Source organism: Caretta caretta, chromosome 1 (genome assembly GCF_965140235.1).
Source record: "Caretta caretta isolate rCarCar2 chromosome 1, rCarCar1.hap1, whole genome shotgun sequence".
Classification (NCBI taxonomy): domain Eukaryota; kingdom Metazoa; phylum Chordata; order Testudines; family Cheloniidae; genus Caretta; species Caretta caretta.
The window spans coordinates 255,539,096-256,108,938 of NC_134206.1; the positions used below are offsets into that span (position 1 = coordinate 255,539,096).

At 44.0% G+C, this 569,843-nt stretch overlaps 7 protein-coding genes and 1 long non-coding RNA gene across 13 annotated transcripts; 3 read left to right on the plus strand and 5 right to left on the minus strand.

Annotated features, from left to right (window-relative positions):
• Nucleotides 1-44,932: 44,932 nt before the first annotated feature.
• LOC125627820 (uncharacterized) lies at nucleotides 44,933-58,043 on the minus strand. The gene is made up of 3 exons (XR_012666128.1): nucleotides 57,987-58,043; nucleotides 46,162-46,568; nucleotides 44,933-45,574 (listed from the first exon to the last, which is right to left on the minus strand). It is a non-coding gene; the product is annotated as an uncharacterized LOC125627820 (long non-coding RNA).
• A 244-nt stretch (nucleotides 58,044-58,287) lies between these two features.
• ABTB3 (ankyrin repeat and BTB domain containing 3) lies at nucleotides 58,288-351,450 on the plus strand. Of its 2 annotated transcripts, XM_075123440.1 has the most exons (18): nucleotides 58,288-60,185; nucleotides 231,861-232,010; nucleotides 256,958-257,162; nucleotides 276,765-276,917; nucleotides 295,284-295,449; nucleotides 299,833-299,922; nucleotides 303,778-303,879; nucleotides 304,953-305,046; nucleotides 305,151-305,286; nucleotides 307,716-307,936; nucleotides 310,554-310,732; nucleotides 320,374-320,445; nucleotides 327,036-327,141; nucleotides 327,946-328,048; nucleotides 332,095-332,176; nucleotides 333,460-333,528; nucleotides 336,520-336,633; nucleotides 339,970-351,450. In XM_075123440.1, exons 1-18 carry the CDS (start codon nucleotides 59,213-59,215, stop codon nucleotides 340,177-340,179), a joined length of 3,225 nt encoding a protein of 1,074 aa, XP_074979541.1. In that variant the 5' UTR covers nucleotides 58,288-59,212; the 3' UTR covers nucleotides 340,180-351,450. The 2 variants fall into 2 exon arrangements, with proteins under 2 accessions (XP_074979541.1, XP_048688318.2); XM_048832361.2 differs by lacking the exon at nucleotides 320,374-320,445 and having other exon boundaries at nucleotides 58,292-60,185.
• On the minus strand, nucleotides 140,877-152,743 carry LOC142071015 (uncharacterized). The gene is made up of 3 exons (XM_075125171.1): nucleotides 151,985-152,743; nucleotides 151,291-151,396; nucleotides 140,877-140,985 (listed from the first exon to the last, which is right to left on the minus strand). Exons 1-3 carry the CDS (start codon nucleotides 152,565-152,567, stop codon nucleotides 140,877-140,879), a joined length of 798 nt encoding a protein of 265 aa, XP_074981272.1. The 5' UTR covers nucleotides 152,568-152,743.
• A 6,535-nt stretch (nucleotides 351,451-357,985) lies between the features above and the next one.
• PWP1 (PWP1 homolog, endonuclein) lies at nucleotides 357,986-397,384 on the plus strand. 4 transcript variants are annotated; one of them, XM_048832424.2, is made up of 15 exons: nucleotides 357,986-358,281; nucleotides 358,496-358,554; nucleotides 361,906-362,093; nucleotides 365,016-365,101; nucleotides 371,468-371,564; nucleotides 372,211-372,321; nucleotides 374,674-374,807; nucleotides 375,754-375,827; nucleotides 382,983-383,079; nucleotides 386,568-386,629; nucleotides 391,001-391,112; nucleotides 393,090-393,180; nucleotides 394,023-394,144; nucleotides 394,483-394,588; nucleotides 395,725-397,384. In XM_048832424.2, exons 1-15 carry the CDS (start codon nucleotides 358,006-358,008, stop codon nucleotides 395,838-395,840), a joined length of 1,731 nt encoding a protein of 576 aa, XP_048688381.2. In that variant the 5' UTR covers nucleotides 357,986-358,005; the 3' UTR covers nucleotides 395,841-397,384. The 4 variants fall into 4 exon arrangements, with proteins under 4 accessions (XP_048688381.2, XP_048688371.2, XP_048688399.2 ...); XM_048832414.2 differs by lacking the exon at nucleotides 395,725-397,384 and having other exon boundaries at nucleotides 394,483-394,831; XM_048832442.2 differs by lacking the exon at nucleotides 358,496-358,554 and having other exon boundaries at nucleotides 358,160-358,281.
• Nucleotides 397,385-399,035: 1,651 nt separating this feature from the next.
• Nucleotides 399,036-426,095, minus strand: PRDM4 (PR/SET domain 4). 2 transcript variants are annotated; one of them, XM_048832390.2, is made up of 11 exons: nucleotides 425,758-426,095; nucleotides 423,343-423,476; nucleotides 421,269-421,454; nucleotides 419,053-419,847; nucleotides 415,677-415,826; nucleotides 412,781-412,920; nucleotides 406,581-406,666; nucleotides 404,708-404,835; nucleotides 403,141-403,455; nucleotides 401,428-401,596; nucleotides 399,036-400,197 (listed from the first exon to the last, which is right to left on the minus strand). In XM_048832390.2, the coding sequence occupies exons 2-11, from the start codon at nucleotides 423,473-423,475 to the stop codon at nucleotides 399,894-399,896; spliced, it is 2,406 nt and encodes an 801-aa protein (XP_048688347.1). In that variant the 5' UTR covers nucleotide 423,476; nucleotides 425,758-426,095; the 3' UTR covers nucleotides 399,036-399,893. The 2 variants fall into 2 exon arrangements, with proteins under 2 accessions (XP_048688347.1, XP_048688357.1); XM_048832400.2 differs by having other exon boundaries at nucleotides 412,781-412,899; nucleotides 425,758-426,093.
• Nucleotides 426,096-443,834: 17,739 nt separating this feature from the next.
• Nucleotides 443,835-444,964, plus strand: ASCL4 (achaete-scute family bHLH transcription factor 4). Its single transcript, XM_048836551.2, has one exon. The coding sequence runs from the start codon at nucleotides 444,140-444,142 to the stop codon at nucleotides 444,743-444,745; it is 606 nt and encodes a 201-aa protein (XP_048692508.2). The 5' UTR covers nucleotides 443,835-444,139; the 3' UTR covers nucleotides 444,746-444,964.
• Nucleotides 444,965-487,479: 42,515 nt separating this feature from the next.
• RTCB (RNA 2',3'-cyclic phosphate and 5'-OH ligase) lies at nucleotides 487,480-503,915 on the minus strand. The gene is made up of 12 exons (XM_048832482.2): nucleotides 503,621-503,915; nucleotides 501,205-501,283; nucleotides 499,874-499,941; nucleotides 498,158-498,257; nucleotides 496,242-496,398; nucleotides 495,602-495,758; nucleotides 493,861-494,020; nucleotides 492,946-493,121; nucleotides 491,970-492,158; nucleotides 490,670-490,780; nucleotides 489,567-489,686; nucleotides 487,480-488,593 (listed from the first exon to the last, which is right to left on the minus strand). The coding sequence occupies exons 1-12, from the start codon at nucleotides 503,711-503,713 to the stop codon at nucleotides 488,486-488,488; spliced, it is 1,518 nt and encodes a 505-aa protein (XP_048688439.1). The 5' UTR covers nucleotides 503,714-503,915; the 3' UTR covers nucleotides 487,480-488,485.
• A 1,565-nt stretch (nucleotides 503,916-505,480) lies between these two features.
• On the minus strand, nucleotides 505,481-532,399 carry BPIFC (BPI fold containing family C). The gene is made up of 15 exons (XM_048832502.2): nucleotides 532,293-532,399; nucleotides 531,879-531,990; nucleotides 530,228-530,356; nucleotides 528,037-528,192; nucleotides 526,225-526,288; nucleotides 525,635-525,695; nucleotides 520,052-520,143; nucleotides 514,579-514,752; nucleotides 513,758-513,811; nucleotides 512,456-512,626; nucleotides 511,779-511,846; nucleotides 510,120-510,162; nucleotides 509,197-509,260; nucleotides 507,286-507,362; nucleotides 505,481-505,937 (listed from the first exon to the last, which is right to left on the minus strand). The coding sequence occupies exons 1-15, from the start codon at nucleotides 532,396-532,398 to the stop codon at nucleotides 505,896-505,898; spliced, it is 1,413 nt and encodes a 470-aa protein (XP_048688459.1). The 5' UTR covers nucleotide 532,399; the 3' UTR covers nucleotides 505,481-505,895.
• Nucleotides 532,400-569,843: the final 37,444 nt, after the last annotated feature.

Consider the following 569,843-nt stretch of genomic DNA (forward strand, 5'->3'; position numbering starts at 1 on the left):
ATGGATGAATACCCCTACCAAGGGTATGTCATCGTGCACCTGGAATTCCCAGAGGAGGTTGCTGGGGTAAGAGAAGAGGTAGACACAGCTGCCTTAATATGCCCTGACCCTAAAGGGACTTCTGATGTGTCTGTGCTGATAGGGACCAACTCCAGTCTCTTCAAGGTACTGGCGGATTACTGCAGAAGGCAGGCTGGGGACCAATACCTGAATACCCTGATGATCCATACGCTTTGTGCTGAAGCCTATAGGAAAATTGAGAGCGCTAAAAGGGACACATCTGAGCTACCGCTTGGGGCACTGAAGTACGCGGGCACAACCCCCTTAGTAGTGCCTGCAAGGACGGAGCAAGAAGTGCTTGTCATGAGTACCTGTCTGAAAGGCAGTAAAGGGACGTTAGCAATGATAGAGCAGCCAATGGGAGGAGAGCTCCCTGAAGGAGTGCTGGTCCCCAGTGGAGTCATAACCCTACCTGCTGAAGCCCAGGAAAGGGTGACTATACTGATTGCTAATGAAACGAGTTGTGATATTTTTGTGAAGCAAGGACAAAAGATAGCAGACCTCTTTGAGCCTGAGTCGATTGTAAAACCCCAGTGTGAAACTCAAGTTCCGACAATAGACCCAGCAAAGTTTGACTTTGGAGATTCACCAGTGTCCGAGGACTGGAAAGATCGCCTGAGGAAGAAACTTTGTGAAAGATCCAAGGTGTTCTCACTGCATGAGTGGGATGTGGGATGTGCAAAAGGAGTAGAGCACAATATCAGACTACATGACTCTCGACCTTTCAGGGAGAGATCTAGGAAGATTGCTCTCTCTGAGATGGAAGATGTGCGACATCATCTTCAGGAGCTGGCTGCGAATGGCATCATTACAGAGTCCCGCAGCCCATACGCCTCACCCATTGTGGTAGTCCGCAAAAAGAATGGGAAAATCCGGATGTGTATTGACTACCGCACCCTAAACAGCCGTACTGTGGTCGACCAGTACACTATGCCTCGAGTGCAAGACGCCTTAGACTGTTTGCTGGGAAGCCAGTGGTTCTCTGTGTTGGATCTTCGAAGGGGATACTACCAGATCCCTCTGGGAGAAGAAGATAAGGAGAAGACAGCCTTCATCTGCCCATTAGGGTTTTATCAGTTCGAACGCATGCCCCAAGGGATTTCTGGAGCACCTGCCACCTTTCAACGTCTCATGGAGAAAGTTGTGGGAGACATGAATTTACTGCAAGTGTTAGTTTATTTGGATGACCTGATTGTGTTTGGAAGAACCTTAGAGGAGCATGAAGAAAGACTTCTTAAAGTGCTTGATAGGTTGGAGGATTATGGTCTGAAGCTTTCAATTGACAAATGCCAGTTCTGCAGAACCTCAGTGAAGTATGTGGGTCACATTGTGTCCCAAGAAGGTGTGAGTACTGATCCTGATAAAATAGAAGCACTCACTACGTGGCCACGTCCAAGTAACTACAGAGAACTCAAGACCTTCCTTGGATTTAGTGGCTACTACCGCAGATTTGTGAAAAACTATGCTACGATTGTAAAGCCTCTGAATGATCTTACCAGGGGACATCAGTCCAGCAAGAACAAATCTAAGTCCAAGAATAAGGAGAGGTCCCCAAAGCCTCCTGTGCAGAGACACAATGGCCCCTTTGCACCATTTGGGCCACGGTGGGATGAGAGATGTGAAAGGGCTTTTTGAGAAATCATTACTTGCCTAACTCATGCTCCAGTCCTAGTTTTTGCTGACCCAAGCAAACCATTTATCCTGCATACTGATGCCAGTTTGGAGGGTCTGGGAGCAGTCCTGTACCAGGAAGTGGAAGGCAAATGTAAACCTGTAGCCTTTGCCAGCCGAGGATTCTCTGATAGTGAAACTCGCTATCCCACCCACAAGCTGGAATTTTTGGCCTTGAAATGGGCCATCACTGAGAAATTTCGAGACTACTTGTATGGTGCTCAGTTCCAGGTGTGGACAGACAACAATCCACTGACTTATGTGTTAACAAGTGCTAAGCTGGATGCTACAGGGCAGAGATGGGTGGCCGCCTTGGCTAGCTATGAGTTCAGCATTCAGTACCGATCAGGGAGAAGCAATGTAGATGCAGATGCATTGTCCAGGCGTCCGCAGGCTCCAGAAGTTGCTGTGATACCCACAGATGGAGTGAGAGCTATTTGCAGTGTGAGTCGCCGAGAGCCAGAGGCCCGTGAGGGCTTTCAGGGATGTGTTGCAGAAGCTTTGGGCCTGCCCCCTGAATGCATGCCTTCTGCTTCGGTGAACTATATTGCATTAGACCAATCTCCTTTGCCCATGCTCAATGCGGCTGACTGGCAAGAAGCCCAGCGGCAAGATATTGACATTCGTGATACACTACTTGCCAAAAGGGAGGGGCGAAGCCCAGCTGCGGTTGTCCCACCTAACCCGGAGGGTAAACTACTATTGAGAGAATGGACCAAACTAAAACTGGTTCAGGGAGTGCTACACCGAATGACCACTGACCCTTTACAAAAACAACAAGCACAACTAGTACTGCCAAAAAAGTACAGAGCCCTGGCCATGAGGGCCCTGCATGATGACTTTGGGCATTTAGGGATGGAGAGGACCCTGGAACTTATTCGTAGTAGGTTCTATTGGCCCCGAATGGCTGAAGATGTTCGCAGGAAATGTGAGACTTGCGCTCGATGTGTTCAAAGGAAAACTCTGCCCACGAGGGCTGCATATCTCAAGAACATCACCAGCAACAAACCTTTGGAGTTGGTATGCATTGATTTCTTGTCTGTAGAGGTAGACAAGAGGAATGTTGGAAACATTCTAGTAGTGACTGACCATTTTACACGGTATGCACAAGCATATCCCACACGTGATCAGAGGGCCACCACCGTTGCTCGAGTATTGTGGGACAAATATTTCTCAGTCTATGGATTCCCGGCTCGGATACACTCTGATCAGGGGCGGGATTTTGAGAGTCACCTTCTGAAGGAGGTGCTGAAGATAGCAGGAATTAAAAAGTCTAGGACAACGCCTTATCACCCCCAAGGTGATCCTCAGCCAGAGAGGTTCAATCGAACCCTATTAGATATGTTGGGAACTTTGCGACCAGAGCAGAAGGCAACCTGGAGCCAGCATGTCACATTTCTGGTGCATGCCTACAATGCCACAAAGAACGATGCTACGGGAGTCACCCCATATCTCTTGATGTTTGGGCGAGAACCAAGATTACCCATAGACTTGTGCTTTGGTGTATCAGAGGATGGAGATAGCTATGAAACTCATCAGCAATATGTATCCCGACTAAGAGAAAAGCTGCGGGATGCTTATCGCTTAGCTACCGCTGCGGCTCGGAAGAACGCAGACCGCAACAAACATCGATATGATGCTAGAGTGCGTTCACAGGAGCTCCAGCCGGGGGACAGAGTCCTGCTGCGAAATTTGGGTATTGCTGGCAAACACAAGATAGCTGACAGATGGAAGGCAATACCTTACCTGGTGATGGAAAAGCTGGGAGATCTGCCGGTCTACAAGATCAAACCTGAAGACGGTCCAGGGCAAATAAAGACGGTGCATAGAAACCTTTTGCTCCCTGTGGGGGAATTGGTAAGCACCCCTTGTGAGATGGGCCACGGCAGGGCCGCCGGGCAGAACAGAGGTGCTAGACCAAAGCCGCCATCCAACACAGACAGTGGGCCCCCTGCAGCTAACTTACCCCTATTCTGCACATCTGAGAGTGAGTCTGAGGAGGAAGACACAACCCTGGTGTATCCTGGGATGGAGACAAGATTTCAGTCTCGATCAGCTGAACCAAACGAGAGTTTTCCCTCTTCCGCCCTAAACCCAATGGCGGAACTATTTAGGCCCCTTTCTGATACCCCGGTGCTGCTGATGAGACCCCCCTGTGATGACACACACAGGTTATTGGACAATGGGGACAGACAGGTAGAGGATGTCCTGGGCACCTTGGACCCTCCAGCGTTAGAACTAGGAGTGCAGGGGCCTACGCCAGTAGCCGAGGGACCCTCCAGGGAAGCCTCTCCATCCGTCACTCAAGAGGATGTTCCCCCTACCTCGACAACAGAGATTCTCAATAGACGAGACAGGGTGATAAGACCAGTGAAACGGTTAACTTATGATGCACCTGGGGTGACTAGTGAGGAGCCAATACATTTAGCACACAGGCTTGTGGAAGCTAAAGTGGGCTTCCTGAGGCCCTTTGGAGGAAACCAATGAGTTGGTATAAAGGGAGCGTGATTTGTCGGGACGACAAAGTCTCGGCTGGGGGGAGGATGTAAGCAGTGTCAGGATGAGCTCCACCCTGACATCTGGTGGTGAGGTGTGGCAAGTTGTGGAAAAGAACTTCAGGGGCCGATCTCATTTGCATAGGCACACCCACCCCACCTAGAATGAGACCATAGCTGCCCAAATGGTCACTTTGGCTGCTGTGGGGTCCCCAGTGTCTCTGTTATTGGGGCAGGAAGAATAAATTGTTATTACCCTGATTATGGGAACTGTGCTTGGAACTGTACGTGGCCTTTTGTTATGATGGAGGGATTCACCATCAACTAAGTAGCACTCGCTAGGCAAGGGTCATGGGTTCCAAAACTGCGTGAATGGAGAGAGGCTGGGGACAAGTATTAATACTTGGTGGCATGGGCCCCTTGGTGAGGGCCTTACATGCTAATTGCACTTCCTCCTCTCTCCACTGTGGAATATCAGAGCTAATTTTGATTTCATTAGAAGTCTAGTTATAGGCTGCTGAGCTCACTTTGGGCTGACAGTGCACCAGCACTGGGGCTTCCCTACTACAAGCTGAATTCACCTAAGAGCTGAAATCACTGAGTGTTGTGTTAAGTAGTGGGGGAGCCTGAAGATATATTGTGGAGCAGTTTGCGGGACGGCTGGTGAAGCAGTTCGACGCGGAGCAGTGTGTGGATGGCAGAAGCGGCTTGTGGGCCGTGGAGGTGAGCGAAGGAGTTCGTGGGGCGGCTGGCGGAGCAGAGCGCAGCTGAGTGAAGGAGTTCGTGGGGCGGCTGGCGGAGCGGAGTGCAGCTGAGCGAAGGAGTTTGTGGGGCGGCTGGCGGAGCGGAGTGCCGCTATGGAGCTATGGGGCAGTCAGCTTCAGATCACGTAAGGTGCCTCTTACCCCCGTCCCATTTCCACCCAGGTTGGGAGGTAAAGCTCCGCAGATAAACTTTCGAACTCTGGGGCTGCCCTGACCAGGGACAGAGACTTTGGGGGCATTGGACTTTTGGGACTTTGGGTGATTTGGGGTTGCTGGACTCAAGAACCAAAGGGTATGCCCCAATTTGCCTGGGGTGGGTTCTTTTTTTTTTGCTCATGGGTTGTGTTATGAATCCTGTTGGTGGTGTTTCCCCAACATAATGCCACATTGTTTCTCTCTGTTATTAAAAGGCTTTTGCTACACTCAGACTATGTGCTTGCGAGAGGGGAAGTATTGCCTCTTGGAGGCGCCCAGCGGGGGTGGTATATATTTGTCCCAGGTCACTGGGTGGGGGCTCGAGCCGGTTTGCATTGTGTTATTGGAATGGAACCCCTAGATATTGAACCCGGCCCTTGTTGCTGCCAACTCTGACGGGCAGAAGGGTTACATAGGAAAATACAAAATGGGTGTGGTGGTTCTAAGAGAACATGAGTGATGGGGTGGGGGCAAGGGAGGTATCACTGGGAGTCATGTTTCAGCTTCAATATCATTCACTTAGAGCCATGTCCTTAAACAGAATGCACAGCCTAGCTAAATGGGCTTTGTGTTCAGAGGAATGTACATGGGGTTGAGAAACAGACTTCTCAGCCCTGGCCTGCAGTAACCGGCACAGAGGTGCTCCTCATCTGGCACAGCAGGCCGTGGGGAGAGGGAGTTGAGGCAGACCGCTGCTTTTCCTGTCGCTACTCTGGCATGGGGTTTTGTGGCCAGGACCTCTGTATTTCACATGTACTTCCTGCCCCCACACTCCCCTTACACAGTGACCCTTCATTCAGAAGCGTGTGTGTGTATCAGTTCTGTGGTGTGGAGGAGTATGTGGTGCCCTCCTATGGAGTCTCTTTGCATCCTGTAACAACACCCCTCCGCCCCCGTGCCAAAAAGAAACACGCCATTGCAATCCAGACCTTTGTGAGTGGGCATGGAGAAGATGGGGGGGAGGAGGGGGCCACAGTGTTTGGCCCTAAATTCAGAGCTAGCTGATTTTTTTTTTTTTTTTTTTTTGGTAAGTGGTGTCCATCAGAGAGAGAGATGGAAAAGAAGCCATGAAAGATTTTTGCTACCAGGTCTCCCGTTAGCTAGCTGAAAAATAATTGGGGAGTGTGAGAAGCTGTGGGAATCTAGCCATGTGACAGACTGCATGTGGGCAGGAGTTCATCCTGAGAGAGTCACCCAGAGACTGAGGGAGAAGAAGCTGAACACTCTGCTGGAAATGGCCCAACTTGATGATCACTTTAGATAAGCTATTACCAGCAGGACAGTGGGGTGGGAGGAGGTATTGTTTCATGATCTCTGTGTGTATATAATGTCTGCTGCAGTTTCCACGGTATGCATCCAATGAAGTGAGCTGTAGCTCACGAAAGCTTATGCTCAAATAAATTGGTTAGTCTCTAAGGTGCCACAAGTACTCCTTTTCTTTTTGCGAATACAGACTAACACGGCTGTTACTCTGAAACTCTGCCTTCTGCAGTATATAAACTGTGTCCCCATAGCTAGAATCCTCAGTGGACTTACTGAGGGGGAACGGTTATAGCTTGATTTCTGAGTTATCTCTGTGGGACTAATCCTATGACTATTGGTAGTCCTTACATCTCCCACTCGCCTTCAGTGGGAGCAGTAGATTCTTAGCGCCACATGTTATCAGGCCCCTTGCAAAGGCTGTTAAAAAAGTAGAGCCATGTTCTGCCATCTCTTACATGACCTATTTTCAGTGTAAATTGCACAACTTTGGCACCTTGTGTGCACTCCTGAGTGTTTTCTGTTTTCAAAATCAGTCAGAATCCTGTAATGGGGAAAGGTCACTAATACTTTTTATGCTTAAAAACGAAAGGCACGTGTAAAACATGCTCTTTCCCCACAATTTAGTGCATGAGATACATAGTGGCTTTAAAAATGTAAGAGATGATTTAGCTATAATTTTCTCCTATGGTCACAGGCCTGTCTCCGCATTGTTTTCTCTGTTTGTTACTGTGATGGTTCATTATTTGTACTACAGATGTGCCTAGAGGCTCCAACTGGGACCCCATTGTGATAAGTGCTGTACATACACCTAGTGAGAGACGGTCACTGTTCTAAAGAGCTTACGGTATAAGTAGACAAGACAAAGAAACAGCTGAAGTGACTGACCCATGGTCACCCAGCAGGGCAGTAGCCGAGCCAGGAATAGAAATCAAGTCTCCTGTGTCCCAGTCCAGTGCTGTAGACCCTAGACCATACTCCCTCCCCTGGTGAGGCCCCCCTGATCTTGCTTTCATTTCAGTCAATAATAACTCCTAAGCACTTCGATCGGAGATAGATTAAGCCCTGACTTTTATAATCTTACCCTTTTTAATGGTAGAAAAGGTGCTTTTTTTTTTTTTTTTTTTCTTCAGTTCTCTCTACATCCTTCAGGTTCCGGGAAGGAAAAAAAAAATCTGTAGGACCTGATTCTCCTCTCACAATGGTGTAAATCAGGACAGTAACATCATTGATAAAACTGGTTTAAGTGAGATAAGAATCAGGGCCCATAGTGTCTTACTATAGGTGACAGGGCTGGAGAAGCCTTCCTAAGTCACATGGTCCAATCACCCTTGTATTAAGTAGGATTTTCATATATCTCACTGAGCTTCTTCCTTACTAATTTTGGATGGGACAGTCATTACAGTAAACACCCTCTGCTGATCATTCTGCTGAAATATCCTGTGTGTCAAAATGTTTTAATGTACACTCTAACTTCCCCTTTGAGTTTCAAGCAGGTGCTCCGTATGCCGTCATGACCTCTGTAGCTAATAATCCCTCCTCTCTTTTTATTATCTCTGAAATATTTGTGGACAGTTACCATTTTCCTTTGCAGGGCCATGAATATTGAGTTCTTGCAACTCCTCCGTATGTCCCCTTCCTAATCCTTTTTTATTGCATTTGTCTAGTCTCTCACTCGTTTGTCTCTTTTTTGTGATGCTAGACCCCAACCTATCAACACTATGGTTTTATCTAAGCAGTTGGAAAAGGCATCATTACCTTCCTTGTCCCACATATATATATGGAGGTCTCAGCCAAGGTTCCATAGTAACAATTGTAAATAAAAGTAAAGTAAAATTTTTGCACATAAACTGGGATTTTTTTTGTATGAAAAAGTCTGTGTATCCTCCCCAGACCTACAGCACTTTGAGTAGAAATGTTTTTTTTTCTGAGAATTTACAAATACTTCTGTTGATTAGTTTGAGTTAAAATTAGTTAAAAATGGGGTACTTTAGGAAAGTATGCATCAGTATCAAATCTCTTTTGTCTTTAATGTTCCTAATTACAGAATAACACACACTCTCTGTAGTTAAAATTAATTGAAATTTTGTGCCCAGGCTATTTTTGAAGAAATGAGGTTATAATTATGCAACATTATTAATATTTGTTGTATTTAATTGTTATGATGATCATAGGCTACAACAGGGTCTGGTTATAGCTCAGGTAACTCTAGGGACCATTGTGACATCAGAGGTAACTCAACCAATCACCAGCAGGCCTCTACAGCAAATTTGCATGCAACAATTCTACTGGCTATAATGAGTTAGTGGTATGACAGGGACTAGACACATGTGTCAAGAGTTCTCATTGGTAGATTACTTGGCCCAGCTGTCGCTGTTCTTTAAAGATTTTGTGGCTGCCTGCTGGCTTGGGCTTCCGTGCTTGCAAGGCTCCCCATGGCACTGATGCCTCAGCGTGTCTGCACACTGAAATGGCACTGCCAGGGGAAGTGAGGCAGGAGTGCAGGGGGAGCCCTTAACACACACAGACATTGGCATTCAAGGACTAGACTCTCCCTACCCCCGTTCACATATCACCAGTTTCACAACCACAGTCCTCTAAACCAATAAGTTAATTGCAAATTAAGGACCAGATTCACCAGTATGCTTTGACTGATCTGGTGATGTAAATGAGCTGTAAACCCAGCTTAACTGGCTGATTGCACTTTGTACTGCTGTGGTGAATCTGCCATTGGAATTTAAAATGTAAAAATTAATTCAAGGTTGATAGTACATATCTTCAAATTAGAAATATTGCATGCTGGCATTCTCTTGGGGCTTTTTTTGTTTAGTGTTCTTGTATGACATGACATTTTAAATCATTTTTTTTAAAAACCAAGGAAATTCCTAAACTGTTTGAATTGGATTTTCTTTCAGGTTGAGAGCATGTACCAATTTAAAGATTAAAAAATATTACTGGGATGTTCCCCAAAAACAAACATTATGAATCCAGGATAGCAAAAGTAAGGTTACACTGAAAAGCAATTCAAATATGCTAAAGTAAGAAATACACAATAAAGGCACATAAATAGCCTTAACTCTGTCCTGTAGTGACACCGTCAGGGAATGTCTTTAAAAATCCATTTAATCTAATCTGAGACCACACACAATAAAATGCCTGAATTATAACTGTATGGTTATTGCATGGTGTCACCACAGGGCAGAATAACCATTGTTCATGCCCACATGGGGATGGTTTAGGAATTAAAGGTCCACATTTGACAAAGGCAACAATTACCACTCTTTCATGCCCTTTACAAATATTTCAACTCTGCAGGCCTAATCTCCTCAACCTCTGCCAGAGATGTTATCTTGCTCGTTAAACTATGTACAAAGGGGTAAGTCAAATGTCCTTCTAATTATACACATCTGATTTTGTAGCAGTGCAGCTTCTATAAAATGCTAGATTTCAATATATACATCATGAGCCTGACTCTTCATTCCACATGAGTTTTACACCCTGGTAATCTTAATTTAATTTGTACCAGGCCTTGCTGGGGCTCAGCCCTGTCTCCCATTGTCATGCTGGGGCACACTTGCATGCAAGGCATGACCTTGTGGTCATGGGTGCTCTGGGGCTGGAAAAAAATTAGTGGGTGCTTAGCACGCACTGACCGCCAACTCTTCTCCCCACCTCATCTACCGGCAGCCCCTCCGATCAACTCCTCCCTGCCCTTCCAATGCCTCCTGCCCGCCCCAGTCGGCTGTTCCATGGCATGCAGGAGGCACTGGGAGGAAGGGGGAGGAGGGGAAGAGACAGGCTGTGGGTGGAATGAGGCGGAGAAGAGTTGTAGCGGGGGTGGGAAGAGCAGGGGCTTGGGGGAAGGGAGGACAGGGATGGAGTGGGGGTTGAGCACCCCTGGCCAAAGGAAAAAGCCGGTGCCCATGAGGAATGTTATCAGTATTGCTTGAGCCCCAGCACCTCTTTCATTACAAACTGAGCACTGAGTGTACGTCTATAGTTACTTATAACATGCAGCCATGTAAATGAAAGGAGAATGAGCTCCAGCCTGTCTACCCACAGCAAGATCCTGATAACCCAGTCGGGGGGGAGGGATAGCTCAGTGGGGGGGGAGGGATAGCTCAGTGGTTTGAGCATTGGCCTGCTAAACCCAGGGTTGTGAGTTCAATCCTTGAGGGGGCCATTTAGGGATTTGGGGCAAAAATTGGGGATTGGTCCTGCTTTGAGCAGGGGGTTGGACTAGATGACCTCCTGAGGTCCCTTCCAATCCTGATATTCTATGAATTACCTCTTTGATCACAGGAGTGAACTAATACAATGTACTTGGGAAACAACGCAGTGGGTTCAGTTTAGAAGTTGAGGTATTTCAACCTTTAGACCAGTAAGATATTACCAGTACAAGCTGTATTTCTTTTTCATATATAAGGAATACCCACTCAAACCGGGCAGGGAAAGGACCCTAATTCAATCACATACTGTATTCACTATTGCCCACATCCTGAGAGAAAAGAAAGAGGCCCAAGAGCTGTAAGAGTTCTGGGAATGTCTGTCAACCCATGAATTCCTTGTTGCTTGGTGGAATATCATTGCTGATGGCGACAGTCAGTGTGATTAGAACTTCTCTAGTGTGGCAGGAAACGGACGGTTTGAGAACTTGAAATGCAGTCATCAACCTTGAATAGCCCTGTCCTGGCAGGAGCAATGGGGGCTACTAGTAGAGCCATTGACATCTAACAACCCTCTATCAGCATCCCACTTGATGGCTGGCTCATGGAAAATCTCCGCCTAAGAGGAAGAGCAGGAAAAGGTGTCACAGGTGGATTTTAAAGAGATGGTCTCTATGCCAGAGGGGCAGACCATTGCCAGAACCAGAAGACTAAGCTGGAGGAATATGGGCTGGAGGCACCTCCCTGAAAGACACTGACCAGAACCCAATAGACTCTCTGAAGTGACAAGGATGCTGAGGGAAGAAATTGAGTTCAGGTGTGTGTGTTTTTCATAAATCTGTAAATCTCCTGGGCTGTCTGAGTAAAGTGTGTATTTGCAAAGAAACTTTGTAAATACACACTTTACAAAGCTTCTGCGTCCTTATTACTTTTCACATGGTCCATGAAGGGTTAAACTATAATCAAGATTGCCTACAAGGTGGACCCTGGGAGAGTGTGCATCAGTTCCTAGGGCAGTTTGGGGGTTCAGCACTGGTCTCAGGGCTGAGGGCAGTTAGTCTCACATCCCAAAAAGGGGTGTCAGGCAGTCTGCTTCCCAGGACTTATGTCTGAGAGGCCAGAACTAGAGACCGTGTCTGAACACTGCTCTGATCCACTGGGCTTGGGAGCACATCAGAGCTGGAGGTTGGGTCCAATACAGCAGACTGGTGACCATCCACAAAGGGAGGACTCAGCCAGGGCTGCAACAAAAGCAACTCAGCTGTGCACTATGGTGTCATTCTATCAGTACAGCCCCCAGAACTGTGAAGTCAGTACTGTGCCTGAGTGGGAGATGAAGCCTAGTACCTCTCCAGAAAGGAATGTTGAGTACTCACATTAGGAGCAGAGCAATGGAATGCAGTCTCCTGGCCACACGGTTACCTGGGGGAAAGTGAGGGGGGAGAGAGAAAAGAGATATAAAAATAAAACTTCAAGAGCCAACTTGGGAAGAAGAGGAACCCAGCTGTGTCCCTGAGAACAGGTATAGTAAGGGTACTTTCCTGTGCCATGCAGCTAACACTGGATTCTCAGTGAAGGACATAAGTGTGTGTATTTAGTTCCTCTGTTGGTGCAGACTAGGGAAATCCCTGGATCAGTGAGGCTGCGAAGGCTTGTTCAGCTGCTGAGTGCCAGGGACACAGTGATGGGACAGATGCTGAGACATCAGGGTGGCTGCTAGACTAGGATGGATTCTGAACACCACTGACCTGCAGAATCAGAGAGCAAACAACTTCATACAGAACAATATTCAAAATGCTAAATAAAGTTCTAAAAGGAGCATACATTAATATCTGGGAAAAGATCAGCCATCCAACCAAGTTGCATCACTGCAGAGCCCTAATCAGAACCTCCCCATTATCAGAGCCCTCCCCAGTGTGAGGTACGGAAAACAAAACCGAGCCATACAAAACATAGAATCAGTGATCACAAAGTGGAAGAAGAAAAGGGAGGGCACAGAACACAGTGCAAACCCAGAGATGAATGATAGTGCTCTCCCTGGTGCACAAAGACAGCATCTGTATTGGGATGTCATTCTCTCCACAAAAAAGCCCACCACTGTGAAATCCCTATTGAGGTGCAGAGCTGACCTCACCTGAATGGGACATGGAGCCTGGCTTGCCTCTCCAGAAAGGACTCAGCAGCCCAGTTGAGTGGGAGGAAAATGGCTGAGGGTATGTCTACACTGCAACGCAAGCCTGGACTCAGGCTTGGTCTACACTACAGTTAGGTTGACATAAGGCAGCACCCCTAGTTCCAGCACTTATGCTAGCATTCACAGCTGGCTTGTCCCTGGCAGCTTGGAATAGAATGTCTCTTTGCCATTCAGGAACCATTCAGGATTGTTATGTCCTCCACAATGTGGAATGCCTGAAAGGACTGAGAAACTGTAGCTAGCAAACCATGGCAACTGTCTTCCTTTCTCCCTTCCCCAAAGGCTAGAAGGCTCAATTTTTAAACATCTAATATTTGTGAATTTCACCGTACCATGATATTTGCAGGCGTTACACTCTGCTGAACTCTCAGTTGTGTTCCTGGAGGGTCTGGGAACTTAACCATTACTCTGAGAACTTACTGCATTGAATTTTACAATGCATCAGGGTATGTCTACACTACGAAATTAGGTCAAATTTATAGAAGTCGTTTTTTTAGAAATCGGTTTTATATATTCGAGTGTGTGCCCCCCCCCCACAGAAAATGCATTAAGTGCATTAACTCGGCGGAGTGCTTCCACAGTACCGAGGCAAGCGTCGACTTCCGGAGTGTTGCACTGTGGGTAGCTATCCCACAGCTCCCGCAGTCTCTGCTGCCCATTGGAATTCTGGGTTGAGATCCCAGTGCCTGATGGGCTAAAACATTGTCGCAGGTGGTTCTGGGTACATGTCATCAGGCCCCCGTTCCCTCCCTCCCTCCGTGAAAGCAAGGGCAGACAATCGTTTTGCGCCTTTTTTCTTGAGTTACCTGTGCAGATGCCATACCATGGCAAGCATGGAGCCCACTCAGGTAACCATCACCGTATGTCTCCTGGGTGCTGGCAGACGTGGTACTGCATTGCTACACAGCAGCAGCAACCCCTTGCCTTGTGGCAGCAGACGATACAATAGGACTGGTAGCTGTCATCGTCATGTCCGAGGTGCTCCTGGCCATGTTGGCCAGGAACGCCTAGGCAGACATGGGTGCAGGGACTACATTAGAAGTGACTTGACCAGGTCATTCTCTTTAGTCCTGCAGTCAGTCCTATTGAACCATCTTATGGTGAGCAGGCAGGCGATACGGATTGCTAGCAGTCCTATTGCACCATCTTCTGCCGGGCAGGCAAGAGATGAGGATGGCTAGCAGTCCTAATGTACCATCTTCTGCCGAGCAGCCATGAGATGTGGATGGCTTGCAGTCCTTCTGCACTGTCTGCTGCCAGCCAAAGATGTAAAAGATAGATGGAGTGGATCAAAACAAGAAATAGACCAGATTTGTTTTGTACTCATTTGCTTCCCTCCCTCCCCAGTCTAGGGGACTCATTCCTCTAGGTCACGCTGCAGTCGCTCACAGAGAAGGTGCAGCAAGGTAAATCTAGCCATGTATCAATCAGAGGCCAGACCAACCTGCTTGTTCCAATAAGAACAATTACTTAGGTGCACCATTTCTTATTGGAACCCTCCGTGAAGTCCTGCCTGAAATACTCATTGATGTAAAGCCACCCCCTTTGTTGATTTTAATTCCCTGTAAGCCATGTCGTCAGTCGCCCCTCCCTCCGTCAGAGCAATGGCAGACAATTGTTCCGTGCCTTTTTTCTGTGCAGACGCCATACCAAGGCAAGCATGGAGGCCGCTCAGATCACTTTGGCCAATTAGGAGCACATTAAACACCACACGCATTATCCAGCAGTATATGCAGCACCAGAACCTGGCAGAGCGATGGCGGGCGAGGAGGCGATGTCAGCGCGGTCATGTGAGTGATCAGGACATGGACACAGATTTCTCTGAAAGTATGGGCCCTGCCAATGCATGCATCATGGTGCTAATGGGACAGGTTCATGCTGTGGAACGCAGATTCTGGGCTCGGGAAACAAGCACAGACTGGTGGGACCGCATAGTGTTGCAGGTTTGGGACGATTCCCAGTGGCTGCGAAACTTTTGCATGCATAAGGGCACTTTCATGGAACTTTGTGACTTGCTTTCCCCTGCCTTGAAGCGCATGAATACCAAGATGAGAGCAGCCCTCACAGTTGAGAAGCGAGTGGCGATAGCCCTGTGGAAGCTTGCAACACCAGACAGCTACCCGTCAGTCGGGAATCAATTTGGAGTGGGCAAACCTACTGTGGGGGCTGCTGTGATGCAAGTAACCCACGCAATCAAAGAGCTGCTGATATCAAGGGTAGTGACGTTGGGAAATGTGCAGGTCATAGTGGATGGCTTTGCTGCAATGGGATTCCCTAACTGTGGTGGGGCCATAGACGGAACCCATATCCCTATCTTGGCACCGGAGCACCAAGCCAGCGAGTAATAAATCGCAAGGGATACTTTTCGATAGTGCTGCAAGCTCTGGTGGATCACAAGGGACGTTTCACCAACATCAACGTGGGATGGCCGGGAAAGGTGCATGATGCTCGCATCTTCAGGAACTCTGGTCTGTTTCAAAAGCTGCAGGAAGGGACTTTATTCCCAGACCAGAAAATAACTGTTGGGGATGTTGAAATGCCTATAGTTATCCTTGGGGACCCAGCCTACCCCTTAATGCCATGGCTCGTGAAGCTGTGGACAGTAGTCAGGAGCTGTTCAACTACAGGCTGAGCAAGTGCAGAATGGTGGTAGAATGTGCATTTGGACGTTTAAAGGCACGCTGGCGCAGTTTACTGACTCGCTTAGACCTCAGCGAAACCAATATTCCCACTGTTATTACTGCTTGCTGTGTGCTCCACAATATCTGTGAGAGTAAGGGGGAGACGTTTATGGCGGGGTGGGAGGGTGAGGCAAATCGCCTGGCTGCTGGTTACGCGCAGCCAGACACCAGGACGGTTAGAAAAGCACAGGAGGGTGCGGTACGCATCAGAAAACAGGTTTCTCCGCTTGCTTGCTGTGAGCTATCTACAACCTCATCATCATAATCATCTTCTTTGTCCCCAAAACCTGCTTCCGTGTTGCCTCCATCTCCATTGAAGGAGTCAAACAACATGGCTGGGGTAGTGGTGGCTGAACCCCCTAAAATGGCATGCAGCTCATCATAGAAGCGGCATGTTTGGGGCTCTGACCCGGAGCAGCCGTTCGCCTCTCTGGTTTTCTGGTAGGCTTGCCTCAGCTCCTTCAGTTTCACGCGGCACTGCTTCGGGTCCCTGTTATGGCCTCTGTCCTTCATGCCCTGGGAGATTTTGACAAAGGTTTTGGCATTTCGAAAACTGGAACAGAGTTCTGATAGCACAGATTCCTCTCCCCAAACAGCGATCAGATCCCGTACCTCCTGTTCAGTCCATGCTCGAGCTCTTTTGCAATTCTGGGACTCCATCATGGTCACCTCTGCTGATGAGCTCTGCATGGTCACCTGCAGCTTGCCACGCTGGCCAAACGGGAAATGAGATTCTAAAGTTTGCGGTTCTTTTCCTGTCTACCTGGCCAGTGCATCTGAATTGAGAGTGCTGTCCAGAGCGGTCACAATGGAGCACTCTGGGATAGCTCCCGGAGGCCAATACTGTCAAATTGTGTCCACAGTACCCCAAATTCGAGCCAGCAAGGCCAATTTAAGTGCTAATCCACTTGTCGGGGTGGAGTAAGGAAATCGATTTTTAAGAGCCCTTTAAGTCAAAAAAAAGGGCTTCATCGTGTGGACGGGTGCAGGTTTACATCGATTTAACGCTGCTAAATTCGACCTAAAGTCCTAGTGTAGACCAGGGCTCAGTTGTGTTCCTGGAGGGTCTGGGAACTTAACGATTACTCTGAGAACTTACTGCATTGAATTTTACAATGCATCATTTTTCAGCCTTGAGATTCCAAAGGCACTCTTTCTGAGGAGGCACCGAACCTCTTTGAAGCACTGAGACAATAATGCACCGTCTAAGGTTTCTTTTGAAGCCCTCCCACCTCAGCAGCCCAACCACAGGCCAGCAGGAACATGTGGTTTCACACCGACACAGAGCAGCTGTTAAGAGGAAGTATGTATGCAACGACTTTATGGTGGACGCTGTGAACGGGGCCAAAGAGCAGCTATAGTACCAAAGGGAGAAGGAGTCCCAGCAAATGGAAAGACACAGAGACGCTGCAGAGTGCAAGAACTGACTTTCAGTGCAGTTTCTGTCGCAGGAACGTCGCTTGAGGGAGGACCTCTCTAAGAGGCTGCTTGTGCTAATGGCTGTGAGTCCAGGCTCCTGCTCCACGTGAGCCCTCTCTGCAGTACCGTGTCCTGCAGGCCAGGAATGGATTGGACAATGTCGTGGTTGGGTAACCCGTGCAACAGGGACTGAATGCTAGCTGGACAGGGCAAATATACCCCTCCCAGTCCTCTAGCCCCTTGCCGTCCCCACACACATGCAAACTCTCCCCTTATGATGGCTAAGTGGTGATGTCTCTGAGACTGGTTCTCTACCCTGTCTCCCATGGTGATAGCTGTTGTTGGCGGGAATGCTATTCCTGACTGTCTTCAAAGTTGGACTCCTGGTAGCAGGCAGCTGGTCGCTCTCAGCAGAAGACCCTTGACTCTGGGGTTGCAGTCTACAAAATGCCCACTTTAGTGACCTATATGTATGACATGGTTCAAGACCAGGGATCCTAGAAATCTGTTTGTTTGCTGTGGGGGAAAAAGCAGAATTTGCATTGTTATAGAGAATCTCTTTTGTCTTTTACATTTTTGTGGGGAAAACATGAAAACCTAGACTAACTAAATTTTTACTGAAAGTACCACTGTCACTTATTCCAGTGGTGCCCAACCTTATTACACAGGAGGGCTGCATAAACCTAAGCACAGCCTTGTGTGGGCCAAACAAATCTAGATATTTTAATAAGATATCAGCTGATAGCCTGGGTCCTGCCGCCCAGCACTGAGAGCACAAGCTTGATCTTTTGTACATTTAAAAAAATTTTTCCCTGAAAAATATAGAGTACAGAGAGAAGTATTTGGTGTATGTCAGAAATACAAATTGCAATTCTATAAATTTGATGGTACTGCTAGGCTTCGAACTTGCTTAAGAATTGTAAATATATCAATAAAACGTGTTCAACTGATAACTATATATAGTGTGGCTAAGGAAACTAAAGTTCAGCATTTAATTTTACTCATGGAAAAACAGATTTTTATGGTTTGGGGGTTTTTTGGTTTTTTTTTTTTTTTTTTTTTAGCAGAGGATTTTGGGTTTTTTATCATAGAAAAGTAGGGTCCCTGCTCAAGACACATCTGTTCAGTCTGACTGCTTAGCTGGCAAGGGGATGTATTGTAAGCGTGTGAACAGTGGGCAGATTTGTAACCAAAAGAGGATTTGGTGGTGGTGGTTGGATGATTGAGTTGAGGGTGGGGAGCAGTTTGGTTATGTGGCCATTATACGTGCTGTATGACTGACACATAAGCAATCACAACACAAATGAGTTCCTGTTCTGGGATATATTCTTTGCCTGAAACTGGTATTTTTGAAAAGCATTCAGGGCCTGATCCTGCAATGTGCTGAACACCATCGCCTCTTACTGCAGACTGTCGGAACGGAGGGGGCTCAGCATCTGGAAATAACTTCCTATTCTTTTCTCTCTCTCTCTCTCACAGCAGGCAGCTATTGCCCCAAGAGGAAGGAATTAAAAGGAAGCTCTGACCTGTCTCTGTCCAACAAAACAAAAGATTCTGTACAGTGAAATTACTTCAGCTTCTTCAACTTTTTCAGGGCTACATTGCCATTTACAAAAAAACATGTTTTCACAGCTAAATTGTATTAGCTACAATACAACCCTTAACGGCGCTTAGATCTTCGTGCAATGTTTGAAGTACCTTCAGGGGATCATAAAGGCCTGGGTGGAGAACTAAGCAGCAACAGAAAAACAAAGGGCCATTCCTTGAAATTAAAAAATAATGAAGTTTATATTCAATGCAGAGGGAGCTCCCCGCCCCCTTCCTCCCCCCCCCCCCCCCCACCAAAGGTAATCAGGATTTGGAATTCCCTGCCCTAGGAAGTCCTGGCAGAATGATGGGGGTGGGGGAATATGGGCATTTACTTGGATACCAATGGTATTTCCAGATATAGGTGAGATAGACTAACCATAATGATTCTTACTGCCATGCATGCAGTGGAACTGTTGGCCATGTTTGGGGTTGGAAGGCATTGCCTCCTATAGCATCCTGGCAGGAACCTTCGAGAGTTTGTCTTACGCGAGAGCCTTGAGTGGGGATAATTTTTTTGACTCAGACGGGCTTATCCCACGTGATTTGATTTTTCTGCTCTAGCAGGGAACTGGTTGTTGATGGACGTTGGTCTTTCCCATCTCTTTTGCCTACAGGCTTTCTAATCTTTCGTATGCAGGGAATGGGCTAGTTAACTCACTGCTTTGCCAAGACAAGCCAATGTGCCTTCAAACCCTTAACACCTGGAGTTATAAAAGCCAGGGGGGGGAGGAAGGAATGTGCTACTGACCTGATTAAAGCTTCATGTTCTGTGCTCACTAGAAAGTAAACAGACAATGGAGAATTTGAAGGCTCTCAAATGAGCAAGAGAAGGACATTCAGAGTGCACATGGCAAAAGGGTAACATGCAGAAAGGGCAGAAGGTAGAGCAGAACCTCACTGATTTGCCTTCTTGATCAAGAGTGGGATTGATGAAGGGATCTAGATGTTGCAATGCTGAACATCACTGTGCCTAACATCTAGGAGCCTAGAAAATCATGAGCACAACTACAATCCTCAAAGCCTACGTTAGGCACCCAGGCTCCCTAAACAATGAATGGGGGGGAGAGAGAGAGAGGTGCCTCACAATGTGATCCACAGAAGCCAGAGTGCTAGGCAGGGAGCCACCCAAGCTAGCCAAGGGGAGAAGCTGACGACAGAATGTGCTAAGTCAGGTGCCTCCCTGCAATCTAATCTCTGACAGTGATCCATGAATGGGAACCTGGAGTCAGGCACCTTAGGTGCCTAAGGTATTTCTTGCAGGAATGAGTTTGGTGTTTCATCTCTCCACACAAAATTATAAGAGCCACTTCCCCCATCTAACTTTTATCCCTGTGGGTGAAGCACTCACCTGAGGGGTGGGAAACCAGGTTTAATTCCCCCCTTTCTACCTGACCAGGGGAGAGAGGATTTGAACAGGGAGTCTCCCACCTCTGACTGTTGTAACCACTGAACTATGGGGGTAGTTTGGCCGGGGCAGGGGGGACGTCTCTTCTGTTGAAGCTGAACAACTGGGGTCAGCCAAGATGTGGGACCAGAAATTGACCAAGATCTCAAACTTTACCACTCCTGCCTAGGAGCCACCAGGTGCAGGAAGCGCTGACGCAAGACTAATTGAAGACCCCTGGGAGAGTTGCCAGGAGTACAGTTTGGAGTTAGTAATACTTCTTTTGGATTCTGTTACCCTGGAATGGGTGGAACTTACTCATCCAGAGGGCTAAGTCACCACAGCATGGGACCATGCTGGAGGTGGCTGCTGACCTCTGAAGACCCAGTGGGAAACTGAGGCAGAGTGAGTCATGGGCCTCAAGGGGGACACTGCAGCAACCCTGCCTTATTGCTATAAAGACAGAGATTTGGAACCTAATAAGGGGTGTTTCTATGAATCTGCTGACAAGCTGGAACCATAGCTTTAAGAGAACTGTGAATGTCCCTCTTTTCTAAAATGGGATGTTAATTCTGATATCTAATAATAACTATGGTGTATACTTAACTATTTCACAGCTGATCATTGGTCAGAGTTCTCCTAGAGTATCACTACTTTTTATCCTTGTCCTAATGCTTTCTCAAGGCCCTTGGCTGATTTTTAAATCTCTTTTCATAATTCATGGACCAATTCTTTTGAGCCTCACTCATATAAGGGATTGCACTGAAATCATTGGTATGACTAATAGTAGTATGGCAAGCAGGATAGGACTGCGGGTATGCAGATTAGTGAAATGCTCATTAGTGAGAATCAGCTATATTCCTTCCCCTTGGGAGTCCCTTATAAAGTTAAAATGATTCTTTGAAAGGACCAAGTCAGAATTTAATTCTTTTCCATTTAGTCCATGTCTAAACTAAGTTTTGTGGGCATATCTGGGTTGGTTAGGAATGGCTTTGTTTGTTTAAATCCCTAACCAACATATTTACACTGCCCCCCCCCCACCCCCAATATTAAAGAAATCCCTGTATAGATGCAGTTATACTAGCAAAAGAGTCAGTATAACCTGCATCTCTCCTAGGGACATTTGCTGGCATAGCTATACCAGCAAAACCTTTCCAGTGTAGACTAATCCTTAGCTAGGCTTTTGCCCTCATCCTGCTCCTAATGAAGTCAATAGCAAAAGTCCCATGGGGCAGGAATCTGGGCCCTTACTTATATAACACATGAACCTTTCCAAGGAGAACAAATGAATGCAATCCCAGACTGCAACAGCAAGTTATTCAAGGAGGAGGGGGTGCAAGACTTACTACTCTCAAAACTCCTGCTTTTTACCTTTTAGACTAGAGAGAAACACAATACTATTATTTAAAACTTAAACAAAAAAGGGGGATACTCAAAAGTGCCAAAGGGACTTAGGTGCACAAGTTCCATTAAAATCAATGGGACTTATGCTCCTAAACCCCCTAGATGTCTTTGAAAACTTCCTTCATAAATGTAGAAATAACATCACTTTTTTGCAGCTTTTCCTCCATCCTGCCAAGTTCCTATTGGCTGAATTCAGGTCCAATATGTTACCCTGTGTCCTCTCCAAATTTTTCTGTTATTGCTTTCTAAACTTTTTATTAGGGGAAGGGATTAAGAATAAAGGACCTGAAAGAATCAAGTGTAACCAATATTAGGTATTAACTATGTTATCTGGGGGTTTATCTTCACTTTTGTGTTAGCTCAAAGTATAACTCAAGTGTTGTCCATGGACAGAAGTCAGATTAGGGGGGCAAGTCTCTAGTTTTTTAGATGCTTTAAACTCCAACTAGCTGGCTCGTCAGAGGGTATGAGCTGAAGCTTGAGTGCTGATGATGCTCAAACTCCTAATGCACCTAGGGAGGCAGCCACTCTGTGATTACAATCATGTTGCAGTGTGGCTGTGTTAACATGAGTGTAGATACCACAAGCTAACTTTCCAGTGAAGACATAGCCACATATGCTGAATCTTGGCTCTGGCTAGAAGTAGCAGGTTTTTTTACGATAAAATGTTTGTCTCCAATATCTTTTATGCCCTTCTTGTAGAATCTAGAAAATGGAATTTCTCTTCTGCCTGGCAAACATGGACTTGTCCCACTACCGTATGTCTAAATGTAGACAGTAGGATGACTTGCAGACCTACTGGCTTGCAGGATCACCCTCTCAGTTGCTCATTTTCACTGCCACTGGGTGTGTATATAAATCCCACTTCCAGCCGAGTCAGTTGAGAATTGGGATAGAAATAACATGCAAAGATGATGATGCCTTATTTATAGGGTTAAAAAAATGAGAATTCCCATTATGTATGTTCAACTCCAGTTTTTATGTTCCTAGCAGAACTCCCAAGTGCACCTACATATTTCTGTACACTCCACATCAGACAATAGTTGTTTGAAGGCGGATTACACCCCTGCAGGAGTTATCTAGTTAATCCTTTCAGTGAGAGGTGGGGCCTAGCGGGTTGAGCATAAGAGTGGGAGCCAGACACTCATTGTTTAACATCTATTTTGCAGTAGAGCCTATAGGCCTCAACCAATCAGGGCCTCATTGTGTTAGGCACTGTACACGCCTTTAGTAACTCCTGAGGGCTAATTCTGGGTGTGACACTGAATCTCACTGTGGCCTTGGCCAAGTCAGTTAACTTCTCTGTTTTTTCAATAGAGATGTTTCCTTGCCTTTCCAATGGAGATAGTACGTACTTCCCACTAAATTAGTGTCTGTAAATGCCTGCTCTGAAGACGAAAATGAGGATTATCAGTGATCTTTGGGCACATGGGTTGTTCCTGGAAGGCTCCATTGCTTTTCCCTGAAGTCTTAAGACTTGTCTACCCTGGGGACTTGCTCCAGTCATAGCCATCAATGGCTGTCACTAGTGTAGTTGGAGTGGTGCAAAATGCTAGTACAGATAGGCCCAAAGTCTCTCTGTAGCTTCCCAACCCACATTGACAGACTCTGGCTTGTGCTTCCATGCTAAAAATAGCTGTGTAGACATTGCGGCTTGGGCTCTGAAGCCCCCTCTCCCAAGGCTTCAGAACCCAAGCACTAGCCTGGGTCACAACTTCAAAGCACTGTTTACACAGCTGTTTTTTAGAGCAAACCCAAGTCTGCCCCAGGCTGGGAGGCTGTGTGTTGCAGGCTGTGTAGACATACCCTGTAAGCCATGATTTGCAACAGTCCTGTTTATCCCAATTTTGAGCGGGGAAAAGCTGCACAAGTGCAAATAGCAGCTTTCCCTGTATACTACATGTTTGTCCTGGGGCAGCTACACCTGTGGTGGCTGCCGCTTTCCCATTGGCCGGGAATGGTGAACCGTGGCCACTGGGCGCTGTGGGCGGCCGTGCAAATGTAAACAAATGGTCTGGTGGCCCACCAGTAGCTTGCCCTGATGGGCCGCAGGTTGCCCACCACTGAGCTACACCGATGGCTGAAATCCACACTGCAGACAAGATCTTAGGCTTTGTCTATACAGGGCATTCAGAAATCAGTGTCCGACAACTGAAGTGGTGCTTGTGCAAACCCCAAGTGAAACCACAGTAAGCCCAACTGGTGCAAATTGTGATTTTTCTTTGTTCACCGTTGGGGTTTGCCCTGACACAACTGTACCAATTGCCAACCACCAGTTGCCAAACTGGGGCTAATCCTACGTATAGACACATCCCTTTTGTGTAGAGGGGAAAATGTGTGGTGCCTGAGTGTACTCCTTACTGAGCCAGAGATCAGTGCCTATGACTGCAGCTCCTCTAAGAAGAGCAAAGAGGGATGACTAGTGTATAAAGCTGACCTGCAGAAAACAGGCCAAATTCACCCCTGTTGTAACTCCATTGATTTTTTTTAATGAAGTTAAACCAGGAATAATTCATTTAAAAGTCCTGCAATTGTAGTATGATGTCTTCATTTCTTGCTGAATACCCTCCCTTACCCTTGTCTTTGGGCAAATCAACTTGCAACGAGGGAAAGTGGCACCCCAGCATACACTCTCCTGGGAAAGGTCACTTCCCACCATAGAACCCCCATGCCAGACCTGAGCTGGGAGTTACAAGGGTTAAGGACAGTTCTGTGAGGATTTTTTTAAACAACTTTCAGCCAGGCCTTAGTATATGGTGCACATCTCACAACTGGGGTTATCTCATTGGAGGTATAAAATCAGTCAAAATAGAAAAATCCCTCCCTCCCCCCAAGACCAAATAGACCAAACTTTCCTTACATTCTGCATATCAGCGCCATTCTGCAGGATGTTTCCATGACAGGTGCGTGTCACATGAGTGAATCTGGCTATCAGGAGCTGTAAAAGGGTGGGGAGGAGGCAGACAGTCACAATATGTGCTGTGTGTCCCTCCTGCCCCTGTTTGTCTGGGGGCCCTGAGCATGTTGTTATGCAGTTATGTCTGGGTCACATTGGAGGGCTCTATTCTCATGCAAATGAATCAGTTGTAGATTTTTGCCCTCAGGCTTCTGTCTCCCTACCTCCCCCACACACAAAATTTAGCATCTGTAGAAACTAATCAAAATTTGAAGTTGTTTAGTCCTGCGTTTCCCCTGGAATTCAGACTCTGGGTTTAGGCAACGCTCCCTGGCTAACAAGAACCAGCAAGTTGTGCCTTAATTATTCCCATCAATGAAACATGCCCCATTGCCCAATGACGTCAAGAGTGAACTCTGAGCATTCTGAAAGAATATAAACATTGACAAATGGGAACAGACTCCCACTGTGATTAACTGAGAAGATACTTGCAGCTGGAGAATCATAAAGAAGTGTTTACCTTAGCTTTGATGTGGGGATCTACTGACTGGGAGTGCCCCTGCTAATCTAATGTAGTAACTTCTGATAGACTGCAAAGAGAACATGGTTCTTTTTCAGGAAAAGCGCCTATTGCCTGGTGCTTATGATCTGTACCTGTCTTACTGAAGTGACAGTCACCAGACAGCATCCTGTAGTCCTTACTCATTCTATACACAGGCAAACTCCCTTTGACTTCAAAGGCAGTTGGAGAGAATAAATACTGAGAACAAACTGAGTTAAGACCTCGGTATTCAGTGCGCCGTTCCTGTGAATTTATATCCGTGTAACTCCTTTGATTGCACAGAATAGAGAGCCTAATCCAAGTCTCGCTGGAGTCGGTGGGGCTCTTTCCCTTGACTTGTGTGGGAGCTGGATCCAGCCCACAACTAACTGAATTCTGCCTTTCTTTTTCTCTGAAGCAAAACTCTCAGTGAAATCAAAGGGGAATTTAGCTTGCATCAGACCCGCAGAACTTGTCCCAGTGAAGTTACTCTGGCATTGCAGCAGTGCACCTGAGAGCAATATGTGACCCACCATCTTGTTTTGTCTAATGAGTTGTACCCAAAGCCAAGGCTTGATGCATTTTGTCTAGATGAAATAGTTTTGGTTTTATGCTTTTATTTATACAAGGTGTAACACATACACATTCATCATCAAACTGTGCTTATAAAGTGCACTGTGCAGAAGAATCCCACAGCACGGTACAATGAAACTCCATACCAATATCAGTAATGAAGAGCAATTAAAAGTAGCAGCTAACCTATATTTCTTTAGCCTACTTTCAAGTGTTGACGTAAACCCAGGATTGCAAATGGCAGTTGGAAGCACATTGCATTGTCCAGGGGCATAATTACAGAAAGCTCTAGCTCCCTTCATCACATGGTTCTAATTAGCAGGACAGATTAAATAACAAGTTGATACAGCTCTTAATGAATCATTCATAAGCATACATCTAAGATAATTATATGCAATTGGTCACACACACTCATCCCCATAAGCCCAGGCATGTGCAGAACAAGTGAACTACTCTGAAACCTGAACATATCTTGCCCATGTAAAACTAAGGGGGAAGAGTTGGGGAAGGAGCCAAAGTAGGTGACCTAGCCCAACAAAATGGTTCATTCCTGCATGACAGACAGGCGGGTGGGACAAATGATGAGTCCACCTGGCTTCAGTAGAGGTCCAACCTGAGAAGGCTGGTGTCTCCGCCTCTTGTCACAGTGGCTGTCTTGTTCAATTTTGTAAATGACGACAGAGGTCCTGCTCCTGTGCTGCCTCAGCATTGCTCAGGAGCAAGGTAAAGGCAGTTATGGATTCTGGGGCTAGCTAGGACCTTCAGGCTGCTGTATCTTAACACTTGGCCGTCAACAGCCCCAGAGAGCAGTTCTGGAAGCTAGGAATAGCCAGAGCACAGCAACAGTCTAGTCATGCCCCCTTTCCGCAGCCAGACTTCCTACCTCATGGCTGAGAGGAGTTGGTATAGAGAGCAATGACGCCAGCTTTATACCAGCCGGGCATCCTCCATTTCCTCCAGTGCCGGCTTGGGACTAGTTTCCCTTGACTTCTTTCCTCTTCACTCCTTCAGAACTTTACTTGAAAGATGGGACTGAAGGGGTTAATCCCACTCCCCAGGTGTGGTCTGTACCTAGTCCAGCCCATTATGGGATTGTTGTAACACTGCTGGTGGACTGTCTCCTTGCCCCAAAGGAGCCTAGTCAGACTGGACCACTACCTCCCTACGTTACATGGTACATTAGGCATGGAAGACTTTTGGAAATGTGTCAGGGTGCTGCAGGATGGTAGCCAGATTAAGGTCTATAATCTATCTGGCTAAGGTACTCCTGTGGTCCCTCATTACCACAGTATGTATCTGAGCACCTTACAAGCTTTAATGTAGTTGTCCTCATAACTCCCCTGTGAGGTAGGGAAGTGTTATTACCTCCATTTTAGAGAGAGAGGTGTTGTAACACTTAATCCCTGGGTGGCTTGCTGCCCATTGGAGTCCTCGGCCCTGAGGTAGGTGCCCAGGTTCCCAACGCAATGCACGGGGAGTTAGGGATCCTCCGACTCCAGCAAGCTGAGCAGGGAGCCATCTAAGCTAGTCAGGAGTGAAATGCTGAGGAGAGGGGCTTAGCAAGGTACTCCAACTCAGCTGCTTCGGCACCTGACAGGCCAGAGATAAGTGTCTTCCTGGGAGTTAGGTACCTAAACCAGGTCAGCTGCTCAGGCAATCCATGCCCGAGCAGCCAAAATCGTGTCTCTCTCTGGATATGTCTACACTGTATGGGGGGGCTGGAGGGGAACTAACCCCAAGCCCTGCAGCAGTGAGTCTCAGACCCCAAGTCTACAGACACAGGCTTTTAGGCCTCATGCTGTGGTACTAAAAATAGCCAAGTAGATGCTCTCACTTGGCTCCCACCGGAAGCGCAGGCCCTGAAGCTTGGGGAAGGGGGGTTGGTTTCAGAGCCCAAGCTCTAGCCGAGACGGGAACCTCTACGCAGCTATTGTTAGCATTGTAGCATGAGCCCAAGTCTGTAGATGCAGTTTCTGAGACTTATTGCTCTGTGTGTGTGTGTGTGCGTGTGTGTGTTACAATGTAGACATATCCTCTGTCTCCTCCTCACGCTCGATGCCTCTCTCACACAGGCCCTGTGCCTCTGGCTGTCTCTTGTGCAGGTGCTGTGCTGCCCCCATTTAGTCTGCAGGAGGGCCTCCTGTCTAACATCTAGTGGGTGACATCTATTGGGTCCTAGGCATTCTCTGAGGACACCCACAGGATCAGGCCCCAGTCCCCACTGGTGAGTCAGGCATTTCTCTGCCTCATTGGAGAATCCTGCTTTCGGGGCTTGGCTTGAACTAGGCCTTCGAGCCACTCACTAGCTGTGGGGAAGCATCAGGGCTTAGGTGGCTTTGCAAATGGCCACTGGGAGAAACTTAGGAACCATGTGGACTGAGTCAGTCGCTGAGTGGCAGTTGTACAAATGCCAGTGGAGCCTCAGTGGTGGACTTAGGCACCTAGGCCCACATTGTCAAAGGTACTTAAGTGACATGTCCAAGGCCAACAGGAAGTCTGTGATGAATTAGGGAATTGAAATGGGATCTCCCAAGTGCCCTAACCACTGGACCATCCTTCCTCTCCATAATAGTGCTAGTCGGTACTTACGTTCTGGGAAGAATCTGGGAAAGTGACTAATTCTATTAGGAAGGAGCCAGGGATAGGGTACTATACCTCCTGATGTTGAAAATGGGCTCCTTGAATTCTAAGCCATCTCACATCTTGGACATAGCGTATACTCTTGTGATGACAAAATTGTTGTAGCACTATGTTCTCAGTGGAACAGATTTTTTTTCCCGATGACTCTCTTGTTCTACTCTCAACATTGTGTGGGCACAGACCCATGTTTACTCAATTATGCAGCCAAAAATATGGTGAGCTCTGGTTCACGTGAGCATGTGGTTATGCTAAATGCGTCATCACAAGTCACCAGCTACACAAAATACTGAGCCATGGCAGGGAAATCAGAGTGTATGGCACAGAAACGAATAGAATAACAGTATTTGAAGCCAGAAACTTTTTTAGAACAATATATTCTTTTTTAAATTCATGTGATCAGAATAGCATTTTCTAAAGTGAAACATTCCTTTCAAACAGAGCTGTGTTTTGATTTCTGATCTGTACCAGGAATGCATTTTATGGGATAAAATGGAAAGAATTATGGCAGAGATTTGCAGAGCAGGGCAGGAGCTCTACCACACATCTTCTATTAATTATCTCTTAGCTGTGTTGGCTCTGCTGTGATAACAAAAGTAGCATGTCACAAACTTTTATTGTTGGCACATCTTCTCCCTGTCTGTACCGGCCAGGGTAAGAAGGCACTGTTTTGACAGTCACTTTTTTGAGTGGAACTGCACTTTAATGTTGGGTTGGGTGAGGTAAACCCAGCACATCCCTCCCCAGCTATTGTGAACTAGGGAGAGTCAAGGGCCTTCTGCATATTGACCCTGTTCCTACTCTTATCTTCTGGGATGAAGCAGGCTCCTTTGATAAGAAGAGCTGAGAGTAGATGTTGTTGCGCTTTAGCACCTCAGTTGTACATATTTGGAGTGTGGGTAATTAATGCTGATGACATTTTAATGGAAATTATTACTTGTTTTAATGAAGTATACATTTAACTGGGTTTTATGTCCTCCCAAAACATCTTAAATTCAATATTTTGGGTTCAGCGATGCAACTCATCTAGCAAAATTCAGTCTCACCGGTGTATACTGAGCCCTGCTGATAAAGCAGGGGGAGGTAGTGTTGTGTAGTATAGTGGATAGGGCATTACACTGGCACCAAAAAGGTCTGTATGCTCTTCTTGGCTCTGACAGTGCACTGCTCTGCAACCTTGGGTAAGTCTCTTCACCTCGCCGTGCTTCCCCTTCCTACCCTTTGTCTTGTCTATTTAGACCATAAACTCTTTGGGGGCAGGGACTGTCTCTGTGGGCTTGTTTGTTGCCTAGCACAATAAGGAAAGGGCCTCTAGGCATTTCAGTAATTCACATAATAAATAATAATGATGATGCCATACAAACCTACATGAGCAGGGGAGGGGCTGTCATCAGGGAAAAGGAAGGATAAAAGAGGATTGGGTAGCTCTGGTCCCTAAATGTGCATTAACCCCTCTTCTTAATTTAAAAAAAACAAATAATCAAGAGTGGCCCATAGACTCACCTTACCCACTCCACTTACAGAAAGTGGTGCCAGTGAGCAGAACTGCACTTTAAAGCAGCTCATCTGGCTGCACAGCACATGTGAATATAGCAACGGGGTTGGAAGAAGGAAAGGGGTGCCCAGCCAGGGCAGAGGCTTCCAATGTAAAAATACAATTTAAAAAAATACCCTGAACTCTAGTGTTCAAAAGGTACATCAAATAAACTAAAAGGTAACAGGTTAAGGAAATCGTAACCAATCACGTGTGCTGCAGACACAGACAGGATGGTGTGGAGCCGACACTGATAGCCTATAGCTCTCCACCAGCTGCACTGAAATCACTTCTGATGAGTAGGTTGCACAGCTGTGAAGAGAAGCAGCTGTGACTAACCCTATTTAGGGTATCATACCCAGTTCAGTTATCTGGATGTGGTAAATAGTCTGTTCCCTTCTTTGGAGCAGCTGGTTTAAGAGCTGAGAACAAACTTGGAACCTGAGTTCCTGCACTGTGCACCTGACTTTACTATGTGCCTCTCTGTGTAGGCACAGGGTCTGGCTATGCTGAGCTTATGATATGCTTGGGGTTTGGGGTGTTCCCTTCCTTCCCCTTGGCCCATTTACAAAACTACATAGACAGTTTCTGAATAGGGTATTATATCTGTCTTTATTGGAAATTTAAATGAAGCTTTTACCACAAAAGTCCACCTGGCTTGTCAGAACACTGCTTTGCTCTGGACAGCTGGAGTGGAATCTTGTTCCCATTGATTCTAATGGGAGTGTTGTCAATGACTGCAGCAAGGCCAGGATTTCACTCCAAAGCCATGCTACACAATGAAGAAAAATGGGGAATCCTAAACTCTGATACTAACATTCAGCAGAGAAACTCACTTGTTATAATATCCTACATTAGCCCTTTAATGTTCCAGAAAGCCCCGTGTTCCTACTTTGCTTGTAACAGACCCTCTTTATCTAAAAACTTCAGTATGCTAGCACAACGTTCCTGTTCTAAGACCTGTGACTTTCTAACCACAGATCCTAATTTTAAAATGCTTAAAAGCAGCACTCAGTCAACTAATGACTTCATTCATCTAAGCTATGACTACACTTAATACAGAAACATCTTTCAATGTAACAACTTTTTACATTTCCTAAGAATTGTGATCTTAACTCTTTTGGGCCCACACTTTATTATATATTAAGGATACATCTATAAAGGATTAATACAAGTTACAGGCACAAATAGTATGTTCTAGATGGTTACCAGCATCTATAGGGACTCTATAGCAATCTCTAATAACTGATTAACCATTCATTAAAACATCTATTAACCACTTATTAAACCTTTTATGAATAATGTATTATGTGCTCTTAATATAATGTGTGAACTGTTCCCTTCTCATAGTGTATTAAATTTTATAGTGTCGCTAAACTGTGGATGTCTTATGTAAACCTCTTTATTTAGGGTATGTCTACACTATGAAATTAGGTCGATTTTTTTAGAAACCAATTTTATCCAGTCGATTGCATATGTCCACACTAAGCACATTAAGTTGGCGGAGTGCACCCTCACTACCATGGCTAGCATTGACTTACAGAGAGGTGTGCTGTGGGTAGCTATCCCACAGTTCCCAGAGTTTCCGCTGCCCATTGGAATTGGTTAAGCTCCCAATGCCTGATAGGGCAAAAACATTGTCACGGATGGTTTTGGGTACATGTCGTCAGGCCTTCCTCCGTGAAAGCAACGGCAGACAATCGTTTTGTCCCTTTTTTCCTGGGTTACCCGAGCAGACGCCATACCCGCTCAGTTCACTGTCACCATACGTCTCCTGGGTGCTGCTGGCAGACGCAGTACTGCATTGCTACACCGCAGCAGCTCCTTGCCTTCGTGGCAGACGGTGCAGTAGGACTGATAGCCGTTGTACGTCTCTTGAGTGCTCCTGGCAGATCTAGGTGAAGTCTATCAGGCGCCTGGACAGACATGGCTATTCTCTTAGAGCACCGAATGGGAGCCAGAGACTCCAGGTCATTCTCTTCTTTAAGTTTCATCTCATGAAGATTCAGTATATGGAATAGCATGCGAGCTGGAGGCTTCTACCTCAGACTGCTCTCCCAGCTGGCAGCACCGTGTGGTCGCCCTACCCCTTGCTCCCATGGCTCATGAAACCTAGACACTAGTAAGGAGCAGTTCAACTATAGGCTGAGCAAGTGCGGAATGGTGGTAGAATATGCCTTTGGACGTTTGAAAGCTCGCTGGTGCTGTTTGCTGACTAGGTCAGACCTCAGCGCAACCAACATTCCCATTGTTATTGCTGCTTGTTGTGTGCTCCATAATATCTGTGAGCGTAAGGGGGAGATGTTTATGGTGGGGTGTGAGGTTGAGGCAAATCGCCTGGCGTCCAATTTTGAGCAGCCAGACACCAGGGTGATTAGAAGAGCACAGCAAGGTGTGCTGCGCATCAGAGAGGCTTTGAAAACCAGTTTCATGACTGGCCAGGCTTTGGTGTGACAGTTGTGTGTTTTTCTCCTTGATACAAACCCATCCCCTTTGTTGATTTTAATTCCCTGTAAGCTAACCAACCTCCCCTCTTTGAAATAAAGTAACTATTGTTTTGAAACCATGCATTCTTTCTTTATTAATTTTTTTAAAAAATGAGATAATGGACAAGGTAGCCTGGGTGGGGTGGGGAAGGAGGGAAAGACAAAGCCACACTAAAAATCAAACTGTTTGAATGACAGCCTTCTGTTGCTTGGGCCATTCTCTGGAGTGGAGTGGCTAGGTGCTCAGAGCCTCCCCCCTCCCCTGCGTTCTTGGGCATCTGGGTGAGGAGGCTATGGAACATAGGGAGGAGGAGAGGTGGTTATACAGTGGATGCAGCGTGGGGTCTGTGCTCTTGTTGGCTTTCCTGCAGCTCCAACAGACACTTCATCATGTCTGTTTGCTCCCCCATTTGCCTCAGCATTACGTCCTGCCTCCACTCTTTGTGCTCACTTAATTCTTTCCTGGCCTCTGCCACTGAATGCCTCCATGCATTAAGCTGTGCCCTATCAGTGCGGACGGACTGCATGAGCTCAGAAAGCATGTCATCGCGAGTGTGGGTTTTTCCGCCTTCTAATCTGTGATAACCTCAGGGACAGAGATGATAGGAGGAGCGTAGAAACATTCTACGCTCTATGATTCTGGGGGGACTGCATGGTCACCTGTGCTGCTGAGTTTGCCACGCTGACCAAATAGGAAATGAAATTCAAAAGTTCCAGGGGCTTTTCCTGTGTACCTGGCTAGTGCATCGGAGTTCAAAGTGCTGTCCAGAGCGGTCACAATGGAGCACTCTGGGATAGCTCCTGGAAGCCAATACCGTTGATTTGTGTCCGCAATACCCCAAATTTGACCCAGCATGGTCGATTTTAGCTCTACTCCCCTCGTCAGGGAGGAGTACAGAAGTCAATTTTAAGAGCCCTTTAGGTCGACGGAACGGGGTTGGTTGTGTGGACACAGTCATTTTTAAATCAACCTAACGGGCTAAATTCGACCTAACCCCATAGTGTAGACCAGGCCTTTGTCTCTAGAAAGTGGATTTTGTGTTGGTGTTAGGTTTATGAATAACATTTTGTAGTTTTATGGGGGTTTGTATTGGTTGGGGTTTTTTATTAATTGAGGGCAGATTATGGGAAGAGGCACACATGAGAAAAGCAGGAATAGGCAATTTTGGAAGCGCAGAATAGATTAATAGATTCCAAGTTCTGGAAGGGACAATTATGATCATCTAGCCTGATCTCCCGTATAACAAAGACCATAGAACTTCCCCCAAACTTCTACTTCAGATCCTTTTTTTTTTCTGCTAGAAAAATATCCAATCTTTACTTAAAAACTGCCAGTGATGGAGAATGCACCATGACCTGTGATAAGTTGTTCCAACAGCTAATTATGTGCTCTGTTAAAAATGTACACCTTATTTCCAATCTGAGTTTGTCTAGCTTCAATTTCCAGGAATTGGATCATATTACACCTTTCTCCGCTTGACTGAAGAGCCCATTGTTAAACAGTTGTTCCCCATGTTGGTACTTATAGATGAATCAAGTCACCCCTTACCCTTCTCTTTAAGACAAATAGATTGAGCTCTTTGAGGCTATTACTAAATGCAACAGGTGCTCTGGGCAACCTACCGGTGGCCTTAATGCAAGGTAGGGTTAAGCTGGTTCCCCTTCAAAATGACTTAAGTCTGGAAAGCACATTGAAGATGAAGAGCACTACATAAGCATGAATAGGGTGACCAGATGTCCCAATTTTATAGGGACAGTCCCGGTATTTGGGGCTTTTTTTTATATGGGCTCCTATTACCCCCACCCCCGTCCTGATTTTTCCCACTTGCTATCTGGTCACCCTAAGCATGAAGTATAAATAGAGCTGTCAGGGTTCCCTCCCCATTCTGAACTCTAGGGTACAGATGTAGGGACCCGCATGAAAGACCCCCTAAGCTTATTTCTACCAGCTTAGGTTAAAACTTCACCAAGGCACAAATTCTCAGCCCTTGGATGGTAAGCTGCCACCACCAAGTGTTTTAACAAAGAATCAGGGAAAGGACCACTTGGAGTTCCTATTCCCCCAAAGTATCTCCCCAAGCCATGACACCCCCTTTCCTGGGGAGGCTTGAGAATAATATCCTAACCAATTGGTTACAAAGTGATCACAGACCCAAACCCCCGGCTCTTAGGACAATAGAGAAATCAGTCAGGTTCTTAAAAGAAGGATTTTATTTTTTAAAAAAAGGTAAAAATCACCTCTGTAAAATGAGGATGGAAAATAACTTTACAGGGTAACAAAAGATTAAAAAACACAGCAGAACTTTCTCAAGGCATAGTTTCAAAGTTACAAAAAACAGGAATAAACCTCCCTCCAGCAAAGGAAAAATTCACAAGCAGAACAAAAGATAATCTAACACGCCTTGCCTGGCTTTTACTTACAATTTTTATAATGGTTTATAGGAGAAGGAGTTTTCTGACCTGATGCTTCTCTGCTTCCCAAGAGAACACACAATATAAAGTCTCTTCCCCCTCCCCCACCCCCGATTTGAAAGTATCTTCTTTCCCCATTGGTCCTTTTTGTCAGGTGCCAACCAGGTTATTTGAGCTTCTTATTCCTCCTTACCTGTAAGGGGTTTCTAGGCTACCCTTAGCTGTATGGTTATGACAAGAGATATGCATAAAAATTGGTTGTGGATCCTTTTGAAGGACATATGCTAACTAGAGAGATTAGAAGATGTGTTTAAAGGGACATTGTCAAGACAAATTGGAGTCTGATCATCCTGCAAGTTGCACTGAAGTCAATGTGGGAGAGATACATAAATCTGTTAGTGCAATCAGGGAAGGAGCTTCACAGCCAGAATTTCAAAAGTGGGTTTTTTAAGTTAGGCTACTTGTTCAGGTGCCTGGCTTTCTGCTATTAACATAGGTGGGAGTTGCGGATGCTAAACACCTTTTGAAGATCAAACCACTTAATTCAGTGTCTAAAGCCCCGATCCTACCATCCGATTGGGGCAGGTGACCTCGACACCTACATGGAGTTCCATATGGGCACAGAGGTTCACCAGCAAGGATCAGCCTGCAGGATCAAAGCCTAACAACTGGAATTAGGTGCCTGGCTTCAGGCAATGAAGTTTGGAATCATGGCCTATTTTTAGGGCCAAAATATTTGTCATGACTAGTAGTTTCAATAATTTAGAATCTAATGCTCTATCTAATGGTTTGGTTTTTTAACTTTTTGTATTTCACTCAATTGTGCAATAAGAACAGCTACACTGGGTCAGACCAATAGTCCATCTAGCCCAGTATCTTGTCTTCTGACAGTGGAGGGAATGAACGGAACAAGGGAATTACCAAATGATCCATCATCTGTTGTCCAGTCCAGTTTCTGGCAGTCAAAAGTATAGGGACACCCAGAGCATGGGGTTGTGTCCCTAATCATCTTGGCTAATAGCCATTTATGGACCTATCCTCCATGAATTTATCTTATTCATTTTTGAACCCAGTTACAGTTTTGGCCTTCACAACATCCCTTGCAATGAGTTTCACAGGGTGACTGTGTGTTGTATGAAGTATTTCCTTATGTTTCTTTTTAAACCTGCTGCCTATTTATGTGATTCAGTGACCCTGGTTCTTGTGTTCTGTGAAGGGGTAAATAATACTTCCCTATTCACTTTCTCTACATCATTTGTATCTTTATAGACCTCTATGATATCCCCCCCTTAGTTGTCTTTTTACAAGTTGAACAGTCAGTCTCTTTAATCTCGCCTCATATGGAAGCCATTCCACCCCCCTAATAATTTTTGTTGCCCTTCTCTGTATCTCTTTCTATTCTAATCTCTTTTGAGATGGGGTTGTGACACTCTGTACCCCAAAGCAACATCCAGGCACCCCCATATTCACCACTGTCATACAATTAGGATATGTTTTGTACAAAGTATGCCTTGTGAGGTATCAGTCTAAAAGTCTTGTTCTGTTAAACAGTAATACCCTGTTGGATTGTATGTGCTATCATTGTATGTGAAGTTATGAAGTTTAGCTATGTATGTGCTACTGAAATATGTTGTGAGATAAAGAACACCCAGAAGCAGCCTTTCAGGTACCACAATAAAAAGGCCAAACAATGTGGATGGCTTATTGAGGAAATACACACAAGCACTAGGATTACCCCAGGAACTGGGTACAATAGAAACCTCTTGGAGATAGCACTACACAATGGGAACTGTTTAACCCAAGTCACAGCAAAAGAGCTCTCCAGCGCCTTGGAAGAAGATATAAAAGGGGAAAGTGACATCATGACTGGACCTCACTCTCCCTACAACAACACACCTGAAAGTACCAGAGGAAAAAGACTGAACTGGGTTGGAAGTGCTGGCCCCAGGCAGGAAAGAAGGAAGCCTGCTTGTATATGTAAAAGCTAACCTGCTTGTACTAACTGCGTGAGACACTGCTTGATTCAAATCCTAACTAGTACATTAGGCTTAGATTGTGGTCTTGTTTTATTTCTTATGGTATCAACTTTGATCTGTTTACTCTCACTTATAATCACTTAATCTGTCTTTCTGTGGTTAATAAATCTATTTTATATTTTACCTAAAACAGTGTGTGGTGTCTGAAGTGCAAAGGAAAAAATCTCAGCTCAGGAACAAGAGTTGGTGGACGTTCACTTTTCTTTGTAGAAGTGGCAGACTGGGTAATAAATCCATACTGGTTGAGCTTTTGTGGCATTTGACCAGGGCAGGACAGTACAGCGCTGGGGTCCTAGGCTGGGGTATTTTGGCTGGAACCTCTCTATTCTTGGTTCATGCAGTGGCTGGCAGAGCATTCATGAACACTGCTGGGTGTGGCCCCTGCCTGTGGATGTTGGTGTAAGCGCAAGCTTGGAGGGCTTGGCAGCTTGTCACTACATCACAGTGCGAAAGGGAACCCAGAATGGTAAGAAAGAGGGCTCAGCCATACCTCAGTCCCAGGGAGCACCCTGGGTGGGGGACCCATCACAGGGGTGACCAGAACTGCAGACAATATTCAAGGTGAGAGTGTACCATGGATTTATATAGAAGCATTATGATATTTTCCATTTTATTCTCTATCCTTTTCCTAATGGTTCTGAACAGTCTGTTAGCTTTTTTGACATCTGCTCAATGTGCAGCAGCAGTTTTTAAAGAACTATCCAAAGTGACTCCAAGCTCTTTCTTGAGTGGTAACAGCTAATTTAGACCCCCATCATTTTATATGTATAGTTGGGATTATGTTTTCCAGTGTGCATTGTTTTGCATTTATCAACATTGACAAAATGGCAAATGAAATTCACAGTCACAGTTCTGTGAGATCCATTTGTAACTCTTTCAGTGTTGGACTTAATTAAGATAATTAACTTTGTCGCTTGAAAATTTTGCCACCTCACTGTTCACCCTCTTCCAGTTCATTTACAAATATGTTGAACAGCATTGGTCCCCATACAGATCCCTGGAAGACACTACTAATTACCTCCCTCCCTTCTGAAAACTGACCACTTATTCCTACCCTTTGTATTCTATCTTTTAACCAGTTACTGATCCATGAGAGGACCTTCCCTCTTATTCCATGACTGCTTACTTTGCTCAAGAGCCTTTGATGTGGGACCTTGTCAAAAGCTTTCTGAAAGTCCAAGTACACAATATCAACTGGATCACCCTTGTCAACATGCTTGTTGACTCCCTCAAAGAATTTGAATACATTGGTGAGACATGATTTCCCTTTTAACAAAAGCTGTGTTGACTCTTCTGAAACATAGTGTTCATCTGTTTCTTTACTGTAGTATTCAACCAATGTGCCTGGTACTAAAATTAGGCTTACCAACCTGTAATTCCCAGGATCGCTGGACTGTCAGCTATATCTCTTGCCTTTCGCTCTCTTTAAATAATGCTGGGGTTTTTAATTTTCCATCATAGTGGGGAATAGTTACATCAGTAACACTTGTACATATTGTTTTTTCAAAATATTATGAAATCTGCTCGTTAAACTTTATATTTTAATGTAGTTGTACAAAGTGTTCAAGATTTCAATGTCTGAACTTCCCCATTTGCACTAAGCCTTGTAAAGTTACTCTCCTCACATTGCAACTATCAGTCAGTGTCCCATTTTAATTTTGCATTGTCTACTGTAAGTGGGGCACTACTCTATTCTTAGGAATTTCACTTATTTTAAAGAACAGAACTCTTCTTTAAATACAGAAGCTCAGTGAGTTTTTTAAAGCTGTACGCTAAAACTAGGGTTAATTGCCAGAGGTAGAAGATTGTTAGCAGGAAAGCAAGCTCAAAGATGGGAGTTGCATTAGGAATCGGTGTTTGCAGTGGAATGACATTAAGGATGAATTTGGCACAAGCTTTTCATCCACTTGAGTTACTAAAATAGCTTTTAAAGAGAGTTTGATCATTTTGAATGGAAGGATGGGCCAGTGGTTAGGGCACTTGTTTGGTACTCAGAAGACTGAGGTTCAATTCCCTGCTTTACCACAGACTTTGTGACATTAGCCAACTGTCTGTGACTTGCCCAAAGACAGATAGAGTTAAGAAGAACACACAAAGTATCAGTGATGAGAAGGGTATGGCAGCTGGTAGATCTGGAAGGGGATACGCAATAAGAAAAGTTTGGTAACCTCTGGGCTAGGCAACAGAAAGCTCAAGGTGCCTCCAACAAAGAGTTTTTAAAAGCCACACTAAACATGCTTCCAGGGAAGGGTGGCTTGTAGGCTCTTCCCCCTCCCCCCTTTTGAGAACCACAGTGATGCACTGCAGAAACCACAAACATGTCCTTCTGCAGACCTATCGCTGTTGCTTTCCTGAGACTCGGTGCTAAGCTTCTAGGCATCAGCAAACATAAGAAATATTTAAGTTACAAAAATTGAAAGCAGCAGCTTGATAGATCGTATTTCTTAAAGAACATGAAATTCCCTCAGGTCACCAGCTGAATAAAGTGGATAAACCATAATCCCTTCCTGGACTGTAAATAGTTTGTCTATTACTGGTGGGAAGGGAGAGGGGAAGAGAGGAATTTGGGATATCAACTAAGAGGAGAGGTCCCTTATAAATACCTCAGGACTTGCCTACACATTGTCTGTGTGAGCAGTAAGGGGATTGTGTAACTAGCTAACTAGTTTCTGAAAATACCTCTGTCTAATAAAAGCACAAACCCACAGCAGGTTTGCACCAAAGTCTTCCTCCTGGGTGGTGATTTGCCCCTTGCAATGTGCTGCCTGGACTCCTTAGGATTTTACAAAGCTGAACTTGAGCTCCCGGAGTCGACTAGACTCCTAAACGGAGAGCCCACTCGTCCTTCCTTAGCTCTAAGCACAGGCTACAATGTTAGTTTATTAACCAACGCTGTACCGGTTCTGAAGCAATCTATCCAGATCTCAGCAGGGATGCTGAAACAAGTTTCACAGCTGAGGAGGAGAATTTCAGTTCCACCAGGGCTTACCTTGTTGCCCTAAGAGATGAATGGCCTGTGAATCTTGGACAAGCTGAATTTTGACTCTGGAGACAAAGACAAATCAAGAGTCTTGATCCTTTGCTACTGCCCTGCTGGACCCAAAGCTCCAATACAGTTTACTGATGATGATATTTACTCTTATGTAACCCTTCTGCCCGTCAGAGTTGGCAGCAACAAGGGCCGGGTTCAATATCTAGGGGATCCATTCCAATAACACAATGCAAACCGGCTCGAGCCCCCACCCAGTGACCTGGGACAAATATATACCACCCCCGCTGGGCGCCTCCAAGAGGCAATACTTCCCCTCTCGCAAGCACATAGTCTGAGTGTAGCAAAAGCCTTTTAATAACAGAGAGAAACAATGTGGCATTATGTTTGGGAAACACCACCAACAGGATTCATAACAAAACCCATGAGCAAAAAACCCACCCCAAGCAAATTGGGGCATGCCCTTTTCCCTTTGGTTCTTGAGTCCAGCAACCCCAAATCACCCAAAAAGTCCAATGCCCCAAAAGTCTCTGTCCCTGGTCAGGGCAGCCCCAGAGTTCGAAAGTTTATCTGCGGAGCTTTACCTCCCAACCTGGGTGGAAATGGGACGGGGGTAAGAGGCACCTTACATGATCTGAAGCTGACCGCCCCATAGCTCCATAGCAGCGCTCCGCTCCGCCAGCCGCCCCACAAACTCCTTCGCTCAGCTGCGCTCCGCTCCGCCGCGCTCCGCTCCACCAGCCGCCCCACGAACTCCTTCGCTCAGCTGCGCTCCGCTCCGCCAGCCGCCCCACGAACTCCTTCGCTCAGCTGCACTCCACTCCACCAGCCGCCCCACGAACTCCTTCGCTCAGCTGCGCTCCGCTCTGCCAGCCGCCCCACGAACTCCTTCGCTCAGCTCCACGGCCCACAAGCAGCTCCTGCCATCCACAAACTGCTCCACCAGCCGGCCCACCAGGCACTCCAGCCGGCCCACCAACTGCTCCACAATATATCTTCAGGCTCCCCCACTACTTAACACAACACTCAGTGATTTCAGCTCTTAGGTGAATTCAGCTTGTAGTAGGGGAGCCCCAGTGCTGGTGCACTGTCAGCCCAAAATGAGCTCAGCAGCCTATAACTAGACTTCTAATGAAATCAAAATTAGCTCTGATATTCCACAGTGGAGAGAGGAGGAAGTGCAATTAGCATGTAAGGCCCTCACCAAGGGGCCCATGCCACCAAGTATTAGTACTTGTCCCCAGCCTCTCTCCATTCACACAGTTTTGGAACCCATGACCCTTGCCTAGCGAGTGCTACTTAGTTGATGGTGAATCCCTCCATCATAACAAAAGGCCACGTACAGTTCCAAGCACAGTTCCCATAATCAGGGTAATAACAATTTATTCTTCCTGCCCCAATAACAGAGACACTGGGGATCCCACAGCAGCCAAAGTGACCATTTGGGCAGCTATGGTCTCATTCTAGGCGTGGTGGGTGTGCCTATGCAAATGAGATCAGCCCCTGAAGTTCTTTTCCACAACTTGCCACACCTCACCACCAGATGTCAGGGTAGAGCTCATCCTGACACTGCTTACACTTATATAGCACTTTCCATCACCCAGCCCATCCCCTCTGCTAGATCGTTGAGATCTGGCTACACTAGAGCTGGAAGGTGTAATTTCTGGCTCAAGGATACATACTCACACTAAAAATGGCAGTGTGGCTGCCACGGTGTGAGCCCCAGAGGGACTGGCCGCTCAGAATACATACCTGTCTGAACCTCTAAGTACGTACTTGGGGCAGCTCACCCCTCCTGCTGCTCATGCCACTGAGGCTACACTTCCATTTTTAGCGTGCTAGCTTCATCAGAGCTAGCACAGGAATGTCTCCTTGAGCTGGAAATTACCCTGAGAGATCTAAATCTGGAAGGTGCATCTCCGGCTGAGATGTGTGGAAAAGATCATGGCTTTTAAAAAATGGATTTGCCACTGATACTTTGCTACATTTGCTAATCTCAATCTTTTTGTTTTTTAACATAAGTTTCTGGGTGAGTTCTCCCCAGTCTCCTGCTGTATACAGCTGCTCACTGTTTGCAGTTAGCATTTCAAATGGCCCTGAGTGTATAGTTAAGTTTCTAGGGGATACTTCTAAATATTTTTCAGTCTGTTTTACATTTATTTGTAATGGTTTCAGCCTGACACTTTGGGCAAGAGAATAGAATGAACAAACTGTGATAATGCTCAGACTTGAGCTTTAATCAGTAGTTAAATTAGAAGCATCATACTTGGTGTGGCTGGGAGAGGGAGAAGGAGGGGGAAAAATGCATAAACTTGCTTCATTCTGTAAATCTTCCCTTTGAAACACATTGGGTGCATTTTTTTAAACCCCTGATGAATTGTTAGAGCAAATAAAACAATGGAAAGACCTTTCATATTGAAACAAATTATTTGGAGTGCTTTTCTAATATGTCAAGTCCTTTATCTGAACTCTGTTTGTTTATAAATGTGCAGTACCCTATATACAGTAATAAAAACAAAATTAGCATGGAAAAAATCTTTACTGTTTAAATAAAAAGTTTATGAAGTTAAGGACATTTGTCCAGAGCACATTCCCCCCCCCGCACCTTGTCCTGTGAGAATACAGCTACCCAAATAGCAGGGTCTTACAGCTGTGCCAGAGGTCAGTGACCCTACAGGCCAAGACTCTATTTTGACTGCTGACCCAAACACAATTGGTGAAGTGCCAAGTACTATGTGCTTGTGCAAGGAGATGCACAGGAGATAAAGGGAGTAGAATTACAGATAGCTGGGGTCAGAACCAAATGACACGGGCACACTGGGAGTGTTTCAGAGATGGTGGCCTGGGGGCAGGAAGGGGAAGGATAATGGAAAACAAATCTTCTATTTAGATGACAATTTCACTTTTTTCCCCCCTACACACAAGTATCTTTAAAAAGTATTAATGAGGGAGATTTTCAAAAAATCTTTTGGAAATTCAGCTTAACATGCATAGCCTTTCTTAAGCGCTAATTATTCAACCCCTGTAGTGGGAAGGAAATGGATTTTGAGCGCATCTTCCCTTTGAAATTCCTTTTTCGCAAAAATGCTCTGCCCATAGCTCAGGGAGGTCCAGCTTATTCTCATCTCTAAGGGTATGTCTACACTACAAAATTAGGTCGAATTTATAGAAGTCGGTTTTGTAGAAAGCGGTTTTATACAGTTGATTGTGTGTGTCCCCACACAAATGCTCGAAGTGCATGTAGTCAGTGGAGTGTGTCCACAGTACCGAAGCAACCGTCGACTTCCAGAGTGTTGCACTGTGGGTAGCTATCCCACAGTTCCCGCAGTCACCGCCGCCCATTTGAATTCTGGGTAGAAATCCCAATGCCTGATGGGGCTAAAACATTATCGCGGGTGGTTCTGGGTACATATCATCAGGCCCCCGTTCCCTCCCTCCTTCCGTGAAAGCAAAGGCAGACAATTATTTTGCGCCTTTTTTCTTGAGTACCTGTGCAGACGCCATACCACCACAAGCATGGAGCCTGCTCAGCTAACCGTCACCGTATGTCTCCTGGGTACTGGCAGACGTGGTACTGCATTGCTACACAGCAGCAGTTTCTTGCCTTTTGGCAGCAGACAGTGCAGTATGACCGGTAGCCGTCGTCGACGTAGTCCTGGGTGCTCTTTTAACCGACCTCAAAGGGGTCAGGGGCACCTAGGCAAACATGGGAATGACTCAGCCAGGTCATTTCCCTTTTAAGTTTTGTCTCATGGCAATTGAGTCCTACCTGTCTTTTAATCAGCAGCCAGCAGTCATACTGCACCGTCTTCTGCTGAGCACCCACGACATGACAATGGCTAGCAGTCATACTGCACAGTCTGCTGCCAGCAAGATGTATAAAGATATATGAAGTGGATCAAAACAAGAAATAGACCAGATTTGTTTTGTATTCATTGTTTTGAGTTCTATCCCTGAGGGGGCCATTCAGTTTCTTGCAAAGCCACCCCCTTTGTTGATTTTAATTCCCTGTAAGCCAATCCTGTAAGCCATATTGTCAGTTGCCTCTCCCTCCGTTAGAGCAATGGCAGACAATTGTTCCACGCCTTTTTTCTGTGCAGACACCATACCACGGCAAGCATGGAGCCCGCTCAGATCACTTTGGCAATTAGGAGCACATTAAACACCACACGCATTATCCAGCAGTATATACAGCACCAGAACCTGGCAAAGCAAAACCGGGCGAGTAGGCGACATCAGCACGGTGATGAGAGTGATGAGGACATGGACACAGACTTCTCTCAAAGCACGGGCCTGGCAATGTGGGCATCATGGTCCTAATGGGGCAAGTTCATGCGGTGGAATGCCGATTCTGGGCTCGGGAAACAAGCAAAGACTGGTGGGACTGCACAGTGTTGCAGGGCTGGGATGATTCCCAATGGCTGCGAAACTTTCACATGCGTAAGGGCACTTTCATGGAACTTTGTGACTTGCTTTCCCCTGCCCTGAGGCGCAAGAATACCAAGATGAGAGCAGCCCTCACAGTTGAGAAGCGAGTGGCGACAGCCCTGTGGAAGCTTGCAACGCCAGACAGCTACCGGCCAGTCGGGAATCAATTTGGAGTGGGCAAACCTACTGTGGAGGTTGCTGTGATGCAAGTAGCCAACGCAATCAAAGATCTGCTGATATCAAGGGTAGTGACCCTGGGAAATGTGCAGGTCATAGTGGATGGCTTTGCTGCAATGGGATTCCCTAACTGTAGTGGGGCCATAGACAGAACCCATATCCCTATCTTGGCACCGGAGCACCAAGCCAGCGAGTACATAAACCGCAAGGGATACTTTTCAATAGTGCTGCAAGCACTGGTGGATCACAAGGGACATTTCACCAACATCAACGTGGGATGGCCAGGAAAGGTACATGACGCTTGCATCTTCAGGAACTGTTTCAAAAGCTGCAGGAAGGGACTTTATTCCCAGACCAGAAAATAACTGTTGGGGATGTTGAAATGCCTATATGTATCCTTGGGGACCCAGCCTAACCCTTGACGCCGTGGCTCATGAAGCCATACACAGGCAGCCTGGACAGTAGTCAGGAGCTGTTCAACTACAGGCTGAGCAAGTGCAGAATGGTGGTAGAATGTGCATTTGTTTAAAAGCGCGCTGGTGCAGTTTACTGACTTGGTTAGACCTCAACGAAACCAATATTCCCACTATTATTACTGCTTGCTGTGCGCTCCACAATATCTGTGAGAGTAAGACAGAGACGTTTATGGTGGGGTGGGAGGTTGAGGCAAATCGCCTGGCTGCTGCTTACGCACAGCCAGACACCAGGGCACTTAGAAGAGCACAGGAGGGTGCGGTGCTCATCAGAGAAGCTTTGAAAACCAGTTTCATGACTGGCCAGGCTACGGTGTGAAAGTTCTGTTTGTTTCTCCTTGATGGAAACCCCCCGCCCCTTGGTTCACTCTACTTCCCTGTAAGCTAACCACCCTCTCATCCTCCCTTCGATCACCGCTTGCAGAGGCAATAAAGTCACTGTTGCTTCACATTCATGCATTCTTTATTAATTCATCATACAAATAAGGGGATAACTACCAAGGTAGCCCAGGAGGGGTGTTGGAGGAGAGAAGCACAAGGAGGGATGGTGGAGGAGGGAAGGACAAGGCCACACAGCACTTAAAAAGTTTAAAACTTATTGAATGCCAGCCTTCTGTTGCTTGGGCAATCCTCTGGGGTGGAGTGGCTGGGTGGCCGGAGGCCCCCCCACCGCGTTCTTGGGCATCTGGGTGAGGAGGCTATGGAACTTGGGGAGGAGGGCGACTGGTTACACAGGGGCTGTAGTGGCGGTCTGTGCTCCTGCTGCCTTTCCTGCAGCTCAACCATACGCTGGAGCATATTAGTTTGATCCTCCAGCAGCCTCAGCATTGAATCCTGCCTCCTCTCATCACACTGCCGCCACCTTTCAGCTTCAGCCCTCTCTGCAGCCCGCCACTTACTCTCTCCAGCCCGCCACCGCTCCTCCCGGTCATTTTGTGCTTTCCTGCACTCTGACATTGTCTGCCTCCACGCATTCGTCTGTGCTCTGTCAGTGTGGGAGGACAGCATGAACTCAGAGAACATTTCATTCTGAGTACGTTTTTTTTGCCTTCTAATCTTCGCTAGCCTCTGGGAAGGAGAAGATCCTGTGATCCTTGAAACACATGCAGCTGGTGGAGGATAAAAAAAGGGACAGTGGTATTTAAAAAGACACATTTTATAGAACAATGGGTACACTCTTTTACGGTAAACCTTGCTGTTAACATTACATACATAGCACATGTGCTTTCATTCCAAGGTCGCATTTTGCCTCCCCCCACCGCATGGCTAGCCCCTCATCCCTCCCCTCTCCCCACGGCTAACAGCGGGGAACATTTCTGTTCAGCTACAGGCAAACAGCCCAGCAGGAACGGGCACCTCTGAATGTCCCCTTAAGAAAAGCACCCTATTTCAACCAGGTGACCATGAATGATATCACTCTCTTGAGGATAACACAGAGAGATAAAGAACGGATGTTGTTTGAATGCCAGCAAACATACACTGCAATGCTTTGTTCTACAATGATTCCCAAGTACGTGCTACTGGCCTGGAGTGGTAAAGTATCCTACCATGGTGAATGGAATAAGGCTGCCCTCCCCAGAAACCTTTTGCAAAGGCTTTGGGAGTACATCCAGGAGAGCCGCGAATGCCAGGGCAAATTAATCATTAAACATGCTTGCTTTTAAACCATGTATAGTATTTTAAAAGGTACACTCACCAGAGGTCCCTTCTCCACCTGGCGGGTCCAGGAGGCAGCCTTGGGTGGGATCGGGGGAGCACTGGCTCCAGGTCCAGGGTGAGAAACAGTTCCTGGCTGTCGGGAAAACCGGTTTCTCCGCTTGCTTGCTGTGAGCTATCTACAACTTCATCATCATCATCTTCCTTGTCCCCAAAACCTGCTTCTGTGTTGCCTCCATCTCCATTGAAAGAGTCAAACAACACGGCTGGGGTAGTGGTGGCTGAACCCCCTAAAATGGCATGCAGCTCATCATAGAAGCGGCATGTTTGGGGCTCTGACCCGGAGCGGCCGTTCGCCTCTCTGGTTTTCTGGTAGGCTTGCCTCAGCTCCTTCAGTTTCATGCGGCACTGCTTTGGGTCCCTGTTATGGCCTCTGTCCTTCATGCCCTGGGAGATTTTGACAAATGTTTTGGCATTTCGAAAACTGGAACGGAGTTCTGATAGCACGGATTCCTCTCCCCATACAGTGATCAGATCCTGTACCTCCCGTTTGGTCCATGCTGGAGCTCTTTTGCGATTCTGGGACTCCATAATGGTCACCTCTGCTGATGAGCTCTGCATGGTCACCTGCAGCTTGCCACGCTGGCCAAACAGGAAATTGAAATTCAAAAGTTCGTGGGCCTTTTCCTGTCTACCTGGCCAGTGCATCCGAGTTGAGAGTGCTGTCCAGAGCGGTCACAATGGAGCACTCTGGGATAGCTCACGGAGGCCAATACCATCTAATTGTGTCCACAGTACCCCGAATTCGACCCAGCAATTCGATTTCAGTGCTAATCCCCTTGTCGGGGGTGGAGTAAGGAAATCGATTTTAAGAACCCTTTAAGTCGAAAAAAAGGGCTTCGTCGTGTGGACGGGTGCAGGGTTAAATCGATTTAATGCTGTTAAATTCGACCTCAACTCCTAGTGTAGACCAAGGCTAATAGGGACAGCCAGCCTGTCCTGCTTGCAGCATGCTCCCTTTGTGTATCTGGCAGCCTGGGTGTCAGCTTCTGTCTGCTGCTGACAACCCACTCCCCACACTGCTCCTTCCTGAGGCCAGCATTCTTTACATGGAGAATTCCCTTTGATCCTAGGCTTGGCCTTGGGAAGACTAACCTGTTCTAGCCTGAATAGAGCCTTATGAGCTATTCTCCAGTTAACAGATTTTCCATTGTTTCCTCCAGGACTCTTACCTGGCTCATTGTTTTATCTTGCCTGTTGGTTTTCTGTAACAACTCCCTTTGATTCAACTTCTGGCTCTCAGGAAGGTTGCTATCAAAAAGGTAACCTGAGGGGAATGTGTGGTGGTGATGGATGTTTGTTTGTTTTTGTTTTTATTTAAAAAACCACCCATAATTCCTTCATTCTTCACAGAGGAGGACACCCATTACCAGACAAGCTACATTTCCAGTCATTCTTTATAGTTCCTAAAATCTGATGTAACTCACACCTTGTACAAGCTTATAATTGTATCATAAAAGTGTGAGTCTCTAAAAAACAGAAAACACTTTTACCCAGAATTATATTTATTTTAGATAAGGAACAAAAGTAAAATCTCTCTCATGGAGAGAGCATACAGTGGTTGTTGTTTTGACCGTCTCCACTGAACTCTGAGAACAAAACAGCTGCTGAACTCAATGCATGGAGAGTACTTAGAGCTCTAAAGTTTCAGTATACAGAAAACAAGGCTACATACAGCACATGCAAAACCAGCCAGAAAGATAACAACTCACAGTAGGAGTGAGGATGCTGCACGACGCATTGTAGGATACCTTCATTGAATTACTTTGTGACTTTGTCCTTACCCATAACTATTTTACATTTGGGGACAATGTATACCTTCAGATCAGCGGCACTGCTATGGGTACCCGTATGGCCCCACAGTATGCCAACATTTTTATGGCTGACTTAGAACAACGCTTCCTCAGCTCTCATCCCCTAACGCCCCTACTCTACTTGCGCTATATTGATGACATCTTCATCATCTGGACCCATGGAAAAGAAGCCCTTGAGGAATTCCACCATGATTTCAACAATTTCCATCCCACCATCAACCTCAGCCTGGTCCAGTCCACACAAGAGATCCACTTCCTGGACGCTACAGTGCTAATAAACGATGGTCACATAAACACCACCCTACACCGGAAACCTACTGACCGCTATTCCTACCTACATGCCTCCAGCTTTCAGCCAGACCACACCACATGATCCATCGTCTACAGCCACGCTCTGTGATACAACCGCATTTGCTCCAACCCCTCAGACAGAGACAAACACCTACAAGATCTCTATCAAGCATTCTTACAACTACAATACCCACCTGCGGAAGTGAAGAAACAGATTGATAGAGCCAGAAGAGTTCCCAGAAGTCACCTACTACAGGACAGGCCTAACAAAGAAAATAACAGAACGCCACTAGCCGTCACCTTCAGCCCCCAACTAAAACCCCTCCAATGCATTATTAAGGATCTACAACCTATCCTGAAGGATGACCCAACACTCTCACAAATCTCGGGAGACAGGCCAGTCCTTGCCTACAGACAGCCCCCCAACCTGAAGCAAATACTCACCAGCAACCACATACCACACAAAAGAACCACTAACCCAGGGACCTAACCTTGCAACAAAGCCCATTGCCAACTGTGCCCACATATCTATTCAGGGGACACCATCACAGGGCCTAATAACATCAGCCACACTATCATAGGCTCGTTCACTTGCACATCCATCAATGTGATATATGCCATCATGTGCTAGCAATGCCCCTCTGCCATGTACATTGGTCAAACTGGACAGTCTCTACGTAAAAGAATAAATGAACACAAATCAGATGTCAAGAATTATAACATTCATAAACCAGTCGGAGAACACTTCAATTTCTCTGGTCACGTGATTACAGACATGAAAGTTGCGATATTACAACAAAAAAACTTCAAATCCAGACTCCAGCGAGAAACTGTTGAATTGGAATTCATTTGCAAATTGGATACTATTAACTTAGGCTTGAATAGAGACTGGGAGTGGCTAAGTCATTATGCAAGGTAACCTATTTCTCCTTGTTTTTTCCTACCACTCCGCCCCCCTCAGATGTTCTTGTTAAACCCTGGATTTGTGCTGGAAATGGCCCACCTTGATTATCATACACATTGTAAGGAGAGTGGTCACTTTAGATAAGCTATTACCAGCAGGAGTGTGGGGTGGGGGGAGGTATTTTTTCATGCTTTGTGTGTATAAAAAGATCTTCTACACTTTCCACAGTATGCATCCGATGAAGTGAGCTGTAGCTCACGAAAGCTTATGCTCAAATAAATTGGTTAGTCTCTAAGGTGCCACAAGTACTCCTTTTCTTTTTGCGAATACAGACTAACAAGGCTGTTACTCTGAAACCTGTCATTATGCAAGGCATTGCATTTAGCCGTATGGAGTGGAAATCTATCAACTGCATGAAAAAACTTGTACAGATACAGACAGACATCATCTTCCTTTCCAAATGCAAACAGATGGACATTGTACCAAAAGGACTGAAGGTAAAAAATCCATTACAATCTACATACCACACAGACTATGCTGACAGCTTGTGCCACACGCTCTCAAAGAAACTGCGGAATCACCTGATCAACATCCTCTACAGCAAACAGGGAAAGATTAAGAATGAGCTCTCAAAAATGGATACTCTCATAAAAAAACAACCTTCCACACAAACTTCCTCGTGGCTGGACTTTACTAAAACTAGACAAGCCATTTACAACACACGCTTTGCTTCTCTAGAAAAGAAAAAGGACACTAAACTTTCTAAACTACTACATGCCACAAGGGGCCACAGCAATGGTTCCCTCAACCCACCCAGCAATATTGTTAACCTATCCAACTATACTCTCAGCCCAGCAGAAGCAGCTGTCCTATCTCGGGGCCTCTCCTTCTGCCCCTCCACTCCCACGAACATGATACAGTTCTGTGGTGACCTAGAATCCTATTTTTGACGTCTCCGACTCAAGGCATATTTCCAACATACCTCTGAACAACATACTAATCCACAGAGACCTCCCTACCAACACTACAAAAAGAAGGATTCTAGGTGGACTCCTCCTAAAGGTCGAAACAGCAGACTGGACTTCTACACAGAGTGCTTCCGCCGACGTGCACGGGCTGAAATTGTGGAAAAGCAGCATCACTTGCCCCATAACCTCAGCCGTGCGGAACACGATGCCATCCACAGCCTCAGAAACAACTCTGACATCATAATCAAAAAGGCTGACAAAGGAGGTGCTGTTGTCATCATGAATAGGTCGGAATATGAACAAGAGGCTGCTCGGCAGCTCTCCAGCACCACTTTCTACAAGCCATTACCCTCTGATCCCACTGAGAGTTACCAAAAGAAACTACAGCATTTGCTCAAGAAACTCCCTGAAAAAGCACAAGATCAAATCCACACAGACACACCCCTGGAACCCCGACCTGGGATATTCTATCTACTACCCAAGATCCATAAACCTGGAAATCCTGGCGCCCCATCATTTCAGTCATTGGCACCCTGACAGCAGGATTGTCTGGCTATGTAGACTCCCTCCTCAGGCCCTATGCTACCAGCACTCCCAGCTACCTTCGAGACACCACTGACTTCCTGAGGAAACTACAATCCATCGGTGATCTTCCTGATAACACCATCCTGGCCACTATGGATGTAGAAGCCTTCTACACCAACATTCCACACAAAGATGGACTACAAGCCGTCAAGAACACTATCCCCGATAATGTCACGGCTAACCTGGTGGCTGAACTTTGTGACTTTGTCCTTACCCATAACTATTTTACATTTGGGGACAATGTATACCTTCAGATCAGCGGCACTGCTATGGGTACCCGTATGGCCCCACAGTATGCCAACATTTTTATGGCTGACTTAGAACACTGCTTCCTCAGCTCTCGTCCCCTAACGCCCCTACTCTACTTGCGCTATATTGATGACATCTTCATCATCTGGACCCATGGAAAAGAAGCCCTTGAGGAATTCCACCATAATTTCAACAATTTCCATCCCACCATCAACCTCAGCCTGGTCCAGTCCACACAAGAGATCCACTTCCTGGACACTACAGTGGTAATAAACGATGGTCATATAAACACCACCCTACACCGGAAACCTACTGACCGCTATTCCTACCTACATGCCTCCAGCTTTCACCCTGACCACACCACACGATCCATTGTCTACAGCCAAGCTCTGTGATACAACCGCATTTGCTCCAACCCCTCAGACAGAGACAAACACCTACAAGATCTCTATCAAGCATTCTTACAACTACAATACCCACCTGCGGAAGTGAAGAAACAGATTGATAGAGCCAGAAGAGTTCCGAGAAGTCACCTACTACAGGACAGGCCTAACAAAGAAAATAACAGAACGCCACTAGCCATCACCTTCAGCCCCCAACTAAAACCCCTCCAATGCATTATTAAGGATCTACAACCTATCCTGAAGGATGACCCAACACTCTCACAAATCTCGGGAGACAGGCCAGTCCTTGCCTACAGACAGCCCCCCAACCTGAAGCAAATACTCACCAGCAACCACATACCACACAAAAGAACCACTAACCCAGGGACCTAACCTTGCAACAAAGCCCATTGCCAACTGTGCCCACATATCTATTCAGGGGACACCATCACGGGGCCTAATAACATCAGCCACACTATCATAGGCTCGCTCACGTGCACATCCACCAATGTGATATATGCCATCATGTGCCAGCAATGCCCCTCTGCCATGTACATTGGTCAAACCGGACAGTCTCTACGTAAAAGAATAAATGGACACAAATCCGATGTTAGGATCCTGATCCAAACACCCATGAAAGTTGATAGACTGCTTTGAGTTTTGGATCGGGACTTACTTGAGACTCAAGTGCAGTATTCTGCCTTAGTTTGGGGGTCCTTCCCCCTAGCCTAACAAGCAATTTCATAACCGTATTTCATCTCCTACTCCTGCTGGTGTAGATATGCTAGGGAGCAATCAGTCAGCTACCTGGTTCTGCTACCTTGAACAGTGAGTGACAGTCAATAGCCCTTCAGGGTAAAGTGTTACCTGTGATGTGAGCATTGTTTTCCTTCCTTGCTTGGAGTCACTACAGCAGAGGTTTCAAATTTTGCCTCAAATCAAGGCTGCTCTGCCAGGAACACTAGGGCTGCAGATGTTTTGCACATAACTTTACAGGTGGAAAATGACAGTATTTGCTTGTACATTTATCTTTCATGAGTGGTGAATTAGATATGTTACCTGTTCGATTTCACCAGCAATAAGAATGGACACTAATCAGCTATGTCCTCCTCTGCAACTACCAGAACAAGATGGCATTTTAGGACTTTTTAGGGCCACATTTGACCCTCAGGCTGGAGGATGGGCACCCTTGCATTAAGAGTGCACAATGGTCTAAATTATTTCCCCAGAAAGTACTAGTGCAACTCTCAAGCCCTTTGCTAGCCAAATGCTACTTTTCTACTGTGGATTATTTAATTCCTAGTGAGAACAGATTCTGGTTCAGGTGCAAGATGGTCTGTGTGAAGACAGTACAGTGGTGGGAGAGAAGTCAGGGGACATATTACCTACGCTGTTTTGAATCAGAATATCATCCTTTGCCCACTGATGTAAACTGGCATTGATCAACTCTTGTATGTGTCAGTTTCACTGACCCTCTTTCAGATATCAGTCTTCACTAAGTCAGCGTCTCCTTGAGGGACTATCCTCTGAGGATACTGCTCAAGAAATCTCTGTCTGAATTCTAAGCTCTGTAAGACTGATTCTGACATGTGTCTCCAAGACAGTGAAGGGTTTTCATTGTCTGGCATCCACCCAACTCTGTTTTCTTTGATTTTTTTGCTAAGTCAGTTAATGGTACCATCGAAGACTGCAGCTTGCAAAGTAGGGTATACATTTTGTGGTCACCCAAGGAATGTTGCAATATGCTTTTTCGCTTGGGACTGAGGATTGTTTCTGAAGCTCCCAGTTGTGGCATCTAGGCACTATGTATTGGGACAGGTTTTATTTTTCTAAACTGATCTGGTCTCCCCTCCCCTTCCAAGGAAATCTGTACTTTTGTCTAGTCACATTTCCTAAGATAAACTTCATACGGCTAAATTCAGTGCCTTGCATAATGACAGGTTTCAGAGTAGCAGCCGTGTTAGTCTGTATTCGCAAAAAGAAAAGGAGTACTTGTGGCACCTTAGAGACTAACCAATTTATTTGAGCATAAGCTTTTGTGAGCTACAGCTCACTTCATTGGATGCACTGAATGCATCCGATGAAGTGAGCTGTAGCTCACGAAAGCTTATGCTCAAATAAATGTTAGTCTCTAAGGTGCCGTAAGTACTCCTTTTCTTTTTAAGATAAACTTGTAGCCCTTTTAGTAGTTTCTGCTGTTCCCTCCAGGCCATGTGCTAGCTCATTCAAGTATGCAGCTGCAAAGACATCCTACCCTCGGAGAGCATCCCACAGGCAATGAAAGGTCATCGAAGGCCACATTGCATTGCTTTGAATTAATCAATTTGGGACATTTTTTGCCTTCTATAATTTGATATGGAAATCTTACTGAGGCTACAGATTCCATAAGGCCCCAGAATTTGTGCAGAATCAGGCCCCGGAATCTGGCTTTCATGGCAAATGTAAAGCCAGAATTATAATTTTGAAAAGAAAACTCTTCAAATATGAACTGACTAAATCAACAGCATGACATCTGTCTGAGTCTGCAGGGAGCCTGAAACAATAGATCTGAGATGTGAACTGCCGCATGCATGGTTAACTCTATAGCCTAAAGATGGTTGTTTTAATGTCAACATTAACTATTTTAATTCTGATCACTGCAGCATAAATGTCCAACTAATGTGCATAGTCCACGCGCCCAAGCTATCTCCCTTGCCTTCCCAGGCACCAACAGCTGTTCACTACCCAGCTTTCATAACATACAGTTTCCCCCTGATAATGCCTGAGTGCAGTCATGTGTTATCAATGCAAAAAGTTGCAGCTCTCTGAAAATTTAGGGGCAGAGTAAAACAAATTGAACCTGTTTAGAAAAATCTCCCAAGATATTCTGTACATCTATGTTCATTCTCATTAAATTCTAACATGGAGATTTTTACTCAGTTAAGTTGAAGCTGAATAGAAAATTTCTAATCTGCTGCACTGGAGTACTGTAGACACCAGGGGGGACCCTACTACAGAATCTATGTTCACTGTACAATTAACCTGGACTCTTAACTGGATTTTACCCCAAACTCCCTACTATCCACACAGAAAAACCGCTGACCCAAGTTTGGAGGTGCTTTAAGACTGGCTAGCTGACCCAGCTGAGGATATAGCTTAGATTGCAGGCTCTGCTTTAACTCTGGCTGGAACCACCCACTTTGCAGTAAGGATGCTGGCAAAACCACTCAAGTGCTGATCATCCTCCAGTACCTATCCCACAAGCCCCCCCAAAAATCAGACAAGTTCTCCCAAAATTAACACAGTTGACAGGGAATGAATCCTAGAGCCTCTCAGCACAAAGAACCATGCATTATGCCCCCAGACACACATGGGCAAGTGCAGAAACAGTGACGTAGGTAGGGCTTTGCTGTGGGGACACTCATGCCTAGGCTAGGGTAACCCAGGGCTCAGACCTGGGAGCCAATCACTTGGGTTAACTGTGCAGTGAAGACTTACAATTCAGCTTACCACACAGTATGCAGGACCTTAATGTTAATGCCCCTTTCTTCTTGCATACCACAATCTGAGGACTGACCTAACTAATACGGAAGGGCTCTAACCTTATCATAGAACCATAGCGTTAGAAAGGACCATAAGCGTCATCTAGTCTAAACCCCTGCCAAGATACAGGATTTCTTGTGTCTAAACCATCCAAGACAGATGGCTATCCAGCCTCTTTTTGGAAACCTCCAGTGAGGGAGCTTCCATGACTTCCCTAGGCAGCTTGTTCCATTGTCCTACTGTTCTTACAGTTAGGAAGTGTTTCCAGAGATTTAATCTAAATCTGCTATGCTGTAGTGTGAACCCATTGCTTCTTCTCCTGCCCTCTGCGGCAAGAGAGAGAAACTTTTCTCCATCTTTTTTATGGCAGCCTTTCAAGTATTTGAAGACTGCTATCATATCCCCCCTTAATCTCCTCTTTTCCAAACTAAACATACCCAGTTCCATCAGCCTTTGCTCATACGGCTTGCATTCCATCCTTTTGATCATCTTTGTTGCTCGCCTCTGGATCCTTTCCAGCTTCTCTACATCCTTTGTATACATTGGTGACAAAAATTATACACAGTACTCCAGATGAGGCCTAACCAGCTCTGAGTAAAGTGATACCATCACCTCCCATGACTTGCATGCTATGCCTCTGTTAATGCAACTCAAAATTTCATTTGCTTTTTTGCAACAGCATTGCATTGCTGACTCATGTTGAGGTTGTGATCTACCACAACTACCAAATCCTTCTCAGCAGTGCTGCTGCCCAGACAGTTTCCCCCCATTCTGTATTTGTGTATTTGGTTTTTCTTCCGTAAGTGTAGCACCTTTCATTTTGTTAGCTATAGCCTAGTTCTCCAATTTATCAAGATCCCTCTGAATTTTAGCACCATTCTCCAAAGTGTTTGTAAACACCCACCCCCAGCTTTGTGTTATCAGCAAATTTGATCAGTAGGCTCTCTATTCCTACATCTAGATTATTAATAAAGATGTTACATAACACCAGACCCAAAACAGATCCCTGTGGAACCCCACTTGAGACCTCCTTCCAATCTGACATCATTCAATTTTAGTTACTCTTTGTTTGTGGTTGTTTAACCAATTATATATCCACTTAATAGTAGTTCCACCGAGCCTGCAGTTCTCCAGCTTATTTATGAGACTTATTTATGTCATGTGGGACTGTGTCAAAAGCCTTGCTAAAGTGCAGGTATATTATATCCACCACATTCCCCCTATCCACCAAACCAGTTACCTTGTCAAAGAAGAAAATCCAGCTGGTTTGGTATGATTTGTTCTTAGTAAATCTATGCTGGTTGCTAGCGATCACTCTTCATCCTCCAGGTATTGGCATATTGAATGTTTTATCTGTTGCTCTAATAGCTTCCCAGGTATCGAGGTCAGGCTGACTGGTCTATAGTTCCCTGGCTCCTCCTTTTTCGGCTTTTTAAAGATGGGCACTATGTTAGCCCTTCCTCTCTTCATTATGGTATTCACTCTAATCCAGAGCTCCCCCATCCTCTGCTTATTCATTATGGCTACTGTGTGATTTCTGTGGCTTTTAGGGTATCTTTTGAAAATCTATTCTGCCTGACATTTCCTGTTTCAAAGTTGAAAATGCTGTCAAGATATCTCTTGTTTTTCTCACTGTACCTCCCTGAAGTAACAGGGTAAAATCTTTCTAGGTGTTTTCAGGGATGTCATACTTACCCCAACTAGTCTATGTTCTCCTTATAGTTGTATTAATGCCTTTCCTTTAGGAAGTTTATGTTGAAGGCCTGCCAGTTTTTGCTCCCTTGAGAGGGTAAATCTCTTAACTGATGGGCCTTGTCTGCTGAAGAATTATGACTGACTACACTGGCAGGATGAAGAAATGTTTGCTAGCCTTTTATACTTAAAGGGATAGATGTTTGCTGGTGTTTTACGATTAAAGCAATATAACACTTCTGCAGAACAGAAGTATACACTTAGGAGTATATTCTCAGTGTGTTGCATGGGCTCTTTGCCATCCAACTCCCATTAGCAATAACACCCAGCACATGAAGATTAATATATATGCCAGTAGGTATAAATTGTTCATGCACTGTGCAGGAATTTTTAGCTATGCATATGAAACTCTAACCAACATTAATAGGAGTCTCACTTTTCAAATCCTGCCTCATTCTTTGGGGGTTAATTTTAAGAGTTTCTAGGGGGTTCAGAGTACTACTTTTAATTATTTGGAGATTGTTTTCCAGATTGAAACTATGCCTTCTACTACTACATGGCAGTTTCTTTAGTTCTAAATCAAGTTTTTTTTGCCAAGTGCCTTTGTTTTGTTTTTGGAAAATTCAGCAAACCACTGGAATAAAAAGAATGTGAGGGAAATGAAGGAGAGAGAATCCATTTAATCTGTTTGGGAGATAATGCTAACAGGTTCAATAGAAACCTGTTTTATACTTCCCCATTGCTACTTTTTTTTCCTTCAAAAGACACACGTACTGAGGGCCTGATCCAAAGAGTTTAAATTCATGCTTAACGTAAAACATGGGACTATTGCTGCCGGAGTAACCCTGTTTTTTGAAGCAGAACTACTTCTGTCCAATCTTAGGTCTTTTGGGCTTTGGGGAACCCTCTCAGAACTGCCTCCAAAATCTTAGGTCTCGACTGTTGGTATTGCCTCCACCACGGGTGATGTAACTGCCATGCCGGCAATGCACAACAAGCGTCAGTGAGTGACACTGACTAAAACAAAGGAAGAGTGCAGAGGTGTATCCTGCCTGGGCAGGGGCCAAACAGAATAGTTCCTGAGCTCAGCCGTTGTCCATATTCACTTAAATGATCTATTCCTTAACCAAAAAGGAAAAAAATGATGTTTGGGGGGTGGGGGAGGCAGAGAGACTTACACGGGGGTTCTGTGATCAGCTGAGAGGAAAATATCAGGCTTTACAATTTGCCACTGTGTCTCTCACACCACCCACAATCAGCTGAGCATGCTCTAACCTGTAATGGTGCTTGTTGCTCCACGTAATTAAATGGAAGGGAGGCAGATCACTGGCATAGGTGCAGTCACAAAACCCTTAAGTATCTGTGTTGGTATGCGCCCCGCTCAAGGCCGTCCTTACCCGTACGCAGCTGCGTGCTGCTCCAGCCCCTGCTCCGCTTCTTCTCCATGGTCCCCGCCCCCCACTCCACCCCTTCCCCAAAGCCCCAGCTCCGCCCCCCCCTTCCCGCCCCCACTCCCCCGAGGACTCACCGGCGGCGGTAAGTGGAGCGAGCCGGCCGCAGCCCGCTCCGCTCCCCCGGCTCCCAGCCGCGCCGCCGGTGAATGCTGGGGGGTGGTTTCCCCCTGCCCCCCAAGGCCGGGAGCCAGGGGAGCAGAGCGGAGCAGGCTGGGGCGGTGTCGCTCCACTTATCGCCGCCCCCTGAGTGCGGGGTCGACCTGGCTGCAGGAAGTGCAGCGACCCGGCCCCAACCCGCTCCGCTCCGCGGGCTAGTGTTGGGGGGTGGTTTCCCCCAAGCCAGCCCCCTGTCCGCCCCGGAGCCCCACACAGCCCCCCGCTAAGGACGGTCCTGGCCCCAGTGGCGGGGAACCAGTGGAGCAGACTAGACCCTTACAAGAACTCGCAGCTGCTGGATCTGTTTTAGGCTGGTTTCTAATTTCTACTACCTGCCAAGGACACAAGCCTGGGATTTCGGCTATCCTTAACCCCACAAATCACTACCCCTTCCTGGAGCTTTCCCTCCTCTGTTTTGGAGAAGCTACATGGCTCGTGAGTTCTTTTTCAACAGCAAAGTTCAACCCAAACAAATGACCAGAGAGAGACTTAAAACAAACAAAAAACACCCCACCCCCAGGTCCTGGTAAGAGGCCCAGAGCTGTGCGGGCTGCCTGGGGTCCGCGCTCCGGGTCTTGAGTCTCCATGAATTCCAAAGAGTGAAGCTCAACTCCCCCACCTCCTGCCGCTGGGGAGGAAGTGGTGAAATAATTAGCATATTCCAATGCTATTGGCTCGTTCTCGAGCTGTTTTACATAGGCCCGCCTCTTCCCCCCTCCCCACTCCCTTTTTCGGCTGGCTGCCTGGGTTTTGCAGTATAGGGCTGCCTGCTAGTGCAGTGCAGGGACCGGGGAGCAGCAGCGGCAGCGAGAAGGGAACATTTACACACTTTTATTTTTCCGGCGTTCTTCCGCCGCCCGGCTGGGAGCGGGGCTGCCGAGCCCCTCCGCGGAGCTGAGCCGGTGCGTGGGCCGGGAGGAGGCTTTGGAAGGCACAGCAAAGTGGCGAGTGGGCTCTGTCTCGTCTTTCCATTCCCCCTCTGGTTTCCTGCGGGTGCAGCATGAAGTGCAGCTATGGCAAGGCGAGGTAAGACAGTGGTGAGGACGCTGGAAGATTTGACCCTGGATTCTGGTTATGGTGGTGCTGCGGACTCAGTCCGGTCCTCCAACTTGTCCCTGTGCTGTTCGGATTCCCACCCGGCTTACCCCTATGGAGGAAACGGCTGGCAGCATCTAGCTGACTCCATGCACAGTAGACACAACAGCTTTGACACTGTCAACACGGTCCTAGTGGAAGACTCCGAGGTGCTGGACTGCTCGGGGCAGCAGTGCTCCAGGCTGCTGCCTGACCTTGAGGAGGTCCCCTGGACTCTGGAGGAGGTGGAGGCGCTGCTCCTGCTGCGGCACCGGGAGCCCCGCGGGCCGGCGGCCAGCCCCGCCAGAGATGCCCTGGCCAAGCTCTCCACCCTGGTCAGCCGGGCGCTGATCCGAATTGCCAAGGAGGCTCAGCGGCTGAGCCTGCGGTTTGCCAAGTGCACCAAGTACGAGATCCAGAGCGCCATGGAGATCGTCCTGGACTGGACGCTGGCCTCCAGCTGCACGGCGGCCGCCCTGGGCGCCCTCTCCCTCTACAACATGAGCGGCAGCGGCGGGGACCGCTTCAGCCGGGGCAAATCCACCCGCTGCGGGCTCACCTTCTCGGTGGGCAAGTTCTACCGCTGGATGGTGGACAGCCGGGTGGCCGTGCGCATCCACGAGCACGCCGCCATCTACCTGACCGCCTGCCTGGAGAGCCTCTTCCGAGACATCTACGGGCGGGTGATGGCGGGGGGCAGCGCCTCGGCCCACCCGCACCCCAGCCGGGGCTCGGGCTCCGGCTCGGCCCCCGCCGCTGGCGCGGAGAAGGACAAGGAGAGCGGCGGCGGCGGCGGCGGCGAAGCGCCCAAGTTTACGGTGGAGTCTCTGGAGCAGACCGTCAACAACGACGCGGAGCTGTGGGGCTTGCTGCAGCCCTACCAGCACCTCGTCTGCGGGAAGAACGCCAGCGGTGAGTGCGCGGGCTGTGCCCACCTGTGGGGCCCGGGGCGGGGTGTTAGGGGCTGCTCCCCGCGTGCCCTCCTGTGAGTGTGTGTGTGTGGGGGGGCTTTAGGGGCTGCCCCCCTCCCCACGTGCCTTCCTGTGTGTTTGTGGGGGGGGGGCGTGTGAGGGGCTGCCCCCCTCCCCTCCTGTTTGTGTAAGGGTGTGTGTGGGGAGGTGTTGGGGCTGCCCCCCTCCCCACGTGCTCTCCTGTGGGGCCGAGTTAGGGGCTGCAGCCCTCCCCGTGTTGCCCACCTGTGGGGCCAGGAGCGAGAGGGTCATGGTGTGCAGCCTTCCCCGTGTGCCCACCTGTGGGGCCAGGGTCGGGTGGCGGGCCTGGTGTGCTGCCCACTCGGTCTCAGTGCAGCGGGAGGGGGACGGAGGGGTCTAGTCTGTGACCACCTGGACTGCCAGCGGGGAGGGGGCCCCTGGCCACCTAGGCCGTTCTTGTGCCCCTCGAAGTTTGCGCTGGGAGCAGACTGTGTGGCGAGTATTGTCGGGAAACCCAGCCTCAAATGCGCGCGAATGCTGCGCATTTTGACCCCCCCCCCCTTTTTTTTTTATTTGGATGAAGTATCAGCTGTAGCCGACCAACCAAAAATCCCTTCTGCGACCCGCAGCCGCTGGCGGGCGTGGGGCCCCCTCACTGCGCCCAGACCCGCATACTTTGCGCGCAGGCCCCGGGAGCCGCAGTTTTGCGCATCCGGAGTGGGAAGGCTGGTCCGGGAAGCCAGGACTCCCTCTCGGGAAGGGCTGAGCACCTGTAGTGAGTGGGAGCTGCGGATGCTCAGCATCTCCCAGGATCTGGCCCTTGTGGAGCATCGAGAGCCTACACACCCCCGGCACATCTAGGGAGCGCAGATGGCTGCACATAGCTACCCTGCAAAGCCCCATCCTGCAGCCCTTCGGGTCTCAACTCCAGCCGGAGAAGTGCGCCCCCCGGAGGGTTGCAAGCTCAGGCTGAGGCTGTTTGGTAATTACCCTGCTGGCTGCTGCCCTCCCGCTTGCTGCGCCTTCTGCAGGTCGAGCGGGAGGTGTTTTCCACCCTATTGTGTCGGATCGGCTTTTACTCCATGTACATTTGGTGTCAAGCCCTTTCTACCTTGAATACAGAATTTTAGCAGGACACGAGGAGACTGTAAATCGGGGCTAGAAAGAGCCTTCATCGTGCACTCTTCCCCCCCCCCTCCCCCCCGCCATCTGTATGGAGTACCATGCCGCAAGTGTCTGCGGCGGGCTAAGGTTTCAGTCCGACAGAGCTGGGGGGAGAGAGGTGTGTGGGTGGAAGAGGAACAGGTCCTTCTGCATCACAAAAAACGAGCGTCCGATCTCATTAAGGGTGGCGGGGAGCTGTCAGACAGCCCCGTGTTGCTCTCTTGGGGGTTCAGCGCTACGGTACCATATGGATGTGTGCGTCTCCGCTGCAGCCTGTCGCCAGCACAATGGAGACTGGAGAGGGGGTGGGAAGAGGGTCTTGGTGGCATTTTTGGGCATTATTTACAATGACATCCCTAATTAACTTTCTGGCATCACGACTGATGGGTTGATTGAGCGGCTTGTGTATGTGTGTGTGTGTGTGGGGGGGGGGGTTGTTTTGTTTTTCTTTTTTCTTTCTTTTTTTTTAGGGGCTTCTCAAAATGGTTGGGTTTGAGCGACGCTTGAGTTGTAGACACACACTTCAAAGCTTCAGTTTTCCACAGGAAATGGTACAAGCGTAACTGAACACTGGAAAATGAAATAAAACTTTATTTCATATGCGGTGGTTTGGCCAGAGACTGCGTGGTTGGAGCGCAGATGCAGTCTTTCTGGGCAGATTTCATTCATGTTGCTGCTTGTTTACTGAAAGCTTGACACAGATGCAACACAATGATGCATCAACTTCCTGGGGATTTTTTTTATTTTTATTTTTTATTTTTTTTTAGGAGGTGTCCAGCGTTTTAAAGGTTTAGCTCTCATTTAATAAAACCCCGGTCCCTGGAATTGAAATTTCTTCTATTGTCAGCTAACCTATATTCATAGCTTTAGGGAAAATGCAACAAACCTATGATATGTTTAGTGGGCTCAAACTGAAAATGTTTTTCTCTTTTACTCACACTCTTTATTAACCTAAAGGAAAATATGTATACAGTTGAGATGTAAAATACTGTTTTGAAAACAAGAAACTGAGTTCAGCTTTTGTCATATCTATAATTTAACTCTAAGTTACTATAGCCCAACCATTGCTTTATGCATGATTACCTGTTCTGAGACATCCTTTCTGCCAGAAAGGATCTAGAGGGGTACAATACAGAGGGAAAACAAGGGGTAGATCCCCAGCTGGTGTAAATTGTCAGAGCTGCATCTGTGTCAGCTTTCCATTATGGACCACCTCCACAAACTGATCTGCCCTAAGAGCTTTATTTAGCCTTAAATCAGAATTTCTTTGCTGTTAATGGGTTGTGTCTCATGATCCTTATGCTTTATTTTAACACAGTTTGTGTGTTCTCATGGGTTCTCTCTAATGGTGTTACTGCCATGTTTTTTCCTTTAGTCACATTATTGTGCCTGTATGTTTCAGATGGCACCATTTTTCATTTCTGATGTTGCAGTGTTGTCCTTACAGACCTGTATTGAGTCTTTCATTTTGTAACTCCCATTGTAGCACCTCTGTGGATTTAAATTAACTTCATTCATGACCCTCATTCATCTCCTTTTCTGACTTTATTTGAGGTTTTTCATCTCTATTTTGTTTGTTGCTTTACCTAGCATTACCTCATTTGTGGCTCAGTCCTGAGTCAAGCAAAACTCTCTGCCATCAGTTGGAATCTTGCCTGAGTAAAGGTGCTAGGATCAGACCTTAACTAGTTCATCTTGCTTTTGCCTTGCCTCTTCCTCTAGCTCCATCCCCCGCATCTCAGTCCTCTACATGTAAATGACTTATTTCTTTATAGTCTTATAATTTACACTTTGGTATACTATCTTATATTTAGTGGAGATTTTGAATGTGCAAGGAATGCAGAATCAGGCCCCATGGTGATACAGGATATCTTTTATTTTCGTCGAATCATAGAAATGTAGGGCTGGAAGAGACCTTGGGAGACCAAGCTCCCTGTGCTGAGGCTGAGGCAGGACCAAGTAAACCTAGACCATCCCTGGCAGGTGTTTGTCCAACCTGTTCTTAAAAAAACTCCAATAATGGGGATTCCACAACCTCTCTTGGAAGCCTGTTCCAGAACTTAACTACCTTTATGGTTACCAAGTTTTTTCCTAATATCTAACCTACATCTCCCTTGTTGCAGATTAGGCACATTACTTGTTTTATCTTTAGGGGACATGGAGAAAAACTGATCTCTGTCCTCTATAACAGCTCTTAACGTATTTGAAGATTGTTATTAGGTCCCCGCTTAGTCGTCTTTTCTCAAAAAACTGGGCATGTTTAGTCTTAACCTTTCCTCATAGGTCAGGTTTTCTAAACCTTTTGTTATTTTTGTTGCTCTCCTCTGGACTCTCTCCAATTTATCCACATTTTCCCTAAAGTGTATTGCTCAGAATTGGACACAGTACTGCAGCTAAGGCCTCACCAGTGCCGAACAGTGGGACAATTACCTCCTGTGTGTTACATATAACACTACATGCATCACATTGTTCACTCACATTCAATTCGTGATCCGCTATAACTCCCAGATCCTTTTCAGTTGTACTACCCCTGAGGCAGTTATTCTCTGTTTTGTAGCTATGCGTTTAATTTTTCTTACCTAAGTTAAGTACTTTGCACTTACCTTTATTAAATTTCATTGTGTTGATTTCAGACTAATTATCTAATTTGCAATGTCATTTTGAATTTTATTCCTGTCCTCCAAGTGCTTGCAAACCCTCTGAGTTTGAGATTATGGGCAAATTTTGTAAGCATGCTCTCCACTCCCTTATCCAAGTCATTAATTAAAACATTGAATAATACAGGAGTCAGGACTGGCCTCTTTGGGACCCCACTAAATATACCCTCCCAGTTTAACTGTGAACCATTGATAAATACTCATTGAGTACAGTCTTTCAACCAGTTTTTCACCCATTTTATAGTAATTTCATCCAGATCACGTTTCCCTAGTTTGCTTATGAGATTGTCCTGTGGAACTGTGTCAAATGCCTTACTAAAATAAAAAATGTCATGTCATAGGTATTAAATCAGTTATTAGCTCTCATTCCCTGCTAAATAGAGGAACTACACTTTCCTTCATCTTTCTTTTGCTCCTAATTTATTTGAAAAACCTCTTCTTATTGCCTTGTATGTCCCTTACTAGGTGTAACTCATTTTGTGCCTTTAGCCTTTCTGATTTGTCCCTATATGCTTATGCTATTCTTCTGTACTCCTTCTGATTTATTTCAAGTGCTCACTATGTGCTCGGAGCATTTTCACAACAATTAGTTATAAATGCTAAAATGATTACATTCTCCTCCCCCACCTCTCAAAGATTTGTTTAGTTTATTTACTGATATAGCCCCATCACCATAATATCTAAGTGTCTCACAATCATTCAGGAATTTATCCTCACAATAATTCTATAAGGGAGGGAAATATGATCTCTATTTCACAGATGTGGAACAGAGAGATTCACGTGATTTGTCCAAAGTTGTACAGCAAGCTTATGGTAGGAAGCATACTTCTGAAGCCACATTACTTGGTCCCCCTGTTCAGTGGCATAACCAGAAGACCATCCTTCCTCTGTACTCGCTGTGACGTTATTGACTTGAACTGGGACCTTATAGAACATTGTTGCAACCGCATCTTGTATAAAGGGGGTCAAATAAGGTGTCTAAAGACAAGGTTATGGTTTGCTGGTTATGATTATGCTATCTGTATGCATGGATCATTTTTGTATTTAAAGTTAGGGTATGTCTACACTTACCATTTAAAGCACAAAAAGTCCCTTTTTTGCGCTAAAACTGTGGGAGCATCTACACTTGTTAATGACTTTTTGTGGTGAAACTCAGAAGTTTCACTGCAAAAAGAAAAACACCTTCACGAGAGGCATACAGCGCTTACTGCTGTTCTTTTTGCGCTGCTGTGAAAGTGAAGACGTGTTCTAGCAGTGTGAACCACCCTTTGGCCTTCGGAGGATATCCCACAGTTCTAAAAGTGACCACTCTGGCCAACATCTCCGCTGCTCTGATGCATGGACGTCTGCTCCTCCCCCTGTAAGCCCCGGGAAGTTTGAAGCTCCCTTTCCCTTTGTTTGTAGATGTGGTGGGGAAAGCAGCCAGACAGCAGGAGGTTTTAAAAAAAATGCCACGAAGAAACCAGGAAGTGATGGGGCTCCTGAGACATGAAGCAGGGCAGCACAGGGCACTGAGCAGGGACCCAGAATGCCTTCCACTCACCCCCCAGCCCTTCTCACAAGACCTATCGAGAGAGCTGAACTGTGGGATAGCTGCCCTCAGGGCCGGCTCCAGCTTTTTTACCTCACCAAGCGGCGGAGGAAAAAAACAAAATAAAAACCAAGCCCAGTTGAGCTGCCACCGAAGTCCTGCTGAAGAGGAACCGCAGGGCCCACCGCCGAAGACCCAGACATGCCGCCCTGATGACGGATGGAGTGCCGCCCCAGGCACCTGCTTCCTTCGCTGGTGCTTGGAGCCGGCCCTGGCTGCCCTGCAGCACTGCTCTTATCGGCGATGGAAGTGCTGGTAGTGTAAACGCTCTCTGACGCCTGAGGAATTGAGTGAGTACACAAACCAGCACTTTACTTTCACTGGTTCCCTATCACTGGTGAAATTTACAGCGCAAAAACTCTGTGAGTGTAGACATACCCTTATAATTATTGGTTCTATACTGTCTGTATTTCAAACTTATGCTATGCTTCTGGGTGACACCCCAGACAAATTGGTGTCAGCTGTGCCTCGCCTGCTTGATGGTCCATTAAGGAACATCGGCTATACAACTGACCCATTGAAAGAGGGCAGATATACCTTGTGACTCAGCAAGGTATGCAGGGACATGCCTATGGACAGAACTCTGAGGTTTTTTTCTTGCCATGTGCCCAAATGCTTGTCTTTGGAACAAAGAAAGAGAGGCCACATGACAAGAGACTATAAAAGACTGCTGCAGCTCCTCCATCTTGTCTTCAATCCTGCTTCATACCTCTGGAGGGACTTTGCTACAAACTGAAGCTTTGAACAAAGGACTGAATGACCCATCCCAGCTGTAGATGTACTCCAGAGACTGGATTTGAGCCTGCAGTTTATTCTATCATTGCTACAAGCCTGAAGCAAGAACTTTGCCATTACTGTATGTAGTTGATTCCATTTAACCAATTCTAGCTCTCATCTATATCTTTTTCCTTTTATGAATAAACAGCGTGATTTGAGGGTAAGATCTGATTTGTATATTGACCTGGGTCTGGGGCTTGGTCCTTTGGGATCAGGAGAACCTTTTTTCGTTTACTGGGGTATTGGTTTTCATATCTATTCACTCCATAACGAGTGGCACTGGTGGTGATACTGGGAAACTGGAGTGTCTAAGGGAATTGCTTGTGTGACTTGTGGTTAGCCAGTGGGGTAAAACCAAAGTCTTCTCTGTTTGGCTGTTTTGGTGTGCCTTAGAGGTGAAAAAACCCCAGCCTTGCACTGTAACTGCCCTGCTTGAAGCAATTCATCCGGAATTGGCACTCTCAGTGAGGTCCCACCAAGGGCAGCATCGTTACACTCACCACTTGACTTACAACCATAACAACAGTTGGGTACCAAACAATGCTCTCCCCACTCTTCCAGTCTACCCTCTCCAAATGCCCAGGAGATAATGTTGGGCAGGGGTGGCCAACCTGAGCCTGAGAAGGAGCCAGAATTTACCAATGTACATTGCCAAAGAACCACACTAATATATAAGCAGCCCCCTATTGGCTCCCCCACTCCCGCTCCCAGCACCTCCCACCCAACCGCAGCCTGCTGATCACCTCCCTGCACCTCCTGATCAGCTGTTTTGTGGCGTTCAGGAGGCTCTGGGAGCAAGGGGGAGGAGTGAGGGCATGGCAGGCACAAGGGAGGGTGCAGAAAGGGGTGGACTGGAGGCAGGGCCTGTGGCACAGCCAGGGGTTGAGCAGTGAGCACAATGGAAAGTTGGCACCTGTAGCTCCAGCTCTGGAGTCGGTGCCTATACAAGGAGCCGCATATTAACTTCTGAAGAGCCGCCTGTGGCTCCAGAGTCACAGGTTGGCCACCCCTGATGTAGGGTATATCGTGTGTGAATGTTTCATAAATTGAGGCCCCAATTATACTGTCAGTGGCATGTGAACAACAGTTACACATGCATGGATCTGTGTGGGAGTAACAAATGCATGGAATAGTCCACCAGACCCTGATGGAAGCTAATTCCAGAGTCAGGGACCCCTTGTGGGGAACACCTTACCAGCAGACCCAAGCCATGTGAATTGAGGGACTCCAGACTTAGTGCCTTTGCTGATTGCAACTGTGGCAGTACCACTCAAGGAGGGAGGAAGCCTCTGTGGCAGGCAGATCTCAAATCATTTAGGGTTTTATAGGTGCAAGTCCACACCTTAAATTTCACCTGGAAACAAAACAGGCAACCAGTGAAGATCACAGAACACCAATGTTTCTTCTTGCAAGAGGCTTGCTTGGATATCAAATTCTGCATCTGAATATGGAATGGTTGCAAGCTGTGAGGCTGTTTTAAACTCTAAGGGGGGATGGAAGTGGTGGAAAATTGGCCTCAGGATTGGAGAGTCACAAATGACTCTTCCATGGCATTCCCCAATCAGTTGTGCCCAGTGTTTACTTGCCACATCTGAGGATCCAGCCCAGTATTTTTAGCCATAGTTAGATCCTCAGCAGCTCCTGGATGTCCTAACACTATTTGTGTTACAAAATAACCTTTTACCAATTGTGGTCACACCCCTTGAGTCATGGTGGCTGATATAGTCCTTGCCAGTTCTTCTACTTACTTCTGCCAATTGTTTCCTCCAATCCACTAGCCTTGTCGGGATTGAGTTCAGACAGCTACCTTCACCCAAGCAAACCCTGATCTTATACACTGGCTCATTCATTGCAGTGCACTGCTGGGTGAGAAATAATGGAGAGATGGACTACATTGTAGCCTCCTCACTAACCTCAAATACATATATTTTACAGAAGAGGTGACAAAATGGAACCCTGCGGTTCCCACAACAGAACCATTGGGGTAAATATGTACTGCCCCAAACTGCCCTCTGCAATTGCAGCTGAGTTAATTTCTAGTTCTGTATTGCAACCCAATTACCTCAGAACTACTCTGTATTTTTTGGGGACAACTAAAGGTTTTAATTTAATGGCTGAGTGAAAATTAACAACTTTACATCTGGCCTCTGGGATTTTGTTGGTACACAAATTTAAAAGCTCCATCAAACATTACACTTGTTGTACTTCATAGTATGCGCATATATGTTAAATTATTTTCCTTGGAATAGTGGGAAGAAAATATTGAAGATTCAGTAAAAGGCAGTAAAAAGTCTTTCTTCCCTCCCTCCCTCCCTCCCTCTGAAGTCAGTGGAAAGGATCTCACTGACTTGATGGGCCTTGGATCAGGCATTTACTGTGCAATGTAGGAACCAAGGCCTTTATTTTCCATTTTCATAGGAAAACTCAAGGGAGGGGTAAAAATAGCCCAGTATTATCTAGGCTCCATCTGAACTAAACTGAGGATTGGTATTAGCTTTAGCCTATAGTATAATATATAGGGAATGGGTAGTAGTTTAGAAGCCCTCTAGTGTGTCTCCCTGTCTTCTATTGCAGAAGTCAATAGATCAGGGGTGGGCAAACTTTTTGGCCCGAGGGCCACTTTGGGGTTGCGAAACTGTATGAAGGGCTGGGTAGGGAAGACTGTGCCTCCCCAAACAGCCTGGCCCCCGCCCCCCCGCTTCCTGCACCCTGACTGCCCCCCTCAGAACCCCCGACCCATCCAACCCGCCCTGCTGATTGTCCCCTGACCGCCCCATCCTGGGACCCCCACCCCTAACTGCCCCACTGGGACCCCACCCCCTCTCCAACCGCCCCCCCCCGCTCCTGTCCCCTGAGTGCCCCCCGACCCCTATCCAACGCCCCTTGTTTCCGTCCCCAGACTGCCCCCTGACAGCCCCCCCCTCCTCCCCGGACTCCCATGCCTATCCAATATATGTATTTATGTAGCTAAGCCTTGTTTCCTTGTAGTTATTAAATGCAGCTATTTATGTGGCTTCTTTATATTCTTAATGTTGCATAGAGATCAAAGACAGCAAATTGAAGAAAAACTGGAGTTAGGATGGGATTGGCTAATATGTGTGTTAACGAGCCCTGATCTAACGTTTGACCTTTTTTCCTAATATAGACAAACTCTCTGGAGACTGAAAAGCAGATCACAGACAATAGTAAACTTGTGTAGTTTAACTAGACATGTTAAGGTTTAAAGTGATTATATAAATAAGGTATTATCTGGCTTAATTGTAAATGCTTTGTTATTGTCTCTGTTGTATTGCTTCCGGTATTGCCATTAAGATATTAAGGGTGTAGGTGCATTGTAAAAATAAATCTGAAACTTCGTTTGACCTACCATCTAATGTGACATCAGAATATTTAGGGACAGATAAAAGACCAGTCTTGACTAACAGGCCTTTTCTTTTTCCTTGCTTTTAATTCCAATTCCACCATCATAGTTTTTTTTCCCCATGCTGCAGTATCCTCCTCATTTGCTAGGAAAAAACCTAAGCAACCTAAAACCTAAGCATTTGGACTTATTTATACTCCTTGTTTCAGATAGTCTCCTGTTACCTTTTTCCCCGCATATGTTTCCTTCTACTTGAGTTCCGTATTCAGAGGCTGAAATTTGTAGTGGGATAATGTATGACTCCCACTTTTCTTATGTCCTCTTTATCAACAGCTGTGTATGAAAAATCCCACTGCTGTGCTCCCATTGATCTCCATAGGGAAGTAGCTCTGAATTCTAATGATGGCAATGTAAAGGTCAACATTAACTCTGTCACTGCTGATTTTTTTAATAGAAACATCCAGCTGCTTTGGATTGTGGACTTAGTTTAAATAAAGTATTAGTGCTGTTTCCCTCCAATCTTGCTCTCCACGTCTTGCATCAGCACCTACTCGCACTCCTCCTCTCTTCCCACCTTCAGCACCTTTCCAATTCCTTCCACTTCACCATCACCAGTACCAGGTCATATTCTCACACCCAGTCCCAGCACCACACTGAACTCACAACTTCACCACCAGTGCATTTCTCCATACATCACTTTACGGCACGCCTCTGCATGTGGAAGGTTTCAACTGAGGAAAGAATATTAGAAAAACAATCACATGCAGAATATTTTTTCCCCTTTGGTTTTTTCCGCGTTCTGTTTCTGGCCAAAAGAGATTAATTCAGCCTATCGTGTAATGATCTATAAATATAATTACCATGCAGCCAATACATATTTCAAGATTTTTAAAATGTACAGATGCAGTCAAAAGTAAACTAAATATAGTCTGCATAATTGGTTACATGTACTGTTACTTCACCGGAGGTGTTCAATTGAACCATCTGAAAAGGCGTACTTTCCACAGAAGTATATCAGCTGAAGCATCAAATCTGAAAACTGCTTCTATGCTTGTCTTCCATGGATTCCTGAGAAGACATATTCTTTATCAGTGGGACAAGCTTGCTTTTTTGATTTTTTGTTTGATAGTTACATTTCTTTAAATTTGCCATGATTTCCACACCCCCCCCCAAGAATGGAGAAATCTTGGTGTTGTGGGCTCAGAAAAACATAATTTGGTGTATAATCGCTCATTATTCATTCTGTAAAGTCAAACTAGTTTTCTGTGAAATTAGAGGTAGGAGGTTATTGAACAAATGCAATGAATCAATGAGAGGCTTGGTTTATTTTCACATGGGTAAAATGAGGTGAGGTATATGTTATTACAGCAGCTTGGAAACAAGGAGCCATTATGTATGTTTGTCAGTTTAGTAGAATGTATGTATAACGAACACCTACTGTAGTAGCTTGCTGAGGTGCTGGAGACTTGCTTTAGTTTTATTTTAATAAACATTTCACTTTGAATTGACTTGGTGTTTAATTGTGTTTTGAAGTGTGTACACACTTGGATTGGAATCCGTGAATTCTTAAATATTGGGTCTAGATTTCCTTTCCACAATGGCTTCTGGGTTATGAACAAGGCATGCAACATCGTCCACATTTGGTTTTGTTGTTAGTGTGTTTAAAGAGGCTTCCTAATTCTAGCAACATTGATTTAAAGACCATCCGGGCAAATACCCTCAGACATGCACATGTGGCTCCCATTGGTTTCTGAGGCAGCTACATATGCATGTCCAAGGCCAGAATTTAGCTTTAACAAATCAAGAGAGGTGGGACTTCTTGTCACTGTCATTAGAGTGGTGTCAATCATGCTGCTGTTGCCATTCTTTTGCGTTTATTTTGATTCATGCACTCACTCCATACTAAGCAGCACCTGTGCTTTGCTCTAATTGCTCCTGGACACATTTTGAAAAGTTATAATAATAGACTACTCCAGTAACACCCTGTTCAACTGATAACAAGCATATATTATAACCTAGCAGTTGCAAACATGTTTAAGATCTTTACAAACTCCCACCAGAGTTCTCCTAGCACCTGGCAGTTTGGGAAAAGAAATGAGCCTTTGTAATATCATTTAAAGGTTGATTTTTGTAAAACAGGGACAATTTCAGATGGGAATAAGGATCAGAGCAAATTTCAAGGCTGAGGGACCCACAGAGAGAGGAGAGCTCCTCTCTCTGTGGCAGAGCCGCAAAGGGAGGCTTTCAGACAAGTAGGTTCTGGGCTATTTAGGGCCAGTTAAGTATACTGTGTTAATGTCATTCAGTCAAGATTACCTGTTTGTTAAACATCCTGGGCCATTTTGGTAACACTGAGTAAATCTGTAATAAATCCATTGGGCCAAATTCCGTCATCCTTAATTGACTTCAGTGGGAGTATTGTTCGATTTAAGGACTATGTAATTTGACCCTGACTTCATTGGCATTAGTCCAGACTTTCATGATCATAACTGAATTCAGAATTTGGATCTTTATATACTTACAGTTGAGTCAATAATAGATATTTTCAGTAATTCTGACTTTTTTTAAAAAAAATCCTAAAATACGGAACAGAAGAAACAAACACTGAATTCTTCTAGTGGTTGGTGGATGAAAGCAAAGTTCTAATGTAGGGTCTGTGCTGCAAGTTTTGTTTGAAGTTGGAGTGTCAGCTAGGAGTTAGTGAGTGTAACTGAGCCAGGAAGGAGGGGGAATACTCTGAGGCTGGCAAATTCAGGGTCTGATCCTATAGACTTTGCTTATGTAAGCATTCCCATTGATTTTACTGGAATTATTTCCATAATAGTAGCAGAACTGGGCTCTAAATGATCAGAGAAAAGGGAATTCCAGAGGAAATTAAAGAAGGGGGCCACAGGACCCTTTCAAAGGAACAGAGAATCTGAATGAATTGTTCATGAACAGAGGGGAGAGGTAAATAACCCTGGGAGAGTGTCCATGTATTTAAAGGTACTATGCTTTTAAATCCCATTACTGTAAAATCTTGCTTACCCAGATGTAACCAGGAGGGTAGGGTGGAGAGGCGTCTCAGCAATGGCTACAGTGAATAAACTTGAATGGTCCTGAAGAATCCTCCAATTATCAATTTAATTGATCCTTTACTGTATAGTAGGGAGTTCTGGATATAGTGCCTTTTATGTATTGTATTTGGCTATGTTGCAGTGTATTTAGGCTGTGGAACCAAGCACCATGATCTTAACTACGCAAAGGCTTGCAAATAGGAACCAAGCACAAGAATGAAGGGGAGAGATAATGGAGCCTTCTGTAGGGAAGGAAGCAGGGACTAAATGCTCCTGCTTCTCTGGGACCTGGAAACGGAAGAGCTGGTAAGAAGTGAGGGTGGAATAAGCCCCTGACTTAGGAGGCATTTTCAAGTGAGAGACTGTGAGACTTACAAATTCTTCAGCTGGAGGGTACTGAATTTTTCGCCAAAAGGAGGAACATTAGAAGTGAGATTCATCTCAGATGGGTGACCGCAATAAGCAGTGCAGAGAAAGCTGGGAAGCTTTTACAACATTGCATACAATAGTTTCCAACATATCACAGAAATGAATAACTTTACTGAAGCATATGAGTTATTCTTTTGAGGCTTGTTGCAAAATGAATGAAAATAGTAAGAGCTAGATTTTGTTCTCAGAAAAGCTATTATTTCAGTTGATGTCTATAAATTAACTGTTATAAACATCAATATTTGTTAACATTTTCCTAGGGCTATTTGTTTTTTCACTTCTCTAAAGCAGATTTTCTGTAAAGCTACACATACAATATATTCCAAATGTACTGTATATGAACCCTATCCTCACTTGGGCTAAATTTCCATTGACTTCAGTGGGAATGTTGTCTGTGTAGGGACAGCAGGATTTAGCTCCAGTATTGGATAATAAATTAAAGGGACAGTTAGTCAAATTTTAGCCCCAAATTTAGATTTTGTAAAAATAAACTTTTATAAAACCTCAAGATTAGTAATAAAGTTGACATGAAAATTGTTTTTAATTCCAACAAAAAGGGCTCTTTGCAGTGTTGTTGTGAACTCAACATTGTGCTAAAAACTGTGAAGTGAAACTGACTAGAAATGGAATGCAAAGCACACTGAAACTGCCTCACCTATTTTCACTGGCCAATTTAGGAAACATTACAGATAATCAGGCAGCACATATTTTAGGCAGTAAATTAGATTTTAAAAATAAAAGTTCAGTTTTAGTGATCTGGCATGTTCTTAGTAAGAACAATGGATTTTTTAAAAATCCGATTTTTTTTTTAACCTACAAGAAATGACAAAAAAAAAAAAAACCCAAACAAAAAAGAAACTCTAGTTAGGGACCTGCCATAATTTTATGTTGCTATCAATTTATAATCCAGAATTCCTATATATTACTATCCTCACAAAATGTTGCCTTTGGTTAGGTTTGGCTAGTGACAACAATCCTAGGAGCTGATAAATATAGAAACTGACTCTAGGAATGTTCAAAATATTTTTATTGCTTGCAGTACCTAACCTAGATAATATTCATAGACTCATAAAAATGTAGGACTGGAAGGGACTCAATAGGTCATCTATTCCAGTGCCCTGCCATGAGGCAGGACTAAGTACTATTTAGACCATCCCTGACAGGTGTTTGTCTATCCTAGTCTTTAAAACCTCCAGTGCTTAACTACCCTGACAGTTAGGAAGTTTTTCCTAATGTCTAACCTAAATCTCCCATGCTGCAGTTTAAGGCCATTACTTCTTGTCCTGTCCTCAGTGGATAAACCAAACAATTTATCTCTCCTATTTATAACAAACTTTTTTATACTTGAAGACTGTTATGTTCCCCCTCAGTCTTCTCCAAACTAAACAAACCTAATTTTGTCAATCTTTCCTCAGCGGTAATATTTTCTAGACTTTTAATCATTTTTATTTTTCTCCTCTGGACTTTCTTCAGTTTGTTTGCATCTATTCCAAAGTGTAATGCCCAGAACTGGACACAGTACTCTAGTTGAGGCCTTATCAGTGCTGAGCAGAGTATAAGAATGAAGTTTTGTGTCTTGCTTACAACACTCCTGCTAGTACATCCCAGAATGATGTTTGCTCTTTTTGCAACAGTATTACATTGCTGATTCATATTTAGTTTGGGATCCACTATGACCCCCAGATCCTTTTCTGCAGTACTACTGCCTAGGCAGTCATTTCCCATTTTGTATTTGTGCAAAGTGTAGTACTTTGCATTTGTCTTTACTGAATTTCATCCTGTTTACTTCAGGTCATTTGTCCAGGTTGTCAAGATCATTTTGAATTCTAATCCTGCTCTCCAAAGCGCTTTCAACTGCTCTCTGCTTGGTATTGTCTGCAGACTTTATAAGTGTACTCTCTGTGCCATTATCCGTATCATAAGCTATTGAACAAATCCCTGTTGACTGTTAACTTCCACCATAGAGAGTGATTTGTGAACTACAGATAAGGTAACCAGAAAACCTTAAAATATTTAGTCTTTGAGCTTGGGAAGAAATAACAAACTTCTCATAAGATAAAGAATTCTGAACTTCCTTAGCAGGATTCTTCCAGCCAAAAGCTGGAAATCACTGTAGGTAGTTCAGTGAAGCCATCTGCCTAATGCATGCTAGCAATTAAAGCAGGATGCTTGAATGTTTTTATTAAAAGATTCCATATAAAATGGAAAATATAATAGTAACATTATGGGCCAAATCCTGTTCCCCTTAATCATACAAATAGCATAATTGATTTCTAGCAAGGATAGGCTCTCACCCTTGTTGAATGCACATATGAAGCCATTGGTGGGGTTTCTAAGGAGACATGGGCTGTGATTTAGTCAACTTCCTGAGGACTTTCAGCTCTATGCCTCAGTCACTTCCAGCCAGTGGAATGCGTACCTACTGGAGACTAAAGGACTAGCTGGCCGAAGTTGTGTCCAGAAGAGATTTAGTTGATGATAGTGGATTGGAGAAAGAGACCAGATTACTTGGGTTAGCAGGATTTTATTGTCACCTTGATTACAGGTATCACCTATTTGCTACATTCATCATTGTGTCACATGCTGGGTTGCTCCTGGATGCATGGGTAGTGGCTGAGTCCCAGAGCACTTTTCTTTCATCTGTGGTAGGCACAAAGAGTGCAGCCTTGCTACAACTATCCATGCCTTTTGTCATCTCAGGATTAGGTTACTGTAATGCACTCTACCTCAGGCTATGTATCGAGACCATTTGGGAATTGAATCAGAATGTGGCTGCCTGCTTATTAGCTGTGTGTCATGCAGACAGCAGTTTACGCCAGTGCTCCACAATCTGCACTGGCTACAAACTGGTGTCTGGTGGAGTTCAAGGTGTTGTTTTAATTTACACAATCCAAAAGAGCTGCGATAGCTGTGATTGAGGGAGCCCCAGCTCAAACCCCTCCCTTAGTTTGAATGAGAGGGGGCTTTGCCATTGCTCCCTCCCTTGGTCCACTAGAGTCTGGATTTGTGAAGCCTCTGCGAATACTGTAAAGCTATCCATATGTGGGAAGAAGGGGCTTGATTGGTTGAGGATGTGATGGGTTTGTTACTGCTGCTGGGTGGGTAATCTGACAAGGGCAGTCTTATGGAATGATCTGATGTTGTTGACCTGAAAGGTATATGACTATTCATAGAATCATCATAGAATCATAGGACTGGAAGGGACCTTGAGCGGTCATCTAATCCAGTCCCCTGCACTCAAGGCAGGACTAAGTATTATCTAGACCATCTCTGAAAGGTGTTTGCCCAACCTGTTCTTAAAAATCTCCAATGATGGAGATTCCACAACCTCCCTAGGCAATTTATTCCAGTGTTTAACCACCCTGACAGTTAAGAAGTTTTTCCTAATGTTCAACCTAAATCTCCCTTGCCGCAATTTAAGCCCATTGTGTTTCTTGTCCTATCCTCAGAGGTTAAGAAAAAAAAATGTTCTCCCTCCTCCTTGTAACAACCTTTTATGTACTTGAAAACAGTCTTCTCTTTTCTAGACAGACAAACCCATTTTTTTCAATCTTCCCCCATAGGTCATGTTTTCTAGACCTTTAATAATTTTTGTTGCTCTTCTCTGGACTTTCTCCCAGTTTGTCCATATCTTTTCTGAAATGTGGCACCCAGAACCGGACACAGTACTCCATATGAGGCCTAATCAGTGCGGAGTATAGCAGAAGAATTACTTCTCGTGTCTTGCTTAGATCACTCCTGCTAATACATTCCAGAATGATGTTTGCTTTTTTTGCAACAGTGTTATGCTGTTGACTCATACTTAGCTTGTGACCCACTATGACCCCCAGATCCCTTTCCGCAGTACTCCTTCCTAGGCAGTCATTTCCCATTTTGTATGTGGGCAACTGATTGGTCCTTCCTAAATGGAGTACTTCGCATTTGTCCTTGTTGAATTTCATCCTGTTTACTTTAGACCATTTCTTCAGTTTGTCCAGATCATTTTGAATTTTAATCTTATTCTCCAAAGCACTTACAAACCCTCCCAGCTTGGTATCGTCCGTAAACTTTATAGGTCTACTCTCTATGTCATTATGTAAATCATTGATGAAGCTATTAAACAGAAACGGACCCAGAATTGATCCCTGCGGGACCCCCCTTGTTATGCCCTTCCAGCATGACTGTGAACCACTGCTAACTACACTCTGGGATTGGTTTTCCAACCAGTTTTGCACCCACCTTATTGTATCTCCGTCTAGGTTGCATTTCCCTAGTTTGTTTATGAGAAGGTCATGTGAGACAGTATCAAAAGCTTTACTAAAGTCAAGATATACCACATCTACCGCTTCCCCCCATCCACAAGGCTTGTTACCCTGTCAAAGAAAGTTATCAGATTGGTTTGACATGATTTGTTCTTGACAAATCCATGCTGTTACTTATCACCTTATTATCTTCTAGGTGTTCGCAAATTGATTGCTTAATTATTTGCTCTGTTATTTTTCCAGGTACAGAAGTTAAGCTGACTGGTCTGTAATTCCCTGGGTAGTCCTTATTTCCTTTTTTATAGATTGGCACTATATTTGCCCTTTTCCAGTCTTCTGGAATCACTCCCATCTTCCATGATTTTTTAAAGATAATCGCTAATGGCTCAGATATCTCCTCAGTCATCTCCTTGAGTATTGTTGGTTTTAAATTTAGTTATGGTTCCAGAGTCTTGAGATTGTTATAAGACATCAAACCAAATAGAGAAATACTGTTCTGGCATGAGAAAGGTAAGTGTAAGCGGGGGAATAGTCCCACTATTGTGGGGAACTTTCCTGGCTTCTGCATTACCCCGGTGAAGCGGGCTAGCAAAAGGATCTGAGTCCTCGCTCCCACATCCTTTACCCAGTGGCCTCCCTGCCCTTGAGGACTCCCCTTCCACTCTCCTGTCTGGCAGAGTCCTCGTAACCCCAACAAGGCTAGGCCCAGGATTCCTGGGGGGCTCGACCCACAACCCTGTTGTGGTCACCTAGGACAGGGGCTAGGGTGTCCCCACTCCGGGGTACTCTCTCTGCACTGAGCACTTCTCTGACCCACTGATTATTACATACAATTTGAAGCAAATGCAAGTTATTTAATCAACAATTAATTTTAAAAAGAATAAGGAAAAATGGGAAAGGTTAAAGGAAACACATCAACCCACACTGTGGCAGGGAACATCACAAACAGCGTCTCTGGACTGTCCGGGCTGTTCACAGTCTGTTCCTCGTAAGTCCCAGGCCTTCTTCTTAGGCCCTGGCTGTGCTGCAGGGATGCTGTGGGTTGGACGCTCGCTCTGGTGGTGGCCACAGGCTCTAGGTGGCAGGGCCCTTCTTCCCAGGGTCGGCCCCGCCCTGTCGGGGTTACCAATCCCCCTTCGAATCTGGCCTGCAGAGTCTCCTGGCTGAGGCATCCCCCTGTGTTGGGTGCACTGCCTAGGGTCCCCCCTCGCTCTCCCCAGCTGCTCATGACACCTAGCTCCAGACTGCTCCAACCCCAGCTCCAGCTCCACTCTACCTCAGCACGGCTGCTGCTCTGCCTCCAGCTCCCTGGGCTGCTTCTCTGGCCCCTCTGGCTCTGGTTGCTGCAGCTCTTCTCCCAGGGCAAGTCTGCTCTCTCTGGGCTATGCCTCTGGCTTTGGGGCTGCAGCTCTGCTCCCAGGACAGGGTCTGCTCTCTCTGGGCTGCTTTTCTTGTCCCTCTGGATCTGGCACAGCTCTGCTCCCCAGCTAAGCTCTGGCCCCTGCTTTCTTCTTAGCTCGGCCCCACTCTGTCTGACCCAGGCAATTCTAGCTCACACAGAGGACGGGACCTCCCTGGCAGCCTGACTCCCTGATTAGCCTGCCCGCCCTGTCATTCAGGCTGACCTGGAGTATTGGCCTCTCCCCATTGTTCCTGGGGACTGTCAGTCTCAGGGTCCTGATTCCCCATCGACCCCCCTTTTAGTACTGGGAGATAGCAACTAAAACACCCCCACTGAATGTTAGTAAGGGGGCAACAGTCCCCTTACATAAGCATGATTTAGACCCTACATAAAAGGTACCACTGCAACTTGAGGTATGTGTTAAGTTTTGGTTGCCTCGCCTTCAGAAAGATATTCCCTGGCAGACACTGAATAGGGCAATGAAAATGTTTAGAGGCGTGATGGGGATTAGTTATATGTGATGACAAACAACAAAGACTGAGTTGTATGATCTGGAAAGAAGTGTAAGAAGGGATTTGGTTGAAGCGTACAAAAGTAATGAAGGCAAAGTGGAAACTGATCAGACACTCCCCTCTTCCCCCCTCCCCCGCCGTACTGTGAGATCATTAAATTTAAACCGAAAGGCAGTACATCTACAACAAATAACAGGAACCACTTCTTTATGTCGCATATTGGCAACTTGTGGAGTATAGTGCTACAAGAAGTCACTGGCAAATAGCTGGGCAGGATAAGTATGACTACAGTATTAATATTTGCTGTTATGCAAAGCAGTTCATCTCCTGTTTCAGGGCACAAGCTTCTTCCTCCCCAGACCTCCTAAGCACTGCATGGTGGCTTTTGACCTTCCCCTAAGGCGCTGCTCAGTGAGCAGTATAGTAATGCGATCCATTTCTGGAACCCTTACTGATGTGCAATAATCCAATTAACTTCAATAGACCTGCTTGTGTGAATGAGTAAAGATAGCAGGATTGAATGGTCTAATGATCTGAACTGCTCCGTTATGACCATTGCAATAGGGCTGATTCTGCAATCCTGATACTACTGAAGCCAATGGAAGCTTTGCCTGTGTTAGGAAATCTAGTTGGGGACCCTGTGTTTTTAGCAAGTCGTCAAGATGTAGGTGTTTTTGCTATAAATCAGAGGTTCAGTATTTGCTAAAGGAAGTCTCTAGTTTATTGCATTCTTTCTTAGTCTTTCTAAAATGTTTTTTAAATCATCATCTGGACTGACTTTTCTTTAAACAAAAATATTGACTGTAGCCAGAAGTAACATATCAAGAAGTAATGTTAAAATTACAAGATATTTGAAAAAGAAACTCCAACCATTTGCATTTGATTAGGGACAGGTGTTTAACTTTCACACAGCTGGTTTTTGTATCATTGCTGGAATTTTTAACCTACTAGAATAAAAACCTCACTAAATCTGGTATCCTTGCTGTAGCATTGTAAACTTGATGTTCACAAGGGAGAAGAATGTGAGATACCACTTCATTACTGTGGATTGTTACATCAATAATGTAGTAATGTAATGGGAGGAATAATGAGTTCTAATGGTGTAACAAGTGTGTTTACTGGTACTGTATTACAATTAATTGTGGCTTTCTTGGAATTAAGTGCTATTGGACAACTTCTATTAAAACTTAAACTTAACCTCCACAATGCAAGAGCTTCAGTAGCCTTAGCTGATCATCTTTCAAAGACATCAAGTGTGTGCCCCGTTAAGTGAGAAGGATGGGTAGCTGATTGCTCTTTAGGTCATGTAATCAATAGGGAGGAACTCTCATTTAGAATATGTTGTCTAGTCCCATGATGATGCGGGGGGCGAGGATTGGAGTTGGAAATGCCCTGGAAATGTACAAGTTAAAACTCATTGGGATAAATTCTCTACTGATGTAAATGTGAAAAATGCCACTGAAGTCTATGAATATGCAGCAATTTACAGCAGCAGAGACTTTGGCCCATTGCCTGGAATGCTCCATCCTGCAAGGAGGTTTTGATCTTGCTGGGAAATGGTAAATGGTTGCTGCTGACTCACGGAGGCAGGTGGATTGTTACACCCCACCCCAAGGTAGAGTAAACAGGAATAGCTGGAGAGAGTTTGTGTGCCTACCAGTCCTGAGGCAGGAACCCTAGGGGCAGCAAGCCTGGGGAGAAGGCATTCGCTGAACTTTAACAAATGCAAACAATAAAGCAAAAAAGGTAACTCCCAGGGAGGGGTGAGTTTGGACTCTATACAGCCTGTGGACTTTTGTTTTAGAGTAGACTGGAAAGGGCACTTGTCCACGCTGCCTGGAGTGGCTCATGACCAGGAGTGCATACCTCAGTGCAGACTGTCAAAAGCAGGGCAGGTACCCCAAACTGGTGATGTGTTCTATAATTAGATTTCATCAACCCAGAACCAAATGTGAGCTCCCAAAATACTACAATAGCCTTACAACAGAGTTACAGACAGTTCCTGTAGACACCATAGTCTATCTTGCCACCCGGCAAGCTTGACTATGTGATAAATGGTCACACACCACAAATATTCCAGGTTACTCCCAGTCCCAAGAAACCAGTCACTCACCGAGGTTGTATTGCATCCTTGGTCTCACACCAAAGACAACTATGGTAGCCAATTCTATAGCAAACTAACTAAAGGTTTCTTAGCTAACAAATGAGTTATTGAGAGGTTAAACCAGGTAAAATATATGAACAGGTGAGTCAGTCTATAATTCCAAATGGTAGCAGAGGTATAGTAATCTGCCAGTTTCCCAGTAGTCTCTCCGGGCTATTCAGAATTACTCTGGGGAATCTCTGTCATCTTGTTCAGTTATTCAGCCTTGTTAGGGAAGGAACCTTAATCTCTGGACTGTTTGGATTCTGAGTCCATACTTATAGCTTCTTCTCACAGAAAATAAGTGGACAGGGTCACCACCCACATGGGCTTTTTCTCTGATTGGCAGAGAGAAAGAGGAGCACATCTAGTATCTCTGATCATCACACACAATGACCAATTGCCTTCAAATGTACAAGAATTAGTACTTTCCTGTTCTTCATTTGCATTACACAGGGCTTCTTTCTTGTTGGATGGGTTGTTTCAGGGGTTCTCAAACTGGGGGTCAGGACCCCTCAGGGGGTTGCAAGGTTATTATGGGGCAGGGGTCACGAGCTGTCAGCCTCTACCTCATACCTCGCTTTGCATCCAGCATTTATGTTGTTAAATATATTAAAAAAGTGTTTTTAATTTAAAAGGGGGGGTGGTCGCACTCAGAGGCTTGCTATGTGAAAGGGGTCACCAGTACAAAAGTTTGAGAACCACTGGGTTATTTAGTTACAGGGGTATATACAGTGTGAATGTTTGATATTACATTATACCAGGGAACAGATAAGTGAAAACAATGCATGTAACATCCCATTAGTTTTCATGAAGTTTAAACACCAAAGACATTCTTATACATTTAACAAGCATTTTGATCTATATAAGTACAACTGTGAATTGACCTGGCTTCCAGCTATACATCTGTAAGTGTTCAGTGAGGCCTGGCGCTTTGGCATGAGCTGGCATCTGGTCTGCCAGCATCACAGCATGTTCTTCCTCGTGTTTGTCTGGGATAGGGAAGGGGATTGTGCCCACACCAGAGGGGCCAGGCAGCATGACCTTCAAGTAGCATGGAACCAGAGGATCTGTGATGAAACAATCTGTCTCCACTGATTCTGGAGCTGCTGTATGGACAGGCAACCCCTCCTTGCTGTTGCTTACGGCCCTCTCCCTCGTAGCATGGCTCAGGGAGGAGCTGCATTGACTGCTTTCCCCCTATGGCAGGGGTTCCCAAACTTGGTTCACGGCTTGTTCAGAGTAAGCACCTAGCGGGCCGCGAGACGCTTTGTTTACCTGAGCGTCTGCAGGTACGGCCGCTTGCAGCTCCCAGTGGCCATGGTTCACTGTTACTGGCCAGTCTCCAGTCTCTGTCTCCACCATCCTCACAGTCAAACCCACGTAACTCCTGGCCCACGGCGTCCGCTTCTGGACACTGTGCTCCAGCTGTGCCCGCTCCGCTGGCTCTCCCCCAATTCCAGGGAACCGGCAGCTTCTGGTTCTATCACTTGCTTCAGTGTTTAACTGTAGTCCTCGGTCTAGCCCCTTCCTCCAAAGGCAAACTGCAGTCTGGCTTAGCCACTCTCATCACTGGCAAGTGGGGGGTTTGGGGGAGGGGGGCCAGGCCCACCCGCTGCTCTGGGCCCTGACCTAGGGACCCTCTAGTGGCAGCCACTTACTGCTCTCCTCCAACTCTCCTCTACTGCCTGTTTCCCTGGGCCACTTCCCCTTAGCCCCAGCACCTTCTCTGCCCCTTTGTCAGGGCCCCAGTCTGGCAGTCATCAGCCTAGAGCTCTCCCAGCCTCTTCTGACCCTGCCCAGCACTGCTCTGTCTTAAGTGTATCTCTAAGAACCAGTTCTTCTCCCTTTGCTCTCCAGGAGAAGATTGTGCTGCTCTCTGCCCTGCGGCCTTCTTATATGGCCCAGCTGGACCCTGATTGGCTGCTTCAAGCCTCCACTTGATTGGCTCCCAATAAGCCCTTCCAGGATTGGCTGGGGCTATGTGCAGCCTCTCTGGCTTCCTTTAACCCCTTCCACGCTAGAGTGGGGTAGCTGCCCCACTACAGTGCCCCTCCACAGCATGCCGTGGGGGAAAAGTAGGTCCCTTACCTCTGAGAGAACTCAACATGGATGGGAGAAAGGAATGGTTAGGTACTTCTGTTGAGTTGCAAAGGAATTTATGAATTAGCACAACTTATAACAAATATGACCATTTTCCCTGGGATTTTGGAATACATGCTATTTAATTAAATATTTCTTGTGAGCTACTTCAGTTGTTTTGCCTCTGTCCATATTTTGAGTGCAGTAGATAGACTCAATAGGAGTCTCACAGCTAAGTCCCTAAGCATCGTGGTTAAAATTTACCCCCAAGGATCCAATCCTGTACTCCTTTGGCAGGCAAAGCTCCCTCTGATTTTATATCAATGGGCTCTAAGATGTCTCTCTTATCCTTTGTTATGATCAAGAGTGGGGATACAGATAGAATAGGAGGGAATATATATTTTTAAAAGATACTTTATAATAGACCTTTGTCCCCTCTTTGAAACTGATCAGTCAGTTTCTGAACAGGATTTAAGTGGTAGACATCTGCTAAAGGGGTAACTTTTTCTTTTCAAAAATGAAAGGACAGCTTGGTTTTATCTTTTACTTTGTTTTAAAAGAATTGGGTGACACATTTAGCCATTTCATAACAAGACAGACATTTTCCAGTATTTTATTTATCTGTTTTTTGCAATGATGGGTATGCAGTTTATAAAAACATACATTTTCGAAGGGATGATTGCTTTTTTTTTCTACTTATACATTGTTTAAAAAGGGGCTGAGTCAGATAACGGGTATATGTCATTTTACAAAATGTACGGTATGCATTTAAAAATGGGTCATCTGCTTTTTTTTCCATGTGGCAGACAGAGCATACACAGGTGCCTGTGTGGAATGAACTTACGACCAGATCCCACTCCCAAGTAAGTCACTGGGAGATTTGCCATTGATTTAATGGGAACAGGATCTGTCCCTTACTTAGTAATGGTATTCTTTGGAATTTTGCTATTACAATTTCTTGTAGCCTAATATTTTCCTCATCACCTGAAGATGCTCTGTATTAACACATTCTATATACCATAGATCACCATCAGTCGGAAGTCCCAGAAGTACACAGATAACTAATGCTGTTAGCTGCCTTTCCTCTCCTGGGGGACCAGGATAGCCTCTTGTCATTTTATGGGAACATGGAGCCTTACTTACTCTTTCTTAAATTTGCTAAGTGAATTAGCTGCCGACTTTCTTCTAAAGAATTTATAATCACAATGTAGTTTATTTGTAGAGCAAGGTGTTGCTTAGTGGTCTCAGTTTTCAGGGGTATATGAAAATATTTGCTGGTTTCTCTACCTAAACTCTCTTTAGCAGTTATTTTTTTTCTGGGCTTGGATGCAAAAAACTCCAAATTAAATCCAAAGTTTATAATGAAACCCAAACCTGGTTTCATGCCTTCAAGTTTTGTTATGAACATTTCACACAGTTCTGCGTACTAGTCTCGCATTAGGTCTTGAATTCAATTATCTTCATTGTAGCAGGCCCATTCACTTACATTTAGGTCATATACTTATGAGCCAGATCCTCAGCTGGTATGAACTCCCATTTGAAGTCAGTGGTGGTATGCCAGTATGTTCTGGCTGAGTGTCTAATGCTGTATCTTCTCATATTATTACGGGTTGACCTAAAAATCTTATACACGTCCGTCTGTTAATCACAGCAATTTACTGCTAGGTTGTGTTACTTCTGTATGATATTCTGAAAAACATGTCCTGTGTCTGAACTCTCATTTTGTGCGACACTTTCAAACCTATCTTTAGGGACAGTCTTTATATTTCGAGTGCCACTGTGGATGGAAGCAATCCTTGGAATATGTGCACTTGAACTACCACAAAGTGAATGACTGACATCAGATATAAGTGCTTGTTATGTCAAAGCTTTGGTATGTCACTCATTTGTAATGACAATCAAATGGATGCTGTCCAAACCTAGCAAATATGCCATTCCCATTGTGAGAAATAATAGCCTGTTGCCATCAGATTGCCTGATGCCTGCTGTCAATTGATTGCTGGCAAGATACCTCTCCAAGTAGTCACTGTAGACTATCCTGGTCAGAGTTCTCTGGGTCTAAAATCTCTTTTCTTTTTTTTCTTGCTCCAGCAAAGGGTGAGATTCTTCTCCCTTACAAAGAGCCCATTACGGAGCTGCTGGAGAAAGTATATCCGTGTGTGTGTGAGAGTTTTCTGCATCACATTTACATGCATATTGGCTGAGATTTGAGTGCCCACATTTCAGTCTCTTATTGCTTGATTTTTATATGGAGACAAAAGAATTGGAAAAGGGAGTGTGTGAAAGAAAAACAGAAAATGAGTGTCAAGCTTGGGGTAATTTGGAGAGTAGGAGGATGGGTTGATCTTTTAATTAAATTTTGTTTTTGATTGCTCAGTGAAACAAAAAATGAAAAAATGTATTACAGGAAACAAATGTTGTAGAGTAAATTTTCAATGTGCGTAGCTGAAGTTCAGCTCTGAAATTTGTGCATTAAGTGCACAAGTTTGGCAGGTGCAATTGAGCCACCCATATTTGAAAATCTGGCCCCATGTTGGCTTCTGCGATTTGGGAGTTGTCAATGACCTTTAAGGCCCAATCTTGCATGTTGAAATCAGGTAGAGTTTTGCTTTTGACTTCATTGGGTGCAGGATCAGGCCTATGCTGAGTATAATTGAAGCTGACTTAGTTGTAAATGGGCAATGCACATAATCCAATAAAACTGTGTAGTTACAGTATCACATGGGGGTATGCAGTTAATTGTTCTATTAGTAATCATAAATCTGAAATGGTTGTCAGATGTGTGGTCCATAAGAATCTTTTTCCCCATCAATTTTTAAAGCGCATCCTTTCAGAAAAATGGGCGTGGGTGGGAACAAAGCATATTACCTTCACAATACACAGCCTGAATGTGTCCATTTTACAACACTGATTTAAAATTAAATCCAAGTGTTCATAAAGATTTCTGTTCCATATTTGGAAAGAAAGAGGGTGATGTACTTGTATCACATGAGGATGATGAAGTACTTTCCAGTCCATTAATAACTAAGGAGGGTGTTAAATAGCTACGAGGGGATAAACATTTTCAAATCAGTAGGTCCGAATAACTTGCACCCAAGAGTCCTAAAAGAGTTGGCTGAGAATCTCTCTGGCCCTCTGATATTCATCTTTAATAAATCTTGGAATGCTGGAGAAATTCCAGAAGACTGGAAGAGTGCTAATATTGTGCCAGTATTCAAAAAAGCAAGCAGGATGGTTTGGATAAATATATGTTGGTTATCCTGACATCAGAACAGGGCAAAATAATGGAAAAGCTGATCTGGGATTCAGTTGATAAAGAATTAAAGGATAGGAATATAATTAATGCTAGTCAACATGGTTTTATAGAAAATAGGTCTCTTTGAACAAACAATTCTTTGAGATTACAAATTTGGTTGATAGTGGCATAGATGTAGTACACTTAGGCTTCTGTAATTCATGATTTAGTACTGCATGACATTCTGATTAAAAAGCTAGCAATATATAATATCAATAGAGTACACATTAAATGGATTAAGAATTGGCTAATTGACATCTCAAAAATAGTCATCAATGGAGAATTATCATTGAACTGGGGTGTTTCTAGTGGGGTTCTGCAGGGATTGCTACTAGGTCAGAGGCTCAGCATTTTCACCAGTGATCTGGAAGTAAACAGAAAATGACTGTGTCATCTGTAAATTCTATCAGCAAAATTTGGAGTGGTAAATAATAATGAAGACAGGGCAGTCGTACAGAGTGATTTGGATTGCTCGGTTAAACTGGGCCCATTCAGATAAAATTTGTTTTCATACAATCAAATGCAAAGTTACACATTTTTTTGACATTCGCCCCTATTAACCCCAGGTGGGGCCAAAAAGCGTTGGAGGACCTGAAATTTTTACCTGAACCCAAGTTCTCCGACACTTCACACTGACTTATTTTTTTTGAGGGGAAGGCCAGAAAAGGCAGGGGATGTTCTCCAGATTAAAAAGGTGGTCCTGCATGTGCACATATCAGGCTGAAGAAAGATCAGAGCAAGTACAAGATTTGGTTTCTCCAGTCTAGCATGCTCCAATGTATTTGTGCACAGTCACAATCTTCCTGCGCTTTTAGAAGATACCGTAGCAAGATCAAGAACAAATTGTAAAAGTGATCTGGCCAGCTGTCTGGGACACATACCCTTTGTCAGACAACCAAAATACCCTATGGCACAGATTGAGTCTCTGACTGTTAATCAGGAGTGATATAAACTAGCAGACATGCTCGTCTGGAGAGCTGCTTTGACCACCAGTGTAGATATGCCCCCGACCCTGCACTGAGAATGATCTGCAGCTGATATCAAAGCTTCTGTTAAAGAAAACAAAACAAAAGTAATTCAATGTTTTTAGTTTAACAGAGTGAAGAGTAACCAAAAAAAAAAAAAAATCAGTTCCGAGGGAGGACATCTCTTCTGGAGATTATCACAAAGAAGTCATTATGGGACCCAGAACTTACCTGGAAGGAGCTTTTTGGAAACCAATATTCCATTGGGATGAGGGAAAGCCCTGGTGACTCAGCCAAAAAGCGCGCACCCCTGTTTTAAGTTATTTATGTAGTAGCCTTCACTTTCCAGGATCTTGGAAGAAGTCGCCAGAAGTTTGCCAGTTAAGTGACTTTATTTTAAAAAGCAGCAAACTCAGGGCCCCAAAACAAGCAGAGATGTTGTTTAGTAACAAGAAACGGACGATGGCACCTTTCCCCCACAGCCAGGGTGAAGTGGGGTGGGGGGAACAGGGAGAGTGTTTTCTTGAGAGGTATCCAATTGAGTTGTTTTGGGGGAGCATTTTTGGGGGTGGGGCTGTTTTAAATGTCTAGGCAAGATGCACAAAGAAGCTATCAGCACATAGCAAGCCTGTTTAAAAAACACTGCTACAGAAAGCAGCTGTCTTTCGTATAAACTCAGTCCCTTCTCCCAACAGACCCAAGTTCTAACTGCACAGGTCCAGACATGACCCTAGAGGGCTGAGACTGAAGTCCACTTAATCACCGCTTAGAGGAAGTGTTGGACAATTTTGGGGGTGGGGGTGGGGTGAAGGTTATGTGAATGAAGGCTGCCAAGTCTAACATTAGTTTGCCAACATTTAAATGACCTTGAGATGCACAGTGCAGCCACCCTTTCAGAATATAAAAACAGGTGCAAATAACTAAAACTTCAGTAATCACGGAATATCCCTCTGTGCTTCTTCATGGATCACTTGCAATAGTTTTACTTAAGATTTGCCACAATGGATCGGACCACTGAGGCACTAACTCTGGTATATGGCCCTCGGTAGTGGTCTTTGCCAAGTCTGGAAAGTGTAAGAATGCCGAAGGACCAAAGCTGCTTTAGAATATTTCTAAACTTACACTGGGCAAACTTATAAGGGAGAAAGGTTAATGTTTAAACACAAAGGTTTCATACTACAAATATACTTATTAAAAGGGGGTGTTTTAATTTATGCATCCAGAAAGATCATTTTCACATCAGTGAAATAAACTATGTAATTCTGATCCAACACCACACTTGGACAGTATATGTTGAAGGCAATAGAACCTGCCGACAACTAACACAGAGCTGGGAAGGCTATTTGTTAAAATTCAGAGGTATTGTGTAAAGAACCTCTCGCGTGGCATAAAGATGCAACAAGGGAAGAGTGAATTTGAATGGAGAGAACTGCTTTAAGACTTGCCAGACTCGGAGTCACAAATTATGCTGAAGACTGTGGATTTAACTTATGTATAACCTTTCCAGAATCCAAACAGAATGGGAATTTTTTACTGACTTTAGTCCCCTCTCCTTCAGAGAAACAAGATCCGGAACAAATAAAAATGCCATCTTTGTTGTGGACACAGCAAGCTGGGGTGGAAGAAGGAGAGATCTACCACAGGGAGGCTTTTACTCTGTTGGGAGAAGTCTATTAAGTGATCTCATTGCAGTTAGTCTTTATCTTCCAATCAAGCACATGAAAATTAAAAATGAAAAGCTTTTACTTCACTAAGAGTTTTAAAGACTATAAAATATACTGAATGACTTCCCCTATCCTCGAATTTAAGGCATCCCAGTTACACCATGGTAGTCAAATCCTGCCAACTTATTATTTTTAAAAAATATATCAAGCCATAACTAACACATTTTACCTGCCTTCTTAGTTATCATGAGAATGCGTTGCACTAACATTTCACCATGCAACTAAGCCCAGTTGAATTTTAGTCATAGAATTTAAGATTGTCCAAGTCAAAACTTCAAATGTTAGACTGAACTGGGTAACTGTGCTCAAAAAGACAAAAAACCTGTATCATATGCAAAAATGCCATTAAATCCTAGGAGATATCAAAATATTCTGTTCTCTGTTGGGATATCAGATTTTGTAAATTTATGGGGCAGAAACTAAGTAAATGTTAGTGTAACATTTTAGTTAAAACACCTACAGTAGAAGAAATATTTGCTATGATAAGCAGTGTTAAAACAGAATGGTATTACAATAAAAAATGTCCTTACAGTTCATGAAAAAAATCGGCATTTTAAGAAGAATATTCAGAAAATATCCAAGATAAAACACAGATTTTTGTAATTTTTTTAAAAAGAGAGAAACATTCTCTGTTTGTTACCAGACCGATGCACACGCCCTCCTTCTGTGGGAAAACGCTGCAGCCGATCCCGTCTCTTTGCCTTTTATTTTTGGCGGCCTCCTTTCAAAAACTCTGCCCTCTGACCCGGGACCACTGGAGTACGGGGAGCATGCATCAAGGGTCCATGGCAGCGAGAAGTCCCCACATACGCTTGCTCTGTGAACTGGCTTAGATGCTTCTCTGTAGCCCCATTTGGTTGTGAACTTGTGTATCCAGTCTCAGTGTTAGTGTGCAAAAATGGGGTGGAAAAGCTCTTGGCTGACTTTCAAATCCAGAATAGGTGTTTATATATGCAAATACATGTCCTGCCTGCACAAATAAGTATGCACGCATTTTTGTGATTACAAGATTAGAAGCCATTTAAACATTGGGCCCAGTAGATTTGTCTTATAGCAGTCATGACTTTTTGCTTTAATATTTCTATAATTGTTATAAATTTCACATAGTTCATTTTGTCTTTTACCCTTACATACCTTCACGAAACAGGACTTGATGAGTCCATGTAATATGAGAACTGGATATTTCCTCCATGGTAGCGTGTCAGTAGTGTCTGTGCTATTAGCTACAATTCCGGGTGCTTTCTGCCAGGAAAGCGTTTCCCTGTACCCACTTGGTAATTCAACTCGCTTTGCTGCTCATGGATGTGCGGAATGGGACTGGCTAAGGATCACATAGCCTGCTGCTTGTCAGACTCTAGTTAAACTCTGGCTGTGAAGATGTGATTGTGCCTGTCATATTTTCCCCTCCTTTACCCTACACTTTTCCCATTAAAATAGTCTTTGTTATTGCACCAAGGACCCTAGTTGGAGACTTGTGCAGCCCCCTGTGAAATCTGCCTTCTCACTCCCTTTTTGGTGTGATTCAGGACTTTGGAGTCAGCAAAGACTAAGGAGACCCCTTTGCTGTAATAAGAAACAGACATAAAGTCCCCTCTTGCCACTACACACCCCTTGTTTTTATTTTCTCCCTGTCCCCTCTTTGAAATTGATGAAGTCTGGGCTATAGATGCAGTCTGTCCCTTTGGAGGCCATACCTACAGAATGGGGAACTATATCCTGGACAGCAGTGACTGTGAAAAGGTTTGAGTCATAGGCCTGGTCTACACTGGGTGGGAATCGATCTAAATTATGCAACTTCAGCTACGTGAATAATGTAGCTGAAGTCAACGTACTTAGATCTACTTACTGTGGTGTCTTCACTGCGGAAAGTCGACGGCTGACGCTTTCCCGTCGACTCCGCCTGCGCCTCTTGCCCTGGTGGAGTACCGGAGTCGACAGAAGAGTGCTCAGCGTTCGATTTATCACGTCTAGACCAGATGCGATAAATCGACCCCCTGCTGGATCGATCGCTGCTCATCAATCCAGTGGGTAATGTAGACAAGCCCATAGAAGACAAGCAACTGAACGTGATCTCTCAGTGCAGTGCTGTGGCTAAAAGGACTACGGTTATGCTTGGATGTATAAACAGAGGAGTAGTGAGTAGGAGTGATTTTTACCTGTGTATGTGGCATTGATGAGACCATTGCTGTAATGGAATACTGTGTACAATTCTAGCATCAAGATTTTAATAAGGATGTTGAAGAAATTGGAGAGGGTACAGAAGAGTCACAAAAATGTTTTGAGAGCTGGTGAAAATGTCTCACAGTGAGAGGCTTAAAGAGCTCAATCTGTTTAGTTTATCTGTTTGATTACGGGGTATAAGCACCTTCACGGGCAGTAAATACTGGGTTCTAAAGAGCTTTTTAATCTAGCAGAGACCGGCATAACAAGAACCAATGGCTAGAAGCTGAGGCTAGACAAATTAAAATGGAAAATTAGACACAAATTTTTAACAGTGAGGGTGATTAACCACAAGAACAAATTACCAAAGGGAGGAAGTAGTTTCTCCAGATCCAGACTGGATGTCTTTCGGGAAGAGATGATTTACCCAAGCACAAGTTATGATTTAGTCACACATAAGGTATTGGGTTCAAATACAGGAGTAACGGAGTGAAATTTATTGGCCTGTGATATATAGATCAGACTAGATGATCTAATGGCCTTGAATGCTGTGAAGAAAAAATGTATTCTAATATAGTAGAGTGTTAATAGTTTATCTCTGTATCAAACATATACCTGTGTGATTGAGGTTTTTTGTTCTTGATTTCTACTGGGTGCTTGTTTCTGCCTCTAGTTGCTTTTAAGAGTTTAAAATATAGAATACAAAAGATAAAACTCACACCATATATATTTAATGAACTGCGTGAATAATAGTATACTTGTCCACAGCAATAGAAACCACTCCATTTTACAATGCTCAACCAACTCCTTTCATAAATGCGTGGAGGAAGAAGGTCACTTTTATAAGGTGCCCAGAAAGGTTAACAATTCCGTCCAGTTTTGTCTGTTTTCCCATGCATCTACCATACAAAAATAAACAATTGTTAGAAATAGCTGCATTTGAAACACTGTTTTCAAAGAAGGAATTAACCCTCCTAGCCAATATTCTTCACTTTCCATGACATCAAAATAATGGAGGTGAAACTGACATGTGAAAAGTGACATCTGAAAGAGGGTAGGTGAAATTGACACACAATGTGCTCAGGCTCAATATATTGTAATGGATAAAAGTCATAACGTTTCTGAATCAAATCAGATATGTGGTGTCTCTCCTGAGGAACCCTGGCTTTGTCAAAGACCTCCTTTTCCCTGAGATCATTTCTTTGAGAAACCATTTCTTTGAGAAACCATTTGTATTCTTCTCCAGAATATAGCCTATTACGTGCATTTAAACTGAATTTCCTTACACCATGGAACAGTGTTTTAAGCTCCATGGTTTTAAGCTCCAGACTGCCAGTGAGCTATTTCTCCTAAGTCTTTTTTCCATGCGAGGTTTTTATCTTAAATTTGGATCATGAGGTTTGACTTAGAATATAGCGTCTGGGTTTAGTTATTTGGCGTAATACACCATCCAGATCAGCCTGTCTTTAGTTGTTTGACCATTTCCCTGATACATCTTTTTAATAAACTGTTTAAATGAAAACCTCATATTGCTTCAGAAAGTCTTTCCCTACTCCCAGTTTTACTGAGCTGGAGTTTGCCAAGCTTAGTGTCACATACCACACATTATGCAGCATGTTACTAATTATTGCACATAGACACAAGCAACCCCATTCCATACATTCTAGTTTTCCATTTGTTATGAATTAGGAGTCATGCTGCTGGTAGACTCTGGTGTTCTCTGCATCTCACACACAGGACAGGCGCCTGACAGAAAAAGGCATTTGCTTTGAATTAGATCTAGGTAGCATATTTCCCCTCTCTCCCACCTCAAAAAATCAAAAACAACCAAAACTAAAAATGCTTCAGACTTCTGCCACTTTGAACAATTTGAAAAATTCACAAACATAGATATGGGAAAATACCGATAGCTGCTCTCAGTGTGTTTCATAACCTGATACCAAGGAAACTTGGGAACCCCAGGGTGCAAGGTACAGTCCTATCATAGATTAAAGGATGGCTCAGAAATAAAAAGCAAGCATGGAAATAAATGGCAAATTCTTAAAGGTGGCCTGAAAAGTCATTTGAAAATTGAGTTACCCTAATGCAATGGGGTGAGTAGCCCAGATAGAACAGATAGAGGGTTATTTAGCACATACATTTTTTTCCTTTTGAAGTTTCCCAAAGTTGCATCAGCAGGTTCCTGCTGTACTGTGATGCCCTAGAATGCTTCATTGTGTGATGTCTCTGATGCCAGGAAATTCAACTGGGCGATTGATCTGCCATAGCATATCAGTAGAATGGGGATTTTTATATTATTTGGCAAAGTTTAAGGAGACTGATCACATTTTATATCCTTTGATAGATGTATTAATGAAAGACTGTAAAATTACTATTCTTTTGGATGCAATGTCATCTTCTCTCTTCCTGCAATCCCACTCCCTTCCTTCCATGAACAGACAAACTTAGTGAGGGGGATAATCGTCCTGCCCATGTTGGTAGGATACCTGAAAGATGCACCAGTGTTCTGGCATTGCAATTCCTGTGTCCCTATCAGCAATGCTGGAAATAGTTTTGCTTTTTAAATGCCACTGGCTCTGCAGCCTGGCCTCTGAAGTCATTAGCTCTATCTATAGTGCACTGAAACTTTTAGGTTTTGTGATTCAGGTTTTGATCACTCAATTCGTTGCCTCAGTTTCCTTCCTCTGCCTTCCTTCCTTAAATTTCAACTGTGTTGAATCTTGGGTTTTGCAGGGATGATGAAAAGAGCTGAAATCATTCTTACTAGTGGCCTGAATCTTAAGATAAGTGGATAGGCTGCGCTGGCTTTAACTATTTAAGGTATACAATGCTCTATCTGCTTGGGGAGTTAAAAGCCCCGAACAACAACAATAAAACTTCACGAATGGTAGAGCTACAAACTGTCTAGAGTAGACTTTCTTGCCTTGAATTGAATTTTGTGCTTCATATCCAGGCACCTGAAGTGTACCATATATGGATTACTGTGTATTTGTTTTGACATTGTGTGGTAATTGTGCTTATATATACACACACTGTGTGGTAATTGTGTGTGTGTGTGCACACAATTACCACATTGTGTGTGTGTGAGTGTGTATAAATGCTATTACCACACAATGTCAAAACAAATAGTAATCCATGTGGATGCCTACTGGTACTATTAAAGACAGAACCGCATAACCATGGGGTTAAAATTACTAACATATTACTAGAGATTATTACAATGGACAAAGGAAAGGTACCAGTAACCGTCATAGGAGAAAAGAACAGTAAGCTAATAAAGGCTGCACAGGAAGGGTGGGATCCACAGAGGTACTCTTAGCATCTAAGTCCCAGTTATGGTTCCACTCAATCTATAAAACTCCAGTCGAATCCAATAGGTGCCTAAACTAACTTGCCACTTAAGTTTTTCAGAGTAAAAAGTTCCCTAGGTGCCTATGTTTCTGCCTCTGGGCATGCAGACTGGTGCCTCACTCTAAGCGTCTGAATGTCTATCTCCCACCTACGCCCCAGAGAGATTCACAAACTGGGGAAGGCAGACATTTGGCTGCCTACGTCATGTGTGGAACCCAGTCTGGTAGGCATGCTAAGAAGATGCCTTCTGGGTTGGATCCCATTCAAAATCTGTGTGGGAGGGGGTGCTGGTGCCACCCCTGCTGCCCAACTTCAAACTTCACTGTTTCACGGTGGAGAAATAAACAGTCATTGGGCCAGAGAGAGAGAGAGAGTGTGTGACTCTGTAGTCTGGTGGTTAAGATACCCACCTAGGATGTGGGTGACCCAAGGGCTAGTCGCTCTGCTCCAATCACATTTTTATTATCGTTCTACAGTGGAACAGCTTCAACAGGAGAGACTGGGGAGAGCCCTCCCATCAGAATATCCCATAGCTCAGTGGTTAGAGACTCTCCTGAGAGTGGGAGACCCCTGTTCAAATTCTCTCTCTCCCTCTGGCAGAGAGGGGAGAATTGAACCTTGGTCTCCCACATCCTAGTTGCATGCTCTAACCACTGGTCCAAAAGTGTGAGGGTAGACAATGGCATCACCGCAAAATGCCTAAGTTGCCTGACTGCAGGCAGCAGGTACCTATTGGTGGATTGCAAAGCTAACATGGGTGCCTCCCTTCAGCCTGGACTTAGGTGTCTTTCTAAGAGAGGGGCGGGGCTTAGCACCCGCCACTGTTTTTGGCATCTCCCATTGGCTAACTTAGGCAGCTCACCACCTAGCATGCTGGCTTTTGTGGATCCCATTCTAAGGTGTCTATTTCTCCCCATTCATTGCATAGGAAGCCAGGCATCTGACTCGACTTTGTGGATTGCAGTGTGTTTCCTGTAACTTTTTTTTCCCTAGGCACCTAAAAGTTAGGTGACACGACGCTCAACACTGCAATGCCTATGTTCCTTTGTGGATTCCACCTGTGTAGAACATCGTCATTTGGAATAATTCATTTGCACAAGCATCTGCCAGGCTGGAGTTTTGCTGCTGTCCCTTTCCCTCTCTCAAAAGAGACTTTTAGTAAGACCCTCACATTCATTGCTGAAGTTGCTGCGAGATGAATGATGTATTTGATAACTCCTGGAAAACAAACCCCACAGTGTGGACTAAAGTAGCAGGCGTTTCTTATGTTTCTAAATATGTAGGGGGAACATATTTGAAGCCAGACTCATCCATTAAGTTGCTCATGTACTAATTAAGTAAAATTTCAGTGAAGCCTTGGCCTCTCTAAACTTGTCACCTGGAATATTGGGCACTGGGTGTTTCAAGGACATGGGGCGTACCCAAAAACAGAGTGGCTATTTCTGGAAATGTTGGCCAGTCAATTGGAAATTGCTGTCGGGGCACATACATATTGCGACAACAAAATACAATCTTGGCAGATCAGTGCTATTGCTGTGGACCCTGCATCTGAGCAGTGCAGGGTTGTGGCTGTAGTGTCTCTGTAACTGCTGTTTCCTTTCAGGGGTGAATCCATTGCTCAGAATGGAACAAATGTTATGTTTTGTTCAGCCACGCTCACACGTACTACAGATGCGCGCATTTATCACTATGACAAACTTCCATGACAGTAATATTCCCTATCATAAACAATATATGTAAATGTGGTTTGCTAACTCTCTCTGGTGAACATAGATATAAGAGAGAGATTTTTTGCTACCTGTTCTCAGTACTTTTGTTTTTAAAAATGTATTTTTAAGTGTGCTAGGAGTTATTTTTAAAAGTAAAGTCCTACAAATATTTATAGTTCATAGCATTAAATGTAAAGACATAATTCTTGTAAAATCAGTTATCGCAAATTGATCTGTAGTGGAATGCAAATCTCACCATGTTTCTATCATTTCCTTATTTTGAGGATGATAGGATGGATTAATATACAATACAGAAACATGGTCAGTAATTAATTTGCATCAGTGTTTTTAGCAGTAGGTTTGAATACAGTACTTGCAAAAATATACTGGAGTTTTTCATTTTTTAAAAATGCTACATAGAGGAAACGAAGTGCAGAAAAGGATTTAAAATTTGGTTTGTCATCATGATGTCACAATTGTTTCCCAATCTGTATATTAGAATAATAAATAATTGTTTATTATTTGTATAGCAGTGGCGCCTAGGAGCCTTAGTTATGGTTCAGGATCCCACTGTTGTAGGTGCTGTATAAACACCCACATAAGACGAGACAACAGATGGACACAGGGAGCATAAGGAAACAATGAGACAATAAATTAAAACATTATAGTACACCATAGGAGGAAGAGCTATATCTATCTGATCTAGCTATGGGTTTCCCAACAGAGCCTATCATCACAGAATCTTAAGTGCCAGAATATATTTAAAAACCTATAATCAGATTAAATGTTCTGTCAAAAATTAAAGTATCTAAGGAAAATGGAGAGGAGTGTGCTGTAGTAGGTAGAATCAGGTGATTGGCTTCTTTTAGGTCTGGATCTTCAACCTCATGTGCAAATCAAGTGGCAATTGAAGGAAAGTTTGTATACACAAGGATAGTTCAGTTTGGACAAACTGAGACCAATGAAATTTCTGAGGAATATTAGAATGGCCATGAATTAATAAAATCCAGTAGATTAATAAAATCCAGATCATTGGATTAGTTGCTGAAATGTTTCTGGACAATAGGGCTAACAAAAGAAGAGGATCTGATTCTTCACAAGGTTTGGGAAGCAGTATCTCATTGGGAAAATTTGCCCATTGGCTAGTCCATTTCTGACCTTGAAGAGGAACAGATCTGAAATGTACTCCCAGAAGATCATTTTGTACCTGAGCGAGCAGATCTGAGGGGTCAAACTCACAGAAACCCTGCTTTACTGTCACTGGGCATTTAAAAAGGACAAAACCAACACACAGCTGACTTCTTTATAGTCAGCTCCATTCTCCCAGGGGCATCTCTGATGCAAGCTACTCCTGGCCCAGTGAAGAGCCTCCCTGATTATTTTTTTCTCCACAGCTGCAAAGGGTGGTTCAGCTCTTCCCCTGCAATAGAATTACAGACTCTTTTTGAGGTTCTAAGCCTGTTGGGGCAGGGACTGTCTTTTTTTGATCTGGGTTTGTATAGCACCCTATCACAATGGGGTCCTGGTCCATGACTAGGGCTCCTAGGTGCTATGATCATACCAATTCATAGTAACTGGTACTCCTCTAAATTTCTGTACTTGAATTTCTGGAGACTCACTCATTTTATGTAGCACTTAAATTAGCAATTGGCAAATAGTTTTGTTTTTCTGAGGGAGGCACTGCAGCAGAGCCCCCTTTCCCTTCAGCAGACTCTGCCAGTGAGGCAAAGGTGGTGGCAGATAAGCCTAAGCCCCTTAAAATCAAGGAGCAGATGGTGAGTATCTTGCAACACTGCTCTGCAGGTCAGCCTTGAAGAACCCTGTGCCTAGGATACCCTGCTGTGTTTTTACATCTGCACAAAGACATCAGATAGGAGGGAGCTGGGGAAGGTTCTAGACAGAAACTTTGCAGTGAAACAGAGACCGAGTAGTTTTAAGGATAAGACTCTTCTCCCTTATTGTAATAAATTTCCTTGTTCAGTGTTAGAAGGATGAGACCTTCTGTGAATCTTTCACTGTCCCATGACAGGGAGCTCTGCTTATCCCGCTTCCAAGGACAGCGGGTCAGGAGCAGCCAAAAAGCATGCTTCTCTCTCTGTGGCTCCAAGCACATGGATCTGGCTGTTAATATTGTGCAGGCAAGTTATCCCCCAGTTCAGAGGGCAATCCCTGAGGAGCCCAACTGACCACTGTAGCAATGGCTTAACAAAGGGTTCTCTTTCACTCTCCTCCTGGGGGTTTCACCAGTTGCCTTGGCTGTGTGCTGATCAAGACTTCTTTTCAGCACTCCTCTCACCTGCTGCATGGCAGGAACAGGTACTCTGAGGCTCTATGCAGAAGGGAGGGCAACTTTTAGGCCACTCAGAACTTTTCATGCAACTCAAAGGTTAGATCAGGGGTAGGCAATCTATGGCACGCTCGCCAAAGGCGGCATGCGAGCTGATTTTCAGTGCCATTCACACTGCCCAGGTCCTGGCCACCGGTCCGGGGGGGGGGGGCTCTGCATTTTAATTTAATTTTAAATGAAGCTTCTTAAACATTTTAAAAACCTTATTTACTTTACCTACAACAATAGCTTAGTTATATATTATAGACTTATAGAAAGAGACCTTCTAAAAACGTTAAAATGTATTACTGGCACACGAAACCTTAAATTAGAGTGAAGAAATGAAGACTCGGCACTTCTGAAAGGTTGCCGACCCCTGGGTTAGATTAATCCTCCTCTTCCCTCCCTCTCCCCCACTTCCAAGAATGCCTGTTGTGAGAAGCAAAACATGAAAAAAGCATCTCATCCTGTATGGGCTACCGAGAGGGTTGCTCTGGAAAAAGTTGCTCCAGGCTGTACTGAATATTTTAGGACCCAAAAGGACTGTCCTGCTGCTTGTGGATCAAGACAACTAGAAAGACATATAAAAAAAGAATCAAGTTCGGGATAGAAATCCTTGAAATGAACCCTCATAGGCAGTCCCCTGGGAGATGGCTATCTCTGACCAGCAAGATGCAAATGCTTATTATGATCAGAGCCAATAACTCCAAAGAGGATTGTCAAATCTAAAGAGAAGGGAGGACCCATGTTCCCATCCCTGCCTTGACAAGGGGTGTGTGTGTGTGTGTGTTTTTTTAAAAGCACAATAGAAATGAAGATACTATTCCAAGGAACACAAATTACCATATTGGTTGGTCTTTTGATTTACAGCTATTGTAACAAGCCCTGCCTGGCTTTTATATGATGTGAACATATCCTGTAAGTTCTAGGAGCTTTTGAATGAGCCCTGCAGAAATAATTCAAATGTCATGCTTTGGATGTGCAATCAATATTTCTGTTATCAATCATCCATGATAAACAGCATGCTGATGTCCTGATATGGTAGTGGTATCCAGAACATAATATATGGTGTAAGCTGTTAGAAGGCAAAGAAACTTGAGGGCTGAATGTGCTTGAAGTGTAATCTACTGCCTCGCTCCTAGTTGTGGTCCCTCTATGGCAGAGTAGAGAAGATTGCACTGCAGCTTCCTGTTCTGTGGGCAAGTCAAGGATTCCATTTTCTGTGGCTGTCAAGCCAGCCCCGTTCCCAAGCAATGCAATCCACTAAGAAAGAAGAAGAAGAAGAAGAATCAGACAGTGGCCTGAATTCTGCTTTCACTTATGCTGGTGTAAATCTACTGCAGCCAGTGAATTTATTCCAGATTTATACTGGTGTCACTGAGAACAGAATTTGTCCCAACTTCTTTCCAGTGTCTCTGTCCTTTTGTGGGATGTCATCAAAAGCAATATTTTTCTGTGGATGTCTGTGATGCTATATAAATAAGGAATATTAAAGTCTAGATAAATTAAGTGCCCTTTTTTCTACCAAACATGCAATTTTCTCAGGCTGCAGGTTTGTTTTACTCTGAGGTGTTCTTTCTGGACTTCTGCTACTCATCGTGTTGTTCTCAAGTGTTTTCATGTTGCATCCTCTGCTTTTTCTAATATAACAGCTGATCAACAATTTCCTGGCTCTTTTTGCTTTGACCCTTTTCAAATGTAATTCCTTTATTCTACATGTTGCTTTTACCCAAACCCCTAGTACTTCATCAGCTCTCCATGAATGTCAAGAACACTTTTTGTTGGTTCTGTGGTTTCTTTAGATCCTTTGTATGCATGTAATTTGGTCTTGTTGTGATTTTATAAAACTGGGGCTAAATTTATCCTTTGTGTAACTCCACTGACGTCAATACAGTTTCACCAAGGAAGAATTTGGCTCATTGATTTTAAACAGCTATTTCTTCTCTTTCCCTTATTGATCAGTTTGTCCTGGTTCGTCCAAATCATGAACTGCAGCTTCTTCTTATCCTTTGTTAACATATAGAGAAATAGCTGTGGAATACTTCAGCTATCCAGAAGTCTTATTATTTGGTCCCCTGCCTTGTATGACAATGGACCCATTCTCTCCACAGCATTTCTTTTCCTGTAAGTATTTATAAAATCTTTTTCTTGTTTCCTTTTACCCTTTGAGCTAAAAAAAACTTAACTACTTTTTGCCTCCTTGAATTTATGTCTTATAATGTTTCCCCTCCACTTTATGCTCAGATTTTGTTATTTTATGCCTTCTCCATTTCCTGTATAATTTCTCTTCTCACTTCAACCCTAAAATGGGTTCCTGCCAAGAGCCAGCTCAGCCTTTCCCTTGACCCTCCTGTTTCTCTTTAGCAATGGCATTGCTTTTTCATGTGTCACCTTTATGTTACACCTTTGGGACAATCCATTCTTTCTTTTGAAATACAGCCCACTAGTTCCTCAAATTTTGTCTCAGTGAAGAGTTTGTTTTTCTGATTACTGATTGTGAATGTCTTTGTTAGTGTTTAGTTCAAGTAAAACTGGCTCCAAGATTCCTCTTTTCTTCCAAGACCATAATAAACACTCCTCTGTTGGTTGGTACCAACTTCCATATTGCCTCACCTCTTGTTGCCTTCCTAGTTCTTTGAAACAAATTATTATCTGCACAGATCAAAAAGTTCTTTGATTACCTATATTTTTCTGAATGGAATGTGTTTCCCAACAGCAAACTTGGTAATTACAATTTCCCACTGGTGCCAGATGGTGATGATAGGACATATATAGAGCTGACATTTTTCAGAGCAGTGTAAACTTAACCTCACAACACCTTTGCAAAGAAAGTATTATTCCTATTTTACAGCTAGAAAAGCGAAGGCAGAGACTAAATAACTAGCTCAGGGCCACACAAGCTGGGGGTCAGTGGAGGGGGGGGGGAAGTATTAGGTCTCAGGATCTAGATGCTTGTTATCCACTGTGTCCTGCTCCACTTGTTCCAGGAGGCTGCCATGTGACACAAGATCTCTTTTGAAATCTTGCTAAATTATGTTTTAGTGCAGGTTGCACAACCTATATAGGGAAGTGGGGTGGGTTTTTTTTAATAAGCATGAGCTGGGTCACTGTTTTTAGTGCTCTCTTCTTTTTGTCTTATTTTTGTGTCTCTGCTGTTAAACCAGATGTGCTCAGACTTGGCAGCTATGTATGCTATGGCTAGCTATACATAGCAAATACGCAGCTCACTCCAAAAAATAAGAGCAAACAAATCTGCTTTGTAGGGACACTGAGGTAATTCACATGGTATTTATGTAATTATTTGTTATTTTTAGTCTGAATGGCTCTCTTCTTTTGTCACCTTTTTTAAAAAACAGTTTATGAATGGAAATTATGCTTGAAGCTGCACTTGGATACCTTGTAGCAATACAATCACTCTGTCTGTGGGCTAGTTCTCAGCCTAGTAACAAAGGAATGTTATGAAGATCTGTTGGAAGTCTAGACCAGTGGCTCTTAACCTTTCCAGACTACTGTACCCTTTTCTAGAGTCTGATTTTTGTCTTGAGTACCCACAAGTTTCAACTCACTTAAAAACTACTTGCTTACAAAATCAGACAAAAAGACAAGTGTCACAGCATACTATTACTGAAAAATTGCTCACTTTCTCATTTCTACCATATAATTATAAAATAAATCAATTGGAATATAAATATTGTACTTACATTTCAGTGTGTATAGAAAATAGAGCAGTATAAAACATTGTATGAAACTTTAGTTGTACTGACTTCGCTGGGGCTTTTTATGTAGCCTGTTGTAAAACTAGGCAAATATCTGGATGAGTTGATGTACCCCCTGGAAGACCTTTGCATACCCCCAGGAGTACATGTACCCTGACTGAGAACCACTGGTCTAGATTGTGCTGAACTCACTTGACACCTACACACCATTTACCAGCTGTATCAATATATTTATCTATCTGTTACAGACTAATAACCCTTTGAGTGTTGTGGCTTTTAAGGCAGTCCTATTGTATTCAGTGGCTTTTGAGGAGATGTCAGGGTATATGAGTGTGTGTAATGCTTTGAATCGGCCATGAAGTAGAGTGTTTGGATTGTTCCTCAAGTATGAGAATGTTTTGAATCTAGGCTTTTGTTCTGGTCTTTATAATAATAGAAATAGCATGGAAAAGCCCAAATAGATGCAATGGAAACAATCTAATCTATGATTTCGTTGGGGATTGGTCCTGCTTGGAGCAGGGGGTTGGACTAGATGACCTGAGGTCCCTTCCAACCCTGATATTCTATCAAGGTTCTTATAGTGTGCTTGCCACTTCAATGTCTAAGCACTTTACAGAAGTGTTGCATCATGTCCTCAAGCAGTATGATGCTTAGTTCCTTTCCTGTAATAGGAACAGCAATTTACAGTAAAACTTCTGCTTAAAGGGAACTGTTCGGAGGGGTTGAATAAACGGATTTCACTTGGAAGATGGTTCAATGGGTCAGAGCAATTTACTGTGACTCATGGAATATTGTATGTGGATTTTCAGAAATGAACCATGTTCCTCATTCTGTAACACCATTGTCATTTATAACTACGCAAGGTAAGGTCTGTGAGAGTCCTTCTTTAAGGCTAGTTACTCCTCATCCCAGAAACAAGATGTTTACTAAAGTGATAGCTAAAACCTGTGCTGATGCAGCGTTCTCACTGCATTCCCTAGCTCCATGTACAACTTCTCCCTGGCTGAAGTACTTTCTCCCAAAGAAAAGTGTGACAGCCCTCCCAAATCAAAGAATGGCTCTGTCTACATCTGTAGGTGATAGTAGAGGCTGCAGTGACTGGTGACTCTGGGGTCACTACTTGTCACTACTACAGGATCTGAGAACTTTCCAAATGTTTATGAAGGTCTCCTCAAAGTGCCCCTGTGAGCTAGGGAAGTGTTTTTATCCCCATTTTAAAGATGGGGGAATCGAAGCACAGAGATTTGCTGTGTGACTGTGCGTCACGTTAGTCGGAGAGCTGGGAATTGAAGTTGGATCTGTTGAGTCTCAGTCCAGTGCTTTGCCACAAAACTGTCCTGTCCTGCTATTTGGGAAAATAAGACAACACAAGGACACTGGAGAATATCTCTGCCCCCTAAGGGGTTTTGCTAGATCCTGCACCTAATTCTTGCCTGTGTCCCAGACCCTAGACGCATCTGGGTGACTGTGTGGAGTCAGTTTCCTGGGGGCTGGAGTTACAGGGAGAGGAGGGTGGGTCAGTTGGGGAGCAGTATTACTACCGGTTTTCAGTGAGCCTGACATGAGCTCAGAGCTACAACAATTCCTGTAGTGAACCAGGCATCCCCATCTCCGCTGGAATTTCAAAACACGCTGTGATTTCCTCCAACTTGCCTGTTGGAACATGCTTCACTCCTGCCCTGCCCTCCCCTGTGCTGCTGTAAATTCTGTTGTGTCTTAAACAACACTTCTGCTCTTGTGGACAGGTTTTACCAGAACTTCCTCTTTCCCCAGGGGGAACCACATCCACTTACACAATCCTTGCTGAAACACGCTGGTTTCTGACAGTGTCAAAAGAGAATGCATATAGCATCCCAGAAAATGTGTGTATCTAATGTAGATAGTGGGCCCTGTGTGCTGTCTGAGAGCGCACCTGGGAGTGATCATGTGGTATGAGAACCTTGGAGAACTAATTTACCCTGTAGAGTTTGAACTCTAATTTTAACTTCTTTTTAAATTCTTCCTCTGAATTAAATCTCATGATTCTACTCTCTGTTAAAATGTAAATGAAAAACAGTAATATAACCTTGTGCAACAGTGGAAATCTGTAGCTGATGGTTAGATCTGGAGATTAAAAACCTACATTCATACTGTAGAGTGATGTTTATGAAAGATTGTGATTTGGAGACACTTCCTCGTCAGGGACAGTGTTGTGAGTGTTGGAATTAGGAGATGTGCCCTGGAGACAGCAGGGGTTGGGAACACCACATGGCTGTGTGGAGCAGCTCAGTATAGAAACTCTCCAGTTTGTTTCATTAAAGTTTCATTCCTTCCTCATTCACTGGTTTGTTATTTATGAGCCCCAAGATTGTTACAAGTACTTTCTTCATCTGTCATGATCTGGGTTTTGGGGTTTTTTTTTTTTTTTTTTTTTGCACATGTTTGAGCATGTAAGAACCTAACTGAAAAGTGCTAGATCAACTGATTATGAGCCTCAGACCCGCTCTTTGCCCGGTCCAAGCAGCAGCTAAGTAAGCATCCCCTCACCAGACTAGCCCATCAGAGTGCCTCAAACTCAATCTGGAGGGAACGCCTCTGGGATGTAGGAGGTGAGAATAGTTCAATCTCTCTGCCCATCTAGTCCTTGGCCACTCTGGTGGTTCATTTTCCATGCACAGTCTGTCTGTGACCTTGTGATGGGTTTGCTCTTCTCACTACTGGATGCTGCCACCTGCAGGTAATTAGCTTGATCAGGCCACCACCCCTTCCAGCGTTTACACCTCATCAGTTTCTCCTCTGCAGCCCTTCTCTTTCTCTCAGGAACTGCAGCTGTCTCCTGGTGACTCAGCCCTTTGGCCAGGTCACTGTTCTGGTTTCCCCTTCCCGGGGGCGGGGGGTGTGTGGTGTGGTGTATCAAGTTTCCTGCTCTCCAGCAGTCTCAGGTCTTCAGCTTCACTGCCTCATGGTGTCATGCACACAATGGCTGGAAGGGGAACCCAAGCCTACCCTCTACTCAGCAGCCAAGATACATTCTTTGTACCATGCTGCCTTTCCCTGAGCCACTTTCACTATCTCCTGACCCTCCCCGCTCCTCTGGCTTTGCCAATCTCTTCACTCTCTCCTCCCAGGGAGTAGGCAGCTTATCTCTGCGGCCTCCAAACACTCCTCCCTCTTCCCCAGGGAGTGACTACAGCCTTTTCCAGCAGTCCACTCCCCATTTCTATTTTCCTATCTTTTTATATAGGCTCCACCTGTTCCTGCACAGGTGAACCTCTCTCTGCTTAGCTGCCTCCAGCCTAAAGCTCCCCTGTCTGCCGCCTAATTAGTTGATTAGGCCCAGCTGGCCTAACTCAGTGCCAGGGCCAGTGTGGGGAGCACACCCCATCACAGACCTTTCTGCAGGGACTGTCAGTAGGGTTGGTGACTGCGTTGGCTTTTGTGACACAGACCTCTGGAACTACATATCCACTTTGAAAAAGCAACTGAACAGCCATCTTGGGGGAGTGACTTTTGGTTGGGTCTGCTCTGGGCGGGATTTGAATCTGGGATCTAGAGGTAAGATTACATATCCCATAACCTGCCAACTAATGCTCAGATTTAAAATGTTTAATAGGTCATTCAGTCAGTAACTCTCCAATAATACAATAAGTCACATTTAATATGGATTTCCTTTAGGACAGGCCTAACAGAAAATAACAGAACACCACTAGCCGTCACCTTCAGCCCCCAACTAAAACCCCTCCAACTCATTATTAAGGATCTACAACCTATCCTAAAGGATGACCCAACACTCTCACAAATCTTGGGAGACAGGCCAGTCCTTGCCTACAGACAGCCCCGCAACCTGAAGCAAATACTCACCAACAACCACATACCACACAACAGAACCACTAACCCAGGAACTTATCCTTGCAACAAAGCCCGTTGCCAACTGTGCCCACATATCTATTCAGGGGACACCATCACAGGGCCTAATAACATCAGCCACACTATCAGAGGCTCGTTCACCTGCACATCCACCAATGTGATATATGCCATCATGTGCCAGCAATGCCCCTCTGCCATTTACATTGGTCAAACTGGACAGTCTCTACGTAAAAGAATAAATGGACACAAATCAGATGTCAAGAATTATAACATTCATAAACCAGTCGGAGAACAGTTCAGTCTCTCTGGTCACTCAATCACAGACATGAAGGTCGCTATCTTAAAACAAAAAAACTTCAAATCCAGACTCCAGCGAGAAACTGCTGAATTGGAATTCATTTGCAAATTGGATACTATTAATTTAGGCTTAAAGAGAGACTGGGAGTGGCTAAGTCATTATGCAAGGTAGCCTATTTCCCCTTGTTTTTTCCTACCCCCCCCAGATGTTCTGGTTTAACTTGGATTTAAACTTGGAGAGTGGTCAGTTTGGATGAGCTATTACCAGCAGGAGAGTGAGTTTGTGTGTGTATGGGGGTGGGTGGGTGAGAAAACCTGGATTTGTGCTGGAAATGGCCCAACTTGATTATCATGCACATTGTGTAGAGAGTTGTCACTTTGGATGGGCTATCACCAGCAGGAGAGTGAATTTGTGGGGGGGGGTGGAGGGTGAGAAAACCTGGATTTGTGCTGGAAATGGCCCAACTTGATGATCACTTTAGATAAGCTATTACCAGCAGGACAGTGGGGTGGGAGGAGGTATTGTTTCATATTCTCTGTGTGTATATAAAGTCTGCTGCAGTTTCCACGGTATGCATCCGATGAAGTGAGATGTAGCTCACGAAAGCTCATGCTCAAATAAATTGGTTAGTCTCTAAGGTGCCACAAGTACTCCTTTTCTTTTTAAAGAAGCTATGTTATAAGTGCAACTACACAGCCTCTTGAGTGGATTGTTAAAGGAAAGTGACTTCGGTGGATGAGGACTTAGCAGACTTCTCTCTGTCTTCTGCAACTCTGTAAAACTGAGGATTTGTGAAGCAGTAGAGCATTGCTATATCCAGATACTAGAACTAAATTAATGAATGTTTGCCAGCTGGTGGTCAGATACTAGAATGGTGTTACCCAATTAGCTGAGCCTCCATCCAGTAAACTGGCTTTGCTGGATGTGTGCGCATGCCCTGCTCTTTATCTCAGCTGATGCTCCAATTCTTGTTTTAGGAGCAGAGTATCATGTGCTGTGTCCTTAAATCCCTGTTTTCCCTATTACTTCAGAACTTGCACACTCCAAATCTTTCCAGTGTGACTGACCCTGCTTGAGCCCAAAACCCAAGTGATGGTAATTTACAGCACATTACAACAAATGTATGAGAAAAATCTGTGAAACAGTAACATTAGTTGTGTCAGAAAAACTGCATGACATTCGAAATGTCCTTTCAGGTTTCTGTTTCTGGCCAGTTATGAAATAAGAATCCTAAGAGCTGAACTCGAGGATAAGAAGAAAAAAGGCGTTATTCAGAGGTATGACTCACCTAAGAAAGTGTTGGTAAAAGTGCCTAGTCATTTGAGCTCAGATTTTTAAAGGTATTTAGACGTTGCTGCTCTTAGTGTGACAATGCCTAACTGATTTAGGAGCCTAAATATTCAAAAGGGATTTAGGTACTCAAGAGCCTAAATCCCATTGGCAGCCAATGAGTTTTAGGCTCTGAGGTGCCTAAATCCCTTTTGAAAATCAGATTTAGATGACTACTAAATCAGTTAGGCATTGCCATACTGAACACAGCAACACCTAAACACAGTGATGGGCAAGCTGTGGCCCATGGACTGCATGTGGCCCATCAGGGTAATCTGCTGACCATCCTCATTGACCGTCTGCTTCCTGCAGCTCCTATTGGCCAGGAACGGGGAACCACGGCCACTGGGAGCTGCGGGCGGCCATGCCTGCGGACAGTCAATGTAAACAAACTGTCTCGTGGCCTGCCAGCGGATTACCCTGATGGGCCGCAGGTTGCCCACCACTGCCTAAACACCTTAAAAAATCTGGGCGTTGGCCTTTAAGGAACTATGATGGAATGATTATCTGAAATGTTCAGGAAAGCAATATTATGGACTAAAATCTGCCCTTAGATTTGCTGTTAGGCCACCATCAAAGTCAGTGGCTGCCTTGCAGTCACATCTGAGGGCTGAACTTGGCCCTATAAGACTACAGAGTGACAGGTTTGTGGTGTTTATTGGTACACAGACTGAGTCGGCAGGTAGTAAATACTGTACTATATACAAATAAATTGTATGGTATAAAAATGCTTCAAGGAGTGGCACAGACTGATAGAGGCTTAAATTATAACAAACAACCCCCCCCCCCATTATGATTTTCTTTCATGCCAAGAATTACAGTATTTTTCATTTCACAAAACATAAAATTTAAAAAATTCTTATATAGCACTAAATGAATTGGTTACATAGTTTGAGCAGATCTGTGGTCAAGCTCTGATAAATCTTGAGACATGGTCATATAGCATGAAATAATGTTGAAGATGCCTCTGTGAAGCTGTCTATTCATTAATAAATGATTTGGAAGAAGTAGTAGTAGTAAGTTGTATATTAATTCAGTTGTCTGCTGATATAAAACCAGGAGAGATTTCTGCAGAGTGGCAGCAGGACTGAAATTGCAGGACGACTGTGAAAGGTTAGAAAAATGTAGAAAGTCAAGGTTGGAATTAACAGAGATGCATGTAAATATTAATGTGTTTGGGGTGAAGATAATATCAATCAGAAATATACAATGAGAACAAGCAGGAATGCAGAGAAAGCTCAAGGATGTCAGCACATAACAAATCAAACACGAGTGTGCAGTCTGATGTATTGCAAAACAAGCAAATGCTATTTTCCTTCCAAGACCCTGTAAAAAAATATGTCTAAGAGCATTAGGGTCATTAACTGTGTTCTAAAATGGGCATGTTGAGCATCCCTGTGAATTGGAGGTAAAATAAGCTGGTTTATACAGAGTTGCACAAAAGAGAGTGCCTAGATTCACTGTAATTTTGTATGGTGTTCCAAAGGATACGCTCTCAGGCTGGAAATCATACATGAAATTATTGTACATTCTGCTGTCACCTAAGAAGCTTAACACTGAACTCTGGAAATTGCATAAAATGGAGAAAAAAAATACAATTTTACCATTATGACTGAAACTCTGAAAAAGGAAACCATATTTTGACCTCCTGCTTCCTGTTCATGGGGATGTATTCATGCCAATGCATTGCATGTAGGCACTCGGAGGACTTGCTCTTCCTTCCAAGCCTTAAAAGACAGTGTTTGATACACTGGAAGTATGACTGTGGGCTAAATGTCACCCTCTGTTGCGTGAGTGCACTGACAAAGGAAGACTGCCTTGGCAGCTTTTCTTCCCCTTTCCTCAGTATGCCCACAAAGCAGCAGGGAAGGATTTATATCCACCAATCAAGACTGCTAGAAGAGCCCATCCGCCTAAATAGGAAAAAGAGACTGGCCAGCTAAAGGATGTGGCTGTGCCTGCAGCAAAATATATCTGCTGTTCTTTTTCAAACCAGCAATAAGGTGCATCAGGCAGCAGGTCCCCCCCGAGTCCATGGGTACTGATATGGTGCATCTAGTGCCAAATGTATAGTCAGCACCACTCCTTCATTCATTCCTGTGTGGCCTCATCTCTTAAGGGCCAAATCCTGCCCTTTGTGTCCTTAATGGAGGGGAGGTGAGGGGTAATTAACTAGTGAGTCATTCTAGTCTTAGTAAAATAATTAGCCCTGGTTACTCAGTTATACAGGGTGCTGGTCCCTGTCTTGTACAGAAAATGTTTTTTATCAGAACCTGGCCCTGCTTCTGAGAAGTGAACGTTAACGCAGTATGACTTCTTGTTTTTCCTGTGATGTTGTTAAATGTTTTATGCAAATACCAATAATAGTATTAGTAAAGTTTCTGCGCCAGTCTTGTTGTTGCTACAACTGTTTGGCAGTTTTCCTTATGCTTTTGTGAGAGAGGGCCCAGAAAGGGAGATAAAATTCTTGACTCAACAATTTGTTTAACACAAAGCAAAAACTTCATCCCTGGAGACAAAAATAAATAAAGTAGCAAGCTAGAAATGACCAGTGCCTTTGCCCCCTCCTCGCATTCTTCTTTGGTGTCAGCACATCCATTCGAAATCCCCTTCTGTGACTACCTTTCGGTCTGCATATGTCAGCAGCCCTCATCAGACTGAGCCAGTGCTGAGGGGAGAGCAGACTTTACATCTGCATCGGATATCCCATGATAGCTAGCTTCCTTACAGGCAGAACTGAATTCCTGCTCTAAGCCAGTTGCTCCTCCATATAGGAAGATGTTTCTTTCATGGAATGAAGAGACAAGAAAGAAAGAAAAGGTGGCCACCTGAGAGAGAGAGAACCCCCGCCCCCCAAGATTTAGCACTCCTGTTACCAATTATAGACACACATGCCATAGTCACCTGGGTTCAAAAAACAGTTATTTGCCATTGGCTCTACATACTCCTTCAAGAGAAGAAATGAAGGATAAGAAAAAGCAGCTTTTAACCTTTTAACTCCCTGAATTCCAGGAACCTTTTAAAAGACAGTCCTCTCTACTTGCCATGGGTGTGCTGATACAAACAGTGGGTTAATGATTTGATCAGTGATTCCCAAGCTGTGGTCCATGGAACACTTGCTGGCTGTCTTTGGAATGCTGGCTGGCATATGGTGCTGGTTTTCCTTGTTTCCAGCTGCTACACCACTTTAAAAATAGTTTAAAATATGTTCACCTGGTATTTTTAAAGCTGCCTACGAGATTTTGACGCCTCATTAGAATTAATGGGAATGGGGCATCCACATCCAAGATGTCTTTGAATAGATCATCCTAAATACTTTCCTATTACAGAATTGTGTTGCTGTACTGGCCAAAGGGGGGGGGAGGAAAAAGGGCAGATGTTTGATCACCACAGGGAGAGGAGGTATCTATGCAATCATGAACGGAAGGGGAAGTGCTCTGTGTGATTGTGAATGGAATGGGAGGACAATCTTTTTTCTAAGATGTCCACATTAGGGAAAAGTCTGAGAAGCTCTGGCATAAATGTCCTGAAAGTTAATGCTCCTCCCCCCTTTTCTGCTACCTAGCGAGGTATGTGGAATGTACCAGTGTTTTCTTTTTTAAAAAAAGTCTTGTCTTGTCTTTTATGCTATGATTTTTTTTTTAATACAAACTGTGTCACAGACCTTCCTGCCAAGCAATGCCTTAGTCCTAGCCCTCAAACACCAGGAAGCTAGCCTGATACCTGTGTCTTTACTTCTCAAAGCCAAATTTTCCATCCCTGCTCCTGCACTCCCCCATCCCACAGTATGTAAACGCTCAGTCATTCCCTCCTGTTGCCCTGCATATTTCCACTAGTCCCCATGGTTACTGGTTCCCAGTGCAACCTCACACACCCCCCAGGCTTACTCCCTGTTGGAGGCTACAGTTGGCCCATAGGCATATCAGTCTTCTGGGGGCTAGCAGGCTGGGTCACCTCCCTCTGGTACAGGATTCTCTTTTGGGGGCCGCTGTCAGTGATTCTGGGACAGTGGGTAGCATGTATTCTGACTGCATGCCATGGGACATGGGGAGGTAACTTTTCTAAGCAAGCATATCCCTAAAAGTGCAACCACATTGTTTGGGTTTACTTAGAACAAAATGACATTATTATCCCTGCATGGGGAGCTGTTCCCCCCACCCCGTCCCGCATTGATTTAAGCTGTTTACTCAGATGCTACAGTGACAGGAGCCATCAAAATATTATAGTGAATGAATAAATAATTACAGGAGTCCTTATGGGACCTAGAATAGCATTTACCTTCTTTGGAGAGCATGAGGACAGACCCAAGGAAGTTGACTGTGTCCCTTTTAAAAGGACATACATTGTTTGCAGTCTGTTCAGAGTGTCGTGCCTCAGAACATGTTGGCTGTATTTTGATGTGCAGAGTTAGGATAGCTCCATGCACATCGTGGAGCGTGGAGCTATGATACACAGATCAGACTGTATCCCAGAAGGAAATCTCTTTTCAAGGAATGACGTTAGAGAGCTCTACCGCATCACTTTATACTTTCATCTGAAAGAATCATATTCTCTGCAGTTAGTGTATTCCTCGAAGAGGAGTCAGGGTTATAATGTACATAGTCCCAGCAGTGTGGCAGATGCATCTCAGGCACACAGCTTATTTTTGCAACATTACACAGCACCATTTGATGATGCTATCGGATGGAGTTTGATGTAATGTATGACTAATGCCAACTCTTGCAAGACAATAGAGGAAAAACTTCATTAATCTGCATACCTTTATAATTCCCATACAGAGAAAAACCTAGTCTCTCTCACTCTCCACTTCTCAGAAAAGATTTACTAGAAGAGCCCTGTAGTGAGAGTAAGAATTCTTTATTTTTACTAAATATGCTACATTACGTTTACCAGCACATTATCATAAATAATTGAAACTAAACTGCTGATGCCACAATAAATAAGGCATATTTTTACAATGCAGTATCCTTGCTTTGTTGTTATGTGTGTAACTCCTCTGCCAGATGGAGTCTGCAGCAACAAGGGCCAGGTTCAGTATTTAGGGGTTTGTTATCTGGGAAAGTCCCAGTGAATGAATGTCGCTTTAGCACATCACTCCCGTCTCATTCAGCCATACCCCACTCACAGTTGGCTGTCCTCCTTTAGCGAAGACCCAGAGTTCAGAGATGAGTTCACAGGGTTTTCATCTCACGCTTGGCACCAGGGGCGTTGAGCAATGCTTCTGCTGCTGCCTCTGCAACTAGCTCACAGCTGCCGCTGTGTCTCTGCCACCATCGCTGGCCGTTGTCCTCTGCTAATTCTGCTTCTCTGCCACTGCTGGCCACTGCTGCGACCACTTCTCTGCTGCCGCTGCTGCCATGATACCATATTCTGAGGTTCTGCCACTTAACGCTGTGGTTTCAGCTCTCAGTGATTTCAGCAGGTAGTGGGAAACCTGACTGCCAGTGCAGTCTCTGTGTTGTCTTTCTTTGTCCCCACACAAGATCTAAGGACTAGATCTGCTCAGCAATGATGTCAGTGCTAGGAATCACCGACTGGAAACAAGAACTCTCAATTGAGTTCTAATCACCTCTGTCATTAAACACAGGAGAGGGGCAGATCACATGGTGTCAAGGACTCTTTGGGCAGAATCCACACCACCAGGTAGAAACGTAATTCCCCAGCCACGCTCCTCTTCACTGGCATTTGGCATCCCTGCACCCGCTTAGCAAGGGAGGTTCAGTTTAGGCATGGGTGGCGGGTAGCATAGGCCAGGGAAGACTGTGCCTCCCCAGCTAGCCTGGTGTGGCCCCGCCCGTGCTCCGCCCCCAGCCTCCCTTCTGCCAGCTTTCAATTCTGTTCCTGCTCTTCTGTGGCAGAGAGGCTGGGGCAGGCAGGCTGTGGAGGGTGCTTACAAGGCCTAGGGCTGGGGGCTCTGGGGCTTCGGCTACACTGCCTGCCCCGTGCTGGGGTTGGATCACTCTGGCCATGCCACCCACCCCTTGTTCTGGGGCTGGGGCTAGGGGTGCTCCTGCTGTGCCGCCTACCCACTGCTACGGGGCTGGGGGCACACAAGCGGGAGCTGGTGGCCACAGAGTGTGTGTGCGCTCTGGGTTCTGGTGGGGGAGGGGGTGGAAGGGACAGGGCCTTGGGCATAGGGGGAGGGGCCAGGGGCTAGCCTCCCCCATCAGCTTGTTCACCCGTCACCCATGAGTTTAAGGTGAACTTCTCAATCAGGGCATGCTAAGCACAATTCTGCTCCCCTTTACTTGTACAATTAGGATAACAACATTTCATTGCATATGAATACCAGAGTGATTTGTAACCCAAAACCAGCCAAAATCTATCATTTTGGCAAAGCAGCTCCATCATGCTGCACACCGAGGCAGAGTAGGCTTGTCTATGCAGACATGGTCTGCTCCTCGAGTCTTTTCCCCAAGTGCATCATCCGATGTCAGGGGAGAGCTCATTCAGATCTTCTTTACATGTGTGTTCAGCTGGGGTCTGATACTGAGAGGCACTGCGTTCCCACAACTCCCATTCAACAAGTGTCCATTCTGATCTTCAAGCAACTCTCAGGATCGGACCATGATCACTAAAGGGTTGCTCCAATTCCTGTGGAAGTCAACTGGAAAGACTACTGTTGACATCAGTGGGGCTGGATTGGGTCCAGTACTGCAAGATGCTGGAGTGTCGTTTTACACATGGAGGAGAATGGGGCCTGAAGTGGTTTATCTATGTTAATCAATTCAACCTGACATCTAGAGCCATGCTGCCCATACAGGCCTCTTGGTGGCAGGGAGGACTCTGTCTCCACAGCAGATGACTAGGAGCAGAGAAACATTCCGTCTGCTGAAGCAACTGGTACATGAAAGCAAGGGACGGCTAGTGCACCTGTCGTGAGTCTCATTCCCTGGCTCCCATCCTAAGGCTTGTGGTGTGCTTTACCTCTACTTGAGTGTATCAGCAGCTCTAGCAGGAGTGGGGTCATTGACCCTCACACCACAGCAGCAGTGGAAAGTAAAAGTGCTTCCTGTGTACTGCAGGACCTTATTGCAGTGGGAGACAGTGCCTTAAATGGTACCCTCCCGAGTTATGAGACAACTAATTGATGTCCCTTCAAGATCCCAGAGCGGGGACTGCCCAAACCCAGAATGGTGCAAGAGCAAAGAGCCCACACCCCTTCTCACCTCTCCCCCGTGCTAACCCTGGTTGCTCTGCAAGAGATGACAGCCCAGCGACCAGGTGGATGTCAGTGGGAAGGTGGGTGGAGCCAGGATCAAGGTCTAAACATTTTAAAGCTGTGAACGTTGCATCAGCCAATCTGTGCAAACATTTGTAGACCTGAGCTGGTAGTTGATGAGTCCAGCAAGAACCCAAATGCACCATGATTCTGGATGGGTTCTCATTTCTCCTCCAACAACCCTATTCCCCACACCTCTGTGGATTACTAAGAGTGGTAAATGGGTAATCTGAGCCACATAGAGTAAGTGACTTGCCGATTAACTGCACAGTGAGCCAGCAGTATAGAACCCAGGAATTCTGTCTCCCAGGTGGTGCGCTAACCACTGGAAAATACTTCCTTCCTACATCACTAAGCCCAGCTGGTAAATTAGAAGTTGCTGGAGCAGCTAGAATACTCTTTTTCCAAAAGGCCTTTCTGCAGGTATTTATATTCATATACTATGCTTGAAATATAATTGTGTGGAATTCTTGGTCCTGAAAGGTGAGTATGTAATTATTTGATTTCCCCCCACCTTCACCCCCTTCTTACCCATAGTAACATGGGTTTTCATGTTACTATCAGGAGGGGGCAGAACTGTGTGAATTTTAAAAGATATGTATATTTAAGCTATCCTGAATAAGTGAGGCAACAATTGTGACTTAAAACAAAAAGCCTCCTTAAAGAATAACTGCACATTTTCCCACTTCCAATTGTTTGAAAACACAGGGTTAGTTTATCAGACTATGCTGCACGCTCTTGAAACCCAAGTCCAATAATTACACACATTGCTCAAGCTAGAAACGATTTAATCTTTTTTCAAAGCAATTTAGTCATTGCTATCGGTCCAGGTCCACAGAGATTAGACCATGCAAACACAAATCAGCAAAAGTTGGGTTCCAGTAAGATTTAAAGTTTTATAGAGCCCTGGAAGGCACTGGCAGTCATCTTAATGTGGAAAGCTTATGCACAGACCATAAATATGCTGAATGCAGAGCTTTTTGTGGCCCTGAGCAGAGCACATCAATTTTTAAAAAATGTAGCTATTTATGTATATTTGTGCAGCATTTTATGTTGTCATGACCAATCCGCAGCTTTCTTTTGTCCACATTCTCAGGCAGAGTAAGGAAATCTCCTCTCCCACCCCACATCACAGTCCGTTGTGCCTGAATGCTACTGTAACACATTAACAAAAAATAAGTACCATGATTCAGTGTTTGGGGTCTCTTTAGAAACAATATTATCATTCTGAAGCTTGCAAGATTTATTCAGATGATCTTTCTTCCAAAAATGTTGTTTCCCCACCGTCAGCTAGTTCACTATTGCTCAATGTCGATGGGAAATAGTTACACCTCCCTGAAGTAACCATAAATAATTCTTTGTTCTCCCCCACTCTCCTCCAGCCAGGCACCTCCAAAGCGAATTGTCCTATGTAGCTTTTGTGTTTCAAGCCTTCCACTATTTTGATTTATTGGGGATGGAATTGCCCCTGTTTTCTTAAAGTAAACTACTTTGATCCATACAGTTGTTGGTATGCCCTCTAAACCTCGAGATCTTCTAATAAACTATCTTTACGCCAAGTCTTGGGTTCACACTCTGGTTTTATTTTTTCCAATCAGACTCCCATTGATTTCAATGGGAGTTTGCTTGAATCAAGACTCAATGAAAACCGCAGGATTTGACTCCCACTGTGCCTAGTTTTAACCCTTCACATTTGGGTGGCAGTCTTAGCTTTCTATACTTAGATGTGCCCTGAGACCTTAGTGCTTCTGATTTTTCCATCTTGAAAGCTTTTAGTAATGTCAGCCTGCTCCACCACCATACTTGATCATGAATGTCTTTCTTGGGGCATGTAATGTCATGTCTGTCCAATGACTTTAATTTAAAACTTAAATTATATTTATTTGGCATAGCCTTTGGCTAACAAAAGCAGCAGATTTTGCTTTTGTAAATAAAATTGAGGGAGTCTGTACATGAAGTTTAATGCTGTGAGCTATATCCTGCCCTCTGTTACACTCAGGTTATCTTAGTGAAGTCTGGAAAAGCACAGATGTGACTGAGTGCAGAGTTTGACACTGTGTTAGGTTTTCTTTGTAGCGTTCATTTTCTACAGCACAGTCTATTAGGAAAACCATTCTCCCTTCCCATTTAGCTCTGTGATAGCTGTCAAAGCATCAGCAGCATGGTTCTGTCTTTTAAAATGTTGGCATTTATAAACAACAAAAAATTGTGGTATGTTTAAAATAATAAGCAACTATGCAATACAAAGCTGTAATTCTGCCAGGGATTCTGGTGACCTCATAAACTACATGAGCAGAGTCAGAGTGGTTTGTCACTAAATTCTTTGATTATGGATATGTCTACACTGCAATGTAAGCCTGGGCTCAGACACAAGCCTAACCCCCCCTTCCGTCCACACACAAATTGCCCTAATCCAGGGCTCGGACCCATGGTCCTAAGACCTTGTAGGGCTGCAAGGTCTGAGTACAGGTCAAGCCTTAGTAGGGTTTGGGCCCTATTGCTTTGCAGCGTAAACGCAGCCCCACTTGACTCGGGTCCTGGGAGTCCTCCAAAAATATTCCACAATCCCATGGGCCAATTTCTTTTGTCATCTCTATCCCAAAAATCTTCAATATACTCCTGAAAATTGAAGCAATCGCCCTTAGTGTACTGCAGCAGCTCAACGAGTCATTGTTAACCTTCCCATTGTTTTCTGACCACTGAGCTGCAAACACACCATCAGAGGGCCTTCTGTGTTTGCAATGGAGACTGAACAGAAGAAGCCTTTTGCAAAGCACAGACCGTTCTAAGAGGAAGTGTTTCTGTGATGAACTTATGGTTGAATTTTTGGACAGGGCCAGCAAACACTTAAGAACATAAGAACGGCCAAACTGGGTCAGACAAAAGGTCCATCTAGCCTAGTATCCTGTCTTCCGACTGTGACCAATGCCAGGTGCCCCAGAGGGAATGAACAGAACAGGTAATCATCAAGGGATCCATCCCCTGTCACCCATTCCCAGCTTCTGGCAAACAGAGGCTCGGGACACAAGTTCATGGAGGATAGGTCCATCAATGATCTAGTTCTTTTTTTAACCCTGTTATAGTCTTGGCCTTCACCACATCCTCTGGCAAGGAGTTCCAGAGGTTAATTGTGTGTTATGTGGAAAAAATACTTCCTTTTGTTTGTTTTAAATCTGCCGCTTATTAATTTCATTTGGTGACTCCTAGTTCTTGTGTTATGAGAAGGAATAAATAACACTTCCTTATTTACTTTCTCCACACCAGTCATGATTTTACAGACCTCTGTCATAGCCGCCCTTACTCGTCTCTTTTCCAAGCTGATAAGTCCCAGTCTTATTAATCTCTCCTCATATGGAAGCCATTTCATACCCCTAATCATTTTTGTTGCCCTTTTCTGAACCTTTTCCAATTCCAGTATATCTTTTTTGAGACGGGGTGACCACATCTGCACGCAGTATGGAAGATGTGGGCATACCATGGATTTATATAGAGGCAATATGATATTTTCTGTCTTATTGTCTATCCCTTTCTTAATGATTCTCAAAATTCTGTTCGCTTTTTTGACTCGCTGCACATTGAGTGGATATTTTCAGAGAACTATCCACAACGACTCCAAGATCTTTCTTGAGTGGTAAAAGCTAATTTAGACCCCATCAGTTTATATGTATACTTGGGATTATGATCCTGTACCAAAGACACAGGGATTTATGGCTAGAGGGAAGGCATGCAGAGAGGCAAGAGGAAAGGTCCAGGGTGGCTGCACAGCTTGAGGGCAGGGTTTCAGTGCAGAAGCAGGCACTTGCTTTGCAGTTCCTGGAACTGGAACGTTGGCTAAGGGAGGAGGACCGAGCTCAGCAGAAAGAGGAGTTTGGGTGGCTCATGTCACTAGTGACCACAAGAGTAGTGACTCCTGCTGCATCACCCACCCCATGGCCTGAGTCCCCTGTGTGCTACCCTGTGCTGCAGTTGAGAAGCAGCTTGGAAGACTCCATGGCTGGGTGGCACATGCAACTGGGTCCCATGAGTGGCTGGGCAGGGCAACCTTGCCCCATGCAGCCCTCCATATTGAGTCTTTCCCCTGTGGATGCTTCCATCTCCCTCCTACAGTGCCATGTGTATGACAAATGGGGGAAAAAGGGAAAGGGAATCAGGTGCCATGGTAGAAGGTTTCCATCTCTGGCATGGTTTCCCTGGTTGCACTTGTTCATGCACTAGGTGTTTGTTGTTGCTGGTTTTTTTTTTTCATAAGGTTCTGTGTTACTGATGTTTTGGTGTGGTAATGGCAGCTGGCCTGCCTGGCAGTGGGTGAATGTTGTACTTTTCTAATACTTTCTTACAAATAAAGGTTTTTATTTCATCAAGAAAGTTTATTTCTATCACTGCTTCACACCATATATCATGTATATTCAAAATAATAGCAGTAAACACATGATCAGGGACAATTAGGATTTAGTATGCAAAGGCTATCCCTCGGTATGGTTATCTGTAGCAATTCATACTTCAGTCACTTCCTTACATCAATCCATACTGTGAATAACCAACCTCCCCCCATTTCATAAGTGATCATGTCATTCATAAGTACCTTGTATGGCGCTAAAATTCCACACTCCTCCCCACAATCAATGAGCCCCCTTCCATACCACCACCCCTCCACAAGCACATTCATATAGGTACTATTCCCTCTTTTCCATTGGTCCATGCAAGTCCATGGTCCAGGTGCACTCTCTGGCTTAGGGTACCGATTCAGCAGCCCATTGCTGTGATAGGTCCATTCAGTACGTATTAAAAATGTTTTAATTAAACCAACATGTACAAGGTAATGGGTAATAACTAGCCACGTTAGGGGACAGTAACTAACTATGTCAGAGGGCAGTACTAACTTGTTTGTATTGGGGTATAAAAATGTATCTCAAAGAAAGAATCTTTGTCCAGCCTAGGGAGGAATGGAAATTCCCACCATTCACTGAGCTGGTCCATTGTTACGGGCATACATGTATTTGTGGTCCTGGAAAGTCTGTGAGATACTAGTACCGTGCTCCATCAACAATAAACGTGGCTGAGTGCCTTCATCCCTTAACTAATCTTATGGTCATTGGGTGGCTTACTCAAGGTCTGTCATGCCAGCTGTCTGCACAGGGCTGGGGCGGCACACAGGGGGAACACACACACGCAGCCAAACATCTATTAACATCTAACCACAATGTGCACAGCACTTTATACTCACTTTGGTTTTTAAAAAAAAGCCTCAAGGACCATACAACCTAAAGGCCAGATTTGGATATCAGTTACCCTGGTGTAAACCCAGATCAATTTGGTTGACTTAAAAGGATTTACTCTGGGTTTACACTGAGATCAGAATCTCTCCCCAAATTAAGCTCTGCATTCACTTGCTATCACCAAAAATCTGCACTTCCGTGTGATAAAACACAGGCCCAGTAAACGTTCTAAGCAGACGTGGTCAGCATTATCTGACACAGGCTCTCACCCTGTGTTCCTACCAATCCCACATCCTCAAGGGATTTCTTTGGCCCAAGCCTAGACAGGGAACCCATGGGATCACATTTCTGAGCTGGAGCCACATCTTTGGAGGCTTAGGCCTTGTCCATACACACAAGTTCACTGCATTACCCGTACCAGTATAATTAAAGTGGTACAATGCCCCATAGTGTGCAGGCAGTTATATTGGTATAAAAGCAGAGGTGAAAGTAAGCGAGTCCGGTCCGGTATGGCGTACCGGTAAGAGCCGGTACACAGCTGGCCATACCGGCAGGGCCGCTGATGAGGGGGGCTACAAGGGGCAGTTTCCCCGGGGCCCGGCAGTTTAAAAGCAGCAACCAGAGCCCCTGGCCCTTTAAATCATTGCCAGAGCCCCAGGGCTCCTGGCTGCCACTACCATGGGGCTCTGGTGGCGATTTAAAAGGTGTGGGGCTCCTGGCCACCATTACCGCAGCCGGAGCACTGGGCCCTTTATTGCTGCCGGAGCTCTGGGGTAGCAGCAGCGGCCGGAAGCCCTGGGCCCTTTAAATTGCTGCTGGAGCCCTGGGGTAGCGGTGGCGGCTGGGAGCCCCAGGCCCTTTAAATCGCCGCCGGGCTGCCCTGAAGGGTTGGCTGGGGGAGCCTGGCCCCTGCCCCTTCTGGTTGAGCCCCCGCCCCTCTCCACTCTCTCAGGACCCCATCTGCCCTGCGTACCAGCAAGTCCCTTAAATTACTTTCACCCCTTTATAAAAGTGCTTATAATCCTATAGCTATCCCCAGGCTTGATCTACACTTAAAACTTATGCCGGTGTAGCTATGTGGATGAGAGGTGTGAAAAAACCCACACCTCTGATTTTCATAGCTATACCAGCAAAGCCTCCCATGTAGACACAGCTAGCTGGACAGAAGAGTGTTTCTGCCAGCATAGCTAACATTGTTCCTGGAGGGGGTATTTTTACAGTGGCAGAAAAGCCAGTGTATGCTGCAGCTACACTAGGGGGCTGTGCTGGCATTGGTTTTGTACAATAGACATAGCCCTATGTAAGAGGAGGAATGAACTATATACCTTTCTAATGTAGCTGATAAAGCTGCATCTGCAGTAGGGTTTGTAGTGGTATAACTATACTGGTCAAAAAAATCCCACCTTATAACTGAAATGTACAGGTACAAAATCTGTGTGTTGACCAGGCCTTAGGGAGTAGTGTGGAAGCAGCCTCTGTGTAAATATACAGTTGCATAATTTCCCTCAGATCTTAGGACATCTGTGAATTTGTGAGCCATGAACCTCAGTTTAGAACAAAAGGAGTACTTGTGGCACCTTAGAGACTAACAAATTTATTTGAGCATAAGCTTTTGTGAGCTACAGCTTACTTCATCGGATGCATTCAGTGGAATGAAGAAGAATTTTCTGCCTATCTTTTGCCTTTGTATGGGGCTATACGTTGGTGGGCCTGATTTGGCCTTTGATTATCCTCTATTCTCAAACATTTCTTTCTAAGGGTATGTCTTCACTACCCGCCAGATCGGTGGGCAGCAATTGATCCAGCAGGGATTGATTTATCGCATCTAGTCTAGACGCGATAAATCAACCCCCAAGTGCTCTCCTGTCGACTCCTGTACTCCAGCGCCGCGAGAGGCGCAGGCAGAATCGACGGGGGAGCGGCAGCAGTTGACTCACCGTGGTGGAGACACCACGGTAAGTCGATCTAAGTACGTCGACTTCAGCTATGTTATTCACGGAGCTGAAGTTGCGTAACTTAGATTGATCCCTGCCCCCCAGTGTAGACCAGGGTTAATTATAAATACCTAATTCCACAGGCACTTCTTTCAAACAACCTGTGAGATTCTGAATGTACTTTAGTAGTCTCAGGTATACAGATAACTAGTTGTGTTTATTCAATTGTAGTGGAATCTCCAAGACTGTCAGCAGAGGATAAGACAAATCGTTTACCAATTTTGATAAAACTGATGAATGGCTTGCTCCTGCCATTGACAAGTGGAAAGAAATTAGTCCAGGCCTCTGTTACATGATGGTCATATGGTTCTAATTAAATTATTTCTCTCTGCAGATTGAGATCCCTAGGATGAGGTCTGTGGTTCATTGAAAACTGTGTAGAAATTACAAGCTGTCACTTTAAATTTCAGGGGGCTTGTAGGGAAGCATGCGCGCTGGGCCTAACAGCAAATGCAGTCAGTCAACAGCTAGCCAGCTTAGAGTAATGTGGCGTGAGTTATGCCTCTGTTCTAAGGAGCTGCCTGCTTTGTGTTTCTCTGTTTTGGGGTTCTTGTGTGGTTTTGTTCTGAATGCTAAGAGCTAAAGTAGTGTTATGCTGCAACCTTCCAACAAGAGTGTTTATGTTTTTATCTGACTTCTCTGTGTGTATGCTGTGAGAATAACAAGGCTCTACAGTCTTCCATTGAGGTGAATAGGTGTGTAATTTCCCTTGAGGTCAGAAGTTGGTACATGCGTATGTAGAACTTCCATTGAGGTCAATAGGTCTTTGTGTATATATGTATGTGGGCGTGTGACTTTCACTGAGTGCAACGGATGGTGTGTGTGGGAAGTCCATTGAGGTCAGTAGGTGGTGTGTGTGCGTGGCCTGGTCTACGCACAAAATTGCACTGGTTTAACTAAAAGTGTGATTGCAAACCAGGTTAGTTAAATTGGTGCAACTTTGTGTGTGAACATTCTTAAACCCATGGAAGAGTCACCACCACATTGAGGACTTCCACTAATTTAATTACATCAGTATAGTTATATTGGTGCACACTCTGTGTGAAGGCAAACCCTATGATTGGAAGGCAGGTTAGAGGCCTGAGGTTCTAAAATTCCACTAAGGTTTTCATTGACAGCATTGGATCAGACCCTTAGTGTGGTATTTACAGTGCCTAAACACTGTACTAGTTGCCCTTCCCTGGACTGGTCTACAGGGCAATTGTACGCTGGTGAGCTTGCTTGGCAGGCTAGGACGAATTCAGTGCCACCCCCATGTCTCATTCAGGCCCTTCCCTCAGGGCACAGTTTATTAATTCAAATACACACACTCACAAACACAAAGTAAAACTATTCCCCAAAGTAAAACAGCCTAAAGGGACCCAAATGTCTTTCCCTTTGCCCATCCATCTCTCTCTCTCTCTGCCCCTGGAAAAGGGACACACCCCTTCCTTTAAAGCTCAGCTGAATCATGTGACAGGCAGGCAGCGCTTAACCATTTCCTGGCTGTCCCATCCTGTCACAGCAATGTTATTAGGTGTGCAGTAACTGTTTGCGGATGATACGAATAGCCCTGTGCTCTAGATGCTGCATTTAACAACATACTTTCTGCATCTTCCATTTGATGCTTCACACAAAATTTGGATTATTTCCAAGTCTGTTGATTTTTTACTATGCTTTTGGGTATCGTTGTGGTTTGAAGGCATCTTTAGAAGAAGAAGAATGAATAACTTGATCATACTAAAGTGATTATTGCATTGGACTTTGGAATGCTATTTAACTATACAGAAATATATGCCAGATGCATACTGGGACGCATGCCAGATCCTCGTCATCATAGTGCCTGATGGTCAGGGAAGATCACTGCTAAGCAGAAGCCTGCCATTCTTGGCTACACCAGCTGTTGTACAAGTTGACAGTTGGAGATACTTGTTTTCCATCTTCCACAGGGAGAATTTCACATTTAATAAACAATTGATTATGCTAATAATTAATGTGAGGGTGAAATAGTTTAATCTGAGGATCTCAAGGTGCTTTTATAAGCAAGTCAGTGCATATAATTATTGCCTTGTCACAGATGGGTAAAATGAAACTTGGTGAGGTTATGACAAGCCCAAGGTCCCTGAAGTGAGCCAGCGGCAAAGTTGGAAATAGAGCTTCAAAGTCCTGATGCCCAGTACTAGTCTGCCGCTGTCGCTGCTGGCTACCACTCCTGCTATGCACACATGCCTACTTATTATTTATTCAGTTTTATTTATTTGTATCACAGGAGCATTTAGAAGTGCCAACCAAGATCAGAGTTCCATTATGTTAGGCACTATACAGACCCATTGTAGAAAATGGTCCCATCTCCGAATTATTTATAATCTGAGGCCTTAGTCCCACAGACATGTGCTTAACTATGTGAACATAAGAAGTCCCATTGAGTTTAATGGCAGTATTTCCTGGTGTAAAATTAAGCTCTTGCCTTAAGTGTTTACTGGATTATGGTCTAAACAGACAAGACAGACCAAGGTGGGGAACTGAGGTATGGAGAGTAAGTGATTTGCTCCAGATCACTCAGGAAGTCGGTGACAGAGCTGGGAATTGAGCCCATATCTCCAGACCATTGCCTTATGTACAAGGCCAAGCTTCCTTTGTAGACTCGGTGTAATATTCGTTTAAAGTCAGGTGCTTTACACTTACACTAGTAGCTGTGACAAGTTGTCAGTTGTTAACTCGTGGGTAGAGCACCTGGAGCAAAGTGGGTGTCTCAGTGTTTTATTCCAGGAACTGAGCACTAATGAATTGTTGGATTCATTGACTGGGTGGAAGAGCTGAGATTCAAAACATTTTCTGATTTTTTTCCCCCTCCTTTTCACAAAATGGATGCAGCTAACTGTTTTAGACATTAATTGAAATACCATGTAAGAGGACAGTACCTATCTATTAACCAGTTTCAGAGTGGTAGCCATGTTAGTGTATGTCTACACTACGGAATAAGGTCGAATTTATAGAAGTCGGTTTTTTAGAAATCGGTTTTATAAATTCGAGTGTGTGTGTCCCCACAGTAAATGCTCTAAGTGCATTAAGTGCATTAACTCGGCGGAGCGCTTCCACAGTACCGAGGCAAGCGTCGACTTCCGGAGCGTTGCACTGTGGGTAGCTATCCCACAGTTCCCGCAGTCTCCGCTGCCCATTGGAATTCTGGGTTGAGATCCCAATGCCTGATGGGGCTAAAACATTGTCGCGGGTGGTTCTGGGTACATATCGTCAGCCTCCCGTTCCCTCCCTCCCCCCGTGAAAGCAAGGGCAGACAATCATTTCGCGCCTTTTTTCCTGAGTTACCTGTGCAGACGCCATACCATGGCAAGCATGGAGCCCGCTCAGGTAACCGTCACCCTATGTCTCCTGGGTGCTGGCAGACGCGGTACGGCATTGCTACACAGTAGCAGCAACCCCTTGCCTTGTGGCAGCAGACGGTACAGTACGACTGGTAGCCGTCATCGTCATGTCTGAGGTGCTCCTGGTCGCCTCTGTGAGGTCGATCAGGAGCGCCTGGGCAGACATGGGCACAGGGACTAAATTTGGAGTGACTTGACCAGGTCATTCTCTTTAGTCCTGCAGTCAGTCCTATTGAACCGTCTTATGGTGAGCGGGCAGGCGATACGGACTGCTAGCAGTCGTGCTGTACCATCTTCTGCCGAGCAGTCATGAGATGTGGATGGCATGCAGTCCGTCTGCTGCCAGCCAAAGATGTAAAAGATAGATGGAGTGGGTCAAAACAAGAAATAGACCAGATTTGTTTTGTACTCATTTGCTTCCCCCCCCTCCCCTGTCTAGGGGACTCATTCTTCTAGATCACACTGCAGTCAAGGTGCAGCGAGGTAAATCTAGCCATGTATCAATCAGAGGCCAGGCTAACCTTCTTGCTCCAATAAGGACAATAACTTAGGTGCACCATTTCTTATTGGAACCCTCTGTGAAGTCCTGCCTGAAATACTCCTTGATGTAAAGCCACCCCCTTTGTTGATTTTAGCTCCCTGAAGCCAACCCTGTAAGCGCCCCTCCCAGCGTCAGAGCAATGGCAAACAATCGGGCATCTGAGAGTGCTGTCCAGAGCAGTCACAATGGAGCGCTCTGATGGGGCTAAAACATTGTCGCGGGTGGTTCTGGGTACGTGTCGTCAGGCCCCCGTTCCCTCCCTCCCTCCGTGAAAGCAAGGGCAGACAATCATTTCGCGCCTTTTTTCCTGAGTTACCTGTGCAGACGCCATACCACAGCAAGCATGGAGCCCGCTCAGGTAACCGTCACCCTATGTCTCCTGGGTGCTGGCAGACGCGGTACGGCTTTGCTGCACAGTAGCAGCAACCCCTTGCCTTCTGGCAGCAGACGGTGCAATACGATTGGTAGTCGTCCTCATCGTGTCCGAGGTGCTCCTGGCCGCGTCGGCTGGGAGCGCCTGGGCAGACATGGGCGCAGGGACTAAATTTGGAGTGACTTGACCAGGTCATTCTCTTTAGTCCTGCAGTCAGTCCTATTGAACCGTCTTATGGTGAGCAGGCAGGCGATACGGACTGCTAGCAGTCGTACTGTACCATCTTCTGCCAGGCAGGCAAGAGATGAGGATTGCTAGCAGTCGTATTGCACCATCTTCTGCCAGGCAGGCAAGAGATGGGGATGGCTAGCAGGCGTACTGTACCATCTTCTGCCAAGCAGCCATGAGATGTGGATGGCATGCAGTCCTTCTGCACCGTCTGCTGCCAGCCAAAGATGTAAAAGATAGATGGAGTGGGTCAAAACAAGAAATAGACCAGATTTGTTTTGTACTCATTTGCCTCCTCCCCTGTCTAGGGGACTCATTCCTCTAGGTCACACTGCAGTCACTCACAGAGAAGGTGCAGCGAGGTAAATCTAGCCATGTATCAATCAGAGGCCAGGCTAACCTCCTTGTTCCAATAACAACGATAACTTAGGTGCACCATTTCTTATTGGAACCCTCCGTGCAGTCCTGCCTGAAATACTCCTTGATGTACAGGCACCCCCTTTGTTGATTTTAGCTCCCTGAAGCCAACCCTGTAAGCCGTGTCGTCAGTCGCCCCTCCCTCCGTCAGAGCAACGGCAGACAATCGTTCCGCGCCTTTTTTCTGTGCGGACGCCATACCACGGCAAGCATGGAGCCCGCTCAGCTCACTTTGGCAATTAGGAGCACATTAACCACCACACGCATTATTCAGCAGTATATGCAGCACCAGAACATGGCAACGCGATACCGGGCGAGGAGGCGACGTCAGCGCGGTCCCGTGAGTGATCAGGACATGGACACAGATTTCTCTGAAAGCATGGGCCCTGACAATGCATGCATCATGGTGCTAATGGGGCAGGTTCATGCTGTGGAACGCCGATTCTGGGCTCGGGAAACAAGCACAGACTGGTGGGACCGCATAGTGTTGCAGGTCTGGGACGATTCCCAGTGGCTACGAAACTTTCGCATGCGTAAGGGCACTTTCATGGAACTTTGTGACTTGCTTTCCCCTGTCCTGAAGCGCATGAATACCAAGATGAGAGCAGCCCTCACAGTTGAGAAGCGAGTGGCGATAGCCCTGTGGAAGCTTGCAACGCCAGACAGCTACCGGTCAGTTGGGAATCAATTTGGAGTGGGCAAATCTACTGTGGGGGCTGCTGTGATGCAAGTAGCCCACGCAATCAAAGATCTGCTGATATCAAGGGTAGTGACCCTGGGAAATGTGCAGGTCATAGTGGATGGCTTTGCTGCAATGGGATTCCCTAACTGTGGTGGGGCTATAGATGGAACCCATATCCCTATCTTGGCACCGGAGCACCAAGCCGCCGAGTACATAAACCGCAAGGGGTACTTTTCGATAGTGCTGCAAGCTCTGGTGGATCACAAGGGACGTTTCACCAACATCAACGTGGGATGGCCGGGAAAGGTGCATGATGCTCGCATCTTCAGGAACTCTGGTCTGTTTCAAAAGCTGCAGGAAGGGACTTTATTCCCAGACCAGAAAATAACTGTTGGGGATGTTGAAATGCCTATATGTATCCTTGGGGACCCAGCCTACCCCTTAATGCCATGGCTCATGAAGCCGTACACAGGCAGCCTGGACAGTGGTCAGGAGCTGTTCAACTACAGGCTGAGCAAGTGCAGAATGGTGGTAGAATGTGCATTTGGACGTTTAAAGGCGCGCTGGCGCAGTTTATTGACTCGCTTAGACCTCAGCGAAACCAATATTCCCACTGTTATTACTGCTTGCTGTGTGCTCCACAATATCTGTGAGAGTAAGGGGGAGACGTTTATGGCGGGGTGGGAGGTTGAGGCAAATCGCCTGGCTGCTGGTTACGCGCAGCCAGACACCAGGGCGGTTAGAAGAGCACAGGAGGGCGCGGTACGCATCAGAGAAGCTTTGAAAAACAGTTTCATGACTGGCCAGGCTACGGTGTAAAAGTTCTGTTTGTTTCTCCTTGATGAACCCCCCCGCCCCTTGGTTCACTCTACTTCCCTGTAAGCTAACCACCCTCCCCTCCTCCCTTTAATCATTGCTTGCAGAGCCAATAAAGTCATTGCTGCTTCACAGTCATGCATTCGTTATTCATTCATCACACAAATAGGGGGATGACTACCAAGGTATCCCAGGAGGGGTGGTGGAGGAGGGAAGGAAAATGCCACACAGCACTTTAAGCACAGCACTTTAAAAGTTTACAACTTTAAAATTTATTGAATGACAGCCTTCTTTTTTTTGGGCAATCCTCTGTGGGGGAGTGGCTGGTTGGCCGGAGGCCTCCCCACCGTGTTCTTGGGCGTCTGGGTGTGGAGGCTATGGAACTTGGGGAGGAGGGCGGTTGGTTACAGAGGGGCTGCAGTGGCAGTCTGTGCTCCAGCTGCCTTTGCTGCAGCTCAACCATACACTGGAGCATACTGGTTTGGTCCTGCAGCAGCCTCAGCATTGAATCCTGCCTCCTCTCATCACGCTGCCGCCACCTTTGAGCTTCAGCCCTGTCTTCAGCCCGCCACTTACTCTCTTCAGCCCGCCACTTACTCTCTTCAGCCCTCCACCTCTCCTCCCGGTCATTTTGTGCTTTCCTGCACTCTGACATTATTTGCCTCCACGCATTCGTCTGTGCTCTGTCAGTGTGGGAGGACAGCATGAGCTCGGAGAACATTTCATCGCGAGTGCGTTTTTTTTTCTTTCTAAGCTTCACTAGCCTCTGGGAAGGAGAAGATCCTGTGATCATTGAAACACATGCAGCTGGTGGAGAAAAAAAAAGGGACAGCGGTATTTAAAAAGACACATTTTATAAAACAGTGGCTACACTCTTTCAGGGTAAACCTTGAAAGTTAACATTACATACATAGCACATGTGCTTTCGTTACAAGGTCGCATTTTGCCTCCTCCCACCGCGTGAACGGATTTTGGTTGAATGCCAGCAAACATACACTGCAATGCTTTGTTCTACAGTGATTCCCCAGTACGTGTTGCTGGCCTGGAGTGGTAAAGTGTCCTACCATGAAGGACGAAATAAGGCTGCCCTCCCCAGAAACCTTTTGCAAAGGCAGAACCGCAAATGCCAGGGCAAAGTAATCCTTTCACATGCTTGCTTTTAAACCATGTATAGCATTTTAAAAGGTACACTCACCAGAGGTCCCTTCTCCGCCTGCTGAGTCCAGGAGGCAGCCTTGGGTGGGTTCGGGGGGTACTGGCTCCAGGTCTAGGGTGAGAAACAGTTCCTGGCTGTCGGGAAAACCGGTTTCTCCGCTTGCTTGCTGTGAGCTATCTACAACCTCCTCCTCATCATCTTCTTCGTCCCCAAAACCTACTTCTGTATTGCCTCCATCTCCATTGAAGGAGTCAAACAACACGGCTGGGGTAGTGGTGGCTGAACCCCCTAAAATGGCATGCAGCTCATCATAGAAGCGGCATGTTTGGGGCTCTGACCCAGAGCGGCCGTTCGCCTCTCTGGTTTTCTGGTAGGCTTGCCTCAGCTCCTTCAGTTTCACGCGGCACTGCTTCGGGTCCCTGTTATGGCCTCTGTCCTTCATGCCCTGGGAGATTTTCAGAAAGGTTTTGGCATTTCGAAAACTGGAACGGAGTTCTGATAGCACGGATTCCTCTCCCCAAACAGCGATCAGATCCCGTACCTCCCGTTCAGTCCATGCTGGAGCTCTTTTGCGATTCTGGGACTCCATCATGGTCACCTCTGCTGATGAGCTCTGCATGGTCACCTGCAGCTTGCCACGCTGGCCAAACAGGAAATGAGATTCAAAAGTTCGCGGTTCTTTTCCTGTCTACCTGGCCAGTGCATCTGAGTTGAGAGCGCTGTCCAGAGCGGTCAGAATGGAGCACTCTGGGATAGCTCCCGGAGGCCAATACCATCGAATTGTGTCCACAGTACCCCAAATTCGAGCCGGCAAGGTCGATTTAAGCGCTAATCCACTTGTCAGGGGTGGAGTAAGGAAATCGATTTTAAGAGCCCTTTAAGTCGAAATAAAGGGCTTCATTGTGTGGACGGGTGCAGGTTTAAATCGATTTAACGCTGCTAAATTCGATCTAAAGTCCTAGTGTAGACCAGGGCTAAGTCTGTATCAGCAAAAACAACGAGGAGTCAAAAGTAATCAACTGTTGAGAATAGGCTACTTCCACCTTAACTGAATTTGCCTCGTTAGCACTGCCCCCCACCCCACTTGGTAAGGCAGCTCCCATCTTTTCATATATATACTGCTTACTGTATTTTTCACTCCATGCATCTGGTGAAGTGGGTTTTAGCCCACGAAAGCATATGCCCAAATAAATTTGTTAGTCTCTAAGGTGCCACAAGGACTCCTCGTTGTTTTTATCTATTAACCGTTGCTTAATTAAGGATATTCAGTACCTGCCAGATAGTTGCTCTGTCCTTGACCAAAAGGTATAATTAGCTATGAAATTAGATGTGACCCAAGAGAGAATATTTTGTTGGGGGAGCCAGTCCGCAGTGGCATATAATACGGTTTGTCTGAGGCACTTGCTGAATGACGCAAAGCAACCAAATCCTCCCCTGAGGCCTTATCTCAAACCGAGCAGTGATCCTCTCCAGTGCTACAGCGCCATAGGAGACCCGGGCAGCATACTAATGACAGAGAGATACACAAACTGAGCTGTTCTTCAATAAAACTGTGCACTGCCACCCTGAAATTATTCCACAGAAGTTTAGATGGCAAAGTTAATAATTCACAGTTGTAGCTGATATCATCACCCGTATAATAGCAATGTGTTCAAAAGCCCCAGTCATTATTAAATATGCATGGGCTCACTGGATGCCATTTCAGGATAATTAGTGTGTGAAGGAAGCAACAGTGCTATTGCTTATAGAATTATGCCAAAAGTAATTCCTACATGTTCACATTTTACAGGCTAGTAATTGTTCCACATCATCTAAATTTAACTATGTTGTTTTAAGGGGTGGCTTCCTTTACTATTTGCTGCATGAGCAGGCAGATATTGTAAATGATTTAGAATGTCAGTGGGTAAAGAGTCTGTGAAAACATTAACCTTGTTGCATTTCATTTCCCAATATCACATGAGTTGAATGCCTATGTGATTGCAGCACCGACGGGTGTTATAGGATGGAGAGGTTAGACTGGACAAGAACATTTATCTGTTTAATCTCGTCTCTGTCTGGGACTAGACATTTATATCATGCTCCGCATGGTGGTTTCTGAATGTTGGGGAGAGAAGGTTAAGTGTTTCTAGATGCACTGTAAACAGAAATAAAATAAAATAAAATAAAATAAAATAAATACTTGGCTATTCTGCAGCCTGAGTTGTCAGAAGCATTGCCTATATGCAGGCATAATACCAGTCAGAGGAACTACTTTCATTTATAGAACCACAAATATCTATGCTTTACCTCATATATAGCCAGATCCTCAGCCGGTGGGGAGCGATGCCTGTTGACCCCAGCTGAGGCTCTGGTCCATAGTGTTTATTGACCAGTCAAATTTCTCCCAGCTCTCCCTTGCTTCCTTATCTTCCCCTGCTCCCTCTTCTGGTTCCTTCCTCCCTCCTGCTGCACTCCTCCCCCTCCCCAGTCTGGTGCTTCCCTCATGGCTTGTGGTTACATTGGTTTGCTTTGCCTTAAAAGTGACCTGCAGCAGTTGTGTTTTCTTTTGGTTTTTTTAATAAATGCGTCAACCCAACAGTGATGAAATGAATGCCACAAAGAGCTGCAAGCTCTGTAGATGGGACCCTCATGGTTCAAGGCAACTGTGCCTGTACTCCCCCTCCATGGCCCACTAAGGTCACCCACTGTAGGTTCCCGGCTCCTCAGCCATCACCTCTGTTGGGCGGAGTCCTGTGTCTCTCTCCCTCCCGACCAGGGTTTATCCAGGCTGCACAGTTCCCTGCCTATGCTGTGATATCCCCAGCAAGCCAGACCTCTTCAACTGGCTGGTGTCTGCACTTTGCTTTCTCTCTGAAGGCTATGAACAGCATGGTCGCCAGCAGTTATGAGTTACCACACAGCTCTTTATAAGCAAGCCCATTTATTCTTAAGTTGAAAGCATTACAGAGAAAACATATAAAAACAATAAAAGTTCCTGTATGCACGCTAGAAGCTTGCCAGAGGCCACCCATCAGTCTTATGGGGCCTCAATAGGACAAAATCCTTCGAGTCTTTCCCAGGAAGAATTGGGGGCCCCCTTGGACAGAAGGTCCTGTCCATTTGCTGGATCAGAAAGAAGGCCCTAAGTCAGTGTAAACTCAGGCTATTTATCCAAAAGTCCTTTCTTTGTCTGTTGGTCTCTGGAGAATCCAGTTTGAACTAGTATATGTGAGTCTCTCCAGGCGGTGAGACCTCTCTGGAGGTGTTGAAACCTGAGGGAATTTGCCTAATCACACCCCCAAACACACACACACACACACACACAGTTCTTGGATCCTGGAGGGAGGTGTGGTCATCCTCCCCCATGGAATTTGCATACAGTCCCTGGTCCATAATGATACATAGTCTTAATACAGTAAGATTCCCAGAGGTACGGCAGGAAAATGCCATAGGTGCCAAAGGGACATCTAGTACATAACTAAAGGTCCATTTTAAATGAGTTTTCTCATTAAGGCCCCAAAGTCTCACCAGCTAGTTCCATCTTTCTGTGCCATCACTAAGCCCTGTTGTACAATGGAGCACAGCACCTTTGAGTATCCAAGAAGTTGGAGACTTAAAAGACTTGCTGGTTCATCGACTCCCTCACCCCCCTGCCCATGTACAAATGTTCTATACAAGTCATTTAAGGCCTGATCCAAAGCCCCCTGAAAACAGTAGAAAGCCTCCAGTTGACTTCAGTGGGCTTTGAATAAGGCCCTTGAAGCTGGCTGATTGTGGGGAGTGGAATACATTCCAACCATCAAAGAAGCCTATGGCCTGAATGCAGTGTCTTACTCAGCCATGCCGATATTCCCAAAATGCAGTTCTGAAAGTTTGTTGTATTATTTCATACCAGCAAGAGTATATAATATGCACACTTTCGCAGCACTCTGTGATAAACCCCCCAATTTACCCAGGCTTCTATGGGCCATTTCTCTTCTACTGCAGGACGTAGTGGTGGGTATGACTTTGTAGGATGATGCAGAGCAGTGGAACTGGTACTGGTCAGTGCATGGGATATGTAATAAATTATAATTTTTTGTGCTGAATGTCCTTTTGCTTCTTGCTGTTTGGGACATTCAGCACGTAACAAGGATTATCTCACAGGTGAGAGGGAGGGAATCTCAACCATTCCAGATCAACTTAAAAAAGCCGTGTCAGAAGTTATCCTGTATTTCTGATTCAGCTTTTTAAAAAAAAAAAAAAAATATTGAGCTGTATAGCAGGCCCCAACTGTGTTTTGAAGAGCAGTCTGGAGTGCTTGTCAGAAGGAAAGGGTCTGTTTAAGACAGAGTGTTCAGCACTCACAATGCTGATACTGTTTTCCTATTTGGGGCCTGATTCTATAGCTCAGTGCGTTTTTGCGTATACACATCCTCCCCACCCACATGCATTTAGAACCACGTTTGTAAGTGCTCAGCACCCACAGTTGGGCCCAAATTTTCAGGAGCTTAGCTTTCATTTAGTCCCAGATTTTCAGAAGTAGTCAGCACCCAGCAGCTTTCATTGTGACACTTAAGGCCTGATTTTCAAAGAAGTTCAGCATCCAACTTGCTGAGCACCTTTGAAAATCTGATCACTTACTTATGAGCCTAAGTGGGAGCTGAGCTCTTCTGAAAATTTTGCCCCAAGTGTGGATGTTGCACTCTTTTAAAAATCAGATTCACAGAAAGAGGGTGTGTGTATGTCTGCCCATGCATGCACACGCATGTAATTTATACACCTTGTAAATGGATTTTCAAAATATAGTGATTACTTAGGAGAATTAATCAGACATATTGGATAAGTTCAAATGTAGTTCACTTGATGGAGAATTAATTAAACTACTGGCCCCACTACCACCTAGCTCTAAAGGGAATAGCAGATATGGTGGGGCTGCAAAGGAAGACTGGCTAAAGGAATGTGGATGAGGAAATGGATTAGTAGGTGGTTTATGGTATATAGCATTTCACATTTGGTCTTGAGCCTCACAGTAGGCCCATGACATAGCAATACCCTAGCATAACATGTACTGTGTGTCAGCCTGTCTGTTTCATTCCGTGCACCAATCACCATGGTAGCTAGGTGTAATAATCTGCTTATTGTTAAATATCTACCAAAAAGTAAGTTTTCAGAATATTTCTATTTTGTATTCAAGACCCATTTCTAGAACTTTGAAAACAGAGTACAGTAAAGTTGGTCTCAACAGCTTCAGCATTTCCTCTGTCAGCAAAACTAACTGGAACTCTCGTAAGATGTTCCTGGGCTTGATTCTGAGCTCTGCATTAAACAGTAGATACCTGCATTTTTTCTAGTTATCTCTGCTCAGTATAAAGGCACCATGATTTACAATGTACAGCATTTTGGCCAGTCTGGGTGCACTGATCTGGCTGTGGCTAGAGTTTCTGTATTCTTGCTTTTTGCTAAAATATGGGCAGGTTGTAACCTACATCTACTGGCATGAGTACATCCAGATTTCTGCTTATATAGTTTTATATATCATGTGCTTTATTGTGTCTGTCCAGTCCAGACCGGACTTACTAGCTGGTTTTGACCCTCCGTAATAATTGAGAGATGAATGGTGAAATAGTCTGAGTACAGGACTGGGAGCCAGGAACATTATGACATTGATTCCTTTTTGCATCCTGAAGTAATGCATTAAGGCTGAGATTTTCAAAGAAGTCTAAGGGAGTTAAATACTCAGATTGTATTGAAAGCTAAGTGGGACTCAGCATTTAACTCCCTGCTACCTCTTTAAAATCCAAGCTTTAACCTCACCTTCCCCATTGGTAAAACAAGGATAACAGGTGCCTACCTCTCAGAAGTGTTGTGAAGATTAATCAGTGAATGGTTGTGAAGTACTTTGAAGATGAAAAGTTCCAAGTATTGTCGTTGCTATTAGCACAGCAACTGTAATTAGCATTATGGGAAAAAATAAACCGTCTTTGCCAGCAACTGCTTTATAATATCGTGAGAGCAGATAAAAAGAAAAGGGAAAATGGTCAGAGTGGAAAGGGAAGGCATGGGGAAGGGAAGAAGGAAACCACGTGGAATTTAAGAAGCAAGACACAAATACAGTACTGCTAGCTTATGGAAAGAAAGTTCAATATAAACCCAAGTGGGGGAACATTAAATTCCAGGCTTACTGGTTTCAGTCACTGGAAGTTATATCTGAGGTGGGCAGGCAGAGGTGAAACCATGGCTTGACTAGAAGAAAGATGAGGAGGATTTGTAAGGACACTACAGGAAGGGGGCTTTTTAAAAAAACTTTCTTTCTCATTAACATATATGAGCTTTCTATACAAATTTAAAAAAACCTTATTCATAACCTGTATTTGTTATCTTTAAAAGATCCATTTGTGTTTGGTCAATCTCTTACCATTATCTGGGTATTGACTTCGTTCAAATTAAAAAAAGAGTAACCATTTTAAAACCTTCTGGGTCCTTTTCCAAAAATGAGCTATCACACATTTGCCTACTAGTCTAATTATGTGTATGTTTACATAGTAATTAGACACCCAAGGCTGGCTTATATCAGCTGATTCGGGCTGCGGGGCTGTAAAATTGCTGTATAGGTGTTTAGGCGCCAGCTGGAGCCCAAGCTCTGCAACCCTCCTCCCTCACTGTACAGCCCCGCAGCCTGAGGCCAGCTGTGGGTGTTTAAATGCTGTGTAGACACACTCTGTGTTACTGAGCTGGAGAACAACCCATCGATAACCTCTTTTTGACTGTAAACTAATAGAATCGCTGTGGGTTTTGGGAATAGCCTGACTTTATCCTGAGCGTTCTGATCTGTGAGAGTGATGGGTCGTCCGTCAGGATAGGTTGTAGATCCTTGATGATGCGTTGGAGAGGTTTTAGTTGTGGGCTGAATGTGATGGCTAGTGGCGTTCTGTTATTTTCTTTGTTGGGCCTGTCCTGTAATAGGTGACTTCTGGGTACTCTTCCGGCTCTGTCAATCTGTTTCTTCACTTCAGCAGGTGGGTATTGTAGTTATAAGAACGCTTGATAGAGATCTTGTAGGTGTTTGTCTCTGTCTGAGGGGTTGGAGCAAATGCGGTTGTATCGTAGAAGGGACTCCCATGCAGCCACCCATTTTAGAGTTGTTGCTAGAAAATCATCTGGGTTCCATAATAAAAATCAACAAATATTATTATCCCTTCCTCCACCCAGATCAGGGTGATTTTATCACTTAACTAAAGCAGTAAGTCTGTATTATTGTGTATAGAGTCTAAGTGTTTTAGATTTACAAAATCATGACTGCTTAGTGCCATTTCCCTCCAAAGCCGAAGTGTGTTTTTGATTAGCTGATTATCCCTTGCCCTTGAGGGAGACTTTGAGAATTCAAAGTGAGAAGAAGAGATGATGAGGTGGGTGGATGAATACAAACCTGTTCAGGTTTGAGTTAACTAAAGCAATGTTTGGGATAGAACCAGTCTGCCATATAATGTAAATGTAAATTAAAAGTCCAGCTAAGACACTGCAGACAGGAGAATTGAATCTTGCCATCCTTTCTTGATGGAGACAAATATAATGTTGAGAGGTTGCTATTATTAGCATCTAACATGCAGATATTATTCTCCTTTTTGATGTGCACCTGGGAGCGGTGAAGATCAAAATTGAGCCGTGGTTATAGATTTGAATGATAAGCAAGTGATTTACTGGATGTGAATAGGGTTTTACAGCTGTTCTCTCCAGACGTTCCTTGAGAACACATTTTAAATGAAATGTAGTAACTCTAGAAATGGACCTTAAACAAAGCCTCAGAACCAAATTGCCAAGAAATCTGGAGAAGTTTGGGTCAGGTCTAAATTTGTAACTAGCCCCTTTCTCTATGAAGGATCAAACCCAACCTATGATTTGAACACCCTGAAACCGTGCAGTAGTTCAGATCCAGATCTAAACTTCATGACTAAGTTAGCCATCTATAGTTAGCACCAATTTCCCTGTCTACCACATAAATCTGTCCATTTCTGTGATGTCCCAAATGTGGTCCAGCCAGTTGCTAAGAGAATACTGCTGGTTCATTGTGCTCCTAACCCAGTGTAGGAATTGTATGCTGTGTAGGCATTGTATGCCGAATATAGAGTAGCACAGTGTATTGGATTTGTGTAGTTTGAATATATTATTTTGAGTCATCCCTTCTGCTTGATGTCAGCCCCTTTCCTTCTAAAAACTTTTGAAAATTCCCCTGCTCTGTGCAGCATTCCAGCTATGATGGCCACATGCTGCTTTGCTGGTCATGTACTGTAACAAACACACACACACACCTTCAGGTCATAAGCTCTATGATGAAGGGACCTTGTATGTTTTGCATGGTTTGCATCTTGTACAACACAGTCATCTGCTTATGATACTGTATAAATAATAGTTAATGGAGACAGATCCCAGCTGAAAAGTTCAGATCCAAACTTCCAAAATTTAAGGGGGAGTTGGATGTGGGGTTTTGATTAAGGTGTACACCTAGTTTATTAAGGCCCAGATTTGGATACCCTTACTTATTCTGAATAGCAATCAGCATTGCCAGCTTTCTGAATTTCATTCCAAGTTTTGCAATATTTGGTGTATTTTTTTTTAAAGTCCCAGCTTCTGGAATAAGATTTCAAGAGAATTTGAGCTTACTTTTTAAAAAAGAAAGTTTCTAGCCCTCGTGGTTGCAAAGAGAAGCTCAGAGACCAGAAGTAAGTATATCCTAAAGACTCAGAAACTGGAAGACACATAAAAAGAATTCAAAGTTCATTTCTGGGGGGCCTGACGTGATTTTTGAACATTTGAAGTTGGCAACATTGAGCATCATCTCTACAAGTATGTCCCTTTGCAGTCAATGCCCCGTCTAGATAAGGAAAATACACCATGTTTGAAAACGTTATCTAACATGTTTGTTTTTAAACACAACGTTGCAGCTAGTGTAGAGACAGTTTAACCTTTTAAAACATGTTAACTAGTCATAGTCAGCCTTAAGGTTGCACATCACCACACTATCACTGCAGTTGTCATTCACTGGCAACCTAGGTCAAGGACTGAATGAGAATGGATACAGAAAACCCTTCTTATTCATCCAAGCGGTCCTTCAAGGTTGAGGTATACTGAAGGAAATACCAGTGTTTCACTATTTTGCTGTGCTTGTTCATTAGATTTTAGGCCTGCTCCCATCCTATTGAAGTAAATGAGATCTTTGCCATTGACTTAAATGGGTGCATGATTAGTTCCGTACAAGAGGGCTTCTATTTCCAGATAGATACCATATTTTCCATAAGCACTAAATGCACTAGGGGTGAAATTCATCTTTGTTCAGAGGACTAGCACAAATCTTATCCTCAAAAATAGGGCTTAAGTGGGACTTTAGCATTGTGCATGGGGTGAATTTCACCACAGGAGATTTTTATTCCTAAATACTTAGAAATATGAAAGCAGTAATAACTAGAAGCCAAAGACTAAGAAATATCTGTATTCTATAAAGACAATGGCCTGCCGTATAAACAAATTTCCTGGCAATGTATATATAGGAATCATATATGTAGCTAGAAATACTGTACAATACTTTATTTTAATGTCAGGACTGTCCTTTCTTAGAACAAATGAAACTGTCATTAGTAAAAATGATGGGGAGAAGCTTTCCAAAATGTCTCCTATGTCGTGCTTTCACCAATAAAACCTTTAGTGAATGCTAAAAATATGTGAGCAACTTTATAGAAGACAAGTATCTATGTAATAAAGATTTTCCAGAAAACTGTAGTTTAACTGCAGTGCACGTTAGATGGAGAAGATTCAGAGAGCAGTAATTTGGAAAATGTACACCAATAAAAATACTTGGAACCTTTTGGACTACAATTCCTTTGAACTGTCTTGCTTATTCAGGGCAAATGTTGACATTTTCAGTTTGCAAGTTTAAGGATCATTAAGAAATGGCTTTAATATTCTAGGCACAACTGGAGCTTCCTGATTGTGTTAGTGATGTCACCTCCATGTCTACCATGCCCAGATCAGACCGTTCTCCTTATTTTTATGTCTAAATGTAATTTCGTAATGGCATTTTGACACTACTGGCACAATGCCTTAGAACTCCACCTGAAGCATGCTAGGGTTGTCCAGTAAAAGCACCGCTTGTTGGGTGTTATTACTTAATTGAATGTTTCAGAACTTGGTCCATATTCATCCCACGTAGATATAAGGACATTGGTTTGGGGAAGGAAAAACACTTTTTTAGGTTTTTTTAACATGACTTTTTGGGTAAGACTAATGCTTGGACTTATGTTGGTATAACTATGTTGCTCAGGGGAAAATTTTCCACCCCACTCAGCAACATAGTTATATTGACCTAACCCCCCATGTAAACAGTGCTATGTTGACCGGAGGGCTTCTCCTGTCAACATAGCTACCGCCTCTCGGGAAGGTGGAGTACCTAAGCCAAAGGGAGAAGCTCTCCCGTCCCTGTAGATAGTGTCTTCACTAAATTCTACAGCTGTGTCACTGCAGCACTGTAAATATAGACAAGCCTTGCGTGTAGTATCAGGGAACAAGGGGGTCTGTGTCTCACTTTGGTATGAGGATGGCCTCTAATACTGGTGTTTCCATCTCATAACTGCTATGATCCCATGTTGTACGGTAGTAATACACTCCTGACTGATGCAACAGTAGTGTTCTGTATAATACACAACTTTTATAAAATCACATTTGACAGAATAATCTTCAGTATGCTTACATGTGTTTTTTGCTTTCCCAGCAAAGTAAAATAAACATTCTCCAGAAGCTGATCTGCCATTTTGGAAATCTATTTGGGAGTCTTACCTTTTCTTTTGAGGCTATTTGACTGAAAGAACTGCAAGGTCAACTAAGGTCATCGCTTTGTCTCATCATTAGACGTTTTATTTATTAGTGTTACTATGTTAGGCCTTGTATATACAAAGGAAATTTGCACTAGTGCAGCTACTATCAATGTAATTACCCTGGTGTAAACCCTTAACATAGATGCCCTGAACTGGCACAAAGTTGGTCTCACACCAGCATAACAGTTCAAACCAGTAACATACCAAAATAAGCGGCATTACATTGACGTCAGGGGTGCTGGAACAATTTTTATAGTGGGGTGCTGAGAACCATTGAACCAAACTGTAAACCCTGGATATAACGGAAACTACTACAAGCCAGGGGGTGTGGCAGCAACCCTAGCACCCCTAGTTCCAGCACCTATGGATGTAATTACACTGGTATACATTTCCTGAATCTAAATGGGGTTTTAATAGCTTTTGGATTATACTCGGGGGCTTTATTAGGAAGCGGGAAAGTATCAGTATTGAATCTATTTTACCTGTTGACTTTGGACCTGGTCTGATGGGTTTTACTTGCTGTATCCCAGATGAATCCGTGGGATGCTGGAAAAATTCTTCAGTAATAAGTATCAAAGCTTGTCTCAATGTGGATAATTCAGTCTAGAAAACATAGTGGAAAATCAGGACACCCCCCGTCCCCATTAGAATAAGAATATGTTAAACAAGTGTGGCATCGCTTTACAAGTTATATGACTAAAATCAGAGTCTGAACACACAGGTAGAGGGCTAGGGTTGAAAGTTATTTTCAAGGCCCTGCTTCAGAACCCCATCCCTATCCGGCAGAGCACTTAAAGACATGCTAAACTTTAGGCACATATGTCCCATTGTGACAAGCTGTAAAGGTGTTTCATCGTGTAAGGAGTTACCAAGCTCATATCTATCACCTGGGCGATCTGGGTAGGGTAGATCTGGGTAGCTTTCCCTTATAAAAGGGAAGGGAAAGCTAGTGCAACAGAAGGTACCATAGGGGAAGGGTGTATCTTATCTCCTCCCAGCTGGCTGATGCTGGAAGAGCCTCTGGTTGTTTTGATGCAGTAGTTGGGGTTGATTTTGTTCTGGATTTGACTTTTGGTTTTGGAAATAAAGCAAGCTCCGAGGAAAGAGATGTGACGTGACCGATAGATGGGACTTCTGTTTTTCCTTTCCAAGCACACCGTCTTGCAGCCATTGACTTCAATAGGGCCTATGCACGTGCTTGGACTTAGCATGTGTGTAAGTGCATCACTGAAATAGGGATGGACTTAAGCACATATTTAAATGCTTTACTGCATTGTGGCATAATTTTTTTTTCTGGAGATAATTTTCTTCAGTGAAAGGTTATGCCATTTAATTCAAGGATGCTGGATTTTATTTTCTATTTTTAACAAAGTCAGTGGATTTGTCAGTGTGAAAATAAACATATGATAACCTGGAATGTGAGTCTGACCCAACACTAGAATAATAGAATCCCATTCTGGACTTTCTTTGGGACAGATCAAAGTGCTGTGTACAGTGCCTTTACAGTGAGTGACAGGCTGTGCACATACACTGAAATATCAGTACCTTACAATTGCACAGGCAGACACTGGGGGGTGTTACACTTCCAACACGGGTTTATAAATTTAAAAAATATTGATTTTTTTTTAAATTGACTGTGATCTTGATAGACTGGAGAAATGTCTCAAAACTGAGACAGTGAAAATTAGTAAAGACAAATGTGTGATTCATGCAGGAAAGAATAATCATGTGCAAAAATATAGAATAAGGAAAAATTAGGTAGAAAGTGAGTAGCACAGGGAAGGATCTGAGGCTTAGAATGAATAAAATGAATGATTCAATGATGGGATCCTCAAAAAAGGCAAATGCTATATTGGGATCTGATCCTTCAAACTCTAACTCCTGTGAGTAGTCCATTTGCAGTTACAGGTTACGATTTTTTAAAAAGCAGCTATTGATTTTGGGTGCCTCACCTGAAAGGGAGCTAATTTTCAGAGGGCTGGTGCTTAGAAATTTTTGAAAACCAGGTCCTTGGAAGATGTTTCTGGTTTGTCACCCGAAATCACTAGTCACTTCGACTATCTTGGCTCTAGTAATAGGAATATCACATGTAAAACATGTAACTTTTTATGCATTCCGAGTGTTACTCTTTGAAGGACTGTGTTCACTGCTGGGTACCAGTGTTTATAGAGATGGGCATATCAGAGAGTGGGTAGAAATGTTCAACACGAGTGATAAAAGGTTTGGAAAAATAAGACTTATGGGAAAAGGTTAAGAAGTAGCCATATTTAGAGAAAGGGGAGACTTAAAGGGACATAAAGACATAATTGATCTCTGCCCTCTATCGTTTCTCTTTATTTGCAGTCAGTTAGGACATTAATAGTGATGGTATTAAACTGCAGCAGGGCTAATCTAGGTGCTATTAAGGAAAGAAAAAAGTCTAAGATCATTTCAGGAAATGAACAAGCTGCCAAAGGAGGTCTTGGCATGACCTTTATTGAATTGATTGTAAGTTCTTTGGGGGAAAAAACTGTCTTTGTCTTTCTGTACAGTGCCTAGCACAACAAGGCACTGATCATGACTGATCTGTGCACTCCCATAATACAAGAATAAATAATAATAATATGCAAGACTACACAAGATGCCTTTCTCTTCAGAATGGTTTAGAATAGTAATGACATTGATTCTATGGTGATCCTGGGGAAGGGCCTGCATGACCCACCCAAAATCATTTCCAGCCCAAGGCCCTGATTCAGGAAAACATTCTAAGCACATGCTTAGCTTTAAATCTGTGCTTCAGTCCCATTGACTTCAAAGGGGATTAAGCATGTGTTTTCCTGAATCAGTGTCCACGTGACTATTTTTTTAAAGAGCATAATTGTGCAGGTTTTCAAGGTTTTTTTTTTTAAATGATAATAATTTAAAATAATAAAGTGAATCCAAAGCATTGGAGGATCCCCTAGGACTCTAAGGCTCTAGTGTCATCAAAAGCCAGAACTTTAGGTTTCAGTTTCAGTCCCAGAATCTGTGCCTGTGAAGAACCCATAGTGGGATCTGGATCAATACTCAGCTGAGGAAAACTGGCTGTTTTTATAAATAGCTCCTAAATCCACCTGTAGACTCTAGGTGTTCCTTTGTCTGGCAGTGAGGAAAATACCAGCGCTGGAAAGATAGTCTCTGTATTAATATTTTTGAATAGCCTCCATATTTTCTTTTCTGAGCGCAGTTCATGTATATTCTGCAGCAGCTGGGAGAGCCAAAAGGTCCTCAGCACCTCCTGACTTTGAAGCATATGTGGGAAATGTGGTGAGTGCAAGAAACAGTTTTAAAAACCAGACTTGTAGTCTGCTTATAGAACTAGTATTTCTCCCTCAGAAACAGTCCTCCCCATAGGGCTCTATTCTCCTCAGTGGAGAAACACAGGCACTTATGCTGCCAGGCTTGGGCTGTCCCTGCGTCTGGGACTCTGGGGGGACATTGACTTCCGGGGAGCTGCAAACACTCAGCACTCTCAAGGACAGGCTATCTGTAAGGACAGGACAGCCAATGCTTTTTATTTAACTTTTTATTTTGTCATTATTAACATGCATGAACTGGGAAAAAAAGTAATCATTCAAGTTGTACAGATACTCATCCTAATTAACATTGACCGAATGCATTCACATTTCCACACAAGTATTATAAATCTTACTCACAGCGATTTCCACATATCTCAACTTCTAATTCCACTTTATTTACCCTATAAAGCAGTCGTTCTCAAACTTTTGTACTGGTGACCCCTTTCACATAGCAAGCCTCTGAGTGTGACCCCTCCTTATAAATTAAAAACACTTTTTATTTATTAACACCATTATAAATGCTGGAGGCAAAGCGGGGTTTAGGGTGGAGGCTGACAGCTTGCGACCCCTCCATGTAATAACCTCGCAACCCCCTGAGGGGTCCCGACCCCCAGTTTGAGAACCCCTGCTGTAAAGAATCCAGAGGCACAGCACAAATTCTAGTTTAGAAGGTTGACTCTATAGTCCCTGGCACACATTGTCCAAATGTAGTTACTTCAACCTCCTCCTTTGAGATCTTCCAAGCTTCTATTGCTTTTCCTCTATAAATCATGTAAGTCATACCTAACTGCTACGACTCTTCGTATAGAAATCATTTGCACTTGTCCACTTCTGCTTATTGCACTGCTGATTTTTACTTCCCATGTCTGTTGCTGCTTCTGCAGATTTAAGGCTTGGGCATGCATGAGGTCATCGCTGTGCCAAACACATCAAATGATGCCAGAATCCATGCAGGAATATTTGATACCCTCATAAAGAGTTGAGGCGGTTAGCAGTAAGGCTCTGATTCAGCAAATATGTAAATAATCCCCTCCTAATTCAGAAAAGCACTTAAGTACATACTTAAGTCCCATTTATTTCAGTGCAGCTTGAAAATAAGCAAACGCTAGAGTGGCTTGATTTATCATAAGAATTGCCATGCTAGATCAGACCAATGATCCATTTAGCTCAGTGCCCTGTCTTCCGACAGTGGCCAGTGCCAGATGCTTCAGAGGAAATGAACAGAACAGGGCAATTAGCAAGTGCTCCATAGCTTATTGTCCAGTCCCAGCTTCTGGCAGTCAAAGGTTTAGGGACACCAGAGCGTGCGGTTGTGTCCCTGATATGGTTTTATGTGGTGGGGCTGGTGGTGATGAAAAGTATCTAAGTGGATTCTGACTCGTGAATACCGTACTTCCACTGTTAGAGGTGTAATGTTCCAGCCTGCTCTAGATCCTGATACGGTCTCAGCTTTGCTAAATCATTTGTTACATTCAGGAGAGGTTTTTGATCGGTGTCTGCTGCTATTCCACGGTCCTTGTCTCTGGCTGTAGTTCAGCAGTGCATGTTTTTTGAATCTGTAGTCTTTCAACAGCTGAGCAATAGTTTACATTTCTTCCACAGTAAATTTAGTTTGCAATGTACTGGCCTAGTTACATAAGTGATCTGAATCCCTCTGCATCTCTTTTGTGGTTGCTTTGTATTTACTACTCCCTTCAGTTTTGTGTCATCAGCAATTTAACAATTTTACAGCTGGTTTCTCCATGTAATTTACAGACATTACAGTGAGAAATAGACACTAAAAATTTGGCGCACAGATTCCGCTACCCCAAAATGAGCTGCTTTTATGGAGAAAAATGTAGATGGCAGGGAAACAGTGGCAAATATTCTTATCCCATTCAGGCAGTCTGAGGACTGATGAAAATTAGACAATCTGGGTACATAGTTTTTAGGCTATGCAATTGGGAAATCTGAAATCTGTGTTTCTAGCTGGATTCCCAGCTGATATATAAGCTGGTGTAGCCATATTAACAGCAGACAGTGCTGTCAGAATCACCTAGAAGGATATCTGCAGTGAGACATCAGCTTAATTTCTTCCCCTGGGAGACTTGGGTATTTCTTCAGTTGGCCTTGTTAAAGTAGAGGCCTGTTTGGGGCAAGGAAGCTAAGCCTGTCTGCCCTCCAGAGAAATAAAATCTGAGGAAAGATCCTGAGCAGAGACTGTTTTCAGAGTAACAGCCGTGTTAATCTGTATTCGCAAAAAGAAAAGGAGTACTTGTGGCACCTTAGAGACTAACCAATTTATTTGAGCATAAGCTTTCGTGAGCTCTCTAAGGTGCCACAAGGACTCCTTTTCTTTTAGCAGACTGTGTTAGCCCAGAGATCTGAAGTGCGAAAAAAAGAAATGGATGGAAGTCTGTACAGAACACCTGAACTCACCATGTATTTCAGGGCTTGTCTACACTTGAAATGCTACAGCAACGTGGCTGCAGCACATCAGTGTAGACACTATTTATGCTGACTGGAGGGGTTCTCCCGTGGCATAGGAAATCCATCTCCCCAAGAGGCAGTAGCTAGGTCGATGGAAGAATTCACACCCCTGAGATTTTCCACACCCCTGAGCAGTGTAGTTAAGCCAATTTAATTTTCTAGTGTAGACCAAGCCTCAGACATTCCTCCAGCAGTGACACTGACAGGGAGCCACAGATCAGTAAAGAACAATGTCTGCTCTTTTATATGGTGGCCTACTTGCTAACTCATAGCAACTATATGGTTCAGAACTAGCTCACTGAACAATGGGCATTTAGGTCTACCTGTAGCCTCTAACAAGAGCTTTGTCCAGGGTTTAGAGAAGAGAACTGAGAGTCAGGAGGCCTAGGATCTATAACCATTTTGCCACTGAAACACTGTGTGACTTTGGGCAAGTTACCTAACTTCTCTGAGCCTCAGTTTTCTGTAAAATGGGGATGGTAATGCTCAATAATACAGGGATGTTGTAAGTTCTTTTGAGATGTGAGATCCTCATCTGAAAGGTGCTATAGATATGTAAAGTATTAATTATAACACTCTTATTCCCCACAGAGAAAGAATCCACTCCTCGCCTGTTCATAACACACAAATGATCAAAGATGACTGCAAAGGAAATCGGGGAGGAGGGAGTTTTGTGCTATTTTCTGCTCCATTGTGATATTCAAAAAGAGTCTCATTTATTTATTGAGTTGCTGCTTATTTTTTACCTCAGAAATATCAGGCTTCCCTGTTTTTTGCTGGAGGAGTCTTTGGAGGCCTGAAGAACCAAAGTGGGATAGGACATGACAGAAGTTAGGACCGAATGCCTAGGCAGCAGTTCTGCAGAAAAGGACTAAGGGGTTACAGTGGACGACAAGCTGGATATGAGTCAACAGTGTGCCCTTGTTGCCAAGAAGGCTAACGGCATTTTGGGCTGTATAAGTAAGGGTATGTCTACTCTACGGAATAAGGTCGAATTTATAGAAGTCGGTTTTTTAGAAATCTGTTTTATATATTCGAGTGTGTGTGTCCCCACAGAAAATGCTCTAAGTGCATTAAGTGCATTAACTCGGCGGAGTGCTTCCACAGTACCGAGGCTAGAGTCGACTTCCGGAGCGTTGCACTGTGGATAGCTATCCCACAGTTCCCACAGTCTCTGCTGCCCATTGGAATTCTAGGTTGAGATCCCAATGCCTGATGGGGCTAAAACATTGTCGTGGGTGGTTCTGGGTACATATCGTCAGCCCCCCGTTCCCTCCCTCCCTCCGTGAAAGCAAGAGCAGACAATCGTTTCGCGCCTTTTTTCCTGAGTTACCTGTGCAGACGCCATACCACGGCAAGCATGGAGCCCGCTCAGGTAACCGTCACCCTATGTCTCCTGGGTGCTGGCAGACGTGGTACGGCATTGCTACACAGTAGCAGCAACCCCTTGCCTTGTGGCAGCAGACGGTACAGTACGACTGGTAGCCGTCATCGTCATGTCCGAGGTGCTCCTGGCAACGTCGGCTGGGAGCGCCTGGACAGACATGGGCGCAAGGACTAAATTTGGAGTGACTTGACCAGGTCATTCTCTTTAGTCCTGCAGTCAGTCCTATTGAACCGTCTTATGGTGAGCAGGCAGGCGATACGGACTGCTAGCAGTCGTACTGTACCATCTTCTGCCGGGCAGGCAAGAGATGAGGATTGCTAGCAGTCCTATTGTACCATCTTCTGCCAGGCAGGCAAGAGATGAGGATGGCTAGCAGTCGTACTGTACCATCTTCTGCCGAGCAGCCATGAGATGTGGATGGCATGAAGTCCTTCTGCACCGTCTGCTGCCAGCCAAAGATGTAAAAGATAGATGGAGTGGATCAAAACAAGAAATAGACCAGATTTGTTTTGTACTCATTTGCCTCCTCCCCTGTCTAGGGGACTCATTCCTCTAGGTCACATTGCAGTCACTCACAGAGAAGGTGCAGCGAGGTAAATCTAGCCATGTATCAATCAGAGGCCAGGCTAACCTCCTTGTTCCAATAAGAACAATAACTTAGGTGCACCATTTCTTATTGGAACCCTCCGTGAAGTCCTGCCTGAAATACTCCTTGATGTAAAGACACCCCCTTTGTTGATTTTAGCTCCCTGAAGCCAACCCTGTAAGCTGTGTCCTCAGTCGCCCCTCCCTCCGTCAGAGCAACGGCAGACAATCATTCTGCGCCTTTTTTCTGTGCGGACGCCATACGAAGGCAAGCATGGAGGCCGCTCAGCTCACTTTGGCAATTAGGAGCACATTAAACACCACACGCATTATCCAGCAGTATATGCAGCACCAGAACCTGGCAAAGCGATACCGGGCGAGGAGGCGACGTCAGCGCGGTCGCGTGAGTGATCAGGACATGGACACAGATTTCTCTGAAAGCATGGGCCCTGCCAATGCATGCATCATGGTGCTAATGGGGCAGGTTCATGCTGTGGAACGCCGATTCTGGGCTCGGGAAACAAGCACAGACTGGTGGGACCACATAGTGTTGCAGGTCTGGGACGATTCCCAGTGGCTGCGAAACTTTCGCATGCGTAAGGGCACTTTCATGGAACTTTGTGACTTGCTTTCCCCTGCCCTGAGGCGCGTGAATACCAAGATGAGAGCAGCCCTCACAGTTGAGAAGCGAGTGGCGATAGCCCTGTGGAAGCTTGCAACGCCAGACAGCTACCAGTCAGTTGGGAATCAATTTGGAGTGGGCAAATCTACTGTGGGGGCTGCTGTGATCCAAGTAGCCCACGCAATCAAAGATCTGCTGATATCAAGGGTAGTGACCCTGGGAAATGTGCAGGTCATAGTGGATGGCTTTGCTGCAATGGGATTCCCTAACTGTGGTGGGGCCATAGACGGAACCCATATCCCTATCTTGGCACCGGAGCACCAAGCCGCCGAGTACATAAACCGCAAGGGGTACTTTTCGATAGTGCTGCAAGCTCTGGTGGATCACAAGGGACGTTTCACCAACATCAACGTGGGATGGCCGGGAAAGGTACATGACGCTCGCATCTTCAGGAACTCTGGTCTGTTTCAAAAGCTGCAGGAAGGGACTTTATTCCCAGGCCAGAAAATAACTGTTGGGGACGTTGAAATGCCTATATGTATCCTTGGGGACCCAGCCTACCCCTTAATGCCATGGCTCATGAAGCCATACACAGGCAGCCTGGACAGTAGTCAGGAGCTGTTCAACTACAGGCTGAGCAAGTGCAGAATGGTGGTAGAATGTGCATTTGGACGTTTAAAGGCGCGCTGGCGCAGTTTACTGACTCGCTTAGACCTCAGCCAAACCAATATTCCCACTGTTATTACTGCTTGCTGTGTGCTCCACAATATCTGTGAGAGTAAGGGGGAGACGTTTATGGCGGGGTGGGAGGTTGAGGCAAATCGCCTGGCTGCTGGTTACGCGCAGCCAGACACCAGGGCGGTTAGAAGAGCACAGGAGGGCACGGTGTGCATCAGAGAAGCTTTGAAAATCAGTTTCATGACTGGCCAGGCTATGGTGTGAAAGTTCTCTTTGTTTCTCCTTGATGAAACCCCCCGCCCCTTGGTTCACTCTACTTCCCTGTAAGCTAACCACCCTCTCCTCCTCCCTTCAATCACTGCTTGCAGAGGCAATAAAGTCATTGTTGCTTCACATTCATGCATTCTTTATTCATTCATCACACAAATAGGGGGATGACTACCAAGGTAGCCCAGGTGGGGTGGTGGAGGAGAGAAGGAAAATGCCGCACAGCACTTTAAAAGTTTACAACTTTAAAATTTATTGAATGCCAGCCTTCTTTTTTTTGGGCAATCCTCTGTGGTGGAGTGACTGGTTAGCCGGAGGCCCCCCCCACCGCGTTCTTGGGCGTCTGGGTGTGGAGGCTATGGAACTTGGGGAGGAGGGCGGTTGGTTACATAGGGGCTGTAGTGGCAGTCTGTGCTCCAGCTGCCTTTGCTGCAGCTCAACCATACACTGGAGCATACTGGTTTGGTCCTCCAGCAGCCTCAGCATTGAATCCTGCCTCCTCTCATCACGCTGCCGCCACATTTGAGCTTCAGCCCTCTCTTCAGCCCGCTACTTACTCTCTTCAGCCCGCCACTTACTCTCTTCAGCCCGCCACCTCTCCTCCCGGTCATTTTGTGCTTTCATAGAATCATAGAATCATAGAATATAAGGGTTGGAAGGGACCCCAGAAGGTCATCTAGTCCAACACCCTGCTCGAAGCAGGACCAATTCCCAGTTAAATCATCAGAGTGCTTTCCTGCACTCTGACATTATTTGCCTCCACGCATTCGTCTGTGCTCTGTCAGTGTGGGAGGACAGCGTGAGCTCGGAGAACATGTCATCGCGAGTGCGTTTTTTTTTCTTTCTAAGCTTCAGTAGCCTCTGGGAAGGAGAAGATCCTGTGATCATTGAAACACATGCAGCTGGTGGAGAAAAAAAAAGGGACAGCGGTATTTAAAAAGACACATTTTATAAAACAGTGGCTACACTCTTTCAGGGTAAACCTTGCTGTTAACATTACATACATAGCACATGTGCTTTCGTTACAAGGTCGCATTTTGCCTCCCCCCACCGCGTGGCTACCCCCTCAACCTTCCCCCGTCCCTGTGGCTAACAGCGGGGAACATTTCTGTTTAGCCACAGGCAAACAGCCCAGCAGGAATGGGCTCCTCTGAGTGTCCCCTGAAGAAAAGCACTCTATTTCAACCAGGTGACCATGAATTATATCTCACTCTCCTGAGGATAACACAGAGAGATAAAGAACGGATGTTGTTTGAATGCCAGCAAACATACACTGCAATGCTTTGTTCTACAATGATTCCCGAGTACGTGCTACTGGCCTGGAGTGGTAAAGTATCCTACCATGGTGAATGGAATAAGGCTGCCCTCCCCAGAAACCTTTTGCAAAGGCTTTGGGAGTACATCTAGGAGAACCGCGAATGCCAGGGCAAAGTAATCCTTTCACATGCTTGCTTTTAAACCATGTATAGTATTTTAAAAGGTACACTCACCAGAGGTCCCTTCTCCGCCTGCTGGGTCCAGGAGGCAGCCTTGGGTGGGTTCGGGGGGTACTGGCTCCAGGTCCAGGGTGAGAAACAGTTCCTGGCTGTCGGGAAAACCGGTTTCTCCGCTTGCTTGCTGTGAGCTATCTACAACCTCCTCATCATCATCATATTCTTCGTCCCCAAAACCTGCTTCCTTATTGCCTCCATCTCCATTGAAGGAGTCAAACAACACGGCTGGGGTAGTGGTGGCTGAACCCCCTAAAATGGCATGCAGCTCATCATAGAAGCGGCATGTTTGGGGCTCTGACCCGGAGCGGCCGTTCGCCTCTCTAGTTTTTTGGTAGGCTTGCCTCAGCTCCTTCAGTTTCACGCGGCACTGCTTTGGGTCCCTGTTATGGCCTCTGTCCTTCATGCCCTGGGAGATTTTGACAAAGGTTTTGGCATTTCGAAAACTGGAACGGAGTTCTGATAGCACGGATTCCTCTCCCCAAACAGCGATCAGATCCCGTACCTCCCGTTCAGTCCATGCTGGAGCTCTTTTGCGATTCTGGGACTCCATCATGGTCACCTGTGCTGATGAGCTCTGCATGGTCACCTGCAGCTTGCCACGCTGGCCAAACAGGAAATGAGATTCAAAAGTTCGCGGTTCTTTTCCTGTCTGCCTGGCCAGTGCATCTGAGTTGAGAGTGCTGTCCAGAGCGGTCACAATGGAGCACTCTGGGATAGCTCCCGGAGGCCAATACCATCGAATTGTGTCCACAGTACCCCAAATTCGAGCCGGCAAGGCCGATTTAAGCGCTAATCCCCTTGTCGGGGGTGGAGTTAGGAAATTGATTTTAAGAGCCCTTTAAGTCGAAATAAAGGGCTTCATCGTGTGGACGGGTGCAGGTTTACATCGAGTTAATGCTGCTAAATTCGACCTAAAGTCCTAGTGTAGACCAGGGCTAAGAGCATTGCCAGCAGATTGAGGGACGTGATCATTCCCCTCTGTTCAGTATTGGTGAGGCCTCATCTGGAGTACTGTGTCCAGTTTTGGGCCCCACATTACAAGAAGGATGTGAAAAAATTGGAAAGAATCCAGCAGAGGGCAACAAAAATGATTAGGGGGCTGGAGCACATGATTTATGAGGAGAGGCTGAGGGAACTAGGATTATTTAGTCTGAAGAAGAGAAGAATGAAAGGGGATTTGGTAGCTGCTTTTAACTACCTGAAAGGGGTTCCAAAGAGGATGGGATCTAGACTGTTCTCAGTGGTACCAGATGAAAGAACAAGGAGTAATGGTCTCAAGTTGCAGTGGGGGAGGTTTAGGTTGGATGTTAGGAAAAACTTTTTCACTAGGATGGTGGTGAAGCACCGGAATGGGTTACCTAGGGAGGTAGTGGAATCTCCTTCCTTATTGGTTTTTAAGGTCAGGCTTGACAAAGCCCTAGCTGGGAAGATTTAGTTGGGGGATTGGTCCTGCTTTGAGTAGGGGGTTGGACTAGATGACCTCCTGAGGTCCCTTCCAACCTTGATATTCTTTGATTCTATGAAGGCGGAGAGCTGAAGTGAGGTTCACCCAGTCCTCAATGGAGTGGTGAAGGGAATGTTCACTCTTGCACAGTGGAAGGCTGATATTTTGTGGATATTTCTAAGGTTTTTTTTTTTAAAAAAAGTAAAACATCTTTTGAAAAAGAATTGACTTTTTTTTATAAAGGTAAAAAGAAGAGTAAAGAAAGGAAAGAAAGAAAATTAAATATGATTTCTACGTTGTTATAAGACAGTGGTCCCAAACTTTTTACCTCGCTCCCCTCTTCCTCCCCGCAAGCCGAGCTGGGGCCGGGAGCAGGGATATGGCTCCGGGAGGGGGTGACATGGACAGGAATAAGGGGGCTGAGGCTGGAGCCACAGCCGGGGCTGGGAGCAGAGCGGGGTGGTGCTCCCTCCCCGCCCCCATGGGGGTTGGCCTGGGCCCCAGCCATGCCCCCGAATGGTCCTCCATGCCCCCCAGATTAGGGACCTCTGCTTGTGTAAGACACAAATATTGACGTTACCGTTTTGACAGTTATAAAAGTACTGTCACCTTGACAAGCTTATAAATTAATGTTAAAAAACCCATATTAACAATGTACAGTTTCTTAAAACAAATCAATGCCATTTCATACATCACAGGAGAGCCATTAAAGGGGCAATAAAAGGCACAAACACTCCTTTTTTTTCTTTGCTTTATAGCTTGCTTAACAGATTTACCCTGTTGACTGTAAACACTATTCCAGAATACAACCGTACACAAACTGTGCATGTGAGTATCGCACATACATCTTGCATCAGGGCTAGAATGCTTCGTTATCACAGTGATATGGTAGGTGTCTGTGACAAGGTTGTCTGTCTCTTTAGAGACATTTTGGTTCTGCTCTGGTCCTATGACTCCCAGAGATCCAGTTCTTTTTCCTGTTGTAGGTTTCTTGTCTTATGCAGTATGAGTGTGTGAGTGAATAGGATAGCAATAAAGTGTGAAAGGTAGGACACTCTTCTTTTGTTTTCTTTCTTTGTGTTAATTGCTGCCAGGATTTGACTTGCTTTATATCCTTACCAGGAAAATAGGGAAAGGACACAATAGGCAAATGTTGATGGTGGCCAGATTGTTAGTCTTCCTTGTTATTCGTAACATGTCTCAGGTAGCACATGACCAGGATTCATCACCGAATTTGGTTCACTGGTTGGATCATTAGCTTCCCCAGCCTGGGCCAGGTACCGATGGGGCGTGTGAAGTGAACTCTGATCCATGCACTAGTACAACAGAAAATGTAAACCTGCAGCCATCTCTACATGGGACAGTTGCACCGATTTAACTAAATGTCTTTTTAAACAGATTTACTAAAAAGGTATAAACCCCAATGTGGGCACTTGTATTTCAGGCTTATTTCAGTTCAGTTTATTGATTAATATTGGTTTAAACGGAGCCAAAGTAAGCCACTCTTAAACTGATATAAGTATGTCCACACAAAGTTTGTTCCAGGTTATTTAAAATGATTTATAAACTGACGCAAATTTCTCATGTAGACAAAGTCTCAGGCACAGGAAGAAGGATTTAAAGAACAATCGAATCTCAGGCTCAGGAAGAAGGATTTAAAGAACAATCAAGAAAAGGAGCTAGCCAGAGAAGCTCCGGTTCAGAGTACAGTAATAATCATCACTTTATTGTGGGCTATGATCCTTGTGCTGGGAATTGCTGCTCCAAATACTTGTTTAAAGAGGGACAAAGGAAAACCAAGCTCAGGAAAATATTTAATGGTGACTTTTAACAATAATTGAATAACTATTGGTGCCTTTAGTGAGTGATACTTCTGGGTCTTTCTGGTGAAGCAGGTTATCCAGTGAACAACTCTGTACTTATTTCTGATTTCTTGTTGGCAGCGAGATGCTCCTTAGATACATTTTGAGAGTTAGGAGAGAAGACCCTCCAGGACCAATCACTTGGTTGAAATTGGCCCGGGATACATTCCTAATGGGAAAGCTTACAGGCACTGTATAAATGGATTTTGGTGATTTTAGCACAGTTTGGTTCCCTCTCTTTTTGTTAAAGAACTTGAACAAAATAATCCTTTAAAAATAATTAAGATGTCATATAATTTTAACTCCTTTTCCTTAGTGTGATATGGGTATAATCTTCCTCTGACACACGTATCTGGTATCTCCTAGGTTATTGTCTTTGCATAAATATGTCATGTTTTTGTTAATGTCTCTTCCATGTTTTCTTTGTTCTACCTGTTTTACTTTATTTCTGAATGGGGTGAATAAAATTCTGTCTAGGTACTAATATAGCCCTCATTGCTATTGTAACAGAGCGCAAGTTAAGGTTAAATTCTGAAACCCTTGCTCACACTGAGTAGTACCTTACCCCATGAGTAGTCCCATTGATCTCACATTGATAGATGCTCTGGTGGCATAAGGTGTAGCAGAATCTGGCCCTGAAAAAGAACCCCCATAGTTTACTAACTAAATCCAGTGAATGTCATTTAAAAGTGCTGGAATGTCCTGTTTAAGGCTAATAGCAAGGTGAACAAATGCCTTTCAGCCATGCACTCTCCATTCCTGCACATCTGCTCCAGCCTGAGTCAACAGAAATTTCCCACAGCAATTCTGTGTGCAGCACTCAGCCCATTAGCTGTCAAGCTTTAATGTGGGACTTATTAGCATATAAAGTCCCCACCTCTTGTAGGTTTTTTAGTATTACATGACTTCAGGGAGGCTGAAAGCAAACAGGGCAGACCTGCTATGGGTCAAAGGAACAAGCCAATCAAGAAGCCAAAGTTTTCCCAGGAGGACATTGACTTGCTTGGTGGCTGGGATATGAAACTGCTAGGGAAAATGTCAGCTTAAATGGATATGTGCAACAAGGCAGCTATTGCAGAGCTACTGGTAGCCAAATCGTTCTATCAAAACAAGTTTCAGAGTAACAGCCGTGTTAGTCTGTATTCGCAAAAAGAAAAGGAGTACTTGTGGCACCTTAGAGACTAACCAATTTATTTGAGCATGAGCTTTCGTGAGCTACAACTCACTTCATCGGATGCATATCGTGGAAACTGCAGCAGACTTTATATACACACTATCAAAACAACTTATTGCTATGCTTCTTGCCACCAGTTTGTTAGCTAAAAAGGTTAATAGTTCTAAAGGAGGCTACTTGGCAAAACACACCATTTGGATAAAGAAATTTACAGGGCAACAACCATACAGGGATCTTGGGCTAATGAAGAGATGGCAGGATTTGCCCAGAAGAAGAAAGGAGCTGAGCAGCACAGAAGAGACCTATGAGAAAACAGATAAAGGATAATCGTAGAGGCCCCCCCTCCCCGCATTGGAATCCATGTATTTCTTTTCTATAGGGCCGATGCACAGCTGAAGCCCGTACTTAAAAAGCTCTCTGTGGTGTGACTAAGTTAAACAACGTCATTTCTCTGCTGTCCACTCAGTGACACTCTTGATTCCTGAGTTTGGGTGCACATGTTAATTATTTAGGGCTTTAAGCTTAGCCTATCATGTGGGATGGCGCATGGCTGCATTGACCCAGGAGAGACTGTAAGAAGGACATTTGCCTCAAACAGGCACAATTTTTCCTCTGATTCCCCACCTCTGCTCCTGAGGAGGGGGAAGTAATTCCCACTCCTTTTGGGGGAGCAGCTTACTTCCCCAGTGGGTTTTGCCAAATACTCTGGCTGGCAAGTGGTTGGGATATGGGCAGAGCCAGGGTGCCCCTACTTTTTGCTCCCTCCGCGTCCACTTGCTTGCAAGGGGAGTATCAGGTGAGGAGCCTTTGTTCCCCCTGCCGCTGCCAAAGCTGCAGTCTGAGTAGCACTTACTCAGCCAAGTGTGGGAGTAAACTGGGACTTTATTACACTTTACCCCCCTGCAAGGCTAAGTAAGAGCTAGGGACAATACTAGATCTCCCTGGAAACTGTGCTAACTGTAGCCACTAGGACTGAGGGTGATTAAATTAATGAGATAGTGTTTGTTCTTTCTAAAGAGCCCATTGAGACATCTTTTCTGGAGCCATGTGGGAAGGGATGAGGTACCAAAGGATGGCTGGAGGCTTGTGCAATTCAAAGCTAAAGAATCCATCAGTCCAAAAGTCATTGTATCAGTGGGAGGGGTTCTAGAAAAATTTCTCCTTATGATAGGAGGCTGACAGGCCCAGGCTCTATAGAACAGAAGTCTGGAGTGAGTGAAACTCAAGTCTAACTAAAAACATATACTCACATTTATTGGTCTTCATTAGAAATCTAAATAGCAATTACTAATAATATTTTGGGCAACAGATTGATTGACTTCAAGAAAATTTACTGAGGTGTCTCTAAAGTGGCAATCAATTGATATATTATTTAGAAAAATACCAGAATATTTATATGTGCGCCCCATAGTTTATAGAAGTGTTCTCAGGTGTTTTGTTTTCAGTATAGTAAAATAGGTTCACACTTCATGTTACCACATTTGTAATGAGGGCTTTATGGAGATACAGTCAGTAGATTTAGGAGAAGCTTTTTTTCCTCATATAGATGATGTGTTCTGTACTCTTAAGTGAGTGTCAGAGAGTTGGGGTCTCATAGGTTGATTACCCTAATGCATCATAAAAGGTCAAACTGGGTCAGTTGTCAACTTGGCATATTTGAAATGGGGATCTGATGTCCAAAATCAGCCTTTGTAATGGCAACTCTATAGACGACATATGAGTGAGGTGTTTAGGAGCATCATAAATGAAATCTGGATTAATTGTGCTCAAAACTAAGAGGAAATAATAAAGTTTAGACAGGTTTCAGAGTAGCAGCCGTGTTAGTCTGTATCCGTAAAAAGAAGAGGAGTACTTGTGGCATCTTAGAGACTAACAAATTTATTAGAGCATAAGCTTTCGTGAGCTACAGCTCACGTCATCGGATGCATACAGTGGAAAATATAGTGGGGAGATTTTATATACACAGAGAACATGAAACAATGGGTGTTACCATACAGACTGTAACAAGAGTGATCAGGAAAGGTGAGCTATTACCAGCAGGAGAGCGCGGGTGGGAGGGGGTGGCGGGGAAACCTTTTGTAGTGATAATCAAGGTTCGTCATTTCCAGCAGTTGACAAGAACAGTAGGAGAAAATAAACAAGGGAAAATAGTTTTACTTTGTATAATGACACATCCACTCCCAGTCTTTATTCAAGCCTAAGTTAATTGTATCCAGTTTGCAAATTAATTCCAATTCAGCAGTCTCTCGTTGGAGTCTGTTTCTGAAGTTTTTCATTGAAGAATTGCCACTTTTAGGTCTGTAATCGAGTGACCAAAGAGACTGAAGTGTTCTCCGACTGGTTGTTGAATGTTATAATTCTTGACGTCTGATTTGTGTCCATTTATTCTTTTACGTAGAGACTGTCCAGTTTGACCAATGTACATGGCAGAGGGGCATTGCTGGCACATGATGGCATATATCACATTGGTAGATGTGCAGGTGCAGAACGCTTGATAGAGATCTTGTAGGTGTTTGTCTCTGTCTGAGGGGTTGGAGCAAATGCGGTTGTATCGTAGAGCTTGGCTGTAGACAATGGATCGTGTGGTGTGGTCTGAATGAAACCTTGGAGGCATGTAGGTAAGTATAGCAGTCAGTAGGTTTCCGGTATAGGGTGGTGTTTATGTGACCATCGCTTATTAGCACTGTAGTGTCCAGGAAGTGGATCTCTTGTGTGGACCTGTCCAGGCTGAGGTTGATGGTGGGATGGAAATTGTTGAAATCATGGTGGAATTCCTCAAGGTCTCCTTTTCCATGGGTCCAGATGATGAAGATGTCATCAATGTAGCGCAAGTAGAGTAGGGCCATTAGAGGACGAGAGCTGAGGAAGCGTTGTTCTAAGTCAGCCATAAAAATGTTGGCATACTGTGGGGCCATGCGGGTACCCATAGCAGTGCCGCTGATTTGAAGGTATACATTGTCCCCAAATGTGAAATAGTTATGGGTGAGGACAAAGGCACAAAGTTCAGCCACCAGGTTTGCTGTGACATTATCGGGGATACTGTTCTTGACGGCTTGTAGTCCATCTTTGTGTAGAATGTTGGTGTAGAGGGCTTCTACATCCATTGTGGCCAGGATGGTGTTATCAGGAAGATCACCGATGGATTGTAGTTTCCTCAGGAAGTCAGTGGTGTCTTGAAGATAGCTGGGAGTGCTGGTAGCATAGGGCCTGAGGAGGGAGTCTACATAGCCAGACAGTCCTGTTGTCAGGGTGCCAATGCCTGAGATGATCGGCTTCCAGGATTTCCAGGTTTATGGATCTTGGGTAGCAGATAGAATACCCCTGGTTGGGGTTCTAGGGTTGTGTCTGTGCGGATTTGTTCTTGTGCTTTTTCAGGGAGTTTCTTGAGCAGATGGTGTAACCCTCAGTGGGATCAGAGGGTAATGGCTTGTAGAAAGTGGTGTTGGAGAGCTGCCTAGCAGCCTCTTGTTCATATTCCGACCTATTCATGATGACGACAGCACCTCCTTTGTCAGCCTTTTTGATTATGATGTCAGAGTTGTTTCTGAGGCTGTGGATGGCATTGTGTTCTGCACGGCTGAGGTTATGGGGCAAGTGATGTTGCTTTTCCACAATTTCAGCCCATGCACGTCGGCGGAAGCACTCTATGTAGAAGTCCAGTCTGTTGTTTCGACCTTCAGGAGGAGTCCACCCAGAATCCTTCTTTTTGTAGTGTTGGTAGGAAGGTCTCTGTGGGTTAGTATGTTGTTCAGAGGTGTGTTGGAAATATTCCTTGAGTTGGAGACGTCAAAAATAGGATTTTAGGTCACAACAGAACTGTATCATGTTCGTGAGGGTGGAGGGGCAGAAGGAGAGGCCCGAGATAGGACAGATTCTTCTGCTGGGCTAAGAGTATAGTTGGATAGATGAACAATATTGCTGGGTGGGTTAAGGGAACCACTGTTGTGGCCCCTTGTGGCATGCAGTAGTTTAGATAGTTTAGTGTCCTTTTTCTTTTGTAGAGAAGCAAAGTGTGTGTTGTAAATGGCTTGTCTACTTTTTGTAAAGTCCAGCCAGTTTAGGCAGCACAACATATTGCATTTCCTTGTAAGTGTTGTAAATAGAGGTTTCAAAGGAGCATTCAAGTACTTTCTGCTGTTAATTATCCTTAAGAGGAATTTTAAGATCTCAAGTCCAGGGTATACAGTTTTGGGCTCTTGCAAGGGTCTCTCAGCAATGAAGTTGTACAGTAGAGATAGAAGTAGAGCTTGTTGGAACATTTTTGATTAAATGTTTTTTTTTCATCAACATAGATATGCTGTTTCATCAGAACCAAAACATTTTGTGAAGATGTATTGATTTAGATGAAATTTTTGAAGAGTTTGAGGTCCAGATTGGGTTCTTTGGTCACTTCCAGAGAGAGAGAGAGAAACTGGAATTAAAGAGCTGACCTTTCTGATTCATAGGTTCTTTGACCATTGTTGAGTTTCTTTGTTAATAATTGTGTCTAGGAAACTTCAAACTTTAGGTGTGTACAAAAATCCTGAGAAGGTAGATTTAATTTAATTCTCAGATGTTCAAAGATATGGCCTGGAAAGAATCTCCAATGGTCAGCAATTGTTATCCCTTCTTTTAAAAATAGTGTCTTGTCCTGGGGAAAAATGTAGCCTGCATATCCAGGAAGTCTATGAGAATTTTCACTTTGCGCCAAGGTACCTAAATGCCTTTTCCTGTATTTGCAGATTGGTTCCTAGGATAGGAAAACCTGACATGCTAATATCCTCCTGTCCATCTAAGAGAAATCTACTACATAGAATGCAGCTTACAACAAAAATATCTTACGGACTTTGAGGCAGCTTTAGATTGATGTATTGTCAGATCTATATAAACATCTACAACACATTGTTAAAGTGACAAACTTCAGCTCCGGGTTGATATAGTGATCTTAAAGTACTGCAAGTCTTTTAAATTTGCAGGTGTCTGAAGATTTAGAATGCATGTTTATAAGGCAAGACTTCAGAGGCTATGCACTGAGAATAAAAACAGGGCTGCTATATGGCCTCATGTGAGATCCTACATCTGCAGCTGAAAAATGATACAAGTGAATGTGGTTCTTGCACCTGACCACCTGCCAAAGTGTTTGCCTGCCTCACAGAACTGGTGGCAGATTGATTGCCTGAGCGTGTATGCATCATGACATGTCTCTGGGAACTTGGATACCACATCCAAGGTCTGGCATTTGATATTGTGCACCTGCATATTGAAAAGCTATAGCAAAATGACATCGTGTGCTTAGAGTGAGATGTGTGTGTAACTGGTATCTCCCAGGACAGCTGGGAACTGAGCATTGTTATAGAAATCATGCGTTGTTTGCAGCTGATTCGGTGTTCATATGAGAACTCTAACATATTGGTTATTTATACTGTCCTGACAAAATCTAAAGTTTATGATGACCAGGTTAGTGGCTGAGTGGCTAATGGCTGCAGGGGTCTGAAAAGCCCCAATGCACAGGAAGCCGAAGGCTGCTGTTATCACATCTGCTACATGCAAGGCGTGGCTCCCCCCACATCTGATTATGAAAGAGTATTTTGTTAAATGTTGTTAATGTGCCACAAGTCTTTGTAATGGGATATAGTTTATAAACTAAGAAATGAAATTAAATTAATAAATTTCCCTTGTAACAGCTGACAGATATCAATAGCCTGTTTATTAAATCTGTAGCAGTTCTTCATTGAGCTTGCGAAATTATGGTCTTGGGGTATTCTCTCCTTCTCCAAGCCCTCTGTTGCTTCCATCAGAGCCAGAATAGCATTGTGCTTCTCTCAGGGATCAGCAAACATATGGGTCACTGCCTGTGAGTGGATTTCTACAGTCAAGATAGGTGCTTAGTCATTCCTTTCAGCTGAAAGTGCACTCGTAATTTTAGGATTAGCTACAGAGATTGAGGTGGGGGGTATTTGACTTGTGTGGCTAGTTTATAAATATGCCTACTCCCTGACCTCTTTTTATGCATGTTAGTCTCTGATACAAAATGGAGTGCAAAGAAATGTAGTTTAAATATTCTTCACTTGCCTTACATGCATGTTCCTTAGCACAAACATCTAGGTTTCTAAACCCCCCATTTTCTGGTGCTTAAATCCTGGACAGCATTTCAAATAGCTAGGTTTAAGGATCTGAGATGTTATCCCAGTGTAAGATTCTGCTGAACTCCAGGCAGCTGGCTTGGTTCTTTTTCTCAAATGCTCTCATTTTTCTTTTTAAAACCAGTCAGTTCTCTGTCATTCTTCAGCTGGTGTCAGTCAGTGCAGCTCCTCAAAGTCAATGGATTTATTTTTATTTATTAGATGCTCTAATGCCTTGTGACACATGAGGCAACCCAGTCCATCTAATGACATGTTTCTTGCTCCGTTATAGTCTGTTTCCATGACAGTGGCATCCCAAATGGTTTTCTTATATGTCATCTGTTGTCCTCTTTTCCATCTTCCACCAGCTGGTATCCAGTCAAGGGCTTGTATAGGAATACAGGGTTTTTTTTGACACCTGAACAACATGTCCAAATCACTTCAGCCTTCTTTCTCGAATCATTGTCTTCACAGTCTGCTGGCCAGTCCTTTGTAACATATCTACATTGGTTACTTTATTCCACCATTAGACACCAAGTATTGTTTGCAAACATCTCTGATGGAATGCATTATGCTTCCTGTTCTGGGTTTCTAGTATTTGCCATGTTTTAGAAGCATACAATAAAATGGGTATCACATTGGCATAGCATAACTTTATCTTCCCTGTCCAATGGTGTGTTAACAATTGGCCAGATTCTCACGTGGGATAAATTAATTTAATAAATAAACAAATAAAGGATTTACACCCTATGAGAATCAGGCCAGTTGTGAAAATACCAGAGGGCAGGCGTGGTTCGGTGGTTAAAACACAGGACTGGATATTAGGACAACTGGAAACCCAAGTCTAATTTGCCTGTGCTATCTAAACCCTGACTGCCACAGACTTACTGAGTGCACAGATCACTTCACCTCCCTGTGCCTCACTTATTCCTTATGGAAAATGGGGATTTTAATACCAACCTTCATAGCGATATTGTGAGATTTCATTAATGTTTGTAAAGTGCTTTGAGATCCTAAGCTGGAAGGTGCTATGTGTTGTTCTAAAAAACATATGCCTAGACCTTTGCCCATAATATGTTTACTAAATAATGGACAAGTCATACAGAACATTGTAGCTAAGCTAATATAGTGAATGCATCCGATGAAGTGAGCTGTAGCTCATGAAAGCATATGCTCAAATAAATTTGTTAGTCTCTAAGGTGCCACAAGTACTCCTGTTCTCATAGTGAAGGGTATGTCTTAGCTGGAAATAGACATCAAATAACAGTATAGTTGTGGTGGCAAAAGAGGGAGCTCAGTTCGTTCCACCAAAGTATGATCCTGTCTGAAACCTTAGGTACATACTCAGGCACCTATCCCATCCTGCTGCTTGTGCCACCATGGCTCCTCTGCTATTTTTAGCACACTAGCTTGATCAGAGCAAGCACGGGTATAACTACCCCAGGTGAAAATTACACCTCCAGCTCTCATGTAGACATACCCATGAGAGTGTTTAGTACTTTATTATTATTTATTATTTGTTAAAGTGCCATATTGAAGCTGGTCAATATTAACAAAATGAAGAATATTTAAAATGAATGCTGTCATCTCTTTACTAGTTTGTTCAGTCAAGCCCATTGCCATTGCTCCACATGGTCTTACCCACAAAGATTGGGAAATCTGTACTCTCTGGGTAATTATTGGTGGTGTTTAGTTTATACTATTCTGGGAAGCTGCCATATTAGAGGAATCCTTTTTCTCTCCATTCAGCAGATGCTGGTGAAATTCAGAATGTGTGGGGGAGCAAGAGTTCATCAAATTGCTGACAGCTATGGCCTACATTTTCAAAGATGAATAGTGGTTTTGGATGCCTCACCCTCTGAAAAGAACCTCAAGTTGGGCACCCAAAATCATTTGTCACTTTTGAAAATTTAGACCCTATGTCTTTTTCTGTATTAAAGTGACTTGTATTTCACAACACACACACACATTTACTTAATGTAATTAATTTTGTACAAATAAAACTAGTCAGTACCATCCTTTAGCTTTATTTTCTCTATTCCAAAAGATAAGGAGTTGAAATTCCAGCTAAGAAGGTTTGTTTTTCAAGTAATAATATTCAGCATTGGTGGTAAGGGACACATAAAAAAACTAAACCACTTAGAAACCTCTTTTTAGATAACACTAGTTCACTGAAAACCCAGGAGCCCTATTAAACAAGCAGTGTAACTGAATGGCCTCACTTGTTCATGAGTCTTGGAAAACTTTCCTTTGTAGACATAGTAAAATTAGCTCCATGCAAAATAGTAATTTTATTGACTCCTTATTTTCTCATGTCACCACTAAACACAGGCCATTCAAAAATAAAGTGTTTATACTGAAAGACCACACCCTTTAGGAATACTGATGACAGAGAGGGGTTTGTCTGTTTTTTATTTTCCTATGAGAAATACTGTTTTCTTTTTAATTATTAAGACAACAGATGGTTAGCAAGAACAGACATACACAAAAATCATAGTTACAAAAAAAATCTGTCTCAAACAATAATATAGTTCAATGAGCTCTGATTTGCACCTTAAACTCCCCATTTTTAATTTGTTCAATGACAGTCGGACCTTTTTTTTTCTTGCTAGCCCTGGGCACAGTACTTATATCTAGAATCCAAAGAGACCATCCTTTTGTATGTCTAACATAACTATCTCTATCCAACCAATTTCCCATATTCTGTAACTCTGTCTTTATCTCCCTACCTTCAGAAGCATCCCTTTCCTCCTTCAGAGTGGCAACAGTAAAGAATAAAGTCTTGAATGTCTTGATCCTACTCCGTCAAGAGGAGAAAAAATAGTAATTAGGTCTTCTGAGATTCAGAAAGCCCAAACTATTAGTAAATTCCAATGCATTATTTATTTATAGATATCACAATAAAGAAAACAGAGGTCTGTAGACAAAGAATTCACAAAAGCTTTGGTAGCAAATGTTTTAGTTGTGATAGTAATACATCTTTTGCTGTATACTTCCCCAGCCATATTAAGAAAACTTTTTTAATAAACAGAATATTTTTCCAATAAAACTCTGTGAATATCAGACATACTTTGTGTGCTTGTACATACACACATATAACAGTTGCTAGACTATCCACATAATAAATGAATGACTGTCACTTTGAAAATCTCTTTCTTATCCACACATTAAAACAATTCACAGGGCACCAAATAGTTATGAATGCTCACAGGTAATTTGAAAATAGAAGAAGTCTTTTCTGCTTATAAAGCTTTGGTCACCGAATCAGGTAACCAAACAATACCGTGTGATTTAGGAGAGAAATCATACAACAAGACTATGGAGTAATGAATAGCAAATAACAGAAATACTCCCAAGTTTTTATGAGTACTTCACTGGGTTTTGGATCAAGCTCATAATATCTAGTTTGCAAACAAGCTATAAATTAACAATTATTTGCATAAGCTGTCACACAGTTGAGAACACAACACATTAGAAACTTTGAAGACAACTTGCAAACATAAATGGCTAAATTTGTCAGATAAATTATTTGCAACTAATAATTCAACCAGTTGTAATTATTATGGTTCTAACAATTTTTTTTGCTTAAAATCCTTATTGTGTACAATTGAAAAAGTTCACCTCACTTTTTAAAACTTAAGTGTAACCGACTGATGTTGATGTGGTTTTCTGTATCTCTATGAAGGGTTGTAAATCTCCTATAATAGAGGCCTGTTGTGACTCTAATACTGTCATAAAAATAAAGGGAAGGGTAACCACCTTTCTGTATACAGTGCCATAAAATCCCTCCTGGCCAGAGGCAAAGTCCTTTTACCTGTAAAGGGTTAAGAAGCTCAGGTAACCTGGCTGGCACCTGGCCCAAAATGACCGATGAAGGGACAAGATACTTTCAAATCTGGAGGGGGTGGGGGGGAAGGCTTTTGTCTGTCTGTGTGATACCTTTGCTGGGAACAGATCAAGGGTGCAAGCCCTCCAACTTCTGTAAAGTTAGTAAGTAATTTAGCTAGAAAATGCTTTAGGTTTTCTTTGTTTTGGCTTGTGAAATTCGCTGTGCTGGAGGAAATGTGTATTCCTGTTTTTGTGTCTTTTTGTAACTTAAGGTTTTGCCTAGAGGGATTCTCTATGTTTTGAATCTGACTGCCTGTAAGATTATCTTCCATTCTGATCTTAGAGTTGTTCTCTTATCTTTTTTTGTTCTTCTAATAAAGTTCTGTTTTTTAAGAATCTGGTTGGGTTTTTTGGGTCTTAAAAATCCAAGGTTGGTCTGTGCTCATCTTGTTTATTCTCAAGCCTCCCCAGGAAAGGGGGTGTAACAGCTTGGGGGGATATTTTGGGGAAATAGGAACTCCAAGTGGTCCTTTCCCTGATTGTTTGTTAAATCACTTGGTGGTGGCAGTGTTTTACCTAATCCAAGGGCAAAGACTTTGTGCCTTGGGGAAGTTTTAACCTAAGCTGGTAGAAATAAGCTTATGGGGGTCTTTCATGCAGGTCCTCACATCTGTACCCTAGAGTTCAGAGTGGGGAAGGAACCCTGACAAATACAATAACCCCTGGGATATCCTATGAGTTTTATAGAGTACCTTTGTACTGACTGAGTGTATTGGCTAACAACAGGTGGCAAAAAATCAAAAAGGAAAATCTATTTGGACAGAAGGAGAGGTACCTTTTTTTCTTACCTCTCTGTCAAGACAGAAACTTTCACCTCTTTTTATTGTCCAATACAACTTAGGGATGTCCAACAACAAGTAGTTAAATTTCACTTTCAAGAGTCACGCACAACTAGAGATTCTTTGGATGACATCTCCAACGCGTTTTAGTTATATTACTGGAAGTTAGTCTGCTGGATATGATAGAGTTAAGAACTGTTCTCTTGTACATAAAATGTGTTTTCTGCATCACCAGTGTTTTTTCTTGCATAGGCCACAAATATCAAATACCATTTTAAAAAAATGATTGTAGTACCCTAGTGCCTCAGAATCCTAGTCATAGACTAGGACTTCATTGTGCTAGACGCTGTACAAGCACAGAACGAAAAGACAGTCCCTACCCCAAAGAGCTTACGATCTAAGTATTTCACCCTTCTAATAGTTCTCTCAGTTCTTGGGTTTCAGTTCAACAAGACACTTATGCACATGCTCAACTCCTGGGTCTTAAGCACAGACTTAAGTTCCTCTCTGAATTAGTACCTTTATGTAGTTCTGTCAATCTTAGCATATTTGGTATAGATAGATATATCCCATAGGTCACTTGACTGTGAGCCATTATGGAAACTTTTAAATAGAGTGATAGTCATTAAGTAGTCAACGTTTGTTAACAGATCTTACAGAATTACCAGTGCTATTTCTTTTCCTAAGTGTAGGAGGGAACCTGTGGTATTTAAGGTACAACTGTGGGCAAATGCTGGCTTTTAATGGCAACTAACAATAGTTGCCTATATAAATGTTATGGAATTGTCTTTTAATAAGCCTATCCAGATTTATTAACTTTTTAATATAATAGGAGTAAACAGAGGAGCATGCAGAAAGATGCCTTTAGAGAGATTTCAGTGTATTTTTGTGGAGGGTGGTTTGTCTGTAAGATGTTCATCTGTAAGTTGAAGCTGAAATATATCAGTGACATTTTTGTTGCTCTTTTTCATCTGTAAACTTTCTTCGCTTGTGACAATGTCTTCTATATAATTTCTTTTTGTTTCGGGAATTAAAGATACTGTAACAATAAGTCATTTCTAAATAGACAGTTTCAAAGGCTACTATAAATTCTCTGCCTGTTGGCATTGCAGACTAGAAGAAAGATTGAATGAGAAGTTTTATTAACTGTAACCATAGCAGTTTCAAAGACACTGGTTACACTAGAAGCCTTTTGGACACTTCTTATTCATAATGGCCTGAGTGTGTCCAAAGCAGTGTGATCTATAGCTTTTAATCAGCTAATGGATTGAATCTCTCTGCAAAACTTAACGGCATTCAATCTTGTTAGAGCAGAAAGGATTTTGCTAACTCAGAACAGCATAAGTTCTGGACCAAAGCAACAAAGTCAGTCTGGGTTGATGAGTGATAAAGCAACATAATGTAGAATAAAAGGTTGCATTTGGACCAACTTCTCGGAATACTTACCCTCTGCCCGATGGTGCTTGATGTCCATGTGGGTTTCATTTTGGGGTTGGTTTGGTCTGGCTACAGCTAAGGTGCACAACTGCAGGGTGGAGAGATTTTTCCCATGACTTTAAGGGCAGAGTTCCGTTAGGCAGCTACAAAATTAGGCTTTCACCTCTGGAAAACCAAGTTCAAATGTGCAAGATAAAGCAGGAGTGACATACATATACTTGGCTTCTAGCTACTTTTTAGTGGTCAGCTGCACAAAGTCACTATTTAATGAGTTGAATGTACTATGCCTCATGATCTCTCTGTCAGAGAGAGAATAGACTGAAGCCTTGGGACGGCAGGAGAAGCAGGACAGGACTGAGATGCAAGGGAGAACATGCTACTTTTGAGTTAAAATGTGCTGGATAGGGCAGAAATGTAAGTATGCAATGTGCATATCTCACTATGCATTCCAGAGTAGAACATATATAGAAAGTGTGAAGCTTCAAATGAGTTTTGTGAGGGTTCCCTTGTCAGGATTATTTCCTCATGTCTAATAACTCTGTATACTGATGAACAGTCCTCATTTCCATTATTAGTTCTGCCATCAGCTGTTTCCTTTCATCATTTCCTCCACACTTCCAAAACGGCACGTTCAAATCAGACTAGAGTGTTGACTTGAGTCTTAGGAAATAACTATTACTAAGGAATAAAGGGATCATTCCATGCCAAACACCTTTGCAGTAATTACATTGGGGTGGCCTGCAAGTACTAAAGCACTAACCTCAAGTATTTATGTGCTGTTATGCCCCACGTGCTATTGCTAAGTGAGGCATTCACCACATACAGTAATATGTTAAGACAAGCCTCTTTTTTAGGGTCTTGGGCTTCAGACTAGTTGGCTCCCACTTCCTGTGACACCCCGCCTAGCATATGCTATATGACTGAAACTGGCCAGTAGGGTAAGATAGTGCCTCTTGTTTAAACCACCCTGAGTTTCTGAAATGTTAAATGCCCTTTTATAAATATATGAACAAACCTTTTGTTAACATCTGCTGTATTGATTTGAAAAAGAGGCATTTTTTGTCCCCTCAGAGTGGGGTTCTGTGGTGGATATATTATTGAAATATAGGTGCTGTTTCTACCCACAGATTCCATTGACTTTATCAGGAGTGGTATATGCTCCACATCTCTGAGGCCAACATTGCATATGGAGGCATCCAAGTCCAAGGCAGTCAGCATCCCTTCTGCCCTCAGAGGGTGGATAACTTCCGTACACTAGCCTCAAAGGCAGCGTGTCCCATTTATCACCTGCATTCATACTGGGAGCAGGGGATGGGCTGTCTGAGCTGGGAGATACGGAAGATGTGAAAGAGCAGGTTGAGGTGTCGGCGGCCTCCCCGTAGCATGGGGTAGCAGCAGCAGTGGTAGAGCGGCCAGTTGAAATTGACTGAGGCTGCAGGGTGGGGGAGCAAGTGGCCAAAGATCGCTGAGGCAGCTTAAGCACAGAGAAGGCTACTGCCAGCTCTTTGTAGAAGGTGGAAGAACCTGATGTGTATCCCAACAGCTCTTGCATGTGATAAGACACCGTTGTTCTCTCCTATTAGATTTTCTCTTCTCTGTCATTTCTTGTGTCATCTTTGTTCTCTCATACTCCTTCCCCCATTCACTTTCTGTCCCCTTCCTGTTCCTCTGCAACTCCCTCTCTAGCCTCTGAGTGAGCGACTGATTGCTTTGAGCTGCCATGTCAGATACAGTGTTGTCTGACAGCTATCTTCAGTGATCAGCCCTGGGCCAGGAACGCAGAAATTGTGCCCTCAACTCTTGAGACCTGAAGGGGCAAGAGAGGCCAGCCAGCCAGCATGACAGGGTACCCTTATGTCAGATACTTCCCCTTATGTAATAACTCAGCAAAATGTCTGTAACGGAAAACGTGCTGCAGCAGCAAACAGTTAAAAAAAAAAGAAAGAAAGGAAACCAAACGCTGAACCGGGCTGCATTTGAGTGGCATCTTACTCTAGCTTCTCAGTGCTGTCTGGACTATAGTTTTTTTAAACAGAACAGCATGTACATATCAATTCTGACATTTCATATTCAGGTACCTGTTAAACCCCCTGCCTCTTTAAGGCATTGTTAGTTTCTTTTCCAATTTATGTTACAGAATTGAGGCTATGGCCCTGAGAACGCTGCTGCAGTTATGCTGGCCTGCATGGGCCCCGGCCCCATTACCTGACCCGTCCCAACAAAATGTATTGCCGGGGAGGGAAGAAGGAATGTGGCAGAGGCTACATCTCCTATGCTGCTATCCACTTTATGGGTACGCCACGCAAGCTGGGCCACGTGCTAGCTCTTAAAGAGGATGCCTTTATATTAGAGTTACATAAACACATATGGTGAAATTCACCTAGGTGTGGAGGGCCTGCATTTCTGTTCTGCAGTGAGGCTGCTCAGGAGGAAGGATTTCACACTGTTGTAGAGAAGCTTCTGCTTTGCTTAACTATTGCAAAGTATCATCTGTGATCGATGTTATTTTGTGGTTGTGGTTGTTATTTTTGACGTCACGGGTGCTAAATGTTGTCTTGCGTGTGGTGGTAATTAATGGTTCTGTAGAGATGGGAAATAGAAAAGATGAAAGACAGTCTTGTCTTGTTCCACACTGTGCTCAAAACAATTCAGAGGGCCTCCTTATTACTGTTTATCATTTGAATTACAGTGGAGTCTAGAGGCCCCAGCTGAGACCAGGGCTCTATTGTGTTAGGTGCTGTACATGCACATATCAAGTGGCATTACTGTCCCTAAGATTTTACAGTCTAAATGGACAAGACAGTCAAAAAGTGGGTGGGGGAGAGACAGAAAATTTTATTATTACTCTCAGTATACCACATCTGTAAAACAGTAAGTGACTTCCCCAAGGTCACAGAGGAAGTCTGCCACAGATATGAGATTCGAACCCAGTTTCCCAGAGTCCCTCTCCAGTGCCTTCACCACAAGACCCATCCTATTAAGAGGAGAGATCTGCTTGATTAGTTTCTTTTTTTTAAGAGATAAAGAGAGAGTTTTTTGTTGGGGGGGGGGGGGAGAACTACTGTCCAATACCAAATTCTTCTATAGATCACTATATATATGTAAGCGGGGGAATAGTCCTGCTATTGTGGGGAACTTTCCTGGCTTCTGTACTACCCCGGTGAAGTGGGCTAGCAAAAGGATCTGAGTCCTTGCTCCCACTTCCTTTACCCAGTGGCCTCCCTGCCCTTGAGGACTCCCCTTCCACTCTCCTGTCTGGCAGAGTCCTCGTAACCCCAACAAGGTTGGGCCCAGGATTCCTGGGGGCTCAACCCTCAACCCTGCTGTGGTCACCTAGGACAGTGGCTAGGGTGTCCCCACTGCGGGGTACTCTCTCTCTGCAATGGGCACTTCTCCGACCCACTGACCATTACATACAAGTTAAAGCAAATGCAAGTTATTTAATCAACAATTAATTTTAAAAAGAATAAGGAAAAATGGGAAAGGTTAAAGGAAACATCACCCCGCTCTGTGGCAGGGAACATCACAAACAGTGTCTCTGGAATGTCTGGGCAGTTCACAGTCTGTTCCTTGTAAGTCCCAGGCCTTCTTCTCAGGCCCTGGCTGTGCTGCAGGGATGCTGCGGGTTGGACACTTGCTCTGGTGGTGGCCACACGCTCTCAGGCTCTAAGTGGTAGGACCCTTCTTCCCAGTGTCACACCCGCCCTGTCAGGGTTACGATCCAAGCCTGGTCTGCAGAGCTGAGGCGTCTTCCTGTGCTGGGCCCGCTGCCCAGGGTCCCCCCTCGCTCTCCCCAGCTGCTCACCGCACCGAGCTCCAGACTGCTCCAGCTCCAGCTCCACCACTCTGTCTCTGCACTGCTGCTGCTGCTCTGCCTCCAGCTCCCTGGGCTGCTTCTTTGGCCCTTCTGCCTCTGGTTGCTGCACCTCTGCTCCCAGGACAGGTCTGCTCTGCAGGCTGCTTCTGTGACTCTGCTCCCAGCACTGACCTGCTTCCTGGGCTGCTTTTCTGGCCCCTCTGGCTCTGGTTGCTGCAGCTCTGCTCCCAGGGCAAGTCTGCTCTCTCTGGGCTGTGCTTCTAGCTTTGGGGCTGCAGCTTTGCTCCCAGGACAGGGTCTGCTCTCTCTGGGCTGCTTTTCTGGTCCCTCTGGATCTGGCACAGCTCTGCTCCCCAGCTTAGCTTGGGCCCCTGCTTTCTCCTTAGCTTGGCCCCACTCTGTCTGACCCAGGCAATTCCAGCTCACACGGAGGATGGGACTGCCCTGGCCTCCTGACTCTCTCATTAGCCTGCCTGCCCTGTCATTCAGGCTGACCTGGAGTATTGGCCTCTCCCCATTGTTCCTGGGGACTGTCAATCTCAGGGTCCTGATTCCCCATCAACCCCCCTTTTAGTACTGGGAGCTAGCCAACCAAAATACCACCACTGAATGTTAGTAAGGGGGCAACATTTTGAAGGTCTTCCTCATATCAAGGACAAGATGTTGGTCTTTGGAGAAGGACTTTACTTTTGGACTGGTTAGCTTTATGTATACCAAAATGTATACTGTATGTGCAATGGCTCTGAGATCCTAGAATCATAAAATAGAAATGTAGGCCTAGAAGGGAACTCGAGAAGCAATCAAGTTCAGTCCCCTGTGGTGTGGCAGGGCCACGTAAACCTTGACCACTCCTGATATGTGTTTGTCCAGCCTGTGTTTAGAAACCTGTAATGATGGAGATTCCACAGCTTCCTTTGGAAGCCTATTCCAGAGCTTTACTACCCTTAAAGTTAAAAAGTTTTTCCTAATATCTAACCTAGGGAGATTAATAAGCCATTACTTTTGGTCCTATCTTTAGTGGACATGGAGAACAATTGATTACCATCTTCTTTATAACAGCCCTAAACATATATGAAGACCTTTATTAAGTCTTCCATCAGTCTTCTTTTCTCAAGACTAAACATGCCTAGTGTTTTTAACCTTTCCTCATAGATCAGGTTTTCTAAACCTTTTACCATTTGTGTTGCTCTCCTCTGGACTCTCTCCAGTTTGTCCATCTTCTAAAGTTTGGTGCCCAGAACTGGACACAGTACTCCAGCTGAGGCCTCACCAGTGCCAAGTAGAGCGGGACAGTTATCTTCCATGTCTTACATACAACTCTCCTGTTAGTACACCCCAAAATGATATTATCCTTGTTCACAGCTGTATCACATTATTGACTCATATTCAATTTGTGATCCACTATAACCCTTAGATCCTTTTCAACAGTATTACCACCTAGCCAGTTATTCCTCATTTTGTAGTTGGGCAATTTCAATTCTTATTAAATTCAAACCAATTTTCCAATTTGTCAAGGTCATTTTGAATTCTAATCCTGTCTTTCAAAGTGTTTGCAGCCCCTTCCTGCTTGGTGTCATCTGAGGATTTTGTAACATACTCTATTCTCCATTATCCAAATCGTTAATGAAAATATTGAATAGTACGGGACCCACAACAAACACCTGCAGGACCCCACTAGGTATGCCCTCCGAGTTTGACAGTGAACCATTAATAACTACTCTTTGAATACTGTCTTTCACCCAGTTGTGCACCCACTTTATTGTAATTTAATCTAGTCTGCATTCTGTAGTTTGCCTTATGAGAATGTCATGTGGAACTGTGTCAAAATCCTTACTAAAATCAAGATATATCACATCTACTGCTTTCCCTCTATCCACTAGACCAGTAACCCTGTCAAAGAAGGAAATTAGGTTGGTTTGGCATGCTTTGTTCTTGAGAAATCCATGCTGGGGGCTTACAAATTGATTGCTTAATAATTTGTTCTAGTATCTTTCCAGGTATCAAAGTTAGGCTTTCTGCTCTATAATTCCCTGGGTCCTCTTTGTTCCCCTTTTTAAAGATTGGTACTATGTTTGACCTTCTCCATTCTTCTGGGATCTCACCCATCCTCAGGAGTTCTCAAAGATAATTGCTAAATAGTTCCGAGATTGCTTCAGTTAGTTCCTTAAGTACTCTAGGATGAATTTCCTCAGGGCCTGCCAATTTGCATACATCTAACTTCTCTAAATGGGGAAAGAATAGGTTAAAGACTACTATGGCTTGCATTTTCTTCCCTCTTGTTGTTAATATTAATTATGTTGAGTATCCGGTCACCATTAACTGTTTTAATAAAGACTGAAGCAAAATAGGCATGAAACACTTCAGCTTTCTTGATGTCATCAGTTATTAGCTCCCCTTCCCCACTTCGTAGAGGACCTACATGTTCTTTTGTCTTTTTCTTGCTCCTAATATATTTAAAGAGCCTTTTCTTATTGCCATTTATGTCCTTTACTAGGTGTAACTCATTTTGTGCCTTAGCCTTTCTGATTTTGTTCCTACCCGCTTGTGCTGTTCTTTTGTGCTCCTCCTTAGCAATGTGTCCATGTTTCCACTTGAGGGTTCCCTTTTGATTTTCAGGTCATTAAAGATCTCCTGATGGCGCCAAATTGCCCTCTGACTATTTTTCTTAGCTTTCCTTCAGATTGGGATAGTTTGGAGTTGTGCCTTTAATATGGTCTCCCTGAGAAACCACCAGCTCTCCTGAACTCCTTTTCCCCTTAGATTTTCTGCCCGGGGTCATGGGACCTTACCTACCAGTTTTGAGTTTAATATCTGCTTTTTGGAAGGCCACTGGCTTCACTCTGCTCCTCTCACTCCTTCCTTTCCTTAGAATCATGAAATCTATCATTTCATGATCCCTTTCACCCAAACTGCCTTCCACCTTCAGATTCACAACCAACGCCTTCCTGATGTTCAGAATCAAATATAAAACGGCTGTCCCCCTGGTTACTACTTCCACTTTCTGGAACAAAAAGTTCTGCCCAACATATTCCAAGAACTTACTGGAAATTTTGTGTTTTGCTATGTTACTTTTTCAACAGGTGTCTGGGTAGTTAAAGTCTCCCGTTACTACCAGATCCTGTGTTTTGGATATTTCATGTCACTGTGAGAACTGTACCATGTGTATTTCTTGACTATTTTTGTGGGTTTTGATACATTTTGCAGTTTTTGTCACAAAATGTACACCATGAGTAAGGCTCTATGTTTGTCATGGAAGTCATGGATTCCGTGACGTTCTGTGGCCTCCATGACTTCTTCAGCAGCTGGTGTGCCTGGCCCAGGGGCCTCCTGAGTAGCTCAGGCAGCCCCTGGGCCAGGCACACTGGCTGCTGCTGGAGCAGTCTCTGGACCCCCCACCCCCCAGCAGCAGAAATTTGGGTATGGGGGTGCTCAGGGCTGTGGGTTGGGGTGCAGGGCGATGCTTCCCTTGGGGGCTCCCCGGAAGGACAACAGCAACTCCCCTCCTTCAGCTCCTAGCTCCATGTGCTGCCCCTGCCCGCATGCACTGCCCCCGCAGCTCCCATTGGCCGCAGTTCCTAGCCAATGGGAGCTGCAGAACCGGGGCTTGGGGCGGAGCGGAGGCAGCTCATGGAGCTAGGAGCTGGAGGTCGCCGCTTCCCAGGAGCGGGGTAGGGAACCTGTTTCAGCCCTGCCAACTCCTCTCCCGAGCACCCCCAGGCTGCAACTCCCCCTTCCGAGCACCCACGGTGCCCCTGGCCCATGACTCCCCCGCCAAGCATCCATGGTGCTCCTTGGACTGCGACTCTTCCCCCCCGCCCCGCAACAAGCACCTGTGGCACCCCCCAGGCCGCGACTCCCCCCTGAGCACTGGCCATGCCCCCCTCCCCAGCATCTGCGGCACCCCCAGGGCCACCCTCCCGAGCTGCTCCCCCTCCCCTCCCCAACCCAAGTTTTAGTCAGGGGTATAGAGTAAAAGTCATGGACAGTTCACGGCCGTGAATTTTTGTTTACTGCCCACGACCTGTGCATGACTTTTACTAAAAATACCCGAATACCCGTGACTAAAATGTAGCCTGAGCCATGAGCTGTGAAGAATGTGAGCATGGCTAAGCTAGTACTTCTGTGGGAACGTTAACTTTTCCATTTTTTTAATAGGTTTGCACACTTAAAATACCAGTGTCCAGATTTGCTGGGCTCTATGTGAGTGTGACAGGGTTCTGGGCAGCAGCAGCAGCCAGGCCAGCACTCTGAACACTGCAACTCCAGTGAACTGCCCTGAGTACCCCTGACTTGGGGAGCTGTGTCCAAATGATAGATTGGGATGGAGAGAATTAAAAGGCTAATTAGCTCATTAGCCCAGAGGGTACAAAAGGCACAGGAAGGAAGTGCTGGGGCAGGGGAGTGAAGTGGGTGGATGTCAGGAGGATGTCCTCTCCCTGTCTCAGGAGCTGAAGACTGTGTTACTGTTGGTATGAGGCAGCATAATCTATAAAGGTGGTTGGAAAGATCACTATATAAATTGCGTGAAGTGTTTTACCTGAAGGTCTCCAGGCCGTTTGGGAGGCTAGAAAGTAGGTAGGAGCAAGTCCGCCCTGCCACAGTGGGTCTGCAAAGGGAGAGGGGCATTAAGAACCTTTTCCCCTCTCCTTCCCTCTTGTACCCCTATACAGGGGCTGGGCACAATCTCAATCTTTGCATGGGCTTGAGTAAAAGGACAGGAAGCCTCTAGCATTGCCGCTGCCACTAGAAACCTCCTGGATGCCAGCCAGCAGAGTTTGGTGGCGTGCAAAGAGGGAGATACCACATGTTCTCCCTGGGAGGAAGAATGGTCTAGAGGATAGGGCCCGGCACTTATATGCTTGAGAGCTGGCTTGGTCACCGACTTCCTTTGTGAGTTTGGGCAAATCACTTAATCTACCCTGTGCCCGGCTTAGGATAACACATCCCTACCTCAGATGGATGGTGTTGAGGATAAATTTAATGGTTGTGAGGTAAGGGAGGGCTGAATAAGTACCTAGATAGATGGAAAGATCCCACAGGGTGTAGTGGTGTCTCAGCTCCCCTTGGTGCTCCTGGAGCCTGGTGCATTGCACTTGCCCTAATGATGCTCCCCTGGGGCAGTGCACCTTGACAGCAGTGGCTTAAATCTGAAAGCAACCTATTAGCCGGAAGATTAAAATCCACAGCTTTGTGCATTTGATAAAGATAAACACGTTAAAAAAACACACTTACAGTGCACCAGCCTTTCCAGCTGCTGTGTTTACACTGTAATGCATTATTATGAACATTTGGCCAATGAAAGCATCTGTTTAACATTAATTAATTGGGTTCCTCCCTCTTATTTTTAATTAAGAGGATTCCTGAATCCCTTTCCCTCCACCTTTCTTGTGAATCCTCCCCACATCTCTTGTATTTCCCAACCAGGAAGTCAGTCTCCAGATAAACAGGGAGCAATGTCATACTGTAGTCAAATGGCACTGACTCCTGCCAACAAGAATCACAGGGCACAGTCTGAGTGCAACAGATGTGCTCTCAGCCTTTTGACAGTATGAGAGAAAAATGCTTCTCCACCACAGTAAACAGCCAAGCAGATATCATCTTGCAGTTGCTGAGGAGCATGTATGTGGGGGTAGGAATGGGGGAATCCAAAGCTGTGCTTCAGGCCCTTTTAAATTGAAAGCGCTGGCTCCTCAAGTAATCCTACTATGGTGTTTATCTAAAACACCATAAACATGCCAAATGAGTAAATCCCAGAACCAGCTGATGCCAAAGCGATGGACAATAAAACTCCTCATAAACATGAGATAAAGAAATAAGACTGGAATCAGCACAGCAAATATCTGAAAAGCAGGCATTCTATGGCAGAGCTGCAGACAGGTATAATACAGTCGTTTTTATGCAGTGTGTTTATCTTTCATCTTCATGCTACAATCAGATTGACAATATACTGTAAGTCATGAAGTGTAGCAGTTCGTTCTTATACACACCATCCAGAAGAGATAATACTGATAATCAGAGAAGTCGTGAATATTTATAGTTTGAGGAGGATTTTTATGTGTTCTTCAAATGGCTTTTTCTGTTCAATATAAAATTTACACTAGTGGAAATTCCAGTAGACTCTAATAGTGTGTTTCAGCTGGTCTTTACTGGTTTCTGCTTGCCTCTTTTACTTTTACGTCTAGGAGCACTAGCCCCAGGATATGGTAAATCAAAGGAGCCATTGGTCTTTCTGAAACTTAGCTGGTCAAGTAGAATTATCAGGACAGGGACTTCCACAAGGGTACGGAAGCCCTGTTGTTTTGTAGTGTGTGATTCAGTAGAATGTAGCCATAGCCTTCGGAGCCACACAAGCTTGGAAAGGCTGTGGGTTATGGCTGTGCTTCTGGCTGATCTATCCAGCGTGCTGTGGAAGCCTCACAAATAATTGAATAAAAAGCACCATCATGGTGAGCTGTCCTAAGAGAAAAGACTATATGTAAATTGTATCCTTGCCTTCCATGTACCACAGCCTCTAACTTGCAGCCAGTTCATCTGGTCTTTCACTGGGGCGATACAGCCATCCTTGAGATACTCTAGTCCAAAAAGGTGTGGGTATGGCCTCCAACCAGGCCTGTGGGGCCAAGATTTTCCTCTTTCCTTCTCTCTGCCAGAATCTCGCTTGAGAGTTTCCTCTGTCCATCATCAAGATGCATGAGGTGGGGCTTTCCTTCCTGTGCCCATTTACTGAGGGTAGGGACCTGATTATTGTTGACTGACCTTGTGCGTAGACGCCACTGCCTCCACTACATCAATTGTTGTGGCTTATTCTAGTGAGCGCTCGGCCTAATCTTACGCCGAGCAGATCTTTCAATCATTGTCTTCTTATATGACCTCAGATATGGAGCTGCCAGCCAGTGAGCTCTCGAGAGCAGTATCCAGGGCCCCTTAACATTCTTCTCTGACTAGGAAGGGAAGTCTAGTTGGATAAGGGCTGGACTAGGACTCAAGAGACTTGGGTTAATTTCTGGCTCAGCCTCAGGCTTCCTGTGTGACCTTGGGCACACAGTTACTACAGTGAGGAGAGCTATATAAATAAATAGAACACAGACCTGCCTTTATATTAGGCTCTCGGACAGCAGGGTGTGGAGGGGAAGACTCAATGAGCACAGAAGTGAGTCTCCCTCTCATCCGTGACATTGCTCCTGTGAGCTAGATTGCCCTTAATGGGGAGGGGACAGTTGCAGGTACTAATGGAATGCTGAAGGGAGCTACTTTAAATGGTGTTTTTTCCCCTTGGAGCTGGGAGTATTTTCTGTGTAGCCTGGGATGCGCTCTTTCGGCTGAATGGGGTCTGTAGATGTGTTTTCTTTTAGTATGCTCTCGCAAGTCGTACAGACAGAACACTTCAGTGTCTGGTACAGGGAGGAGGAGCAATTATTTAAAGTACATTTAATCTTTCTTTAATTAGAAGACATGCTAAATTAAAAGGCCCAAGTGCAATCCCACAGATGTTGGCTTACTGTGTTACATTAATTGGTATGAGAATATAATGTTTTGCTAAGCTGCATATCTGCATTTGATAGCATTGTTATGCTTTTACATACTGTATTAAAATTGAGACTAACTTGACCTATATATATAGATCACAGGCAATGTGGAACTTCTTCAGAGCTGGTATTGGTGGATAAGTCTTCTTTAAAAAAAAAAATCTATCGTAATCTTACAAAAAGTACTAGGTTGCTTTAGAACTCTTTGAAGAACAAGACTTTTTACTGCAGCAACTGTGTGGTCAAATGATAACTTTCCATGTCAAAACCACAGGGTAAATTTTCACAAAGATGCAGCTGAGCTATGCAAAATAGGGAGCTGCTTATACAAAACACACAGCCACTTGCTTTGAAAATGGAGCCATTGTGTGCGTCAAGAAGAGGAAATACCGGGACTGGTCTCAGTGCTATCAGTGAGAATGTGATGTGTCAGTTTCAAAGCCCCAGTATGAGCTGAGTTTGATTTTTTCTTGTTTTTGTTCCAAGTTGTTTTAGAAAAACCACAACTAATGTGGTGTAGTGGGCAGTTTTCTAGACTGAGGCTCAAGATAATAGTAGCGTGTAGACGGAAGCAGCCTTTTGTTTCGTTGGAAGGTTACCTTTCCCAGGCAGAAGAGGGGTGGGAAAGGGAGAGAGAAACTATATATGTCTTTACCGTACTATACATATGGATACAAATTACTCCCATATGTTCTCTGTAGGATTTTTTCCCTGTGAGCAGAACCGTTAGGTATCTGAATGCAAATGTAAAACCGCTGGGCAATATATTGATCTCATTGTGTACACACTCATAACTCCCATCAGTATCAGTCCGAGTTGTGCTGCAGACTAGGGGCAGGATGTAACCTGAAGGGCCCAGTCTTTTTATTGTTGAGGTCAGTGCTTTGTAACCAGATGCTCAGCACCATTGAAAATCTGGCCTCTTTTGTTTAGGTGCCTAAACAAAAGCTGACTTTAGGTACCCATGTCTGAAAAAATTGGCCCCAGTTTAGTCTGTGTCAAAACCTTCCCCTTCTGGTTGATGGGTGGGAGGAAGCTACATGCTCTCTTGCCACTCGCCATGGTCTCCCTGCTGAAGGTTGGGTTGAAGTCCACATTCCTAGTTGCTCTCTGTCCCTCACAGGTTGAAAGGAGGAGGATATTTCACCAGCTTCTTCTCTTATGTTCCTGCAGAAGTGACTCACTTCCACACTGTCTAGTCCACTTGCTTAACATTCACCGCTCTGCTTTAAACCCAGACACCAAGAGCTGATCTCCATCCACAGGAGCACTTCTTGCTCATCTAAGCACAACAGGGGATGCCCCATTTGTGTGCTGGCAGAGTAGGCAGAGATCCAGTCTGGAAGGGTGTACAACCATGCATTCAGTCAGTGGTCATATGCATATGGATTCATCATCCATATGCAAGAATGTGTGCATGTACCTTACTTCGAGAATTCCAGTGGACTTATACTCAGTCTTGTACCTGTTAGAAATACAAGGTGGTGCTTTATTGCAAGGCTTTATTATGTATTAGGCTGTGCTTTAATCAGAAAGGAGTTCACCCTCTTGTGCAAAAAGACTCCTCCTTGTCATCTGGTATCTACCCCTAGAGGCAAATAAGAGAAACCTTTCCACTCACCTTGGACCAGAAGCAGAAATAAAAGGGGGGAGGGGAGAGGAGGAAGGAGGTGAGGATTTATTTTTAAACACAGTTATCAAAGTTCTGAGGATGTTATAATCAGCAATTATATTGGTCAGGATGTTTTAAATCAAAAGTATTGATAGCACATTGGAACTGGTGCAAGAAAGATATTATATCTTGTATATTTTAATGTAGCAGAAGGTTGCTTTGTAATTGGACCTTAATTGATTAGTGAGAGCAAATCACCTTATGATCCGTGGCAAACCAGGAGTACTAGAATGATTAAATGTACTGATGAAAATTCTATTGAAGTAGGCATAATTATTAGGAAATAAATGAATAAATATAGAATACTGCATTTTAAGACAATAAGACAGTCAGCCTGGTTTTTCCCTGACTTATACCGTTTTATACTGGTAACTCGATTGACTTGAAGTGGAAGAATTATTCCCAATTTAAACTGGTGTAAGTGAGAGGAGAATCACGCCTGATGTATTTAACTCAAAATTCACTCATTATCTGCAAGGCAAAGCATGATGCCCATTGCCAACTAAACGGAAATATTCCTTGAATTGCCAGGGGTTTGTGGCTTTCTCACTGTTCCTTGCTCTGCTCTGTGTTGTGGTTTTGGACTAATGTGGTTTAACCGTTGAAACAGTCAACAAAATTCCGCCACCCTCTAAGGTAAGATTTTCAAAGATCTTTTATTCTGTAGCTGTTCCTCTGGCAATCAGTGCTGTCATACAGGATGGGTTGACTAAATTTTTGCAAGCATTCGTGTCTGTACAAAGCACATAGGTCAACATTCTGAAGGTAATGAAAACCCTTTGACATACTGTCATATAAAATCAATGTCTTTGATTTGTAGCACATAAACTATGGTTAAAAATGTAAACTAATGCAAGAATGCACAAATTGCATTATTATAAGGTCTTGAAGAGGGGAGGTGGGGTTAAAGGGCCAGAGGCTAATGAATAGGATTTCATTCACAAGCAGTGGTGTGACTGGTGAGCAGTCACTATGCCCTTTTCCAGGTTGGCTCCGAAGTGTTGGGTAGGGTGCCAGGAGATGGAGATTTTTGTGGCAGGTCCAAGCTTCCCTGGAATACTTTGACCTGGTCAACCCCCAATCGAGATACCTTTGAAATATTGTCTGCACCATCTTGCAAATCCAACCAGCATGCAAATACACTAATCCCCCAGCAATGACCCAAAATTTCCTTAAGTACCTTACAAGGACTTATTGCCATTGCTTTCTTTCTAAAGCTGCTCCCAGAGACTTTCGAGGCAAATGTTTCTTTTGAATCCCAGCAGCACGCTTAAGGTAAAAAAACACATGACAAATTGATATTTTAGTTAAATTGAGCCTCACTTACTATAAAAGTGAAACTAGAGTGTAACCACTCTACATAAAAAGAAAAGGAGTACTTGTGGCACCTTAGAGACTAACCAATTTATTTGAGCATGAGCTTTCGTGAGCTACAGCTCATACATCTGATGAAGTGAGCTGTAGCTCACGAAAGCTCATGCTCAAATAAATTGGTTAGTCTCTAAGGTGCCACAAGTACTCCTTTTCTTTTTGCGAATACAGACTAACACGGCTGTCACTCTACATAGTTATCTTTCTCTAACATCTGTTCTTATGCATATCACATCTTTATATGACTGAAGAGTTTTTTCTCTTTTGATACCTATGGCTGGTTCAGATATCCAGTCAGACAGATGTAAAGAGATCAAGACACTGCTTCATCAGAGCACTTAAGCACTTACTTAACTTTAAGCAGGTGAATAATCCCATTGACTTTAACGGGACAATTCACCTTCTTAAAGTTAATACGTACCTAAGTGTCTTGCTGAATCAGTGTCTGAATGAGCAAATATAGATTAGAGGGAGGAAGGAATACTGGCTCTAGGGTTGCCAATTTTGATTGGATGTATTCCTGGAGTTTTCATCACGATATAATCTTTGATTAATCTTTAATTCCTGAAGACTCCAGGGCAGTCCTGGAGGGTTGGCAACCGTAAGTCTGTTTTGGGAGTAAATAGCACAGAGAAAGTTTTATACGGTGGTTGTGTTGCAGTTCTTTTAGTGCTGTTGAAATATTTGGGCCTGATTCTCTTCTCATTGCATTAACGTCAGTGGAGTTACTTCTGGTTTACACCAGTGCAACTTAGAGGAGAACCGAGCCCTACCTGATAGCAACTTGTTGCGTGGTCAGGTGATATGGGACTGAACGTCAGGAGTGGTTTCAAAAGACTCCATTAGGCAGTGGAGATCAAGCACATCACTGAGGTGATACACTGAGCCCCACAAGGGACATTCTGTGCTTCAGAAAATGGCATGATTTTTCAAGGATGAAAAAAAGGTTACAATGGAACACCTTGTCTTTCAGAATGACTGTTGGTTTCGTTCTTTAACCATTTTCCCCTGCAGCTACATACAGTTTTTTCTCAGAACCAGAGCAAACCTCTCCAGAAACATGAATGGCTACGTTTTCTTGAAAAGCTTTACATGAAACTGTTAGCAGCAATAACTATACAGTCATTTAGAACAAGAACTGCATTCACCTTGTGTCTATGGTATAATCCCGTCTAACATCTGGAAGGTATGGGGTTCTTTTCTTTAAGCTTAAGGAAGTGTTTTTAGATATGGTAATTAAGAAAGAAAACCGCACAGGTTTCCTCTTTTGATACAGCGTACCTAAAACGTGATTTCAGGAAATACTTAGTCTTGCTATATAAACTAGAATACAAATAATCCTAAATGTGTATGTATAGTATGTATATATGGGTCTGTATAATCAGACATACAGTCCAACACAAAAGCACTACATTGGGTTATAGTTAAAGTTGCTTAAGTACAACAATCACTAATCCAAACATTAAAAAATTAGGAAATCCAGTTACATCAAATGTCAGCAACCAGTCAGCATCAACTTGTAGAAAGCATGCTGATAAGCAAACACCCCACTAAAACAACCTTAACTCTGCCCCTTTACAGATGCCAGCCTGCAATTTTAATTTTTTTGTTCCATTTTTACCTAAACACTTGTTTTTTTTTAAAAAATGCCTAATTAAGAACTTTGGCTCTGATTTTTAATGGTATTCAGGCATGGCTTCACTCAGCATCGCAATGCCTAACTGATTTAGGAGGCTAAATCTTATTTTCAAAAGTGATTTAAACTCTTAAAAGCCTAAATCCCTTTGCTAGCTGATGAGATTTAGGCTCTTAAGAGCTTAAATCAATTTTGAAAATGAGATTTTGCCTCCTAAGTCAGTTAAGTGTTACAATGCTGAGTGCAGCCATGCCTGAATACCTGTAGAAATCTGGGGCTTCATGATCATGTCTCTGTTTTTTAAATATTTATTATATTTGGATCTGGTAATTTTTCTGGGGGGGTATAAAAAGCTTTCAGACCATATCTGAAGTCACCATAATATTTTTAAGTCGATGTACCGGTATAGTGAACATACCACTGGCATACTCCCATCTTCCCTTTGTCATCTTTATTCATAAGGCCTTTATGTATTCTGTAGTCTGTGGAAGCGCTAATGTTAAAATATAAGATGACACTTTTTCATCAGACTTTGCTTTTTTAATGTAATACACAAAGCTTATAAAAACAGAAAGTGCTAACGGTGTGAATTGGTGATGCATGGAATGGTTAACTGGTGGCACAAGGTTTGATCATGAAAACTAGTGAATGGTGACTTTCAGCACATACTACTTGGCCATTCATATATTTGTCTAGTATGCCTTTCTGTGGACTTGGAGGTGGCCAGAATTTGCACTACAGTATAACCAAGAGTAAAGTATTCTAATGTGTGCGGTCACTGGTGATTTCAAACTCTTTGTTATAGATGGATACGGTCTCATGTTTCTTTTTCAAATTATATGTTTGCATTGTCAGGGGGTGGAGGTTAAAGTTGTTTGAGTGGAATGTTTGCTCATGATTGTTAATATATTTAACTCTGAATTTGTCCATGGATAAAAACGTTGATCCAACGGCAGAACTGCACAAGTCAGGGTCTTGTAGACCTTGCAGACATCGGTCAGAGTAGGCTACCTTCTGTTGGGAGCTTTGCACTTTGGTCAGACTTGCTACCTGTTTCACTCACTGGCTATTGTAGGAGGAAGTTCAGAAATAAAATAAACAAAATTTTGAGAAACACAGAGCCACATTCTGCTCTCACTTATATGGCAGGATGCGTGTCCACTGTGGCTTGGGCTTGTGGCAAAGTGTCCTGGCCTGTGACCCAGCTAGGAACCCCTAAACGGGTATAACTATGGAGCAATGTCATTGGGCCATATTTTATTCTACTCTATTCTGTTCAAGTTGATATGCCTTGCCAATCACCATGGAACCTGAATACCTTCAAAAGATGCATTAAGTAGTGTGGCTACCATCTATCACATATAGTTCCTCCTCCAGTTCTCTCCTTGGCGGAATATTTGCATGGGTGGGGTTTTTCTTTTGTTTTATGCTTTTGTGTGTGCTTTTATTTATGAAGGCCCCTGTGAAGACATGTGCTTTGCATTTGGGTTTCAGTCCTGCAAGGTGCTTCACTCTGGCCCTGATCTAGCAAAGTATTTAAGCACATTAGTAGTCCCATTGAAGTCTATGTAACTACTCATATGTTTAAGCACTTTTCTTAGAGCAGCCAGGTGTCCGGTTTTCGACCAGAAAGTCCTGTCGAAAAGGGGACATGACAGTGTCTGGTCAGGTCTACTGACAGGACACCCTAAGTTCGGTTACTGTGGGTGGGGAGGCAGAGAGGTGCCAGGTCATCACCCGTACCAGCTCCTATTCAGCCGGGGCTGCCTCCTGCCTGTGTTGGGCAGCTGCAGTTCCCAGCACTGGCTCCGCAGATGAGAATCCCTCCCAATCCAGGCTGGGGGGCAGCCCCGTCCCTACCAATTATGGTGCCCTACGCAGCCCGAGCACCTGCTTCGTCCCCTCCCCTGCGGAGGGTCTGGGCTGTGCTCAAGGCCTGCAGGGCTGTGGAGGCAGGAGCTGTGGGGGGGCCGCTTTGGGGGGCCCCATAGGCCCAGAGCGGGCCCGGGGATTAGCAGGGGGCCTGGCGCCAGCAGCAGCCCGCTTCGCTCCCCCTGCCCCAGCCGTGTTGCTCGGGGGAGGAGGCTTGGGGGATGGGGTCCGCCCCCCCACACTCACCGGCAGTGGGAAGTGGAGTGATGGAGCGGGCTGGGGCTGGGTTGCTCTGCTTCCCGCCACCGCCAGTGAGTGCGGGGGTAGGCTTGACCCCTGCTGCCAGCACCAGGCCCCCCTGCTAATCCCCTGGGCCGCGTCCGTCACTGGGGGAAAGGGGTTGAGACAAGGGGTGGAAAATGGGGGGCGGGGTGGGGGTGGGAAGAAGCGGGGCAGGGGTGGAGGGAGTTGTCCTGGGCCCTGCACCCCCCTAGGAACATCCCTGCCCCTTGCAGTGGGCGCATCCCACAGGGGGCCAGCTGGGGAATGGCGCTGGCCACCGGCGCTGCCGCATATGAAGCACATGGTTGCGTAGGGCACCACGAATTTGGGGGCAATTTTTTGGGGAGCAGAGGGGAAAAGCAGAGCATTATAGTGGGAGGGGGAAGAGGAGCAAACAGAGGCGGGGGTTTGGGGGAAGAGGTGGGGCAGGGGTGGGATCTCAGGGGAAGTGGTGGGGCGGAAGAGGTTTCAGCACTCCTGCTGAGGTGTCTGTTTTTTAAATATTACAAAGTTGGCAACCCTAGCTTTGCTGAAGCAGGGCCAGAGTGCTCATTCATGTACAGAATTGAGTCCTTGGAACTGAAGGGGGTGGAGTTTATGGCCACTGAAACTAACTGAGTTACTCTGGATTTGCACCAACACAATTGAGAGCAGAATCTGACCCATAGTCTTCTCTTCTAGCCATCCAAAAACAGAATTAAGGGTTGAAGATGTATGGGCAAATTGCTGATTCAGATGTCCATAACTAAGGGCCTGTCTTGCAAACATTTGCTACCATGTGGAGACCCATTAGAGTCAATGGGGCTGCTCACTGTAAGGAAGCACAAATACTCAGTAGTAAACATCTGCAGTATCAAGCTTATTACCCTTTCTGCATGTTGAGAGCACAAGTAACATTCATTGTTGGTTAGAAATGTTGCCATTTGCACTTGGCGTTTGTAAGGAGTTCTATCAAATATCATTGACACAAACTGTGTATGTTACAGGGCTGCTGTTTGTCCTTGGGATTCTGGTGACATAACCGTTCAGGTGAAAAGTACCTTAGCTCTGGTGGCGCTAGCAAGCTCTACTGTAATTTAGTGATGACATGCGTTAACCTCCAAGCTCTCAAGAGAGAATGGAGATGAATTCTTAGTGACACTGTGAAAGCTAAGCTAACACTTCTTAGTTACCACTCCTTCACATGGTTAATGGAGGTCTTTGTGATGCACTGTAGCACGCCAACACTTATGCTGTGCTGCATAATGTAACACAGTTAATATGTGCAAATATCTCCGTACGCTATCCTTGAGCTTCTTTTAGCAATTTTATCTTTTAACTCCCTGCCGATTAATGGCATAGAAGTTGTTGGGTGTTAAGAACAAGAGGCATTTTTGATCATCTTTTTGTTAATTCCTGCTAGACTAGGGTGGGCAAACTTTTTGGCCCAACGTCCACATCTGGGTATGGAAATTGTATGGCGGGCCATGAATGCTCACAAAATTGGGGGTTGGGTTGTGGGAGGGGATGAGGGCTTCATCTGGGGTGTGGGCTCTGGAGTGGGGCCAGAAATGAGGAGTTCCGGGTGCGGGAGGAGGCTCTGAGCTGGGGCAGAAGGTTGGGGTACGGGGCTGGGAGTGTGAGAGCTCTGGCTGGGGATGCGGGCTCTGGGATGGGGCTGGGGATGAAGGGCTGGGGGTGCAGGAGAGTCCTCTGGGCTGGGACCAAGGGGTTTGGAGGGCCGGAGGGGGATCAGGCTGGAGCAGGGGGTTGGGGCGTGGGAGAGGGTCAGAGGTGCAAGCTCTGGCCAGGCAGCTCTGCACGCTGCCCTGTCTGCAGGCACTGCCCCTGCAGCTCCCTTGGCTGTGGTTCCCGGCCAATAGCGGCTGCAGGGGTGGTGTTTGGGGCGGAGGCAGTGTTTGGAGCCCCTGGCTGCCCCTATGCAAAGGAGCCAGAGGTGGGGATATGCCACTGCTTCTGGGAGCCCTGGCACACGTGGAGCGGGGCAAGCCCCCGACTTCACTCCCCAGAGGGAGCTTGAGGGCCGGATTAAAACATCTGAAGGGCCAGATGCGACCCCTGGGCTGCAGTTTGTCCACCTCTGTGCTAGACTATTACAAAATTAAAATATTTCTTAAGTGGCAGAGATGGGTTAAACCAGGAGTGGTTTTGGTTTGGCAAATCAAATGACAACCACAGATGGTTTGAATCCAGGCCTCATTTTATCTGAATCCCCAAAGCTTGGGGAAATTTGGATAAACTCTTCTGGTTTTCACTCATATCTGTCTAGTAACATTGAAAATGGCTCACTTATCTTACAGAATCAGCATGCTATTACTACTAGAATTGGTATTTTAATAGTACCTAGAGGCCCCAGTCAAGATCGGGGGTCCATTGTGCTAGGCACTTTCCACTCAGCTAGTAAGAAACAGACCCTTCCCCAGAAAGCTTGCAGTCTGAAAAGCAGACAGAGGGTAAGAGAATAGAAGGAAGTAGTGTTATTCCTATTTTATAGCCAGAAAACTGTGGCTCAAAGAGACTAGGTGACTTGCTCAAGATCAGACAGGAAGTCTGTGGTAGATCTGGGAATTGAATCCAGATCTCCTGAGTCCCCATCTAGTGCCTTAACAAGAAGACTGACCGTCCTTGATTTTAATACATAATCAATACTATTATCTTCTCATTAGAACTGAGGAACTATGACTCAATAAAAATATTATATCCATAACATCGGCAGATGTTCTCAGTATGTAGTACCTGTCAGTATAAAGTATACTTGCTCTAGCATAAAGAACCTCAGAATGTTCCTTAATAAGATTAATATTGTATAATCACTGTAACGGGCAAAAAATGTACAGATTGTAGTTTGTAAATTATTCTAGAATGGAGGCTACCTATCAAATCCCATTTGAGTTTGGAACCATAACTGCAGTAATTCGTAATATGTTTCTGGATCTCTGCATCCTTCCTGGTGAGAGAGAAATAGTGAAATGATATTCTATCAAGATGACACAAGCCCTTACATCAGAGGGCTTGGTTGGCAGGAATCACATCTCAGTGCACCATGTCAGTCTTTGCAGTATCAGTGATGCTAACAGTGCTGGAGATAAGAGTCGTTCCTAGCAGAGAAGTGACTGAAGGTGGGGGGAAATGGGGAGAAGGGGTGTGGTGAGGCATGTTTTCCCACCACCCTTGGGGCTTCACTTGTAAACACACACTCTCTGGCTGAGGAGGGCTGGACTTAGATCCTTCATGAGGTCAACAGCCTTGTCTAAGCAGCAGACAGCAAAACCGGCTTCCATCTTTCCAGGGCTTGAGCATGCTATTTCTGTAGCACTCACCAACTTGCCAGCCTGGGAAGAGAAATATTGAGCTCAGATCTGAAACTGTGATTCCCCCACCTAGAAGTTTAATTTACTGCATCAAGCTTACCCATTTCCTGCCTTTTTTTCCCCCTGGTGGTAGGTCCCCAGCCTTCTAAGCGCAGGTAAAATTTTCTGTTTCTTCCATGTCCAGTAAGGTGAAAATGCCTGGTCCTTTTAAGACTGACATTACTGCTGCTCCACTAATAGGCTGGTGGTTATGGTAAAATCTTCTTCCTGGTCTCCACTGTCCCACAGGGTTGACGTTCTAGAGGTCATTCTCAACCTGACTCTCCCACCATGAGATACAGTGTGTTGCTGCTGGGTCATTTTCTAGGTCACGGGTATGTTCGCATCCTTTCATGTTATACAAACCTAACATATAGATATTACAGTGACTAACCCAACCACGGCTAATATGCTGCCACAGAATTTGTGTCAACAAATTAAATGATTCTAGTGTTATGTTTTAGCAAGTTTTAGAGAGATTTAAAACCAAGTCAGTGGCAGTTCTTTGAGAAAGAGGGCTTAGAAAACAGCATATAGTTTATTTGGCACAGAGTAGGTGTGAATCATATGGAGTCCAGATGTTCCTTGTGCCTTCCGAAAGGTAACAAATCGAGAGTCACTGAAGGAGGAATTTCAGACTAAACAAATGAGAAAAATATGTTGCTGAACACAATAGAACTTTTCAGAACGATAATCTTTATTTCCTCGCCTTCTCCTTGTCTAGATCTCCCCTCTCAGAGCCTTCTATGGGAATTTTTTAATTAAAACAAAACAAACTTGATAAACTTGATAAAAAACTTGAAAAAAAACTTGATAGGCAGAATAGTGTCTTAGTTGTTTCATTCAGGTCTGGCTCAGCATCTGTCTGATTTTGAAGTTGGCAACCAAGAGACAAGATGCCCTGTTTTGAAGGGGCAATAAGGGATAATAAAGACCTGTTTAAAGATACATTTTTAAGATTGGCTCAAAATTTGACCAGTATGCTCTTCAATATCCATCTCTTTCTCTGTATTTTCCCATTCTCTTCCCTATATAAATGCCCCAAGAATTCTTCTCTTAAAATGTTGATGCTAATTGTTTCTTTAATAATAAAAAATATTTTGCATTTACAGCATTCTTCATAGAAAGTCAAAGCATATTACAGAGGTGAATAAGCATCATTATCTGCATTTTACTGATGGAACAACTCAGGCACAGAGAAACTAACATCCTGACCCTGCAAACTTTACGCATATAACTTTACATTGCTTACAATGGTGAAGTAACTCGCATAAGCGTGTGCAGGATTGGGGCCTTTGTGAATTGCTCTTGGGCACTTAACAAGGGTTTGTCTACATGATGCCAGCGAAGCACAGTAGAGGGGTGTGGTTTGGGATGTGCTGTAATGTGTTGGCTCTAACTGCCCCATGGAGACCCTGCTGGCATGCTCTAAAAGGTACCTCAGTTTGCATTAACATAGTCCTGTTTGAAACTGAACTACACTGACATGAATGCATGTAGAGCGTGCCAGCTGTATCTACAAAGGGCAGCTAGAGTGCAACATGTTAGAGCACTTTACAGATCCCCCCCTCCCCCCCCGGTGATGTGCTTTGCCACTCCATCTAGACAAGCCCCAAGTCAAGAGCCAGTCAAGTTGGGAGTAGAATCCAGGTCTCCTGACTACCAGGTTGTTGGCAAAGCCACTCTTTGAGACTAATTACCCTACCTTGGGTGCTCCTAAAAACAAGTTTCACTGTAAATCAGAATTGCTTCTATGTTCAGATATATTGCTGAAGAGACAAGGTGTCTTATTTTGAATATATATACACTTGCCTGTTCTGTTAGATGCTTACGATCCCAGGCTTGCTCATGTATTTTTTTAGGCAGTCAGTAGTTTTTATGCTCTTAAGCACCATTTCTTGAGAATCTTAAATAGTGTTTGTGACGCATGTCTAGAAAGGGTTAAACATCCTGCAAAATAAATAACCCTCAAAAGACATGTAGGGAGACAATGTTTGTGGTTTTGTGTATTTACATATGTATGAGTAGGATTAACAATGTAATCAACAGTCCCTGTCTATGCTGTATTCTGATATAATTTAAATGAATTTTAAATACAGGATATCTCTGTATTCATCTCTCTTTGAAATGTACCGTGAATGGTGGAGGGAAAAAGTAAATGGCCTTATGTTAATTTGTATAGCTAAGTACCGGTGATGGACCTCCTTCAAAAAAGGTAAAAAATTACCTTTTGTTCCCCAAGGAAATCCCAACCTGTCAAAGAGGACGTGAAATTGTATAAAAGATCCTTGGGTACTGATTCTGTCGTCTTAGATCTGCTTAGGCTTCATCAGGGGAAGTTTGAGTCGCAAGACTGAGGTCCCAGTTATGCTAGTATGCCCTGAATAAGCTATTTGAACATTGGACTATGATCTATGAACTGAATTCTAAAGGAACTCTTTGCAACTACAAAGCTCACCGTCTCTGCTATGAATCTGAACCTCAATGGATTGAACGCATATCTGTATGTATATTGATCTTTTAACCACACTCTTTGTTTTTTAATAAATTTTAGTTTAGTTAATAAGAATTGGCTGTAGCGTGTATTTGGGTAAGATCTGAAACATTCATTAACCTGGGAGGTAATGTGTCTGATCCTTTGGGATTGGTAGAACCTTTTCTTTTATATGATGAAAGAAGATTTTCAGAAATCATCATATTTGACATGGGTACCTGGATGGAGGCCTGAGGCTGGATCACTTTAAGGGAACTGTGTTGCTTGGACTTCTGAGTAACCACTGAGGTAATAAAGAAGCTGTTTTATGCTGTCTTGGTAAATCTAAGTATTGGAATATCCACCAGCTTTTGGGGGTTTGGCTGCCCCATTCTTTGCAGTTCACCCTAATTGAGTGACCACAACTGACTCCCCACTAGGACCCCGGTCACAGTGACGTAGTCATGCTTGAATACACATTATCACAGGTTAATTGAGTTTTTGGATCAGAACCACATGCTTGTCAATATTTAATTTTTATGTTGGAGAGTTTAAGGGTTAAAAATCAGTTACAGTGAATGACCCATGATCAAGATCCTGACAGAAAAAGCCTGGAAGAATTGTGCTTACAGAGAGGGTTGTATTTTAAGTGAAAGGCTCCAGAGCAGGAACTGAAAAATCTGTTAATTGCCAGTGATAAGGAAGCAGACCCAGCAAAAATGCTTGCAGTGAGAAACCAGCAGCTAGAACTTCAACAAAAGCAAAAACCAGCTGATATGGAAGGAGAAGCTGCTGAAACGCCTCTCTTTTGAACATGAACAAAAAATGGCATATATTAGATTGCAGGAACTAGAAGCTAAGGCACAAGTGGACAGACTTAAGCTCCAACTCAAGAAAATAAAGGAATGACAGGAACTGTATCATCCTGAAAAAACAGTTCCTCTCAACAGCAAGGATGGGGATAGAATCTATCCAGTTTGTAACAATGTTGGTATGTTGTTTGACTCTAAGCAGTTGTCTGTGTGTAACCAAATTTACCCCAACACTGCCACCTTTTATGTAAATGCTTTTACTGTGAGCTCAGGTGAAGGTAACCCCATAACCTGTGCAGAGAATGTAAAAGTCAATGGTAAAAGCTATTTAGGGCAAATTACAGCTTCTAAACGTCACTCTTGTTAAAACAGATTTTGTCAAAGGGGAAGATTATTTACCAAATCAGATTGTGAATATGGTAGTCCTCTGTGAGTTTACTGTAAGTGTGCCTTTAGCCAGAATCCATCTTGAATGGAATGGTGTTAAATGAAGTTATAGCTGGTGTAGGGAAGTTATTGCCTAAGGATCTTTTGATTGGGGATGATATTAAAACTTTGTTCAGTCAAGTTTATGATATAAACCAGTCAAGAAAGAAATAATCCGGAACCTGTGTCTACTAGGGGCAAGGATTTGCCTATGGAGGGTTTCTCCAAATGTTTGTATGAGGAAGATAGCTGTTTATCTGTTCAAAGAAGCAGTGCATATGTGGAAAAAATTCCTAATTGTCTGTCTGGTATCTCAGAAGTGAATCTGGCATTAGATAAGGCTCAGGAAGATGTTTCTCTAGAGCAAATTAAAGTTGGTGATCAGGTTAAAGCCCTATTTATTGAGGAAGAAAAATTGAGGAAGAAAAGGGTAAATTTTTTATGGGTGATGGAATGTTGGCTAGTAAAGCTTGGGACAGTAAGCCTGGCCCAGATAAAAGTGATGTGCTTAAAGTAGCTCAGTGTAGTAAGACACTATTTGTGGGGAACCCTGATCTTCTATGATTCTATGATCTGCTAAGGGAGGGAAAGGCAAAGAAAGTTTAGATGAGCATAGGCAGCCTTCTGAGTTGATGGCTTTATCTGATCAGCAGTTTGGGAAGGCACGGTTAGTGGAACATAAGTATGCCTATACCTTACCTGTTACCAGTGTGGAGAATTGTGACAGTGAAGGAAATGTTCCTGTGTCTGTTAGGGGTAATGACTTGCCTATGAAGGGAGCTACCCCAATCTCCAAGCAATTGTCCATGAACAGTCATGTGTGCTGGGACAAAGGAAAGGCTATCCCAAGCTGTTTGTCTGTTAAAGGGGAATGTTTCTCCAGCTCTTTTTTCTGTCTGTAAAACAGAAGAAGCCTGTCAGCCTGTGATGTTTGAAGATTTATCAAATTTATTAGAGCATAAGCTTTCGTGGGCTACAGCCCACTTCATCGGATGCATAGAATGGAACATATAGTAAGAAGATATAAATATATACATACAGATAAGTTGGAAGTTGCCATACAAACAGTCTTTCTTCTGGGGAAAGTGTGTTGGTGCCTAGTGACCAAAATCTTTCATATGAAAATGAATCCGCTGAATTTGCTTTGAAAAAATCCATTGTGGATAGCTTTGAGGAGATTTCAGATGGAATAAAAATTGTTAGGGAGTTTAAACAGCCATATAAGCTTTACCAGCTTGTCGGGAAGACAATGGTGTTGGGACAGTTCTATTGCATCACCTCCAATAGGGGTCCTAGCACCTATTGGGTGAACTGACAATCAAATGCTGTGCCTCTAAGAGTTAATTTCATAAGGAAATACATCTGTCTATAGCACTTCTTTCCTCTCCATCTCTTTCCCTGGATAGAATAATAATGGGAATACTTGGTTCTTACTGCAATTTTCAAAGCATTTCACAAAGGTAAGTATTATCCCAGTTTAGCATGCTCTTCATACTCCTTCCTTCCCTTTCTGTGAGCTCCTTGATAGACTTTTAGGGCCCAGTCCTGAAGCCCTTATTCCTTAGTTAAAGATTCCAGGATCGGACCTTTGGTTACTCACTGCTGTATTGGGCCTCTTTAAGAAAGCCAGATTCAAATTCCAGAGGATCCAGCCTTAATCTGCCCCCAAATTTGGACAAGAAAGTAAGTATCTCTTCAATGCATCCAATGTTGTGGGGATCACCTTGCTCAAATTAAGTGAGGAAATTGGTTTCACTGGTACAGACTCTCTACATTTGCCCTCATTAAGACAAACTGCTAATGAAAGTATTAAGATGTATTTTTGTCTCTTTGGAGATTAGAAGGCTAATGAGTAAAGAGTAGAACTAATGAACGTATCCTTAATCTTCTGCTAATGGAGAAAAACATCACTTAACTATTCTAATGACTTGGGCTCTACAAGCAACATTCCATGCTTTTGGATAGTTCTTGTTGTGGATGTTAATGATGCATACACTCAGGAGGCCAAATTGGTCCCTGGTGTAATGCCACTGAAGCTAATACAGGTATACACCAGGAATGAATTTGGGAGGCTTTTATTTCCATTTTCTTGTGGGCAAATGAATCACACTGCTTCTTTTAGTGGTGATATTTTCCTTGCTAGAATACTTTATGCCCTCGCCCAGGCACTAGGGAAAGATTGTCAAAGTGCTGGCACTTAGGTGCCTAACTCCCTTTGAAAATCAGTGTAAGTTGGGTGCTTCATGGCCATTTATGCCTTTGAAAATCTCTCCCTAGACTCTTTCTTTTAGAGGAAGGGCATGGGGGTGTTGATGTGGTGGCACAGTGTAAAGGGCCAGGTTTTAAGGCTATAGCTAACTGATTGGTAGTGTGCAGGAATGACACATGGGAAAAGCATATACTCTTAAATTATAGGCCACAGATTCTGGTTCCCATCTGTGAATGTCTTTGACAGGAGTAAGTATTAAGGAGGTGCACTTCCTTGTTTTCAAAGACCTTCATGGACTGGCTCCTGGTTGTTGTTTCCCTGTGCGTCTCCCTTCTCTCCCTCTGCTCATCGCTTGCTAGCCTCCTCCCTCTTCCATTAGGTTTTTGCCTGGGTTTGGGAGGATGCAGCTGATCCGCTAGTGGATCTCTTCTCTGACAGTCCACTATTGATTAAGTGTATTCCTGCACTGGGGCTTCCAGGTTAGTGACCTTGCAGAGACTATAGCATACCTTGAAAAGCAAAATGCAGAGCTTTCAAGGAAAGGTTTGTTCATGGGGACACCTCGGGGGGGAGTGGGAGAGAGTGCCATTGCTAGCAGCAACAGCAGGGCACCCAGCCTCAAGGAAAGATGGAATTAAAAATGGAAGAACTCTGAACTGGATGTGAACCTCAGAAAGGTTGGGGTTGGGGGATAGTGAAGATTTAAACTAGTTTCTATTTACTTGGCCTGTGACCAGAATGCTGTTTTACCTCAGTATTGCAGATCAGATCGCTTGTTCATTGAAGATAATGAGCGTTTCCTAGGCAGCTAAACTTTATGTGGTATTTTTGAAATTTAAAAAGTAAACAACATCAGCATCCTACCTGGGTGGCAGTGAGGTTTCTGCTGGACTTGTTAGCATAGGCGCCGACTTCCGCTCCTGCCGGCGGGTGCTCAACCCCCCTCTGCCCCTGGCCTCGCCCCGACTCCACCCCTTCCATGAGGCCTGCCCCTGTCCCTCCCCCATTCCAACCCCTTCCACAAAGTCCCCACCCCAACTCTGCCCCCTCCCTGCCCCTATTCATACTCCTTCCCCAAATCCCCTCCCCGGCCCCACCTCCTCCCCTGAGCGCGCCATGTTCCCACTCGTCCCCCTCCCTCCCAGAGTGGCATTGGCCGGGCTGGAAGCCCTGGGAAGTATTTGGAGGAGCGAGGTTGCGGCACCCTCGGGGGGGAAAGGGGGTGGAGGAGGAGGTGGGGTGGGGGGGGAAGGTGAGCTTGGCTGCCAGTGGGTGCAGAGAGCACCCACTAATTTTTCCCCATGGGTGCTCCAGCCCCGGAACGCCCACAGAGTCGGCGCCTGTGCTCATTAGGTCAGATTATTTCTCCAGTCACCTCCTGCCCAGTCCTAGTGGAGGGAAAGAGCTAGGATTAGGGCTGTCGATTAATTGCAGTTAACTCACACGATTAACTCAAAAAAATTAATCGTGATTAATCACACTGTTAAACAATAGACTACCAATTGAAATTTATTAAATATTTTGGATGTTTTTCTACATTTTCAAATATATCTATTTCAATTACACAGACTACAAAGTGTACAGTGCTTACTTTATATTATTTTTATTACAAATATTTGCACTGTAAAAAGATAAAAGAAATAGTATTTTTCAGTTCACCTCATACAAGTACTGTAGTGCAATCTTTTCATCATGAAAGTGCAATTTACAAATGTATTTTTTCTGTTACACAACTGCACTCAACAATAAAACAATGTAAAACTTTAGAGCCTACAAGTCCACTCAGTCCTACTGCTTGTTCAGCCAATCACTAGGAGAAACAAGGTTGTTTATGGAAGATAATGCTGCCCACCTCTTAATTACAATGTCACCTGAAAGTGAGAACAGGCATTTGTATGGCACTGTATAGCTGGTGTTGCAAGATATTTACGTGCCAGATGCGCAAAAGACTCATATGCTTCTTCACGCTTCGGCCATCATTCCAGAGGACATGCTTCCATGCTGATGATGCTTGTTAAAAAAAATAATGCGTTAGTTAAATTTGTGATTGAACTCCTTGGGGGAGAATTCTATGTCTCCTTCTGTTTTACCCACATCCTGCCATATATTTCATGTTATCGCAGTCTTGGATGATGACCCAGCATATGTTCGTTTTAAGAACACTTTCACTGCAAATTTGACAAAATGCAAAGAAGGTACCAATGAGAGATTTCTAAAGATAGCTACAGCACTCGACTCACAATTTAAGAATCTGAAGTGCTTTCCAAAATCTGAGAGGGATGAGGTGAGCAGTATGGTTTCAGAAGTTTTAAAAGAGCAACATTCTGATGGGGAAACTACAGAACCCGAACCACCAAAAAAGAAAATCAACCTTCTGCTGGTGGTATCTGACTCAGTAGATGATGAAAATGAACATGTGATGGTCCGCACTGGCAGCATTATCTTCCGCAAATGAAAACAAACTTGTGTGTCTGAGTGATTGGCTGAACAAGAAGTAAGACTGATTGGACTTGTAGGCTCTAAAGTTTTACATTGTTTTATTTTTGAATGCAGGTTTTTTTGCACATAAATCTATGTTAGTAAGTTCAACTTTCATGATACAAGTACCGTAGAGAAATCTCTTTATTAGGTGAATTGAAAATACTATTTATTTTGTTTTTACAGTGCAAATATTTGTAATCAAAAATAAATATAAAGTGAGCACTGTACACTTTGTATTCTGTGTTGTAATTGAAATCAATATATTTGAAAATGTAGAAAACATCCAAAAATATTTAAATAAATGGTATTCTATTATTGTTTAACAGCACAATTAATCACAATTAATTTTTTTAATTGCTTGACAGCCCTAGCTAAGATTGGTGTAATGAGGGTGAAATTTGACCTGTGATGCCTGCTTATCCAAACCGATTAGGATTTGGTTTTACATGTGGTAGAATAGAGATCTAACAGATATTTTAATTATTCCAAAGTGCTATACAGTATAAAATGCATTAGATGATCTTAGCACATTGAGTACATAGGCAGATATGATAGCTGCTATGCTCTCCGCAAAAATTAACACAAAGCCTTGGACATCTGAACCTGTTTGACTGAGGTAAGACATGTTGTCCAGGACACTGGGATTATTTACATGATGATTTATTATATAAAAGCTTGAAGTCTAATAATACAGTCCGTGAAAAGGAATGAAGGGCATCAAGTCTGGAAAACGGTGTGCACTTTTTGCATCCAATGCCTTAAATTAACAGTATTTCTGACACTTTCCATGTGCTACAGTAGGACCCAGAGTGGGTCCGTTGTGCTAAAAGTAATGCAAACATATATGGTACCTGTCATAAAGAGCTTGTAGTCTTAACATTACTCAAATTATTTGTCTAAATTTTCAACCAATGTATCTTAAGCATTCAATAACGTTTGTAGTTAAGCTTGTAATTACATGTACAAAGAAACAGATTTTCATAAATGCAATGTTAGAGTCTGTTGGAGCTTGGGTGCTCAGATGTTATCTACACTAACTGGAGGCTCATGTGCATGACATTCAAGAGCAGACGTGATTGGGTGGTTTTTGTTTCTCATTTTGCATATACTTCAACTTCGTTGGTTTGTTAATCCCTTGAGATGAAGCTTGTTATACTGATTCCATTAAAAGGCCTAGAGGGGAATAAAGACAGTACCAAAGAGCTGCTATTTACTATTTGCCAGTCAAATGCAGGATTAGGTTCTGTGGTGGCTTACCTATTTCTGCCTTTCTAGTGTGGCAGGAGTTCTGAGGATGTAGAGAATAGGGGCCAGATTCTCAGCTGGTGTAACTCAGTGTAGCTCCATTAAAGTCAATGGAGCGCCACCAGTTTACATCGGCAGAGAATCTAGTCCCTGAAACATATGCTCTGTGTGACATACGAAACCTCTGATAGATAAGTGGACCTAATAGAAGAAATTTTACCTGACTTGAAAGGAGATTGAAATAATGTCCTGGAGACTTTCAGCCGTAGAGTTGGGGAATTGATCTGGAGACAAGAAATTCTTGTCGCCAGGAAGCATTAATGATTGTGATAATCAAAGACTAGGTCATCCCATTTGAGTATTAATGATATGGAGAACAAACTGAAGGCTTATAACCTTCAAACTGCCAGGGTCCTTAAGCAAATCTCTGCTCAATGCCACAAAAAACCTTTTGGACATCAACATTCCCTGAGTTCTCTGAGATTTTGTGCTGCCTGTTAAAGCAGGGAACCTCTAAATTGACCCAGAACTGTGTTACTTAATGAAATAATCTTTCATTAGAGGAATATAATTTTAAAAGCCAGGAGAGTGAAGGGTGAAATCCAGTTTCAGAATATTCCTGTTTCGTTTTTACTAGATTATTCAGCTGCCCTACTTAAGGGAAGGAAAACTTTTTTGCCTATGAGAAACAGCATTTCACAAAAAAGCAGGTTTGTGTTCTGATTTCATATCTCCTGCAATGCTACTCCTCGAGGAATATATTTGTCAAAGGAAGTTCACTGCTTCCTAGAGGTCCAGACAGATAAATCTGATAAAGAGATGGTTAGCCACAAAATAAAAACCGAAGGTGTAACTTGAGATGCATCTACTTGGGATCTGTGTTTCCGTTTCCCCTCCCACCTTTCATCTAACTTGTCTATTTAGAATGAAGCAGGGATCCTATGGAAAATAGTAGGTAATCATGTAATTAAAGATTATCATAATGCATCTATCCAGGAGTGCAAAATTGAGGTTACACTGGTAAACTTAATCTGGTATTTCCTAAATTGATTACTTGTCTTTGCAACCGTAATGTTCTTTTAATGTAGCTTTGTGGATGTCATTAATATGTAAAAAGAATGAGGAGTACTTGTGGCACCTTAGAGACTAACAAATTTATTTGAGCATAAGCTTTTGTGGGCTAAAACCCACTTCATCGGATGCCTGCAGTGGAAAATACAGTAGGAAGATATATATACACACAGAGAACATGAAAAAATGGGTGTTGCCATAGGCACTATAATGAGAGTGATCAATTAAGGTGAGCTATTATCAGCAGGAGAAAAAAATCTTTTATAGTGATAATCAGGATGGCCCATTTCCAACAGTTGACAAGAAGGTGAGAGTAACAGTAGGGGGGGAAATAAGCATGGGGAAATAGTTTTACTTTGTGTAATAACCCATCCACTCCAGTCTTTATTCAAGCCTAATTTAATGGTGTCCAGTATGCAAATTAATTCCAATTCAGCAGTCTCTCGTTGGAGTCTGTTTTTGAAGTTTTTTTGTTGTAATATTGTGACTTTTAGGTCTGTAATCGAGTGACCAAAGAGATTGAAGTGTTCTCCAACTGGTTTTTGAATGTTACAATTCTTGACGTCTGATTTGTGTCCATCTATTCTTTCACGTAGAGACTGTCCAGTTTGGCCAAGTTACATGGCAGAGGGGCATTGCTGGCACATGATGGCATACCTCACATTGGTAGATGTGCAGGTGAACGAGCCTCTGATAGTGTGGCTGATGTGAGTAGGTCCTGTGATGGTGTCCCCTAAATAGATATTTGGACAGAGTTGGCAACGGGCTTTGTTGCAAGGATAGGTTCCTGGGTTAGTGTTTTTGTTGTGTGGTGTGTGGTTGCTGGTGAGTGTTTGTTTGCTTCAGGTTGGGGGCTGTCTGTAAGCAAGAACTGGCCTGTCTCCCAAGATCTGTGAGAGTGATAGGTCCTTCAGGATAGGTTGTAGATCCTTGATGATGCGCTGGAGAGCTTTTAGTTGGGGGCTGAAGGTGACTGCTAGTGGCGTACTGTTACTTTCTTTATTGGGCTTGTCCTGTAGTAGGTAACTTCTGGGTACTCTTCTGGCTCTGTCAATCTGTTTCTTCACTTCAGCAGGTGGGTATTGTAGTTGTAAGAACGCTTGATAGAGATCTTGTAGGTGTTTGTCTCTGTATGAGGGGTTGGAGCAAATGCGGTTGTATTGTAGAGGCAGAAAGCTGGAGGCATGTAGGTAAGTATAGCGGTCAGTAGGTTTCCGGAATAGGGTGGTGGTGATGTGACCATCACTTATTAGCACTGTAATGTCCAGGAAGTGGATCTCTTGTGTGGACTGGTCCAGGCTGAGGTTGATGGTGGGATGGAAATTGTTGAAATCATGGTGGAATTCCTCAAGGTCTTCTTTTCCATGGGTCCAGATGATGAAGATGTCATCAGTGTAGCGCAAGTAGAGTAGGGGCGTTAGGGGACGAGAGCTGAGGAAGCGTTGTAAGGTGTTAAAGAGAAATTCTGGCATCTTGTCTTATTTGCATCATGTGTGAATATGTTGTAGCTCAAGAGAATTGTTACACCCAAGTTATCCAAACTAGCCATGTATCTGTATCTCCTCTTATAGATGGGTAAAATCACCTTCTTGTGTTTGTATGTGTTTTTTCCTTCAGTACATGTGATGAAAATATATGATAGGCAAATTTGGCAGCCATTTAATATTGGATTGTGCTGTTTAATTTTAATCCAGGGCGCACTCTCACCAGGAATTAAAATGTTAGTGGATCAGTCATGGATAAGGCTTAGAATAAGGTATATTATCAGATTAGATAGGATTTACATTATGGTGATGCTGGTTATTGTTTTGTAATTTTCATATTTAATTTGTTCCTTTTTACTTTTCTTATTTTGTAGTTGGCTTTTACTTTTTTGTGGTAGGATTTTATTTTTTTTTAAACTTCATACAAGCTTTTTACAAAGGAAGATAAAATACTCCCCCCCCCCCCACTCCATGCTTTCAAAATCTCTTTCAAGTTCTCTGAAGTTTTTATTTGTATTAACATTTGTATTAATAATTTGTATTATTTGAATTAGAGAACAAAGCAAAGAATGTTTTAAATAAATGAAACCCTTATTAAGTGACACTTCCAATGGGCAACTCTTTTCTTAGGCAGTTACCTTAAAATATCCCCAAGGTTTCCAGTACAGTTTTATACATTTGGCTCAGTGAAGATCAGACTGTACAAGGCAACTGATTTTTGCCGCTCCCTTGCGTGCTCACCTAAGACAGGTTTCACTGTAAATCGTAATTACTTACGTGTGCAAAAACATAGCCTAGACTTGTGTCTGTGGAAGTCAATAGCAACACTCTCATCAAATTCAGGGGGTGCGGACTGAGTCCATATTATCTAAGATATGAAATGTCTAATTAAATTGAATATATGTGTCAGTTTAAATAGATGGTCCTGCTTACAGGACCTCCCACTTATTTCTGTGATCGTATTTAGACATTCATTACTTTTATAATCTTAATCACCACCTGTTAAAAGAGTAAATGTGTGCTATTAGACTGTGTCTGTGTATGGCACAACAGGAAGCAGAACTGGTTTAAAAAAAAACAACAACCCAAACCTACTTTTGCAAACAAACAAAAAAATAGAAATATTGAAGTTATTTGAGTTCTGATGTATTCAAATTAGCTACCCATTTAAAATATTTCACGGAGGGTTTTAATCCCAAAAAGCAGTAATGAAAATATTATTGAAATTAGGGCTGTCAGTTAATCACAGTTAACTCATGTGATTTAATTCAAAAAAATTAATTGCGATTAATTGCACTGTTAAACAATAAAATACCAATAGAAATTTATTCAATATTTTTGGATGTTTTTCTACATTTTCAAATATATTTATTTCAATTACACAGAATACAAAGTGTACAGTGCTCACTTTATATTATTTTTATTACAAATATTTGCACTGTAAAAATGATAAACAAAAGAAATAGTATTTTTCAGTTCACCTAATACAAGTCCTGTAGTGCAATCTCTTTATCATGAAAGTGCAATTTACAAATGTATTTTTTCTGTTGCACAACTGCACTCGACAATAAAACAATGTAAAACTTTAGAGCCTACAAGTCCACTCAGTCCTACTTCTTGTTCAGCCAATCGCTAAGACAAACAAGTTTGTTTACATTTACGGAAGATAATGCTGCCCACTTCTTAATTACAGTGTCACCTGAAAGTGAGAACAGGCATTCACATGGCACTTTTATAGTTGGCATCACAAGATATTTATGTGCCAGATGCACTAAAGACTCATATGCCTCTTCATGCTTCGGTTATCGTTCCAGAGGATATGCTTCCATGCTGATGACACTCGTTAAAAAAATGTGTTAATTAAATTTGTGACTGAACTCCTTGGGGGAGAATTGTCTGTCCCCCTGCTCTGATTTACCCACATTCTGCCATATATTTCATGTTATCGCAGTCTTGGATGATGACCCAGCACATGTTGTTCGTTTTAAGGACACTTTCGCTGCAAATTTGACAAAATGCGAAGAAGGCACCAATGTGAGATTTCTAAAGATAGCTACAGCATTTGACCCACTTTTTAAATATCTGAAGTGCCTTCCAAAATCTGACAGGGATGAGGTGCGAGCATGCTTTCAGAAGTCTTAAAAGAGCAACACTCTGATGCGGAAACCACAGAACCTGAACCACCAAAAAAGAAAACCAACCTTCTGCTGGTGGCATCTGACTCAGCTGATGAAAATGAACATATGTTGGTCCGCACTGCTTTGGATAGTTATCGAGCAGAATCTATCATCAGCATGGACGCATGTCCTCTGGAATAGTGGTTGAAACATCAAGAGACATATGAATTGTTAGCACATATGGCATGTAAATATCTTGCAACCCCAGCTACAATAGTGCCACGTGAATGCCTGTTCTCACTTTCAGGTGACATTGTAAACAAGAAGCAGGCAGCATTATCTTCCACAAATGAAAACAAACTTGTGTGTCTGAGCGATTGGCTGAACAAGAAGTAAGACTGATTGGACTTGTAGGCTCTAAAGTTTTACATTGTTTTATTTTTGAATGCAGGTTTTTTTGTACATAAATCTATTTTAATAAGTTCAACTTTTATGATAAAGACTGTGCACTAGAATACTTGTATTAGGTGAATTGAAAAATACTATTTATTTTGTTTTTACAGTGCAAATATTTGTAATCAAAAATAAAGTGAACACTGTACACTTTGTATTCTGTGTTGTAATTGAAATCAATATATTTGAAAATGTAGAAAACACCCCAAAATATTTAAATATTCTATTATTGTTTAACAGTATGAATAATCATGATTAATTTTTTTAATTGTGATTACTTTTTTTAATCACTTGAAAGCCCTAATTGAAATTATTAAACTGGGATTTTGGTAAATGAAAAATTTCAATGATGTTTTTGATTTTAAAAATGCCCATAAAAATATTTAAAAATGCATGAAATTTGTCATGAAAAATATTGTCAATACCCATTTTGAATTCTTATGCATTCTGGTATGTGAAGCTGGGAGAAAACCAGATGGGATTCCAAATATTGCTTCATACAAGGACCTATAAAACCTTGGGCTAGCCAGGGGTTAATTATTGCTAAATGTTTGTCATGCACCTGTGTTTTCAGCTGGGATGGTTAGAGAAAAGTGTTGCAGAGATAAGCATGTTCTTTTTGGAGAACAAGAGATTATATTTTCTTTGAGTTTTATGCCTTTCAACTGAATCTGGGTCTTGGACTCTCTCCCTTTGGTTTGCGAGGTAATCTTTTAATAAACAGCTGTGTTTTACTGTAAATATGCCAAAAAAAGATTCTGTGGGCCTCATTCTCCTTTCTCACTAGTTTTACATGACTCTAGTCTCTGTGAATGATTCTGGATTTACACCAGTGTGACTGATAGATGAGTCTGGGCCCTATATCTCTAGGGTGGTATTAAAAAATCAGCTTTGGTCTAACTCTCCTCACAGTGAAGTCAATGTGAGTTTTATGCCTTTATGTCTCTGAACTCATCCCCACCCTTGGGCTTCAGCTAGGGTTGCCAACTGTCTAAACACAGGTTTCAGAGTAACAGCCGTGTTAGTCTGTATTCGCAAAAAGAAAAGGAGTACTTGTGGCACCTTAGAGACTAACCCGATGAAGTGAGCTGTAGCTCACGAAAGCTCATGCTCAAATAAATTGGTTAGTCTCTAAGGTGCCACAAGTACTCCTTTTCTTTTTGTCTAAACGCACAAACCCAAACATCCTTGCCCCATCCTCTTGCCCGCCCCTTCCCCAAGGCTTTGCCCCTGCCCCACCCCTTCCCTGTGGCCCCGCCCCTGCTCACTCCAGCCCCCCTCTCTCCATTGCTTACTGTCCCCCATCCTCACTCTCTTTCACCAGGCTGGAAGGGAGGTTCAGGTGTGGGAGGAGGTGCGAGCTCTGGGCTGGGGGTGAGGTCGAGGGGTTCAGAGTGTAAGATATGGCTCCAGGCTGAGCCTGATGTAGGGTATTGGGGTGGAGGAGGGGGCTCAGGCTCTGGGAGGGAGTTTGGGTGTGGGAGGGGGCTCCTGGCTGAGCATGGGGCAGGGGTTGGGGTGCAGGAGGGGGTGCGGTCTCTGGGAGGGAGTTTGGGTGGGGGCAGGGGTGTGGGGTTGGGCTCTGGGAGGGAGTTTGGGTGCGGGCTCTGGGCTGGGGTAGGAGATTGGGGTGTGGGAGGCGGTAAGGGGGGGGCAGCGCTTTCCTCAGGCGGTTCTCAAAAGCGATCGGCACATCCCTCTGGCAGCAGCTCCTAGGGGGGAGGGGGGCAGGGGGTGTCCACGCTCTGCCCTGCCCGCAGATGCCACCCCCTCCAATGGGAGCTGCAGACTTGGTGCTCATGGCGGGGGCAGCGCACGGAGAACTCCTGCCCCCCGGGGCCATAGAGACGTGCCGGCTGCTTCCAGAAGCGGCGCGGGGCCAGGGCAGGCAAGGAGCCTGCCTTAGCCCTGCTGCACCGCCTGACTTTTAGCAGCCTAAAATCTCCTGGTTTGGCTGCAGCAGCCTCCAGGAGATAGAGCCCAATTCTGGGAGACTCCCGGTAAAACCGGGAGGGTTGGCAACCCTAACTTCAACCTGAGCGGAAACATCTACCTCACTGTTTTTCCTTGCCATACCATGAGGCCAAGTCTGTAGACTCAGGGTCTGAGATTCATTGTCACAGATTTTTTTTTACAATGTAGACGCACTCTTGCTGCCTAGGTCTGTTCAGGTGGATGAAGTAATATCTTTTATTGAACGAGCCTCTGCTGGCAAAAAAGACAAGCTTTTGATCTGCGCAGATCTGAAGAAGAGCTCTGAGTAGCTTGAAAGTTTCTCTCTTTCACCAACAGAAGATGATCCAGTAAAAGATACTACCTCTCCCACTTTGTCTCTCTAGGTCTGTTAAGAGCATTCTATTAAACTAATTGCTGATTTAAAATCATTCGGTATTATACTTTATTGTGAAGAGGAAGTTTAATGGAAATACTAATGAGTTGTATTTTTTACTGTCAAAAGCTGTCAAGTTAAGAGCTGGTCAAGCTTGGAGTTTCTCATCAAAGGGAAATTCAATCATTTTGAAAAAAAAATTCCCAAAAAGAACAAAAAATTGAAATGTTGACATTTCCTGCAAAATGAAATTTCCAAAAATGGTTCTTTTTAGTGAATCAAAATGTTTTGTTTTGATTTTGACTTTTTTAATATTGGGTTTAATTTTATTTTTAAAATAAATATTAAACAGTAATTTAACATTCTAAATTTATAACAATATAAAATAATTGGTTATGAGTACTGGCAAATTGTATTGTAATTGGTAATTTGGTAATTGATACTGTAATAGTTATTGTAATTGGTACTTGGTATTCTACGTGGTAATTGAACTTGTTCTAACTGGTCATTGGTAACTGGTATTCTATTTGGTCATTTGTATTTATATTCTAACTAATTGGTAAATGGTATTCTAATTGGTTTGATAATTGGTGCTTGATTTGCTCATTGGTAATTGAAATTCTAACTAGTCACTTGTAACTGGTATTCTAATTGGTAAGTAGTGTAATTAGTAGCTGGTATTGTAATTGGTATAAAATAAAAAAACATAAAAATAACATAAAATAAAACAAATATTTCACCTTCAATAGTTCTTCTGAGAGTTAGTTTATTACTACTACTACTTTGGGTGCTGTTCATACTGTATAGCACTTTTCATCAGAGGTTCTCAAGGTATTTTCCATATGTTAATGAAGTAAGCCACATGACATCCCTGTCTTACATATGAATAAACTGAGGTACTCAGAGGTCAAATGACTTGCTTGAGGAATTTATTGACAGAACTGGGAACAGAAGTTGGCAGTCCTGTCTCCAGTCCCCTGCTCTAACTACTAGGATGCATTTCCTCCTGCTTTAGAAAAAGAAAGACTATAGTTACTGTTTCAGAGTAGCAGCCGTGTTAGTCTGTGTCCGCAAAAAGAAAAGGAGGACTTGTGGCACACGAAAGCTTATGCTCAAATAAATTAGTCTCTGAGGTGCCACGAGTACTCCTGTTCTTTTATAATTACTGTATAAAAGAAAATGCCCACACCTGGACAAGGAGCATATTTCTAAAATGGATACGAAAAAAAATCAGTTATTGCTACACTCCTTATTCCACTCAATTCCCTGTTGTTGTGGGGGGCCTGATTCTAATTTCACGCAGTGAAAATCATGAGTAACTCCACGGATGTCAATTCAGTTACACTGTTGTAAAACCACTATATGTGGGATCAGAATCAAGCCTCAACTTTTTCACTAGTCCTCACTTAATCTATGTTTTAAAATGTGTATTGGCTGCATCTTTTTGCCATTAACGTTTGGGCTTTCAACATTTTGTGTTTTTTAATTTCCTCTGGTGCCTCTCTGTTTATTTTCCAAGGAGTGCAGGATCCCAGTTTGTGTTGCCAACTATTTTCCTCACATTATAGAGGAGGAGGTTGGGTCGAGTGGTTAACAGCCAGGACTAGGAATAAGGAAATCCTGAGTTCTGATCCCAGTGGTGACAGTGATTCCCTCTCTTGTTCAAAGCCACAGGTGCTTAGCTCTCTGTTTTAGATCTCCAGGATCCTAATGTGTGGCTCATACTACTTACCTACATCACACGGGTATTGTGGAGATTAATTACTTAATATTTGTTAATTGCTTTGAAAATGTATAGTGCTATGTAAGTGCTAAGTATTGTTGTAATGTTGTTTCCTTTATTATAATAATACATCTCATTATATGGCAGTTATCTGCAGTAACATTTTAGTCCCTTTGCAATAAAACAGAACCACCACAAATAATGCACCCGTTTAAATTAACAGGCTAACAAAACCAAAGTACTATCACCAAAATATACAGCTGCTCTCACCAGCACAACGTACAAACGAACCTAAGTGAACAGACTCAGTTGTTACAACGGACCTTGGCTACCACAAACTACAAACCCCAGCACATAACACTGCCAAAGAACCGCACACGTTCCCCAGATCTGAAGATCTGACTCAGGTGTGGCTACGTATCTCTGTAACCTTTATTTCCACCTAGTGTTCTGATCTGCATTTGCAGAACCTCTTGTCAATTCTTCCATCCTATAGAAAAAAAGGAATTATCCTCTATAGGTTCTTATACTGCTGTCATCACCATGGTACCTGGGCACCTTCCGGCAGCGCATTAAGCAACATGACTAACATTTGTCATGTGTTTCTGCTCTCATCCTTTCCAATGAGAGAAAAGTGTGCAGGGGAGTGTCTTGTTTTGGGAGGCTTTTTTTTTTAAAAAAAAAAAAGATATATATAAACCTGTTGCCATATATTTATGTTAGAGAAGGAAAGGTCAAAGAAATGTGCCTTGCACATGGAGTGGAAAGTGGTGACGGTTGTGGTGGTCCATAGTTTCGGGGGCAATTCATTCCACAGTCTCAGACTGGCCCCTGAGAAAGTTTCGTCTCTCACACAGACAAGCTTTGCCATTATTGTAGACAGTTCCATTGGGCCAAAGGAGGGTAGTTATCAACCACACTCTTCATCCCAAAACGAGGGATGGCTCTACCAATTTTGCCGCCCCAAGCAGTCGCTGCCGAATTGCCGCCGCCGCAAGACCGGCAGAGCTGCCGCCCAAAAGCTGCTGCTGTGGTGGGAAGAGCAGCGGGGCTGCGGCCGAATTGCCACCACGGGACACTGACTGCTGTCCCATTTTGAATGCCGTCCCAAGCACCTGCTCAGAAAGCTGGTGCCTGGAGCTTGCCCTGCCCAAAATGATAGGCAATCTTTTAGATCTCCTGGGCCCAGTCCATGGAGTGCTTTAAATATAAAGGCAGAGAATTTGGACTTGATTTGATATTCTATGGGAAATCAGTGTGGAGAGTGGAGGACAGATGTATTGAGTTTATTGTAGCCTCTGTTGCTGAGTGTTCTGTACCATCTGGAATTTCCTAGGGGCTGAAGGCTTCATGCCCCAGGTATATTGCAATGTTGTAGCCCCACTGAGGGGTGACAAAAGTGTCCATAACTCCACTTAGTCTAAACGTTTCTCTGACAATATGTTTCTTGTTTTATGGATTTTTGTACAATATTTTCATAATTAGAAAGTTCCCTCTTTATAAATTATTTATATTGTGACATTCTTAATAGCTGTCCCATAAGTACCTCATCTTTCACCGCTCCAGCATTGGGTGCTCTAAAACTCCCCCACCCTCTCGGGTTCCATATTTATTTGTTTATCTTTAGTAGTGCCTAGCTTAATTCAAGGCTCTGTACATAATTAAAACCAGAATTATTTCCATATCAAACTGTAACATTCATCTTACAGAAGTGCACATATGCAACACTGCTACACAAACCCACCAAACATTAATGATGACAAGAAGACCACATTAGCTCCATTACATCCTCACCCACCATCCCATTTCTTCCCTAAATGTGCAGAGGATGGGTGTGTCAGAGGAATATTTCTTCTCCTTCATCTTACCCCATATGTTTTCACTATTTCCACTGTCCACATCTGCTTATACTAATTGTGTACATTCTTTTGATAGAAAGCAGTACACCATCTCCTTATCTTTCCTTTCTAAATCATATTGCTCTGTTAGCACTTCAGTTATGTGCCTCTATAATACCATTTCAGTCATAATTGCACTCATGCATGAAAACCTCTAGTTCATACTGTATATTTACCGTGTTCTAAAAACATCCAAAATGTTTTATCCACATTTCTCCTTTGTTCTTCAAGCATTACCTCTATTATTCATATTTTCCCTTTACTTTTGCCCATGATTTACACAGTCCAGAATTTTGTTCCTCTGCAACTGACTTGGAAGATCAAATATTTTAATGTATGTGAAGTACATGCTTATGTTACAACTGCTGTGGACCTTGAACAATGAGTTCTTTCTCCAAGGTGCTGCAGGAAGGTGGCTTTGCAGGTTCGGTAGGTAGCGCCCTCTTTTCTGAGTCAGTGCGGACTAAATCCCTCACTGTGCTGCTTGAGCTGCCATCTCTCATATAAAGCATAAAACAGATCATCCCACAACACATTTTTTTACTCCATTCTCCCTACCCCTTAAACTCTGTGAGATGCAGTATTATCCTGCCGTAGGCAAAGCAGAAAAGCTCAGTATTCAACTCACCTCCTTAGCCTCAAATTGAAGGATAAGACAAGGTTCTTTCATATTTTCTAGTTGTCCTTACGATAGCACCATGGGAGCAGAGTTTAGTTGATCTGTGAGGGCCTTAAATGTAGATTTGTATAACTATTAATCTTCTTTGGGGGTTATAAATAAAGTTAAAACCTTAATTTCCATTTTTGTGTTTGTGAGAAAACTACAATGTTCTCAAGGGGTTGTGTTTTTTTTGTTTGTTTTTTGTTTTTGGCAGAAGTAAGTCTAACTCCAGATTAAAGAGTCCCCCTAGACCACAGGATTTTATACAATAACCCTTTAAATTATTTGAGATGAAAGTGATATACATTACTTGATCGCTCCATCAGCTGATGCTAACCTCAGTCTCAGTTCGAGGGTCACATTTTTATGTCAGTACTGAAGCCCTAGGGCAGTAATTGTAGGAGACAGTCTCCGTAAACTAAATATAGATTATTAAGAAGGAGGCTTAAATCCAGGACCTACATTAGCTTTCTCTGAAATGCTACAGTAGGTGAAGAAAATACAAAGCAAGTAAGTAAAAATAGCCTGAAATATGTCAGTCCCCAGATGTGCTCAGGGTGCATCTAAAAATAACAATGAATAGCACCATCTTTGCCAGTAATTTTTGGACAAGGATGAAAATAACCTGGTGAAGCTACTAGCCAGGTACAGTAAGACATTTGAGAGATTCAGCCCTTAACTATGTTTCAGTGATACCCGAAATATCAATTCCCAGGTCCAAGCTAAGGCCTTGTCTATGCTGCCACTTTACAGCGCTGCAACTTTCTCGCTCAGGGGTGTGAAAAAACACCCCACTGAGTGCTGCAAGTTTCAGTGCTGTAACATGGCAGTGTAGATAGTGCACCAGCGCTGGGAGCTACTCCCCTCATGGGGGTGGTTTTTTTACAGCGCTGGGAGAGCGCTTTCACATTGCTAGTGAAGACAGCCTAAGATTAGTTCACTCCCTTAAGCACAGACTCCTAGCTGTCACATTGGGCGTGGGAGAGGTGCATGTCTTTCTGGATTATAGTGTCCATCGTAGTGTGATGTAATGCCATTACAGAACTGTGGGAAGTAGGGGAAAGTATTTCTAGTGCTTTAAAAGTTAGGAGCACCTTTCCAAGGCACCATTTAAGCAAATAATTTAAGCACATGTTTAAATCTATACCCTATTCAGCTAAGTACATAGTTAACTTTATGAATTTGGCTCAGAAGAAACATATTTTGCTACCTTATGCAAACCTTATGGCACAGAGGCTGGTCCAGATACAAAGTGGAATTTTATTATCTCTATATTACTTTGATAATGATATAGGAGAAGATCATATCAGTTCTTGTCCTAATGAACAGTTTATCTCTTCTCACTAATAATACCTCAGTCAGAGTTACAGTATATTTCTGTCCCTGAATATGATAAAACGAAGTCTTAAAAAGAACAAAACCAAAGGGATTGTATTGATGTACTTGATAGTCTGTTAATCACCAGTGTATCTGGTACTGTACAACTGGTCCATGGTGGAGCTTTCAGAGGCCTGTCTATCGAGGATGTCAATCAAGGATGTTGCCGGAGCACTGTGGCACAGTTTAGTTCACTGTAAATGAATGGCTGAATGAAAGGCACATAAACAGATCTCTGTTAGTAAGAGATGGATTTACGTCTGCTACGGGGGGAGTCTTGAGGTGAAAAATAAATAAATAAATAGAAAGGGTGGGGGAGGGGGTTCACATCATAATACAGGCGCAGTCTGTTCTTTTGGTGATTCTGAGGGACAGCCACCATTATGTTTTATTATTTGTGTACTGTGTGTCACCATCATACCATAGCATTCTGCAGGATGCTATGTTATGTGCACTGTGATGCTGCAGCCATCAGTCAGTGACGCCATCAGCCCCAAATCTTGTGAACCCAATAGGATTGCAGGTTACGTAACACAATCCAGATTCAGTATTTCTGGGCAAATTTTAAAAATTAAAGGAAAGTTACAGCTCCCCAACATAGGCACACTCTGGGGAATGCTGAACAGAAGAAAAACTAGTTTGTTTTCAAACTAAATTCTAAATAAAAGAAAGTGTATTGTTGGAACAATTTTAATGGGTTAATTTCTTAATTAAGCTCAAAGATAGTTGTTAGCCTGCTTTTTTCCAAGGTCAAAAGAAGCGTACTAGCAGGACTGGAGCCCATGAATTTGTGAATTTGATTTAGATTCGGGAACTCTGGATTTTCGTTGAAAGAAATTCATAATAATTACTTAGGACTTAGTTTTATTTTAGAAGTCAAAATGAACCCCATAATTGATTCATTTTCCCCATGACATTCGGCTGACACAATTAAAACTTGCTCAGAATTCCAGTCACTCCTGTAGTGTTATGCATTGCAATTAAGATTTCTGCAGGGTTTCAACTGTATGTTTTTACACTGACAGAAAATTAATCCTTTTTGAACCCTTGTCCTCTTCAAATAGTCTAACCTTCATATTCTCATAGTCTTTATAGTTCCCTATACTTTAGAGTTATTGCCACTAAGAAGTGTAGGATAGATACCAATTTCTTATGCCCATCGCAGAGCATATAATTGGAATAAGTACAACTTTAATTAATTATAGAAACCACTTTAATAGCCTACATCAGGGAGAGAGTTCCAGGCCAAGTCTTAGGCTTGGTTGGCTCCAGGCATAAGATTTTGTTTAGATCCAAAAGTCTGGACGTATATCCATCATGGCAATAGAAGAAGTGCCATTGAACCATGAGTTAGAGCGTCTCAAGTTCCTGAGACCAAGTACCCCTTATGAATGAGACAGAGAACAAAGTGATAATGCAATGTCCCTTTTCTTGGTGAAATCAGCAAAGGAATCGCAGATTGAATACCACCATTGACAAGGCTCTAAGAGCCTGATGACCGTAACCTGAAGATCTATTCCGACCCTCAGGAAGGAGGAAGCAGATATGTATCTCCTGTGAATTTACCTTGTGGAATGACCCATATTGTTTAAACCTTTCCAAAATTAAGAGATCTTTGTATCTGGGGTTTTGATTTCAGTCCGTCTCTATTCAATATCTCTATTCAATATGACATAACTAATCTTTATCAATCTATATTCATTTCAATAATTAACTTACCCATGTCTTATTACTTATAGAAGTAGCTTTTTAGAATTACAGTATAAACTTACAGTTGAATTGGATTCAGAGAGTGCAGTTCACCAGCCCTTTCCCATTCTTAACAAAACAATGTGAAATCCAATGGGACCTTTTCTATATGTATTACAGGCAGAGCTGATAGCACTGCCTAATAGTCAGGTTGCCTGATACTTCCCATTATAAAACCCTGTTTGCAGTTTTTATAACTTGTCCCAAATGGTTAAAGTTTGGCTGATGTTTTCCACCCTGGGTGTCTGCCTCAATGATTCAGCCATTTCCAAGAGCAAGGCTAGGGAATAAATGTTGTTTTGCAATATTTAAAAAATTCTGGCACCCTTTTCTTTGAGAGATCCTAGCACATTTCCCTCCCCCTATGCTTTGGAGGTTGGACAGGGGGGTGGCCTTTGTGTCACGGATGTGCCTTTTGCTGTTCCTGTGAAAATCTCCCCAAGTTTGTCCTCAATATAAGTCTTCGACGAATCTCAGTTTGCACATACTCGGTAGAGACTTCTTAGAGCTTAGTAACTAAAATACCTGAAGGTTTTGTGCATACTGAACATGCGCCATCCCCTCACAACTCCTGCATGTGATTTGAATGTGCATAGGGATCCCTAAAGAGCAACTGAGCATGTTCCAGCCCAGGGCTATTTAAACAAAGCTGGACTTTCCCTGCAATGGCTGCTCTAGGCCCTGCTGTGGGTCAGGCCCTGGAGCTGAGAACAGGGAGCTTGTCTCTCCTGTGCTTTCACTGATCCTCCTTCCTGGATCCAGTCAGCCTAGAGGAGGAAGCCATCTAATTTGAATGCAGAGGAGACAAGAGCCAGACAGAGGGAGAAAAAAGAGTAAACTGGGACTGAAATAGGACAATGAGAGACCGTGACTGAGATTTGAGACAGGAGAAACCGGAACAAGTGGAGGGGAACAAAAGCTGTGAGGAAGGGAAGATAGAGCTGATGAGGAGCTAGGATATGGGGGAGGATCTAGGATTGGCTCAACAAAGAGAGAGTAGGACAAGGAGCCAGGGAGGTGTGGGAGACAGTGGAGACTGAGGCTGGATAAGGATCCTAGTGAGGGAGACTGGGACTGGGAGCCCGTGTGGGAGGGAAACAGGCAGTGGGGATGACTGGATGCTGGGAGGAAGGGAAGAGACAGGTCAGATTAAGAGCCCAGATGGGGAGAGTAGGACTGACTGGGCAAGGAGACTGGGAAGAGAAGCCTTAGGAGTGGAAACTGGGACAGATAGGTGAGGAGAATTGGACTGGGATGAGGACCTGGGGAAGAGAGGTTGGCAGGGAGGGAGCAGAAGGATCTGTGTCCCCTAGAGCAGTGCTACTCAAAGTAGTGGTCCGCGGACCAGGAGCCATCGGCTGCCAGTCTGCGCCCACATTGGGAAAAAAATTGCCAGTCCCCCAACATCAAATAGCTTGAGAAGCACTGACCTAAAGCACATTCCTCCCCAGAGCCTGAAACGGAACCCAAGATTCCTTGAATCTTCATCATTCCACTTCCGTCAGCAAATATTTGTGAAACCCTCTAACAAAGTGTGTCTCTCAACCCCCGTTATTGCTGGTTCACATGGAGGACAACAACCTCCGAGGGCTATCAGTTACTCTGTTAGCTCAAGTGGCAGAGGTCTGTGCAGTGGGTTTAAAGGTTCCAACCCTGCTGATGAACCATGTGGGTGTCAGTGTGATGCTATATGATAGAATTTCTGTTTTTTCAGTTTGCCTTTTTAAAAACCTAGGGAATTACATAAACACAAAACCCCTGACTTTGCACACTTAATGTTCTTTTAATGTAGAGTAGTGAAAAGTTAGGAAATGCCAGAATTAAGGTGTCTGTGCAATCTTAATTTGGCCCCTTTGTGAGTGTGCATTATGATACAGTCCTTAACAGCATGATCACGTACTAATTTTCCCCCACAGGACCCTTACCTCATTCAGTGCACAGGATGGACCTACTCTGGGGGTGAATCGTGGTTGCGTAGTGAAGGAGACTGTTATCTGTGGGACTCCTGCTTCATTTACTGCAGAAGTTAGAAGGTGTATAGTGAACAGGGTGGCCACTGACACATCCCCAGAATGCAGGACACATCCAATTGGTTGTCCCTGTCCCTGCCCATATGACCCTGCCCCTGTCAGTTTACCATGTGCCATTTTGTAGAGCGTGCCATCCTGCCCTTGCCAGCGTGATCTTGTGCACACACTGTGTGTGAGTTCATGCTAGTGGGGGCAAAGCAGCATGCCTGTGATACTGGACAAAACTATGTCTGATTTTATATCAGTACCGGACAGGGGTCAAACCAAACAAAACAAGGACTGTCTGTCTTAAAACCGGACAAAAGACCTGCCTAGTTGTAAATGAGGCAGGTGATTCAATAAGGTAGTTGAATGGTGCTCTGGGAATTGGATTCTATCACTGCGTCTGCCACAGAGCTCCTATGTGATGCTAGTCAAGTCACTTAAACCAGACTTTTCACGGGTGATCACAAATTGTGTGTGTTCTCATTTCCTGGGTATCCAACGTGAGACCCTGAGGTCTGATGTGCAGAGGTGCTGAGCACTTGCAAATGTAGCTGAAGATAGTGGGGGCTGTACTATGAACACACACAGCTATGCAGTGCTTAGTACTCTTACAAATCAGTCTTAGAGGTCTGAAATTGTGCACTCAAAATTAGTGGAAATTTTTTACCTTAATTTTTTTGTGTCTCCGTTCCCCTCTGTAAAATGGGGATAATACCACCCCTCATCTCACAGAGATGATGTGAAAAAAATTAACTAATGTTTATGAAGCACTCAGATACTGTAGTGTTGAGTGCCATAGAAAAACCCATGAGGAAATTATTAATTCTGACTTCAGAGCAAGGTTTGAACAGTGTACCGTAAATAAGGCCCAGGGCCACACGTTGAAGAGTGAGGAGAAAACATAATATTGAATAGCTGTTCATTATTTGAGCACCATCTGTGCGCTGAATGAGACAGGGGTCCTATGTAAAAAATAGTATGTTATCATGTAATTAAAGACTGTATCATGATACATATGTAGAAGGGGGTTGAAATAATGGTGCACAGGCAGCCTTAATTCTGGCATTTCCTAACTTTTGAAATATTTGACTTTGCAACCTTAATGTACTTTGGACCTATTTTTTTGAGTGTAATATATATAGAAAGAGATGAATGTAAAAAGGTCAATCTAGCTTTATCGATATAGGTAGAAGGTCAAATCTGGTTATATATTTGACTTTGTATATAACCAGATTTAACCTTTTACCTTTGCAAGTAAGTACAACTTTTACTGGCTGGAAAAAATTGCTGGTATAATTTTCAGAAAATAAATTGGCTTATTTGAAGACTAAAATTGCATCTCTGTATGTTGGAAAATCCTGAGCTTGGAAATGAGAACTTTGCAAAGAAACCCTGAAAGGATCAAAGAGAACAAGTTAAATGTCTTCTTTAAAAAAAAAATCTTTGATCAATTACATTGGTAGCCATTAAGTTAGCAAATATATTGTACAGTAACATTTTGTTGTACTGTTATATGTACTTGGGATTTTTTAATCAGCTCCGTTGCATTTAAACTATTTTGTAAAAATGAGGTTTTAGTTAACCATTTTTTGACCACCAAGTCTGAAATACTCCTAGAGATATGAAATTTCTTTTTATATTTTTATTCAGTGGTTACATAAGGTGCTTGGCTGTCTGGTTCTTGCTCACATGCTGAGGGTGTGTAACTGATCACTTTATGTGGAACTGGGCCTGGGAAGGAATTTTCCCCCAGGTCAGATGTGGGGGGAGGGCCATTCGCCAGGAGAATATGGATATTTCTTATTTAATCAATTCACTGCCATTGCAGAGACCTCGGGCATTGATGTGCTTTGGTTCCTGCTATTCTCTACCTGTGGCACAATAGTTTAGTCTCCTGTGGACTATAGTACTTTGTTCTAATTTTGGTTGCTGGCTTTAGTGTATGGGTGCTGGATGGTGTTGGTGGCCTATGATATACAAGAAGTCAGATTAGGTGATCTGATGGTCCCTTCTGGCCTTAAACTCTATGACTCTAAGAATTCTACCAGATATGTGCTGACACTTACTGGTAGGGACAGAACTGATTAATTTTTAGCTAACCCTATCAGAGGCCTGGACCAACAAATCCGTGATATTAACAAGTGATTTCTGCTCAAACCAATCAGAATTTTTTAACAGTATTTAGCTTCTTCTTAGGCCTGGTCCACACTGGGAGGTGGATGGGGGGATCGACCTAAGATACAAAACTTCAGCTACGAGAATAGCGCAGCTGAAGTCGATGTATCTTAGGTCGACTTACCTCGTGTCCTCACGGCTCGGGGTCGACTGCTGCCGTTCCCCTGATGACTCTGCTTCTGCCTTTTGCTGCGGTTGAGTACAGGAGTCTACGGCAGAGCGATCAGGGATCGATTTATCACGTCTACACTAGACGCGATAAATCGATCCATCACTACCTGCCGATCCGACGGCTAGTGTGGATGTACCCTTAGTAAAGATCCTAGCCTACTTAAACACATACTTAAAGATGAGTATATACTTAAGTAGTTGGCTGAATTGGGGCCCAAGGACAGCATATTGGTAGTCAGTGCAACCATCCTGATCTGAGCTAAATCATTTGCAAGTGAAAACATTGGATTTAAGCACACTCCTCTTCAAATGAGAAACTTCACTGAACTTGAAGCAGGGTCTTGGAATGCACAACCTACCAGCAGTTATTGGTAGACATACTGCTAATGGGTTGATCTGGGATTTGAGAATTCCAGAATTTTTCAGAAATCCTTCCACAGATAGATAATAACAGTTGAATCAACCAGATCTGAATCAATCAGATCTGTCCTATCTAGGTATTTATAGTGATCTCATCATGATGGTAAGTAAACGCATACTAGACAACTGAGGTGATGGAATACCACTCTAAGGCAAATAAATATCCCTGTATGTTTCTACAAATGTTATATTTCTTTAATTTCACTAAGGTCTGGGCCTTAACATCAGGCCTTGGTAATTTTACAGACTCATTTGGAAAGGGTGGAGTTGTAAACCAAAGCAACAGCTGATATTCACCTTTTCAGACAGTTGGGTGAAACTTCTGGTTCGTTTTGTTGGTTAATACCCTACTCTTTATCCAGGGGTCTCAGCACACTCAGAATCACCTGGAATTCTTGGCACTGGGGGGTAAAATTCTGGCCCTATTGAAGTCAAGGAGATTTTTGTCATTGACTTCAGCAGGGCTAACATTTCACCTCTGAAGCATTATGTTATTTAACAGCTGTACCATTTTTTGTTCATATCTACGTCTCCATGTCTTTTAGGTCCTGGATGCTATTTATTGCCCAATTCAGGAAAGCACAAAATCACATGCTTTACAGTAAGCATGTATTTAATTCCCATTGATTTCAATGCTTAAAGCTAAGCACGTGCTTAAGGGCCCTCCCTGAATCCCTGTGTTTCCCTACATTGGGATCTATAAATTGCTTTTCTGTCAGTGCACTGTGCGTTGTTCAGGTACAAGGCTCTTGCACATCTGATTTCAAGCTGGTGTGGAAGTCCCTTCCACAAAAGTTCAGTACCAACGACTCAATATTTTAAAAGTATGAATGAAGCATTTTGGTTTTTTTAATTCTTTTACATGTATTGTTGCATTGTGTGGTTCCTTACAGTATTTTGTACAGCACCTTGGTGTAGGTAAAAGGTGCTTTATAAATCTTACAATAAGAATCTACCTTCCCACAACTGTCTTGTCACCTCCCAGTCTATCATTTACACCTGTCTTTGTACCTGTAGATGTGTCCATATATGTATGTGTATATATATAATATACTGATGCTCAGGTGTATTTTGTCATGACTGTTCTGTGGACCACAGAATTATCATCACACTCTTCACAATCCTATTTCATCTGCTCATATGATGGACACCTCTGGAATGTACAGACTGCATTTGGTTGCAGTTTGGAAGAGGCCAACATTTCAACTGAGCCTCATGTATTTCTTCTGTTATGTATTTCTCACAGACATACAACAGTTGAGGATGTCCAAAAGGGAAGGAAAAAATTTGGCCAAAGGCTCCACTTCTCCTGTTGTGAAAAGTGCCATAGAGTCTTTAATGATAATGCAGAGCAGACAGAAAATTAATTTTTTTAAGGGTGAAATGCTTTCACCCAGCAAATTGCATGGTATTCCTTGTAGCTACTTTGGAATAAAAAAAGACTCAGTAGACCCCAGCAGTACTGAAACTATGGTCATGTGGAGTCGAGTGATCCCACGAACACTGCCTATGCCAAAAAAGCCAAATACACCTAGATGAATAAAGGAACATATAGAAAGTAAGGGAAAAATAATCTTCTTATGATGAGCATTTCACAGATATAAAAATATATTTGCAGTACCTTGTTAAAAGGATCATTTCAAACACCAGGTACTTGGCAGATATTTTAAAAGTCCCATAAAAATGCTTTGTGTATGCATGTGCAGAAGGGGGATCGTTGCAACATACAGGGTTTATTTCACTGTCATACATTTGTAAATAAAATACTCAGTCTCTGGTTGTTTCAAAAAGTCCAAAATAATGTTGGCAGCAGAGGTTAAGTAGTTCACAAGTGCCTTCCAAGTCATGCTTAGTCTGTTGCTACTTAAACAGCAGACCATACTTGACTTTATATTTACTTGTTTAGGAAATATGCCTTATCAGCATAGTTGTTTTTCTGCTTCACATACATCACAGTCACTAAACAGGAAATCATCTGTCATGGTCGGTCAGTCTAAGGGATTGATGGTGAATGAATGAATGAAATTACACATTTTAAAAAAACCTATTAAATCATCTAGTCCTCCTAGCAGGAGCTCAGAGGGCTGTTCCGTACAATAACAAATTATTATCATGTTCTTTGTAATTTTGAATGACTCAAGCAACAGAAATTCCACTAACTCACTGTGTCTTGGGCCTTATTGTTAGGAAATATTTCTTGATGTTTAACTTAAATTGTTCTTGTGCAGTTTCATATTATTATTCATAGTTATTTTGATGAGGACCATTCTAAATATTCCTTTCCTTCTTGGTGTTTATGCTCTTCCAATACTTGTAGATACGTTACCAGGATATCTTTAGTCATCACATAGCCAGACTATATATTGGAAGGCCTTAGTTCTTGTAATCTTTCTGCATAAGCCAATGCCTATAGCCTATTAACCACTTTGTTCCCCTTCTCAAAATTCCCTTAAGTTCATCAGTGTTTTCTGGTACTGTGATACCAAGAACTGCATGCAGTTTCTGTTCACAGTCTTCCTAGTCTAGTACCATTTCACAGAGAGTGAAAATTATACCAATCTTTGCTTCACTGCGCCAGATACCTCCTGACAAATAATGTCACATTTTTGTGACTTTTTTAAAACAGCTCCTAGGGAAGATGATTTAAACTTGAAAGCTGGTGTATTCATAGTGTGTAGGTCATTGATTTGCCTTTCGATTATCTGGTGAAAATCAGATTTGATGTAAAATTATACGTGTTTACAAAATGAACTCTGTGCATATGTACTGGATTATGTTAAATGATAAAACTAACAGTCTCCAAGAAGAGCTCACAGCTCAGGAGATATACAGTGTTTTCACTCTCAGCAATGACTGCATAAAAATTCCCCCAAGGGTGTTTGTGGTGCAGCATTGAAGGACTGTTTCTGCTTGGACCCATGGAGAGCATACAGCAGTGTGTGGCAGTTGCCCTTCTCCTTTCCACCTGTACTGCGCTCTCTCTACTGCCTGTTTGGTGGGTCCCCAGGTGCAGTGAGCTACCATCCACTCCATATGTTCCCCACTGTGGTCAATTTCAGTTTCTAAACTGGCAGTGTAAATCTGGCTGTTGCATATCTTGGCTAATCTCAAACCAAAGTAGAACCTTCTGGCACTATATGTCTTTCAGTTTGCTAAATCTTTCAACAATGGTACATTTTGCTTTTCTATGGCACCTTCCATCCAAGCATCTCAAAATGTTTTCCAGGCATTAATGAATCAGACCGATTAATGAATAAGGATTTGACAAGAAAATTGTGGCAGAGTGATTAAATGAGTTGACTAAGGTCACAAAGCAAACCAGCCATGGAGTTGAGAATAAAATCCCTGTTTCTTGATTTTTCCTTTAATTGCTCAACAACGCTCCCTTGTATGTATAATATAATTTTAAAAACCATTTCAATCTTCTTTGTATAGCTAATTTAAACCAACATTTCTTTCCTCCACCTAAATTTAATTGATGTGTCTTTTCACTGAGGAAAAAGAATCAGTGTATGACATTATTTTCACTTTAAGGTTGTTTGCAGGGCTACAGTGTTATGCATTAAATAATGTAACAAGATTTTTTGAAGATGCCACAAGAATTGTTTACACTCTAGTTAGTGTTTTCAAAAGCTAATAGACTATATTATCTTGTAATAACAGATCAATTATACATCTCTTTTAGGCAGGATGTTTTTCTCCAAAATTAGTTTTATAATTATACACACCTCCATTAAGACTGCAGAGTATATTTTCAATAAATGGAAAGGATTCACTAGAGAGAATACTTATTAAAATGTGCAGGCAGTTCTGCATTTTATAAAGCAAAGCTGTACTTCTCAAAGCCTTCTGCATCTACAGAATATAAATATTGAGTAGTACATCGGGTATTTAAATAAGCCAATCACAAAAGGATTTTTAAAGCTGATTTTATCTTATGTTGTTTCTTTTCTTTGTCTCGTTTCTTTATTTCTCTTTAATTTTCTTTGTTTCCCCCACTATCGCTCCAGATGTCTCACTCTTTCACTTTGCTCTTCAAACAAGTTACACTCTTCTGTAGTGACATTCTGCTCCTGAGTGTAGTCTCATTATGGCATGTACAACACCCGGATGAGAGCCATACTTGCTATCACCATGTTTAAACAGACTACCATAGCATATATTCTTTGAGTGTCAGTTGTGGGTTGATGTTGTCTGAGCACGGTTTCTTTGGAGCTGAGTTTGAATGTATCTAAACTCTGTTTTAAAGCCAGTGTAGACAGGACCTTCAATCCCAATATTGTATCCCCAATCTTTTGCCTTCCCTTTTTGGTTTCTCCTGCTCTCTCATTCAATCGCTTTACTTTTGCTATCAGTTCTGACTGTACTTCATGGATCCCAATTTGGTATTATGTCATGTCTCTTTCCTGTGTCTTTCCCTCCATAATATGCTGTATTTGTCTTTCTGGGCACTATGTGTGAAATTCTGCCCTCATTCAAATCAGTGGGAGTTTTGGCATTGACTTTAGTGGAGCCAGGATTTCATCCTACCTCCTTACTGTGACCTTGCTCCACTCTGGGCTCGTTTAAAACCTTTTTGCATAGGTTCCTCTTGCCGAGAATCCAATACACTGGTTCCCCAGCTGATCAAGTAGATTCTATGCTCTCAACTTTCCTTCCACAGAAGAAGACCCATGTGATATGAAACTGAACCCCTTCAATCAGGTCTATCCCCTCCCTGATTTGGGATTTTAGGGCCACTCTACGATAGGCTTTTTTAACCAACTTCCCCTATTCTAAGCTGGGGTTGAAGGGGGTGAGAAAAATACAAGACAATTTGGAACTAACAAGATACTTGCAAAACTTCACTGTTCAATTGCACTGCATTTCTTGCTTCCTATCCCCCTTCTTGTGGTCTCCTTGGATGGTAAGCTCTGGGTGCAGGGATCGTCCATGTCCTCATTTTTCTCTGTAAAGCATCTAGTGCACTGTTGACACTATTTAAATCATCATCATCATCACAATCCACTATCATAAACAATACAGATCTCAATGGGAAGGTGGGGAAAAGACACAGAGGGTACAGTGAATATTAAATAAGTCCTAAGCATACTATGAAATGTTGTTGCAAAAATAACCCGTGACATTCTCTGGCTATATGTCTTGTACAGAGGATTCTCATGTAAAACTAGGAAGGTAATAACTGCTATACGCAGCATTGGTGCAATCACATTTTGGCAGAGACTGCACCATTCTGGAGTCGCCAGTAGAACAATTAATACTACAATAGACCAATGGAGGGAACTAAGGGGTTATCACTGGAGCGGGCATTCAAAAAGAGGTTAGATAAAACTCGTATGGGAATGAAATAGGGAAAAGTTTTGCATGATGTGTAATGTCTGAACACTTGACTCAGAGAATCTTTTTCATCCTTTCATTTCATGATTCTGTGGCATGCCAATTTAGCGGAAACTGCCCCCCTACTCATTTTTTTATTGTGTGGCATCATTTTATTTTCAGACTAGACTTAAAAACAGAGGTTCTGGTCTGCATGGCCATTAACAACCCAGGGCACTTTTCATAAAAGTATGGAATTTGTTCCGAAATGACCCCTCTCCAAACAGCTCAGCAACACGCTGTGTGTTGATTTGTGGCCACTCTCCGCCATGCAGGTGGTTGCATTTCAATGGAGCTAAATATTGTTTCTGAAGTACTTTCAGGCCCCTTGGGAGGAAAGGTGCTGTTTAAACATTAGAAATTTTTATTATTACCAACTTGTCAAAAAGTGAAGCGGTGACATTTTCAATTAACTTTTACTAAGCTTGAAGTGCCTGGGTATCTTGTGCGTGTGAGCTTAATTAGGTGCTTATTAATATCACAGTATTGTGCAGAGGTGCGGCTAGAATGATGATCCGTATTAGACATCTCCACAGCAGGTCCTCCTAGCTCTGCTCAGGGAAAAAAGGAGAGTCTGGAGCCGGTAGAAAGGTTTTATTTTTATTTGTTTGTTTTAAGGATATTTTTCATGGAGTCTTTCAGTTCTAGGTCACTGGCTTGATTGACTACCACTCAGATCAGCAATGGCCAAAAATTATTACCCTTGGATGGCTGTTTGGTGGCCTTTGTGAAATTGGTTTGTTGTTTAAGAGTCCCAGGGTATGTCTACACTATGGAATAAGGTCGAATTTATAGAAGTCAGTTTTTTAGAAATCGGTTTTATATATTCGAGTGTGTGTGTCCCCACAGAAAATGCTCTAAGTGCATTAAGTGCATTAACTCGGCGGAGTGCTTCCACAGTACCGAGGCGAGAGTCGACTTCCGGAGCGTTGCACTGTGGATAGCTATCCCACAGTTCCCGTAGTCTCCGCTGCCCATTGGAATTCTGGGTTGAGATCCCAATGCCTGATGGGGCTAAAACATTGTTGCGCGTGGTTCTGGGTACATATCGTCAGGCCCCCGTTCCCTCCCTCCCTCCGTGAAAGCAAGGGCAGACAATCGTTTCGCGCCTTTTTTCCTGAGTTACCTGTGCAGACGCCATACCACGGCAAGCATGGAGCCCGCTCAGGTAACCGTCACCCTATGTCTCCTGGGTGCTGGCAGACGCGGTACGGCTTTGCTACACAGTAGCAGCAACCCCTTGCCTTGTGGCAGCAGACGGTACAGTACGACTGGTAGCCGTCATCGTCATGTCCGAGGTGCTCCTGGCCACATTGGCTGGGAGCGCCTGGACAGACATGGGCGCAGGGACTTAATTTAGAGTGACTTGACCAGGTCATTCTCTTTAGTCCTGCAGTCAATCCTATTGAACTGTCTTATGGTGAACAGGCAGGCGATACGGATTGCTAGCAGTCGTACTGTACCATCTTCTGCCGGGCAGGCAAGAGATGAGGATGGCTAGCAGTCGTACTGTACCATCTTCTGCCGAGCAGCCATGAGATGTGGATGGCATGAAGTCCTTCTGCACCGTCTGCTGCCAGCCAAAGATGTAAAAGATAGATGGAGTGGATCAAAACAAGAAATAGACCAGATTTGTTTTGTACTCATTTGCTTCCCCCCCTCCCCTGTCTAGGGGACTCATTCCTCTAGGTCACATTGCAGTCACTCACAGAGAAGGTGCAGCGAGGTAAATCTAGCCATGTATCAATCAGAGGCCAGGCTAACCTCCTTGTTCCAATAAGAACAATAACTTAGGTGCACCATTTCTTATTGGAACCCTCCGTGAAGTCCTGCCTGAAATACTCCTTGATGTAAAGCCACCCCCTTTGTTGATTTTAGCTCCCTGAAGCTAACCCTGTAAGCCGTGTCGTCAGTCGCCCCTCCCTCCGTCAGAGCAACGGCAGACAATCGTTCCGCGCCTTTTTTCTGTGCGGACGCCATACGAAGGCAAGCATGGAGGCCGCTCAGCTCACTTTGGCAATTAGGAGCACATTAAACACCACACGCATTATCCAGCAGTATATGCAGCACCAGAACCTGGCAAAGCGATACCGGGCGAGGAGGCGACGTCAGCGCGGTCACGTGAGTGATCAGGACATGGACACAGATTTCTCTGAAAGCATGGGCCCTGCCAATGCATGCATCATGGTGCTAATGGGGCAGGTTCATGCTGTGGAACGCCGATTCTGGGCTCGGGAAACAAGCACAGACTGGTGGGACCGCATAGTGTTGCAGGTCTGGGACGATTCCCAGTGGCTGCGAAACTTTCGCATGCGTAAGGGCACTTTCATGGAACTTTGTGACTTGCTTTCCCCTGCCCTGAGGCGCATGAATACCAAGATGAGAGCAGCCCTCACAGTTGAGAAGCGAGTGGCGATAGCCCTGTGGAAGCTTGCAACGCCAGACAGCTACCGGTCAGTTGGGAATCAATTTGGAGTGGGCAAATCTACTGTGGGGGCTGCTGTGATACAAGTAGCCCACGCAATCAAAGATCTGCTCATATCAAGGGCTGTGACCCTGGGAAATGTGCAGGTCATAGTGGATGGCTTTGCTGCAATGGGATTCCCTAACTGTGGTGGGGCCATAGACAGAACCCATATCCCTATCTTGGCACCGGAGCACCAAGCCGCCGAGTACATAAACCGCAAGGGGTACTTTTCGATAGTGCTGCAAGCTCTGGTGGATCACAAGGGATGTTTCACCAACATCAACGTGGAATGGCCGGGAAAGGTACATGTCGCTCGCATCTTCAGGAACTCTGGTCTGTTTCAAAAGCTGCAGGAAGGGACTTTATTCCCAGACCAGAAAATAACTGTTGGGGATGTTGAAATGCCTATAGTTATCCTTGGAGACCCAGCCTACCCCTTAATGCCATGGCTCATGAAGCCATACACAGGCAGCCTGGACAGTAGTCAGGAGCTGTTCAACTACAGGCTGAGCAAGTGCAGAATGGTGGTAGAATGTGCATTTGGACGTTTAAAGGCGCGCTGGCGCAGTTTACTGACTCGCTTAGACCTCAGCAAAACCAGTATTCCCACTGTTATTACTGCTTGCTGTGTGCTCCACAATATCTGTGAGAGTAAGGGGGAGACGTTTATGGCGGGGTGGGAGGTTGAAGCAAATCGCCTGGCTGCTGGTTACGCGCAGCCAGACACCAGGGCGGTTAGAAGAGCACAGGAGGGCGCGGTACGCATCAGAGAAGCTTTGAAAACCAGTTTCATGACTGGCCAGGCTACGGTGTGAAAGTTCTGTTTGTTTCTCCTTGATGAAACCCCCCACCCCTTGGTTCACTCTACTTCCCTGTAAGCTAACCACCCGCCCCTCCTCCCTTCAATCACCGCTTGCAGAGGCAATAAAGTCATTGTTGCTTCACATTCATGCATTCTTTATTCATTCATCACAAAATAGGGGAATGACTACCAAGGTAGCCCAGGAGGGGTGGTGGAGGAGGGAAGGAAAATGCCACACAGCACTTTAAGCACAGCACTTTAAAAGTTTACAACTTTAAAATTTATTGAATGCCAGCCTTCTTTTTTTTGGGCAATCCTCTGTGGTGGAGTGACTGGTTGGCCGGAGGCCCCCCCCACCGCGTTCTTGGGCGTCTGGGTGTGGAGGCTATGGAACTTGGGGAGGAGGGCGGTTGGTTACAGAGGGGCTGCAGTGGCAGTCTGTGCTCCAGCTGCCTTTGCTGCAGCTCAACCATACACTGGAGCATACTGGTTTGGTCCTCCAGCAGCCTCAGCATTGAATCCTGCCTCCTCTCATCACGCTGCCGCCACATTTGAGCTTCAGCCCTCTCTTCAGCCCGCCACTTACTCTCTTCAGCCCGCCACCTCTCCTCCCGGTCATTTTGTGCTTTCCTGCACTCTGACATTATTTGCCTCCACGCATTCGTCTGTGCTCTGCCAGTGTGGGAGGACAGCGTGAGCTCGGAGAACATGTCATCGCGAGTGCGTTTTTTTTTCTTTCTAAGCTTCACTAGCCTCTGGGAAGGAGAAGATCCTGTGATCATTGAAACACATGCAGCTGGTGGAGAAAAAAAAAGGGACAGCGGTATTTAAAAAGACACATTTTATAAAACAGTGGCTACACTCTTTCAGGGTAAACCTTGCTGTTAACATTACATACATAGCACATGTGCTTTCGTTACAAGGTCGCATTTTGCCTCCCCCCACCGCGTGGCTACCCCCTCAACCTTCCCCCCTCCCTGTGGCTAACAGCGGGGAACATTTCTGTTTAGCCACAGGCAAACAGCCCAGCAGGAATGGGCTCCTCTGAGTGTCCCCTGAAGAAAAGCACTCTATTTCAACCAGGTGACCATGAATTATATCTCACTCTCCTGAGGATAACACAGAGAGATAAAGAACGGATGTTGTTTGAATGCCAGCAAACATACACTGCAATGCTTTGTTCTACAATGATTCCCGAGTACGTGTTACTGGCCTGGAGTGGTAAAGTGTCCTACCATGAAGGACACAATAAGGCTGCCCTCCCCAGAAATCTTTTGCAAAGGCTTTAGGAGTACATCTAGGAGAACCGCGAATGCCAGGGCAAAGTAATCCTTTCACATGCTTGCTTTTAAACCATGTATAGTATTTTAAAAGGTACACTCACCAGAGGTTCCTTCTCCACCTGCTGGGTCCAGGAGGCAGCCTTGGGTGGGTTCGGGGGGTACTGGCTCTAGGTCCAGGGTGAGAAACAGTTCCTGGCTGTCGGGAAAACCGGTTTCTCCGCTTGCTTGCTGTGAGCTATCTACAACCTCATCATCATCTTCTTCGTCCCCAAAACCTGCTTCCGTATTGCCTCCATCTCCATTGAAGGAGTCAAACAACACGGCTGGGGTAGTGGTGGCTGAACCCCCTAAAATGGCATGCAGCTCATCATAGAAGCAGCATGTTTGGGGCTCTGACCCGGAGCGGCCGTTCGCCTCTCTAGTTTTCTGGTAGGCTTGCCTCAGCTCCTTCAGTTTCACGCGGCACTGCTTCGGGTCCCTGTTATGGCCTCTGTCCTTCATGCCCTGGGAGATTTTGACAAAGGTTTTGGCATTTCGAAAACTGGAACGGAGTTCTGATAGCACGGATTCCTCTCCCCAAACAGCGATCAGATCCCGTACCTCCCGTTCAGTCCATACTGGAGCTCTTTTGCGATTCTGGGACTCCATCATGATCACCTGTGCTGATGAGCTCTGCATGGTCACCTGCAGCTTGCCACGCTGGCCAAACAGGAAATGAGATTCAAAAGTTCGCGGTTCTTTTCCTGTCTACCTGGCCAGTGCATCTGAGTTGAGAGTGCTGTCCAGAGCGGTCACAATGGAGCACTCTGGGATAGCTCCCGGAGGCCAATACCATCGAATTGTGTCCACAGTACCCCAAATTCGAGCCGGCAAGGTCGATTTAAGCGCTAATCCACTTGTCAGGGGTGGAGTAAGGAAATTGATTTTAAGAGCCCTTTAAGTCGAAATAAAGGGCTTCATTGTGTGGACGGGTGCAGGTTTACATTGATTTAACGCTGCTAAATTCGACCTAAAGTCCTAGTGTAGACCAGGGCCCAGAGGTAGCCACTTTACAAATAGCTCCTCAGTTCATGTTCATTGGCTAGATTAGTAGCATTTACATCAGAGAGAGGCCAAGTATCTAATGGGACAGGGAAACTGAATTATTCCCTCTTCCTCAAGAAAAGCATTGGGGTACATTATCGGGCTGGTGGGGGGCTGTGCCTGTTGGTGTACTTGTTTTGTAATGTCTGGTTGGTCTGTATGGTTGTCAGTCCATCACCTTTCACAAGCACTAAAAAAAAAATCCCACATAATTTTTTGTCCATATTTTTCAACATCTACCTTTTTACCACAGAGGCATCAAAGCTTTGCAAATTGCAGAGGCAGATATAGGGCCACATTTATCCTTGGCATAAGCAAGTGCAATACTCCATTGACTTCAGTGACTTTAGTTGAGGTGACTTCAATGGACCTGCATCTGCTTATGCCAAGGGTGAATTTGCCTCATGGAATGTGATACTGTTGACATCATGGCACATAGTGCACTGTTCACATACCTCAAAAAAGGGAGAATTGTTTCTGCCTCAACCACACTTTGATGTCACTAATATCTATGGTTTGAGTTTGGGTGTTAGGGCTTTTAATAAGTTCTGTTCTGCAGTATGAAAATGATTTTCAAATTATAAACATTTGTTTCTTATATGTGTTTGACTGATTAGATATGCTCTCCGAATGTTACTGTTGTGTCTGAATGAATGTATATCTGAGTTAGTCCATTTGGTAGGACAGTACAGTGGCTTTATTCACCCCAGAGAAAGTGCATTACAGTTAAACTACTCTTGTGATTCTTCTGCATTATAGGCAGAGGTTCAAAACTTAAAACAGTTCAACAGCCAGGAGTTACATTTGCAGAACAAAAGCAATAAGTTTCTAGATGTCATTGCAGGCAGCTTGATACTGTCCATTGTTTTGACAGTTAGAAATGGAATTTTCCTTATAGAAAGGTCCTATAAGATTTTATAGAGAATAACCTTTCTATATAGAGGTTTTGAAACTAACCTACAGAATTCTATAGATAGAATTTTCTATTGAATTTGGTTGTTTTTAGAGTAATTTTCATAGAGCCCTGTTTAATTTCTCTGGAATGCTGTTGACTTCATCTCGATAAAATTCTACAGGACTTTCCTCTAAAAGTTATCCCCAGAATGGACAATGGCAACATGAGAGACTTAAGGGTATTCTGAAAAGTTAATGAGGGGCATTTTTGAGTATCTGACTCAGCTGCAATATTGTGTTATGTTTATATTATATGGCGTTTGTTTTATTAAAAAAACATAGGTATATTTTGAACTCCAAACACATCCTCTTGAAACATATACAGCAAGGTCTGACTGTAACAGCAACTGTCCATAGTGACTAAAATGACAATGGTCTTTTCTTTTCTCTCTCTTTTATTAACTCTAGGTGTTCTCTGCCTGCCAGACAGTCTGAACCTTCACAAAGACCAGCAAAGGTCAAATAAGCCAGGCGAAGTACAGATGTTTAGCCAATCAGAGTTAAGGACCATAGAGCAATCCTTGCTCGCTACCCGGGTGGGAAGCATTACCGAACTCAGTAAGTGCAACATCATTTATGTTCTTTTTTCCTCTTAAAGTAAAACAAAAAACCCAATGTATTATATGTTTCTATAAAAGACAGGCTGAAGCGCTATCAAGGGAGACTTCTTTAATAGTGGGAAGAAGGAGGGCCTTATTTGCTCCACAGAGATCCCACTGGTCAGTTTGGAAGCTGAAGGGTGGAACAAGGCCTTAGAAGAGAGGAGTGTGAGTGTGTAGATGATACTCACAAACATACAAATGACTCCATTAGAATTAGATCCTTCATCCCCACTTTCCCTCCCTCCACTTCCAGTGGGAGAAAAAACAAAACTTATAGAACACAAATTAGCTGCCTGGAAAATAAATTATTTGTTATTAATCAAAACACTTTTGGGGCAATATGATAAGCTGCTATACCTGTCACAGTTCTAAAGCTTTGATTTCAGTACAAATAAATTATTTACAGTTCTCTGAACACCATAGACATGTTTTGTTTGTAGGACGCAAATGCTCTGTGAATCCAAATGCAATGTAAAAACTCAGGGGTTGTAGGTGCATTTCTTTTTAGGGTTTCCCTGAAGGCAGAAACCTGATATCACGTTTATACTGTGTCCTCAAATTCAAATATTTAGCTGATTTCGTAGTTCTATGCAGTGTTTTCTCCAGGAATTGAAATGGGGGGGGGGGGTCAGGATGAGGAGTGAGATCATGAGGGTGTAGGTGGGCTCTATGGCATCATAGTAAAAACTGAAAAATGTTTCATGACCATTTTATTAGATTTTTAAATCATCACGCAAATTAAAGTTGGCTACTCAAGCCTTCTATGAAGCACTACATCTACATCCTTCTTGGTTTCTTCTTATAATTTTGCACAACTCTGTTAATGAACTTCTTGAATGCAATGCATTCATCTTTGGTGGCTTCTCGTGTGTCCGGTACTTCCATTCCTTCAATTGATATGCTCATTAGTTCATTCACATGATCAGGCAGAAGACGACTTCTTTCAAAACACAAAATTCTATTCAATGATGAAAAAGAACGCTCAGCTGTAGCTGTTGTGAGTGGAAGTAGCAAGAGATGAATTCCTACTTCTTTCAGCCCAGAAAACATAGCATAAAGATTGGGCTGAGCCACTAGAGATGATAAAAAATAAGTTGAAGTCAAATCTTCATTCACTCGTCATACGATATTCCACTCTGGGTTCAAATTCCCTATTCTGTCCTGATCACATGGCAGCCCCATTGCTGGTTGTGCCTCACTCCATTCAGCTGTCGGTGTTTTATAAGACAGGGATCTGTTAAAGCTACGTAGAGGTTGAGTAGAATCTAGAAGTCGCTGTTGTAGATTTTTAAGAATCAAGTCTGTGTACTTTTTCAGTTGTCTTAACAAACACTTATTGTCCTCTTCACTTAAGGATTCAATATAAATGCCTTCATTAGTCAACTTCTGGACTGAAGTCTTTGCTTCTTCCAGTACTTTTTCAGTGGATAGCTCTCTGATTGATACAAATGTAGCTTCTATTGCTGGACAAAGATCTACTACTGTTGTAGCAGATGCCTGGATGGCATTGTTTAATGACCCAAGTGGTTTCAACAGTAGACTTACAAGAGAGAGAATGGCAATAGTCTTCTCTGAACGTAGTAGCAAAAGTAATCCACCAGCCTCACTACTTAGATCCATCCATTCTTGGTAGACACTTTCCAAAGCCAGTAATAATGGCTGGAGTAATTTTAAGACAACAGGCAAGGACCACTCATGAGAAAGCCAGAGGGTTTTCCCAGGTTGGACTAATTTGAACTTCAGTCCCAGTGTATCTTCTATATTTTCCAAGATATTCAGTCTTTTTGGACTCTTGCTGAAAAAAGACTATAATGAAGACATTAAATGTATAGCTTTTTTTAAATGTCTTTTGAAGAGTCTGCAGCTTGTACTAGCGCTAGTTGGAGTAGATGGCCTCTGCAGTGTGTATAGGAGAGATTAGGGTTACACTTTTCTCTGAGAAAAGCTTGTGCTCCACCATGTCTTTCAGAGAAGTTTGCAGCTCCATCAAATGCACAAACAGCCATCTGTTTGGGGTCCCATTGACAAGCATTTAACTCTTCTAAGATGTGGGTTGTCACAGATGCAGCCAATCTGTCTTCTATAACTTGAACATCTAGAAATGCATCTACTGGCCTACCACTGACCTCAAGATAATGTACACAATGACTTAATACTTGATGACCATTTGCATTGGTGCATTCATCAGCTGTGTACGCAAATTTTTTGAATGTGGTGAGAGAGTTCTTCACTTTTTCAACTGTAGAGTCTTTCACTGTTGCACCACATGCATCTAGCCAGTCAGCTGAGTTTCTTGCAGACAGATAGTGAGCATTTGCTGATCTTGTTCGGAACTGGTGTTCAACTTCAGGATGAACAAGTGACAATTCACTTAACGTTGGCCTCCAGTTTGTAGTGAGTGGTATTTCTTGCTTAAATAGAAAGTATGATGCCACAGCCATGTTTGTTTGCATGAACTATGTTGTGTCTCCAACATGCTTAACAGCCTCATTAACACTCACCGGTGTTGTCCTTGGTCAGTGGAGACTCAGAGTTCAGAGGTGCTTTCCCATGAGTTCATCTCCCAGGTGGGGGGCAAGAAGGCACCTTGCTCGTTCCTCCAGCTGCTCACTGTTCGCTCTGGCCACTGTTGTTGGTTGTGCCACCGTTCACGCCATCGCTCTGTTGCCAATGGCCCTGCGCTGTCACCTTCTGCTGCCACCTGCCACTGTGACCTCTGCGAGTTGGTCTCTTGAGGTTCCACCCAGCTCTCAGTGATTTTAGCTGATCTCTCAGTGGGGGAACCTCACTGCTAGTGCAGATTGGGCCGTCTCTTCAACAGAAACACTGTCCCACATCAGGTCTAAGCACTTAGACCTGATTATAAGTGATTTCAGCTGTAGTGATCACTTAACAAAACAAAGACTATCTATGGAGCCTAATCAGCTCTGTCTTTAAACAGTGGAGAGGGGCAGGTACTTGTGACTCAGGCAGACCATCAAGCAAAACACCTGTCCCCGCTGTCTCTCTCGATGCCCCTCAATCAGCACAGGCTAAGTACAGTTCTAACTGCCCTTTACTCCTACAATAAGAATAACAACATTTCATTACACCTCCCCCCCCACATTCAAGTGATTTGTAACCCAACCCCAGCCAAAATCTATCACTTGGGCAACACAGCTCTGTTTGCTGGATACCTAAGTAGATTAGGTGTGAATGTAAATACAATCTGGTCCTGAAGCCTTTCCCCCCAGCTCATCACTAGCTGTCAGGGAGAGCTCATTTAGACTTTGCTTGCAAATCATAATTCGAAATTATTAGGTTGGCCAACATCACCGAAATGAATGCAATGACATGGTCATAAAAAACAACAGCTGTATAAGGAAGCTAGTCTATGTTCATACTTTTCAAATCTATTATACTTTTCCAGATACACGTATTTTATCATACACTGTATATGCTTTTAAAGTGTGTATTAATGTTTCAATTTCAATTCAAATTTCCAAGCAATCACTAAATTGGCAACCCTGCATGTAACTAGTTCACAAAACTTGGGAGGGAGGGGTGTTGGGGAAATTCGGGGGGGTAAACACCCCCATAGAGGGGGTGTAGGGAAATCCCTGGTTCTATGTGCAGTTGTACTAAGGGCTGCTGTGGAATGAGGAGCTGTAGCAGCACATTCCAAGATGGTGCGGTGGATCTATTAGCTGTTGGCCCAGAACACAGGCAAATTATTCTTTGGGGATATAGCTGGAAAAAGGTACCCCCAAGCAGGGTGGGTTGATTTAAATCCAGGAGATTTAAATCAGCGATTTAAATCATTATTTAAACCACCAAGTGGAAAGCCTCAATTTAAATCATCCATTTTAATCAAACTTTTCTGTTTTGTATTCCGGTTATTTTCTAAAGAAAGGTTGCATTCTCACTGATTAATATAACCATTAAACATGCTGATTTACAACTAAGTAGAGCTTTTATATAGATTTGATACTTTTTATTATGTAGGAGAATACAGTATAACTATATACATTTATATATAGGTGAGTACACTATAACTGTATCCATTTATTTTAGCAATTAACATTTTCAGATTCTTATTAATTGTACATTTTTAGTGTGTTAGAAAATGGTGACTGATATACTGGTTATTTACTAGATAATTAACTTTTTGCTCATGATTTGTGTCAAGCGATATTAGGATAGTAACTGGAATTTAATTTTGTGGGTACTGGACTCACAAAACAGCATATCAAACTTCTAAAATTAAAATTAAACAAAACAATCTTAAACATTTTGGATATTTAAACTTCTCTTATCGAAACACGTCTCACATTTACAACTAAAAGATTTATTAAACAGAGGGATTAACTGTAGTCAGAAAATTAAACTGATTATTTCAGGTCAGCCTGGAAAAATTTTTAGATATTTGTAAGTAAAAGGGACTGGAGCTCAAGTTCCTACTTTCCTAATCTCTTGAAAATGAGACAGTCTCCTAAGGTACTTAGGCTGACCCATTGTGCCATATTTATAAAGCTTGACCTCAAAAGTTAGATGTTTTCCGCTGATTCTTTCTTTATATTGAAAAGCAGCCTCTAACTCAAAGTTTTTGATAGAGACTTGTGGATTTAGTTTTATTTAAATGTTTTAAGAGACTATAATAAATTTAGGCCTCAATATATTTTGTATTAAACTCAGATTTCATTTTAAACAGGTTTATTTTTAAAAAGAAAAATATATTATTTAAATAACAAACTCAAGAAAATAAGATTTAAATAAAAAAATCTTCCCCCTCTCCCCTTCCCAAAATCATTGATTTTTGTCTACCCTGCCCCCCAAGTCAATGGGAGCTGTGTGCAGATATCTGAACACAGAATTCGGTGCCTTAAGCGTATTGATAGCAATCAAAGAGAGTCTCTAAGCAGGGAGCCACGTCTCCTGCCACCATGTGCACACATGCCATAGAAGAAGAGTTAGTAGTAGTAGTAGTAGGGAGGGGTGTGTGTGTGTGAGAGAGAGAGAGAGAGAGAGAGAGAGATACACACACGTAGTACCACACCAGGTCACAATACCCTAGGAGCCAGACCCTAAATTTTGTGTACATCCTAAATAAACACCGAACAAGAGGAAAGAGTGAGCCTGCAACTTCAATGTTTTTCAGAGCAAGTAAAGTAATTTTTTAAAAACAAGTCTCTGGCAACCAAATTCTGAATGAGCATGATTATCCAGAGTTTATTTACATTAATCATTCATTTAAGTACCCAGAAAAGCTAGCATGCAAAAATAGGCAGATGCCAAGGAAAGATGCCTCTTTGCTTTCACCTTTTCTGTCTGGAATCAGGCTGCCTTGCTGGGTGACCAGCTGTTGGGCTGCTAGTATCTTTGGGGATAAGAAGAGCTATCTATCTCCCTGCAGGATGACAGCTGGCAAACTGAGCCCAATTACTGCCCTTTTTCTGTTTCCCTCTTCAAGTCACTAACTTTTGTATTTTTTTAATCTTTGCCTCTGTCCCAAATAAAACATAGAATAAAATATCTCCTAGCCTAAATGGATCAAGTGTGTTTTCTTGTCTAGTCTTCCATTTTCCCATTCCTTTACTCCCTCTTCTTGTTTCTTCCACCTCCCTCTTTATAGTCTCTCTCTTTTCTGGTTATTTTTGTTTGCTATCTCTCTCTTATTTATTTTTTTATTCTTTCTTGTCCTGTTTCTCCTGTTCTTTCTAACAAACCAGGTAACATTCCCTCCTCTTTTCATATCTTAACTACGAAACATTTTTGTGTCTTGTCCACTCTCCCTTGTTCGATTGTCCTTTCTCTTTACTTTCCTCCTGCTCTGCTCTCCGTCCCCCACTCCCTCTCCTCCCTCACCCCCCTCCTTCATGCTGTTCTGGTCTTGCCATTGTTGTTCTACCTAACATCAGTCCCCCACTGCTCCTTTGTGTTTGGTTGTCTCTCTCCCAAGATCTCTCATCGGTTGTGGAAGGGCTGGTGGGGAAGCTTGCTCTCTCATTGCCCAGGCTGTATCCATTGTGTGGATAAACATAAGACTTCAGTCTCCAGTGCTGTCAGTCCAGAGGCCCCCCCCCATTTGAGGGCGGAAGGCCTTTTGTTCCTGAGGGGCTGAAGCCCACCACTTCCTGGAATTCACATAGGCCAGAGGCCTCTCCTTCATCCGAGAGAGCAGTGCCATTTGTTCTTCTGGTGGGCTCCACCCACAGTCCAGTGATTTAAAGAGACCAGAGCATTTAACCTGTAAAGGCTTCAATGGTTTGGGACCTGACTACAGAAAAGACCACCCCGCTTCCCATAACATACGGCCCATTGTATAATCAGCAGAGGTGCTCAAGATGGGTTCCCTTGATTTAACAGAGGATGCTGGTTGCAGCGCATTTTTCACCAGGGGACCTCAGCTGTGAAACAAGCTTCTGCCCTTGGTTTGAGGCAGTCTGGGATTTACGGTATGCGGTAAGGCTTGTTCTTTTGCCCAGCCAGGCGTCTGAAGACAGTGGGGCCTCATGGGAGTGATTTGTTTATGGGGGAATGGGCAGTTTGGTGGGGAAAGCCCTGCCTCTATTGGGTTGTGCTGGGGAGGGCTTGCTGGCATTTTTCTGTCAGCTTGATGCTAGCTTTGGTTTGGTTGTTTTTTTATTTTAAATAATGCTAAAAGTGCCCAGAATTGCAGATGACTGCCTGGTCGGCAGCATTCTAAATGGAAATACATCAGACTCTAGCACAGTGTCTGGCCAGCTACCTCCTCATTCTACTACCCCTTCTAATTTTGTATGAAATATTTTTGTGGACTTCTTATCACGATTGAGACACCTGTTCACTTCTATGCCAACTCCACATTTCTGGAAATAGCTAAATCAGGCATTGTAATCTGTCAGGATCCGCTGTCTCCAGAAATGTTGATTTGAGTACAGGTTAACTGTGGTGCTTTTCAGTCCTAAAGATTAGGAATGTATCCACATGCTCTCCATTCTTGGAGAACACTCGCCTCTGTAGGCAAGTTCATCAAAAGAATGGGACTGCCAGGGGAATTGTTCAACCACTGTTTCCCCCTGTAATGCCCTTAAACTTTAACTTCTCAGTCCTGTAACAACAAACACTGGCTAATGCTTATTAGATCTGTCTAAAAACTATAGCTCCCACACCAAATTATTATTATTGTTTGTTTATTTTTTTAGCATTATATGTGTGCAGGGCTCTGTAGACAAACTTAAAAAGATGAGACCCTGCCTGATGGTGTCTTCGATTTAAGGTAGCCATAGCACAACAAGAGATAAGAGAGTAAGATTTGTGGGGGGTGGGGAAGGTAAGGCGCTATGGGAAAGATGGGAGTTCCAATGGTAAAAGGCCATGTACAGGTGGCCATGCTTAATAGTTATGAGGCCACATAGAGGGCAGCATATTTTACCTTTTCATGTACTTGCCACATAAATTCCTTTGTGCTGCATAAATCCACCAAGACTTGGATTTGGTAAGGAGCCTATAAGCTCTCATTGCATTTCTGTGTGTGTTGGGCAACTAGCTCCTGTAGTTTTCTTTGAAAATCCCACCCTCCTGCTCGGTAATCTGTGTCCGCCTGCCATTTTGCCTTCCTGCTTTTCTTCCTCTGATGGTTGCAGGAGTCAGAAGCGCACTCTCTACTCTGTGTGATATGTGAGTAACCGATAAGGAGCTCTCATGTCAATGAGGCGCTCTCCTGTGACCAGCGTTCCAATTGCCCCGCCTTGCCCATGTGCTTTAGGATAGAGCAAGAAGCAGTATTGAGCAGAGGTGGCGCAGCACCAGTCGTGGTGATGGAGAGAGAGCTTGGAGGAGACACTGAACCAGGTGGCACAAGGGGAGGGAGGGATGAACTGAGTAGCCGAACACTGGATGGGAGAGAGCAAGAGGGATGGGGGAGAGAGATGCTGGGAGCAAGAAAGGAATGGGGAAAATGGATTGGAGAACATGAGAGACAGAGAAGAGAAAAAACTGATATTTAAGAAGGTAGAGACAATGGGCCAACTTAATTCCAAATGTAACTTCTTTGACTTTAATGGGTTACAGCAGGGATAGATTAAGTTCATTGACTTGGTTCCCCAAATGTTATCTTTACCTTGACATTTGTACCGGGCTCATCGCTGTAGTGTCTGAGTACCTATGCATAGATGGTTTTCCACCTACCATCTGTTCCCACCGTGCTTCCTATTTGTTAATTTGCATGATGCCCAGGTTTTCCTGTGACAAAGGACTACCACTCAGTATCTTCTGCAAGCAGATTCAGCACCTGGATCAAACAGGAGAGCTTTTGAGGTGGAAATGGCTGGAGAGGGGAATTGATGAAGATCACATGATCTTAGTTTTCTTTTGCAGCTGGATCTGTGTGTAAAGTGCTCCTGAGCTTGATATCAGAACCACTCCTCAGCTGATGCTGATTCAACAGTGTAAGGTGTTGTCTTAAACCATAAATGGATTAAGCTCATGGTCATATTTACCTCAGAGGGTACATCTTCACAGCAGAGCTAACTCATTAAGAACATAAGAATGGCCATACTGGGTCAGACCAAAGGTCCATCCAGCCCAGTATCCTGTCTACCGACAGTGGCCAATGCCAGGTGCCCCAGAGGGAGTGAACCTAACAGGTAATGATCTAGTGATCTGTCTCCTGCCATCCATCTCCACTCTCTGACAAACAGAGGCTAGAGACAGCATTTCTTACCCATCCTGGCTAATAGCCATTAATGGACTTAACCTCCATGAATTTATCCAGTTCTCTTTTAAACCCTATTATAGTCCTAGCAAGGAGTTCCACAGGGTTGACTGTGCGCTGAGTGAAGAAGAACTTCCTTTTATTTGTTTTAAACCTGCTGCCCATTAATTTCATTTGGTGGCCCCTAGTTCTTATATTATGGGAACAAGTAAATAACTTTTCCTTATTCACTTTCTCCAGACCACTCATGGTTTTATATACCTCTATTATATCCCCCCTTAGTCTCCTCTTTTCCAAGCTGAAAAGTCCTAGCCTCTTTAATCTCTCCTCATATGAGACCCGTTCCAAACCCCTAAACATTTTAGTTGCCCTTTTCTGAACCTTTTCTAATGTCAGTATATCTTTTTTGAGATGAGGGGACCACATCTGTACGCAGTATTCAAGATGTGGGCATACCATGGATTCATATAAGGGCAATAAGATATTCTCCCTCTTATTCTCTATCCCTTTTTTAATGATTCCTAACATCCGTTTTGCTTTCTGGACTGCCACTGTACACTGTGTGGATGTCTTCAGAGAACTATCCACGATGACTCCAAGATCTTTCTCCTGATTAGTTGTAGCTAAATTAGCCCCCATCATATTTTATGTGTAGTTGTGGTTATTTTTTCCAATGTGCATTACTTTATTTATCCACATTAAATTTCATTTGCCATTTTGTTGCCCAATCACTTAGTTTTGTGAGATCTTTTTGAAGTTCTTCACAATCTGCTTTGGTCTTAACTATCTTAAGCAGTTTAGTAGGATCTGCAAACTTTGCCACCTCACTGTTTACCCATTTCTCCAGATCATTTATGAATAAGTTGAATAGGATCGGTCCTAGAACTGACCCTTGGGGAACACCACTAGTTACCCCTCTCCATTCTGAAAATTTATCATTTATTCCTACCTTTTGTTCCCTGTCTTTTAACCAGTTCTAAGTCCATGAAAGGATCTTCCCCTCTGATCCCATGACAACTTAATTTACATAAGAGCCTTTGGTGAGGGACCTCGTCAAAGGTTTTCTGGAAATCTAAGTACACTGTGTCCACTCAGACCTTTACTTCAGTGTTGTCCCTAACCTGACTACTGTCCACATATAAAAACCTTTTCCCCGATTGTGGTGGTTCTTTCCATCCGGACTAGCTGAGGTGTAGGCTAGAGCTCAGGTCGCTGGAATGATCCAGTACCCTTGGGCTGTACCTTGCCAGAAAACCGCTCGGAAAAAAAGCCTAAATAGTAGGAAAAACCCACAAAAAACAGAAAAATGTAAGCAGAGGACAGGATCTTAATTTCTTATAATGAGGCCGGGAGTGGATTTGATCATGATGCTGGGTGGGGATATGCGTCATGACGCCATGATGCTAGGTGGGATTTGCGTCAAAAAATACATGCCGGGTATCGTTCAAAAAAAAAGTGTCCCACAAGACAAGTGGAAAAACCCGCAGGCGTGACTGCCTAAAAATGCCAGCCCAATTGGCCAAAAACAAGCAAATAGTCACTTGTTTTAAGCAAATTTGGCAATGCTTATAGAGTGCAGGCTAAATCACTCAAGTGCCCTTAGTCCTTCAGTGCCTTCCCATAATTCCCAGCACGTGCTCAGAAGGACAAAAAAGTTATCCTGCAATTCACTGGGAAAGAATCAAAGAGTTGGCTCATCTTAGTGCAGCACAAACCATAGGATGTGCTCCACAGTCTCGGGGCAGCAACCATGGTAGCAACACACGGGGGAGTGCAGTGGTGAGGACACAGTAGATCAGGTAGGGCTTTGCACTATGACTGCTCATACCCGGGCTAGGCTAACTGGGCTAGGTGCTCCCTGGTGCCAGTCATTCAAGGTAAATCTGCAATGAAAATACACCCAGAGATTGCCTCACTTCCTGTGCAATAGTAATCAACAGAAGAGCTGGAACTATCAGCCCCTGGTTTAATCATTCGGGGCTGGAGACAGCGCATTCTCACTGAGGGGTTTTTCAGATGTGCAGTTTGTTTCCCCCTCAATTGTCAGAGCATTTCTCTGTTGACCTTCAGGTGCTGTTGTAAAACCTGTTTGTTCTCCCAGGATTTTTGGGTGGGAAGGAATGAGTAGGTGGGTGGCTCAATAAGATGAGCTTTCTCTAAGGACACATTGGGGCTTGGGAGAGTTTATTACTGTTTAGGACATTTGTCCCTGGATGGCTGTGTTTTTAATATTTGTATATGGTCCCAGAGGGATGGGAATAGATGTATTTAATTGCAATAAATGAACAGACATATTTTTGCTGCATAATAGAATAACATAACTGAAAAACTCCACTCCCAAATTTCTGGTGGGTATTTAATGGCTAGAAGTACAAAAGCTTACTAGGGACTTGCACCCTAGGTCCCATTGGTTGCTAGACCAAGCAGAGAAAATGCCCCACAAGGGTTCTCTCAAAACATGGAAAGATCTGTCTGTCCCTGACTGGGGCTCTGTGATCTCAGATCCATCAGACTGCACTTGCTGCCGAACCCCAGGGGGCTGGCAAACGTGTACACTACCTTTGCGCTCCCCCTATCCCTGGGACAGCTGAGCCTCAAGGCTGCTCTAAATAACACTGGCTTTTAACTGCCCCTTAGGGGCTCTTACACCACTGGGATTACTGGAGCACAGAGTGCTCCTGCTATGTCTTGTTGCACTATGGGATGCCCCCCTCATGTTCCCTAATTCTTGATGGGAGGCTTGGGAAGTGGTGGGCTAGAGCCAGACTAGGAAAATCTATCCCATGTTGGGGAAATTCTTGACTGCTATACTAAGGCAGGTTTCTGGCCCTTTGATAATACCAAAGCAGCACAAAGAGTCTAAGTATGGGACAGGATCTAGCCCTAGATGTTTACATCTCTTCAAATTTAGAGCAGAAAGCTACTTCTGGCTTATTTTGAGTCAAGAGACAGCCAGTTTACATTCATTTTCTAGGAGGGGAAATTGTTCCATGCAGGGCCATTTGGCATATCAAGCTGCGTATGTGGAGTTTTTTATTATTATTATTCAGGGTGTTAACCACAAGTAGTTGAAACTTTTATTTCAGTCTGGGATATTCTGAATGACTGGGAATAAATAGGAGCACAAGAGAGCTAAGATGGAGCTTTTTTATCCTTGAATAATATTTGATTTTCTGTGTCAGACATATTTAAATATGTATGTACAGGACAGCATTTCCCGCCCTCTTCAGTCTTGAGGAAAGCTTTTCTTTTTATCCTATGAAGATTCCCCACCCCACCCCTTTTGTTTGTTTGTTTTACTTTTTCAATCCTGAACCTACATATTTCTGAAATAACAAATCCCCAGGAGAATCTGCCACACTTTTGAGGATGAAAGGAAAGGTTACCACTCAAGTGTAAATAAGAACGTTACTGTATACGCCAGTGCTGTTTCATTTCTGCTCATGGTGACAGCCAAGCAAATGATGAAAGTCAGCATCCTCGCCCAGGCCTTTTAATCTCGTCTCAACCCTTTGCAGCCAAGAGGAGTGAGCAGTGTAGAAGCAGTGCAACAAATTGACTCAAGTCTGTAAACAAGAGGTTAAACCCAAACATGGAAACAAAAGCTAGGTGAAAGGTGTTTGCCTTGGGGTGACTGACTCTACAGTGTTCTCCTTGACAGTGAGTAGTTGTAAATGTTGTTTAGTGTCAGCATGAAGGCAACATTTGTCAGGTATTTTAATCAAACTTTAAAAGCATTTCTTCCGTGTTTCCATTTCTTTCCCAATTTCCTTTCCCCGGAGAACTGTCCTTTAGTTTGTGGGGTTCTTTTCATGGTGTTCACATTTTATTCTCTCTGTTTAAAAAAGAAATCAAAGCAGCTGGTTACATTAATGGGGTGTCTATTCTTTTCCAGATATTGATGGAAAAAATTAAGAAGAGTAGAGCCATGATTACAGAGGTAAATGCACTGCTGTGCCCTGAGGGGGACACTCAAAGACCAGAAAGGTGTTAGGTCTCATGCTCTTACCTGTCATACCCCACTGACCAAGCCCAAGTTGGACTGATTATCAGCCATCTCACCTGGGAGGCCCTGGCTTAGGTGTCTCCGTTCCTGGAAAATGTCAAGCCCACTTCTGGGACAATTTGAGGACTTTGTTGAAGCTATGGCAGTGATCTTCCATGACTCAGGTTGTGAGGGTACAGTCAAGTCTGCGCTTCAGGTGTTGTAGCAGGGATGCCGGCCCATTGCTAAATCTACAGTGGAGTTCAGATGTTGGGTAGTAGACACTCAATGGAATGAGGACGCGCAGCATTATCATTTCTGGCTCGGCCTAAATGAAGATATTAAAGATGAACTGGCACAGGTGGAATCCCCATCCAGCCTGAGCGTTTTCATTGACCCTATGCATCAAGATTGATGACTTCTTGATCAAACGCTGCCAAGTAAAAAGATGGTCCTCCTGACTCCAGCCAGTCCTGTTGGCCAGCCCCCTCGTCCTTCAGCAGCCCAGACCAATGTTCATCTGTCGATATCTTGGTGATGGGCAATCCGTGTCTAACTTATCTCCAACTCCCTCTCCAGTAGTGTCCCCGACACAAACCTACAGGTGCTGATGAACTCAAGTGCCTCAGGAAATTTCATGGATCTGAGGTTTGCCTGAGCAAACAAAATCCCCACCTGGCGCAAGGACTCCCCCGTATTAATGCAGCCCATAGACAGGTCACACCTTTCATTGAGACCAGTCACCCACCAGATTGCTCCCTTAGAGGTAAATACCCTTCTAGGGCACCAAGAAATCCTTCAGTTTGGGCTAATTTGTGCACTGCATTCATCAGCTGTCTTTGGCATCCCCTGACTCATCACCCATGTCCCATGCTTCCACTGGCGGTCAGGCATGTTATGCTTTGACTCCCTATTTTGCCAACAGTCCTGTTTCCTGAGAGCTGACCTGAGACCAGCAACCCTTCAGAGATGTGAAGAGATGATCCAAAGATGACCCCGCGACCCCCATGACCTCCTGAACAGCTCCAGGGATTCCTGTTAAATATCAACACTATGTCAACATGTTTGACAAAAAACAATCTGACAACCTACTGCCCCATCACAGCTACGACTGTCCCATCGACCTCCAGTCAGGAACAGAGGTTCCCTTTAGGTGCATTTACTCCTTCTCTGTACTTGAACTTCAGGCCCTCTGGAGAGATCCCAAGGAAAACCTGCAGAAGGGTTTCATTTGCCCCTCCATGTCCTCAGTGGGGCCCCCAATCATCTTTGTGGCGAAGAAAAACCGGTTCCTCTGGCCATGTCTGGATTAGAGAGCCCTGAACAAGATAACAAGCTGAAACTGATATCCTTTACCAATTATTAATGAGCTGTTTGAAAGGCCACACTCTCTCAAGGTCTTCACAGAGTTGGACCTCCATGGAGCTTATAACCTGGTGAGGTTTCAGGAAGGAGAGAAAAGGAAGGACTGCCTTCCGGACCATGTATGGCCGCTTGGTCATGCTGTTTGGGTTGTGCAACACCCCAGCAACCTTCCAGTATTTCATAAATGACATCTTTAGGAACATGGTGGACCAATTTGTCATAATTTACCTGGACAACATCCTTGTAGTCTCTGAAAGTCAGGCCTTCCACAATCATTATGTGCGTATTGCCTTGGAGAGACTCCACCAAAACAAACTCTTCACAAAGCTCGAGGTTTCATTAAAGACACAGTGGAATTCTTGGAATATATCATCTCACCTGAGGGACTTACCATGGAGCCATGCAAGGTGGCGGCAATATCCAACTGGGCTGCACCCAAGGACATACATGGGGTGCAGGGATTCTTGGGATTTGCCAGTTTCTACAGGTGATTTATTAAAGGATTCTTTAGCTTGATTGCACCCATAATGGCACTCTTTCAAAAGAGAGCCCAGTTCACCTGGGCCACGGAGGTTTAGTCAGCCGTTGAGTGACAGAAGAGGGCATTCATCTCAGCACCCATCATGATTTACCCAGATCCCACTAAACCATTTATGATTGAGACCAAATTTTGCCATAGGTGCAGTATTATCTCAACATCTGGGCCCCCATAACCAAATCCACCCCTGTGCCTTGCAGTCTCGGAGGCTACCCCCCGTGGAAAAAAATTACATGTAGGACAAGGAGCTACTATCTATCAAGGCAGATTTTGTGGAGTAGCACCATCTCCTAGAAGTAGCCAGATTCCTGGTCCAAGCCCTGATGATGGACCACAAGAATCTAGAGTACCTATGGACTGCAAGACACTTTAACCAATGTCACATCCACTGGTTCCTGTTCTTTGCTTGATTCGACTTTGTGAACTATCACCCAGGTACAAGAAACAGGAAGATGGGTGCCCTGTCCCAAAGATGAATATCTCAAACCTGATAAAGAGCTCTTTATTACCATACTCAAGGTGTCCAGCTTTGTCAAAAGAACAATCAACAACAGTCTGATGTCCTCCATCTACTCCTTGATCCCTGATGATGCGTTCAAAACCCGAATCACCAGACCTTGAACAATTGCGGTATGTGACCCAACTCAATGTTCTGATTTCAGATTGGCCTCCTCTATCGCAGGGGTTGCATTTATTTTCTAGAGGGACAATATAGGCTTCCGATATTGAAACTATGCCACAATTTGCCTGATGCAGGCTGTTTTGGCCAGTTCAAGACCTGGAATCTGGTATCGACATGTTTCTGGTGGCTAGATCTATGAGCTTACATCAAGGATTATATAACTTCTTGTAATCTCTGCACAAGTACCAAAAACCCATGATCAAAACCCCTAGGTCTCCTCCAGCGTCTGCTCATGCCTCCACAGCCTTGGTCTATCAATGAACTTCACTGTAGAATGGCCACACTCTCAGGGACGCTCAGTAATCCTGGTTGCCATAGACCTCCTTACAAAGATGGCACACTTCACCCTGTGCTGTACTGTTCCTACTGCACGGGAGATGGCTCAGCTCTTCCTGGAAAATGTCTTCTGCTACCAGGGTCCAGACAGAGCTGATACTGGCCCCATCAGATTTTGCAGAATTTAAACTTCATTTTTAAAAAAATGTTAGTTAATCCTTTTATGGGTTGTGAAGAAGACCTTCCTAAAGTGACCCCATGCAAGGATGAGTCTGAAGAGTAACTCTTAACTGTTTCATGGTCCCTTGCAAAATGTGTTAACTCCTTATGCTAAACAATCTGTTCCACCTTGTATTTAGCTATGACTCTGAGCAGGGCCACCCGGAGGATTCAGAGGGCCTGGGGTCTTCGGTCATCTCACACTGCAACAGAAACATTGTGTGAATTCGGGTTGAATTTACTGAATTGTTTCAGTTGAAGAAATAAGAAAAGATCAAAGCATTTCATTTTGACATTTTTTAAATGAAATGTTTCAATTTTTCAATTAAAAATCCTCTTTGTTTTGAATGTGACTGCAATTTTTTTTTTAAAAAAAGGATTTTAAAAAAAACGAAAACAAAAAACAAAAAAATATTAACTTTTTCAGTTTGAAAACTGTTAGGGTTTTTTAGGTTTCATTTTGACCACCAACCAAAAAAATCCATTATTTGAGCAGCTGTAGTTGAACCCACAACAATGGAAAAGCATCTTGTAACTGGGTCTCTTCTCTCATCAAAAACAGTCTTGAAAATGGATGACTCGGGTTCTGCAATAATTGGGTCACGAGGTACAGAGCTGGAATCTGGCCACTCACTGGTTCATATGTTCTTATGAGATCTAGAAATCTTCATGGTAAGACTGCAGCCTGCCCATTTGTTCTTGTGCTCTGGTCTCCAGTGTGTCCCAGGGCCAGTGATCCCTGATAGTCAGGTGGGGGAGTGAGTTAGAGAAGCACTTGCTAGCACGCCCTAGCTAGAGTTCTGGTGGTTTAATTAAACTACTTGAGTTTCTCTTTCACAGCTTTATTAAGATGTCACCCAGACCCCTGGGGTTATTTGTACCTTTGTAATTCATACTTGCTCTTGGTTTATTTTATATGCAAATATATATAATACATTTCAGTGTGTTTCTATGTTTCATCCCCCATGTGGACTATTAGAAAAAGCTTTCCAGAAAGTGTGCATCATCAACTTAAAAAAAGAAAGGCTTAAGCAGGATTTAAAGAATTAACTTGTGCTGAGAATGGGAAAGTACCTAACAGATGGAGCAGCACAAGGAACTCTCCTGCCTTCCCTACCTCTCAAGAGTATAGAGTGATACGGGACTGAGATTTGGACTGCATTGTAGGGTTGCAGGGCAAGCCACAAGCAAAGCAACTTGGGAGCCTTATTTTTTTGGGAGCTCTGCAGTTTCCAGGCCAGCCTTATCAGTGGGATCAGGCGATAACTCACTGAGATACCTTCACCCTCCTGGCAGCAATAACCCAAGAAGAGGAAAGAGGTATCTCATGGCCTGATTTGCATCCACATTTTTATCTCGTAATGTAGGGATTATGTTGCCTTTGGTCCCCATAATTTGTATGGTTAGTTACTCTGAAGATAGGTCTAGTGGAAAGAGTAGCTGGTGATGTCAGTGATACAAAGAGCAAGATGGAAGCAGGAGCTAATAGCTGAAGTTCGAATGGGTCCACTGAGAAACTGATGGTTCTTACAAAAGTAATGAGTTTAGTGTTGATAGGATGAGGGTACCAAGAGGCAGGTTAAGCAAGACAAATACACCTGGGGACTCAAAGCAGCAGTGGAATTTATTATATGACTAGAATGTGCAAAATCTAACTACTTTCTCTAACAGCTTCTGTTATGTCTTTGGGTATTTACATGTAAGAACATTCTCGGTTATAAACAGGAATCTACTTCCTCCTCCAAAGTACTTGCCTGGTTTCTGCCTGCTATAGGTTTATTATTGTTGTTGTTTCATTTTAAAGCATTTGTATAGTTTTAAATTCAATTTTACTTTTCATTGTTTGTTTGAAATATCAGCTAAACACTTTGTATAAACGTTTCCCCCTACCAATCTGGTGGGTTTTTTGTGCGTGAGAAATGACACCCATATCCATATCCCCATGTTTTGCTCTTCCTCAAAATGGATAGTCTCTCCCAATACTTCTAGTAGACCTGAATTCAAGCTGGCTGCAGTGGGGCAGGAGACTGGGTGGGGGAGGTTGGGAGAGGGAGAGAGGAGGGGCTGGAAGAATGGGGAGGGAGGCATGATAATGATAGGGGAGGGGGATGGAGAGGGATAGTGCCTACACCTCACGGGTTAGGAAAGGGAGTAAATGGAGTCCGCTCTCCAAGCGTTAAGGGGCAGGCTGGAATTTCTGTGTGTACACGTATGATGAAATTCTGACCCTGAAATGATCACACACAAGTCCAGGCTGGGCGGCTTCCAAAAGCTTGAAAATAAGACAGCAGACCAAAAAAAAAAAAGTGGTTTATAATTAATTGTTTAAAAGGTTATTGTTTTTAAGCCAATCTCATGATATTTTTGGCATCTGGCTCATGATTTTGGAATGCCTGGTCTGGCAATATTGAGGACTGTTCACAGTAGTGAGCATGTGATTGGGTATACAAACCCCACAGAGGGCCCAAAGAGGTTAAAAGGCAATACTGGGCCCAAGTAGCCCTGTCCGTCCAGGCCTGCCAAGCATGCTCTGACTGGAGGAGCGAGTTAAAAGGAGCTCAGAAGCCCAGGCAAATGGTGGTAACAGGCTACAGGACAGAGGAATCCTTCTCTGGGAAGCCAGACAGAAGGTTGAGCCTGAGAGGGGACCATAGAGCAGATAAGGCCTCCAGGCAGAGCCTTCTCCAACCACCACCACCACCCCTTTGAGAACCTGCAGGGCCCAGCTCCTTTGCACTTTTTTTTTTCCATTGGGCAACTGACTGGTTGGACTATAAAGGCCATACCCCAAACTGAAGGGACCTATTGGTAGGAAGTAGTCCAGGGAAGCAAACTTGGACTTCCTACAGGGAGGACCCTGCTTGTGTTGCTTCCCACAGGGCCCTGGGCTGGGACTCAGGGGGGAGGGAAGCCCATGTCCCTTTACCACACCCCTTTAAGGGCCAAGGCCCAGATGTGGGTGAAAAGCTGAAGATTCCTGGCTTAAGGTCAGGAACAGGCACTTCCGCTGCCCTGACAGAGAGGTAAGGGGGTGAGAGTGGGGTGTGCTAACCACTGGGCCGTGTGGCCCTCCCAGCCCCCTATCACAGAGCACTACACTCTGTCTTGGCAGGATCAGGCCTATCGTATGCACCGGGGGGCCTGTTCATGCAAACACTTACACAATTGAACAACTTCATTCATGTAAGTGGTCCCACTGATGCTTTTCAGGATCAGGGCTAGTCATAACCACCATAGAATCCTGCATGGAGCTTGTGGGAGTTAGGGAGATCAGGCAAGTGCCTTCTTTTATTTCCTCTCTTTGATTTTTTTGGTTTGGTTTGATTTAAAATATTTTTATTTGAGATATAAAATAACCTTTGCTAAACCAATAACGGGGGAAAAAAGAAAGGAATGCTTTACCAGCATGCTTTAAAGATAGCTCACATGCTCTAGCTGGGTTCACTAGTTTGCAACACCACCAGCATATATATGGGAGCTGTTTCACTTTCACTGTCACATCAGATCTCTGGACTAAAGACAGTGATGATGTCCCTTAAATATTCAGCATTGCCTTAAACCAGGACTGTCCCCCATCCTGTGACGTTACATAATCTATTTTAATTTTTAAATTGTGTGTGTTTGACTCTATAGCTCATGAAAGGGGCCAGATGGACAGCTCCAGAGACTGAAGCCCTCTGTTTAGCCACAGAGGGTTTGTCTACACTGCAACTGGGAGTGAGTCTCCCAGCCCCGGTAGACAGACTCAGGGTAGGTCTACACTACCCGCCGGATTGGCATGTAGCGATCGATGTATTGGGGGGTCGATTTATCGTGTCTAATCTAGATGCGATAAATCAATCCCCGAGTGCTCTCCCATCGACTCCAGAACTCCGGCGCCGCGAGAGGCGCAAGCGGAATCGACGGGGGAGCGGCGGCAGTCAACTCACCGGCGTGAAGACGCCGTGGTAAGTCGATCTAGGTACGTCGACTTCAACTACGCTATTCTCGTAGCTGAAGTTGCGTATCTTACATCGACTCCCCGCCCCCTAGTGTAGACCAGGGCTCGGGCTAGATGGGCTCAAGCTAACACACTAAAAATAGCAGTGTGAACAAAGTGGCTTGGGTGGCAGCTTGGGCGTTCAAGCCTTCCCGACCCCTGGTCTGAGCTCAGGTGGCTACCCTGAGTCTACACTGGAGCCGTGACATCTACACTGCTATTTTTAGTGCACTAGCTCAAGGCCATCTAGCATGAATCCATCTACCCGGGCTGGGAGGCATGTTGCCAGCTGCAGGGTAGACGTACCCAGAAAGGGCAGAGCACTGATACAGACTCCATCACACTGCAGTATACTTTTCCCTGGCACAGCTGGCACTGCCAGTGCCAAAAGTTCAAAAATCATGAGATTGGCTTAAAAATTGAGATTTCTTGGAAGCACTTGAGTCACGTTTTCCAGCTTTTCTCTGAAAGTATGAGGAGTGGAAACTTACTTTTTTGTTAAATGAAATCTGAGATACTTACATAATCGTTGTCTGCAAGAGCTGGAGCTCTCTGTGAAACACCAGTTATCACGAGAAGGATAAAATTGCAAGAGCTGGTGCCATTGTGATAGAGCGACACTCCATTCCAAATCGTTACCGTTGCTGAATGCGGTTGTGAAGAAGGGAGATCGCTGACACAGTGGTGCATATGATTCATGCTGGTCTACACCTGACTGCAAAGTCAGGGTAGCCATCATGTTAGTTAACCCAGTTCTGCATACCCGCGTTCAACCACAATACAATTTGTACTGTAGACCAGCCCCTAAAAGGAGCACTTTGGGGTGTGGAGAATGTTTCTCGCTCTGTGGCTCATTGAATCCTGGACAGCTCTGCTGAGACTCAGGCCAAGTAAGCCTGTTGTGATAGTGACATGCAAGCTTGTCCATTGGGAACAGGATGACAGGTTCCATCCTGCAACTGGCTTTGTATGGGCAGACATATGTGCCTGCATGGACTGCCAGGGACTTCGGGGGAAGGCTAGTGGGCCTGTTCATGCAGAGCAAGTGGCCAGGATCAGGGCCTGAAATCACTAAACTCTATTTTTATGTATTGCTGGAAGAAAACATAAAAGTAGAAAACTTAGCACCCAAAGTGGTACTCTAAGGGGTATATACAATTCTGACAAATTATTACTTTCGATATATTGCTTTTATAATAAAGCATTATTAATTTATTAGTAGTAGTATTCATTTTTTGTATTATGATAGCATATAGATGCTCAGCGCCTCCCACCCGCCAGTGGCCCCACCAATCTGCACCCTGCCCTTCCTGCCAGCGCCTCCTGCCTGCTGCGATCAGCTGTTCAGCGGCATCCAGGCGGTGCTGGGGAGGAGGGAGCAGAGCGAGGGCGGGGTGCTCGGGGGAAGGGATGAGAATAGGCAGGGCGGAGGTGGGGTGGGGGCAGGGCCCAGGGCGGAGCAGGGTCAAGCACCCCCAGAGAAAGTAGAAAGTCATCGCCTCTGGGCTCTAGACATACACATAGTAAGCAACAGTTTCTGTCCTGGAGAATTTACAACCTAAGTAGATATGGTTGGGCAGGGAAGCAGGGGCACAGGGAAGTGAAGTGACTTGCCCCAGGTCATACAACAGGGCAGTGGCAGAGCCAGGAACAGAACCCAGGGCTCCAGACTCTTGGGCCAGTACTCTATCCTTTGGGCAACACTGCATCTCATTAAAATATTTTGCATTTACATATTGCCTTCCACCTGAAGATCTCAGTTCTTTACAAGCAATGATCAATTAAGTTTCACAATAGATGAATCAATATTTTAATTATTATTAAGATGCCCAAATATTTACCAGGTAGGAAAGGGAAGAACAAATTCTAGTCCAATATGTACTTGGTATAATATAACTGAATCATAATGAAACACACCAAACTACATTAATTCAGCATTAAGGTTGTGATTTTATATATTTCATAAAGTGGAAGTTAGGAAATGCCAAAGCCAAAGGCTGAAATCCTGGCCCTATTGAAATCAGTAGGAGTTTTGCCATTGACTTCAATGGAGACAGGTTTTCACCTAAAGTTACTTCAGCAGCGTTAACTGGCTGTGTTGTAATGTTGTATCTTCTAATTTGTTCTTTTCCTCATTCGGTATCTGGTGCTGAATATGTCATAAAATATATAGCCTTTAAAGTGCAGGATGTGCAACACAGATGAATTAATATTGCTGTATGCTACCTTCTGTTAAATTCTGTCCTGCTTTATTTATCATTCAACCCAATTGAAGTCAGTGGAGTTGCATGATATATAAGGCCCTGATCCACTTTAACAGGACTAATCAAGTCCTTAAATTAAGCACATACTTAAGTGATTTGCTGGTTTGGGACCTAAATGAAGACAGAATTTGGCTTAAGCGCAGTTCTTTTTCTGATCTTGTTCTGATTTTAATTCTTAAACCTGAACATTGCCTTCAACAGGATTTTTTTTTTTTTTTTGCATTTAATGTCTTTTTTTTTTAAAAGAGGAGGAAAAATAAATTGACGCCTGATAATATTGGTGCCATTTAAATTGGCCTCAGACTTTGAAACTTACATCTCCTGTAGGTGAAGGGGATGAGAGCAGGGTGAGTTCCAGAATATACTGCTGTTGCTATTTGCTTGTAGATAAATTTTATGTAAGACTGGATAATCTATTCAGAAGCACATCTCTTTCCATTGTGGACCTGATCCTGCACCCCTTTCGCACACACACTATCTCCTGACTTCCAGGGGAATTATGAGCATGTAAGAGCTCCAGGTTAGTCCCTATCATGACAATGTTGTAGCAGTGGGAAAAGACAGAAACTATTTTTTAAATGAAAGCTTTAATCAGAAGAATATTGCAGAGTGCAGCAAAAATTGTCAAAACCCTAAAATCATGGACTCTGCAATTTTTTTGTGCCAGTAGTTTTCTTCTGTTCCTTGTTTTAAGGCTGTGTTTTTTGGAGGATTGTGCGGTGCATTTTTCAGTGAAACATTTATATCCTCGCTTGTGCAAATTATCTCAGCCGCAGCAGCAGTCTCTGTACCAGTCTAGGCTGTTCAGAGGTGGTGCATTCTAATGTCATAAAAAGGGTGGAACTTCAGTGGGCAAAAAATCTTAATCGATCCCCACTGAACATGTTCAAAAGGGATCTTTCTAATTTGCTTGTAAATTTTTTATCCAACCTTCCCACCCCCAAAACTTGATCATATACTCACACCTCAGTGAGTATTTCTTTCCAAGTTTCAATGTTCAGCAGTTATTTGAGTCCCCTGCATAGGGGACAAAGTGTGGCAATAATTTTTAAACCATTTTTTTCTCTCTGCTGTCAAACTCAAAAACAACTGAAGGAATTTTGCTCAGACTTTTATTTTAAAAAAAAAAAAAAGCCCTTTTGAACAGAGACCAATTTTGAAAATATTTCATTCGAAAAGAAGACTTTCCAGAATGATCTGAGCATGTGAAAACAGAGTTACGGCCAAAGTTGGTTTTTTGCCTTCAAGTCAGTGGTCACTACCCAAAAAAATGCAATAAAATTTACCTACCTCATAGAGGAGTTGTGAGACTTAATTAATATCCGTACAATGTTTGGAGAGATACTTCATTTCTAGGTTGCCTGTGAGCCTGCTTGTCTGTCTGCTTATCAATGAAGCAAGCAAATCAGATCACTTTCTGCATATCACAATTAAAGTTTCTTCTGACAAGTTATGGAAAATAGAGACCCACACAGTCATAGAGAAACAATGAAAGCCTTCTAATGGGCTATATTCTGTTCTCTAGATACCTAAATTGCTTGAGTGATTCTACAGCACAGTATTCTCTTTTGCTAAAATCTTTTAAGGCCTAGTCCAGGTGGATATGTTATATTTGTGTTAAACATTTCTGATAGGATTTTAACCATTTCCTGTCAGAGCCATGGGGCCCTACTCTGCCCTGTTACACAGACACAATTCCCACTAACGTTAATGGGAGTTACGCCTCTGGAACTGAGGGTGGAATTTGACAGTATGTGTTCAGTAAAAAGAAAAACAAATACTGTGCACTGGAATGTATTGTTTGCCAAAAGCAACACGTTGGAATGCATCTGGTTCCTTTGCACAATACCAAACTAAGCCATCTGATTCTGAATCTGTGTTTTCCTATTAGGGTGTGACATAAGCTCTGTGTGTAATATGATCATTTTTAGTAACAGTTTAAAGCTAGAAATGACAGCATTCAAATTGATGAGGGACACCTGTCCCTGAACTTTTAATATACACAGAATGGGGTTCCATATTTCCAGTAAGAGAGTGAATATTTAAAAACTTTTTTGATGCTCTACGTATCATACAGCAATGAAGTCCACACTTATGGTCAGGGAGAGTTATTTACACAGAATGAAATGGCCAAATGTCGGTTTTAAAATGTGTGATTCTAGAATTGTGGGGAGATCTGGAAGGGTGTTTTTCTGGTTTTGTTTGCTTTTCCAGCGGTGGTGTAAAGCCCTTTACCTCTTTTAAAGATGATATGGCATGTTGTATAAAAGCAGGGCTTTGCCACAATGTCTGTGTCCAAAATTTCCCTCAACACGCACTCATGCTGTTCTCTGTCCCTTTTGGTTGCCATCTTATGCTCAGCAATGGCTGGATTTTCAGTGTTACTTTGTGTGTGTGTAGCTCATGAAGGCACAGCCCTTGGAGAGGGGACAAAGGTAGATTTGTGCTGTTGGGATTTTGCACTGCTCTGGGGACCTAAATAGCCTCCACCATAATTTACACAGCCCTGGGATTATGGCAGGTTTTCAGGACTGCCTTTGACTGCTATGACCATGCCCTCTGCACCAGGACTTGTGAAGGGGTCAGTATAGGGTTGCTTATGGTAACTGAAGTGCCTTCCCCAGAAGAATTCTCCACTAAGCCCTTGTGGGGTTGTCTGCAACCCATATACATCACCACAGCATATAAACTTCTACAGCAGATGAACTGCTGTAACAGCCAAACTAACTTGATGTTGAAAATGAATAATGAACATAAACCTGTTCTGTCACTTTCTGTTCATGCATGATATTTTAACTGGAAAGCAAAAAGAGTTTGCCATATCCTTTTGTTTGAAAACTACCTGGGGAGAAGTTAAAATGGGTTAGATGAGGAGAAATAAAAATTACAGTTTTAGTAGTCATCAAATTTTTCCTTCTCAGGTGATCTGGTATCTCGAGCAATGCATCACCTCCAGCCACTCAACTCAAAGCAACATGGCAACGGCACTCCAATGCACCACAAGCAGGGATCACTATACTGGGAACCTGAGGCTTTGTACACTCTCTGTTATTTTATGCATTGTCCACAGATGGAATGGGAAAACCCTAATGTTGAGCCTTCAAAAGTCACACTGCAGATTGAAAGGTAAGATCTTATTTGCAATATTTAATATATGTATAAAGATGTTTTATTAAAAAGTCAGCATCGCTGGCTAATTGATCATTACAGGCTATGCAAAATATATTTCACTGCAGTCTGTTTTGGTTAGCATCCCCTTGAAATAAATTTCTCCTGCAATGAAGTGCTCCACTGCTGACCCAGTATATATCAAAAGTGACACCCAGTGGCTACATCCAGCAGATTGGTTCCAGATGTGTATTTTGTAGAGATTTCCTTTTTCATTCTTTGTCTCTTGGCTGTTCTGCATTTTGGAAAGGAAAATTAGAGGTTCCTAACAGGTTTGGGTTTAAATGTGTTTTTCTACAAATTAATAGGATTCAACAACGGTAATTTGGGAAGTGGAGAATGAATAGAATGTTGTATATAAAGGACAGGCTGTTAAACATACTGTGCAACAGCTATACTGATTGCACAGGCATGACTCATACTTACACTCAGGAGTAACCTTGGGGCTTCCATTCTCCAGGCTGGCAGGTGACACATGTTTTTGGGGAGGCTGGAGATGCTGGCCGTATTGCTTTTAATACAGCTTTTGATGAAAACTGGGGAAAATAAAGGTAGAAAGAGAATGACAGGCTAGGTGTCAACTCAGTGTCCCAAGAAGATGGGGAGAAGGAAACACTGCTCTAAACTCTAGATCATGTCAGTGCAAAATTGAAATAAAATAATTTTGCAATTAAGAAAGGAATATTCTCTATTGTTGAGGAACCAGGAACTTCTGAGTTGTAAGTCCCAGCTCTGACTCCTTTTGTGGCCTTAGGAAAATCATGAAACTTCCTTGTTTTAGTTTCCTCATCTATGCCTACCTCATAACGGTCACTTGAGGATTAATTAATGTTTGTAAAGTGCCTGAAGTTGTAAATTATTAACATTTTCTTAACTTCTGTAGGGCTTGTCACCATGCCAGCTAAGCCAAAGTTTCAGGCTGGCCTCCACAATTGCATTTCAAAGTATGTATGTGGAAAACTCTCATTTGCACACACAAATGAGCAATTGTGCATCTAATTACTTGATTTGGACATTAAAACATGGAGTTTGCATACTGGAGAACAAATTTGAAAACGTGGCCCAAAAAGGCAAAGGATGTGTGATATGCTGTTCTGACTGAAACTATTTTGTATCCATTTATAAAAAACAGCATAAGGTGGAATTTCTGGCCCTACTAAGGTCAATGGGACTTTGGACACTGACTTTAGGGGAACCAGCATTTCACCCATAGTGCCTTTATTAAACTGTGGGGCGGAGTGAGGAATCCTAGGTCATTCTTCTTGACTATGCAAGAAATTTAAACAGGGACCACTTTCAGTGTTGCCAACTCTCAACCTATTATTACGAGCCCTGTAATATTTGGTGTTTTGCTTACATCCCCAGCTCCTGAAGTCATGAGAATTTCAACTTTCATTTACAGTATAAAGAAAAAGTAAAATTGTAACACTCATGGTTGTAGAGAAGAGCTAGAAGTCTTGACCCCAGATGCTCAAAAATCAGAAGTGAAATAAAAAGAGCCCCACACTTATTTTTTAAAATTTCGGGATTTTTCGGCCAGTCTTATGATTTTTCAGGGGGTTGGGAGTGGGGGCTAACATGCATTTTGAATGCTTGGGGTTAGCAATACTGCATGGAAGGTATTATAGGGAACAAAGTTAAAGAATCTCCCTACCACTAAAAAAGGACCTGATTCTACAGCCCTTATCGAGATGAGTAATACCATTGATTTCAGTGAGAGTAGCCATGTGAATAAGAACTGCAGGATCAGGCCCCAGTTTTGGAAGATTTCTAAAGACGTCACAGTGTTAAATGCAAAAGGACAGAACATTTGAAAAATTTTCTCTTTTTAAAATTTGTTTTCATGGTTTTTTTCCCTTTTCTAAGATGGTCTGTTATATATATTATATTTTTTAGCAGTTCTTCAAGTAAATATTACATAAACCCAAGGCAATTTTGTTTTTTTAATACTCTGGCAAACTATCTTTCTTTGCAAGGCCCGTTTAGCAACTGTGGTTAGAGCCAGAGTAAGTACTCTGTGTTGTTGCCAGAAGCTCGTGGTTAATTTTGGAAAGAGCAGAGATTCCTTCTATTGCCTAATCAAACATGCTTTAGTAGTTAGTACCAGGAAACACAAGTGGAAGTGAGACAGAGTAAAACATATGCCTAAATATTTTGCACTGAAGTATGTTCTATAATATACTATACCAACTGTATATAACCATCTTGGGTTGCCCCACAGAAGAGATTGATTAATCTGAATTCTATTTAGTGCTTTGAAAAGCTTCCCTTTTAATTTGCCACTGAAGGATACCAGTGGTATTCCTTATTGTGCAGTCACTCTTTATGGCTGGTTACTTATCTCTAGCATGTTCAGTTTTCATTATGTGTTTTTATGACTTCTGAGGAAATAGGATTGTTAAAACATGAGATTTTTATATCTAACAGTTCTAATCCTTGTGCTTTAATTTATTTAGGTTCCAGATTCTCTCTTCTTCTAATGCTGTTCAATTGCTTTTATGTTGGCAAACAACAAAAAGAAGAAAATTTAGGGCTAGATTTTCTACCCCCTTCTCTGGCCTTTTTGTTGTCACTCTGGTCGGGCAGAGGAGCCAGAAACTCAGTGGATCTGGACATAGGAAAATTTACCTGGCATGGTGGAGTCCTCAGGTGTCATGAAGCCAATGCCACTCTCTTCTAACATCCCAACATAAGGGTCATCCTCAGTGCAGAGAGGAATAGGAACAAGATGTGGTCAGAGTGCATTGTGTTCTCGCCATTCACCTCTTCTGGGTGGCCTCTTGGGAGCTGTTACTGGCTGCTCCTAGGCTTCTCTAAAATACACAGGTATTGCCATTGAACAATACAGGAACTCAGGGAGCTGCAGCTCTGCTCCCCTTCCTGCTTCTTCTGCTGCAGAAGCTGCACGTACTAGAGAATCTGGGTTGTAGTCTTTATTGTTATTTGTATTGTGGTAACATCTAGGACACCATTGTGCTAAGTGCTTCACAAACACATACCAAAAAGATGGTGCCTACCCCAAAGTGCTTACAATCTAGATATGTAGAACCAGATTTTACCTTTGAATAAGTCTGGCCCATTCTATTTGTATAGTATTTCTTTGAACTCAACTAGGTTTTTGTTTTTTAATGAAGTAAATGAAGACGAGTGCAGTATATTTAACTTAATAGAATATATCAATTAAAGGGGGGAAGAGTGTTGCCAACTCTCACAATTTTATTAGCAGTCTCCTGATATGTGGTGGGTTTTTTTCATAAAGTCCCAGCTTTTGGAGTCATGGGATTATATGAGAATCTCAGCATTTAAATAAAAAAGCAAGTATCCAGCATTCATTTTGAAGAGAAACGCTGGAAAATGTGATCTGAGTGTATCCTAAGGGCTCAAAAACTAGAAGACTAATAAATAGGCCCCTACGTTTGTTATTTTTCAATCTTATGATTTATAAGCCAACCTCATGATTTTTTTGAATGTTTGAAAGGAATTGGCAATACTGAGTCAATCAGTTGGTTGATTGGCAGTACCACAGGAGTTGTCATCTTGGTCTTGAGTGGCCTATGCAATAAAATAAGCTATAAAAAGTGGTGCATGTGCCCAATTATGCAATTTTTGCTGAAACATTTTATATTTTATTGGAATTGTCTTTATTATATGTTAAAGGTGTGAATACAATTCAAATACTTCATGCATCATCTCACGGAAGTCTCTACTCTACATAATTCTCCCCCTCCCTCCTTCCACTTCTGCTCTCATTTCATCCTACTCTCTCTATTGATGCCTATACTCCTAAGTGCTCCTTATGTCTTCCCATTCTCAATTTCACACCTTCTTTCATGCTAAGCCTATGTCTGTCATGGTGCACCCTTCACAGAACACCCATCCTCTCCTGATGCACCGATGGCGAATTTGAAGACAGAGGGAGCGATTTCATTTGGAATGAAATTAACCCTGTCCAGAGAGCCCCCACAGAGCCGGTACACCACTCACATTCTATTTTGAGTATGGACTTATGTGGGACTTGACTAGTGCATAGGCCTTGTACTGGCCTTTTGCACATAGGTAAATTTCACTCCCAGTTAACTTGCTCTCTCTACATTCAGATCCTCCTAGAAGTATGTTTCTTTTTCAAGGCCATCAAATGACAACAAGCTATGTATTTAATATATATATAATTAAATTAATCACCCGATACATTGCATATAATAATAAAAAGCAATGGATGGCTATTCTAGTCCTCTCTTTATGTATTAGTCATGTTTGTTTATTTAGGAGTAGATCATGCCTGGTCCTACGTGGCCACCTGGGGAGTCAGGCCCTTTGCACCCTCTACGTGGATGGAGTGGACTTGCCTGAGTCATGGCTTCAGGCACTTGTGGGGGAGAGCAGGAGTTTCATATCAAGCAAGTGGGCAGATGATGGGCAGTCCTATGACTCTGCGCCTTCCACCTCTGATTCTGTAACCCTTATATCAGATCTAAAGTGGGATTTAAGTGGTGCAAAGGACTTGGGCCAGATTCTCTGGCCCATTAAAGCCACTTTGTGCTGCGTAAGAGCCCGGAGAAGGTCAGTCAAGTCTCTAACACTTCCTAAATTATTGCTAGTAGTGCTTTAAGAACCTGAGAGGCACAGTGTTTGGCACACTCTATTTGCAGATTGTGCAATGTTTCTTTTTCCTAAGTAGTCCCTTACCCACTTTTTATCCGCAGCTGTATTGACAGGGTCCTCATTACTCCCTAACTCTCTCTATAGAATTTCTTTCCTCATTAACAACTCATTGAAAAAAGCAGATCAGAAGCTCAGCCATTTTAGAACCATTCATTAATTTTATTCAACAATTTACAGTGCTTCCTCTCTAGTATTTCTTCTCTCCTTCTTCCGTGGGCAAGCATTTACTCATTGTATTACTTGGCTGCCTTTGTCTTTTCCTTGCAAGCCTTAATTGACTTGCTAGGTCCTTGTTTGGTTCCTGTCCCCTTTTCAGTACAGATTTTTTTTTTTTTAAATCCTTAAACATTGAGAAATCCCTTACAAAGCCCCATGGGTCACTTTTGTTTATTGCATTTCCACCTTCCTTCCATGCATGCTGGAATTGTAGTCTGTGGTGCTTTAATTTCGGTGAATGCTCCCCAAACCATTCTCAGTCTGAATAATATCCCAAGCCTTGTCTACACACAAAAGTTGTATTGCTTTAAGCTATACTGGTATAGTTAAAGCAGTACAACCCCTTGGCTAGTGTGGAGTAGGAATGAAATGAACAGGTATTAGACACCTTTATACTGGTATAATTGCATCCACAGTAGGAGTTGTACAGATATAACTATTTTGGTAAAAAGGTCATGCACCTTACTGAAGTTGTGATACCAGTCCAAAATCTTTTGGTAGACCAAACCTGAAAAAAGGCCAAGAACAGTTGAGCAATTGCAAATGATCAGCCATGTAGATGAATAACAACTAAATTTCCTCATCGTTTAGCTGAAAAAGTCAGATGGTGAAATCCTGGCCCTGTTGAAGTCAGTGGTAAAACCCCAGTTGACTTCAGTGGGGCTAGGATTTCACCCAGGGACTGGAAAAAGAAAGTCCTAAGTTCAGCTTTTGTGTCTCTTTTTATCCTTTCATCCTAAAAACCAAGCTTCCAATTTTTTTAATCTCTTCAAAAATAATGGTATTGGCAGCTGCCAGCAGTATGCTAGATTGCACATGTTATGGAAAAAATCTTAGGCAGTATTTGTAGCTCAGCTGTCAGACAGTATATCCTGGCTGAGCTTGTGCTGTACACTAAATCTAATTTATCAAGCTAGACTTAAGCTGTCCTTGTGATTGCTCTATTTTTTAAAATGCAGAAAACTCTGTTAATGCAACATTAACAGACATAACACATAATGCAGAACATTCAAAGTTGTACTCCCCAAAGCAATTGTAACTCTGGTTTCTTTCAGTGTATTTATATCACTGTATATTGTTAATTGTTATGCCAAAATATCTGTGCAATGTATTGGAGTTACAATTCCTATAAGAACCATTACTCTGGCTCTGCTTTTAAAATATCAATCATTAATTGCATTAATGTAGGCTTTTAAAATGTTCTCAGTGTTTTAAAAACAAGAAAGTAAAAGAGGGATTGCACATTCAAATATTGACATTTTCCCCATACACCTGTGTAGACTGGAGCATTGAAATCTTGGTATGTTAAAAATGTAAGCTAAATTCTCCCCTCAGACAGTTCCAACTTTAGTCAAATCAGTTATACTGGCCTGCATAAGTGAGAGGAGGATTTATCCTTTAATTTAAATAAAAAATACCAGGTTGTGCGTAGACAGCATGCGATTTTCAAACATTTAAACTTAGATCATTCTTAACTAGGGCTCTGATAACTGGAATCCACCACTAGCATGGACCTATGTGCCAGTGTGGACCCATGTGCCATTAACCTCATTGGTACAAGGATCCATACTATTGGATCCCAGTCCAGAATCAGGATCCACATGTCAAAAGTACTGTGCTCACTGAAGACTAGGGCCATTGTAACTGAAGATATAAATATGAAACATTTTGAGCACAAAAAGGCATCTGAAAATGTATTAATAATTGGAAGAACATCTTTCCATGCTCTGGTAACTCTAACAGTGGCCCATTAGCATATTATCAAATTTTCTAAATTAAAACAAACCTTTTGAGTTGAGAACAAATGTGAAAGATTTCAATTAAAAGGACCTTTTGAAAAGAAAGAAAGAAACGTTATCCCCCTAAGAATCAAGGCTTAAAATGAAAGTAGCTTCTCATTCATAACTTTAGAGTTATTGGTTCAAGATTGTAATCAAAAATAACTTTTATTTTAATGGCATAGGTAGAAAATTTCTTTCTTAATTATGATCTTCCTCTTTTCAATTCTCTTGGTAACTATTTTGATCAATTTGTTTTTTTAACTAAATAACAGTACTTAGATTCTGCCATCTGTACTCCCATTGAGCAGTAGCATACGCCACGAGTGTTCCCCTTTGCAAAAACCCGTCACATCTCTGCTGAATGTAGACCGTCATCTAATTAAACCTCACAATAGCCCTGGAAAGTAAGTAAATACATATTACTATCCCCATTTTACAGCTTGTGAAACTAAGGCAGGTATGTAATTAGCCCAAGGTCACAATGGGAATCATATCTGAGCTGAGATTAGAACTTGTAATTTCTCATTCCCAGCCTTGTACTCAAACCTCTAGTCCAGCCCTTTCTCTAATAATTTGTCTCATAATAATCAGTACATATATGCAGCAATGCCGTAGCTGGGTGTTTGAAGGACAGTAGCTTTTAAGTACAATCCTGTAAATAGAAAGAATGAAAGATACTTGTATCTTCAATTTTTCTTTAAAAACTGAGTTTGACCCACATAAAAAATGAAGTATCATATTAGACTTTAGAATGCACATTTTTCATTCTCCTCTAGCTATCCATTTCACCTGTTTTTATGTTGTTTATACTGCCACTGCTAACAGTAAACAAAGAGGAAAGCCTGAGACAACATATAAGTAAGAAGGGAGTTTTAAATCTCTGAGTATGTCAGGAAACAACGAGGCAAGAACGCAGTGCATCTTGATAGCCTGTTAGTTATTTAGGAGCATCTTCAAGGCAAATTGCTTTTTGCAAGGAAAAGGGATTTGCTACAACACCTTATATAGCTAAAGTAACATTATTATGAATAATTAAAAGATCCTGTGTAATATCCAGGGCCCATTTTAACATTTGTCTTAGGGATTTACTGTTTTACAATTCTATCCATTCTATATTACCACTCTGGAACGTCTCAGAAATAACCCCAGAAATAAGAAAGAGATTTGATATGTGGGAGCACTGCAGAGAAGTAGTGTCCCTGCTCTGTCTCTGCTTTGAAGAAAGTATGTATCAGGGGAGAGAAACAGGGGTGGTGATGGTGCAGAGTAGCTAAATCTCAGGGAGATTTGGGGAGCGGTGTGACACAGCATAGGAGAGCAGGCCAGCCAGTTGCCACATGAAGAGGAGGAAATTGCCAGCTAACTAGTCCCTGCAGGTGACCAGAAAGGAGAGAGTTAGCAGGTCACTGAGCTCTCCCAGAGGATACATATATTAAATGGGGAGCACTGGATAGAGCTGTATAAATAACCAGTTTTTTGGTTTGGTGGCCCAACTGAAAAAATGCAATAAAAAAGATAATTTGGGGCAATGCAAAACAATTTTTCAAAAAAAATTTCTGCGAACAGACAAAGCAACATCCATTTTGGATTAAACAAAATGTTGTGTTCAACCCAAAACAAAATGTCTTGTTTAGTCTTGGGGGTTTTTGTATCCGTAACAGCATGGTGAATTTGACATGAATTCATTAAATGTTTCCGTCAACCTGAATCTGCAAAAAAAATTTTGGTGAACATTTTTTTTTGCCCAGGTCTAGCACCGGGCCTCTTCAGGAGGACAAGGGGCATTACATATGTGGAAAGGAACGTCCTAGATTGCCCTGATGCTGGCGCCAATTCAAGGATGCATCTTGGCTCTGGAAGGTTTGCGGAGCACTAGTGAACGTATAAGATGATGTCCTGTAGTATGACCTGACTTGGGCGACTCACTTAATTTCAGTGGGATAGCACAGGGTGTAAATCAGTGTTGGGAGGGCAGCGGATCACTACCTCCCGAACTGAAATCCACTGATAGATCCTCTTACAAAGTTTCTCCCCAGTTGTTCTGTTGGGGAGATGAGTTGCCAGACATCTGCAGAACAGCCCAGGCTGTATTAGGCAATCTTAGCTAAACTAGAGGGGAATGATATCTGTCCCATTGGCCCTGCCCTCACCCAATGCAAGGCTGAGCACTCTGCACACTCGTAAAGGGATGGGGGCTGTGAACCAGAAACTCCTGTGCACCTCCCTCCACACACAAACACATGCACACAGGAGAGCCTCCTCCACATGCAGATCTGAAGGCACAATCTACTTTTCATCACTTAGGCCCCAGAATATGTATGCTTTTGCTATAATAATAACTTAATTAAAATATACACTTAAAAAAGAATAACCAGGTGACGAGTGTGATACAGGCCGGCTATTGAATACAAAGGCAAAATAATGCAGCAGTCAAACTCTCTTCGTTATAATCTTCCCTTGCATAGTGAAGATAAACCAGTTAGGTCCACTTTAATAATACAATTATGCTCAGGTATTGCATCTTTCTCATGATGTGATTAGGAAATATTGTCATGTTATCGTGTAGACTACAGCTTCCCTACTACTTTGTGTTCCTCATTATCCCTCAGTACATGAACAGTTTTGAAAGAAAACTTCACGTGCTGCATAAACCCTAGTAGTGCATTTTTAGCCTATTTCAATGGACCGTATATGATTTTCTCCTCAAAAACACAAATCCTAGTGACTCTGGATACCGTGTTATGTGTTCCCTTCATGAAAAATAATGGGTAAATTCCTTGCCTCTGTGTATGCAGTGGAACCGCCCTTTAAACAAAATCTTCTGCCAACTTCTATAAAATACTGATACTGCCCTCTGTAGGCTTTTACTATATGAAATAGCCACTGCACCTTTTAATTTTATTTCTTTCCTAAAATTTGCAAAATGTAAGTACAAGAAAGAAAGAAAGAGAATGTAAAATATTATAGTATTATGGTTAAAACTCCCGTAAACAGTGCTGCCTGTTTGTAAATATAGTGGGCTAGGTTTTCTGCTGGCTGCCATGGTTTTGAGTTGCAGCAGTGTGGGGCAGTAAGGAAGCCAGTTACATCTCCCTGATTGCAGGAACAACCTGACTGGGGTTTTGAGTAAGTTTATGATCCATTTTGGAGAGTGCTGCCCTGCCCTCTTTGTGTCTTGTGATTTGTATTGAAACGCTAGGTAAATGCAAATACCCATTTCTGCGACCCAGCCTGCTTTTCCCTATCTGGCTTGTCGCCTAAAATTTACAGGTTCCTGTTAATTATTTTATTTTGCAGAATGTTTTTTTGGATGTAATTTTGTTGGTGTCTGCAGCCCATGCTGAGCATTATTACTCATCTGCTGCAATTTACAAGCTTCTGATACTGTGCACCGACTTCTGTAGCTCTGCTTTCTGATACAGTAGACCTCCTTTATTCCTTTTCTTTGACGGCACAATATTTTTGTTCATAACGGTGCTGAACCTGCTTGCTTTCCCCAGGATTACTGCCAGCAGCTTACAGTGAGTTTTCTACTTTCAGCTGGGTGTTCAAATTCCCCTGGTTGTTACTACTGATTGGAGAAGACCTCAGCAACTTCCAGCTTTGTTTAAACAATCTGCCCCAAGCATACTCCTTTTCAAAGGCAGCAGTCTAGTTCCCATTGAGAAGATGATGACCATCCCTTCACTCTAGGTTCTCGTTTCCTTCAGTAGTTCCCAAGTGCTTGATTAGCTTCAGTCCTGCTCATGTCTCATCTTCTCCAGTACACATGGAGAGTTCCAGTCTCCCCTTGCCTTGCTGTTATTGCATGAGAGGCTAGTAGTGTTTCAGAAAAGGCAGCTTTTGTGGCACTCGACATGAGTTTTCTAAGTAGTCTTTGATATGTAGCCTCTGTGACTTCTTTCTTACAGTTCTCTGCCATTGATACCAGTACGCCCCATAAGTATAAATTCCTCCCCAATAAGCTGATTTTACATTGCAGGTAGACAAAGTCCCTTATAAGTAGTAGTCCACAGACTATTTAATTCTCTTGATCTTTGCACATTCTGCTGTCTGTTTGGTTAGTGATGGAATCATAGAATCATAGAATATAAGGGTTGGAAGGGACCCCAGAAGGTCATCTAGTCCAACCCCCTGCTCGAAGCAGGACCAATTCCCAGTTAAATCATCCCAGCCAGGGCTTTGTCAAGCCTGACCTTAAAAACCTCTAAGGAAGGAGATTCTACCACCTCCCTAGGTAATGCATTCCAGTGTTTCACCACCCTCTTAGTGAAAAAGTTTTTCCTAATATCCAATCTAAACCTCCCCCACTGCAGCTTGAATCCCCTGCCATCAGTCTGTTGTTCTCAACTGTTTAACATTACTAGGTCCTCTTCTCCTGAAGATAATTCCTTAGGCCCTAAGGTTTAAGGAACAAGGAGTAGTCCTACTTCCCTGCCTATTCTGGAAAGTTGGTCATCAAGGGTTTCACTTCAGAAAAAATTCAGGGGGTTGGGGTGAGCACCTCCTGGCCTATGGTGGGGAGGCTGCCATCTCAGGCATGGGGTGTCAGGGGGGACGCAGGCCCACCCAACTCCCTGCATCCCAGCCCAGGGCCCTAACAGTGGCAGGGTGATCTGCCACTGGGTCAGTGGGGATTCCAGTCGCAACATGCTGACTCACACTCCAGCAGCACAACCGGACTAGAGTCTGGTCCCCCAGGGCTACTTCCTACCACAGTCTAGGTGTAGGGTCCTGTGGTCCAAAGATCCCCTGTCTCCTAGGGGTACTCGGCCACGGGTAGCTCCAGCAACTCCTCAGGGTCCTCATCTTCCTCCCCGACAGCAAGGCATCAGTCCACTTTGGGGCTGGGCTGGGCTCTTGCAGAGGCATTTGCTCGGCTGCCAACCCACCCAGTTTGGCTGGGAGTCTCTTGGAATCAGGCTCGATCTCCCAGAGGCTATTGAAAGCAATCAGGGAGATTTTAGGCCACTAAAAGTCCAGCAGTGCAGTGGGTCTAAGGTAGGCTCCCTACCTGCCCTGGCTCCGCGCCGCTCCCAGAAGCGGCCGGCATCTCCAGCAGTGGCTCCTAGGTGGAGGCACAGCCAGGGGTCTCCGCGTGCGGCCCCCGCCTCGAGCGCCAACTCTGTAGGTCCCATTGGCTGGGAACGGGGATCCACGGTCAATGGGAGCTGCAGGGGCAATGCCTGTAGGCAGGGGCAGCACGCAGAGCCACCTGGCCGCCCTGAGCCTAGGAGCCACCGGCAGATATGCCACTGCTTCCGGGAGCCACCCAAGGTAAGCATCGCCCAACCGGAGCCTGCACACCTAATCCCCTTCCGAACCCCAACCCCCTGCCTCAGCCCTGAGCCCCCTTCCGCACCAAAACTCCCTCCCAGAGCCCGCACCCCAAACCCCCTCCCATACCCTAACCACCTGCCTCAGCCCTGAGCCCCCTCCGGCACCCAAACTCCTTCCCAGAGCGTGCATCCCGCACCCCTGCCCCAGCCCTGTGAAAGTGAGTGAGGGTCGGGGAGAGCGAGCGATGGAGGGATGGGGGCTGGAGTGAGTGGAGGCGGGGCCTCAGACAAGGGGCAGGGTGGGCAAGGGTGTTTTGGGTTTGTGCAATTATACAGTTGACAACCCTAGCATCTGCTCCCCAGAAGAGATGTCCGGTCTCTCCTGTGGCTCAGTAGCAACTGAGCTCCAGGGCTCTGTCTCCTTTTCTGCTTCCTGTCCTGCCCTGGTATTTCCGTGCAAGCTGGTCTCCATATTGGAAGAGAAGATTGAAGGTCTGGAGCAACAGATAACGACCCTGCGTTGCATACGAGAATCTGAGGATTTTCTGGACAAAAGTCAGGATATGCTTCTACAGGCACAAAGCTCTAAAGATTTAGAGCAGGTTGCACAGCGGAGCCAAGAGGCGAGTGAAGAAGCTTGGCAACATGTGACCTCCAGAAGAAGAAGGGGGAATGTCCGGGTTCCAGCAATGCAGACACAGGTAACTAACCGCTTTCATGTTCTCTCCACAGGTACCATTGCGGAGAGTGGACCAGATGATATGTCTGGGGGGAGAAAGCAGGAGACTCCGCTGGTTGGAAGGCATGAGATGCACTGTCCTGAGATTGCGGGTTCCACGACCACCACTCCCAAGAGAAGGAGGCGGGTGGTGGTGGTCGGGGACTCTCTCCTCCGGGGGACTGAGTCATCTATCTGCCGCCCTGACCGGGAAAACCAAGAAGTCTGCTGCTTGCCAGGGGCTAAGTTTCGCGATGTGACGGAGAGACTGCCGAGACTCATCAAGCCCTCGGATCGCTACCCCTTCCTGCTTCTCCACGTGGGCACCAATGATACTGCCAAGAATGACCTTGAGCGGATCACTGCGGACTACGTGGCTCTGGGAAGAAGGATAAAGGAGTTTGAGGCACAAGTGGTGTTCTCGTCCATCCTCCCCGTGGAAGGAAAAGGCCTGGGTAGGGACCGTCGAATCGTGGAAGTCAACGAATGGCTATGCAGGTGGTGTCGGAGAGAAGGCTTTGGATTCTTTGACCATGGGATGGTGTTCCATGAAGGAGGAGTGCTGGGCAGAGACGGGCTCCACGTTACGAAGAGAGGGAAGAGCATCTTTGCGAGCAGGCTGGCTAACCTAGTGAGGAGGGCTTTAAACTAGGTTCACCGGGGGAAGGAGACCAAAGCCCTGAGGTAAGTGGGAAAGCGGGATACCGGGAAGAAGCACAGGCAAGAACGTCTGTGAGGGGAGGGCTGTTGCCTCATACTGAGAATGAGGGGCGATCAGCAGGTTATCTCAAGTGCTTATATACGAATGCACAAAGCCTTGGAAACAAGCAGGGAGAACTGGAGGTCCTGGTGATGTCAAGGAATTATGACGTGATTGGAATAACAGAGACTTGGTGGGATAACTCACATGACTGGAGTACTGTCATGGATGGTTATAAACTGTTCAGGAAGGACAGGCAGGGCAGAAAAGGTGGGGGAGTAGCACTGTATGTAAGGGAGCAGTATGACTGCTCAGAGCTCTGGTACGAAACTGCAGAAAAACCTGAGTGTCTCTGGATTAAGTTTAGAAGTGTGAGCAACAAGAGTGATGTAGTGGTGGGAGTCTGCTATAGACCCCCAGACCAGGGGGATGAGGTGGATGAGGCTTTCTTCCGGCAACTCGCAGAAGCTACTAGATCGCACGCCCTGGTTCTCATGGGTGACTTTAATTTTCCTGATATCTGCTGGGAGAGCAATACAGCGGTGCATAGACAATCCAGGAAGTTTTTGGATAATGTAGGGGACAATTTCCTGGTGCAAGTGCTAGAGGAGCCAACTGGGGGGGAGCTTTTCTTGACCTGCTGCTCACAAACTGGGAAGAATTAGTGGGGGAAGCAAAAGTGGATGGGAATCTGAGAGGCAGTGGCCATGAGTTGGTTGAGTTCAGGATCCTGACACAGGGAAGAAAGGTAAGCAGCAGGATACGGACCCTGGACTTCAGGAAAGCAGACTGCGACTCCCTCAGGGAACGGATGGGTAGGATCCCCTGGGGGACTAACATGAAGGGGAAAGGAGTCCAGGAGAGCTGGCTGTATTTCAAGGAATCCCTGTTGAGGTTACAGGGACAAACCATCCCGATGAGTCGAAAGAATAGTAAATATGGCAGGCGACCAGCTTGGCTTAACGGTGAAATCCTAGCGGATCTTAAACATAAAAAAGAAGCTTACAAGAAGTGGAAGGTTGGACATGACCAGGGAAGAGTATAAAAATATTGCTCGGGCATGTAGGAATGAAATCAGGAGGGCCAAATCGCACCTGGAGCTGCAGCTAGCAAGAGATGTCAAGAGTAACAAGAAGGGTTTCTTCAGGTATGTTGGCAACAAGAAGAAAGCCAAGGAAAGTCTGGGCCCCTTAATGAATGAGGGAGGCAACCTAGTGACAGAGGATGTGGAAAAAGCTAATGTACTCAATGCTTTTTTTGCCTCTGTCTTCACGAACAAGGTCAGCTCCCAGACTGCTGCGCTGGGCATCACAGCATGGGGAGTAGATGGCCAGCCCTCTGTGGAGAAAGAGGTGGTTAGGGACTATTTAGAAAAGCTGGACGTGCACAAGTCCATGGGGCCGGACAAGTTGCATCCGAGAGTGCTAAAGGAATTGGCGGCTGTGATTGCAGAGCCATTGGCCATTATCTTTGAAAACTCGTGGCGAACGGGGGAAGTCCCAGATGACTGGAAAAAGGCTAATGTAGTGCCAATCTTTAAAAAAGGGAAGAAGGAGGATCCTGGGAACTACAGGCCAGTCAGCCTCACCTCAGTCCCTGGAAAAATCATGGAGCAGGTCCTCAAAGAATCAATCCTGAAGCACTTACATGAGAGGAAAGTGATCAGGAACAGTCAGCATGGATTCACCAAGGGAAGGTCATGCCTGACTAATCTAATCACCTTCTATGATGAGATTACTGGTTCTGTGGATGAAGGGAAAGCAGTGGATGTATTGTTTCTTGACTTTAGCAAAGCTTTTGACATGGTTTCCCACAGTATTCTTGTCAGCAAGTTAAAGAAGTATGGGCTGGATGAATGCACTATAAGGTGGGTAGAAAGTTGGCTAGATTGTCGGGCTCAACGGGTAGTGATCAATGGCTCCATGTCTAGTGGGCTGTCGGTGTCAAGTGGAGTGCCCAGGGGTCGGTCCTGGGGCCGGTTTTGTTCAATATCTTCATAAATGATCTGGAGGATGGTGTGAATTGCACTCTCAGCAAATTTGCGGATGATACTAAACTAGGAGGAGTGGTAAATACGCTGGAGGGCAGGGATAGGATACAGAGGGACCTAGACAAATTGGAGGATTGGGCCAAAAGAAATCTGATGAGGCTCAATAAGGATAAGTGCAGGGTCCTGCACTTAGGACGGAAGAACCCAATGCACAGCTACAGACTAGGGACCGAATGGCTAGGCAGCAGTTCTGCGGAAAAGGACCTAGGGGTGACAGTGGACGAGAAGCTGGATATGAGTCAGCAGTGTGCCCTTGTTGCCAAGAAGGCCAATGGCATTTTGGGATGTATAAGTAGGGGCTTAGCGAGCAGATCGAGGGACGTGATCGTTCCCGTCTATTCGACATTGGTGAGGCCTCATCTGGAGTACTGTGTCCAGTTTTGGGCCCCACACTACAAGAAGGATGTGGATAAATTGGAGAGAGTCCAGCGAAGGGCAACAAAAATGATTAGGGGTCTGGAAGACATGATTTATGAGGAGAGGCTGAGGGAACTGGGATTGTTTAGTCTGCAGAAGAGAAGAAAGAGGGGGGATTTGATAGCTGCTTTCAACTACCTGAGAGGTGGTTCCAGAGAGGATGGTTCTAGACTATTCTCAGTGGTAGAAGAGGACAGGACAAGGAGTAATGGTCTCAAGTTGCAGTGGGGGAGGTTTAGGTTGGATATTAGGAAAAACTTTTTCACTAGGAGGGTGGTGAAACACTGGAATGGGTTACCTAGGGAGGTGGTAGAATCTCCTTCCTTAGAAGTTTTTAAGGTCAGGCTTGACAAAGCCCTGGCTGGGATGATTTAATTGGGGATTGGTCCTGCTTTGAGCAGGGGGTTGGACTAGATGACCTCCTGAGGTCCCTTCCAACCCTGATATTCTATGATTCTATGATTCTGGTGAGGGGGGCGGGGCAGGGTGTGTTTGGCTCCACCGGGAGAGCATAGTGGTCCCTCACGCTCCAGTTCCAAGGGAGGCCACTCAGCCTCACTACAGGAGCACATAGACCTATGAAAAGTCTGTGTGTGTGTGCAGGGGGCCAAGTGACACCCCTGTGAGTCATATCTGGAGGGGTCCTTTGCCTCCTTTAGCCAAGATACACTGCCTGCCTCATTCAAATAGGGGAGCCAGATACTCTGATAGGGGATCCAGATCCGCTGATGAGAGGCCTTACTGCCTGCCTTATATGTCCTGTTCAGCCCCAGGTATATCTTTGTCTCATGTAGATAATCTTGTTCAACAATCCAAGCCTCGAGGGGCTAATGCTTGAACCCCAGAGTGCCTAATTTATGATGCAATAAACTGGGAGTTCTTTATACTGACTAAATTGCTACAGGCTTGCTGGCTCCACAGGCCATACTGTACTCACCTACCCTGATCCTAAGTCATTGTTTGGTAACTTTATCTACCACCTTGTTACCTGGTCTGTTTAGACTAGATTTAAACAAAATGTCAAGATCTCTGGTGTTTTTCAACTTTATGCACATCAGGTGAACTGTCACTGAGCTCCCCTAGGCCAACCCCTTGCTCCCTCAGCTATCTATCATTCGTTAACTTCCTGGACTGGGAGGTTTAAAGGCCAAACCACAGCCCCTCTCTGTGCTCAGCCACAAGCACACATGCTAATCAGCACACTTGTAATACAGCCAAATGTTTTTACAATATTCCCAGTAGCTTTTCTTTAAAGCAGCAAACAGTTGTAGTCACACAGGCACTCTCCCAGCTCTGACCACCACCACTACTGTCACTACAAATTAGGTGGTTCATGTAAGCCTGGGAGGATGCATTCTTTTCTCATCAGCTACTCTAGGATTCAATGGCAAGATCTTAAGGATGCAAAGGCCGCAAAAACAAATAGTCTCTCATCTGGAGGGTGACAGAGATTTATTTAAAAAAAAAAATGAAAATGTCAAGTCAGCAAATGACTGAATAATTTAGGAGGAGATTTTCAAAAGGGTCTGAAGGATTTGGGAGCATCATGCCCCATTGAAAGTTACTGGCACTTTGGCTCCTAAATCCATTAGGCACTTTTGCAAATCTCTCCCTTAAAGAATATTAATGTCACAGTCGTACAGAGAAAAGTCTTCAGAAGAAGAATAAATGGTATAATACTACTTAAAGCTGTGAATGGGAAAAAAATGTTCCAAGGGCTCAATGTCCTATTAAATCAGGTGTCCCAAGGTGGGTATGGAGTAAGGTTGTGTATGTAAAATTTAAAGTATTTGCCCAGTAGGCACCTAACTCAGTCAAATGGGCTTTTTTAACCCTGCTGTGAAAAGGGAATACAGGGAGAGGGGTATGCAAGGACAAAGAACACCAAATGAAAGGGGGAGAGTGAAAGAAGAAAGGAAGTCATGCAATTCTTGATTAGTTCCTCGACCTACTTGTCCGTCCCTGGCCACCAGAAGTCTTGTCACAGTTGTGTTTTGGTTAGACCCATCCCTAAATGTCCTTCATGTGCCAGGTGAATCAATCGTTCTCTCAGAAGTGTAGGCACAAGATGGTGAGTTCTCAAAATCCATTCCTTTACAAGGGACAATTCACATGATGTACATTTATATGGTTGCAAGTGTGCTGGTGTCTTTGTCTTGTAGGGCCATCCATTGACTATGTTAAGTCTTTAGGTCCTGAAGTACCTTGTCTTCTGTCATGGCTGTTGCCCACTCTGAGGCTGTGATGACTCTGATAGTGATGATTGACAATATATAGCAGTAGGAATTCCACCATCGCCTAATCTCGTTCTTGACTCTCCAGGTATTAGGAGAAGTGTGAGACAAGGGAGACTGCTTAAAAGATTGGAAGACTCTATTACCAGACTCAAGTAACAGTTGGAAGTGACTGTTTAAAGTCTTACAATGGTGATTCTAAAGGGGAAGGGTGTGTTGTATGTAGCTAGGTGCAGATAGCTAACCCAATTTGTAAGTTTGTTGCTAGGTAGTTTCTGTAGCTTTGAGTCCAGGAACTACAATTCCCAGGAGGCACCAGGGGAGGTAGAAGGAAAGGAGGAGAAGGAATGGAAGAATGTCAGCTCTGTGAAAGACTGAGGGGAATAAACCTGACCTTTGCTGTTACTAAACTTCCTGAGTCTTCCTCAGAGAGGTTTAGGTATAAAAGCACGGTCAACTCCTGGTAGAATGGCAGGCTGAATACACTTTCTGGAAACGGGAGTTGTACATGTTTTGTCCCTGTCTACACTAGTGCTCAAACCATGTTCAAACATGGCTGGGGTGGGGGGACCAGAGGGGTTACTGTGTTTGACACCAGCTGTTAATTATTCCTAGCATACAACACAGCCTTGTTATATAATAGTTTTATAATAGTAAAAAGAAAATCCATGTCCTCACTGATGCTAGGCTCAATTTAGACTGTAATGTGCACGCAGCTTTAGTAGAGGTGATGAGAAATTGAAAAGCTGAATGAAAACAACACGTTACGGAAGGGGTTTTGGCCAAACGGCAACTGGGTTTTGAGCATATGATTTTTTAAAAAACACATGACACAGTAGCAGGTAATTTCCCCCAATTTTCATGCCCTGTATTTATAATAGTTTTAATTTGAACAGCAGTAGACTTTTAAAAATATGATCTATGAAGCAACCCTCAGATACCTCAAAAATACAGTAGGGTCAGCGGTACTCAGCCTTCAACAATTTACAAGCCATGTCATCATTGAGCTGCAGAGAGCCACAAAATAATAATGTGGTGAGATTATGACATTGCATCAATCTGAGATAATGCGGCATTTGGAAACTTCGTCACACATCAGCTACCTTCTCTCCTCTTCCTTTGACTACTAGGTTGGGTGGAAGGGTTCTCTCTCTCCCTCCCTCTGCTGGTGGCAGGGTGGGAAGGAAGCTCTGACTGACACGCATGTGTGTTCCTGTGAGTGGGGTTCTGCTTGCTTTTCCTGAGACTCAGTATGAAGCATGTGGATTCCCAGGCAAATGTAAGTGGTTGCTTTGAGGTCCACACAGGGCCATAAAGATAAGAAGTTCATGAGCTGTGATTTGCATTTCATGGGCAAAAAACGCACCCCACCCTTTCCTGGAAATGGTGCAAGTCAGATGCATGGATTAGACCTGCCTGGAGTTTGCTGAGCTAGTTTGATCACTCTCTAATTTTGATGTTAAAAGATTAATGGCACTAGCTGTCCTGTTTTGCTCTTTCTAGGCCATTCATAGTGCTGCCACCCCTGATGGAATGGATAAGGGTTGCTTTGGCTCATGCAGGGCACCGTCGCAGTTTCTCTGTGGACAGTGATGATGTACGGCAAGCAGCAAGGCTCTTACTACCTGGAGTTGACTGTGAACCTCGACAGTTAAAGTAAGTTCATGCAAAGAAATAATAATTTGAAAAACCTGTAGCTCTTTCACAGTGACAGTGATTTAACAGGCAGAATAAGGGCTTTGTTATGTCCTCAGATGTGCAGAATTCTCCTTCTCGTCACTGTATCTTGTAAAATCAGCTACTGTATTTGTTCACATGCCTGTACGAGCCAGTTTCACAGGCTGCGTGGTAATGTGCCTGCATACCTAACAACTGGATCAAGCTCTGAATCTGCTCATAAAATCTTGGTTTGTCTTTTACCATTACATTCTGCTTTATAATAAGAGACTGAAGTCTTCAGTCAATTATGTCTGTTTCACTGTGTTCCTGTTACAAAATACTGAGATGTAACGTATAGGATTGTATATATTCTATTGTTTTCTGCAATAGTGGTTTATACAGCACATTTACAGATAAAACCAGTTTTTGTAATAAAATTACATTTTTGATCCTGAAATCAATTTAATTCAAAGATGTTGCAGGTCTGAATAATTGGATGCTTATTTTTAAATATGTGAGATGTGACCTTCTAATGTGGCCCTAAAGTATATGTTTTCAGTATATGTTTTTAATGCGCTGCCTTTTCTTACTCATATATGTATGTATAAAAACAGCTTCGTAATGCATACTTGATTCTGGGTTATTTTTGCTTTAGATGTCTGTATGAAAAGCTCTTATGACTGTGTCACAAGCGGAATTATTCATCTCAGGTGCTTTATAGCTGCAGCACACGGTCGCCAGGCACTACCTTAGAGTCTGGTGAATTCAAACCTAGGCTCATATTTTCCAGAAGCCCTGTCACTCATACTCGGGTGATATTCAGGTGGGCTTTTCTGCCACACAGAAGCATGGAACCTGCATACGTGATTAGGTCTGACAACGTGCATCACAACAGATGTATTTTGTTGACTCTGGTTTTCCAGTACTCTTTCACTAGATATTATAATATTTTATTTTGAGACTGGAATAATGCTTTCTTGGTTGAATATTTTATTAAATGAATATGTTGAATTTAAAAGCTACATCTTGAGGTTCATATTTCAAATACTGACTGTAACTGTTTCATATGAAGGTAAATATCCTGGGCCTGATTGTCAGTAGGACTTAGTATTTCACGATTTCAGCTGAAGTCTATGAGGTCTGTCAGTACTCATGAAGCTCTTAATTTTAAAAAGGCACAACTAAAAAAACCTTTCCAATTGAACTAGTTGATACAATTGTAGAAAAGTCAATCAATATTATTTATTCTAGCCCCTTGAAAGAACAAAAATCATGTTTTGATATGATAAGAATATACAGTTTTTCTGTAGTTAGCATGTGTATAGAAAAACATTGACTGTTTTTACCCATTTTGCCATTTTAACAGAAGTTAAAGTTTCAAAATCAGGTTATGTTAGAGTGAATTGTAGTTATGTCCCAGATAATCGACTGATTATTGAGAAGAAATCAGTGATCAATTAAAGCAGCCATCCAGAATTCAGTTTATAAAGAAAAATAAACTATAGCCACTTTTCAGCTGTCTTACAGTCTGGAATGAGAATGGAAAGTACGATCAAGAATTAATGAGGGTAGAAGTGAAAGGTTAGTTCTGAGAAAAGAGCTGGGACTTGCCCTGGATTTGCTGTTGTGTACTTCACTTGACTATATGGGCTTGATTTCCATTCCCGTTTCCCAAAACTAAGGTCACTGTATACTGTTCTGCCAGTGTAAGGGGGCCTTCAAGTGAGTGTTACTGTGACATTTAAAGGCCCTTCAGACTGCCACACTGGTGTAGAGTGTGCTTGGTGTAACTGAGAATCAGGCACTGTGTGTCTATAATATTGAGATCAAAGGAAAGGCTGCTGCTTGTTGGAAAAATATCCAGGCAAAGCATCATGACATTAATTTGAAATCTTGCTACTTGTAATGTTTTGTTTGTGCTCAGTACAGGCCCTCAGCACTCCTCATTTCCACCCAGTCCATGTACCAGCCTCTCATTTCTCCCCAGTGAGCAGCAACAGCTTTGCATCTCCCCAGTCCTCATCAAGCATCAATTCTATAGTTGCCATGGCTTTGAAATATTTTCAAGGGGCAATTCTTCAAATAAACTGAGGGACTGAGGACAGCTGGAGGATTTTGCATGTAGTCTGATATATTTTAGATTATTTTGTATAAAAAATAGCCTAACTACTGGGAGCCTTAAGCCTGAAAATGTTATCCGTTTTTTCTTAAGGATCTTTTCTCTTACTGGTCTAGAAGGGAAAAAACAAAAAGACCCCCCTTCCTCCCCAAATAAAACAAAAAGAACCAAAACTAAATAATACACCGTATGCTACATTCTCTGTCCTGTGTCTACCATTGTGACATTGCATTATTCCTCTATGTTGATTCATGGCCTATTGTTAAAAAAGGTAAGACAAAATCTGCTTCCACACTGCAATACGTATTATAGAAAAGAAGTTTGGAAGAATCTCAAAAGACTTGGAGTTTAGGATCTGTTCAGATAAAAAATCGACTGTTCAGTGTCCTATCTGAACCTCCAGCAAAGAGATCTCCTACCATATTTTTGTGACACTTCCCAGCTCAATAAGACACACCTATGGTCAGGCACCTAGTACGTGGTTTTGTAAATCATCTCAGCCTTCTTTCTCTCCTTCCTCCCAAAATTTCCCTTCCTTCCTCCTCCCTCTGTCTCCCTTCTAGTGCCCCTTCTCTGTCTGCTGTGCTCTTCTGCACAGAGCAGGGGAGCCAAAAAGGAGGAATGAAATCTGTCAAGAGTGAGTAAGATGACTGCCTGCCTGTAGCTAGGAGATGCATCTGCAGCTGAAACTATAACCTTGATGGTCAAGGGAAATCCTTCTGCTCTGTGGGACATAGGGGGAAAGTTATGGTCTGTTTCAGCAAATAAGAATTGCTGGTAAATATTATCCCATCCCCCAGTGTAATGGTCTCCTTCACTAACCCAAATTCCAGTATCTCCAGCACCATCTGATTCCTTCCTTCAGCATTTTCAGAGGTCCCCACTTGCAAATCTGTTTTCCGTCCTCACCTCGTGGCCTGTCCAGTTGCCACTCAACAAATCACACTCCCAATCTTTAATACTGGGTTCAAAACCATTTTTTCTCCTGCCCCAACAAGAGGAGTAGAAAAAAGTGGATGGAAAAGCAGTCAGGACATATTGAGGAGAGCAATTCTGCTGACCTACTCTCCCATCTGGGAAAAGATATGGGCAGATGATCTGAGTCAGAGCGTGGTAAGCAGCCTGAGGACCTACTCTGCTGAGAGTTAAAGGATAATGTGGTATACGGGTTTATTTATCTCATACACAGTGATGGCAAGTGTCATATCTGCATCAAGTATCATCTGCAGCTTCCCATATGGAGACCTGAAGGGGTCAGTTTTGTCATTTTCCAACGCGTATGTGAAGCCAGTCAGAGCGTTAATATGATAACATGTTCTGAAGAATCAATATTCTGGTGATATCAAGATCCATATCCCTACCTTTTCCTGCTAAGGCAATTCTATCTTGATATTTTCTCCCTATTTTGGGGCCAGATTCACTCCTTTGGTTCTGCTAGCTCAGTGGCTCTCAACCTTTCCAGACTACTGTACCCCTTTCAGGAGTCTGATTTGTCTTGCGTACCCCCAAGTTTCACCTCACTTAAAAACTACTTGCTTACAAAATCAGACATAAAAATACAAATGTGTCACAGCCACTACTACTGAAAAATGGCTCACTTTCTTATTTTTACCATATAACTGTAAAATAAATCGATGGGAATATAAATATTGTACTTACACTTCAGTGTACTGTATCGTATATAGAGCAGTATAAACCAGTCATTGTCTGGATGAAATTTCAGTTTGTACTGACTTGGCTAGTGCTTTTTATGTAGCCTGTTGTAAAACTTGGCAAATATCTAGATGAGTTGATGTATCCCCTGGAAGACCTCTGAATACCCCCAGGGAGCTGAGAACCACTGTGATCTCAGGTTTCAGGCTCCTGGTAGCAATATGTTCACATGGAGCTGGAGCATGGTAGCACAAGCCTTCTGCAACCCAGTTCCAATGGGGATCCCAGAGCGGGCTGCCTTAGCCCACATTATGATCTTCTTTGGGGCTAGCAGATACACTAATTCAGAAGTCTGGTGACCCTCTACTTGCAGGGTTGCCCTAGAGTTGCAGTCATAAAATAAAGCTGCTTCCCCCTACAAGGGAAAGATGAGCTGTGGTATCTTTGCTTGCCTTCCTCTGCGGGTTAATGTCTCACCCAGCACAGAGAGATCTTGGCTTCATTTGTTCCTTATCTTGGTGCAGTCGAACTAGTCCCTTCCATGTTTCTGAGGTGGGGCCCCCATGCAGGATTCGTGTTCAGCCACATCAAATGCTGCGCAGTGGCCAAATGATACAAGTACAGATATATGGCCTTGTCCATCAGTGCCACCAGTGCTCCCTCTGTTCCGTGTCCTGGTATGAATCCTGACTGAGAGGGCTCCAGAACACTAGTTGGAATTGGAAACAAATCTTTGTGAACTTCCCTATTAGCTTGCTCAGCAAAGAGAGATTAGACAGGAGGCAGTAATTAGCAAAATCAGTTGCCTCAAGAGATGGTTCCTTAAATACATCCATTCTGTGCATCCGATGAAGTGGGCTGTAGCCCACGAAAGCTTATGCTCTAATAAATTTGTTAGTCTCTAAGGTGCCACAAGTACTCCTGTTCTTTTTTTGGAATTAAGTAGTGTTTAGTGGTGGGACAGGCTCCAGCCAGGTCAACAAAGTTCTGAAAATAGGAGTCATTTCTGAGCAGGAGCTGAACATGGTTTGACAATGGTCAGGAGTGGCTTCTCTCACCTCTGAAATATTCAATATAGGTGACTTTTTCTCCTGGAGGCAGACCTCGCCACAGTGATCCATGCCTAATGGATGATGCTTAATTAAGATTATTGTAATGTGCTTTATTTACAGCTGCCTTTGGAAACAGGTCACACACTGCAACTAGGGCAGACTGCTCCTGTGTAACTGCTCAGTGATTGTTTTTGCGCCCAAGGGCAGATGAGAACCTACCTTCACTGTCTGCCTCCTATCCAACAAGCATAGCTGCCAAGATTGTGCAGCTCCTCATGTGAGATGAGAGCCAATGAGCCCCATCATGGACATTACTGGCTGTCTCATGGTATAATCTCAAGAAGATGAGAGAGGGGGCCCCCCATCTCAAGGGCTCATAGCTCTGCAGTCTTGCTAACTCCTTTGATTTTATCACAAGTCTTGCAATATTTAGTGGGTCTTCTTTGGTGTGTGTTTTTGTAAGCCCCAGTTCCAGGAGTCATGAGATTATTTCATTTTTGAGAAATGTTCAGTTTCTAACCATCATGGTTGTGGAGTAAAGCTGGAAAAAGTGACTCCCAAAGGCTCAAAAAACAGAAAGGAAATACAAAGAATCCAATTTATTTATTTTAAATCTCATCATTTTCAAGCCAATTTCATGATTTTGGGGCACTGACTCATGATTGTTGAATGCCTGGGGTTGGTGACACTGACTCTAGAATGCTCTCTTCCTCTCAAGAGCACATCTTTGTCATGCTAGGCGAAGCTCAGGATATTTTGTTTTCTTTTTACTTTTACGTTCCTTGGGAGGTTTGGTTTATTTTAATAACACATGATGCCATTTCCAGTTTTAAGTGAGGGGAAGACCTCTAGTGGTAATTAATATGATAGCACTTACATTGCAAGCACATCACATCTTTATTTATATGGCAGTGGCTAAAGTGATGCACCTCCTAAAATGACAGCCCAGACACAGAAATGGGACCAGATTACACTCTTCAACTTTGTGTACACACAGGGTGGGGTGGAGTGGGGTTGGTTAATTTGCACTGAGTTTTTTGGCACACTCACTTGGATGTATTAAATAGCATGCAGTAATTGCATACAGGCCGCCTGCTGTTTTCAGGTTCAGTACCGATCAATACTGCTGTCTACGCATCAGGGACTTTGTGCAGAGTAAGCATGCAGCATTCTGGACAGCTATCCCATAGTGCTCTGGTGGAACCCCATTGAAGTCCATGGGACTGTACGGGTGTGAACATAGCTGCCCAAGTCGTGAGGCTCCATGTGAGACATTTCTCTGCCTGTGCAGTTGAGGTGTTCTGTGTGCGGGGGTAGATCCAATCTCTCCTATCCTACAGAGGGGCGGAAGGGGGAGAGGAGCCAAGGGTAGCTGGGGAGGGGATAAAGGGAGCCAGGGAGATGGTGGACACCAGAGTGTTGGAAGGAGTCAGGGGCAGCCTGAAGGAGGGAGGTTGTTGTGGGGCGGGGTGACATAGAGCAGGTTGGATGAGGGAATGTGGGGTAGCCTACCTTATTCTGCCCCAGGCTCCTCCAGCCTCTTCCTCTCCTCACCCTGCAGCAAGGACTTGGTCTAGCCATCAGCGCCTTCGTCTCCCAGCGGCCCACAGCGCTGTCTTGAAACCAGCAGCAGGGTGTTGAGTGTGGAGGTAAAGCAACAGTTTCTCTACCCTCAGTGACAGCACCATAGCAGTGCCAGGTGGTGGAGGGGGTGAATTTCAGGGGAGCCCTGCTGTTCCTCTGCAGGCTTGCTGTGATTGTGGCTTTGCTGGGTGTATGACATCCTCCAGGCAGGGCTAGGGGAAATGCACTGTGGGACTGCTGAATGTGTGTCATGTCCAGTGCATCATACACATCAGCCGTGTGTAAATTAATGCAAAATGTGGCCCCATAGTATCTAAATCCTTCAGCAATAGTTCCCATAAGTCGAAGCATTTATATGTGGCTGCAGTGATGTATGGGGCTGCTCCAAAGTTCTTTACTTGTCTGTACCCTTTGCCCCATTCCTACCTGCTAACATCTGAAAGCTGTAAAGCTCCAGCGATTTGGAACAGATACAGTGATAATAGTGCTGATGGCTGAGCTCTTATTAGCCCTAGCCAAAAGACCAGGGTCTATTCTCATACTCCTGGATCCTGGCATTCAATATAGTCAGTCACAGGACACAGCCAGAGCCATTCCACTTGAGACACGTGGCAGGGGTCAATAGAAATACTCGGAAGTAGTTGAAATCTTTTCTTGAGTGTAGTGATGGGAAATGACACTTCTGCCTTCAGACCTCTCACGTGTGGAGTTCTCAGAGCTCAGGTCTCTCCTTGGTCCTATTCAATATTTATGTGCAGCCACTGGGAGAAAAGATGAAACTTCTTGAGCTCAAGTGTCAACAATAAACTGATAACACATCTCTGCTGTTTGCAGTTTGTGGTAACTGAGGGTAAAAGCAGTGGGGAGTGCTCAGTAGCTCAACTATCTCTCCTCTCCCTGGCTTGAGGGAGCAGTACTTCCCAATAACTGCTTCTTTTCCTGGATGGGTGTGGTGAGAGTTCTCCCTCCTGTTTTAATCTACTTTAGCCATGGATGATAACTCCAGGATGATTCAGTCATCCCAACATGGGGCTGAGATCAGCATACACACGTGGAAGAGTTGGCAAAAGCTGAGTCCTAGCAAGACAGAAATTATACCTCTGAGCAAAGGGAAATGATTTAGAGAATTGGTCACCATGGTACAGCCTCCGCCAATTGAGGATGCAAACTCACAGATAATCGAGACAGTCAGTCATTCGGAGTTTGTCTGGATTTCTTGCTGGCACTATGCTTGCTTTTAGCAACAGCCACACAAAACATCTACAATCTATGACCAGCTGGGAAATCAGGTCCCAACTTTGCTGGTGATGAACTGACCATGAAAATGGTGTATCACCTCCTATCTGGCAACCCTGAGAAGACTGCAACTGGTGCAGAAGGCAACCACATACCTCATCGGCACCACAGATTACCAAGAGCACCTCACCTCTGTGCTCTGCTGACTCACTACACTGTCCCACCCATAATAAAGAATTAAGTTTAAATATCTCAGTCCTTATTTTCAAAGTGGCCTAGGCCCAGAATACCTAAGAGACTGTCTTGCCCTCTGGGACCGTCACTGTCATTGATGGCTCTATTCCTCAGGAACAATAGGATTGTCTACCTCAGGGTTCAAGCTCATCTGGACACAAGACATGAGGGCCTTCTTTGGGGCTAGTCCCACACTATGAACTCTCTCTTGTGGGAAATAAGCACCAGCATAAACCTATATACCAGTCCAAATGCAAGGAGTGCTGCTTTGATCTGGCTTAAAAACAACATATAGCATAGCTTGGCTCTCTCACCAACAGAAGTTAATCCGGTAAAAGATATTACCTCCCCTGCCTTGCCTCTCTAACATAGTGTAGCATGTTCATTTACTCCACACCCCACATACACACATGCACACACACACAATTTCCCCCTGGAGGTGAATGAAAAGCAACTGCATTTGATAGACATTAGTCTCCTTATTTAATTTTCTAATTCTGGAAGCCACTCAGATCCCATGGTGATGGTGCAGCATAAGAATCTGAATAGACTGGAATAAATAGAGACTGGGGGGGAGAAAAATATTGCCACTGGTTTTACTGTTGTACTATACATTGGGCAGGGGGAGCTCTTTGGAGGGACAAAATAAGATATTTTTCTATCTGATTAGGAACAGTTCCCCTTAAATAGGGGTAGTTTGTTTATATGTCTCTCTCCTTGAGTGTCCTTGTTCTTCCTACAAATTTTGACTAATCCTTTAACACCAGCGGTGGCTCCTGCAATAATTAGGCACAAAAATGCCAACCCAGTATGTGGCTGCAAACAAACTCTGTGACAAAATCCAGCAGTCCCTTGGTGCAGATTATGCCAGAAGATGAAGGGAATGTGAATACTTAAAAGGCAGCATGCAGGTTTCCTGATGTGAATCTCAACCTATTTTGCCTACTTGATATCTGAGGCCAATAATACTAAGGAATTATTTAAGTCTAGGCCTTTTTCAGTGTGGGGCCAGAACACACTTTGATTTTACTTGATGTAATATTTCATATACTTGAGTTCTGCAATGAAATAGTTGTTACAATACAGACAACAAATTGTACAGTATTATAGTGGTTATGAGGGGTTTGAATTAATTATTCTTATTAGAGATGAGCCAGAAACAAACTCCTGCCCATAAACTTGGGGATTATTCAAAATCAGAAGCCTTATCCAAATTTTACAAATGGCTGCTGCCTTTATAAAGAGGCTAGAATATTAAAAGTACCGTAATTTGACATTTGAATCTGGATCCAAATTTTGTAGTTTCAGCACATCTTTAATAGGTTTGTCAGTATCTGTAACCCATTTATCCTCATTGTCTCCTTGACAAGAATGACATGTATATTGACATATATCCGGAATGTTTTTATTTCATTGTTTAATATGGATCCTGATTAAAATAATTTAAAAGATTTTTATTTTCAAATTTAAAAAAGAGACCCCTCCTCCACCTTTGGCAATAATTAAACTTAGTCTTCACAAAGTGGTTGTAATTGGACTAATTTTGCCATTCCTGTTAGTGAAAACACTATAGTTTCTGGATAGCATTTAGATTGTGCTCTCCTTACCGTTATCAATATAATATTTCCACTCAGAAAACACCTGAGAAAAGGAATGGTCACAAAGTTAAATCATGTTAATTATTAGTATTATTTCTTTTGTGATAGCATCTATGAACCCCAGTCATGGACCGGGCCCCCAGTGAGCTAGGTGCTGTACAAACAGAGAACAAGAAAGATGGTTTTTGCCCCAAAGAGGATAAACTTTCCAAATGAACCATTATAATGAATTAAAATATTAAGATGCAAATAATTGTGGAATCTACCACAACTTTACTAAGTTATAGTCAAGCAAACAACATCTACAGACTCATTACCTTCTTTTTGCATTTTAGACAAAGGGCATGGTGAGCAGTCTCAAAGAGCCAAAACACCCAGATAACTTAATTGATGGAGAAGGGTTTGAGGCTTACGTCTCAGTTTGGGCAGTAAGGTTTTAGGTGCTCAGATATCATGATGATGATCATGGGGGGGAGAAAAAGCCTAGATAGAAGTTTCTGGCCTTAGTTACATCGATGCAACATTATTGACTTCAATTGACAGCAACATAATGTTCTGCTCTCCATTTCTTACAAATCAGTTGTTGCTTGAAAAAAAATTACATATATAAAGTGAGAACATATTTAGAATACGTTTTCAATGGGTTTTTTACATTTCCAAAGCATTACAAAGTTTAAAAAGTTGACCACAACAGCCCACAACTAACTGTGATGATGAACCCAAAACCAAGTAATTAAAAAACCTCTACAATATAAAGTAACATAAGCTGTACCTAACACTGTTAAAATAGAAGCACCTTGCCCATGCGTTATCCATTAACCCAAACTTATTCAGACAACAAATAACTTATTTTTAGAGAGACAGCCAAGCTCTCTCTAAATCACACACTCCAAGTAAATATGAAAACAATTTTCGAGTCTTAGCTGCCAATATTAAATCTGACAGTTATGCTTTCATAATATGTGTAACCTTTCTGCCAGGTGGAGCCAGCAGCAACCAGGGCCGGGTTTAATATCTAGGAGTTCCTTTTCAACAATACAACACAGAACTGAGTCAAGCCCCCACCCAGTAACCTGGGAAAATTACACACCACCCTGGGCGCTTCTGAGAGGCAATACTTACCCACTCTCAAGCACAGAGTCTGTGTAGAAAAGGAACTTTTAATGAAAGGGGAGAAGTCACCCAACATTACTTAGGGAAAATGCCACAAGCAGGATTCATAAACAAAACTGTGAGCAGGACACCCACCCCAGAGTGCGTGGGGCAGTGCCTTCCACCTCATGTTCTTGAGTTCTACAACCAAAAGTTCCTTTACAGTGCCCCCCTCTGCTCCCTCACCATACCCCACTCGCTGTGGTTGTCCTTGGTCAGAGAGGACCCAGGGTTCAGAGGCGCATCTGTGTGAGTTCACCTCCCACCCGGGGAAGAAGACACCTGGCTTGCTCCATCATCTGAGCACTTGCTCTGGCCTGACCGCCCCGCCAGCCGCTGTTCCTCGCTGCCTGGCCGCCCCGCCAGCCGCTCCCGCCAGCCGACTGCTCACCACTTTTGCCAGCCATTCCCCACCGGCTGCCCATCAGTCACCTTCTGCTGCCACCTGTCTCTCTGCTGTGACCTCTGTAAGTCAGTCTCTTGGTGATTTTTTTAGCTCTCAGCAGGCAGGGCAGAAACAGTGCCACACCACAAGTGATTTCAGCTCTTATTGAGTACTTAAAGTAAAAAAAGGCTCCTAATGAAGCCTATTTAGCTCTACCTTTGAATAGCTGGGAGGAACAAGTTAAACCAGACTGGGGACCATTAGGGAGAATCAACACATCCTGTCTGGGACACCTGTCCCCACCCCTTTTAATTTCACAGCAGTCTGGCATTTGAGCCCCAGCCTTAGCGAGTTCCTTTCAACTGAGCGTGACCCTTTAATCAGGACAGGCTCAGCACAGTTCTTCTCCCCTTTACTCATGCAATAAAGATAACAACATTTCACTACCCCTGCATTCGGATTTAAAATTTTTATTAAAGCTAATGTTAAAATTATATAATACACAGGTTAATGAAAGAGTATCTGTACATCTGGGTGTAGTGCTTAGATTACATTAGTGCAAAAGTACAAAATCTGGTTTAAACATCAAAAAGTACATATAGTACATAATCTGCAATAACTCACATTTAGGTGAATAAATTTAACGATACAGTTAAGATATTAGAATCAGATTAGTCGGGTACATTACTCATGAAAAGTTATACAGAGAGTTGGTTGTAGAAAGTAAATATAGGAATGGGTGAGCATTTGGGATAGGTTGTCCCTTAGTAGATATAAACCATCAGAGAAGTATTTCAGTTACTTTCCGATTTCGCTTCTCATCGGCACTCGAGCTCATTTTAGTGTTTTGTAACCCAACACCAGCCAAAGTTGATCACTTTTGAGCAACACAGCTCCTGTCTGCTGGATACCTTCCCAGAGTACGTGTGTTCATATAAATAAAGTTTGCTCCTGAAGTCTTGGCCCCCTCCCAGCTAGCTGTCAGAGGAGAACTCTTCAGACCCTGCTTATATCTGAATTTGGAAAAAACAGACAAGAGAAAGAATTTACCCTGCAAATAAGGGCACATTATACAGACAGACTGTTAGCTTTTGAACCCTTTCAGAAGTTTGAATAGTCCAGAGGATGACAAACTACCATGATGACAAAAAAAAAAAAAACCCTTGGCAGTGGCCACTTGCAAGTAATTAATGTTACCATGGTACTTGCAATACAAAGCCACAACAATGTTAATTACTTGGAATGACAACATTGTAATGATTTTGATGGTGACCACTGTAGAAGAAATATCTGTGAAGAATTAAAAAGGGATTTGGAGAGAAATATGTCATAGTGCATTTAAGTTGAATAATATAGTCTCTGGAGCTTTTAAAATACAAGGTTTCACCTGCTCCTAATTTTCTCCTTCTTTACAGTGGCCATTGTTTGTTTGACCCAAGAGAGGGAAAGGAAGTGTTGGAACATGTTGATTCAGTGCAATTTAGAGCACAAATAAGAGGAAGTTCATATCCTAGAATATCAGGGTTGGAAGGGACCTCAGGAGGTCATCTAGTCCAACCCCCTGCTCAAAGCAGGACCAATCTCCAATTTTTGCCCCAGATCCCTAAATTGCCCCCTCAAGAATTGAACTCAGAACCCTGGGTTTAGCAGGCCAATGCTCAAACCACTGAGCTATTCCTGTTGAGCAAGAGGGCATTGATCAATATGTGTAAATTTGTGGAAAATCTGGTGCTAGGTGTGAACGTAGATTGGGGGCTCCAAGCAGCCTGGACATCCTTTGAGGCTGCTGACCCATAGAAAATTGGTGATTACCACCGCTTACACTATAGGTATGGAGGTGGCATTTTATTCAGAGGGAGTAGTCTTTGTCATTAGGCAGCCTCCTGAGCCTGCTTCCTTCCAAGGACTAGACTCTTAGAATTTGTCTGACGTAGTTGTTGTACAAGAAGTGATGTCCTAACACACGTGACCAGTCCTTCCCTGACTAGCCAGTATTCAGCCAGCCAAGGAAGAAATTCTAAAGGTGTCATGTGGGCTGCAGAATTGCAACCATTACAGAGCTATCAGCAAGGGAAACGAGAAGTAATCTGCTGGTCAGCCAAAGATTCCCAGCTCCTCCCAAATCCACAGTGCCACTGTAAAACAGCAGTCAGGCTTTTACATCGTGGCTGGTGACTTAAGGCAAGAGACCCCCACACCCTCGTTTTCATTCATGAGTGGTGGCATGGGAGATCCACCAACCCTCAGACAAATGAAAGGATTTTCGTTTAATTAAAAGAAAAATCATAGGAACTTGTCACTTCTCCATGCTAGAACAACACAGGGAGGTTACTCCATCCCTGAGCCTGCTCCCATGGTCTCGACAGCCCCAGAAGCAGATGGGCAGGAACAAAAGGCAGCTGTGGATTTGTTTGGAGGTGGCTGGTTCGTTGCAACAGACTGACCTTGCCTTACAGTAGGATGTCCTGCCAAACAGCTAACATCTGTGTCCTGTGCAGTTTGCAAGGCTATAAATACTTCTGGGGGGAAGAGCCATAAATTGACCATGCAGTTGGGCTGTTTGGTCCTGTTTGCATTGGCATTTCAGTCACACTTAGGGAAAGACTTCTATTTCTATGAACACACAATTTCACATGTCATTACCCTTAAAAGCACTCTTGAAAATATAACCCTATATGTTTAGCTCTCTTAACCATTCCTTGTAAGTCGTATTTTTCAAGATTTTTAGTATTTTAGCCATTCTTTCCTGACCTCTCCGAATCATCACTATATTTCCTGTAGCAGTGTGCAAACCTTGTGTAGTATGCCATGTACAGGCTCACTTACCTCCTTAATTTTACGTTCTCTTCTATTTGGTTCCTATGCTGTGTCCATTACTGTAGTGTCTTTCTCTGTTAAACTTCTGTTTATATAACATAATATTGACCTCAATCCTGCTGCGTTTATTCATATGAATAGTCCCACTGATTTCAATGGGACTATACAGCTACTTGTATGAGTGAGAACTGCAAGATTGGGCTCAATACTGTGTTTGCTTGGGGTTTGTTTTGTTTGCTTTTGTTCGTGTAGTGTTTTAGGGGATTTCTGGTAAAATATTACACTTCCCTTTCCATTTTCCATCTACTAGACCATCCATATGTCATTTTTTTTTGGCAGTATTACCAATGTTCTCCTATTCTGTACTTGTGTTTCCTGATTTTTGCTCTGTCTCTAAGACTACTTTGTATTTATAATAATTGAATTTCATTTTTTTTCAACCTACTCATCACTCTCACTTTTCAAGATCTTGTTACATTTTCTCCTCGGAAGCATTTACCCTTCCCCACATCCTGCTTTTTAAAAAATCACTCCCCAATTTGACCATTTATCTACTCTTTCCTCCAGGCCATGAGTCAAAATATTAAATACTGTCTGTGGGATTCTAGCAGATATTTCTCTCTGCTACAGCAGCTGGAACCAGAATCCCCACTAGCCATGGATGCAGCAATGCACTAGTGATGGATCCTCTGTAGGATACCACAAGGCATTGAACCATCAATAATCACACTGAGCTTGTTTTTTTCTAATCAGTTTTGTGCTCACCTTATGGTAGTTCTGCCAGTTCCCATTTCTCCAGTTTTCCTTCAGGAATATTTTGTCACTATGTCTCAGGAAAAAATAAGTGTTTAGATTTGGGCAACAGCCCCAAGCAAAGAATGGTGTTTAATGTGCACCACCCAGGAGTAGCCCCCCCAGAGTCAATATGACTCAGACACACACCTCAGAGTCACTATTGTTGTTGTTGTTTGTTTATTTTATTATTTATTCTATTCTTTTATTTATATTACTGTAGTACCAAAGAGCCCTAGTCACGGACAGAGACCCCATTCTTTCCTGGCTGCCTCCTTGTTATAGAGCAGTGAGAATTTGCCAATGGCCTATATCAAGAGTAAATTATGACCTCCACCCTTCTGCTGGGTCCGTCTATATCAAGAGTAAATTATGACCTCCACCCTTGTGCTGGGTCCGGTGCACTGGCCAGCTGTTAGAGAGATGGACCACAGGTTTCAATCTCCTATTCTGGGGAGGAATAACTAACTCCTACACCCCCAAACTCCAGGACTTGTAACCCACATAGGGATGTAAGAGAAGTTTGTGCTCCTCCTTATTGCCTTGTGTGAGTGTATAGTGCAATTCATACCTAATCCTTTTATGAAGAAGCCCATTTAGTAATACTTTGCATGCACCAAACTAAGTTGACTTCAGTGGAGCTGTGCCTGCGTATACCAGCATTGAATTTAGCCTGTTGTATATTTAGTTTGCCTATTATATGCATATATGTGTAAATGGTGAAGAAATAGTTTAATGTAAGCAGTAATTCCTGGTGGCAGATGCTTTTGCAGGTTTAAGATATTTTCTAAATCTTTCTGTGGCTGTTTGTCAGCCATTTGGACCATATTCTGTTAGGCCTGAAAAATCTGGAAATGTTCAGCTAAAATTTAGAAGTTCACAATCTCCTACAAATATGTTGAACACCCAGTCTCCCATAGTATCTTTATAATAAATATTATATTATGTTTATGTTTATATTGCACATGCAATCACTCGCATTTTATGCTATGATGTTATGAGTCGGGCCCTACCAAATTCACGGCCATGGAAAAACACATCACAGACCATGAAATCTGGTCTCCCCCCATGAAATCTGGTCTTCTGTGTGCTTTTACCCTATACGATACAGATTTCACGGGGGAGACCAGCGTTTCTCAAATTGGAGGTCCTGACCCAAAAGGGAGTTGCAAGGGGGTCACAAGGTTATTTTAGGGGGGTCGCGGTATTGCCATCCCTACTTTTGCGTTGCCTTCAGAGCTGGACAGTCAGAGAGCGGCGGCTGTTGGCCAGGTGTCTAGCTTTGAAGGCAGCACCCCACCACCAGCAGCGCAGAACTAAGGGTGGCAATCCCATACCATGCCACCCTTCCTTCTGCGCTGCTGCCTTCAGAGCTGGGTGGCCGAGATGGTGACTGCAGATTGAGGGCCCAGTTCTGCAGGCAGCAGCACAGAAGTAAGGGCGGCAATACCACACCGTGCCATCCTTACTTCTGCGCTGCTGCTGGCGGCGGCGCTGCCTTCAGAGCTGGGCTCCCGGCCAGCAGCCGCCGCTCTCCAGCTGCCGGGCTCTGAAGGCAGCGCCGCCGCCAGCAGCAGCGCAGAAATAAGAGTAGCAGCACCGCAACCCCCCCTACAATGACCTTGTGATCACCCCACAACTCCTTTTTGGGTCAGGACCTCTCCAATTACAACACCGTGAAATTTCAGATTTAAATAGCTGAAATCATGAAATTTACGATTTTTAAAATCCTATGACCGTGAAATTGGACTGTTAATTTGGTAGGGCCCTTGTTATGAGTAACAAATGCAGCTGTAGTTTGTGCCAAACATGTGGCATACCGTGTGAACTAGTAAAGCAGCGATTGCTCCCAGAGATCTCAGTGTCGTTGACCTGAATCCTGCATGTTTGTGCTTTTTAAAATTGGCTCAAACTATTGTGCAAAGACAGTTTTATTATGGATTTGCTTTTTAACCTGTGTTGTAAGCATATTATTCCAGGAGAATCTGTTATTGCCATTACTTGCTATTTTCTGTGATTGTGTGCTCTGCAGTAATCTTAAGTAATCTTACAAATTCATTGTTGTGATAAAGTTTCATCCTTGTGCCATTGAGTAATGATGGAACTGTCGAGTGCTTATTGTGTCTGCATCAATTTTTTAGTTCTATGTAGATGTCCTAAAATCGGGGGGGTTATGGGGCTTTCTCTTTGTACATACTGTAATGAGTAAATCTCTTTGTAATGTTCTCTAGTGTGTTTTACTGTTGTACAGTTTCAAACAGCACTACTTTAAAATACATTAGGGAACCTTTGGTGTGCCCCAGCAGGGTCTACACAGACCAATTAATGAGCAACCCGTGAGTGTGCTTTAGAAATCACATCCCCACAATCTGCATTACTGCTGTGTAGATGAGCCCTTAGATACAAGTAACAATTTCTGTTGTTTTTGGTGTTTTTTTTTGTAAAAACACTGATTTAATTTTTTGTGGGGGAAGGTGGCTGGGTGTTGGTGTTTATCCGTTAAAACCTAAAATCAAAAACCTTAATCATATATTATGTAGAAGTATACATTCTCTATTTTATTATTCTATATTCTGTACAATGAAAATTGTTATATAGGTACCAAAGATTTATCACTTTATTTTGATATTTATTAAGTAATTTATTAGAATAAAAATACTCCTAGATCTACATTTGGCATTTTCCCTTTTGATCCTTATTTAGACTCTTCATTCCCAATTACTCCATTCCTTCCTGACTTGCTGTTAGTGGAAGGCTTTAGAACTCAAGTGGTGCTGTCCCTTACAACTATAGAGCAGAGTATAGGCCAAAGAGTGCTGAGAAATTGGACTCCACACCCCACCGCTTCCCAAACATGTATCAACGTCAAAGAAAAATACATCTTTTCCTTAAAAAGATAAGGCTGAGTTGTGTAAGAATCAGATATGAAATGCCTGTCTTCTCTGGATTTGCAGCTTCAAATCCTGACTGGATACACCCAGCCCTTCATCCTTCTGAGGTAGATACATTGAGCTCCCCACAGTTTGCTGCTTGAGGATCTTTTGAATAAGACCATAAAAACTGATGTCTTAACTACTCAGTGTGAACGCTGAAGATTCCATGGCACTGCTTGTAAGGGTGGGAAGTTTGTCCTGGTTGCCTGGCCAAAATTGCTGTCGTCCTCTTCTGGTGTGCAGTGTGCTGAACACTGATTGTCCTCAAGCTGCCACCTTCTGCCCCGGAAGGAGTTATCTTTTAGCAGAGCTGAATTCATATCATTTGTGAAGCCTTTGGAATGATACTTTATTATTTTTGTTTAAGCATCTATGATTAAAGTCCATCTCCACCCAGGGCCAGACCCAAAGCCCCTTGAAGTCGATGGGAATTTTGCAGGGGTCACAAGGTTTGGACTGTTCCCCGGGTGAGGAGAACTAATGTGCAGTTAGAACAATATACATGGTTTCTCATAACGCACGTAAGTAGGAGAAAATAGAAAAGATGGACTAAAAGCTACCTTTCAACTGACTTAAAGTAAACAACATGAACAATAAAAGCCATTAACTTGCATTAGCATTTCACATTCAGCACTTCAGTGCTGCAGCTGGTTCAAAGGAATATCAAGAGGGCAAAAGAGGGTGACAGTGTGAGAGTGGTGGGCGGGGGACCTGCGTCATTCAAAGGTAAAGTGAAACAGTGATGCCATAAATGATGGTGTCTGTCCTCTGATTGTTCTCTGATGTAGCTATTTCTCACAATTCACAGAATCGACGACTGCTTCTGTGCTTCTCGAAAACTGGATGCAGTAGCCACAGAAGCTAAATTCAAGCAGGATCTGGGATTCCGAATGCTGAACTGCGGCCGAACGGATCTAGTTAAACAGGCCATATCTTTGCTGGGGCCAGATGGAATTAACAGCATGAGTGAACAGGTACAAAATTTAACTTTAAAAGCCAGGAGTTGTGACTATTTATTAAAGAAAACAACCTTCCAACACTCTAACTTTATAAACAGATGGCTCTTAACTTAATCCTTTTTCTCTGTTACTTACTGTTACTAAGACTCCATCAGGTGTACATTCAGGCTAAACTTGGGCCCGTAGGAATTATGGATTCTTTTCTTTAGTGTTGAGGCAGATATAGCACATGAGTTAGCTTAAACTTTTAAAGTTACATTGATTCAGGAGAAATCATCAAAAGGTCATAGGAGTGCCTGGAGTCGATCTGAATACATAGTTGACCCTGGCTTGTGAACAATAGTGCCAATTAGGATGCTGGTTTTTGTGATGTGGACATCTTTCCAATACAAACTGGTCTGAGGTTCACAATGCATTTCACATAGACCACCAAACCCCCGTCAAGTGAATGTTAATAATGTTCACTTGCATATTGAAATAGGCCCCAATTTGAACTGGTGATCTGGAGACAGAAATCTCCATATTTCATTACTGTTTAGTCATCTTATCTTTTAGGTGGTGACTTACAGATAACGTGGGAAATACTAAGGATTACTACAACAAAAGGGAAGTCTCTGTAAAGTGTACAGATTTATCCAAAAGTAAATTTACCTCCATGACTGCCCATCAGTGGAAACTTTGGACTGTGAAGCTCATGAGATTGTTCCCAATTCTCAAGCAGGAAATATTGACACTTTAGCAGCCATGGACAGTGCTTCATCCTTTTGAAGTAGAGTTCCATGTAGTTTACTGTGAATGGATCTTTATTGTAAGACCTTAATAATTGAGGTTCCCATCTGCTCTACAAAAATATTAAAGATCCTGGTGTCCTTAGCCAAAAGTTCCCATTTTGCTTCCAGTTATGCAGTACACTGTTTGGCAGGGGGCAGCCAGCTTCCACCCCAGAGATGGTTGCATTTGACCAGTGCTGTATGTATATAATATAAAAGAAGGCAGAGAGGAGATATGATTGCTCTCTATAAATATATCAGAGGGATAAATACCATGGAGAAGAATTATTTAAGCTCAGTACCAATGTGGACACAAGAACAAATGGATATAAACTGGCCATCAGGAAGTTTAGACTTTAAATTAGATGAAGGTTTCTAACCATCAGAGGAGTGAAGTTCTGGAACAGCCTTCCAAGGGAAGCAGTGGGGGCAAAGGACATATCTGGCTTCAAGACAAAGCTTGATAAATTTATGGAGGAGATAGCCTAATTTTGGCAATTAATTGATCTTCGACTGCTAGCAGTAGATATGCCCAATGGCCTGTGATAGGATGTTAGATGGGGTGGGATCTGAGTTACTACAGAGAATTCTTTCCTGGGTGTCTGGCTGGTGAGTCTTGCCCACATGCTCAGGGTTTAGCTGATTGCCATACTTTGGGTTGGGCAGGAGTTTTCCCCCAGGGCAGATTGGAAGAGGCCCTGCGGTTTTTTTGCCTTCCTCTGTAGCGTGGGGCATGGGTCACTTGCTGGAGGATTCTCTGCATCTTGAAGTCTTTACACCACTATTTGAGGACTTCAGTAGCTCAGACATAAGTTAGAGGTTTGTTACAGGAGTTGGTGGGTAAGATTCCATGGCCTGCGTTGTGCAGGAGGTCAGACTAGACGATCATAATGGCCCCTTCTGACCTTAAAGTCTATGATTGTTAAATGCTTTGGGATGAAAGGCTCTACAGAAACGAAAATATTACAATCAAAGACCTGTAAGGCTAGAAGGGACCTCAAGAGATTATCTAGTCCATCACCCCACACTTAGTCAGGATTAGGTATCGCTAGAAGATCCCGGATGGGTGACGGTTCTAATAGCTTTAGTTTGATAGAACACTGACCTATAACATTAATTAGTTAACGTTGATAAAGTGCTTTGTAAGTGTGAAGTACTCGGTAAGTACTAACTATTACTGTTGTTTTTATAGCATGGAGTTCATTCCATGGTTAATATGTTATAGTACTTTTAAATGATTATTCTTTTAAATAATTCTACACCTTGAAACTTTTCATAGAAAAATTGCTGTGCTCCAAGGATTCAGTCCTGCAAAGTGCTGCTCCATATGGCCTGATCCATCAAAGCACTTGATCATCTGCTTAATTTTAAAGTGATGCTTATGTGACATTTGACTTAAATGTGTGAGTCAGTGCTTTGCCAGACCAAGCCAAGTGAGTCTGCGTCTTGCAGGACTGAGCCGCCAGTGACTTGAATATTGAAAGAACAACTTTTTCATGTTGCCAAAAAAGACAAATTCCCTGTGTGCCAATTGCATGTGTTATTTATTATTTGTTGAGCACTAATTATGTGCTCATTAAAAATATATCTCCCACATATGAAGTGAGAGGTCTCATGCAGTGACACAGAGCAAGCCTGAGCTACAGAGCAAACCTCCAGGAAGGGCATATGTAAAAACAGCAGTGAGAAGAACTGCAGAACGGGGCTGATCAGAATCTCAAATTAACTTTTAGGCCCCCATCCTGCAATGTGTAGGGTGAAATCTTGCCCCCATTTTAATCAGTGGCAAAACTCCAGTTGGCTTCAATGGGTCCAGATTTCACTTGTAGTGTGCAGACTGCTGTGCTGAGACAGAGCCCGATTCAAGTCAGTAGTGTGGTGGAGCAGTCTGCACATGTGCTGTGTCTTGCAGGATCAAGTCCACATTTGTTTTGTTAATCCTTTTCTGTCAAATTTTAACTTTAATTTGATTTGCTCCTTGTGTTAAGTATTTATTCTTTTAAATTATGTTTTTTAACTTATGTTCTAAAAATTATCCCCAGTTATCAAAATTCAACGCTCGCATACAGTTTTTGTGAGACATAGGGACTGATCCTATGCAGCTTCTTATTGGCCTGACCATAGGCCCCTGATGTCCAAGGGGACTTTTACTGTTGGCTGCAATAGGAGCAAGATCAAGTCCTATTTGAGTGTGATCTGTACTCACCCAAGTATTCTCGTTGACTTTAGTGCAGCTGTCAGACAGAATCAGGATTATTCACATGAGTAATGGGATCATGACCCCCATTTCTACAGTTATTAATAATATATATATTTAAAAGCACATCTTTCTCAACAGCAAATCAAGGACTTGATCCTGCTAAGTGCGCACTGATTACAGTGGTCATTGCAGATGCTCATCACCTCACAGCATCGGGCCCAACATTTTATTTTTATTTTTACTAAAAGACACCTGCCCCAAAACACAACAAACCTCAGCCTGGAAAAAGAGGCTTTTTCCTCTCAAGGAAAACGTGAAATACGTTTAATTCAGCAAAAATGCTGGAGCTCAGTTCTTGCTAGAGAGAACAGTGCAGTGGCTCAGCTTCTGCCCATTCTGAGTACCTCATTTGTCTCTGTAAATAATTTTGCTCTATGGCAAGGGACAGATTAAGCAGAAAGTGTGTGATCATGTGACAGGAAATTGATATGGGACCATAAGACAGACAATAGACATGTAGTAGAGGTACCATGGTCCAGTGGTAAACTTAGCCATGGAACAAGCACACTCTTGATTGATCCTCCCCCGCTTTTATTTAATAATTAGCTTTTTGTACTGTAATTTTGGTAGATTTAATTATACCATCATGATTTCATCTAGACTTATTTCCATTGCCAAAATAACACTAACCTTAAGGGAAATGTTGATCAGCTGCAGTGGGTATTCCAGACTAATACAAATTGCAGATTAGAGTTTCTGTAGTGAAGGGTCAGCTAATCTAGTTTTCATAGGGCAGCATATCCTTAGAGCTAGCAACTTCCAACAATGCTGTCTGGCATTTCATTTAAAATTAAGTAATTGTTTAGGACTGTGTACAAAGCTTCTAGATATCCAAGTGCTAACAATGCTGACAGTGAATAGACAGCGCTCGAGTCTAACGTATCTAAAGGGAGTTCATTATGTTGTTAAAGGGATACTGTCAAGAGGTATAGACTCAACTTCTAGGTTTTATAAAACAAGAGTTACAAAAACCTTAATATGAATGGAAGTATTTTCATTTGTTATTTTTTAACTGCATTGGAAATCTTATTGCTTTGGATTGAAACGTTCCCCTACTATTGGGAGCCCAAAGACAACATTGTTCTTTATTTAGAATACAAGAACTAGGAAATGAAACTGACAAATCTGATTTCATTGTGTTGAGTAAAACGCAGAAAGGAAACAACATAAATGATAACAGTAACTTAGATTTTTAAAATGTTCAGCTTTTAATAATATTAAAGGGTTGTTTGTAACAGAGGTAAGATTTTGTTAAACATTTAGTGTTTATCTTGACAATATACATTTAAAGCACTAACTCTTTTTTTTTTTAAGATTCTATTGTAAATTTGTCAATTCCTTTGTTTGTTTTTTAATTCCAATGAATAGGGCATGACTCCACTGATGTATGCTTGTGTCAGGGGTGATGAGGCTATGGTGCAGATGCTACTAGATGCTGGAGCAGATTTGAATGTTGAGGTGAGGACATTTTATTATGATTACAACTTTGATTTCTTTCTTTGTTTATATCTCAGACAGCCCATTAAAATTATAGCAGAGGAGGAAAACCCCAAGGCATTTAAAAATAAAATTCTGTTACCAAAAGCGTTAACATTTGAAATGAATATTGAAATGATCACAGCATTTACCGGGGCACCTCAGTATTGGGATCCATTGCGCTTAAAGGGTCAGTTTGTCAGTGGTTTACACCCAATGTAATAGTACTGATTTTGCTGGAATTGCACAGTGTAAATTAGCATAGAATGTAGCCCCGGAACTTTAAATGTAAGCTGCTCATTCAGGAGTCATAATTCTAATGCAAAGGATGGGACTTTCTGAATCGCAGGTGAGTTAAAATAGAGAGGTCAAGGCAGCACACTTTTCAAATGCCCCGTCCCCAAGTTTGAGAACTTTTATACATTGAGCTGTCCATCTACCGCCCAACAGCACACAAGTAATATAAGGTACATTGTTGTGTTTTATAAAAAGGCTTTGATGAAAGCTGGTGGACGAAGGAGGGTTCCAACATGTAAATATCTCTTGGTGAATATATGTAACAAACATACAGTCTGTCCACCAAACAGATTGTTACCTACCCGTGTTGCATGGAGTGGCATAAGTTTTTAAAGAGCCATTTAAAATACATGAAGAGTTATTTGTCATGTTTGTAAATACTTATCATTTCAGTTTGTTGAGGTCATGAATAAATTAAACTGTCTGATTCACTTATCTGTGTTCCATCCGTTCTGTTTGGATTTAGGAAAGCTGTCATTAAAGTGTAATTGCTACTTTCAGTGAGACATTTTACTTTATCTGTTTGTTTGTTTTAATTTAATTGAAAAAAGGATAATGGATGGTTTGGGCATTAGGGGCAGGACACAATTTTTCACCTGTAAGTCACCACTTTGAATCCACTCCGGTCGATAGTGACTGACAGTCATTACTATCTGATTGCTGTTCGGTGGTTTATGTGAAATCAGTTGTTGATTTCAGCTCAGTTCAGTTCCTAGTGGAACAAACCCCCCTCCCCCAAATCAACCATCAGTTGGCAAAAATTATCCCCCTTCATAGCAGTCGCAATAAAGAGGCCAGAGATTTGACAGGCATGGAGACTGACCTGTCCTGCAACCCAGGGTGTCAAACACCTGGCCTTCTGAGTTCATCTCTTATTTTCTGCCCCCCACCCCCCCTTAACAAATTCAGATTCTGCAGAATGCAAGCTTTCATTTCAAATAAAAAGGGAGTTCAGTCCTTGTGGCTGTGTAAATAACCTTCTAAACTTGGACTACATATAAATTTAAGCAGTATTGTGTTCCTGAGTCTGAAGACAACCTGAACCAATAGCTTTCAGAGGGGTTTGAACCTCCCTGGTTGATCTCAAAGGAAAGTTCTCACTAAAATCAAATAATGACACTTCAAGAGCAGGATCTTCAAATAATTAAGGTGTGCAGTTATACAGCTAATTTGTATATACAGTTACCACAATAATGTGTGCAAATTGGGTGATTACATGAATATAGGCCAAATAAACAAAGGGTGAAATAAGTGTTCTTGAAATTGCCCTGTATATTTTTTCCCCACTTTGCTTTGCTAAATAAAAGTTTTGGTCCAAATTTCCAAAAGTGACCCCTAATTCGGGATGTCTCTGCTCTCAAATATCCCCCAGTTTAGACTCCAGGGACTGATTCCTGATATGCTGAGTACCTAAAACTCACATTGAAGTCAGTGAGAGGCGTGGCTGTGTGTACCAAATGTCAATGTCAGGCCTTAGAGGGGCACTCAGTGTTGACCTAACTCTACTCCCATTAAAGTCAGTGGTAAAACTCCCATTGACTTCAGTGGGAGCAGAGTTACCCCAATGGTAAGTGCTTTTGAAAAGCCCAACCTAGGTATCTTAAAAAAAATAAAGGCACCCAAATGTAGAGGTTGTTCTAGAAAATCTCGGCCTTAGTGTCTACATAAGGGCATATTTTACTCTTATTTTTCAGTGAGAACTCTGCTATGGATTGAGGGTAGCACTTGAGTCTAAATTCGTAGACAGGGCTCACAGATCATAACTGAAGATTTAATTTGGCTCTGTCCACAGAATGAATTTGACTCCCCTGCTCTAATCCCTAGAGGGGTGCTTGCCTGTGCTGTAATTGCTTTGTAGAAAATTAGAGGACTTTAGTCTCCAGGGTTGTCAATCCCACTCTATTCACAAGCACTAAATTCACTAAAAAGAATTAAAATTTAAAAAATGAAATAAAATAAAATGTTAATACTTGCATTTCCTCAGTGTACGCCACAGGGAGTTCCCTGAGCTTTCCTGAGCCAATACCAATCCACGTGAGATGGGATGTAATTAGCTGGTACATGGTTATATTTAGGGACTAGTTTATCCTGAACCAAGCCTATTCATTCACCTTGTCTACGGCTACTTCTCCCTCTACTGCTGGGCTGGAGCTGCTTGACCCCATTCATTACACAGTGCTCCCAGGTTCTGAGACGTCACAGGCCTAAGTTTAGACTTCAGCACATTTCTTCTGGTGTTAGAGCTCTGTGTGTGCAGAGCAGAGCGAAGTGATTTCAGGAACTCAAGGTTTCTCTTTGGCTGGGGTGGATGACACAGCCAACTGTCTCATGCAGCTCTCCTCAGCTGACAAACCACGACTGCCACACCAGCTACTACCTCTCTGCCCTCACCCCTGATGTTAGCCCTGGGGATGGCTAGCAGGACATTATGTCAGAAGCTTGGCCATGATGGCTGCTGATGCAGCCAAGCATCTGACGCCGAGCACATAAGATGGCGAATGTAAAACTCCCTGCCTTTCGCAGGGTGGCTGGCCAATGCTTCGTTCAGTCCAACTTCAGTTCTTCTACCGGTGCTATCTTACCATGGACTAATAATAATTAATTAATCAATCATTACTTTGCACTTCAGTGTCATGCTCCATCCAAGGATCTCAAAGTGCTTTATAACCTTTCATAAAATGTTACTATCCCTGTGAGTTGCATCATATTAAAGATGGGGAAACTGAGGCACAGAGCAATTACATTAGTTGCCCAAGGTCAAGATTAGAGGCTTTAAATATTGATGCTTAGTGGGAGGAAGGACTGATGTGCAAATGAAAGGGTTTTTTGTTTAAAGAAAACAGTTTTTAGTTATTTTGGGCCCAGCACACCTTTAGATTTAACTAGAAGGGGAGAAAGTAGCAAACAGATTTTTTTAAATATCCTCTAAATGGTGCTAGACTCCATCCATTTTAAACGGTCTTCTGCTTCCAGTCAAGGAACAGCAACATGGGTTACATGTCTTTAAACTTGAGACCGGGGGTGAAATCCTGGTCCCATTGAAGTTAGTGGCAAAACTCCCATTGATTTCACTAGAGTCAGGTTTTCACTCCAGGATTTTTGAGAAACTCAGAATGCTGTGAAGCAATCCCAGGAGCAGGGAAGAATGAGTGGCATAATATGAAGCCCCTGAAGTCAATAGGAAGTGTCCCTACATGTAACCATCCAGACAGAGCCACCTCCTCAGTGAGCGTTGGCATAAGCCCTCGTGCAAATTTTGACTCTGTAAAAGTTGCTGGGAGGCAGTGATTTAGAGGGAGCAACAGCTGTTGGAAAAGAGACTTTATTTGCTATGAGCTTTGATCAATCTCTCAGTAAACAGCATGAAAAATTCTTCCTAAGTAAAAACTCTGCTGGAAAAAATATATAGAACCAATCATTTTCTGAGGTTTTTTTTCTATCACTTATACCCATGTGCCTAGCTTTCAGGCAGGTTGAGTTTTATTATTTAAAGCTCTTTGAAGCCCATTTTAAAAGAAAATAACTTTAATTTGTTTATAGGTTGTCAGTACTGCTCATAAATATCCATCCGTCCACCCCGAGACCCGCCATTGGACAGCTCTGACATTTGCTGTGTTGCATGGACATATTCCTGTAGTTCAGGTATTACTGTATTTCCCTACCTGCATCTCACTTTTTATTTATCCAGTTGGGTTGTAATCTGCATCCATCTCAAGCCTGGTACCCCTCTCATATTCATATTGGTTACTTCTTCTATCATTTACTGATCTGACATGGTGATCTCTGCCTCCAAATCTTAACCAATATGAGGTTTAAATAGGACAATTTTAAAGTACAGTTGCATCAAAGAAAGTCCGTCAACTCCTCATGCTCCTTTCTGACCATTCGTTGTATGTGTTTGTTTATTCATTCATTACACTCTTAACAATATTTGCATTTATTAAAATATTATAATACATGTGACATTTCAGAAAAAAATCCTCTGAGTTGTTCCATAGTCAGAGGAGTGCTCAATCACTTTATCCAGACATGAAAAGACGTGAATATGTTGGCTTTGTGGTATGGCATATCAAGAGTTGAGAGAGATTGTTTTTCAAAGTAATTGTGTCAACATGGCACAATTAATGAATCACTAGACAAAGGAGATCTAGGGTATGGATGGCCAAAGACAGGTTGAATGTGTCCCCTCCGATTCTGTAGTGCTGTCCATGGCCAGCCTCATCTTTAATAATAATAATGAAATAGAAATGTACCCCAGGAGACTGCCGGTTCCAGCATGCATTGCTACAACTTGTTCCTGAAACCCTCTTCTCTTCTGGAAACATCTCTCTATTAAAGACGGAGACAACTGAAATCTCGTCCATTTTATGAAAAGTATGTGGGGCTCCAGGCAAGCTGTCAGTGAGGCTGTTGGTTAGGCCAAGTTTGAGTGCCTCAATCTAGTACATTCACACTACTGATCTTCTGCCCAGGTCAGGAACGTTGGGTAGTACTTGTTTGGCTTTGGAATATTCACTAATACTCTAGGAGTCTGACAGTGTATCGTGAGTGAAAAAGAACTAATTGAATAATAGAAAAAAAATGTGCATGTCACTTGTCTTCACTGCATCCGATGTGTGGATAATGATAAATATTAAACTTCAATTTCTCACGATTCATAAACTCTGAATTTTGTGATGTCACCAACAACTCTAAATGGTGCATTTTCTTTATAGCTGTTGCTGGATGCTGGAGCAAAGGTAGAAGGTTCTTTAGAGCATGGAGAGGAAAATTACTCGGAAACTCCCTTGCAACTGGCAGCAGCTGCTGGTAAGGACTCTCCTTCTGCTGGAATAAACTCTTCAATTGGGAAATGTGACTTAGTTGCAAAAATATTGGACTTTAAAAAAATTAAAATCTCTCTTGGCGTACAGGAAATTTTGAACTGGTGACTTTGCTGTTGGAGCGAGGCGCTGACCCCATGATAGGAACAATGTACAGAAATGGAATTTCCATGACTCCACAAGGTGACATGAACTCTTTCAGTCAGGCTGCTGCACATGGACACAGGTAGAGTGGGAATGGGTCTCTGTTGCATGGGTCAAGTGATTATGGTTTGCCTGGGAGGCTGACATGGAGGGACTGATGTATGGTCTTCAGTGTTAAAGTAGAATTCTGCTGCACATGTGTGGATAGTGTGACAGTCAGATGTGCCCCTTTTTGGTATAAGAGACTTGAGATTGGATTGAGGGATTTCTGTTAGTGTATGAGTTTGATCAGTTTGAGGTGCCCGTTGCTTTTTCGATATGTGGAAATGGATGTGAATGCCTTCTGAAGTGTTGCAGTTTGTTGTTTACAAAGTTGTAGTCAATGCTGAAGTTCCAGGGAGTGCTGGAGGACTTCCCTGAATGTATTTACATATTTCTAAAGGGTTTGTATGTGGTGTGAGTTTCCTGCAGCAGCCATAACTGTCATTAAACAAAGTGGGGTTTTTTTGTAAGTGCTGATATTTTTGTTTGTGTTAACATTATGTGTGTGTCCAGAGACAGCGTGTTGGGAGCATGTTATAAATTAAAAAATAAATTAAATGAACAACTGATATGTATGAACAGTTATTTGTGCAAAATCCAGGTACTAATTACAATATTATGGATTAGTATTAGGACCTTCACATTCATACTTTTCTACTTGTAGCCTTCCAGAGGAACGTAGATGCAGGTTAGAGACAGTATCTACATTATGTTTGCTTAGAGAAAAGAGCTAACAGCCTCATGATATGCTATGTAGCTGTCAGGGCTGGTTCAGACAATGCTGCCCATCTGCAGCCAAAGAGCGGCCTCTTGCAGGGGCGGGGTGAGAGGGGACGAGTTTGTTAAAATGCCCATGCGGTGCCTAATGGTGTGGAGTGGGAGATGCTTCGTGCTGTCAGAGAGCGCTGCAGAGCAGCGTCCCTTGTGGAAATCAAGGCTTTCCCCCCCTATATTGTGCACCGGCTGAGGCACATCACAGATTCACACTCTCCCCACTCCCCCAACTAGTTTTACAGGAAAGCTCCCTCCACTATTCCTCTACCCATACACACCTCTAGACATCATGGGTGGCAAGTGAACTCCCCCTTCAGAGAGGCTAGCCCCCCTACCCGACAGAGCCCCGAGCGCACACCCACCCTATGGCCAGAGGAGCCCCAGCCGGCCTGCCCCAGCCAGGCCGACCTGAGCCACCCCAGCCATGCCAGCTAGCCTGAGCTGCCCCAGCTTGACCAGCTGGCCAGACCCCCAGGCTGGCCCAAGCCACCCCAGGCCGCCAGCTGGCCCGAGCCCCAAGCTCCAGGCCACCAGCTGGAGCGGAGTCCCCACTGGCTTCAGGGGAGAGGGGGGTGAGGGCGGGGCCGCAGGCAGATCGGGGTGGGGCCATGGCCTGGGTTAGGGGAGGCTTAGCCTCCCCTGGTCTTCAATACCCGCCACCCATGCTAGCCGTCCCTCAGTTATCCAGGACACACTGCTTATTCTCTCCCACACACACCCATTGCTCCCTACCCCTACTCAATGCTTAATCTGTGGCAGGACTTGCAGTTCACAGCTCTGGCACCTCTGGACTTGCCACATCAGTTATGAAAGAAATAAAATGACTTGAGCCCCGACACCTCTTTCATTACAAATTAAGCACTGCCCCTACCCGTGGAACTGAATGTGTGCTGCTACCAGAACATAAGTGCATGAGGTAGGTGGGAGGTTGGGGAGAAATTGCACGCTGGGTCTGATTCTCCTCTCACAACACCATAAACCAGGAGTAGCTCCGCTGAAGTCAATGGAGTTACACTGCTCTAAACCTGGTGGGAGTGGACTATCATGCCTACTGCTGAGTTTGGGGCCTTGCAGCTCAGTGCCCAAATAAATGGCTTTGCAGCTGGGGTCCCAGGTTTGCTTGAACCTGCCCTGCCAGATGTAGTTGAATGATTTGTAGCTCCAGCTTTACCGAGACTGCTTTGACTGTTAATTGAGAATGATGGTGTTTTCAGTGGTTTTAGACAGCTCCCTTTTTAAGTTTCATCTCTATCAATTATTTGCTACTAAATGCATCCTTTGTGAAAGGCACTAACGAGTTTCTAAAGACAACTCCATTTTCCCGTAGTGTGGGATAGCTTCTGCCAAGGTTTTCCACACAGGCTTTTAATCATTTAACAGTCACCGCTCGATCATAAGTTTCTGATTTAAGTTTCTGCTGTACACGTGACATTTGTACGGTGCGGCTGCCATTCGTTAGAGCAACGGAACCAGTCCTGCAGCTATGATACGGGCACAACTCCTGAACTGGTAGGAGTATTGCCTGCATGAGGGCTGCAGGAACTGAGCACTAGGTGAATTAACATTTCGTAAAATAATTCCTGATTGGCCTTCTGAATAGGTTTCCAAGCCTGCCATGTTGCAGCCAATATCCCGGGCAGAAGGAAAACACAGTAGCTAACTCTGATTTTCTCTCTCTTGCATTGTGGCTGACAGGAATGTATTTCGTAAGCTGCTTGCTCAGCCAGAGAAAGAGAAGAGTGATATTCTGTCCCTGGAGGAAATACTGGCTGAGGGAACTGACTTGGCAGATGCTGCACCAGCTCCTTTGTGTGCCAGCCGCAACAGCAAGGCCAAACTGAAAGCACTGAAAGAAGCCATGTACCACAGCGCCGAGCATGGATATGTGGATGTCACTATTGACATAAGGAGCATAGGTCAGTCTTGATGTCCTCTGCACTTTACCTCCCATGAGAGACAACTGTCATGTATGTTTTGGTGGGAGCAATGCCTGTCACTCACACTGACCACATTTGAATGTTCCTGAGTTTTTATTAAAGCAATAATTGGGGGAATTTCACGTGTGTGGGATTGAAGAACCGCGGAGGAGAGTCAGTCAGTGCAAACTGGGTGTAAAGCTGTGACTCTTGGAGGATCCATTGAGTCAGTTTTGTTTTAATGCCAAGGAGCCATGGCTGACTAAGATAATCTTCTCTGCATGGCATGTGAGTTGCTTTTCTTTTCACAATCATGTATGCCACACATCACAAAATGTGGCAAATCTCATATACATTTAGACAGGTTTCTTTCTGTTATGTTGCGTCATGAATGGAATCACCTACTCCAATTAGGCGAACTCAAACATTGTTTTTCAGATGCCCTTCAGGCAGTTGGGTGTAAGCCACAGAGCATGACCTACTTACAGCTGTAGTCACCCCCTCACATGGAGGTGCTGGAGAACGGATACACCAGGTCTTTTCAGCCTCAGTTCTTGGTAGAATGCCAGGCACACCTAGGACTCATTCGTTAAAAATGCTTCAGTTGCTCCGCTTTGTAGGCTCTGGCACGTGGTGGTTCCCAATAAGCACTCTGATGCCTGGCTCAGAAGAAAGGATGATTTGCTAGGGCTGGCTCCCATCAGCAGGCTTCTTCACCTCTGCTTAGCTAGGTGTCCAACTAAAACGTCAGTTCTGGGGCAGCTGTGCCAGCTCTTCATGCACCAGCTCTCACAACCACCCATCTGCTTCCAAACACCACGCTCCTCCCAGCACCAACCTCCCAAATGTCACAGAACCTTCCCCCTTTTGCTGCTTGCAACCCTCCTGGGGGAGAAAGGCAGTGAATTTGCTCAGCGCACTAATCACATAGCTCTGCGACCCTTTCAAACACCCTCTCCAGGGCCAGTCAGTCACTGCTCAAGGAAACCGTTTTGTTCTGATTGTTGACTGTTTTACAACATGTGTTAATCAGTGCTCAGTGAGAGACCAAAAGACTTCTTCTGCCAAACATGCTTCTGAGCACTATATCCAAGAACACTTGAGTCTTGGAATCCTGTCACATGGATCATGATTTCTACTCTGAGTTACAACCTTTTACAGGTTTGCATAAACACACAGGGATGGAATGGTTGTGCAACTGGTCTAACAAAGCACCTCCTACTAAGTGAATGTGAAAGGATCTCATGGCAGTGGGAGAGGGGACGGTTGGACTCGAGATCTTGCCCACTTGTAGGGATGGAGGGGAGAAGTGGGCATGCAGCACCTATAAGGACCCAAGATCCAGGGTGTGGACAGGAGAGAGGAGGGTTATATTTCCTCTTGCACTCTTCTGAAAATGTAACCCATTGGTGAGAGTGTGTTACAGGTCCCACACTGTGCCGATCCCCAGAGGATATGAGTTGTTACAACTCGTGGTCAAAGAGACTTGACTGTTTAGTTCAAGCTGTAGCAGTTTATGCTTTTAATTCTGCAGGTCCTCAGTTTAATCTCTGGTGTCAGCCAAGATGGCCATCACACAGGCATGTAGGTTGGTCTACAATCCATTCCTTAATGAATATGATTTGGACTAATTTATCTGTCTTCTACTACTGCAATTTTTATTTAGTGTGTGATAGCAATTCCTTTTACATTCTTAAAGTGCAGTTGTGCTCTGACAAGTAACTGTAAAAATGGGACCTTCTGACCCACCTGATGCTGTATCAACATAAATGGGGATGCATGGTTTGGAGGAGTGATGAGGCAGATATAAACATTTTCCTCTCCAGGTCACTGGTTCAAATCCAGCCAAAGTTGGCAGTGACTAGATGTTTTTACTGTCTGATGTCTCCTTGGTAGCCCACTGCAAATGAGTGCGGTGGCATAAATCTAGTTCCTAGATGAGGTCCACATCACAAATCACCACTGCAGTGAACACTAATTGGCTCAGCAGAGAGGCTAAATAATATTACTTAGCTCTTATATAGCACTTTTCATTAGTAGAATAGGTGCCAACTCTGTGAGTGCTCTGGGGTTCAAGCACCCACTGAAAAAAAAAACTATAGGGGGTGCTCAGCACCCTTGAGCTACCGGTCGGTGGCAGGAGTACTTACATGATGCATAGTGAAACAAGAAGGCACAAAGCACCCACTGGCAAAAACAAGTCAGCACCTGTGATTAGTAGGTCTCAAAGTACTTCACACTCTGTAATAAATTTATCCCTACAACAACTGCTGTGAGATGGGGAAGTGCTATTATCCCCATTTTATAGATGAGGAACTGAGGCACACTGAGACTAAGTGACTTGCCTGAGGTCACACAGGAAATCTGTGGCAGAGCAGGGAATTGAACCTGGGACTGGACTACCTTCTTATACTTGGAGGCGTGTCCCTGCAGATTAGGATTGAGGCATATTGATGGGCATTACTTGTGGGGTAAATAGGAGGTCAGTTTCTAGGGCTTTCAATTTGGCACCATTCACAAGCCCTAAAGTCATACAATTAAAAAACAAATTAGCTATGCCTCATTCTGTGATGGTCTGGAATATACACATACCTTTAAAATTCATCTTTTTGTACAGGAGTTCCATGGACACTACATACATGGTTGGAGTCTTTGCGAACTTCCTTTCAGCAGCACAGACGGCCTCTCATCCAATGCTTGTTAAAGGAATTTAAATCCATTCAGGAGGAAGAGTACACTGAGGAGCTCATCACACATGGGTTGCCTTTGATGTTTGAAATACTGAAAGCAAGTAAGGTATGAGAAATTGTGGATTTTGAAGAAATTAACACAACCTCCACACCGTCCAAAAATCTCTGCAATATTACACAGATCTCCTGAAACGCATTACACTCTGTGAGATTTTCTGTATTTGTTTCCTGATTTGCAAGTGCAGATGTGTGGGTTTAAAAACAAAACAAAACAAAACACCACGACAGCTATATACATCTACTGATAGGACAGCTTAATACTGACACTAACAGTGAGCTGGAGAGACAACAGAAGCTAAAGCCGAGTGGTAAAATTAAAGTCACAAGGATCAGCGTAGTACAGCAAGAGATGCTGATAGCTGAGTCAACCAAGGTTAGTCTCTCTCTCTCTCTAGTTTGCTTTCTAGGGCCGTACAGCAACGCTAATATTCATATTTGCTTTGGATTTCTTGAGCCAGTTTTCAGTTCCAAATATTATCTTCTCACAAGCCTTTCTGCCCCCCATGTGGAAGCTTTTGTGAGGACTTATACAACCCGACAACCTATTTAGGTCATAGAATATCTACTTCTTTCCCTTTAAATATCAGTGGAAAAAATCTTCCACTATCTTGGTGGCCTAATGTCCAGGCAAAAACAATTTAAAAAAAAAAAAATCTCCCATAAACCAGCATTCATTTCCCCCACCCCCATATCATTCCTTCAATCAGACCTTTTCTGACCCAGACAACTGAGCTTTTAGTGAGATACATACAAGTATGCAGCTAAAATAGAGCTGGGGCAGGTGTCCAGGGAAAGTGGAAATATCTTCCCCCAATGAAGGCTGGATATTTTCTTTTCCAACTTGATTCAGCCAAAATTAGCTCCCCTGCTGCTCCCATTGACTTCAAAACACAACCAAGTCCTCTCCTAGAAAGCCCCAATCAAGCATAATCTATTACTGACAAGAAGCAAGTATTTTAGTGGCCAAATTGAGAAGCAGCAGGAGTCTGATATCAAAACTATTTGCATATTATTTTAATGATGTATTATGATACACATTAGTAAGGGCCCCCCTTGCTTGTTTAGCATGAGAGTGAATAACATTTCCTACCTACCTCCTGAACACCAATGTAGGCAGCATATAATCTGCAGCAGCAATTTAGTTAATGTTAAAAGGCAGAGGTTTTGACCTACTCACTGAATACGAAAAGATTGTGGAACTAGCAGTTAGTCGGAGACCGAGACACAGATGTTTCTTACATTCCACTCCAAAAGTGGTCAGGGCTCGGGCTCAAATATATATTCCTGTAGGAATGGATTCCAGGGGCGAAGGCCTGTTATTGAGATCATCCTGCCCCTAGCTCCTATGAATTTCAACTTCAGAATTAGTTGATGCTGGATCGGTATCTGTGGAGGATTCTAGAGATAGCTTTGAGGAAATTATTCTAAATCCTGGAATGTGTGGGCCCCTCAACAGGCCTAATGCCTATTTATCCAACACCGGACAGCAAATTGCTATTCTATTTGAAAGATGAAATAAAACTAATTGGACTGAAACCTTTACAGGGATTATTTAGGAACTTTAATCTGGGATAAAGGATACAATAAATTGTTGTTTTCTTGGGTGACTACAGCCAAAGCCAGTGGTTTTCACATGGTCAGCTTTAAAATAATTTATTTAGACAGAATTATACCCCTCTGATATGTCAAAATAGGTCTTCGGGAGTCTCTGTCTTGTAGGAGGCATTGTAGTAAAGTAGAGCCAGCTTGTTCTGCTTTGGGTTCACTTTAAAGCCAAACTGCTGGAGGAGCGGGGGAACAACTGAAATAGCAGAAAAAGCCAGTAAGATAGAAATTCCATGCTATCCAACTTGCCTCCACACTATATACACACACATCATTTCATATGCTTAACTGTACAGTGAATCATTGTGTGACACTATAAAGACTTAGAAGATGTCTGCCAATAGCAAGAATTATTGTCATGGCCTTGACCAAATGGGCTCTTGCGAACAGCTCCTTTGCAGAAAGAAGGCTAGAACATATACACGGTGTCTAAGGCCCTTTGTTTTCAGTGTTTGTTTTGTTTAAAATTTCTTGGGAATTTATTAGTGTTTATTACAAAAGTTAAAAAAAATCAGTGAAAATCAGTGCAAAAACAAAAGGAGTACTTGTGGCACCTTAGAGACTAACCAATTTATTTGAGCATGAGCTTTCATGAGCTACAGCTCACTTCATCGGATGCATACCGTGGAAACTGCAGCAGATATTATATACACACAGAGATCATGAAACAATACCCCACAGTGGGGTGGGAGGAGGTATTGTTTCATGATCGCTGTGCGTATATAATGTCTGCTGCAGTTTCCACGGTATGCATCCGATGAAGTGAGCTGTAGCTCACGAAAGCTCATGCTCAAATAAATTGGTTAGTCTCTAAGGTGCCACAAGTACTCCTTTTCTTTTTGCGAATACAGACTAACACGGCTGTTACTCTGAAACCTGTCATAGTGCAAAAGCAAAATCCTTAGAGTTTTCCAGAATAAATATCAGGGTAAATGTCACTCTCTTCTGTTTTTGTGTCTTTAAACTTTTAGGAAAGCCCCTTTTGTTCTGAAATGTAGTCAGATACAGCTTTTCATTTTCAATCCATTTTAGCAAGAAAAGTAGTTCTCTAACTTTTATTTGCTTTGAATGCTGACAACTATCTCTGCTGTCTGTAAAGCTAGTAACGTGTACGTGGTGGGCATGGATCAGACAACAGAATGTACACCAGCAACTAATTCCAGCAGTTCTGCCCTGGCTCCCCGCTCCAGAAGGAGAGATGTGCGGTCCAGGTTGCCTTCTGGAGCAGGGAGCTGGTTCTGGAGAGTTCTGGCATTTCCAAAATTTGGGTGAAAAAAAAAATCAGTAAAAACTGAATAATGGCTTTTGTAAAACCCAGGAAAGTTTCGGTAAATCCTAAAATAAAGGGACTTAAGAATATTGGAAGGAAACAAGGAACTTTTAGAAGCTTTCCAGGAGAAAGATTCTACAAAAAGACTTAAGTTGTCCCTGGTCATGGTGTGGGAGAGCTGTGGGGAAAGGTATTGGTTCAAGGGGCCTCCCACTCCACTTGCATACTCCATACAAGGGCCAGGGCAGAGACTGTTCCCTCCATGCACACCCAGGAATGGAAATCCACACATAGAGGGGTGGGAAAGGAGCGGGTCTTTGGTTCAGACCCTGTCCCACAATTTGTAGAGTCAGGGGGAGCATGATTTATCCAAAGGGACATGCCCTCCCCTGTGTGCTGGGAGCTCAGGGAGGGATTATGCCTCCTTTGTTAAATACCACAGGCTGGCCCGAAACATTTCCTTAACAAGTGTGTTGGGGGGAAATAAAGGTAAAATAAGTAACTTTTTACAGAAGAGACAGAAGTCACTAAAAATTTATTGGTCAATATAAAAATAGCATGTCCCATATGATGCATATCATGATGCTCAGTGTATTGTTCTTGAGTGACAATTTATATTTAAGAATAGCAACACTTTGCACTTCTATAAATAGTTCCATTCATCCAGTAACTTCAGTATTAATGAATTGCGCCTCATTATCCCCCTGTGAGATAGGTAAATCTTATCCTGGTTTTACAAATGGAGAAACTGAGGCACAGAGAGGCATGCAGCCACATTTTCACCATGGGAGCTGCAGGGTGCTCTACACATCTGAAAGTCAGGCCCAGGTTGTATAAAGTTGGGCACCCAGAAGTTGAAGCACCCAAGATCAGTGGCCACTTATTAAAAATGTGGTCTAAGTGACTGTCCCATAATCATGGGGACAGATCCATGAATAGAACCCGGTTTGGTTACTCCCATTCTTGTACTTTAGCCACAAGACCTTCCTTGCCCTTGCTCAAATTGAGCTGCTACATGAGGAAACATTCCTAGAAGTTCCCAAGCCACCTAGAGTTTGTCTACACTGCACACTAAACCTGGGACGGTGGGAACCAGGCTTGTGAACTGGGTGTTTCCAAGCCTGTGCTTGAGTGTCCACACTGTATTGTGAATCTGGATTTGTAGTTGCTGGACCCGGGTCTCACAGCTGTGCTAACACATCCATACTGCACTTGACAGATTCGGGTCTATGGCTTGACTTGCATCCACACTGCAGAATGTCAGAACTTGGACCTGCGTCCCCCTGGGGCTCTGGCCCACCTCCCTAGCAGTATCTAGATTTTAGGATCCAGATGCAAACATTCCTGTGGGAAGTTTGCAGCAAGGCAGAACTGCTGTCAGAGTTTTGCTGGCTGGCTGGCTGCAGTTGGCATTCTCTGCTCCCCTTTATATGCTGAAATGCTGCTGCTGAACACAGAAAGAAAAACATATTTTTGGAAACTCCAGCTTTGGAACAAAGAATGGAAACAAAATCTAGTAAATCAGGCAAGATGGGTGTGTGTGGATGAGCTGAAGTCCTAGATAACATTACCTCTTAGAAAGTGAAATCATGGGAAGAACAGTCAGTACATTTTTAGCAAATGTACTGAGACAATTGGGGGAAGATTTCCAAGGCACAAATGGAAGTTAGGCACCCAGCTCCCATTGAATTTCAATGGGAGTTGATCTCCTAATTTCCCTTTATGGTTCTAAATATCTCCCCCTTTTAGCAAATGCATAATCCAGTGATATTTCCATGCTTCTGAGACAGAAATATCAGAATGCACAGATCATTTGTGTCCAACCCTGAGGGGGAATGCTGGTAGTCAGCATGAACCCTTCACCACGCCAGGAACAAGATGTACTAGAGAAGGCAGTATCACTAAAAAGGATGAGGAGAACTCAGAGAGAACAACCCTGGTTTAAAGGACAATTTAGAGAGCCACTATAACAATATAGAGAGCCACTATAACAAAACTTGTGACACTAAACCTATCAGTAAAGTAGTGGTCTGCCAGAGGACTTGGTCCTTTGGATGAGGAAAAATATTGCCATTTCTGGGACAAATGAGGCTCTTAACCACGCAAATTCATGTCCAGCACACAAGAGTGGTTTACAGACAGAAGTAGGAGACAGTAAGGAGCTATCAGCCCTGAGATAAGCTTTAGAACAGGGATCGGTAACCTTTGGCACACGGCCTGCCAGGGTAAGCCCCCTGGCGGGCTGGGTTGGTTTGGTTTGTTTATCTGCGTGTCCACAGGTTCAGCTGATCGCGGCTCCCACTGGCCACGGTTCACCGCTCCAGGCCAATGGGGGCTGTGGGAAGCAGCACGGGCCGAGGGATGTGCTGGCCGCTGCTTTCCGCAGCCCCATTGGCCTGGAGCGGCGAACTGTGGCCAGTGGGAGCTGCGGTCAGCCGAACCTGTGGACGCAGCAGGTAAACAAACTGGCCCAGCCCTCCAAGGGGCTTACCCTAGCAGGCCGCGGGCCAAAGGTTGTCGATCCCTGCTTTAGAAGCTATATAGAGCAGAAAACAGAGTTTTGACCCCTCTCAAGATATTGGATATCTTGTTATTGCAGAATTAGAAGAAAAGAGAAAGAGATGCCACTGAATTACTGTATGTCAACATCTGTAATGTGTTGTTCAAGACCCAAAGAAAATTCACAAAACTTCTCATTGAAATCTCTAGTGTCCAATAAAAATTGGTGTTTACGTAACACAAAGCTGGCTTTTGATTATTATTCTGCCCTGTTATAGAATATGTGCATTCCTCCAGTCTGTGCTAAAAATGCCTCCATGAAGAGACTTTTCTTTGTTTCTTGTTTACAAAAGAGAACTCTCTGAGATGTTCCAGCAGAGTTTGACTGTAATATGGTGTGACGGGGTTGGGACTCCCCACTGCAGCGCCTCCTGCTGTTCAGTCCGGGAATTAGCTCAGTTCATGCGGAGCGCCCTCTGCCGGTGGTGTCCCGTCCGTCTCTTGCCCTCGATTGGCATCTCAACCCACGTTGCTCCCAGCTTGCGGCATCCTCTTCAGGACACTGCCCTCCAACAGTGCCCCCAAGTCCACACTCGCCCCCTTCTGGGGAGGGGGTGGGGGTTAACAGCCGTCTTTCCAGTTCACTCCTGCCGCAGCGGCCAACCACAACCGCTTGAGTATAGCCCCTCTGTTCAAGGGCCGGTTGCAGTCTGTCACGGCCACCCTTCCATGGCCAGGTGCTGTACAAGGAAGAAGGGGGGGACCCAGGCCCACCCACTACTCTGGGTCCCGACCCAGGGACCCTCTAGTGGCAGCCTCCCTGCCCTGCTTCTCTCCCCTTGTCTAACTGTCCCTGGGCCACTTCCCCTCTGGCCCTTCGCACCCTCTAGGCCCTTTCTCTCAGGGCCTGCAGTCTGGCAGGTATTGGGCCAGAGCCCTTCTATGCTCCCCCAAGCCTGCCCAGCACTGCTCTGTCCGAGGTGCCTGTCTCCTGCCCAGGAGACAGACCTTCCCCCATGAAGGTCTAGAACAGACTGCCTGCTCCCTTCCTGGGCAGCCTTTATATAGGGCCTAGCCTAGCCCTGATTGGCTGGCTGTAATACTGACCCTGATTGACTCCCAGTAGGCCTTTTCCTGATTGGCTGCCTTCTGCACAGCCACTCTGGCCTACTCTAGCCCTATCTCTCATAGGGGTGGGGCAGGCGCCCCATCACATATGGCTACCGCTAATGAGCGGAGAAGAAAGCTACAGTCTAGAGCCTAAACTAAAGATGAGCCTGAATTAAAACCTCAGATCTAAACATCCCCAAACTTTTTAGGATGTTTGGGCTCAGATCTCAAATATGCTGCTTGCTCTGAACTAAGATTCAAATTAAAATCACCAGAGTTCCATGCAGTACAGCAAGAGATGTTGTCAGCAGTACCAAAGAAAGAACTGACATCATCTAGTGCGTACTTTGTCCATGGATGTTAATATCCTATTGTCTTTAGATGTCTTGGGATAGTTTTCAGATATGAAACTTAAAAAATTCCAAATATTGGCCCTTGCAACCTTCTCACTGCCCCCTACACCGAGCCTCTTCCATAGTGTGGGCATGGGGCTGGTATATGCCACTCTATTGGATCCTATCTATAGCCCAGATTCAGAACAGCACCTTAGCACATGTTTACACCTCATTGCCTGTGCTTAATAACTGTCATGAATAGAGATGCTTTACTGAATCAGGGCCCAACACTAGAGGAATTCTCCATATGTCCAGTTTCCTGGTGGTGCATTGACCAGACAAAACTATTTGAAACCTTCTGGGTGGGCCTTCACCTCCAGTAGCATTCTGTAACTTCCCTGTTGTTTCTACTGGTGATATTCTAGGTCTATCCAGGACATAGTCTATTAAGTGGGTTATTAACCAGGCTTTGTAGTAAAGCTGGCTAAGAAATGCAGATTTGTTTTACAAAACTGTTTCCTCAAAATTTCAGATTTCCAAAAAATGTCGACAACTTTCTAAACTGGTCAAAAAACAGCAAAAAAAAAAAAAGGTTTGTACAAATTTGCAATGAATTTTTTTGAAAAATTGAAAAACATTTGACCAGCTCTTCTCTGTACACAGTAGATAATAATCAATTTTTGAACAATAATCAGCTTTATTTTAAGCACATAAATGGATTTCTAAGAATCATAGTTACAAGGTAAGGCGAGGAGGGAGATGTCAAGGACAGTGAATAAAATAGAAGATTGACAAAGAGAGGTGTGGGTGTGGAAACGAAAAAAAAATAGAAATTGAGATCAAAGATGACGGAGTGGAGGAGAAAAGAGAAAACAGGCAACAAACAGAAATGGGAGATGAAGGACAACATTTTCAAAAATGTCTAAGTGATTTAGGTGCCTAAGTCCCATTTTCAGTAGTGACTCAGGAGCATACATCTCATTGACAGTCAATTGGATTTAGGCTCTTTAGTCACTTATGTGCTTTTAAAACTTTTGCCCAAAGATTTTCTAGATTTGGTTAGTCCTGCCTCAGCACAAGGAGCTGGACTTGAATTTTGGAGGTCCCTTCCAGCTTTACATTTCTATAATTTCTATAATCTCTTCAGAAATAACAGCACTTATGAGCCTCTGGCAAGAAGCATTAACTATTGTGAAAACAATTTTCATGCGTCTGGAAGCAACAGGAGCAATAGGAAAGGCCTGAAATATCTGACATCAAGTAGGAGAATAATTATAAATTGAAACTTAACAAAAAGAGGAAGAGGAGGAGATGTGTGTCCTATTACTGTGCTGCCAGGTTTCATCTATTTTAAAACAAATTTCTAGGAGAGGTCTCTCAGAGTATTCCAACATTCAGCAGGTGCTGTTGATCTCTTTTCTTCCACTCCTCTCTCCCCTTCCCATGTCAGTTAAAGTGAAGGGCCAGACACAGCTTCTGGAAATCTTCAGGTTCCCCGGTAGGCCCTGGATAATCCAAGATGTTGGGTTGGAGAATGAGGAAGCTGGATGTATGTTGCATTGAACAGAGTATAATCAAGTGGGTCTCCTTTTGAAAATTTCCCTAGCAGTGTGAGGGTTTGAAATTGACTAACCAAAGAACACAGCTTGTGAAGATGAGTTAGCTCCAGTGCCATAGGGGAAGATTCAGGAGGCAGTGTATCTCCCTGAGCTCCTAGGGGCCATGCCTTAGACGGCTGTAGTACTCTGCTGGGTAGGAAGGAAGGAAAGGCCCATCTAGGGCTGGTTGAAATGTTCCCATTGACAACAGTTTTTCAATGGAAAGTTGGGTTTTTCACAAAAAGTTTCTGCCTTCCACAGAATATTTTGAATTTCTATCAAAAAATCAAGCTCTTGAAAATGGATGCATTTTGAATGATAACCATAATATTTTGATTTGGAAATACTGCCACTGTGCCTTGTAGGAGTTGTAGTTTGATTGCTTCATGTGCCCATTCTCCTCTATGGGTTGGGCTCCCTAGCTGGAGGTACATTCCTTATGGTCACAGACTCCCATGATACACTACCTCCCGTGTCCAAGAGAGGAGATCGTGGTGCATCATGGGAGTTGTAGTCCAACCAGGGGAGCCCACCCTGTAGAGGAGAATGGGAACATGAGGCTCCGCAGCAGGAATTCCAAGTCAAAATATTTTGGTTTTCAAATTTCCACTGAAAAATGGAAGTTTTCTATGGGAGGGGGAAAAAAAGCCAACATTTTCTAACCAGCTCTAAGCCCATGGTCCCCATCTTCTCACTGCCCCTCCTTTCTCTTCTTTGTAGAGGTTAGCTCCAATGGGGGCACTAGCCCGAAGCTGTCTTTGTGCTAGAGATAGTGCAAGGACTCCAGCTTGAGGTTGGTCCTAAATAATGCCATGGGGAAGGAATACCCTTTTCATCCCCAGTGTCCCTGTGCACCCCCTCAAGGGCCCTTCATCTCTTAGCAGTGCCCGGATGCATGCTGTTGTATTCTAGGATCAATCACATACAGAATGATAAGCTCTTTCTGGCAGGAGGTAGGGACTGGAGGAGATCACAATTTTCATTTTATTTTTTATATTGTAAAAGTAAGTATTGTTCAGCAAGAAGAAAAAAAACAGTGTAACCTACTCTAAGGACCACCTCTAAGTGATCCATGGCCATCAACAGTGACCATTTTAAAGAATCCTCAAGATGACTAGTGCAGTTTTGTCTGAACTTCAGATAAGTAGGTGATGGATCTTTTTTCTGGGCCATTGGATGGTCTCTTAAAACAGGTTTCACCATACTCTGGTACTTGCAGTTGTCTGTAGTGTTGCCTATCATCATTTTCAGTACTTCTGTGTCTAAACAGTTCAGAATAACCAGGACCCAAGTCCTCCACACATGTACATCTTGCATTCTCCATGTGAGACGTGGACATCAGGTACAGAGTGGCATGTTAATAACAGATTATTAACTCAGTGTCATCATGTTTTTGTAGCATAGATTCATATTCATACTAACCCGGATTTGATTTTACTGCCTTCTATTCACATGCTTACCTGTACTGCACCCAAAGGATATTTGAGCAGAAGTTTCACAGTTTTACGAAGAATGCTGTGTATGTGATACCTGTTTTGTCAGAAACTGGATGCACTGTTTCTATGATATGTCTGCCCTCTTCTAGTTTATCACCCAGGAATTAGACTGAGCTCTTGGAGCTGAGGTGTCTGTACACAATGCATGGCTGTGATATAAAGAACCTTTTGAAACAGAATCTTGGCAGTTTTCCGAGCATCACCTGCGATTAATTCCATTTTGCCATGCAAGGGCCTGCATTTGATGCTAACAAAACCTATTTTGTTACGCAGTTCGTTGCCTCTAACTGTACATCCAATCTCTACGGCTTCCCTACCTTACAGTTGTTGACTAATAGTAATTATGTGTATGCTATTTAATCATCTAGGAGCAGCCCTCTGAAGTGACATTTAACCAGGTTTGATGCAGCTAATAAAAGTGAATTCTACTGCAGAACCTGACCAGAAATACCTAAGGAAGAATGAAAAGGTTCAGAGAGATATGACACGGAAAATCTCTTACTAAAGTGGGGATGGTCATTCAGACATGGGGGGGCCACACAACAGCCTCTGCACCACTTAACTCCATATGTCCCTTTATGGTGGTGAGAGGTGTTGGGTAGAGTAATCATTCAGGGGCACCTCTGCCTGCCATGGACTGGTTTCTCAATAGATTGGTTCACCCTGGTGAGCTCCCACTGCTGCAATTATCCAATGGAGCTATGGGCAAACAGCATAGTGTAGAGCAGCCTTCAGGCTGCTGTATGTTTTGCCAGGTGTAGCCAGGCTCCCAGCAGCCCTAGGATCCAGGAAAGCAAAAGTGGCTTAAAGGTACCTTTGCATACATCCATATTCCCCTGAGCTGTGCCATGGCTCTGCTAAAAGGCAGAGACTGAGAGACCTTGAATAATTGTTACCTTAGAACATTACTTTTCTGTTTAGAAGGTATGTGTCTACTGTAAGTTAGTGTTTGGGGGCCTGGTGTCAAAGTGAGTCTTTGGGAGGGATTTGAGGGCCTAGCAGGAAACAATAGCAGAAGGAACCAACGTGATAGGGAGGCTGGCATAGATGGGGCTTGAGGGAAGGGGATGTGATTAGGAACCAAATCCAAAACATAGTCTGGGGCAGAGATGTGCAGGGCTTCAAAGGAAAGGCCAAGAAGCATAATTTGTTACAAAGCCAGTGGAGGGAGTTATAGGAGTGATATGGTCTAATCGACCATCTTAGCAGCTGTGTTTTGGACAGACTGGAGAAAAGCAACATGGGACTGGAAGAAGCTGTAGGAGAAGATAAGGGCATGGTCAAGTATCTTAGAAGTCAGAAAGAAAGAGAAGAACTGAATTTTAACCTAACTGGACACAATAAACCAATTTTCCCCCTATTATGATTCTTTCTTGGGTTTGTGATCCTAAGAAGGGCTGAGTGCCCTCAATAGCTCTCAAAAGTAAATGTGAGTGACGGGTGTTCAGTATCTCCAAGGGTGTTCAGCACCTTGCACGATCGGGCCATAAAATGATATGGGTCGAGGCAGGGAACTCTAAGGAGCAAATAGTTTGGAGTAGCCTTTGCTGAGCACTGCCACAGACCTTCAGCAAAGGGGGTTTTGAAAGACCATCCACACATACAGCCCACTGGCTGGTTCTATCTTCCCTCTTCTGCTCCAGAACAGTGAGCAAAGGGTCTCTGCTCAGGGCGCTTGAAAGGCTTCAGCTTTGCGTAGACAGAGAAACTCATTCGTCCCGCCAACCAATGTCAGTGCAATATATTCACAAAATATTGCAAATTGCTTTCAGTCTCTTCTGAAGAACGCTGTTAAGGCAGACAACTGCCTCTGTCCTAACAAAGCAAAATTTCTTACTGTCTCCCTATCAGAAATACCACCTCCGTGAAGTGACTGAGCTGTTGTTCCCTCTTGCCTTTGTGTAAATTACCTCTCGGTTGGGTAATATCCTCATTATATCCAATGTGAAACTGTATTCCCTCTCATACCATATAGAAACACATCCAACTCTCCTCGCCAGCAACTGAATACCCATGTATGAAAGGAGGTTGGCCTCAGTCCAGTTCTCAGCATCACATATGCTGGCAGCAAAATCTTTCCAACATCAGACTGCAGGAAAAAAAGACAAATTGTTTGATCCTTCAATTTCAATGTCATCCTAGACAAAAGAAGCTCCTGCAGCCTTTACTTTCTTATCAAGTGGTGGGGTGACAGGGATAAGCTGATCCGATGGGGTAAAGAAGAATTTCCTCCCAGACTGTGCAGGTGTTTCACAGGGTGGGCTTAGTAACCGTGGCAGATGCTGAACTATCTAGTTAAGGCGACGGTCTGAAGGAATGTTGGATTTACTGGATTGTTTCTATCTTCCAGTATGGCAATTTTAATGGGCCAAGCTCCATTCTTCATTGCTTGTGCTTGGCTCCCAATGGGAGCCCCCCCAGCACACATCCAAGAGCAGAATTTGGCCTTAAGTTCCTCTGTGAAAGCTATTTATTACTCAGCAGCCCAGGATCATAGACTTCCATCTCTGACAAAGGCTCCCTTTTATCTACCCTCTCTGCTGCTTCTTCCTGCCTGGTTTATTGTTAAAATCTGCAGGCTTCAGAGATCATATCCAGTATCCACATCCCTCAAAGGCCAGCATGTGTGTGGGAGTCTGAGCTACCCTGTTCTAATGACTTTCTCCTTTCCGCTCCACGTCCTTGGTGAAAACTTATTGTTTGGGAACCATGAATCTGAACTAGCAGTGAGTTACCCTCCTGTCGTCTTTTCAGCTTAGCAATTTTTTGGCCTTTCAGCTGTGTCTGTTGATTTTGTGAACTACTGACTTTGTCAACACCAACCATATGTCTGGACTGCCCCCAAAATGAAAACTACTGACAGTACTACAAATACAAAGTTCCACACTGTGTAAAATAGAATGATTTGTTTGTTTTTTTCTTTCTCTTATATTCTACTCTCTATATAGAATTTTATGGTGCGTTCATCAGTGTAGTATCTGAATGCCTTCCAGCAATGCATTAAGCCATGTGACTATGCATCTGTTATGTGTTGTTTGTTCTCTCAACCTCTCCCGGAGGGAGAAACGGGTGCAATGGAGTGTCTTGTTTTGGTAGTGTATGGGTTTATACATATACACACCTGTTACTCTGTGTTTATGTAAGAGAAGGCAAGGTCAAAAAAATGCACCTGGCACTTGGTGTAGAAAGTGGTGAGGTTTGCGGAGGTCCTTATTTCCCTGGGGAGTTCATTCCACAGTCTCAGAACACCCCCGGAGAAATCTGTGTCTCCTGCACAGACAAGCTTTACTCTTATTGTTGCAAGCTCCATGGTGCCAAAGGAATGAAGTTGCCAATCATGGTCTTTATCCCAGAGCTTTAGACAATCTTTTAGAGACCTTGGGCCCAGGAAGACATGGAGAGCTTTGACATTAAGGACCAAGACCTTGAACTTAATTCAGTATTCTATGGGAGGCTATTATAGAGAGCAGAAGCCAGGTTTGATGTACTCACGGTAGCCTGCGTTGCTAAGGAGGCGTTCTGCAGCATTCTGAACTGGTTGGAGTCTCCTAAGTGCTGACTGCTTCATGTCCAGGTGTATCACATTGCTGCAGTACAGCCGAGAGGTGGCGAAGGCGGGAATAACTGAGGCCAGGTCTTCGTCCGCCAGGATGAGATGGAGTTTCCAACTGTAAGATCTCTTTCCTATAAATCTGCGTTCCCAGGAAAGATCAGAAACTCCAAAATCAGGCACATAAGCACCTGTGTGATTTGTTTTCATATATACATCCCATGTCACTTATTTGAGGAGCTGTGTGACTTACCTGTGTGACCTATATCACCCACAAGCTGTTCTTAGTCACACCAGCCTGGCCTACACAACTCCACACGTCAGCACTCTTTTGCTCCTAACTCTGTCCCCTATCCCTTTTCATCCCCCGCCCTGCTCCACTTTTCTTAATTGATATACAATGTGTAAATCTATTGCACAGCCAGGTAGTGTAACTAAGGCCCTGTCTACACTACAGCTTTTACCCGAGTTTGTAGTCAGAGACACAACAGTATCATGATGTAGTTTGTGTCTGCAGTACCATATGGTTAATACTCTGTTAATAACTTGTGGCAGCTGACAATGCTTTGCCCAGGTCAGTGTCCTAAGGTGGTTACAGTCTTCCTGTAACCAATTTATCACACCATGTTTTGCAGTATAAATGGGACCTCCTAAATGCCTGTGTAATCAGGTTGGCTAGCCCTCCTCCTTTTCAGTTCTCTGTGTGGAAGGACCTCCCAGAGTGCAATGCTCCACATGCTGCTGGTGTCCTGCTTTGCATGTCCTCCAAACACTCTGTCCCCTGGTGAGGGACATGGGGATAGCTGCCCAGATTTCCCCATGTGGCACTGATACAAACAACCTTCGACAGCAAGGTAGATGTGGCTACTTAATCTTGGTTGACACATGGGAGTGCTGCAAAAAACAAACAAACAAAACATGCTCTGTGGATGCAGCTCAGCCTTGTGTGTTGTAATTGGGTCAGACGCATGTCATGAACCAGTTACAAAATCATGGTTGTACCAGTAGCATAGGCAGGACACCCAGACGCTTTCCTCTTTAAATCTGGTCTTAAACCTTCCTTTTCTCTTAGGCGTCTGATTCACACTCTTTGTAAAGTGCTTTGCTAAGCTCTGTATAAAAAATACTAAATACAAATATGCTGCTAGTGTATAATGACGTCCTTGTCACCAATTTCTTTAAGCAAAACAGCAGGTGTTTTTCCCGTCTCTTGAGCTGTATTCCCAGACTCCCTGCTCAGGTTTTCAGTGAAAAACACATTTCACCCTTTTTGACAATCTGAGTTGCTTGGTACCACTGCAATCTACTTCTGAGTGTTTCTCTTAGCATTAAGTCTGAAGAAACAGGAGACACGGTCTGTCCTTGGATGCTTTTGCAGTTTCCTTCGAAGTCATGTGGAGGTGCATTCGCACATCTGAGGGCACAATTTGTATTTTTCTTATACTAATCGATACTGTAGAACAGTTGTTCCAATATCTTTGCCACCTCACCTAACATTTTATGTAAGTTAAGGAATAAGTGACTATTTCCAGAGCTCAGTGAAATCTGCTTAGGAATTAAAGCTTCACTTTCTGTTCTATGCGCTGTGCAGATATTTTAAATATAGAATTTAAACAACTCACATTTTTAATGTTATGTGTATTTTATATCTACCTGGCTATTTCTGTGGCCTCCATCACTGTAGTATCTGAGCTCCTCACAATCTTTAATACATTTATTCTTGCAACACCCCTGTGAAGCAAAGAAGTACAGTTATCCCCATTTTACAGATAGGAACTGAGGCCCAGAGGGATTAAGGGCCATAGTCTCTGCTTATGTTAATTGACATAGTAGTCCATTAACTTCAGTGAAGCTGGTCCCTTTTTCACCAGCAGAAATCTGACATTTTCAGAAGCATATAGTCCCATTTTCAAAACTGATTTAGCGACTTAGGAGCCAAAGTCCCATTGACTTTCTGTGACATTTAGGCTCCTAAAGGCCGAAGGACCAGATCTTTAAAGTATTTAGGTGCCTATAGTTGCCTAGTGAGATTTTCCAAAACACTTAACTCCCATTGAAAGCAGTGGGTGTTAGTCACCTAGGCACTTTTGAAAATCCCACTAGGCGCCTATTTGCATCTTTAAGCACCTAAAAACCTTTGAAAATGGGACTTAAACTCTTAAGGCACTTAGACATTTTTGAAAATTTACCTGTAAATTACTTGCCCAAGATCACACAGGAAACTTGTGGCAGAGCCAAGAACTGAACCCAGCTGCGAGACTCAGATTAGTGGCTGCATCATTAGACAATCCTTCCTTGTTTACAGAAGCTAGAATAACACCAATAGGGTAAATACCAGTGAAAAGGATACAAAATTACATCAGAGACATAACTAGAATTAAATTAAGAAATTATATTACAAGATATAAAACAGCTATCAACATACAAAGTAGGGTCTGTTTTCAGGAGCATTCGCACATTGCAGATATGTTTATTTAGTAACATTTGTTCTCCTAAAAAAGAAAATAAACCATTTTAAAAAGCCAGCTTAGTCATTTTACAGTAAAAATGAATTTTAATAATGAAATTAAATCCATATTTCTGTAGAACTCTGCTTATCTGAAGGGAGCAGTTGATATGGAATTTATCTGGATAAAAAAAGGCTTCTGGTAAAGGAGTTTTTCATTTAAGTGATGCACATTGGGAGGGAGCAACAACAAAAATGTGGATGATGGGGGATTGGATAAGAAGAATTGATAATTGTAAATCAAAATTTTTGACAGAGCTTTTGGTGACCACAATTTGGTCACCTTAGAATTGCGCACTATTCAGGGAACTCTCGGGAATGATTTGAGCTTGTACCTGTTAACCCACAAGCTTATACTTGTATTTATTTCTTTTGTATAGAATGAAGTGATAAGTCAGCAACTGTCTGTCATTTTCACGCATTGCTATGGACCTTATCCTATTCCAAAGCTTGTTGAAATCAAACGAAAGCAGACCTCTCGTTTAGGTAAGTCACAGGTGAGGTGCAGATCACAATGTTCACAGAGTGCTGTCCTAGGATTTGGAGAGATCAAAAGAAAGGAAAGAGGTAAACGCTAATGAAAATGATTGAAATAAAGTAAGTCTTTGGGTTTCTAAGCATTGCTGCAAGAACTCTGGCAGCAGAAATGTGATTTCAGTTTGAGTGCTCTGGAGCCACTGCATTCTTCTATATACTAGGCAGTCGTCGTGGCCAGAAGACAGAGCACACCAAACTATAAAACGCAGAATTGGAAAAACTGGGTCTGGGGCCCGATCCTGCATTTCTTACTCGCCTAAAATTTCCATTGAAATCTATAGGTGTCTTTGGATGCCCAGGATTGGACCTGCAGTTTTGCAAGTTACTTTTGGGTCTGATTCCTTTACACTCAGGCCACACAACCAGAGTGGTGTAAAAGGGCCTTAATGTACATGAGACTCAGGGCCTCTTGTGTCTGCTTAAGTACAGATGTCACTAGGTGCAGAGGGAGAACAGGACTAGGGAGCAGTTCAAAGTTCAGCCAAAGTCTAGAAAGAACTGCATGTGATGGATGACTGTTATCTTATATGAGATAAAAATGACTTTCAGAGTTTTTTAATTGACTTTGTACAGATTCTGTTAGAATATCAATATATCTTCCACCTCGGACTATTCAAACCAGCTTCACAGGCTTTTCTCATTTAAAAACATGTCCCCTTAAGCCATTGCCTTTTCTCACAAAAACAGGAAAATGCTTTCTATACATTTCACCTGTTCCCAACTAAAGTTTTTCTTTTCCTTTTGTGATTCCAGATCCCCATTTTCTTAATAATAAAGAGATGTCAGATGTTACATTTCTGGTGGAAGGAAGACCATTTTATGCACATCGAGTGTTACTATTTACTGCATCCCCAAGGTAAATGTACAGGTGTATTTTTTTTAATAAATGCAAATAATTTGATCTTTTCTGCTGTTGAGATTTGTTGGCACTAATGATTCAGGTAATGGGCTTCAGTCTTTGGGTTTGTTTAGAGAGTATTTTCTTGACAGCATGGTTCTGATTGGTTTGTAGGACATTTAACAAATGACGGGCTCTAGGCCCCAATCTTCTAATGCGCTCCATGCTTGCAAACCCTTGCACCTGTGCAGAAGTCAATGGGGCTCCCTTTGAACACAGGAATTCACTTGCATGAAGCTCGTTGCAGGATCAGGGCCCTAGTAATGAAAGATTCACACTCCTTTTATGCTCCGTTTTCATATACATTGAATGGCCAAACCCTCCTTTGCACGTTTCCTGTATGCATTTTATTTATAGAAGTGTCCATTACACAACCCATTGGGAGAGTTTACATTTTTTAAAATGGAATTAAATGTACAGAAACATACCAGGCAACTTCCAGTGGCAGCATTCATTGTCAATCCCCTACTCCAAAGACTGGAACCTGGAACAACAGCTCTAAACCAGCTTCAAGCAGGGTTTCCTTCGTCTCCGAGTCACAGGCCTAGTCTATACACAAACTTGCATCAGTTTAACTAAAGGTATATATTAGCTAACCCAGTGCAAATTTTGTGTGTAGGCACTCTTATTTTGGTTTGAATGGCTTATTTCCATTTAACAGGCGTTTGTAAATATACAGGTGCAATCTAATCAATATAGCCAGTTTTAAACAGATATAAATGTATCCATACAGCAGTTTGCACCCATTTAACTAAACTGGGTTTTAAACCTATTTTAGTTAAATTGATGCAACTAGGCTACACTCCAGCAGATATTTGTCTTAACGGATAAGCTGGGCTTGCAACATATTCAGAAGGTCAACTTTTGGAAAATGTTGGGGATGAAATTCTGGTCCTGTTGAAGACAATAGTAAAACTCCCATCGGCTTCAGTGAGGCAGGATTTCATCGCTACTATCTATGATGAATCCAGCCCATTGTCTTAACCATGCATTGGGTGGAAGGTTTGGGTTACAACTTCAGGGAGTGGGAAAATCTCTTTCTTGTCATCATACTTTCTACTTTTGAGAGAAAAATAGTGGCACTTGAAGTCCAAACTTGCAAGTATCCCTTGGAGAGCAGGAAGGAGCTGGGGCAAGGCATTCCTCACCCTTCCCCCTCCCCCCAAAAATATTGAATTATTAACCTAGGAAATTATTTCCTGCTATCTAGGAAACACACCTTTAAATGTAGATACCTATAAACAAGTGTAAGGAACCTGGGGGAGGTTTAGATTGGATATTAGGAAAAACTTTTTCACTAAGAGGGTGGTGAAACACTGGAATGCGTTACCTAGGGAGGTGGTAGAATCTCCTTCCTTAGAGGTTTTTAAGGTCAGGCTTGACAAAGCCCTGGCTGGGATGATTTAACTGGGAATTGGTCCTGCTTCGAGCAGGGGGTTGGACTAGATGACCTTCTGGGGTCCCTTCCAACCCTTATATTCTATGATTCTATGATTCTATGGTACCCTTACCTGCAGCTGGATTTACAAAGAAAATATCGAGAGGGTACCTGTGTATATCACCCTTCTCAGACAAAATTTTGTAGACTGCCGTTTCATGATTCTCAGCTTTCTTTTGTTTTATGTGGTAGGAGATAATTATTTGGCTGTCAACGCCTAATTAAAATACTACATTTACACACACACATACAAGCTGTACCAGCCCTAATATGGCAATCAAAAAAGAAATTGCATTGTCTGCCATGGATTAGCACTGAGAAGGAAGATAGGCACATAAGAGAATGCTCTGAGTCATGAAATAAAATGTCAAGAGTTAAAAGGTTAGCCTGAATATTGTGAGATGCCTCAAAGGCAAAAAACATAGCAAACAAGAGGTACTGGTTTGAATACAGCCAGTGCTGGTTGTGAATGAAAGCATTTACTATCTGTTGGCTGCTTGTGAACTGAGTGGTGGTCTCAGACTAGTTTCAAGTGGAGATATGTCCCTGATAACAAAAAGCACCAGCAAAAGCTGCCAGACTTAGCAGAGGTGCGTTGAAAAGGCAGTCCTTCGAAAACAAAGGTATGACACATTTGGAAGACTGTACATTTGCTGTCCTTGCTTAGCTGTCCTGTGCACGATGATGTGCATTCAAGCCCTGATTCAGGAAAGCATTTAGACCTTTGCTTAAGTCTGTCCCCCGTCTAGGCCAATGCTTATGTGCTGTCCTGAGTAGAAATGTTTTCTCGAATCAGGGCCGAAAAGAGGTCTTCAGTGTCTAAAGTTGTCAATTACAGTCTAGTAATTTAAACATTTGTAAAAGCTAAAATCCTAGATTTATAGGTAAATATCTACATATCTGTATAAATATCACATACAATTACAATTAACTTAAATGAATTCTACTCTGCTTTTATGTCCAAATCTGTGGTTGAAGTGAGAATTTTAACATTCTGAGAACAGCGATCCATCCAGTTCTTTCTCTCCCCTTCCCCAAACTATTGTTTTAAATCTGCATTAAAGTATTAAACTTCTTTATGTAGAATCTTCAACATTTTGTACTGGCCATCTTGCAAGCCAGGACAATGGAGATGCGAGAGGGAAAAAAAGCTGCAAATATTTAAAATGCAAGCTGATATCAATCCAAGAAGAAATTCTGAATTTTTAAAAGTTGCAGGTTTTACTCAAAAATGGCGCTATCTACATTCAAAGAAACAGTCAGTCCCTGATCCTGTAATAAGTTCCAAGTGGGCACAGCATTTATATTTCCTAGGTAGGTTTTTTCACAAAATTAGTTCTTCTTCGAGTGATTGCTCATGTGTATTCCACAATAGGCGTGCGTGCTTGCCACAGGCACCGGTGCCAGACGTTTTTCCCTCTAGCAGTACCCATAGGGGGAAGCACCCCCTGCGACTCCTGGAATGGCGCCTGCCTGGCGCAGTATAAGGGGAGCTGTGCGCTCCCCCCACCCTCAGTTCCTTCTTGCCGCCAGTGAAGGTGCGTCGGAACTGCTCTGCTCCAGCTTTGCTGTAGCTCATCCCCCAAACTGTTCGTTCATTCAGTGTCAGTACCTGTAGTTAGTTAGCTGTAGAGCTGCACAACTTAAACTCCGGGGCGCGGGGCATGCCCCGGCCCGGGTTCACTGACTAACTAAACTAACTAAACAGCTAACTAACTACAGGTACTAATACTGAATGAACGAACAGTTCTGGGGACGAACAACAGCAAAGCTGGAGCAGATCAGTTCCGACGCACCTTCACTGGCGGCAAGAAGGAACTGAGGGTGGGGGGGAGCGCACAGCTCCCCTTATACCACGCCAGGCAGGCGCCACTCCAGGGGTTGTGGGGGGAGGGGGGCTCCCCCCCTACGGGTACTGCTAGGGGAAAAACTTCCGGCACCAGTGCACGTGGCGAGCACACACACCTATTGTGGAATAGACAAAGCAACACATCTCAAAGAACACCAGTTCCTGAAAAGGTAACTGTCTTATACATTTTCCAGAAACTCAGAATGAAATGTCCTAATCAATGAGGTTTCCTAATTTCACTTTGAATTTAGTGACGTGCCTCTAAGGGGGCGTCTACACTGCAATCAAAGAAGTGATTGCAGCTCAAGCAGGCATACCTGGGCTCGCTTTCATCTAGCTAGCTTGGCTAAAAATAGCAATGACGGTGGAGCAGCATGGGCTGTACAAGCCTGCCCACAAGTTGGTATGAACTCGCTTTGCTAGCCTGCACAGGGGTCCACGCTGCCACGTCTTCATTGCTATTTTGAGAGTTGTGCTAACTAGATTAAAGCTAGCACGGGTATGCCATGCTGCATTCATGCTCCCAATTATGGTGTAGACAAACTCCCTGCAGTATATAAACCATCATATATTTCAGGATATAAATCCCGGTAAGCTTCTCCACGTTCTAATGTCCTATTTTCACAGTAATTGATGGTCGCCTCCCTTCCACTTTGCTCTATTTCAGCAGAAAGGTAATTGTAGTGTGGTATTTCAATCTTGCTCATTTTTATTTAGGTTTAAAGCACTGCTATCTAGCAAACCCTCAGCTGAGAACACTTGTATTGAGATCAGCTATGTGAAGTACCCCATATTTCAGGTAAAGTCTGTGCCCACATACCATCCGAATGGAATGTGTGTCATCAACAATTGTATGTACCCTGCACAAATTAATGAAATTACATTTAGTAAATGAGACATATCATACCTTAGAGTAGTGGTTTCATAAGCAAAGGCCTCAACTCCCTTTATATAGTAACCTGCATTATCATGCTGATTGCAGTCAAATAACATGTAAGTGACTAGATTTAACTGTGTATATTTCACTTCTGTAGTCTTTGAAGACAGAGCAGTGCATTTCAGTGGAACATTTGCATAGACTTTTGAGTTCTTTTTTCTCATGTTTGGTATTCCTGCATTTGCACACACAAGCTGGGAGGATGTAGAGGCCTTTCTTTTCCTAGCAATATTTGTTTACTCAAATTTTGTAATTCCTTCTGTGAAAATGTGGAGCCAAACTTACTGTCTCACATATTAGGCTAGATGCAGTGTATTCAAGACCTTGCATGCCTAAGAAAAGTTTATTTTAACCAGAGCAATGACAGTTCCATTTACTGACTGTTAGAGCAGCAGGTATTTTTCAGTGTCACTTACAGCTGCCTGCAATAACATTTAAACTTAATCTAAGTTTCCTGAGGAGAAATATTATTTGGCCCATGTTACAATGCAAAACCCCAGCACAAACCTTCTCACCAACCATGCTTGCTTGCCTATAGAAGTGTGGGAAGGAGGGGGTGTGGTTTCCCAGAAAGGGAAGAAATCAGGGAACAGCCACTATATGTGGCATGTTCTCCTGAATAAGTGGTGTAAAAACGGTATCAGAAAATGAATGAGCCGGGATCAACTTGCCCTGTGAGCTACCTGAACCTCTTTGGAGAGTCACAGCACTGTGTGGCTAATAGGGATTGGGAGAGAAGCCTTGCTACCTGTGAAGAGACACCTAGAACTGTGCAGAGACAGAGAAGATATCCATGTATGGCCTGACCCCTGCAGGTTTTTGACCAGTTTGACTGACAAATCCGTAGCCCTGCACATTGTTTGGTAGCCTCACACGCCTTCCCCCACCACACCATTCCCATGATGCAAAGTTAAAAATGGTGCTCATGAGGGGCTTTTCCAAAGCGGCTTATTTTTCAGAGTAACCTCTTCACTTGCGTGTGTTTTACTCAAGCAGGAATGATATGGTTCTGTGAGCCTCCCCATGTTACACTAATGACAGTGACCGCTGAAGCAAAGGGAGGCAGGACAATGAAAGGAAGACTTATGTAGTGAACATGTGTTGTCTGCTTTTCATAAGCAAACAGTCTCTTTGTTTTGTTTCAGCTGGTTATGCAGTATCTTTACTATGGCGGTGCAGAATCACTCCTGATTAAGAATAATGAAATAATGGAGGTAAGAAGTATTTTACTCCATTCCAATGGGAGTTACAATAAGTGATCTCTCCAGTGTTCACATAGCTGCACATGGAAATGGTCTCCATCAAGCGTTGGCAAACAGCACATAACTCTTCACCAGATTGTTTCGTTTTCCCCATGGCTACAGTGGCATCTGTCTGCACTTTTTGAGGAAAGGAATCAAAACCTGCTTTCATTTCTTCCTCCAGTCTCAGACTGTCTCTCCACCACTTCTTCCTGCTTCCCTGAGTTCAGAGTTGATCCTCACTGAGGTGCCACCATTATGAATACCCAGCTTGCAGCCTCCACCCCCAATTCCAGTTAACATAAATAAAAGTAGGTTTTATTAGACATAGGACAGAAAAGAGAGAGGAAAAACCTCAAAGCAAAAGATAATTTGAACTAAAATGTCTGGCCAGACACTCTGAAAAGCTCTTCTAGTCGAGCAAAAAGCTTGTGTTACAAAATTTGGAAATCTTTCCCTCAGCATGGTACAACAGCCTCATTCTCTTAGTCTTAATAGGATGTCTCTTGCCGCTAAATCAGTCTATTCCCCTTTCCAAGCTGTGTCTCTGGGGTTGTTAGCTAGGAGTCAAATGTCCAGAAAAGTAGAATAATCTCATGTGTAGTTCCTCATTCAGGAAGATATGCAAGCATATGCCTAACTTTAAGCATGTGAGTAGTTCCATTGAAGTCAAAGTTCAGCTTCAAGTAGCCAGATGCTTAACTGTGTTGCTGAATTGGGACCTTTAAACTGCCTCCTGAGATGGAAGGAAGGGGGAATATTTTTTTATCCCAAAAGCATATCCTCCTGTCCAAGGAGTCCAGTTACACTTTTCATCTTCCCCCTCCACCTGCCCTCCCCCACAAAACATACTGAATCTGACTCATCCTCTCCCCAGCCAAATGTGCATAACTTGTATGGATTTTAAGTGATCTCCTTCCAAAATTCTGTGCATTGTTATTATCAGCCATTGTTCAACCAAGTGGCTCCCAATAAAACACAAACTAAGGCATATTTGGGCAACTTCCTCGCCAATCTGAGCTGGAAGCTTTCATATCCACAGCTTTCAGGTTATATCAGGTAAAACTAATATAGGACACTAAATATTAAAATCACTGATATTTATACAGTTGGTAAAAATCATAGTGCACAAACTATATAGTATCAGAGGGGTAGAGGGGTTATATAGAATCTGCCACTATATTATTGTGCAGTGTGAGACACCCAAGCAAGGTGTTTTGACAGAGATAGTGCTACCGGAAACTGACAGCAATTGGGTATGTTTGGCCAATGAGAGTCTATTTTGGTGGGTATCGTAATGCTTATAATAATCCTGCTGAGGAAGTTTTGGAGGGGGGAGTATTTGTATAAGTAGACAAAACTGGAATTAGTCCTCTCCAGTTCAGTGGCACAGTTTTAACTAAGCTCAGTTGAATTAACTTCCTTTCTCTTACTAAAACCAGCTGTTATTTTTCAAATTCATTCCCACAACTTTGCAAAGAGGCCGATAAACCCTAACTCTTCCGACAAAAAGTGTTCTCAAACTAGATAGGACAACAGCTTTACAGATACAGATCTATACACATAATCAGCTAGGTAACACCCCCTCCCTCTTTCTGAATCGAGACTATATAAATATAGACCTCCCCAACAGTTGACTGGATGGGGAAAGAGAAAGGCCTATTTGGCCTTATATGGGTGTCCAAGCCCGGCACATGGCCCCCTCTGAGGGCATTCCCATGGGCTTTACTGTCAAATATGGCAGCTGTGTTGGACAAAACGGGGGGGTTGAGCAGCCTTGAAAAGACTATGCAGCTGCCTAAGAGAAGGCTCCTAATCCCTCAGGATTCCCTTTGTTTCCTGTGGTTTAAGAGCCCTTGTGGATCACAGGTCTGACTCCTTGAGCCACAGTGGCAGCTGGAGCCTGGATACGGCCCTAGTTTTCTAAAGTTATATTTAGCAACTTGCTTTATTATTATATTATATTATGTGGTAACAAGAAGCACAGGAAATACTGAAATCTTTGCTGCAATTCATAATTGGGGCCATATGGCTGCTGTCACATCAGCACTGCAGATTTTCCAGATTTTGGATTTATTTAGGGGATTATTTAGGGGAGCTGGAGGTGAGTGGATGGACAGGGCCAGAACAACTTTCTAACAGTTTTTTCCTAACAGCCCTGGCCTGCAGTGTGAGGGCACTGTTGGGTTCCACTGAGCAGCACTTTGTCGGGTATTCCCAGTGATAAGTGTTATATAAATGGCTAAAAATAGATAGAGCTCCCAGCTCAACCTCATATATGTGTATTGATCAGAGCAAACTGCGTAGTGCTGAAGAACCCCTGCCTACCTTCCAGAAAAGGAATTGGGTGGAGCTCTGCCTGCACTGCCCTTTTCCACCAGCTGAGATAAGAGGTTTGAACCCACCTGGTTTCATAGATTTTAAGGCCGGAAGGGACTATTGCAGTTGTCTAATCTAACCACCTGCAAAACACATGCCATAGGTTTTCACCCAATTCCTACATCAATCCCATAACTTCTGTTTGTGCTAATGCAAAAAGCAGGGTTGAACCCTGGCTGTTTGTTTCTAACGTGTAGCTGGGCAGATTCTTCAGAGTCACATTTGTGGAAGGGCTGTAGGCTCTGATGGTTATGCTGCTTCCTCGATAGTGCCCAGAGATCAGGGGAACTTATACACTTCTGTCCCACACCCCCAAAATGGCAGCATCTGGATCTGAATGTTCTGTTTTCCACTCATCACTTACCAACAGCCGCTCATCATAGTTTAAGCTGTTATGTTACTTCCCTTTGTAACACCAAAAAGGGTAAAATCAGCAAAAGAACCTTCTTATTATGGCAGTTAAATGACTGATAATTAAATTAAATTAAACGTAATTAATTATAAGTCTGTGTATAAATGTAATAAAATAGCAAGGAAATGATACTGTTTAATACGGTCCTAACACTTTTTTTATCTGCTGTTTAGCTTCTCTCTGCTGCTAAATTTTTCCAGCTTGAAGCTTTGCAACGACACTGTGAGATCATCTGTGCAAAAAGTATAAACACAGAAAACTGTGTGGATATTTACAACCATGCCAAGGTAAAACAATTGTACGTGTGTGTGTGCATGCATGTCTGTCTACCCCGACTGTGTGAAGTTCATCGCCAGGTGATAGGCAGTGATAAATGTATCACATGCTTGTGCAATTTGTCACATATCTATGACCTCATCATCTGTCCCTATAGGCCACTCTCTGGGACTTATTGTAACATTCCACATCCCTAAGCCATTTCAAACAGTTGCCTTTAAAAAAAAGTAATCTTGCCTTCCTTCCTCTTGCAAATGGGGATATTCCCACTAACATCACCCTCACTGGAGGTTCATGATGAGTAGTACTTGGCCTTAGTAGCTGACAGCTTTTCTGTATCTAAAAATGACACATTGTCAAAGTCTAATGTCTTACAACCCTGCAGGGATAGTAATGAGACTTTTATACCATTGGAGAGGAAAAATGCCCAGCTTCCCAGTTGAATCCAGGATTCCATAATCCTCCCAGTGGTCCTGAATTATAGGATATTAAAGCATGATGTTTTTAGACTTAGAAAAACTACTTTAGGTGTTTTACATTTTTTAGTTTTATTTTTTCCTCTCCTTTGGAGCATTGTATAGTGGAACTCACATTAACTAAGGCTTGGCAGGTGGAGGGATACAAAATAAAGTCCCAATAAAAATATGTTACAAGCATTCCTAAAATTATTTTTCTGTAACATGTGGCATGTACAAAAGAGCTAATGGTGTGGTGTGACCTAGGGATTTGATCAGCACTCGTTTGAGGTGATCCACAGGCCATTCCCAACTCCTGCTGATCAAATCTTTATTTCTCACAGTCATGTATTCCCAATATATAATGCTATGCATTTGATGTGCATAGGTATGCCATCAACTTTTGAAATAGGAAAACATTTCATTCCTGAAAATGAGTTATATATGAAGTGTATCTCAAGGCCTATCTTTTGTGATAGAAACAAATGAAGGAACAGAATAATCCTCCACCTTGAAAGGCACCTGATTTATTTCCCAGTTTGTGAGACAACTTCTGGATTTAGCAGGGGTTTTTAATTCTAGTTAAAAAGAATCATTTCAATTTGGATTTCAACTCTTGGGCCTTTTCTTCAAAAAGTGAGATAAACTACGCTGGATTTTTTATCTCTGTAGGCCCCAATTCAGCAGTTCACTTAAGCATGTGAGTAACCCCACTGAAGGCAAGGTTGGGCACATGCTGGATCTGGGCCCTAGTTCACTTCTGTGGGCCAGATCCAGCAAGTGCTCAATGCATGGAGCTGTCACTGAATTCTGCCAGTGGAAGGTGTGTCTATATGGCAGACTTATGAGACCAAGACCCTTCACTTCAGACTCGATGGTCTGTAAATTGTTAAATTGTTCACATTTCAATATTCAGTTCTTCTCACCCTGCTCAGAATGCAGGTTTTACAAGCAGCCTCTATTTCTTGTCTTCTGCTGGCATAGAGTGTCCCCAGATCACAGGTGCATTAGTTAACTCTGTGGCATGGGATAGTGTTATATTCTGAATATTCAGGTTTCAGAGGAACAGCCGTGTTAGTCTGTATTCGCAAAAAGAAAAGGAGTACTTGTGGCACCTTAGAGACTAACCAATTTATTTGAGCATGAGCTTTCGTGAGCTACAGCTCACTTCATCAGATGTTTACCGTGGAAACTGCGGTAAACATCTGATGAAGTGAGCTGTAGCTCACGAAAGCTCATGCTCAAATAAATTGGTTAGTCTCTAAGGTGCCACAAGTACTCCTTTTCTTTTTCTGAATATTCAGTTCATTTAGATGGTTGCTGAGGACTTTCTATTCCTGTGATTATAAAGGACCTTAGGAAGAAATGGTCATTTGATTAGCATAGCTTTCAAGTTTTCATTTTTACTCCAGGTTCTCTTTACTGTGTGCTCTCTCCAGAGAAAAGCCATGTGATTTGGCAAATTGCATTGGTGACACTGGTTGATTAGTTTCTACAAGGTACCAGTCATGCTTTCCATGCATACCCCAAACTTTCAGTGAGGTCAATAGGAGTTTTGAGAGTACACATAATAATACTCAGCACTTCCCCAACATGCCAGCTGGGAATCAGATTAATAATAAGAAAGAAAAGAGAAATATATTATTTCCTCACTGCAATGTACTGTACATTGAAATAGAGTAAGGATAACGGAAGGAGGAGTAAAGAAGAATGGAGTGAAATCTTAAGAGAACAGTAAATCCACCAAAGAAAATTAATCCAGTCTCTGATCCAGATCCTCAGATGGTGTAAATTAACACAACTCCCTGATTTCAATGAAGCTACTTCAGTTTACACCAGCTAAGCATCTGACCTTCCAGATCCAAAATAATGTTCTCCTTTAGAAAGCTCCTAACTTGCCCTGAACTGTCCCTTATTTTGGAGTCAACATTTGTGTCATCCACAGATTATGTTAATTTAGTGGTGGGCCTGTACTATGGACCCTACTTTCTAGACTCTGCAGAGTAAAGATCCCAAGGCTGAAGATAGGAAAAGCCATCTACAGTTCTGGGTTGCATAGGCCTCCCGGCAGCTCCATCCACTAGCATGTCCAAAGCTTTCCATTTGTTCTCAGAGCTCAAACACACCAGGAGTTTGCCCAGGCTGGTGGATCCATGGAGCACTTTTCTGTGTGCTTTGCAGAACACGCTCAGGGCCTAGTCCTTGACTGGAATGCTCAGGGCTACTACTTGCATAAACTCAGGATCAGGCCATTTGCTCACTACTTCTTATGAGGCAACTGCTACTTCCTGTGCTCTAGTGAATCACGTAGTGCTTGCTTACTCGCAAGCAAGATGGGATACACTGAGTGTAAAGGAATGTAGTGGTCCCAAAAACAACATACTTCACATGCAGCTATTTTCCAGCTGGAGGTATTTCACCCCAGGCCTAGAGTACATGTCTTTAAGCAGTTACTTCTGATGGTGGTGCCGGTCAGGTGTGTCATGCTTGGCAGGAATGCTGGGAGACAGTGTTGCTAGACCTGGCCTCTAGTAGATCTCCCCAAATCTACTGGTTTTGGTGGTGGAAACTTTGGGGCCAAATCCTGGCCCCAATGACATGCATGACACAAATCCCATTGATTTGTATGGGGCCTGAATTTCATCCTTGGAATTTTGCCTCCAAGGTGACCTTAGTTTATTGACGTAGTCTTAAGTCTGGAATTTGTCATTTGAAGCAAACAATGTGAAATATCACTTGACACACACATATATGTGGGTGTCAATGTTCCCGTCTGAAAAACGTAGCTAGTATAGTTTGTGTGCAGTTTGTTATCTTTACTTCTCATGAACAGTATTTATTAACCCATACCTATCAGAGTGATTACCTTTCTTTAATCCCCACTTTTTGTAGTTTCTCGGAGTCACAGAACTGTCCTCCTATTGTGAAGGCTACTTTCTAAAAAATATGATGGTCCTCATTGAAAATGAAGCTTTCAAACAGCTATTGTATGACAAGAATGGAGACACGTCTGGTCAGAATGTACTACAAGACTTACAGAGGACGTTGGCGACAAGGATTCAGTCAATTCATTTGTCTTCTTCAAAGGGCTCCGTTGTATAAAGTTCAGGAAGGAGATCGCGCTCAGAAAAGACACTGCGAGTTAAGGCTCCTGTTGCAGTTGCTTAAATTAACATACAAAATTCTACTTCACATTGGAATATTTTTTGTTGTTGTTGGCCAAAGGTGCTGCTTTTAAGCTGCAGCCTCACTTAGATGAGGGAATACTGAACGTATGGCTCCTACCCATTTTTGAGAAACAAGGATCTAGCACTATTCTGTGAATTACTGTTATGTTCAGTTCTGAACACAAAAGTGTGTGGTCTTGGAGCTAGTGCCAACAAAAGCCAGAACTCACCAATGAACAGCAGAAGCCTCTGCCTGAACAAAGATGCCATGGACCACTTAAACTGACAAATGGATTATTTAAGGTTATTTTGCTCCACCAAGTTATACATTTAAGAAGTGTACTGTACCTATCCCAGATTCCGTTCTATTGTGCATTTAAGAAACGTAAGATTTGTTAGTTGCTGTTTCATAAGGGTCAACTGTGTTAGAAAGTTGGTAAGACTGTTATAAATGAGGAAATATATTGGCAAATTTTTAGGGGTGGGAACTTTTTAAAATTGTTCATAACAAATGGGGTGGCCTTGTAGTTTAAAATCTATTTCTTAAGCTTAAAAATTAATTTTTGACAGAGTTGTGTTTGCGAATCTATGTAACACGTTTTGTTTTTTAAAGGCACACTGTGTAAATACTGTATACATATGAGCAGGTTTTGTTTGTATTCTTTCCCAAGGTGGTATAATCTTGCCTAAATGGTTATGGTTACACCAAAGAGGTACATTACCAAGACAATATCTATTACAGTAGTTGGGGAATAAAAATCTGCATGCTAATTGTGATTTGGGGTTAAAAACAATAACAAACTCAACATGCATTTGCATGGTAACTGTACCTGTGAAATGTTATGTTTGTGCTTTGTTTTGCCAAGACTGCTTGTCAAACTCCATTTGTGAAATTAGCATATTTACTTTTTTTTCTTGGTGCAAATGGTTCTCACAGAAACTTGTTGGAAGATGCTGATTTCTGTTTGTTACATGAAAGAGTTAATATCAGCCTTTATTCTAGTAACATGTCAATATTTCGCTACTGGCCAGAGATTGTGACTAAGGTAGACTTTTTAAAATTATTATTAAATATGTACTATAGAATAATTTCTTACTGTATCTTCAGAATGTATAGGTTATCTACAATGGAGGTGTGCAATGTCAGGGCTCAATTTATTTTGCAGCATACTGTTAGCAAGAGAGATCTGTTAAGTGGCACAATTTTCCTGACCTCTTGTATTTGATGATACCTTTCATGAATCGGTTGATTTAAAACATAGGGAAGACCTCAGTAAAGAGTAGGAGAAAGGCGCTACCTTTTCAGTGGCAAAATTACATGTATTTCTTTTCTAGCATGCTTTTTGAAACTGTGCCCGGTTCACAGATTTTTAGAAGCTTTAATTTGACAGTGCATGATAACTTCTTGGTCTTTTGTTAGAATATTTATGTCCGGTGCTATTTCATGTTTATAGCTTTTGGAATGCTCAGAAAACACAGTCTTTGCATTAGTTATCACCATGATAGGAAACTGTTTTATTGTTCTGATCTGTAAATCCTCCTGTATGCTTGATCATTTTAAAGCCTATACAATATCTGCAACAAATTACAAAATTGTCTCAACTACCATTAATGTCTCAGAGACACAGCATGTCAGCCTAACAATGAATTACCAGACAATTTGTTTCTGCATATGGTATGCCATATAAGATGTTGTCTAGAACATTTAGCTACTGGCGACTTACTTTTCTGTGAATGTTGCAATGCTAAAGAAGCAAGAACCTGATAAATGCAATTGCAACTCTTGGGGGTGCTTATATTATAGTTTGGTGTGCTTCCTCACTCCTTGAAACCCATTATTCCATATTGGTGACAATCTACATATAAAAACAAATCTCACCCAGCAGCTTAATGTTAACTTCTCTGAATATAAAATTATAATGCTCCAGATTTTCACCCTGTAATCATGTAGGCCAAATTTTACCCTCAGGTACCCACAGAGCTCCCACTAAAGTCATCAGGCATTGCAGACTTGTATCCACAAGCAGAATTTTTCTCAGTGGGAAATAAAAACACAGGTATAAATTCAGCGAGGCAATCTGGTGTCTAACAGAATGATAACCACTGCTTATGTAGCAATGACTTCAGGGCATACATTAATAGCAGTCCAGGGCATTGGTAATGGGATATAGAGCCCTCTACCCCTGGGTTACTCATTGGAATATTGATGTTGACTGATGTCACCAGCACAGAAATCCACCACAATAGATGTAACTTCCTTTGGCAGTGTCAGCAAAAAAAAAATGAAAGACTGGATGGGGAAGGGAGACTTCTCTCCTGTCTCACCCTGAGAACTGGCTCCTCTAGGTTAGGACTGAGATGCATAGGATGGGCTGTGTTGGTAAGCTTGAAGTGTCACCGACTTTGTGGTATCTGTTCTGCGGCTAAACAGAGGACTTCACTTGCTTGATCTGTAGTACATCTTTCATGAGCATACATTCACTCGCAGTATCCTGTTAGGAACAAAGGGACAAATTCTCCCTTCACTCTGTACCCAGGGCTTACCATAGACTAAAAGGGAATTGTGTGAGCATGCAAGGCAAAATTAGACCCAAAACTAGTTGCAGCAAAGCATACCTGCCTCTGAACAAACGCATTCCCTTTGCTTCTTCAGGGGCTCATTAATCTGGAACACTGAGCACGATCTAATGCTTGGTGTTCTAGTGCATAAGCCTTCAGATTTAATTTACGCTACCGTGGGATTTGCTTTGCTGGTCTCAACTAAACATGAGCAGGAGAACAAGATTATAGAAGTCTATGGGATCAAAAATGCTCCTGAAAGAGGATTCTGGCTATTGATTGATGCAGCAGTGTCTATTGCTATTAAAGCTATTGTTAATGGATACATTAGAGTACATTGGATGATTAATGGTTTGCATACACTGGTGGAAAAGCTCATGGGAGGGCTTATTAGGGCAGCAAAAACTGCATGGTTTCCATCACGGAGTTTCCTCCATGTCCTTCAATTGGAGGCAGAGTTCCCAGACTCAAATAAGCAGGGGGTACAGACCTGGGGTCCCATTGAGCTCCACAATGCACAGATTCTGGAGTCCCTCTAAGTGCTTGAGCCGCACCTAACCGGACCAGAACTGCTATCGTTCCATTTCAGTAGAAGCCTCTATGATGAATTTCATCCAAAAAATACTTAGAATGTGACCATGATGCCTATAAGACAGCATATCCATGCAGCAATGAGGCCTATAAGACAGCATATCCATGCAGCAATGAGGCCTATAAGACGGCATATCCATACAGCAATCGTTATTGTAGTGGTACATAGCAGCATCCTTTAGAAAGTGCTGTTATTTCAGGAAACAAAAGCCTCTGTTCAGTAATCTCTGTACCGATTGCAATACTTCATCCATTTTGGGGGAAGAATTCCCTCAATCCTCCCAACCCAAGGAATTTCAGATGGTTGGGTGTACTGGAAATTCTTTTTAAAACCCTTAGAAAAAGTGTATATACATTTTTCAATCATAACTCGCACTCCCCCTTCCCTCTGCACAACGATCTAGGGCTTTTTTTTTTCCCATCTAGGTTTTTATAAAGTCTCCCGTCACTGTTGGTATCTGGGCATCTACAGGCACTTTGACCTTTCTCTGTTGCAAGTCCTACCTTCTCCTTCTCTAGAAGAGACACAATCTCCTCTTAGCTCCCTTAATTGCCCCACAGTCCCCAGAACACACCCATCTTGCCTAATCTGTTGCCAGCTCCTGCACTCTCCCTGTTCTAGAACCAGACTGGTTCCCTCCCTGACCCTGGCAGATATTATCTCAACTAACCCAGCTCTCCCCTATGGTTCATTGCCCCATAGTCAGCTTGAGAACTGGCAGAGGAGGTGGGCTGGTGGAAACATATGATAGGAAAGTTTTGGGGCATCAGGGAACAAGGTTAGTACTCTTTTTCAGGGAAAACTCCAGAACCACCTCCCCATTACTCAAATCCTCCCTGTTCCACAGATTGGAGACCATTCCTCACCCCTCCCATCTTTTAGAAACAGATGGCTTCCAAATGTTTTCTACTCTAGAAAATGGCCAGTTTCCTAAGGGAACCTTTCTCAAGGTTAAAACTTTGCATGCAAGTTCTTGGCTCACAAGTGAATTGATTGGGCAAAGTATATAAATGTATATATTCCAAGTGGTGCATGTGGAATTAGTGGAAAACCTCCCACCGGCACTATCAGTAGCTGCTCTGCTAAGTTTCCACCTGCCACTTTGTAAACTGACACGGTTCATGTGGAAGATCCACTGACCGTTGGCTTCATACCAAAAATTGTACTAGTCCCTTTTGGATGCATTACAGTGTGTGGTGTGATAGGGAGTTTTTCTGGAACCTCCAGTTCTGTGCCAAAATGTACTGTGGTTTGATGTTTGAAGATTTTTTTTTTCCAGTGATTTCAGCTCCTACTGAAATGAGCTACATTTCAATGGTGCAGTAGTGAGAGAGAGAGAGAGAGAGAGAGCTGGCCTTTTCTTCAAAAACAAAAATCAAATTAAGGGCCCACAGTCCTGCACACAACACCAAGGGAAGTCAATTGGGACCTTTTTGTCAGTGTGTTACTGACATACGTACAGCTGTCATTAAAGTGAACGCACTTAAATTTATATACAATACTGAGATTCAAGGTTGGGCTCAAGCCATTTCCCTATATTATTCACCACAGGCCAAATGCTGAGGTGTGCATAGTACCTGCAGCTTCCATTGAAATCAATGCAAGTTGTAGATACTCCGAGTCCCTCAGGAGTTAGCTCTATATTAATAATAATATTTACATAGGACCAGATCCTGAAGTCTGTATGCATCAAAGCTGGTACTGAAATCAGTTGGTGTTCTGCATGAATAAGGGTGGATTAAAAACTGAATAAGAACTTTGGGATTTGGCCCATGGTGTCTTTCATCTGAGAATTTCAAAATGCTTTACAAACATTACCGGCCTGATCTTGCTGCTCTTACTCCTGCTTAATACCTTATCCCAGAAATAGTCCCATTGACATTAATAGGACGAAGGATGGAGTGTGGTATTAAGCAAGGAGAGGGAGGGTGTCTGCATCTAGCCTTTAATAAACATCACAATGTCTCTGTGAGGGAGATAGTTATTATATCCATCTAACATGCTGGTAACTCGAGACATAAGCAGGTTAAGCGATTTGCCCAACTCAGTGTGAAATCTAGAGTTTTGCCCTGCTGATATCGGCTATTGTAACCATTCGTGGGGAGCTGTATTCTCATTTCTAATATGCATGCACTCCTCCCATTGACTGGATAGTTGAGCTCTAGCAAATGTTAACTTTTCTATGTCAGTATAAATGTCTGCATTGCATCTGAGAGAGTGAATTTGTCTGAACACCTTTGGCTGGTGGCTGACCTTGGCCATTCAACTTCCCATTGTTGCTGCTGCTGTGTTTTCATTAAAACTTCGATTACCTTTCCCACTCACTGCGGTTATAGATGAGTTTTTCTTATCACATTTCTGAAGCAAACAAAGAAAACAACCTGACATATCAAAGCAGAAACAATTCATGTTTAAAAATAAGGCAAGTTAGAAAACAGGGACGCTCAGCCATACAAGGATGTGACCTTTATAAAACAGTCACATTAGAAAACAGCGCATTCTTTAAATGGTCAACTTCAACAAGATATCATGTGGGCCACAGCCATAACACCAGTCAGGGATGGCTTAGTGATCTAAGATTCAAATTAACTAGAATCCTTCATGCCACATAATCAAATCCCAGCAGCATTGACTGACCCTTTCATCACCCTATGGTGGATAAATTCAGTACCATCTAGTTTACTATTTGGGGGGGAAGCGGTATCGTTCAGGTGAGACCTTATAAAATCTGGTCCTCTCCACTCTACATGACCTTTAAACAGCACATACATAGCACTTCAAGTGGAGGGATTTGCCCCATTATCCTTAATTGAAAGTTCCCCTTCCCCTGTACTTGTGCAGTGAGCTGTGTGCCAGTTGGATGCTGCCCCGTGCCCCTGTGGTGGCTGGGTTTCAATGTTGCTGTAGGGCTCTAAATCATGAAGCGCTTTGAGAGTCTTCAGAATGAACAGTGCTACATAAAAGTAAAATAATTCATCCTGTCAGAGAGCCCAAGCTAAGTACGGTCAAGGCTGGCTAGACCTCCAGTAAAACATGTGCTTCAGAAGGCAGTGCTGGTGTGTCAGAAAGTGGCTTTTCCCCTCTTGAGTCCCTGAACCAATGCCCTAGCGTGGTATTTGGGAGCACTGTGCTCTGGGTGGTGACATCTTTCAGATGAGTCAGAAAGCTGAGGTCCTGACCCCTTGTGGTCATTAAAGAACTGCTGGCACATTACACAAGAGTAGGTTAGAGTTGTCGACCTCAGGGTCTTGGCCAAACTCCAATTTAGTAATTATATTGTGCCTACCAAAATTCCTCTTGTGTATTTCAAGTAGGTATATTATTCACTTCCTGTCCTAAATTTCTGTGTACTGTTGAAGCGTGCTGTTGTAAGCACCTGCCTTTCACCCTAGCATTTGCTTGTATGTCAGTAGTAGATGAAGAAATTTGTGTGTGAGAGAGAATTATGCATATCATAAATAAGTCAAACTCCCACCCTATGTTGTATGGGTGCAACTACACAGCAAAGTACGATACTCTCCTAGTGCTCTTTTCAGCACTGCGTGGAGGGCCTGGCTAATGTGTCTCCTGGTACTTTACGGACCAAGGTGATGTAGTCGGGACCCATGCTCCCCTCTATACTGTGTCCTGCATCACACAATAGAGAGGTCTGGATCCTGCTAGTTTTAGAGCAGCATTATGGTGTTCTGAAAAGAGTTCCTTCAGCCTCTTTGCACTAATGAGACTGGCTATCCTTCAGTCCAGCTCATCTGCAAGCCTTCCCTTGTAATATCACCTGCACAGAATGAGTCTACTCAGAGCAAGATCTTGACTCTGTAAAGCATTTTAGGACCCTCTGGGACAAAAGATGCTTTATAAAATGAGATATTCTGTATCTGAACAGTTCATGTTCTGCATCTTCTGTTTTTTACATGTGAAATGTTTTTGTTTTTTTATTTGTGTGTGTGTGTGAGAGAGAGAGAGAGAGAGATGGACAGTATATAAATTTACTGTATATCTTGTGAGATGTGAAATCATGTCTGTAAAGAGGTCTCTTGTTAATGTCAGTCAGCCTTCCCCGATGCTAAGGGTTCGGCAGTATGCATTAGTGAATTGAATAGCTAAACCTCCACTTGCCCAAAAGGGCTTACCTTTGTACATAGATTAGCATTTTTAACATTTGATATAAGATCATTGAAAGTAATTTGTAATTTAGATGAGGGGGATATGGGCATTCTAGAAAAAAATACCAATTCAAATTATAGTGTGGGGCCATTCATAAAACAAACCAAAAGGCTTGGTGCAACACCCATTGAAGTCCAGTAGATTGGGCCCCATTTTTTAGCTCTTATTCAGACATTAAACAATTTGCCATGAATCTGCTATATGTGAATCTGAAGTGTAGATCATGTTGCACCTAAGCAGAAAAGCAAAATGCATGTTTGTAATTGGGTACCAGTGTCTATGTGCTTAAGTAGGGAAAGATACCTCCCCATCCATCTCCATCTCTGAGGACCTGTCATTGTGTTCTTCTGTTTACCTCAGAAAATAACAGATGAAAGAATCCCAGCACCAATGCTTTGGTGACACAGAAGAGCTAGCACTAAACATGAGACATGCTTGCTAGCTTCCTTCATCCTTGTCCAAGTCTATCAGTTATCTCTTTCAGATTTCAGTAAAAGTTATATTTATAAAGTTATTAGGGAAAAATGAAAACCAGAGAGAAAGCCATGATGGAAAAAATTGCTACCAAGAATAAAACAGAACTGTAGCGTGAAGACTTCAGATTACAAAATCTGCAGCAAACCCTTCCTGCTGAAAAAAGACAGCTTTTCGCTGTCATCTTGTAAAACTAATGATGGTTTGATTACTTGTTGGAGCTTTTTTATTAGTATTATTATTTCTGTATCTAGCACAGGAAGCTCTTATATGCCATCTCTCAATGAGGTTTCTATGGAAAAGGTTTCTTTATTGGGAAACAAAAATCACACAACCAGATAATACTATCCAGAGCACAAGGAAGTGATGTCCTACTTTATGCAACCATCATTTAAGTACTGGCTTTTGGGTTTATATAAGTGTTCTAGTTATTTTAAAATGAACAATATAGCTGGAACATTTGTTTGCCCTTCTCATTGTCCATTTAAGCTTGTACAAACTGCACAATAGTAAAAGCCACTGCACAGAAAATAGGGGAATTGTGGATGATTTGAAGGATTAAGCAATAGTTTAGCTCAATGGGTAAAATTTTTGAAAGGGCCTGGTGATTTAGGAGCTGAAGGCCATTTTTCAAAAGAGACTTAGGAGTCTACCTCTTATTGGAAGTCATTGGGACTTAGGCACTTTTGAAAAATCTTCCCCAATATCAAAACTATTCAGATGTTAATATTATGAAGCAAGCTGTCTACACCCAGGAAATTAAAGGTTAAGGAGAATAATCTACTTTTAACTCACGCCGTATTTAATATGAGATACCAGCCTTAATTTTAAATGTAGCCACTTTTGTCTAACTGTGTCACAACCTGAATTCTGCTTTAAAATATTTTTATTTAATTTCCTTGTTTTCTTTTTTAAAAAAAAGTTTAAAAAGAAGGTTTGTCTTTCAGCATAATGTGTTCAGTCTGCTAGATCTTTATGTGCTCAATCATATAATGAGATCCTTAGCACGTTATCAGTGCTAAAATGTCTTAGGAAAATTTCTGAAAACATGTTCACTGAGTGCACCTTAGAATATTTTAACCCCCGATCTCTGATGATAAGTCTTTTAAAATCTCCAGTGAGATGAGGATTCATGTCTTGCCAAATGTCATTTTGTAAATCCAGTGTTAACATTGTACAAACACAAACCAGCATTTGAAACCAGCAAGGATTTTTTTTTCTTTAATCTGGTTAGCCAGCTCTTCTTTTCAAGTGTAAAATAATTTGCTTTTAGTTTGCGACTATGTATGCAAAGCTTCTGCGTGACTTGTTATAACCAAGTTAAAAAATGGGAAGCTGGGTTTAGAGAGAAATTTAACTGCAGTAGTGCAAAAGGTACGCTTATTTTAGGGCCTGAGCTAACTCCCACTCACAGCAATAGGAATCCTTCCATTGACTTCAGTGGGAGTTGGATCAGGCCTAAAGCAGTTTGTCGTAGCCTTTTTGATACCAGGGACTGGCTTGCTGCCTTCCTAAACTGTGTCATGGAGATCTCAGGGACCGGAGCCAGCCCATGGACTGGTCATTGAGAAACACTGTGCTAAAGGATATAATCTCCTCTCTCCCCATATTCAGATCTGTGGTTGGTATCAGTGAGAGGCTCCCATAAGGACTGAAGGGAAAATATGCCCTGAAGGCCCAATCCTATTGTCCTTGTGCATATTGTCCCAAATTCAGCAAAGGCACTTAATTAAGCATGTGCTTAACGTGTGTGACTTTAAGCATCCCTTCCCAGCAAAATACTTAAGCATTTGTTGGTTTCAATGGTACTTAAGCATGTGTTTAAAATTAAAGTGAAGCACATACTTAAGAGTTTTGCTAAACAGAGATGGGATTACTCATGTACTTAAGTGCCCTGGTGATTCAGGGCATTCAAACTTCCAGTGATTTCGCTGGAAGCATCACGTGACGCGTTTACAGGCTGCAGAATCAGGCTCAAGTGTGGGGGTGAAGCATTTTTATGAATTGGACCTGCCTGAGAAAACAATGGCAATTTTAATTTCAGGAGCTGACATTCCATTAACATCCGTTTAGCTGGTAGGGTTAATATGTAATATTTACTATAATTACATTTCATCTTTTTTTAAAAAAATCCCTCTCTTTGAGGCAGCACCTGAGTCCAGCAAGTATGAAATAATGCCAAAGAACTTTAAATACTTGCCCATATGGCCAAACCCTGCTAACTTGCCCAAACAGAAGTAGTCCCATCAAAATTAAGGAGAGCATGATTTGGCCCATGGACTGTACAAATTTACTGATGTGTGAACACAAGTCCCAATTCAGTTCAGTAAAACTGATTACTTCCTGGAAAAAAACACATCCTCCCAATTCACCCTGGTTGTAAATGAATTGAAGTCAAAGGAGTTATAGCAGAGAAGAATTTAGCTCGCTGGATGCCATCCAGTATGTAGGCAAAACTCCCAGTGAAGTCAGTAGGTGTTTTCCTTTGTAAGGACTGCATAATTGGGGCCACATAATGAACTATATTTATCAGACAGACAGACCATTCTTGTGTAAACGCTGTTGGTAGCTTTGTGCGAAGGCCAAAAGAAACAAAACAAAATCAAACTTCATGGGAACACACCAGAGAATAATAAACTTGCACCTTGATAGAATAGCTTTATTTGTGTATATTGTATGTAAATTTCAAACCAGAGAATACATGCCATTCACTGTACATATCTGGTTACTTGGCTGGCAGTGCTGTGCACTGCTGTTTAGGAGCTCCAGGTTCTTTAGTCTTGGGTTTCCAACTTTAAAGGTTGCTGGAGACCAAGACCTTGGGGCCAGTCAAAAATAGGAGGAATGGAGTGATAGCCACCCACTACAAATGTGGTGAAGACTATGGATCAGGACTGAGGTTAGCTTTGGAGAAGGTTGCTTGCCCACACTCCTGGCCAGCGGATAAGTCCCTCCTTCATAGTCATGTACAGTAGAAGGGAAGTTATTGAGTTTCTGGTGGTCCACATGGGTGGAGTATACTCAAAATCCTATTTGAACCAGTCTTTAATAGGGACCTGGTGTGGTAAGAAGGAACCCATGATTTAATGTAACACAAAAAGGACCACAACAAAACAGTGTGTATATACCTATCTATCTCCTAATGTCTCTGTATTGAATGGATTTGATAATTTGTAAAAAAAAAAAAAAAAAAAAAACAACTGATTGCTCATGTTGTGTTACTGCTTTGAATTTCTTTGCATGAACTCTGGCATATAATTCTTTAAGGAAAAAAATATATATATATATTATAGCCTGCAAAATATTCTTGTTGGACAGCCATGTTTTGTGCAAATTGTATATTATTGTTGTGAGCAATATTGGAATATGAACTTTTATTAGTTGTTGGCATTAAAATATGTTTTCATTGATAGTAAATTTGTCATATTATTTTTGGGTGTTATGTAACATGGACTTCCATATTTAGGTGTGAGCACAACTACCGAAAGGGCCATTTTCAGTGCAGTGAAAATATCACCAACTTTCACTAAACAGGCCGGTATGCAAATCACATTCATTTTAATGCACGTTACAAGCTTATTTATTCATGCCAATTGATAGGCCTATACTTTTGTAGGCTCGCTATAGCAATGCTTGACTTCATCTTTGAAAAGATCATGCTGTTAGCCCCTTTTCATAAAGATGGAACTAAAGCCCCAATCCAGAAAAGCATATGTTTAATTTTAAGCACCTGAGTAGGCCCCTTAACCTCAGTGAGACCACTTGCATGCTTAAAGTTAAGTATCTGCTTAAATGCTTTGCTGGATCAGGCGCTAAAAAAAATCCAGTTTTCTCTTGCCCTTGGATAGTCAATGCTTTATTTTTAGCTTTTCGGGCAGCACATTTTCCAGTGTCGGGGCCTGTGGAAAGTGAAATATTAATACGGCTTTATGAGAGCTACAGCAACTATCTAGTCATTTGGCACTTGACGTTTATAGCTTTTAGGTGGCTTGTAAACACCATAAATAGCAATTTGCTCTAGGTTTACTTCTGCGAAATGTGTTCCATTTTGATTTAAAATGTTTAAAGTTAATACATTGACTGCCTTTTTTGTACATTTGTTACTTCAAAGGTTTGATTTAAATTATAACCATTGTAGTCTGTTTTCAGCCTTTAAATAACAGCTGACCGTTCTGTATTTGAGAGGCAAAGTTATGAATAAATATAGCAGATTAATATTCTAATCCCGTTTCATACAGCTCCCTCCACAGCTTTGTCAGATTGCACTGACTACACCTGAGCAGCAGGTGGAGCCCTTTCGAGTGTGTTTATGAGCCATATCCCTGCTCAATAAAGATTTCACTTTTTCTAGCTTAGGAAATGGTGCTGTGAGTGTTTTTTGTTTTTCCTTCTCCACTTCAGATATTTCTCTGTATAATTCAAACACCAATAATGCTGAGATTCTCCCAGTAACAGGGTCCCAGGACTCTTATGGATTTTACAGCTGGGAATTCTGACGGTTTTTAGTTCAGCACTTACAATGTGATTGTCATTGTACAGAACATGGAAAAGACATGGTCCCCGCTCCAAGAAGCGTTCAGTCGACAGCCCTGATCCTGCACATTCAATTTGACTTCAGTGAGACGACTTGTGCTTAAAACTCAGCATGTGCATAATAAGTCTTTGTAGGATCTGGGCATAACTAGAGAATTTGGATACATAAAGACCTGGGTGATCAGAAGTTGGAGTTATCATATAATGGTGCAGCAAGCGTATAAACTAGGTGGCAGTTAAATACTAATAGGTGTCACAAAAGCAGTATGCTTTGGAAGAGATATTAAAAAGGATTTCAAAGCAGGTGTTTAAAAACCTTTGATTTCAGGTTTTTTGAATCAGCATGTTGACTTTAACTGTTTCAGATCTTGTATGATTTGGGAGATTTAGAGGCAATTACTGCCCTTATATTCTTGCTTACAACTCCCTTGATTTCAACAGAAGCCATATGGATATGTGAAGGCAGGACTGTTCCCTTCATCTGCATTTTGTTTATTGTAAAGCCAAGTGGTAGTACTTTTTCAAGCTCTGCCCACAAAATAAGATCTGCATGTGTGAATCATCCCAATGAGATGCTGCTCACAGTAGATTGTACAGATATTTAAAATATGATCATGTGTGCTGTTAGGCTCCAGGGGGCTCCTTGAGCTGATTTCCCCCTTAGAGGTGCTTGAATGTGCCTATGGGCTCTGCTAAGCACCTTGGAATTGGCTCCTTTGTGACTAGAAAAGGAGTACTTGTGGCACCTTAGAGACTAACCAATTTATTTGAGCATGAGCTTTCACGAAAGTACTCCTTTTCTTTTTGCGAAGACAGACTAACACGGCTGTTACTCTGAATCCTTTGTGACTGTGAGAGATACCACGTTTCCTCCCCCACCCCACCCACTCCTGGTGCCACAGTGAGACATCAAATTGTTCAGCTCTTTGACCCTTCCGTCAGCGTAGAGCATCTTCATTAAAGCTGTACAGTGGCACACCAATGCACCATTTTAAGTGTAGACTTGCCCCTAGTGTAGTCACTTTTATTCCATTATGAGTGGCCTTTTTCAGTTTAGTTTATGGAGAAAGAGTTTAGGCTAAGCTGCAAAAAGCCACCCATATATCAGAATAAGGGCAAGTCTACACTACAAAATTAAATCGACCCAAGTTACATCAACTTACAGCCACTGTAGTAATTAAACTGCTTTTGCACATCCATGCTAATAGCGTCCACTTAGGGACTTATACTGGTATAATTATACTGGTATTACAGTACTGGTAAAACTTTCCCATGTAGACAAGGCTTACTTTATTTCTCGGAGAACAAGATAGTAACTTCAGAGAAGTGCCGGTGTGGTGTATGAGTATGTACTGTATTGGCTGGGTCCGAGCCCTACTGTAAAGTGCTGGGGGTATTGCATAAATGATGATGTTCTATGCATCAAAGAGCTGGAGTCTACTCCTGAAATACTGAACATTTAAAAAGAAAAGGAGGACTTGTGGCACCTTAGAGACTAACAAATTTATTTGAGCATAAGCTACAGCTCACTTCATCAGATGCATTCAGTGGAATACAGACTAACACGGCTGAACATTTAAAGGAACTAGTATTTAACAATACACAAAAGAGATGGGGATAACCACTATTGAGCCAAAACCTGACCCTATCAGCTTCCGTGGTGAAGAGCAGCCAGAGTTGTGAGGCCCTACAATTGCTTTGATGAGTAGAAGACACCCCCTCAGGTAGTTGTGCAGCCCTCAGACAACCACTCAACACCATTCTTCTTCCTGACTCAGTCCCACATCCCACTACCCTCTCCACATCATGTGGGGATTAAATGATGTCCTGGAGGCTCTGTGTTTACATAGAGCTTTCCTGTGTCCCAGCAGGGGAGTATCATGTGACCAAGTGGTATAGGGGAAAATACTTGTTGCAGTAGGGAGGGAGGAGATTCAGTAAAGTGACTAGTAATATAAAGTACAGCAGAACACCAGGGTGGAAATTACTTACATTGCAATTACCCCAGAGGCCACAGTTAGGCTTGGGGCCTCATTGTGCTAGCACTTTACAAATACAAGACAAGACACAACAAATGGATGCAGCAAACAAGGTGTGAGAGATGACAGAAGCTCATTACAAATACTGTATTTTGATAGATATTACTGTACGTCCTTCTCACTCCAGCACCACAGAAGGCTCACAATCAAAAATGGAAAATGCCCCCACAGCTCTGTCTGCTTGACATATGGCTAAAGTACTGTAGTCATCCTGTCTGCCAAGTTTAAAATTTGCTGTCAAACACTTGTGTTTTATAATGTGAACTATTCCTTACCTTAACCTCATTTAAATGCTTTCCAATACTTGTATTTCTCAGTTAACCTCTGAAATAAAAGTTTAGTGATGCAAATAGCAATGATTTCTGCCCGTTCAAAAAAAACCCATAATCCTACTTGTTACAATAGACATTTTCCCATCCTATGACGATTTAGTTGGATATAGTGTGTAGGATACTAGCATTCAGAAGGGGAAAAGAAAAAAAATTCCTATGAGCTAGTTATACAATTATGGCGTTTTATTTCCTGCACCATCCTCTGAAGCATCTGATACGGGCCATTGGACAGATCCAGTGTGTTAATTTCTGTTCCTGTGGAAGGATTTTTAGAGAGGACATACCTTGAGGACACCTTTATTATTTACTGAGCACAGTTTAATGTACTCGGTGATGTTCAAAGAGAGAGAATAACATGGTGCCTTCCCAAGCAGTTTATAACCTAGATCAGACACAGGCAGTATGGTCCAGACACATACAATGATACATAAGCTGATCTTATTTTGAAGCAGTGCTAGGTGGTTGATTTTGTTTTTCATGTTTATTTGTTTATCCACCAATTTTGGTGGATTGGTGTTGAAAAGCTCCAGAACAAAAGTGTGAGAAGTCCAGAGACATGAGGAGGTCAGAGTTATGAATTTCCCTGCAGGGTATGGATGGGGAGCTGTAGTTCAGTGCAGAAGGTAAGGGATTTGAAGAGGTGAGTGATCTGGTCAGAGTGACTAGTGAGGGAGATGATTTTAGAAACCACCTTTTTGCTAGTAGCCTGGAGCCGGCTGAGCTGAGATGCCAGGAGGAGCTGGATGCAGCAGTCTGTTATGTTGGAAGATACTAATACCATCAAGTGGGGTTTTGATCTCTAGACAATAGCAGACCTGGTTAGAGCTAAACGGTGTTTTAAGCACCCTTCTTACAGGGTAAATGGAAAGCGCAATTAAGCGAGCGAGATAGCCAGAGATGATAGAAGCTACTACCAAAAGCAATAGGGCCATATGGCAAAGCCTGATCAGAAGCTAAGCCATGTGTGGGTTCCCTGATCACAAACCCTGAAGCTAGGCGGTAGTTTGACAAGTTGTGTTTGTTATGAGATGCAGACTGGGAGAAACACAGCTGTGTGTAAAAACAACAAGGAGGCCGGTGGCACCTTAAAAACTAACAGATTTATTTGAGCATTCATGGGTAAAAACCCCACTTCTTCAGATGCATGGAGTGAAAATTACAGATGCAGACATAAATATACTGACACATGAAGAGAAGGGAGTTACCTCACAAGTGGAGAACCAGTGCTGACAGGGCCAATTTGATCAGGGTGGATGTAGTCCACTCCCAATAATAGATGAGGAGGTGTCAATTCCAGGAGAGGCAAAACTGCTTTTGTAACGAGCCAGCCACTCCCAGTCCCTATTCAAGCCCAAATTAATGGTGTTAAATTTGCAAATGAATTTTAATTGTGCTGTTTCTCTTTCAAGTCTGTTTCTGAAGTTTTTTTGTTCAAGTATAGCTACTTTCAAATCTGCTACAGAATGTCCAGGAAGATTGAAGTGTTCTCCTACTGGCTTTTGGTTGTTACCATTCCTGATGTCCGATTTGTGTCCATTTATTCTTTTATGTAGGGACTGTCCGGTTTGGCCAGTGTACATGGCAGAGGGGCATTGCTGGCACATGATGGCGTATATAACATTAGTATATGTGCAGGTGAATGAGCCTCTGATGTGGTCGGGTCCTCTGATGGTGTCGCTAGAATAGATATGGGGACAGAGTAGGCAACGAGGTTTGCTACAGGGATTGGTTCCTGGGTTAGTGTTTCTGTGGTGTGGTGTGTATTTGCTGGTGAGTATTTGCTTCAGGCTGGGGGTATGTCTGTAAGTGAGGACTGGCCTTCCTCCCAAGGTCTGGGAGAGCAAGGGATTGTTTTCCAGGATAGGTTGTAGATAGTTGATAATGTGCTGGAGAGGTTTTAGCTGGGGGCTGTACGTGATGGCCAGTGGCGTTCTGTTATTTTCCTTGTTGGGCCTGTCCTGAAGTAGGTGATTTCTGGGTACCCGTCTTGCTCTGTCAATCTGTTTCCTCACTTCCCCAGGTGAGTATTGTAGTTTTAAGAATGCTTGATAAAGATCTTGTAGGTGTTTGTCTCTGTCTGAGGGACTGGAGCTAATTTGGTTGTAATCTTAGGGCTTGGCTATAGACAATGGATTGTGTGATGTGTCCTGGATGGAAGCTGGAGGCATGTAGGTAAGTATAGCGGTCAGTAGGTTTCCGGTATAGGGTATTTATGTGACCATCACTTATTTGCACTGTAGTGTCCAGGAAGTGGATCTCTTGTGTGGACTGGTCCAGGCTGAGGTTGATGGTGGGGTGGAAATTGTTGAAATCCAGGTGGAATTCTTCAAGGGCCTCCTTCCCGGGGTCCATATGATGAAGATGTCATCAATGTAATGCACTTAGAGGAGGGGCATTAGGGGACGAGAGCTGAGGAAGCGTTGTTCTAAGTCAGCCATAAAAATGTTGGCATACTGTGGGGCCATGCGGGTAGCCTTAGCATTGCCACTGACTTGAAGGTATAAGTTGTCCCCGAATCTGAAATGGTTGTGAGTGAGGACAAAGTCACCAAACTCAGCCACTAGGTGGGCCGTGGCCTCATCAGGGCTACTGTTTTTGACAGCTTGTAGTCTATCCTCATGGGGAATATTGATATAAAGAGCTTCTACATCTATGGTGGCCAGGATGGTGTTTTCAAGAAGATCACCGATGCATTGTAGTTTCCTCAGAAAGTCGGTGGTGTCTCGAAGATAGCTGGGCGTGCCGGTAGCGTAGGGCCTGAGGGAACGACCTGGCATGACCCTGAATATCAGCCTGGTGCTCTCCAGTGGCACCATGACCCTCACCCCAGCAGTAAAGGGAACAAATACAGCCCCCTCTGCTCCCCCAGTCCTGCTCCACCCCTGGCACTTCCCCCTGGCTCCTGCCCCAGCCCCCCCCGGCACTTCTCATCCCCCTGAGCCCGCCCCCACCCCATGTCCTCGGCACACCCCTTGGCCCCTCCTACTTACTCCCGGCCCCTTCCCTTCCCGTCCCTCTGGCCCCGCCCCAATCTCTCCGTGCCAGCGGCTGAGTTCGCTCCCCCTCCGATGGGGGCGGAGTCTCTGCCTCCTGCGCGTCACTGGCTTCCAGGCCCCACCCCCGGGCGCTTGCTGATGACCTCTCGCACTCTCCCTGCCGAGTCCGAGGAGGTGTCAGTAGGCGGTTACGTCATCAGGAACGCGACAGTTTCTGGGGCGGCGGCGGCAATAGGAGCGCGGCGCGTGCGAGAGTTGCCCGCACGTGCCGCGGCCGGAGCCATGAGCTGCCCCGTGACTTGCGCCGCCTGGGTGCGCAGGGGGGTTGCCAGGGAAACGCCCGACAAGGTGAGAACCCGCGAGCCGGGGAACGCGCCTCTTCCCTGACCCCCCCCCCCCACCCGCGCGCGGGCCGGCGGCCGCCTCGGAGCTGCCCGCGGGCCGCCCCTGGGGCAGGGCCACGGTCCGTCCCCGCGGCGCGCCGGGCTGAGCGGACCCGTCCGGGGCTGAGCGGGGCCCTGCGCTCCCCGGCCGCTCGGTCTCAGCGCCTTTCCCCTTCTAGGTGCGGCTCAGCGCGGAGGAGCTGAAGCGGCTCGTCGGGGAGGCCGCGGAGACGCTGCGGTGAGTGTCCGCCTTCCCGGGGGGGATCCCTCCGTGTGCCCCGGGGCAGAGCCTGCCCTACCAGGCAGGGGCGGATCAGGGCGCCCGGGATACGTCTCGGTGTACAGCAGCATGGGCCCAGCCCCGCCGCCGTCCCCACTGAAACCCCCTGGCCTGGAGGTGCTTTAACCCCGGGCTGGCTGGGGAAGAGGGATTGGAGCCCAGGGTCTGCCCTAACTGCGTGTGGCTGGGCCCTGCCACCCTTCTAGCACTTGCCTGTAAGTCTCCTTGAGCAACAGACACGTTGTCCCATAGTTCATTGGGAAAGAATCCCAGAGCATCTCAGCACAACAACAGCGGGATGTGTGCCCCCTCCCTCCCCCCGACACACAGGGGTGAAATCTGGGTGTCTGTCCCCCAGTTTAACTGTGCAGTGTCCGCATGGCCTTGAGCAAGCTGTGTGTGAGTTTTGAGGCTGGGGAATGGGGAGATTAGTCATCTGTACTTGCCCATTGATAGGGAGTGTTGTCAGCTCTTGCAATTACACAAGTGTCTCAACTTTCATGTTAAAAAAGAGTGAGTGTCTGGCCCTGCTGATTGTGGAGCAACGCTTGAAAATGTGACCTCCGCTCCCACTCTCCCCTGACTCAAAAAACAGAAGACAAATACAAGGAATCTCATACTTATTTGTAATAACATGATTTTTAAACCCATCTCTTGATTTTTGGCTGTCTGATTCAAGATTTTTGAATGTTTGGAAGAGCCAATACTGCAGACCTGAAAAAACAGTTGATGTTAAATAAAGAATACCTATATACCAGAGGTGGGCAAACGACGGCCTGCAGGCCACATCTGGCTCGTGGGACTGTCCTGCCCAGCCCTTGAACTCCTGGCCCCTCCCCCACTGTTTCCCCTTCCCCCACAGTTACGCCACCGCACAAGACTACAATCTCCTGCCGCTCTGAGTGGCATGGTAAGGGGGCAGCAGTGGGGGTTGAGTAGGGAATCCTGGGGGGCAGTCAGGGGAAAGGGAGCAGGGGGCGGGGAACGGGGGGGTTGGATAGGGGGTGGGAGTCCTGGGGGGCCTGTCAGGGGGTGGGGGTGTGGATAGGGGTCGGAGCAGTCAGGGAACGGGGGGGGTTGGATGGGGATGGGGTGCTGGGGGGACGGTTAGGTGCAGGGGGTCCCGGGAGGGGGCAGTTAGGGGACAATGAGTGGGGGGACGGGGGTTGGATGGATCCAAGGTTCTGAGGGGGGCAGTCAGGGGGCGGGAAGTGGGTGGGGGTGGATAGAGGGCAGGGGCCAGGCTGTTTGGGGGGCACAGCCTTCCCTACCCGGCCCTCCATACCGTTTCGCAACCCCAGTGTGGGCCTCGGGCCAAAAAGTTTGCCCACCCCTGCTATATACATTCACTGAGAAATAGCACACCACTCATTTTACCTAGGTGGAGGGTAACAGTGTTTATTTGTTAGAAATGATCTTCTGGTCCCCAATGCCACTGGGGCTCTGCATTGGTGCAGTGGTCTGCCAGGACAGATCTGATTGCGGGGCCCGAGTACCATGAATTCCATGTGCATTCTGGTGAATATTGTCAGCTCCCCTCCACCTGATCTCAGCTTTCATTTTTTAAAAGTCTACCCTTTTCTTTACAAAGAGAGCTTTCAAAATATTAAGCAATTACCATACTTGTAAGTTCTAATGGCTGTCCCTAAAAATCACAAATGTTATTTCTTTATTTCTGGTCTTTTAGAAGTGTAACCTTTAAGAGTTGCTTCCTCCCCCCTTGACTTTATAATTCTACTGCTGTTACCAGTAGCTTTGCACATATAAATGTAAACTGCATGCAACTTTCTCTTATGGATTCTCTCCCCCATCCCCATTTGAAAAGTATGCAATGCAAGATTTGAGGAGCCTTTTGTTGATAATTATGCATTTTGTTAAAATTCATTGTGGAAGCTTAGAGAATCACATCTAACAACTAAAAACGTACTTTGTAGAGTTCATTAGAACTCCAGTCATTTTATTTCTGTACAAAGATCACAAGTCAGATTTAAATTTAGAATATGTAATGATCCTGCTACCAATTTTTACTCTTGTTATGGGATAAATGTCATATGAAGGGCAAGTGTTGTTTTATAAAACAAGTGACAAAAATAGCTCTTCAGCAAGCTCTTTCAAAACTGAAAGATCTTTGCATTAGATATAGATTAGATATTAGATCCGATGAAGTGAGCTGTAGCTCACGAAGGCTTATGCTCAAATACATTTGTTAGTCTCTAAGGTGCCACAAGTACTCCTGTTCTTTTTTGTGAATACAGACTAACACAGTTGCTACTCTGAAAGAGTTCTATTATAGACACCCTTGATCTTTGTGCATTGGTGTCAGTGGGAGTTTTGAATGCAGGCATAGTAAATATGCCCACTTGGGAGCAGTCTCTCTTGGAGTTCTGTCCAGTGTTAGTAGTTGGGTGTCCTCCTGCACAGTGTTGTATTAAAAATAAAAATTCAAGAATTGTTACATTGCTCAACCTGCTCCTGTTCAGACCTCTGCATTGTATATGTTGGCAGAATCTGAATCATTGCCTTGGGGAAGGAAGCTTTGTGAAAGTTTAGGGTATTTGGGATAGGTTTTTTTTCCTGTAGCAAATGTGGTGTGAAGCAGGTAAGTCTGCTACAGATACTTAACTAATGAAGCATATGCTTCTTTTGGACAGAAGCAAAAAGAATTGTTGGAGCCACTGGAGTCTTTCAAAGAGTGGGTGGGGCTGGTCATATCAGGCAGGAAGACATTTTTAGCAGCTCCATTTTGGGTGAATGAATCAGGGGATGTGATTTTGTTGTTGGGGATACCGCAGAGGTTACTCTAAAGAAAACAGGCTATAATGAAGGCATAAATGAGAATTTCAGCTTATGGGATATAGAGGGAAGATCAGATCTTCAAATGTGGTGGAAGAAAGAGCAAGATTTGTATATAGGCTGGGGTTGTGTGGAGAACAAAAAAGAGGAATCAAAGATCAAACACACCTATGTGTAAGAGGGAGGATGATAGTGTTGTCACAGTAATGGAAAGGGTAAATGAAGAGGGGTTAGGACACTCAGTTTTAGCTGTTTAAAATTAAGTCGTATTCTATCAGGAAGACATACTAGAGAAAATGTCATTGGTAGGCTGAAATGCAGGTCTAGCTAGGAAGAGACAGGAAAGGAGTGGGAAAATAGATTTGAGAGTCATTGGTATAGAAACAATAGTTGTATTCATGTGAGCAGGTAAGTTAATATTCCAGTGCCAGTCCCCAGAGCAATTTAGTGAAAATGTTCCAAACTCTGAACCGACTCTCACACTGATAATTCAGTGAGTATTTTTTCCTTATACAGAGAAGAAGCAGATGGTAGTGATGAAGAAGAACATGGACAGGCTGCAGAAGACAGCATGGACGTTGCTAGTGGTGAGACAGCTGAGCCTCCTCAAGAAGATGGGGACCAGGAAGAAGACACTGAAAAGCTGAATGATGATGAGCTGGCAGAGTATGGTTTGGATAAATATGATGAAGAGGAGAATACAGGTAATGTCAATCTATTTCTCCTGTCAAAAGTGCAGTGTCAATGAAGAACCAGGTGTTTCTCTTTTAGGTTCGGTTAATGTACTTATTGTGAAACTGTCATATAGCTTTACAGGTTTCCTCAACAAGTGCCTTGAAATTCAAGGTTTGAAAGGCCCACTTGCCCAGACTCAAGTATAAGTTTGGAGAAAGCTGAGTGGAGCTAAGGAATGGAGTAGCTGGAGCTATTGGCCCTGTCCGTGCGGGAAGGGAACAAGGCAGAGAGCTGTGTTGGTAAGGCGGTAGCTCTCTTAGGATATATCTACACAGCCCATGGCAGCAAGCCTCCCAGTCTGGGTCAACAGACTCAGTCTGGCAAGGTTCATGCTATTGCTGTAAAAATAGCTGTGTAGACAGTGCTTTGAAATTGTGGCTCTGGCTCTGATGCCTAGGGAGCGGGGTGGGTATCAGAGCCCAAGCCGCAACTTCAGAGCGCTCTCTATACAACTATTTTTAGAGTTCAGAGGAACAGCCGTGTTAGTCTGTATTCGTAAAAAGAAAAGGAGTACTTGTGGCACCTTAGAGACTAACCAATTTATTTGAGCATGAGCTTTCGTGAGCTACAGCTCACTTCATCAGATGTTTACCGTGGAAACTGCAGCAGACATCTGATGAAGTGAGCTGTAGCTCACGAAAGCTCATGCTCAAATAAATTGGTTAGTCTCTAAGGTGCCACAAGTACTCCTTTTATTTTTAGAGTGTTAGTGTGAGCCCCAAATCTGTTGACCCAGGCTGAGAAGCTGGCTGCTGCAGGCTATGTAGACATACCCTGATTTGGAACAGCAGCTCCCCTTACTGCAGTTCCAGTGCAGAGCAGCTGCACCGTCTTTGAGCATGTTTCTACCAACAATACAGATTTATCAGGGAGTTCCTGTTGCTTAGGTTTGGAACCTGTACTTCTCTCTCAATTCATTCTTAAGTTTTTGAAACAATGTCCTGCTCTTATATTGAAAGCAATGCTTCATTATAGCTACAAGTGCAGGAGTTCCTAGTCTGATAGCTCTATCACAAGCATGGAAAAAAGGGTTGTGTTGTCTCATATATTCAGTGATCACAACTCCATTTATTCCAGGGGTGGCCAACCTATGCCTGAGAAGGAGCCAGAATTTACCAATGTACATTGCTAAAGAGCCACAGTAATATGTCCTCAGACACAAGCAAACACCCCGCCACCCTCCCCCACTTCCAGCGCCTCCCACCCACTGGCAGGCCTGCCGATCAGCTGTTTCACGGCATGCAGGAGGCTCTGGGGGGGAGGAGCGAGGGCATGGCAGGCTATGGGGAGGGGGCGGGAAGGGCTGGACTGGGGGGCGGGGCCTGTGGCAGAGCCAGGGGCTGAGTAGTGAGCACCCCGCCCCCCCCCCCCCCCCGGCACATTGGAAAGTTGGCACCTGAAGCTCCAGCCCTGGAGTCAGTGCCTATACAAGGAGCTGCATATTAACTTCTGAAGAGCCGCATGTGGCTCTGGAGCCACAGGTTGGTCACCCCTGATTTATTCATTTAAAAAAAAAAATCTTCCCTTCCTCTGAAAAAAGCCACTGTTGTGCTTTAACTAATAAATGGTATGTTTGGTCCAAATATTTTTGTTGCTTTATTGTCTTGAGAAGGAAAGTGGCTGCCACTAACTGGGCTGTCCTTTTATTTGTCTATATATAAAATACACCCAGAAGAGGAAATATTTAAGTGCATGTGTTATATAAATTCTCCTCTCCATAGTCACTTGCCAAAAGTTCACTACTGTGCAGTTTTTTAATTTGATTTTTTTTTTTATAATTAGTGCCCCATTGTAACGATGCTAGTTCTCCTGGGACCCAACTGAGAGTGCCAATTCAGGATGAATTGCTTAAAGCAGGGCAGTTACAGCCCAAGGCTGGGGTTTTTCCACCTCTAAGGCAAACCAAACCAGCCAGCCAGAGAGGACTTTGGTTTTAGCCCATTGGCTAACCACAAGTTACACAAGTTTTCCAGTATCACCACCAGTGCCACTCATTATGGGGACAAATGCTTATGAAAACCAATACCCCAGTAAAAGAAAAAAGGCTCTCTCGATCCCAAAGGACCAAGCCCCAGACGCAGGTCAATATACAAATCAGATCTTACCCTCAAATCACGCTGTTGCCAATCCTTTAGAATCTAAAATCTAAAGGTTCATTCATAAAAGGAAAAAGATAAATGAGAGCTAGAATTGGTTAAATGGAATCTATTACACACAGTCATGGCAAAGTTACTAGTTCAGGCTTGTAGCAGTGATGGAATAAACTACGGGTTCAAATCAAGCCTCTGGAGTACATCCACAGCTGGGATGGGTCATCAGTCCTTTGTTCAAAGCTTCAGTGTAGCAAAGTTCCTCCAGAGGTAAGAAGCAGGATTGAAGACCAGATGGAGATGAGGCATCAGCCTTTTATACTCTTTTCCAGGTGTAAGAACACCTCTTTGTTCTTACTGTGGAAAATTACAGCAAAATGGAGTTTGGAGTCACATGGGCAAGTCCCTGCATACTTTGCTGAGTCACAAGGCATATCTGCCTTCTCTCAATGGGTCAGTTATTAAGGACCATCAGCTACACGAGCCATCAAGCGGGCTAGGCAGAGCTGACACCAACTTCTCTGGGGTGTCACCCAGAAGCATAGCATAAGTTTGAAATACAGACAGTATGGAGCCAGATTCATAACTTTAACTACAAAAATGATACACACATATAGACATCATAATCATAACCAGCAAACCATAATCTTGTCTTAGACACCTTACTTGACTCCCTTTATACAAGATTTGGTGCCCCTACTGGACCTTGGTTGCACAATGATCTATACGGTCCCAGATTACGTCAATAACGTCACATCCATAATTGTTGTTAATTGTGATATACTGAAATTTTCATTATAGATGCTGTGAGCCTTGGAGACACCTTAGCCAGTCTTACGGTATATGGGAGTAACGAACGTGATCCTTACGTCACTATTAAAGATACTGTAAGTTTTTTTTAAATCTTTTGCGGTCTTTCAAGGTTTAGGCATCTTAAATAGCATAAACTAAATATTACATACAATTTTCAAAAGTGGATACGGGACTTAGGCTTCTAGATGCCTAAGGCCTTGCCTACATTACAGACTTTGGTTGACACAAATTAAATTGTCATGAAGCCCCCCAAGTTATATTGCTTGTGTGCGTGTATACTTGGCTGCTTGCATCAGCTCAGAGCATACTCAACAGGAGTGCTTGTGTTGATGTAAAGCGTGGTGCACCATGCTTTGCAATCCTAATGTGCTGCTGTCTGACACAGTGCCTTCTGGGAAGTTTTTGCAGTATGTAGTGAGATAAAATGACTTGCCCAGGGGTCTTTGGGAACTAGGGGTCATGCATACGAGCAATATAATAACTTGAATGGCTTTATGCCAATATGCAGCTTCCCTCATCCATATGTCATAATTTTTGCACCTTTTTAAAAATACCACAAACCTGCATAGCACTTTTTGCTATCTGTCGTCTCTTGACAGAAGCAGTAAGCCTGCACAGCTCTGCATTGGTCTCATGAACATTGCAAATACAGGATGCATGATCCTCCAGTATTTGCAGACCCATAGGAAGAACCATAGTGATGGAGGATGTGACTTTTTCTTTTGAGGACATATTGTTAAGGACTTAGCAAAAAACAACTCAGAGTTGTTCATGGTGTTCACGGAGCAGCTACAGACTCCGGAGCCCCACTTCTGGGCCTGGGAAACAAGCACTGACTGATGGGATGACATCATAATGCAGGTTTGGGATGACGAGCGGTGTCTGCTGAATTTTGGATATGAAAGGTGGCGTTCCTGGATTGGCATCCCGTGCTCAGCCCAGCCCTCCAGCACATGGACACCAAAATGAGAGCTGCACTGATAGTTGAGAAGCAAGTGGTGATCACACTCTTGAAGCTTGCAATGCCAGATTGCTACCAGTCAGTGTGAAATCATTTTGGAATTGGAAAATCCATGGTAGGGGCCATTGTCATGCAAGATAATTCTATGAAGTGTGTAGGATTATTAATTGTCAGGACTGTGATTCTTGTCAATGTGCACTACATTGTGGATAGATCTGCAGTAATGGAGTTCTCTAATTGCAGTGGGGCAATAGGATGCTTCATCAGTATCAATGTGGGCTGGTCAGGGAATGTGCATGAGGCTCGTATCTTTAAGAACACAGGACTGTTCAGAAAGCTGCAAGCAGGAATATTCTTTTCCAACAGGTGGATTATCACTGGTGATATTGGAATACTGTAGGGATCCTGAGGGACCAGGCCTACCCCTTTCTTTCTGGCTTATGAGGCCATACACTGGCTAACTCCACAGCACCGAGGAAAGATTCAACTACCACCTCAGCAGGTGCAGAATGACAATTGACTGTGCTTGCGGTAGATTGAAGGGACGCTGGCAGTGTTTACTCACAAGACTGGATCTCAGTGAGAAAATCATCTCAATGGTTATAGCTGCCTGCTGTACACTAGATATCTTCCCTAGTACTCTTCTTTCTCCTCTTCAGAGTCAGGCATTCCAGGGATGTAGAGGGGGCACCCTTCAAGGCTGCAACAGCAGCAGCTGTCAATAAAACAGACAGCTGTATCATTGGATTTATAGCCACAGTGGAAAGTGACGGATAAGTTTCAAAACTTCCTTCCCTTATTTTCATAAATCTTTTTAATAAGACATGCTTATTGACACTTCAGCTTTGGAGTGCCTCTGCACAGCACTGCTCTTCAGCCCGAGCCATAGTGTGTATGGCCTGCCAGGAGCGAGGATGGGAAAGCAGAAGGGAATTAGGATTTTTTGGTTGTATGAAACAATATTTTGGTCCTTATTTCCATGAGTATAGGGCAATGGCACTGAAGATTGGTACTATTTTCTCCAGGCAGTGTTGATTTTAGCTGATGTCTCACTCCTGAAGGTAACAAAGGCACAGAATACAGCTGCTGCTGGCATTCTGAAGCTGCCTGCCACTAGCTTGTTGGCTGCAATGGTGCCAGGTGAGCTCGTCACAGAATGGCATGGGAAAGTGTCCGACTGCAGAGGAAGAAATAAGGCTGCTGCTCTAGAAACCTTCAGAAGTGGATTGCAGAGGACCTCCATAAAAATTTCATTGAGATTTCTCGGGAGGATACAAGGGACATCCCTGTAGGGGACCTGCTCTGCATGCCCTCCCCATACCAAATCCTTCAAGGGAATGAAAAGCTGATAGCAACTCTACCTCTGTTTTACTGCTACCTATACTTGTATGAGTAAAACAATGAAAAGTCTAAACCTATTTCTTGTTAACTTGGGGATGGGACGGGTGTCATGTTTACATTTAAACACTAAAAAAAAATGCATGAACGCACTTAAGCAAGGTTCCTTCCCCTTCATCGGTGTTACCAGCTTTGCCCGTTACTTTGGGGTATGCTCATTTATTAGGGTTACTCTTCTGGGAGTGGGGGTGCGTCTGTAATTCTATTAATGTACCGCTTGTGTCACTTGTGTTTTCATATGAAGCTCTACTCCTCCCTTCTGCAAGTCCCGTCCCAATGGAACTATCTTGCAGGACTTAGGCTCCCCGGGGCTGGGTTCCTCCAGCCCCAGAATCAGATGAACACACACATTAACAGAGCACGTCTGAGCAGGCTGGGTCAAACAGCACTTCCAAGCTGCCACCCTCATATGTCACAGGTTCAGCACGTCCCTATCCCCACTTTCACGTTACAATTGTACTGGTAGTAACCCACTTGATGAGCAAACCCCACAGTATTTTTGGGCGCTACAGGGATCTTTACCTTAGGTAAGAGAAGCGTTGCTGCAGGGTAAATGGGGAAGCTAAAAGCAGAAGAGTAAAGTTCAGAGAGAGAGAGGGAAGCAACCAGCTTAACCATAAACGTTATTTATTGAATAATAGTGATAACTACACAAGGAGAGCCTAAACCAACATAACAGTTACATTATTAAAGGTTATAAAAGTCATATATAGAAAATTACACCTGATCAAACAAGTCAGGGTTAGAAAGTTATACCTGAGGTAGAAAAGAAAACAGAGAGAGAGGGATCTCCCCAATCCATGAAGCTTGAACTGGTCGGGGTTCTCAGGTGATGGTGGTAGCTCAGGGTCCTGAGTGCTGGAGACAGGCAGAGCCCCCAGCACGATCAGTCAGGAGAAGATATAATTCCAGTGGAACTGATGTAGAGTTTGGCTCCATGCATCAGAACATACTTGAGCGTGGGTAGGGGTTTCTTGTAGGGAAACAAGAATGGTTCAAGGGAAAACACTAGATTTGTTTATGGGTAAACTGATGACTCAAGGGTTTTCTTTAGGCTAGACAATAAGGGCTGACCACTCCTAGCTATGGGTGGTGTTCCTTCAGGGAGCTCACAATGCAATTAGGCTGCTTCAGTATTTTGGATATCGATCAAAGATTTATTACTAGAATTGGTCTGATAACTGCTGAGTTGGGTGTGTGCGGGTGTAGGTTCATTAACATCTGGAGCTGAGATTCCCCCAGGATGCAGTGTTTCCCTGCTTCTGTGGTTGCAGAGTTCAGTGCAGTTCTTGCCTTGGAATCTCCTTTCTCCATTCTGTATGCTAATGGAGATGCCTCCCTGTACCATCTTTGATGCAGATGAGGCTAGGGGAGTTGCCATAAGCCTATCACCCTTGTCAGGAGGGGTCTAGGTGTGTCTCCCGCCGCCTTTTAATGTGCTCTGCAAGTCTTTTCTCTGTTCAGTTTTGGTTCAAGCAAAGGCTTGGGTGGGGGTAGGGGGGGTCCTTCAAGAGTCAAACAGGCTGGATACTGTGCCCTGGTTCCCCAAGAACACAGAGCTGACTGGTATCATCGGGCTCATCCATCCTTGGTTGGCATGACCAGCTGGACTCCCCTCCTGCCCCTCCATGTCCTTCTCCTCTCTGTTCACAGCAGGGTTCTCTGCCTTGGTCTGTATGGTGCCAGTGGGGTCTCTACAAAGTATGGCATGCAGCTTGTAAAAGCTGCAGGTCTGTAGCTCAGCACCATATTGATTGTTAGCCTCCCTCTCCTTGTGGTATGTCTGCTGCAGTTCCTTCGTTTTCACAAGGCACTGCCACTGATCTCTGTCATACCCCTTCACCTAAAACCATGTGCGACCTTTTCATGGATGTCCATGATTCTGTGCTGGTCCATAGCTGTGTTTGCACAGCCTCTTCTCACGCAGGCCCAGGAGATCCAATATTTGCTGTCTACTCCGACAGGTGTCTGTCTAGAGCATGCAGATGGCTTGGTCAGTTGCAGACAAGGGGATACTGCTAAGTGTTCGTGGTAAGCTCGGCTATCAGGAAAAGGCATTTAAAAAATGTGCAGTATTTTAAGGAGGGAGTTGGCTTCTGGTCTCTGTGACCCCTGTAGAGTGGAGTTAACAATTGTGACTAGAGCAGTCATTGTCTGGCATTGTGAGACAGCGGGTGGAGATGTGTTAGGATTGTCACAGGTCACACAGCATCTGCACTTGCTCCGTGTCGACCTTTGCAGCTCAACGCCATCCAAAGAAGTGGTTCTACTGCATCACCTTAACAGGGTGCTTACATCATGTGGGGACTAATTTAGGTGTAGACGCACACACAAATAGGTTGACACAAGGCCACTTACTTTGACCTAACTTTCTAGTGTAGACCAGGTCTTTAGTCACATTTGAAAATAGGTCACGTAGGCACTTTTGAAAATTTTACCAGTTGTTGTCAGTGTTCCCTCTAATTTTTCCCACCCATGTGCAGAATTAATTTTTTGTTATGTGCACCAATATAGAGGTGATGTGTGAGACATAACCTCCATATTGGTGCACATAACAAAATTAATGTGGCAGGGTGGGGCTGAGGGGTTCGGAGCGTGGGAGGGGGCTCGGGGCTGGGGCAGAAGGATTGGGTGCTGGGGGGGTTAGGGCTCTGGGGTGGGGCTGGGGATGAGGGGTTTGGGGTGTGGAGGGTGAGGGCCCTGGTTGCGGGTGCGGGCTCTGGAGTGGGGCCGGGGATGAGGGGCCCAGGGCTGGACCAGAGGGTTGAGGCTGGGGGGGGAGAGTTCCGGCTGGGGGTACGGGCTCTGGGTCGGGAATGAGGGGTTTAGGGCTGGGCCAAGAGGGTTGGGTTGCAGGGTGGTGAGGTCTCCGCTGGGGGTACAGGCTCTAGGGTGGGGCTGGGGATGAGAGGTTTGGGGTGCAGTGGGACTCTCCGGGGCTACGGTGGGGAGAGAGGGATCTTCCACCTCCCCCCAGCCCTCCCAACTCTCTCTTCCCCGCAGCAGCACCTGGGCTGGCAGGGAGAGGCTCCCCTCCCCCGGCTGCGGCAGGGCTGGGCTCGGGGAGGGGACATCTCTTTCCGCCGCAGCCCTGGGCGCCTGCGCGGTGCTTAATAGGCAGCTGCGTGGCCGTGCAACTCGGAGGGAACTTAGGTTGTTGTGTCTGATCAGTTTGATCACTCTTATTGCTGGCCGGTTAATTTATTTTTCTCCATAATTGTAACTGCAACATTTTGGGAAGTCATTCAATTTGAAAATATGCATGTCTTTATTTTTTTAACATAGCACTGAAAGGAACACGGCTGATTTGGGGCTTTTCTAAACAGGGACACTCAAAGTTAAGTCAAATTAATTAAAGGTGTGAAGTAAAAACACATTACAGGGCATTAAACCCGTGTATGGATACTCTCATTCAGAAGTAAAGTGGCCATAGTTTTCTGTAGCTGAATCCCAAAGGGATTTCACTAATGTGCTTTCATTTCACACCTTTAGTTAATTCAATTTAACTTTCTTCTGAGTATTGTGTGTAGGCATGCCCATTTAGAAATTACATATCTGAACATTTCTTAGCCGTCATTGTTACAAATAACAGCAGTTGTACACTTTAATCCAGTCAGAGTAGTTTCCAAAATTTTGGAAAAAACAGTTAGAGTAGGCTAATAATTTAAAGAGGGCTTGTTAAACTATATAGAAGTTCAGGGTGTGCAGGCCAGGTAGGAATGATACTGATGTGTGGGGGAATAGGAACTGAAGAGCTGGTGATTTTGGGGGGTGGGGGTCTGGAAAGATTTTGGGCAGCAGATTGTATTGTGTTAGGGGTACTTCTCAGGAGGTGATTTCATTTTCAATACTGACACACTCTATTGAATCCATCTAGGCCCACATAATCGTTCCCTCAACTCATTTGATTGTCTAGTCTCACTGCTGTGACACTTCCCCTCTCCCCTTCACCTTGTAGGATGGCCTCAAGGGCTTGGCTACCTGACCTTTTTCAGTTAGTGGTAAGAATTAATATTCTGTGCTTCAGAAAATTTTAATTTTTTTTTAACACTTTAAGTTTTCTCCCTCCCTTGGCCCTTAGGAGCAATATGAACAGGAAGATTTTTTGATTAAGCCCAGTGACAATCTGATCATTTGTGGAAGAGTTGATAAGGACCACTGCAGTCTAGAGGTTCACCGTGAGTAAACAATATTTGGTCATAAAAGCGGGCCTAGAAAATACTCTGCTTATCCAGTCTGATCCCTATGGCTTTGCAGGACTGCTCCCTCTGTTGTTCTTCATTTATCCTGGCTTTTGGCTAGATGGTGGCATCTGGCACAACTACATTTCTTGTGCTCTTACCTCTGTAAAATAACTGTTTAACAAACACTAATGAACCCTGACCTGTATAAATATACTGAGAACCTGTACAGTGAAACATCAGCCCATCAATAATACTCTATCATTCTTATTTTATAAATACACGTAGGCAACAAGTGTCTCTTATATACCAGATGTTTTAAAATAGTCTCACGAATACAAATGAAGATGATGTAGGTGTGCAAGGCATAAACTGAATCAGTGTGTACTTGATGTAGATAAGTACATCATTCTTCGGTCTGTTGAATTTGTCACCTAAAGTAAATGTTCTGTGATGCCTAACGTTATATAGAGAGGCTGTGGCTCTATGTTAGAAACTGACAGCATCACAAATCTAGCTTCCAGACATTATCTCTACATTGGGAATATTAATATTTGCTCCATCTGACTGTGGGAATGTACTATGTAGAGTGGCTTATTTTTCTCTCCACTGACATAAGTGTTTTTCAAATTCTCTATTTCAGTTTATAATCATGAAGAGGACTCATTTTATGTACACCATGATATTCTCTTACCTGCATACCCTCTAAGTGTGGAGTGGCTTAACTTCGATCCTAATCCGGATGAATCTCCAGGTAATAAATGTCTTGAGGGTGCCAAAAGAGATCATAGCTGTCTAACAATAGCAATTTTTGAATATGAACTGCATAATTAACTTAAAATGCTGTGACTGAATAATGATCTCCTGCAGCAATATTAACACAGAAGCAAAGCCAAGACATGGGAGGAAAAATTAAACATGGTGGTGAATGTAACAGGGGGTGCTCACCTCGAGTACCTCCTAGGGGCAGGGTGTGATACTGCAATCTTTGTCTCTGCTCATTGCACCCCCTGTAGGTTGCCGACCTTGCAAGATGAGTCTTCAGTGGCTCAGCCCTCCAGCCAAGTTGCACAGTTGAAAAATGAACCCCTTCTGGGGTAGCAAATAGTGCACCAAACTGTCTCCTCTCACCAGGGTCTTCAGCCCGGTTTCTGAGCCCTTTAAATCTGGCCCTCTGTTCGGGCTTCTGAAGGAGTCTTGTCCCCCTTTTGGGCTTAGGGCCCCTTTGCCAGTGGGGGAACCTGGGCCTGCCCACTACTCCAGGTTCCAGCCAAGGAGTCCTATAAACAGTGACATATTGCTTCCTTCACTTAGTTGCTGCTGCATTCCCTGGGGCTCTTCCTACCTGGTCCCTTTACTTTCACCTATTACCTTAGAGTTAAAGTTCTCAGGTATAAAGGTCTCTCTCCCAGGTCCAGTAAATGCAGCCCATCAAGCTCCTTTCTCCAGAGAGGAGCACCCTTGCTCATCTTTCTGGTCCCAGCCAGGAACTGACCTGCTATGGTCCTGCATCTCCTTTTATCTGAGCCTGCTGGGTTCTGATTGGCTGCTTCCTTCTGGCTTTTCTAGGGAGACCTGGAGGACGCACCTTCACTGCTCCTTTCTGGAGCCGGGTGTAGTTGGACCTCAGTGCTTCCAGCAGGGGGCCACAAAGGGCCGGCCCATCACAGTGAACAATTTTTTTTTAGAGCTGTATGTATCTGCAGGGTTCTTTTAGTAATGTCATTATACCAAATGACTAAACTAAAACACCAATACTAATACCAAAGGCAAACCAAATCTACTAGGCAGACTAAAGGAAAACTTTTCTTTAGACTTCTTGTTTGCAGATGTGTTTGGTTTTGTTCAGAGAAGACATGGCCAACAGAGTCAACCAAATTTATTTTAAAATAACACACTAAAAATTATATTTTATAATTTGGGGGGCTGTACATAATTTTCTTTGCATTTTTATCATTAATTGTACTAAAGGGAGGGTACATGCATAAAAATGTTGGCTCCGAGTACAATTGTATGACAGGATTGCTTGTGTTGGTAGGGGGCAGGGCTCAACAGCCCTGGGGCTCACTTCTGGTTTATGTCCTATGTTCCTAAAGCTCATGCTTCAGGGTTTCAGCCAGCCACTGCTCATGGCAGGGTTGTGAAGGGATTTTTCGCCCCGAGTGTGTTCTGGAAGATTGGGGTTTTTTTAATCTTTTTCCTTTGAAGCCTCAGGGATGACCATGGCATGATCTGGGCTGACATGGTCTGGGCTAGGTCTCTGAGGTGGCATTCTCCATTCATTCATTCATTCATTCATTCATTCATTCTCTCTCTCTCTCAGAGGTGATGGCTGGCTAGTTCTTGCTGACAAACTCAGGGTCTAGCTGATTTAGTCTAGCTTGAGAATTTTATCTCAAGTCAGATTGGTAGTGATGTTGGGGGATTTTCACTGCCTTTGCAGTGCCTGAGTGCACGTCACTTGTAAGGATTATCTGGTCTATCTCACTTAATCGTTTCCCTGCCACTGCAGGGGCATTGCGTATTGGTGCACCTTGATCCCTCCTATTCTGTGCCTGTGGCACATAATAGTCTGATCTCTCTGGGCAGTAATACTTTGGTCTCGTTTCGGATGTTGGGTTTAGCGTGTGGGTGCTGGGTGGTGGTGGCAGCGGCATGTGCTATACAGGAGGTCATACAAGATGATCTAGTGGTCCTTTCTGGCCTTAAACTCTAGAACTCTGCCTTTTTGCAGGCAGTTTCTGCTGATGTATCTTTAAATGGACACTAACCATGTACAACTGGTAAAAAATATGCCATTGAAAGACTCTGGGCACATAGAAGAGGAGTACTTGTGGCACCTTAGAGACTAACCAGTTTATTTGAGCATAAGCTGTAGCTCACGAAAGCTTATGCTCAAATAAATTTGTTAGTCTCTAAGGTGCCACAAGTACTCCTCTTCTTTTTGCGAATACAGACTAACACGGCTGCTACTCTGAAATCTGGGCACATAGGCATTAATTTAAAATAAGTACTGAAATAGACAGCTTGGTTGTATTGCCCTACACTCTTTGCATATATTAATCTAAATCAACACTATAGTTGGCATTTGGGTTTTTTTCTGCAGGAAATTATGTTGCAGTGGGTAACATGACCCCTGTTATTGAGGTCTGGGACCTTGATATAGTGGATTCTCTAGAGCCAGTCTTTTCCCTTGGAAGTAAAAAAGAGAAGAAGAAGAAGAAGAAAAAGGGAAAGAAGGTAAATAATGTGTGTCTGCTGATCTATTTAGATTGTAAAATCTGCAGGCAGGGACCTTTTGTTTGTAAGGTTATGAGCCCAGTAATACACACAGATACTTGCATCTGTGTTTTTTTTTGTTTTGTTTTGTTTTTTAAATTAAAGTGTAAGGTCTGGTTTAGTTACCTCTGCCAAAGACACTGCATCTGAAAGATATTATTTCGGCAGTTCACAGAAACTATAAACATGGCTCTGTCCAAATAGCTGCTAATCTATACATCATCCAGCTCGTGGGCCCACTCTTCTGCGTAATTGAGAAAAGGATTTACTTTTTTACCCCCTCAGACCTTTAGATAGTAAAAAGCCCAGTGGAGTAGGGTAATGATTCTATGTAATTTGCTGCTGAAAAGTTTGGACATATGAGTAATGTTTGCAGTAGCATTTCATTAATTTAAAAATCTAGAAGATCTCTCTCATGGTTACTGGGTTGGGGAGAGAAAAATAGGAGGAGGAAGGATCCTGGAGGGACTCCCATTTACTCAGAACAATGTTCTTTGTAGCTTAACCCTTTCATTTCCTAACTTAAAAAAAAGGTAGGCATTAGGAGGTGGTGAATCAGTGTTGATTGAGGAGAAGGGGGCAGAGTGGGAACTAGAACACTGGGAATGAGCAGGGAGACTGTGGGGACCCAACTGGTGAATGTTTGAATCTGTGCCAGCTGGCGAAAGGGAGTAGCTATTGCTGCATGCTGGCCAGATAAGGGAAGAAAGGGGAGAAGAGGCAAGCTGAGAGGAGGTGTTGCAGAGGCAGCTCTGTACAGAGAGGATTTCAGCAGGTGGGAATATGTTGAATTCTCTCACTGTTCCTAATCTGTGCATATAACAGTACGTTAATGAATAAGAAATACATGATTTCTCCTGGAAGCTGTAACTTTTTTTAAACCTCTTTAAAATGTATTTGTATGCAGAATTCATCTGCAGAAGGGAATCTGGATGGGCATACTGATGCAGTTCTTGACCTTTCATGGAATAAACAAAACAGGTAAAAGAACACTTGAATGATTACATACAGATAACTCTCTAAATTAGTGTACATCTTTTTGTATGAAATATTTACACATACCTATAACTTTATTGCTTAAAGATCAGCTTAACATAATGCAGAAGTTAATCCAGCTGGAAAGTACTTGAACTCTACACAAGTGAAAATTGAGACCATCTCCAAGTTTTTTTTAAGAAGTGTTTTTTGTTTGTTTGTTTTTTGTGATTTGTATTTTTCAAATTTGTACCTAAAACAAAGGTGGCTTTTAGCCATCTCAGCGCTCCTGCAGGCCTGGTGACATTTGGTCCTTGGGACAAATCAAAATTGTCCAAAGGTGGCTCTGATTTGTGCCAAATTCCAATGGACCGGGTGGCTAATGTGCAGGGAAGCCCAGGCCATGCCCTCTTTTTTTTTCCTGGCTCTTCCCCTTGGTGCTGAAGTCAGAAAGCAGGGAGAGGTGATGAAGGAGCTACTATAGCACAGATATAGAATTATGTCTCCATCTCCCTCGGCTTACACTAGGCAGGTGGAGTCCTCTGTTGCTTGGCTACACCAGCTTTAGGGTTCGCTTCCCACTGCCAGAACAACACACAGTTAACCTGTCAAAAGGGGAGCAGTCAGACCCTTATGCTTAAGAACAACAGCTTCTTTATTAGTTCTTTGAGTAGTGTCCCTCTTGGGGCTTCACTTCAGGTGCGCATGCGCCTCTTGAGCCCTTGATTGAAGTTTTTCAGTTAACCGTGTCAATTCGACCTGTGCATGTGTCCTATGCCTCTTCATGCCCAATACTGAGGCTATATAAGGGTGCATGGTTAAACCACCCTCCATTCTGTCTCAGCTGCCTTGGCCTGAGAGGAAGCCTTAGCATGTCCACCTTGAGCGTGCCTCTGCTCTTGCACTATTTCTCTAGTGTTTGAGGGAGTTTTTATAGTTTAGTTATTTAGATAAGTAGTGAGAGGACTGTTTTACTCTTCTTTCTCCTCTAGCAGGGCATGCTTGGCTTGCTAGGTTTCAAATGCTGAGAGGCTATACCTATGAGCGACGGCCACTATATGTGTATCCATTGCTTGGGAGAGTTCCACATCTCCTAGAAGTGCAATGTCTGCTTTGCCCTCGAGTCCAGGATAAGGGAAAACAGACAGATTAAACTCAAACTGCTAAATGATGGAACACTGCCTTTGGCCAGCTTCTGAGTCAGGTCTCTGGACCGATCCAGTGCCCCTTCTACCTTGGCACGGGCTTTCTCTAAGAAAGGGAGGACTTTTTGGAGGATTCAGGGAAGGTTTCCAAAAAGAGGTACTTATGTAAGTCTACCGTGTATGACAAGGACCAAAAAAGACTGGATCTCTTTGGGTGAAAAACCTATTCATTGGCAACCCTGCAATTCAGGATTGCAAATTATCAGGTTGTCATGGCCAAATATAATTTTACAAACTATAACAGATTCATGGCTTTTATTGAACATCTGCCCCAAGAACATAGGGAGCAATTTCAGTCCATCATCTGTGGGCCAATTGGTGGACAGAACTGTTCAAGTATCGTTTGATGCTATGGACGCTGCTGCCAGGTCCATCTCCACAGTGGTGGTTATGCACAGGGCATCATGGTCCCATCTCTCGGGGTTTCTGAGAGACTCCAGAACACCGTGGTGGGCTTCCACTTTGATGCTTGTAAACTGTTCTCTGAAACCACGGATGAGTCTTTGCACACTCTGAAGGACTCTAGGGCTACTTTATGATCACTGGCATATATATAAAAAAATATATAGAAAGAAAGAAAAGGTTTCCTAGGTCATAGAGGTTGCATCCATTCTTAGATTTTTAGGTTCCAGAGATCCACCAGAAAGAGAGAGATTTCAGAGGAAAGAGGGCTGCCCAACCACTCTCCCTGACCACCCAGCCAGTTTCGAATCAGTAGTTTTGTTGGGTTGGTCAAAGGTTCAAATCCTCCAACTAAATTTACTGCAGTGCCCATTAGCCCACCTCCCTGTCTGGAGACTACCTTGCCCATTTCCAACATGCTTGGAGCAGGTCACTACAGACATTTGGGTTGTAGAGGTCATAACATTGGGCTATACCATCCATTTTACGTCACTCCCTCCCTTCCACGCCCCTTCCCTGTTCCTCTTCAGGGATCCCTCTCATGAGCTTTTATTTAGACAAGAAATGAACTCTCTCCTTTGAATAGCAGAGTAGAGCTAGTTCCTCCTCCTCACAAGACAAGGGATTTTACTCAAAGTATTTTCTTCTCCAAAAGAGAACGGAGGGTGGAGACCGATCTTAAATCTAAAACGTCTAAAGAAGTTCAGAAATTCAGGATGGTGGCTTGGGCAGCTGTAATCCCTTCATTAGAGAAGGGGGTTTGGTTTCTGGACCTCAACGTGCAAGATGCTTATTTCCACATAGCAATACACCTATCACACAAGAAATATATGTGCTTCATCATTATAGGACAGGATCATTTCCAATACCAAGTTTTTCAGTTTGGTCTTTCCTTGTCCCCCAGAGTGTTCTTCAAAGTCCTGGCAGTGGTGGCTGCTTACCTCCGACAAGAAGCAATCCTAGTCTTCCTGCACCTTAATGACTGGCTACTCAAGGGCCGTTCTTACGAAGCACTGCTATCTTCCTCCCAGACAGCCCTTGCCCTGTTCCAGGAGTTGGGTCTGCAGCTGAATGTAAAAACGTCCACATTAGCCCCAGTACAGAAGACAGTTTATAGGGGCATATTTGGACTTGTTGGCAACCAGAGCCTATCTTCCTTTTGACGGATTCGTAGCCATGTCAGATTTGGTATGGGCAATTCAGGGGAGCCCTTGAATCACAATAAGGAACTGAGTTCAGCTCCTGGAACACATGGCAGTTTGCATCTTCGTGACCGATCACAAAAGGTTACATTTCTGCTGCTTTCAGGGTTGGCTCGGAACAACCTGTTCTCCAGTCAGACGCGCCTTGGACAGACAGGCTATAAGCAAGGAACTCCTTACACTGGTGGAAGGATCAACTCAACATCTGTGCAGGTGTTCCTTTCTATCGCCCAGCCCCATCATGGTTGCGGGGGAGCACACCTCAGTACCGTTGCAACTTAGGACAGATGGACAACTCAAGAAACCAGTCTCCACATCAATATGTCAAAGCTCAGGGCTGTCAGGAACAGTTGCCTTCATATCTTACCCCTCATTGGGGCAAATCAGTCTAGGGTCATGATGGACAATGTATCCTGCATGTTTTTTTATTAACAGGCAGGGAGGAGCGAGATCTTCCTCTCTGTGCACTGAAGCTATGAAACTGGGATTTGTGCATAGCTCATCAGATGCAAATTTCAGCAGTCTACCTCACAGGTATTCAGAACACCACACCTGATATCTTTAGCTCCCATCATAATCCTGTGAGAAGTGTCTGCTGAACACCAAAGTTCTCCATATTATATTCCAAAGATGGGGGCTTCTAGAGTTCCAGAACAGGAAGTGTCCTCTTTTCTGCTCAAGATGGGGTTTGGGCTACCAGTCCTTGGGAGATGCCATTCTTCTTCCTTGTGTTTCCTCCAGCACTACTGATACTAAGAGTGAGGAACAAGATCAGACAGGACAGAGCCAGATTTATCCTTCTAGTAGCAACCTGGCTGACACAAGTTTTGTACCCTTACCTGCTTACCTGTGTCCAACCATCATTCAAGCTCCTGACTGTTCCTCATTTCCTATCACAGGATGTGAGTTGTGTGCTTCATCCCACTCTAGTGGTTCTCTGCCTCATGGCATGGCTCCTGGATGGTTTACGGGGTTAGAATCCTCCTGCTCTACAGAAGTACAGCAGGTCTTACTGAAAGAGATCAACCCACATTACTTACCTGCAGAAATGGAAGAGATTCTTCTATTGGCATTGCTGCCTCCAGCCTGATTTGGTGCCACTTTGTCATCCTGGTTTACATGTTGGATATAAAGAAATTGGGATTATCCATTAGTTCAGTTTAAGTTCCATTTGGCTGCAATATCAACCTTTCATCCTCCAGTAGAAGGATGCTCCATATTTGCTCATCTAGTATTGTCTAGGTGTAGTAAGGGTCTGGAGACTCTCTATCTGCAGATTAGAAACCCTGTCCCAACCTGGGACCTCAACCTGATACTCAGTTACCTTATGAACCTCCATTAGAACCAATGGCAACCTGTTGTCTGTTGCATTTATCTATAAAGATGAACTTCTTAGTAGCTATCATATCAGCCCGTAGCGTTGTGGATGTTGGAGCCCTAATGGCAGATCACCCCCTACCCATACCACTTACGGTGTTCTTTAAGGACAAGGTCTCTTTACATCCATACCCTGAATTCTTGCCTAAGATTCTATCGGAGCTCTTCCTTAATCAGTCCATTCATCTACCAGTATTTTTGCTGAAGCCACATGGTTCTCCATAGGAATCCTGTTTACACATCCTGTATGTTAGAAGGGCATTAGCTTTCTACTTATATAGAACCCAGTAATAAAGGAAGTCACCTAAGCTCTTCATTTCTTTCACGAATAGATCCACAGGGTTCTCGATTTCTATTCAGACACTGTCGAGGTGGCTATCTGGATGTATTGTCACTTGTTAGGATGCTGCAAGCGTTCATCATCATCATCCCCCCCCAAGGGTGATAGCATGTTCAACCAGATCACAGGCAATAAATAGCTATGGCATTACCGAAGAATGTACCAGTATCTGAAATATGTAGGGCTGCTGCATGGGCTTCAATGCATGGGCTTCAGTGTTTTCAAAACGTTGCGCTCTGATCCCAGCTGTCAGATTCAATGCAGCATTTGGGTCTGCAGTGCTGTTTGCAGCATGGGATTCTATGCTGAAGCTCCCTCCTCCATCAGGGGAAACTGTTTGGAAGCCACCAGAAGTGGAGCAAACATCAGGACACTACTGGAAGAAGAAGATGAGATTACTCACTTTGTGCAGTAACAGCAGTTCTTCAAGATGCCTATCCCTGTGGGTGCTCCATTACCCGCTCTCCTTCCTGTCTGCTTCAGACTGTTCCTTAGGGGGGCGTTTGGGTGGAGAAGGAACTGAGGGCACTTTGCCCGCATACTCTATATAGCCTTGGTATCCAGCACGAGGAGACATAGGGCATGTGCAGGTTGGATGGGCACTACTAACTGAAAATCTCTGATCAAGGGCTCAAGAGGCACATGCGCACCTGAAGTGGAGCACCCCTAGGCACCCGCATCTCAAAGAACCGCAGTTGCTGCACAAGGTGATTAACCCCTTCTTTCTATCACCTAGGTTGTTTTTTCAATAACAATTAGTACAGGATCCTCAGCAAGGGTCTTGTAAATGGATTTTCCATTAGATACGGTATGATCTTTTCCTACTGCTGTTAACTCTCTCTCTGAGGATACACTTGACAGTTCTGCATCCTCGTTTTCAGCAGCTGTCAGCAATCTCCTCTGAAAACTCCTGGTTTTATCCGGATATTACAGATGAAAAAATTCTCCTGTAGATATTCACTGAACATACAAGAAATTATTAGATGTTAATTGGCCACATGTTGTCTACTGCAAAAAGAATGTGTCAGATGACTAATGTGAATGTAAGAAATGATTTAGTGATGGATCAGTGAATGGTACACAGTTTGTGTGCAATCTTTCAGCCTTTATCATGGCTAACACCAGCAGTGTGTAACTAGAAAGTCAATGCCATGATGACTAAAAGCAGCTGGTCTTTGTAGGAGTAATTTGTGTGACCCTGTATAATATTAAGCCCCTGTACGAAGCTGAATAAGTGATTGGCATTCCTGGTTCTGTAGTGTACTGAGTAATATAACCTTGCTGACACCAGTGGATGTTGCAGGAAAAACTAATCCTAAAATGCAAAGGTTGGGTGCAAGTCAAGAACTCAAAGAGCAGTCTTAGTGCAGCATTTTTAATTGCATTTTAAAAAGTAAGACAAGCTATGACAGCTGCCTACAAATCGCTTTCTGGCTGAAGGGTCTCACTGGCATTATTTGTAAAATGTCCTTGTAATCTGCACTGTGACTTTTGTAAATTTCCCCTCTGTGGCGTCGCTTTGGGGGAACAGTGTTTTGGAGGAAAGTCAGATGTCTTTCAGTCAAGACCTTCATTCTAATATGGAAAGCAGGGGAAGGTTTCAGACAGTGTGCTAAATTATAAAATCTAACACCTTTAGACAAATAAGGGTGATTTTTGTTGTGCATTTAATAAATCTCTGACACTGCTGCTTGGGCTTTGTCTGATTAAAGTTCTTATCTCTGTATTTACAGCCCTTACCATCATTAATTTTTAAATATGAAACGAGGGCCCAAATGTAAAAACCATGCAAGTAGCTCTTTTGACTTCAGTAGGATGACTTGTCAGAGTAACAGGTTTCAGAGTAACAGCTGAGTTAGTCTGTATTCGCAAAAAGAAAAGGCGTACTTGTGGCACCTTAGAGACTAACCAATTTATTTGAGCGTAAGCTTTCGTGAGCTACAGCTCACTTCATCGGATGCATACTGTGGAAAATACAGAAGATGTTTTTATACACACAGACCGTGAAAAAATGGGTGTTTATCACTACAAAAGGTTTTCTCTCCTCCCACCCCACTCTCCTGCTGGTAATAGCTTATCTAAAGTGATCACTCCTAAATGGCCCACCTTGATTATCATACACATTGTAAGGAGAGAGTTGCAGGTTCGGACTATTTAGTTAGTGGAGAGTCTGAAGAGGAAAATACTTGCCAAAAATGGGTTTGTTTGTCTCTTAGCTATGTCGATACAATATTCAAATCTATACTATGTAGCTCATATTTAAGAACCCCATCTTAAAATGTCCAGAAAGGAATAAGTCCTCAGATTTCTTAGTCATATCACTGGTACCATATAATTGACAGGAGAATATTTTTAGTTGGGGGCTGGGGGAGAGAAACACAACTGTATGAGCAGTACACTAAAGGTATAGCCCTTCCGTACAATACTAGATTTTCTGTTCAGAAATATGTAACATATTGCCATTAAATACCGAATGTGTTGTTCTTCTGCCAGATTATCTTTTATGCTTGAAGGTTGTAGGCTGTAGACCTGGGCTTACTTGAGATCAGAATCAGTCTGTGTATTTATGACCTAGGGCCACTATTTGTTCACATGTATGTAAATGTCTAAAGCTTTTGCTTTTGTATGTTGTTAGAAATGTGTTAGCAAGTGCCTCAGCTGACAGCACTGTAATTCTGTGGGATATGTCCATGGGTAAACCGGCAGCAAACCTTACTTTACATATGGACAAGGTATGTGGATATTGTTATATTTCTTCTGTTGTAAAATATAGAAAACAAACCGCAACTTATTACATTGAAAGGTTAGTGGCAAACTCTAATGTTGCAAAACTGCTTTGGTTATAACCACCATGTCAAACGTTCATAATTTTCTGAGTGAATCACTTTTGTGGATTACACTATTTAGGCTCTGTCAAAATCTAATTTGTTTTATCCTTTGGAAAGTTAGAGGGAATATTTAACTCAGATTTTTAGGGCGTCTTAAAATGTAACCCCATGACTGTTTTAAGACAAGGAGAAGCCTAAAAGTGCTGTCATAAGTGACAGAAGAATAGACCTGAAAAAATGGGTTAGATCAGGGGTCAGCAACCTTTCAGAAGTGGTGTGCCAAATCCTCATTTATTCACTCTAACTTAAGGTTTCGCATGCCAGTAATACATTTTAATGTTTTTAGAAGGTCTTTTTCTATAAGTCTATAATATATAACGAAACTATTGTTGTAAAGTAAATACGGTTTTTAAAATGTTTAAGAAGCTTCATTTAAAATTAAATTTAAAACGCAGAGCCCCCTGGACTGGCGGCCAGGACCCGGACAGTGTGAGTGCCACTGAAAATCAGCTTGCATGCCGCCTTTGGCACGTGTGCTATAAGTTGCCTACCCCTGGGTTAGATTGTCAATAGTTCCTTTATAGGACAATGAGTAATGGTAACAATGTTTCTAGCCCAGGTGTGTTTTAATTAGGGCTGTCAACTAATCGCAATTAACTCATGCGATTAACTCAAAAAAATTTATCATGATTAATCGCACTGTTAAACAATGGAATACCAATTGAAATTTATTAAATATTTTGCATGTTTTTCTGCATTTTAAAATGTCTTGATTTCTATTACAACACAGAATACAAAGTATACAGTGCTCACTTTATATTATTTTTATTACAAATATTTGCACTGTAAAAATGATAAATGAAAGAAATAGTATTTTTCAGTTCACCTCATACAAGTACTCTTTATCTTTTCTCTTTATCGTGAAAGTGTAATTTATAAATGTAGATTTTTTTTGTTAGATAACTGCACTCAAAAACAAAACAATGTAAAACTTTAGCGCTTACAAGTCCACTCAGTTCTACTTCTTGTTCAGCCAATCGCTAAGCCAAACAAGTTTATGTACATTTACAGGAGATACTGTTGCCTGCTTCTTATTTACGTCATCTGAAAGTGAGAAGAGCCATTCGCATGGCACTATTGTAGCCGGTGTCACCGGTATTTACATGCCAGATATGCTAACCATTCATATGCCCCTTCATGCTTCGGCCATCATTCCAGAGGACATGCTTCCATGCTGATGATGCTTGTTTAAAAAAAATAATGCGTTAATTAAATTTGTGACTGAACTCCTTGGGGGGAGAATTGTATGTCTCCTGTTCTATTTTACCTGCATTCTGCCATATATTTCATATTATAGCAGTCTCGGATGATGACCCAGCATGTTATTCATTTTAAGAACACTTTCACAGCAGATTTGACAAAATGCAAAGAAGGTACCAATGTGAGATTTCTAAAGATAGCTACAGCACTCTACCCAAGGTTTAAGAATCTGAAGTACCTTCCAAAATCTGAGAGGGATGAGGTGCGAGCATGCTTTCAGATGTCTTAAAAGAGCAACACTCAGATGCAAATACTACAGAACTCAAACCACCAAAAAATAAAATCAACCTTTTGCTTGTGGCATCTGACTCAGATGATGAAAATGAACATGTGTTGGTCGAGCAGAACCTGTTGTCAGCATGGACACCTGTCCCCTGGAATGGTGGTTGAAGCACGAAGGGACATACGAATCTTTAGCGCCTCTGGCACATAAATATCTTGCGATACTGGCTACAACAGTGCCATGTGGCCGCCTGCTCTCACTTTCAGGTGACATTGTAAACAAGAAGCGGGCAGCATTATCTCCTGCAAATTGTAACCAAACTTGTTTGTCTGAGCGATTGGCTGAAGCAGGACTGAGTGGACTTGAAGGCTCTAAAGATTTACATTGTTTTGAATGCAGTTTTTTTGTAAATATTTCTGTGTTTGTATTTTCAAACTACAGGTCGCAACCAAGTGCTGGGTCATGGAATGTAAGGCACTGGGTCGTGGTGATTCTGGTCAGTACCGCCGACCAGGCTGTTAAAAGTCCCGTTGGCAGTGCTACCTATCTAAGACAAGCTAGTCTGGGGCACAGCGTAGTGTCAGAACAGGTAGGGAAGTGGCCAGCAGCAGGTCTGCCCCCGCTCTGAGCACCAGCTCCTGGCCAATGGGGGTGGAGGGTGGTGCCTGCGGGCGAGAGCCGCACGGAGCCACTTGCGTACCTCCTACCTAGGAGCTGGACCTGCTGCTGGCCGCTTCTGGGGCACAGTGTGGTCTGCAGTGCCAGAACAGGCAGGAAGCCTGGCTTAGCACCCCCACTGCATTGCTGACCGGGAGCTGCCCGAGGGAAGCCCATGGCCCAATCCCCTGCCCCAGACCTGAGCCCCCCCAAACCCAGAGCCCCTTCCTGCACCCCGAACCCCTCATCCTCGGCCCCACCCCAGAGCCTGTACCCCCAGCCCAGAGCCCTGACCCCCTCCTGCACCCCAGCCCTGAGCCCCCTCCCACATCCTGAACCTCTCATTCCTGGCCCCACCCCGCAGCCCTCACACCCCAACCCTCTGCCTCAGCCATGAGCCCCTCCCACACCCTAAATCCCTCATCCCCAGCTCTGTTGCATCACAGGCATCAATAATTTTCTTCAACTGGGTCGCCAGAAAAAAAGTTTGTATTAGGTGAATTGAAAAATACAATTTCTTTTGTTTTTTACAGTGCAAATATTTGTAATAAAAATAAATATAAAGTGAGCACTGTATGCTATGTATTCTGTGTTGTAATTGAAATCAATATATTTGAAAATGTAGAAAGCATCCAAAAATACTTGGTATTCTATTATTGTTTAACAGTGCGATTAATCTTGTTAATTGCTTGACGGCCCTAGTTTTAATATATGGCACCTAGATATTATGATGACAGGTGCTTTAGAAATACTTAGCTCTTTGTAATTAAAATGTGAAAATTATTAATATAATCTCAATCATCTAGTCAACATAGATCACTGCTCTTGGCAAACTTCTCATGTACTTGTTTTTTTTCTTTGCTCCTGCATGCATAGTTATACAGTTGTTTTTGTCCAGCTGGAAGCAGATTTTTTTTACCCACCCCGGCTTATTTTTTGAAGATTTTTGGCAAAAGAGGGAACACCTCTTGTTTCACCTCTGGTGAGGTCCTCTTGGAAATCTAAAATGAATGTCCTCTGTCTTGCTAGATGCATACTCTGCTCTATGAAAAGGTCTTGAGTACCAGCAAGTATACCAGAGTTATAGGGAATAGTGCTGTACCTTATCCTACATGACACTGACTGAAACAGGTGTCCTGTATGTATTTTAAATCCCAATGTGTGTTTCTAAAATTTTCAATGTCCTTATTAGGTCCAGACGCTACAATTTCATCCATTTGAAACACAGACCCTTGTTTCTGGATCTTATGATAAGTAAGTGGGGAAATATTTGCTTTTTGCACTATTGTAGGTGGGTCTGGTAGCACCATCTTGTATTCAGGTTGCTGGATACTTCCTGTTATAAAACCTAATTTTCAATAGCTTATAACTTTTTGCCAAATTTTTAACTGTTTGGGATGAAGTTTTCCATGCCAGGTGTCTGCCTCATGATAATTTTTAATTTATTAATTCCGCCAGAATGCTTTGGCTGCTTCCAGAATTGAGGTTAGGGGAAAATGTTTTCCCCCGTTAAATAAATAAATAAATAAAAATCCTGGCTACATTTTCTTTGTAAAGCTCTAGCAATCCCATGCTTTGGAGCAGGTACTTGAAGTTTGGCAGAAGGTGGTGGCCTTTGTCTCAGGACGGTGTATTTCTTCATTCCCATGAAAAACAGCCTAAATTTGGTCAATTTAGAAGCCTTTGACAAATTGCAGTTCACCCAGGCTCAGTAGAGACTTCTGTGCTCTTACTGTTCCTCTCTCCACTGGGCCTAGGTAGCACAGATGAGGAAGTAGGCTGATTTGAATGAAGAAGGGACACAAACCAGACCTATGGGAGGTGTAGATTAGGTTAACGAGACCTGTGGGAGGTTGGGGGTAGAGGGCTGAGTCTGGGGACTATCAGGGCAAGCAAACTTGGAGCTAGTGGGTTGGAGGGAAGGAGATGTGGTGAGGGGAGAACGGATCTGATGGGGAGCTGGGGTGCAGAGGGAGAACTGGGAATGGCTGGACAAAGGGGCTGGAACAAGTAGCCAGGAGAGGGATATAGGGGAACGTGGGTTGGGGGAGGTGACAGGAGGCATGAGAGTGACAGATTGGCTAAGGAGCCAGGAGGAGTGGAATTGGGAATGGGTGTGGACAGTGGCTGGGATGGTGTATGTGGAATGGTGAGGATAGGGCTTGCTGGGCAAGGTGACTGGGACTAGGCTGAGAAGCCTGAGGAATGGAGATAGGGACTGGAACAGAGACAGAATTGGAATTAGGGACAGGTTGGAGAGGATGGGGCAAAAGGGGTCATGTTTGGGGGAAATGAGCAGAAGTCTGTGCTCCCTAGAGCAGACTTTTTTCTAGAGCTTGAAATGGAACCCAAGATTCCTGAGTGTCAACATTCCTCGTTGGTCAGCAGATATGCTGCAAAGTGTCCCATCCACCTCTAGTGTGGTCCACATAGAGGATGGCAACCTATAATTAGCAGTTACTGTTAGCTCAAGTGGCAGATGTGTCTGCAGTGGAGCTAAGGGTTCCAACCCTGACGATGAGCCATGTCTGTCAGTGCAGTACCACATGATGGAAATTGGGTGGTTTTAGTTCCCTTTTTTTTTTTTAAACGTAGGAAATTACACAGAACTGCATAAAAAGGCCTTTATTAAAGTTGAAAAGTAAAGCACTCAAAAGTTCAGAAATGCTAGAATGAAGGTTGCCTGTGCAGCCTAAGTTTGGCTCCCCTGTGTGTCTGCATTATGGTGCAGTCTTCAATTATATGATCACAGCTATTTTTTCCACAGGATGCCTGCCTGACTTAGTACTTGAGATGGACCTGATCTGGGAATGAACTGGGGTTTTGTAGTGAAAGAGACTTTTGTCTGTAGGATGCCTGTTTCATTTCTTGCAGAAGTGGAGAGGTGTGTAGTAAATGAAGCAGGGAACTGCAGGAAGAGAAAAGATGGTCTCAGGTCAAATGCTGCCCTGGGGAATGGGATTCTGTCCCTGCGTGAGTTCCTTGTGATCTTGGGCAAGTCACCTAAGCCAGATTTTTCACAGATTGCCACTCACTGTATGTTCCTCATTTTCTGGATTCCAAACTAGAGACCCTAGGGTCTGATTTGCAGAAGTGCTGAGCTTGCCCAGCTGCAATTATAGTCAGTCGGAGCTGTGCTTTGAACTTATTAAGTGCTATATAATGTTAACTACTCTGAAAAATCAGGTTCTGTATGTCTCAAATACAGCACCCAGAATTAGATGGTTTTGATATTAATTTCTCTGTTCCTCACTTCTCCATCTGTAAAACTGGGATAATATCCCTTCACAGAGGTGTTGTGAAGCTAGATTAATGTTTGTGAAGCACTCCAATACTATAGTGATGAGCACTATAGAAAAGCCACTGAGGAGATTCTCTCTTTGGAGCAGGGGTTGAATAGTGTGTGTAGTAAATAAGGCCTGGGGCCACATGCTGCACAGTGAGAAGACAAAATATTGAGTAGTTGCTCGTCCATGTTGTGCACTGCATAAGGCGCAGGGATTCTATGGAAAAAATAGGATGCGATCATGTCATTAAAGACTGTATCCTAATATGTGCTCACAAGAGGGCTGAATTAAGGTGGCACAGGCATTCTGCCATTTCCGACCCTTTCCTCATTTCCTAACTTTTGAGTGCTTGACTTTGTGACCGTAATAATGTTCTTTTAATGTAGTTGTGTGTGTAATATATAAAGGGACAGAAAGTGTTCATAGGGGAATACAGAGATTCCAGCTTTGGTGTATAGTCGCTTCGCTGTTTCTTAGCTATACTTCCTGCGTGTTGTTCTCTGCTTAAATACCAGTCATCCTGTTTCATTTATTTATTTAAGTATTCTCTTAGCAGGTCTTTGTTTCCAAAGCTTGCATTTGGCTACTTCAGAAGGATATACTACCTGTTCTCATATTTGTCTGAGAGGGGAGTAATTTTATCTGATTAGTGGTACCCACCATTATTTCATTCCATAACTACTCTTTCCTGTCAAATTTCTGTTCTAGGTTTTAATGTTTTTCCCTTCACATTGCCACATTTAAAAATGTATCCAAGGCAGTCACACCTTTTCATTTGCTGCATTTAGCTTATCTTAGAAATCTGGTAGAGTCTCTTAAAATATTTAGATGGCCTCTGGGATGGTTTTGAGTCTACTCCTATGCCCAGTTTCCCTTTTTTTGCTAGGGTAGACTTCTCCAAGTCGTCTGCAGCCAGTCCTCCAATGCCATAAGCACCCGTAAACCATTGTACTGATTTCCTTGAAGTATCCTGCGACCTAGAAGTAGTTGAAGGCTTCTGAAGGATGTCTGAGAAAAATGTTTGTTGAAATGAGCTTTCATGACATAAGTCAAGGAAATCTATTAAAAGCTATGCTATAGCAACAAATGTGCTTTTCTGCTGCGGGATGGAAGACATGAGGCTTTCAGATCAGTGTTTGGGCTTTATGTTTTTGTTTTTAAACTACAAAATTATATTGTGGATATTAACTGAGTTGAAGAGGTTTCTGAAGCTATGGTGTCTCTTTCCTCCTTTCAGGGGTGAAAGTAAGCCGGTATGGGCCGGTACGGTGTACGGGTAAAAAGTGTCTGCCGGTACTGCCCCGTACCCAGCTGACTTTAAAGTGCTGCTGTGACTTTAACATCGCTGCCCCTTTTGCTCCCCCGGCGGTGGCGGCGGCCCTGCCGGCTCCCTTAAAGCACCGCTGCGGCAAAGGACCGTGTTTAAAGTGCTGCTGTGACAGCACTTTAATGTCGTTGCCCCTTTTGCCTGCCGTTGGTGGGGGAGGAGGGAAGGAGCAGCTGCCCTGGGGCTGGCAATTTAAAAGGGCCCGGGCCTCCGGCCGCTGCTGCTGCTACCGCAACAGCGTCCGAAGCCCCAGGCCTTTTAAATCGTTGCTGGAGCCCTGGGCGGCGTGGGCCAGGCAGCGTGGAAGGGCCGGCTGGGGGGACGCTAACCCCCAACCCCTCCCCTTCCGCCCGAGGCCCCGGCCCCCGTACCGGTAAGTCTTCGGCTTTACTTTCACCCCTGCCTCCTTTCATTAACATCAAACAACTTTAGCATGTTTGCTGCCACTTGAAGAGTTTCTGCCCCATTGGGCTCAAGTCAAGAATTATCGGAGTCCCACATGAGCCGCTCATTCTCATCATCTCAGCTCTCGCTCATCTTAAATATAGGATGTCCCCAGCCACTTCTAAAGCTTAATGTCCTGTTTAAAGCGTATTTGAAAATACACACAAGATGCATTTTTCATAAATTGATTTCCAAACTAACTGGTTATTTGAAACTAGTAAAATGAAATTATGTATGTTCATATTGAAGTGATATGCTGGTGTATAATTCTGGCCCCTATGCGATAGTATTTCCTGTGTAGTGATTGTATTGGAATTTATCTGCCTCATTTAGTCTCAACAGAATGGCTCTTGTACCCTCGAGAAATACCTTGGTCCGTAATATAAATCCTTTCTACAATTTTAGCATCATCTTTTATTTGCTTTTCAAAAGTCAATCTGAAAACCTAAATGCTTCCTGTGTTTTGAAGCTGCTTTCATTCAAATTCATGAATAAATTAGTGAGAACATTGCTAGGTAATAATGATAAACCAAACTTCATGAAATGTTCTGATGTGATTTCTTCTAGGTCTGCTGTCCTATATGACTGCAGAAGTCCACAGGATAATCATCGAATCTGGCGGTTTAGTGGACAGGTTGAGAGAGTGACTTGGAATCATTTTTCACCTTGTAACTTCCTCGTGAGTATATATTCTATAACCACACGCTTATGGCTGTCAATGGTGCACTTTACCTGCTAATCAAAGATAAGGGTGCAACTGTTCAGTTGTTGTCACTGCTATTTCATGGGCTGAGTTGAGCTACCAGCATTTTCCCCCTTAGGTGTATAGACCTTGATTGATAACCCGCCAATAATTAGTAATGCTGATTACTTATGAATTTGGTATCTTTTTCTCATGAATGCAGTTACACCATCACTCAGCCAATTTGTACTGTTTCTTTATCACCCTGGAGACTTATTTCTGAGCTATGTTTCATTAATTTCTAGTGGTTGAAGTAGATTTTCCTCTGCTGCAGCTCTATTGTCTCACTGATACCCTCTATTGAGATGTTACTTGCTCAGAATTTTTATTTCAAACATTTTAAGTATAGATGAGACCACTTTAATTTAATCCCTTACTTAAGCACTAGAAGGCACTGTCTAACAAGTGTAGCTGGTCAAAAAATATTGGAAATTTTAATGAAAAAACAGGGTTAGACAGGGATTCAGTCTCCACATCCATTCACTTCTTTGCTTACAATCACCAAACGTGACTTGCATTTCATTGCATTTGTGAAGTAATCACCTTTTTGCTAAGACCACCAACTCATTTTACATAGACCAGATCAGATAACTTTTCAGTCACTATTGACCGGGGATTTGAACTGGTAGCCAAGAGGTGAAAGGCTCCATATCCTCTGACATAGTGGGGAACAGCCCAGATCAGTGAGGGGCTGTGTCCCCCTGTCCTGTAACTTGTGGTGCCTTGCGATGCCTTGTCACTGTAGCGTCCAATCTGGACTGCTCACAAACAGCCTTCCAGCATGCAGGTCACTCCCAGATGTGTTTGTGTAACGGCAGCCTGCCAGTCATACTCTGGCTCTCACCAGCCGTGGTGATACTGCAGGGTGATCCCAACACACTGCTACTTCTCCCAGATTTTCCCCCAGAAATGCATGTCTTATACTGCCCAGCCCTCTCCTGGGCAGTCCCAATTATGTTAAGTCCATTATTCCTTTAACAGATAATATACACTAGACTGTTATCTTAAAGAGTTACCCAGGAACTTCAACTTAAACACACTGGATTAAATAAAACAATAAAACAAATTTAGTAACTACAAATAAATTGATTTTAAGTGAGTACAAGTAATGAGGCATAAACGTCAGAAATAGGCACTAGAAAATGTTTTATTTTTCTTGTAACTAACTTCTCAGACTATATTAGATTCAAGTAAAATTTCTCACCGCATGCTTCTAGCAGCTTTACTGACCAAACTCTTTAGATCAGAACCTCTCCCCCACAGTTCCATGGCTGTTTCCTTTGTCTTCTCAGGTGCAGAGAATGAGGTGGGCAGGGAAAAAGAGTGGCGTCTTGGTGTGTTTGCCCCGCCTTTTTTATAGTTCCTGTTTGAAAAGCATTTCCAGCTGAGAACGGGAGACAGGCAGTCTGCTGAAAGAAGGAGACTCCATGCTGTTTCTTTGTTTACATGCAGATCTTAGACCCTGCCTCCCTTCCTTGTCAAAGACTTGTCTGGGAAATGTACTTCAGGCATGATTTTAGCTTATGTTCATAACTTTACCTATAATGTTGCTATATGCACTTTACCTTGATATTACTGATCAGCAAGTTGAGTTTTCAAATACATCACAAGGCATACCTTGTACAAAGATTATTATAATAGTGCGGCGGCTGTGAACACAGGTGTTTTCCATCACATATCCCATTACCTAGTGTTTGAGTCATGCGGCATGTCAGCTGTGCAAGCTATTTAAGTGCAAGCTTAATCAAGCGTAGTTTCTTGTTTAAGAAATGTGTTCTCATCTTGTTCAGGATACTGTAATATAAAGTCTGACTTTGATGGATTTTACAAACTTTAGATTGGATGCTTAATTCTTAGGCTGTTTCTAGTGAATTGATACGGCAATTTCTTTTGACAACGTAATGTTTTCCCCAGGCTAGCACAGAAGATGGCTTTGTGTACTGTCTAGATGCTCGTTCCGATAAGCCACTTTTTACTCTGAAAGCTCATGATGAGGAAGTATCTGGTAAATTTTATATCTTCCTTTTATATGTAAAACGTGCCCATTAATGTGTAGTTGGAATAAGTCTTTTAAATAGTTAAGTAAATATGAACTTGTTTGAGAGAGGCAGTCTTTTGTTTAGCAAAAACCTTAAGTACTAACCATGGTAGCTGGCCATTTAAATGGCCTCTTGGTCGAGTTGTATTTTAAGGGATGTATGTTTTGACCATTGTGCATTTTTCTCATAGAATTGCATGAATAAAAATGTCAAAGCAAATATCACTGGTTTGGGTCACATTCTTGAATGAAGTAGTTTGCACAAAAATATTCCTGCATGAAGAGGATTCTGCAAAAACAAAAGAAACACCATTGATCTTTTTTGTATTTTAGTTTTTTAGATTAATAATCTCTCTCATACTCTGGGCCAGTGATGATTATTACTAACACGTACACACTCTGCAACTGACTCAAAAATGAGCACATAGTCTGGGATAACAAAAAGAAGTGCCTCTCTGATAGTTGAAAGAGGAGGCCATGAGGCTGGACAGTTGTCAGAGAAGCCATGAAGTAAGGAATTAGCAGTTGGAAGGAGAGGATTGAGCAATGATTGCCATCTGAGAGGTCCTGGTTACTGCCAGAGGAGAAAGGGGCACTGAAGGTTTTTCACACCCAGAAGGATCCCTGCTTCTCCCACTAAGTGTGTGTGTGTGGTGGGCGCACAATGTTTCTATTGGTCTCCCAGTCCTTCCTTTAAGGCACATGGAGAATATGAGGTTCTTTTGACTTCCCTTTAAAATGTTACACAGGGAAGAAAAATATGTAACAATTAAATGGTGATTTTAAACTGATCTGTTCTAACTTTTCAGGACTCCAATTAAGCAGTCAGATCAAAGGGTGCCTTGTGACATCATCTGCTGACAAATATGTGAAAATTTGGGATATATTGGGAGACAAACCAAGTCTGATCCATTCCAGGGATATGAAAATGGTAAGTAGCTTATACGTCATTCTAAGAAAGTTTAAGTATAAACCATGATTAATAAAGCTCACTTTTGATTTTAACCAGGCTTCATTGTCTTGTTCTCCTTAACACTTCATATGAATTGGGCATCTTGTCCTGGGTACTGTTAGTACATCACACAATTCAACACATGACTGGCAGCCTCTGCTTTAAAGCCTGGGCCAGAAAAGGCAATTATTTTTTAAAAATCATTCAAAATCAGTTTTGAAGAGGCATAGGAGGGCCTTACATTTGTTTAAGTTGTTCTGTCAAGGTGTGTTAAGGTGACCTTTTTTTGGACATTAAAACAATATTTTTTCCTCTAGGGTGTTCTCTTCTGCGCAGCTTGTTGCCCTGATTTGCCATTTGTCTATGCCTTTGGAGGGGAGAGAGAAGGGCTTCGAGTCTGGGATATAAGCAGTATTTCTGCAGGTAACATAATCTCATTAATCAGAGTTTCAGGGTTCCATTTCTTCTCCCTAATATACTGCATATTCAGTAATACATCAAACGAAGCAACAAGGTGGTTGAGAGAACTGCAGGCTTCCAGTGGGTAATGAGGTGTATCCAGCATCCTGTTACGTTGTTCTGCTGCTAACAGTATGCCACGCGCTTTGGGTAGATTAGTCCCTGTCCTGATGAGGTTTCAGTCTAAGTGGAACAGGTGCCTTGATCTCATGCTTTGAAATATGGCATTGCAGTCTCACAATGAAAGTGTTGGAATCCTGCTTTTTTTTTCTGTTCTTTTCCTTTTTTTTAAAGTGTGAATCTTTAAAAAAAAAAAAAAAAAAAAAAAAAAAAAAAGTTCATTTTGGTTAAGAATTTGAAGTGAAGCCTCCAATGTTTGTTAAAAATTATGTATTTTCTTTCAAGGTGTATACAAAGGTGACATTGGTTTAGCTTATTCTTTTCATTCGTCTAATGTACTGTTTTTTTTTAAATGCTGGCTGCATGGCTGAGGTTGAAGATCTTCAGTTACTTTTTATATTTCGTTTCTAGAACCACTGGCTTTTAATATGCAAAAAAACTTTTGGCTGTGGTTTGCAACAGTTGGACTGGTTTTGTCCGCATGCCCAATTGTATTGTTTTATCGTGTTATAAACGGTAGTGAAGTTGGATCTACCTTTTAAAAGGCATGCAGAAAATCAAATGAAAATCTAAACCCTAAAACCAGAATTAAATTTTAAGCATAACACCTTATGCAAAACTTAGCCTATCTCCAAGTGTGAGTACCACTTAAGATACCACTTAAGTACATAGGAAACAACCTGCCTTTCTCACACTTCTCTTCAGATAGAACAATCACAGACCATTTGCAACATGACCACAGAACAGCAGCCAGCGGCTCTGTGCAGGAGAAGAACCATGCCTTCCTCTTAATGTACTTAGTTAGCATAATTTCTTTGCTTTGAAATATAAAACTTAAACCCTCTTGGTTGAAAAAAAGCTTTCAAGACTCTGTTCGACTAAGTTTAAGGTTCCCATTTCATTACTGTAAACCATGCTCTAGCTGCTGTAGTGATCTTCTCTCCAGGATACTGGCATTTATGTAATCTCTTGCATTGCAGTGAATGAAGTTTTTGGAAGCAGAGAGAGGCTGGTAGCTGCCAATACAAACTCTGCAACTAGCAGCTCCTTTGCCAGCAGTAGCAGCAAAAGTCCAGAAGCAGAAATGGAATCATGACGGATCAAACCTCACACAGATAGTATATAAATGCAAAACATCAAACCAGAGTATACTTTTGGACCTCAGTTAATATGTATTCTCCACCCACTGGTTTGGAAAGTGTTTATGGAAGTGTATCAAGTGTCCTGCAATCTGCAGCTTTTTTTCATCTTATGGGAGGAAAACATGGTCTTGTGGTTAAGAGATAGGAGTCAGAAGTTATGGGTCCCTGCCTCTCACTAACTTGGAAAAGAGGCACCTTACTTTACCTAGCACTGAAATGGGGATTACAAACACACATGTGATGTGCTAACTTCACTTGTAAAGTGATCTATATAATTTGGCAGGAAAGAACTGTGCTACTGTATAGTGTATATAAAGGATTGTAATAAGTATGGATTTCTTTTTAGTTACAAATGAAAACTACTTCAACTGAAAATTGCCCTCGTATTTAAGTCAAGGGCTGAACAAAAACACTTTTAGTGTAAGTAGTCAAACAAAGCTTAAGTTCCCCCAGAGTAATCTGAGGATGGACTGTTTAACAAATTTCCAGTATCGCTTTTGAAAGATTAACATCTTATTTTAAATCTCTTAGAACAGTGTTTTTCAACTGGTGGATGGCAACCGCTAGGGGGAGGAAGGTGAAAGGCAATTGAGGGCACTCAAAAGTGAAGCACTGTAAAACTACCATATAAAGAAAATCTCACTCCCTAACCCTTCAACGTCAATTATTCTGTAAACTTCTCAAATTACACAGATTTATTGTTGTGATATTGATACATCCCCCCCCGCCCTCTCCCCCAAGTAAATGGAAGGGGGGGTTGTAGAAATCTTTGGCTGTGAATAAAAGGTCACCAACCTGAAATAGTCTTAGAATATGAAACTCATAACCAGCCACAGGCTTTGGCCATTACACAAAGTTATGGGTATTCTTTAAATACAGTATCTTAGACTACTAAACACATGCAACTATCCCACATTCTTATTAAACTGGAGGGAACACAGAGAGGGCTTTTAAACAGTCTCTAATTAGGTTTGCCTAATTATGGCATGGGTTAGGATAGCAGTAGCTAATGGATATGAAGTGTGCATAATGGAAAGCTCTACGTGGTGTGTACTTAATCTTTAAACAACACTGCTTCAGTATGTGCCATTTTAAAATAAGAAAGACACCCCAAAGTAAATCCTGCCAGGATAAAAATAAAAAGGGCGGTTTGTACTTATCCCAGTGCTGGCTGGCTGCCTGGGGTGGCGGACTTGCTGTCCTGTCCCAACCTCTAGCTTGCTGATCAAAGCAGGAACTCTCAGGTTTGTCTGTTCTTGCCATAGCTTGCCCCCCTGTGTGCTTTAGTTCTTCTTGTATACTCCAGAGGAGTACTGATCACTAGATTCTCCCCCCCCCCCCCCCCCAAGCAGTCCATCCCTAACCTATAGTCCTGACATTGTTTCATTCTGTCTTGACTCCAGTCTGCTTATTAAAGTATCTTTCTGTCACTTAGGTTTGGCTAGATGGTGGGGTTTTTGGTTGCCAATATCTCACAATAAAGTTTCCGCTTCTGGGATGATGATCTGTGAGAAATTCAGTTTCTGGTTTCTTTTTAAAATGAGGATAGGCTGTGTGGTATTTTGTTTGTTTTTACCAATATACTGACTTATACCAGTATACACCCTAGTGCGGTTGTAATTACACAAAGGTGACACGCAGCTTATTTCCCATGCGAGAATAACTTTGTACATAGGGCAGTTGTACTGCTTTAGCTTTATCAGTATAGATTAAAAACAAACTAGCAAACTTTTATTAAATTCCATACTCCTTGGGCTGGGTCACTGGTGCCTTTTTTTAATTGATGATGTATATTTGAGCCCCCAGGAGTTGAGAAAGTACTGTATTGTCAATTAATACTATTATGTTTTCAGCTAATTGTCTTGTAACTTTTGGAAGGGGGAAAAAAATCAATCAGTAGGTAAAATCTGCTTTTGTTTGTGCACCTAGATTCAGTTAACAAGGGATCTCCTTTTGTACAAGTGAACTTTACTTTCTGCTTTTCAAGGTAGGAAGTGTAGAAGTAGTTAAGTGCCTATTTTCAAAGGCTTTATACTTATGGATAGTCTGTCTTTCATATAATGGAGTGTTTGCTAATCCTATGCTCCTTTAGTGGCAGAGATGCAAATTATGTTTCTCCAAAGCAGTTGTGCTTACTGTAAAAAATACCTGGACTTTTCAGAAACTAAGGGTGTGCTGCACTTCCAGCTTGAATTTATTTTCCAGGTGCTTTTGCCATGTAAACATATGAGCCCTACTGCCACCATGGGCTGCCCAGAGCATACCCACCCAGCTGTGATTGGAAGATCTAACTTCCCCTGGTTTGATAATCGTGCTGGGCCTGAGGTATAAAAGTCATCCAGCTGCTTGCCCAGAGACAGAAACTTGGGTCACCTAGGGAAACTTTAGATGCCACATAAGTTTAGATAGAAGGCGAATGGGGGATTGCATGCATCTAACTACCTTTGTAGGTCTGACCCCTTGCCAACTTCTGTAAACAAAACCCGAGTAGATACTCATTTACACAGTACATCCTCTTTCCACTCATGCTCCTTATGTATTTTGTCCCCACTGTGTCCCACAGCCTGAATACATATAGGCATTCTGTTACCCCACCCCCACACCTATGATTAGTTCAGCAGCTACTCATTGCATTTTCACCAGGATCTGTACATCTTTAACCATGTAAAGTGCCTACAAGGGATACAGGCAAGGGCTGGGACTTAACAAAATCAAAGTTCGGGCTGGAGACATATCAGCAAAGTTCCTATTCGTAGTGCAGGTCACTCTTCCTCAGCTGTGGTATCTCTCTTCAAACTGTTGTTTCCCAGAGGAAGCTCTACAGTTTTCAAGTAATTGAGTAAGAGACTGTTAAGAATAACCAGAGCGCTCCTTTTGCCATGCTTGATGTTAAATTCAACCTGGTTGACAGGCTCTCAGCAGCCATTTTATCAAACTGGCTCTGAAATGACAGTTTTTCAAAATAACGTTTGTGTATAATGCTTAACCGCATGGGGACAGTACTAGCAAGCCCTACAAAGGCAGAATTGGGTTAGGAGTGTGGCACATGTTGAGACACACATTGAGGATCTGCATTTTTCCATTGTGGTCTGGAAAAGCATAAATTCAGAAACTTTCAAAAGGGAGACTTGTAATTATGAGAGAGCACCTTAGAAAAGAGCCATATTTTAATTTTTCCAAAAGGAAAACAGGTTTGAATGAAATACATTTTCATTCCATAAATACATTAGCAGCAAACCCTCCCACCATCACCAGCACCTCACATGGCTACAGTTTACAGCTTAATAATGAGTAATATAAACTAGCTGGACAATTTCAAGCCTCTGGTGTTCTGAAAGCCAAGTCAACCCATCAAAACTGAACATATGGAATTAAGTAGGATCACTACATGCCTCATCTCCTATTGAACTGGAAATTAAGAGGCAACACTTATCTGAAAGCCAAACGTTGGTCTCCTATACAATTTTGTGCTCAGGTACTTGTGTTATCCACCATGAGTGCTGATTTCACAGACTATTTTTTAACCAAAGCATTTAATTTGTACTTCTAGAAGGAAAGCTGAGCATTCAAATTCTCTGTATTATGCTCTGAGCCTCAGAGAGAGAACACAAACCCCTTTGAATTAAAGTGTCAAAATACACAATTTTTTTTTCTTTTAAATCCCCAACATACTTTCATGGCTTTGTCAGTTCAAGATGTTGGCTCACAGGTTCCTATGGTAACCAAATCTCATTTTTGTTTCATGATTCTTCCATCCAAAGAACGGAGCAAGGTGACTCCCTTATCCTGTCAGTGTTTGAGCAAAATATAGGAAAGACAAGAGTCAGTCTGTGCACAGTGTATTTTTATGATCTCCTTACTAGAAACTGTTCCTTGTCAACTGATAAGTGTGTCATCCATTCTCATTCAGAGTTTTAGCCATAGGGCTTAGTAAATAGGGATATAATGTTTCATTGATAAAAACATGATGCTTGGGGAAAGGGGAGTGACTTTTCCTCCCTCTTCCATCACTTATGTCCAGAGAGAGAGTCATCTGTCGAATACACTCCACTGTTAATCCTACAGTCTTCAGTCCTCACTGACTCTATTAATTCTTCCTCCTCCGAATCCTCCTCTTCCTGTGCTGAGAGACTGGATGTGGGGCCTTTACAGATTTTTAGGTGGCGAGTGAGGTGATATTTGGTTAGATAAGCCTTGGAGCATTTTTCACACACATAGTCCCTCTTTCCTTCATGGGAGTTGAGATGTTTCTTCAGGTGATTTGTCCTCAGGAACAGCTTGTCACACCTGGGACACTTGATCTGCCGTTCTCTACAAGGGATTGAAAAAAAGTTCGGTTTTCCTCATGAGACACAGCAGCTATACATTAACAGTCTTGTTTAAGTGATTAGAGGAGTTTGGAGAAAGGGGGTTGCTTAAAATAGTGATTAAATTATAACAGTGATTAAAAGAAACCAGTTTACAAATGATTTCACATATGGGGTGAGACATCTGCACAGGGTTTACAAGCCACTGTGTGCACACAAAGGCTCCATATCCTCAGTGTAGGTTGCTTTGTCACACTGGCAATAAATCTACTAGGGCCAACAACTGTATAGCCTCGTTATAAAGCTCTTCTAGGGTAGAATTCATTGACCAGAACAGTTTGGTTAACCAAAACTCCATACTGGCGCAGGAAGTTGGAAGGATGGTTACCCTGGTACCAGGGATCTGCCTGTTGTTCCCAGGAAGAACTGTCCAAATTTGGCAAAATTATTTCTTTGAAAAATCTCTGTTCAGTAGACACATATTAAGAGTTTGGCAGCTAAATTCTCTAAAGATTCTGTCTGCACTGCTCCATACCGGGGCTCAGCATTGGTGCTCAGGGCCAGCTGCTGTGATACCAGAACTGGGAGCAGGGAGACTCCCTGTCCTGTGCTGTCAAATGTCCCTAACTATCTCAGACGCTGTGGAGAATAAATCGGCCTGACAAATGCAGAAAGGACAAGAACTGGGAGGGGGATGGGTGGAGGCATTAGATTCAGCAAGGAGCTCATGGGGCACGGGAAGACAGATTGGCTGCAGATCCCAGGGTGGAGACTGGGAATGCGTGGACAAAGACTGGGATGAGGAGTTGATAGGTGAGAATGCTAGTGAGAGGCTGTGGCATGCTTTCTGATTCTGCATGGTCACACTGGAACTTGGAGAGTTTTCAGCTGAGAATTAGGGACAAAAATCAGTGGATTACCTTCCTTCCCAAAACTAAGGGCTGAGAATGCTATTACACAATGCAAGCAGGATGATTTGGGTTTTCTCTCTAGTAAGAAAAGCAAATTTTGCAGAAGCCTTGAAAGGTTCAATGGTAGCTTTCCTGTCAAAATATTCCATCCCCAACAGATGGCCAATAACACAGCCATCCTAGAGTTGATCAAGATGCACTTCCCCATAACCTAGAGTGATATTTATTTTCTGAGCATGTCCACAAAGTATTCTGTATTGTTTACGCCATAGGCCTGGCTCTAGACTTCCTGCTGGTTAGCTGCCATACTTAAGGTCACTTACTGTGTGTGGGTGAGTACATGCTGCTTGAGGTCCTGCCTCCGCATGAACAGCTTATCACAGTAATCGCACTTCAGGTTCTTCTCCCCAGTGTGGATAACCATGTGCGATTCCAGGTGAGCCTTTTGGGTGAACGACTTGTCACAGAGCGCGCAGCGATAATTTTTCTGACCTAGAATTGCACACACACACAGTGACAATGAAGTCTGCAAAAAAAACCCATCATTCACTTCAGAAAAATCTTTCCCTGAAGCATTAAGAATTCACCTGTCTATTTCTGCAGCTCTGTTTCAAACTCAGCATGATGACTTATTAAAACAACAGTCTGGGCTAGCCATGCAAGAAATCAAAATTTGACACCTGAGCTCAATTCAATCACTCCAGAGCTGGGAGCTTTATAAAGAGGCAGGATACCCAGAGACGCTGTGCAATTGCCTTTGCAATTGCAGCGTAGATAAGGTAAATCTAATGAACAGTTTGTATAATCAAATATTTTAAGCACTTTGGGGTACATCTGAATGGAAAGTACTCTTACAGTTAGAGTGCTGTCATTGAGTGTTCAGTACTTGACCTGAAGACTGGTATTTCAAGGTTAAGAACTGGGACACTGAACACTCAAACACTGCCTCGGTCCTATTGCTGGTTTGGCCTTCTGGGTAATCTTGGGCAAGTCTACTAATGGCTTTTAGCCAAGATAGCTGACTGCCAGATGTTGGGACTAGACAACAGTGGATGGATCAGTTGATAATTGCCCTGTTCTGTTCATAGCATCTGGAATTGGCCATGGTCGGGAGACAGGATGCCATTCTTATGTTCTTACATCCCTTTACCACTCTGTTCCAGTTTTCCCATCTGTAAAATGGGGATAATGATGCTTACAACAAAAACTGAGCTATACTGATGAAAAGTTATATATAGGAGTTAGTAATTACCACCACCACCAGGTACCCATTTAACTAAGGCAGTCTGCAAAGATATTTACCTTTCAATTTCCTGCCTTTAAAAAGTTCATGTCGTAAACAAGCCTACTTTGTGGCTCCTATAGTCCTATCGTGCAGAGCAAAGTAATTTATCCTAGGATTTCGGGCTGAAGCCATAAACCTCAAGCAATATGTAACTGGTGCCATCCACAGACTGACAGCTTATTTAGATTTAGCCTCTGAGGAATGAAGAGTCTGGATAAAGGCTTGGTTATGTACCTCAATGTGATTAAACCAGTGACTGAGGAGTTAAAGCTGGCACAGATGGATTACTGAGTAAAGGCAGTTACCACCTGACAAGTGTTCAGCAGTTGACATGGAAATGAGATGGTGGTCTTGGTTCAGTTCCTAGTGGATAGGTGTCCATATCACAAAACCCCCAACATAACTGGCACTTATGTTAGCAGTCTCAGCACGTAAGGTCAAGAACTGAATGGATCTGGAGACTGTTACTCTCTCAATCCATAGGCAGGCCCTGGATACTGAGGTGCTGGGGGCGTTATCAGTACCTGGAGACAGAGACAGTGCTTCCAGGTCAAGGCTGAAGCACGTAGAGGCAGCAGCTGGGATAAGTGCATTGCTGCTGTATGTATAGAACTTATTTTGTGAATGAACAAAGGATTTCAGTCTCCGGGGCTGATAATCTGGCACCTTTTGCCAGCAGTAAGTTTACTTCAATTCAAACAACACTTTGTGAAATGGCATCTTAAAGTCCAACTCAGGCCATCTGCCTTACCTGTGTGTATCTTGAGGTGAGTCCGGAGGTTGCTGGGATCGCTGAAAGCTTTGCTACAGAAATCGCACTTGTGTGGCTTCATGCCCATGTGTCCCATGAAATGGACATGAAGTTTGGAAGGAGAAATGAAAGCTTGGGGGCACATGGAGCACTTCCACTTCCTTTCCTTACTGTGGCCTGATCCATGATTGCTGCTGTGTCCCTGGCTGGGGAGGTGGTTATGGATGTGACTGCTCAGATGGGCCTTAAACTCTGTATAGGAAGTGCATTCCTTTCCACAGTGACAGACGTGCACATCTGGGTGTTCAGGGACACCTGTAACCCAAAAGCATTTCTTTTGATTAGACACACCATTCCTTCACACACTCAAAACATTGCTGACCCACTTTATAACATGGCTGCATACTTTCCCCAATTTCTCTGATATTACATATAATCAAGTGCTGTGGTTTTTCTACAGCTTGTTAAATTGAGTCTTATGCATGCTTCAAAGGGTATCAACAGACTACAGTGGCTTATGATACCTGTTCTACCCACGAACCTTGGGAACACCAACTAAAGCTATTCATAAGCTACAGGATGGATGAACTGTACTTCAAGTGAAGTAATAAGTTCAACAGACAAAGGTCTGGGAAATCAGAATTCTTTCACTGACTCAGTCACTCGCTGTGCTACCTTGAACAAGTTTCTGTGCCTCGATTTCCCCACCTGTAAAAGGGTGATAGTGATACATATTCACACTTGTAAAGTGTTTGGGATCCTTGGATGAAAGGCATTATATAAGTGTAATATATTAATCGTAGTAATAGTACTGAGCCAAATTCTGGTAGATCTTATTCAGTTCTTAACTTCAATGGAAGTTTTGCCTCAATAAAGATTAAATACAGCTGGATAAGGACTTTAGATTTTGGTCTATCATAGTCTAACAGAATTATGGGCAGGAGCAGCATCCTCCAACCCTTGAAGTCCAATGAACGAGCAACAGTCATTTTAAATTCTTTCCTCCTTTGTGCTTGGTTCCTCCTGCTTGAAAACTAAAGGTGGACCTAGAGTTCCCTTGTTAATCAGTGCTGGCATCTATCAGGTTCTCAACTAAGCCATGCAGGTGAAGGGAAGCTTGCACTGCATTTGGTACTATACAATAGTTTGGCTCAGTGCCCTCATCCTTCTGCAAGCGCTAAGTTCACCATCATTTGTTATGTGGAAATTTAAACTATGAAGAGCATTACACCAATATCTGTTATGACCACTCAAAATCTTGAGAATCTTACACATCCTATTATTGTCTCTCCCAAGTTATGGATGACAGAGAAACAACTCTCTCTGTCCTACTGGAATATGAAATCTTTTCATTCTGAGCAGAGAGAAATGAAAGGGCTGTGATAGCAATAGTGAAGAACCTGTTATTTACACGTAGTGAATTGGAATTTATAGGAATACAATGCCACTCACTACCAAGTGCTAACAAAAAACTTAAGGAAATCCCAACTCACATACCAGAGGCAGCATATAAAAGGGAGCTCATGTTCGACTTTGTAAAAGCAAATAAATGTGCCTGTCTTCTTACCAATCTGTCTAGCATAATCCCGACTGTAATAAAAGAGAAGCTCTTGTTCAGGAGGGATGTCCCGTGAGGTGCAGAAGTACATTTTTCCATCATGGGGATAAGCTACCAGATTCTGCTCTTCCCGATTCCTACACCAACAAAGGAGACTTTAAACACCTTTCAAAATTGTCAGCTTTGCTTTTTGTTCCCAAGCTATCAGTAGTACTAAAAGACAATGGAATCTCCTTAAAGAACTCTCAGCATCCTGTGGAGAATTTTCATTTCAGAAACAGTTCTTCTCAACTGCAATTCTACCACTTCCCTCATTCTTTATTACTAGGGATGATGACATGAAACTCATTTATTCCTATTGCTTAGTTCCCTATAAAGTCATTGCGTATTTGTGACATCATAATTGGTTGCTGTGAAAACAACTGACATCAGAGAGAGCAAACTGGAGGAAACGAGCAGATGACCTCTTAAGAGAACTAAGACCCTTTTTCATGCTAATGCCCCTAATAAAAAAGACAAGGGAAGAGAAATACAAAATGAGTCTTATAAGCAGAATTAACTGAATTTAAAGCACTTGCAAAGTTTTCCAGGAGGCAATAGTGTCTTGCTAGCCTGGCAGATCAACTAGGTAGAACATGCAAGCAGCACTGCACCACTTTGCTAGAAGACCCAAAGCCAGGAACAACTTGATTCCCGCTCACTAGCCTGATGAAGTGAATTACAGAGGAGACCTGCTTTGTGTCTCATGGAGTAATAGGGAAAATATTATATCCTTCCTTCTGACCCACTCATGGGGCAATATTCACATCAGTTTGCACAGCTCTCCTTGCAGGCTCCCAGGTAGAGAAAAAGGTATAGCTATCAGTAGGGATTAGGAGAAAGGTAGTGAATCCCAGAACAAAGGGATGGTGTTGGCCCACATTGCAGTACCTGGAGCATCTTATCAGTAAAGGTATAAAGCAAAAATGCAAGCAAATGCCATCTTAACAGATATATTTTAAAAGGTGTGAAGAAGGGAAGAGACAATAATAGACCACCATATTCACAAAAGCAGCAGCTGGCATAAGGCTTAAAAGGACAAATGACTAGATTCAATTCACAGGTTTGGAGTGATGCTTTACCATATAATTAGTTTCCCCTGTAATACCCTGCCCAGCCTCTTGCTTGCTGCTTTACTGATTTTCTCCTAGCAACAATCCCAGCTTCCTAGAAATCCCTGGAAGGCTCACTCAGCACCACTCTTTAATTATCACATAGGGCAGCCACTGCAGTGGGCTGCACATTCACTCTTCAAAATTTCTCTAGGCCATGGGCAGACTTCAGAGTCACATGGAGTCAAGGGGACTGGCTGTTTGCATCAACCCTCCCCCTCCCTCACAGTCCTTTAACCCCAGCTTCACTCCATGCCTTCCCTGTACCCCTACCCCTCACTTTCTCTTTTCCTTCCATTTAGTTGATCCCCTTGTAAATAACCCCTTCCAAATAAACAAATAATGGAACTAACATGACATTTGCCACCAACACCTTCACTCTACTTGTGTTCTACCCCCACCCCCACCCTGTGTCTGTCTGGTCCATTTAGACAATGTCTCATTGTTTCCTTGTACATATCAAACCCCTCCTCTTTCCCCCACCCCCACATCTGTCTGTATCCATCTGTTGTCTCTTGCCTTATCATAGATCATAAGCTTTTTATGGTACGGACTGTCTTTTTGTTCTGTGTTTGTACAGTGCCTAGCACAATGGAATGCTGGACCACAGGTGCATGGAGCTCCTATGCACTATGGTAGTACAAATAATGCAGTTTTTTTTTTTTTTTTTTTTATAAAGGACAACACCATAGGGTCCAAATCTGCTCAATCTGGGTAAACGTAGCTCTCACCGGGCTCTGTGTACAAACATCATCCAGTTACACTCGTTTTCATCCGTTGTAATGATGTAGAACTCCAGGACGCCATTGTGGTACATCTGACAGCAAAGACAAAACAAACAGTGTCAGGATAATAAGTGGCAATGACTTTGGTCAGAGCTCATCCCTTTCTTTAGGGGAGGAATTGCTTTCCTCCCACACAACTGCTATCTGACTTCACTGTGTCTTTCCCGTGCTGCCCCCAATGGTGAACCAAGCCATAACAATATAGGGGCACCTAAGCTACAGGAAGTGATTTAACGTCATTTCTTCTCCAAGCTTGTCTTCAACCTCAGAGGGTAACGCTGTACCTTGCACAGAAGTTCCCTGATCCCTCCATCGAACAGGCCTTGCAACAATCACAAATCCTTGGTGTAGAGAGAAAAGAGTCATACACCATTGGGACCTCATATTCCTAATGGGAGCCGCCGCCACCACCACCACATCACAAATCCCTCCCCCACCTGCGCCCCCCCACCCTCAGGTTAGCACAAACATCCTGACCCCTGGGGACCAAGCTAGAGACTGACGTATGGTGATGCCTGACACCACAATCACTAGTCTTAAATCTGCTCATTTATTTGAATATTTTTCTCCTCCCTGCTTCCATTTAGGCTTTTGACAAATATTTTCATCTGCTTTTCTAACAGGCCAAGCTTCAGGAACAGTGGTATCTTGTGGCTCTCTCCAACTACTTGCTCCACACAGCTCAAATATTAACCACTGTATTTTTAAATATTTTTTAAATGATAGTCAGTAACTGCAGTTAACAAAGGTTTATCTGATTGACAATGAATGAATGCAGTTCATTTTTCATCACCTCTAATAGCATTAAAATGAGAAAAAGATTGCAGGGAGGTAAGGGAGGGTGTAAGTATGTACACCAGAATGAAGGTTAAAATGATTCGTTGGCCTGAATTAACTGTTAGTCTTTAAGATTGTTACCTCTGCATAGTCACCCTTGTTGGACTGGTGCCTCCTGGCATCAAGCTGTGGGAAATCTTTACAGTAATGTTGATTGTGGCCATTCACCCTCCCTCCCCATCATGGAGAGTTCCAAGGGTATAAAAATGGGAGTGGCCCCATCCATCCCTCAGCTGCTTTCCTAAGTTTGGAATTCTTGACCTGAGAATTTGGGATGGAGAGTGAATATGCAGATTTGACACTTTTGAAGAACAATTGCTGGTAAGTAACCTCTCTCTTCGAGTGGCCTCTGCGTACTATTGCTTGTGGAGATTAGCAAGCAGTACAAATACTATAGAAAGGCGGGCTGAGTTGTTCTAGATGAACAAGGAATACAAAATTGATAAAACTATGTGGCGTGTCAAAAGAAGTTACAACATGTCACTCTTACAGCTCAGACCTCAGTGAGAGAATTTTTTTGCTGCAGACACCTACAGTTTCGAGCTTTGCAAATTCTATGAAAAAAACAAACAAACAAACCGTAAGACATGCACTGGATGCTGCCTTTGGATCAGTTGACTAAGTTAGACGTTACCAGATGAATGAACATGTGCAAGTCCTCACTTGGGCATAAGGGAGACTTGGGGAAATATAGACAAGTTAGCAGCCAGTGTAAGATGAAAATAGAGATTAACTGAGACAGAGTACTGTCAAGAAAGAATGGTGCCTTTGTAATCGATCAGTTTTATGGCGGTCATAGACATAAGTCTGGATAAAAGTAATACCAGGTACCACTGGTAAGGAGCCTGTCTGTGTACCAAAATCTAGCTATAGACATGAATGCACCAATGACCTGATGTCCACGACACATCAGGAAACAGTTCACACACCCGCTCTCGCTCTTTTTTTTTTTTTTTTAATTTGCTGCTTAAATGAAAGCATCCCATGGATATTTGTGGTGAGTTGAACTGGAATAATATGGCTATACCACAAGGAGAGAGAATATAATGCCAGTGTCACCTTATTGGTAGCAATTGCTATGTGCTGACTGGTCAAGGAATAGCAAACATCAAAAATCCCAAGGAATTGTTCTTAATGTCAGCTGAGAATCCCAATTTTACACGTTAAGTGCTTTCCCACTGGGCACTGAGACTGGAGGGAAGTTTAAAACAATATGAAGACACTTTCACAGGACCTGTACCTGACACAGATTGCCTGCTACACACAGAGGATGAAAATCCAAGGTCTTCCTGGCAATGCAGTAGAATAGATTCCAAAGACATGGCACCAGATGGCTTAATCTAATCAGAACTGAGACTTCTGGTGCAAAGGCAGCATGGTCCTGGAGAGGCTGCCACTTTTTTTTTTTTTTCCTTTAAATAATAAAGCATTGCTCCTTGGAAGCTCAGAGCTGTCAGTATGCAGTTGAGTGAACATAAACAGAAGAAGCATGCAGAACCAGTAATCCAGCATCAGAAGATGACAGGGGTGTGGACTCCAGGAAAGCTTTTTGTGGCCTGTCTTCAGAACAAAGCACTGACACTGCTGTTTGGAACCTAGCTGTCTCTGGGTACCAATGGCCTTGGATGGTTTCAAAGTCAGGACATTAGCACTGGATTAGCAATTGTATTCATTCCCAGAGGTGCAGCACTGAATGAGACTCAGTAGGTACTGAAGCCACCTCAATCTGGGAATGGTTTCCAAGGTTTCAGTGCTGAGGGTATCTTGGCACAAGGAAATCTCAGCTAGGATTTCAGAGCAAAGAAAGTTCATGGCAGCTCCTACGAAGAACCCTGACCTGGTTTCAGAAACAGTTCTACTGATTTTGTCTAGAGGGACTCCCACAAAAGAAATACCTATATCCTCATTCAACTATCTTGCAAGTCCTTCAAGTAAACCATCAGCAGACATCACCTCTGGGTACTATTTAGATAAGACTAAGTATCTGACACTGGAAGGAAAACACACTTCTGGGATAAGAGACCCAGATTTGGGAGTGATGACTCAGTAGACACCAAACAATCAGGGATTACAGTGTCAGTAGTGCCAGGATTTCAGCATCAGACTTGGTCATTCTAGATAGATCTGCAGACCTCTGAGCCATTTAAACTAGGAACAGAATCCCACTGCATGTGTTTCTCCTGGGCTTGCACAGCTGGATCCTCAGTACTTCACTGCCACATGTAGAGTTGATGGTATTAGAAAGTCAAGAGTGACAGAGCTGGTGCTAAAAAGTCAAGGGTGTCAGAATCAGTTGACCTTGAGAGATCAGGAAACCTTGATGACACTTATGGATGGCCCGGAAAGGAAAACTAAAGGTTTTAAGTGCTTTCCTACATCAAATGACCTATCACTTTGGTGGGGACTCCACACAGTCTGCAATGTAACCAAATAAAACAGTGCTGATTCCAGAAGTACAAATGAGAACTCAGTGTGCAACACTATGGAATATTGGTCATCACAAGTAGCCCACTCCAGGACCTAGCCCTAGACTAGAGAATGTTCCATTATGTTACAAGTTTAACTGTCAGTGCATTGTGTTATATCAGCTGTCACTAGTGGCCTGGCAAAGGCCATATTGCATAGCTAGTATCATATACATCAGGGGTCAGCAACCTTTCAGAAGTGGTGTGCCAAGTCTAATTTATTCACTCTAATTTAAGGTTTCACATGCCAGTAATACATCTTAACGTTTTTAGAAGGTGTCTCTATAATATATAACTAAACTATTGTTGTATATAAAGTAAATAAGGTTTTTAAAATGTTTAAGAAGCTTCATTTAAAATTAAATTAAAATGCAGATCTTATCAGTTTTGTGTGATCTTTTCCTTGCTGAGTTTTCCAATGTCTGGCATGTATTTGGATACTTGAAGCTGCACACAGGCTTGTGAGTGATCAGTTGTTAACCGGCTCCGAGAGGGACAGAGGACAGATTTCATGTGTGAAAATACCTGTTCACACAGGTATGTGGATCTAAATGCTGAAAGAACTGCAAACGCAATTTTCTTCAAACAGTTAAATTTCACTGGCAGTGAGGTCCAGCAGGTCAGAATAGAGGCCCCATGATCTCTCTCAGTAGCTTTAAGTGCACTTTGCAGATCTCCAAACTTTGATGCCCACAATTCTGAGCGTTTTAACTGAATGAGCTGCATTTTGAAATCTTCAACACCCATCCACTGAAATACAGACAAATCCAAGTCGCTTTCGTTGAACTTTTCAGGTTTAATTAGAAAAGAAAGCATTGAGCCAAATCGCTGGAAATCTTGAAATCTGTCAGAAAATTATGATTCCAGTTCTTGCATGTACATTCCAATCTCATCAACACTGACAGTGCAACGTGCCAATAGCTCTTTTATGTGTTGGAAGTAGCGGAAAGTCGAAGTTCAAATATCCCGAGAAAAAAATGCTAGTTATTCAACAAATGCCTTCCAGGTTTCATAAAGATCCAGAATCGTTTGCCCTGCACCCTGGAGATGGAGGTTGAGTTCGTTTAGGTGAGAGGTGATGTCAGTTAGAAACATGAGCTTACACAGCCATTTGTCATCATCCAGTTCAGGGTAGTTTTGTCATTTTTCCGACAAAAAGGCCTTGATTGCATCAAAACAGTTTACAAAGCACACCAAAACCTTGCCACAACTTAGCCACCAAATGTTGCTGTGAAGTGGAATGTCATTATAAACAATGTCCATCTCTTCTAGCAGTTCTTGAAACTGTCTGAGAGTCAAAGCAGATCGAGTAACAACGACATTCACAATTTGCACCACAGTATTCATTACATTATTAAGCTCTGAATTAGAAATTGTAGCACACAGTATTTCTTGATGGATAATACAGTGAAATTTGACTGTCGGGCGGCCAATTTGATCTTCAAGTAACTTTACAAATCCCTTCTGTTTTCCGACCATGGAAGGAGCACCATCTGTTGTCACACAAAATATTTTTCTGATGTCAACTCCTCATTCTTCAAAATGGTTTACAAAAGTTTCTGCTATATCTGCTATATCTTTTGTTGCGCCATGCAGGGGTTTTAGGCAACAAAGTTCCTCTTGGATTTCACCGGAAGCACAATATCTTGCAACAACTGCCAAACGTGGAACACTGTTTATATCCACGCTCTCATCAACTACAACGCTAAACACTGCTGTGTCTTTTAATGCAGTTGTCTGCTTTTCGTTAATGTTTTCTGCCATTTCGCTTACGCATCTCTCAACTGTTGTGGCAGAGACAGGCAGTTCTTTTATTCTAGATACGCATCTTTATTTGGCAAATCATTGAATAAAACCTCTGAACTGCAGAGGAAAACTTCTTTTATGTATTTCCCATCTGTAAACGGCTTTCCGTTTTTTGCAATGCACTGTGCAATCTTGTAACTTTGTCCTGTGGCTTGATTTTAACTTACACTTAAGCATTTTAAAAACACTGCTTTGCTTTTCATATCCTGCTACCGCCTTTTTGATCGATTGAGTCTTGTCTCCTTCTTCAAGAAAGGTTCTCTCGTGCTTCGTTTGAAAATGTTGAACACTTGATGTGCGACAAACACAAAGCACATACAAGCATGGTCCTTCTTTTGAATAAATCCAATGTGTCTGTCCAAGAAGGCTGAATGAATGGACATGTAACTTTGCTTTCTTAGGAGCTGACATTTTGTCACATGTACCCCTCAGCTTAACAGTGGGAAAAAAAATCGCGACAGATGGCACACACAATGTCAAAAGCAATGCGCTGTTCCATGTGACATGATAGTGATGTAAGCAGCAAATCAGGACTTAAAAATATTCCAGTAGAGTGGTGCTGGAACAATTTTTAAGGTGGGGGTGCTCAGCTGCACCCCCTCTTGCCTATCCGCACACCTCACTGCCCCAGGCTGGGGCCAGTGGACCACAGCTGGGGGCAGCTACAGAGCCCCGGGCCAGTGGCCGGGACCCCAGGATGGCAACAGAGCCCCCGGGACTGGTGGCCGGGACCCACAGCGGGCTGAGCGGGGCTAGTGGATGGGACCGGCATCTGGGACCCCAGGACGGCAGCAGAGCCCCCGGGACCGGTGGCCGGGACCCAGGCAGTGTGAGTGCCACTCAAAATCATCTTGTGTGCCACCTTTGGCATACATGCCATAGGTTGCTGACCCCCGATATACATATACCCCCCACAAAAACCGTCTTGATTTGGGGGTGGGTTAAAGAGAAGAGAGCATTCAAGTCACAGTTAAAACTACCACTAACTGGCAGTTTTGACACTGACATAAGGTTTAGGGAGACTTGACATACGCTGACCTTCCAAATGTGATTGGTTGTCTTGTCTGTCCAATCTGCTACTTCCAAAGAGTGACTCTGTTGCCCAATCAGAGGTCCAAAGCAAGTCCTCACAGGAATGGTCTCCCGAGTCCACACACCTATCAGCAGAAAGGCACTGACTGCAGAATCAATTATTTAAACAACAAGTCAAACAACTAAAAGATGCAATGTTTGTGAGATAATGTTCTGAGGGTTATACCTGGGCATCAGACCATAAAACCTTGTATTCCACAAATGGAATACAATTATTATAGAAACAAGTGCCACCACCATCATATAATGCCCCTGTGAGCCATTTTGTTCTAATTACAATATTTATTTTTGGCTTCTAAAGCAAGTCATTTACTTTCAGATGAGCTGTAAAACTAAGGTCCTGACCATTTATGCCCATTAAAAATTTTATTGCATTTTCTGCAGAACCAGAAAATCATCATTTCAGTACCTACCTAATTCCCATAAATTTAGCCTACTTAATCCCCATGAATTGCCAGAACTGTTGCTGGGCACCGTTAAGTAGATTCTGCATTTCTCATCAGAGGCAAATGTATTTCTGTGATGAGCAGAGAAATTCCTGTATCCAGATTATTATTATTAAACATTTATATTTATAGCCCCACACCAATACATTAGCTTCCAGGAGCAAAGCGGAAAGCTCACAGAGCACAAGGGTAATCTGTTCCCAACAAGAAGCATCACTAAGCAAACCAGCTTCTCTAGCTGAAGTTTCCAACTAGTCTTCAGACCCTTGACGAGTGCAGTGCAATAATCCAATCTTAAAGTGACAAAAACATGGATTATAATAACGAGGTCCACATCTAAAGGGAAGGTCACAACCAACCTGCCAAGTGCAGATGGAAAAGACGGCACTTGAGCAATTCTACTACCAGAACATCCAGAAGCAACTAGGGATTCAGCAAGACTCCCAGACTGCAAACCTGAAGGTATGTCCACACTAAACCACTGCAGCTGTGCCTCTAGCGCTTGTTTGTAGACACTACCTACACCAACAGGAGAGGTTCTCTCATCAGCACGGGTAATCCACTTCCCCAAGAGGCGGTAGCTATGTCGACCTTGCGCTGTCTATATCGGAAGGTCGGCATAGCGATGTCTCTCAGGAGTGTGGATTTTTCACACCTCTGAGACATAGCTATGCCGATATAAATTCCCAGTGTAGACCAGCCCTAACTGATGAACAGTGGTCAGATATCAACTCCGCTGTTCCTTCTGATTGTTTCCCCTAAACTACAATTGGTATCTCTATCTTATCTAAGTTAAGCCTCAAGCAGCTTGCTCTTGTCAAGCTCCAATTTCAGCCAGACACTGGGAAAGTTACTTAACTGCAGTGTCTGGATTTGATGACATGGAGTCCTGAATCTGGGTGTAATCCACATACTGAAGGTAACAGAGCCAGTCTGCTTCACTGACTCCCTTAACTATCTAATAAACAGGAAGGATAACTTAATAAAATCCATTAAAAGAGAATTTTTAAAGCAGATGAGCAATCATCCAATACTATCTCCTCCCACACTCCAGGTGGCTTCCCCAAAAATAAAAATGGATTGCACAGATTCAAAAGCAAGTCAATCAACCCAGCTAGGGTCTGCTGGCACATCAACAGTACTAAAGCTGCTAGTAGGTCTAGCACCGTGGCATCATATTGGAAACCTGATCTTCATCCATTGCCAGGAGATAATCTTCCAACACAATTAGTACAACCTCTATACCATATTCAGGTCTAAAACCAAACTGACCGGTGTTAGGAAAGTTAGGACTCATTATTGCTAGAGCTGCCTCATCACAATCTCTTTGATAATCTTCCTCAAAAAAAGAAGACTCAAGGTAGGGAAGGATTGGTAATACTGACCATGTCAAGAGAGAACATGTCAGTTCTTGAACTGGTTTAAGTCCGTCTAGTTTCTTTGACTTCAGTGGAGCTATGGAGATTTACACCACCTGGATCTTGTTCGATCTGAATGGAGCCTTCTTTCAGAAATGCTGGCTCCTTACTCTTCCACACATCAACAATCTCTTCTAAAAGAGACTAAATACTCCTTGAATGAAATATGCAAGTCTAAAGTTATGTTTTACATGTATACTTCACTTATTGTGGCTATGCAACATTTCCAGCATTTCAGAGTAACAGCCGTGTTAGTCTGTATTTGCAAAAAGAAAAGGAGTACTTGTGGCACCTTAGAGACGAACCAATTTATTTGAGCATAAGCTTTCGTGAGCTACAGCTCACTTCATCGGTAGCTCATGAAAGCTTATGCTCAAATAAATTGGTTCGTCTCTAAGGTGCCACAAGTACTCCTTTTCTATTTCCAGCATTGAAAACAGAATATATTTTGCCTAGACAGGAATACTGCAGGACCTACTTGTTGCTGAATGGTTACTAAAGAGAAACAAATAAATTTCCTGTGCTAATGTTTTGGCTAGACTAGACATCAAAAGTATGTTACAACACATTAGCAAACACGTCCGAAAAGTCTAGTGCAGACAAGGCAGTATATACTTTAACATGTGCTAAACAGGGTGAGTTGAAGCTTAGGCTTTGCTCCAGCCTTCAATCCGACCAGTCTAGCACATCATAAAATACACATTGCCTTGTCTATACAACACTATCCAGTGTTAGATAACACATTTAATAAGCCACCCTAAAACCCTAGTCTGGGCAAAGCCCAAAAACATGGCCACAGACCAACACTTTGTGCATTGTAAGTGATCATGGTGACTGTCTGAGGGGAACACCTCTGGAGTCACCTTCTTAATGTGGTGACTTCCAGACCCTTTCCAACTGTGTTCCATAACTATATTAATATCACTGGGGTTTGTTTTACTGCTCTGTAGAGATATATGATAAATAGATCTTCCTTACCTACTTCAGGTGCCATGATAGACTGCCGGAGAACAAGCTGTTTTGGGAGAGAAAGTCTGGCTCGGCTCTCTATTGGGGTGTCAGGAATGAAGGTTACTGGCCCATGATCTGGGCAATCTGATGGGTAGGCCTTGTCACACAGCGTGCACCCTGTGGGTGTAGAAAAAGGACAACACAGTTCAGTGAGGTATTATTTATTATTTGTATTACAGTAACACCTAGAAGGCCCAAATGACACAAGGCCCCACTGACACACATAGGGTGGGAGGAAGTACTATTATACCCCTTTTATAGGTGGTGAATGGAAGCAAGAGAAATTAGGGCCTTGTCCAAAGTCACATAAGAAATCTATGACAGAGCTGGGAATGGAGAAATCCTACCAGAATCAGACTACAGGCTTCTTCTGACTGGTAACTCATCAGCTTCATTGGATTTTAACCTCATTAATATGTTGTTTTAGTCAGAAGAGCTAATACATAAAAATGGCCCCTTCTTACTCCACACAGATTTGCTTGGCGATGCCTCTACCTACTTTACTGACTTTAACAAGTTTTTCTAACCTTATCCCTGCATATCCAGTATATGAAAAAGGAAGTCTATTCTTCCTTCTGCATCAGCAACAAAACTGGAGCAGAGTTCTTATTGCAGCATCCTTTTTACTGGTACTGATCCAAGTGGTAGAAAAAACAGCTTCATTTGAAATCACAGGTGGAGTAAGATTTACTGGCAGTTAAAAAATACTGGCAGTTAGCCATCTTTCTGACTTGCATATTCAGCACATCAGACAAGTAACATGCAGACTGCTCATGTGTGTAGAATTTTTTAGTGAAGGGAGGCTAAGACTTCAGGATTCTTCCATTTTACCACCATCTTAAAGGGTTGGTTTTTTTTAAGCTTCCTGTCTATGATCTTGCCACATGAACACCTTCATTCCAGCAGAAACTGAAACCCCTGTAGAGGAACTTATTCGTATATATTTATACTGTGTGAAGTCTATCACTAAAATTGAATTTATGGAATGCAAGTGAAAGGAATGGAAATTTGTTCCCAAGAGCGCTCAGTGGAGTAATTTCCAATAGCTGTCACTAAACATAAATCTCTATAGAACACTACTGAAAATTATTTCCATCCACTTTAAATACAATCGGGAGAAGTATTTTACACTATGACTGACTGTCACATAAAGAGTTTGCTGCTCTACTTCATTATGAACAGAGCTGACAATCCTCACCCCTCCATAATACCTCATCTCTTCACCTGGAAAGATGCTATATAAAAATTAAACAATGGCAGATTTGTGTGTGCATCCTGGAATTAATGTGTTATGGGTCAAATTGCAATACCCTTACTCAGAGCAAGTAGTACCTCCCCAAGTGGTCTCACCAACTCCAGGAGGACTAATGGTGGTATTAGGTATATTCAGTGTGGCAGGTGATCAGCTGGTATAACCTGTCACAGCTCTCATAAAGTCAACAGAGCTATGACAATTTATACCAGCTGATGGTCTGCCCCCAAAATGAATAATGGTGTCATAACGTGACCCTTTATGAAATACATATTGAATGACTATATGATCATATCCACATCCATTGCTGGATGGATGAGTGTGTAGGGCTGACATTAGAATGGATTAATGCATAAGGATGATTCTCATGTTTAGAGCAATTGCAGTAACAGGTCGATAACGTGAAATAGCCCCTAGTTCAACAACTGAAAGATAGTGTGGAAATGAATGAAAATACAACACTTAGAATGGCATCATTAACTTAAAAAAAAAAAAAAAACTGGACATCTACATCTTGTAGTGGAATGGATGAGAAAATTCATTGCCCATACTTTATCTGAACATTAGTACTCCTATCTAGAGAATCTCAAAGTATTTTACAAATAATAATTTTAGCCTCAAGATATGTGAGTAGTTATTAGCCTTGGTGTGTGCTTTCTATTTTCCCTATTTGTAAATGGAGGCACTGAAAAGAGGCACCAATCTCCCACAGTAACCACGGAAAAGAAATCACACTTGAAGTAACTGGAAAAAAAATCTCTTCCCTCCTTACTTTCATGTATCTGGCCACAAACTCATTTTATTAAGAAGTAAAATGAAAAGCCAAAATGAAAGCTTTCAGCTGAAAAGTTATTCTTTACAATAAAACATATGTCTACACTGCCAAAAAAAGGTGTGCTCTTAATCTGGATTAGCTAACCTGCATTACCTAATTGGGGTTGAAACAGCAGTTTAGACACAGCAACTCTGCTTTTAATTGAGGTTAGCAGCTCAACTTAAAGCCCATAACAAGCTGCTAACCCCCGTTAAAAACAGTTGCTGTGTCTACACCACTGTTTCAATCCCAGGTTAGCTAACCTGAAATAAGAGCATACTTTTTTTGAGTAGTGTAGACACACAAGAGTAGCATTCTGCAATGCCATCAATTTATGCTTTGTCAAGTCCTTACAGTCATTTGATATCAGAGAGATCAGATTAAAAAAATCTCTACATGCACATAAAATCATGCAAAATGTGGAGATTTTTAAACTAAATGTATTTCTTCTTCAAATGCTTGACTAGTCGATGGGGGATTCTGATGGGGTGTAGTAGGACAGAGAAAGATGAAAACCAGATAATGACCATGATGCTGAAATTTAAAGGCCTTCATATTAAAATCCAGCCTCACAGTTAAGTGGCAGCAAGCCAGACAGACAGGTGGTGGAAGTACTAGACAGACACAGATCTCTGCCACAGGAAATGAACTTTGTGATAATCTCAAGCACTACCCTTCAGGCAGTCCAGGAGGGATGACAGGCTCTAGAGCAAGTCCCGAACTCCTCCTCTTGAAAGATCAGTTAGCCTCAAAACACAAAAACCTTTTTATAGGAGTCATTGGAAAAGTTAGAAGAACATCCCTTCCCCTCCTTTCTGGATTTTCTGTTGAGTGCCTCATTTCTCATGGCTCTTTACAAGTCATTCTATGTTATAATCACGGATATATACATGTGATGTAATTAAAACTTGTCAAATTAAAAAATTCATGCAATAAATTTCTTTCTTAAAGGACATTAAAGGTCAAGAAATCCACAAAAGCCAAAAAGGTCACAGGGTAATGATTAAGATTCCAACCTCCAGGCAAAGTGAGAAGACAGATACAACAGAATGATGTTAAAACGGTGACCCATTATACCTAGTTGTTGGAGGTTTAATCATCCTCAACTGCAAATTTTTCTGCTTTTTTGGGTTTGTTTAATGGCCTTAACGGATTCCCCACCCCCACTAAAAGACGTCTATAAGGCTCGCTGCAATAGTCTTGATATTCGCATCCCTTATAACAGTTACATGATAAATGCTACCCAGAGGTAGAAGCAAGCACACTGGCACACTCACATATGGTAAACAAGGTAGCCATATTCTCCTTGTTTGAATTGGAGTCTTCCATTTGCAGAGATGATGGTACAAAGGCAAGACTGTCTGAAGACACATCCACATGGCCTGGCCCCATGGCTACTTCCTGGTTTATGGAAGACACAGCCACAGGCTCGAGACTGAGGCCCACTTCATGCAAGGAGACAGATTCCAGGGAAGTTAGGTTGTGTGAGGTAGAGAGCGCCACGCTCACAGAGTTGGTGCTCATGGCCACGGTATGTATGGAGTCATTTAGTGTGCTGTCCGATATACCGCTTACCCGGCCTGCAATGTGGTCAGGCTCCATGACAACAGGAATCTCCAAAGTGTTACCATGAATGGGTATGACACCACTATGACCCACTGCATCTGAAGCCAAGTTACTGCCTACCGTGTCTACAGCTAATGGTGCATGATTCCGGGAGCCATTTGGGATTTGTGAATGATCCCCAGCTACATCATCCATCGTAAGCTCCTCAGTCATCCCATCAGTAGATATTGGACTGGTTACCCTCGAAACACTCTCCATAGCGATTGTGGTATCCAGTGCTACCTCATGGCTGTCACTAGGATGTAGGCTTTGAGCACCATGTGTGTTCACTGCACGAGAGTCCATGGAGACAATCCCTGGTTCCAGGCCCACAGTTCCACTGGGTTGGAAGGGATCTAGGGCTGAAGGATTATTGGAGACAGATAAAGCTGGATTGCTATCGACATTTATAGTGTTGGGGTGGATGTACTGAGGTGGAGGTCTGTCAGCTAAATAAGATAAAATACCTGATGAAACGGAAGAGGTGGAGAAAAGGAAAAAAAGAAGAGAAGGTGAGTTTACAATATCAATTTTCAAACAGTAAAACAATCCACAACTGCAATCCATTTAATCACACTTTATTAAGATCTCTTTATGAGTCTATCTGCAGTTTCCTTTAAACATTCCCATTTATTTTCAATTAAGTTAAGACAAGACTCAGGTAAGTCTTACAAATACAAACTCTTGGCAATTCTGAAACATCCCAATCACAAAGAAATATGCGACCACCATAAACCTTTCCCAGTGGCAATATAGGTGCAGTTTAAATTTGTAAAATTATGATGAATCACCTTTGCTCGTTTCCACCCACCAAAGCAAATGCTCTATTAATCTGATAAACTCAGGATTGCTGAGACTCTGGCAACATCTGACCCAGACTTCATAGTACAAGGAGTCAGAAAGAGTTTACATGGCAATTTGGGTATAAGTATGCTTTGCTTTCTTATACAAAAGAACATCTCAATGAAGTCTTCAAAAGATTGCTAGTGGAACTGCACATTTCATATTATGTGATGATGCCAATATACTTCTGTTAGGATTAAAGAAACTGGAGGAACTCCTTCAGGATTTACCCATTTATTTTAAAATATATATTTTATACACTTGTTTCAATCATTTGTATCAGCCAATATGTCTGGCTACAGTTCTTCCTCCAGAACCCATCTATTCAACTCCTGGATCAGCTGGGAGAGCATCATTCAAGAGTAACATGAAGGTATTTGCTCTTTTCCCTAAGGGCTAAGTCACCACTTCTTCAGCAACCCTAAACCTTTTTGCGCTAGGGACTGACAGCCCGATATAAGGACCTGAATCCTAGTGCACCTGCCCATCAGCACCAGCCACCCAGCACCCTCGCACATAGTCTCAGGAGAGAGGCCAATGGTGCACAGTAGGGACAGGAGGCCAGCACCTGTGCTGGCTGTTTAGGGTCACCATTCTGTATATGGTCACCATGCTGAGGCCTGTGAAAAGCTGGGAAGCCTCAGCAAAACAGAGGGAGCACAGTCCTTCAGCACTCTGTTAAGGGGAAGGAGGTGGGGCACAGCTTTCGGGAAAGGGGCAGCGGCCCTTTGCCCCATGCCCTCCCCACAGCCCGTGCAGAAAATAGGGGAGAAAACGGCCCAGGCAACCTCCAGAACCCCACCACCTCTCCAATGGAAGGGCATTGCATTAAATAACATGGTAATTTTCTGCACTTTATATTGATGTAGAATAGATATATTAGACTTGAGGAAGAATCCAGGGAATTTGTCATAAGGAATGCCATGCAGAGTATTCTTTCACAGTCTTTAAGTATGCACAGAAGGGGAAAAAAAGCTATGTAGCTCTTCAGGTGTTCTGTAACAGCACCTATCTCAACTTCAATCTTCAGAGCTATACTACTTACCAGGTAGAATGTGTCTGAAGTAGCTGCTCTCCAGGTGAGGATAAGGTGGTGGAGGTAGGGTGTAGTTTCTCTCTGGTATACCACACATCACTCCTCGATCCCCAATACCCATTGGGAGCATCAGAGATAGGGCAGAGGGCAAGGAACTCAAGGAGGGGCCCAAGTTTGGAATCGCAACTGGCAAGCCTGCAAGAAGAAAATGCCCATTAAAATTCAGTGGAACTATGTAAGTTTAATGAACATGTAACCAAGACAAACGTTTACTAAAGTCTTACGGGTTTAGTGCAGTGTAGGAATATAGTCAAAATTCCCATTACCGTTAACTGGGGAACAAATATTTCATAATGGGCTCTTCAATCTAGCTGACAAAGGTATAACCCGATCCAATGGCTGGAAGCTGAAGCAAGACACATTCAGAGTGGAAATAAGTCATACATTTTTAACAGTGAGGGTACTTAACCATTGGACCAATTTTCCAAGGATAATGGTGACATTACTGCCAATTTTAAAATCAAGATTGGATGTTTTGCTAAAAAATATGCTTTAGGACTTATTTTGGGGAAGTTCTATCACCTGAGTTAGGCCAAACTAGATCATCACAATGGTCCCTTCTGTCCTTGGAATCTGTGAGTTATGCAGCCAAAACCACACACACTGCACTGAGCTATGTGAATTTACATGTTCTCTACTATAGGGGTTTCCCCTAGTTAGTACAATGAAACGTCTCAGCTTTCATGTGCATATTTAGAATGTTGCCAGGAGCAATCTGAGGGATAAACAGAACCCAGTGTTTCCTAAAGCATGTTCTACATCTGCCTTTTCCCTGTAACTGCAGATTTTTATTCCAGGTGAACTCCCAGCATATAATTTTTACTGATTTATTAAGATACAAGTACGTGCAAGTATTATGGCTGTATTTATGGTTAGCAGTTAGAGCTTTTTTGTTTAACATATTTGAAAGTTTTTGGTTAATTAAGAAAATGTCATTTCAAGTTTCTTTAAATTGTGTATCATTTTCTTTAGTACAGAACTTTGTTTATTAATTTTATTATGGGGCTGGGATGGGGCAAAGGGGGAGAATGAATGGAATAAACAGCAAAAGGAGAAGGTAAAAAAAGACGGAAGGGGAGAAGAGAGAAAGAAGGATGTACAGGACTATGGAGGGCATGGGAGATAAGACTGACACTGGAAGGACTGTGAGAATGCTGGGGCAAACAACTGATCAGAAGACAGAAACTGTCCAGGGTTCAAGTTGTAAAAAGCAGTCCACTGACACTGCTGGGGTCAAGGGACTGTGCAGGCACTGAGGGCATGGAGTCCTAGCTGGGCCCACCTTGCCTTGCTGCTGCTCCCAGGGGCTGGTTCTACCTTGGGAAGTCATGCTCCATTTCCCAAGTGGCTGAGGCAGGTGGAGTATCCCCAGAAGACATATAATTTCTTCTAGAATCTGGGGTTCTGCTAAGGTCTAGCTGGGCCTCCTGCCCTATGGCTGCATTTTTATATACTGTCTCATTCTCTGTTTTATGTTTTCACTTGTAATGGACACTTCTGTGCAACTTCCTGAAAACTTTGTCAGGAAAAGAGGTGTGTTTTATCATTTAATATAATCTGAGTGTGGCTTTTACATAGTCTGGGGCAGATTTCTCAGCAGCAGCTCTTATTTCGAGGGACTCAAACACCACAATGATGAATGCAGCACAAAAGGAGAGAGAGAGAGAGAGAGAGACAGGTAGCTCATTAATACCCTATTAAAAGAAAAAGGAACTTTGGCAGGAACTGTGTGGGACACATCCATTCTTGCCACAGAAAGCACTGCTTTTGCCTTGTCTACACAAGCAACAACTTTCAGGTGTCTCTTCATCCCACAGTGTGGTTTACAACCACGAGATCAAATGTCAAATCTGCTCATTTCACCCCCCTGAGGACTCCAGCCTTCAGAGGACAAACCCAGATGCCACTATCCAGCTATGAGCACTTCACACTTATGCTACTTTGGTTTTCAACTGTTATGCAAAATGCAAATCCATAGCAAGTGACAAGTATCATCAGCCCTTCTTGCAACTCTCCAAGTTACCTGGTGCCGGTATGGCATTATGAGTGGGTGATGCAGTCAGTCCCAAGTGACTTCCTGAGACAGACAGGGCATTGCTCACAGAGGATGAGGTCAGCTGGTCCATCCCTACCGAACTCAGGTTCATTTCATTCATCCTACAAAAACAAACAAATAAACAAAAAGAATATCATTCTTAAGTTTGTTCAGTCCTAGAAAAATAAGATTTGTATACAACGTATGTCCACTAATCAAAATGTCCACCTCACTAATCTAAGCAGACAATATAGTTTTCCCCCATTATCAAATGGCACACATAATTTTTGTAGATAACATATATCTAATGTTGATCAAATTAGATAAAATGAAACAAAAATCAACACTAACAGACAAAAATGAGATCTCAGCTCATTCCCTGCTGCCCAAGTATTGAACAATATTGCTGAATGAAAAGTAATTGTACATACTCTTATGCTGAAATATCCAGTCCCTATAGTACAAAAGAAAGGAGATCTGCTTTATGTCTCCATTTTTAGGATTTGTCAGATTTGCCTTTTGAGGGGAGCTATTTGATTTCATTTTTTAAATAAACCACAAGCTAGAAAAGACCTCTCAAGACTCAAAACACTTTACTGTGATCTAGATTCTGTAAATATATCTTTACAAGACTGTCACCATAATTACAAATAGCTGTATTAATTCCTTCTATACTGTCAGTAGCTGGATTGTTTATATTAGAAGTTGAACAACAGCACACAGGCATTTTGATTTTTATGGTTTATGGATTTAAACTCATTTTTTAAAGGCAGAATCAAACTAAATCTTTCTTGGGTGGAACAGATGACTCAACCGGTAATAGTTGTTTGCACTGTTGTTATAACTGCGTTGGTCCCAGGATATTCAAGAGACAAGCTGGGTGAGGTAATATCTTTTATTGGACCGTTGGTGTAAGTGACAAGCTTTGGAGATATAGAGGTCTTCCTCAGGTCCTAAAGAAGAGCTCTGTGTAGTCTGAAAGCTTGGCTCTTTCACCAACAGAAGCTGGTCCAATAAATGATATTACTTCACCCACCTTGTCTCTCAACTAGGTACAGAACCTTCAACTCACTAAGGGCTAGTCTACAGTGGCAGCGCTTTAACATGGCTTGTGTAGTCGCTATGCTGCGACTACATAAGCCATGTTAAAAAACCGCAAAAAAACCACCTCCACGAGGGGCGCGGCACCTAGCACTGTAGCATTATCTACACTGGCGCTTTACAGCGCTGAAACTTGCTGCATTCAGGGAGGTGTTTTTTCACACCCCTGAGCGAGAAAGTTGCAGCACTGTAAAGTGCTAGTGTAGACAAGCCCTGGGTCCACTATGACCCTGGAAAGTAGCGACAAAGTCACTTCCACAGGAGGGCTGTTCTGCGAGTAATTAATTGGTATTCAAGCCAGTACACTTAATGGACATGTGTACACATCACACTACACACTAGCTGACAGTCTCAGCAGAAGTCAAGGACTAGTTCAAACATGGATACTAAAACTAAACTCTCTCTCACCCCATTTAGGGGTCCCTTCCAAAACAGAATAGACACATACTTGGCAGGATTGAGGGCAGCAATTTGGATTGTCACTGCCTATTTTACCTACTTATGTTGACAAACCAAGCCCAAGACTTTCAATCCAGCGCAGATCACCAGCATTTAATTCGCTTAGACAATTGGAAGGAAAAATATTTTGCAGAAGTAGCCAACAAAATTTCAAATCCAGGTAAGTTAACGCACATTTTCCTTGTCATTTAAAGTTCAAATCCACACACACGCCCATGACCAAGTTTTCAGTTTGGGGATTCAAGTGCTGATCCTGACCAAACATATGCACGTGCTTGCACTTCCCACACTGACTTTCCATGGACCAGGGCTCTTTTCTTGCTTTGATGCTGCTGAGGAAGTCTGCCCAGGGATGCTCCCATCCCAGGAGCTCCTGCTCCTCCATCCCCCTCCCCGCAGCTCAAGTGGCTGCGGAAAGCCCCCGAAGGGGAGGCTCGCCCAGCAGCCGGCACCACCAGGTGCAGGACACCAGGGCAGGGCTGAGGTCTAGCTCCGAAGCTATAAACCAGGGCACGGCTAAACAGCGAGTTTTACGGGGGACTTTCAACGCCGCGAGTCTCTCCGCCGCGGTCTGGGACTTCCGCGCCCGATCGGCCAGGGCTTTCGCCCCGCGGCGCGGCCCAGGAAACGGACACCTGCAGGCGGCCGGGCCGCCAACAGGGAGGCGGCGGCGGCGGCCGGCTCGGATCCCGCAGGACCAGGGGCCGCCCGGAGAGCCGGGCCGGGATGGGGGCCGCACGGCCGGCGAGGAAGGGGGCGAGGCTCGGCGGCTCCCCTCCGCGCTCCCGGCACAGCGGGCCCGGGCCCCGTCACACTCCCCGGGGCCCCGCCACCGCCGCTCACCTGGGGTGCTCGGGCCTCGGGCCGGGCGTCTCCCGCAGGCAGCCGCAGCATCGGGCCCCTCAGCCCCCGCCCTCCCGCCGGGAGCCGCTCCCCGCTCGGGCATCCGCCGGGCTCCCGGGCCGCGCTCTCGGGGAGCCGCCGCCCCCGGCAGCGAGCGGCCGCCCAGCCCCGGCCAGAGCCCCAGCGGCCTCATGGGCCGGGCGGGGAGACAGCGGGCGGCCGAGCGGCGCGAGCCCCGCCGCAGGGAGGGGGCCTGACGCCGGCACAGGCCGAGAACCCGCCGGCCTCGGCCCGCGGCGCCGCTTCAGCTTTGTCCGGCCGCGGCATCCAGGAAGCGCTGCCGCGCGGGGCTCTTCCCGCCGGGCACCCACCTCCCGCCGCGTCGGCACCGCCGCGCGTCGCACAGCGCCGCCACCTCCCCCCGGCGTCCCCACCGCTGCTCTTCCCGTCGCATCGCCACCTCCCCACGCCGGGGCCGCGCGCCGACCGCCGCGCTTCCCGCAGCCCACCGCTGTCCCCCTTCCAACGCTGCCCTGAGCTCGCCTCCCGCCGCTGTCTCCGCCCCAGTGAGTCTCCAGTCCGGGGATTGCCCCAACCCCCCCCCAGTTACATGCAATGCTGCCCATTTAGTTGTGGGTTGGAAATTTGAATTGAAATGGAAACTAAAATCCACACTTTAAAAGCATACCCAGTATATGAGACAATACTTGTACCTGAGAACGCACAATGGGTTTGAAAAGTCTGAACAAAGACTAGCTTCCTCACACAGCCCTTAGTTATGGCAGTGTCAGCACATGTGTTTCCGCTATATTGGCCTACCCACTAATTTCAAATTATTATTTATAAGCAAGGTCTGAAGGAGCTCTCCCTGGACAGCTAGTGATGAGCCAGGGGTGGGGGGAAAGGCTTCAGGACCAGGCTGTATTTACAGGCACACACCTACTCTGCCTAGGTATCCAGCGGACGGCGTCGTGCTGCCCAAGTGATCAATTTTGGCTGGTGTTGGTTACAAATTGCTTAAGTATTAAATGTGGGGGTCATGAAATGTTGTTATCCTTATTGTATGAGTACAGGGCAGCAGAACTGTGCTTAGCCTGCCTGCATGAGGGGGTCTCCCTCAGTGCTTAATTTGTGCTAGGGCTTGCCAGGGCTGAGCCCTGGCACCTGTAGGCATGGCAGTTCATAGCCCTGGGACCTCTGGGCTTGTCACATCAGTTATGAAAGTAACAAACTTGCTTGAGGCCCGGCACCTCTTTCATTACAAATTAAGCCCTGATCACCCTCAACTGAACGGCACTCCCTACCCAGGAGGTTTGGATGCCAGATCCTAGTGCAGAGAGAGAGAGGGTGGGGTACAGGTGTTTTGTTTGGTGGTGGCTCTGCCTAAGAGTCACAGGCACTATTTGACCTGCCTCTCTCTCCTGTTTAGAGAGAGAGCTGATTAGGCTTCATAGAGAGTCTTTTGGTTTGTTAAGTGACCACTAGAGCTGAAATCAGTGATAACCAGGTCTAAGTGCTTAGACCTGCTGTGGGACAGTGTTTCTGTGGAACAGACAGCTCAGCCTGCCCTAGCAGCGAGGTTCCCCCACTGTGAGCTGAAATCACCGAGAGCTGGGTGGAACCTCAAGAGACCGACTTGCAGAGGTCACAGTGGCAGATGGCAGCAGAAGGTGACAGTACAGAGCCATTGGGAATGGAGCGGTAGAATAAACGGAGGCACGACAAACAACAGCGGCCAGAGCATTGGACTATGTTTTAGTGACTTCGCTCCAGAATGCTAGATTTGTGACTGGGAAACTTATATAAATATACATTTCCTAGTAGGCCAAGATTTTTAAAATGTATTATTTACCAAGGTCATTATCTCACATCATCACTATCTCAAGAGGTCATTATCTTGGGGAGTTTCTGTACTAAAGGTTTTTATTATAATTATTTTTTATGTAAGAATGGCCATATTGGGTCAGACCAATGGTCCACCTATCCCAGTATCCTGTCTTCCAACAGTGACTATTACAGGTTCTTCAGAGGGAATCAACAGAACAGGGAATCATCGAGTGATCCATCCCGTCATCCACTCCCAACTTCTGATGAACAGAGGCTAGGGACACTCACAGCATGGTGTTGCATCCCTGCCCAACCTGGCTAATAGCCATTGATGGACCTAACCTCCATGAATTTATCTAGTTATTTTTTGAACTCTGTTATAATTTTGGCCTTCACAACATCCCTGGCAAAAAGTTCCACGGGTGACTGTACATTGTGTGAAGAAATACTTCCTTTTGTTTGTTTTAAACTTGCTGCCTATTAATTTCAGTGGGTGACCCCTGGTTCTTGTGTTAAGTGAAGGGGTAAATAACATTTCCTTATTCATTTTCTCCACACCAGTCAAGATTTTATAAGCCTCTATCATATCCCCTCTTAGTAGTCTCTTTTCCAAGGTGAAAAGTTCCAGTCTTTTTAATCTCTCCTCATATGGAATCTGTTCCATACCCCTAATCATTTTTGTTGCCCTTCTCTGTCCCTTGTCCAATTCCAATATATCTTTTTTGAGATGGGGTGACCAAAATTGCGCGCAGTATTCAAGATGTGGGCGCATCATGAATTTATATAGTAAAAGTGGAGGAGCTTGGTTTGCCAGACAGATCGGATAAACCAATACTGACAACTTATATGAAAAGGCTGAAAAACACCATGCCTCTGGACTGCATCAACATGCAGAAAGCCTTATAAGCCAGTCACTGTCAAAGCCAATTTTAGAAGAACTTAATGAGGCTGTTAAGAACGCTGGAGACACAACTCAGTTTATGTAACCAACATGGCGGTTGCATCATACTTTCTATTTAAGCAAGAGATACCACATACTACAAACTGGAGGCCAATGTTAAGTGCATTGTCACTGATCCTGAAATTGGACACTGGTTTCGAACAAGACTGGCAAATGCTCACTATCTTTCTGAAAAAACTCAGCTGACTCTCCAGAAGCATGCAGTGCAATAGTGAAAGACTCAGCAGTTGAAAAAGTGAAGAATTCTCTCACCATATTCAAAATATATGCATACATGGCTGATGAATGCACCAATGCAAATAAGCATCAAGTATTAAGTCATTGCATATGTTATCTTGATGTCCGTAGTAGGCCAGTAGATGCATTCTAGATGTTCGGGTTATAGAAGACACATCAGCTGCACCTGTGACATCTTAGAAGAGTTAAATGCTTGTAAACTGAACCATAAACAGATGACTGCTTGTGCATTTGATGGAGCTACAAACTTCTCTGGAAGACATAGTGGAGCACAAGCTTTGCTCAGAGAAAAGTGTAACCCTAATCTCTCCTATACACACTGCAGAGGCCATCTACTCCAACTAAAGCGCTAGTACAAACTGCAGAATCTTCAAAAGACGTTAAAAAGCCATAAATGTAATGGCTTTTTATTCTATCTCTAAACAGGAGAGAGGTCGGTAGCACGGGGTGGTGGGTGGCGCGGGGCGCGGCGGGGAGGTGGGTAGTGCCCTGCACCACCCACCGTCCCGCTCCACCCACTGCCCCTCGCTACCAACCTCCCCACTGTGCCACCCACCATCCCGCACTACCGACCTCCTCACCGCACCCTGCACCACCCGCCACCCTGTACTACCGACCTCCCCTCCGCACCTCCAACCACCCTGCGCTACGAACCTCCCCACCACCCTGTGCCACCTACCGCCCCACACTACTGACCTCCCCGCCGCGCCTCACACCACCAACCGCCCCGTGATGCCGACCTCCCTGCTACGCCCCATCCCACCCACCACCTGCGCTACCAACCTCCCCACCACCCTGCACCACCCACCAACCCACACTCTCAACCTCCCCACCACGCACCGTGCCACCCACTGGCCCGCACTACCGACCTCCTCACCGCACCCCGCACCAGCCACCGCCCTGCACTACCAAACTCCCCTCTGCGCCACCCACCACCCCACGCCACAAACCTCCCCGCCGTGCCCCGCACCACCCACTGCCCCACACGACCGACCTCCCTGCCGCGCCCTGCACCACCCACCGCCCCACGCTACCAACCTTCCCACTGCACCCCTGACTGACTGCCACTGACTGCCCTGTCACACCCCACATGACCTCCCTGCCATGTCCTGCGCTACCAATAATTCACCACATCCTGTATGACCAGCCTGTTGTGTCACCAACCTCCCCTCCACATCCCACATAACCCAGCCTCCCCCTTATATCCCATCCTGCCCCACCCAGCCTCCCCTCCCTATGCAACCCAACCACCTTGCTGCACCCAACCGACCCACCACACCCCACACAACCCGACATCCTTGCTGCATCCTGAAATCCCTGTCATGCCCTGTGCCATTGACTGCCCCACCACACACAAGCCAACCTCTCTGCCCCTCCCAACCTCCCCACTGCGCTTTGCATCAGCGACTATTCCACTGCGTCCTGACCATCACATCCTGCATCACCTCCCTGCCACATCCTGCAACCCATTGACCTCAGAGCCGCATCGTGCCCTGCACATCCTCCCCACTGCGCCCCACCCAGATGCACCCTGTACCACCTGACCAACTGCCCACCTGCAGCCTGCTCCACTCCACCATGCCCCGCATGACCTCCCAGCTGTGACCATGCCACCTGACCTCCCTGCTGTACTTTGTACAACCTGTCTTCCCCACCACACCCTGGGCCCCATGCTACCCAACCTCCCCGCCACATCCCACTCTCCCTCCCCCGCAACTTTCCTGTCCAACCTCCTTGCCACGTCCTGTGCTGCCTGACCTCTCCGCCGCACTCTGCAAAACCTTACTTGGCTGCACCCCTTGACCTCTTTGTTGCACCCCACAAAACCTGATCTCCCTGCCAAGCCCTGTGCTGTCCAACCTCCTCTCTGCACTACACATAACCTGACCTCCCTCCTGCACCCTGTGCCATGCAACCACTCCACCAAGTCCCACACCACCTGACCTCCCCCGTGACGCCTTGTGCCCCATGCCACCCAACCTCCCTTCTGCGCCCTGACCTTCCTGCCGATAAAATTGCAGGAGTTGGCAAAACTGGTGTCATCTCTTTGGTGGAACGTGAGATACAAAAATATGAAATCACGCTTGTGAAGTAACATTGTGATACCGTCACAGAAATTAGAGATGGGAAAGAAGGTATTAGTTCTCTAGTCCCTTGGCTGAGCATGGTTATTCCCTACAGTACTTTTATTTTTTTTTAAAAAGGGCAGGGTGGGATTTCAAGGTGCAAAGCAATACTTTCATGTTGGGGTCTGGAATATAAAAATTTGGCTCTGTCATCTGATTACAGGCTCTTCAGGGAAGGGCCCATGTCTTTATCGGTACTGTAAGGTACTTTGCACACTTTTGTGCACTGTACAATAGTAATAACTCTTTCTTAAAATGTTAGCTCTGTCACTCACAGTTGCCTATCATTTGTTCCCTATATAATTAAAAAATATAGCAAAAATACAACAGCCAACTGGCAAAATAACCTCCTGTAATTTGACTATAGTCACCAGGGGGTTATATTTCACAGCGCTTTTATCACAGGTCCATGGTTTTCTAGTTATACTCTTGAGACATGGTATTCTTCTAACATATGAAACACCACACAGGGAAACACTGATTAAGGCTACACATGCATTAGAATCTCTTAATGTATATGAATAGCCTTGTAGCTCATAATCACTTAGGACTCATGTATATAAATCACACATGCTGCTCAAACCAATCCACAAGCTTCCCTTGTACTATGGTTAACTGTTAGCAGTTCTCTGAAACATGGTTATATGTATCTGTAATCTGATCATGCCTGACTCTTAAATGAGGCATCATTAAATGTTCAAAAGAAATGTTTGGATGTCTGTGCAGGAAGAGGCTTGATGGTGTCTTGCTGTCTGCACTCCCACCTTTTGATCTTAAAAAATCAGTACTTCGGTGAATCTAAAATACCCTCATGATTTGGAAGAGTCATTCACTGCAAACCCATCAATTCTTTTTAATGGAGGATATAATCTCTCAGCATCATTCATGGCTGAGACAATGACATCATCCAGCTCTTCTACATTTTCCAGGGATTGTCATGTTCTTTATTGAACAACTAACTCTCTTTATAGCTGGGTATATCTATAGTGCTAAACAGACTTAGACTAGCAGGCCAGTGTAAGAACCTTGCAGGGACAGAAAAACCTGGTAGCAAGCGATTTAGGATTCTGTGCTCGATTATTTGATCTCATTTTTTTACTGTGTAATGGTTCATCTGGTCGTCTCTACTACTTTTTACCTTTCTCAGCAGAAACTCAGCTGCACAATTACAAGCATGCAAGTGTTCTGGTAAAGCAGGTAATGCCAGTTTTAAATAGAGCCCCAAGAACCTTTTTCTACATTACTCCTTCCAATACATGGAAAATGGCAGGCGACTTCCCAGATTTCTGTCCTCTTTGTCCTCCCTGCAACTTTGGAATATGTCTCTGTGATGGGATCCCCGGGGTACAACCTGGGACTGTGAGACCACTGTGCCCCCTTAACTCACTGATCTGGGGTTGTCTCCCACAATGCCTTACTGGTGACAAGCAGCAAACCCCTCCAGGTGCTGTTAGCACTCAGTACAACCCCCACACCCAGCTAGATTGCATGAATGCTCCCAGAGCCACTCATGAATCACACAGAGAAAGGCACCAGCCAAATCTCTCCAGCACCCAGCCTTGTACCTCAGGAATACACCATGCTCAAGACCACACTGCTCAAGACCCTTTCTTGAGTAAAGCAAGTTTATTAATTGGTTTGCCACTTCATCAATACACCAGCCTTTGTAACCTAAGCGGATTTACGAAGCACTTCAGTCAAACTCACTGCTAAGGATAAACATTTGAATAAGTTTATTGATTACAAAAGCTAGGTTTTAAATTACTGTAAGTGGCAAAAAGAATAGTTACCAAAGGAAAATAAAAGATCACACAGTCTAAATTCTCAACCTTATTAGACTAAGTAATATCTGGACTAAGCAGTTTTTCTCACCCCACTGGATACTGCAGGTTGGGTACAGTCTTTCATTTGCAGGCTCTCTCCCTGTTAGCCTGGGGACCAGTCTCCTCAGCTCCAGCATTCTCATTGCCTTTGGCGTAGGTGGGGAAAGAGACAGGACAAACCATGTGGCCTCTGTCCCCCATTTTAAATCCTCAGTCCATGTGCTTGGATAACACAAGTCTAGGCTTGTCTGGTGGGCATTGCTGAGGCAAAGTTGAGCAGTTCCCCTGTTGTGGACTTGTGAAGTACAAGGGAGTCATTGAATTGTAACTCCTGTGCTGGACAATGGCTGTTGATGGTTGTCCCATATCCCCCTGGGCATTGCTTACCTCACTTGTTGTCTTTGGGGAGCTAATATCTGGGCAATTCCCCAACTCATAGCATATTTTAGTGACACCCATACAACACAACCTCATAACTTCATATGCACTAATGATATACATATTTAGAACAGTGGATTTCAACACATCATAACCTTTCCGATGATACCTTACCTGGCATGCTTTATATGAAATATCACCATCATATACAAATGATGAATATGGGGGTTACAAGGCACTCCCCCGAGGTATAGAGTGTCACAGTCTCAATTGCACTCTGCAGCACCATCTGTTATATTAGTCCTGGACCCTGTCATATGGACAGACTGATAGTTTTGCTGAATTAATGTCAGTTCTGGTAGTGACATAAGGCCAGTTACTACTGGAGAGGTGTCTATGGGTATGTCTACACTACGGAATAAGGTCGAATTTATAGAAGTCGGTTTTTTAGAAATCGGTTTTATAAATTCGAGTGTGTGTGTCCCCACAGAAAATGCTCTAAGTGCATTAAGTGCATTAACTCGGCGGAGCGCTTCCACAGTACCGAGGCAAGCGTCGACTTCCGGAGCGTTGCACTGTGGGTAGCTATCCCACAGTTCCCGCAGTCTCCGCTGCCCATTGGAATTCTGGGTTGAGATCCCAATGCCTGATGGGGCTAAAACATTGTCGCGGGTGGTTCTGGGTACATATCGTCAGCCCCCCGTTCCCTCCCTCCCCCCGTGAAAGCAAGGGCAGACAATCATTTCGCGCCTTTTTTCCTGAGTTACCTGTGCAGACGCCATACCATGGCAAGCATGGAGCCCGCTCAGGTAACCGTCACCCTATGTCTCCTGGGTGCTGGCAGACGCGGTACGGCATTGCTACACAGTAGCAGCAACCCCTTGCCTTGTGGCAGCAGACGGTACAGTACGACTGGTAGCCGTCATCGTCATGTCTGAGGTGCTCCTGGTCGCCTCTGTGAGGTCGATCAGGAGCGCCTGGGCAGACATGGGCACAGGGACTAAATTTGGAGTGACTTGACCAGGTCATTCTCTTTAGTCCTGCAGTCAGTCCTATTGAACCGTCTTATGGTGAGCAGGCAGGCGATACGGACTGCTAGCAGTCGTACTGTACCATCTTCTGCCGAGCAGCCATGAGATGTGGATGGCATGCAGTCCTTCTGCACCGTCTGCTGCCAGCCAAAGATGTAAAAGATAGATGGAGTGGATCAAAACAAGAAATAGACCAGATTTGTTTTGTACTCATTTGCTTCCCCCCCTCCCCTGTCTAGGGGACTCATTCTTCTAGATCACACTGCAGTCACTTACAGAGAAGGTGCAGTGAGGTAAGTCTAGCCATGTATCAATCAGAGGCCAGGCTAACCTTCTTGCTCCAATAAGGACAATAACTTAGGTGCACCATTTCTTATTGGAACCCTCCGTGAAGTCCTGCCTGAAATACTCCTTGATGTAAAGCCACCCCCTTTGTTGATTTTAGCTCCCTGAAGCCAACCCTGTAAGCGCCCCTCCCAGCGTCAGAGCAATGGCAAACAATCGGGCATCTGAGAGTGCTGTCCAGAGCAGTCACAATGGAGCACTCTGATGGGGCTAAAACATTGTCGCGGGTGGTTCTGGGTACGTGTCGTCAGGCCCCCGTTCCCTCCCTCCCTCCGTGAAAGCAAGGGCAGACAATCATTTCGCGCCTTTTTTCCTGAGTTACCTGTGCAGACGCCATACCACAGCAAGCATGGAGCCCGCTCAGGTAACTGTCACCCTATGTCTCCTGGGTGCTGGCAGACGCGGTACGGCTTTGCTGCACAGTAGCAGCAACCCATTGCCTTCTGGCAGCAGACGGTGCAATACGATTGGTAATCGTCCTCATCGTGTCCGAGGTGCTCCTGGCCGCGTCGGCTGGGAGCGCCTGGGCAGACATGGGCGCAGGGACTAAATTTGGAGTGACTTGACCAGGTCATTCTCTTTAGTCCTGCAGTCAGTCCTATTGAACCGTCTTATGGTGAGCGGGCAGGCGATATGGACTGCTAGCAGTCGTACTGTACCATCTTCTGCCAGGCAGGCAAGAGATGAGGATTGCTAGCAGTCGTATTGCACCATCTTCTGCCAGGCAGGCAAGAGATGGGGATGGCTAGCAGTCGTACTGTACCATCTTCTGCCGAGCAGCCATGAGATGTGGATGGCATGCAGTCCTTCTGCACCGTCTGCTGCCAGCCAAAGATGTAAAAGATAGATGGAGTGGGTCAAAACAAGAAATAGACCAGATTTGTTTTGTACTCATTTGCCTCCTCCCCTGTCTAGGGGACTCATTCCTCTAGGTCACACTGCAGTCACTCACAGAGAAGGTGCAGCGAGGTAAATCTAGCCATGTATCAATCAGAGGCCAGGCTAACCTCCTTGTTCCAATAACAACGATAACTTAGGTGCACCATTTCTTATTGGAACCCTCCGTGCAGTCCTGCCTGAAATACTCCTTGATGTACAGGCACCCCCTTTGTTGATTTTAGCTCCCTGAAGCCAACCCTGTAAGCCGTGTCGTCAGTCGCCCCTCCCTCCGTCAGAGCAACGGCAGACAATCGTTCCGCGCCTTTTTTCTGTGCGGACGCCATACCACGGCAAGCATGGAGCCCGCTCAGCTCACTTTGGCAATTAGGAGCACATTAACCACCACATGCATTATTCAGCAGTATATGCAGCACCAGAACATGGCAACGCGATACTGGGCGAGGAGGCGACGTCAGCGCGGTCACGTGAGTGATCAGGACATGGACACAGATTTCTCTGAAAGCATGGGCCCTGACAATGCATGCATCATGGTGCTAATGGGGCAGGTTCATGCTGTGGAACGCCGATTCTGGGCTCGGGAAACAAGCACAGACTGGTGGGACCGCATAGTGTTGCAGGTCTGGGACGATTCCCAGTGGCTACGAAACTTTCGCATGCGTAAGGGCACTTTCATGGAACTTTGTGACTTGCTTTCCCCTGCCCTGAAGCGCATGAATACCAAGATGAGAGCAGCCCTCACAGTTGAGAAGCGAGTGGCGATAGCCCTGTGGAAGCTTGCAACGCCAGACAGCTACCGGTCAGTTGGGAATCAATTTGGAGTGGGCAAATCTACTGTGGGGGCTGTTGTGATGCAAGTAGCCCACGCAATCAAAGATCTGCTGATATCAAGGGTAGTGACCCTGGGAAATGTGCAGGTCATAGTGGATGGGTTTGCTGCAATGGGATTCCCTAACTGTGGTGGGGCTATAGACGGAACCCATATCCCTATCTTGGCACCGGAGCACCAAGCCGCCGAGTACATAAACCGCAAGGGGTACTTTTCGATAGTGCTGCAAGCTCTGGTGGATCACAAGGGATGTTTCACCAACATCAACGTGGGATGGCCGGGAAAGGTGCATGATGCTCGCATCTTCAGGAACTCTGGTCTGTTTCAAAAGCTGCAGGAAGGGACTTTATTCCCAGACCAGAAAATAACTGTTGGGGATGTTGAAATGCCTATATGTATCCTTGGGGACCCAGCCTACCCCTTAATGCCATGGCTTATGAAGCCATACACAGGCAGCCTGGACAGTGGTCAGGAGCTGTTCAACTACAGGCTGAGCAAGTGCAGAATGGTGGTAGAATGTGCATTTGGACGTTTAAAGGCGCGCTGGCGCAGTTTACTTACTCGCTTAGACCTCAGCGAAACCAATATTCCCACTGTTATTACTGCTTGCTGTGTGCTCCACAATATCTGTGAGAGTAAGGGGGAGACGTTTATGGCGGGGTGGGAGGTTGAGGCAAATCGCCTGGCTGCTGGTTACGCGCAGCCAGACACCAGGGCGGTTAGAAGAGCACAGGAGGGCGCGGTACGCATCAGAGAAGCTTTGAAAAACAGTTTCATGACTGGCCAGGCTACGGTGTGAAAGTTCTGTTTGTTTCTCCTTGATGAACCCCCCCGCCCCTTGGTTCACTCTACTTCCCTGTAAGCTAACCACCCTCCCCTCCTCCCTTCGATCACCGCTTGCAGAGCCAATAAAGTCATTGTTGCTTCACATTCATGCATTCGTTATTCATTCATCACACAAATAGGGGGATGACTACCAAGGTATCCCAGGAGGGGTGGTGGAGGAGGGAAGGAAAATGCCACACAGCACTTTAAGCACAGCACTTTAAAAGTTTACAACTTTAAAATTTATTGAATGACAGCCTTCTTTTTTTGGGGCAATCCTCTGTGGTGGAGAGGCTGGTTGGCCGGAGGCCCCCCCCCCGCCGCGTTCTTGGGCATCTGGGTGTGGAGGCTATGGAACTTGGGGAGGAGGGCGGTTGGTTACAGAGGGGCTGCAGTGGCAGTCTGTGCTCCAGCTGCCTTTGCTGCAGCTCAACCATACACTGGAGCATACTGGTTTGGTCCTGCAGCAGCCTCAGCATTGAATCCTGCCTCCTCTCATCACGCTGCCGCCACATTTGAGCTTCAGCCCTGTCTTCAGCCCACCACTTACTCTCTTCAGCCCTCCACCTCTCCTCCCGGTCATTTTGTGCTTTCCTGCACTCTGACATTATTTGCCTCCACGCATTCGTCTGTGCTCTGTCAGTGTGGGAGGACAGCATGAGCTCGGAGAACATTTCATCGCGAGTGCGTTTTTTTTTCTTTCTAAGCTTCACTAGCCTCTGGGAAGGAGAAGATCCTGTGATCATTGAAACACATGCAGCTGGTGGAGAAAAAAAAAGGGACAGCGGTATTTAAAAAGACACATTTTATAAAACAGTCGCTACACTCTTTCAGGGTAAACCTTGCTGTTAACATTACATACATAGCACATGTGCTTTCTTTACAAGGTCGCATTTTGCCTCCTCCCACCGCGTGAACGGATTTTGGTTGAATGCCAGCAAACATACACTGCAATGCTTTGTTCTACAGTGATTCCCGAGTACGTGTTACTGGCCTGGAGTGGTAAAGTGTCCTACCATGAAGGACGAAATAAGGCTGCCCTCCCCAGAAACCTTTTGCAAAGGCAGAACAGCAAATGCCAGGGCAAAGTAATCCTTTCACATGCTTGCTTTTAAACCATGTATAGTATTTTAAAAGGTACACTCACCAGAGGTCCCTTCTCCGCCTGCTGAGTCCAGGAGGCAGCCTTGGGTGGGTTCGGGGGGTACTGGCTCCAGGTCTAGGGTGAGAAACAGTTCCTGGCTGTCGGGAAAACCGGTTTCTCCGCTTGCTTGCTGTGAGCTATCTACAACCTCCTCCTCATCATCTTCTTCGTCCCCAAAACCTACTTCCGTATTGCCTCCATCTCCATTGAAGGAGTCAAACAACACGGCTGGGGTAGTGGTGGCTGAACCCCCTAAAATGGCATGCAGCTCATCATAGAAGCGGCATGTTTGGGGCTCTGACCCAGAGCGGCTGTTCGCCTCTCTGGTTTTCTGGTAGGCTTGCCTCAGCTCCTTCAGTTTCACGCGGCACTGCTTCGGGTCCCTGTTATGGCCTCTGTCCTTCATGCCCTGGGAGATTTTGACAAATGTTTTGGCATTTCGAAAACTGGAACGGAGTTCTGATAGCACGGATTCCTCTCCCCATACAGCGATCAGATCCCGTACCTCTCGTTCGGTCCATGCTGGAGCTCTTTTGCGATTCTGGGACTCCATCATGGTCACCTGTGCTGATGAGCTCTGCATGGTCACCTGCAGCTTGCCACGCTGGCCAAACAGGAAATGAGATTCAAAAGTTCGCGGTTCTTTTCCTGTCTACCTGGCCAGTGCATCTGAGTTGAGAGCGCTGTCCAGAGCGGTCAGAATGGAGCACTCTGGGATAGCTCCCGGAGGCCAATACCATCGAATTGTGTCCACAGTACCCCAAATTCGAGCCGGCAACGTCGATTTAAGCGCTAATCCACTTATCAGGGGTGGAGTAAGGAAATCGATTTTAAGAGCCCTTTAAGTCGAAATAAAGGGCTTCATTGTGTGGACGGGTGCAGGTTTAAATCGATTTAACGCTGCTAAATTCGACCTAAAGTCCTAGTGTAGACCAGGGCATAGTCATTAAAACCATCACCTTGTTTCACACAGGCCATCAAACAGCAATCAAATGATATCAAGTTATGGTCACTATCAGCCTGAGCTGTATTGGAACCAGTAACAGAAATGAGCAGATCTTTATATCACAACCTAGCCCTTGAACCATCCAATCCTCCACCCTGTATTGCAGTCACATAACTTTACCCCTTTAGAAAACTGATATTTAAAGACCAGTTTAAACCATATAGTAATGTCTAGGTAGGTCAGTGATAATATTAAGTGCAATTGCCTGAGAAATTCACCTGTGTCTGCAGAGAGATGTGTGCTGAATGTCTGATGTGCTGTAATAAATATTAGGAAGAAAAATGTTCTAAAAACCCATGAACAATGGATACAGCTTTTAAAAAACATTTCTTCCAAAAGGCAAGACATTATTTCTATGCTGAGTATTTATTATCTGTCAGTATACTACTAAGGCAACTGTCCTGTATCCACTGGAAGCCTGAACTCATTCCAGATATTTGAGTCTAGTTTTCTAACACCAAACAATGGATTTTCCCCCCGATTTGGTGTATCACTCATTAGTCAGCACACAGATACCATGGTGATGGATATGGTATAAGAATTTAGATTAAATCCAGCTCTTATTTTTGGCTGTCATACTGGGACAGATGCCACATTCTGAAGGGCAGACAACAACCTTATAACCATAAAAAATCATAAGATGTTCTGAGCTGTAGCATATTTTGGATTCCTTAGTTGCTCTATAAATGCAAGATATTTTTATATTATTATTATTCTATTGCAGTATACAGTTAACACAAGAAATTGGCAATGTATAAACTTTGTTTTGTATCAAGTAAGTTGCAGTGAAGAAGACAAACTAAAAAGCATAACAAAGGCATACAAGCATAAAGCAGACAGTCTTCCTTCAGCACATTTTTCTACTTCCTGGGTGTTAGTTTTATAGATAAAATCATTTTAACATTACCTGTTGGGAAACAGGTGTACTTGCATGCATCCAGCTAGTTCTTTTACAGATCCAGACTAACACGGCTACCCCTCTGATACTTGACAGCTAGTTCTTGTGCTTCTACCAGCGCATTTTAATCAGTCTGAGCTTAATTTCAGATAAGAGCCACAGGGAATACTTGCCACTGGGAAGCTGTTGCTGAAAATATGCCACTGGCTTCAAGGCTTCACACAAGAGATGTACATGATTCCAGTTTGTGTGAGTGGCACCAACAGCAAGATGGAAAGCTGAGTAATAATATTTGCTATTGGGATTTTTTGTCACTATTACACAGTCAATATTACATTGTTTTGGCTGTACAAATCATATTGTGAGATATGCAATCAAAACTATAACTAAACTGTATCTGGAGGGAATAATTATTTAAATTTTATTTCCCACATAAATGAAAATATTTTCTGGTAGTTTCACATAGATAAGTAAGAATGAACATTAAAGTACAAGACATGAATGAAGAAAACAGGTTATAACGTCATAGGAAATGGAGAATTTATGGACTGGCCCAGTGTAAACTTGTATATTAAAAAAAAAGATGGGATTTAAGCAGAGGCAGATTAAGAAGGAATCCATAAATCCTTGAGCTCTTGCTCCAGAGGTCTGAGGGGCCTTGACTCAGCAGTGAATCACTGAGAAACTAAGAGCCTGATTCTCCTTTCATAGCAATTTTTGCACAGGTGTAACTCTATTGACTACAATGGAGCTATTCCCAATTTATAACAACATGAACAGAATTAGATCCTAAAATTCTGTCTGGGTTGGGAGGGGATTGTGTGAGGAGATCAAAGAGTCTATAGGTGGCAAGGCATCAAGGAGAGTAGATTGTTTGCAGGAACCTGAGAAGGGAGATCAAGGTATACAAGGACCTATATATTTCTAGAAAGAGTACTGTTTTTGGAGCTAACCCCTACATTGTCTTAATCTATCCCTGGATTTAAGATGAAAATGCTTATGAATTTCAATTTTACAGTGTGAGGGGCTGTTTGTGTAGGTAAAGTGAGCAGGATCTGGCCTGTACAGAAGGCCAGTCCACAAAATATGCATCACTTTAGTCCTACTTAAGCCCTCACCAGAGAGGAGTGGGACTTAATCGGTGCATAGGCCTCATTCTGGTTCTCTGCAAGGGACAAACTTCAGCCTGGGAGAACCCCATTATCTTGTCAATATGATCATCTAAGCAACAAAAATTAGCAGCATATTTTCACTTTTCTTGTGTTGCTGAAGCAAATCATTCCATGCCAGTGTGGACTCTGATATGCACCTGGCTTTTCTGACCATTCAAATCAATATTTCTTCTAAGATCATTTTACATTTTAAAATAATTAAGACAATGGATTTACTTTAGGAAAATCGTGTATCCCTTTAACACAGGGGGGTTTTCAGAACTCTGGGAACTGCAGGCGAGCAGTGTTTACAGTAAATATTGAAATAAAAGTCTGATGGCAATGAACAATGTTTGTGTTACTGAACTGAAATATAATTCTGCCTTTTGAACATGGGTAGACACTAGGAATGGTTTTAGAGACTCCAAAGCCATCCAGGATTTTAAAGAGCAGCAGAGAATTCTTCAGGGCTTTTAAAGGTACACTGTCTGTTTAAAAATCACACAGCTTAAAAAATAAGTGCCAGTCCCGTGTTGCTCATGACACATTAGACTATTTTAAATGGAAGCATTATACAAATCTAATTTATTTCCATTTAAGCTGTTTGTTTGCTTTTTGAGTTGGACAATGACAACAGACCAGTCAGCATCCCATTTGTTTCTAGAGAATCTTAGTCCCTTATCTAGCACAGTGCTGTAGTGCAGGGATCGGCAACCTCTGGCATGCGGCCCGTCAGGGAAAGCCCCTGGTGGGCCAGGCTGGTTTGTTTATCTGCAGCGTCCATAGATTCAGCCACCGCAGCTCCCACTGGCCGTGGTTCGCCACTCCAGACGAATGGGGGGCTGCGGGAAGCGGCGGCCAGCATATCCCTCGGCCCATGCCGCTTCCTGCAGCTCCCATTGGCCTGAAACGGCAAACCGCGGCCAGTGGGAGCTGCGACCAGCCGAATCTGCGGACACTGCAGGTAAACAAACCAGCCCGCCAGCGGCTTTCGCAGACGGGCCGCATGCCAAAAGTTGCCAATCCCTGCTGTAGCGTTTGAGTCACAAAAGCTGCAGGATGAGGTTTAAATAAAAAACAAACAAAACCCCGACTATTTTCATTTGTTAAATTAAAAACAAATCATGAAGTCATGGCTACGCTAGTGTTTGCTGAGACCAAAAGCTGTCCTTAAAGTTATGGTGAGAGTTCTATTATGACCCAGTGTTTTCACAGATTTTAAGGCCAGAACGGACCATTATGAACATCTAGTCTGACCTCCTGCATGAACAACAACAATAGAACCTCCCTCAGTTAATTCATGCAGCAAGCCCATAACTTTTGTTTGAGCTTTAGCTTATCTTTTAGAAAGACAGCCAGTCTTGATATAAAATGTTTTCACCCCTGATGAAAAGTATCATTCTAATTCTAAAGGATCTCTGGATGAGCACCTGTTCTGTTCATTCCCTCTGAAGTATCTGTCACTGGCCACTGTCAGGATACTGAGCTAGATCGGGACCATTGGTCTGACACAGTATGGCCATTCTTCTGTTCTACATAAATGGTACAAAACACCATGGCCCCAGTCCTCTGGGCTGGTTGAGCTGTGCTCAGTGTAGGACCCAGAGGTGGAGGAGTGGCTATATGCCACCTTTGTGCTTCCCCAATTTCTGAGGCTTCTTGTGGCTGATTCTGCCCCTAGCATAAGTCAGGGCAGTCTCAGGACTGTTTGCAATGGTCCCCAGGTAAGCTGAGCATACTTTGAAAATTAAAAAACATGCCACTTCTGTGGCAATGTTTTTTAGGATTGCAAAATAACCTCATACAAAAAGCCAAGCATACTTTTTAAAAAGTGCATACTGATGTCACTACTGCCAGCTGCTGACTCTGCACATGCATATTTCTTGGAGTGGGGAATTTTGTTCACTTATTTAAGCCCAGATCCTCAAAGGTGCTTAGAAACCTAACTCTCACTGATTTCATGGGTCAGAATTTAGCCAAACATGTTGCAACAGCAGCACTGCCATTTCAGGGGCAATTTAAGGGTTTTGTTTTTTTTTGTTAAGGCAGCTGGTCCTCACCAGAGATGATCAGACCATTTTCCATCAGACCAGAATTTCAATGAAAAACAAACAAAATAATCATGAACATTTTCTCAAAAAATATATTTTGAATTTTTGAACCCAGCTCTCCTCAGAACTTGCTGGAAAAGCTTTCTTTTCAGCTGAAGAAAACACCAAGAAAACACGTATTTCCTTTCTTGGAGACATGCATGTAATCTTCATGTGAGATGACTTGCAACCACAAGAGAGCACTCTTTCCTTTGATGATCTCTCAGCCTTCCTAGAAAGGTAGAGAGATACCATATAAGTTTTGCATACCGCTGGAGAACCCGCTTCAGTTAGATTGGAACAGCAGAAACAACAAAGGCTGCAGATGCATTTTGGATTACAGTGTGAAAAGCCTGTGGCTAGTTTTTCAGCTGACAGGAGATCTTGGTTCCTGAGTGGGAGGAGTTCTGCCAAAACTTTGAAGAGTCCTATAAACTTTGGAAATTACCCATCTTTTGGAGACAACTTTATCAAAAGACATCGTGAGTTACAATACAAGAGAAGTGTTTAGAGCCTGGAAGCTTGTTTATGTTTGGTGTTAACTCTATGGACACACTTTCAAGCTAGAAGAAAAGGAATACAGGAACCCTCTTATTATCTTTTGAAAGATGAAGATCAGAGGAAATGCTAGGTTTAAAGTGTGGAGTGATGGTCCTAAAAGCCAGTCTATAAATTAGATGGCATCCTGTCTCTAAAAAAGATTGAGGAGTAGAGCTGATTTTCAGTCATATAGTGGATTGTTAGTTTTGCCTTTAAATCTGGTCAAGAAAGGAACAGACTGTGGGGCAAAGGACCCAGTACAAATGTTTCCTCCATGCATGGATTAATGCAAGATTTGGAAGCCAAATTTGAAACAATGGACAGCAATAAAGATGATGGACTATTGAATGGGATGTTATTCTCTGGCACTATGTCCATGGGTAATAACCATGTGAATCCTCATGGGTTACCACTCAGAGAGCCCTTTGGTGTTCCCTTCCATTTTGATCCAACTTACTGGGACCAAGCCTACCGTGGTTATTCAGGTAGATTTTCCTGCATCCCTTTCTCTGGATATGTAGGAGTCTATGACTATTCTTTTGAGCCTGCCTTCATTCGAAAGAGAAATGAGAGAGAGAGGCAAAGAGTGCGTTGTGTGAATGAGGGGTACACACGCCTCCGAGAACATCTTCCCAAGGAGCTTGCTGACAAACGCCTCAGCAAAGTGGAGACCCTAAGAGCTGCAATAAATTACATTAAACACCTTCAGAGTTTGCTGGACTGTCAGCCATTAGGACCTACCACTAAGGAAACAATACCTGCTAAGGAAGCTACAGATGCTTCCAGTCCTGATCTAAGAAGGGAATGCAACAGTGATGGAGAGTCTAAAACCTCTTTATCTTCATCTCCATACAGTGAGTTTGAGGAGACTTGCATCTAGGAAACATCATTTTCAGAAACAGATGCCTTCAAGACCAATCAAAAACTCTATTATTGTATCTAAATCCACACAATCGTTCTACAGGTCAAAATGTATCCTAGGAAAGAGAAAAGAGCCAGGGAAAATAAAGGTATCGTCAGTCTCTGAGAGGACCTTTTCACTGTTGTTGCATGCACGTAGCCTAAAGGTGGTTCGTAAGGATACACAAATTCCTCTCAAGTTTCCTCAGCCGTATGTACTAATTGTGGTTTAGATTATTAAACTTGAAACAGTTTTTAAAATCTAAATTACTCTTCACCTTTTATGCTGTTGGGTTACTTTTTGCATTTCACTCAGTGGGAAAATGAAAATAGATTAACCAGGTTTGGAGTTTTTTCCTAGTCAGGTTTATTTTCTAGTTTCCATGCATTGATACAATGATGCAATGTTTGGTTTGCAAATATTGTGAATGCGGGCTGGGAGGGAGAGAGGATGTAAAAATTAGATAACATATGTTCCACCAACATTTTTAAAACTCATGCAAATATTTCTATTAATATTAGGTTTTGAAAAACAATTTTAAAAAAATGAAATCTACATTTGGGGTTGAATCTATTTGGCAATGTCCTTTTTAACGCAAGCAGATGGTCCATAATTAGGATGCTTTGGAGGTGTGAGTATGTGAAGAAAACTTGGGACTTATTTTAAAGAATTACTCTCAGCAAATGGCAGACTGAAATTTCCATCCTAACCAATACTAAATTAATGTGTTAATATAGTTCTGGAAAACCCCAGTCAGACAAAGTCATAGTGATGAAATTGTGGTGAAGACATCCACCTTTTCCCTGTGCATCTTCATTTATATAAATTGTATTTGCAGAAAAAATGCTATTGATTATGGCATCTATTTGATGGTCGGAGGTAATATGAATGGAAACATACTCCTGTAGTGGTCATGTACTAGTGTCTTCAGAAAGGCTGAAATATATCAAGCTACATTCATATGAAAATGTGGGCATTTTTCCTTAAATTAAAAGTATTGTATTACATTTTAAAACAGACTTTTCTAAAATCCATACCTCAAGCTCTCCAATATATATTTAATTTGAACCATTGTCACTCAAAAGGCAATCAATTTTTTTCTCCAAATCTCTCACAGTTCTTTTTTCTTCATTTTCTACTTTCCAAGGCCCTGATTCAGCAAAGCACTTAAGTATGTGCTTAAAGTTACGCATGTGCTTAAGTGCTGTGTTGAACCAGGGCCCAGAATGTTGTATTCTCTCTTCCCCCTTCAAATGATCTACCCCCATAACTTAAAATAATACCAAAATAAACATTTAAACTCCCCTCCCCCACAACATTTCCAAACTTCTACTTATGGGCCTCACTTTGATTTGATGTTTTTCTCTTCTTACCTTCCTTTCCAGATACTTTGGCTGAAATCCTGAAAATATTCATGTACAAATATGAATGAACATTAGTGCTGGTCAGACACCTCAAAACATGTCCATGAATATTTGCTTAAATAAAAAATTGAATTGACTCTGACTGGTTTTATTTTCACTTTTCATGGAGATTAGTGAATGAGAAATGTTCCCAGAAACTGAATTTTCAGGGAACAGGGGAAACTAGACTCAAGGAGCTCAATTTGTTTAGCCTAACAAAAAGAAAGTTAAGAGGTGACCTGATCATAGTCTGTAAGTACCTACAAGGGAGACAGAAACGTGATAATAGAGGGCTCAAAGGTATAACAAGATCCAATGGCTGGAAGTTGAAACTAGACAAACTGAGACAAGAAATAAGGGGCACATTTTTAATGGTGGAGGTAATTAACCATTGGAACAACTTACCAAGGGTTGTGGTAGATTCTCCATCACTGGAAAATTTTAAATCAAGATTGCAAGTTTTTCTAAAAAACATGCACTAGTTAAAACAGGCCATAGGATTTCCCCGAATTAATTCCTGTGTTATACAGGAAGTCAGATTAGATGATCACAATGGTCCTTCTGGCCTTAAACCTATAACTCTATGACAAATTGAGAGAAAGCAAACATTAAACTCAGAAATGTGAATAGAAATGTAAACCTGTTAAGTGTCCTCTTCATCCAATTAGGGAATGAAAAAACAATTATGTGACATACGTGTCCAATCAGAACTAACCAGCACAGCTCTCATTTCAAATTTTGTATATTCCATATTGATTTCTAGTAATGAGTGGCTCACTAGCAATTTAAAGATCAAAATTATTCAGCAAATAATTTTAAAGAAGAAAAACATTTGGAGAAATAATCATCTGCCCATGAACAAGTCACAAACAATAAGGAGCTAAATTTGGTTTCTGAGTTATTTGCTATGAATTATTCATTCAGCTCTAATAGTACTAAAAAGCACTGTTAAAAATGAGAGTGAAGAACAGAGGCTTAGTCACCTGCTCTTTATATACTAGCTATGTTCCCTTTTTGAAGCAGGGCTGCTTCCAGTTTCCAGACAGTGCACCTCCTGCTGCGTGGGCAGTTGTCTGTGGGGGTATGGATGATGTTTCCAGAGTTGGAATACATCTTTTCAGGTGCATATGTTTTCACATTTATCCTTGAGGTGGGAGGGGAGGGTAAGGTAGCAGTCTGAGAACAGGACTAGGATTCCAGACTTTCCTGGCTTCTACTCTTGGCTCCAGATACTAAGGCCACGTCCGTACTACAACAGCACAGCTACGGCTGTACTGCTGTAGTATCGTAGTCTAGATCCGTCCCACACAACAGATGCAGATTCTAAGGCCAGAAGGAACAATTACGATCTTCTAGTCTGACCTCTATAACACAGGGTATAGAATCTCCCCGAAATAATTCCTAGAGCAGATCTTTTAGAAAAACATCCAATCTGGATTTTAAAATGGTCAGTGACGGATAATCTACCATGACACATGGTTAATTACTCTCACCATTAAAAATTTATGCCTTATTTCCAGTCAGAATTTGTCTAGCTTCAACTTCCAGCCATTGGATCATATTATACCTTTCTCTGCTACACTGAAGAGCCCATTGTTAAATATTTGTTTCCCATGTAAGTACTTATAGACTGTGGTCAAGTCACCCCTTAACTTTCCCTTTGTTAAGATAAAAAGATTGAGCTCCTTGAGTCAATCACTATAAGGTATATTTTCTAACCTTTTAATCATTCTTGTGGATCTTCTCTGAACCCTCCTCAATTTTTCAACATTCCTCTTGAATTGTGGGGTTTTTCCATTGATGCAGGTAATCCACATACCCAAGCGGCAGTAGTTAGGTCGGCAGAAGAATTCTTCCATCAATCTACCTGCATCTATGGGGGGATTAGGTCTATCTAACTATGTTGCACAGGGTGCAAAATCTTTCTCACATCCCTGAGTGATGTAACTAGATTGATCCAATTTTTACGTGTAGACCAGTCCTGACTCCCTTTGTGGCCTCAGACAAGAGACTTTAATCCTCTGTCCTCAGTTTCCCGATCCGTACAATGGGGTTTGTGATTATAGAGGTGCTGGTTGTGACTCTATAGTTAAGACAGTTGTGTTTTTCTCACAAACCTTTGTTATCTAAGAATAATGCCTATTCACCTAAGTACCTCATGTGAAGGCTGTGAATGAATCTTAATTGTTGTAAAGTGCTTTGAAGATGAAAAGCATTGTATATATGTATAAGTGTCATTAATAGTGAAATCAATCCAAACCAATAAATTCAATATGGACATAATGACCATGTTACCTCCTGAGTATTGGATAGAATTCTAAAGAGTTTTTCAAATCACATTGTACCTCAAAGGCCTGTATTGGGGACATTGCAGAGCCAGTCCCAAGCCCCCCGCCCCTTCCTGGTTTTACCTGGCATATAAAGAGAGTGATGCATGCCTTCCCCTCTGCGGCAAGCTAGCTCTGCTGGGCAGAGAGGGGGATGATGCCGTGGCTCTTCCCCCTCCCAGCTTCCTTTCAAGCGGCTAGTGACCCAGGACATGCTAACAGAGAGCAGCAGTTACACTCAGGAGAGGACAGGGATTGCATGTGAGCATGGAGAGCTCCTGGAATCATCATCTCCTCATACGCTCTCCCCCCTCCCCCCCAATGAGCTAGACACTGACCGGTCTTTCGTATTGTTATGTGGCTCCATTTTGTTACTTGTAAATCTTTGATGTTCTGCCCTCAGAAACAAACCCTGGATAGGTGAAATAATACTGAGAAAAAAGACCGCTGGGGTCAAATCAAGTGAACTTGTTGCAGAGAAACATTTCAATAAGTTTGTGGTCGTAGTTCTTATTCTTGTTTTCAAGTTGGATATTTTACTCCTTTTAACAATTGTGAAGGCTTCTAATAATGCCAACCAGACACTAAAGATTAAAGAGTTAAAATGTAATAGCCACCAGTAGGTGATTATTATTTATGAAGGCTGGAAATGAACTGTTAGCTGGGAATGAAACTCCTTCCATGGAACACTGTACTGGGAAAAAAAGATCCTTCTGGGAGAGAAAGCTCTATATTTTGTTTTCTCACAATCCCTGTTCTCATACAAGTATTGTGCTTTGTTTTAGCACAAGGAAGTACAAAATTGCTGAAGAATTCCCAAACACAAAATACAAAAATCCTATATGTAAAAATGTCAACAAAATTTTCTAGTGAATACTGAAGTTCAAAAGCTTTCCTAAACTGTATCTGTCTAGACAAAGGTTTTCTTCAAAGCTTCTAAAATGTATCATTATCAGACTCTGAAAACAGAGGATGATCCAACTTGTCACCCTGGAAACTAATGTTTTCATAAAAATGTTGAACAGAAGAATTTGCTTCATTTGGCACAATTACAGTTTGCAAGAAAGACAAGTGCTGCTATCCTTAGGAAAATGCTCAACAATTTTATCAAACTTTTGCACACCAAATTCATCCTCTGTAATCTTTCTATCACACATGGGAAAAGAATGTCTGAAGCCCCCCTACCCCCTCCTCCTCCCATTAAATTATAAATCCATTTGCTCCTTGATATTATCACAATTTTAAAGATGTATAATCCTGGCCATGGAATTGCTTTTAATCCCCTAATAGCTATCTAGCTGATTTCCTCAATCAAAGCCCATCCATACTGCTTTCATGTTATATTACTCAGTGTCAATAAATGTCCAAAGAAAATCACAAGGCACTACAGGAAAGTATACTTCAGACAGTAAAGCAATCAAAGCCAGTTATCTCATTGGAATAAGTGAACAGGAAGCATATGCTTAAAAAATAACTCCTCTTTCCCTCTGTCACTGAGAAATAAAGGAAGAAGAAGAAGAAGACAACCTGAAACATTATAAGGGGGAAGATCCACAGCTGGAGTTGAAGTCAACAGAATGATGCCAATTTATACTTGCTAAGGATCTGGCCCAGTAAGTTCTGAAGTTCCTAAAAAATATAAAGTAAGCACATTTACTTTCTACAGGTCCCCAATATAACCCCCAGCCTATCTGCAACTGACAAGCAAGAGAATGAGGCATGAACACATTGCAGAAAAATGTAAAGCTACACAACCATTGTTAGACTCTTAGAATGCCCAGTAATTATATAGTGCGGGACATCCATACATCTCAAAGCGCTTTACAAAGCAAGGTAAGTAATATTCTGTACCTAACTGAAGCCTTGCCAACAGGAGAAAATATATTATATTATAAAGATATCAGCCATCTATTTCTCATACATTTCATTCATTCTCTTGGACCACAGCAAATGTGTCCAGTGATGGCCCTTTGGATCAATTAGAGATGGAAAAAAGCTGTGAGATCAGCAAGCCCACCCCCTGGAAGGACAGACTAGGGGAATCTATGATATTAAACTGACGCCACACCTGGAATCTCCTCCATGTGCCAGGCTCCCGTTGAAGTCCATGGGATGTCAAGCATGGAGATGTCACAGGACTGGGCCCATGGCTCTTGTAAAATCAGTCCAGTTTGTCAACAATTCTTGTAATTTGCAGCAATTTGAGGATGATGGCACTGCTACAAAGAGGCTCCAAGCTAGGTGCAAGCAGGAAAACAGAAATGCACTTCATGCAGCAGAAAACATGCTCCTTCCAGATACTGATGACCTATGATCCAAAGCTCAGTAAAGTCAATGGGAGTCTTTCCATTGACTTAGTGGGCTTTGGTTCAGGCTCTTCGCTCTTTTAAGGAATGATAGGATCACAGTTTTTAGAACCAGAGAGAACTGTCCCTCCTCACCCATGCTCATACTCCTATGATTCAAGCCAGGGGTGTTTGAACTTTTTAAAGATAAAACACTATTAAGGCAGGCTATCCCTTTGGCTGCATGGTTTTATCATCGATAGTTCACTGGCCTTCCCCAGTTACAGCACCTGAAAATTTTCTTTTAAAGAGCCAAGTCAAGAGCTGGGACAGGGGAAAGGAATTATGAGATGCTCATCACTGTGTAGGATTCAGTTCCACAGGCTTATGGGCTTAATTCTGCAGTCCTGATGCAAGCAAACCTTCTACTGAAATCAACTGAGTTTTGCAGGTATGAGGACTGCAGGACAGGACCCTAGTCCAAAGCCATCCTGTCTCACTTTTAATGTGACTAAGAATAATGATGCTTGGTTGCCTTACTCTTCATCACCAGGACTTGTCCTGCCCTGCCCTGCCCTGACTAGGCAACACACTCTCACACACCACTGAGAACTGGAAAGTCAAACTGTTCCGCAAAACACATGTGCTATAAGGGCAGTTGCTTGCACCAAAGCCTGGCCTGAGGGTTGGGCTGAAGGTTTTGGATTCTATTTTGTCAGTGAGGTAAATCGTCGGAATAGAAATCTCCACCCAAAACTTTACGAGGGCGGGGGGGCTTAAAAGGGAAAGCAAATCTCACATGCTCTGGGAGTACATGCACGGGTAGGGTTTACTAGATTGACTCCAAAAGAAAAGCAGAGACCAATTCAGCACACGAGCTGTTTCTTTTAAAACTAGAATGATCAGCTTGTTTGGCTTCTCCTTATTTGTTGCTGCTTATGACAGATACAGATTTCATTGCCAGAAATGCTAGCCATATTCCCTGAGGTGGATGGGCCCTTGCAAGCCCCATGTTAAAAAAGCCAGTCTTTGGGCCCTGGAAAGGGTTTCATTTTTAAAAAACATGTTTCTCGGCCTTTTCCTTGCGAAGACAGTCTGGACAACATAAGCCCACGTAATCTAATGCAAGCCAATTGCTAGATCCCTGCCTGTGTTGGGGTTTGTTGCAATGGTGTAGCGACACTGATGTAGCTGCCTCAGTGTACCAGTTTAGATGTACTGCATCAGTGTAAAATGGGTTTTACACCGGTGCAGCGTGTTTACGCTGGGGAAGGGGCGCATTGATGTAGCTGCACCAATGAAGTCACACCAGTGGAAAATCCTCTCGTCTGGTCAAGTCCTAAAATAGAAAAAAAAGAATGCAGCGGAGCTACAATTTCCGCAGCAGGAAGCTGTAGGGACTTAAAGATCCCTTCTCTCTCATACCACGTGATTGTCCCTCCCAGATCCATACGTGGAGGGAATCTCTACAGGCAGAGCTGCCTCTCACAAATATGCAGAAGGGTATGGAATTGATGGAATTTTTTTTTAGGAGGCGGAATATGAAACCGATGGATTTTTCTGAGGCGTGGAGAGAGAATTTTACCCAAGGAATGTCATCCATCTCATCAAATGAAATGTTACATTTCTGAGCTAGCCCCTTGTTAAAATGTCAGCAGCGCATCACAGCAGCTGCATGAAATAATGGATATGGGCAGAGTCGGTTCTGGATCCAAGCTTCCAAAAAATTCAAAAGGTGTTTGCATCCAGGTTTCGTTCAGCTTGTTACAGAGATAGAGCCATGAAGTCTGGATTACATTGGGCTTTGAGCTCCTTTACATTTTGGGAGCATCTGGATCTGGGATTTTGATTCCACTGAGATTCAACCTGGCAGGGCCGGCTCTAGGTTTTTTGCCGCCTCAAGCAAAAAAAATGTTGGCTGCCCCCGACCCCAGCCCTAGGCTCCCCCCCTCACCACTCTGCTGCCCCAGCCCTGGGTTCTCACCCCACCCCCCACCAGTACCGCCTGCAGCCCCAGCCCTGGGTCACTGGTAACTCGCTCCCAGGGAGAGTCATCAGCATCCTGCTCATGACACTAGCAGGGGTGAAGGCTGCATCCACCCAACTTCTTCCTGGTGCCCAGGGGGACCCTGACTCCGCCTGCCCCCCCCCCTCCAGCCGGTCTGGCTCTGGTAGGGTAGGGGTAAGCAGCGGGGCTCCAGGGCCGCACCTCAGCCCAGGGTCCCTCCAGCCAGGGTTCCCGCCTCCAGGACTGGCTGGGAATCGGGAGGGCAGAGCCGGGGAAACTGCCCCGGCAGGGGGCTGAGGAGCCGGGGCAGGGCAGCCCCAGAGGGAGTGGCCGGCGGGGAGTGGAGCTCCAGAGAGCGGGATGCGGGCCCCGCATGGCAGTGCCCCAAGCACCGGTCCCCTCTATGGCCTCGCTGCTGCTGCTGCTCCTGGCCGCCCTGCCACAGCCCCTGAGCGGCTCGGGCTGCTTCGCCTTGCCCCGGCTGAAGCGCTGGGGGGCAGCCGCCCTGCGGCACTTGCAGGTGGCTTCGTGCGCCCCACGGGGCAGCTGCCAGCCCGAGTGTTCCGCTCTTCACGTGTCGGAGCCTGTTGAATGGCTCATCCGTGGCCGGCAGCATGAACCACAGCAGCCCCAGGGTGCCCCCCGCGCAGAACGCACTGCTGCTGCTGGACCCCAGTCCTGGGGTCAGCTTTGGCCACCCACTGCAGCTCTTCCACCTGGACTTTGGCATCAGCTTGGGGGCCGGGACAGCATCTACCTGGGTGAGCGCACACAGAGCCGGCCCCCAAGCCAAAAAAAAAAAAAAAAGAAAGAAAAGGATGGCCCGAATGCCACCCCTGCCAATGTGCCACCCCAAGCACCTGCTTGCTTTGCTGGTGCCTAGAGCCGGCCCTGCAACCTGGGGGCTGGGAATAACAAAATTTGCCAGAAGCTGGGAATGGGCAACAGGAGATGGATCCCTTGATGATTACCTGTTCTGTTCATTCCCTCTGAAGTACCTGGCATTGGCCACTGCTGGAAGACAGGATAGTGGGCTAGATAGACCTTTGGTTCTGACCCAGTATGGCCGTTCTTATCCCTGTATTTTGAGAGGCGCAGAGAGTAAAAATCACACTGATAGAGTTCTCATTTCTTACAGGGTGTTTTTACAGCCATACTGTCCTGGTTCTGGAGATAAATAAAAGACTTTCCTCCCCAAGGCTGTCAATCATCAGCGCTGAGCACCAACCAACATCTTCCATTTGCACTGATTTCACTAGAACTACTGGTTATAAAATAAGTAACATTTTCAGATCTTATGTAACTGACCTTATTTCCTTAGTTACATAGATGGTTGTCTAGATGTGCCTCTTTCTTAAGGTTGCCAACTTTCTGATTGCAGAAAACCAAACATCCTTGCCCCGCCCCTGCTTTGCCCCTTCCCCAAGACCCTGCTCCTTCCCTGCACCATCTCTGAGGCCCCGCCCCCTTTCCACTCCATTCCCTCTCCCTTGGTCACTCGCTCTCCCCCACCCTCGCTCACTCACTCATTTTCACCAGGCTGGGGCTCTGGTTGGGGGTGTGGGCTCCAGGGTGGGGCCAAAAATGAGGGGTTTGGAGTGTGGGAGGGGGCTCTGGGCTGGGGCAGGGATTTGGGGTGCAGGGGGGTGAGGGCTCTGGCTGGGGGTCAGGCTCTGGTGTGGAGTTGGGGATGAGGGGGTTGGGGTGCAAGAGGGGGCTCTGGGCTGAGGCCGCAAAGTTTGGAGTACAGGACAGGGTGTGGGCTCTGGGAGGAAGTTTGGGTGTGGGAGGGGGCTCAGGGCTGGGGCAGGGGATTGGGGTGCAGAAGGGAGTTTGGGGCACAGGTTTGAGTGGTGTTTACCTCAGGCGGCTCCTGGAAGCAGCTGGCATGTCCAGCTCCTAGGTGCAGAGGCGGCCAGGGGGCTCTGCGTGCTCCCCCCGCCTGCAGGCATTGCCCCCCACAGCTTCCACTGGCCGTAGTTCCTGGCCAGTGGGAGCTGTGGAGACAGCGCTCGGGGCGGGGGCAGCATGCCGAGCCCCCTGGCTGCCCCTACGCCTAGGATCGGGACATGACGGCTGTTTCTGGGAGCTGCACAGAGCCAGAGCAGGCAGAGAGCCTCCCTTAGCCCCACTGCACTGCTGACTGGACTTTTAGCAGCCCGGCCTTCAGTGCTGACCGGAGCTGCCAGAGTCCTTTTTTGACCTGGCAGTCCAGTCAAAAACCAGATGCCTGGCAACTCTTTCCACTCAAGAAACACTGGAGACCTCACAGACTCTCCAGCAAGGGATTCCTCCTATGGGAATACTCAGTTGCCTGAGGTGATCTGCTCAGCACCAAACTTGATGACACTAAAGCTCTCTGTTCCCTTAGAGAAACAAAGCTGATAAGGACAGGTTTCAGAGCAGCAGCCCTGTTAGTCTGAATCCGCAAAAAGAACAAATTTATTTGAGCATAAGCTTTCATAAGCTACAGCTCACTTCATCGGATGCATTCAGTGGAAAATACAGTGGGGAGATTTATATACACAGAGAACATGAAACAATGGGTGTTACCATACACACTGTAAAGAGAGTGATCAGGTAAGGTGAGCTATTACCAACAGGAGAGTGGGGCTCACGAAAGCTCATGCTCAAATAAATTGGTTAGTCTCTAAGGTGCCACAAGTCCTCCTTTTCTTAAAGCTGATAATGAACAGTGTAATGAACAAATGAAATAAATGAGGGGGGTGGTGGGAGAACCATGTTTTCAAGGTGTAGCACACTGTGCAATATCACACCAGTCACTTGTCATATGGTCAAACTCAGAGAAACAAGAAACAAATTAAAAAATAAAACCTTTGGGAGAGGATTAATTTCTGAAAACAAGGGCTTAAGATGACATGCTGACAGGTGTGAAGTTATAAGCAGGCAGTGAGATTTATGGAAGGAAATTCTGCTGAGAGGGGAAAATCAATGCCACTTCTGCCAGGTGGGATAGTGAGCTGATGCAGTATTCCACCTCTGGAGGCCAGGGTGTCACAGTTTGGCACCCACTCAAGGCTCCCGGCTCCTCAGCTGTCCCCTCTCTTGGGTAGAGACCCATCTCTCTCTCCCTCCTGACCTGGGTACTTCCATGCTGCCCAGGTCCCTGCTTACACTGTGAGTTCCCCTGCAAGCCAGACCGCTTAAACAGCCAGTATCTGCGCTTTGCCTTCCCTCCAAACGCTATAACCAACATAACTGTCAGAAGTTACAAGTTATCACACAGCCCTTTCTAAGAAAGCACATTCATTCTTAAGGTGAAAGCATTATAGAGAAAACATAATAAAACAATACAAGAATATATAAACAATTAAAAAACATTAAAGAGCCCTGCTTACCAAAGATCATCCCCAACTCCAACAAGGGCTCTGGTAGGAGGCAGTCCTTCAACACCCCCCATGGGGTATTTCTGTTGTTACAAGTTCACAAAGACTGTTAGCTCCTCAGGTAACAGGTAATCAGTAAACAAAGGTCCCCTCCTTAGGGCAAAGTTTCAAAAGGCTAAGTTCTTGCATAACCGGAGGGGTTACATTTGCACACACCTCCCCCTAGAGATTTCCTGGGAAACCCACTTTGTTCCAAAAGTTCATTCTTGTCTGGCATATTGTTTGAAATAGTCCTTTGAAGTGCATAACACTTCCCAGGGTTTTCATTGGTTATCTTTCCCCCCCAGAGACATTACATGGAGTTCTACAATAATACATAAACTTTGCATTTTTAAAAGAATGGACTTTAAAGCTACTTAAACATGGGTTTTTCAAGGATACCTCAGGAAATTGCCATATCTGCCACACTGGGTTCAAATCTTTGGTCATGGGTGAAATGAGTTTGTGGGGCTAAACCTAGTCCCCTAGTAGGCCTTGATCACTTCACAGGGTCTTGGCAAAGTTTGTCATAATACGGTAATAGGTAATCTCTGCCTAGGAGAAACCCCAGGCTGATATAAAAGGTGGTGTGGGTGACGATTGACTCACATTTGGAATTGTGCATGGACTCCAGAAAAGAAATATCAAAGAGTGCTACAAGGTCAGGGTGGAGGAGAAGTAGAATGGTTTAGAAGGGTGGAATAACAGAGCCACTGGAGATGTATCTAAGGCACTAGGAGTGCTAATCACTTTTCCAGCAACACCTCTGCCACACCCCAGGCCCACACAAAGAAAATGCCAACAGTGCAGAGGCAATCACACCATCATTTGTGTTACTCTTGCTTCGAGCAAGGTTGACCACCATGAGGTCCCCCACCTGCCAATCTCCATTAATACAGTGCCAGTGTAGATGGGCCTTGCTGATGCAACAATAGCCCCATAACAGTTCTCCCACTACCATCCCACAATGCACCAGTCACTGCTTAGGAACCCTTTCTGGTCCACTTTCTGCACTTCACTGCATAGGGAGCAAGTTTGCCCCAAATAACTTACCTGTACAAATAGCACGGCAGCACCCACCATGGGTTATTTTCCTAGGAGTCAGCTTCTCCATCAGAGATCAGCTCCATTCTGCTTCGATTGCTTGTGTGGCTCCAAATAGTCCTTCCTATGAGTGTGCTGCCAGATGGCCTGAGGCCAATGTGTGGGGTATTGGCAGCATTCTGGGGAGAGGAGCAGATAGGGGGTCAATTGAACTCGGTCATAAGGGGAACTATGGTCTCTGAGATGGTTTGTGAGGGGGTCTAGCAGAAATGGGCATCACTGGGAGCAGTGAGTATCACAGGGAGAGAAAAGACCAAGGGACTTCAGTTCATTACAACAAAGCCTGGGACAATAATAGAAGGTCAAGTGCAGGGCAAACATCATGTCTATTATTTGATGAACTGGACTGAATCCTTGATCCCCACCCTTCTCTGTAGACCAGTGTGCTACTGGAAAGCTTGGGGACTGCGTACAATGCGGTGGTGGGGAAAACACTGGCTCTGTGCACTGAGAAAGCCAGATGGATGAGGAACTGCACTGGGTGCCTGAGCCATTGCCAGAATCTCAGGGCATGTTTTGGAAGGCACAGGATCCAGACAGGGCAGTGGAGCTGACAGCCACACTAGTTCAGCAGGAGGAGGAATCAGAGAACAAGTAGCCTTCTACACTAAGCATGCAGTTTTTTGTTGCAGTATGTATGGCAGGGGTGATTCTGCAGGCTCAGGGCAGAGGAAGAGATTTTTGCTGCTAAAAGGGCGGATATAGGGTAGAAACCTCTACTTTCCCCCATGCCCTACCAGTCCCCACCCACCTCTGCCACTCCCCCCAGCTACTCCCACAATAAGAGCTCCCAAGCCCCTCCACACACCCCTTGTGAGGTTCTGAAATAATTCCCCGATTTTGGCCTCCCTCCTGATCAGCCCCTCTCTGCTGTGGACTGCATCAGCTGCTGCTCCTGGTTAGGGAGGAAGTGCCCTACTTCATGTGCACAGCAGCCAGTAGTGCCAGACCACGTGGTATGGGCTCAAACTGACAGCCCGAGGTTGGATTTTTTCACAGAAAACACAATTTAAAAAGCCTAAAAAGAAGAGACTCTCACTGCCAGCAACTGTGTATAGGGCGCTGTGACCCAAGCATTTACATGGCAGTGTATCCATCTGCCCATGTGTCAGCCCATGGCTCCGAATTCACATGCTGCTCTCATCTCCCTGCAATCATATCTAAGGCAGCCTTTCTGTTTAATTCATGCAAAACTACTGTAGGCATATTTGTTAGCAAAGTGATGTACAATTAACACAGGCCAGGAAAGTTGGGGGTACGGGAGGGGTTAACTACAGAGCTTATCCCACCCGCTGTAATACACCAAATACACTCTTGAAGGCCAAGTGGAGATTCCTCTTAATCTTAGCCCTTATTTGCCCCCAGGCCTCAGCTGTTACGTCGACTTTCCGGTTATGCACACACACAGAGAAATATTAGATAAAACATGAATACTTTTGCTGGATGGTTACAATGTAACACTTTACTTCTTAGAATTCAGAACACACAAGGATCCCCAAACAGAGACACAAAGCAGGCTGCTCTCCCTGTAAAACAGAGAGGCACAACTCACCCCACCTTACCATAGGCTGTCCTTGACTGCGGATGACTGCTGCTAGCCCAGATAGCACACTTCCCTACTGAGCCCTGTTAGCCTGCAAGCAGAACCAGAAAACCCCCTGAAATTTAAAGTGACAGCCTACAATTTTAATGGAGTTTTCATTACACCACACTAATCTTGAGTCTGGTGCTGGCCTCATGTCAAACGTCTGACTGCCCGAAGCTGAGACTGGATGACAGGGGATGGATCACTTGATAAATTGACCTATCCTGTTCATTCCCTCTGAAGCATCTGGCACTGGCCTAGATAGGCCATTGGTCTGACCCAGTATGGCCATTCTTATGTTCAAATGTAAAGTACTAGCCCCATTGCCTTATTTTGGTATATGTGATACCCAGATTTGATATTGGACCTGGCCTGTGTGATATTTACATGTGTAATAAAGTATCTTCTGGGGTAGAGGGAAGTCTCTGTGTAATTAACACATCAGTCAGACTGTTCTTTAAAATTCACAACACTACAGGCCACCCTTCCCTACTAATACAAACCACGCCTAAAACCAGGAGAAAAATGAATCCACCATCAACACCACAAGCCCACCCCCACAAAAGCACTTCACAGCAGTTATCTATTGTCCCATCAACACCTCCACTGCTTTTGTAAAGCCCGTGGCTTTACAAAGTAAGGGCACAGTTGTGACCCTGACTACATGCCCATCCAAGTGAGTCAGAGGGTAGAAAGTGCCCTGTTCCTCCTGTGTGGGTTACTCACATCACTCATAGTAGAGCTGGGGGAGAGAGCCGCTGTCAGGAGGCTGCTATGCCCTCTCCTATGCAAGTAGGGGGCAGAGCCTTGCCTGAGACCATGTGGAAGGGTAAGTCATCTTCCCCAGGGATAGGGATAGAGCAATTACATCCCCCACCGTAGCAGGAGGGGAACGAGGGCCCAGACCGGCACTCAGAAGCAGCCTGAGTCCTGGGGCCGTGCAACTATCTGCTGTCTCTTCAGCGGGGCTTGTGGCAAAGCCACAGCTGTGCTCTGTGAAGACTGACTTGCCCCAGATTGACTCCAGTGTAACAGATCCAGTGATTTCAAAGGGACTAGACCCCAAGGGTATGTAGGATTGAGTCCTGTCCCTCAGAGCCTTCCAGGATCTCACAAAGTGCCTTGAAAATGCTGTACTCAAATTAAGCTCTCTGAGCGACACACCCCTGCCATGAGCAATGCCCTAAAATTGCCCAGTCCAGGCACAGGTGTGAGCTTTACCATTACGTTTTACATACATGCCTTTTCCTAATAGCACTCAGACACCCCAGGCTGTGCTTTTCCAGGCAATTATTGGCCTTCTCTGATGGATAAAATCAATCATCCTTGGGCAGGACACCTTCCCTTCCCTGAGTGTCATGTCCAAATGTCTAACTGCTCCATCTGAACAGGACGCTGCCTTTAACACGATCATTTTGGGGGTAGGCAGAGCTCTTGCGTACTTCTTTTCTAAAAGAAGTGCTGAAAGACAGCTCTGCCTTTTCTCCAGTAGCTGGCTGTGGAGATGACAAGCGCATTCTCTCACTCTTGCTGAGGGACTTTGATGCAGGTGCTGTCTTAGGCTGTGACCGTGTCAAGTTTCACCACCTAAGGAGGGTCAGTGCTTGGACGGCAGACCTCCCAGGCAGAGGTGACGGGGGGGGGGGGCGGGGGGGTAGGCCTGTGGAGTCAAGTGCCTCCTCCCGGTTTGCTCCTTGGCTTGTACTGAGCGTGCTCACACAGACTGAGCATGCTCAGTAACTGCTGAAGACAGCTGCCATGAGTTGGCTTTGCTCCCACGGAAGCTCAGGGCAGCAACAGCATGAATACGAATGACCGCACCCTCTGAGGATGAAAGCCCTGTGCAGGCGGCCAGCACAAGACCTATGCACCACATAAGTCTTACTTAAACCCTTGGGGAGCCTGTGCTGTCACTCTGCAGGGGGCTGAATTTTGCCCTGTGTCAGTTGCAAATCAATGACCCACAGTGTGTTAAGCAGCACTGTGCTGCTATAAGTACCAGCTTTAGGGGAGGCAGCGTGCTATAGTGGCTAGGAACCTGGACTGAGAATCAAGAGACCTGCATTTTATTCCCAGTTCTGCCGCTGACTTGCTGTGTGACCTTGGGCCGGTCACTGCCCCGCTCTGTGCCTCTGTTTCCCCTCTCACCTTTTGTTAGTCTTGTCTATTTAGTTGATAAGCTCTTAGGGGGATGGGCTGTCTTTCACTAACGCAGCGAGGCCCAAATAAATACATTATTATTAATAAATATAATAATCTCCCAACTGAGAAGTAAATCGGTTGTGGCCATTAAAGTTCCCATAACCTTTAGTCACGTGAATTTGGGTTGCCTGATGTGCTGGCCAAGTTGCATGTTGCCTTAATATATTGTGCCTACCTGCAGTCCCCACTGGTGGTATGAGTTGAACAGGATTTTTCCCCGTCACTTTGTGTCCCAAACTGATGGGTAATGTCATTGCTTGCTATTACAGAGATGCTCTCAGTGGTGTACTATTTGTAGGGTGTGATGCTGGCAGACCAGGTGTCAGCTCATGTGAAGGTCCCTAGGCCTCCCTGAACACTGACAAATGCATACCTGGATACCAGTCTGGCTTATCTGGGTGTTAATATTATTAAAATAGATATTAGATTTATAACAATGTGTTTAATGCTTGGACTTTATGAAATGCTTGTGAATTGCTGCATGCATTAATCTCACTTATAACATCTGTATCCCATGTTATAAGTGTGGCATGCTGCGCTTCAAAGCAGCTCCCTGGAACCCCTGTATTCACCACTGTCATATAATTATGATATGTTTTGTACAAAGTATGCCTTGTGAGGTATCATTTTAAAAGTCTTGATCTGCTGAACATTAATATCCTGTTGGATTGTATTTGCTATCATTGCATGGGAAGTTATGAAGTTTCATTATGTGTGTGTTACTGAAATATGTTGTAAGGTTGAGAACACCCTCAACCACCCTTTCAGGTGTAACAACAGAGGAGCCAGATGCGCTGATGGCCCATTAAAGAAATCCACACTCCCAAGGACTATCCCAGGAACCGTATACAAGGGAGACTTGGCAGAGATATCATTTAGATAATGGAGTCTGCTTGACTCATGTCATAGCAAAGGGTCTTTCCAGCAAGCTGGAAGAAACTATAAAAGAGGGGAAGTGACATCATCACTTGACTTCTCTCCCCCCACAACTCAACACCTGGAAACACATCTGGAGGACAAAGACTGAATGGATGAAGTGGCCCCAGGCTGAAAGAAAGTTCCAGCCTGGGTATGGAAGATCTGTAACCTGCTAGTATTATCTATCAGGGTGAGACACTGCTTGATTCAAATCCTATCTAGTTTCTAGAACTCAGATTGTTATTTTACTTTTATTTCTTAGGTAATCAACTTTGATCTGTATGTTTACTACTTATAATCACTTAAAAACTATCTTCCTGTAGTTAATAAATCTGTTCTATATTTTACCTAAAACAGTGCATTTTGACTGACGTGCTTGGAAGATCTCAGGTTTCAAGGGCTGGTGCACGTCCACTTTCCTTTGTAGAAGTGGCAGACTTGGTAATAAACTTACACTGATCAGGCTTTTGACCAGGGCAAGATGGTACAGCTCTGGGGTGCAAGGCTGGGGAACTGCTGAAGCCCCTCTATTGTTGATTCATGAGTGGTTGGCAAAAGCATGAAGTGAGCTGTAGCTCACGAAAGCTCATGCTCAAATAAATTGGTTAGTCTCTAAGGTGCCACAAGTACTCCTTCTCTTTTTGCGAATACAGACTAACACGGCTGTTCCTCTGAAAAGCATTCATGTAACTCAGTTGGGTGTGTTTCCCTGCCTGTGGATTTCTGTGTAAGTGCAGTACCTGCCAAAGGTTTGTAGCTTGTCAGAGCATCACAGTGTGAGGAAGGAGCCCAGGTTGGTAAGCCAGAGGGCTCAGCAGTACCCCAGTTTCAGGTTGCACCCTGGGGAACCTGTCTCAATAAGGTAATATTTAAGTGTTTGCTCCGTAACTATAAAAGTATTTGCTATGAAACTGGAAACCTGCACAGTCCGGAGAGAAGTATTACCAAGCGTGAAATACTAGTTTATCCAAGAGGTGTCATTTCCTGCCTGACAAAAGAAGGCCTATAGATACCAGATAAACTATTGTGGAACATCCCACCCCAGAGTAGCCCAGTGGTTAGGGTATACACCTGGGATGGGGGAAACCCAAGTCTCTGTTCAGGGGAGGTCTTTCTCTTGTGGGGAGGGACAGCTCAGTGGTTTGAGCATTAGCCTGCTAAACCCAGGGGTGTGAGTTCAATCCTTGAGGAGGCCATTTAGGGATCTGGTGCAAAAATTGGGGACTGGGCCTGCTTTTAGCAGGGGGTTGGACTAGATGACCTCCTGAGGTCCCTTCCAACCCTGATATTGTATGATCAGTGGACAAAAGACTTTGTTGATTGTTTTCCCCATACCCATGAAGAGGGGATGTGCACAAATGCTTGTCCCATCACAGCTTGAACTGTAGGTGAAGGGAATAAAAATCCCTGTCAAGAAGAAATTGTCATCACTATGCTACATGGAATTTGGAGAGGGCAGTATTTATAATAATAAGCAAGGGATCCCCAAGCGGTTTAGCTTGAGTTAGCCCTAAAGGACGCATAGAGCTTGTACATTACAGCAACTCCTATTACTTTTTGGAACCTGAGACAGTAACTCACTTATGTATGCAGAGGCACCGATTTTCTAATGTGCCAGGGAGTGCTCAACTCCCACTCCGTCACAGGCCCTGCCCCCACGGCCCCACCCCCACTCTGCCCTGCCTCTTCCCCTCCCCTCCACTGAGTGCACTCCCCATGCCTCCCTCCACTCCCCTAGCGCCTCTTGCATGCCACTGAACAGCTAATCACTGGTGTGCAGGAAACACTGGTGGAGATGGGGAGGTGCTGATCAGCAGGGCTGCCGGTGGGCAGGAGGCACTGGGGGGAGGGGAGGAGCTGATTGGGGGAGCAGCTGGTGAATGCTGAGCACCCACCTTTTTTTTTCCCATGGGTGCATCTGATGAAGTGGGTTTTAGCGCATGAAAGCTTATGCCCAAATAAATTTGTTAGTCTCTAAGGTGCCACAAGGACTCCTCGTTTTTTTTTTTTTAAAGCAACAGTAGAGGATACCTCTAAATTTCTAGCTTTGCTTCTGCAGTAGAGGATGCCTCTAAATTCCTAGCTTTTTGCACTGGCACAGAAAGCGTTTTATACATTTTGATTTTATGTTTTTGGAATCACATTTGAAGCCTTTGGCACAGGATTTTCAAACAAGTGACAAGTGGTTTTGAATACCCAGCTTTAGACACCTTTAAAAGGGCCTGATTTTCAGAAAGTGCTGAGCACCTGCTTTCTGACATTCGGGTCTTTTTAAGGTGTCTCAAATTTGGAGGCACCCAAAATAATTAATCACTTTTGAAAATCTTGGCCTTTGTTCTATGCCCATTTTCGTGCTCATTATTATCCATCTGCCAAAAGTAAAAACACCTGCCCCCAACATGGAAAAATATGGAGTGCAGACTGGCCAGAAGAAAGTTACCAACTCATGTTTTATTTCATCCTTGCTGTTCCTGCCTGCCTTAGGTCTCCATTCTGTCATTGGCTACGGTTCATTTTCCATCACGCAACATGACTGGCCGACTGCCACTTTAAGTTCTACACACCATTAGGATGTGGTCCCCTTGAGCTGAGTTATGCTGCCTCTCCCTGGAACTCTGATTCGACAGGCCTCACTGTCCATATTTCAGTTTCTGAGCCATTAGGTCCCAAAATCCAGGACCCTGATTCCAAGCCAGTGGGAAAACTTCATGTGACAGACTGGCAACATCCTGAATGAACTTTATTGAATTAAGTTAAATTGTGCTGAATTAGGTTTAGCACCTTTGGGGTACATTTTATTCAAAATTCAATGGTGTATGTTATTGTGGCATTGTATGTACCTTCTCTAGTAGGGAGGGGGCTGCTAATGTACTTCCTCTGTTTTCAACCCTTTGAAGCCACCCGCACCCCCAAACTCCTTCCCCTGGAAAGAGATGCATGGACTAGTCCATACTGGATTCTCCAGGGATCAACAGACACAGAAAGAGGTTTTGGATAAATAGCCTATTTTCAAACTGGCTCAGGACCTTCGTCCTGATCCAGCAAACAGACAGGACCCCTGGTCCATGGAGGGCCCAAGTCCTTGGGGAAGTGTTGGAAGGACTGGGCCTACTGAGACTCCATAAGACTGAGGGCGTGTTCAGAGCTGAAGCTGTGATGAATTTGTAACCACAAGGAATTCCCTGGGGTTGGGGTGTTGAAGGCCTGCTCCTGCTAGAGCCCATGTTAGGACTGGGGTGGGTCTCTGGTTAGCTTATTAGTAAGCTTGCTTAGAAAGAACTGTGTGGTATCTATCACTGTGCGCAGTCACACTGCTATCCGTTTCTGAGGAGAGAAAGCAAGCAGGCCTGTTTCAGCAGCTTCTCTGTGCTAGGAATAACACAGTGAAGGCCAGGAGCTTGTGCAGCCTGGAAATACCCTGGTCAGAAGGGAGGGCGATGCAGGTGGTCTCCACCCAGGAGAGGTGATGGCCAGGGGAGCTGTGATCCACAACTGGACCACTGAGGGAAAATACAGGCATAGTTGCCCTGAACTGACACACTCCCATTTACCTCAATAGCCTTTGATTTATCCCCCAACATGGGATTTACATTTTACAGTATCAGAAAAGCCACCTCTCTCTCTCTACTGAAGAGGAAGTTCTGATCCATATGTGCTGTCTGTGGCCCTAAGAACCCCCCAGTGCCAACTGGCAAAGGGGTCACTATTGTGTAACAGCAACCCCTAACAGGTCTGAAAAACTCATTACCCCTAGCACACTGCTTTCATAGTATTTATCCATAAATGATGTCATGTGTACTGCTACCTACTGTGTAAGGAACCCTACATATACAGTGCAAATTTGTTCATACAGTCTGTATTAAGGCAGGGTTTCTGCCGAAGAATGGATGCATATTCGCCTATCTATCTGGGGGTCACATGTAAATTAAGCATTATAAGCCAACACAATAGCAGCTTCATTTACATGCAAAGTCATCAGAGGGAGGGAAGTCAGCAGGGAGACAAGACACTGGAGACTGAACCACGGTGGGTTGCCCTATCTTTGGGGGCAGACATAACCTTGGGGAATATAAGGAGAAAGCAAAATGACACCCCTTTATCCTGCACTAGGAAGTAAATGAACAGAATGTTTATATTCATGAAAATGGGATCTCAACCAGGCTGAACTGAAACACAGCAAAAGACATTTGGGGTGAGAGAAACTTCCCTAGGCAGACAGTTAGCCTGCTAAGTTAAGGTTACTCTAGAAAACATGTTATGGTTTTATGTAACCTTTCTGTCTCCATTATCCTTACTCATGATCGCTTAGCTCTTAATCTTTGATAACTGTATGATTGTTTTCATTATAAATATATCGCAGTGCTGTCATAATAAGTGATAATCCTGAGTTGAACCAAATAAGCTGATGTATACACTGGCCCTTGGAAACAGCAGACCTGATATTACGATAAGTGTTTGGTGAATAAGGGGCTAAACACTGCAGGAGGAACTCTTTGAAAGGGGTTGGGGACCGGGGTTTGCCTACCGGGGAAGGATGTGAGGTGAGTGAAATTTACACGGAGTTCTAGGGATATGAAACATTTATCCTTCCTCATAAATATAAGGGAAATGAAAAAAAGATACGATGTTGGCCTTCTTCACAAACACGGCTTTTCAGTCCATGGTAAAACTGATGAAAGGTCTCCTTGCCGAGCTTTGTCTACAGTGGGGAATTTTTGCATTGGGGTAGATAGACCAATGTGATTGAACTAGCTCAAAACCCTAGCGTAGATGTGCTGCCCCGGTGTAAAAAGTGACTTACAGCTCACCGTGGTCTGAAAATTCAGCACAGATAAGGCCTGAAACAGAGGCGAATAAAAAAATTGTTGGCCTGCAAATCAATGGGGCGGGTTTAAAGAGAAATGGTCACTCGGGACCATTTTGTGTGGGGGGGCGGAGGGTGAGAAAACCTGGATTTGTGCTGGAAATGGCCCACCTGTTGATCACTTTAGATAAGCTATTACCAGCAGGACAGTGGGGTGGGAGGAGGTATTGTTTCATATTCTCTGTGTGTATATAAAGTCTGCTGCAGTTTCCACGGTATGCATCCGATGAAGTGAGATGTAGCTCACGAAAGCTCATGCTCAAATAAATGGGTTAGTCTCTAAGGTGCCACAAGTACTCCTTTTCTTTTTGCGAATACAGACTAACACGGCTGTTCCTCTGAAACCTGTCACTAGGGATAAGTGAACCTTCAAAGCTTTGGAAATTCTGAGACATCCCCCAAAGCACAGGTCCTTTTAGGAACCTCCTTGGGCTGGAAATCCTTGGAGAATGGGCTTTCTGGAGAAATTTCCAGGCTACCTTGTTTTAGCCAGGTCATAAATACCAACAGAATTAGCACCAACAGGCACTTCAAAAGGGAAAAAACATTGTAGGACAACACTGGTGGTGCATTTTGCCTGGCACACTATATATGTGAGGCAACACCTTCGTGGTTAAATCAAACCCTTCTTTTTTGGGAAAAAAAAAATCTCAGACCCAGTGGGAGAGATTCATTCACTCATGAAAGACTTGGCAGTTCCCTCCAAGTCCTGAACCTTATCCAAATGATAATTATATCCATTTGAAATTCCACAAGCTGAAGAACTAGCCTCCAGCAATTCAACAAAGGCTTCTCCGTACTCTGTGGAGACTTTACCAGCACTTTCCTTCTTTCTGTCTGCCTCCTGCTGAAGTGCATTTTCATTTTTGGGGGGAGGGATAGCTCAGTGGTTTGAGCATTGGCTTGCTAAACCCAGGGTTGTGAGTTCAGTCCTTGAGGGGGTCATTTAGGGATCTGGGGCAAAAATTGGGTATTGGTCCTGCTTTGAGCAGGGGGTTGGACTGAGGTCCCTTCCAACCCTGATATTCTATGATTCTCAGGGTTTCCTGAAGACCTAGTATCATCTTGAGTGCCATCCCCCCAAACACAAAGGAACACCCCACAGGCAAAGTGAGTGCAGTTGAACCTTAATATCCTTCCTTCTGCACAGTTGCAAATGTATAATTAATCTTGCTCAGATTTACACATTTGATCTGTCTCTATTAGGCTTTAGATGTTTTTGAAGGAAAAGATCTAGCCTGTGATTTGATCTAGAGAATGTGGGACATGCCTAGTTCTTTTACAGGCAAATCCTCCTCTCAGCAGACAGCCTAAGTTGGGCAGGGTGCTGGAGGAGTGCAGGGGATGGTGGTGGGGGGCATTCTCCAGAGAGCAACTCATCCAAGCTTCCTTAGTTCAACAGGTGACATGGCCTGGGTGGTGCTAGCTCACCCCCCTGCTGCTGCACTACTAGGCCAGTCAGGAAAACCTTTTTAGAGCTGCCACAATATGGAGACTGAGTGCTGGGTAGAGATTAATCCAACTCCCACTTAGGTCAATGGGGTGGGGTGGGGTCTTTACATTGGCTTTAATCAGAGTTGGAGGAGGCTTCATGAACTGGGCAGGGGCCATGCCGGTAGTTTAGCCTCTCTTGCTCCCCTGCAAAATAGCGCACAATCTCTGTCATTCGACACCATGGAAAATCCCTCCTCAAAACATTTCCTCTGTACCATCTTTCAGCAATGCCGTCAGCAAGGTGCCTTCAAACGTGGCAAATCTGTTCCTGACGTATTAAGTGGCTGAAGTTGTTCATCTCTGTCTCAAGGACTAAAGTGAGGGGAAAGGCAAGGGAATGCAGCTCCCTCCCCCCCCCCCCAGCTCCTCCTTCTCTCCTTCTCCTGGCTTCCCCCAGAGATCTCCCTAGCCGTGCCTGGTCACTGTGTGGTGAAATGGGGACTCATCCAGCAGGGAATATGAAGTGGGAGTGGTAGTCGGTTGGGGAGTTTATGAGCCTCCAAACTGTGCTTATCACAAGGTGGAACAGCGTTAGCACATAATGGGCGAAGACGACAGGGCCCCAGGAAGAGGCAGCAGAACAGACAGTTTACTCACAGGGAAGGGCATCCTAAAGCTTGTGAAGAACTTGCTATTTCTGCCTTCCTTCAGTCTCCGTTCTGTCACTGCCTGTGGACCATTTTCCATTGCTGCTTCTCACAATGCGACAGGCCAACTGCCTCTTTAAGTGCACTTCAATCTGGACCTGGTTCTATTCCATTCCTGCCTCCCTTCTCCCCACCACCGCTCTGCCAGTGAAACTCAGACCTGCCCTGCATTATTCCATGTTGTTCCAGTCTCAGGCTCCCACACTCTTCTACAGGTGCACCTTCATCTAGGTGCTAGTTCAACCCTGGCCTTGGCCTGCCAACCACAGAATTGTAGAAATGTAGGACTGGAAGGGATCTCAATAGGTCATCTAGTCCAGTCCCCTGCACCGAGGCAGGACTAAGTATTATTTAGACTTTCCCTGACAGGTGTTTGTCTAATCCAGAGGTGGGCAAACTACGGCCTGCAGGCCACATCTGGCCCCCGGGACTGTCCTGGCCAGCCCTTGAGCTCCCGGCCAGGGAGGCTAGCCCCTTGCCCCTCCCCCGCTGTCCCCCCTCCCCCACAGCCACGCTGCCACACGGGCAGTACTCTGGCCCGCTGCTCCTGCCAAGCAGAGCGGCAGCATGTCTAGCTCCGGCTGGGCGGCACGGCTTCCTGACATGCTGCTCTGAGTGGCATGGTAAGGGGGCTGGGTCCGGAGGGTTGGATAAGGGGCTGGGGGTTCTGGGGGCAGTCAGGGAGGACGGGGGGATTGGATGGGGAGGAGGTTCTGTGTGGGGGGGCAGTCAGGGGATGGGGAAGAGGGAGCGTTGGATAGGCTTGGGATCCCGGGGGGCCTGTCAGGGGGTGGGGGTGTGGATAGGGGTCTGGGGACTGGGAGCAGGGGGGGGTTGGATAGGGGGTGGGGTCCCAGGAGGTGATTAAGGGAGGGGGGTCCTGGGAGGGGGCGGTTAGGGGACAAGGAGTGGGGGGGGGGGGTTGGATGGGTCGGGAGTTCTGAGGGGGAGGGGGCAGGGCAGAGGTGGGGGCCAGTCTGTTCAGGGAGGCACAGCCTTCCCTACCCAGCCCTCCATACAGTTTTACAACCCCAATGTGGCCCTCGGGCCAAAAAGTTTGCTCACCCCTGGTCTAACCTGTTCTTTAAAACCTACAATGACAGAGATTCCACAACTTCCGTAGGCAATTTGTTCCAGTGCTTAACTACTTTTACAGGGCATGGCTACACTTGCAGATGTAGAGCGTTTTGAGTTAAACCAGCCTTCGTAGAGCGCAGTAGGGAAAGTGCTGCAGTCTGTCCACACTGACAGCTACAAGCACACTGGTGTGGCCACAGAGAGCACTGCATTGTGGTAGCTATCCCAGCATGCAAGTGACTGCAACGTGCTTTTCAAATGTGTGTGTGTGTGTGTGTGTGTGTGTGTGTGTGTGTGACAGGGAGTGTGTTGTGTGTATGTGAGGGGAGAGAGAGTGGGTTTTGGGGGGCTGAGAGCATGTCAGCATGCTGTCTTGTAAACTGAGACAGCAGCAGACCCCCCCCCCTCCCCTCACACACAGCATTCCACAGTAATGGTTGCTTTGTCTCGGAGCAGATAAGCAGCCGGCTGTCAGAAATGGAGCTTTCAAAGGGCATATCCACATTCCTACAGTGAGTTCAAAACAATGAGAAGAGTGGCCACTTGACTTAAGGGGATTATAGGACATTTCTTGAGGCTGATCAGAGCGCAGGAATGCAACAGCTTGTTCACACTGATGCCCAGGCATTTCAGCCAAGGCACAGCAAGCATTAATCTTCTCACCAAGGTGGAGTACCAGGAGCACTCTAGCCGTGGAGTCAGAGCACTCTACGTGCCTTGCCAGTGTGAATGGGTAGTGAGCTGGGGTGCCTGGGGCTGCTTTAACGTGCTCTCACTCGCAAGTATAGCCAAGCCCACAGTCAGGAAGTTTTGCTAATGTCTTTAACCTGAATCTCCCATGTTTCAATTTAAGGCCATTACTTCTTGTCCTGTCCTCAGTGGTTAAAAGAACAATTTATCACCCTCTTCTTTATAACAACCTTTTACTTACTTGAAGACTGTTACCATGTTCTGCCTCAGGGCTTAGCTACACTTGCAAGTTAGAGCGCATTAAAGAAGTCCCGGGCGCCATACCTCACTACCCGTCCACACTGGCAAGGCACGTAGAGCGCTCTGACTCCACGGCTAGAGCACTCCTGTTACTCCATCTCGGAGAGAAGATTAACGCTTGCTGCGTCTTGGCTGAAACGCTCGGGTGTCAGTGTGAACGAGGTTTTGCACTACTGCGCTCTGATCAGCCTCCAGAAACATCCCATAATCCCCTTAAATCAAGTGGCCACTCTTCTCATTGTTTTTGAATCGCTGCAGGAATGTGGATATGCCATTTGAAAGCTCCGTTTCTGACAGCCGGCTGCTTATCTGCTCCGAGACAAAGCAACCATTAGTGTTGAATGCTGTGTGTGAGGGAGGGGTCTGCTGCTGTTTCAATTTACAAGACAGCATGATGACACGCTCTCAGCCCCCCCAAAACCCACTCCCTCTCCCCTCACATACACCCTCCCCATTTGAAAAGCACGTTGCAGTGACTTGCATGCTGGGATAGCTGCCCATAATGTACCGCTCCCAATGCTGCTGCAAGTGCCGCAAATGTGGCCACACCCGTGCGCTTGTAGCTGTCAGTGTGGACAGACTGCAGCGCTTTCCTGACTGCGCTCACCGAAGGCTGGTTTAACTCAAAGCGCTCTACATCTGCAAGTGTAGCCATGCCCTTAATCTTCTCTTCTCCAGACTAAACAAATACAATTTTGTCAATCTTTCCTCATAGGTCATGTTTTCTAGACATTTAATCATTTTGTGGCTCTCCTCTGGATTTTCTCCAATTTGTCCACATCTTTTCCAGAGCGTGGTGCCCAGAACTGGACACAATACTTCAGTTGAGGCCTAATCAGAGCTGAGTAGAGTGGAAGAATGACTTTTTGTGTCTTGCTTACAGCACTCCTGCTAATACCTCCCAGAATGATGTTCACTTTTTTTGCAATAAAGTATTCCATTGCTGGCTCATATTTAACTTGTGATCCACTACAGCCCCCAGATCCTTTTCTGCAGCACTCCTTCCTAGGCAATCATTTCCTATTTTGCCTAACTGTGTGGTGGTATCAGGCCTGGAGCAGCAGCGGGGTGCCAATGGAATATGGTGCATTGGCAGAGCTGTGTGTGAGGCCCAGAGCGGCAAACGCAGAGGGGTGGACATCAGGTTTGAAGCGCACTGGCAGAGCAGTGCAGGGATTCCAGGATTGGAGTAGCAGAGGAGCACTGGCACGTGTGGGGGGGGAACCTGAGGGACCGTCACACTCATCTCTGTTTCTAGCCAGGTCTATCAGCCTCACACAGACATGAACAGCAGGAGATAATTCACTCTCCAATGAAAACCCAAAATTGTAGATATTTATTTAAACAGCAAAAAGAAACAAAGATGAAAATGGACGCACTTCAAAAAGGGAAATTTCCATTTGAAGAGAATTCAAAGCCAAGTTCAAGAAAAATTCTCCCCAGAGCAGCATTCGCCTCCTCAGGAGAGTGTATCAGTTTCTTCTGACAGCATTTTCATGGCTGCAGGATAAATAAACCCCACTTCATTGGTATTATATTTTACAGCCACAGACAGAGCGAGGAGATTAAACTACTTTGAATGAGTCACCAAAGAAGAGAGGTGGGTGTTGAAAAGAGAGTGATGTGAAACAAGGACCGAACACAAAACAAACAGAATTTAGCCTTTCATCCAGAACTCCCTAGAGCCTGGAATTTCCCTACTGATAGGAGAAGAGTAAGTGCATAGCCTGAGGGGGAAGGGTCCAGCGGAAAGGAGACACGTACTCAAGGGGCCCAGTAGTAGTCCCCAGATGTGCTCGTGGAACACTCAGCACACATGGGGAGGGAAGAGGACATTGATGGCTTTCTCACATTAATCCAGGAGGCTCCTGGGGACTGAGCCAGTCCCTGGCGCAAGTTAGAGAAGTGTCAGGGCTGCTCTCACTTGTGCTGATGGAGAACTCCCAAGGAGTTGTTTTGCAGGAGCCCTGCCTCCTCCCACCCAACGGTGCTCCCAACCTGTCCTAGAACATTGCCTGTGCTGGGAGCAGAGCCAGGAGCACCTGTTTCAGGGCTCGTTATGCCAATGGTATGCCAGATGAGGAATTCTGTATACTGAGGTAAACCTCAAGCACTGCTTTACGGCAGCTATAAATTCCTTTTGTGCTGCTGGAGCAGGACAAAGGGGAGTTGGAAGAGGTGAGGGGTCCACCTCTAGATGAATGTTTTACTAGATAATATTTGTGGATGTATTTGACCATGTTATCATTGTAATGTTTAACACCACCCCAGGCTGCTGTGTGATGATGGAAAAAGAAAATGGCACCAGCTGAGCAGCCACCAGGGATCCTTCACTATTGTGACATCCTATTAGATGTACATTGCACTAGGCAGCCTCGTACTTAGCCTATGCTTAAAATCACATGGGGGATTGCCTTTGCTGGCCTGGTGACCAGTTCACACTAGACTAGGGATCTGCTTTGTAATCCTTTGGCTACAGTGAGCTCTAATGTGGGTGGAGAGTACAGAGCTAGGAATCCAGGCTAGCTAATCATCTGTTCTGCTCTTAATCTAAACCGGGTTACACATATGAATAAAATACCCTGCATCAGTTTTAGAATTCTTATGAAAGCCAGGTCCCATTGGAATTTTACGCTCCTGGAAAGATGGTGTGGAGAGAAGAACCAATCTGGTCCAAATTAGAGACAGTACTGCCTTGTACTCAACTGTGGTGCTTTTGATGGTACAATTATTATTATTTGTATTACGTAGCCTCTAGAGGCCCCCACTAAGATGGAGTCCCTATTGTGCTAGATTCTGTACACACACACACACACACAAAGCCCTGGTCTACACTATGAGTTTAGGTCAAATTTAGCAGCGTTAGATCGATTTAATCCTGCACCCGTCCACACAACAAAGCCATTTTTGTCGACTTAATGGGCTCTTAAAATTGATTTCTGTACTCCTCCCTGATGAGGGCATTAGGCTGAAATCAACATTGCCGGGTTGAATTTGGGTTAGTGTGGATGCAATTCGATGGTATGGGCCTCAGGGAGCTATCCCACAGTGCTCCATTGTGACTGCTCTGGACAGCACTCTGAACTTGGATGCACTCGCCAGGTAGACAGGAAAAGGCCCTTGAATGTTTGAATTTCATTTCCTGTTTGGCCAGTGTGGCGAGCTCATCAGCAGAGGTGACCATGGAGTCCCAGAATCGTAAAAGAGCTCCAGTATGAACCAAACGGGAGGTACTGGATCTGATCGCTGTATGGGGAGACGAATCCGTGCTATCAGAACTCCGTTCCAAAAGACAAAATGCCAAAATATTTGAAAAAATCTCCAAGGGCATGAAGGACAGAGGCTATCACAGGGACCGCAGCAGTGCCGCGTGAAACTTAAGGAGCCCAGGCAAGCCTACCAAAAAACCCAAGAGGCGAACACCCGCTTGAGGTCAGAGCCCCAGGCATGACGCTTCCATGATGAGCTACATGCAATTCTAGGGGGTGCCCCTACCACTGCCCCACCTCTGTACATGGACTCCTGCAAGGGGGGAGTCTCACCTTGTTTTTTCCTAACCCTCCCCCCCAGATGTTCTTGTTAAACCCTGGATTTGTGCTGGAAATGGCCCACCTTGATTATCACACACATTGTAAGGAGAGTGGTCACTTTAGATAAGCTATTACCAACAGGAGAGTGGGTTTGTGTGTGTGTGTGTGGGGGGGGGGGGTAAGAAAACCTGGATTGGTGCTGGAAATGGCCCAACTTGATTATTATACACATTGTAAGGAGAGTGATCACTTTAGATAAGCTATTGCCAGCAGGAGAGTGGGGTGGGGGGAGGTATTTTTTCATGCTTTGTGTGTATAAAAGATCTTCTACACTTTCCACAGTATGCATCTGATGAAGTGAGCTCTAGCTCACGAAAGCTTATGCTCAAATAAATTGGTTAATCTCTAAGGTGCCACAAGTACTCCTTTTCTTTTTGCGAATACAGACTAACACGGCTGTTACTCTGAAACCAACACCAGGGATGAGGATTTTGGGGATGAGGAAGATGATAAGGAGGGGGCGGTTGAAGATAGCGCACACCAAGCAAGTGGAGAAACCATTCTCCCCAACAGCCAGGAACTGTTTAACACCCTGGAGCCAATACCCTCCCAACCCGGGCTCCTGGACCTTGAAGGCGGAGAAGGCAGCTCTGGTTAGTGTACCTTTGTAAATATAATACACGGTTTAAAAGCAAGCGTGTTTAATGATTAATTTTCCCTGAAGACTTGGGATGCATTCACGGCCAGTACAGCTACTGGAAAAGTCTGTTAACATGTCTGGGGATGGGGCGGAAATCCTCCAGGGACATCTCAATGAAGCTGTCCTGGAGGTACTCCCAAAACCTTTGCAAAAGGTCTCTAGGGAGGACAGCCTTATTGCGTCCTCCATGGCAGGACACTTTACCACGGCAAGCCAGTAGCACGTCGTCTGGAATCATTGCATAAGAAAGCATGGCAGCGTGTGGTCCCGGTGTTTGCTGGCATTCAAGCAACATCCGTTCTTTATCTCTCTGTGTTATCCTCAGGAGAGTGATATCATTCATGGTCACCTGGTTGAAATAGGGGAATTTTATTAAGGGGACATCAGAGGTGGCCGTTCCTGCTGGGCTGTTTGCCTGTGGCTGAAAAGAAATCATCCCCGTTGTTAGCCACACGGTGGGGGGAGGAGTGAAGTGATCATCCCAGAGAATTGGGTGGGGAGGGGGTTAGTTGGGTCTGTGCTGCACGTTAACCCGAAAACATCAGCCCCTCCTTTTAAATGGCCAATGTGTCTTTTTCAGTTTTAATCTCGCTTTTTTTCCTCCTGCAGCTGCAAATGTTTCAACGCTACAACTAACATCTCTGTCCCAGAGGCTAGCGCAGATAAGCAGCTGAAAAAAATGCACTTGCGATGAAATGTTCTCTGAGTTCATGCAGTCCTCCTGCACTGAAAGAGCCCAACAGAACGTGTGAAGGCAGACCACAGCAGAGTCCAGGAAAGCAAAAATGAACACGAGGATAGGATGGACGCACGAGAGAATAGATGGCTGGAGCAACAGGAGAGGTGGCGGGATCAAGAGGAGAAGTGGCAGCAGCATGATGAAAGGAGACCGGATGCAATGCTGAGGCTACTGGAGGATCAAACTGGTATGCTCCGGCGGTTGAGGTGCAGGAAAGGCACAGAGCACCACTGCAGCCCCTGTGTAACCAACCGCCCTCCTCCCCAAGTTCCATAGCCTCCTCACCCAGATGCCCAAGAACGCGGGGGGAGAGTGCTTCGGGCAACCAACCACTCCACCCCAGAGGACTGACCAAGCAACAGAAGGCTGGCATTCAATAAGTTTTGAAGTGCAGTGTAGCCTTGTACTTCCCTCCTCCCCTCATCCACCACCCCACCCAGGGCTTCCCTCCTCCCCCACCCCTCCCGGGCTCCCTTAGCAGTTATCCCCCTATTGTGTGACGAAATAATAAAGAATGCATGAATTTGAAACAACGACTTTATTGCCTCTGCAAGCAGTGATTGAAGGGGGGAGGGGAGGGCAGCTGGCTTACAGGGAAGTAGAGTGAACCAAGGGGCGGGGGTTTTCATCAAGGAGAAACAAACAGAACTGTCACACCATAGCTTGGCCAGTCATGACACTGGTTTTCAAAGCTTCTCTGATGCGCAGCGCACCCTGCTGTGCTCCTCTAACCGCCCTGGTGTCTGACTGTGCGTAATCAGCGGCCAGGCGATTTGCCTTAACTTCCCACCCTGCCACAAATGTCTCTCCCTTACTCTCACAGATATTGTGGAGCACACAGCAAGCAATAATAACAGTGGGAATATTGGTTTCGCTGAGGTCTAAGCAAGTCAGTAAACTGCACCAGCGTGCTTTTAAATGTCCAAATGCATATTCTACCACCATTCTGCACTTGCTCAGCCTGTAGTTGGACAGCTCCTGACTACTGTCCAGGCTGCCTGTGTATGGCTTCATGAGCCATGGCATTAAGGGGTAGACTGGGTCGCCAAGGATAACTATAGGCATTTCAACATCCCCAATGGTTAATTTCTGGTCTGGGAATAAAGTCCCTTCCTGCAGCTTTTGAAACAGACCAGAGTCCCTGAAGATGCGAGCGTCATCTACCTTTCCCGGCCATCCCACGTTGATGTTGGTGAAACGTCCCTTGTGATCCACCAGTGCTTGCAGCACTATTGAAAAGTACCCCTTGTGGTTTATTACTCGCTGGCTTGGTGCTCCGGTGCCAAGATAGGGATATGGGTTCCATCTATGGCCCCACCACAGTTAGGGAATCCCATTGCAGCAAAGCCATCCACTATGACCTGCACATTTCCCAGAGTCACTACCCTTGATAGCAGCAGCTCAGTGATTGCATTGGCTACTTGGATCACAGCAGCCCCCACAGAAGATTTGCCCACTCCAAATTGATTCCCAACTGACCGGTAGCTGTCTGGCGTTGCAAGCTTCCGAAGGGCTATTGCCACTCACTTGTGAACTGTGAGGGCTGCTCTCATCTTGGTATTCTTGCACTTCAGGGCAGGGGAAAGCAAGTCACAAAGTTCCATGAAAGTGCCCTTATGCATGTGAAAGTTTTGCAGCCACTGGGAATCATCCCAGACCTGCAACACTATGCAGTCCCACCAGTTTGTGCTTGTTTCCCGGGGCCCAGAATCGGCGTTCCATGGCATGAGCCTGCTCCATTGCCACCAGGATGGCTAAATTGCCGGGGCTCGTGCTTTGAGAGAAGTCTGTGTCCATATCCTCATCACTCTCGTCACCGCGCTGCCATTGCCTCCTCGCCTGCTTTTGCAGGTTCTAGTTCTGCTTATACTGCATGATAATGCGTGAGGTGTTTACAGTGCTCATAACTGTCGCGGTGATCTGAGCGGGCTCCATGCTTGCCATGGTATGGCATCTGCAGGAGAGCAGGGTTGCAGAGGAAGTGGTGGTTGGATGACCAGTTTTGCAGACTTACTGCACCGTCTGCTGCCAGGACACAACAGCTGAGCGGGCAGCACACTTGCCATGGTATGGCAAGACAAGAGCAGCCAAGCAGAGCTGCAGTGGAAGTGACCCTGCGAGACCACCAGGAAAGCAGGAGAGCAGAGTTGCAGCGGAAGCGGTGGATGACGACGACGGTTAGCAGTCTTACTGCACAGTCTGCTGAAAGCAGTATGGCGCCTGCATAGAAAAAAAGGCGCTAAACGATTGTCTGACATTGCTTTCACAGAGGGAGGGGCGACTGACGACATGTACCCAAAACCACCTGCGACAATTTTTTTGCCCCATCAAGCATTGGGAGCTTAACCCAGAATTCCAATGGGTGACGGAGACTGCGGGAACTGTGGGATAGCTGCCCACAGTACAATGCTCCGAAAGTTGACACTAGTCTCCGTACTGTGGACGCGCTCCGCTGACTTAATGCGCTTAGTGCATTAGTGTGGGGGGACACACAATCGACTGTATAAAATCGCTTTATAAAAAAATCGACTTCTATAAATTCGATCTAATTTTGTAGTGTAGACATATCCTAAGAGTCAGCCCCTGAACCAGATATAGAAAGGATAGACACAAAAGGAGGGGAGAAAGGAAGTATTATCTCCATTTCACAGCTGGGGTACCGAGGCACAGAGGGTATGTCTACACAGCAAAGAAAAACCTGCATCTGACCCGTGCCAGCCAACTCGGGCTGTGGGGCTGTTTCATTGCTGTGTAGACTTGGGGCTTGGGCCACAGACCTAGGACCCTGTGGGGCAGGAGGTTCCCAGAGCTCAGGCTCGAGCCCAAAGGTCTACACAGCAATGCAACAGCCCTGCAGCCCACCAGCCCGAGTCAGCTGGCACGGGTCAGCCACAGGGTTTTCTTTGCTGTGTAGACTTACCCAGAGAGATTAAGTGACCTGCTGTTGGTCAGACAAGAAGTCTAGGGCAGAGCCTAGAGCAGAAGCCAGGTCTTTTGAGTTGTAGTTCAATGCCTTAGCCTCAAGACCATCTTTCCTCTCAAGGAATCTTCCTTTGACAGAGGACACCAGTCCTGCCAGAAACAACTTGGGGGGAAAGAGATGCTGATGGTGTTCTTGGCTGCTCTCGATAGCCACGGGATAGTTTGAATTCCTGCTGGGAAAACAATGAGGCACATGTTTTGCTGAACAAACAAGGCTGCATGTTTCTTGATCAAGATCTTATCTTTTTTCTTGTCTGGTGACCATTAATGGAAAAGCTATGGGATCTGGCATGCAAAGTCCACAGAAGCGAATACGTTTTCAAAACAAAAATGCTTTGGGGTCTGGCTCAGTTTGTTTGAAGTTTAGGAAACAAAACAAAGGGACAATCATTCTAGACCAGCACGATGATCACGTTGTAATGGGATCAAAGGTCTGCTTGTGAGAGAGGAAAGGTACACTAGGATCAAGCGTTCTCCCCTCCTCCTGTTTCATTCCCCTAGGCCCTGGAATGAGTGTTCACTTATCTACACCGCATGAAAAATGACCTTCAGTCTGTCACTCCCACATTGGTAACAAACCCCAGTCTCTCTCACATCTCCAAATCCCTCCTCGGAAGAGCGAGCCAATTTGAAAGTCAAGTCAAATGAACTCCATCAAAGGCTCTGCCACTATAGCTGACTGGGCCAGATGGCAGAATGAGCCAGACAGCTACATGTGGCCTTGGTAAATAACCACTCACCAATGGGGGACAGAGAAGGAATTTATAAATGGAGAAGATGGAAAATCCCACCCCTTACAGTGATGTCATTATCCCTGATAAGCCTGTCAAAGGTTCTGCAGGCAGTCGCTTTTTGGTAGCCCAACTTTTGCTGACCTGGCTCTACTCAAACTCAAATTAGCCCTTTATTTTAGTTCTGCTGTCGGGGGAGGGTGCCATTCAAGTGCCGCAAGCGGGTGGGCCTGAGATGCCAAAGCATAGGTAAGTGTGCATGAGCCTGGGGCTGGAGCTCCTGGCCAGCTGGGCAGGGGAGCGGGTGATGCTGCCTGGAGCTGCCAGCCTGGCAGGGAGGTGCACGCAGCATGGCTCGCCACTGTGGAGCCAGCGGGCCAGCCCCTGGGTCCCCCTGCACACCCCGTCTCCTCCTGCTCTGTGGTCAGGGGACATATAGCTGGGTGAGCCCCTGGGCTCAGAAACTCCTTCCTGTGCAGCCCGGCCAGGCTCTGGGGCCAGGAGCTGGTCCTTGCACCCTGTGCCTCACACTGCTGTTCTCAAACTCAAGGAAAGGGCACCAAAATAAAAGTTCACTCAGGGTGCCATTTTCCCTAGGGTCAGCCCTGGGGGGGAGAGGGGAGAAGAGAGACAAAGTGTTTAAAATATTTACAAATTACAAAGACTCCTATTTCAGAAAGATGGACTGTGTCTATTGGAATCCAAGTTTTAACTAACACCACAAAATATTTTCCTGGATGGATAAGTGGAGAATAAATTGTAAAAGCATACAAAAGTTATTGAATAATATTCCCTTGTAATAATCTGAGGTGTGTAATAAAAATATTAATATTTAAATATTTGCTAGAAAGCTAATATTCAAAGGATGCTTTTCTCCCCATTCCAGTAAAGGGCGTAAATAAGTAAAGTAAAGTAAAGTTGTGTGTGTGTGATATATATATATATATATATATATCTAGGGGGATGTAGCCAGAGGGAAACATACACATAAAAACTTTCTGTACTAAACCCAGCTGTACAGCCAAAAGCGACAAGATAATGCTTGTAACATCACTTTTTTTTTGTAGATTGCTTGTAATACCCCCTTTACAATAAATGAATCGAGAAAACCCATAATAGAAATAACATACTTGCCTTCTAGCAAACATTTAATTATTTTTTCTTCCCATTCAGAAAGTGGCTAGGTCTAGTTGAGCCAAACATTGTTGAACAGTTAGTAAAACTGTTCTGTATCAGATTTTAAAATTGTAAGAGCAAAGTTGTCTGTAATGCCACAAAATTATACCATGACCTGCTTTACAAGGAAAAATGACAATTAGTTGAAATAATCCAAGCCCTTGCAAGAAGGAAACAAAACTTTTTTTTATAAAAAAAAATAAAATAAAATTTCCTAAGGAAAACAGGTTAAAATTATTTAAAAGCCAAGTCCTAACTACCTAGCAACAAATCCTTTCATTCTAATTGGTACTTAACTGTATTTTTTAAATGTAATGAGTTATGAAAAGTATTGGTAACTAGCAATGTGATATGAAGCCTTTTACCTTAGGATTGAAATCCAAATCCAGGTCCAGATTCCTGTGTGAAATGAATTTGGTGGTCTCAGTCCAGTTCTTCATTGGATCCAGATGTGCATAGATTTTCAGCATCAGAAGTGGCACTAACTGGAACTTTGTTAGCAGCCTCAGGAAAGAGGCCAAGGATTGACGGGGCCTGGAGAAAACCTACTCTCTTTGTTCTTGAGGCTGTCTCTCTAGGGCAGAGTTGAGGTACACTGGCTGGTGTTGGTTAGTGAGTCTAGGAGGACATCTGCACTGCTTCTGCCTTTCCTGCAGCTAAAGAGAGGACTTTGGCTCATAGGGCCACCAACCTGGCAGCTTTCACTACTTCTAAATTCAGTAAAAGATCACATTAAAATAAGAATAGAAATAGATATCTTCCATTGTTGTTTGCAGGGCTGTAGCTGTATTGATCCCAAGATCTGAAGAGCAGTTCTGTGTAAGCTCTAAAGCTTGTCTTTTGTTGGACCAACTTCTGATGGTGAAAAAGATATTACCTCACCCACCTGGCCTCTATAATAGAAACAGAATAACTCTGGGCCAGCTCTGTAGTCTGGTGGTAGCACTGGCATAGGGAGGATCCAAGTATAGGCTCCTGGTAAACTGTCCAGGTCTCCTAGTACAGTATTTGCTGGAAAGGTATCAGGGACCGAGAAGTTTCCCACCAATTGTTTTGGATAGTATGCTTCCAATTTAATACATTTTGGGGGACAGCCCATTATTGTACAAAATCTCATGTTGTTATTTAATACTTGGCCATTTCTTTTTTAGTCAGACGAGCATCTTTACCAGCATGAGCTGGACCACGTCCTCCCATTCATTCCTCCTTCAGACTGAGCCCAGACATACAGCACAAGAGAACAGGTTCTCCCAGTGCTCACTTCAAAGGAGAATAGGTAGAAGTCCTGCTACTGCTCTGTGGACTGAGGAAGAGGACCAGGAACCAGAACTCCCGAGCTCTATGCTTCACTCTGTTAATGACAAAGGGTGGCCCCTCCACATATCATAACTTCTTCCTGCCTCAGTTTCCCCATCTATAAAATGGCAGTGATACTTGCCCCTCTCTCCTGCATGTCATGAGGACGAAATAGTTAAAGCTTATCAAATACTAAGTGAAAATGAGCCCAACCAATCTGTTCAAGTTTTATATTTGATATGAACTGAAACGATGCCTCTATTCTTTGGAAAGGGGCAGGTGCTAGTTCCCAGATACTTTCCAGGTTACTAATGACAGCACTGAGAAAGGAGGACCGGAGATTATTTTGACAATATAGCAGGAAAACAGAGGTGTATCCATACTGGGAATTCTCAGCACTTTTCCAGGATTGCTAACTCTCATGCTTTTATTACAAGTCTTGCAACGTGTGGTGGTTTTCTGAAAGGCCCAGCACCAGGAGGCATGTGATCAGGAGACAAGTTCAGCTTTCCCCTTTTTTTTAAAAAAAAAGATGTTTCTGTGGAGAAAAGTTGGGAAAATGCGATCAAAGAGCATCCTAAACAAAAATAAAAAAAACACTCAAAACTTACCATTTAAAACAAGTCTCATGATTTTTTGGAGCCCGATTCATGATTTTCGAATGCATGGGGTTAGCAGTACTGTTGTTCCCACTACTGCTGCAGTCAGGGTGATGGAAACGCTAATGTTATACCTAATGCAGGCATTTTTAGCAGCATCACTGCAGTCTGCTTCGGGGTGAGGCACCTGTGCCTTACCTACCTTAGAACTCCCACTGTTGTCTGTCCTGGCAGAGCTGCATGGGAGCAGTGGCGAGAAAAGAGCAAGCTGAGACATGGCTGGAGAGGCAAAAGCAAATGCCAATTGCAGGCAGGGCCCTCTGAGTAATTGAACTCTTCCTTCTGAAAGCAAGAGCGCGTGTTGGCACATGCTCCAGGAGGGATATTGCTTTGTCGGATTGCTTTGAAGATTGGGGTGAGGGGAGAGGCTGGTTAAGTGTGTTTATGTTTGAGAGGAACAAAGGAGTGCGGAGGAGAGGCCTGGCTGCCTGTGCCAGAGATGTGTCAGAGATCACACATTCCTCCTGGGCCAGAGATACAGCCGTGGGACCACCAGCGGAGGAGGCAGCAGCGCATGCTAGGATAGGAGCACCCTGAAAACAGAGAGAGAGGGGATATAAGAGAACAAAAGCGTGCTTCAGTCAGCTGATAAGCATAGTATAAACACACAGCTTAAATAAACTCAAGGGGAAAAAGGAAGAGGAGACCAATGACTTGTCTACACTTACAGCGTTCGAGCAGTGCAGCTGTGCCACTGTAGTACTTAGGGAAGACACCACCTACGCCAGTGGGATAGCTTCTCCCAGCAGCATAGGTAATCCACCTCCCCGAGAGGCCGTACTATGTTGAGGGGAGAAGCCCTCCCATCAACATGAGTGCTGTCTGAGAACTGGTTGCTATAACTGCATCGCTCAGGGGTGTGGATTAGCGACAGTTATACCGACATAAATGTGTAGTGTTGACCAGGGCTAAGGAATAGTGCACCTATTGGCGTACTGCAGCAGTGTTAATGATCAGCAATTTATGGCAGATCCATAGCACACTTTTTTTTTTTTGGCACTATAAAAGCGGATAACCTTTCTCCTTTGTCCTCAAAATCCAAACACCCTCCCTCCCAGATCCCCATGCCTTGAAATCTAAATGTTCAGGTGGCCATCATATTTAATAACATTTGGAGGCAAATTACATTCCCTAGCAAAGTAGGGAAATGTGGTCTAAATTAAATTATAAAGGGGGTGCACAACTACTTGAAAAACCATATTCAAAAAGAGTAGTGATCAATGGGACACTATCAAACAGGAAGGACTCATATAATGGGGTGCCACAGGGGTCTGGCCTGGCTCCAGTACTGTTCAATATTTTTTATTAATGGAACGGAGTATGCTTATACAATTTACAGAGGACACCAAGCCGGGAGTAGTTGTAAACATTTTGGAGGACAGAATGAATGTTCAAAACAACCTGCACAAATTGGATAACTGATTTGAAATCAGCCAGATGAAATTAAAGACAAGTGCAAAGTACTACACTTAGGAAGGAAAAAAAATCAAATTGCAATTGCAAACAAGGCTAATATTCAAGGGTGTAACAGGAATGTTACATGTAAGATTTGGGAGATAATTGTCTTGCTCTAGTTGGCACTGGTAAGACCTCAGCTGAACAGAGGCAGCAACACAAATAAAAGGTTTAGAAAACCTGACCTTTGAGGAAAACTGTGCATGTTTAGTCTTGAGAAACAACAACAGAGGGAGGAACCTGATTAACTGTCTTCAAATGTGTTTCAGGTTATTATAAAGAGCCTGGGGATTAATTGTTCTCCATGTCCATTGACAGTCGGACAGGAACTATATGCTTAATATGCAGCAAAGGAGGTTTAGGTTAGATATTAGGAAAAGCTTTCTAACAATAAGGATAATTAAGTAGTGGAATAGGTTTCCAAGGGAGGTTGTGGAATCCCCATCCTTCAAGGTTTTTAAGAGCAAATTGGACAAACACCTGTCAGGGATGGTCTAGGTTTACTTGGTCTTGTCTCAGCATGGGGGGTTGCACTAGTTGATCTCTTCAGGTCCCTTTAGCCCTGCATTGCTATGATCTCTGCATCCCGTGTGTTTATTGTGCCTACTCTTAGAAGGTGATTATTTTGCAGGAGTCAGCTAAGGGAGTAACAAACTGCACTGGGCTTTTTCTTTAAGTGATTTAATTCTACAGTGGTTAATTTTGTTAGAAACAGCACCTGCCTATTGAGTGCACTATGATCAGATACGGCTGTTCTTGCCAGGAAGTGTTATTTCATTCCTTCTGTAGGCTTAGTAGCACAGGGTGCTACAGCAATACCCGTTAGTGGTGGTGGAGTTTTATATTATGAGAAATTACTAACAGAGATGATCCTTCACATACCACTAAAACCAGAAGTATCCCTCCATTCTACCTCTTAGAGAATTTAAATATTCATACCTTAAATCATTCTTGTATAGCTTCACTCCTGGGGGTTTCACTCTCACTGAAGGTGGAAGTCTTTGTATCTAAGCACCAGTTTTCGTGCACTGGCTCCAACTAGACATAATGCAGACACATACTATATAAGTTCTCCATTGGCCAGCTCTGCCAGGGGACTTCACAAGACATCATTAGAAGATAAAGTGAATACAGTTGGGCAGGGAAAGTAATTGTGCCTGCCACTGGACAGATTGAGAGTCCAATAGCTCCACTTATGGGGTGTAATCCCCCGCCCACCAGTGGTTTCTGCAAAAAAATAAATAAATAAATAAATAAAGCCTAAAGAAAATACTGTCAGCTATTCACTTTTTGACTGTAAATGTACTAAGGCTCTGTCCATCTTTTCTGGGTGAGGTGTGGGAAACATCTTTCATGCTCATCACAGAGCTCTCTAACTCTCCTGTATTCCAGCAGCCCCTACAGGGACACAATGTGTGTGCTACCTGCCTTCGTCACCTACTCTCTTCATTTGATTTAGCCCAACTAACTTGTTTTCTAATGTATGTTCTGCTCCTTGGGGTGAGGACTTTTACCACATTTAATAAATACATGTTTACATCCAGAGTTGAAGACAACAGAGCTTCTATACACCTATAATCCTGCAGAAGCTGTTATGCTTTAAGTGAAGACACTACCTACACTGATGGAAGAGCTTCTCCCATCAGCATAGGTACTCCACTTCCCTAAGAGGTGGTAGTTATGTCAGTGGGAGAATCCCTCCTGTCAACATAGTGCTGTCTACACTGGGAGTTTGGCTGACATAAATGCATCACTCAGGGGTATGGATTTTCCACACCCCAAGGGATGTAATTATATCATATTAGTTCATAATGTAGTTCAGGGCAGAGTCAAAAGTTTTAAACTCTAAATTTGTCCTATTTTAAAACTGTTTTGGCCAATAGTAGTATCTGGAGAAATCCGAGTTCTTTTACACTCTACTCCTCCCTGGCCAAGAAACTAACAAAGACAGTTCTGTACAGTTTACCAAAAATTCCCAACACATTGGTACTGGTACGGCAGCACCTGCTAACAAAATCGTCAGATCTAGGTTCCATTAATCCTCATGCACAAAAATTAACTGTAAGGAAAAGGTCAAGTAGAATCTCATAAAAACAGAATGTATCTTTTGTATATAAAAGTTCTGCCTGTTTGAATGTACGGTGATGGTTAAACAAAAGCTACCATTAATTTCAATTTAATTTGCAACACAGGAAAATGGAAGTTAGGAAAAAAAATGTATATTCAAACCATGATGGTTTCACAAATAATGAAACATGCACAAATATTTTAAGAGGTCCCTTGAAATATGGCAATGAAAAAAAATTACATTTACGTCAGCCATGTGCAAAGTATGCTGCATGGAGCTCACACCACAGCAGGGGATGGGGAGCAGCACAACTTAAGTTGTGGCTCCTGACTCTTTGGGTCTAATTCTGCCTGCAAAACATGCATTGAAATTCAGTGAGCTTGATTTTGATCTTATGTAGGTGAGAACTGGGGAGTGATTCCACTGGAGACAATGGAGGAAGTGACATCAAAATAAGGCGTGACAAGTGGTAATACCAGTGTCTCCTAGCACAGACTGATTCTTTACCTGTAAAAATAAAGTTCTAACTCTTAAAATTCTAATAAAACTTAATGTTAGGTTATTAATTTGAATCACATTCCATATTCCGACATCAACAGGCTTCATGCGAGGCACTTGCTTTGAATTAACATTTTCATGAGTACATAATCAGACAAGCCCAAGTTGGAGCCTCTACTGATAGTTAGTTTCTGAACCCCTATTATAGGCATTTGTGCACTTATGCACTAACTTCAGGGTTTTATTTTAATGCAAGTGCCATCTAGTGTCTGCATTTACATTTACAAGCAAGTTTCACCCAGGAAAAAAGCGGGAGGGGGGACAAGGGGGGAGGGAGAGCTGGTTCTGAGAAAAGTGTAATGTTCAACAATTCCATTAAAGTTAAGCACTTATTTGCTATATTAGCATTTCTTGGAACAAACAGCACTATTAAATGCAAACATTTGTACAATTCATAGACCAAATGCAGACACACCATCTTGGCTATAATCTGAAACCTTGGTAACTTCTAGACCACAGTATAAGCACTTTTTTCTTTTTAATAATCAGCTGTTTCAGCAACACAATGAGGACACAACACACACTGCAGTGATTTTGTGTTTTCCTGTTTTTATTTAGAAGTTCCAAGTTCCCAGAAATTCACCAACTTTGGTGATTTGCCTCCCAACTACTAAATGTAAAACAAAAATAAAGGGCTAATCTGTCAGTCTCAAATCATACTTATCTTCAGTCATGATCCTGCATCTCAAACCACTAAGTCATCCACACAGAAACCCATTGGAGAGAGCTGCACCAGCAGATCCAATTACAGTTGCAGACCTTTCAAGTTTTATGCTAAGCACATCTATCAGTTGTTAAGTCATACGATGTGCAAGGTAACATTTGACCTTTCGAACAACATACCCAATGGCACTAGAATTCCCATCAGCCCTTGTGGAACAACTGTCAATATCAAAGGAGTCAGTACACCCCAGGACCATGTTTTGATTATGTGGGCTGTGTCTGAACCCTGGCTAGTCTCTTTCATGCTTTTTGTTAGGGTTAAGACCACTCCCTACTCATCATTTTTTACATAACTACCACTACCATATGTCTACACAATATAGACTAGTGTATGCAAACAGAGCATCTTCCCACTGCCAGGAGTTCTGTATGTGACCTGCCAGAGGACTTCAGCTGGCATCAGGGGCTCCAGTCACTTGGGTGCACACTGAGTTAGGCAAGAGTTATATATTAAACTGGCTGATGAAGGGCGTACTGCAATCTGCAGGCTTATTAGCGACAGTCTGGTTGAGCCAGGTCTGCAGTTCTGCTAATGGAATTTCATGCATTTTTGTGGGATCATTATACATAAAGGCAACAGCATCGGTTTGTTTACCCCTTCTGCATGCTAAAGGGCACCGTACCACAAAAATGTTACTTTTGAGACTCTGGGTAATAACAAGAGCATCCTCGACCAGTCATATTTCCAAAATAGGGAGTGTACTTTCTGAGCACTCTGCAGTCAAGAGGTGTGAAAGATGACAATGACGATTTTAGTCAGTTCTTTGGAAGGCATTGCTTTGCCAGTGGTTTCGGATGGTCTCAGTTACATCCTAGCCTTTAATAACAGCGATAGGTCTCAATTTAATAGCTTTCTTGCTGATGCCAGCAGCATGGCAGGTGTTAACCACATCTGTCACATTCTTATAGGATTCTGGTGCCTGAAAAAAATGAGACACAAAATTAGACACATGCCTCTTGCTTTACCCTTCAATTCTGTTAAAATAGGGGAACTTACTCATTGGAGGAACTAGTTATTTTTACACAGCTAAAAGATTAGTGAACCACTTGAAGGACATAGCAAGTTTCTGTCTTATTCGGTGTGGGATGGGGAAATCAAGCTATTTTGAAGATATTCAGGAACTGAACTTGCCACTACACGGGACTCAGCACCAGGAGAGAGAACACCGGGTGCCTGCACCATGGAACAAGCCACTCCAACTTCCTCCCAGAAAGAGGCAGCCTATAAAGGTTAACTTTCACAGCCCTATTAGTGCCTGGAATCATCAGAGTAAACCTCCATGGAGTTTTCTCTGATGCCATCATTTGGGCAAAGGACTAGATTGGGCTGGTTTTGAATGCAGGCTCTTCATGTCAGAGAATGTGTTGTTACAGCACCTAGCCCATTAAAAACAACACACATTAAATGCTCCTTCCTTAATAAAACTTTGAGGTACCAAAAAACACCAACAGCTGTGAACCATTTTTGAGAAGCAGATTGTTCATGGACAAAAAACCACGAAGAACGTCCTTCCTCCTGGCCTAAGCAAATACAAGAGTTCTAGGTATCCTAAAAGCAAAACAATATCTGCATATTGCCAATTCTAGAAGCTGAAGTGCAAGATGTAGTTAGAATTGGCAAGCACATCACAGAAGGGTGGAAACCCGAGGAATATGGCCAAAAGGCTTATATGGCACCAATATCAAGTCTCTTTGCACAATGGAAAGAAATTATTCCTATCCCCAGAAAACCAGACTTCCAGGAGGAGATTCCCTTCCTACAGCATGGGGAAATATTCAGTGTGACACTTGGAGAATTTGACAGCTTCCATCAGGAATGCATGAGCTGCTCCTCTAATGCCCCAGTGGACAAATCTATCAGAGTACACGCCCAGTCACAAATTTAAAACTTACTTCTTCCATGACTAGCTTGGGGGAAGCAACACGGATGGCGATCCCCATGTCAGCCAGCTTGTCCAACACATCCTGGAAGTCCAAATTTCGTCGAGATTTGGCTCGGGACAATGCACGACCCTAAGCAATAGATTTAGATTATTTCACTTTGTTTTGTAATCACCAAGAGGAGTAAGAGTTGCATTACTAAGACCGACAGACAGTGGGGGGAAATAAATAAATAAATAAATAAATAAATAAAATCACACATCTAGGTGTTTCATTCCAGGCAAGACAGCATTTGCAGAAGTGATCATGCACATATTCTACATTTAAACTAACCAGAGACTTGATGGGACAGAATACCCAAAAGGAAGACTTTCTGGGTATCTCTGGTGCTTTACAGAGCAAGCGACTTTTAACAAGTCAGCATACATTAATATTTAGTAGGTGGTGTGTGTTGTACACAAATTCCAAGTAGCAAAACGTGCAGTTTGATGCACAGATCACGTGCCTCAGGTGAGCTGAGAAACAGGAGGCAGAACTAAAATGCATTGGTGTGCTGGGGTTCCTGCATAATCAATAGCACATCCTAGAGCACTAATGTTAGGGATCACTACATGTACAACAATCCACAGCATGAAGGTATCTAGGATCCCTGTAGGTTTCTCTTTTCACCCAAACTGCTAGGTAGTCAGTATTCCCAATCTGGGCTTTAACTGGGCAAGGAAGCTGCAACTATTTATTTCCACTGGTAAAGAAGCCCAAGCACCACCTCCTTCTACCAAGGGAAGTGCTTTGCATGGGCATCCTCAAGACTTTCATTCCCGTTCGTAGTTCGGGCAGTTAGTGTTTGGTGGGGGGGAGCTCTGTCCACCACACCAATCCTTCCTGTAAGCAAGGAAGGCCATGCACAGCTCCCTCCAGAGCCAAAGTTTAGTGTTAGCCAGAGAAAGAGGCATCAAGAGTGCACGAGGCATACCGTCCGCAGCACTCCCTAGGCTGGAGATCTGGGAATCTTATCTCCCCTACTCACAAGTGTAACAGCACACTGGCTGCCCCTTGAGCAGCTGTTTCTTGGATATCCCATCACAACCCGTTCTTTAATGGTGTTTTGTACTTACAGCTCCATGGCACGTGGTTCCAAAGGTCTCGGTCATGCCTTGTTCGGTACCAGTAAGAACATAGCTGCAGGTTCCCATTGTTCCGCCAATCAGTACTGGCTGTCCAGTCAGCTAGGGGTGCAAACAAAAATAATCCCAATTTAAGATCAAATTCACTCAAGATTTAAAATAGTTTTGATCAATAAATAATAAGGGGGACCAGGGCACCATCACATATCCATAAAGGAGTTCTGGCAAGCCTCTGGCTGTGTACCCAGGAGTTCTGAGTCACTAGATGACAGGAAAATGCAGGCAGTGTATAAAGATGTTCATCATGAAGAGGCCAGGCAAATAGACACAGTTTGTCCTAAGGCATGGGTGGGAAAACTTTTTGGACTGAGGGCCACATCTGGGTATGGAAATTTTATGGCGGGCCATGAAATTGGGGGTTAGGGTGTGGGAGGGAGTGAGGGCTCTGGCTTGGAGAGCAGGCTCTTGGGTGGGGCCAGAATGGAGGAGATCAGGGTGTAGGAGGGGGCTCAGAGCTGGGACGGGAGGTTGGGGTGTGGGGGGGGGAGGTGAGGGTACAGAAGGGTGTTCCAGGCTGGGACTGAGGTATTTGGAGGGCGGAACGCGGATCAGGGCGGGAAGGTGTCAGGGTGCAGGCTCCAGGCAGCACTTACCTTAAGCAGCTCCTGGAAGCAGCAGCAGCTCCCCCCTCCAAATCCTACACGGAGGCCCAGCCAGGCGACTCTGTGTGCTGCCCCATCTGCAGGCGCAGCCCCTGCAGCTCCCATTGGCCGCGGTTACCACCCAATGGGAGCTGTGGGGGCTGCACTTGGTACAGAAGCAGCATGTGGAGCCCCCTAACTGCCCTCTATGCGTGGTAGCCAGAGGGGGCATATGCCGCTGCTTCCGGGAGCTGTGGGGACCACGGCATGTGCAGAGCAGGGCAAACCCCTGACCCCGCTCCCTGGCTGGAGTGGCAGCTCAAGGACTGGATTAAAACATCTGAAGGGCTGGATGCGGCCCCCAAGCCATAGTCTGCCCAACCCAAGGAGTGGACAGAGGGCAGATAGCTAGAAGATCACGCAGGCAATTGTAGGCTGGGGAAGAAAGGTGAATCCGGAAGTGTCCAAAAGTTTCAATACAAGCCTGAGGATAATGACGGACACTGGTAAATGTTCCAATATAATTAATTTGCTACCCTGTGTGAACTGAAACAACATTTAAAGTCTTCCTCTGTTAGTAACACAGAAACCCTTCCTATTCATCTGAAATCCCCTCCCCTGCCTCCACTTCCCCCTGAAGTTATCCGTACTTGGTAATCGACAGCAATGAGAGGATGATGAGGAGGGAAAGCCCTGGTCGATCCCTTTCTGTGCACCAGCAGGGTCCGCTCTTTTCCATCCACCACATGCTGCTCCACTTTGGCGATATTATGAGACACATCATAGATCACATGAAGATCTAGGTCATCAGGGGTTGTGTTGAAGACTTTAGCAAAGGCCTAAGGGAGAAAGTTTGGATGTAAACACAGGGGCAATTCCACACAGCTATAGAAACCTTAAAGCTTTCTCTGATTTTTAGGGGTTAAAAAGCAGCAGACTCATTTGAAAAATGGCCTGTTGTGGGAAACTGTATCAGAAAACAAAACACTGCAACTAAATGAAGTGACAGGTAAGGCAAAACTTTCAGTTCAGCCTCCCTGGTTCTCAAAACACTGAGCCAAATGTAGCCCTGACATAAGTGAATGCAACTTCATTGAAGTCAATCGAGTTGTGCAAAAAATTTACTCTACAACCAAATTGGACCGATTATCTGTTCGCTGGCAGCTTGGATCCTTCTGAATGTATTAGAAATCAATCAGGAAGACTTAGAACACCAGAAATCAGTCAAAAAACTGTGAAACATGCCTTAGTATTTCCTCTTCTGCCAGTTTGAGGGTAACAAAAGATACCTCAGCATTTAGCTTTTGAAAATGGAGCACTGGCACTCCTGAAAATTTTACCCTCTCAACCTAGCAGAAGAAGAAATGTTAAGACATGTTATTCTACATCTTTTAGATGTAGCCCAGATGTAACCCAGTGAGACTTTTCTGCTGCTAAAAGGTATTGGACTGATTGCCCTGGAGACTGAAGTCTTCTCTTAAACCAACAAGTCGATATAGGACAGGCAGCAGAAAAGTACAAGCTTCATGGAGCTGCTCACCATCATGGCTCAACATGTTTTATCTTGTTCCAGAGACCTTTAAAAGCACCAGAATACTTGTAGCAGAACAGCAGTTCTGCTCCTACCTGTCTGGTTAGGAAAGTCATGGAAGAGCGGTTGACCCATGCATAGTTCCCAGCCGCTGCCATTCCCTTTAGGTAGTCCTGTCCCTCTGGGGAGGCAATTCTGGCGCATGCCAACTGGCGATCATTAACTATGATCTTGTCCCGTTTCATGGCTTTCTCCATAGCCACTAAAGCATCTGGGGAAAAACAAATACAACCAGCCTGTCACCTCTACCTTGAAAGGCTTCAGATCTGGATTCACAGGCAGAAAACCCAGCTCCCCTCACAAAGGTACCAGAAGGTGGTTGAACCTTCAACTTCCTCTTAAAATTAGAAGTGAACGTGTGGAATGACTACTTCAGTTGTTGCTACACAGGGTCCCCCAGTACCACCTTCAGAGTGAAAGTGATGGAACTAGGTGCCTGGAGAAAAGACATGCTCCTTAGAGCATGTGTTTTAAGTTTTAACTACCCAATAGGTACAGTTAAAGTCCTAGGAGTATGGTTTAGAGGTCTGAGCACAGCACTCAGTGCAGGAACTCTGATGTTCTAACCACAGCTCTAACACTGACTTTTTCTGTGACCTTTGGAAAGTTACCACCTCTCTCCTTTTCCTCTTATTTCTATTGCAATAGTGCCTATGGATCCCAACCAAGGATTAGAGTCTCATACTAAGCAAATACAGACAGCTTCTGCCCTAGAGGGCTCACAATCTAGATATCTGTCCCATTCCCCCACAATCTCAAATGTAGAGAATTACCTATCTCATAAGGGCTGTTTAAGGATTAACTCATTGTTTTTAAAGCACAATATAAGTACTGAATATATGCTAATAAACTTGACTGGTTAATAGGGTTTATTGTGAGCAGCAGACTATTCCAAAGAGATTTTTATCTTACTTCAGCTCTTGAAAAAGTAGTCTTATCACAAAATATACCTGTAGCTACTTGATGGCCCAGGCCTCTGCTGCCGCTGTGGATCATTACACACACCTGTCCCTTGTGATCAATGCCCATCTTCCTGGCAGCATACTCATTATAAATGTCATCCACCACCTGGATCTCAGCATAATGGTTTCCTGCTCCCAGGGTCCCCAGCTGCCAATTACAACAAGATATCTTAGCCATCTAGTGATTAGACACCAGTCAAAAAGAGGAAAGGCTTTTTCCTTTGGAGGTATTATGAATGAAGAGTTTATGTGCAATATGGTGAATTGTAATAGAATGTGGTTAGAAGGTATGAATTGGTTAGAACGTGGAAGTCTATTCCTGAATCCCGGCTATCAAAAGGACTGTGCAGATATAATCTTGTTTGTCTCCCTTGAAACTTGTAAGATCAAAATACATATTTTTTTAAAAAAATGGTCCAAAAATAAATAGTTGTAGCAGGAGAATATGATTCAATAGAAGGACCAGGACCTGCCAGTAGTGCAGCCACTTTCAGCAAACACACAGAGGCATACTTAAAAGGAAGGAATAGATTCTAAAACACAGATAGTAAAGAGAAGTAGCCTTTACATGGGCTTAGTAATAGGGCTGAGGCAATGTCTACACTAGAGAGTTTACAGCGGCACAGCTGTACCAATGCAGCTGTGCCGCTGTAAGATCTCTCATGTAACTGCGCTATGCCAACGGGAGAGAGCTCTCCCATCAACGTAATTAAACCACCCCCAACAAGTGGCGGTAGCTATGTCGGCAGCAAAACCTTTAACACCAACATAGTGCTGTACACACTACCACTTATGCCGGTATGGGCTGTTTTTTTCATACCCCTGAGCAACATACATTTTGCTGACATAAGTGGTAGTAGATATGACCAAAAAAGTTTGTAAAAACAAACAGGTGGGTTTTTTTAAAGCCTCATTCCTGAAGAAGTCGGCCATCGATGATGGAGATGTGGTCTGAGCATAGGACTAGGAGCCAGAATCGCCCAGCTTCTAATTATGGTTTTGACACCAACTCTGTACATTTGGGAAATTCACTTAACTGTGAGAAACAGATAATTACCTGCTCCACAGGAGAGATATGAAGGTTAATGTTTTCAAAATTCTTTAAAGGTTAAAATGCTATGGAATTGCAATATATTCTCATTAATAATACCCACGAGAGCTGGAGGAAGAAGCCTTTAAATTATAGTAATGGTATGATCTCTGCTCTAGCCAGCACACCAACCCAGGCAATGAGCTATCAGCAGCGGAAGTTAAATCCAGTTCTCTTGCATGGCAGGCCAGAATTTTACAATTAAGTCACAGGACATGTTCTTCAAAGGTTTTTTTAATAAATACATTGTTGGCTCAGACAATTTAAGTCAATGTAACCAGAACAAAAAAAAAATCTAGAGAAGTTACCATTCCTAAATGGTTGACAAGTGCTAGTAGTGACGAATTCAAACAGTTAGGGCCAGCTGTTTAGCAACAGATGGGAGGGCAACTCACTGGGATTTTTTTCTATAGCCAATTTTATACCTACGTAAGAATTAAATCACAGTTCTAACTGTTATTTGTTTTCCCCTATTCTAGCTCTGTCAGAAAATGGATTCAAAATCATAACCCCTCCCAAATCATGACAAGTCAAAACCTATATGAACACAGGGCATGAGTTATAGAAATGAAGCTAATTTTTTCTTGTTGTTGTTTTAAACCTCAAAGTGTTTACAACCACCTTACAGGTAACATTTACCTGAGGCAAACCTCTTTTCTTAGCTCTTGAGGAGACCTTATTGGGATCAGCCTGCAGCATCCTTCCATACTCCTCACAGTGCTCCTTGTCCTCCGCCCAGGCATAGCCTTCCCGGAGAGACCAGTCCACACCCATCTCCAGGGCCTCCTCCAAGTCCCTGCAACATCAAGACACTTTCCTCGAACTCTTAAATAAGTACTAGCACAAAGTTAACCTCACATGTGTCCCAAGGGTTCACACCCATGTCTGAAGTGGTGAAAAGCCCATGAGTTCAACTCAACCCTTTGCTGCCAACCAAAAAGCCTGTTCCACAAAGATAAAGTTTGTGAATAAAGCCACTTGCAACTTCATTGCTTCTCCTCCCCCCTATCAGGGTAAGGGCTGACATTTTAGCATCACTATCTATACAATTAAAGAAACCCTCCATTATGAGAGCTGATAACCCTTAAAGCACACTTAATTAATCCTCTGACTCCTAGATGGCTTTGTACTATTATTTCTAGCTGTATGTGTAGGGGCAAGGAATGGGCCAGGAAGTTTCTTTCCACCTCCTTCCAGCCTTCCACCTGCAAATCCCTTCTCAAAACAAAGGCCAGACACTGCCCATGCCCCAAAAGTGCACACACAGTCATTTACTTACTTGGCATTCATGGGGATGACACCCTTGGAGCCCACCCCAACTGGAATATGGTCAAACATGGCCTGGGCGAGCTGTTCCTTCACGGGCTGGACGTCACTTTCATCCAGGTTCGTACGCAGCAATCGGACACCACAGTTGATGTCAAACCCGACACCACCTGAAGGTATAAAAAACAAAAACACACACAAAGTTAATAGATGGGGCTGCTCAGTTGTGGGCCACAGAATGCTATGCTGTAGCATTTGGGCACGTTTATCTTTAATGCTGAAGTGCTTCCTGACAGAGAAAGTTTTGTATACTAGGGCCTGCAGTCTTCATCAGTCCTACTACCATATTAAATGAGAAGACAGCTGCAATCTGCTCCATTTTAGTGAATTTCCATGCAGTCTCTAGGCCCCTGGCAAGCTGACAATGCAACCCCCCAAATAGGGTAAAATTTGGCACCACTGTAATGAAAAGTATTCCATATTCACAACACCTTCACTCAGTGCTACAGGGCTATTCCCCTGCTCTGGACACTGTACTAGATCATGGATAGAAAAGCACAGTCTCCCACAAAGTCCTTAACCTGCAAGATTGCTCCTGTGATTAATATAGAAATACCTATCCAAACTACCCAACATACACATTACAATTAAAATACACTGATTTTCTACCCTCCCAAACACAGCCTTTTCCATTTCTAATTTAAGTTATTTGAAAACAAAATCTTTGTATTTAAGGTAGCTGGCTTTTAAATTAGTGCAAAAAGTGTTCTCCTCTGGAAGGCAAACAGCAAGCTCTCCCTGCTGTCACATTTGGCAGTAAACTGTGACCCAAGATTGTTTATGTTAAGTGATACTTTATTTCAGTATTAAAGGGCGATTAGAGAAGAGTGATGAGAATTATCAATGACGTGGAGAAACTCACAAGAGTGATGGGATTATTTACCTAGAAAGGAGATAAATAAGGAGAAATAATGACTGGCCTAAAAAAGGTAGATTGGGAACTTCTCTTCTCCTGGTCTCATAGCGGAAGAGAAAGTGGACACTCAATGGAATTAAAAGTTGGGGAATCCAAAACTGATAAAAGGAAATTCACACATTGGGTGAGAAAACAACTTTGGAACTTGCTACCCACAAGAGCAGTTGAGGCCAAGAATTTAAGATTCAGAAATGGATTGGTTGTTTATATAGATGTCAAGAATATCCAGAGAGATATAATTTATGATAATTTTTTTGGAAAGCATACTAACCTTGTTTTAGAGCAGGTATCTAACTATTAGAGACCAGGATGAGACCTAATTGGAGGGCAGATTATCCTAAATCTGTCTACTACCATGTTCTTAAGCCTTCCTCTGAAACATCTGGTGCTGACCCGTGCCAGAGCAAGATACTGAACTAGATGGACCTGGGGACCTGGTCCATTATGGCAATTCCTGTGTCCCATACACGCAGTTTAGAATAATAGCTGTTAGATGCCAGCACAGAGGCATTTCCAAATGGTTAATAAAAGTGAACTCAAAAGTTCTTAAAAAATGAGGCAAAACTATTTAGATCATAAATCCTTAACATAAATGGACAAACATTTTAAAACTAAAGTTAAAAATTAGTTTCTCTTTTACCTGCCCAAAACCAAGTTCAGGGGTTCTGGGCTCTCTCTTCAGAAGTTGGGAACAGACACCCAAAACAGCGTGAAGAGAGCAAGGCTCCCTGCACTGTTTAGGTTGTAATCAACTCCTGCAGAAAAAACAGAACTCAGGATGGATGAACTGGTACCTCAACAGAGAAAAACTTTTCAGGTCACTATAAAAAACATTTCACTTTACTTCTGTACTGTAAAAGAGTGGGGATCTCAAACAGCTATTTCAAGAAAGAATTTCCAATCACCAAAGATATTTCTCAAAGTATATTACATCAGACTCAAGTTACTCTTACCTGGTGACACCACTGCCTCTGGGTCACTCATGTCAAATGCTGCCATGTTACCAATGGCAAACCCATAGCCAGAATGTACATCAGGAAGCCCAATAGATCTCTGCAAGAAAGTTCATCAGATTTCAAATGGGCAGTGGAAAGACTTCTTTTAAATTATATACAACCCTGTTCCACGTATAGACAGGCACAATGTAAACCTTACGTCAAGACTAGTAACCAGTAACAGTATCTGGGGCAGTTTACAGATCAACACACCAGTCAGCTACCTGGATTCAGAGTTCCCACATTCCACACTGACACAGGAAACAACTTTTGAATTGAATTGTGGTATCTAAACTGATAAGCAGTTTATCATTAGGACTCATCTGCCTCAGATATAGCACATCTGCCTCATTCAATTAAACTGGATTTAATAATGACAAGCCCACAATAAAAGGCAAGGAAGTTCAAGCATGCAGAAAGTCACCCAAAATGCCAGCAGATTGCAAAACAAAGGAAAGAAAAAAAAAAAACCATTAAGTAAGAGGCAAGCAGAAAACAGACAGCATTTTCCAATATTGAATTATATAACTGCACACAAAGTAAGTGCTTCATCCCAACGGATGAAACAAACAAAAATGACCCAAGAGGTAGATGTTTAAGCTAGTTTTTGTTAGTATGACCTGCAACACAAAGAGGCCCTTTTGCAGATACTTTATTTTACGATGGCTAGAAGAGGCCTGCCCTTTCTCCTCCCCAACAACACTAGAAATTCAGATCTTGTCTGTCCCAGAAGACTTTATGCAGAATTAGTAATGACTTCACAGCTTTCAAGAAAATGAACCCTGATTAATTGATAAGGGTTGTGATTTTTAATCAGACTGTTTAAAACTGTTTTGAACACTTATTTAAAACACAAACATTGGGAAGAAAAGCCGTTTATTAAGAATTCAACCTTTTCCCGTCCTAAGAAAGCTCGATTTGCAACCAGGAAGCCCTCTAACATAGACAGAAGACTAGAATAGATATTTGTGACATTTCTGTGGTAAGACAAGCTGAAAAGCAATTTTAAAGAACAGTTTGCAAAACAGACAAAAACAAAACAACCCACATCCCCGATTCTTCTCCTTTACAGATCACCTTTTAGACCTTTTATAGCCCCAAGGGCAGCACTTTATTGAAAAAAATGAATTAGAGCTTTTGCTTAGTCACCATGTAAAACAACTGAAAATGAAACCACCATGTTGCTTATTGACAGTTAAGAAAAATGAGAAGTAACTCGCCCCCTACAAAAACACTTTACTCTCAGCTTCCTGAAAAGTGACACACCCTATCACGTATAGAAGTTTCTTAAATGTATTAGAAGCAAAATAAAGACAAAGAAAAGTGTAGGTCCGCTATTTAGTGGGAAGGAAGAACTAATAACGGATGACACCAAGAAGGCGGAGGCATTTTAATGCTTCTGTCTTTACCAAAAAAAAAAATTGTGACCAGATGCGTAACACAATATCAACAAGGGGGAGGGGGACACAAGCCAGAACAAGGAAAGAACACGTCAAAGGATATTTAGATAATTTAGATGTATTCAAGTTGGTTGGGCCTGACAAAATTCACCCTAGCGTACTAAAGGAACTAGCAGAAGCAATCTCAGAACTATTTGTGATTTTCAAGAACTCATGGATGATTGGTGAGGTCCTAGGGGAAGAAAAAGAACAATTCTTCAGAGCAGTCACTCACATGAATAATACCAGGTAGTGCAGCCACATTCCCAATCTGTTTCATGGCAGGCAAGAATCCACCAGCACCTGAAAGAAGACAACTGAAAGTTTATCCAAGGGACTTGCCAATGAACAGCGTTGATCATGACTGATATGGTAGCACCTTTCAAGTTGCTACTCAAAATCCAAGCAGATCAGTAGTGACCAAAAGTCATTTCAATCTGGTGGAAAATACCTGGCACTTTGGGGAGCTATAGCCCCATTATACTGAAGAGTTTCTGAAATTCTCCCACTGTGGCTCCAGTATTAGTGCAGCTCCGACTGTTGCTAGCATCGAAGTGCTGGTATAGGCCACCTGTCTACATTTTTACCGCCATATAATCTAGACCTGTATAAGAAGGTCAAAATGCTGGCTCTTGGTCTACAACAGAGCTCCCACAAATACTAGATTAAAAAAGGTGGGCTAATTTCTGAAAACCTTCAATAGATCATGCTACAGTGAAATTAATCTTGTGGCATCAGTGCAGAGCACAGAGGTGTTGACATAACACAAACCACCTCTACAGCTGGCACTCTTGTTGGTAAATATCAAAAGATAAACCAAGGACTGACTGGGGTATGGAGAATGAACTCCCTTTTCTTCCCACTTTGTGGTCCCTGCCGTCTTCCAGGTCAAGGCTGAGGCACTGTCAGGAAGCTTGCACTCTTGATGTCCATGCTGTACCAATATCACGAAGGTAGAAGCCTTCAGAGGACAGTGCCAAGTCAATTTAGTTTGTATTTATATATAAAGATGTTACAAAACCTAAGATCAAACAGAAATATCCCCATGTTTGTTGTTTTAGCTTCCTCTGTATTATGTATTTAAGATTTCCTTCCTGCATTGTGCTGTCACATGAGAACTAGAAATTAACTGACAAGTCTATTTTCATAGCCCAATCTGAGTGAAATGCAGAAAATAACTAAAAGGATGTAATTATGAAAAGTGCAGTATATTTTAAAATCCTTTTAATTTTCAATTATTTAAAGTTCTTATCAACACAGGAATTTATTAATTATTTTTTAAACTTGCTTAAGTCCCTTAAGTCACCAGGACTGGCAAGCCAACATATTTCAGCAGCGCTATTTTCAGGATAGCGGTGTTGTTAAGCACACAGGTAGTGCATAATGTCATGGCTGGACATATGAGTAGCCTTCACTACACATTTTCATTGTTTTCTTTGATGTATGCAAGCCACATTAATTCAGGGTAGGAGGCTTTTTTAGGAGGTAAGGGTGAAAGTGAAATAAGGGAAGCAAGTGTTTGAAATTTAATGAAAACAAATGAGAATGGGATCTTCCTGTACTTACCGCCACCTCTGCAGGCATTTCGTAACTCCTCAAACATTAATTTCTCTAGCGGCTCATTTACATAAAACACTCCTTCCACCTAGAGGCAAACACAAGAAGGAGAAGAGACAAAATAATGCATCATTACTGGTCTCACAAAAACTCACTTCCACAAGAAGAACTACACTATAGAACAAGAATTGCCAAGATTAATGGTATATAATAGGTTACAAAGTGTATTTTTTTTGGTCATTTTCTTGCCACTGTTTATTTAGAAGTATATTATTTGATTAGGTTTCTGGTAGTGCTTAAGACATGCTAAGATATTCCAAAAGACAAGCCTTGAGCCAAGAAGTTTACAATCCAAACGCTCAATCCTGCAAACACTTAGGCCACGTCTATACGTACAGTGCTGCAGCAGCGCAGCTGTACCAATACAACTGTGCCACTGCAGCATGTCTCATGAAGATGCTCTATGCCTATAATAAAACCACCTGCATAAGTGGCAGAAGCTACGTCAGCAGGAGAAACTCTCCTGTTGACATAGCACTGTGCACACGAGTATAACACGAGTATAACTTGGTGTAACTTATGTTGTTCGGGGGGTGTTTTTTTCACAACCCTGAGCAACATAAATTATGCAACCATAGGTTTCAGAGTAGCAGCTGTGTTAGTCTGTATTCGCAAAAAGAAAAGGAGTACTTGTGGCACCTTAGAGACTAACCAATTTATTTGAGCATGAGCTTTCGTGAGCTGCAGCTCACTTCATCGGATGCATACCGTGGAAACTGCAGCAGACATTATATACGCACAGAGATCATGAAACAATACCTCCTCCCACCCCACTGTCCTGCTGGTAATAGCTTATCTAAAGTGATCATCAAGTTGGGCCATTTCCAGCACAAATCCAGGTTTTCTCACCCTCCACCCCCCCCCCCCCCCCACACACACAAACTCACTCTCCTGCTGGTAATAGCCCATCCAAAGTGACAACTCTCTTCACAATGTGCATGATAATCAAGGTGGGCCATTTCCTGCACAACTCCAGGTTCTCTCACCCCCTCACCCCCATACACACACAAACTCACTCTCCTGCTGGTAATAGCTCATCCAAAGTGACCACTCTCCCTACAATGTGCATGGTAATCAAGGTGGGCCATGTCCAGCACAAATCCAGGCTCTCTCACCCCCCCCCTTTTCCCCTGGGGACACACACACACACACAAATTCACTCTCCTGCTGGCAATAGTGAGTTTGTGTGTGTCCCTGGGAAAAAAAAGGGGGGGGGGGTGAGAGAGCCTGGATTTGTGCTGGACATGGCCCACCTTAATTACCATGCACATTGTAGGGAGAGTGGTCACTTTGGATGAGCTATTACCAGCAGGAGAGTGAGTTTGTGTGGGGGGCGTGGAGGGTGAGAAAACCTGGATTTGTGCTGGAAATGGCCCAACTTGATGATCACTTTAGATAAGCTATTACCAGCAGGACAGTGGGGTGGGAGGAGGTATTGTTTCATGATCTCTGTGCGTATATAATGTCTGCTGCAGTTTCCACGGTATGCATCCGATGAAGTGAGCTGTAGCTCACGAAAGCTCATGCTCAAATAAATTGGTTAGTCTCTAAGGTGCCACAAGTCCTCCTATGCAACCATAGACTGTAGTATAGACATAGCCTTAGGCACAAAACTACTGACATGCATTAGCACCTGTAGTATTAAGGCCTAAAATCAGACAGATGTTAGGGAGAACAGAGGTGGTGTATATGTGGCCCAGGTGGTGCCTGGGTGTACCTTAGGCTCCTAACTTGTACTTCTGGAATTAGACACAATTATACCTTGGAGCATTATGCCCTGCACGCCAGGATGTTTTCTCTGAAGTTTATTTGAACATTGCCAGATTCATGCTCTAAGGAAATCGTTAGGATGCAAAAATAAAAAAATAAAAAAAGTAAATAAATAAATAAATCCCAGCTGCACCAGAGCTCTCTGGGGTCGGGGGAAGAGTGGTGCCTGCCTCCAAGAGACCCCCACCGCCAGCCACTTGTTACATTTTCAAAGGAGCCTCCCCGAGAGCCGCTGGGCAAAGGCATCGCCCGGATCCCGCTTTGACCTGAGCCGACGCAAAAGCACCTGCCCGGGGGCGCTGATCCGCTTCTCTCCTTGGGCCCCGCCCGGTCCTGCCCCTGGGTCTGGTCCCAGGCTCAGGCCGCAGCTCCCCGGGCAGGAGCCTGGCGCGCGAAGGTCTCGCGGACAGCAACAGGCCACGCACCGCCGCGGGCTCCTCCTCCCGGCGCGGGGGCGCCAGCAGCCCCAGGGCGAAGGGCGGGGAGGGAGTCTCGGGGCAGCCCAACCCCCACCTCGGGCTCCGCGTGCGGGAGCGCGCGCTGAACGGTCGGCCACTGCCGAGCGCGAGCCCAGGACACCCCGCCCCGAGCTCACATTCATGTTGGGCACGAAGCCCTTCTTGATCCTCCAGCTGTTCTTGTCGAGCTTGTCCAGATACTGCAGCTCATCATTGTAGCTGCGGCTCATGGCGGCGGCCCTGTAGACTCCGTGTCACACACGCACCCAGCGGCTCCCACTCCCACACGGCGCCACCGGCCAGGATGCAACGGAGGCCGCTGAGGCCCAGGCTCTCTCAGAAGGCGAAAATCCAGCGAATGGGAGGGCAGTAGCTGAGGAGGTTGGACGGGACCTGCCGAGGCTCAGATTTCATCCGTTCAGTCTGGAGCGTTACATTACGCCAGCCCTGCGGTGCTCTGCGGCGCCCCCTAGCTGCCGAGCAGGGCGCTGAGCCGTCAGGAGGGTCGCCCCGCCCCCTGCGGTGTGGTGTACGGGCGGCGCGTGGTAGGAGAGCGTTCTGGCACAACCCCAGCGCGAGGAGCCGGCGCGCGCGCGCCCCCGGCCCCCTCACAGAGCTCGTGCAGAGCGCAGTGGCAGGGGGTTCCGCAGCCGCCGGGTCCCTGCAGGGAAGGTGGGGGCCGGGGGCACTGGGGTGGGATCTCCCGGGATTCAGCCCCAGAGAGGGGCAGTTCGCTTGTGTGGGCCACCCCTTGCTGGTCGGTAGGGACCGAGCTCCTACTGTCCCCTAGAGCTTGCCCAGCCCCTCACACGAGCTCTGCAGCGCGATCAAAAGCGAGAGCCCCCGAGACTACCGCTCTCCCTGGGCCACGCTTCTCCCCTCAGCACCCTGCAGTCTGCCTTGCTACCCAGCAGACACTGATAATGCAACCAATACATCAGCTGCTGGCTAGGGCGCCCCAATGAATCACAGCTGGAGGAAAGTTTTCACCCCCAAAACATTTCCTGCTGAGAAATGGGGGTTTGTCAAACACAGGGCGGTGGCTGTTGTTTTTCTCTGCTAGAAAATAGGGTGTGCAGGGCAAGTCTGATTTTTTTGGAAATTGGTCAAAATCAAATGAAAACATTTGTTTCATTTTTCAAAATCTTTTTTTTTTAATTTTAAGTTTTTATTCCCCCTTCCCTTTCAACAGCCCCTTTTTGTCACTGCAAGCTGAAGAGTGAAACTGCCAAGGGGAGCTAGGAACTCTTCCAGGTGGAACGAGGAGGTAGATATCACTAGGAGTAATTGAATGAATCATTAAAAAATTCTGCCTGAAGGTTTCTGGAAAGTGAGATTGTGGAATAGTTTCTCAAGAAAAGTGTCAGGTTTCAGAGTAACAGCCGTGGCAGCCTGTATTCGCAAAAAGAAAAGGAGTACTTGTGGCACCTTAGAGACTAACCAATTTATTTGAGCATAAGTTTTCGTGAGCTACAGCTCACTTCATCGGATGCATCCGATGAAGTGAGCTGTAGCTCACGAAAGCTTATGCTCAAATAAATTGGTTAGTCTCTAAGGTGCCACAAGTACTCCTTTTCTTTTCAAGAAAAGTGGTTGTAGCTGCATTTCTTAGCACATCTAAAACTTAGGGATACAGTACTAATGAAAGTGTAAAGAATAATTCTGTACTGTCGGGGCGTGAACTAGACTCGTGGGTCTTTTTCAGCTCTTAGTTCTGGAGCTTCTTGGGTACCCACTTACTATAACTAGAAAGACATCAGGGTACTCCCTGTCCTGAAATACCACTAAGAAGAGCCCTGGCACTTTGTTCATCCCCCTGATCAAACTCTGAGGAAATCCTTTCACAAAGAACTCAGAAGATTTAAGTCCTCATAGGCACCAAGAGAGTTTTCAGCTTGAAGCACTTTTTGATAGCTCCCACTTCATATTAAACACAACAGATGCATTCCATTGGAAGCAGAATAAGACGTTTATGCTACAACAAAGACCATTAATAGAGCAGCTGCTGATGATAGCTGTGTTTGCAGTTTGGTGGCATACATCCTTTTTCCTAAAGAATATTGAGCTTCCCGTATATAGAAAAGGCTTTACTTAAACAGAGAGACTTTAACCTTTAAAAACAGTAACTTTTGCAGCACCTACAAACTCCTGAATAACAAATGCTTCCCCTACCTAACCACAAAACCACACACTGTGATATGTTTTTACATGGTTTTCTGCTGGATACATGCTATAAATATTCCAGCGGTCAATTCCCTCTTTCTTTTTGGCTTTTTGCCCAAATCAGAGCAGAAGTGAAGACTTTGCTCATTTGCAGAATTTTTAAGTTTAAAAACAAAGGGACAGTATTCAGCCTTCAGGGTCATGTTGTTGGTTGGGAACTTCGTGATCATCCAAATGTGCTCTCCTTCCTTAGAGTTTGTAGTCAATGTCAGTGGAAATCAGCAGATAACCCTGAGGAGAGAAGAACATTCACAAAAGTGCCTGAAATTATTGATAGTTAAGCATCTGAATTTTCTGTTTTAATTCTGTCCTGGGGATTAAGGGTGAGAATCTTTACTGAAGAGAACTGAGACTTACTAGTAGCAACCTCAAGAACTTCACAAAGGGACAGAGACTTCTACACACAGACCCATAAACTCCTCAGGGGTCTGCTGCTTTGCACCGCACGGCCAGCAGATGCTGCACCTAAAGCTCATGTAGCCAGCCATGACAGTATCACTCCAGCTAACAGGGAACCTCCATTGACACACACATGGTGTAGTGATGCTTCAGTGCCACCTCCCCACTCTTGGTACTAGTGTAGTGTGACTAGAGAGGAAAGGGTGTGAATGAGGCTTCCATACACCTTATCATTAGCTGCTGCATTGGCACTCTTGGGGCTGTTGGCAGCTGGTGCAAGTTAGAGCAGCCTTCAGGTAGTTGCAACTTCTGTCAGGGGACTGGCCTGCCACAAAGCTGTCCCAGGTCTACGGAACACAACAGTGGCTTAAAACTATCTTTGCACTCCCTCTCTAGAGTTGTGCTTCAGCCCCAACCAAAGAACTGGGCACAGTGTTTGGATTATAAAATGACTGCAAAGTTGGAAGATGATTGGAGCAATCTGATTGGCTCATTAATTTTCTACCAATTAATTTATTATTGATTCCTGTTTCTAGCAATGCCCTGTGCATCCAAATTAAGGGCTAAGTTCCCGTGCTGCATCAACATATGGCTGCAGCAAGCGATGGTAGTAGAATATAGCCCTCTGTTTTTCCATTTGATTATTATATCAGAAAGAACCATTGAGGCACAGGGTATATTTGAGAGATTTATGACCAGCTGGGACACATACCCATCGGAGCTCATTAATCCTCGGGAAATGCCCTGCATCTTTATCATTATTACTATTATTATATATGTAAAGCTCCAGTTATTCACACTACACGAGGAAGGCCAAATTCTGTTTCATTTATGTTTGAGCAACCCTATTGAACTCAATGGGGTTGCACTAAGAAGATGGAAACTTGAATTTAACTTGGTGGGGCAAATTTAGACAAGGTGTAAAAAGGTGTGTAACTCCTTTGACTTGCAAGGGGTTGTTCTTACTTTCAGCACATTTGAATTTGACCCACTGAGTGCATCTGGCCACTGAATATCCGCACATTTGGCTCAGTTTTATTTTTTCCCTCAAAGAAAGAAAAATTTGAAACTTTTGTGGTATGAAATTTCTCATCTTATACCAAGGATTTTTATTGTTTAATATGCTGACAATCTAGCAAAAGAGGAGTAACTCTTTTTAAGACGAAAGCCAGTTTCTCACCTTATTAACTTTAACAACAGGTCTGAGGAGGGTAATTTGGTCCAGGTTAGGAAGAGGGAATCCCTTCTTCAGTTTAACTTAAAAAAAGACAAACAAAATATATATAATACTTAAAAATTATAACTTACACTTCTATAGCACCTTTCCAAGGATCTCAAGGTGTTTACAAACATGAATGAATTAATCCTCACAACACCCCTGGGTGGTAGGTATGATCCCCATTTACAAAGGGGCAAAGAGAGGTCAAGAACAGAAGAATGGCCATACTGGGTCAGACCAAAGGTCCATCTAGCCGAGTATCCTGTCTTCCGACAGTGGCCAATGCCAGGTGCTTCAGAGGGAATGAACAGAACAGGTAATCATCACGTGATCCATGCCCCGTCGCCCATTCCCAGCTTCTGGCAAACAGGCTAGGGACACCATCCCTGCCCATCTTGGCTAATAGCTATTGATAGACCTATCCTCCATGAACTTATCTAGTTCTTTTTTGAATGCGCTCCCATTGCCTCAGCACTTTGCAGGAAGTGCTCAGCACATTAGCTCTCCTAAGTGTCCTATCCTAAGTCACCTAGAGTTAGCAGAGGAACTGTGAACACAGTCCTGTGCTCCAACCACTAGCAACACCCCCTCTCCTTTGTCTACACTGTCCAAGAAGGGTGAAATACATCCTAGTGAAGAGGTCCATGCACCCCTATTTTGCGGGCTTAAATGGGACTAAAGTGATGCATAGACTTTGGGCTGGTCCTCTGGATAGGGGTTATTTTCACTCAGAATGACTGGCTATGTTAGCACACAGGGCAGTGACATGAATTTTCCCATAGAGCTCCACCAGTGTGCCTCATCTGTTACTTGTAGAGACCACCTCTAGAGATAATAATAATATTGCTCCTTTTCAATCCAAGCAGCTAGTCAAAGTTTGGGATTCTGGGGATGTTCCAGTAGAGAGCAGAAATTCATGGTAGGTATTCTTTGTTCATTTACAAAGACTGTACAAAGTGCTGTGTCTCTGAATGCAGAAGGAAATAGCAGGAACCACCTTCTTTGTCTCACAGCACCAAGAGCATTCTTTTAATCCTGCACCTTTGACCCAAAAAACTCTTGTAATGGATACTAAACTGTAGACAGGATCATAACACCTCCCAACTTTCTTCTAGGGTCAAGCACTGTGTTTTCATCTGCTCCTTCTGTCTGTCTGTCCTCTGTGTTTTGCAGAGTATTTTGTGTATATGAGGGAGGGCAGAACTCGTTCACCCACTCGAAAACTCCTGGCCAGGTTCACCACCCTCTTTTGTCTTAGGTGAGGAGTTTGTGATTAACTCATCCTGAGAGTTACATTAATTGAAGGGTGCGTTCACACCCAGTCTAAAAGAGGTTGTGATCCAAGCAGTCACCTGTATCTCTCAGCATAACAATAACAACACTCTTGTATAGCATTTTTCATCCATAGCACTCAAAGCACTTTACTAATGAAGTCAATATCACTACCCTCATTTTACAAATGGGGAAACTGAGGCAAAGAGAGGGGAGTGATTTAACCAAGGTCACCCAGCAGGGCAGTGGCAGAGCTAAGAATAGAATCCAGGTCTCCTGAGTGCCAGTCCAGTGCCCTATATAATTTCTATGCCCAGTCAGTCCTTGGTTTCTCTGATGAAACTTCAAGTTAGTGCCAGTTGTAGTGATAGTCTGAGAATGTGTTTACTTGTCTCCTAGAAATTGGCTAATACCCCCAACTCATTTCACATAGGCTACCAGCTGATTGTAATGACATCTTGTCATTTCTCATCTGAGTTGATGTGAAATGGTCCCTAATGGGGAAAAGCCCCATATCACATTACCAATTTCTGGAGCCATATAACTGTTATTTTGTTAACAGAGATCAGGGCCATTAAAGGAACTAGCCACTATCCTTACCATTGGCTGCTGGGATTACTCCATTCCGTAAAACGTAAGACAGGAAATTCTCCAGAAGTGAGACCTGCCATGGGGGAGAAAATGGATTTAGGGCCCACTTCCTGATATCTATGAAGCTGCTCCATACTAAATCCTGGATGGAGTTTTAAGAAGAAAAGTCCTGCTCACATGACCAGACCTCACTTGGGTAGACAAAACCACAAGTGACAACGACCTTTGGTTCTTGAGGCTTGGGGATGATGTAAAAGATACAGAACACGAGGATCTGGATCTTGTTACCATGCTTGCAATATTTTCATTTAAAATAATCAGTTTCATTTACTTGCGAGATAATTTATCTTTAACCGTACAGCAGTATCTAGGAGATTTTAATTCTCCTCTGCTCAGCTTCCTCGAGCTGATCACTTATCCTCAGGATGAAACTGCTCTCTCTGGGAGGCAGGGTTTTCCCCTATTATGTGTTTCAGGCATTTGTGTCTAGTATTGGCTCCCACTCCCTACCTTAATTATGAGAATCTGTGCTTTGTCCCTGCACACCACCACTGCCTCGCTGCCATTCTAGGGTGCATGTTCTAACCTACAACATGCTGTTCCTTCTACTGCTGCATTGCAGATTACTGTTGTACGCTTCGCGGTCATGATTTTAGTGCCTCTCTGATGAAACATGATACACAAAGAAGAGAGATTGGAAAACATCTCATTTTTAGGAGCACTGAAGAGTTGCTGAGAAGAAGTACTGCAATAAATATATATACAGCAGAAAGGACAGACAGAGTTCCAGAAAGAGAGAAAAGAACCACCCAAGGATGAAGTCTAATGATATAGAAATATGTGTAGGGAAATTCTGCTCCTTACTCTTCAGACTGACATTTTCCCTGAGATTCTTGGCTCTTGTTTCCTAGACACTGAAACCATCAACTTACCTCAAAGAACCCAGCCCTGGAGTCGGCCAGGAAGAGCTGGAATCTGAAAGGAAAGTAGTAAAAGAGGAGTCATTATAAAGGACGAAGGCACATTGTTTTAGTCATGTATAGTCACCCTCAGTGACTTCAGGTCCTATGATATGCCCATGACGAGACACTTCTTTATGGCAATGCATCCTACATGCTACCTTCCACAGAAAAGAGCAGGAGTGTTTCTGTAAGGCATTGCCTGGAATGTACACAGAAGGGTGGCCTCGGAGAAGTTTATCCAGGATTGTGAGTGCACTTCTTCCTCTATGTTTAGTTGTGTACGTCTCACTGATTCATACATTTAACTGCACCAGGTCAAGCACCAAAGATCCCCTGTCTCTCAGATCCTACTGAGAGAAATGTGCTACAGGAGCTAGGAGGTGAAATTCCACTTGGAGAATGTTACTGATGGTGATGACTTAGCTGAAAAACGTTAGAAGCTCAGTTCAGTTTGCAAGATTTCTGAGGTTCACCCACTGCAACCTTCCTCCCTGTAAACCATTCTGAGGACTTCCTAATCACCCTCCTCATTAGGTTCCTGACACCCCACTACTCTCCTTAGGAACTCCCTCCTGAGAGTCTCTGGAGTTTGGACATCTCTAATTCTTCTTGCCTGTTACGGTCTTCCTAGACATGGTTCTTGTGAGCTCGGGTTCCCATCACCCTACCACCTAATCCACTGGGTGCTTGGCATTCAGAGTCTGATCCTGTCAAGTGGGCGGTGCTGACCATCACCCATGCTTTTAGATACACATATTTGAAAATCTGGATTCTATTTTTTTTAATGAAAAGTTAAATTCTATAGGAAATGTCATGACCTCAGATGACAGCTTTCTGACCAAGCTGGGAGTCATTATGCCAACACTTGGAATCACCACTGTAGCATATACATAGACCAGCCCAAATTCTTTCCTGTGTTCTGGCCCCTTTGCCCTGCTCTGGTTGCACAAAAGGACTGGAAAGCAGCTGGATCAGGCCAGTTGAGGATCCTGCCCCACCATGTGGGGGAGCTCTCAATGATGCAGAATCATCATACTAGGCTCCTGTGCTACCTTCCTATCCAGTCCTGGCAGATGGGGCATGCCAGGAGTGGGGAACATGTGTGACTGGGGCACAATGTGCACCAGCTAGCTCCAGCTGGCAGACAGTCCCTGGGAGGCTGTTGACAGCTAGCATAAGTTAGCGCAATCCCATGGCTGGTCTAACCTATGCTGGGACTGGTGCAGAATGACCAAGCAAATCAGGGAATCATAATTAGCTTCCCTGATGGCCCCTGCCTTTCTCTGATGATGAGTTGATCTAAGCATAGGAGAGAATCTCGGTCAAAGATTTTAGACTAATAAATCCAATACAGTTTCCTTTACTAAGCCCTCAACAGAAAAGTACAGAATGAAGCAACAGAAGAAGATTCAATGATCCCAAAATATGGTTGTCTTTCATCCACAGGATTTGGGCAGTGTAGCCAAAAGCATCTCAGGGTCCCTACCCTTGTGAGAAAGAAGTTAAATTGCATTGGCTGCCTTTTCCTTATGCTGGACTAACTCCACAGCTAGGCTGACACAATAAGGCTGTTGTGTTTTAATACTGGGATCATCTGAATGGCCTCAGGTCAAGCTGTCCTGTGTTTACCTGTTCAGACATAATGAGCCAATCAGCTTCTGTTCAAATATAGTCAGACTGGCACTGGCGTTCGCTATCTGCAGGAGAGAAGAGTCTTGAGTTACTGTATCCATATAGAATGGGGTCCTTTCTTAGATTCAAACACAAATATAGTCTCCGTGTATCATTTAAAATGCAACAGTTCCACCTTCTTTGATAAATACTGAAGCTGTCTCATACAGTGCTACTTTCTGCCGAATTTGGGGTTTGTGTACAGTTCAGCCTTGATTATCTCAATGTTACTGGCAATATTAAAAGTATGGACAACTGAGATTTTCATTAATCATGGACATTTTCAATGTAATGAATAGATGTCAGGGGACATGACCCATTGCTATATAATAGGGAATTCTAGAGAACTAAGCTTAAGATAACTGAAGTAGTAATATATCTGGGTTTTTATTCCTCTTTAAGAAAACTCACCTCCCAATAGCAATACCCTACAGGCCAGATTGTGCCCCCAAACTTTCATGTTCAACACCTGGCTGAAGTTAATGGAATTTGCTTATTTAAGGGCAAAATTTTCCCCTATGTGTTGCAGGTACTGACCTCTAGGACCTTCAAATGCCCTGGTTTCTGGCAGTGCAGAACAACAAACTTATTTTAACTCATAGACGAAATGTAATCCTCTGGTCCATGGTACTTACTATGTTCACTGTAAACATGGACTGGGTGGTTGAGTCTGGCAGGACAGCAAGCACCTCCATGGAGGCACAGATCTCTAGAGTAAAGGAGTCTGTCTGTAAACTGATCACAGGTGCAGCAGTAGCCCTCAGGTTCAACATTGCGGGGCGTGCCTCTACATAATACTGGGCAATCTGTAGGGTTTCAAGGCAAAGAAGGAGAGTCTGAAAGTAGCTTTATATAGAACAAATCTGAATAGTGAAACTTATCATTCATTAAAATAGTTATTTTGAGAGGGTTCCTGAAGATCAAACTTTAGAAAAAAGGTGTTAACAAGATGGTAGAGTCCTTACGGCAACAGGAATAGGAATGTCTCCTGTGATGATGACCTGATCATCTTTGTCATATCAGGAATGTGGAGGAAAGTCCCCTCCATTACCAGAAGACCCATTCCCTTCAACAGATGAGCAATTTCCAGAGGATTAAATTCTAGTTTGTGAACATGTCTGAGACAAAGGAAACATGAACATGGCACTCAAACAAGCCAACAAAGAGGCTGAGGAGCCAGCGTATCACCAGTAGAGTGCATGGTGCTTTGCAGATAAATATGATTATAAGTAACTTTGGCTTAGGAGCTTGGCTACTGCATTTATGATGGGAAAAAAACTATTGTCATCCTGGAAATAGACAGGAACATTTAACCCCTAGAGTGCTGAGATTGTTTAGACTCATGCTCAGCATTTGGCACTAGTTCTTATATTAATTTTCAGTTCCTCAGTTTGTCTCTCCAGCCCAGCAGGAGCCCAAGCTGCATCCTCACTGCCCTCTCCACTCCTGCTCTATTCATCTTCCTCACATAAACTAAATGAGGCCCCACCATCTCCCTTGTCCTTCCGTAGACCACATGCAAATGTTAGAAGTTGGCACCTTCCTCACACAGGCAGAAAGCCCCGGCTTCCTTCCTGCCTACCTGCCAGCTCTGTTTCCCAACATGCAGCCACTTTGCTCTTCACCGCTATCATCATCCTCAGCTGCTGATGCACGCTATCTCTCACCTGTCAGCAGCCAGGTGACCCAAGTCATGCAAATTTGGGCAGGAGAAAGGGGTTCTTAGCAGAGATGTTGTGGGGCCAGTTAGGACTCACTTGAGGCAAGAGTCGTGACCTGGACCTGCCTCCCTGCCACTGTGCGTCTTCCCCTTCTCCAACACAGTGACACACAGTGGCTCCACCAAACCATTGGAGGTTAACCAGTACTCAGATGACACCCACACTGGGACTAGCTAGGGTGGTTTCTGAAGGGTTCACAGAACTAAAGATACCCACCTCAGGAACAATGCTGCCAAATGTCTCTGTTGTTACATTAAAATAACTGGAAAGCTGCAAAAGAAATGAAAGAAATTATTCCATCCTGTGTGAGCTTCATGTCTAGGTTTTCTTTAAATCTGCCATTTATTGTCATTTTAATGACCTAGTGCCTTTGAACCTTGGGAAAATTCCTAGGGGGAGTCCTAGAGCACTGAGTCAAATTCTCACTAACGTGCCCAAAAGAAGCCCCCCCACATATTGGAGAAACAAAGATTAAAACCTTCTGCAGAAATACAGGTGCAATATTCTGCTCACATTTGGGCCCGTAGCCACCTGTTTGCTGGGATATATGAATCCACTGGAGACAGGTCTCAAAGCTCTGCTTGGCCTCCCAGCTACAGGCAAAACTACTATGCTTTGTGACATCTGCTCAGCCCACAGGTAGAGCCAGTTCAGTTCCAGGGATCCCTCCTAGTAGTGAGTCAGCAAAGGCCCCTCAGAAAGCTGCCAGTAAGGCAGCAGAGTCCCCAGCATGAATTTCCTTGTCCTTTTCAGAGGAGCACATGGTTCAGATCTGTGACCTATCATTTTGAAGGTGAATTGTGCCTATTTTGTACCTTGTTCAGTGGCACCTCTGAATTTGGCCTCAGAAATCTAGATACTACATAATGGCAAAATAAAGAATTAGTATTAGAGATCATGATCACACTCTGATAACTGCATGGCTTGGTTAACACTGAGCCTGTAACTGCACTGCAAATGAGTTTATATAAAATCCCCTTCTCTGAAGGACCATACCTGGAACACTTTTAATCCCTTCATCTGCAAGTGCCTCTCACCTCTTCTATGATGGTGATGTTGAAGGCCCCTGCTGTGTAATAAGCCAGTGAGGCAGACTTGAAGAAATACTCAGAGATGCCGAAGTAAAGCATGGAATCACTCTTGTCTGGGAGAATGAAGGGAGCTTGTACAAAGGCAAGGTCAGTCCAATTTCCAACTGGATAGATTGTGCCCTGCAAAATATTATTGTCATTTATAAAATCAGGGCCTGTCAAAAACTCTGAATGCATTTACAATGGTGGATCTTACAGGGCCCTCCACGGAGAATGCTCTTGGCCTGATTTTCAAAGATGCCAAGCATCCACTTAAGACGCCAGAGGCTACTCAGGGATCAGCACTCTAGAAAATGAGGCAACTTATTCTGTGCCTAAATATTGATTTTTTTAAAATTTTTTTTTAAAAATCTTGACCCTTGCCTCCATCCCCAGGAATTCAAATCTGAGAACTCTCATCAAGAGCTATCCAGTGATGTCATATTCTAGGATGGTGTGTAAGGAGAGAGGTGATCTCTAAGGCGGGGTGGCGAACCTTTTTTCTATCAGGGGCCATTGACCCACAGAAAGAATCAATGGTGGGCAGCACACAGTCCTGCAATGGGGGGGGGTGGAGGAGCGGCAGAGGCTCGGGGCTTCCCCCAGGCTCTGGGGTGGGGCCAGAAATGAGGGGTTGTGGGTATGAGAGGGGGCTCCAGGCTGGGGCAGGGGGTTGGGGTGCGGGAGGGGGTGAAGGCTCCAGCTGGTGGTGCAGACTCTGGGGTGGGGTTGGGGATAAGGGGTTTGGGATTCAGGAGAGGGCTCCGGGCTGGGGCCAAGCGGTTTCGAGTGCGGGAGCAGGCTCAAGGCTGGGGCGAAGGTTGGGGTGGGGAAAGAGGTTCAAGGTGCAGGATCCGGGGGAAGCTGGGGTGTGGGAGAGGGCTCAGGGCTGGGGCAGGGGGTTGGGATGCAGGTGGGGGTCTGGGTCTGGGAGGGAGTTAGGGTGTGGGAGGAGGTTCCAACCTTGGGTGAGGGTTCAGGGTGTGGGCTCCGGCTGGGCGGTGCTTACCTCAGGCAGCCGGCTCCTGGTCAGCAGTGCAACGGGCCTAAGGCAAGCTCCCTGCCTGCCCTGGCTCCATGCTGCTCTTGGAAGTGGCCACCATATCCAGCTCCTAGGTGGAGGGGCCAGGGGGCTCTGCATGATGTGCACTGCCCGCACCCGCAGCTCCCATCTGCGGCGGTTCCCAGCCAATGGGAGTGCGGAGCTGGCGCTGGGGGCAGTGCGCAGAGCTTCCCTGATCACCCCTGCTCCTAGAGGCCTTAGGGACATGCCAGGCTCTTCTGGGAGCTAGAGCCGACCCTAGCTTCTCCCTGTAGCGGGGCAAGCCAGCGCTCGTGGCTCCAGCCCTGCATGGGGGTGCTGAGGCTCGGGGCTTCCGGCCCGCGGCACGTAGACTTGCCGCAGGTTGGATGAAATGAAGCAGCGGGCTGGATCCAGCCCGTAGGTTCCCCAGTCCTGCTCTAAGGGCTTGTCCAGAAGGGGACTAAAGGCCTGGTCTACACTACGGGGTTGGGTCGAATTTAGCCACGTTAGGTCGATTTAAAAATGACTGTGTCCACACGACCAATCCCGTTCCGTTGACCTAAAGGGCTCTTAAAATTGACTTCTGTACTCCTCCCCGACGAGGGGAGTAGCGCTAAAATCGACCTTGCTGGGTCGAATTTGGGGTAGTGCGGACGCAAATCAATAGTATTGGCCTCCAGGAGCTATCCCAGAGTGCTCCATTGTGACCACTCTGGACAGCACTTTGAACTCCGATGCACTAGCCAAGTACACAGGAAAAGCCCTGGGAACTTTTGAATTTCATTTCCTGTTTGGTCAGCGTGGCGAACTCAGCAGCACTCAGCAGCACAGGTGACCATGCAGTCCCCCCAGAATCGTAGAACATAAAATGTTTCTACGCTCCCCCTATCATCTCTGTCCCTGAGGTTATCGCAGATTAGAAGGCGAAAAAAATGCACTCGCGATGACATATTTTCCGAGCTCATGCAGTCCTCCCGCACTGATAGGGCACAGCTTAATGCATGGAGGCATTCAGTGGCAGAGGCCAGGAAAGAATTAAGTGAGCGCAAAGAGCGGAGGCAGGACGCGATGCTGAGGCTAATGGGGGAGCAAATGGAAATGATGAAACGTCTGTTGGGGGAGCAAACAGACATGATGAAGTGTCTGTTGGAGCTGCAGGAAAGCCAACAAGAGCACAGACCCCTGCTGTATCCACTGTATAACCGTCTAGATTATACGTCCCCATGTTCCGTAGCCTCCTCACCCAGATGCCCAAGAACGCGGGGGAGAGGGAGAGGGAGGCTCCAGGCACCCAGCCACTTCACTCCAGAGGATGGCCCAAGCAACAGAAGGTTATCATTCAAACAGTTTGATTTTTAGTGTGGCTACAATAAGCAATGTGGCCTTGTCCTTCCCTCCTCCCCCACCTCACCCGGGCTACCTTGTCTGTTATCTCAATTTTTTTTTAATGAATAAAGAAAGAATGCATGGTTTCAAAACAATAGCTACTTATTTTGAAGGGGGGAGGGTGGTTGGCTTACAGGGAATTAAAATCAACAAAGTGGGTGGGTTTGCATCAAGGAGAAACACACACAACTGTCACACCAAAACCTGGCCAGTCATGAAACTGGTTTTCAAAGCCTTTTTGATGCGCAGTGTGCCTTGCTGTGCTCTTCTAATCGCCCTGGTGTCTGGCTGCTCAAAATCGGACACCATGCGATTTGCCTCAACCTCCCATCCCGCCATAAATGTCTCCCCCTTACGCTCACAGATATTATGGAGCACACAGCAAGCAGCAATAACAATGGGAATGTTGGTTGCACTCAGGTCTGACCTAGTCAGCAAACAGCACCAGCGAGCTTTGAAACATCCAAAGGCACATTCTACCACCATTCTGCACTTGCTCAGCCTATAGTTGAACTGCTCCTTACTACTGTCCAGGCTTCATGAGCCATGGGAGCAAGAGGTAGGCTGGGGTAGGTGCGACTGTGCGGTGCTGCCAGCTGGGAGAGCAGCCTGAGGCAGAAGCCTCCAGCTCACATGATATTCCAGGCAGGACTGAATCTCCATGAGATGAAACTTAAAGAAGAGAATGACCTGGAGTCTCTGGCTCCCATTTGGTGCTCTAAGAGGAGAATAGCCATGTCTGTCCAGGCGCCCCAATCAACCTCACCGAGGTCTGCCAGGAGCACTCAGGAGATGTACTACAGCTATCAGTCCTACTGCACCGTCTGCCGCGAAGCAAGGAGCTGCTGCTGTGTAGCAATGCAGTACCGTGTCTGCCAACAGCACCCAGGAGACATATGGTGACGATGAGCTGAGCGGGCTCCATGCTTGCCATGGTATGGCGTCTGCACGGGTAACCCAGGAAAAAAGGCTCGAAAAGATTGTCTGCCGTTGCTTTCATGGAGGGAGGGAGGGATGGGGGCCTGATGACATGTACCCAGAACTACCCATGACAATGTTTTTGCCCCAACAGGCATTGGGAGCTTAACCCAGAATTCCAATAGGTAGCGGAGACTGCGGGAGCTGTGGGATAGCTACCCACAGTGCACCGCTCTGTAAGTCGATGCTAGCCACGGTAGTGAGGATGCACTCCGCCGACTTAATGCGCTTAGTGTGGACATATGCAATCGACTGTATAAAATTGGTTTCTAAAAATCGACTTCTATAAAATCAATCTAATTTCGTAGTGTAGACATACCCTTAGTGAGTGGCAAGCTGGGGTCTAGATCTATAAGCATGCTAGCCTATCATACACTAATTGACTGTGTGGACCCTATTATCATGCACTAAAAGTTCTCTAGTGCTCATTGACCTACTAGGTCAAAGCTGCTACAGCCTGAACCATACAGGGTTTTACAGGTCAAAATCAACACCCTGAAATGCACCCAGAAACAAATTGGTAGCCAGTGCAGGCCAAGGAGCACAGGTGATGTAGAAAGAACAAGTAATATAGGAAAAGCCAAATATACTTGGAGTAACTATTGCACTAACTATAACATTAAGCAGGGGAGAAACAGTAAAGGTTTTAAGCTCTGAAGTGCCGAATATTCTGAAACTAGAATACTTTAAAGAAAAGAAAAACCTCTGTATCTTTTTACAAAACAAAACAAAACAAAATTTAAAATGATTTTTTAAATAGTGAAAATACTCAGGATGTCAAAAATCCAAACTATGTATCCACGTAGTAAAACTAAATTGTTTTTACATGTCACGTAGCATGACAAGAAAATCTTACTACTCAGAATCACACCTAAGCAGGATGCATCATGTTTCCCTCATGTTTCCCTTAGTTGAAGGAATCTCCCAGGGTCTTGAGTCTTATGCTTTGTCTACACTGGCACTTTGTCAGCAAAACTTTGTCGTTCAGGGGTGTTAAATAAAACACCCACCGAATGACAAAAAGTTTTACTGACGAAAAGCGCCGGTGTGACCAGCGCTTTGCCAGCAGGAGTGCTCTCCTGCCAACAAAGCTGCTGCCGCTCATGGGGGGGTGGAAGTTTTTTGTCAGCAGAAGAGCTCTCTCTTGCTGATAAACAGGATGCATCCGATGAAGAGAGCTGTAGCTCACGAAAGCTCATGCTCAAATCAATTGGTTAGTCTCTAAGGTGCCACAAGTACTCCTTTTCTTTTTGCGAATACAGACTAACACGGCTGCTCCTCTGAAAGCAGCTCCACTGTGTGCCTTTTAGCGGCACGGCTGTAGCGGCACAGCCATGTCACTAAAAGCCTCGTAGAGTTGCCATAGCCTCAGCAGCGCTCTTCAGACTTGGCTTGCTCTCTCTCTCTGTCTACTCCCTGGATTTGTTGTTTAATCTTGGCTCCTAAAATGGACACTCTCTCCCCCTCTCTCGTTCCAGGGTCCTGATCTTCTAATTCATACAACGCCCATTGAAATCAATGGGCAGGATAATCAGGCCCCAGAAATCTACTTCCCTCTCTTCTCCTAGGGTTGGTTACACACTGTGTTTTCCCTCTTTTCCTTTCTCTCTTTTTCCTTTTAACCTGCTCAATCTTCTTTTACTGCTCTCTACTTGCTATGGGAAATTGACCAACAGAATCAAAATGACCTGTTCTGTTAATTTATTTAACAACCATGTCATGTTTCTACAACAGAATTGTTGGAAAAAACAAACCAAATGAGACATTGCTTTGGAGTCTCTCATCAGATTCAGCTCATAATGTTGAAGCAAAACCAAACATCTGTTGTCTCTTGTCTTGGATTGTAATCTCTTTGGGGCAGGAACTGTCTTTTTGTTCTGTGTTTGTACAGTGCCTGGCGCAACGGGGTATTGGGCCATGACTGGGGCTCCTAGGTGCTAAGGTAATACATATAAACAATAATAATAATGTAATAACCATGCCAATCTAACAAAGGATAAGAAGTCTATCAAAAGAGCACAGTTGTAGACAGCTAGCATTAAAGTCAATTACCTTTAAGTCCAGATCAATGTATGATTGGAAGACTCCTGGAGAGTGAACTAGGGAGTAGTCTATTTGGGCAAAGGCATCGATCTGGGTTGGGACTGTAAAGGTGGTAGACAAAACAAAACAGCTATTAAGTATAACACAGCCAGTAATGTTTAATTAAGAGTGAATGCAGTTCTTGGATGAGAAAATGCTCAAAACAAGAAGGGAGGAAAAAATCAAAACAAATGTTTGTGGTTAAGAACTCAAGGTGTTCTCTTTGGAAACCCCACTGACCAACAATGACTAGATGACCTCCTGAGGTCCCTTCCAACCCTGGTATTCTATGATTTCTTGACATTGTTGACCACTTCTGAGTGCATCCTATGGGTCTGTAACTTGCAATTGATTTCAGTTGAAGTTCTGTGCTTACAGAGAGGGAAGAATGGACCCTTAAAATACTGTGGCAAGGAACAGGTAAGTACTACGCCTTTTGGGCTCAACGCTGCGAAGTGCTGGGTACCTCCTTCAAGATACAGAGTGCCCTCAACTCTCCCAGTCTTCAGGGATAATTGATGACGTACAGCATCTCCCAGGAAGCAATCAGCACCTTGCAGGTTTAGGCCATTATAGATGAAGGCCAGATTTTCAAAGGTACGTAGGCATCTAAAGAAGCAGATAGGGGCTAATGGGATTTTCTAAGGCCTGGTCTACAGTACGCGATTATTTTGGAATTAGCCGAGTTTCCTTGAAATAAAACTGGCTTCGTCCACACGACCAAACCAGTTTTTTCCATTTAAAGGACTCTTTACTCCAATTTCTGTACTCCACCTCGGCAAGTGGAGTAGTGCTAAAATCGAGATCGCAGTTCCAGGTTACAGGTACTGTGGACGCAGTTCGATGATATTGGCCTCCGGGAGCTATCCCAGAATGCTCCCTGTGACCGCTCTGGACAACACTCTGAACTCCAATACACTAGCCAGGTAGGCAGTAAAAGCCCCGGGAACTTTTGAATTTCCTGTTTGGTCACCATCAGCACAGGTGACCATCAGCACAGTAAACCATCACAGGCGACCATGCAGAGTCCACCATCTCAAGAGACCACGCAGTCCCGGATTCGCAGATGAGCTTCAGCATGGTCCGAATGGGAGGTACTGGATCTCACTGCATGTTGGGGAGACGAATCTGTTATGGCAGAACTACGTTCCAAAAAAAGGAACGCAAATACATATGCTAAAGTCTCCAGGACCATGACGGAAAGAGGCTACTCCAGGGACACGGAGCAGTGTCGTACAAAAATCAAGGAGCTCAGGCAAGTGTACCAAAAAATCAGGAAGGTGAACGGGTGCTCTGGGTCACAGCCCCATACATGCCGCTTCTACCATGAGCTGCATGCAATTATGTGGGGTGATGACACTACTACCCCACCACTGTCCATGGACACTTGCAAGGGGGGAGTAGCACGGAGCGAGGAGGATGAGTTTTTGGAGGACGAAGAGGAGGAGGAGGAGGAGGAGGTGGAGGACAGTGCACAGGCGGCAAGTGGGGAATCTGTTTTCCCCCCTAGCCAGGAACTATTCTTAACGCTGGAGCCAATAGCATCCCCCTACTCCCAAAGCATGCTCCTGGACCATGACCCTGAAGAAGGCACTTCTGGTGAGTGAGAGCTTGATCAGAGCCACGCGGTGAGGGGTGGGGGGAAACCCAGCTGTGCTGGGCTGTTCGCGTTTAGTTTAAAGGGCTCATCCCTGCTCAGAGCCTCATCGGAGTCCCGCGGTGTGTGTGTGTGGGCGGGGGGGAGCAAGGGTGTTGAGTGAAGCGATCATCCCAGAGAGCCCGCAGGCTGCCTGCAAGCTGAAGTCTGTTGCCTGGCCGCAAGTGATGGCTTACTCACACCAAAGTGGCAGATACTTCAGTATAGAAGGCAAAATGTGACCTTGTACAGAAAGAACATGTGCTGTGTACTATGAATTTCCTGTTTCACTGAGAAACAGTGTCCCCTTTGTTCTCTAAAATGTATCTTTTAAAATACTACCCTCCCTTTTTCTCCTCGTGCAGCAGGTGCAAATGTTTCAATGCGGCCCCTATCTACTCCGTCCCAGAGGCTGGTCCAGTTTAGAAGGCGGAAAAAATGAACTCGGGACGACACGTTTGCCGAGCTCATGCAGTTCTCCCGCACTGATAGGGCCCAGTTGAACAATTGCAGAGTCGTGTAAAGCGTTACATGAACACGAAGAGAGGAGGGACGCATGTGATGGGAGCAGGCAGGATGCTATGGTCAAGCTCATGGGGGAGCAAACTGACATGCTTCGCTGTATGGTGGATCTAATGTGGGAAAGGCAGCAAGACCACAGACTGCCGCTGCAGCCCCTGAATAACCGCTCTCCCTCCTCCCCAAGTTCCATAGCCTCCTCACCCAGACGCTCAAGGACATGGGGGCGGGGGAGGCTACGGGGACCCACACAGTCAACCCCAGAGGATTGCACAAGCAGCAGAAAGCTGGCATATCCTAAATTTTGATTTGGTTTCTGGACTTGTCCTTCCCTCCTCCTCCACCCCCCTAACCCAACCCTCCCCCCCCAGTCTAGCTTCTGATTTCTCTCAATGTTTTGTGCAACAAATAATAAATAATAAAGAACGGTTTTTAAACAATTGTGACTTTATTTCCTTTAATATATATATGTAGGGGGCAGGTAACTTTAAGAGAAACAAACACAGCTCCCACACCGTACCCTGGCCAGTCATGAAATTGGCTTTCAAAGCTTCTCTGATGTGCAGCACACCCTGCTGCGTTCTTCTAATCGCCCTGTTGTCCGGCTGTGCGAAACTGGCTGCCAGGTGAGTTGCCTCAACTTCCCACCCCGCCATAAACATCTCCCCCTTACTCTCACAGATATTGTGGAGCACACAACAAGCAGCAATTACAATTGGAATATTGGTTGTGCTGAGATCTAACCGAGTCAGTAAACTGCGCGCTTTCAAACATCCAAAGGCACATTCTACCACCATTCTGCACTTGCTCAGCCTATAGTTGAACTGGTCCTTACTACTGTCCAGGGTGCCTGTGTACGGCTTCATGAGCCATGGCATTAAGTGGTAGGCTGGGTCCCCGAGGATAACTATAGGCATTTCAACATCCCCATCAGTAATTTTCTGGTTTGGGAAGTAAGTCCCTTCCTGCAGCTGTTCAAACAGACCAGAGTTCCTGAAGATGCGAGCGTCATGCACCTTTCCCGGCCATCCCACGTTGATGTCGGTGAAATGTCCCTTGTGATCCACCAGTGCTTGCAGCACCACGGAAAAGTACCCCTTGCGGTTTATGTATTGGCCACCCTGGTGTTCCGGGGCCAAGATAGGGATATGCGTTCTGTCTATCGCCCCGCCGCAGTTAGGGAACCCCAGCGCAGTAAAGCCATCCATAATGGTCTGCACATTTCCCAAAGTCACTACCCTTGATAGCAGCTGGTCAATGATTGTGTTGGCTACTTGCAGCACAGCAGCCCCCACAGTAGATTTCCCCACTCCAAACTGATTCCTGACTGACTGGTAGCTGTCGGGCATTGCAAGCTTCCACAGGGCTATGGTCACTCGCTTCTCAACTCTGAGGGCTGCTCTCATTTTGGTGTCTTTGAACTTCAGGGCAGGGGACAGCAAGTCACAAAGTTCCATGAAAGTGGCCATACGCATATGGAGGTTTCTCAGCCACTGGGAATCATCCCATACCTGCAACACTATGCAATCCCACCAGTCTGTGCTTGTTTCCTGGGCCCAGAATCGGTGTTCCACAGCATGAACCTGGCCCAACAGCACCATGATCTCCCAATCGCCACATGCCGTGCTTCTAGGAGCGTCTATGTCCATGTTCTCATCAGTATAGTAATCGTGCTGTCGTCGCTTCCTCGGCTGGTTTTGCAGGTACTGCACATACTGCTGGATAATGCGCAAGGTATTTACTATGGTCAAAACTGCAGCAGAGATCTGATCGGGCTCCATGACTATGGTGCCTGTATGGGTAATCCTGGAAAAAGGGCGCAAAATGTAGGAGAGCAGAGTGGCAGCGGAAGCTGTGCTTTTGGGTTCACCGTAGCCGAACAACGGCTGAAAATTGTTGTCTTCTTTCACGGAGGTGGAAGCCCAGGACAGACAACATGGAGAAGCTCGGAAGCGTGGCAATAGCGGGAGAGCAGAGTTGGCGGCGGAAGCTGTGCTGCTCGGTTCACGATGGCCGAGCACAGTTGAGTTGGAGAGGTGGATTCATAGTAGCAGGAGAGCAGCGGTGCACCATCTGCTGAAAGCAGTATGGCGTCTGCACACCAAAAAGGCGCAAAATGATTGTCTGCCATAGCTTTCTGACGACACACACCCAGAAACACCCGCGAGAATGTTTTTGTCCCATCATGCACTGGGAGCTTAACCCAGAATCCCAATGGGCGGTGGGGACTGTGGGAACGCTACCCACAGTGCACAGCTCCGACATTCGATGCTAGCCTTGGAACTGTGGACGCAATCTGCTGAATTCACACGCTTTAGTGGGGACACAGAAGACAGAATGTATACAATAGCTTCTGAAAATTTGAATAGAATAATTTCGAAATAATTTTGTACTGTAGACATACCCTAAGGCACCTAAGCAACAGGTCAGGTGCTTAACTCCCATTGATTTCAGTGTACAGCCCCTTTGACCTTCTCTATGGTGTGTTTAGCTCCATATTGGATTGAAATTCCATCATAGTGGTACAAGGCTGATAGAAGATCATTACATCTGGAGTACGCTCATTGAAATGGAATAGCTTTAAACAATAGACTGACGCCCAAACAGGAGAACTGGTTTATCGGGAGAGAAGTCACTTGGCAATGCAGTCACCTGCCAGGGGTCTCTGATTGGCTGGGGAGGCTGATCCAGGAGACCCCTAACAAAGGGACTGGAAGGTTATAAAATATAGTAGCTAATCTATTCAGAGTCCTCCCTGACCATTTTTCATGAGCTCAAGCTGAGAGGAGGAGCTGCATGTAGCAGGCTGATGAGAAAAGTGGAAACCTGCCTTCCTGAACACAGATGGGCCTCCAAGGATTCCCAAGGGAAGGGAGAGCGGGAAGGGAGAGCTAGCGAGTGGAAAGCATTTAGGATGTTTGTTGTTTTATAAATGATCTGTACTCTCTTGGGCTTTATCTGTTACATAAAAGAGCAATGTGCAGGGTGTCTCTCTGTGTGTTCTATGCTTCACAACTGCCATCTGCCTCCTGAAAGGATAAACTATAACCCAGCAGGCTCACACCTTTTGATGGAGTTCTGGGAGAGGGTGTGTTTAAACTATTGAGGTATCTTGGAGCATCAGTGCTGGTTCTGGGTATCTAAGAGGCTCCATTGCCAGTAGCAGGCTGAGAGTCAGTGCCCAAGAAAGGTGCCAGAGAAGCCCAGGGAGAAAACAGTGCTACAGATTGCTGAGACCCAAGGAAGTTTAAACCAACCAGTGACCCATCACAGCTGTCTGATGGGTACCCAGCAATGGGAGCTCAACCGAGATCTGTGACAGTAGCTGACAAGAAAACAACAAAATCTGAACAGCATAAGATGAGAATTGTAAAGAAAAGGCAACGTCAGAGACTCACCCTGAAGTGTTCTGAGCTGTGCATCAATCTGCTGGATCCCTTGTCTGATGTTTGGACATGACTGTATAAAAATACAGAGAGATTACGTACTGGCTAGTATATATTGTATCCTTTCCTCTCTAGTGGATGAAAGTCAGATCTGCTCAAGTAACTGTGATTATCTCACTCTCTAGTGGCAGGTCCACAAATTCCTGTTTTATCCCTTATGATGTATGCATGCAGTTTAGCTGACAACCACGATGTACATAGCCACAGATGTGTTTAGTATGAGGAGCATAAGTGTAAAAAATAACTGATCATCATAGCTCCATGAACTAAGTTGCTGGCCCTGCTACAGCCCCTTTGTGCAAGTCAGCCAGAGGGAGAATCTGACCCTATGGTGTTTATGATTATTGCCATGGCCAGGAATTGAAGAGTTTATTTGGAAGTTGGTGCCTGCAAACTGAACCTGCTGGTCAGTGCAGAATCAGGTTGTATTTTTTCTAGTTATCAGATTATTCCTTAATCAAGTTCAAGAATGTTGCCTCTGAGATGATGCAGTTTCATGTATTCCTTAAGTTTCTCCCTTTAAACAATTTATAAAGACTTACATGTATATCCAAGCTGCTGTGAATGGGCTTCTCCAAGTATTTAGTAAAGAATTTATAGAGCCAGCTGGAGAAAAGAAAAAGAAGAGAAAAGCCATTGCTTCAGTTAGTTGAACACTATAGTTTCTGTGTGTCATACATCCTAATATACTTACATGTGTAAACTGGACCTGTGTGAAATCTAATATCCTAGCAGACAACTAATCTCATAAGTGTTGTATTAATTTATTTGTAGGCCCCAGTATCACAACATAACCTGTATGAGGATAAAAGCCCAGTGTATATTGGACCTGTCTAATCTGAAAACTGCCAGAAGGCCACCTTTTGAATGGAGATCATTTCAGTGCTAGGCACACTAAGATCTATGGAAATGAAAAGCACCATCAAGATTAGGAGTAATTAGACTGGGCAGCTGCATGAAGGCCTGCTCATCAGCCTCAGACAGGGGCGGCACCAGCCCTGTCCCTGCTCTTCAGTTAAGTGCCGGCCCTGCCTCCTTCCCTAAGCCATGCCCTCTTGCCAGGTCAAAGGCCGGAAGCTGAAGCTTGGCTGTGTGGGGTAGATACTGCTCTGGCTGGGGCTATAGTGTGTGCAGCTGTGGCACGCCTCTCTCCTCTTCCTGCTGCTGCTCCTTGGAGCCCGGGCTGTTCCTCAGCTCCCCACTGCGCTTTGACTGCTCACAGCTGGTAAGAGCTGCCTGGGCAGGGGGACCTGCTCTGGGCTGATAGAGCCATCAGGGAGTAGCGACCGTATGGGGCACAGCCCAGGAGCCTGGGCTGGAGCTGGTCAATCTGGACGACTGCAGGGAGCCCCGGACCCCCCACCTGCCCAGGGTGGCACGCCCTGGTGGGAAGGGACATGGATTGGCGCTGCTCTCGGGCACCTTGGTCTCCAACCTGGACTTCCTTCTGCACTGCTGCTGGCAGCAGGTGCTGCCTTCAGAGCTGGGTAGCCGGAGAGTGGTGGCTGCTGGCCAACAGCCCAGCTCTGAAGGCAGTGGGACCATCAGCAGCAGTGGAGAAGTATCTGGGTAATGTTTGACCTTTGTACTGGGAGAGGTGGGTATGGCGGGGGAGGCTAAGGCAAATTTTGGGGTCGCTATAGCCCCTACAATCCCCCTGCCCCCAGTAACACCGCTGGCCTCAGATATAGGACACGCCTTCTCATTCTCACCTAGAGAGGTTGAGGATTAGAATATTATCTAGAAAACAATGAATGTTAGTGTTGAAATAGCATGTGGAACAGCCCACTCATCCATGCTTTCTCTCTCACTATCTAAAAAGGGCTCCAGCACAAACCAAATGGCTGAAGCTGTACCACCAATGTACGTTCCCTTCTCAATGACACATTTAGTTTAATTCTTGGGGTGAACTTCATTCAAATTCTGGGCTACATTTTCAAGTTGGCCTCCAATTGTACATGGGCAATTCTGCATGTACAAGAAACCTATGAATACAATTTTTGCTGTGTTATCACCAACAGACACTAGTGATAAACTTCACAGGCACTAAATTCATTTACACTCAATTTGTTTGTGGAAATTACAGTTTGTGTATTTAAATTCTATCTTTTTTTGTGTACACAAATGGCACATGTTGTGTACTTGCAAAATGAGATCATGTTCTGAAAATCTGGCCTGAGAAGATTAATTTTCAAACTTGGGGACCTGGATTAGGGCCTGCATTCTGAATTTTGGTGTCCACACTATCAGATAGACTCCTAAAAATGTATCTGGGTTACTAATTTTGACAAGTGGGTCTTGCACCACTGACTTTGTTACTTTCCACTAGAGTGTATAAAATCTCTTGCACATACCTGATTGTTCCATTCAGCTTGATTTCCACACCCCTAATACTCATCTGGCAGCTATCCAGTGACATTGATGGGTGACCTGTGCTATCTTGTGACATGGTAAAGACTGCTGTAATAAATACTCCTGAAATGGCCACTGTAGCTCTTCCACTGTCTTTGCTGCACAGACAAAAACAAACTCAGTTGAAAAATCTACTTACGGGGAACATCCAAGAATCTAATGGAACAAAGTGACTCTGTTTCTTTCACTGAGGAGGAAATGCCATTGTTTTGCCCATCTCTATTGATTAAAGTAGATTGTAGAAGTAGTTCCTGTAAAGAATCAGGTTCCACACACTAATCTCGAAAGTGTGAATGTTGGAATGATGTTGGATTTGTCAAGGTTGCCTAATGTCATAATTTCACAGAGACTGTCCATCTGATCCATGCCAAATGGTGACTCTCCCATGATCTTTGTAAGCTGTAATACTGTCACAAAAGAGCCATGGAACTGCAATAGAAAGAGCTACTTAGGTTCGAGAGTGAATGTGATTATGACTTTCTCATAGAATGCAGTAAATTTCCCTTAGTCTGGGGTCCAAAGGGGTGTCATCCTACACACTAGGGAATTGAAAGTTGAGCAACAAAAATGGACTGGAAGGACTGGCCTCGGAGGAACGAGTACAGGATCTGAAAATATATAGATCAGAAAAATGATGACCATACTAAATGTCTATATTAAGTATTTGTTATTATTTATACATTTATATATTATTTATACAATGCAATATGTATGCATGGCACTTTATAGACAAGTAAAAATGAAATGACAATCCTTGCCCTTACAATCTAAATATTTCAAGAATGTAAATAGCATGGCGGGAGAACTTACTCATCATGTCACAGCTAAATACAACATGGAACAGATTATTTAGCATAAGTACATAACACATTTCAAAGCTCACCTTAAGTGATCACTCTCGTTACAGTGTGTATGGTAACACCCATTGTTTCATATTCTCTGTGTATATAAATCTCCCCACTGTATTTTCTACTGAATGCATCTGATGAAGTGAGCTATAGCTCACGAAAGCTTATGCTCAAATAAATTTGTTAGTCTCTAAGGTGCCACAAGTACTCCTTTTCTTTATTCAAGGGGAAGTGGCCCGTTAACACCCCTCCAGTTACAGGGAGGAAACGAAGCTGGGGGGAAGGGAGGTTGATCAGTGGGTTACAGTTCGTAATAAGCCATAAATCCAGTGTCTCTGTTCAGACCATGATTTTCAGTGTCTAGCAAAGTTATCAATTTAAGCTCCCAGGCTTATCTTTTGAAAGTGTTGTGCAGGTTTCCTTTGAGGACATGGACTGATAGGTAAGCTATAGAGTGATTGCTCTGTAAAAAGTGTTCGCCCACTGTGTTACTTAGTCAACAATAACGTAGACAGTCCTGGGGGACTCTCCAGAGAAGCCCAGGAGTGGGAGGGTGTAAAGATAGCTTAAAGCCACCATAGTCTGCACTTCCCCTAGGCTGTGAATTCCATGCTGTGCCTCTCGGGGCATGTCTACACTGGAGCTGGAGGTGTAATTTGGGTAGACGTACGCTAAAATAGCCATGTAGTCGCAGCTGCTTGTGCGGCAGGACACGCTAGCCGTCCTCAGTACATACCTAGGGTCTGAGATGGAATTGTACTCGGGGCTGCTATCCCATCCCACCTTCTGAGCAGCTGCCGCTACACACCTATTTTTAGCACACTGGTTTGATCAGGGTTAGTGCGGGTATGTCTACTCAAACTGGAAATTACACCTCCAGCTCCAGCGTAGCTGTACCCTTGGAGGTGTAGCATAGACGCTCACTTACTGTAACTGCACTTTAATTACAGTGCCCTGATTATTATAGAGTGTGACACACTGTACAATAAACTTCCTAAACACTGAGTTAGCTAGCAGGCTGGACAATGCCAGCACACTAATAGATCTTTGATCTTTTACTTGCCACTGACGCATCATTAGCGGTGGGATCTCTATTAACATCACAGTGTTACTTGGAAAGGAATGACTTACAATGGAGAGCTCTGTTAGACTGAATGGTGTATGCTAACGAATTGATGATGTTAACTGATAAAAAGTACCTGGACTTAGATAACTAAAATTTGTATTTTCCATTTAAATTTTTCTTCCACTAGAAAATACTTGGGATGCACAGTTCTATACTTACAACAACCAGGTCCTGATTCTCCAGTTCATGCTGACGGTTGCGTAAGCATGTTGAGTTGATAGTTTAATCCCAATCCCAGGTATGAGGGATACGGAAGCATCTGGGAATTCAATGGTGTTAATTCTTACCCTATAAAATCAGAAATAAGGATATTAGTTTGCATTTCAAAAGCAAACAAGAATCTGAATCAAAGTTTAAACTTGATTCAGGGCCAAACTCTGCTTCTGAGAGAGAGAAATTCTCAGAAGCAAGACCAAGCCTCACCCCATGGCAGAAATGTCCCACTCCAGCACTGGAGTGAACTCTACCCCTCTTTCTATTCCAAATAAGATGAATGCCATGAATGTCCCAGTCACTGGAGGTTTTTAATAACAGGTCAAACAAACATGTCCGGGATGGTCTAGGTTTACTTGGCCCTGCCTCGCTACGGAGGGCTGGACTGGGTGACCACTTGAGGTTCCTTCCAGCCCTACATTTCTATGATTTTATGAATGTGTCTCATCTCTCAGAATCAAGATTCTGGTGTAAATATTTGAAATTATTAATATCAAATTCACTTTATGTGACGATTCTTGCAACATCTATTCACAAATTGCTGTGTTGGGAGAACATCCCTGCCAGTCAGCTTATTCACTTGACTAGTCCTGGGAAGCAAACACAAAGATCATCGTTGAAGTGTATTCATTTAAAACGTTTGAATTAATGTTCACTGATAACATTTGCAATATTCACCCAGCTCCATCTATTACTAATCTCTAGCGATATCTTGTAGTTTTTCTGGAGATTGTATGGGCCAAATTTTCAAAGGGTGATGTCCCATTTGCATTTGCCAGTGTGTTTTCACATACAGTTAGCTCAAGTGTGCATGCAAATTAGGTAAATGTTTGTGTGAGCAACCAGCTGGATGTCTGTCTAACCTTTGTGCATCCATGTCTGTGATTTATGCATGCATTTAAGGTAAACTGAGCAATCAAAGGCAGACTAACAGTTACATACATAGATTTGCTTGAGACCTTCTGCCCTCCCCTTTGAAAGTTTGATCCTGTACATTTTTAATTTTGTGCTTTTCATTACTCCAAATCTATAATTTCTGTATCACTTGTGTTCAGTGTTTGAGACTCAGTTTGCCTTCTGCATTTGAGATCTTTGAACCTGGTCAGTGACATACCTGCTGGCTCTTAGACTCATACTTCAGGTACAGCGTAACCTATTCATCTGAAAATATGGACATTTCCTGCAAGGATTCCTACCAATAAGTAGAATATAATGTTTACCTTTTTCTTTCTTTCCTATAACTGTCAAACTGGTTTGCAGTACCTATATCTTAGGTGTCAATCGGCTATCAGGACCCTTACCCAAGTCATGCTGGTAGCACGATAATTTACTCACAGCTATATTCTGAATCAGTAGCAAGTACCCCAGAGTAATCCAAAGTGCGTTATGGACACTGGTAGTCTTGAAGGATTTGCCTCCAGCCTCAAATCATAAATGTGTGCATTGCCCGTTAAATTATAATCAGTGTATGACATGGTGTTATCTCCATGACAACACATAAGCACAGTACCCTAGATAGAATGCAGTGTGCTGACACTACATTGCAAAGAGCTATTTCATGCTATTGTTTTAAAATACCCTTTCCTAGTTTGCTTACCCTGAAATTGTGTAGTCCACATCACCAACTCCAGATTTCTCCCGGCCACTCCAATCTGGGAAGCTTTCTTCTTTCATTCTTTGCTTCAGGATCTCCAGCCCGATCTTCTTGCCTGCAAGGGTACAGAGACCTCTTCAGTTCCCTAATATAACTGGAAAGTTTACACAATGTAGTTCAAGTTTAGGGAATTTCTACTGCTGCCCCCTTCCCTCCATATCTGGGAGTTGCTCTTTCACTTGCCCTGCCATATCTATGGACTCTTCTTCTCCCTCCCACCATGCCATTCCCTCCTTACATTTAATCTTTAAACCTTCCTTTTCTCTATAGCGGTGAGCAACTCATTCTCAGGGTGTTCTTATACTTTGCACTAAGGGCTCAATATAATAAGGTAACTATTGGAAGTATCAGACTTACCATAGTCCAGCCCTTTCTGTGTGATCCTGACTTTGATCCCAGAGTTAGCATCAAGCTGCTGGATGAGCAAACATAACACGAGGAAAAAATACCAAAATTTCAGCATCTTTTCCTGTTTCCACAGAGACCTGTTGACAATATTTATAATTAAACAATGCAGATTCATGCAAAAAAGCCTCATGCCTTACTAATGGCCTGAGGAACAACTGCTCCCCCACTGTGAATTGGATATGAGTGGGCAGTGAGGATCTGGGGACTCAGCCAGTGACTTTTCAGCATGTAGAAGAACTTTGCTGACGCTGTTCTGCTGAGCCTACAAAGGCGCGTAAACAGGCCAGGATCCATGGGCTCTGTATTCCTGCAGATATTAACCTTCTGTGAGACATGGTGGCTCTGCTACGTTTTCCCCCATCTGGTCTATTCTGCCACCAGCCCCACCCTAAGGAGCGATGATGTGGCAGAGCAGCAACTACCAAGAGATGCAGATCTGTCCTCCCCTTGGGCACCTTGTAACATCAACAGTGGAGGATGTGGAGCCACAGCCTGTACATAGATCATCACTGAAATGCAGTGGCGGGTGGCAGCAGCACACAGCTCACTGAACTATAGAGTGGAGAAGACATTTTGGATGAGCAAACCTGGGCAAACTCTTCTTCTTAAAGAAAGTGCCATCAGGTCTGTTTCCAGTGCATGGGGTGGTCTAGGCAATGAAGAGTCTGTGCAGGGTGACTCGGCACCCCCGTATCATGGCATAGAAGTCTGTTGCAGCTCTGCACAGCTCACCACTGTTGTGGTGAATGAGTGCAGCCAACCATGTTCTTTGGGCTTCTGTGACTAGAATATTGGAAGTGGAATACATTTATGGCAAGGCTGAATGGCAGGAAAGCTTAGAGAGCAAGATCTAGTAAACTGTGGAGTGGAGTGGTGGAAGCCTGGTCACTGTGGGCTTTTAAAATTAGATTGGACAAAGCACTAGAAAGTGTATGGAAGAAGGGAACAATCCCACAAGGAATTGGACCGAATGAGCTAATACAGCGGTTTTCTAACTGTGGTCTGTGGTCCACTGCATGCAGGGCTGGCTGGTCACATCATGCTGGTTCTCCTTTCTCCCAGTGGCTATATTGCATTACTAGCAGCTAACCATATACATTAAACACTTGCCTAGTTTTACTTTGCCATGTAAGCAATTCCTGTAGTGACCACAGGGGATGGTATGCAGAGGCAGTTGTGAATGGGAGGGGAGGCAGGCTGCATGATGATCTTTGTGTGATGATGGCAGTCCACACCGGAAAAAAAGTGTTTGTGAATCCCTGATATAATGTGTCTTTCCTATTACTAACTCAATGGTTCTCAAACTTTTTGTGCTGGCAACCCCTTTCACACAGCAAGCCTTGGAGTGTGAACCCCCTTATAAATTGAAAACATATTTTTTTATATTTAACACAATTTTAAAGTGATATTTGTATTTTATTAATATCACTTTTCACAGAAGACTTACTAGCTAGCTGGGAGGCATGTACTCGTGACCCCCACATAATAACCTCGTGCCCCCCTGTTTGAGAACCCCTGCTAACTCCTATGGATCCTTTGATTCCTGGACTCATTTCACTCATAATCAGGGTTTAAAAAGTCCAAAACGTAAAATTACTACGTAGAATTAGTCTAAATTGTGTGGAAAAGGGAGTGTTCAGACTTTAATCTGCTCCACAGAACAATTTTGTACTTTTAGGAAAATTTGTCACATTTTCTTTAGCTGAACAAACACGGGTGAGTAAAACAAAGTATCATTCCATGTAAAGGAACAAAAAAACAACCTCTCCCTGCCCCAAGATTCTTAAGAATATAGAGAAGAAGACACTTGTCATTTCTTTCCATTTTAAAATGTACCTATCCCCATAGCCCTAGGGACTTTTATAGTAGTTTAAAATCAAAAACTTAAAGACATGCCTTACCATAGCTCAACTCTGCCAACAAAATAACGCTGCAGAATAAGACCCATCACACTCAACTCAACAAACCATGCCTCTGCTCACCTCTTCCTCAGAAGCCAAAGAGAGGAGCCCTGCAGTGTGATCTGGAGATCAGCAAGATCAGGATGTGACAGAGCAAATGGGGTACTGAATTCCAGAGTTGAGGACTCTATAAAGAAAATCCCCTGCAGCCAGGCCCATCTCTTTTAGAGCAGGGAGTTTGGTGCTTAGTTCAAAGACCTTTACTGATCGCAGCAGCTGTGATGGTCTCTCATGTAACCAGTTCCCAAACCATTTAGGAGTTTATAGGTCAAAACTAACACCTTAAACTCCACTCCGAAATAGAGCTGGGTAAAAATCCCAAGATTTCAAAAAAAAAATTCTTTTCCACATTGGGGGGAAAAACCCAAGACCTTTCAACCTTTTACATTAAAAAAAAAAGATACTGAAAGCAACCCATCCCAAAATAGCCAAGAGCTTGGTGATTTGGGTACTCACGTGGGATGTAGGAGACCTGGGTTCATATGCTGCCAAAGTGGGAGCTCTCTCAATCCCTCCTCTTGGGGCTGTTCCACTTTGTATAAATGTCAATTGGCAGGGATCTGAAGCTGGGTCTTTCTTATCCTAGGGGAGTGCTTTGACCTCCAGGCTATATAGTCTTTCTCTCGTTATCACGGGGGCTTGGATAATTGCTTCTAGTTGCTTCCCCCAACTAACCAACATTACCTGTCCTATCAGCACTGAAACTCAGCCAGATAGTGCTCTCCTAACCCCCCAATCTCTATGGGATATGGGGCAAATTGCTTCAATACACCAGATGGGTTAGCAGATTAAAAAAAGAGAATTATAAGATCTGGGTGTTTTTTTCCTGACTAACATATACTTTAACTTAGAGTAGCTATATAATATGCAAGTTACATGTTGACTCCAGTGCGTCTCACACATAATTACTCTGATACTTGTATCTCCAGTAACTGAGTATGATGAACAAAACAGCTCCCTCATTTACATAAACCACACCTGTAATTCTTTTTCTTTCTCTGAGGTACAGTTTTCAAACACCTTCAGTTCCTTAAAAGGAAGAGAAAAAGCTTCTTTGTTTCCATCTATGTAGATTTCCAAGTTTTACAAGTCACTGTATTGACCAGCCTGCAGATATCTCAGCCTAGGCACTCCTGTTTGATGTTTTATGGCTCCTTTGTGGACTAATTCCCTAAAAAGTTTAGATAAACCTTCCAGTAAAGGTTTCAGAGTAACAGCCGTGTTAGTCTGTATTCGCAAAAAGAAAAGGAGTACTTGTGGCACCTTAGAGACTAACCAATTTATTTGAGCATAAGCTCCATTTAAACAAGCTTGTGCACAAACAAAGGCAGACTGAACCTCCAACGCAGCTTTACCATTGTCTTCTACAAGTATTACAGTAAAACACAGACTCACAAATAGCCAAATATTTGTTAATATATTACAATACTAACAGCCTTTAAAGCTGCCTCTACAGAAAACTCCTTGTAGTCTATCAGCCAAACTCTTCATTTTCAGCCCATGCTGTGATCAGAAGACTTCTAGACTGAAAAACTTTCTTCTGTTATGAACCACCAAAGAGAGCTCTCCTGCATGTACCCCACATTCAGACAAGGAATCACTGTGCATAAAAACAAGACACAAAACATTTACCTGGCCTGTACCCCAGCACAGCACCGAAGCTTTACACCACTACAATGTCTGCCTGTAGTACACAGCCTGGCTATGTTTTTTCTAGTTCTGCTCTTTCTCCAGTTGGTCTTTACTGGGGAGTGTCAGTGTGTATGTTCTTTGCTGCTCAGTCAACAGGAAAATGACAATGTTAGATTAATATAGATGCAACAGCTAGAAGAATTAACCCTTCATGTACACTGAAATTCAACCTGAAGAAATGCCCATTAATACCTCTAGGGAAAAATAACTCCAAACCTATATTTACAACATGAGAGAGACACTAGCAGGAGTAGTCCAAGAGATCTATGGATGTTAGTCAACTGCAGAATAGATATGAGTTTGCAATACGATAAGACATAAAAAAAGGTCGGTGTCATTATTCCTACCCCCAGCTCTAGTAGCAATACCCACAGAGAGGGCCTGAGGGGAGAAAAACTCCATGAGGAGATGAGCTTCTGTCAAGGTCCCCCAAAATCATTCCATGTGGGGGCCTGTGTTTGATCACACCATTTTATGAGCAGCAGTTCTGCCCAAGGAAACATGTGGAGTCTCAAAATTCCAATGGATCCATTAAAGGCAAGGGTCATCTTCCTCAATATCATCCTCCTGTGCCCATGTTTACACACACTGCCCTCCACATGCTGGCAGGACTCCCCAGTGGACGGCAGCTGCCCTGGGGCATCCTTCCAGTAATCAATATTGCTAACTCTCACGCTATATGATGCTTTTCCTTGAAGCCAGTATGTTTACATGAGCACTGGAGGATGATAATGAGGAAGAAGTGTGTATATACAGCATCCCCTTGAGTGCTGGGAAAAGTGAAGCAGTCTCTTCCCATTCTGGGTTATAGTCAGGGGACTAAGCCCTGGTCTACATTAGGACTTTAGGTCGAATTTAGCAGCGTTAAATCGATGTAAACCTGCACCCATCCACACAATGAAGCCCTTTATTTCGACTTAAAGGGCTCTTAAAATCGATTTCCTTACTCCACCCCTGACAAGTGGATTAGCGCTTAAATCGACCTTGCCGGCTCGAATTTGGGGTACTGTGGACACAATTCGATGGTATTGGCCTCCGGGAGCTATCCCAGAGTGCTCCATTGTGACCGCTCTGGACAGCACTCTCAACTCAGATGCACTGGCCAGGTAGACAGGAAAAGAACCGTGAACTTTTGAATCTCATTTCCTGTTTGGCCAGCGTGGCAAGCTGCAGGTGACCATGCAGAGCTCATCAGCACAGGTGACCATGATGGAGTCCCAGAATCGCAAAAGAGCTCCAGCATGGACTGAACGGGAGGTACGGGATCTGATCGCTGTTTGGGGAGAGGAATCCGTGCTATCAGAACTCCGTTCCAGTTTTCGAAATGCCAAAACATTTGTCAAAATCTCCCAGGGCATGAAGGACAGAGGCCATAACAGGGACCCAAAGCAGTGCTGCATGAAACTGAAGGAGCTGAGGCAAGCCTACCAGAAAACCAGAGAGGCGAACGGCTGCTCCGGGTCAGAGCCCCAAACATGCCGCTTCTATGATGAGCTGCATGCCATTTTAGGGGGTTCAGCCACCACTACCCCAGCCGTGTTGTTTGACTTCTTCAATGGAGATGGAGGCAATACGGAAGCAGGTTTTGGGGACGAAGAAGATGATGATGATGATGAGGTTGTAGATAGCTCACAGCAAGCAAGCGGAGAAACCGGTTTTCCCGACAGCCAGGAACTGTTTCTCACCCTGGACCTGAAGCCAGTACCCCCCGAACCCACCCAAGGCTGCCTCCTGGACCCAGCAGGCGGAGAAGGGACCTCCTGTGAGTGTACCTTTTAAAATACTATACATGGTTTAAAAGCAAGCATGTGAAAGGATTACTTTGCCCTGGCATTCGCGGTTCTCCTAGATGTACTCCTAAAGCCTTTGCAAAAGGTTTCTGGGGAGGGCAGCCTTATTGTGTCCTTCATGGTAGGACACTTTACCACTCCAGGCCAGTAACACGTACTCGGGAATCATTGTAGAACAAAGCATTGCAGTGTATGTTTGCTGGCATTCAAACAACATCCGTTCTTTATCTCTCTGTGTTATCCTCAGGAGAGTGAGATATAATTCATGGTCACCTGGTTGAAATAGAGTGCTTTTCTTCAGGGGACACTCAGAGGAGCCCATTCCTGCTGGGCTGTTTGCCTGTGGCTAAACAGAAATGTTCCCCGCTGTTAGCCACAGGGAGGGGGAAAGGTTGAGGGGGTAGCCACGCGGTGGGGGGAGGCAAAATGCGACCTTGTAACGAAAGCACATGTGCTATGTATGTAATGTTAACAGCAAGGATTACCCTGAAAGAGTGTAGCCACTGTTTTATAAAATGTGTCTTTTTAAATACCGCTGTCCCTTTTTTTTTCTCCACCAGCTGCATGTGTTTCAATGATCACAGGATCTTCTCCTTCCCAGAGGCTAGTGAAGCTTAGAAAGAAAAAAAAACGCACTCGCGATGAAATGTTCTCCGAGCTCATGCTGTCCTCCCACACTGACAGAGCACAGACGAATGCGTGGAGGCAAATAATGTCAGAGTGCAGGAAAGCACAAAATGACCGGGAGGAGACGTGGTGGGCTGAAGAGAGTAAGTGGCGGGCTGAAGAGATGGCTGAAGCTCAAATATGGCGGCAGCGTGATGAGAGGAGGCAGGATTCAATGCTGAGGCTGCTGGAGGACCAAACCAGTATGCTCCAGTGTATGGTTGAGCTGCAGCAAAGGCAGCTGGAGCACAGACTGCCACTGCAGCCCCTCTGTAACCAACCGCCCTCCTCCCCAAGTTCCATAGCCTCCACACCCAGATGCCCAAGAACGCGGCGGGGGGGGGGCCTCCGGCCAACCAGCCACTCCACCACAGAGGATTGCCCCAAAAAAAGAAGGCTGTCATTCAATAAATTTTAAAGTTGTAAACTTTTAAAGTGCTGTCCTTAAAGTGCTGTGTGGCATTTTCCTTCCCTCCTCCACCACCCCTCCTGGGCTACCTTGGTAGTCATCCCCCTATTTGTGTGATGAATGAATAAAGAATGCATGAATGTGAAGCAACAATGACTTTATTGCCTCTGCAAGCGGTGATTGAAGGGAGGAGGAGCGGGTGGTTAGCTTACAGGGAAGTAGAGTGAAGCAAGGGGCGGGGGGTTTCATCAAGGAGAAACAAACAGAACTTTCACACCGTAGCCTGGCAAGTCATGAAACTGGTTTTCAAAGCTTCTCTGATGCGTACCGTGCTGTCCTGTGCTCTTCTAACCGCCCTGGTGTTTGGCTGCGCGTAACCAGTAGCCAGGCGATTTGCCTCAACCTCCCACCCCGCCATAAACGTCTCCCCCTTACTCTCACAGATATTGTGGAGCACACAGCAAGCAGTAATAACAGTGGGAATATTGGTTTCGCTGAGGTCTAAGCGAGTCAGTAAACTGCGCCAGCGTGCCTTTAAACGTCCAAATGCACATTCTACCACCATTCTGCACTTGCTCAGCCTGTAGTTGAACAGCTCCTGACTACTGTCCAGGCTGCCTGTGTACGGCTTCATCAGCCATGGCATTAAGGGGTAGGCTGGGTCCCCAAGGATACATATAGGCATTTCAACATCCCCAACAGTTATTTTCTGGTCTGGGAATAAAGTCCCTTCCTGCAGCTTTTGAAACAGACCAGAGTTCCTGAAGATGCGAGCGTCATGCACCTTTCCCGGCCATCCCACGTTGATGTTGGTGAAACGTCCCTTGTGATCCACCAGAACTTGCAGCACTATCGAAAAGTACCCTTTGCGGTTTATGTACTCGGCGGCTTGGTGCTCCAGTGCCAAGATAGGGATATGGGTTCCGTCTATGGCCCCACCAGTAAGGGAATCCCATTGCAGCAAAGCCATCCACTATGACCTGCACATTTCCCAGGGTCACTACCCTTGATATCGGCAGATCTTTGATTGCGTGGGCTACTTGCATCACAGCAGCCCCCACAGTAGATTTGCCCACTCCAAATTGATTCCCAACTGACTGGTAGCTGTCTGGCGTTGCAAGCTTCCACAGGGCTATCGTCACTTGCTTCTCAACTGTGAGGGCTGCTCTCATCTTGGTATTCATGCGCCTCAGGGCAGGGGAAAGCAAGTCACAAAGTTCCATGAAAGTGCCCTTACGCATGCGAAAGTTTCGCAGCCACTGGGAATTGTCCCAGACCTGCAACACTGTGCGGTCCCACCAGTCTGTCCTTGTTTCCTGAGCCCAGAATCGGCGTTCCACAGCATGAACCTGCCCCATTAGCACCATGATGCATGCATTGGCAGGACCCATGCTTTCAGAGAAATCTGTGTCCATGTCCTGATCACTCACGTGACCGCGCTGACGTCACCTCCTCGCCCAGTATCGCTTTGCCAGGTTCCGGTGCTGCATATACTGCTGGATAACGCGTGTGGTGTTTAATGTGCTCCTAATTGCCAAAGTGAGCTGAGCAGCCTCCATGCTTGCCTTGGTATGGCGTCCGCACAGAAAAAAGGTGCGGAACGATTGTCTGCCGTTGCTCTGACGGAGGGAGGGGCGACTGAGGACATGGCTTACAGGGTTGGCTTCAGGGAGCTAAAATCAACAAAGGGGGTGTCTTTACATCAAGGAGTATTTCAGACAGGACTTCACAGAGGGTTCCAATAAGAAATGGTGCACCTAAGTTATTGTTCTTATTGCAACAAGGTTAGCCTGGCCTCTGATTGATACATGGCTAGATTTACCTCGCTGCACCTTCCCTATGAGTGACTGCAGTGTGACCTAGAGGAATGAGTCCCCTAGACAGGGGAGGGGGGGAAGCAAATGAGTACAAAACAAATCTGGTCTATTTCTTGTTTTGATCCACTCCATCTATCTTTTACATCTTTGGCTGGCAGCAGACGGTGCAGAAGGACTGCATGCCATCCACATCTCATGGCTGCTTGGCAGAAGATGGTACAGTATGACTGCTAGCCATCCTCATCTCTTGCCTGCCTGGCAGAAGATGGTACAATACGACTGCTAGCAATCCTCATCTCTTGCCTGCCTGGCAGAAGATGGTACAGTAGACTGCTAGCAATCCGTATCGCCTGCTTGCTCACCATAAGACGATTCAATAGGACTGACTGCAGGACTAAAGAGAATGACCTGGTCAAGTCACTCAAAATTAAGTCCCTGCGCCCATGTCTGTCCAGGCGCTCCCAGCCGACGTGGCCAGGAGCACCTCGGACATGACGATGACGGCTACCAGTCCTATTGTACCGTCTGCTGCCACAAGGCAAGGGGTTGCTGCTACTGTGTAGCAAAGCCGTACCGTGTCTGCCAGCACCCAGGAGACATAGGGTGACGGTTACCTGAGCGGGCTCCATGCTTGCCGTGGTATGGCATCTGCACAGGTAACTCAGGAAAAAAGGCGCGAAACGATTGTCTGCCCTTGCTTTCACGGAGGGAGGGAGGGAGGGAACGGGGGCCTGACGATATGTACCCAGAACCACCCGCAACAATGTTTTAGCCCCATCAGGCATTGGGATCTCAACCCAGAATTCCAATGGGCAGCGGAGACTGCGGGAACTGTGGGATAGCTATCCACAGTGCAACGCTCCGGAAGTCGACTCTAGTCTCGGTACTGTGGAAGCACTCCGCCGAGTTAATGCACTTAATGCACTTAGAGCATTTTCTGTGGGGACACACACACTCGAATATATAAAACCAATTTCTAAAAAAACGACTTCTATAAATTCGACCTTATTCCGTAGTGTAGACATACCCTATAACTTAAAGTATCTGTACGCCTGAAGTGTGGAGTCCTGGCTGACTACTCTGATGTGGAGCTGCATTCTGACAGAGGAGTCAGGCCATTGCCCCCACCCAGGTCAACACGGGTCCAGGGTGGGAGAATACATCTCCCAGACTGCATTCCTAACACACCCCTCACTGAAAGGTGCCCCACTTTTGGGACCCAGCCCTCTCTCTCCACCAGAGGCAGCTCTGTGGAGGTTACTATCATTCTAGTGTTTACACATCCATTTACAGTGTTATGACTCAATATTCACAATGGAAAAAGATACAAACTCAGGGATTGTTTTAATTAAAGTGCAGAATTTCAGATGATGGCAAAATGCAGCCCAAATGGTGGATCCTTACTAAAATCCTGAGCAATAATGTTTCTTTTCAGCCCTATGATTTGCTGCTGTTCCCAGTGTGGAAGCAGTTATATGGGGGGGATTGCGCTGTGTGTGCACATCTGTGTGTTTTAATGAGACCTTTACAATCACACTTATGCAAATTGTCCCAGCAGTAGCCCCTGGGCCTGTCAGGCTGGACACAGAGAATGCACGCTGTGATGTTCCAAAAGAAACAGGGTGCCAATGTGTTCTAAAATCTTAGCAGGTGCCCATGAACTCCTACCCACCTCCATGGGTACTGCTTGGGAGTCACCTAATATGGATGGACATGAGTAAGCACTCGAAGAAGAAAAGGCAGTTACCTTTTCCATAACTGGTATTCTTCGAGATGTGTTGCTCATGTCCATTCCATGACTCCATATTCCATTCCATATTAGGTGACTCCCAAGCAGTACCCATGGAGGTGGGTAGGAATTCACGGAGGTGTAGATTGCAACACAGTTCTGCCGAACCCAGTGTCGTCCCTGGCCTGCTGAGTGATGGCATAATGAGCGGTAAATATGTGAACAGAAGACTATGTTGCGGATCTACAGATGTCCTGGATAGAGATGTGTGCCAGGAAGGCCGCCGAGGATGCCTGAGCTCTAGTCGAGTGGGCTCTGACAATCGGCAGTGGTGGGACCCCCGCCAGGTCGTAACAGGTCCTTATACAAGAGGCAGGGCCGTTCTTACCCATACGCAAAGTACGCAGCTGCATAGGACACCAGAGAATGTGGTGCCCTGCGCAGCTGCATGCTGCTCCAACCCCTGCTCCGCCTCTTCTTCAGGGCCTCCCAAGCCAGCCCCACCCCCCTGCGGAGGCCTGGAGCCAGCCCCCCACGGAGACCTGGGGCCCCCCACACACACCCCGTGGGGGGGGGAGGGACTGCGTAGGGCCCCAGAATAGCTAGGGACGGCCCTGGCAAGAGGTGATCCAATTGGAAATCCTCTGCGAGGACACCGGGTTACCCTTCATCCTATTTGCTGTAGCAATGAAGAGCTGAGTTGATTTACGGAAAGGCTTGGTATGTTCTAGGTTAAAACCCAAGGCCCTTCGGACATCCAGCGCATGAAGACGCCTCTCTTTGCTGGTCTTCTGAGGTTTGGGACAGAACACCAGCAGGAAGATATCCTGGTTCATATGGAAGGTAGACACCACCTTTGGCAGGAAGGCTGGGTGGAGCCGCAGCTGAACCTTGTCTTTGCAGAAGACCTAGTACGGCGGTTCTGATGTCAAGGCCTTAATCTCAGAGACTCGTCTCGCCAATGTCACTGCCACCAAGAAAATGACCTTCCATGACAGGTGGGAAAAGAACCAGAAGCCCAGAGGCTCAAAGCACGTGAGCCTAGAGAGGACCAAGTTAAGATCCCACTGCAGTACAGGGGTCCGTATCTGCGGGAAGAGTCTCTCGAGACCTCTCAAGAATCTGACCATCATGTCATGCAAAAACACTGTCTGTCCTTGGATCGGCAGGTGAAAAGTGGAGATGGTCGTGAGATGCACTCTAATGGAAGAATGTACCAGGCCCTGGTTTCTCAAATGCAGCAGGCAGTCTAAGACAGACTGTATGGAAGAACGGAGGGAGAGATGCCCCACTCAGACACCCAGAGGGAAAACCTTGTCCACTTGGCCAGGTAAGTCAGTCTGGTTGAGGGCTTCCTACTTCCCAGGAGGACCTGTTGGACCTCCTCCGAACAGGTCCGTTCCTCCGGGTTCAGCCACGCAGCATCCACACTGAGAGGTGGAGGGACGAGAGGTTGAGGAGTAAGAGCTGACCGTGGTCCTGTGACAGCAGGTCTGGTCAGTTGGGCAGGGGCCAGGGTGGGGCCACTGACAGGTTCATGAGTGTGCTGAACCATGCTAGCAAGGCCACGCTGGGGTGATCATGATAACTTGTGCCCTGTCTCTCTTGATCTTTGTCAGGACCTTGCTGATGAGTGGAATTGGAGGGAACGCATACATCAGGCTCCCCGACCATGACAGGAGGAAGGCATCGGAGAGGGAGCCCTTGCCCAGACCTTGCCGAGAACAAAACCAATGACATTTCCTGTTTTGCCTTCTGGTGAACAGGTCCACAAGGGGAGATCCCCACCTCTGGAAGTTCATGTAGGCTACCTCCAGATGGAGTGACCACTTACCTCGTGATAAGAGAAGGCCCTACTGAGGTGATCTGCGAGTGTGTTCTTGACACCAGCGTGGTGACAAGCCTCCAGGTGGATCTTGTGGTTGGTGCAGAAGTTCCAGAGACAGAATACCTGTTGGCACAGAGCCAACGAGTGCGCTCCCCCTTGCCTGTTGATGTAGAACATAGAAGCTGTGTTGTCCGTTGGGACTGTCACCACCTTGCCCGACAGGTGGGGTAGCAAGACCGCGCATGCCAAGTGGACCGCCCTGAGTTCTTTGACCTTTATGTAGAGCGTCTTCTCCTGTGGGGACCACATACCCTGGGTCTGGATATCTCCGAGGTGCGCACCCCAGACGACGTCTGAAGCGTCCGAACCAACTCAATGGAGTGAGGGGGGTTGTTGAACAGAACTCCCTCTAGGACCTTCTTGCGATCGGTCCACCATTGCAGTGAGGTAAGTATCATTGGGGGGATAGTAACGATCTTTTCCAGGTGATCCCTGGACTGGGAATAGGCCGCCGTCAGCCATTGCTGCAGGGGCCACATCCGGAGCCTGGCATGGTGGACAACGTATGTACAAGTTGCCATGAGGCTCAGCAGATGCAGGCAGACCCTGGCTGTAATTGGGGAACATGAACACCTCTGCGGTAAGGTCTGTCAGTGCCCGAAACCTTTCTAGTGGCATGAATGCTCTTGTGCAGGTCGAGTCAAGCACCACCCGCATGAATTCTACCCTTTGCACTGGAACTAACGTGGACTTTTTGTCATTCACCAGTAGGCCCAGGGAGCGGCACGTGGCTCATAGCACCGTGACGTCCTTTTGGACCTGAGACCTGGAGCTGCCTTTGACCAGCCAGTCATTGAGGTATGGATAGAGCTGGATACCCCGGCGCCTAAGGTAAGCCACCACCACCATCAACATGCACTTGGTAAACACCCTCGGTGCCGTCGCCAGGCCAAACGTAAATTGGTAGTGGCTGGGTCCAACCACGAATTGGAGAAAACGTCTGTGTCCTTGGAAGATCGCTATGTGGAAGTATGCGTCCTTTAGGTCAAGGGCAGCATACCAATTTCCCGGATCCAGGGAGGGGATGATAGAGGCCAAGGAGACCAAAACAATGCTAGCCGAAGCAGCAGATATTTCAGCACTATCACTGGTGGCAAGAAGGAACTGAGGGTGGGGAAGCTGGCAGCGCCCCTTATACTGTGCCATGCGGGTGCTACTCCAGAGGGCGCCAGAGCCAGTCCCCTACGGATACTGATGAGGGAAAAACTTCCAGCACCGTTGCATGTGGCGAGCACACACACCTAATATGGAATGGACATGAGCAAGCACTCGAAGAAGAACATGCCCATGCCCAGAAATGACATTTCAGTTGCTTATAAATTGGTTATTTGTAAAGCTCCCCCCTTGCCACGCCAAACTTAAAGGAGCACAAACTCTGCAAGGACAACTATATCCATGCCAAGTTTCCAACTTCCTGAGTGAAATCCTGACCTCACTGAAATCAACTGAGTTTGCCATTAACTTCTATGGGGGCGGGATTTCACTACTGCACTTTTGCATTAACCCTGGTCAAAAGAGGGATGATTAGAATTTTATTTTTACAATAGAAGAAATGAGAGTCAATGAGTCATGTTGTCTTTTGTGACCATCTGAACTACCAACACCTTCTTTTGTCACTTCAAACCTGCTCAGGAGAGAGGCTAATAGACAGGATTTGCCAATTACACCAGACAGTAATTATTCCCTACTGATGAACCAGTTTCAATGGATGACCTCTTGTGACATTTGGGTTCAGCACCATGTTAAAGGACTTGAAATCCTCTATTTACATCCATTTCTTCTGCCTGGGGAGAGTGCGGGTTTTGATGCAAGTGTAATGATGGTAGTGGAATCATATTTATGAGGGAGGATTGCCTGAGATTAAAGTTTGCTCCTGTTTACAGAGGCTCAGGGGGAGGTCTATAAAGCCCTATACAGACAATTCTGTTCCCTCTCTCAGAGGTCAGGAGCGGAGGTTGGCAGGGAAAGGTGTGCCTGAGGGATTGATGGCTCTGAGTCATTTTAGTGTGGACAAAGCTTTGGAGCTGCACAAAGCAATTTAACTTTTCCATCATGGATTAACTTGTTTCTTTGTTTGGAGGTTTACCTGTTAAATGATACCTAATGTTGGGTGGTGTTTATGCTTGCACCTTGTATTGTGCTGATCCCCTCCCCTGGCTTTTGGTAATATACACGGCTGCACAACTTTCACTCTGTTTGGCTGTAGTTTGACCAAGCACTCTTCCAATATTGCAGAATCAGCGCTATATTCCTTATCGCCACTACCTGGGCTGCTCAAAAACACTGCCCACGATGTCATGATACTGCAAAGCAAAGCACAAACTTGACTGAAATAAGCATCAGGGCTATTAGCCAGAGAAGGACATTCAACTAAAAGAAACAATCCCCCCCCCTTGCCTTTGAACTTTCTATTTATTATTTAGAATAAATTATAAATAGAAATTATTATTATTTAGAATAAATTATTTATTATTGAACTTATTTCCATCAACAGATACCAACAAGTGATATGTACCCCAACTTCAAACTTGCACTCTAACACAAAACCTTAAGAGTGACCTCATAACGTTTTTATATCAGCAAATCAGCACACCTACGCATTTAGAAAGTTATTCTACCAGAACACAGCTCAGGTCACTGGTTATTCATGGGCCAGTTATTTATATTCAGAAGAAGGCCCAGTTATTTATATTCAGAAGAAGGCCAAATGCTGCTCTGAGTTATATACATGATGCAACTGCACTAGCTTCCTGGTTTTGCATGAGTTTAACAAGCCTAGAATTTAACTTGATGGGTCAAATTAATATCTGGTGTACGAGTGTGTTTTTCCATTGACTTCCATGGGATTGCACTCACGTCCCCGGTCCCCCCCCGGATTTGGATTTGGTCCACTAAATACATTTAGCCACTTGATGGCAGCAAATTTGCTCAGTTGTATTTCTTTTCCTCAAAGAAAAATAAGTTTGTTCCTAAAGGGAAGTTTTGTTGGTATGAAATTTCTCATCTTATACACAAGCACTCTTTACTGTTGAATAAATTAAAGCTCCAGCATCCTGCCAACAAATTTTCCAACAGAAACCAATTATCCAGTCTTGAAAGAGGACTAGCTGTTTAATAAGAGAGACAGATTCTCATCTGGTTAACTTTAAGAACAGGTCTAGGGAGGGTAATATGGGTCAGGTTAGGTAGAGGGAATCCCCTCTTCAGTTTAGCTTAAAAAAAAAAGGGGGCAAATTTAAATACATATGTACATAATAATAAATACTTGTATTGCATCTTTTATCTGAGGAACTCAAGATGCTGTACAAGCATTACTCATTCAATCACCACAACTGGAAGGCAGGAAAAAGCCCGGGGAAAAAACAGTATATAATCACGTAATTAAAGACTGTGTCACAGTGCGTATGCAGGAGGGGGCTGAATGAAGGTTGCACAGGCACTTTCATTCTAGCATTTCCTAACTTTTGAGTGCTTGACTTTGAAACCTTAATGTTCTTTTAAAGCAATCATTCTGGATGTAATTATCTAATTATTTAAAAAAAAACAATTTGAAAAGAGAAATTCTATCATGTGGAACCACAGTAGGTTCCAACATGGGTCATCGGCAGGGTTCAGACCTTTAGGTCCATAGCACAGACCTCTACCACTTGAGCTATTTAGAGTAAATGGAAGGATTTAGACTGTTATCCTCTCAGGACCAGGCACTAGAGAGGGATGAGCTACAATTTGCCAGCGGTTGCACAGTTATCTGCTGACAATGGAGGAAAGCTGGAGATCAGGACTTCTGGGTAGAATTCCAGGTGCTGAAGGGAAGTGAATCTAGTGGTTGACCCTTCTGCTCTGTCCACCCGTCAAAGCTCTCTCTCTCCCCCCACTGCTCCTGGCTGCCCTACCCCAGCTCCTGTCCCAGACCCACTCTGCTCCTCTCCGGCCCTTGCACCTTCTTGCTCCCACCCTACTCTCCCTCTCATCTATCCATGTCCCCCCTCCTCCCTTCCTATCTTCCCCTCATCCACCCACCCACCCAATCCTGGCTCCTACACCCTTCTGTCTCTGATCTTATCTGCCATCTCTGTTCCTATCCACCCCTTCGATCCCATTAGTCAGGCCTCCTTCCCCTCCCTTTTCAACCCCAACCCCTAGCTCCTGCATTCCCTTTTCCCGTAGTCATGCCCCCACACTTCTGCATTCACTTCAGGATGTTCCTCCTCCTCCTGCTCCAGACTGTCCAGATGTCAGCAGTGGGAGCAGTGAGAGCACAGAAGAGAGCTGATGTGAAATGGTGATCTAGCAACATAAAGCCCCATATCACATTACCAATCCCTGGAGCCATGCAATCCCTGGGGCATTTAGTTAGAGATAAAGGCCATTATAGGAACTGGCCATTACCCTTACCATTGGCTGCTGGGATTGCTTCATTCTGTAAAACATGAGACAGGAAATTCTCCAGAAGTGAGACCTGCCATGGGGGAGAAAATGAATGTAGTGACCGCTTCCTGATATCCATGAAACTCCTCCATGCTAGGCCTGGGATGGAGTTTTTAGGCTAGGAGTCTTGTTCAGCTGATCAGACCATATGTGGGCAGAGAAAACGGCAAGTGAAGATTTTGAGGCAAGACACAAAGCTCTAGGATAACGATCTGTTTTCACACAGTTACAATAGTGTAAATGCAAAATTATTTACTTGGAATATTTTGCCTGTTACTTCACTGTAGGGCTGGAGAGATTTTAATTACCCTCTATTCCGCTACCCAGAACCAATCAATTGTCATTTAAAGGTGGCAGGCCTTCTCCATGGTATGCTACTGCATCGCCGTTTCAAGGCTTTTGTGAGTAGCATCCTTTACTCCTTCCCCCTAGCTTAATGATTAGCCATCTGTGCCAATCCCAGCACCACCTGTCTCTTATCCTGCAGTTAATATTCTAACCTGCAATTGGTGCTTCTTTTTCTCCTCTGGGTTTCGAATGCTAGCATTATGTTACATAGTAACGATTTTATAACATTTTGTGATCTGTGAGGAAAGATTAGACTGGAAAACATCTTTTTTTCTTGGAGTGGTTACTGAAAAGAAGAGGAACAGTAAAGAATACACAGTTTTAAAGCAGAAAAGATATTGGCAGAGAGAGTCCCCAAAAGGAGAGAAAGAGAGAAAAGAGCCAGCCAGGGGTAAAGTCTAATGAGCTAAAAACTAATGTGGGGAATTTCAGCTTCCTGTATTCTGGATTGATCCTGTCCCTGAGATTCTTGGTTCTTGTTTCCTGGACATTGAAACCATCAACTTACCTCAAAAAAGCCAAAGTTGGAGGGGGCCAGGGAGAAGTGGAATCTGAAGGGAAAGAAGTGAGAGCAGAGGACTCATTATAAAGGATGGAGGCACATTACTAAAACAATGTGCAGTCATCCTTTCGGTACTTCAGGCCACACAATATGCCCACAAAGACAAATTTTTATGGCAACGTGTCCTATGTCATACATGCACAGGAGTGGTTTTCTTAGGGCGTTGCCCAAAAGAGTGGCTCAGGTATAGGTGCCAACTTCATGGGTGCTCCAGGGCTGGAGCACCCATGGAAAAAAATTAACAGGTGCTTAGCACCCGCTGGCAGCAAGCTCCCCCTCCCACCAGTGGCCCCGCTGATCAACTCCTCCCCCTCCCTCCCAGCGCTCCTGCCCCCCACAATCAGCTGTTTCGCAGTGTGCAGGAGGCGCTGGGAGAGAGGGGGATGAGCGGGGACAGGGTACGCTCGAGGGAGGGGATGGACCTGGGTGGGAAGAGGCAGGGCGGGGGTGGGGACTTGGGAAAAGGGGTGGGGACAGGGCCTGGGGCAAGGCGGGGGCAGGACCCGGAGCAGAGTGGGGGGGTTGCGGCTATGGGCTCAAGAGAAGTTCATCCAAGAATGCGAGTGCACTTTTTCCTCTAAATTTCATTGTGTAAGTCTCTCTGATTCATACGCTTCATTAAAGAACCCTTGACTCTCAACAGCTCTGTATCCAGATTCATACAGGAGAAAGCCAATTCTAGAATCCTTGAGATCTTACTCAAATATATTTGTTTTATATCGAGTATTTTAATGCCTACAAGAGCTGTGAAGAAAAATTCCATTCTCGTATTACTGTTGCTCGTGATGGCTGATCCGCAAATTCTTCAGGGTTCAATTCAATTTGGATAAGCTCCCAATCGAACCCAAACATTTTACTTCCCAGTATAGCCAATAGGTTCTCAGGGCATGGTACCCTCAGTGCCGGATAAAAACGTGCTGAAGTGCTCACAGCTGCCCAGGACACTCTCACTGTAAGACTTAGGGTATGTCTACACTGCAATTAGATACCCACGGCTGGTCCATGCCAGCTGACTTGGGCTTGGAATGTGGGGCTGTTGAATTACAACGTAGACTTCTGGGTTCAAGCTAAAGCCTGGGTTCTAGGTACCTCCCACCTCACAGAGTCTGCAAGTCTACACTGCAATTAAACAGCCTCGGAGCCTGAGCCAGTTGGCACGGGCCAGTCAAGGGTGTCTAATTGCAGTGTGGACATACCCTTAGTGCCCCACAACTCTATTTATGAGCTTCTTCCTCGTGAATGTCTACACTGCAAAGACATCCATGGCAGCGAGTCTCAGAGCCCAGGCAATTGACTTGGGATTGCAGGGCTCAGGCCGCGGCGCTAAACTGAGCAGTGAAGACGTTCCCACTCGGGCTGGAGCCCGGGCTTTGAGACCCTTCCCCCTCACCAGGTTATTAGCTCCGCAGCCCGAGCTCCACAATCCCAAGTCAAAAAGAAAAGGAGTACTTGTGGCACCTTAGAGACTAACAAATTTATTTGAGCATAAGCTGTCATGAGCTACAGCTCACTTCATTGGATGCATACAGTGGAAAATACAGTGGGGAGATTTTATATACACAGATTTCAGAGTAACAGCCATGTTAGTCTGTATTCGCAAAAAGAAAAGGAGTCCTTGTGGCACCTTAGAGACTAACCAATTTATTTGAGCATGAGCTTTTGTGAGCTACAGCTCACTACATCCGATGAAGTGAGCTGTAGCTCACGAAAGCTTATGCGCAAATAAATTGGTTAGTCTCTAAGGTGCCACAAGTACTCCTTTTCTTTTTGTATATACATAGAGAACATGAAACAATGAGTGTTACCATACAGGCTGTAACAAGAGTGATCAGGAAAGGTGAGCTATTACCAGCAGGAGGCGGGGCGGGACGGGACTTGACAGTCTCTACATAAAAGAATAAATGGACACAAATCAGACGTCAAGAATTATAACGTTCAAAAACCAGTCAGAGAACACTTCAATCTCTTTGGTCACTCGATTACAGACCTAAAAGTGGCAATTCTTCAACAAAAAAGCTTCAAAAACAGACTCCAAAGAGAGACTGCTGAACTGGAATTAATTTGCAAACTCGGTACAATTAACTTAGGCTTGAATAAAGACTGGTAGTGGATGTGTCATTACACAAAGTAAAACTATTTTCCCTTGTTTATTTCCCCCCCCTACTGTTCCTCACATGTTCTTGTCAACGACTGGAAATGGCCCACCTTGATTATCACTACAAAAGGTCCTTACCCCTACCCCTCCCACCCCACTCTCCTGCTGGTAATAGCTCACCTTTCCTGATCACTCTTGTTACAGCCTGTATGGTAACAACCATTGTTTCACGTTCTCTGTGTATATAAAATCTCCCCACTGTATTTTCCACTGTATGCATCCAATGAAGTGAGCTGTAGCTCACGAAAGCTTATGCTCAAATAAATTTGTTAGTCTCTAAGGTGCCACAAGTCCTCTTTTTCTTTTTGTGGATACAGACTAACACGGCTGCTACTCTGAATCCAAAGTCAGTTGACTTGGCCTCTGGAGACTTCACGCTGCAGGTAGACATACCTGGAGTGGCTGTGGACATCTAACTCTCCCTTCCTGTAACAATAATACTGGACAGTCCTCTTGTGATCTGTTGTAATAATTAAGATGGAACAAATGGGCCAAAAGGTATTAACATGACTAACTGTTCAACATCAAACAGTTTTAAACAAGGTTCAGGGTTTGGTATATAAAGACCTCAACCTGCTTCGGGAAAAATGGTTAAAGCATTTGAAATGCAAATTATTCAGGAAGGCTTTCATTTTAACAACATCCCTTGCTCCTTTTCCCTCTACCTGCAGAAAGCTTTTACAAGGAAACTCCACCAATCTGAGTCTTTTACTGAAGGAAAGAGAAGAAGTTAGTTGAGAAGAGCTGAAGCTGTTATTGCTGTTAAAGTCTGATCCCATTTCCTAAAAGAGAAACAGAAAAAAGGGAGAGAAAAGAACAGAAAAGATAAATAAAATGCAGCTTATGTCCATAGGCGCTGACTCTGTGAATGCTCCCACTGAAAAAAATTAGTGGGTGCTTAGCACCCAGGAGCAACCAAGCTTCCCCCTTCCCCCAGTGCCTCCCGCCTACCAGTGGCCCCACTGATCAGCTCCTCCCCCTCCCTCCCAGTGCCTTCCAACTGCTGCAGTCTGCTGTTCCACAGCATGCAGGAGGCACTGGGAGAGAGGGGGAGGAGTGGGGATGGGGCATGTTTGGGGGAGGGGGCAGGCAGAGGTAGGGCGGGGGTGGAGCAGGAAGAGGTGGGGCAGGGGTGGGGGCTTGGGAGAAGGGGTGGAGTGGGGGTGAGGCTGGGAAGAGGTGGGGTGGGGGCTAGGAGGAAGGGGCAGAGTAGGGGCGGGCCTGGAATGTGGGGGTCGAGCACCCCCTGGGGTAGAGAGGAAGTTGGCACCTATGCTTATGTCTGATGTTGACTCTCACTTGCAACCTCACTGCTGGAAAAAAAAAAAAAACAGACACAGCACATGGTTTCATCAGCTACTCTGAGACCTGGCAGACTCGTACCAGTGTCAGGCTGTTTAGGGCATTGGTTTTAATTGCCTCTTTAGCCACAGGCTTACAGCAGTGTTGCAAAATATACAATCTTGGCTCACTAACCCAGACTCTTACTAAACCAAAGGCAGAAGGAGAGAGACAGGAAAGAGAAGAAATGAGGTGGGGAAGGAAAAACATAGGGGTGAGGAGGACAGTCTCATATCCTAGATGGTGTTCAGAACTTAAGTACAACTGGTAGAGGTGGTGATGTCATCTGGTTCCCTCTCTCTAGCCCACTCTGGTCAAGACATCTATTAGGATTAGGGTGAAGAAGGTCCAACGGTGTTACGGTGTACCCCTGGGTCCCAGAAGACAGTGGTAGCCATGATGGTGAAGCTCTCTCCTTTCTGTTCTCTTGTCTTTCAGTTAGCCATTGTCATGGTAGCAAGTTTTCTTCCCCAAAGTGACTCTTTTTAAGGACCTCAAAAGGAAGAGATGGGTGGAATAGCCCATCCCATTATTACATTCACAAGTTAGATCTAATTTCTGACACACCCATTTTGGTCCATTGACTTCCAGTCCCAAACCTCTCTTGTTTAACAGGCATGATCTTAACAGTCCTTGAATCATATCAATAGTGTAAACAAAAAGACCTGTCTGTCTCCCCTTTGTGCCTTTTCCCCATCAACATTCTTTGTCATAAGTTATTGTGACACTTTATAAACGTTTACCCACTTTCCCAGTGTTAGGCTCACAACAGGAGAAGGCCGACCAGACCCCAGTTATCACTACAGAGCCCAGGATCCTAACATCTTAGCAAGAAGTCCAATAGGCTGGACTAACTGCACAGCTAGGCGGACGCAATAAAGTCCTGCTATGTTTGACTGCTGGGATCATTGATGTTGCTTCCTGAGCCTTCTTTTATGGTCTCATATCAAGCTGTTCTGTGTTACCTCTTCAGATGTAATGAGCTAATCAGCTTCTGTTCAAATATGTCAGAATGACACTGGTATTCACTATCTGCAGGGGAGAAAAGTCTTTTGTTACCATATACACAGAATGGGATCCTGTGTTAGACATGAGCACTTATACAACTTCTTTTTATGATCTGAAATGCAAGCACTGGACTTTTTTATTAGGCACGTACTGAAGCCATTTGGTGAGCTGGCTGCTTTCTGCTTCATCTGGGGTTTGTGTAAAATAATATACAACCACGTCTTCATTATCGGAATATTATGGGTGACACTTTAAAAGCTTGGGTCATTGAGGTCACTAGAAATCAAGGCCATTTTCAATGTAATGGAGAGATGTCTGGGGGCACAACCCACTATTTTATAACCAGCATGTTAGGAAAATTGAGCATCAGATAAATGAGGTGGTAATATATTTTGATTTCATCCTCTTGAAGAGCTCATTCCCTTGCAAAAACAAAAAAACAAACAAAAACCACCCCAGGATTTAACAGTAAACTCCTAATACCCTGCAAATTCTGCCACAGATATGCATGTTCAATCCCTAAATTCAGTGGAAGTAGTGTGGATGTATCTGAAGGCAGAACATGATCTACTGCTGCTTAGCATGCCAGAATGCAGCAGTAGGTTAAACACACACTTTTTTTTTCTTGACTCATGCCCTTTCTCCACTATTTGGTCAGAGCAATAGAGCGCATGCAGAGATAGCTTTCCATGGCTCTTTCTGCCCCACCCCCCCCACACACTCAGGTGAAGGAGCACGTGGATCAGATCTGTGACGTCTATCCCTTTGTACCTTCCACAGTACCTAAACTGGCCTAAGAAATTCAGATTCTGTAAAATGGGGAAACAGAGTTAATGTCATGCCATGGATCACATTTACAACAGGTAGAAAAGTGTTTTGGATATCTCTGAATTTGAAAATTACTCTGTAAAAACTCCTTCTCTGACCACCTACACACCTGAAACATTTGTAATTATATCACCAGTAAGTTCTACTCTCCTCTTTTGAGATGGTGATGTTGACAGCCCCTGCTGTGTAGCAAGTGAATAAGGCAGACTTGAAGAAATACTCAGAGACTCCAAGGTAGAGCATGCTGTTACTTTTGTTTGGAAGAGTGAATGGGGCTGGCACAAAGTGGGGGTCAATATGATTTCCAACAGGATAGATTGTGCCATGTAAAACACTATTGGGATTTATTTTGATTTATAAAATCAGTGCCTGTCAGAACCTCTGGACATGTTAACTATGGTTGCCAATAAAATATCTTCCTCCTCTTCCCCAAACCAAGAGAGAAACTCAAGCTACTAAGGAAAAACCTGAGCAAGCAAATAGGCTGACAGCATACCTTGAAAGTCACCAAAGTCAAGTTCTTCCAGAGCAGAAGACCCTTCATAGAGAACACTCTGCTTCCATCCTCCTAGAGTTCAAACCTGGGAACTGTTACTAGTGTTTCATTTCTATCCCTTGGACTGAAGGTCCACAGTCACTGCAAAGACTACGTGGGTGAATCAACTGCCAGATGCACAAGGAGAGGGGGGCCAGATTTTCAGTTGTAACCCATGAGAACTGGGCACAATTTAGGAGGGGGGCCACCAAGGAGCCCCATGTACCCTCGGATGTTGGTCCCAGTTCTGTGCTTGCCTGGCATAGAATACAGCAATCTCAGGATGCTCTAAACTATGTTGGCTGCCAACAGCCCTCAGGAACTGTTCTGGCAGTTGGGATTTGCCAGAAAGCCCTAGCCCCATCCTCTTTACCAAAGGAGTTGAAGGAGCAGCAATGGAGTAGCTGCTACAGAGGCCCTATATTATCGAGGGACCCCTACATAGGGAGAATCCTTCCTTGGTGTGATCCATTGGTAGCCAGGACCTGAACCATATGGCGTTTTATAGCTCAAAGTCAACAGCTTGAATTGCACCCATAGAACAATGGTAGCCAATGCTGACTATGCAGCACTGATGATGTACAAAGAAACAGTAATACAGAAAAAGCCTGATATCTCAGGATTAACTATAGCACTAAATATAAAGAAACTCTGAAGGGTCTAGACTCTGAAGTAATCTACAATAATATACTAATTAGGTATTTTCAAAAAGAGTTTAAAAATAAATAAAATGATCATGAAACATTATTTAGCATATTAAAACAAACAAACCATGTTTTCCCAAACTATATTTATATTATATTATATTATACTTTATGAAGCATGAAAACAAAATCTTACTATTTATCACAGCTTCGGTAGTTGGATGCATTTCCCATCACATTTCCCTTAGCTGAAGGGATGTCACATGGTGATAAGTCTTACTAGTGCACTTTTGACTTGGCTTTCTCTCTTTCAAGGGCCCCTCCCTCTCGTTTCATTCCGGGAACCTGGTATTTCCATCAAGGAGTTTGATGTGCCCAACTGAAACAATGACTGGGCCCCAGAAGGCTACCTCCCTCTTTTGCCAGGGTTGGTCAGCTACTTTCTGATTTTAACCTTTTATTTTCTCTTTCTTTGCCTCTAACTTCTTCAGCCTCTTTTACTGTTTTCTCTTGTTATGGATAATTGACCAACAGTCAGTTTACTGAATGATCACATCTGGTTTCTGAAATTGAATTGGTGACCAAAATACCTAAATGAAACATTGCTTTGAAATGGCTTACCTGGCTAAAGGCAAAACAAAAGCAACAATGCCAATTAAAAAGCATGATTCCAGACAACTAGCATTAAAGGCAATTAATTACCTTTAAGTCCAAATCAACGTATGATCTGAAGAATGCTGGAGAGTTAACTAGGGAGTAGTCCATTTGGGCAAAGGCATCAATCTGGATTAGAACTGTAAGGGTGGTGGACAAAATAAAACATCCATTATCAAAAAAGTGTAACACTGCCAGTTATGTTTAATTAAAAGCAAAGGATAGTTCTCAGAGAAAAAAAATTCAAAGATGTTCAAAGCAAGTAGGGAGAAAAAAATCAGAACAGAAGTTTGTAGTTAAGAACCCAAGATGCTTCTTTTGCAAACTCCATTATTCAATACTGATTCAGACCTAACGCTCCACTTGTCCTACCAGCCCTTAGTTGACCACTTTCTCCACAATCCTGTTATTATGGGACACTAAAATTTGATCTAAAATAAAGAAAATTACTGTTTCAAAACATCAGAACTAAGGATAGGGACTGTCTCTGGCATGTGGGTTGGTACAGCACCTAGCACAATGGGGCTCTAATCCATGCTTGAGGACTCTAAATGCTCCTTCAATATTACCAATGCTGCTACTTCATATTTTAAAAAGACAACATTAGCATTTATGAAGCTGTCAATCAGTGCTGAAGACATGGGGATGTTGTTCACAATTGCAGATAGCATATTATCAGACAATGTGAGTTTGGGGATATTTTCCCCCTAAATTATGAAAAGTGGTTTAGATCTATCTTCAGTATATTAGATAGTTAACTACTGGCCTCAGGATCTGTTCTCTTCCATGTCTGCCACAATTCCCATGGACATTGTGTGTTCATAGACAGAGCATAGATTCCGATATGTGGTGACTACACCTGGGGGTGCATTTTACGGATTAATCCTTCAAGATGCTGGGCACATCCCAAAAGATACGGTCTTTGACTCCCAGAGACCTTAATGATAGTTGTGAGTGCTCAGCACCTTGCCAATTCAGGCCTTTATAGATGAAGAAGTTACTCTATTGGGTTGGTTTTCAGTGAGCATTTCAGTTTTGCATTTTGCAGTTCCAGTAAGTAGATGAGTGAGGGACATATTTTCAGAAGGGCTAAGATAAAGGGATGGATCCTGCTCACTGCAAGTGTGTGGTGTGGGTCATACAAGCACAAGCTAAAGAGCGATGAGCAGAATGGGGAGTGTGGGAGAACCCGATCCTGCAGTAATGAGACCACTGCTGTGTGACCACCAAGTTATTCTTGCCTAGTACACACAGCATAGCCAAAGAAGGGAGCATATAGCTAAATGCCTTGTCTGCGTGCTAAGAATTGTACTTAGCCTGTGTTTGCTTAGATATGCCTACTTTCTATCCAAACATTGCTTCTTTTACCCTGCTTTCTTGTAAGTAAGAAAGCAGGCCAATGAGGGGCTTGAGATCTACCACCTCTCTGCATGGAGGACTATGACTCATGCTTAACCTAACTTGTGCCCATATGTACTCTTCATTCATAACTGCGATGGAGCGCAATAATCTTGTGGTCCCTGCTTCATGCTGAACAAGGATTTGCAGGACAGGACGTCCACTTTCCAGGCTGCAAGTGCCAATGTTGCAAACATAATTTTGTTAGCTTTCTCTTGGACCAGGCTGCAGACTGGTCCACTTGTGGAACCACTACACTCACATTTGATTATAAATTAATAAGTTAAGCTTCCTTTCTCCAATATCAGTTACTGATGGCTGAGCCAGTCCACGTGGCTGTTGGTCTGGCTACGTATACATGTGCCTTTGTGGGAAAGATGCAGATGTGCCAGAAGAATCCTTCTGGCTTCTCAGATGAAATATGAACATTCTAATTCGGAGGTTGTGGGGGAAATGGCTTAGTCCTTGAATCACTCAGATATTTTTTCACCGCTCACACTCCCACAACTGACATTTGTCTGTGTTGGGGTAATTTTTGAACACATTCAATTAAACAGCATCGCGGGCAGCATCTGATGAAAAGGCTACAAACTGAATAGCACAAAAATAGAAATGGAAAGAAAAGAAGTGTTGGAGACTCACCCTTAAGGGTTCTAAGCTCTGCATCCATCGTCTGGATTTTATGTTTGATGTTCAGGCACAGCTGTATGAGAACATGCAGAGGACACTAACATACTGGCTAGTGTGTATCTGAACCCTTCCCTCTCTTTCTGAGTCATGCCGGCTCCAGCAGTTGTGATTCTCTCCCTAATGTCAGGCTCCCAAACAGCATATTGTAAAGTTCAATACTGCCGAAAAATCACAGAGTACTTTTCCTGTACTACTAGTTGTAGAGAACTTTCTTTCTGGAATGTCTGAGTCTATGTTCTTTCCTTCAGGCTCCATGTATGCAGTTTAGGAGTCAACTGTGAAGTCTCTAGGTACTTAGATTGTAAGCTCTTTTGGGCAGGGACCGTCTTTTTGTTCTTTGTTTGTACAGCACACAGCACAAAGGGGTCCTGATCTGTGACTAGGTCTCGTAGGTGCTACGATAATATAAATAATAGATGGTCACAGATTTGTGACAATGCCATTTGTTCAAAAAATAACTGAGCATGACATACAAACCATATTGGTAAGTGTCATTACAACTGTCACGGGTACTGAACTTTTACATCATGTCAAAGAAGAGCCATGGGAGCTAGTGCCAGGCAATAAAAGTGACACAGGGTTAATCAGACTAAAGTTATATTTTGTCAGGTTACTCCTCAACCAAGTTCAAGGCTGTGGCCTCGGGGGTAATGCAATTTCAGGTATTCTTTACACCCCTCCTCTGAAACGATCTTTAAAGACTTACATTTCTTTCTAAGATGGTACTGATGGGCTTCTCCAGGTAAGCAGTAAAGAGATTATACAACCAGCTTGAGAAATAGGAAAAGAACAGAAAGGACTTTACCATTGTTTCAGTTATTAGAACAATTATTAATGGTTATATATTATTTATATATTATATATTAATTATATATTTATTTCAATATATTCATGGCTAAATTAGAGCTACATGAAATCTAATATCTAGGCTTGAGGCTACCCTAATAACCTGTAGTAGGATAGTATCCCAGTGTATAATGGACTTGCATGAAATCTGAAAACTGCAAGGCCACCTTTTGAATGAAGATAATTTCAATGCTGTATAGGCTAAAACGATGCAGAAGTGAAAAACACTATCATGGAGTAAGATGACTGGGCAGTTGATTATTTCTGCTCATGAATCTCAGACATATTACAGGACTAGTCTTACCTAAGGGTGAGAATTAGTAGTCTATTTGGAAAGTAAGGAATCCTGATGTTGAAATAGCTGTAGGGATTGCTCACTCATTGACATTCTCTCTCTCACTGTCTAAAAAAAAAAAGCTCCAACATATACCAAACCATTGAAACTGTGACCACTAATTTCTGTTTGCTTTGGACTTATCAATTTTTAAATTCCTAGGTGTGAACTTCATTCAAACATTGTTTGTTCCATGAAAAAATAAGCTGATTGATCTTGTCAGATGTTGTGGGTTATATTTTCAAAGGAGCCTCAACTTGGACTCCAACTGTGTGCATGCAACTTTGCATGAACAAATCATTTGCACACTAACACACACAAAATCATAGGAGTTACATTCACAAAACCCATATTCATATAGTTTGTTTGCCTAATTCAGGGTTTGTGCATATGTACACAAAAGATAGAGTTTACAAACGATAGTAGGAACAAACCACACATGTTGCATACCCTGAAAAGAAGATTGTGTTTTCAAACATTTCTCTGAAAAATCTAATTCCAAACTCTGCTGCCTAGGTTAAGAACTTATGTCCTGCATTTGGACTCCTAAAACAAGCATTTGGGTGCCTAATTTTGACAAGAGGGCCTTGCACCATTGACTCTGCTAACTTTTCACTAGAATGAGTGACTGTAGAAAATCTCTTGCACATACTTAGTTCCTCCATTCAAGTTGAGTTTAATACCACTAATGCTTATCTGGCAGCTGTGAAGCAACATTGACAGGCAGCTTGTGTTATCCCGTGAGATTCTGAAGATTACTGTGATAAACATTTCTGAAATGGACACTGTAGCTCCTCCAAAGTCTGTGCTGCACAGATAATAACAAAGTCAGTTGAAAGATCTACTTTTAGAGAACACCCAAGAAACTACTGATTTGCCAAGTTCAAAGAGACTCTGATTCTTTCATCAAGATGAAGAAAACTCCCTCTCCCCCCCATTATGTAATGATTAAAGTAGATTATAGTGGTGGCTTCTGTAAAGAAGCTGATTTCACACACTTGTTGCCTGGGCATGAGTTTTAGAATTATGCTGGGATTTAGCAAGGTTACTAAATGCCACAATTTCACAATGACTTTCTGATCCATTTTCTAGTTAATTCCAATTACAAGCCTTTCACAACTCTCAGATCTGTGATAATACTGCCACAAGAGCTGTAGGGCTGCAATTGAAGGAAACATTTTAAGTACTTGAGAGAAGATAATTATCTATCCTACTGAATTCAGTAAATTCTTCTTTATAGCCAAGGGGCAGATAGGAGAAGAGGGACGGAGAAAGTCTGGGGGAATGGGGCATAGGGCTCTATAACCACTGGAGTACATTCCCCTTCAGAATCTTGAAATGAACCGAGGAGGAATGAGTCCCTGTTTTCTTCTGCTGTCAGGAAATAGCTGTGGAACTCACTGGCAAAGTGTGGGTCTCATCCACGTTTAGTGCCTGGTGGATAGCAAGGATAATAGCCTACTACTGCACCAGTTAGTTAGACATCTGTGCTGTGGATCTAAAGGTCCAGACACTGCTGATGACCTAAGCTGGGGTCAATATGGTTCCATAGGATAAACAAAAACAATAGAAATTCCATTTTATTTTAAAGTTAGAAAATTACAACAAATCTATATTAAAACACAGATGCAAAAATAATACGGAAAAAATAATCTGAATATTATTTTTATCATATTATTATCATGTAATTAAAGACAGTATAAGCATATGCACAACAGGGTCGAATTAAGGTTGCACAGGAAGGGACTGTCTCAACTTGGTGTAAACTGATAAAAAACATATGACCTCCTTATGCATCAAAAGAGTTCAAGTAGTAACTACACTGTATATTTTCCATTTTAATTCTCTTTCCAAAAGACTGTTTCTGGGGTACACAGTACTATACTTACAATAGCCAGGTTTCTATTCACTGGTTTGCACTGATGCTCTGTGAAGCATGTCCAACTGATAGTTTAATCCCAGTCCCAGGTACGAAGGATACAGAAGTACCTGGGAACTCAATGGTGTTAATTCTGAGTGTGTGAAAACAGAAATAGAGATATTAATTTGCATTCCAAACTGAATCTTTCTGAATCCTATTAAAGTAAAAAAAGCCATGAGTTATGATTTAAAACACTTGGTGTAACATTCTGTGGTAGAACTATCCAAACATCTGAGGGAAAGGAACCCTCACATGAGGATATATGCAAAAAGAAAAGGAGTACTTGTGGCACCTTAGAGACTAACAAATTTATCTGAGCATAAGCTTTCGTGAGCTACAGTTCACTTCCCCTGAGGGAATGGGTCCTCTTGACTCAAAGCTGAGCTATGCTCTTACGCAAAAAGAAATTGTCAGATGCAAGGTTGAACCCTACCCATGAAGAAGGGACACCTCTGCAACATTAGGCTGAACCAACCCCTGAGAAAAGGGGTACCAGAGCTGTGGCAGAGCCCTATCCCTCAGGGGAAAAAAACTGCTTGAAGCTGATCACCCCCTTTGGAAAAAGTGACCCACTATAAAACTGAAACTTGGGGGCAGAGGAAGGGGGAATAGAACCCTCTCTTTGCTGAAACTGAATGTCACACATAGGTCTAAATTCAGCATGTCTGAGTGGCAGTATTGGCTGAAGGGTGAGCATTGCAGGTCATCTCATCTCCCCCTCCCCTGCTTCAATAAAGGATTCTTATGAGGTTATAAAAAGAAAAGGAGTACTTGTGGCACCCTAGAGACTAACAAATTTATTAGAGCATAAGCTTTCGTTAGCTCACTTCATCGGATGCATGCTATGAACATTACAGAGAATCTTAATTGAAGTCTTCCCTGCCAAAATAAATGCTCAGTGAATTCAAGGGATTTGCCTTCTTGCAAGCATGTGTGGAATTCAGCTAAACTCTCAAAGTGTTACCATGAATCTTGTGTTATTTGTTGGGTTTCTTATAGTTACTCATTATCTCCTGATTTCTGGCAGAAACTTTTGCCCTTATTCTACATGGCTGCCATTTCCCATTACTTTCAATGGGACTGAAACCACAAGCTACCCTGGGTCAAGATGGCTACACCTTTCCTACAGCATTCAGGTGGCAGTGAAGCTGCCCCTAATAAAGATGAATGCCACACTTTGTGCTGTCCAGCGGTATTAAAGTCAGGTTGTCTCAAGGAAGATGGCCACCCATATGATATGTGGTTAGGAAACTGGGCTGAAGAGTGGGAGTGAAAAGGGACTGATGGGGCAAGGAGGAGATTACGGAGAACAGGAGGGAGACACAGAGGAAAGTGGGTGTAGAAGATATGCTGATGGCAGTACAATTTCTTGAAGAAATTTAGCCCCCTTTTCCTATTTCTGAAGTACATTCAAAGAGATGGTGATTTCAGTACATTGTTTGAAATTATTTAATATTTGATATGGACATATTTCAGTCCATGGATTGTCTGCAAACTGCTTGCTGCAAGTATTGTTTCAAGCATTTAATAGTCACAATTGAAAACATTAATTGTTTTGACAGCATGTATATAGCATGGCATATTTCTATTCCCTGACTGGATAAACATATGATTGAGATTTCTGGTGTGAATCCTTGCAAATATGAATTTAAAATTTGTTTTCTATGACTAATTTCTGCCTGGCCTTGCACTGATGCTTAAGGGGAAAGGACTTGCAAGGAACCGTCCTTCCAGCCCTTGAACCAATCTTTGGCAGAGTGAGAGGGGCTGATTCATGATTTAATGCTTGGGGTTGGCAATACTGGGGTGATTCTGCCGATAGGTATGGGAGACCTCACAGATAGAGCCTTGCAAATCTGCGGATACCCGCTTTATATCCGCGGGTATCTGCATCCACAGGTCATTTTTGCAGATTGCGGATCAGATGCAGATACAAATTTTGTATCCACACAGGGCTATACTCACAGGGCCAGGGCTGCCCCAAAATATGACAGGGCCCAGTGTCAAGTAATGTATGTACATACCTACCAATGTTCGAAAATTAAAAATACATTTTAATTTGTATGAATCTGCATAAATTTGCATGTGTTTACACTGACCTACACCTCACTTCACACATTCATTTCATACAATCCAGTACTCATGCAATTTGCACCTGCTCATTCCACACCCACCTCCACTCCACTCCATCTATCCCTTCCACTCATTGTGAACACATCCTCAGGACCGTAGTAAGAGAGCTCTAGCAAGCCATTCTTTAAAGCTACAAGGAGGGATGGGGAGGCCATACCTTTTTTAGACAGACACCAAGGGAATCACCATGCTCCTTGGGTGGTGTTTGTGATGACATCCCTCATCCCTCCACTAGGTCTCTGTTCATAGAAAGAGGATGTCCATTATTACAGGTAAATCCCACATAGTGCAAGGATAGGGGAATCCCCTGGTACTTGTTCACAAAAAGCAGAGACTGAGCACTGGAGTTCAGTCTGCTGGTGAGGCTAGGCCCTGCCCACTAGGGAAGGGACCTGCCCACTGCTCTGGAGAATTTAGAAGGGAAGGGAAATCAGGGACTATTGTGAGTAAGGAAGCAATCTTGTGCGGTTGGGCTGGGATTTTAACTTACTGGCTTATTACTCACAGGGTATGCAAGTTTCTGTTTTGGTGTTTAATTACATCCTAATAGAAAAGCTTTCAACTGAAGAGAAGGGACTCCATTAAAACTGTGCTGTTCTAGCAGCTTGCTTCATTTTGGGGAAAAGTAGGAACTCCAACAGACAACAGGCCTGATTCTCCGCAGCCTTGACTCTCATGCAGTCATTTACACCTACACAAAGTGTGTGTATAGCACCACCAAATCAGAATGGCATCTTGTCCTCCTTAAGCCCATTCAAAAAGCAATTGCCAAAGTCATCTTCCTGTCTTGATCACTCCAATCATGTCACCCCTTGTCACCTTTTTCATCCAACCACTTGCCCCACTTTTTCTTATCCAACACAATCTTCTTATCTCTGCTATTTAGGCCCTTCATGGTATTAAGTTATTACAGATGACAGCCTTTACAGGCTATCATTTCCATGTTACCCTCAAACACATCTGTGCTTATTCCCCTGCTGCCCCTTATGCATTGGAGGAACTCCCTGTAAAAGTCTGCAAAGACACTACATAGTCATCCTTCAGATCTTGCCTTAAAACTCACCTCTAGCAGGATACTTACAAAATCCTTGAAAATGGCTGGGCAAAGGGAGCAGAGCACTTTTCAAAGTCCTGCACTTAATACCGTAACAGTAAACAAAAGGGCTTTATAAGCCATCTTAACCCACTGGGCTGAGACACCCACCCTCATCACTACAACACTGTAAGCTAGTTTATTTTATTGTTTCGAAACTCACTTCCATAGTTTACTCACCCTGAAACAGTGTAGACGAGGTTACCAAATCTGACTTTCTCAGGGTCACTCCCGTTTGGGAAGATTTATTTTTTTATTCCTTGCTTCAGGCTCTCCATCCCAACCTCCTTTATTACAAGAGAACAGACACCACTTCCAATTCTTTTGATATGGCTGGAAAGTTTGTACTATGTAAATCAGGTTTAGGGGATTTTCAATTTCCAAAGTATAGCACCAAATTATAAAGTTAAATAACCAGCTTTCTGGACTTCTAAGTTTTAAAGCAATACTTCTCCATTTGTAAAACTGTGCTCACAGCCATTCCTTAAATCCTCAGCAAGTCTTCATGGCATCTTGTGAAAAAAACTCAATTGTCACTAACATTAACATAAACAAAAACTATGCTTAGTGCTTATTAAGGTTACATTCGGACCCATCCCACCCACACAAACCTTGAAAGCATAGAAACAACAAATTAAGGGAAAAGTCTGCAGCATTCCTAGCCACCTTCAGATCACCTTGTTGTCATTAACACACTCCATACAGCATTCACTTCCATCTCCAGCAATACTGAAATGCAATAAGCATTCCAACTTCACCCGACTAACTCAACCACTCAAAACCTCGATGATGGCCTACCTCACAATCTTTTGTACCAATGGATCAGCAGGTCTGATTATCACATAGCCCCATTCATTTGGAAAATTATTCTGCTTTTCACATTGCTTAGGTCACTTAACGTTTTGAGAGACAGAACTCTTATTAAAACGAAAGTCTGAGGGCAACCTCATGCTGCAGCTACCACTGCTCTATAATAACTGAAGAATCTCCATTGCTTTATATAATGTCAGTCTCTGATCCTGAAAACCCTTATGCACATAAGTAACATTACACATGTAAGCAGTCACAATGAATTTAGTGGAACTACTTACGTGTGAAGTAATTCATATGCTTTACTGTTTGCAGGATCAGGGCTGTATCTATCAGACTCTTTTTGACACCAATTTATTATTAAAGATTCCCATGTGCCTAGATCATCATCTTCTTTGTATGGCTAATGTAAATGTAGAACAACTACAATTTTACATTTAGATGGTTAAGCCAGATAATTGTGTCTGGAGCAGAGCGTATTGCTGTGATGCCTCCTTTGTATGTGTTAATCGGGCATTGAGTTGTTATATGTTCCATGGTCTGTTCTGGGTGACCACAATCACACACTGGAGAGTCTTTAATTCTCCATTTGTGCAACAAGTATCCGCATCAGCCATGTTTTGTTTAGATACGGTTTAGGGTTGCCCAGGAGTAAGGCCCTACCAAATTCGTGGCCGTGAAAAATGCTTCATGGACCGTGAAATCTGGTCTTTTGTGTACTTTTACCCTATACTATACAGATTTCATGGGGTAGACCAACATTTCTCAAACTGGGAGTCTCGACCCAAAAGAGGGTTGTGGGGGTGGGTGGGTTGCGGGGGTGGGTGGGTTGCAAGGTTATTATATGGGGGGGTCGCAGTATTGTCACCCTTATTTCTGTGCTGCCTTCAGAGCTGGGTGGCTGGAGAGCAGTGGCTGCTGGCCGGGCGCCCAGCTCTGAAGGCAGCGCAGAAGGCAGCACCATCAGCAGCAGAGAAGTAAGGGTGGCAATACCATACTGTGCCAACTTTTGCGCTGCTGCCTTCAGAGTTGGGTCAGGACCCCTACAACAACAACACTGTGAAATTTCAGATTTAAATATCTGAAATCATTACATTTACAATTGAAAAAATCCTATGACCATGAAATTGACCAAAATTGACCGTGAATTTGGTAGGGCCCTACCCATGAACTTCGTGTGAGATTGAAGCCAGGGATCTTCTGTGTTGGTTTTTATTTGTGACTTCTTGTGAACTCCAGTCAGAGCCATCCCTTGGGTAGGGTGAATCAGGGCGATCGCTCCAGGCCCTGTGCTTTGGGGGGCCCCAGAGGCCGGGGCGATTGGCCAGCATGGTTGGTCCCGGAAGAGACGAAGCCGACACTTCGGCCCGAGTCCTGCACCCCCCAAGGGACAGCCCTGAGTCCAGTAAGCTTGCCAAGCTTCAACAGGGTTGAAGTTGCATCGTTGAAGGTTAAATGCATGGGCCCAAAAGGGCTTACGTGGAGTTCAAGCGGTGGTGAGAGAGGTTGCTAAGATCGTAGTGGATGGTAAAATGTTCATTTTCCATGATTCCCGATGGGTTGCGGCATCATGGTAAATGGATGGGGAGCAATGTGTGGCAGCACTGGCAGCCAAGGTGTTGGGGTTGACTTGAGGGTTCTGGTGATGCACCACACTGCAGTGTTCAGTTGGACATCAACGAGTAAGTGTGGCTACTTCTGGTCCACGCCAGTGCATAGTATTCAGTTACAGAGTACATAAGGGCCATCACTGATGTCTGTAACACTGATGTTGATGCTCTCCAGCTTGTGAGTGCCAGTTTCTGGACCAGGTTGACCTTGTCTTCGTCTTGTCAGATGGTTGCGGAAGGTTAGCATGCAATCCAGCTTCACTCTGAGATAGGTGTGAGAAATGAGTGGACCTGGCCCTCACTTTTAGCAAAGTGAAGTTCACAGTTCACAGTTACAGTCGCATGTTAGAGTAATAAATCCCAAATTTTTACTTTTCCTCTCCGGTCTCCATTGTTTACCTGTCATGGCCTTCAGAACCAGGGCTGGCTCTACAGCTTTTGCTGCCCCAAGCAGTGAAAAAAACTGCCACCGCAGATAGCAAAAGGGAGAAGCTGCTGCTGATTTGCTGCCGGAACAGAGGAGCTGCCGCCGAATTGCCACCGCCGCGGAAACACTGCCGCCCCTTTCTAACTGCTGACCCAAGCACCCGCTTGGAACGCGGGTGCCTGGAGCTGGCCCTGTGCAGAACATTACCAAGAATGAATCCTTACTTTGATCCAGCCCTTGCTGAATTCATGCCGTATTAATAATAAAATCATCATCATTAATTCACTAAGCACCCAAAATTGTGCTAGGTGCTGCCCAGACACATAATAATTCCTCCTCTGGCCCAGTGACATGATCTAAAGCTTAGAAAAGATAGTGAGAGCAGCCAGGAATGGGGTAGTGAGAACAAGGGAAACAAACATAAGGTAAGAAGGTTAAAGAGGTATAATCACACATACAAGCTTGTTGTTTTTGTGTTAATAGTTAGAATAATTGATGAAAATCAGTTTTTTGAGGGGAGTACACAGTGAGGAGGGAGAGAAGGGAGATGTGGTGGTTGTGGTAGAAAAGGAGCTGGAATGGGCACCGGACATGGAAAGTGTGAGAGGAAGGTGGAGGGAAAGGCCCAAAGAGAGCTGGAGGGTGAAATGGTGGACAGAGGAAGAAATAAGAAAGGTAAGATGCAAAGTTGGCAGTTGTGAGGGAGGTCAGGCTGCAGAGAGTGTCACCTTCCCAAAGTTCCCAGCCAACTCTGATGTAGTTGTGATGGTGTAATGAGAAGTAAATATATGTACTGAGGACCAAGTGGCAACCTTACTAGTGTCCAGAATTGGAGCATCACTCAGGAACGCTACCGATGTAGCTTGAGCTCTCGTTGAATGGGCAAAGAGTCTCTGTGGAGGAGGGGTGTTTTTCACCGCATAGCTGGTAGTACAGGAAGTAGTCCATCTGGAGGTTGTCTTTGCTGACACCACTTGGCCCTTCATCCTACCCGTAGAGGAAACAACAAGTTGAGGAGATTGTTTGAATTGCTTGGTTCCGTCCATACAGAAGGACAGTGCTCTCTTGACATCCAAGGCATGCAGGTGCTCCTCTTCCCCAACAGAATGTAGTTTTGGGAAGAAAAATACCTAGTTTAATTGTGATGAAAAGCCAAAACTACTTCAGTTAAAAATGTAGGTTGCTGTCTCAAAGTCACCTTATCCTTGATAAATCGTTAGACCAGCATCAATGCTTGCAGCTTGCCCACCCTCCTAGCTGACGTGATGGCGATAAGGAAGGCTGTCTTTTGAGACAAGTAAGACTAGGAACAAATCGCCAAAGACTCAGACAGGGGGTCCACAAGAGCCGTTAACATGGTACTGAGGTCCCCAAGTGGTACCAATGCTTTAACAGGTGGAAAAAGTGGGGTAATCCCTTTGAGACTCCTTGCCACCATAGGGCTGGAGAACAACTAACTGAACCTGAATAGGAGGGCAAATGGCTCAAATTGCTGTTGGTGAACGCTCAGGGAAAGCCCTGAAGAGTTTAGAGGCAAATACTCCTGAAGGCTTGCCACTGCAGACTGAATCCACTGACTAGCCCAAACCAAAAAATGTTTCCACTTAGTCAAGTCAACCTAATGAATTGCTTCCTGCTGTTAAGCAATACCACTTTAACTGCTACAGAACGGCCCTCTCTTCACAATTTAACCATCCAGAAGCCATGCTGGCTGTTCAGGTCTGGGTATAACACTCAGTGTTGTTGAAAAAGCAGATCTAGAAGAGGAGGCAGAAGCTGTACA

Coding starts and splice junctions, on each gene's coding strand:
- ABTB3 (XM_075123440.1), top strand. CDS start 59,213: ATGGCAAGGCGAGGTAAGACAGTGGTGAGGACGCTGGAAGATTTGACC. Junction 60,186..231,860: donor CTGCGGGAAGAACGCCAGCG/GTGAGTGCGCGG, acceptor TATTAACTCTAG/GTGTTCTCTGCCTGCCAGAC. Junction 327,142..327,945: donor AAAGCAGACCTCTCGTTTAG/GTAAGTCACAGG, acceptor TTGTGATTCCAG/ATCCCCATTTTCTTAATAAT.
- LOC142071015 (XM_075125171.1), bottom strand. CDS start 152,567: ATGCAGAGCTCATCAGCACAGGTGACCATGATGGAGTCCCAGAATCGC. Junction 151,397..151,984: donor AGGCGGAGAAGGGACCTCTG/GTGAGTGTACCT, acceptor TTTCTCCACCAG/CTGCATGTGTTTCAATGATC. Junction 140,986..151,290: donor ATGTTCTCCGAGCTCACGCT/GTCCTCCCACAC, acceptor TGTATTATACAG/AACACTACTGTTGCATCAGT.
- PWP1 (XM_048832414.2), top strand. CDS start 358,006: ATGGGGGCGGAGTCTCTGCCTCCTGCGCGTCACTGGCTTCCAGGCCCC. Junction 372,322..374,673: donor TAATCCGGATGAATCTCCAG/GTAATAAATGTC, acceptor TTTTTTCTGCAG/GAAATTATGTTGCAGTGGGT. Junction 375,828..382,982: donor TCATGGAATAAACAAAACAG/GTAAAAGAACAC, acceptor GTATGTTGTTAG/AAATGTGTTAGCAAGTGCCT.
- PRDM4 (XM_048832390.2), bottom strand. CDS start 423,475: ATGAATGAAATGAACCTGAGTTCGGTAGGGATGGACCAGCTGACCTCA. Junction 419,848..421,268: donor CTTCAGACACATTCTACCTG/GTAAGTAGTATA, acceptor CCGTTTCATCAG/GTATTTTATCTTATTTAGCT. Junction 400,198..401,427: donor CATGTACTCACCCACACACA/GTAAGTGACCTT, acceptor AATCCCTTGTAG/AGAACGGCAGATCAAGTGTC.
- ASCL4 (XM_048836551.2), top strand. CDS start 444,140: ATGCATGGATTAATGCAAGATTTGGAAGCCAAATTTGAAACAATGGAC.
- RTCB (XM_048832482.2), bottom strand. CDS start 503,713: ATGAGCCGCAGCTACAATGATGAGCTGCAGTATCTGGACAAGCTCGAC. Junction 501,284..503,620: donor GCTTCGTGCCCAACATGAAT/GTGAGCTCGGGG, acceptor GTTTGCCTCTAG/GTGGAAGGAGTGTTTTATGT. Junction 489,687..490,669: donor GAACCACGTGCCATGGAGCT/GTAAGTACAAAA, acceptor TCTATTGCTTAG/GGTCGTGCATTGTCCCGAGC.
- BPIFC (XM_048832502.2), bottom strand. CDS start 532,398: ATGCTGAAATTTTGGTATTTTTTCCTCGTGTTATGTTTGCTCATCCAG. Junction 526,289..528,036: donor AAGCTGAATGGAACAATCAG/GTATGTGCAAGA, acceptor TCTTTTCTCCAG/CTGGCTCTATAAATTCTTTA. Junction 512,627..513,757: donor TTGGCAGCATTGTTCCTGAG/GTGGGTATCTTT, acceptor GAAACCCTACAG/ATTGCCCAGTATTATGTAGA.